The 576716-nt window shown below is 40.4% G+C and overlaps 4 protein-coding genes, 3 non-coding genes and 1 pseudogene across 15 annotated transcripts; 2 read left to right on the top strand and 6 right to left on the bottom strand.

Annotated features, from left to right (window-relative positions):
* Positions 1–25179: 25179 nt before the first annotated feature.
* Positions 25180–25282, bottom strand: LOC132655047 (U6 spliceosomal RNA). Its single transcript, XR_009592629.1, has one exon. It is a non-coding gene; the product is annotated as a U6 spliceosomal RNA (small nuclear RNA).
* Positions 25283–33146: 7864 nt separating this feature from the next.
* On the bottom strand, positions 33147–215868 carry Ipo11 (importin 11). Its single transcript, XM_060385692.1, has 31 exons — positions 215686–215868; positions 206381–206524; positions 200766–200866; positions 192449–192521; positions 189234–189437; positions 176148–176280; positions 174213–174271; positions 172523–172571; positions 170581–170651; positions 167116–167308; positions 166142–166294; positions 163828–163871; positions 160762–160852; positions 152432–152479; positions 151616–151721; positions 148161–148287; positions 147057–147090; positions 146364–146404; positions 145506–145622; positions 139017–139130; positions 129430–129545; positions 118689–118765; positions 115941–115967; positions 115670–115749; positions 115139–115219; positions 106983–107078; positions 106155–106268; positions 98930–99051; positions 77609–77704; positions 67514–67598; positions 33147–34510 (listed from the first exon to the last, which is right to left on the bottom strand). Exons 2-31 carry the CDS (start codon positions 206516–206518, stop codon positions 34346–34348), a joined length of 2955 nt encoding a protein of 984 aa, XP_060241675.1. The 5' UTR covers positions 206519–206524; positions 215686–215868; the 3' UTR covers positions 33147–34345.
* On the bottom strand, positions 90644–94206 carry Lrrc70 (leucine rich repeat containing 70). Of its 2 annotated transcripts, none has more exons than XM_060385691.1 (2): positions 93242–94206; positions 90644–91764 (listed from the first exon to the last, which is right to left on the bottom strand). In XM_060385691.1, the coding sequence occupies exon 2, from the start codon at positions 91488–91490 to the stop codon at positions 90915–90917; it is 576 nt and encodes a 191-aa protein (XP_060241674.1). In that variant the 5' UTR covers positions 91491–91764; positions 93242–94206; the 3' UTR covers positions 90644–90914. The 2 variants fall into 2 exon arrangements, with proteins under 2 accessions (XP_060241674.1, XP_021519923.1); XM_021664248.2 differs by having other exon boundaries at positions 93207–94206.
* A 13114-nt stretch (positions 215869–228982) lies between the features above and the next one.
* On the bottom strand, positions 228983–236136 carry LOC110563944 (spermine synthase-like; annotated as a pseudogene).
* Positions 234449–250040, top strand: Dimt1 (DIM1 rRNA methyltransferase and ribosome maturation factor). Of its 2 annotated transcripts, XM_021661205.2 has the most exons (12): positions 234449–234637; positions 234952–235025; positions 236210–236296; positions 237264–237325; positions 237404–237497; positions 237582–237631; positions 239266–239389; positions 239939–240031; positions 240888–240952; positions 242442–242505; positions 243436–243542; positions 245233–250040. In XM_021661205.2, exons 1-12 carry the CDS (start codon positions 234559–234561, stop codon positions 245273–245275), a joined length of 942 nt encoding a protein of 313 aa, XP_021516880.1. In that variant the 5' UTR covers positions 234449–234558; the 3' UTR covers positions 245276–250040. The 2 variants fall into 2 exon arrangements, with proteins under 2 accessions (XP_021516880.1, XP_021516881.1); XM_021661206.2 differs by lacking the exon at positions 234952–235025 and having other exon boundaries at positions 234487–234637.
* Kif2a (kinesin family member 2A) lies at positions 247992–301909 on the bottom strand. 7 transcript variants are annotated; one of them, XM_060385694.1, is made up of 22 exons: positions 301558–301908; positions 276381–276475; positions 275684–275800; positions 274327–274389; positions 272740–272794; positions 270650–270715; positions 269947–270047; positions 267992–268087; positions 266722–266776; positions 266469–266631; positions 264662–264752; positions 264264–264327; positions 263361–263452; positions 262570–262712; positions 262238–262442; positions 261251–261361; positions 260430–260497; positions 256600–256713; positions 255507–255657; positions 252475–252576; positions 251759–251894; positions 247992–248893 (listed from the first exon to the last, which is right to left on the bottom strand). In XM_060385694.1, the coding sequence occupies exons 1-22, from the start codon at positions 301619–301621 to the stop codon at positions 248808–248810; spliced, it is 2238 nt and encodes a 745-aa protein (XP_060241677.1). In that variant the 5' UTR covers positions 301622–301908; the 3' UTR covers positions 247992–248807. The 7 variants fall into 7 exon arrangements, with proteins under 7 accessions (XP_060241677.1, XP_060241676.1, XP_060241678.1 ...); XM_060385693.1 differs by having other exon boundaries at positions 270593–270715; XM_060385695.1 differs by lacking the exon at positions 256600–256713 and having other exon boundaries at positions 270593–270715; positions 301558–301909.
* On the top strand, positions 261800–261922 carry LOC132655015 (small nucleolar RNA SNORA26). The gene has a single exon (XR_009592599.1). It is a non-coding gene; the product is annotated as a small nucleolar RNA SNORA26 (small nucleolar RNA).
* Positions 273251–273332, bottom strand: LOC132654952 (small nucleolar RNA U2-19). The gene has a single exon (XR_009592553.1). It is a non-coding gene; the product is annotated as a small nucleolar RNA U2-19 (small nucleolar RNA).
* Positions 301910–576716: the final 274807 nt, after the last annotated feature.

Here is a 576716-nt window from a genome sequence, read left to right on the forward strand (position 1 = left end):
CATGAATTTTGTTGTTGTTTGTGACAGGGTTTCTCTGCGTAGCCTTGGCTATCTTGGAAGTCACTCTGTACGACCAGGCTAGTCTCAAACTCACAGAGATCCACCTGCCTCTGCCTCCCAGAGTTCTGGGATTAAAGGTGTGTGCCGCCACCACCCAGCTTTCGTGAATTCATGAATCTCCCATCCAGATCCCAGTACAATCTGGTTATATCTTTATTTCCACTTCCACAGATAATAAGAAATACATGAATAAATACAAGAATGCAGGATGAAAGAAGTGACCGGGAAGCTCATTGTAGACTATCACATGAGCTCTGTTTTACGTGTAGTCTAAAATCCTTAAGTTGGCAGCCTCTTTATTTTGTGCGTTTGGTGTACGCATGAGTGAGCACATAGCAGGTACACTTATTCATGCCGGTGAGGAGGCCAGAGGCTGGCACTGGGTTTCTTCCTCTATCATTCTCTCCCCACCTCCAGCTTTTTGAGCCACGACCTCTCACTGAACCCGGAGCTCACCATTTGGCTAGACTAGCTGTCTACCAAGCAACCAGAATCTGCCTCTCTCTGCTCCCTCAGAGGTAGCACCACCCCATGAGTACTGAGAACCCAAACTCAGGTCCTCACGCTAGCACAGCAAGTGGGTCAATGTACCCACTGACCCTTCTCCACAGCCTCCACAGCCATAACTTTTATGAGCGAGGTGCAGTGTATCCCAAGCTGGCCTTGAACTCACGATCCTTTGAGAGTAAAGCCTCTCATTTCCCATGATGTCTCGGTAGACAGAGCTGATCAAGATTATGGAGAGGTCAATCTTCTTACACAGACTCTTTAGCCACTCCTGTTCTTAGACCCTAAACTCCTCCCAGATACATGGCACACTGAGTTCCTAAAGCTTCTGTGGTTCCTTCAGCTCATTTGCACCCTCTGCCTGACACCTGGGGTTTTGGCTCTTTTCCCTCTGATTAGAAGCTAACATACTCATAACATGCATACTCATGTTACTCATAACATGTTACTCATAACATGCATCTTCTATGTATCTCCCTTCTAAAATCCTCATGAGAGTCTCACCTCCTGTTACCTCCTCTTGGATTCACTTTATTGATTTTTTTTCACTTTGTGGATGGGTATTTACTTTTTATTGGATTTTGAGAAGTAATTCAGAAAAACAACGTACCATGGTCAAACAGGTAGTTTATTTTTTTAAAGCTCTTAGTAAGAACACAAAGATTCATATTGAGAAATGTCATTGTTGTTAAAGTTGTGTTTGCTGTTGCTGAGACAAGTTCTCATGTAGCCTGGGTTGCCTCAAACTTGCCATGCAGTTGAGGATGACCTTGAAATTCTGATCCTCCCACCTCCACCTCCCAAGTGCTGGGATTACATGTCTGCAATGGTTAGGTTGCTTTATCACTGGTTAGCCTTCAGCAGAACCTTCCGTGGGAAATGTACTCAACTACAATCCTCCAGATGCTTCCTTTAAAAACTAGAGCAGTGCTCATGTCAAGGCTATGCGGTCTCTGGTCAATAGCCAAAACAAAAGTGAAGGAGCCAGAACCAGGACGAGATGACTAATGAGCCACCTATGCCCAGGCCTTGAGACCCATAAGCCCGGGCAAGACTCTCTAAGAACCACGCCTTCTGCCCATCTTTTTCATGTAGGTCTTCTCTAACAGGGCTGAGCCCTACTTCACTTCATTTTCATATCCCTGCTCCCTCTCCTGCTGTATCTTGCAGAGAGATCTCCCAAGGTTTCATGGATAGTTAAACCTCTCTTTGACACCTGGGCATGAAGACACATGCCTTTAATCCCTGCCCTTGGGAGACAGAGACAGACAAATCTCTATGAGTTCAAAGCCAGCCTTGTTTACAAAGCAAGTTCCAGGCTAGCCAAGACTACATCTTTGAAATTCTGTCTCAAAAATGCTTTTGCAATTCCTCTGATCTTATTGGGGGCTACAGAGATTGGCTCTTCAGTCAATAGCTTATATTGCTCTATCATGAGGACTTAGGTTCAAAGCCCGACACCCACATCAGGTAGTTTACAGATACTTGTAATTCCAGCTGTCTTCTGACATCTTTGAGCACCTATACACAGAGAGAAAGAGAGAGAAATGAAAATTTAGGGCTGGAGAGATGACTCAGTAGTTCACAAGAACATTTGTTGCTCTTCCAGAGTGCCCAAGTTCAATTCTCATTACCCACATAGCGACTCACAAGCATCTGTAATTCTAGTTCTACCGGCCTCTTTGGGTACCAGGCATGAACATTTTGCACAGACATACATCAGACAAAACACTCATATACATAAAATAAATAAATAAATAAGATACATTTTAAAAGCCCCTTGGCACCTGATTCTTGTAGGAAATGAACTTAAACAATACCCATCAACCACAATTAAGACAATTTCCAAGTGTAATAGGAATATGCAAAGACGAAAAAATGGACAAGGTATAAATTATCCAAAATAGCCAATATTCCAATTGGATATTCAGCATGGTTCTAATAAGTCTCTTAAAGACATGGGGCAGCATAGGCATGTGTATATATGCATATGCACTTTACATACATGTGTGTGTATATACACACATATATCATACTATAAATATGTATGTACATTTTACCTCAGACATAAAATATCAAAATTTCTGAGTTCATAGATATGACTGCTTATTCATTTCTTTAGCAATTTCTTTATTTTATATACATATTTATTAATATTTTTTATTTTTAAATAATTTTATACATTCACTTATATCCCAGCTGTAGCCAACTCCCTCTTTCCCTCCTAATCCTCCCCTCCCTCCCTCATCTCCTCCCTGCCTCCTTCCGAGTCCACTGAGAGGGGGTGTCCTCCTCTCCTTCCGTCTGGCCCTAGCTTATCAGGTATCTTCAGAATGGTTGCAATGTCCTTATCTGTAGCCTAGCAAGGCTGCTCCTCCCTCAGGGGGGAGGGGAAGCTCATGAGTTCATGTCAGAAACAGTTCCTGTCCCGCTTACTAGGGAACTCACTTGGATACTGAACTACCATGGGCTATGTCTGAGCGGGAATTGTAGGTTATATCCATGCATGGTCCTTGGTTGGATAAACAGTCTCCAACTGAAGACTAGAGGACCACTGTGCTCAGATATATTTGGACCTTGTGGGGCTCCCTGTCCCCTCTAGGATATACTAATTCCTCCTTCCTTCATATGATTTCTTACACTATGCCAAAGGCTTGGTTATGGGTCTCAGCATCTGCTCTGATACATTGCTAGGTAGAGTCTTTCAGGTGCCTTCTATGGTAGACTACTGTCCTGTTACTTGTTTTCTCCTATTTCTAATGTCCATCCCCTTTGTCTTTCTAGATGAGGATTTATCATCTTACCCCTGGACCTCTTTATTGTTTATCTTCTTTAGGTGTACATATTTTCGTATGTTTATCCTATCTTATAGGGCTATATAAGTGAGTATATACCATGTGTGTCTTTCTGCTTCTGGGATAACACCTCACTCAGGATGATCTTTTCTAGATCCCACTATTTGCCTGAAAAATTCATGATTTCCTTGTTTTTAATTGCTGAGTAGTATTCCATTGTGTAAAAGTACCACCGCAATTTCTGTATCCATTCCTCCGTTGATGGACATCTGGGTTGTTTCCAGTTTCTGACTATTACAAATAAGGCTGCTAGAAACATGGTTGAGCAAATGTCCTTGTTGTGTGTTTGAGCATCTTTTGGTTATATGCCTAGGAATGGTATAGCTGCATCTTGAGGTAGCACTATTCCTAATTGTCTGAGAAAGCACCAGATTCATTTCCAAAGTTGTTGTACCAGTTAACATTCCCACCAGCAATGGAGGAGGGTTCCCTTTCTCTAAATCCTCTCCAGCATACATTATCTCTTGAGTTTTTGATCTTAGCCATTCTGGTGGGTGTAAGGTGAAATCTCAGGGTCGTTTTGATTTGCATCTCTCTGATGGCTAGGGATGTTGAACATCTCCTTATGTGTTTCTCTACCATTCTATATTCTTCTACAGATAATTCTCTGTTTAGCTCCATACCCAATTTTTAATTGGGTTACTTGGATTATTGCCTTTTTAACTTCTTTAGTTCTTTATATATTCCAGATATCAGCCCTCTGTCAGATGTTGGGTTGGTGAAGATCCTTTCCCAATTGGTAGGCTGTCGTTTTGTTCTAACGACAGTGTCTTTTTCTTTACAGAAGCTTTTCAGTTTCATGAGGTCCCATTTATTGATTGTTGCTCTTAGGTCCTGTGCTGATGGTGTTCTGTTCAGGAAGTTGTCTCCTGTGCCAATGAGTTCTAGGCTGTTTCCCACTTTTTCTTCTAACCGATTTAGAGTATCTGGTATTATATTGAGGTCTTTGATCCACTTGGACTTTCGTTTTGTGCAGGGTGATAAATATGGATCTAGTTTCATTTTTTTGCATGTAGACATCCAGTTGGACCAGCACCATTTGTTGAAGATGCTGTCTTTTTTCCATTGAATGGTTTTGGCTTCTTTGTCAAAAATCAAGTATTCATAGGTGTGTGGGTGTATTTCTGGGTCTTCTATTTGGTTCATTGATCCACCTTTCTGTTTCTATGCCAGTACTAAGCATATTATTATTATTGCTCTGTAGTACAACTTGAGATCAGCGATGGAGATACCTCCAAATGATCTGTTGTTGTACGGGATCTTTTTGGAAATTCTGGATTTTTGTTTCTCCATAAGAAGTTGAGAATTTTTTTCAAAGTCTGTAAAGAATTGTGTTGGTATTTTGATGGGAACTGCATTGATTCTGTAGATTGCTTTTGGCAGAATAGCCATTTTCACTATGTTAATCCTACCGATCCATGAACATGGGAGATCTTTCCATCTTCTGATGTCTTCTTCGACTTCTTTCTTCAGAGACTTGAAGTTTTTTTCAAACAGGTCTTTCACTTGCTTGGTTAGAGTCACACCAAGGTACTTTATGTTATTTGTGGCTATTGTGAAAGGTGTTGCTTCCCTGATTTCTTTCTCAGCCCTTTTGTCTTTGGTATACAGGAGGGCTTCTGATTTTTTTGAGTTAATTTTGTATCCAGCCACTTTATTGAAGTTGTTTATCAGCTGAAGGAGTTTTCTGGTTGAGTTTTTGGGGTCACTCATGTATACTATCATATCATCTGCAAATAGTGATAATTTGACTTCTTCCTTTCCAATTTGTATTCCCTTGATCTCCCTTACTTGTCTTATTGCTCTAGCTAGGACTTCAAGTACTATGTTGAAGAGATATGGAGACAATGGGCAGCCTTGTCTTGTCCCTGATTTGAGTGGGATTGCTTTAAGTTTCGCTCCATTGAGTTTGATGTTGGCTATAGGCTTGCTGTATATTGCTTTTACTATGTTTAGGTATGTTCCTTATATCCCTGCTCTCTCCAAGACTTTAAACATGAATGGGTGTTGGATCTTGTCAAATGCTCTTTCGGCATCTAAGGAGATAACCATGTGGTTTTTCTCCTTCAGTTTGTTTATGTGGTGGATTACATTGATGGATTTCTGTATATTGAACCACCCTTGCATGCCTGGGATGAATCCTACTTGGTCGTAGTGGATGATAACTTTTATGTGTTCTTGGATTCGGTTTGCAAGTATTTTATTGAGTATCTTTGTATCAATGTTCATAAGACAGATAGGTTTGAAGTTCTCTTGTTTTGTTGGATCTTTGTGTGGTTTGGGTATTAAGGTGACTGTGGATTCATAGAATGAGTTTGGTAATGTTTCTTCTGTTTCAATTTTGTGGAATAATTTGGAGAGAATTGGAGTTAGCACTTCTTTGAAGGTCTGGTAGAATCCTGCACTGAAACCCACTGGCCCTGGTTTTTTTTTTTTTTTTTTGAAAGGGAAGCTGTTGATGGCTGCTTCAATTTCCTTGGGGGATATAGGGCTTTCAATCTTTCTACCTGGTCTTGACTTAATTTTGGTAGATGGAATCTATCAAGAAAATTTCCATTTCATTTAGATTTTTGAACTTTGTGGCATATAGGCTTTTGTAGTATGACCTAATGATTGTTTGGATTTCCTCATTGTCTGTAGTTATGTCTCCCTTTTCATTTCTGATTTTGCTGATTTGGATAGTTTCTCTCTGCCTTTTAGTTAGTTTGGCTAAGGGTTTGTCTATCTTGTTAATTTTCTCAAAGAACCAGCACTTGGTTTCATTGATTCTTTGAATTGTTTTATTTGTTTCTAATTGGTTGATTTCAGCCCTGATTATTTCCAGCCATCTGCTCCTCTTGGGTGTTTCTGTTTCTTTTTTTTTCTAGGGCTTTCAGTTGTGCCATTAAGTTGTTTATATGAGATGTTACAAATTTCTTCTTAAAGGCACTTAGTGGTATGAGTTTTCCTCTAAGTACTGCTTTCACTGTGTCCCATAAATTTGGGTATGTTGTGCCTTCATTTTCATTGAATTCTAGGAAGTCTTTAATTTCTTTATTTCATCCTTAACCCAGCTGTCATTGAGAAGTAAGTTGTTAAGTTTCCATGTGCTTGTAGGCTTTTTGCTATTTCCATTGTTGTTGAGGTCCAGCTTTAGTCCGTGGTGGTCAGATAGTATACAGGGGATTATTTCAATCTTCTTGTATCTCTTGAGGCTTGCTTTGTGACCAACTATATGGTCTATTTTGGAGAACATTCCATGAGGTGCTGAAAAGAATGTATACTCTTTTGAGTTTGGGTAAAAAGTCCTGTAGACATCTATTAGGTCCATTTGAATTAGGACATTTGTAAGGGCCTTTATTTCCCTGTTTGGCTTCTTTCTAGATGATCTGTCCCTTGGTGGAAGTGGGGTGTTGAAGTCTCCCACTATTAAGATGTTGGGGTCAATGTGTGATTTAAGCTTTAATAATGTTTCATTTACGAATGTAGGTGCTCTTGTATTTGGGGCATAGATGTTCAGAAATGTGATGTCTTCTTGGTGAATTTTTCCTTTGATGAGAACATAGTGCCCCTTTACATCTTTTTTGATTAATTTTGGTTGAAAATCTATTTTATTAGATATTAGGATAGCCACTCCTGCTTGTTTTTTGGGTCCATTTGCTTGAAAAACTGTTTTCCAGACTTTTACTCTGAGGTAGTGTTTATCTTTGTTGCGTAGGTGTGTTTCTTGGATGCAGCAGAATGTTGGATACTGTTTCCGCACCCATTCTGTTAGTCTGTGTCTTTTTATTGGAGAGTTGAATCCATTGATGTTGATAGATAATAATGACCATTGAATGTTATTTCTTATTATTGTGGAGTTGGTGGTGTTACTGTGATTCATTGCTTGTTTTCTTTTGATTTTTGTTGGGAAATTATCTATAACCTATGTTTTCTTGGGTGTAGTTGTTTTCGTTGGATTGGAATTTTCCTTCTAGTATCTTCTGTAGGGCTGCTTTGCTGTTCAAATATTGTTTAAATTTAGTTTTGTCGTGGAATATTTTGTTTTCTCCATCTATGTTGATTGAAAGCTTTGCTGGGTATAGTAGTCTAGGTTGGCATCTGTGGTCCCTTAAAGTCTGCATGACACCTGCCCAGGCCCTTCTGGCTTTCATAGTTTCTGATAAGAAGTCCGGTGTGATCCTGATAGGTCTACCTTTATATGTTACTTGTCCTTTTTCCCTTGCTGATTTTATTATCTTTTCTTTGTTCTGTAGGTTATGTGTTTTAACTATGATATGGCGTGAGGAGTTTCTTTTCTGGTCTAGTCTATTTGGTGTTCTGTAGGCCTCTTGTATGTTTGTGGACATCTCTTTCTTTAGGTGGGGAAAATTTTCTTCTATGATTTTCCTGAAAATATTTTCTGGACCTTGGAGCCTGGAATCCTCTTCTTTGTCAATTCCTATTATTCTTAGATTTTGCCTTTTCATGGTGTCCTTGATTTCTTGGATGGTTTGTGTTTGGGATTTTTCTGATCAATTTCTGCGAGTATATCTTCAGCACCTGAGATTCTCCCTTCCATCTCTTGTATTCTATTAGTGATGCTTACCTTTGTGGTTCCTTCTCTTTTCTCTAAGTTCTCCAGTTCCAGGGTTTTTTCAGTTTGTGTTTTCTTTATTGATTCTAATACTATTTTCATGCCTTACAACATTTCCTTCATCTGTTTGAATGTGGATTCCTGTATCTCCAAGATAGTCTCTATTTTTTTGTTTGTTTCCTCTCTTAATGCCACTACTTCTGCCTCTATTTATTTGGCTATATTTGCCTGTGTTTCTTTAAGAGCTTCGTTCACTTCGTTTTTCTTTGTTTCCATTTGGGAGGCCAAATCTTTGAGAGATTTATTCCTTTCCTCTTTAACTGTTAGAATCTGTATGGCTATTTCTCTGAGAGATTTGTTGGTTTCCTCTTTATTTGCCTCAAATAACTGGATAATCATAGCTTTCAAATCATTTTCTTGTGTTTCTGATGAGTTGGAGTATCCAATAATTTGGGGGGTTGCTGGTGAAGCCATGATATTTTGATTTACGTTGATTGTGTTCTTTTGCCAACCCCTGGCCATTCAGTTATCTGTAATGTTCACTGTTTGTTCCTGGATTCTGCAGATCAGACTGGTCTTCCTCTGGTGTCTGGAGAATTCTTCAGGAAAACGGGGGAGGTCCAGTGGTTTCAGTGTGTGCATTGGTGATTCAGCTATACCTATAGAAGGAAAGTTCGCTGGCACAGAAGGGCAAATGCAGGGTAGCATGTGTTTGAGCATGTGCTTGTAGGTGTGTCCTAAGGGACAGGGTGTTGGAGAATGAAGAGGCCTTCAGTGTGTGAGAGGGGTGCCTTGCAAGCACTGAAGGTGTTTGTTGTAGGTGCTTAAGGGATTGCAAGCGCTGTTGAAGATTGCAGGTGCATATTGCTTTTGCAGGTCTGCGAGGCTTTGGTGGCTATTCAGCTGGTTATCTGACACTGAGGGGTTGGATGGCCCATACAAACACTGGCTGGGCAGCCCTGTGTAGTCAGTGCTGCCACTTGCAGACTTGGGATCTGGGAAGGATTGTACTGGGGATCTGAGTCTCTGTGGCTGGCACTCTTTGGGCTTGTGCTCTGGCGGGGTGGAGTTTCCGGTGGTGCGTGCACTCCGGCCAGACCCGGTGGTGGTGGTGGTGGTGGTGGTAGTGGGAGATGCGTTCCAAGGGTCCAGAGCTCGGCAAGAGGGCACTAGGCGGGGCATAGGCTCCTCAGATGTGTGCTCTGAGTGGTGGCGTTCAGCGGGTGGTTACAGCTCTCCCCTGCGGCGGAGGAGCCTGAAGCCCTGCCTCTGCCATCTTGGGTCCCAGGCACTGAGCTTTGCGGCTTTGGGATCCAGGAAGGATTGTAATGCAGGACTGAGTCTCTGTGGTTGGCACTCTGTGGTTGGGCCTGTGCTCTGGTGCTGGCAGTGGGTGCGCTCCTCCGGTGTGGTAGGGTTTCCGGAGGTGTGTGTGCTACCCTGAGGTGGGATTTCCTAAGGTGGATGTGCTCAGGCAGGGTGGGTTTTCCGGAGGTGTGTGCACTCTGGCTGTGCAGGATTTCTGGAGGGCCGTGAGCTCCGCTGTACTTCTTGTGGCGGGATTTGTGTCCCACGGGGTGGGGGGGAGGGGATGCTCCTTAAGTCTGTAGGTTGGGCCCTGGGTGGGTGCGGGGTGTGAATGTGTGTCCAAGGGGTTTTGTTCAGCAGGCTGTTACAGCTGCCCACTGTGGTAAGGGGCCTGGAGCACTGTCTCTGCTGTCTTAGTCCCCAGGCTGTGAGCTTTATGCTCAGCTACCTGGTGCTGTGTGCAGGCTTCCCCGGGTGGGAGGCCTGGACAAGGGAAGCACCCCACTTTGTTCCCAGAGAAGTCCGCGCCCAATCTAAATCTACAAGCACTTCACGCTTCTGTGGTGTCCCCTCTCCTTTAGAAAGCCCAAAAGTCCAAATTCTATTTTCGATTGCCTCTCCTCTCACCAATTTCGGAGATTCGTGTCCTCTGCCTCTCCAAAACAGTATGCTCTGTTCACCGCCATCTTGGAACCCCTCTTTATTTTATATTTTACAACATTTCAATAACTGAACTTTATTAGTTCTGTGATCAGAAAACAAAGATATACACAGTGCACTCTTTCTCTCAGTGCCCTCTGAGGTCTTGCACTGTCTGAATGGATGGAGCTAGTCGGACTCATCTTTGCAGATGGATACACAGCCAACAGGGACACCTAAACAGCAAGACTATCAGATTATGATTGCCACAGCTTAAAATATGTGCTTGGTGGATTCCAGATGTTCTCAAAACCCGAACTGCATTTGGGGATCCTGATGGAGTTCTAGAAGGGAACAAGCAGATGGAGAGCATTGCTTTGTTTTGTCTCACTGTGTTTTTAAGGAAAATTCTACCAAGTCTACTTTGTTCTTCATTTTATCATCTATCTGGTAAGGAAGAATACAGTCTTCTCCCTGATGGTCATGAACTTTCCTTTAGAGTCTGTGGAAGATGATTTTGAGAATCTAAGCTGCTGTGGGATATGTGCTCTGTACCCCTGTACCTCATCTTGTCCCTCAACCAGAAGCTGCCACTGTGTTTTCCGGTTTTGAGGAACTCCTGTGGCTCTAAACATCAGAATAGTGTAATATTAATACCACCACCAATGGAATCGTAAGAGCAACTATTTACTGGGTGATGTTTTGTGTCAGGCAACATTCTAAACTCTGCAAATGCACTAAACAGCTCGCTGAATCTTCGTAAGGATTCCACAAGAGATGTATCACCACCGCTCACATTACAGAGGCAGGCACAGAAGTAAGGGAGGTCAAGGAACCTGCAGACCTACAAAAACAGAGCATGGTGTAGCTGGGTGTGAACATGAGAAGTTCCCAAGGAGAAATAAGCCATCCAAAAACAAATCTGCTCTTCAGATAGAGGGCCAGCTGTCCTTGGCGGAAATGAAAGTCAGACAAGCTAGATAAGCAGAAGGGAAGTGAGATTCCACTGGAGAGCAATCAGTCAAAACAGACAAGAGGGTAAGAACCTGAACAAACAAGGGAGGAGGCAAGCAGAGGCTACAAGTACAGATGGGCAGACACACAGATGAAGTGGGGCAAAGGGGCCTGAGAAGGGCAGTGGCAAATATGTTCAGGGAAGTGAATGGTGGGGAAAAGGCCAAGAGAAGATTTGGGTGAGCATGCAAAGTGCTGACATGAAGGACAGGAGGCATGCAGAAAGTCACTGACGGGTTGGTGGGACTGTCAGCCAAGAGGAAGAGGGAGACGCTGGGGTGGAGAGGTGCCCACTCTTGGGAAGCGAAGGAGGGGAAATGGCTGAGTTGAGAGGGAACTGCATCATCTCCTGTTCCCTGTTCCTTTAACCTCCGTCTTCCTCAGCCACCATGCCAAACAGTGAAGGGAGATGAACTCCTCCTGCAGGGCTCGACTCTGTGGAGTGAGATGGGACACACCAGCTGCTTCTCCCCCCTCTCCCTCCCCTCCCCCCTGCATACGCTGTCACGGGTGGGGCGGTCAGCTCTCTGCGTTGTGAGGGAGTCCCAGAAAGAATGACATGGTTAAAAGTGAGTAGCCAACACTTAAAATGGATAGTCTTCCCTGCCAGGACTACTGTGGCTCTGCCAGATGGTCCCTTCTGTGAGGTGTGTCTCAGAGCCTCGTGCTCTGTGTGTGCACCAGTGCAGCCATAGGAGCATGGCACACTTCAGATGCTCTCTCTGCTGCCAGGACAGTCCACACGGCCTGAAAGCCCTCCGCTGCTGAGGCCGTATCCATGTCAACAACCTCAATCACTAGAGAGATGCAGTAAATCTACATCTTGGCAGCTCATAAATGCCAAAAGCCAATGTGAGAGGATTTAAGCATTAGAGGGTGTGGTCTCCCTCACCTCCCGCCTTAGTCATAAACGGAAGTTTATCATCATACCAACTTCCCAGGTCCAGAGGTGAGGATCAAAGAAACACCTTCAGGTGCCATGTCTGTATGAGGTGACGGGGCTGGGTCTCTGCACAGCAGCTTTCTGAAGAGACGATGCCAAAGGAGAAGGGAGAATCCAGAAACAGGGAAACAAGAAAGGCGAGCCAGCCCTATACAATTTCCCGTAGAGAGAGAGGCTGGAGTCTATGTAAAAGGCAGACAGCCACAAGTAGTCAGGCTAAAAAAGAAACAAACTTGGCAGAGTCTGAGGAGGCTGCTAGGAAAACCTATACACACGGATCCCTGGTGTAACTAAGGGTCACCTGGGCCTATGTTCCTTATGCCAGGGCTTCATTTTTTTTCAACTACTCTGAGGTCTCACTGTGTAGTGGCAAAGGCCTGGGGATCTCAGTAGAGAATGTCTAACCTGGATCCTAGGATGCTGGCTGGAAGATTTCTTCTCGGAAATGTGGCTTTTTCATTTTCTTTCAGGCCTCTGTTTTGAACTTTAAGGGATAGACTCTCTTGCCCCGAGAGTCCCCCAAAGAGCATTTGTGTGCCGTAGGGTCAGTAGTTGCTTACCAAACCAGGGGTTCCTGATATGGTCAGTGGAGATGGAAACCTGGCCAGAGTGGAGGGGGGTCTCAGCAAGACTGAGGCTGAAACAAATTTATTGCCAGCAATCAGACTTTTTATACACTTATCAAAACAGAATGCAAGCATGGTTGCCATAATATAATGGTGGTTGCCAGCTAGATAGGGTATATAAGATTAATGCCTAAGACTAATTGTTCTGCCAAACGTCTATACGCTTTGCCAAATTCTAAGGAACCCAAAGAAACACAGGTGGCCTGAATGTTTCACTGCTTGAGGGAATGCGTCATTTTCTCAGGAACTGAAAGGCACACAGTGCCTGAGGAGCTGTGGACTCAGACACCCATGCGGCTGACACATGCCTCTCAAGGCAGCTAGAACAGGCCAACCCCATGATTCCCTGCAGTGTGCCTTGACAAAAATGGCTTCTGCTCACCAGAAGCTTTTTATGTGTGAACACCTGCCTCCTACGCATGCCAGTCTGTGTTAATATGTGTAGAACACCAGTTGGCCACCACAAAGAGGCTACAGGGTTGCTCAAACAGGTGGAGTGTTGTGTTTTGTTTTGTTTAGATCTGTTTGAAAGAAGCGCAGTTCTGGTTGCTTCTAACCCCCAACTCCCCTGAATCTCTGTGAGCCGAGAGACTACAGCTCATGGAGCAGTGGATAGTTGTAGCCCCCCTCCCCCCCCACGTAGCTACCATGAAAACCCACTATAGTATGCTGTAGGCATGTGCACTAAACAGATGGTCTACATACGAGGGTAGAGTGAAAAGTACTTCCCCGTTTACTTGTTTTTCGTCAGTTTACAACCACGCATGTGTCTGAAGAAGGGATGTGTCAAGAGAGAGTAGGCAAGGGGCGCTCTGAGATGAGGCAATCCACACATAGGAAGACTGGATGTAGCGTGGAGCAGGGCAGAATGTAGAAAGGCTGCATAGGTGGCAGGGGAAAAGGGGGAGCCTGGAGGGTAGAAGTGAAGGGGCAGAGAAGGGAAATAAATAGCGCATTGCCAGTAGGGCAAGCACACAGTAAGGAGAAAGGAGCATGCAGCCAGAAGGCAGCCAGGCCTGAACCCTAGCAACCTCAGCGACCCTAGGCAGACAGCTGCTCTCTAAGCCTGTTTTCCACATATAGCAAAGGAAGAAAATGATGTTACCTATTTCACAGGGGAAGACCATCAAATTAAAAAGCAATGCTATCAAAATGTCTTCTCTTCCTCCTCCGAGTCATCATCATGATCATCATCGTCACTGAGAAGTTAGAATCAAGAATGTAGGATAGACAAGAAAACGTGCTTCTTAAGGAACAGGACCACCTTGGAAGTGACCTTCAAGTGTAAGAGTCTGGCTTTGATACAGCCTTTCGGTGAAAGCTGAATTGCCTCTATAAATCCATCACATCGCCTCTACAGTGAGAACCCCACTTCAGCATTGAGTGCTCCACCAGTGTACTCTCCCTGAAGATGCTCCAGGGTGAGTGCAGACTGACAGTCTGTAATATTGCTCAATACCATCAGGCCATGCTGGGCTGACAGTCCAGTTGGGTTTGTTTAAGATTTTCTCTCTCTCTCTCTCTCTCTCTCTCTCTCTCTCTCTCTCTCTTGGATTCTGGCATGGACTCATCTCTGGGAGAGTTGATGTTTGGGTTTAACGTATTTGATGGAAATGGGAGACATTTTTAAAGGTTATGAAATTTGTGTGATTTGATAGCGTTACACAATAGTTTGAATTCTATAAGCGGCAGAAGAAAGGAAGAGGGGAAGATATGGGAAGGACAAGGGAAAGGAGGAAGGAGCAGGCCAGTGGTCAAAGGCTACATCACCTGGAATGGGCCAGCTTTGTGCTACATACAACTAGTCACTGAGAATAAATTCATTCAGGTTAGCTGGGCATGGTGGTGCATGCCTTTAATCCCAGCGCTTAGGGAGGCAGAGGTAGGGGGATCACTTCGAGTTTGAGGCCAGCCTGGTCTACAAAGTGAGTCCAGGACATCCAAGGCTACACAGAGAAACCCTGTCTTAAAAACAAACAAACAAACAAACAAAAATTCATTCAGGTTTTCAGTTTGCTACCAGAGTGTCTGTGGCCAAAGCAGACGACTCTCTATTGTTTTCAATTAGTGCTACCCACCAGCCACGTTTAGTGGTTCTGTGGGCACAACAGACCCAAAGGAAGGAGCACATATCACCTACGCATTTCAGAACTCTAAGCACAGGATACAATGTCTTTTTGTGTCTTATAAGAGCAGGTAATTCTAATTTCTCATTGCAGCTTCAATGTATCATGTTTGATGAAGTCAAGTGTCCCAGAGTGGCATAGAGTTTTTGTCCTAGCAGACCTGTAGCCCAAATTTCAATGATGCCCTAGTGTGAGTAGAGTCTGGGAGGTTCTGGGTAAATGAAAAGGCCTGTGTGATAAATATGAATCTATTTGCATTTTTCTACATGAAGACATCCAGCATCATTTGTTGAAGATGCTATCTTTTTTCCATTGTATGGTTTTGGCTTCTTTGTAAAAAATCAAGTGTCCGTAATTGTGTGGGTTTATTTCTGGATCTTCTATTCAATTCCATTGATCCATCTGTTTCTATGCCAGTACCATGCAGTTTTTATTACTATTACTCTGTAGTACAGCTTGAGATCAGGGATGGAGATACCTCCAGAGGATCTGTTGTTGTACAGGACTGTTTTAGAAATTCTGGGTTTTTGTTTTTTCCATATGAAGTTGAGAATTGTTCTTTCAAGGTCTGTAAAGAATTGTGTTGGTAATTTGATGGGAATTGCATTGAATCTGTACATTGCTTTTGGCAGGATGGCCATTTTCACTATGTTAATGCTACCAATCCATGAGCACCGGAGATCTTTCCATCTTCTGATATCTTCTTCAGTTTCTTTCTTCAGAGACTTGAAGGTTTTTTTTCATATAGGTCTTTCACTTGCTTGGTTAGAGTCACACCAAGGTACTTTATGTTATTTGTGGCTATTGTGAAGGGTGTAGTTTCTCCAATTTCTTTCTCAGCCCTTTTGTCTTTCATATGAAGGAGGGCTATTGGTCTTTTTGAGTTAATTTTGTATCCAGCCACTTTGCTGAAGGTGTTTATCAGCTGAAGTAGTTCCCTGGTTGAATTTTTGGGGTCACTCAGGTATACCAACATATCATCTTCCTCTCCAATTTGTATCCCCTTGATCTCCTTCAATTGTCTTATTGCTCTAGCTAGGACTTCAAGTACTATGTTGAAGACGTATGGGGAGAGTGGGCAGCCTTGCCTTGTCCCTGATTTCAGTGGGATTGATTTAAGTTTCTCTCCGTTTAGTTTGATGTTGGCTATAGGCTTGCTGTATATTGCTTTTACTATGTTTAGGTATGTGCCTTGTATCCTGGTCTCTCCAAGACTTTAAACATGAACAGGTATTGAATTTTGTCAAATGCTTTTTTGGCATCTAAGGAGATGATCATGTAGTTTTTCTCCTTCAGTTTGTTTATATGGTGGATTACATCGATGGATTTCTGTATATTGAACCACCCTTGCCTGCCTGGGAGGAAGCCTACTTGGTCATGGGGGATGATATCTTTTATATGTTCTTGGATTTGGTTTGCAAGTATTTTACTGAGTATTTTTGTATCAATGTTCATAAGAGAGATAGGTCTGAAGTTCTCTTTTTTTGTTGGGTCTTTGTGTGGCTTAGGTATCAAGGTGACTGTGGCTTCATAGAATGAGTTTGGTAATGTTCCTTCTGTTTCTATTTTGTGGAATAGTTTGAAGAGAATTGGAGTTAGCTCTTCTTTGAATGTCTGGTAGAATTCTGCACTGAAACCATCTGGCCCTGGGCTTCTTTTGGAAGGAAGACTTTTGATGACAGTTTCTATTTCCTTGGGGGATATAGGACTATTGAATCTATTTAACTGATCTTGATTTAATTTTGGTAAATGGAATCTATTGGAGAAGGGTATGGGTGGAAATGAGGGAGGGGGCTACAGCTGGGATACAAAGTAAATAAACTGTAATTAATATTTAAAAAATTATAAAAGAAAAAAGAAAAAGGCCTGTGCTGCCTTATGAGGCGATTTCTAGGTCTCTGATCACTTGAAAATAGCACGATGGTTCTCTTGAGAGAGAAAAAAAAATGAACTCACTCCAGAGGAGCCAACCCTCTGAGCATTAGAAATATCTGCAAACATAATAATAATCTAGTTGTGAAAGCCCTGCCATCTATTCTGTCAGCTCTGCGATGTTGGGGAACGCCTTGCCCAGCGGCGATTGGACTTTAAGGAACACATGGCTCACCTGGAGAGCTTCTTTAAAAAACGGATCATGAATCTTAACAATGACATGAGCATACGTGTGACTCTGCTGGCAGAACACGTCCACAAATAGTCAGACAAGGAAGCATGCTATACATGAAATCATAGGCACCCGGACTCCGTGGTGAGCCAGTGCCCACAGCTCGGGAAAGCTGCCATGGCAGATGGTGTTCCATCAGCATATCGTCCAGTTGCACCACAGCAGAGCATCCCTGAAGTACTACACTGTTGCTGACACTTGGCCTAGTGGGCACAAGCAGAGCAGAACTTTTGATCTGGGAGGCAAGAACACAGCCAAGATGTTGTAGATGCTCTCTTCAGCCCAGGATGTCTCCCTCTTATTTGTCTAAGAACTGCAAATAGGAGAAGAGAATCCAGTGAGCTAAGGCCACCTAGAAACTTGTCCTCTTGTACACCAGCCCTTCAAGTGGGGTGTGCAGGGCTGCCATGCCTTGAGTGGCTATGATAGTGGGTTTTCTATAGGTTTCCTCTTGATCTCTGCTAATATGCTTTTCTGGGTGGAAGTCTTGGGCTCAGCACATAGAAGGCAAGGCACGCATATCAGCATCACACCCTTGCTGCCTCATTATCAAGAGCCATCAACACAACAATGGTGTTTGTTTTGTTTTGTTTTGTTTTGTTTTTGTACCAACTATCCAGGTATGTCATACCCGTCTTTGGTCCCGTCAGCCCTCATCATGTCAGCCCCTGTCCCTAACTCTTATCCATCTGGCTGAACTCAGCTCCTGAGCTGGAGTCTGACTCTATGCCCATCTGTAGACTTCCTGGGGTTTGCACTTCTGTGTTTCCTGCTCTGGACACCCAAGGAGCAGCCACTAAGTTTTGATGCTTAGAGCATAACTGCGCTTGGGATCATGGCCATCAACCAAATAGAATGGCTGGACTGCCCTGGGTAGAACTGCTAAGAATTCTCACTCTTCCTGTGTGGGGAAAAGATGCTCTACTCCAAGATCTCAGAGCTTTCCAAAGACTCTTTTCTGTCTTCTGATAGTTGTGAGGAGTAGTTGAGTCCCTCCTGTTAAAGAGAAAACAGCCGGAAGTGTCATAAAGGAGTCTGGGGACAGTTTCTAAGTGAAGCAAGGAGGTGGAACCCATGTACTCAAGGAAACCAGAATGGAAAACTGAGAGTGAAGAGCTGGTGAAAACATGTCTGTGCTGTTCTTTGGTGTCCATTTGTTTATGTCTTTAGAAACAGTACTTGTTGCTGTTTGTCATAGGGCGACAGTTCTCTTTAGAGAACACATTGATTGAAAATTTTTCAATCCTAATTGAATTTCGTATATTAAAGAGCGTTTCTAAATATTTACCCTTGTGGTTCCAACCCATCGAACACTAGAGATAAGTGGAAATGTAACAGTCTAGATGTGAAAGGCCCCAGCATCTATTCTGTCTGCTCTCTGATGTTATTGGAAAATGCCTTACCAGTGGCTCTCAAGCTTTAAAGTACATATGGATCACCCGGGGATCTTGTTTAAAAATGGATTCTAAATTAGCCCTTTTTTATATGAAAACTGATGGAAGACCTGAGGTTCAGCCATTTTAACATGCTCCCCCAGTGAGGGTGACATGATGCATATATGGCGGTGAGTAGCACGTGTCATGCGACCAGCTCGGAAACTCACCTGAGTCAAAACTAGAGGCTAAGGGCTGAGGGAGAATAGCCCGACTCCTCGGGACAGAATAGCTCATGATCGCTTGTGAAGTGATTAGCATGGAACTTCATGTCTCCACTAATCCACACAAACAGTCCACATATCAATATCATTATCTCGCTAGAAAATGGGCACATTCACTTTCTGTCGTTAATTTGACAAATACAAATTTCTATTTTTAAAAGCCTCTGACATAATCTGATTGGCCTGCTTTTTTATCACCTCCTCCTGAGGGGGGAGCAGCCCTACCAGGCCACACAAGAGGACAATGCAGCCACTTTTGACGAGAACTGATAGACTAAGATCAGAAAGGAGAGGAGAACCTCTCCTATCAGTGGACTTGGGGAGTGTCATGCATGCAGAGGGAGGAGGGAGGGTGGGATCGGGAGGGGAGGAGGGAGAGGCTTATGGGGGGATACAAAATTAATAAAGTGTAATTAATAAAAAAAAAAAGATTCCCTGCATGTTGCCCAACAGTTGGCCACAGGTCTCAACATCTGCTTTGATGGTCTGCAGGGCAGAGCCTTTCAGAGGCCCTCTGTAGGAGGTTTCTGGCTTGTTTCCTGTTTTCTTCTTCTTCTGATGTCCTTCCTCTTTGCCTTTCAGGATGGGGATTGAGCATTTTAGTCAGGATCCTCTCTCTTGATTAGTTTCTTTAGATGTACAGATTCAAGTGGGTTACATAGTAATGGAAAGAGGGACTGCCTCTGACATAATCTGATTGGCCTGCTCTTTGATCACCTCCCCCAGACAGGGGAGCGGCCTTACCAGGCCACAGAGGAAGACAATGCAGCCACTCCTGATGAGACCTGATAGACTAAGATCAGAAGGAAGGAGAGGAGGACCTCCCTTTCAGTGGACTTGGGGAGGGGCATTCATGAAGAAGGGGGAGGGAGGGTGGGATTGGGAGAAAAGGAGGGAGGGGTTTATGGGGGGATACAAAGTGAATAAAGTGTAATTAATAAAAAAAGAAAAAAGAAAAAAATGTAGCTATAAAATGGGATCTCTCAGAAGGAAATAAATACAAGGCTTTTCAAATGTAAAAAAAAAAAAAAACAATTTCTTTTAGATTTATTTATCTTTCCTATTGGTCTTTTACCTGCACATATAGCTCCTGAGTGCCGGGTGCTCATGGAGGTCAGACGAGAGCACAAATGTTGGACACTGAACCCAGGGCCTCTGCACAGGCTGCAAGTGCTCTTAACCACTGACCCGTCTCCCCAACCCCGTAAATTCATTTTATTAGACTGATATTTGACTTACTGCGCTGACGAGTTACCTTATATATTTATTTTAAAACAAGTCTAATGTTTCTGCAGCTGAAAAGTTCTGAAATCAAGTGTGGGCAAGGCTGTGTTCTTTCTAGGATTCTGTCCCAGAATCCATTTTTCCTGCCTTTCTGGCTTCTAGGGGCCCAGCATTCCACGGCAGGTGGCTTCTCCTCTCTGTATTCAAAGCCTTCAACACGTCGCTCTAAAACTTGGTCTCTTCTCGTGTCTCACCATGCTGGGAACATTTCTGTGTTTTTAAGAGCCTTCATGAACAGACAGGCCTCTGAATAACACAGGGAACTCTCTCCATCCCAGAGCTTGAACCGTCATCAGATGTGCTGTTTCTATTGCTGCACAGCTGATTGCACTCACTTTCTGAAAATTAATGCATTGACATTGGGGGGGGGACCCCTTATGCTAGCTGATCACAGAAAGGAAGCTAGGATTTGAAATTCATGTGTTTGTTCCAGAGTCCATGCTCCTCCCAGTACAGAACTCCAAAAAGGGCTGAAATGAATGTTCTTCTGGAGGGCAAACTGGGAGGGAGTGGAAGCTTGGCGGGGCTGAAGCAGTCAGAATCCCCTTATTTTCAACTGAGCTATGGACCTAAAGTACATTTGGCCCATAGCAATTTGTTCTGCATTCTCCTCTGACTCAGCAAAATCCACTCCTCTGGGCAACCACAGCAACTGCTGATGATATTCCTAGTCCTTATACAACACAATTAAAACAGATTGGACATCAGGTATATCACTATGAATTGGAGGATAATTCAATTTTCCAGGATTTATGCGGCAGGACATTTGATCACATTGTGAACCCTAAGACTGTGAACTGGAAAAACCTGTTTCTTATTGTGGTGTGGCTCAACCCTAGCACAAACCTTTAATCCAAAAGCTTTCTGTAAACAAGAGTTAAATAAAGTCAACCATAGTCAAGAAACTGAGCAAGCAACCAGTTGACAGGAAATGAACATAGAAAAAAAAAAAAAACATAGAGAGTGAGAGGAAGTCCAGAGGACAGATAAAGAGACATATCAGAAGTAGAAAGCAGGGACATTCAGTTTGAGAGGTGTTTAAGACATCATTGTGAAGGAGAGGGCCTTTTTCTTTCTGGGACATCAACTGAGTAGAAAGGTCAGCTGGATGCTTTCTTTGCCTTTCTGAGCTAGCAGACTTTCACCCCAGCATCTGGAGCCTGAGTCTTTATTGTTAAAATCAAACTTTTGGGATTTTGTTTAAAAAGAGCAGATCCACATATAAGTGAAATAGGTGAGCCTCGAAACTTCTCTCCTGGAAGGAAGCCGGATGACCGCTGGCTGCTGTGCCCACTGATCACTCAGATCCCTGCTACCATGAGACTGTTCATGCCTACCAGGAGCCTTAGCCCCCTAAATAGAAACAAAACTCACATATTTCCTGAGTGCATGATTTTATTGTGGAATCAGCATTTCCAACCCACAGTACTGAGGTTCTAGTGTACAGATAAATCAGGAACTTCATCAGTAAATTAGGAACTGAATATGATGGCCCCAGTCCACACATGCAGATACACAAATAAGTGAAGAAGTAAGTGTTGAAATCAACTACTTAGGAATGTGAGCTTATTTAGAAGTGGGGTCTTTTCAGATGTAATTAAGATAAGGTCATCCTGGCATAAGGTGTGCTCTTAATCCAATAGAAAGGAGAGAAGGTCAGAGAGAGAAACTCATGCTTGTGACCAGGGAAGCTGACATCTGGGTGATGTGTCCACCAGACAAGGCGATGCCAGGGAGTGTGGGCAGTGAGAGGTGAACCCCAGAGAGTCAGAGAGGCTGGGCCTGTGGTTTCCAGACAAGCAGTCCTGCACACAGCTGACAAAACCACGAGAGAACAAAGTTCTATGGTTTGGGTGGGATTTTTCTTGTGGGGAGGAGTGGTCAATGTTCTTGTTTGTTTTTGAGACCGTCTCACTCAGTGGTCAAAGCTGGCCTTGAACTCATACAAGCCCAGACTGGCTTCCAATTTACTGTGATCTTCTTGCCTCTGCCTCCTAATTGCTGGGATTGTAGGCATGAGCCACCATCTGGGGAATTCTGTGACTTTCAACCACATAGTGCTTTGTTACACAGCCATGGCAGACTGATACACTATTTCTAGCTGTGATTATAATTTAACCTTTCTAACTTTACAAAGTAGATGTATTTCCTGAAAGGTAATATATACATTACCTTTATATATTTGCTTTCCAGACTCTTCTTTCTCTTTTGTAAAACAAAGCAGCAAAGCCATTTTTCTTTTGTCACCAATAGAGGTGGGGGGAGAAGGAGGTGACCTGCTGCAGAAGGTGGGGGGAGAGGGAAGAACAGTATTACCAGGAACTCTGTTTCTGCAGTTGAACTGTGCCCCTTTGCCCTCACTGAAACCTGCCCACCTCCACTTAGAGAAACAGATACAGCACCTGGCAGTCCTGCCAGCTGCCCTTCAACCATTCCCGCCCCACTGCTCTAACTTTACAAGAACCTTTGAGGACTTCGGGTGCTCCGCCATTATCTCCCCGTCTTTACTTCTCATCTTAGAACCCACTGTCCATGACCTGGCTCTAGGCCCCCGTGTCCTCTCACTTTCGGCAGCAGCATTTCCCCAGGCCCAGCCTCTGCAGCCACACTGGCCCAGCCTCTGCAGCCACACTGGCCCAGCCTCTGCAGCCACACCTGCACAGCACAGTGCTTCTGGACAAGGTCACACACACGGGAGACTGATCCTGCTCTGCGCTCACATTTGTCAACTGACAATACTGACAGCACATCTGAAATGTCTCAAATTACTCATTTCTTCCCATTGGACCGTTACACCCTTGGGCTGGTAGCAGCTTCTAAACTGGTCAAGGAATTCACTCCTCCATCTCACTCCCATCCTTCAGCAGTCAGGACACAGATGCTACACAAGGAATCTCTCTTCGCTAGCCATGTATTCTCCCTCTGCTTTGAGGCTCTGAGTACCAACACGGGCTTATCTCGGCCATCAAGTCGGCATCATGGGAAGTCTGGCACCATGCTTCCGCTTGTTCTTCCTGTCCCAGTTATAGGAACCCTCTCAGCACCAACATCCTGCCCTGAGCTTTTTAAAAACTGTGTTTCATGTACTGCTCCTTGTGACTAAACCTTTAGCATCTTATCCTCATGTCGCCTTTTCAACACTTTCCTCCACTAGTCACCACCACAAATCAGCCTGCCAGCTCTGCCTCCATGGCGTTGATCTGTCCACAGCATCTCTCAGACATCAGGTCACCAGTTCACTTTACTTGTCTTGGCAGGCTTGATGGATGTCCTTCCCAATACACCAAGTTCAAAGCAAAGCAGATTTCCCTGCTTTTGTCCTAGCATAGCATTCAGCAAAGGGCCTGTCATACGCAGGTGATTGGGAACACTGGCTTAGTGAAAGTTGAATGAATGAGGTTTTAATTCTTAGAACCACCTGCAACGGAAGCTCTTACCCTCATTTTGTCAATGAAAAACCTGAAACAACCGAAGGGTGTGAAATTACAAGTTGCAGGTAATTAGACTCATCCTGTGTCTTAGTCCTTTCAGCTTCTGTAATAAAATAGCATCATCTAGGTGAGCCCTATCACCTAGGGAGCTTTTAACAGACTCTTCTCAGCAGTTCTGGAGGCTGAGAGCCTCAGCACTAAGGCATCCGCAGACTCCCAGACTCCGTGTGTAGGGAGACCTCCTTTTTCACAGCTCACACCTACTGCTAACCACATGGGTAGAAGGAACAAGGAAGTTCTCAGGGTCTCTCAGAGGTTCCGATTTCATTTATAAAAACCCTACCCCTATGACCAAATCAGCTCTCATCACCCCCGACTCGTATTACCACCTCCATGGAGATACGAATTTCAGCATATTTTAAAAAAAAAATGCCACAAAATAATCTGTGCCAAACTAAAGGCAAGAGCAGGGGTCCAACCTCGGGGGAAACTGAGGGTGAGAAGGAGATGAGGCCTGTACCGTGGCTGGTTTTAATAGTAACTAGGCCACCTCCATCAAGAAAAACCCAGCAGGGCGTGCTCATTCATCTCGTAATTCCAGCAATTGGGAGAATAAGCCAGGGGGATTACCAGCTTGAAACAAACCTGGGCATCAGCAGGGAAACGCCCCTATTACTCAAACTAAGCAGCTGGTCTGTATCAAAAGCACAAGAATGTGAACACATTCTTAGCAGTAACGACTTTGAACTAATAAATTCTGTTTCTGGTAACTTAAGGAAATTTAAGGTATGGGATGGTTATCATAGTGACATAGCCCAACAAAATGACACTGATATGGGCCGGTCTCATGATTAGCACGTGGCAAAGAAAAATGAAAGAAATAGCATTAAGTGCTAGCTGGCTGTCTTCACATATTAAAACCAGAGGCAACTTGCATTTCCTTCCACAGGACCCATTATATTCACAAACCGCTTACTACCAGCACACTGTCTTTTATTACAGGAAAAATTCCTGCTACAAAGCAAACACGGCTTTGCATGATTTCCTGTTTTGTTTTGTTTTGTTTTACACCATTTCCAAATCATTTGAGAAGGGTAATAATTTTGGGTAATTTTCCTATAATAGTGTTCATGTTATGTTATTTATATGATGGGAGACCATATAGAGACACTTGAATCAGTTCCAATAGCTGGAAATCATACTTCTTACCCTAACCAGAAAAGGCTGAGCAAATGGCAAGCGGGGACTTCAACCCAATAACTGAGTTTGCCAGGCAAGTTGTCTCCCTGCAGTAGAGAGATGGACAGATCTAGGGTCACAACCAAGATCTATTCACAAGGAGCAGAAACTCTGGAGCCTTAGCCCTATGGATCATTGTAAGGACCACAATCTCAGTTTTAAGCAAGCTTCTTGCTTTTGCTGGTCTCACCACTGGGAACTCTAGCAATTACTTAAGGTAAACACCAGACAGGAAACCTTTCAGGCAATGTCAGTGGGAAGGTAGATTTACAATTTCTTACACTTCTAGTACAGACAGTTCTGAGAGACATCTTCCTGTCCAGATGATTGATGGGCCCATTCGGATTGACTCTTGCAGGAGGGGAAATGGTATGTTTCCATTCTTTATCAGAAATGCTCTTTCTATACATTAATCTTGTAAGGGTTCAGGTTCCTGGATCCAGGTTTGGTAGTTATCAATTAATGACATCTTGTCTCTTCCCAGGAGCAGAGGTTGGGCTAGTCATGTTCCTCTGAGCAGTAACTAGGGGCCTGCTGCTCCTGTTCCTGTTTTGATGAGCTGCTGATTATGAGGGACCATTCCAGACTAATGTCCTCTTATCTTGCTGATAGCTAAGTAGCTACCTAACATGGGTTAATTAATGTGGGCCAGTAAAGGAAACCCGACTCACTGTAATGCTGAACCTAGCACACCCAGAAGCTCCCTCTCCAATAGCTTCCCCTTTTGACCTTGAGCCAAGCACGCTCAGGTTTGTATCCTTTCTTCTTTTTAAAAATATAGACTCCTTCACAGGTTTGCATGCCATCCTTCCACAGGGCCATGTTAATTTTCTCTGCATTGTTCCAATTTTAGTATCTACCTGCCAAGACAGGCACCCACACAGTTCTCTCTCTTTCTCTCTGTCTCCCTCTTTTTTTTTTAAACTAAATGTTTGTGTTTTGCTTGCACACGTGTCTGTATGTCTGTGCACCATATGCATACCTTGTGCCCGTGGAGGCCAGAAGAGAGCATCAGATCCCCCAGCACTGGAGTCACAGACAGTTGGTAGCCACCAGGTGAGTACTGGGGAGTAGAACCCAGATCCCTTTCTTTTCCTTTTTCTTTCTTTTCTTATTCTCTTTTTAAATACAGCATTCTGTCTGCAAGTGTGTCTGTGCACCAGAAGAGGGCACCAGATCTCACTATAGATGGTTATGAGCCACTGTGTGGTTGCTGGGAATTGAATTGAGGACCTTTGGAAGAACAACCAGCATTCTTAACCTCTAAGTCATCTCTCCAGCCTCTTGGATCACCTTGAAAAACAGCCAGTATTCCTAACTGCTGAGTCACCTCTCCCATCTCCTTTTTAAACATGTGATCTATGACCTTAAACTAAAGATGCTCAAAAATATGCCCACTCTTCCATGTGTTTTCATATATAAATATGTATAAACTCCCTAAATAAAATTCCCATGCTTCCTTTGTTTGAGGAGAGCAATCAAGAGACTCGGGACCTGAATAAAGGCAGGGGTAATAATGAGATGGGGATATTTGATCATTATACACTACATACATGTGTGAAATTGCCAAAGAAAAAAATTAATTCAAGAAGGGAAAAAAGTTAAAACAGCAACAACAAAAAAACCACACACATACATAAAACAAACAACAAAAAGCCCTCAAACTCAATCAACCAAACAAAAAACCTAAATTTAAAAAAAAAAGAAAACTCCAAGGTATACTCTAAAGTAAACAAACAAACACTCAGAGATTAAGCAAGGAGTGAACCAGACTCAGCTATCAGACATTGTTAGATTACTAATAAGAAGTTTGATGTAAATCTTATAATGTTAAGAGTTTAGTTGCAAAAAAATAGACCACACTCAATAGGCTTCATGATTATGGCAGACGATCAAGATGGGTAATGAAGCCAGAGTGAAGAAAAATCTAGGAAACTGACTAATGTAAACAGCATAAAACAAAAACCCAGTAACAAACATAAAATCCAAGGAAAAGAATATGCCAGGCAAATGACCTCTAAACTATGATAATTTACATTAAAAATATCTTTAAAAAGATGGTAATTTAAGCTGGGCAAGGTGGTGCAATCCTGTAATTACAGCACTCTGGCAGAGGCAGGCAGATCTCAATGAGTTTGAGGCCAGCATGGTCTACAAAGGGAGCCCAGGACAGCCAAGGCTACACAGAGAAACTCTGTCTTGACAAACAAAAACAAAAACAAACACACAAACAAAAAAAGAAAAGGAAAGGAAAGATGGGAACTTCATTTGACTTTAAAGAAGTAAGGGTGAGAGATTCATTGTAGACTTTTCGCCAGAAAAATGCAAACAGGAAAGGCTAAAGTAAAATAAAATATTTAAAATAATAAAAGAGGAAAAATCTAGAATGTCTCCTGCAGCAGACAGCAACTAACACTGAGACCTACACTGACCAATATGCAGAGAATAACGGATTAAGGAGATTCCAAGTCCTTCATGGCACACTCCGTCCTCCTAACGCTCAGGGATGGTTGAGGAAGAGGGACTAGAAAGAGTGCCAGAGCCAGAGGCAGTAAATAACTTCAGTGAAATACTATTTTCTGGCTATAATATGGAAGTTGCACATATGAACTCCCAGCGGTTACGACAGCGTGCACAAGACCTGCACAAAATCAAGCCAGAAAAACATCACAGTATGAGGAGGAAGTAGTCAGGAATTCCTCCCCTCAGCTGAGCCGCTACCGCCAATAGCGGGCTGCTGGGAGAGTCAGTTTTCTCCAGCAATGTGGCTCCTGAGAGGCTGGTATTTGACCCAGTATATGGCCATGCATTCAGGCACATACGGTAGTACTAAGTGGATTCCATGGATTTGAGAAGAAGAGAAAGAAGATTACGACAATGATGATCAGGGAAAAAAACAAAACATGAAATGGGGAAGGAATAGTGGGGGTGGGGATGGGAAAGAAATTGGAGAGGAGAGAATGAGGGTAGGTAGAGTTGGCCAAAACATATAATGTTCATGTATAAAATTCTCAATTAAAAAAATAAAAAAAAAAGAAAATTCCAAAGTGATCCATGTTCTTGGTACCACAAATAAAATACAGACATTTTTAACTTGGAAAGGACAAACATTGGAGAAAGAACAAATAAAGGATACCTTAATTTAAAAATTAAATGTGTATATATATACATATATATATATATATATATATACACACACACACAAACACACATGTTGTTTTGTTTCTTCTTGAAATAGGACCTTTTTGTTTGTTTGTTTTAGACAGGGTTTTTTGTTTGATTGGTTGTTTTTGTTTGTTTGGTTGTTTTCTCTGTGTATCCCTGGCTATCCGGTAGACCAGGCTGGCCTCAAATTCTGCCTACCTCTGCCTCCTAAGTGCTAGGATTAAAGGCAAGTGCCACCACAGCCTGATAAATGAATAACATAAACTTAGGCAAGTGTTAACATTTTTAAGTAAAAAAAAATCAGCCCCATATTAAAGTAGGTACCAGGGACCCAGAGCAATGAGCTTCACTACTTTCTCAGTTTCCTCATCTGCGAAATGGGATGGACAGAATAACTCACCTCTCTCAAATCTTCTTCCTGTTCAGTTATTATTAAAAATGAAAGGAATAGGCCTAGAGATGAAGCTGAGCTGGTGGTTGCCTAGCTGCACAAACCTTTGGGTCATCACCAGGACATATAAACTGGGTACGGTGGTAAACATTTATAATGCCAACAATTGGAAGGTGGGTAAGAGGATCAGAGATTCAAGCGCATCCTTGGTCACATACAAGTCTGAGGGAAGCCTGGGGTCTCAAAAAAATATAGAGCAACGTGGAGGTTAAGCTGCCCACTGGGTATATATGTCTAGTCCACGAATGGCTGGTGCTTCAGTCTCAGCAAGCCCCTCTGTGCCCAGCATGGCTGTGGAAGAGGAAGTCCACATGAGACTGGATTTTGCTGAGGTAGGTTTACAGGGTGGGTCTCCCCTTTTCTGAGGGGTAGAAGAGAGTGGAGAGAAAGAGGAGAGAGGAATGGAGTAGCAGGATGGGGAGGAGAGGAGAGAGGGATCTATGATTGAGCTGTAAAGTGAATAACAAACTAAAAAATATAAACCGTATAGACTTTAAAATAATCAATCCCAATCTATCACAGTGAATTTGTGTTTTCTGTATATCTCAAGTGCACATCGCTTACAGCATTTTCTTCTAGCAGATGTAGCAATCCATTTGGTATGATCACAGGCTCAGCACCACTCAAGGCATCCTACCCAAGGCGTCCTGCTGCAAGGAACACAAAGGCTCAAAGAAAAGGCCACTTCATGGTATTGATTCTACCATCAGAGGAATCAAGACACATGCTTTTCAATCTGAAGAGATCAGCCACAGCGCCTTCCTTGACCAAACAGAGCTCAGGACTAGCCTGTGATTGCCTCCAGATCTGTCAAGAGGCATTCCTTCCCTGACTGGCTGTCAATACACTTCTGGGCCCTGGCAGACACTTCCCTGAGCTACAATTTCCCTGTCAATCAAAAGTTTTGTTCATCCAGATTATTGCCTAAGTTGTAGCATTCATTAAGGAAGAAAAACAAACCACAGCAAGGCTGAGAGCCGGGTGAAAACCACCTGCCCCTTCTGAAATGAAAAGCTGATCCGACTTCAGGTTTGAAAGTGATGGAGAAAAACCCCTAGTGGCTGAGATGCAGGTCCCCACCCCCAGCCTCCATCCCAGAACGTCCCCCTCTAACCGCTGCAACAAAAATTCCCCAAGGCGGTTCTAGCCCGAAGGTTTATTTTCTACTTTGAAACTGCCTGCCTCGTTGGCAGGGGAGATGGAAATGCTGTAAGCCTGCCTGCACTCCCAGCGGTTCTCTTTCAATTCCCATTTCTGCCCCACTGGGAAATTAAATGGCATAAAAATCAATGCTTCACTTTAAAGGAAAGGGGGCTGGATGACCAGATATCAATATATTCCTTTCTGGATTAGACACTGTTTCAGAGCGTATCTGGCTAAAGAAATTTTAACAGGCAGGCCCAGATGAGCTGGACGGAGGCATTAGCTGAAGCATGGAGTGAAAAAGCCTCTTGTCTGTGTCAGAGTTTTGCTAAGGAGCAACTCTCTCCACTTCCTAGAGTATAGGAATGATTTCAAGAGCGAATGTGAGTTCTAAATTTTGTCCAAGGACTACAGACCGTAGAAACCCCTCAGGCCCACAGACTTCAGATGAATGACAGGCCCAATCTCTGTGGCTCACAGCTGCTCGGCCACCTAAGGGCACCCTGAGCCTGGGCTTGGGAAATGGCTAGAACAGAGAGAAGTTTCTTCTTAAAAGGTAAAAGTAACTTTTTTTTTTTTTTTTTTTTTTAATTTGGGGCTTGAACCCTGGCCTTGCATGCGTGACTCAAGCATTCTACCACGAAGCCACACCTTCATCCCTAAAGGTAAACTGCTTTTCCTGCAGTCACAGCAGGGGCACAGTTTCAGTTACAGAAGTGACTACCTTCTCATCGGTTTGCCAGCTGGGAACACACTACTGTTTCTCCACTGGGGACAAAAGTCAGTGTCTTAAAGTCTGGTGGACTCCTGCCTTCTAAACCCAACCCAAACTAAGACACCCATAGAGGTGTCACCATGAATACCAAGAAAGGTGTCTGGAAACCAGACGTCAGCTATTTGTCTGGTTTTCCAGTAGTATGCTGGGGTGTGGTTATACTGTATCAGAACATTTCACATCAACACAGGGTATGCAGTGTCTGGTGTCTTATCTATAATCCCAGTGCTAAGGGAGAGAAGCAGGAAGAGGCCATCAGTTCAAGGTCATCATTCAAGGTCATCAACTTTGTTGATATAGATCAGTGGTTCTCATCCTGTGGATGGGGGGGGGGGGTTGTATATCTGATATCCTGTATATCGATATTTATTTACATTATAATTCCTAACAGTAGCAAACTTACAACTATGAAATAATTTTATGGCTGGGGTCACCACAACATGAGGAACTGGATTATAAGAAAGTGAGCATAAAAATCCCCCAATACAGAACATTATATAACTGCCTTGAATTCCTTAAGAGCCAACATGAATAAAAGTCTCTTCTAGATTTAAACAAAACAGTGAAATGCCATGCAAATAAGCAATGAAGGGAATCTGACCCAACAACAAATGGGTGTGACATAAAATACACCTTTTGGAAAGTTGAGAAAATCTGAGTATGTACTGGTAGTATAGTTAGCATTCTGGAGCATATTCTAGTGTTGGTGGAGATGCAGGGCGATGCCATTCGTGACGGGCTGCTCAAGTACGAGGGGATGGAGTGCTACACCTTGTATGATGTGGTTTGCTTTCAAATGGTTCAGCAGAATAAATCCAGAGGTTGGACACAGGGGTGCATGGCTGTAATTTCGCACTTGGGGAGTTGAAGCAGGAGGATTGAGTTTGATGCCGTCTAAAAAACCAAACCCAGGAACTGGGGAGATGACTCTGCTGGGGAAATACTTAACCATGCAAGCAGGAGGACCTGAGTTTGGATCCTCAGTACCAACGTGTGCTGGCACACATTTGAACCCTGAGGTGTAGAGACAGGCAGAGACCTAGAGCTTGCTGCTCAGTCAGCTGGATTAGTGAGCTCCAGGCTCAGTGAGAAACCCTGTCTCAAAAAGTAAAGTGGACAACGGGGAAGCCCCCAACATCAACCTCCAGCTCCACATGCAATGTGTACACACATGCTCACCACACACACACACACTTTTGTTTATGCATTTATTTGTACTAGATAATCTAAAGTATCCTGCCATTCCCTGTGCTAGTTTTATAAACCTTCTGTGCATTATTTTCTAAAGCTAGCGGAAATAAAAAAATGTTCTCCTTACATTTGTATTTATCTGGAGGGAGGGGAACATGACGCATGTTGAAGTCGAAGGACAATTTGGTGGAGCCCCTCTCTCCTTCCACCATGTGGGCTTCAGGAACTGAATTTAGGCTGCCATGCTTGGCAACTGCTGCCTTCACCCACTGAGCCATCTTGCTCACCTCACTCTTTCTTCATTACACATCTCCCTGTCTTGTTTTCATCAGCTACCGACAACTTGTGCATTTCCTCTGAAGTATACTTTAAAACCTCAGCAGATGACACCCTTTGGAGGGGAACACTGTCTTAATTCACACAGTTGAGAATTGTGAGGCTACAGCCAACATCTCAAAAACTTGTGTGTGTGTGTGTGTGTGTGTGTCTTGTGTGTGTTTATGTGTATATGTCTATTTTCAAATGGCTGGAAGTACAGAGTCAAGGGCTTCCCAGTTTCAGGACAGTGCTGGTACCTTCCAAACAGACTCACAGGCTCTGCAGTGCAAGAGCTGGATTTGGCAGTTACCACCCAGCCCAAGGTAACATCATTTTGTTTTGCGTCTAACTCTGACTTCTACTCTGCTGCTTCTGACTAAGCACTTTCACCGCAGTCCACATTTTTCTGTTCATGTTTGCAACTCAACATTCCTATTAGAATGAAGGTTGGGTACCCCGTCCTGCCCTAGAAGACTGCAAGCAGTGTGGCAGAACCAGGAACCTGACAATAATGGGGTGGGTAAAATAAAGACCTAACACAGAACAAGTTTTAAGAGGAAACTACAGAAATGTGATAGCACTTAAAAGTGTCTTACCAAATATGATTTACAAGAGAGAGAAGAATGACTGATTTGTAGGGAAACCTGAAAACTGCTACTATTGGTCACATAGGTCTTCAGGATGTCAAGTGAATTGAAAAGGACTAGGTTAGTGGAATAGAAAACATCATTTCTTGTTTCAAAAGCTATAGTACAGTAGGAAGACTGGCTGAATTGTTTCATCAAAATTACTATGTTGCTACAATGTGTCAATAGCTAGAATCTTGTAAATTGATAATTATATTCTATCTCAATTATGTACAGAAAAATGTAGTATAGATGAATAATTTTCTGAGCTTGTTATAAAACCTATTTTAATCTGATTTTAAAAAGCAAACCCGTCTTCTGAGGGAACTGCTAAAAGCTGTCCTGCAAAGCAGTTGCCTGGTGCCTTTTCTGTGCACTGTAACACAGTGTGAGAATGAGGTGATCATTCCCTATATCTGAGAAGTGGGATGTCAGAAATTGCTGGAGACATGGGAGAGTGCTTCAAATGAAAATAAGTCAAATGAAGACACTCTTACATAACAATGGCTGTCTTAGGGTTTTATTGCCATAAAGAGACACCATGACCATGAGAACTCTTTAAAGAAGACATTTCATTGGGGCTGGCTTACAGATCAGAGGTTTAGTTCCTTATCCTCATGGTGAGAAGAATGGTGCTGGAGAAGGAGCTGAGAGTTTTACATCTTGATCTGCAGGTAGCAGAAGGAGACTGGACATAGCCTGAGCATAGGAGACCGACCTCAAAGTCTGCCTCCACAATGGCGCACTTCCTCCAACAAGGCCACACCTACCCCAACAAAGCTTACAGTGTCTGATAGTGCCACTCCCTATGGTTGAGCATTCAAACACATGAACCTATAGGGGCCGTACCCATTCAAACCACCACAACAGCAAAGAAACATCACTATTAAGGAATGCTTAGTCATTAAATTAAGATTTGACGCCTGAAGTACTGGTACCATCTATGGGTGGAGAACCGGAACCACAGTATGAAAGGAGCCTTCTTTACAATCCATTGGGCAGTTTTAATGAACTGTTTTATGTTTTTGTTGTGGAGGGCAGGTGGCAAGAAAAAGACAATGAGTCAAAGTGAGGTATCTTTGGAAAATTTAATTGGACCATATTTTCTTTCTTTGCTGAAAACATCATATATCCGTAGACATTATGGGTTCCATAGCTTACAAAGGGGTAGTGGTTTTCCCACAGTTACATACTGTACCCAAATTTCTATAGAAAGATAAGACATTTCCAATTTTGCTTTTGAGTATTTCCTAAAAGATGCTCTAAAGCTTCCTCACAATGGCAAGTAATGCAAAGTAAGGCGTCAATACTCTCCCTCGCACATTTAGTGCAGTGGAGGGAGGGACAGGAAGGAAGACTAATTATGTCAGTGCTAGTACCCTGGGGATTGCTGCTGGGTCCTCCGGGGTGCTGACACACCCCTGCACTGAGGAACCTGAGATGGGTAAATACTGAGCAGCCTGTCACAGCCAAGCATGACTGTCACAGCAGAAGGGGACTTGGAGTTATCTGGTTTTTCCTGCTGCTCCCAGGGCTACTGGCCCTCACGTGTAGCGAAGGAACCAGGGCCAGAGCATGACCAGAGGTCTCCCACTTGGCACTTCAGTACTGCAGGTTCGCTTCAGTGGGCCTTACAGTGCATGCACTCAGAGTAAAGTTAAAAGTGCCTTTACCAGCTCCTAGATCAGATCACTAGAATGAAAATAAAAGCATTTGATTCCCCTGTCAGGTAAAAACAGTTCCCTTATGAGATACTCTGGTATCTCAAGATACTCTGGGTTTCTGTCAAGACGCTTGCCTGGTGCACAAATTTAATTCTATCATTTGCACAGTATTCTCATTTCTCAAATTTGTTTCATTGGCTTAAAAAAATTAGGATAAGGCAACCAAATTTAAGTAATTTGGGCTTCAGAAAAACATCTGGAATATCAACCTTCATCCTTCCAAGTGTTAAGAGCTCATGATTACAGGTAATCAATGAGTCTCTCCTCTCCTCTAACAGGAAACTGCAGCTCCTGTTGATAAATGCTCCTCTAGTAAACACAGGGCCCCTCATAAATATAAAATTAAACTCTTCTGAGGAATAGTTTATGACTCTAATATTTGGGATTTATACTTATTATTTATATTTAATAGTAAAAATGTATGGTCTTGGTTTCTTTATATTCACACACAAATGACTTCACCTCAGCAGGCTCTCACGTACAGATGGCAGGTGGGGTCATTCAGCTCATTTCAGAAGGGGTGGCGGCCACACGACACGTATGCTCAGAATCCTTGCAAAAACTCCTGGAGCTGGGTGACAATCTCCGTGTCCACTGTCTCCATGAGGGACTGGAACCCTTGCTCCCCCAGCATCTCCTGCTGGGCCTTGAGCTTCTCATAGATGAACTGCTGCAGCGACACGGTGTGTACAGGGTCCTTCAGGGCCAGCTGCGGGACAGAGCAGGCAGACAGCGTCAAGGAAGGCGGACAAGTTCCTCCTGTGTGCCTCACCATGCTCTCTGATGCAGAGAGACCTCTCTACAGCAACACAACTTCTGAAATTCTAAAAGTCTTCTGGACAGTTTTCTGGGGCCCTCTGAGCATAAGTTGCTCTGATGTGCTGCCCAGTTTCTCAAGAACTGAGGACTCATCCATTTAAAGTGCTCAAGTCTAGCAGAAAGCACCCTAAAAGAGTACACCGGGGGGTACCAATGCCACTGGCCAATCTTCTAAGAACAACCAGAGATTCCACTGCAGCCGCTTTGGCCTCAGGAAGCAAGGAGACACTACTTGCCTTAGCTTATGCTGCAATATCATTTAATCTGTGCCTGAGTTTTTAGGTTGGGCAAGGGATCAAAATTTGTTCTTCCCCCAGTCCCACTAGGGTATTTGGAAAATGAAAGTAGAATTAAAATTTTAGGTAGTATGTTTTATGCCTGTGGAATAGTACATACATACATAATAGTACATACATACATATAAGCTACACATTCGCACTCTTCTTCATCTTTGTATTATCATAAAATTCTTTCTGAATACATGTTGAGAATTCTAACTTCCGCCACGGTTTTTTTTTTTAGTGATCACAGTGTAGTCTAAACAATTTTATCTATAACTTTGCTAAATACTCCACCACATTGTTTTGTATTATTATGTAAGCAGCCTTTCTTTATGCTTCAGCCTCTTTTGTTTAAAACAGGTCTCAGGCAGCCAAGGCTAGCCTCAAACTAGATGCTGCAGCTGAAGTTTGCCTTGAACTCCACTTTCACCTCTAAGAACAGGTATTGTAGGCATGTGCCACTATGCTCAGAACCTCATCTTCTTTTCTTACGATATCCATTCCCATCCATTTTAAAGAACCACTATGGCACAGAAAGTTTTATGGCTCCCGATATCTACCATCAGCTTGTTTTCCCTATGATTTCTAGTTGCTAACACTATATTAGCACTGACATTATTTACATGATTTACAATCAAAACAATACAATATTAGCAAAAGCTGAGCATTTTTTATCATTAGTGATCCTGAACATCTACATGACTTTCAATGAACTGCATGAATGTCTTTGCCCAGTTTAGCTGAATTCTAGCCATCACTGCTGTTTGAGTCATATAAATAGATGTTAAAATACAACTGAGAAAAAAAGGATAGAGTCACAATGAAACTTAAATTATGTCCCACATATCACTAAAGCAGAGTATATAACAAATCCAAGCTAAAGAAAACTGTCAATACTTACTTCCCTGTAAGAAACATAATAGAGAGATAAATCAGTGAGGACACCACAGCCCCATCCATGAGCAGAAGACATCATTTTACAACATGTACAGAGGCTGAAGGTGAAGACTGAAAATCATCTGCTGGTGAGGGTTAGAGAGATGGCTCAGCGATTAAGAAAACTTGTTACTCTTGCAAGACCATATTTGGTTCCCAGAACCAACATGGTGGCCCACAACCACAAGAAATTCCAGTTCCATCATCTATCTGGTGTGCATGCATACATAAAGACAAAACACTCAATGAAATAAGTCTAAAATTTAAATATTTTCTTTCTTTAAGTAACATATGGTAATGATCAACACTTTTAATTATAAAAAACATACTTATGGGATAGAGTATACTGACTTTAACTAAAGAGCAGCGGTTGTAACAGAGTCTGCAGTCATCAGAAATACGCGACCTCATCACCAACAGCAAGAACCTGACTATTATCTTTATGTAAATAAAGGTATTTAATAAACACACAAAGTGACTGGTTTCATTACAGAATTTTCATATATAATTTTTGTTAATCTTCTACCTCCTGCTCCCCTATTCTTACATGCTACCGTTTCCCATCTGGCCACCATTTTTCCCCTTTCTGATTCTGTCATGTCCTTTTTCAACAGCTTTTCCCCTCTTTGATTGTTCCCTTTCTAGTTTCATGATTTACACCCACACATCAAAGACTAGGGTCAGGGCTGGGCTCTGTGGACAGAGGCACTGGCCATGCAAGTCTAGCAACCATGTAAATGCGGAAGGAGAGGACCAACTTCCAAGGCCGTACACTGCTCATCTACACACACACATAAATACACAATTTAAAGGATGGGGTTCCCACAGCAGAAAGAACATGTGATGTTTGTCTTCTTGATTCTTATTTACCTTACTTAATAGAATCATTTCCAGTTCCATTCATTTTCTTGCAAATTTCATTTTATGGCTGAATAAGGTTCCATTGTGTATATACAACACATTTTTATTATCATTCATTAGCAGAGAGACATCGAGGCTGTTTCCATTTCCTTGCTATTGTAAACACAGCAGCAATAAACATGGACTCATAAATACTTCTGTGGTAGGGTATGGAATCCTTCGGGTATGACAAAGCCTACTAGGTTCATTAGGTGGTATATTGTTAAAAAAAATAGCTTTCTAATGTAATTAGCAAATTCTAGATCTGCTGATGAAAAAATATACTGCAAAGGTAGATGTGATAGACACTTTCTCTTTCAAAATAATTCTCTCCTACCAATCTTGATAAGTACAATCAAAAACCCTAGGCATTATATATAAAACAAATATAAGACGTTTCAAAGAGGTGGAAAAGAAAGTAGCAGAAAAGAGAGTTCTAACTGGAACATGATGCAGAGTTCTAACTGGAACATGATGCAGACTCCGGGACCTCATTTACGCCTCAAAAGACACACAATCAGAGCTAAAGAAGTCAGCAACCCAGAAACACCAAACAGCACAAATAAAAACAGCAGCTTGTTTGAGACAAAGGACCAAGGTGAGACAAAAACAAATAAGTGAACAAGAACCAATCTGCTGCAGACCAATATGACAGAAAAAAATTGTAGCTTTACCCAATGCATGGCAGGCTACAGTGAGAAATCAACCCATTCATTCCAACACTAGAGTGAGGGGAGAAGAATAGAGAAAGCTGGGAGTGTTTCCTCTCATGCTCAACAAGGGTTCAGTCTGGGCAAAGAGGAGAACTTGGCACTTAACACCCACCAGGCAGTGGTGATGCAGCATATCCAACTTTCTCAGCCAAAGAAGTGTTAGAAGTTGGCTAAGATATTGTGTTAAAACTCAATGTCATAGCTACTGATAAAGTCATCCATGTTTTAGCTCAGTTGGCAGCGTGCTTGCCTAATACAGACGATGATCTGAGTGGTCCACAACTGCAACTCCGGCCCTCAGGAGACAAGAGTACGCAAAGATAAAGGTCATCCTTAGCTACCAGAATGAGCTAGAGATCCTGTCTCAAAAACAAAGAAAAAGGCTGAGGAGCTGGCTCCATGGGTAAGAGTACTTGCTGCATAAACATGAGGCCCTGAGTTCAAATCTCCAGGACTTACAGAAAAATCTGGATATTGTGAGCACCTAAAATCCAGTGTAAGAGATGGGAGGGGTGGCGGTGGGAGGAAGGAGACAGAATAGAGGATGAGCCCAGGTTCAGCAAGGCCAATCTCAAGGGAACAATGTGCAGAGTACTAGAGTAGCACAGGAGATATTTCCCTTTGACCTCTAAGGACACATGGACACGTACACCCCACCCTGTGCATAGGTAAACAGACACGACCCACACACATATACTACATACAAAATAAATAAATGAAGAAAAGGCCTTAGATGTCCACATTTTAATAAAAAACAGTTGAAATAAAAACAACAAAAATTAACTGCACAGCAAATGCTCTCAGTGGCTGAGTGGTCAAGTCAGTCCCTGTCCACTTTGAAAAATAACTTTATTTTTACTATTTCTTGAGAAAGAAATGTACAAATTTACAATCTGGAATGTACTATCAATATTCTCAAAACAAACATGTCTGCTAATTACAAACCCAGTTAACAAACTTGCAGTGTCTCCAGACTTGTAGCAGTTTTTAAGAATTAGCATTATTGCTATTACTGTTGTTGGTGTTATTATTGTACGTGTGGTCTGTGTACACATATGTACACACAGTGTGTGCATGTACACACTGAGGTCAGAAGTTGGTGCTGGGTGTTTGTCTCCATGAGCTACTCATGCTACTTTCTGAAACACAGCCTCTTGCTGAACCTGGAGCTCACCATTCAGCGAGACTGGCCTGCCCATGGGCTCTAGGGTTAAATGTGGCTGTAAGGTAAGGCTGTAGCCTAATTTAATACAACCATGCCTCACTGGGAGAGGCACCGGGAATGCTGAGTACAGGGAAAGGCCACATGAGGACAGTCAGGAGGAAGCCACTGGCAAGCAAAGGAGAGGAGAGGCCTCAGGAGAAAGTACTCATACCTTCACCTTGGTAGTCTGGGCTGCAGAACTCTAAGAAATAAACTTTGCTGCTGAAGCCATTGCTGTGTTACTCTATTGCAGTGGGCTGAGTAGACTAACACACGCAAAGCTAAGTTCAATCATTAGCACTCTACTTACATGACAGAAACAGAGAACTAAGCAGGCAGCAGTGGCACATCTTTAATAGCAGCACTTGAGAGCACAGAACTGCAAGTGCAAGGCGAGCCTGAGCAACACATAAGACTGCCTCACACAAACACCACCAGCATGATTCTTGTTCCGTAGGCCCACAGATCAGAGGGGACAGCAATCTGTTACAAGCACTTAGGACGGCAGCACAAGAGACTTGCCGGATAATCTGACATTAATGTGAAGAAAAAAAAGTTTTAAAAGGACTTGGACTAAATGCCTTGTGGCATTCTAGACTGAATTGTAAAAGAGCATTAGTGGAGTAAAATAAAATCAAAGTATGGAGTTACGTTGATTTCTTATAAATGTATAGTGTACATCTGAGGGGGGAAAAACATAAAAATGTTAACAAGGCATAGGTGCTGGAGAGCAGTCGCTGCTCCTTATCGACTGCTGTGGGGTGGCATGGCTGAGGGAAAGGCGGGCCCCTTTGCAGCATGCAGCTGAGCTGGGCCGCCCCTTGCCAGCTGCAGCACTGGGGCAGTGCTGGCGGGCTTGCCCTGGTGGCACCAGCGTAGGATAGCTCACAGGCTGACCAACTCAGCTACCTGCCAGGCCCAGATCCTGCATTTTGAGTTGACCTACCCCAACATCTACCCCATTTATGATCTGCTGGAGCATGTGAAAAGCACCAGCCCTACGGTTCCGAAGCTGCAGGATCTCTGTGACACAGGGCAACAACAGGATATCCCAGAAGTGTCTCTGTGAGGATCCAGTATTGAAGGTGTAGCAGAGACCAGAGGCCTCGAACCACACCAATGACTCTCTGTGATATTTGCAAGTGAAGATCTGTGGACAAGTGGACATTGTTGCAGGGTATTTGATCCCATTGTGAACCCTGAAATTTTGAACTGTAAAAACCTCTCTTTTGTTTGGTGTGGTTCAGCCTTATCACACACCTTTGATTCAAGAACTTTGTTTATTGAAAATAGGCGATTATCATTTAGCCCTAACATACACATCTTTAATCCTAGAGATTTCTGTACACAGGATTTAATAAAGTTAACACTAGGCCAGAGGTGGAGCAAGTAACCAGCTGACAAGGATTAACAGAAAGGAGGGACTTTGAGAGAGGGTATTTAAGACAGTGTGGAGAAGAGGAAGGAGAAGGAGGAGGAGGAGGAGCTGTTTTTGGTCTCTTCAGCTCCATAGCTCTTTGGCTTTTAGCTTTTGGCTTTCTCCTCCTGGGCCATCAGCTGAGGTAGCAAGCTTGTGGCTTTTCCTTCTGGGAGGTGAGCTGAGTAGGAAGGGCAGCTGGGTGCTTTCTCTGCCTCTCTGAGCTCCTTAGTTTTCACCCCAGCATCTATCTGGCTCCTGAGTCTTCACTGGTAAAATCGATTGGTTACGATTTTCATTTTTTATAAACGGGACACAAAGTGACAGCCTAGAGCTTCCACAACAAGATGGTTTTGTATTTTTTGTCCTATGTTATTTTCTTTTGGTGGGGATGTTGCAAGGAAGGAGGGTAGATAAGAAGGGACAGGGAGATGTGTAGGGTGTATGATGTAAAATTCACAAAGAAGCAATAAAAAGTGTTTAAAACAAAGAAAAATGTTAACATCAAGAGAACCTGGGTAAGAGGCACATGAGAACTCTAAGATTTTTGCTAATTTTCTTCAAATCTAAAATCATTCCAAAATACAAACAACATTTTACCCATCAGACTAAAAAATCACCCGAGTATATCTCACAAGTAACACGTCATCTGCATAGATAAGTGGCAATTATACTCTTTCTAAAAAGCTAACCTGTAAAAGTTCGTGTTTGAGGTGAGAAAACTGATGTCTCCAAGTTCCCTGTGACATTCAAAGTTGACTCTTCTCAGGCAGATGACAGACAGCAGCGGAACTAGAATACGAACTTCCAAATCCCAGCCTTTGTCTTATCTCCATTATTTCCATGACAAAGCCCTACTCTTAATTCTGTTAAGGATTCACAGGATCACGTATAAAAACATTTACATTAGAATGAGTAGGATGAAATGAGGAGTCTTGTGTTAATGGACTTAGGTAATTAACCAGTATTCCTGACTCAATTCTAAACTTCAATCATTGGATTTTAATGTGCAAGTAGCTTTGTACTGCCTGGTTTTGAAACTGTCTTTTGAGGACACAATGGTTTTGGTTGAACCTCGGCTTCTCAAGGTTACACTGCAGAGGCGGTCCACAACGTTAGCTGCTGTGGAGATATTCACCAGGGTGTGTTTCCCAGTAAGACTTTTTGTTCCTTGAAACAAAGTTTTTCATTATGTTTTTTGTATAAAGCACCACTTTTACCCAACAAGTATTCAGGGAAGTAGTGTCTTCCACATTTTGGAAGTCAGGATAGACATGTCATGTGACTAGTTACTTTTTAATCCTTCACATAGCTTATGATAATTTTTCAGGAATTACTATATCATTATTTCAGAAAAGGGAAAGGGTTTTCTACACTAGAAAAATGAAGATCTTAGAAGAATAATGTGCTTTTAAGATACATGATATTAAGTACACTACATATGAAATAGACCAAAAATCTTGAAGGATAATATGCTATGTATATAAACTACACTGACTTTAGAAATTTTTGAGTTTGATTAAAATGTTCTGCTTTAAATACTCTCTTCTATTTTGAGATTTAATTGTCTCACTGTAGGTAACCACCAATTTCTAAACTATGTTTGAAACACTTATATTGTCCCCTGGATACAACCAGCTCTAATTCTGCACTTGATGAAGAGTGTAAGCCTGACGGATGCCAACCAGAACCTTGTCAGTGAGGCACAGCAATTGTTACACTCAGTGTGATGCTTTCTTTGCAAAAGGGTGAACTACACTTTCCATGTCACAAGCTTGCTGCAGAGTAAAACCCTGTCTCAATCAAAGAAAGCTCCTCTGTGATTTGAATGTGCATCCAGGAAGACCACTGCTATAAATTTTTTTTTTGTCTTACTATGATTCCTTGCTTTTTTTTCTTTTAATTTTTGTTGGGAAATTATCTGTATCCTATATTTTCTTTGGTGTAGTTGTTTTCATTGGATTGGAGTTTTCCTTCTAGTATCTTCTGTAGGGCTGGGTTGCTGTATAGATATTGCTTAAATTTAGTTTTATCATGGAATATTTTGTTTTCTCTGTCTATATTGATTGAAAGCTTTGCTGGGTATAGTAGTCTGGATATAACCTAGAACCCCTGCCTGGATATAGCCCACGGTAGCTCAGTATCCAAGTGGGTTCTCTAGTAAGGGGAACAGGGACTATTTCTGACATGACAGGAACTCAATGGCGAGCTCTTCGACCTCCTTTGCCCCCCCCCCCAACGAGAGGAGCAGCCTTGCTAGGCACAGAAAAGGACATTGCAGCCAGTCCTGAAGAAACCTGATAAGCTAGGGTCAGATGGAAGGGGAGGAGGTCCTCCCCTATCAGCGGACTTGGAAAGGGGCAGGGAGGTGATGAGGGAGAGAGGGTGGGATAGGGAGGGAATGAAGGAGGGGACTATAGCTGGGATACAAAGTAAATAACCTGTGATTAATATTAAAAAAAATTCTCCCATAAAAACATTAAAAAAACTTTTTTTGTAACAAAACACGTTTGAGAACTAAAATCCCAAGTGAATTCATAAAACATCCACAGAGGATTATATATTCATTACAATTAAAAAATAGACAATAGACTATTTTAAAAGCTCCTAATGCAATCATTAAAATTTTTGTTTGTTTTTTATTCCTAGCAGTGTACAGGATCAAACCCATAATCCTGTACATGTAAAAGGTAAACATTCTAACGATGAAGAACCCCTTAGCCACCCCATCTTCCTTATTGTTCAGACACCCAAGTCTGCTCTTCTGCTTTCTAGCCTCAGTCCTCATGGCTCCTGAAGTGGTCTGGGGGTTAGTACCTGTTAGGCTAGTCATTTTAGCTCTAGACACGTTGTTCTATTTAACTCTCATCTGACTTGATAGGAGTTTTCAGGGGTTCTCTCTGCCTTCATTTCACTGAGGAGCATCTGAGGTAGTCTCTTCTAACGACATACTTACTAGGGAATGTAGGCGTCTTTTCTTTCTAAAATCACTCTTTCCTGCACCATCTTTTGATATATTTGCCTTTCCAAAACTCCACAAGATTCTCTAAAAACACAGCAAGATTCAGAAACAAACAGAACTTTTATGCAGTTTGCTTTTTAAACTAGTTTTTGCTGGTATATTTAATCAATACACTGTTAAATAATTATCTAATTGACTATGATATTAACCTCTTGATAGTTGATCTGTTGATTTTCTTGGAATCTTCAGACTTAGAGGAAAAGTTCAATGACTTAACGACTTTAGTCCCATCTTATCCCGTATTTACACCTGTGTCACTTGTGTACTCTCTCATTCTGCCACCTAGAATAGCTCATGAGCAGCCACCATTCCCTTTCAACAGATACACTGTATTTACCCTGCTGGAATGGGAGCAGAATGACTTCTGCCACGAAGCAGGCTGACTCTTTAACCACCTCTATTATACTCCTACCCCCAGTCTTCCAGCTAGATTAAAGTCATGTTGAAGCTGAGTGCTTATGTTGTCTGGATTATCTCTGCTGGTGATCTGGATACCTAATGCCTTTTTATCTCAAAGATTTTTAAGGTTTCAGAATGCTGCTTTTGGTTGCTCCTTTAAAAAAAAATCACATTCTTCTTGTTATGAAATGGGGAGAGACCGTGGACATGCCATGGAAATCAGAGGACCACCTGCAAATACTGTGTTGGTTTTCTACTTCCGTCCTCTTGAGGTAGTCACTTTCAAGAGTTCAAACTCAAGGCCTTGTAAAGCTTTCCCCACCAAGTCATCTCACCAGCCACCCCTAAGATATTTCATTTATACCCATCCTGCTCATTCTGACTACACTGACTGTTGTGTCTACTTTGCTGGTAGTTTTTCAAGGAAAATAAAAAATCTATTTATTCATCTGCTTCAACATTTTTTTCTGCCTCCAAACTCATTTTAAAAACTATTGATGTCTTTACTTACTTTAATTTTCCTAAGGCTATCTTTTGTTTCACATTTTGAAGTAAGTTTTGAACTCATTTATTTTTATTCTTTTTTTGTTTGATAATAAAGGACTACAGGCTATGAGTAATTGAGCTACACCCACATGCCTTTCATGTCTCATTGTTTTATGTCATCTGGCTCAAAACTGCAAGCTGCCCTTCAGAATAAGGTTTAAAACTTTATGTAATATGATAAACATTTTTTCAGTGTTTTGTTTCTAGCTTTCTTTCATTGTTGTCAGGTAACATAACCTATATTACTTCTACTATGGGAAAAGAAGTTTTCCTTATCCCCCGTTTTTGTAACATTTTAGGAACATGTGCATTGTCTTGAATGGGGTATGATTTTTATATACAGCCATTAAATTAACTTTACTGATTGCATTCTTCAGCTCTGTTACCACAAAACCATGCGGCCTTCTTGGGTTCAGCTAACACATGAACCACAGGCTAACCTTAACATCAGTTCACTGAGAGAGCTATGAGAACAAAGAGATTTCATTACAAGGAGAAGTTGGAAAATGGGATACATTTAACTGCAAAGTGCTGTTAGAGTCATGGAAGTATTTTTAGGATCTTATAAAAATATGCTTCCTCTTAAGATGACTACTTAGGTTTAACAAAGGCATTTTTGGGCTCTGATTGTTTCTTCATCATCATCATCATCATTATTAATTACAATTTATTCACTTTGTATCCTGGCTGTAGCCTCCTCCCTCATCTCCTCCTGGTCCCACCCTCTTTCCCTCTCCTTCCCCCACAATCTGACCCTAGCCTGTAGCCTAGGGTGGCCATGCTGCCCCTCCTGGTTCAGCCTAAAAGCACCTTTACCATAAGCCATTTTAGCAGCAAATTCCAGACAATTTCCAGCAATGGATTAGATGGAATACCATCTCTCTACATGAAGACTCAATTCCATCATGTTAAATAAACTAATTAAATAATTGAGAGTAAATAAGTTATTAATTTAGCTAATTGCTATCCATTTACCATCCTTTTATAGTGTTTTAGCTAATTAATTAACTAAATTAATAATAGAAAGTATTCTCTTTTGCCACTCAGTTTACCATTTAAGTAGAATGACTGCAAGAGAATGGAATGGAATATTCGGAGATATGTTATATGTATTGATATTCTTTAATTAGATAACAAGTCTGCAAGATATTTAAGTATGAATATTTAGCAATTCCTTTGATTCTATCATTCCTCAGAAATATAACTAGTACCATGTTTTTCAACTCTGTAAGATGTGCCACAATACACTGACTGTACAATACAGAAATACCAGGCAGTGCAATTGGAAGAAAAACAGTGAAGGAAAATTCGATTTCTATCTGTAACCTAAACGTTTGAATATGCTCAGGCCTCTGACTGTCCCCACCTATGTTTGAGCCAGACCCTCACTGTGTAGAACAAGCTGGCCTCTACACTAAGATCTTGCTTCAAGCTCCAACTGTTGAAAGTACAGCGGAACGTCACTGACTCCTGTCTATGAGCTTATTAAGAGGCCTAAGAAACTTGAACATTATAATAACAGCCATTCACAGGCAGCACCTGTTCCCTTACAGCTCCAATGGCCTCAGTGGTTCCAAGAAGATGAGATCATTTAGCAAATCATGCAAGACTCTCAAATCTCTTGATGAATACATTTTACAAGGCAAGCAATCAGGTGAAGGACTGAGAGATGCCAGGTGCTATTAAAAAAACAAAAACAAAAACCTGCTGAATGAGGACCTATAAAGGCAAGAAAGTTTAGCCAGTCAGTGAGCTCTCGGGATTGAACTTGGGTCTTCGTGCTTGCAAGGCAAGTGCTTTCGGCAAATAATAAATCATTAGTTTATAAAAATGCAGACTGTGATGGGGGAATGGGAGGAGTGGAAACTTTCCATCTTGACCTAATCGGACTGTTGAAGAAAATGTAGTATTTTGGGACCTGAATTAACTCACTACACCGCAGGGAAGGGAATACTAGTTGCCTGACTATTAAGCTTGTTTCCTGGATCCACCACATATTTTAAACATGGGTTGTATAGTTATTTTAATAGGCAGGTGGCACACCACACAAGTCCATAGCAATGGTTACACTACGAAATGCTGTGAAGAAGCCAAATGGCAGCCTCAAAACAACAGCTTCTAAAATGTACGCTACATAAAAAAAAATACTACTTAAGCAACTCAAAATACATACCTCACTATCCTTCATCAGGACAGTTTCCCTAAATCACAGAGAACTCAGCATACCAAGATTTAATCCACATTAAAAATGGAACCACTGGCTACCTACAATCCCTTAAGATTTAAACCCATAAATAAGTTTGTGTCAATTCCTCAGAATAAGTTTTGCTTTGTGTTTAAGGACCAAGATCATGTGAAATGAGGCAAGGCTTCAGTAAGAGTATTTGAAAACTGACACACCTGAGTACCAAAGGTCAGTTTCCTAAACACAGATCATCAATCTCTAGTTCTTGAGGTATCATGAAACGTCAGAATCCAAAAAAAAAAAAAAAAAAAAAAAGTTTATGATCTTTGTGAGTTTGAGCCCAGCCACAGATATATAGTGAGACCCTGGCTCAAAACAGACAATTTCACATTAAATCTTTAAAAGTGGCTGCATGGAATAGGTGAAACTAAGGAAACTGAACTGTGTGCTGTGTGACAGAGGTGGTGTGATGGAGTTAGAGGAAGGGAGACTGGATCAGTAGAAAAGACAAGAGAAGGTAATTGGGTCTGAGGCAACCATGCTGGATATGTGAACACAAGCAATGGCGCTGCCAAGGACTACCTGAAAGAAACACACCTCTCACTAACTGAACGGTGAGAGGGTCGTACCTATTTAGGATGGGGTGAGATCCTGGAGTTGAAAAATGCCACGAAGGCCTTTTCTCTACAGTATGCAGTGTGGCTACATAAAATCTTGAATATTGTCTTGTCAACACTTTTCTGCTCTGATCACAGAAACTAATAAAATATTCTCTAAATAATGAAAGAAGGAAAAAAATGGATGAGTTTAATAGGTTACACATATTCCTAAGACTTGAAAATGGAGGCAGGAGGACCATTCAAGGTCATTCTCCGATACACAGCAAATTCAGGCCAGTCTAGACTGGATGAGACCCTTCCTGCTTTAAAAAAAAAAAAAAAAAAAAAAAAAAAAAGAATAGAGCATGCTTGCACAGTATATATAAAAAGCCCTGTTTTCAATCTCCAGCATCACATAAAATCAGGCATGGTGGTGTGTATCCACGTTATCCTAGCACTTAGGACACAGAGAGGGGTGGGCTGGGGTGGGGAGAGGTGAGGTGGTCATTATTTCAAAGTCATCCTTGCTACATAGCAAGTTCAAGGTCAGTCTAGACTACAAGAGACTCTATTAGAAGAAGGAGAAAAGGAAGCAGAGGAGGAAGGAAAACTGGGGAGTCAGTTTATTTGGGAAAGTGATGGCCTTGCAAGCAGGAAGCCCTGCTTTGACCTCTGGAGAGAACCTGCAGAAAAAGAAGAGTGCCGGTGCAAGGACAAGTGAGCAATGTGCGCGCGGGGGGGGGGGGGGGGGGGGGGGGGCCAGAGGGCACCTCAAGGTCATCCTCAGGAGTGCCTTCACCTCTTTTCAGACAGGGCCCCATCACTGGTCTGAAGTTCACCCATCATGCCAGCAAGTTCTGGGATGTCAAGGATGGCACAATGCCCAGCCATTTTCACATGGGTTCTGGAGATCAAACATGGGTCCCCATGCTTGCAAGGTACGTGATCTACTGAGTCATTCTCCTAGCCACGTGAATCACTTCCCCAGTAGCTGAGGTTTAGGCTCAATTTAAAACAAACAAAAGCTAAGTGAACAGATGCTTTTCAGCTGTTTTTGTTTCTGAGACAGGGTTTTAATTACATGCAGCCCAGGTTGGGCTTGGCTCACAAGGCTCCTGCCTTAGCCTGTTGTTGGTTTACAGACGAGCACTACTGGCCTGGCAAGAATCCCTGTTATGTAAAGACATTCTGACAGCCTGCATCCTAATTTTCTGAACAGAATGCAATTTTATTTCTCAAAGTCAAAATCATTTATGACATGCATCTATAGCAACTGAAGGATTAAAAACTCCTTAAGAATTATTATTTTTTGGGGGGGTAAAGAGCAGCCTTACCATGCCACAGAGGAAAACAATGCAGCCAGTCCTGATGAGACTGGACAGGTTAGGGTCACATGGAAGGGGAGGAAAACTTCCCCTATAAGTGGACTGAGGGAGGGGCATGGAAGAAGAAGGAGGAAGGGGGCTACAGCTGGGATACAAAATGAATAAATTGTAATTAATAAAAAATAAATTAATTAAAAATAAAAAAAAATCACAAAAAATTATGTTAGCTTTTAACAGATCTCTGTAATAGTTCAATAGAAAAACAAACAAACGAACAAACAAACCAAAACGTCACATATATTTCTACATTCAACCTCTTGTTCTATGTGTTTGGGTTAAATTAAGGGAAAAACAAAACAACAAACCAAAAACAACAACAAAAAACCAAACTACCAGTCTTTCTTAGGCATGTAGTTGAAAGAATGAATGCTTAAATTTATAGATCATTATTGTGGTGGTTTATATAGCTATGGACCTCATAGAATCATGTATTTGAATGCTAGGCCCATGAAAATTGATACTATTAGGAGGTGTCCCCTTACTGGAGTAGGTGTGACCCTTTGGAGAAAGTGTGCCACTATGGGGGTGGGCTTTGAGATCGTCTATGCTCAAGCCCTGCCCAGTGAGAAATCCAGTCTCCTGCTGCCTGCAGATCATGATTCTCCAGCACCATGTCTGCCCATATGCAGCATGCTTTCTACCATGATGATAATGGACTTGAACCTCTGAAACTGTAAGCCAGCCCCAATTAAATGTTTTTCTTTATAAGAGTTGCCTTGGTCATGATGTCTCTTCATATCAATGGAAACCCTAACTAAGAATCATAGATGCATTTTTTGAAATTACTATAAAACTCACAAATAGTATTTTCTTGAAGGTCAGTTAACAACAAGAACTCAGAAACCACCATGACTTTTCTATTCTCTGTTACATTAAAATCTATTGGCCTATCTTGTTCTTTGAATAAATCCTGTTCACTTGAATGATTCTTTTAAATATGAATTTAATACCAGTCATTTAGAAAACATAGGCCCACTAAGTTATGTAAATGTTGAAACCTTTCACTATCTAAATATTCTAAACTTAGTATCACTCCTAAATACATGTGAAAAATAAGTGGGATGCTATGAAACTCAAGGGAGATTAGAATTTTCCAAAATTCTAATTTTGTTTGTTCAAATTTTGCAGGAAGCAATATAAACTATTCATTATTTTCCTTAAAGTGACAGGCTCTCTCTTCAAGAATAATATATGCCAAATACCAGAGTCTGAATTACCATATATATTTATGTCAACTACTCTTTTGTATTCAAATTGTGCTGCATGGAAAAAGAAAAAAAAATAGGCTAATCTGACTGATCCTGGAGCTCACTGATGGGCTAGTAACCCTAGAGAATTTCCCTAGCACTAGGTTTATCATGTTTACCTACCACTAGGCTTACACAGGACCAGGTCTTTACATGACTACTTGGACTAGAACTCAACTCTTCAAGCTTTTGCAGGAAGCGCTGCCTAAAGCACCGCTGCTCAAGATGCATGAAGGGACATAATGTACTCAGTGGCAGAGTGACCGCCTAACAGATAGAAGGCCCTGGGTTCAATGCCCACGATAGAGAGGTAGGGGATGCAGGTGGGGTGAGATGGAAATTCATACAATAGAATTTCATTATAAGCAAGCATTAAAAGAAGTGATGGAAATCCAAATTCATAGAAACAAATTTTTATATATATACCTAAGAAGAGTTTAACAGAATACACACACATATATAATATTTCTAACTTACGAAATACAAAAGATCATATAATTATATGTACAAATAAAATACTGGGAGGGGGTCAAGAGAGATGGCTCAGAGGTTAAGAGCACTGGTCTGCTCTTCTGGAGGTCCCGAGTTAAATTCCCAGCAATCACATGGTAGCTCACAACCATCTATCCTAGGATCTGATGCCCTACATGCTCTGGCATGAAGGCATATATGCAGAGAACTCTATATACATAAAATAAACTCTATATACATAAAATAAACTCTATATACATAGGTAAAGGTTTTCTTGGGGGAAAAGCATTTAACATGTAGTCTTTTATTTATATTTTTGTTAGTTTTTTTTTTTTTTTTTTTTTTTTTTTTTGAGACAGGGTTTCTCTGTGTAGCCCTGGCCATCCTGGAACTTGATCTGTGGACCAGGTCTTAAATTCAGAGATCCTACAGCCTCTGCCTCCCAAGTCCTGAGATTATAGGCAAATGTCACCACTGCCTGGCTTATTTATGGTTTTAATATGTCACTTTTATTTTTTAAAAATCTCTTTAAAATAGCAGCTCCCATAATTGAGGGCACTGCTTTGAACAAGATGTTAAATTAACTTTTTCTTCTAGCAAAAGGCAGGAGAAAGGTGGCAGGTGGGAAAACCAAAATGTAGGCAGAAAAGGCTACCTCGAGGTAGCTTAGTGCTCCTGATGTGTCAGCTGGGTCAGTGAAAAAGGCTTTCCCTAGCAGGGTCCAATTCCTCACCCACATCCCGGTGTTCCTATTACATCCAGTCAGTACCTCACAGCCAGTTTCCAACTCAACAGCAGTATCTGATCTTACTGATTGTGTTTTTTTTATAAGAGTCCAACTAAATAAGGTGGCAATGGTAAGTAAGATGGCTTGCAATATTCAAGAACAATACTGATATCAGCAGGCAATTAGTTAAGTTTCAGTTAAAGTAAATACACAAGTAAAATAAAATAAAAACATGTTACAAGCCAGTGCTGTATTAACCTCCAGAGCCGTTTTTCATAGGCTTTTCTTTTCCAGTGTCTGTGATTGCCCTTACGCAGCCTGCTGTGGAGGATCTTGACCTGGATGATCTCAAACTATTTTTTAATTAACATTTTAGTTCCATCTGAGGAAAAGCTGCTGTCTCAGGAGGATGTCTGCTTATCAATTTGTGTCTTTATTACATCTCAGTTGGATTATTTCAGTTCATTACTTTCTATCCTCTGCTTTAATGTCATCGGCAACTCTGTAGTTTTTAAAGGCTGAAGAATTGCCTATTCCAAAAATTTTCCGAGGATCTGAGTTAAGCTCAGTGTTTGTTTTCAACAGTATGTGTGCTGTTGCTGTGAGGAATAAAACCCAGAGCGTTGCTCATGCTGGCCAAGCGTCCTAGAGCGGAACCACTGCCATTGCAATCTGTGTTGCAGAGCAGCCTGGAACCTCTAGGCTTTCTGCTTTCACCAAGTGCTACCAGAGGGGTCATGTCTGTAAGGAGAGGTATGCTAGTTGACAACTGTGAAATAGTTACTGTTTTAAAAAGGCAGTCTCAGAGGAAGTTATGTGTTCTCAGAGGAGACTCTGTACATTTCAGTACCATCTAGAGATTAAAGTAAACAATTAGTAACATCAATGTAACAGTTGGCAAATTTTAAGAGAAAAAAATGTAGACTCTACAAAACACAGAAACAAGAAAAACCTTCCTTTGAAAAATCATCTTGTTAATAAGCTAATAATGGGGAGAGGCTTTTTAATAAAGTATGTACATGGTTCATCAAATGCAACAGCAGACAGGGACTGCAGAAAGAAATATGCTCACCAGAGAAACACTGCTTATAAAGATTCATGCTTTGCATATGTGGACTGTTCTAAAATGTATTCGTGGGATGAATACAAAAGAGAAATGTTCCGTTTGGAAGAAGGTACTTGACCACCACTGAATGGAGGTCAAGAGAAGTGGTTACACAACCACGGCAGGTAGGATTGTGTGCTGCTTGGTTAAGAATAAGCAGAGAACTACTTTTAGATAATTATGGAGCATGAAGATTTAGACTTCTAATACCTGAACTTTAAGAGATCTGATTTGGTAGCAGGTGATGATAAAAAATATGTGAGAACATATAAGCAATGGTATGTGTATATACAAGTATACATATGTATGAAAATAACAGCAATAGTGCTTTATTTGCAGAATGAGAGACAGTAACTTGTACTTATTGTTTTCTAAATGGTTATTTACTATTAAAACTTAAGATTTGTGCTGTTGGGTTTGGAGAGATGGCTCAACACATCCAGCTTTTACAGAGAACATGAGTTCAGTTTCTAGCACCCATATCACAACCATCCATAACTCTAGTTCGAGAAAATTCTGACTTCTATGGGCACTGCAAACACATGGCACACACTTTCACAGACAAATATACATACACATAAAATAGCCCATGGCAGTTCAGTGTCCAAGTGGATTCCATTGTAATGGGAAGAGGGACTGCTTCTGACATGAACTGATTGGCTTGTTCTTTGATCACCTCCCCCTGAGAGGGGGAACAGCCTTACCAGGCCACAGAGGAAGACCAATGCAATCACCCCTGATGAGACCTAACAGACTAGGATCAGAAGGAAGAAAAAGAAACCCTCCCCTACCAGTGGACTTGGGGAGGGGCATGCGTGGAGAAGAGAGAGATTGGGAGGGGAGGAGGGAGGGAACTAGAGGAGGGATTCAAAGTAAATAAAGTGTAATTAAAAATAAAATTAAAATTAAACAATAATAAAAATAAAATAGAATAAACTCTTAAAAAATTCAAAACAAGGAATTATATTGACCTTAGCAAATAAATATCCAAAGGAAATGATTGAAAATATGAAAGCAGATTATTAGTACAAAAATACTGTCAGAACTGTTTTAGTAAAAATTAGTATCTCTATAAGTACAATCAGGGCAAGAGTTAAATACATTAACATATGCTACAATAAAAGCTTTACAGATGAACAAGAATTGTTGACAGTTCTAGAAGGCACTGCCTACTTATAATGGCTTCATATAACTAATTTATTAAAATCTACTTATTTTTTCTTACTAGCAAACACAGCGGGATATATTATAACTGGCTTTTCCCCTTTATAAATATTTCAAAATTTATACAGACTATTATGTGCCAAAAGCTTAAGAAAAAAAAATAACTTTCATACCCCCCCCTTTCTGTGTTCTGACATGGGTTACTGCTAAGTTGCTCAGCCTGTCCTTCAGCTTCTGGCACCCCATCCCCACTTTAGCCTCTTGAGTGCTGGCCATCTATGGAATGTCATGCCCAGTGCATTCACAAGTTTTAAGGGAAAAATCAGACTATAAGCCATAAAGTAATAAATGAGTACTATTTATGCTAATATGCTAATGACAGAGCATTGAAGCACATATTTCTGAAGTTTCATTCAAACAGTGGAGTAAGTTTCCAATGCTATAAGCAAACAAATCTGAGATAGTGCTTCTCAGTGGTCACTGATAATGCTGCCATGGTTTATGTGAGCACTACATAATAATTCACATTGTTGTTGGCAAAAATAAAAAAAATAAAACAACCAAACAATAAACAAAAAAACCCCTAGAAAACAAGATGGTGTCTTTGTTTTTTACTAGCATTGAAGTAAAATTTGAAGTTTTAAGTGAATCGTTTTTATATTCAACAATATACAACTTTGCATCCAAAAAACCAGAACAGCTACAAAGCCATGCTGATGATCAGAGTCATGCTGCCTGTGGTCTTTGTACTGCAGAGCTGGGTCCCAGGAACCTTTATGCAGCACTCTAATGTTGCCAGGAACTACCATCCTTCATCTCCTCAAGGAAAAGCACCATACCATTTCACATCTTTACAAAAGGCTTAGTGCAGTACAATAAGACATTCAGACAGAGACCAAACTCCCCGTCACCTATCACAATGCATGCTACACTGTATCTACTTTTAAGTGGTTACTGTTGTTAAAACACAGTAAACACAGGGTTCAGTACCACCCACGACTCTTGGGCACACACTGGAGGTCTTGAAACACATTCCTTAAGGATAACAGGCCACTGTCTAAAGTGCCATTCTCTAGCCTACTACTTTTAAGATTTTTTTCTGCTTAACTCATCTAGAGTCCATGTTGGTATAATGTTCATTTGAAATATGTACAATTTATCCTTGTTCATTCAAATGCAGATTTCTCTCCCCCCACTATCTGGTTTCATTCATGCATTGTGATGCTTATCCTAATCATCACCTGTCTCAAGTTTGTGTAAACATGCCACCATTTGTTCTCTAAACTGTCAATTAAAACAACCAGCCAACAATGCTGAGCAATGGATAGGATATGGTGGGACATCCTGGTCTGGAGTGGGAGGAAGAGGAAGGAAGCAGGGAGAGAGGAGAGGAAGAGGAGAATCCAGAGGTGGAGGAGCCGTCTTGGAACCATGTGGAGAGATGGACTGGACCTAAGATATGTCTAAAAGCAAGTATAATGGATGAAATCTGAATGGTAGGAAACTATGCGGGTTTGGAGGTTTAGGATGGAGTAACTATTGCCCAGCATTGTGTTCTAGGTTAATTAAATAAATCCTAGTCTCTGTGTGGTGATTTGGATATATAGCAGGTTTAGGAATAATCGCTGATTAACTAAAAGATATATCAATAGTAAATATTAGTAATACAACAAGTCCATTTCACGAGCTGCAGCTAGGTGAGAGACCAGCCCTGAGATGAAGCTGCTGGTGCTCGCTCTGCTGATCTGGCAGGCCTGTGAGAGCACTGGAGAACCAGTAGGAGTCTATGGAGAAGTGGCCCCTTTAACTACCTTATCTCTAACTCTCACTCTGGTTTAGGAGACCAGTGATAGCACATAAATGCCAATAACTTTCTGCCTCACACACAACGACTGCTACTACTTTCTGAAAACACGGTATTTCAGTTATTCCTCCACGGTAGTTCATGACTTCCCGGAGGTGGAGGCCGTGTTTTTCATTCATTTTTTTCCCACTCATTTATTCATGAAACATTTGCTGAGTACCAGCTATATGTCATGCATGCCAAGGGCACTGGAGAAACCTGATTCTACCAAAGAGAGAGGTTCAATGAGGGATGCTGCTAAGAGGTGGCTAGATAGAGAATAAGGGACTTGCCAGGCATGGTGGCAGTGGATCTCTAGCAACTGGAAAGAGAGACTGAACCCCAATCAGGGGGACATAGTAAGAGTCTGTCTCAGAAAGGAGGGGGAGTTGTTATTGAGACTTCATTCCCCAAACTACAGGAGCCAGAAAAGTCTAAAGAAGATAGTCTATTTTTGCCCTAGTCATGTGGCCCAAGCAGCAGGACAAAGTAATACTGCAAGGCTCTACAGAACCTCTACGAGCAGACAGAAACATCTCTCAACTTCCAATCACCTTCGACTTTGGTGATGAACACCTAGGCAGAGGTGTAATTCCAACTGAGGGAGGAGTATTGCCAAAGACATCTAGTGGACGTGGGTCCTGGCTGCAGACCCAGCTGTCTCCACACCAATATGGTATTTATCTGCACCAGAATCTCATGACCTGCTCTGACTTTCTGATGGTAAAAATCATGTGGTTTCATGTTGTCCAAGTATAATATTCAGAAAAGTAAAAACTACACAGTAAAAAGAGGAGAGAAAGATGAACCAGTGGCATATATGCTGTAACAGTTTCAATGTTAATAGTCCCCACAAGTCATATATTTGAATACTTGGTTCCCTAGTTAGAACCAACCAGAAAGGAATAGGAGGTGTGTAGTTGTTGGAGTCAGTATGTCACTAAGCCACACTTCTCTCTCTCTCTCCCTTTCCTCTCTGTTCCCTCCTCATTCTCTCCCTCTCTCTGCCCAAAACTTACAGATCAGATGTGAGCTCTCAGCTTCTGCTCCAGTACCATGCCTGAGTGCCCGCCATCATGCTTCCTACCATGATGATTATGGACTAACCCTCTGAACCTGTAGGCAAGTCCCCAACTAAATGCTTCCTTGTCGTGATGTCTCTGCATAGCAATAGAACAGAAACTAAGACTTTTGCCATACACATTTGTCAAAACCCACAGATACAATGCCAGAGCGAATTCTCATATAAACTGTAAGAAGTGGATGGTTGATAGAGTGTTAACAAAGATCCATCTATCAAGGCAAGTAATACTTAAGGGAGGGGAAGGATTTGCAGATGGGCTTACACAGGGTTGTAGATGCAAATGTGAAAGAAGGGGGAAAAGTGAGAAAAGGACCAGGGAGCTCTGTGAAGACAAGTCATTCAGGTCAGTCAGTAGGGAAGGTTGGGAGGGTTAGTGGAGGCACTAAAGTACGGTGAAGAGGTTTAGCTCCTATTTTAGTTTTTTCCAAACCTAACAGCTCACCAAATGAAAAGGGGGAGCTTTTAGCAAATATGCTATATACATGAGTCCCTGGTCTGGGACATTTGGTAGGTGTTAAATGGGCAGAAAGCTATGGTTTATCCCTAAAGTAAAAACATCAAAAGGGAAAAAAAGAAAGTGACTACAAACATGGCTTCAAGATAAAAGTAAAAATAAAGTTACCAAAAGAAAAGAAAGTATCCACAATAGGAGTTCAGGGTTTTGGTTAAGGTCTAGCATGAAGCTGAAAGGACAGTGTATATCTGTAATTCCACTGCATTAAAAAAAAAAAAAAAAAAGCTAGGTTTTTAATTTGTTCTTTACCTTAATCTATGACCTGTAGCAAATGGTAACTTCTCTGTGCTTTCATTTCCCCATCTAAATTCTAGTTACAAAACTGTTATGTTACTATCATTATTTTAAAGTCAAATAAGTGGGATCTTGATAGACCTGTATTTGTACTGCTCCCAACATTAGTGTTGCTCAATAATGTACAGTTACGTATACTGCCCTTGTTAATTCATGCAACTACATAGAAAACTGAACTACCACTTACAGCAGCAGGTGCTCAGAATCTTGACTTCACCCTCAGCATTATCACATCAGTATAAGTTCACTTACTACATGTTTCATTAATTACGCTTTCTTAGGGAGACCTGCAGGATGCCAAACCACAGGGACTTTGGTCAGACAAGAGGAGGAAGTTTAATATAGGGAATGTGGTGAACACATGATAAGCATCTGTAAATCAAAATATTTTGAGGACATTTCAAAATTTTAGATTAGGTAAGCTCTATAGGTTAAGTCACTGCAAAAACTGCAAAATTAAGACAATAACAACAACAAAAACAAAACCCATAATCTGAAACCTTTTTCTGGCTCTAAAGTTTGGATGAGGGGTATTCAATTTGTAATGTATTGGACATTATGAAAGAAGCTGGGAGAGGCACACCACTCTAGTTATAGCATTGGGAAGCAGAGATAGGAAGACAGAGAATTCAAGGCCTGCCTGGGCTACTTGAGACCCTATCTCAAAAATAAAAAAAAAGAAAAAAATTTTTTAAGGAAATACATTCATTGTACGTATTTTCAGCGCAAATAACTACTGATGGGAGGTGATGCATATGCTAACTACCTTGAATGGGTCATTTTACAGTTGGCACAACCTTATATATTATAAACATACAAAATTTAAAATTTTAGAATTAAAGATAGTAACAGGATGAGCCCTTAATCCAAGCTCTATCAGAAGGAAAAGCAGGTAGATCTTTGTGAATGCCCTTAATCCAAGCTCTGTCAGAAGGAAAAGCAGGTCAAGGCCAGCCTGGTCTACATAGTGAATACCAGACCAGCCAGCGCTACAGGAGACCCTGTCTCAAAATTAAATTAAATTAAATTAAAATCATAATTTGGTAGCAGACACCAAAGAGTGTAAATATGCTCAAAACTAGAGCTTCAAAACTACAACTAACTAGCTTCCTAATAAGTCACTTCACATATGAAAATTACAAACATGTTAGCATGATTCTCACTAGAAAATGGCGTGAAACCTACATTTTACATGTTAAAGACCACTGGATAAAGATGAAGCTTATTTTTAAATAAAATACTTGACTTGCACTTGATATTCCAAGAATTGTTTTTCTCAAAATGAAAAGAATGAAGAAAAATGCATTAAAAAGATTAATTCCTGAAATTAGGTCTCATTTTATTCGTGATAAAATACAGTGACTTATACCTCTGAAGCCTACAGGGAACTGAGGGCAGGGCTCAGGGAGGCATCCTGGCCTAATGTGCCTAGGGCCTTCTGGTTGATACCCAGCACCACAAAAGCTTTAAAATGTAAATACTAAGACACCTTCGGGAAATCTTACATAGTAATCTTGCCCTTCTCTGAAGAAAATCCTCAAACAATACAACCATGGAAACAGACACTGACCCTCAGGCAATGATAGGAGTCAATCGAATATTTTCCTTCATATCACATTGGACCTAAAAAGTTATACTTTTTCTTCCTAGTAAACAATTTCCTTTTAAAATGTTAAAGAAAACATGCTTAGTTAAAAAAAAATGACAATTCAAAATCATCTACCAGCAAGCACCCCTTTGCATTCAGATTAATAACCACAATGCCTCTATATGGTTCTCAAGATACTACTGTGTAATAATTTTTGTATAATAAACAATTTATATAATAATTAAACAATTTATACTTTTAACCTTAAGGAAATGAGTAAAATGGTTTAAAGTTATAATTGTAGTCAGAATAGTGTTTGCAGTTAAGACCTACAACCCTAACTTTAATCAGTAGCCAGTATCTTTACCAAATTCCTCAGAGTAAGGCACTGAAACTCTTAAAACATTATTACTTAGAGACAACACACTTAAAGGCATATTACTTATAAAGCTGTTTCTCCATTGATCTTTGAGACAGTATTTTATTCACTTTGAAAATAAAATCAGAATGAAAATAAAAACTACAATAGAACATGACTAAATATTAACTGCAAAATGAAACACAGATTGGGGTAGTTTAACTTGCTAAGGATAAATCTATGAGATTAAGAAAAATCAATGTAGCACACATGGAAGCTAATTTTATTTATAATTCTGAATGTTGTAGGGAAAATGCTATCACATTTTTCTGTGACAATAATGGTTATGGCCAATGTTTATCAAGTTAAGAATAGGAGCGCAAGAACTGAGAAAGGCCAAGAAAGTTACATCAGGGCCTCTCACTGCTCTAGGGCAAGAGAATACATGTCCCAGCTCACCATACCACCAAGTCTCAGTTTAAAGGGGATATATTCATGAAAGAAAAGAATGGCATTAAGTACTTTTAAGATAAATCAAAAACAAATTTTAGCTGACAGGCCCCAGAAATCTACTAACTCAGTTTTCTTTTGCGCTCATGGGTGAGGCAAAGAAAGTCTAAAATGACAAGGTAATCTGTTCAAGGCCACAAGTAATTGCTCAAAAAGATCCTGTAACAAGTAACTGCAGAGAAAAGATCTGGGTGTAAACCATCAATCCTGGGCTGGAGATAGAGTAAAAATAACAGCAACAACAGAGAAGAAGAAAGAAGAAGAAAGAAGAAAGAAGAAGAGGAAGAAGAAGAGGAAGAAGGAGGGGAATAAGAAGAAGAGGAAGAAGAAGAAGAGGAAGAAGAGGAAGAGGAAGAAGAGAAAGAGGAAGAGGAAGAGGAAGAGGAAGAGGAAGAAGAGGAGGAGGAGGAGGAGGAGGAGGAGGAGGAGGAGGAGGAAGAAGAAGAAGAAGAAGAAGAAGAAGAAGAAGAAGAAGAAGAAGAAGAAGAAGAAGGAGAGGGAGAAGAAGAAGAAGAAGAAGAAGAAGAAGAAGAAGAAGAAGAAGAAGGAGAGGGAGAGGGAGAGGGAGAGGGAGAGGGAGAGGGAGAGGGAGAGGGAGAGGGAGAGGGAGAGGGAGAGGGAGAGGGAGAGGGAGAGGGAGAGGGAGAGGGAGAGGGAGAGGGAGAGGGAGAGGGAGAGGGAGAGGGAGAGGGAGAGGGAGAGGGAGAGGGAGAGGGAGAGGGAGAGGGAGAGGGAGAGGGAGAGGGAGAGGGAGAGGAGGAGGAACAGGAAGAGGAAGAAGATGATTTAAAATTCTTTTAGCAGCTTCCGAGGAGGCACTTTCTAAGTGTAAAGGTGAAGTACATCTCGAGCCTGGCTTAAATGAAGGCTACTGGAGGAGTATCATATCACCTTTGAACTCAGGATTAAGCCCTTGAGGACTGAAGCAAGAGAACTGCAGAACTAAAAAGAATAACAAGACAAAATCATGATGAAAACACACAGTGATTGCTAAGCTGCCAGCCTTAGGACCACAATGGTATTATGTGTTCACTTGTGTGCTCTGTGGGGTAGATAACATTGTCATTTTGCAAAAGAGGTAACAAGACACAATGAAGGCAGTAAGAGCTGAAGCCAGGAGACCAGAAAAGATTCCTAGCGTTTATTGTGTCTATTCATATACATGGTCAAAGCGAGTATTAAAAATTATAAGTAAATTTCAAGGTACTATATTTCAGCAGTTTCTTAGTCTCCTGTACTTTATTTTTATCAGATTCTGATGTAAGAATTAATGACTAGGATCCAATTTGGCGGTGACCAGCGCACACCATATCTGAAGGGCAGAGGATCCAAAGCTCCAAAAATGGTGAGTGGAGGGGCATCTGAAGCCAGAACATCGATATTGAGGCTTCCTGGGCGAGAGGGGACAACCTGTGGACTGAGACAGTTTGGATCCAGGTCACTCATTGACATCTCCGGGATCTGAGAGTAGTGAATATTCGACCCCCATGCACTGCCCCATGCCCCAAGCATGGGCCTCCCTGCTTGGAAAGACAGCAGTGGTTGCCCCAAGCACGGGCCTCCTCTCTCTGTGACTGAGAAGGCAGAGGTGGCTGCCCCAAGTACAGGTCTCCCTGCCCTGCAGCGGCCAAACAGCAGACACAGCTGAACTGATGGATCTCCTATACTTTCATTTGCCCCTGCGGGCCCAAATCTAAGAGAAGAGAATAGAGGATCCCCTGTACTTTCCGCATAGAACTGAGAGCAAGTGAGTACACCTTCAAGTGAGTACAAGCAGAGCCCCAGATCCAGAGTCCTTTTACTCTAGGAGCCAGATATCAGGTCCCTCCCACCTACAGCCCCACTGTGGGCAACATAGGGATCCTTGGGATAGCATTCTCAACCTTGAAGCCCCTGTGCTTTGGGTCTACCAGTGGGGTCCAGGCAAACCATTCCTGGGGCCAAGATGGTGCAACCCAGGTAGATCTGCATACATAAGAGGACAGTATGACAGGCCTAGGGGCCACTAAGATATTCAGGGCACCTGCATACGCACATTGTACCCGCTAATGGCACCAACACCCCCACCTGTGCTTACGCTCCACTGTTCCAGGCATCTACATGCTCTAGCATCCTGTCCTTCAAGGCACACTTCACACACACTCCCGTATGCTTGCACACATGCACTTACAAACTTCCTCCCTTAGCTACAGCTGAAATACCAATATCCACTCTCGAACCAGTGGACCTCTCTCACCTCCCTGAAGAATAATCCAGACTCCAGAGACAAATGGACCCAGTCTGAAATAGAGACTCCAGGAATAAACAGCAAAGGTTACAGATAAGTAGAGGGCTAAAGATAGCAGTAAGAACATGCCCAGGAAAAATCAGGATATCATGGCTTTACCAGCAACACCAAAAATAAATGGATATTTTAATTCATTGGAAACACTGGCAAATGTTCTCAAATCTATGCTTACCCAGTTATTAGAGGCACATAAAGAGGAAACAAACAAAGCTCTCAAAGATGAAGGTACATGTAGAGGCACGAGCAGAGGCAGATAGAGAGGAAACAAACAAAAAAATAGAGGCCACCATGGAAAGACAGGAATCCAGATGAAGGAAATGGTGCAAGACATGAAAACAGAATTAAAATCAATAAAGAAAACACAAACAGAGAAAACTCTGGATCTGGAGAACTTAAGAGAAAAGATCAGGAACCATAAAAATAAGTATCATCAACATAATTCAAGAGATGGAACAGAAAATGTCAGGTGCTGAAGATACATTTGTAGAAATTGACACACCCCTCAAACAAAAAATAAAATCAGAAAAGTTCCAAACACAAAACATCCAAGGAATAAAGGATGCCATGAAAAGACGAAATCTAAAAATAATGGGAATAGACAAAAAAGAAGATTCCAGGCTCCAAGGTGCAGAAAATATTTTCAAGAAAATCATAGAAGAAAATTTTCCCACCTTAAAAACAGAGATGTCCATAAACATACAAGAGGCCTATAGAACACCAAAGAAATTAGACAGATTAGATCACATAATAGTCAAAACACTAAATCTACAGAACAAAGAAAAAATATCAAAAGCAGCAAGGGAAAAAAGGCCCAGTAACATATAAAGGTAGACCTCTCAGAATCACACCAGACTTCTCAACAGAAACTATGAAAGCCAGAAGGGCCTGGGCAGATGTCATCCATACTCAAAGAGACCACAGATGCCAACCCAGACTACTATACCCAGCAAAACTTTCAATCAACATAGATGGAGAAAAAAAAAATATTCCAAGACAAAACTAAACTTAAACCATATCTACACAGCAACCCAGCCCTACAGAAGACACTAGTAGGAAAACTCCAATCTAAAGAAATCAACTACACCCAAAAGGATACAGATAACTTCACACATACACACACACACACAGAAAAATTAAAAGTAAAGAAGCATAGAAACACAGTAACACCACCAACTCCAAAATAAAAGGAACTAACATTCATTGGTCACTATTATCTATGAATATCAATGTACTCAACTCTCCAATAAAAAGATACAGACTAACAGAATGGTTATAGAAACAGGATCCAACATTCTGCTGCAACCAAAAAAACATAACTCTGCAACAAAAATAAACACTACCTCAGAGTAAAGGGCTGGAAAAAGGTTTTTCAAGCAAATGGACCCAGAAAACAAGCTGGGGCAGCCATACTAATATCTAATAAAGTAGACTTTCAACCAAAAATAATCAAAAGAAATGAGGAGTGACACTTCATTTTCAAAGGAAAAATCTACCAGGAGGACATCACAATCCTGAACATCTATGCCCCAAATACGAGAGCGCCTACTTTTGTAAATGAAACATTATTAAAGCTTAAATCACACAGCAATCCCAACACCTTAATGGTGGGAGACTTCAACACTCCACACTCACCAAGGGACAGACCACCTAGACAGAAGCTAAATAGGGAAATAAAAACACTTATTATTATTATTATAATTTAGAGGTCCTAAATTAAATGGACCTAATAGATGTCTACAGAACTTTTCACCTAAACTCAAAAGAGTATACCTTATTTTCAGCACCTCATGGAACCTTCTCAAAAATTGACCATATGGTTGGGCACAAAGCAAGCCTCAAGAGATACGAGAGTATCAAAGTAATGCCTTGTTATCCTATCAGACCACCATGGCCTAAAACTAGACCACAACAATCACAGAAATAACAAAAAGCCTACATACACATGGAAACTAAACAACTCTCTCCTCAATGACAGCTGTGTCAGGGAAGAAATGAAAAAAGATAAGGAGACTTCCTAAAATTCAATGAAAATGAAGGGACAATCTACCCAAACTTATGGGACACAATGAAAGCAGTACTAAGTTCATAGCACTAAGTGCCTCCAAAAGAATGTTAAGACATCTTAACATTCTTTTAATGTTTAATGTTAAAACAACAACTTAAATACACAACTAAAAGCCCTAGGGCAAAAAGAAGACACACCCAAGAGGAGTAGACAAATGGAAATATCAAACACAGAGCTGAAATCAATGAATTAGAAACAAAGAAAATAACTCAAAGAATCAATGAAACCAAGAGCTGGTTCTTTGAGAAGATAGACAAACCCTTAACCAAACTAACTAAAAGGCAAACAGAAACTATCCAAATCTGGAAAATCAGAAATGAAAAGAAGGACATAACAACAGACACCGAGGAAATCCAAACAATCATTAGGTCGTACTACAAAAGCCTATATGCCACAAAATTTGAAAATCTGAAAGAAATGGACAATTTTCTTGAGAGATTTCATCTACCAAAATTAAGTCAAGATCAGGTAGAAAGACTGAATAGCCCTATATCCCCCAAGGAAATTAAAGCGGTCATCGAAAGTCTCCCTTCCAAAAAAAAAAAAAAAAAAAAAAAACCTGGGCCAGATGGTTTGAGCAGAGAATTCTACCGGACCTTCAAAGAAGAGCTAACTCCAAAACTCCAATTCTCTTCAAACTATTCCACAAAATAAAAACAGAAAGAACATTACCATACTCATTCTATGAAGCCACAATCACCTTGATACCTAAACCACATAGACCCAACAAAAAAAGAGAACTTCAGACCTAACTCTATTATGAACATTGATGTAAAAATACTCAATAAAATACTTGCAAATGGAATCCAAGAACACATAAAAAATATCATCCACCATGATCAAGTAGGCTTCATTCCAGACATGCAGGAGTGGTTCAATATATGGATATCCATCAATGTAATCTATCATATAAGCAAAGTGAAGGAGAAAAACCACATGATCCTCGATCCTCTCCTTAGATGCCAAAAAAGCATTTGACAAAATCCAACACCCATTCATAGAGAGATCAGAGATAAAAGGCACATAACGGAACATAGTGAAGACAATATACAGCAAGCCTATAGGTAAAATCAAACTAAAAGGAGAGAAACTTAAAGCAATCCCACTGAAATCAGGGACAAGGAAAGGCTGCCCACTCTCTCTGTATCTCTTAACATAGTACTTGAAGTCCTAGTGAGCGCTAAGAAAACTAAAGTAGATCAAGGGGATACAGATCAGAAAGGAAGAAATCAAATATCACTATTTGCTGATGATATGATAGCATATATGAGTGACCCCAAAAATTCAACCAGAGAACTCCTTCAGCTGATAAACACCTTCATCAAAGTGGATGGATACAAAATTAACTCAAAAAAGTAGTAGCTCTCCTGTATATGAAAGACAAAAGGGCAGAGAAAGAAATTAGGAAAAATTCACCCTTCACAATAGCCACAAATAACATAAAGTACCTTATTGTGACTCTAACCAAGCAAGCAAAAGAACTGTTTGAAAAAATAACTTCAAGTATGTGAAGAAAGAAATTGAAGAAGATATCAGAAGATGGAAAGATCTCCCATGCCCATGGCTTGGCAGGATTAACGTAGTAAAAATGGCCATCTTACCAAAAGCAACTACAGATTCAATGCAATTCCCTTCAAAATACCAATACAATTCTTTACAGAACTCAAAAGAACAATTCTCAATTTCATATGGAAAAACAAAAAACATGGAATTGCTAAAACAAATTTGTACATAACAGATGTTCTGGAGATATCTCTGTCTCTGATTTCAAGCTGTACCTAGAGTAATAGTAATAAAAACTGCATGAGAAACAATCTAGAGGATCAATGGAATCAAACAGAAGACCCAGAAGTAAATGCACATACCTATGGACACCTGATTTTTGACAAAGAAGCCAAAACCATATAATGGAAAAAAGCATATTCAACAAATGGTGCTAGTCTAACTGGATGTCTACATGTAGAAAAATGGAAATAGACCAATATCTATCATCCTGCACAAAACTAACATCCAAGTGGATCAGAAACCTCAACATAAAACATACACACACTAAGTCTGTTAGAAGAAAAAGTGGGGAAGAGCCTTGAACTCAGTTGCACAGGAGACAACTTCCTGAAAAGAACACCAACAGTACAGACTCTAAGATCAACAATCAATAAATGGGACCTCATGAAACTGAAAAGCTTCTATAAAGCAAAGGATACTGTCATCAGAACAGAACAACAGCCTACAGATTGGGAAAGGATCTTCACCTACCCTATATCTGACAGAGGACTAATATCTAAAATATATAAAAAAACTCAAGAAGTTAAAAAGCAACAAATCAAGTAATCCAATTAAAAAATGGGGTACAGAGCTAAACAGAGAATTCTCAATAGAGGAAAATCAAATGGAAGAGAAACACTTAAAAAAATACTCAACATCCTTAGTCATCAGGGAAATATAAATCAAAATGATCCTGAGATTTCACCTTACACCCATCAGAATGCCTAAGATCAAAAAATCAGGTGACAACACATGCTGGAGAGGATGTGGAGAATGGGGAACCCTCATCCATTGCTGGTGAAAATGTAAACTTGTACAACCACTTTGGAAATCAATCTGTCGCTTTCTTGGAAAATTAGGAATAGTGCTACCTCAAGATCCAGCTATACCACTCCTAGGCATATATCCAAAAGATGCTCAAGTACACAACAAGGACATTTGGTCAACCATGTTCATAGCAGCTCTATTTGTAACAGCCAGAAGCTGGAAACAACCCAGATGTCCCTCAACGGAAGAATGGATACAGAAATTGTGGTACATTTACACAATGGAATACTACTCAGCAATTAAAAACAAGAAAATCATGACATTTGCAGGCAAATGGTAGGAACTAGAAAAGATCATCCTGAGTGAGGTATCCCAGAAGCAGAAAAACGTACATGGTATATACTCACTTAGAAGTGGATATTAGACATATAATATAGGATAATCACACTTAAATCTGTACACCTAAAGCAGCTAAGCAAGAAGGAGAACCCTGGGTAAGATGATCAATTCTCACTCAGAAAGACAAATAGGTCGGACATCAGGAGAGGGAGAAAACATGGAACAGGACAGGAGCCTACCACAGAGGGCCTCTGAAAGACTCTACCCAGCAGTGCATCAAAACAGATGCTAAGACTCATAATCAAACTTTGGGCAGAGTGCTGGAAATCTTATGAAAGAAGAGAAAGATGAAAGAACTGGAGGGGACAGGAGTTCCATAAGGAGAACAGCAGAACCAAAAAACAAAACAAAACAACAAACAAAACAACAACAAAAATAAAAACTGGGCACAGGGGTCTTTTCTGAGACTGGGGACCAAGGACCATATAAGGAGATAACCCAGAACTCCTGCACAGACGTAGCCCATGGCAGCTCAATCACCAAATGGGTTCCCTAGTAAGGGTAACAGGGCCTGTCTCTGAAATGAACTCAATGGCTGGCTCTTTCATCACCTGTCCTTACCAGGCTACAGAGGAAGACAATGCAGCCAGTCCTGATGAGACCTGATAGACTAGGATCAGAGGCAAGGGAAAGAGGACTTCCCCTATCAGTGGACTGGGAGAGGGGCAAGGGAGGAAAAGCGGAAGGGTGGGATTGGGAGGGACTGAGAGAGGGGACTACAGCTGGGATAAAAAGTGAATAAATTGTAATAAATTAAAAATAAATAAATAAATAAATAAATAAATAGAATTGATGGCTAGCTGTCAGGGCATTTTATAATATCCTGTGATGCAGATCATAAAAGAGTCAATACAGAGCATAACATAACAAAAGAAAAAAAAATCCAGTATATATCCTCAAAATAATTTACAAAAATTTAAAGTTATCAAGTCCCATTTTGTTTTTAAATGAGCTTTAGAACTTTTGCTCTTCTTAAGACAGGCATCAACTACCTCAGAATGATTTCCTATTTAAGAAGTAAAGCTCAAACACTTGGATTCTTCAAGAAGGAATGAATGGGGAGATAGCCTGGTGAACGGACCCATTGATGGTGATAAATGGTTAGGCTTGTAACTTACCATCTTTTTCCTCTTGTCTTGTTCTGTGGGTGGTTCTTCGTCTTCTGTTACTTTTGGTTCTTCATGATGAGACATCAACATACAACTACGATTAAAAATAATCACCATATTTTAAGTAAAAATGTCTGCAGCATATTAAAGCAAGTCATCTAAATTAGTGAGAATGTGCATGCTTCTTTGTAACAAATAAAGAGTGGATTAGAGTCATAAAATACATTTTTTTTTTTTCCAGAGCTGAGGACCGAACCCAGGGCCTTGCGCTTGCTAGGCAAGCGCTCTACCACTGAGCTAAATCCCCAACCCCCATAAGATACATTTTTAAAAAATAAAATTTTTTTCCCAGGCTGGAAGCTGGTCAGTCAAAAGTTCACAAGCATGAGGACCTGAATTTGATCCCTGAGTCCCTGCAAAATGCTGAGCACAACAGAGTGCCTGTAAGCCCGGCAGTAGGGAGGGAAGGGCCCCAGGCTTGAGAGCTAGCTGGGGTAGCTGACTGGTGAGCTCTCGGCTAAGGGAGACACTGTGGGGTAGGAACAATTAGAAAAGACACTTAGCACTGACCTCCTGCCTCTGTCCACATGCACCCGTAAACACACAAAGACCAAAAACTTAATTATGTATTTTTAAGAACTTCACATTTTATAATAGGCCACAGCAAAGGGGATGTGGAACATTTAATTTGGGCATTTGATATAGTACATGATAACTTGGGAGAAAAAGGCAGGAGGATCAGTATCTCAAGATTAACTTGAGCTATCTGAGGGGGGAAACCCCAAAATATATACCCATGATAAATTTTTAAAATATTATTTATAGGAAGCTTTGGAATCACCTATCTCTGAAAAGATAATTTATATCTTTCTTAAAAAAAAAAAAAAACCCTCAAGACCTACACTTCAACTACTTCCCCCAAACTCTTGTGCATCTACAGACTATACACACAGTGACTTTAAGAGACGCATCATGAAAACATGACTATGTACAGAACAATCGACTTCATGTTCCAAATGAAATTACTCTGCTGTGAGAAACTTGTCCCCGGTGGCACTCATAGCTTCAGGACAGTTAGAAATCATTTTTCTTTGATTATCTGCACCACTGCTCTCCACCATTCATAGAGGTAATAGAAACAAAGATTCCTGTTCATCCAACACTCATAGGAAGACAAGAAATGAACAGTGAGTGGCTAGTGAATCACCATCAGTGGAACAAACCTCACACTTTCCTAATTTCGAACAGAAGAACCCAGAGACTTCTCAAGAGCTGTAAGCTTCTAACCAATAGACTATGGTTAAAAAAAAAAAAAAAAGTTTGGGTTCTCTTAATGTTTTATGCCAAATTGAGGAGAAGCAGAGTTCCAAACTGAACTATTCAAAAATTAATTTAGGATTTAGGCCAGCTGCTACTATCGGAAACTCAATCGGGCTCTCTATCAGAGTAGACCTGGGTGTCCTTCCACCATCAAATAGAACAAATCTGATCCAGTCAGTGCATACTGTGCAGTCCCACTGCAGGTACCTTGAGCTGAAACATCCTGAGAAGAGGAAAAAGCTGGGCCTCCAACTCACTCATGGCCTTTGTCTTTCCAAAGCTGCAATGCTTTGGTCTGCTGAGAAGCAGTATTGCATGGCACCATGGCTGGCTAATGCTCCAGCACAAGGCAAGAAAATGCATTACCTCAACTCCAAAGTAAGAGATCTTAGAAAGTCTGGATCCCAGTTTGAATGTTAGATCTGAGTAAGATGTTTCCTTCCATTAGCCATTTTATGCCAACTAGACTTTAATTAAACTGCAACAAATATTGGTCTCTATGGAAGTACTTTTTGATGGGTGGGTCTCAAATACTTCTGCACCACAAAACAAGTTAGCTTGCTTCTTTTCTTCTTCTTCTCTTCCTCCTCCTTTTAAAAAAGATTATTCTTTGCCAGGCAGTGGTGGCACATGCCTTTAATCCCAGCACTTGGGAGGCAGAAGCAGGTGGATATCTAAGTTCAAGTCCAGCCTGATCTACAAAGTGAGTTCCAGGTCAGCCACGGCTACACAGAGAAACCATGTCTTGAGAAACCAAAGAGAGAGAGAGGAGTGGGAAGATTTAATTTTTATTTATGTATGAGTATATGCCTACCACAGGAATACAGTGCCTGTGGGAAGAAGACATCAGATTTCCCTGTGCAACTGGAGTTACGTGCAGTTGTGAGCTGCCTAATGTGGGTGCTTACAACTGAACTCTGGAAGAACAGCAAGTGCTCTTACCTACAGAGCTATCTCTCCAGGCCTGTTACTTACATAGTAAAAATGTTCTGCTCTGTCTTCATTATGCTAATCCATCTGTCTGTCTATCTTCTATATTTCCTTTCATTTAATGACCAAAAACTATGTAATGAACAGACTGTTTACTTTACATTTGTGAAAATTATACCCATTAAGGTCTGAGAAAGGTGTAAAACTAAAACTTGTTTTTCTGACTCAAGATTGACTTACAAATGCTATACAACTTCTCTACCATTGACCTATATGTCACCAGCCCCTAAAGCAACAGAAATTGTTACTGAAAAGCATAAAGTTGAAATATCTTCTGAAGAAAAGCTCCAATTCAAAGTAAAATCTTATTTTGTTAACAAAAATTAAAGGCAAGCAGTCAATTCTAATTGAAATGCATGAGCCGAGATTTCTAATAAGCTAAATGTATGGAGGCTTTGAATACAGTAATAGTTATAGTAATAAAGTACTATCGATAATTGTTTACAATAACAATAACTGTCTTGTAAACAAATACAGACACTCCTCCCTTACACATCTGAGCAGAAATTACTGAAAACCTCCTGGCACTAGTGTGCTAAATTAGAATCTTTTTCAACAAAAACCTCAAAAGGGTCAAACACAACTAACAAATGTTGGCAAGAACACAGGTCCTTTCAGTGCTTTCTGTTGATTTAAAAGGTACCTGCAGCAGCATGTTTCAGGGATCTGTAAACACTGCCCTGAGTAATCCTGGTATTTTTCCAGTGAGAAAAGGATGTTTTTACGAACATTCATTGGGTGTACCTTAAACTTTTCCAAGCCTAAGTGAACTTTTCCATATCTAAGAGTACCAAATTTAGATGTTTCAGATTTGACCCAGCCAATAGTCTGAAGAAAGTAGCCTTAAAGTCAAGGCAGGAACCTGGAGGCTGGAGCTGAAGCAGAGGCCATGGAAGAGTGCTACTTACTGGCTTTTCCCCCAGGGCTTGCTCAACCTACTTTCTTACACAACCCAGGACCACCTGCTCCCAGCAGTCTGGGCCCTCCTACATCAATCACTAAGAAAATACCACACTGACCTACCTACAGGTCAATCTGATGGAAGCATTTTTTCAGGTGAAGTTACTTTTTCCCAGGTGATCTTAGACTTGTGTCAAGTTCACAAAAAACTGAACAGCACTAAACTACTTCACATAAAACTGAACTGGAGACGTTATCAGTGGACACTTGGCATAACCACCCTTCTCCTTTTCATTTAATTTTGTTGCTGCACTGGAGATGGAACTCAGAGCTGCAAACATGCTGGGCAAGAGCTAACAACTGAAACTCGCCCCAGCCTTCATCCTTCTGCTTCCCTGCCATCACAAACATCTCAAATGGCTCGCCCCAGCCCCAGAGTCAATGTTCAACAACAACAAAAACCTCTGACAATCTTATTCCCTTATGGTGGCTCATGGGGGGGGGGAGTTATGGAATTCTAGTAAGTTAGATAAAAGGGACATCTTTGAAATGTTTCTAGAAAAGGTTTACCTCAATCTTTAAAAGAGACAGAGAGGAGAGTATCCACCAGTATCATGTCATGTAACCCCTGGAGCTACTTCGTGCCCATGCAGAAAATAACCAGCAGATTAGGCCAGTGTGCTAAGGGGTAATGTAGACAGAACCTGTGTATGATGCTGTTGGCCAGGCCACATTACCTAACGCTGAAGCCACTTGCCTGGGAGCACACTGCTGCCAGAGGTGACCAAGACCTTAGTGTTAACCTACAGGTTCTGTTACAGTTCATTATATAAAACACCTCATGAAGACTTAAAAAAAGCCAAAACATAACAAAATCCCGTTTCCTTCTGTAGTGCACCTACTGCCTTCTGCTTGAAAACAGCAGCATGCAGTTCCTAGGGCTTCTTTTCGCACCGGCAGTTAGCTTACAGCTAAGTCTTTTATCCTTGTGCCACAGGTTCCTAGTAAGCCCTGATATTTAAATTCTTCTTTCTTATGCACTGTCTCAAATCCTCTTAAGGTCCCAATATCAGTAACTAAGTGAATGTAGTGTATTAGCAATGCAGAGAATGTGCCGAGAAGGGACAGAGTAAAGAAGCAAAGGAATTCTAGAGGCACATTTGCTCAAACAGGCCAAAGCCCAGGACATGACACAACATGGAGACAGCTCACAAGTCTAATAGTCTAATAGCCTATGGCTCATCTAGGGTTTGATGGGCAGTCCATGGAGAAGAATATCAGGCCAGGCTGTGCTATAAAGTCAACACAGAGTATCAATAACTTGATTCTGTCCAAACCTGGGCTCCTAATTTTATGAAACAGAAGGGCATGACTAGGTTGAGGAGGCTGAAAAGACCTCCAAGGAGGTCACTAAACACAGAAGCTGGGATAGTAGATGTCACTAAAGACAGAAGCTGGGATAGCAGATAGTGATGACTTCAGATGAATGTCGTTCTTTTGCTGCTGCTGTTACATGGTTTCCAGGTCTCTTCCCTTTGAAGGGCCATTTGGTGAGTCCAAGGAATCAAATAAAGAAAAATCATTACGAAAGTCCAAATTTTACTTGTTTTAAACAATACTATTTTCTTTATAGCTGTGTTTTGTCCTGTACACGTATAAAAAAATTTGGGTCTTTTCTAATCAAGTTTACTGCTTCCTAAAATGCTGGCTAAATTCTTTCTTCCCTTTTACTTCCCAAACTTTGGCTCAGGAGGTTATCAACTTCCCTTACCTGTATTTCTGATAATAAAACATTACATAAACAAAGAAGAAAGTATGCTAAGCAGGCTATTAGCTCGCAAGTCTCTAGTCTCACTGTTTGATGGGGGGGGGACCTCAAACTGAAAAATAACCAACAAAAAGACAAAACTCTTCTAAAGGAATTTATTTCCTGTAACACTCTCTCAAGCAATACTGTTATATTAATTATAGCCAACTATTACGTATTCATTTACCTTAGAATATGAACTTTTTAATAAATAAAATAAAAATATGGGATCATTAGAAGAATACTTAAGAACCCACTATCATTTTCTTGAACAAAACATATTTAAAATTTAAAAAGTCTAAACAAGCTATGTGTGTTGCCATGTGACTGTAATGCCAGCACTTTGGGAGTCCAGGACAGCCAAGAATACACAGAAAAACCCTGTCTCAAAACTAAACTAAACTAAACTAAAAAAGCCTAAACAAATATGTCATGAGGCTATATTAACATACAAAGATAAAGAGGCTTGAAATAGCACAATTTTAAAAAAATCTGCATGCCATCCAATTGTAAATACTGTTGGCCCTCCTTAGTTTCTCCTGCCACTTCCTTCGAAAGTCAATTTCAAAATTCAGCTCAGTGTTGCTCTACAACATGATATGCTTGTAACAACTACCTAAATGTTTTTTCTGCCTCTGGCGCACACTTTCTACAGGTGAGATGACTCTCATTATAAACCTGATCATGTCATGTCCTAAGGCACTTTTCTACCCATCAAGACTCTAAAGCTAGGACCACACCACCTACACTGCCACCTTCAGCTGCTTGCTTGGGATACAGCCTGATCCCCTCCTAGAATGACATTCTCAAAAGCTTTGATTTGTTGATGCTTCTTAGAAATATATCCCTCTTCTTATAAGTTGAAAGTTTAGCTAAGTGGGGTCTTGTCCTGAGGATACTACTCCTTTTATTTTGAACAAAGGCTCATGTCTTTCAACAGCAGCCTTGGCTCAAACATTAAATTTCCTGGTGCTTTTCTCTCCTCAAACTGTACTTTATTTATTTTGTGCTCATTTGCCCTTCTTCATTGTAAACCTGCAAAACAATGAATAGTAATAACAATGTGACAAAGTCAACTGAAATCTCTGTCATTTATATGAGTCCAGCGTTTTTCAATTTTAACCTGAGGCAGATTTTCACAGAGACAAAAGCAACCACGTCAATTGCCAAAATATCACAAGAATGGTCTCTAGCTCTAATACTGTTCCCCTCTGAAACCCTTTGCGCTGGGCCTCCATGGTCCATAATGCTCTGAGAACGACTGGCTTCCAAGATCCTACTATCGTTAGAACGTTAAGGTCTGCTTACAATATTCAGCTGCCTTCCTGATCCAAATTTCCAAAGTCTTCCACAGCAGTAGCCCTGTCCTGGTACCAACTTCTATCTTAGTTACTTTTCTATTGCCGTTGACATAACACCACAACCAAAGCAACTTATAAAAGAAAACACTTAATTTGGGGTTCATGATTGTGAAAAATTAGTGTCCATGACCATTATGGCAGGGAGCATGGCAGCAAGCAGGCAGGTATGGTGCCAGAGAAGAGCTAATAAAAGTTTACATGTGGATCCACAAGGATCAGGCATGGCGTGGGCTTCTGAAACCTCAAAGCCTACCCCCAGTGACACACCTCCTCCAACAATCCTTCCCAAGCAGTTCCAAACACTGGGGACAAGTATTCAAACAAATGAGGCTGGATGGAGGGGCAGCAGTTCATTCTCATTCAAACTATCACATGTCACTTCCATACTTAAAATTTTCCAGTGACCGCTACTGACTAGAGAAAATAATCTAAAATCGTATGTCACATTGGTTCCTTAACTAGTTGGCTCCAATCCTCTACGTGTCCTCAGAAGTTATTCTTGCTGGAGATGCAGCTCAGAAACAAAGTATTTGCCTATTTTGTACAAAGCTGTGGGTTTGATTCTCAGGGCGCGTGCGCACATGCACACACGCACACACACATGCACACACGCACACACACACACACACGCACGCACACACACAAAACAAAACAACTATTACTCTCAGTTTCTTGGACCCTACCTATGCTCTTCCTGATTCCAGTACTGTTCCACTGGTCTCAGCTTCCCCTTCAGGCAGACTGTTGTCTTCTTACCCAACACAGTGCCTGGCTTAAACAAGTGCGATACGGAGCTCTGTCAACAAAGCTTCTTTCATGTGACAATTGTATGTCAACCTAAGCCAGCTGCCAGGCGCCCAGGTATTGTTTATTTACTTTAGGTGTGCAGTAAATCATGAGCTGTGCAAAGCAGAATGCCCCCTCTACATGTGTTGGGCCTTTGCCAACACACCAAATACTCTAAAACATGTTGAGTCAGAGAATTTATGCTCCATATGCTTTCAAGTTGGGACTTACGATTTTTTTCTGCCTTTAAACCTAGGTGGACTAGAACTCAAACTACAAGCTCTTTTAAGTCTCCAACTTGCCACTATAAACCAGAGATGCCTCTGCCTATAGAGTCAGATGAGCCAATTTCTTAAATATTTTTACAGTTGTTTTCTGCTTCTATTTCTGCAGAGAACCCTAACCTGTACACTACTTACACAGGTGAAGGAAAGTTTTCTTCCATTGTCCTAATTCATTTGCAAATGGAATTATAACAAAAATGTTCACAGAACCAGAGATTAGCTTCCTTTCTATGAACTGTTCAAGTAAACATAAGGGAAAGCTGGAAAGCAGTTAGCCACTAAAGTGAATATTTTATGCTCTTCATTTGAACTTTTCTGGAAGTCTAATTTTGGAAGCCCTGTGGAGAACAGTAATTAGAAGTGTACAAGGCATAGACTACAGAGCAGGAAGGTTTACCACAGACCTCTGCAAGCACGCTCAGAAGCGAAACTCCCACAAGCGAGGCAACTTGTTTCTCCACTGTTTTCCTGTGTGTCAAATACTACCCCAGGGCACAACTACCCAGCAACTCCAGGAAAAGAAAGACAGCAGGGAGCGACAGGTTCTCCATCCCCAGGAATAGTAGCCCTCATGTCCAGGTTTCCTTCGAGTTTGGACTTCAATTTTATTTTACCTTACTTCTTTACTTCTACCATGGGTTCCAGAGATTCAGCTCAAGCTTGCACAGCAAGCACTGTCTGCCCACTGAGCCATCCCACCAGCCTTCAGTGTGGATTCCTAGAACAGTCTCCTAACTGGGCTCTTTTTCTTTTCAACCAAATTTTTTTTTCTTTTTTCATCCTGAACTTGGCATAAGGAATAAGAACTTTCTTGTCTTCTTATATATTACTTCTTATTTTCCTATATATATTATGTATTTATATAAAATAAACCAAAGAAGGAATACCTGAATATTTTACCATCACATACAAATCGTGTCACACACTGTATAAAAATACTACTTACTGTCTTATTATATTACAGTCTTACTGTTAACAATTCCCTACATGCATGAGTGATTACTTATTTGTTTTATAGCCACAAAATGTTAGATATTTCTATTTTGTGATAATTCTTCAAAAGCTAAATAACATGTAGACATTTTTTATGTTTAATAAGACCTCACAACATATATTTGCTTACAGTGTTTTCAACAATACATGAATCAAATGGCAATCTTTCCCATTTCCTATAAATGGCTTTGTAAAGAAAAGAAAACAAGTTTGTTGCATTAATAAGCTAAGCAGCCTACAATCTCATGAAACTTTACTTAATATTATAGGTAAATATCTCCATTAACAAAATAGTAAAAGGCATAATAAATGCTACCCCTACAAAAAGATAAAATTAATTTAAAAATTTAAAGTTGATATTTGTATGGATGAGATTATCAGTACTCTTAAGATTTATATCTTTTTATTTTTATTTCATAAGTAACGAGAGTTTGCCTGCAGGTACATCTGTGCACTGCATGCATGCATGATGCCTACAGAGGTCAAAAGAGGGTATTACATCCCATGGAGCTAGAGTTGCTGTTGTGAACAGTTACGTGGATGCTAAAAAAATGAACCCGGGTCCTCTGTAAGAGCAGGAAGTGATTTTAGCTGTTGAATCATCTTTTCAGCTCCATCAGTATTCTTTTGTTGTTTGTTTTTGAGACAGGGTCTCACTATGTAGACTTGCCTGGCCTGGGACCCACTATGTAAACCAGGCTGGTCTTGAACTTAGAGAGCCACCTCCTGGTATTAAAGGCATACACCACTAAGCATGGCTACCCTTCTGTATTCTTAACAACATAATTTTGCCTAACTATTCACCAAAAGAACATAATTTTAACTATTACTTTTTGGAATTAGTCAAGCATTTGAAAAATAGTAAGGTATCCAAAAAGAACCATTTTAAGATCTTTTTAATTACAAAATACAAAGCAACTCATCACATTTTTTCTTCATTGTTAGCTTGAAAGGAAAAACCTATCTAAAAGGTCCTTAAAAAGAAATTTATGCTAGACCATATTTGTAATTTATTTATAATATGTATATAATGCATTTTGATCATATTTATGCGCTGTTCCCCTCCTACTTACTCCCTCTGGAACTTTCTTCCCCCTTTTTTTAAAAAATGTCTTTATATATATATATATTTATATATATATATATATAATTTATTTTTTATTCTAACTTATCTATATTAAAGGCAACTTCCCAGTGTCTAATTCCTATAAAAAATAGGACTTCCCTAGCAGCCATTAACTATTAGAAGCTCAATTTAAAAATATATTATCAAGTCACAAAATGATGACTATTATATCAAAGCAGCTCAATTTGGAATATCATAACATAAAGCAGAGCTTTAAAAATATCACCTAATAAATACTGTAAGCAAACCATTTGCGTAGAGCTGTTGATATAGCTCAGTTCACAGTATGCTCGCCAGCATATACAACTTCAGCACCACATAAGGGAGGTAAGGAGGAACACAATCATGGTACTTGAGAAATGAAAGATCAGAAGTTCAAGGTCAGCCTGGGATACATGAAACCTTGTCTAAAAAACAAATTACATAAAACCTGTATAACAGACAAAGTTATACTCTCCATATTATGAAATAAATATCACCATGCAACATTATTTAATTCTTTAATTCTAAGTGTGATTAACTGAATGATCCACCTACTCTTTGTAAGTTCTTGTTTCAGGGTCTTCTGTCATGACATCATGAAGGGCCTCCACTGAGATATTTATAATTCCACAGAATTTATCCTGGATAACACTGGAATAAAAAATAAAAATAAGAAAATGAAAACAGATTAACCAGAGTATTTTAACAGCATCTTTTAAAAAAAATTCAATACTTTCTTGAACATATCAATTTACTTCTGAAACAGGGGAAAAAAAAAGAGCCTTCAAAATATATTTAAGGTAATATTCTTACAACTGCACAGAACACCAGCACATTTTCTTTACATACTAGATGAGTGCATTGGGAAAGAGAATTAAAGTCTGAGGAGATAACTCAGTGGTGAAGAGTACTTACCATGAGAACATGAGGACCTGAATTTTAATCCCCAGAATCCACATAAAAAGGCAGGTACATTTGTGTACATGTGTGTTTGTTACCCTAGCTTTGAAGGTGGAGACAGGAGGATCCCTGGGGTTAAAAACCTTGTCTCATCTCTCTCTCTCTCTCTCTCTCTCTCTCTCTCTCTCTCTCTCACACACACACACACACACACACTGATTTGATTATTTTCTCCAATAGTCTTGTGCTAATTTTACAATGAGGATACAAAAGTGCTGGCAAAAAAATCTCTGCCTTTCTAAAGACACTGTCAAGGGAAAAGAAAAAACACATGTTGTAGTGTGAAATAAAATAGTCTTAAAACATTTAGCAACATAGTAGACCCAGCATATAAAGAATTCAGAACAATCAGTCAGAATCAGTAGCTAAATAACTTCATTTTGAAATAGAAAAAGTTTGGGAAAAATTTTTTTTGAACAGGCACTTCACCAAGAAAAATATTCAGATGTCATGGGAGTAGTTGAAAAGATGTTGTATATAATTAGGCATTACAAAAATACACACTGAAATCACAGTAAATTTTATTTAAAAGTAAAATTAAAAAGATTGGCAATACTATGGGTCTGGAGATAGCTAAGCTGATACAGTGCTTGTTAGGCAAGAATAAAAACCTCGCTGAGCCTCAAAAGCCATGTGAAAACACCAGGCATGGCAGTACATGCCTGTTGGAAGGTAGTGACAGGCTGGCTTGGGCTTGCTGTCGACACAGTGACAAGAAGAGAAAGCCTCAGGCCAATTCACAATATGGATGGTCCTAAGAACGAGAGATACACGAGTAGGCTACACGTGTATGCAGATGCATCCCTTCAGCATATACCCCTGAAATATGAAAACAGATGACAGGCAATACTACATGACAGTGAGAAGCCTGACATATTGTTCACAACTTAACATGCAATGTTCACATTAAAAATTATGTCACATTTCAACAAAGTTAAGCAATCCTACTTCCAGGTATCTGCCCAAGATCCAAATGAGTGCTCTAAGATCTGTACAAATATTTGTGATAGCTTTGCCTTAATGGTCTCAAACTGCAAACAGCCCACAAATGCCCATCAGCTAGTCAATGAATAAATCTGAACACACACAGACCCATGGATATATTCAACAGAATACACTCAGCAAAGACAAAGAACTGCCCAGGCAAAATGAGGGATTCTCTAAAGCATGATGGTGAGAACAACAAGTTAGACTCAAAATGTTCAAAAGGCAAAGCTATCACAAATATTTGTACAGATCTTAGAGCATTCCTTTGGATCAATGGCTTTCCAGGAAGAAAAACAAGGCAACATTTTCGGTAAGATAACTACTTTCTAACATGAGCAAGGCAATGGTTATAGAAAGGTATAAATTTGTCAATACTGTATATTTTTGCTATACAGGAACCATAACTTATATAATCAGTTTTTCAAAAAGTAAAAGCAGCCAGCTACTACTACATGGTATAATTAAGTTATACTATGGGAATTTTAAAATAGCCGAATAAATTATGAGTGTGTCCAGGACTGTATCATTACCCCTACAAGGGAAGTGGCCTGTGTTACAAAGACTTCATTAACGTGCATAATAACTTTTAAATGCACTGATGTGGTGTTGTATACCTTAATCCCAACAGTAGGGAGGCAGAGGTAGGTGGATCTCTAGAGTTCAAGGCCAGCCTGGTCTATATATTAAGTTCCAAGCTGCAAAGCGAGACCCTGCCTTAAAAAAACAACAACAGAAAATGTTCAGCAGTCAGGGCCACTTCCCCATTTGTACAGTCAAAAGATTGTGCCTGTACATTAGAATGTGATTGGAGAACCAAGTCAACAAATGTTAAGGCTAAGTCCTCATGGGTAGGAGTCATTCGGATACATTCCTGTTTGAGTAGAACATCTTATTTCATGAGGATGTACTTTATGAATTAATGACTGCTTTCTCTTAGAACTACAGAATATCTTAGAAAAACATTAAGTCTATACATTCTGCTTGATTCAGAGGGATATATACTAGAAAAAAAAAGCCAAGATTTTCATTAGAAATTTAACTACATATTATGTGATCTGTAGTTTCCTTGCCTGTTTATGAAGCTTAGATTTGGGTCTGAAGACAAAACATATACAGAAAGAATATGGCCATTACCTCACACTCAGTAGCAAATCACCATGGAGCCATTAGAGATGCCAAGGTAAGCAGAATCTGCGATTTCTTCTTAACACTGACTGTATTGGATTAAAGAGACGAAAGCCCTGCCCTCCCTTCCCAGGGAGCTTGCCCAGGCATCTATTTCAAAAGTTTTAGGGAGAATATATTAAACTTCTCTAACATCAGCTCTATGCATCAAAGTCACTCCCAGGAAAAACTGGAAACTTTACAAGGAATCAAAATCAATGCTTTCTCAAAATTTTATTTATGAATTTTCCTAACAGGTATTTGGCAATGTCAGTGTAACTGTGTTGTACTATGTGGCAAAAAGCATCACTCTAAAGTATCTATCCCTCGGGTGCCAGAAGAGAGACAGACTCCAAGTTCTACAGATCAGAAGCTAAAGCTGGCTTTGAATGGAGAGGGCTGACTCTAGGGAGGAGGAACCGAAGAATAAAAGGGAAACATTCTGTAATCAGTAAAAAAGACAAGTTAGATGGTATAAGGATCTCCAAACCACTCACATTTTAAAAGGCATTCTCGAGAAGAAGCACCTTAATTATTATTCACGGAGCAGTTAGAAGAAAGTGTTTCCAGATAATAGAGAAAACCACAAGGCAAAGTCACGTGTGCTTTGCTGGCATTCAGAATAGATATTTATTTCTTTAGGCAGAGTCTATGTAGCTCTGGCTATCTTGAGAGACCAGGATGGTCTTGAACTTAGACACCCGCCTTCTTCTACCTCCCAAGGGTTGGGATTAAAGGTGTTCACCCCTACTCCAGGCTTTAGACTATATATTTAAATAAATACACATTCAGACATCACAAAGTTGTCTAATGCTACTACTACTATATAACGCCTTCCTCCTAGTAACACAACTTGTAAAAGTTTACTTTTACTCACTTATTTGTTTGTTTGTTTGTTTGTTTTTCAAGTCAGGGTTTCTCTGTGTAGCCCTGGCTGTCCTGGATTCCCTTTGTAGACCAGTCTGGCCCCTGACTCACCTAGCTCTGCCTGCCTCTGATTCCTGAGTGCTGGGAACAGGCATGAAGCACCACACCCAGCTTTGTAATGAACTTTATAATGAAGCTTTTATTTATTTATTGATTGATTGATTGTTTTTCCCCCCTGGGGCTGGGGAGACAGCTCAGCAGTTAGGCATAACTGCCCTTGCAGAAGAGTGGGATTTGGTTCCTGGCGCCCACCTCAGACAGTTTATCATCACCTGAGTATAAGCTCCAGGAGAGACCCCTCCCCAAGCCCTTTTCTGCTCACACTCTCTCTACTCCTGTGCACAAATTCAGAACCAATCTCATTTTTTTATAATAGTTTTCTAGAATTAGGGTGGGACTTTGTACTTAAAGATAATTTCAAGGGCTGGAGAGATGGCTCAGAGGTTAAGAGCACTGGCTGCTCTTCCAGAGGTCCCAAGTTTAACTCCCAGCAACTACAACCATCTATAATGAGATCTGGTGACCTCTTTTGACGTGCAGGCTCACAGGCAGGCAGAACATTGTATATATAATAAATACGTAAATCTTTAAAAAAAAAAAAGTCATTACTAACATTTAAAAAAAAAGATAATTTTGATAATTTTGCTTTTGCCACTTCCGTAAGCACATGCTAGGATCTAGGCACTGTTTTTGATGGAAACCACTCACTCTATACAGGAGCAGGGTTTTACTTCTCAGTGTACCATCCTCTGACTCCTGAGCTCAGCTACTGAAACCTGATGCTGGAAATCATTCTTAACCCCTCCACCCAGCGCTTACTGAGACGGACACTTCATCTTAACCAGGAAGGCCTAGGAATCTACAGTCCCTGACGAGCTTACCTATAATCTATCTAGATGTGCACAGTATCCTCACAGAAGCCAGCATTCAGTGCTCTCCCTTTCTCAAATTACTTCTTTCCTTACACTTTTGGCATGAAGCCTCCCTGACTACTCTCTCACCCACATGACAAGGCACTCTTCTGAATACAATAAAAGATCTTCACTCATTGCACTTAGACCCAGGTGGCACCTGTCATTATTATTTTCTTTTGTCCTTTGACTTTTCAGAACTGTTCTGCTCGTAACACAACTTGAACAAGAAATGTGTTACGTTTATTTTTTAATACCCCATAGGATAAAATGATATATGTATACACTCGATAAATATCAAGAAAATTAATGATCCCTAATGCTACAGACTTTTCTTTATTTTCTTTCTGGAGTTTTCTTATGTCTTATTTCTTTTTAAAATTACAGTTGGGCTGGCAAAGGTGGCTCAGCAGGTGAAGATGCCAAGCCTGACAATCAGGTTCAATGCCTGGGACCATCATGATAAAAGAAGAGAACTGGGTGCAAAGCTTGTCCACTGATGGCACATCTGTGTGCTCACACCAATGTTCATGAAACATTAAACAAACATACACAAAAACAAACAACAACCATACTCACTGTCACGAATAGCTGATCTAGAGATTAAAGTATGCAACTGATTACTTCATACTGGATAGAAACCCGGACCCAGAAAAGAAGTGAGTCATAAATCTATTTGTGAAAACTCAGTTTTAAAAAATACAATGGGATTTTAACGTCAAGAAGATTGGAGAGTTGTGGGCTGGAAGAAATGGCTCAGCACTTCCAGAGGACCGAGGTTCAATTCCCAACACCCACATGGCAGCTCACAACTGTTTGTAATTCCAAGATCTGACGCCCTCACACAGACATACATGCAGGCTAAATACCAATGCACATAAAATAAATTTACTACAAAAATAAACAAGTGAAACTGAAGGAGAGCCATGTTAATGACCTAAATTTGTTCTTCCTTCATCTTCTCACTTTCACTTTTCTGTCATAAAAACTGATGGTGCCACACAAAGAACACGCTAGGACTTGCACCCATACCCATGCCAGAACTCACATCCAGGGCCTCCAGGCTGCTGGGCAAGCACTCTACCTCTGACCTAGACCCCATCACCAACAGGGGCTGTTAAAACACTGGCTTGTACTGTTCAAGCATACTCAGCCCTCGTCGTTGCCAGAGTCACATTTATGTAGTCAACTAGCCATGAGTCAAAATACTTTGAAGAAAAAAAATTTACAACTGCATTGAATACGTACAGACTTTTCATTACTCTAGCTGCTAACAGCGGAGTGTAACTTATGCAGGAATTTCTGTTTCAGATGTTTGTAGGTCATCTTGAGACAATGAAAAGTAAAAGGAATGTGCATGGCTTTTCCAATTCCACCATTTTAGATATGAGGCCTGAGCACCTGCAGATTTTATCCAAAGAATCCCAGAAACAATTCCCTGTTGATCCCAGGGGATAATTGTCGTGTAGTAACTAACTCTTCATATGCACAAAGATTAGATACATGAAGGCAGGAAAACCTGAAACCAGCAAATAAAAACTGTATAAACCAATTACATACAAGTTTCATATCTTTCTTTTTTTTTTTTTTTTCCACTAAGATGCACAGGAATAAAACTAGTTTTAAATGGTTAATATTTCACGGGGGTATATAAAAATGAGATATGTACAGAATATGTTGTCTAATGAAAAGTGATTTTTTTTCTTGCTTCTGAAAAATCGGTAATACATAAAATCAATCTTTCCTGTGTTTGTTCACTGATTTTTAAAAGAGCTAGTTTTGAATTATTTCTCTTATATCATCATGAACTCAAACAAGAGATGCTGGGAAAACTAAATGTCCTTAATCCACCAAAGACAAAACAAACTGAAGATTTTAATACTTATTTGGTTAAGGTGAATGGGTCTCTGGTGCCTGTCTGTCCAATTTGAGTATTTCTCTAGTGAGAATTTGATACTGGCCAATTATCTAAGAGCACAATCTTAGTTTCTCTCTCTGTTAAACGACGACCTTACAAATTCTCATCCTGTCTTCTTCCTCCTGTCCTAGGAGAAAAACAGGTAGGCAGAAACATTGACATTTCCAATCAACTTTCAGTACAATTTTATACGTCAAAATTGAAGCTGTACAAAATTTTCACAGTAGCAGGCCAAAGAAAATATTCAGAATGTTAACCACTTTAAAATTATCTCTAATATAAATCACACCTACTTAAAACCTGAAATCATTCTTGAATTATTATATTTTAAATACTAGAGTTATGAAGAGCTCAGGTAATTTAAGAAAAAAGGAATTTCCCCCTTCCCCCTCCCTCCTAATAAAGTTCTTGCAGAGGAAAAAAAAAAAAAAAAAAACAGAAAAAAAGGAGCTACTAAAATCTAAAAGCAACAACAAGATGAAATATTCTCCACTGTATTTCTTGATTTACACAACTTAACAAGAGTAAACAAACAGAAATCTACTGAAAGAATCAAAGGAAGCTAGAAAGCCAAAGTCAACAGATTTATGCCAGAGTCTCTACATCATGGAACTCTATGACAGTACTGATGTTCACACTGAAAACGTTTCTCTTTTAGACACTTTCTAGAATCTAGGCTATAAACATTTTGTCTCCTAAATGGAAACATACTCCTTTCTAAGTAGTAATTCTCTGCATGATCATAAGAAAGTGTACGAAGAAATCCAGCCCCCTGAGAAATGACTGCCAAGAAGAAGCTAAACATTCATAATTCAAAGTTCATGAATTCATCCTCTTTTAAAAGATTATTTCTTTTTATGCACATGGATGCCTTTGCCCGTGTGCATGCATGTACATCCCTGTGAGCCTGGTGCCTGTGGAGGCCACAAAAGGGTGTCAGATTACCACAAACTAAAGTTATAGATATCTGTGACTGGAAATTGAACCCAGGTCCTTTGGAAGAGTCACAAGTGCCTTAACTACTGAGCACCCAACACAGCCCCACAATTTGCTATCTTAAAACAAAGCTTATTTTCTTTAACTCAAGGATCTTACACAGGTCTTTATATGCGTGATACACTAGTCCTTCAATTACCTGGGTTTTTATTTGTCTGTTGTTACTGCACAGGCACATAAGACTTTCTGCCCCACCTCCAAACCATTATCCCCAACATTACAATAAATAATTAAGATGGTGATCTGGGGCTAGTAAGATGACTCAGTGGGTAAAGGCACTTATCATCAATACTAAAGACCTGTCTGTGACCTTCAGAATCTATGTTGTAGAAGTAGAAAAACAATTCCTGCAGGTGGTATACTAAAAAAATGTAACACAATTTTTAAAAAATATGAGCAAGATAAATGTATTAGTTACTTTTCTATTGCTATGATAAAATATCATGGCAATGGTAACTTATAAAAGAAGTGTTTTAATTGGGCTTAAGGTACCAGAGCCATGGCACAGAAGCAGGAACAGCTGCACACATCTAGAAGCAGAGAAAGAGCTAACTGGAAATGGCACTGGGTCCTCTGAAGCCCCAAAGCCTGTTTCATTACAAATCTTCTCTAACAAGGCCACGCCTCTTAATCCTTCCCAAACAGGTCCATCAGCTGTGGGGATCAATTATTTTTTTTTTCACTTTACTGATTTTTATTTTTTTTAACTTTTATTAATTATACTTTATTCACTTTGTATCCCCCCAAAGGAATCAATTATTAACATGTATGAGCTTTGGGGGCCATTCTCATTCAAGCTACCACATATTGTATCATAAAATAAGTAGAACTCTCTATCCTTTTCATTTTGCAAGAGAAAGATTTTGCATGTATAGGAAGCAGTGTCCAGGAAGAACATACTAAGTGTACATAAAAATGAATGATCACAGTGTCTAGTACAAGTCACATGCAACCCAATCTGGTACCAATCTTGTTAAGTAATAAAGGATCTTAAACTTGTGATCTTCCTGCCACACCACACCATACCTGGTTTTTGTACTGAGATCAAACCTAGAGTTTCATGCATACTAGGTAAGTACACTACCTAGTAAGTTCATCTCCAACCTTGGTTGTTAGTTAGAAATCTGGGGATCAGGTTAAGACCCCACCACAGTCAATGCCGGAAACTGTTTAAAGCAAAGCTATATGATGAGGCAATCAAAGCTATACCCTAGGCCAAATTAAAAAAGGCAACTGAGCTGGGTATGGTGCTGCACACCTGTAATCCCAGCACTCAGGGAGACAGAGGCAGGCAGATCTCTGTGAGTTTGAGGCCAACCTGGTCTACAAAGCAAGTCCAGAACAGTCAAGGCTACACAGAGAAACCCTGTCTCAAAATAACAAAAAAGTAAAAATAAGAATAAAAAATAAATAAGTAAAAACAATGAGGCAACTGCCAGGGCTGAAGAAATGGTTTGACACTTCGGAGCATTGTCTTCTCTTTTAGATGACAGAGGGTTTAATTCCTAGCATACACATGGAGGCTCACAACTGTGTATAACTCCGGTTCCAGGGGATCCAACAGGTACTGCATACACATGGTGAAAGAAAAACATGAAGGCAAAATACCCATACACATAAAAATAATAAAATAAAAAGCCAACAGTAGTGACATTATTATTAAAGTTGTATGAAAACATGCTTGTATTCAGAATTAAAGTCCTAAAGAACTTTTAAAGTCCTAAAGTCCCATATGCCACACAGCTCAGCCTAAGATGAGATGAGAATAATATACTCTAGAAAACACACATACACACATTTAGATAGGGTCTCACTACACACCTCTGACTGTCCTGGAACTCCATGTAGATTAGGCTGGCCTCAAACTCAAACTACACTTAAACATCTAAGCTGCAAACAGTCTTTTAGCCAGTCCTTCTCACCATATGTTGCCTATCCTTACAGCTCTCCTTCACAAACTTTCTACCTCTGGGCCTTTCTGTCTGCTGGCAGTTCTGCTGCCTGCACCTGCCAGGTTAGTTCAGTTTACCTTAAGAATAAAACTCAAAGTGGGGCCATACTAGAAGACAGAGGTCAAGAGGCTTTCATGAGTAAACAAGCTGTTGAGGAAAGAGAGGGTTTAAAAGCCAAAACATAAGTGTCTCAAAGAATATATATATGTAATATTTATACAAAGAAATATACCTTACATATTAAGGTTAGAAAGAATGACTGCCATAGAAAATTATCTGACAAGAGCAATACATTTTCCAAAGATACAACTAAGAACAGAATGGAGTTTATGGCCATGTACTAGAAACTCAACAGAGAGGAAGAAAGAGAGATCACTCCCCCTGCCAACAACATGCGAATATCATACTTGAACATTCTATTTCTTGGCCAAAGTTGACATACATGGACATATCTGCTTCTGTGTTACATTTATACATCAATAAAGTTATCACAGATGTTTTCAGTTGTAGCAAAATATCTCTATTGCACTGACAAGAATGTTTTAGTTGTATTCAGTTATTCTGAAAGAGAGAGATACAGTTTCTAAAATATCCCTCTGATAAGTAATTATTTTAAATTAGAGCCTGAGTATTTCAGAGTACTTTTAGTAAATGGTAAAGGCAAGAACTTGTAATAAACGATAAAAAGATACAGACATTAAAAAATGGACAAGTAAGCTTTATAAGGCTAACCAAAAGATAAAACAATAAAATAGAGTAATTGTAGCAAAAACATACACACATATTACTTCAATCATATTTCGTGTTTTTAAACTTAAAATGCCAAAACACAGAAAACTGTGAGTTGACTAACATTTTAAAGACAGCACCTGCTGACAAAGCACAAAAAGAATACTTCATAAAAACCAATGTGATTGACTACAGCTCCATTTATAGATTGCTCTTGATAGAACTAAAGTTTTCTGGTTGACTCTAAATTAATTATAAGTTATATATAAAAATACATATAAAATGGATGATTTAAAAAAACTGTTGCTTAAGCTTCTGTCTCATACTACTGGAGTCTTTACGTTTGGGACCTTTAAGATCAAAGTATATATCCTCATATGGATTTTTCTAAACTCCAAACATACAGTTATGTTTCTCTTGAATGTCTTTAAGACAAGATTTCAGTTTGGGGGCATGAAGAAACTTTTACCTTTTACTAAACATACTTCTGCATTGTTTGCATTTTCTTCCATTAAATGTACCATTAGCTATTAAATGAAAACAACTGGAATACAAGGAATTTGGAGGACTTAACAAACAAAAGAAACATTAATAAAATGCCTCATGACAAAAAAAAAGTTCATTTTAGTCATAAATAATGTAATGGAAATTATTTTGTTTTTTTAAATAATCACTCCCCCAACGTGAAATCATCAACGAGGCAGAAAGAGCTGAACACTGAAAACTCTGGAGTGGATGAGGAGGAAATCGCTATCATTGCTTCCCTTCTGAGTGAACGTGTGTCTGACACATGGACGGCACAGGACAACCTCAGGCATCCATCCTCTCCATCCACCTTGTTTGAGACAGGATCTCTGGTTATTTTCCACTGCTTAATGCCAGGCTAGGTGGCCTAGACACTCGCAGGGTTCTCATGTCTCTGCTTCCCACCTTCCACAGGACCTCGGCAACTACAGACACTTCGTTTGCAAGTTCTAAGGATTCAAAGCCAGGTCCTTAGGCTCGCAGAGCAAGTACTTTTTACCCACGGAGCATCTCTCAGCCCTGTTACCACTTCCATTGCATCTTAAACTAATTCCTCAGATCCTTCTCATTTTTATCTCACATATCTTTATGCAGTTTTCAAGCCCCGGGTCTCCCAACCAGCAGCATCAGCAACTTGTTAGAGCTGAGAACTAGACAGGCATGTTGGCACACACCTTTAATCTCAACACTCTGCCAGCCTGGTCTGCATAGACAGACTATGTCGCAAAACAAAACCAAACCTGAAAACTAACAGACCTGTTCCACACCTACCCAATGTGGAAAGACTATGGTGGTACAGAAATGGGGCACGAACACCACTTCTGGGTGAATCTGAGTTTGAGGCACTGTACAATATAAAATTTCCTTATAAGTATTCCCATCTTATAAAAGCTAAAATTACTACATGGTTAAACACATCAGAATGCTTTAGAACAATATTATATGGATAATACTAACTTTTAATAAAGTATAAAAACTGGATAGAAAGGAAGGACACACAAGACATACTTGATCATCTACTTATTTGTGGTTCAGGTCATTATTAACCATCACAAATGCTTACTGTTTGTTTTTCTCTTTCTGCCGTGTGTGTGTGTGTGTGTGTGTGTGTGTGTGTGTGACAGGTAGGGTTTCTCTGTGTAGCTTTGACTGTCCTGGAACTCACTCTGTAGACTAGGCTGGCCTCGTACTCACAAAGATCCGCCTGCCTTTGCCTCCCAAGTGCTTGGATTAAAGGCATACACACCACTGCCCAGCTTACTATGTGTTTAATATTATGCAGTACACACTACAAATGTGTGCTGATAGAGAAATCACTCCATTACTTGATTTCCATTAATAAATACCTATATTAAAGAGTCTAAAAGCTCATATCCTAATCTTCCTTGCTTACTTGTTTTTTTCAAAATTCTGACCTAAGCGCTTGTGGCTTTGGTAGCAAATGTTTCTCTTCAATGTGTTAGATGATAAATGTGTACTGGCTTTACCAGTTAAACCTTGACCCTGAACATCTGCTTGCCAGGTATTTACACGGGGACACTGAATATATTCCAAGTCTATCAACTCAAAACTGATCATCTTGAACCTCCACCTCTATATATTTATTTCTCAGCTTCCAGAATGTATACAGAATTGCCTATGGTGAAAGCATTAACATTTTTTAGTTCTCCTTAACCTATGACCTCACAACCAATCACCAAAACAGGTCTTTCAACTTCAGCATTACTGTTGATATCCACTCTGCCCCTCACCCCCTACCCTGGCACAGGCCTCTAGCATCTTCTGCCCGGATTAATGGTTCTGCTTCTTACCCAGTTAATTTTGTTCTGTCTATAAAGAGTAAATTTTGTCTACAACAGGGTTAATTTCATAATATCTTTCTACTGCTTCAATTCCTCAAAAACTGCCTGTGGTCCTCAGGATAAAAAAATGAAACCCATTACTGCTCCATTTAGCTGCAAATCTCACACTACCTAAGCAACTCTAACTGTACTGAACTTTAGGTCCTAGAGAGCAGCATTCTTTCTTGGCCATTAATCTCTCTAACAGAGTAACCTTTCTGACAGCTGTCTTCACTGGGTTTATGTTTCCTGATAACAGTGTTTTTGTTTCTGCTGTTGTTGCTTAGTCTTAGATTTGACACATGGCCTTTCTATATAACCTTGACTGGCTTGGAACGCACAGAAATCTGCCTGCTTCTGCCTCTTGACACCAGGAGATGTGTGGTTCTATGCAAAAAATGATAGTTTTAAAACTTCTAAATTTTTCATAAAGTTACCCCTACCACCACAAGCAGCAAAAAAGTTTCCAAGAGCATCACTTAGCATACTGTATTCTAATCATGTATCTCCCAGATTCAAGTTCTAGCAAGAATAGAAGCCACAGCTAATTTTTCAACATTATAATCCTAGTGCCTAGGCAGCAACAAAGCATAAAATTAAAAGCGTCAGCTCAAGTCAAACATACATAAAACATGTCATAAGTCATACGATTTTTGGAAAATTACTTAAGCTCTCTCCCTATTTTTCCTTATTTGTAATTTAAATATAGATAGTACAATCTTACAAGACTTTAGAAATAAACATGATTTGTGAGATATTTAACATGGTGTTCAGTACTCAGAATGTTGGTTACTTATCATGGTCAATATCAAAGAAAATATATAGAGAATAAATGCACTTTATTCATATAACTAGTAAACATTTTAATGATATTACATAATTCTATAAGAAGGATTAAGTTTTATGTCCACATGGTACTACAGGGTTTTATATAGTCAATATTTAGTTGAGTTATAAAGCAGAATGTTCAAAGAGAATGACCTGTGCCCCATTGTCAGGAACCATCTGTTTATCAAGTCCAATCTGTTCCAAGCCAGGACTTTCCAGAGAATTTGGGGAGGTGTTACAAACCGAGGTGGTTACGTTATACCTTGCTGACTGATAAAAGCTGTAATACTCAACTCTATTTTCCACTGAGTTTTCTAGTGCTTTTAGTTTCTGTCTAAACTGAATAACTTTGTAGATCAAAAAAATGATTAAAACACAAGCTAAGATGAAAAAAGCTAGCAAAATGTCAAAAGCCTCATTCAGCTTCTCAACGTCTTGGGTACAAGTGAGAGGTGTTTTTCCTGACACAGAAGAGGCATCAATCGGCAGAGCACTGTGTTTTTCCAGGTTCAAGTTAACAGTAGTAAGCTGTATTTGCACAGGTAAAAGTGCAGTCGTCTCTAGTGCAGTACCAGGTGTATTCTCTTGAGAAACTCTACTGGCAGGTGAAGCACGGATCCGTTCCCAGACAGTAATGCTCTCAGTCACAGTGTTTTCCAAATGGTTCCCACGTGTGGTTACTTTATACCCGGTCATCATTAGTGCAGTGGTCTTGTGATGAATATGAAGAGATTTTTATAGCCCAAGCTCTGGATAGATTGGTCGAAGGCAAAGGCAATTTGTAATGTCGGTCCATTTACTATATCATACTGCTCTGCCACACATTGATAAGGGATTCTGATAACAGATGTTTACAGCAATGGCTGACGAGGCTAGCCAGTCTTGAAGACTCAAAAGTTTGCATTCACAAAATTGGAATTTGCCTGAAGATGAGTCAATGAAGACAATGGCTTAGGGACCCTTGGATGTAATTCTGTAAGATTATTAAATAACAGATTAAGGATCTTCAAAGATGCTCCCATATTCTCAAATGTATCATTATCAATGTTAAGATTATTGTTTCTAACTTAAATTGTTTAACAAGCTAAATGTATCAGGTTTAAATTGTCTAAATAATTATCAGTTAAGATCAAATGCTTAAGATTGTTAATTTTACTAACCCCATCCCTAGTAACGTTTATAATCATAACATGCTTTAGGAGGGGGCACTTTACATTGATGACACTTTTAAATGCAAAAGTCTGTCATGTTTCAAAGGGCATAATGACAGTATCAAGATTTGTAAGACCATTTAATGATACTTTTGTAAAAACATTTAAGGGCATTTTTTGTTAAATTATTACTTTCTAGATACAAATAATCAAGGGATACAAGATGTTGAAACTCTGCGATCTATGTTCTTAAATTTTTACTGCTCGATGAATCAAGACTCTGAGAACAACTGCACAACAAAGGTAATACTGCCGAGCACAGTGGCAAGTCCTCTATAAATACAGACATTTATAGAGCATTAAACAAGCTTCTTGGAGTAAAGGACATCCAATTAGACTGCAAATAAAAATCATAAAGCTCTGATAGACCTTTAAATATTTCAGGCTCTAAGCATTTTATAAAACTGCTTAGAGATAGAAAATACAAATGTTCTAACTGAACAAAGCCTTTTAGATCTTCATAAACAATATTAGTTACCCAAATAAAATGTTACAAGAGAATTAAGTACGATTAGTTCACTTTCACTTACATGAGACATTATTTCCAATCAGATACCAAAAAACTGTACTTTTAGGAAAATTCTAAGGACTGTGAAAGGCCTGTTAGTCTGTTTCCCAGGAAGAGTTGGTAAGAATACAAATATCCTAGTATTCCTTTATACAATGACACAAAAAAATCAGGTAACAATCAGAAATAAACACAGGCAAAGAAGAGAAAATGATAATCCACATGTAACCCAGTCTATAATTTTTCCACATTAGAACTGACTCCAAAGACAAACTTTAAATAAGAAAGGTCCTAAAGCGAAAGTATCAAAATACCAAAACTTCAGTAATCTATTTATACTAGGATAAGCCAAAACCGTATGTTAACACATACTATGACAGTGACATATGCTACAATGAACATTTGAGATAGAATTGCTAACAAAGCAATCAATCAAACCTATGAAACCCACTCTTTAGCAAAGATAATTCAAACTCAATAAACTGAAAAATGTTTGCTAAAATACATTATTACAACCGACTACAAGAAACATAGCAAATGATGGGAGGATAACAATTTTTTAATACATACCCCATATTTTACATAAAGCCTAATATCAAATAACAATTTATGAAACTATAAACACTACAGGAAAATCAAGCTGTAGTTTTCCACAAAATTCATTTCAGCTACAAGTCTGTACTTAAATAATCTTACCAAGAATAAGGAAATTGTATCACCACTTGGCTTACTTAGGCAAAGGCTCTTGTTTTAAATCTGAAGAGCACCATTCCTTAACTCAGTTTCTTTCTGGGCCACTGCTGACCTCCTGCATTCCACCTTTTTTGAATTTTAAAGTCAAGGCTTGCTCAGGAAACGCCACTCTTCACACTGGTTCCTCTACAGTCAACGGGTAAAACAGGGGTTGCCATGGATACAGGAAATTGAGAGGCAGGAAGTCAGTTTATCTATGCTTCAAAAGTATTGTTGAAAGGAAATCTCAGGAATGTATTTTTTTCAGAATGCGTCCAATCTACTTAATATATATGCCTAAGTAGTTCCTACAACTTGAAAGAGGTTTTAAAAGCCAAATGCCTGAAAACTTGAGGTATTCGAAATCTAAATAAGTTGTCTCTAGTTATCAACAAAACATATTGTCTCTGTGTATTTGTATGTGTGTTTTAAGATAAGCAATGACACTAGTGTCCCCCTCTATCACTCTCCAACTTTCTTTTTTTGTTTGGAAAAAAAAAGTTTTATTTTTTAATTGTTATTGTTAAGTTATTTACGTTGTATACCAGTTATAGCCTCCTCCCTCATCTCCCGGTCCCACCCTCCCTATCCCTCTTTGTGGGGTGACCTAGCCAGCCCACAGAGGAAGAGGATCCAGACAGTCCTGATTGGACCTGATAGGCTAGGGCCAGACAGCAGGGGAGGACTTCCAATTTGCTTTTTAAGCCAAGTTCTCACATTGAGCCTGAACTCATTGACTGAGAGCTCCAGAGCTAGTCTGTACTCCCTAGAGACAGGATTATAGCTTGCACCACACCTGAATTTTTAAGGTCAGAGTTGAGGATCTGCTGGCTCAGCAACACAATTACTAAGCAGAAGAAGCACACTGAAATAAAAGCATATAAAATGATTTTTATTTTTCTGAGACAGGGTCTCACTATGTAACCCTGCTCAGCTTGGAACCCTCTGTACATAGAGACCAGCTAGCCTTACATCTGCCTCTGCCTCCTGAGTCAGGCTGAAAGGCATGGGCTACCACACCAAGAAATTTTAAATGCATTAACATATTTACTTTCAAATACTTTTTGAAGATTTATTCATTTAAAAACAGCACATAAAATCAGCCAATACTTTAGAATAATTAACAAAGAATACATTATCCTGAGATTTTTCTGTTTAAATTTTAAAAAAGGTTTTTTGTGCACAAAATACTGATTATCACTTAGTGCCTGAAGAAATTAAGGCATATGGCCTGGGTGGCAGGAGAATATAAAGTTCCTCAATGAATTATTACCATCAGCTTATGTTGGCACGAAGGTTAAGGAGAAGGCGGGGAGATGGCTGAGCAGGTGCAGTGCTCACTATGCAGGTCTGAGACCTGAGTTCAGGTTACTTGCACCCAAGTCAGAAGAGCTGACTGTGCTTAAGCCCATTGTGAGGAAGGCAGGGCAGGAGGAGATCCCTGAGATTTGCTGGCCACCCACCCCACTTAAATCTACAGCCATCTACAGGGTCAGTTAGGGACCCTACCATGAAAAGAATAAAGTGGAGACAGACTGAGGAAGACACCCAAAGCTGAACCCTGGCTTTCACACACAAGTTAACACCCCTACACTGCAGAAAGAGAAAAAGAAGTTCCTGAATTACTCTACACAAATGTCTGAACTAGTTTGAATACTTTAGCATGAAAAGAAACCTGCCTCTGAGTTAATTTTTCTTTTTTTTTTTTTTTTAATTTAAATAAAGATTTAGGAGCCAGCCAGGCAGCTCATCAAGTAAAAGTGCTTGGCATGCAAGCCTAGTGACCTGAGTTGGATCCCAGAATCATGTAAAAAAGCCAGATGCAGAGGTATGCATCTTTAATCTCAGCACTTGTATAGTGAGATGGGAGACAGAAACAAGAGAGTCATCCAAGCCTAGGATACACAGCATGACAGAGAAAAAGAGAGACCCCGTCTCCACAATGTGAGAGTACTAACTCTCAAAAGTTGTCTTGTGACTTTAATATATGTGCCACATACAGCGTACATATGAACCCACATACAAGTAAATACATAGATTTGAGTGAACTATTTATATATTTTTAGCCATTGACATCTGACTTCCATCAATAATTTTTTTTACTTATTTTCAGTAACATACAAAGTGGGGAGGGCACTATACACATTATTTTCAATTAAATCAAACAAGTCATAGGAAAGAGTGAAAGGATGAGTCTATTAAATTCAAAATAAAGGGAAGAAAAAAAAAGATCAGATCAGAACACAGGAGAGCTTCCTGCTCCTCCACAGCTTTTCCGCTTGAATGGTCTCTAGGTACTGCCTTACCTGCAAATTTAAGGGGTAGGGGGTGTGACTACACAATTCTCTTTCAGTAACTATAAATAACCTTTATGAAATTACATAAAATCACTGCATTCTGCCAAAAGAAACTTGTTCTTATTTTAAATTTTTTTTCCAAATAGCAACATACCCCTTCTAACATTCCTTAGAAATAAAATCACTAAGTGAAAACTTTAGATCAAATGCCCACAAAAAGAAAACAACTCTGTCTGTGTCTGTAAAAACTCATTTAAATTCAGCTAGAACAGTGAAAGCAATAGATTAGGGAGAGGCAAGGGGGATGGCCCAGCAGGAAAAGGCACCCACCACCACGGCTGATGTTCATTTCACAGGACCCACGTCACAGAAGTAGAGATCCAATTTTCAAGCTGTCTTCTCACACCTACACACCTGCCACAGCACATAGACTGGCACACATAAATTTAATGTATTAAAAACCTAATAGTGCCATTATAACAACATTACCATTTGCCTGCACATGTATAGAGTATTTCAGTGCTCCTCTGAAAATGACACTGCATGCATCAAAAACAGTTTAGTGATACAGAAATAACACTATGTACTCACTAATCTAAGAACAAGTTTCTTTTGGTAGAACACAATAATTATTCTCAAACATGAACATTAAACGTATTATTTTCCATTCTGTGCAATAAATGCAATAAACTACAGTAACTACTACAGCATTAACAAAAGCAAGAAATTTCTATTAGTTCCTTAATATGAATTGCATAACACAATTAACATTTGGAAAGGATGCACCAAATTCTTAGATGAATTATTTCAGCATCAACATCAGTGCTTTAAAAGATGCATTATTTTTGGCCTGGCTTCATAGTTAAAGAGACAAACACAAAGAAATTAAATAACTCATTTATAGTCAAAAAGTAATAGAAGATCTGAACTCGGGCATAACAATTTGTAAACAACCAAAGTATATGTGTTTACATATGATTTTCACAACATTCAAAACAGTCAATCAGTAAACAACAATCAATCAAATATAAGCCAGAAGCTTTTGTATCACATAAGCTTCCCCAGGTGGGAGACGGCTCGGCAGAACCACTTGAAACATGCTTCTCCCGCAAGAGGTGGAAACTGCCTGACTAGAACACGACTCTCCATGGGGCAATGGTGAGAGGTGGGTGATAGAGCTTCCCAGAAGTGGCATCTAGTAGAAGGTAATGAGATCATAAGGGACACTGCTAACGGAAGGGATTAATGTTGTTCTTGGGAACACCAGTTAGTTCCCATGACAGTGAGCTGCTATATAAAGAAAGGCCCAGGATTCCAGCCCCAAGAAAGGGCAGGAAGGAAAAATAAAACAAACAAAGAAAAGGCAGGTGAATCTTGCCTCAAATCCTTTCTCTTTGACTTTAGGGCTTATAGATAAATACTACAATAGACTAATTTTACTTCAAAAGATAAAAATTGGGAAATATCTTTAAGTACATTATGTATTTGCATGAAAATGGCTTTATATCCTTAGTATAATTTAAAAAACAAGATGAAGATTTAAGTCTACTATGATGAATATCCATTTAGAAATAATCAGATTAATCCAATCAAAACTCATGAGGCAGGAAACAAAAGGAAGAGGGTCTACAAGATTCTGAACTTCTAGCTTACACTGTGAGCCAATTATATAACATATAATAATAATATATATTATAATATATAATGTAATATAATATATTACATATACATGTGTATATGTATACATATATACGTGTGTATATATATATGTAGCATGTATATGTTTGTATGTATAAAACACCTATTCTTGATGCCTTTATCACAACAAAACAACAAAATGTTACTCTTCAGAACCTACTTTTCTATCTTAAAATACTACTAGTCTAATGTATTTGAAAAATCACAATGTCCAGGGTTGGTGGCACACACTTGTACTCCAGCAGTCAAAGGGCAGAAGTGAAGGAATACCTTATATTCAGAGCCAACCTGGCCCACACACTAAGTTCAAGGCCAAACAGACTACATAGTCAGACACTGTCTTCAAACAATAACAACTAAACAAACAAACAAACAAAAACTTAAAGAGTTTATAAAAGTATATAATGACTTGACAATTTCTTAAATTAAAATAAATTCCCAAACACTAACTCTTCATACAATATTCTTATGATGAGAATTATAGGTGAGCACATGACCAATCAAGGCAGGCACAGTAAATCTGATAGCCAGAAAATCTTATCACAAAGCCTTTTCTCCAAGAAAGCAAGGCACTATATGCATACATTTTGCTGCTTTGCTAATCCCTGTGTAAATCATTCAAGTAGCTTACATTAACTACGGTCCACTGGGGCATACCTGAAGCTGAAACTCAAAATTCTCAAAGAACATGTCTGTGTGAAGCTCTTAAAAACACACATACTGAATGTTTCTGAAGTTGGAAAATGGATCATCAATTTAGAGAGCAGACACCAAAGGATTACTATCATTTGTTTCTACAAGTAATAGTTTGGCTTAACCTATGAATTTTAAGAAAAACTCTTTTGAAAACAATAAAAGATGGCATTTGTAAATAAGCCTAGATATTATTTTCAATTAAAAAAACAAACAAACAGGAGCTGAGGGCAATACTACCCTCTATGTGAAAATACTATTAACCTTTAAAAAAGGCAGAGAAATTCAAACTCAACATTAAGAATCTGAAAAATTATTTTAGCTAAGAATCTGTTAAAACAGGACATACGAAGTTATACTGAACAACTGCAGAAAAACTTAATAGACTTAATGCCATTAATTTATCATTACGTAAATTCTCTAAAAATTCCCTAAAATATGAAGATCTAACATATTGAAGTCATCTTTCTCATACAGTATCATGCCTTCAGAGCTGCTTTTATGTCTTTAAAAGGGGAGGAGGGAGTCCTTCTAGAGTGGCTGAAGGAAGAAAGATGGAAAACAAAGTTCTTCTTCCACAAACTGGGTAGTAACCCGAGAATTGAGAACTCACCACTGCAGCTGTGGGCTCAGGATACATGCTTCTTGGGCACTCAAATAATCATTTTTTTTCCTTTAAGCCATTCTTGTTACAGTCCAGGCTGCCTTAGCCTTCAGGGTGTTGGGACACCAGGCCAAGCTATGTTATGTTTTAAAAGAAACCAGCTTTGGGCTAGAAAGATGGCTTAGAGCTTAAGAGCACTTCCAGAGGACCTGGGTTCCCAGCACCCACAGAGTGGTGCACAGCCATCTGTGACTCCAGTTCCTGAGGATCCAACACCCTCTTCTGGCCTCCAAGGGCATTGCATACACATGGTGAACAGAAAAGCATGCAGGCAAAACACCAATACACATAAAAATACACAAAAAGAAAAAGAAATCAATGTTTCATTTCCTTACCTATTATCAGAAGGCAGAAGAGACAGTAAAGCCAAAGCTGAAAGTTTCTTTCTTTCAGGCTGTGTGATATTGTCCATTCGATCAACCCACATTTCAATCACATTTCCTAAAAGCTGGTCCATCTGGAAGAAAGAAGACATCTCAGCATATCTGAAATATTATTTGTACATGAATAAGTGCTATTGACAGCTAAAACCTAAGACATAGTTTCAATTATGAAACCACAAAACTGATGTAATTTGGGATAAGCTTTGGTTTGGAGAGAAATTTAAGAAAAATCAAAAATTGACTCCAATTAATGAGAGACAAAGACATGTATTCAAAACTTGTATGTAGCCAATGAGTATTTTTGAATAACTTCACTTAATGAATAAATCAAGACCATTCTCACTAGAAATTTGCCAAGTACACATATTTCTATTTAGATGATAGGTTGTTTTTCAATTTAGTGATTACTCTTCAATGTTCTGTAATTTGCTAGTCTGATTTGCTATTCCTCCTTCTCTGAGGACCAGAACGCCTGCAACTTCAACCTACAGAATCTCTATGAAAAAGAGTAAATCACTTCCTACAACTTCTATAAATATCAATGAAGCTAAAAGTAAACTAAGTCTACACACTGCAGAACAGGAGAGCTGACTGATTCTATGTGCTGACTCAGCAAGGGAAAGGTGCTCAGTGATGTGTTCCAACCCAAGGGTATGCACTGCAGTGAGAAGGTTTTTAGACTGGATTAACATTCACAGTGGGCCTGTCTTTTGGCAGATATCCCTCACTCCTTCTCTAGGAAAGATCAAGAAAACTGATCGTGAATATTAAATGACATATTTATCAGGTTTATTTATACTTTTCTGCTACTATCACCTTTAAAGAAATAAATATTTAATGCCAAACCACTACCTTAAAAATCTGGTCACATAAAAGTCACCTTTAGAATCTTATTCTTTTTCTACTTTAAGACTGCTATATTTTGGGGCTGGAGAGATGGCTCAGTGGTTAGGAGCACTGTCTGCTCTTCTAGTAGGTCCTGAATTCAATTCCTAGCACCCACATGGCAGCTCACAACTGTCTGTAACTCCAATTCCAAGAGATCTGACACCTTTATACTAATGCACATAAACTAAATTATTTTGAAAAAAAAAAGACTGCTATATTTCACCTACTTAACAGTCACATGATTTTAATTAACAGGCAAGCAGTTACTAGATGAAATCTATTTATATTTGAGTTCCCTGCAGTATGTATTGCACCTGAGATGGTACAAATTAAAAAACAGCAACGTCCACAAGGTGCTCCAGGAACTATTAAATTCAACAAAGTTCCCAGTTTTAACACTGCAATCCTCTTAACTCCTATCTTTAAAATAGGACCCCAAAGTCAGGGTGGAAGAGAAAATTAAGGTACATATGTCTAACACAGTATCATCATTTAAAAATTAAAGTCTTGTTCCAACAGAGAAACACATTTTATTTGAAAGTAATTGTGGGGAAAAAAAGTAATTGTGTCTTCTAAAAATAAAATAAAAATAACTTTAAATGTCTATGTATTTTTTAAAGATGTTTAAATTATGTGTACTATATAAGCGTGTCTGTGTCAAGCTTTGTGCACACACATGCAAGTACTGGTGGAAGCCAGAAAAGGGCACTGGATTCCCCAGTGCTAGAGTTATAGGAAGCTGTGAGTCACCTGGGTAGGTGCTGGAAACTGTACTATGGTCCTCAGCAAGAGCACTCTTCACTGTTGAGCCATCTCTCTAGGCCCTATATTATTATTTTTAATAAATATTAAGGTATATTAGGACATAAATCAATATGATATTATTTAAACCTAATTACTTTATAACTAAAAGAGGTGATATGCCTTTTGACTGAGAAGTATTGTAAAATTATTACTATAATACTGGATCAAGTCAGTCTAGCGTATACCTAGAGTCTAGTTTATACCATTATGTCTACAATTCATATTTAATTTAAAAACATGGTATAATGCTATATAGAAGTTTATTGAAATTAATATAACGTAAAAATATTTAAAAAGCAAATCAAAACCATTATAAAAATAACTACGGAGTTTTATTATTAAATATACTTAATAAGTCATGTAGGACCTCATGCTCATAATCCAGTACTTGAGAGGTTAAGGCTTGTCTAACCTAAAAATAAATTTGAGAGCAGCCTCAAACTATACAGAGCAAAATACTATCTCAAAGATAAACCAATGAAAAGATAAAAAAGTAACTGATTAAAACTGGAGGCTACATTGATACACACTGTTGAAATAAAAAATGAATCAGCAAAACCAAATATTTCAGTATAATTTTATTTAAACCACATTTCATTTATTATAAAATATTTAATAAACAGCAACACTTAACAGTAAGCTGGCCAGCAGGAAACTTACTCAATAAGCAGCTAGAATACAAGGAGTTAGCAGGTTTTTACAAAAATGTGTGAAGTATCAAGTGTTTCGGCTTTGTGGGCCACTATAGCCCCAATAACAATTGCTCATTGTCCATATCACCAATAAACAATGTGCAAACAAATGACAGGCCATTTATCCTCCTACAACAAACTATAATGTTCATGTCAGTATATAATGCTGTTAGCCTGTTGCAATGGGACATGCCTATAATCCTTGGGAGGCAGAGGCAGGAGGACCTCTGTGAGTTCAAGGTCAGCCTGACAGTACAAAGTGAGTCCAGCACAGCCAAGGCTACACAAAGAACCCTGTCTTGAAAAAACACATTAAAAAAAATAGTTTTTATTTTTTGAATTGAAAAAAAAAAATGTAAAACCTCTTCTTATTTCATGGTCTTTATAAAAACCAAAGACTACTCCTCGCACACTGGCCATAGCTCATAGGCATGATACATAAGCAGGACCAAAATTAGGATGAACACTTAAGGGGCAGAAGGTACAAAATTTTAGGAGGTATTCACTCTTGGTACTTCACTTTCCTTGATGATAACTACACTGCTCCCAAAATTATTGGATTTAATATTTTTATTAAATATTATCCAAATATTATTTGGATTTAATATTGTTTCGCTCTGAGTACATGAGCGAAACAGAAAGCTTAAGACATGGGCACAGATTCCCAGAAGACACATTTTTAAACTAGATTAAAATTGATTAGGAATCAAAGAGACAGCTGTTCTGGGTAAAGGGAAACACACACTATATAAAGATTCTGCAGCACGTGAGAGAAAGGTGCTTTCAAGAAACTGTAAAATAAAACAGCGAATGGATAGGATTATGGAGTCCTAAAAAGAGTAGGAGACTGAAAGAGTAAAATAGATTATAGTAAAGTATTGTAAAACACACACACAAATTATGAGTTAAAAGTCAGTTCTAACTCCAAAAGAAATACCCTGAAGAGATTTAATACCACACACTCTATGTCCCAGAACAATATGGAGGGTGAAAATAAAAAGTAGATAAACATTCAAATAGCCTAAGGATAGAAATTCCCTTTACATTTCTACTACTGACTCCCTGTTAATAGAAAAGAACAACACAGACACACACACACAAAGCGAGAGCAAGGGCAAAAGAAAGAACGAGAGTGTACACAAGAGAGAGAGAAGAGCACATGCCATACTGCTCTTCCAGAATCCACGTCCAGCAGCTTGGAGCTGTTACATAGCGTACTTGTTACTCCTGCTCTAGGAGATCTGGCACTCTGGCCTCTGTGGTCACTCACACTTAAGTGCACACACCCACAGAGACACATGCACACAAAAATAAAAATAATAAAAAATTTAAAAACTCAAGTTTAAGAAAAAGAAAAGTACAAAGAAAGAAAAAATAGGCCTGGAGAAAGCTACAGATAAAGGATAGTAGGTTGCTTCCATAATAATACTTAAAGTCACTTAAGTTTAAAAAAAAAGTACTTGCTTTCAAAGTTACCAAAGGGTGAATAGGATAGCTCTTACATGGTGCCTTAATTATATGAGGAGTAAAGCAAGGTTATTTTAAGTGTTTGATAAGAACTGTAATTTTAATGTTTAATATTTTAAAGCTTAAAAAAAGAGCTCAGAAATATCTTTGGTTTATTAAATTAAGTCCCTTATTATTTTAATGAAATACATTTGAATTTCACCAAATCCAATGCTGACACATAACAGGTCATTTTATTTTCCTAATTAAAAACTGTTTTGTTAATGTAGTTGATAGTTTCTGTTTCCATAGTATACTAGTTGTATTTCTAGCACAATGCTTACATTATTAAAGTACTTAAGTATTTTTCTGTAGTGATGACATTCATTCATCTTGTATTAAGGTGTGTCTCTTACATTTGACTGTTAATTGGTGAAATAAATGCTAACAGATTCTGATATTGCCATTACAATTGAGGAACCTCCTGACTCAATGTTGTGTAAAAATTACTCCCCAATTATCTCTGATTGGCTAATAAAGAAACTGAATAACCAATAACTAAGAGGAGAGTTAGGGTGCCTTCCCTTTTTAGTCTGCAGGTTCCAAGGAACAGAAAAGGGAAAGAGAGAGAGAGAGAGAGAGAGAGAGAGAGAGAGAGACAGGGAGAGGGGCAGAAAGGGAAAGAGAGAAAGGAGAGGGAGAAGAGAAGGTCATGATGCCATGAGGATAAAGATGAAGCAGGAGCAGCCTGGGAGAGATTACATGGCAAGGAGTATGGGCACATGGCTGGGAAGCAGGCCATGCTAGCACAGACAGTTTGGAACAGATCAATATCAGCCTGGCGATGGCGCTTGAAGCTTATTAATAAATGTAATAGGTCTGTGTCGAAGGAAAAAAATATTAAATCCAATATTTTTCTCCTTGTAAGAGACTATGAACTTCATAGTTAAGTGTCTGCTGAAGAATGTACCACTAGGACAAAAGATACTGAGACAGAGTTACTGGGGTCTGCATTCCAACTCTCCTATTTACTAGCACTGGGGACTCTCATCAAATCTCTAATATTTTTCACAAATGAGATGGGAACAGAAATGCTATTATTAAATTCTGATAAAGTATGTTTATCCTATATTCACTTATGAGTGAATATATTCACTATATAATTCACTTATGAGTGAGTATATACCATGTGTGTCTTTCTGTTTGAGTGAGTGTTACCTCACTCAAGATGATCTTTTCTAGTTTCCACCATTTGCCTGCAAATTTCATGATTTCCTTGTTTTTAACTGCTGAGTAGTATTCCATTGTGTAAATATACCACAATTTCTGTATCCATTCCTCAACTGAGGGGCATCTGGGTTGTTGTCACCTTATGGCTATTACAAACAGAGCTGCTACAAGCATGGTTGAGCAAATGTCCTTGTTGTATACTTGAGCATCTTTTAGATATACACCTAGAAGTGGTCTAGCTGGATCTTGAGGTAGCACTACTCCTAACTGTCTGAGAAAGTGCCAGATTGATTTCCAAAGTGATTGTACAAGTTTACATTCCCACCACCAATGAAGGAGGGTTCCCCTTTTTCCACATCCTCTCCAGCATGTGTTGTCACTTGAGTTTTTGATCTTAGCCATTCTGATGGGTGTAAGGTGAAATGAAATCTCAGGGTTGTTTTGATTTGCATCTCCCTGATGACTAAGGATGTTGCACATTTCTTTAAGTGTTCCTCTGCCATTCAAAATTCCTCTATTGACCCTAGGGAAGATGCTCAATCCTCATTCAGAAGGGCAAACACGGTAGACATCAGAAACAGGAGAAGACAGGGAACAGGACAGGAGACTATCACAGATGGCCTCTGAAAGACTCTACTGATCGAGGTATCGAGGTATCAAAGCAGAGGCTGAGACTCATAGCCAAACTTTGGGCAGAGGGCATGGAATCTTATGAAAGAAGGGAGGAGATGAAAGACCTGGAAGGGACAGGAGCTCCAAAAGGAGACCAACAGAGCCAAAAAAAAAAAAAAAAAATCAAATAAACAAAAACAAAAAATACCCCTGAGCCCAGGGGGCCTTGAAGAGAATAATACCCCAACCAAGGACCATGCACAGAGAGGACCTAAAATCCTGGCTCAGATGTGGCCCACAGTCTCCATGTGGGGTCCCTAGCAAGGAAAACAGGGGCTATCTCTGGCATGAACTCAGTGGCAGGCTCCTTGATCACCTCCCCATGTAGGGTGCAGCCTTGCCAGGGAACAGAGGAAGACAATGCAACCAGTCCTCATAAGACCTGATAGGCTAGGGTGAGATGGGAGAAGGAGGACCTCCCTTATCATCAGACTAGGGGAGAAACATAGGAGGAGAAGTGGGAGGAAAGCTAGATTTGGGAGGAGATGAGGAAAGGGCCACAGCTGGGATACAAATTGAATAAATTGTAATAAATGATAATTTTAAAAGTTCTGATAAAGATTTAAAATACTATCTGGTAAAACATAAAATTTATACTGTGAAATACATTGCCAGAATCACTCAAAAATTTTGCTGAATTAAACTGAATAAAGTTTAAACAGTTCCTATCCCAGCGAAAGACAATAATAATATTTCTCTTAAGCAATTCATTGGGGAAAAAAAAAAGAAAAGCTAAGATGTCAAATTTGTGGTTTAATTCTCCATGGCAAAATTTCCACTTTTTTTTTTTAACCCTGGGTCTTCTGAAACAGATTTATTTCTACCACAGGTCAAAAGATTTCAGCAACTATCTCTTTCCAATCTAAATACATGAGTGAAATAAACGCTGTCTCCACATCTCATAAACCTGAACAAATTAGTGACCAATTTCCTACACAATATTACATATAGTATTTAGTCACAAGTAACTAAGGCACTGAAGAGCTTTTCACACAACTCAGCATTTTGTTTTAACCCCAGTATTTTTAAATACTCTTACGCTGCTTCAAAGGTCACCTTCCATTATAAGGACAGCAATTTCTTCAATCCACGGTTTGAAATTAAATTCATTAAAGAAATGAAACAAGACAACTTATGAATATATACAAAGTGTTCCTGTTTGATATTATGAGTCAGTAAAAAAAAAATACATTATATACAAATCAAAATTCTATTCTATAGCTAAGTAAAAATTAAATGGCTTATTTTGAATGAGAACAAACTGCAAGACTTTGACCTGCTATTTAAAGGACCACTGTTCTTACTTCTACCCCAAGTGACAGATAAAACTCAAATTGATAAAAGATTATAATGTAAAGATTTCAATGCTTCAAAAGAACTTATAGAAAGGTTCCCTATTTCACATAGCCACAGACTTCCTTAAATTTAAGCATGCAGACTCTTACCTCCTGATTAAACTCACGTCCCATCTCATTAAGAAGTGAAGAAAAGAAACTGGCATTTTGTAGTAAGACTCGACCCATCACAGCAAGATAGATGGACATCACTACTGGATACCGCTGCACAATTAAAATATAGGGCATATAAAACTGTGTTAAGATACAAGCATAAATGATACAGTTCCAACAGGATATGATATAGCATTCCCCTTCAGGGACAGAAAACACTGTCCTCTGTGTTGCTCTCTGGTGTTTCATCTATGAATATTGCTTAAATTCTTGTAAAAATTTTAAGTAACTATAGACTATATGCGTATACATGTGTTTGTGTATTATACATGCATTATTTATGAATATCTGTATCATTGCTGCTTATTGTTACACAGATTATTCAGGAGCTGAAATTAGGGCCTGGCCAGATGGTTCACTGGGAAAAGTATCTGCTGGTACAAGCATAAAGATGGGGTCTTGTGCACAAGCCAGGCTAGCCAAACAGCAAACTTCACGTTCATAAAGAAAAAGAGAGGAAGGAAGGGAGGGAGAGAGGAAGGAAGGGAAGAATGAAGCACAACAAAAACTCTGGCTTCCATGTGCATCAATTCTCATCTTATACACAAATAGACACAAATAGAAACCTATACTTTTCATATGAGGAAGCAAATGAAAAAATATTAACTATCCTCAAAATTTACCCAACTAAATATGATCCAAACAATAACTTTCTTTTCCCAATTATCAATGAGAAAAAGATACAGTTTTCCCAATGCAAAAGGAGAATAATTAAAATAGGACTTAGAGTCCAATGATATCCACAGAAGCTTAAGAGAATCTTACCTCGCCTTCAATAACACCTCTGAAAACATAGGGTAGAATTGGTTGAAACATCTGCGGGCCTAATACTGGATTCACTTTAAGGGCATTTTCTACAACCTAAAACCCAGAAAGATACATGGTAACATTCAACAGCACAATTCATTGTTTCACACAAAACACAAAACTAGTAAAAGAGGCAATCAATTAGGTAACACTGAGCAAACTCAAAAGCATATGCACATTCATGAGACATGCAATTTTCTGGCACCAGACACATTTTCATAAAATAAGTATTAAAAACTGTAATGTGATATAAAGTATATAATATTTAGGTACAGCTGTAAGCTTTGCAGGCACATTTAATCATACTGTGATAATACAGATACATGCAGTTTACTTAAACTCTGACACTTTCACTATAAAAAAGCATCCTTAAAATGCCCCACAACAGGCATCTTAAACACTCTTCTGTGTGAGTCTCAGGTTTTTTGTTTTGCTTTGTTTGTTTTGTTTTTATTTTCTCTGGCTTTTTGAGACAAGAGTCTTGCTATGTAGGCCAGGTTGCCCTCAAATTATTGATCCTGCCTCTACCTCCTGAGCGTTAGAAGTACAGGTGTGTCTCATCATATCCAACAAAAGCACTGCTTTTATTAGTATGAAAAAAATAGCTAAAAAACCAATATTGTTAAGAACAAATCCACTTTAAGTTTATCAATAAATTATCAGGACAGGGAATGCTACTGCATATATATTTCACCTTAGTGACTCATCAGAGGCTGAGAAACACCCAGAGTCACATCACATCTCACTCTCCAATTTTGCCCTGTTAAAAGCACAGGAAAAAGCAGAACCACACGCCTTTAGAGTAGAAAAGGGGGAAGCTAAAACTTAAGATGGAAGACAACAGAGGCTGAGAAGGAAGAAAAGAATCCTGGAAGAATGTCCACTGAAAACCCAATTTTCCAGGTACACCCAAATCTTAATATCTGGACCAATGGTCTGCACCCCAAAAGAAGGGCAGTGAGAGTTCTGTAGAGTCTAGAACTAAAGAGGACACATCAGTGACACATACACAAACATACACATACCAAAAATAACAACAATAAAGCCATGCTCAGGCAAACTTAGAAGAAGGAGGGGCTGGGAGAAGACAGATTTTCAGAGCTGTTAAAGAAACAGAATAGCTCTTCTGTCTGAAGCATCTGCCAGCTTATTGTCTAAAATACAAACGAAGGTCTTTACTCACCTCCAAGATTTCAAAAGGCTAGGTTTTATGGAAAACAATAATCACAACCAATTATCCATCTCACTATGAGCAGGAAAGCAAAAATCATAAACACTAAATACCAATCTAGCAAGAAAAATGAGATACCTTTAGCTGAATGGAGGTGAAAAAGAATCCTAGGTATTTTCTAGCATTAATAACTCATGAGAGAATGGTCCAAAGGTGTTTACAGAGATGAAGGGATACACAAAATAATTAGCTATAAGCAACACCAGTGGTTATCCCTAAATAAAAGGAAATGCCTGGCAAGGGTGTGGTTTCTTTTTAAAGAAGTGTTGTCTATCTCATTCACTAAATTCTATAATTTTTTCCATTACTTACTATTATTATTATCATTTACTACAATAGAGTCAATTTGTATCCTAGCTGTGGTCCCTTCCCTCATCTCCTCCCAATCCCACCCTTTCTCCCTCTATGCCCCTTCCCTAGTCCACTGATAAGGGAGATCTTCCTCCCCTTCTATCTGACCTTAGCCAGGTCTCATGAGGACTGATTGCACTGTCTTCCTCTGTGGCCTGGCAAGGCTGCACCCTACATGGGGAGGTGATCTGAGAGCCTGCCACTGAGTTCATGCTAGAGACAACCCCTGCTCCCCTTACTAGGGACCCCACTTGTAGACTGAGAGGGCTACATCTGAGCTGGGGTTTTAGGTCCTCTCCATGCATGGTCCTTGCTTGGGGTATCAGAAGATGGAAAGACCTCCCATGCTCATGGCTTGGTAGGATTAACATAGTGAAAATGGCCATCCTACCAAAAGCAATCTACAGATTTAATGCAATTCTCATCAAATTACCAACACAATTCTTTACAGACCTAGAGAGAAAATTTCTCAATTTCATATTGAATAACAAGAAACTCAGAAATTGCTAAAACAATCCTCTACAATAAAAGATCTTCTGGAGGTATCTCCATGTCTGATTTCAAGCTGTACTACAGAGCCACAGTAATAAAAACTGCATGATATTGGCAGAGAAACAGTCTGGAAGATCAATGGAATTGAATAGAAATAAATCCACACTCCAATGGACACCTGATCTTTGACAAAGAAGCCAAAACCATACAATGGAAAAAAGATAGCATCTTCAACAAATGGTGTTGGTCTAACTGGATGTCTACATGGAGAAAAATACAAATAGATCCATATTTATCACCCTGCACAAAATTAAAGTCAAATGGACCAAAGACCTCAACATAAAACCAGACATACTAAATTTGTTGGAAGGAAAAGTGGGGAAGAACAAAACTTGAACAAAACTAAAGGCTAAGTGGATATCATTTGATACTCATATGAGCCGGGTGGTGGTGGCAGTGGCGGTGGCAGTGGCAACAATGACAGTGCACACCTTTAATCCCAGCACTTAGAAGGCAGAGGCAGGTGAATCTGTGTTTGAGAACAACCTGGTCTACAAAATGAGTTCCATGACAGCCCAGGCTACACAGAGAAATCCTGTTCTGAAAAACAAAAAAAAAAGCAAACAAAAAATTTTTATATTAAAGTTAACTCAAAGAACCCACAGCAATCACTATCTTTGATATGGATTGAGAAGCCTTACAGTCTTCCATATGAATAAACTAGTATCAGAAGAAACAAATATTCCTGTGTGTGTTTAGATGATTATGACTCTTCCATATAAATCATTCACACACGTTAAATATAACCTAACACTATCATTTATATACTGTCTTTATAGGTAAACTATAGTCAAAGAATCAAGAAACATTTCAGGACTAAGTCTTTGAAATTAAGAAGGTCAGAAACCACAGGTAGAGAAATAACTTTCTTAAAGTATTTTGCAGAGGGCTAGGAATGCAAGTGCATACCTTCGATCCCTGCTCTAGGGATGCAGAGACCCACAGATCTCAGCCAGTTCAAGGCCAGCCTGCTCTACATAGCGAGATCCAGTCTAGCCAGGGCCACATAGTGAGGCCCTGTTACAAAAACAAAACAATTATGTAGAAAAATGTCATTATCTGACTTCTGGGCAGTGGGTATGAAGTAATCACATGAAAGTGCTAAAAGAACTGGTAACATACAGCAGTTTATGTTGACCAGAAGACCCAACATAAACAATTCTTGCATTTTTCCTAATCCCATGTTTGAACAGAACTGTAGTACCAAAAGAAACTATGACACTACATTCTGTTTTGACACGCTGAATATATACATGTGAAAAATCACATGGAACAATTCTCTATTTCTTATAATGAAAATTATAGACCTTAATAACTATTTTTACAACAAGTATCTACTACATATAGTCACAAATTTTTTAATTTTATAATGACATTGCCTGTATTATTAAAAGCAGTAGCAATAGAAAATGTCAATTTAACTTCTCTTTTTCTTCTGGTTCTTATTTTATAGTCCATCATACTTACTATATACTAAGTTACTTGAAGTATTCTTAGGGGACTGCCACTATATCAAAATAAACACATACACTTTCTCTTAAGAAAAGTTTTCCTTAAATTTTTTGTTTATTGATTTTATTGTATTTTCATAGTAATAGGGATTGGCCTTTTATTATTTTAAGTTATATAAAACATCTACACTGGTCTAAACTCTAGCTTCTAACTTTTCTTCTCTGCTGATAACTGCTTTTATTAATTTGTTTACTGATTCATTTCCATCTTTCACTTTCTAAACAGAAAAAAAAATCTGGACGTATGTTCTCAAAATCACTGTAAGGCACTGTAAGTTTTCTTCATTTGAGAATGGCCAAGTACTTCACTCATGGCTGAATATGTTTTCATCTACTGTGTCTTTTTAAAATCAGCATTGTGCCAATACAAATAGAACTTGCAGCATTTTAGTTTTTAATCTACTTATTTTCAAGGAACACCCACAATAGACTGCTTAAAAAAAAAAATGTAGGTGTTTAACGTCTTCCTAACAACATTCTTGATTAGCCTTACACTAAATAGAAAAATTACTAAGAGTGTGGACCTTAACGTCAGAATGTCTATGCTTGTATCATGATACCAATACTTACTAGCCGCCTGACCTTGAGCAAAGAATTTATCTTTGTCATTTAATTTTTTTGTCTGCAAAAATGGAAAAAATAACAGTACTATCATCATGTTTACATATAGACAAAAAAGTACTCTACATGCTATGTGCTTAGAAATATGTAGGGCATAGTTAATAATGGTGTCACCTGTTACACAAAATTAAGAGTCAAAATAGTTAATTCGTTGTAAACCTCATGCCAATGAAGGTTGGTTTAATAACGCATATGGATATAGCTATGATAACAAAAATTTCCAAACTCAAAATGGTACACATGTACAAACAATCCCAAATTAGTGCTAACAACTTAACCTTGACTCTTTCTTTTCAGAATATTACTGTGCTCGTGTAGATGCCCTGTACTCGGTCAAAGAGTAAAGTCTAGTTTTGCTCTAAAATTAACTGACTCTTGAAACAGGCATGTTGGTCTGTTTGTCCAACTGTCTCAAATTTGTAATTTTCTGCTTCAAAGCACAAAGAAGCTACATGTAAACACTATTAGAAATTAATGTAATGGTGACATTTAGCCAAAACATAAATTGACTGTTATTTAGTATCCTATATTAAGAAATAAGATTTAGGAGATACTGAAAATAAAAAACAATAAGCCATTATTAGGAACAGTAACAGAACTTTAAGAGTTTTCTCTCGGACTACAAATGCAAATATAAAATAAACACACCATTTTCTTAAAATATCTCTTTACATAAAAAGCTTAAGAGGTTTACTTGTGCTAACTAAATAGCTTGTTCCTAGTACTCACCATCCACTTACTGTGGAGGCAACTACAACAATACTTTTTCAAAATTTAACTCAAGTATTTACAATCTATTAATGATCTACTTTTGATAACTGTTTTAATCTACACTTTGCATAAACTGTTATGAAATTTTACCATATTTGGATGATAACCACCTGCACTGATTCATTCAACCAAAAATGCACATGTGAAGTAGACAGATGACATCACTTTTTCCATTCTCAAGCACACTGAAAAAGAAATAGACTTGCTACTAAACTTATGAAACAAGTGTGTAATATTTATGATTGGAATTTTCCAGAACAAAATTTTTAAAAGGCTATGTTATTCTGAAAAGCAAAAAACAAATACAATTAATTTTAAAGAACTATGTTAGATACACAGCTGTTAATAACATGCTACTGCTACATTACTAGCCTTAACCTTAAAAAGCAAAATTCACTTAACAGATGTGTTTTTGTTTGATTTTTCATTAATTTATTTACTTACTGTGTGGGTGTGTATGCACACACATGCAATAACGCATATGTGAAGGTGAGAAGCCAACTCTTGGGAATTGGTTCTCTCCTTCCACAATGTGGGTTCTGGAGGTCCAATTCAGGCCATCAGATTTGGGAGCAAGGGCCATTACCTGCTAAGGCATCTCAACCAAACCCTGAAGTGCTTATTTTCAATAAACATTCATTTAAAAGAAATCATAATGGAAGAACGTTTGGTATGGATTGTTTTTCTACAGTAAAATTTCCAGCAATCAAATAAATTACAAGTGTATTTGACTTTTTTTCCCCCAGAGAGGCTGACTATAAAATGATACAGCTTTGTAATTAAATAAAAATAGCTAACTTTTATATTAGCTTATTACATGCTAGGCACTGTTTTAAGTGTTTTATTCATTTCTCTCTCTCTCTCTCTCAAATAATCCTCCCAACTGCCCTAGAAACTTGGCAAAGCTATCCTTGTTTTACAGACCGAAAGTGAGAAGACAGTAACTTGCCCACATCACATAGCTGTGAGGTTATCAGGCCAATTTCTAATCTAGCTAGCAGCCATGCTATCCTCCCTCTGTTCTGTAAGAGATGGATCAGAAGCAAGCCTAAGAAAGCACTATTCTTAGGACTGCTAGAAATCTTCCTTACTGAAGTTTTACAATACCTACACCAAATAATTCATAAATCAGCTTTCAACAGTTACTTTACTACTAATATTGCAAAACAGGTTTTACTAAAAACAATTTGCAATTCAAGTATTGTCCGAAAAATATTTAAATGTGAGAAACTTTTTTTCTTAATCACTTAGAATATACACAGTTTTGATTTCAAGTACTACATAACTTCAAGTCACTAAATGGTTTGGTGGCAAAAGTTGTTTTCAGCCACAGTTCAATTTCCTGGATCCACATGGTAGAAGGAGCAAACCAATTCAAGCAAGCTGTCCCTGACAGGCCCTTTCCCCCATACACATACAAAATACACACATACACTTATGTATATATGTACAAAAAATAAGAAAAGAAACAAGCCCAGAGTATAGCCAAGAGCCTTATCAACAGCAGAGAGGGATGAGCAACTAAGACACAGGCCAAGTGAACTCTTTAACAACCACCCAGGTCATGCCTCTAAAATCTGAACCGATAAAGCACATAGTAACTTTAAACTGTGACACTCTAACAGAGGAAAGATTTTAAAGTACAAAGACAGCATCAAGATAACATGACAATTTTCCCTAATTGTGATAACTCACAGATGATATCAAGAATGAATACTTGCGATAACAACCAAATGATCCACAGACTAAAGCATTTATTACCAAGCACTTCCAGAAAAACTTTACAAATTCCTGACCCACAGGGCAAATAACTAAATATATAAACAAATAATACCAAATATACCCAACTTAAAAGTCAAATCAGCCACGCACACACAAATATACACACTTTATTATGTGTGTATCCACCAACGAACAGACAATACTTTACATTCAGAGAGACTTCTGATTACTCCAATTATTCTGTTGCATCTATATATTGGTTAATAGAAAACAAGCATTTTTATAAGAGTTGCACCCTGAAGATCTAAGACGGTTTTCGTACCATAAATGTAATTGCCATAATAGAAAGACTTTGCTGGGCATAGTGATTAACGCCTTTAACCCTAGCACTTGGGAGGCAGAGGCTGGTGGATCTTTGTGTGTTCAAGGCTAGCCTAGTGTACATAATGTGTTCTAAAATAACCAGAGCTACATAGTGAGACCCAGTCTAGAAAGAGTGAAAAAAAAAAAATTAAGGCTTTGCCTAACCAAAATTTAATTCTCTTATTTGACACAGAACCTAAGAATTTAGAAATTTAACAGCTATACCCTTCAAACTCCATATGTAAAATATCAATACATATGTGTATATACATACATATCATGATATATTTTAATATAGTTATATACTTATGCTACATGTGAGCTATTGTGTTCACGTTACAGTATTTCTTTGATAAAGATAGCTATATAAAGATAATTTATAGGCTACGGGTTCTTTATACACAATGCTAACAAATTTAGCTAACAAATGCTAACTTCAACAGCTGACTAAAGTTAACACTATCAGTAAAATTGTCGTTCCAAATACAGACCTGCAAACCTCACAGGCTTTCTCAATAGAAGTGTGGTGACTACCCTGCTTATCATATGGAGACTGGCGTTTGTCTCCCCGTCTGGGAGGCAAGCTGCCATGGACTGACGATGTAGTTCACTGGTTTGCTTCCAGTGTGTGAGGACATATGTTTAATGCCTAGAGCACTATCAAAACAACAACAGAAAAACTAAGATGCTTCAAATATTGGCAGTTTTAGGACAAGTTGTGAAAAAGCTTTTAATTCACTGTTATCCAATGAGGTTTTAGGACAGGCACTATTTCAATCAGATGAAATTTTGTTAAAAATTCCAAATTGCATTTTAACAAGACTGTGCAGGTAATGTGTACACACATTCAAATTTGATGCTTTGGTATATACAGAGGCATTAGGCCAAACTGAGCACTGTCTAGAGCCAGTTCCTTTCCTCTCCAATCATCCACCCCCAGGAAGCTCTAGCTGCACCAACAGTACCTGACAGATAATCTGAGGGGGCAATACCTTGAGCACTTGAACTTGACCTTCTGTAGTGATCTCTGGTAGCAGCTCACAAAAGGACTGGCATAGACCTACAGCATATGTCTGAAATCCAACCAGATTTGGGTCAGTATGTATATAAGAGCACAGCTGCAATATTTAAAAGAAATAAAACTCAATTTTGAAGGCCTTACACTCTACTCAAGAATTTATACTAAAGGTCTAAACAATTTCAGTTAAGACTCCTCTTAGGAAGAATGAAGAAGAAATATTATAACTAATAAGTTTACTGATGCATTGATTTATGATTCTATTTTATATATACTATATATAAACATATATACATATATATATATAATATTTTCTGTATTCAGTAACAGCAGAAATGGATATTGCTTATACCCTCCCTGCAGTGTGGAATACTAACAAGAAAAATAAAAATTTTAACCCCTTCAAGTTTGGTAACAGATCAAACTTGAAGGCACCTCCTATATCACACAAAACCCAAAATAATATTACATAATTATTAACAATGCAAAAGATATTCTGACATACCTGTAAAAATTCCGTTGATGATAAAAAGATATAGCCATTGATGATCTTAAAGCAGGTTCTGAGATTCTCTGAACTTAGTTCTGCCAAAACAGTAATTATTTTTTAAAAGAGAAAATTAACTAGCTGTTCAAAATATAAGTGAAGTGATGATTCATCTTAGTAAAAACTAAGTTGCTATAGCAACATGAAGCACTCAAGTTTGTTTTTAACCATGATTACTAATGTGATTTTGACTTTTTATGGTTCCTGTAGCAGCAAGCATGCAGCTTACCGTTTGCAAGGCAGCTGGATGGAAGCTCTAGGACAGAAGATCAGACAGGATTGATAATGTTTTACCATCAGAAAAATAAAAATAAAAATTTCTACAAATAAGTGAAATGGAAAAATTAAGTTACAGCTAGAGTGTGACACTCAATTGTAATTCCAGCACTCCAGAGGTCAAGGCAGGGGGACTGAGTTCAATGCCAGTCTGGGCTAAAAGAAAAGCAAAATAAAAACAACTTAAATACTTTTCTTTATAAATTTTTCTGACTATAATCTACTCAGTATTCATAAACTCTTTAGCAACACCATCTCATTCACCTTTCACTAGTAAAAATGATTTGCAAAAATACTTATTTCTTCCCTCTTTTTTCTATTCAGAACAATGCTGATTTTTCCTTTCAAAACAAACTTAGATCCTCTGGATTCCTGGTTTATGAAGTGTGTAGAGACCAAGCATGTTCACTTCTTAGTAGAAGGAAACAGCAAAGTGAGGTCACACTGCATGAAGGCAACCATATGAGAGAGGCTTAATCCTGCTCATGAGAAAGTTTAGGATAATAGGTCTGGCTGACATTTCCATTCATAGGTCATGTATAAAGCAGTGTACAGAGACTGAGCAGACTGGTACTTTATAGCATCTCCAAGTTAGGCAGAGTACAGCTAAACAAGGCTTTTGCCAGAGGACAAAGGGAAGTGGAAATCACAGTTCCTTTCCTTCTCTACAAAAACTAAAAGACAAACTTTTCCAGGACATCAGCAATAAGTAGCTGACACTGCCTTTGCATTTCACAGGAAAAAAATAGTAGAGGACTGTTTATTGAAAAATAGACATTTGGTCATTGCTTGAGTACCTTTCTATTCTGAGGAGGAATAAGGTATGGGGGGGGCCCAAGGGAGGAGTGAGGGGAGAGGGGAAAAAGGAAGGCACCTCAGGAGAAATATGAATGATTAGTGGCATTATCTAGCCACTGAAAGCTTGTACTGTAATCAGTCACAGCTGTGTCAGTTCACATCCACTAGTGTTTTCAAAGTATCTCTACTTTTCTAAACTAAAACTAGAATATTTACTTCTGATAATATTTCTAAGTATGTGCAATTTTTTTAGCAAAGGGTCCAGATCTGGAGATTTTCTACCTAAATAGTCTCCCGGGACAATATTGAACATATTTTAATAAAAGAATTAAGGACGTTGTGTGGCTGAGTCTTAGTGGGATTTCAGAGCTGGGGAGAGAGTTCGGTGAGTGAATGGCCTGCTGCACAAGTAGGAGGACCAGAACTGGAATCCACACATCCCATAAAGAGCTGATCATGGCAAAGGATGTCTAATTCAGAGCCGGGGAGGTGGAGCAAGATGGACCTCAGAGATTTACTGGCCTGCAAGTCTAGCTGATCAGTGAGCTCTGGGTGGAATGACAGACACTATAAGGTGCTAAAGAGATGGCTCAGCAGATAAGGGCTCTTGCTATTCACTCATAGGAACCAGAGCTGAAGTCTCATGACCCACGTAACAAATCAGAGCATCTTGCAAATGCCTGCAACTCTAGCTCAAAGGGATCTGACACCCTCTTCTGTCCTGCATGAATGCAAGGGAACATGATCCCAACACATGCATGTGTACAAACATTCACACACATACTCATTAATACACACACAAATAAAGTCAAGAGTAACAGAGAAAAATACCTGTTGTCACCCTCCATCCTCTACATATGCACATTAAAGGGCACACACAGCACACACATATCAAGAATTAAAAACCAATTTTTAAAAAATTAATCAAAGGGCCAGTAAGTACACTGTAAATGTATGTATGATTAAATATGCCATGAATTTAGGTATATGACTGAATTGGTAAACTCCCTTACTAAGATGACTTTATAATCAAAATATTATCTTTAAGAGATTTCAAGCTAAGGATATAAGTCAGAGGGAGATTATGCTGACCAGTAAGTTCCAGGCTCCTTCTCAACATCCCCACCACCAAAATGAATGATTAAATAAATATATAAATAAGCAAATAAATAAGGCAAGCTATTTCATGCTTTAGAATGAAAATGTGTAAAAGTACAGACTTACTATTATTTACTATGAAAATAAAGGTTGATACTGGGGAAAGAATCTACTTATGTCGACAAAAGACTAAGAGAGTAAGTATGTAGATCCCTCAATATCGTGTGTCACATGTGATGTTTTGAACCTGTGTAGTGCTGAAGGAGTAAAGGTTCAGTGAAAAGCGGCTGTCTAGCATGTGTGAAGCCATGTGAGGATGACAAGGACAATACACACACGCCATGAAAGCAATACTTCAGCCAACATTATACATCACCCTAACTTCAGCAGTCCCTGAGCTAAAACAGAAGTGTGCACAATGCTCAGTTCAACAAAGGTAGCACAGACTACCTGTGTGCAATGTGCTGGGTAAAGCCATGTATAGAAGCAGTTTCACAGTATGTTCTTCAAGCAGCATAAAGAGCAGCTATCAGGCAAAATTCTTCAGGCAAAGTTCAAGCTCAACTTGTAATCACTTTGTATCTTAATTTATACTGCAAATTTTTCCATAGAGCAATGTTATTTAGTGTTTACCTTTAAATCAAAAGAAATTACTCCAAATATATATGTGGAAATTTCTATAAAACCACTGTGGCTTTTTGATATACAGAACTTTAAAAAACGGAAGGTGTAAATTTGAAGTCAGGAAAAATACTTCTAAGTGTGGTCACACTAAGAAATATCTCAGTAAGATTTGAAGACATACCAAGAAGTGGTGACATGTTCTGAAATATACGGAGCAACTCTGGTGTAACACATGGGCTATTTTCCAGTGTCACTAACCTGGGAAAGAAAAAGACAATTAACTCACTTCTGACAATCACTCACGCCAGTAACACAACTCAGGCATAAAAACACTTCAGTGAGAAGAGTGGGATCCGCTCAACAAGATCAACAACATCACAAGCTGCCCTCTAACATACCCAGTCTTATGTGCATGCTCACCCATGTCGGGGCCAGAGGATACCCTGAGAGTCATTCTTCAGGTACTGGCCACCTCTTTATTTTTTTCAGACATGTTTTCTCATTGACCAAGAACTCATCAACTATCTAAGTTTGCTGGCCAGCAGGCCCACACTGGATCCACCTATTTCTGCAATTCCTAATGTTGGGATGACTAGCAATGTGCCACCTAGCCCAAATTTTCCTTCCATTCTTTCTTTCTTTCTTTTTTGTGGGTTCTGGGAATTGCTAAGCTATTTCCTCACCCCATATATTTCTGTATACACGGTAAAAATAAAAAATATATGCTAAAGTAGAATAAAATCATAACTTTATACAAAATCACTATTGTTATGAATTGATAAAAAAGGGATAAAGTTATTTTGTTCTAAATTATCTGATCAGTTCTGTGTTTCTACAGTGACAAAGTGGGCTAATGAACTAGTAAAACAACTTATGTTAAATGCTTTCTAAAGATGAACACAGAAGCCAATTAAATTACAAGTCAATATAATGGCCATAATAATCCAAAATAGAGTTTTAAAACACCAAATACATATAAAAGGAACTTAAAGAAGAAAAAATATGAGTGTCACAATAGCAGTAAAAAATTAAAACAAACAAGAAGACAAGAAAAATAAAGAACTAATCAAAATCTAGCCTTTGATAGTGATACAGTTTGGACCTACAAAGGCCCATCCCTGTGCCCAAGGCTCGAACCTGACCTAAGCGCTGGAAGTGGGACCTTACTCAAGGTCCAGACCACTCGGGACACGCCAATGACAGGGATGGTGGCCCACCAGGACCTTCCACTCTGTTTTATTTATCTGCCATATGTGTGTGGGCTTCCTCTACCACAAAGCCCCATCATAATGCACTGTCTGCCAAAGCCCAAAGCAATACAGCCGTTCAGTTATGAACTGAAACCCAGTAAGCCAAAAGCAAGCCCTTCCTTTTTATAAGCTACCTTTGGTACTTATTAAGGAATAAAGCTAACATAGATAAAAATAAAATAAAATAAATTACTTAAATATAGAGAAACTTTAATCCAGCAACATGGCTGCTCCAGCAAGGGATCACATCCAAAGACCTAGGTCAATGTGACCCAGCTGGAATGCAGACACACCACATACCTTTAATTCATCTTGCTGGAGTACAGACACACCCTTAGTACACACCTTTAATCCCAAACAACACAGGTAAGAATAGTTTGTAGAAGAAGCCATGTTTGAAAGTGACATCGAACTGAGGGGCAGACAAAGTAACAAATCAGAGGAAGATTAGACAGAATGAGTCAGAGATAGGATACTCTCAACAATCACTAGAAGAGACAGGAAAGGTTGGCTATTTAAGAGCAGTGCAGAAAGAGAGTCAGTCAGTTCAATTCAATCAGTTCAGTCAATTGAGAGTAAGTGAGGAGTTCAGTTGACAGGCAGTGCAGTGGGGTTGAGCTCATGGCAGTTCAGTTCGTGGAGTTCAGAGGCAGTTTTAGGGATAGTTTTACGGAGACAGGTTACAGAGAGAGAAAACAAGCTAGACACAGGTAAAGACAAGCCAGGCAGTGAGAGGGAGCCAGAAGATTCGAACAGATTGCCAAAGTTAATATGAGGTCAAGCAGAGCAATTAATTCAGTCATAATCAGAGAGAAGCCAATCTAAGTAAGTCAGCTCAGAGAGGAGTTTTAACACAGAAGAGCTGAGTTGAACCAGCCAGCCAGAGTTCAGATAGAACCAGAGAATTCGAGCTTATTCAGTAGTAACCCTCCAAGACAACAATTACATCTGGCAAATGAAAGTAACTTTTACACTTAAATCTTCTAATAAGTAACCATCAAAATTGCAAGCAATACATTCTGTGACGATATAAACCCCTTGCATTATTGTGTCTACCTCTACATTTATTCAGTGCTCACATGGAAGGTGCCTTAGTTTCTTTTCTTATTCCTGTGATAAAATACCCTGACAAAAGCATCTTCAGAGAGAAAGAACTTAGAACCTCATTGCAGGGAAGTCAAAGTAGGAGGAGTTGAAACAGGTGATTCCACCACCTACATAGCCAGGAAACAGGCACCAAATGGCAGCACTAGCATTCAGCTCACTTGTCTCTCATATATGACAAGTGAATTAATAAAAGATACAGAAAGGACTAACAAGAAAAAGTTAATGTCTATTCACTAAAAATATGACTACATAAAAGAAAAAACATTTATAAATAAATATTTCAAATTACAAAGAGTTCAATATTGCTAAATATAATCTACATACAAAGACAAACTGACTTTCTGTAACAGAACGTTAATATGCAAAGGAATGATATCAGAATGACAGAGATAAAAATCCAATACCACAATGATGTCAATCCTCAGTAAACAACATATAAAAGTGTTCCATAATCAGAGTATTTCCTCAAATGTACAAATCAAAAAAGTACCGATAAAGAGAAACACCAACACCAAAAAACCTAAATTAAATATTTCAGTAAGTCAGTCAAGAAAGCAAAATAATAATGTGACGCATACATCTGACAAGTTAAAATGAATACATGTATGCAAAAATCAGCATTTTTATGTCATTGTTGTAATGGAGTTTGAATGTATTGCAAATATGGCGCTATAGTCCTAAAAATTCACACTAAGTTTAAAGAAAATTACAAGCCATATGTCTTAACAGTAATGTGATAAATTTAGACCTTAATCACAAGTTTTTGTAACTGCAAACATAAATAATGTCGGGGCAAAGAAGTCACTGAAAATGCAGCACTACAATAAAACTAGGGCATCACGGATTAAAAAGCTTGTGGAATGTAAGCAATAAATTATATCCAAGATAAATTTGCAGCTTCAACTGTAGTTCAACTCCAGCACCCATTCTGAATGGGTCATAACTGCTTGTATTTCCAGCTCCTGGTGAATCTGACACCCTCTTCTGGTCTCCACAGACACTAGAACTCACATGGAGACCTCCACATACACATATAATTTAAATAATAATGACAGTAAATTTTTTACTGAAAGCCATAGGAAGTGTGTATATTTAGGCTTACACTGAGGAGCAATCTGAGGATATTACTAAAATTATAACGGAACCCTGACCAAAACATGGGCCCATTAGTTCTTCAAATGTCCAAAGAGTAAATGCCATTTTTTAAAGTGTTTTTCTTTCTTTTTTTATATGTATGGATGGATGTGTTGCCTGCATGTATGTCTGTGTATCGTGCCTGCAGAAACCAAAAGAAGGTGTTGGCTCTCCTGGAACTAGGGTTAGAGATGGCTGTGAGCCACGAGGTAGGTGCTGGAAGTTAAACCCCAGTCCTCTGGAAGACAAGTCTGTGTTCTTGTCTTGTCTTGTCTGTGTGAGGCGTCTCTCCTGCTCCAGAATGAATATCATCTTACAAAACTATTTCTCGCTAAAACAAAAATATTTTTGATTATTAAATGGGTAAGTATAACTGATACGAATCCAATCAGTATCACTGAGTATAGATCATAGACCCAATTCATTGATAAATGCAGGAGTAGAATGAAGACAAACTACTAGGATTTTATAGTGTACTAAAAGTAAAAAATTTCCCCTGCCCAGAAAAAAGTGCTATTTCAGGAAGTCAAAGTTTTTCTGAAATATTTTTATAAGAAAACTACTTTAAGTAGATGAGAAAGGGCAACAGAGTTAATTTTGGTTTGTTCTATTTTTGTTCTATTTTTTTTTTTAATGAAGACAATATTAAACTTAATGTTAGACTGGTGACAACACTCACTATTTATAGGATTCACTGATCCACTCAATTTTTGAAAAGCAAAACCAAACAAAAGCCTTTTCATACACAGTCTTTTGTGCTTAAAAGTAATTTTTATCTACTAGGAAAGACAAGAGAGGCATGGAGCTGGCTCAGAGGCGGCGTGTTTGCTAACAAACCTGGGAGGCTCTAAGTTCAGTCCTCAGTGCAGGAGAGAACGGGTCAACTGGTCCTGAGGTCCAGAATAAGAGCATATTCTTACTGGTTGTTTTGTAATCTCTCCTTCCCAGGCATCTTATATCTTACCAAGCTCTTATTTTAGGCCCTAACTGCCCGTTGATGATCATGATGAATATTTTACTGAGAAAATACAAGGCATCAAATGAACACACTACAAAATTTGGAAATCCACCTTTCTATTGCCAGTCAAAATGAAGTGCCCTTGCTACCATCAAAATTCAACCCCTCCACTTGGTATCTGATGCCCAACACTCCCTGGCTCCTTCAATTACTCCACTCCCAAACCAGCTTCACACATTCCAGACCCTGACCCCACGCCAGATTACATTTCATATGGCTCTTAACAGTAAAAGCCCTGAAAAAAAAAAAAGTTGCCAATACTCAACTTATTCAGTCTTATTCTGATGCTAATTCCGTTGCTACAACCCCAACTCCATGTGGACAAATTCACTTCCTAAGTAATCTTATATTTACAGGCTTTAGATGCCACATGTGAGTTCTAAGCAATCATTTCGTTCTCATAACCACCGTAGAAGGTAGAAATTATTTTTCCAACATTACAGATAAGAAATCCAAGGCTCATAGATATGGACTTGCTTAAATCATAACTTGATTGCTGTGGTAGTACTTGGATTGGCACTTGCTTCTCTCCGATTCCAAATGTGAGTGTAAGCCCATTAAGAAAAGTATATATACTCACCTGGCCCCACAGGGGCACACAGAGACTGAACTGTCAACCAAAGAACATGCACAGCACTGACCTAGGCCCTCTGCACATATATAACAGATACGTAGCTTGATTTTCACGTGGGATTCCTAAGAGCTGGGGCAGGGTCTGTCTCTGTCTCCACTGCCTGACCCCTTTCCCCTAATTGTCTAGCCTCAATAAAAAAGATGCACCTATTCCTCCTGCAGCTTGATATGCCAAAGCTGGTTGATACCTATGGGAGTGGGGAACGAGGAGGAAAGGAGAGAGGGGAAACTGCAGTTGGGAAATAAAGTTAATAATTTTTAAAAATGTATATGAAAAAACTGTTTGTTCCTTACCCAAAGAAACTTAACAGTTAATATATTTGGGTTTTAGTTTTTGTTTTATACTTGGGCACTGGGGTTCATGCCTGTAATTTTAGCACATGGGGAGGTAAGGGAAGAGAATTGCTATGATTAGAGGTCAACTTGAGTTTTATTAAATAAATTCTAGGCTAGCCAGAGCTACAGAGATAAATCTCCAAAAAATAATTATCTCATTTGTTTTCATTTATATGTAACTTTAGACAAAGAAAACATTACCATTAAAATCATGACTTTTATTATTGTTTATACTTAACACATTAATTATGTAATATGGAGCCAAGCCTGGTGGTGAAGGCCTGTAATCTCAGAAACTCAGGAAACTAAGGTAACAGGGCTGCAAGTTTAGGGCCACCAGGTGTTAGGCAGACATTCCTGCAGTTAAAGGACCTAGATTCAATCATCAGCACCACAAATAAAAATGTCTACAATATTAGAATTTTCAAGCTATGTTGTTATATTATAAATTTTTCTAATATTAGATATCATACAGAATCTAAATGTTTATAAGAAAGCACTTGTGTTAACAGAGGTTAATAATTTAATTTATAATCTGGAGCAGGTATAGACAAGCCTCTAGGTGGTAGGGATAAATCCGACCCACAACCATTTTCTATAATGACATTTGTCTATTGACATAATGACTAACTGCTCTCACACTGAAACATCAGAGAGGGACAGCTGGAACACATAACATATTACTGTATGCCCTGTGCCAAAAAAGTTTGCCAGTTCTGACCTAGAGTAATCCACCCTTAAAAGCATTTGACAAAATCCAACATCCATTCATGTTTAAAGTCTTGGAGAGATCAGGGATACAAAGCACATATCTAAACATAGTAAAGGCGATATACAGCAAGCCTATAGCCAACATCAAACTGAACGGAGAGAAACTTAAACCAATCCCACTGAAATAAGGGACAAGGCAAGGCTGCCCACTCTCTCCATATCTCTTCAACATAGTTCTGGAAGTCCTTGCTAGAGCAATAAGACACTTGAAGGAGATCAAGAGGATACAAATTGGAAAGGAAGAAGTCAAATTATCACTATTTGCAGATGATAAGATAGTATACCTGAGTGACCCCAAAAATTCTACCAGGGACTCCTACAGCTGATGAACACCTTCAGCAAAGTGGCCGAATCCAAAATTAACTCAAAAAAATCAGTAGCCCTCCTGTATACAAAAGACAAAAGGGCTGAGAAAGAAATTAGGGAAACTACACCCTTCACAATAGCCACAAATGACATAAAGTACCTTGGTGTAACCTTAACCAAGCAAGTCAAAGACGTGTATGAAAAAAATTTCACGTCTCTGAAGAAAGAACTAGAAGAAGATATGAGAAGATGGAAAGATCTCCCATGCTCGTGGCTTGGCAGGATTAACATAGTAAAAATGGCCATCTTACCAAAAAAAAATCTATAGATTCAATGCAATTCCATCAAATTACCAACACAATTCTTTACAGACCTGGAAAGAAAAATTCTCAACTTCATATCGAATAACAAGAAATCCAGAATCACTAAAACAATCCTCTACAATAAAAGATCTTCTGGAGGTATCTCCATCCCTGATCTCAAGCTGTACTATAGAGCAACAGTTATAAAAACTGCATGGTACTGGCACAGAAACAGAATGGTGGATCAATGGAACCAAACAGAGGACCCAGAAATAAACCCACACACTTCTGGACACCTGATCTTTGACAACGATACCAAAACCATACAATGGAAAAAAAGACAGCATCTTCAACAAATGGTGCTGGTCTATCTGTATGTCTACATGTAGAAAAATGCAAATAGATCCATAGTTATCACCATGCACAAAACTAAAGTCCAAGTGGATCAAAGACCTCAACATAAAACCAGACACATTAAATCGGTTAGAAGAAAAAGTGAGGAACAGCCTAGAACTCATTGGAAGAGAAGACAACTTCCTGAACAGAACACCAACAGCACAGGCTCTAAGAGCAACAATCAATAAATGGGACCTCGTGAAACTGAAAAGCTTCTGTGAAGCAAAGGACACCGTCATCAAAACTAAACGACTGCCTACAGATTGGGAAAAAATCTTCACTAACCCTTTATCTGACAAAGGGCTAATATCCAGTATATATAAAGAACTGAGGAAGCTGGAAAGCAGCAAACCAAGGAATCCAATTAAAAAACGGGGAACAGAGCTAAACAGAGAATTCTCTGTACAGGAATATAGAATGGCAGAGAAACACTTAAAGAAATGTTCAACCTCATTAGCCATCAGAAAAATGCAAATCAAAACGACCCTGAGATTTCACCTTACACCCATCAGAATGGCCAAGATGAAAAACTCAAGTGACAACACATGCTGGAGAGGTTGTGGAGAAAGGGGAACCCTCCTCCACTGCTGGTGGGAATGTAAACTTGTACAACCACTCTGGAAACCAATCTGGCGCTTTCTCAGACAACTAGGAATAGCGCTTCCTCAAGATCCAGCCATACCACTCCTGGGCATATATCCAAAAGAGGCTCAAGTACACAATAAGGACATTTGCTCAACCATGTTTGTAGCAGCTTTATTTGTAAGAGCCAGAAGCTGGAAACAGCCCAGATGCCTCTCAACTGAAGAATGAATGCAGAAATTGTGATACATCTACACAATGGAATATTACTCAGCAATGAAAAATAAAGAAATCATGAAATTTGCAGGTAAATGGTGGGGCCTGGAAAGGATCATCCTGAGTGAGCTGTCCCAGAAGCAGAAAGACACACATGGTATATACTCACTCATATAGACATATAACATAGGATAAACCTACTAAAATCTGTACATCTAAAGAAACTAATCAAGAGAGAGGAACCTGACTAAAATGCTCAATCCCCATTGCAAAAGGCAAATAGGATGGACATTAGAAGAAGAAGAAAACAGAAAACAAGTTAGGAGCCTCCCACAGAGGGCCTCTGAAAGGCTCTGCCCTGCAGACTATCAAAGCAGATGCTAAGACTTATGGCCAACTGTTGGGCAGTGTGCATGGAATCTTATGTAAGAAGTGGGAAATAGTAAGATCTGGAGAGGACAGGAACTCCATAAGAAGAGCAACAGAACCAGAAAATTTGAACACAGAGGTCTTCCTAGAGACTCATACTCCAACCAAGTACCAGGCATGGAGATAACCTAGAACCCCTGCCCATGGCAATTCAGTGTCCAAGTGGGTTACATAGTAATGGGAAGAGGGACTGTCTCTGACATAATCTAAGTGGCCTACTCTTTGATCACAGCCCCCTGAGTGGGGAGCAGCCTTACCAGGCCACAGAAGATGACAATGATATGATAGACTAAGATCAGAAGGAAGGAGAGGAGGACCTCCCCTATCAGTGGACTTGGGGAGGGGGTATGCGTGAAGAAGGGGGAGGGAGGGTGGAATCAGGAGAAGAGGAGGGAGGGGCTTATGGGGGGGACACAAAGTGAATAAAGTGTAATTAATTAAAAAAATTAATTAATGAAAAAAATACAACCTATAAATTACAGATTTCAACAACCTTCTGATTCAGAACCACTATCAAGATCAATGGTTCTCAACCTGTGGGTCATGGCCCCTTCAGGAGGGAGTTAAACAACTTGTTCACAGGGGTCACCTAAGACTATCTGCATAACAGACGCCTTACATTAAAATTCATAACAGTGGCAAAATTACAGTTATGAAGGAGCAAGAAAAGAATTTCATGTTTGGAGTCACTGCAGCATTATAACCACTGATCTAGATGCTACTCAAATAACAATATGTAAAACTATAAAGAGTGCATTCTAAGCAGTAAAAATCTACCCAGTGACATTTAAAGTCATTAATCTAATATTCTGAAACAGAACATTCATTTACAACTTAGTAATTTTCTCCAAAAACAATTTCTGAGAATCATGACTTTGAATTTTTGTTTTTTTGTTTCTTTATATTGTTGTTGTTTATATAATGCTGAGGATTGATCTCTTCGCCATACAAACTTGAGGGAAGCATGCTATCATTGAGCTATACCTTAGCACAAATGAAAACTCTTAATGTCTACTGTGCTTCCTCTGAAAAACTTGCTTCCAACAGTAGGATGAGACTAAGTAGACAAAGCACTTGATAGCACTGTTTCTTAGGCACAGTGGGCAGGCAACAGTTCATGTGTCACATTAAGGTATCATGGAGCAGGAGTCATTTTTGTTGTTTTTAAACTTTCAACAGTATGTACTATCTGCTCAGAAAATATTGCATGAAGATTTTGAATGGCAGCAGTGTTTCGCAGCTAAGCGCTAACATCTTGGTACCCACTACCAAGGCAGTAAAAGGTGAAATATCAATATGCACCCCACAAAACATCTCATTGAAAAACGACACAAATATTTTACATCAATTTTTGTTTGGGTAAGTTACTAAGATGCCTAGGTTAGATGACAAGTTCCAAATATTAAATTGTACCTGCTATAATTTCTATTTCTCTTTTTTTTTAAATGCTTATTTATTATGTGTTTTGGTGTTTTGCCTAGATTTATGTCTGTGCATTGTTGGAACTGATCTGGAGCTACTATATATTCAAAAGTTAAGATTACCCCCCCCAAGATTCTTGTCCTATGAGCAAATTCTCACATATCCAAAGTGATGTTTGTGAACCCTGCCTCCCAAATTACCCAATTGAATAATAAAGTTGCCTAGAGTCCAGACTAGACAAAACAGAGATAGGCAGAGATAAGGTGCATGGGCTGGGGGTCCAGAAGGACCATGAGGAGAGAGGAGAGCAGGAGGATGAAAAAGGAACAGGTCAGCATTAAGTAACTAGACACACGTGCCCGAGAGTCTCATGTTCTTAGGACTGGCCTGATGGAGCAGAAGGAGCCCAATTGGAACATGTGCAAGTATTTATAGGGATTCTGGATAGGAAGCAGCCCTGATAGGAATGATTAAAACAAGTGGCATCGGGTATGTGGCTGGGAGATAGGAAAGTAGCTTAGGGGGCTGATATCTGCCCAGCCCCAGTGCATTAAGGCTTATTAAAAATCTGACAGGCTTCTGTGTCTTTTCTTTATAAAACAGCAGGTCTAGGAATAAAGAGCCACTTAATAAACAATCAGAATTAATATTAATAGAAAAATTAATCCATTTACATATATATTAATATTATATGAATGAATATTATTTTTAATAATCCTTCTGTGTTGCACCATGTATATACAGTGCCTGTGGAGGACAGAAGAGGGTGTCATATCCCCTGGGACAGGAATTACGGATGTTATAAGCTACCATGTGGTTTTGGGTTAACTGGACATCCTCTGGAGGAGCAGCCTATGCTGAGCAGCAGCTGCAAAAAAGGAAGCAACTGGAAGACAACAACTTCATGTACTTATTTTTAAATGCTGAGTAGTCACAGTCCTGTTATATGACCTTTGCTCTACTGGAACCCAAGTAGAGAGAGCAGCAGGGAAATCCACAGAATCAAGTTTTCCCTCTTACCATAATTCTAGACCATCTTCCAGAAGATAGACATGTGGAGGCTGGGAAACATCTGTACTCAGCTGGATAACTGGGAGCAGGAAAGGGTACAGGTTCTTGCTGTCTGCTCCTAATCCCTATAGGAAGTATAAACACAACTTATGATAAGACACTCTAAAGCTCTCCCCAACCACCAATCAATTACCTGCCTCAGAAAATAATTTGTATAAGATAAATAGGAGTCTTTTAGGACAGTCCTCATTATATTAGGAAACAAAGTTATATTTATTACTAAAACGTAAAAATCAAAAATATTATCATCCTGTCCAAATGGCAATATGAAATATATATAAGCCAAAATTATATGTCTATGCCTTTTAAGAAATTCCACATACAGCTTAGCAAGGTGGCACATACCTTTAATAGCAGCATTTGGGGAGGCAGAGGCAGATGGATCACTGTGAGTTCGAGACCAGCCTAGTTTACAAAGCAAGTCCAAGACAGCCAAGGCTACACAGAGAAACCCTGACTTGGGGGAGAAAAAAAAAAAAAAAAAAAGAAAGAAAAAGAAAAAAAAAAGAAAGAAAAGAAAAAATCCACATGTTCCTTATCTGAAATGTCTAGAAAAGAAAATTAAGACTGGGATTTCATTTTCTAGAATGTTTGTATATACATAATGTATATACATATACATAATGTTTGTATATACAAAATATACATAATTTTCTCTAAGCCTCTTTTGCAGTTCAGACACTCAAAGACTGCAGAATATCATGGTCCAGAAGGCATCCTGACCACTGGTGTCAAACCAATCCACTGTGTTCAAAAGGAATTCTCAAATATCTTGAGAATGGAACCCAAATCTAAATATAAAATTTATTTATAACCCGTATACACCTTATATATGTATCGCGAAGATAATTCAATAAATGAGTATATCTATATTTCTTAGTAGGCCAATTGGACGGACATTCTCTACTTGTGGACCAAGTTGGTGCCAAAAAGTTTACTGTTTTGGAGCATTTGAATTTTAGATTAGGAATATTTGTTTCCCCCATGCTAAGACTACAGAGAAAGTACGAACACTGGTATTTTAATCTGTATAAGCACATTCAGCTAAATAACATGTATGAAATTAACACAGCCTAAATTGTTCACAACTATCATGGTACATTCATATTTTACAATACTAAGCAAGCACGAAAAATGACATGATAAGAAACAGAAAAAAAACTTAAAAAGTAATTACATATTGGACTTAGAAGGACAAAAATTTATATAATTCTACTGCAAAGAAGTTTTAAAGATTTCTATGATTCTATATAGTTAGTATATACATAAAAATATCTCCAATAGAAAAGTGAAAGAATTGTCAGAACCAGTTAGACATGAGAAAAAGAAAAGAATCCTGAGAAAAAGGGCAAAAAGATTTATTTTGTGTGTTTTCTAAATGCATATATTATCTTTCATGAAGAATTTTTATTGTATGTTTAATGTATGTAGAACACAAAGACAGAAGAAAAAAGTTTATCTAAAATTCTAGTTTGTCTGCTGTTCTCTTAAGACACAGTGATTAAGTATCTCACAGTGGAAATGCTTTAAAGCAAACAAAAAGGACTGGGGGACAGGGAGGATCAATCTCTTAAACCATAATAAATACAGAAAGGAAATATCAAAAACTATTCCTAGAAAATTTTTAAATGTCAATACAGTTTTATAGGAAATTGAAATGCCATTTTGTTTCCGGAGACTAAGCCTTCCTATATAGCCCTAGCTGGCTGATAGTTACTATGTTTCTATAAAAGTTCTTTCTGCTATTAAGTAACCTACTATAAGTAGAGGAGACAATCCTATTTTAACATAATTGCTGACAATATGGGACATAGCTATCTTTGCAATTTCCTGTGTAACTTGTTCCCCCCGCCCCCTTCAATTTAAGAAAACAGAGTAAGGTATGGTGGTATGTATCTATAATTCCTCCCATCATGTGAGAGGTAAAGGCAGCAGGGTCAAGAGTTCAAGATCATCCTCAGCTATCTAGGTAAGTTGTTCAAGGACAACAGAGACTTCATGAAACCCTGGCTGGAGAAGGGAGAAAGAGAGAGGAAGAAAACAAATATGAATGAATGCACACAAATTATAGTCAGCCACCATTCTCACACTGACTGAGCATGTTATGTACAAATTTATTTTCTCTAAGCCTCTTTTGCAGTTCAGACACTCAAAGACTGCAGAATATCATGGTCCAGAAGGCATCCTGACCACTGGTGTCAAACCAATCCACTGTGTTATAAAGAAAAAGTTCCTTTTCATACATTTCCTTGAGCAAGTGAAATGAACAACTGTCCACCTGGTAATAATATCCATCACAACCCCTACTGGTTCTTCCTTGTTCTCTTTCTGCATCTGCACAAGCCACAACCCTATCTCCATATTTTTCAAATTGTTTCTCTTCCTGCTGTTGGTTTAATTCCATCCGTAATCATGGTTAATTGTTAATAATTTTTCCTTGACCTGGCATCATTTCCATTCCAAACCAGTGCTCCTAGTACTGCCCGGGGTTACTGAAAATGATCTTCTAAAAATTGTGCTCTTTAGCCTTCTTCATCAGTCTCAACTCTATAGTTCTGAAGTTCACAACCATACTAACTACGCGACATCAGAGACATGCATAAAGCTGACCAATCATAGAGTGACTAATGTTTACTACTTGTCTCCTTAAAAAAAAAAAAAATCAATGAAATGGTATAGAATATATTTTTTTAAATAAACACAAAGAGAATCCTGGAAGAGATAAAAGCAATCAAACTTGAAAAGTGAGACGTTAGGTAGTAACTGACTGAGCAACACTAGAAACCAAAACTCAAAGTAAACAGAAAACAGGGTCAACAAGATGTCTTACTGGGCAAAGATGTTTGCCATAAAGCCTAAAGACCAAGCTCAATCCCTTGGATCCACAAGGTACAAGAGAACTGAGTCCCATAAATTGTCCTCTCCTCTCTACATACATATTGTAGCACACAGACATACACACACACACACACACACATACACACACCTGTAATTTTAAATAGAATATGCAGAAAAGGGAATAGGCATAAAGCAGTCTGAAGTTCATGCCTGAACCATTCTCCTACTTCCCCATGTAACTTAGTAACTGATACCAGGTATTTTCAGAAGCATGTATATGTTTGGGAGTTTAAGACATTAAGGAAAATAAGATAATTTCTGGAAGTTTAAAAATAGAATCAACAAAAGTTGTCTGTTTAAAAATGACAATCAAATCTAATATTTTACATGCCAATGAAAGCCTTTAAGGTACAGGGATGGAAAGTAGGTGGGTGATGCAAAGAACTCGTCCACACACGTGAGCAGATAAGCAACTGGCTCTTTTCAAGCACAAAATGGCTACTTATTTGCTGGTGAAAATAAGTAGATGTTCCCAGGACAGGAAACTAGTAGGTAGTCAAAAGTAAGTGTTTAATTTATAAGAGTAATATATTCATCCAAATCAGGCAGGAAACTGAAGGTCCTTTAATAGAAATAAAATCACAATATAATTACCGAAGATTTTAAAACTAGGTAAATCATTAAGGAGAAAGTTACAAGTCAGCAAATTCCCATATGCACACTCCTCCCTCCAGTCAGCTGTCGCTTGCCCACTGCTCTACACACAGACAAAACACTAACACCCCTGCAAGCTGGAAGTGCTTATAGATGCATGGTGCTTTGTGTATGCTCAATATTTTGTAACAGAAAGTAAACAGGTAAGAAAACAAACAAAGGTCAACAGATATGAATAAAACACGAAAAAAAAAACAACAGCTAGAAAACACAATAAAAGCCTGGAGAAGCCTATCACATTAAAAAACAGCAACAAGAAAACTCTGAAGTCACCAAACAAAGACAAACTGAAGTAACAAAAAAATTATTCAATAAGAATTAAAAAAAAAACAAAAGAACCTCAGGGAATGGAGAGATGGTTCAGCAGTTAAGAGCACTGGCTGCTCTTCTAGAGGACCTGTTCATTTCCCAATACCCACAAGTTTCCAACCGGCTAGAACTCAGTTACAGGTGATCCAATGCCTTCTTCTGGCTTTCTTGGACACCAGGCCTGCAAATGGTACATAAATAAATGCAAGCAAACACCCATAAGATTAAAATAAGTCATTCAAGTTTTAGGGGGGGAAAATACCTTGGATACAAAAATATGACAAGAAAGTTCAATAGAAGATCTTAAAAATAAAGTTGAGAAAATCTCCTAAAAGTAAGAAAAAAACACAAAGACAAAAACAGAAGCAAAGAAATGGTAAGAGACGTAGAGAATGGCTGTAATATCCATCATCCGAACAACAAAGGGAGATAAAGCATCCACACACACAAAAGGGGAAAGACAACGAAACACAAAGCTATTTAAATCAAAGTGAGCTTCTGGTTTGAGATGTCTAACAACTGTCTGGAACACTAGGCCAAAATCATAGCCCTAGACCATCGGAGCACCAAGACAAAAACATAGCCCTAGATCAGCAGAGTACTAGGACTGAAACACAGCCTAGATCATCATGCAATGAAATTAGGAGCAGAGGTAATCTTGCAAGCTGCCATAAATGGGAAGAAAGAATGACACAAAAACTAAACTGCCTTCAGCATTCTTGAGTAATTTTGGAAACTAAAAGACAAAGGAGAAATGCCTCTAAATTTCTGAACATTCAAATTACTGATTTATGTGGCAGTAGAATAAAGACATTTTTACACATGCAAAATCTCAAAGCTCAATTTACTTCCCATGTATGTGTTGCAGAATGCCAGCATGAGCATCACCAAGAAATGGGAGTAAAGCAGATGGCAAGCGCAGACAAAGGGGACATCCTTTTGAGGACAGTTAAAACACCAGCTATAACACCTACTCATAAGCAAAACAGTAAAACAAATCCAAACTTAACACATAGCAGAACAGTTCAAAATACAAGCTGTGTCCAGAGGGAGGTTTAGATAATCAAAGTATAGTTGTGATCATGTAGAAACCTATATGGAGTATATGAAACGTAGAACAGTCACCTCAGACTCTTTGTCCAACTACTTCCCTGTTACTCAGTCAAACAATAATACTGTAAAGAGGTTTTGGAAATGTAGCTAAACTCCCAACATAACTGACTTTAAAGAGGAGAGAATCCAAGCAGCCTGCTTACATGAGCCACTTTTAAGAGTATCTCCTGGCTACTTGCCTAAATGGGAGTCTCAGGTACAAGCCATGAGATTTCATAGGCTCACTGATGATTTGTCAAGGAATGCAGATGAATTCTAAGGAGTGAAACAGGACCCCAATTGACAGCCAACAAGTAAATAAAGAACTAGGTACACAGCACAGAACTATGCCAACGAGCTGGATAAGTTTGGAAGCAGATTCATCTCTAAAGCTTTCAAGTAGAATGAACACCTAGACAAACAGATGACACCTGATCCTATTAGGACTTGGATCAGAGAATCTGGCTATGGCATACTAGGCTTCTGACTTTTAAAATTATAAGCTAATCAATGAGTGAATCTTAAGCCACCAAGACCTGCCCACAGGATGATCTGATGGGGGCAGTTTCTCAATTAAGGTTCCCTCTTCCTGGGAGAATTCATCAAGTTGACAAAACACCACCCAGCAGCATACAGAGCAATGGAAACTTGTATACTGAAGAGAGAGAATTAATGTAGGGTATAAACATTAACAGGAATGTCAACTCCACAGGATTTAGAATCACCTACTGCAACAATGAAAATAAGATTATGACTGGGCCCACCACAACATGTGGAACTGTATCAGAGGGTACCAATGCTAAGAACCACTGATCTCGTTAGAAGGATTGTTCACATGAAGTTGGGCTCTAGGCATGCCTGTGGAGGACTGCCTCATTCACTGGGCTGGTACCCAGGGCTACAGAAAAAGAAGGAGGCTAACTGAGCAGCAGCATCCACGGTTCTCTGCCACCAGACTGCGGATGCACTGTGAGCCACTGCTTCAAACTTCTGCCTCCTTGGCTTTCCAACCATGAGGCCTGTACCCTGGAACTATGAGCCTAGATAATTCCCTTTTCTTTAAGTTGCTTTTGTCCAAAAGTATTTCCTTACAGTAATGTAAAAAGTAACTAAGACACAAGGACAGATGCTGGGAAGATGAGGTAGAAAACAGAAAGTTAGCAATCATGTATGATATGTGCCTTACAATCATATAAATAAGAATCCTAACAGTAAGATTACGTTATTACTAACATTGGGAATATGTTAGGGACAGGAGTGACACAAACAGGTCTAAAATGATTATTCATTTTCTACATTAGGTAGTCAAGAAAGGATGTGAAAATGCTTAAATCAAAAATAAATGATAAGAACTAGCAAGATGGTTCCACAGATAAAGGCACTCACCACTAAGCTTGTCAACCTGAGTTCAATCCCCATAACCCACATGGTGGAAGGAAAAACCAACTCCTACAGGTTGTCCTCAGAACTCACATATACTCCACTCCACAGGATTCCCACCATGGTCCAAGTAGACACATATGTACAGGTGCATGCACATATCACAAAATAAATACATATATAAGTAATAAAAACAAAACAAATAAACAATAGGAGCCATGGAAATGGCTCAGCTCTGAGGACTCAAGTTTGAATCAAAATGCATGCTCTTGTAATCTCAGCTCTGGAAATCCCTAGGACCTGCTGGTCAACAATCTAATCAGCAAGCTCCAGGTTCAAATAAAGACCCTGTCTCAAAAGTAAGACGCACAGTAACTGAGGAAAACACTCTGCTTGCTGGCGAGCACACACACACACACACACACACACAGACAAGAAAGAATAGTATATAGATGTTACTTAGAGCAAAGAAGATGAAATCTAAAAGATACTGCTCTGGAAGCTAAAAAGAGATTCTGCAATCAAACAGGAAAGAGCAGAACAGTACTGTCACTCTTCATTAAAAATAAATAAAAAGCTGATTTTTTTACCCTATCTACATCTAAAATTAATATTTTTTAAAGATTCCCCACTTTTTCACACTCTCAAGCATTCTTATGCCTGACATATAAAATGTCAATTGCAGATAGGCTGTTAAAGGCTTGCTCCCTAGCTGATGCCACTACTCTGGAACACTAAAAAGTTTAGGAGTGCTGGTCACACTGGTGAAAACCGGTCAATTCAGGCACGTCCTTAGAAACTGTATCTTGTCCCTGGCCCCTCTCAGGCTCTCACTGTGCTTCCTGTCCACCGTGTGGTCAGCTCCGACACACTCCTACTTCCATGAGTTCTGTCTCCCCAGAGCCATGAACAGGCATGAGTTTCTGGAAGTATAAGCAAACACAAATCCTTCCTCCTTGAGCTGATTAAGCCAGGTCTTCTGCCACAGTGACAACTTTAATACTGGACTTTATACATGCAGGTACATTTGTCTCAAAGGTCTTCATCAATCTCATCCCTAAGTTACCATCTCACTAAGAACTGTTATCCAACAGTATTTACCAACACGAACTGGACACCAACTGTTGTCAGGACAGAGACCTTCACTGATGTTCCATAATACTTTCCAGTTAGACAAATAACCTACCATCTGCCCCATACTATGATGAAGTTAGTGCTGACAGACCACCTTAAAACACTGTTAGACACTTCCCCAGACTGTCACCGCACAAAAAGCTTGCCCTACTTACCTCTCCCTAGTACCTAGTACTAAATACCCACCTAACGAATAAATGCTTACTTCTACGGAAGCCAACTACTGACTAAAATGCTTAGTTATAGATATCAACCTCCACAGGCAAAGACTATCAGATAGATGTCCAGGTTTATAAAATACAAATGCAAAAATATGCAGAAGCTTACACTAATGTTGTGTTAGATAGTAACGTTTTCTGAAAGATGTAATTTAACAATGAACCTTAATATTCTCAAATTACTCCAAAAATATTTTAATCTATAATCTCTATTAATTAATTAACTTTACATCATGATCTACAATCCCTATTTTTGTATGAAACATTACATACTTATTTGCAAAAAAAGCACATTATTATTTTGTTGGAACTCCACATTATTGCCCAATAATAATGCATTGGTAACTAAATGATGATGATGAAGAAAACACAAATATTCTACAGATGTTTTGGGACCACTAAAATTGCTAGAATTGACATGCTGTAAGAGACACAAATGCTGGGGGATTCTGTTCATATTTCTCTCATACAGGTGCCCAACTGAAGCTAAAAACAAATGGTTACGGACCTAAAACACAAAGGATCTACCGTCTTTCTTCTGTTACCTACAACAGTAACAGACTAGTCGCTAGCCTTTTCTGAGGTGATTACTCTTGCCATAAAAAAAAAAAAAAAAGAAAGAAAATCTTTACAGGAAAATCATAAGTATCAAAAGATAAACATTAAAAGATACTTATTTTTATAGAGGTGCTTTAGCATGAAACAAAGAGAAGATGGCTCAGCAGTTAAGAGTGCTTTCTCTAAGCCCTCAGTTAGGTTACTAGCACCCACATCAGATGGTCCACACTGCCTGCAACTATAGCTTCAGGGGATGCATTGCCCTTTATGGCTTCCGTGAGCAACTGCACTAAGAGGAACACACACACACACACACACACACACACACACACACTCACGCGCGCGCGCGCTTTAAAAACTACATCTTTTAAAGTGTTTTAGCAGATAGTTTTGGGAGGATTATTTTGTTTAATGGCATAGTTTAGTTTTATTAGATTTAAAAAACTGTATGGAGGTAGATTATGATGGCTGCATACTGTGAATGCATTTATTATCACTGAATTGCATACCTAATTGGTTTAGGTGACAAAATTTCTGACATATGAATCTTACCAAAAACTTAAAAGGTGCAAAAATGCAGTTAAAAATAGTTTAGATCATTAATCATCTATTTCAAACTCTGAGAATTTGTAATGATAATACTCACCTATAAACATTTATAAAAGGACTAGGTTCAGCCAACATATCAAGAGCTCTTGGGTTCTTTAAACTAATGTTAGAAACTTTTAGACTGAGAATTCTGTAATTCTTAATGCAGAAGACTATCTCAATGGAAATGTCTCAAATTTACTTTTAATAGTACAAATGAAGGCACAGTGTAGATCTCTCTTTGTGAAGTTGCAGGTTCCTCTCTACCTGCTACACATCAGAACACTTTTTAAAAATTGAAAATTCTAAAATCAAAAATCACGCCTTTCCTCAAAAGCAATTCATTGATTTCCTGAATTCTTGGTTCTGACAAGGAGAGTTTTAAGTTTAAATCCAGGAAATAAGTAAAACTCCAGAGCAAGTTCATACTGAAATGACCTGAATGCCAGACAAGGTGCACGTGAGGCCCGAGCCACAAGTCTCACATTGCTGGAAAACAGTAACAAGAAATGTCTTCTTTAAAGTAGAGAATGCATTTCAAATATCCTAAAAAATATGCTAAAAAAAAAGTTGTTTTTGAAAGCATACAGCTTTTACATTTTGAAAGCCTAAAAGTAATATCAAGATTTCCACGAGTATTAACACAAATCACATGAAAATAATGAATTAAAAAAACAACAACTAAGCACCAGAGAACTAACTTACCTGAACGAGATGGATAAGTGTCGTCAGAATAGCACATCGGAGCATGTTGTGCTCTTCACTCTGCTTCCACAGGAGAGGCAAGTACTGCACCAGACATCCTACGTATGGTCGGATCTGCCACAACACAGACAAAAGCGGAGTCGGTGGGATCATTTAGTAGACAGGTAATATACTGTGAGAAACCTGACAAATACTGGGGCAATGATTTATTTAATATTAATTTACTAAATTAAAGATAAATCAGACAGTAAATAGAGAAAATTACATTGTGTTTTAAAGAGTTCACATTTATCCACTGACTCCACAGTTTCCTGATGATGTCTCCCTGATACAATTCCTATGAACAGGCACTGGAAAAGATGCAGAAAAGCTATACAAGCCCTGACAAAAAAAAAAAAAAAAAAAGGCAGGGATTGGAACTCAATCCGCAGAACCCACATAAAAAGGCTGTGTGCATGCTTGCAATTCCAGCTTTAAAGAGATGGTGATAAGTGGGGCTCAGAGTAATCCTTGGGGCTCACTGGCTGGCTAGCCTAGACTAACTGGCAAGCAGGGACAACATAGAAGCCCTGTCTCAAGAAGGTATGGCTCCCAAGGAGCAAAAACTAAAGGTTGTCCTCTGGCCTTCACTCACTCACAGGTACACTTGCAGGCATGCACCCTCACTGGCCCAATAAATTGCTGTGCCTACTATGAAACACTAAGTTAGTCTGTTGTGTTTTTTTAAGATTTTATTTATCTTATGTATATGAATGCTCGATCTGCATGTGCACCTGCATGCCAGAAGAGGGCAGTAGAGGATATAGATGGTCGGGAGCCACTATATGGTTGCTGGAAATTGAACTTAAGACCACTGGAAGAGCAGACAGTACACTTAGCGGCTGAGCCATTTCTCCAGCCCAATTAAGCTGTTTTTAAAAATATAACCTGAAATACAGAAATGAAGCACATCCTCAAAATTATTTTAATTGTTCGTTACTGGCCTGGTCTTAGGAGAGATGAGTGGCACACACGTACTCATCATAGGTCAACTTTGTCTAGTCAGGTCTCCCTTTCTACCTTTGCGTGGGTTCCAGAGATAAAACTCCAGTTATCATGATGGCTTGCACAGAAAGCTCCATTACCCAATAAGCTACTTCACTAGCCCAACCATGAATTTACTGAAAAACTGGATGGATAAATGAATGTATAGATGGATGGATGGGAAGATACACAGGCAGACAGGCAGATGCATGCAGAGAGATAAGCACACCTGCTCCAGATTCAGGATAATTGAAATTCTATGTGCAGAGCATGCTTGGTGGTGATGAAACAGAAATATTAGACCATTAGACCTTCAACATCATCAAATTCTACTCCCATGTATTTAAATTCAAATCTGTTCCCACAAAAGCTGTCTGTGTTTGCTTTTTAAGACAGGTTTCTTTATGTAGCGCTGGCTGTCCTGGAACTAGCTTTGTAGATCAGGTTGTCCTCAAACTCACAGAGATCCACCTGTCTCTCCCTCCTAAATGCTGGATATTAAAGGCATGTGCCACCACCACCATGCTTCCACAGAAAGTTTTTTATTCTACTCATACAATATCAAACTCTCTCAAAGGATTGCAAAGCTATAGAATTGTTGGTAATAATGGTAATAATAGATGTTTACCCCAAAAGTTAACTTGAGAGAAGACTGATTATTAACGATTCTCATCTCACTTTATTTCATATATTTACTCTCAAATATTTTATCCTCAAATATTACTCTCATATATTTTATTCTCAAAATTTGAACTGTACCATTATAGTAAACACCCATTATCTATTTAACAGTTAACTCAATTTTTCTAAATGGTCATTCCAATTATCACAAAAAAACAGATTAATTAATGTTAATTTGTTAAAAATGCATCAGTATTGCATTTTCTGAATGTAATTGAGATTTTAGTATGGATGATGAGGAGCCTATTTCTTCTGAGGAGAGAATGGTACCTCCAAACAGTGATTCCCTGTACCACTAGACAGACAGAACAGGAGCACACGGAGTAAAGCAGTGGTAGATGATGAAGTCAGGTGAGTGATGCATAGATGTCGATCTGTCCTTGGAAATTTTCTGAACACTTCACACTTTGCAGTGAAATGACAGTAAGGGTAAATCTCTATACCTAACTCTAAAACAGTTATGTGAATTCTGAAGCAGGCAATTACAATCACTTGGACTGAGTTTTAAAAACAGATCTAAGAATGTACTAGAGTCATCATATAAACAAGGTCAAAAGCACAATAAGGTACACCTCATGCTTGTCAGAATGATTATTTTATAACAGTAAGTGGTGAGCACTGAAGAAACTGTAACCCTGTACCTTCTTCACAGGTGCAAAACGATATGATACGACCAATAATGAAAAACAGTATGCAAGTTCCTCAAACGTTCAGAACTGGAACATCAAAGCCAGTGGGTGGGGAGGGAGGGAATGCACTATAGTTATTATATCACTAACAGTGCAGTATGGCAACTTTTACATCATCTCACTATGACTTACAGTACATGGGAGAATGTGAAGCCATTTTATACTAGTAACTGGCACCCACAGGCTTTGGTTTCCTGCAGGACAGACAGGAATGATTAAACATAACACTGAGCCTTCAAAAGTAAAAGAAAAAATCTGCAATATTTGACAATCTAGATGACACTTAAAGGCTTGCTAAATGAGATTAATTATAGAAAGACAAACATTGAAGGACTCTACTTCTAAAAAATATCTAAAATAGTCAAATTTATAGTAGAATGGTGACTTCCAGGGGCTGAGAAAGGAAAATGGGCATTTCCTAATTAATCTACTGGTATGAAGTTTAAATTCAAGACTATTCATTTTGGTCTATAACATGAATAATCAATATGTGTTTTAGGACACACTAAAGGATCCACCTCATGGCACGTGTACTTTCAGAATGTCGGAGGGAAGGAGGAGTCTCACCACTAGTGTCAAATCAAAGGAGATCTTCCTTATAGTCCAAACATATTCTGAAACCACCAGCATAAAATATTCAATGGTGTAACAAATGTTTCAACGAGGTTCCTATCTTCAGAGGTTTAAAAACTGTTATAAATCTTAAATAATAGCTCATTTTTTAGATGAAATTTTCAACAACATATTTTACAGAAGCCCTTCAATTTTCTTCTTCTTCTCCTTCTCCTCCTCCTCATTCTCCTTCTTCAGGAATGTGGGAGCTTAAAGACTGCTTGTCACAGAACTTGATAGCATTTTTATTTCAACTATAGATTTGTAGGACCTCAGAACTGGAAGAATGTAACTGCGCTTTCCTAAGATGTGTCTTCTGGGTCTAGAGCGATGCCTCAGCAGGTTCCTCCACAGGACCTGGTTTGAATCCCAGGACTCACATGGCGGCTTACACCATCTGTAACTCCAGGCCCAAGGGATCTAACACCCTTTTCTATTCTCCTCAGGCAGCAGGCATGCACGTGGTAAATAGAAATAGATGGAAAACATGCATACAGATATAAACAAATAAATGAAGGTGAAAAAAAATACTTTTTTTTTCCAAAAATGAGAACTAATATTCAAGTAATTGTACCCTATGGAACAAAGATGATGACCTCACTAAAATACCATGATCAGACAAAATCTAGTTCAGCCAGTGAAAGACAGTTTTAAGGGTATGTATGACAAGGATGTAAATAAAACACTTTGTTCAAAGGTTAGAAAAAGTTAAAAAAATAACTGATTTTTAAAACCATTTCTTATCGTGGTATTAGTTTAAAAAATAATAATGTATAGTGGATACTTAGAGCCCTCTATTACCACCTAAGCTTTTAGACCTGAAAGACGAATGTAAATAGAAATGCAATAGCGTTTTGAAGAAACACATGTAAAATAATTCATTTGTACAAGAAATAACATTTTAAAGAAATTTTCCCTAGCCAGATTTATACAAGTAAACAGACAAATCTTGCTTTTATAATAAACTTTTTAGTAAATAATTTATTGTAAATATATAGTATTCTAAAGCATATTAAACATTTGTAGTAATTTCATATCTCATAAAGTCCTGTAAGCTAAGGTCAAAATTATAATTCCCATCTTAAACATGACACAAGTTTAAAGACCTTACAAGGTGAACAGCAAGGTCAGAGACTTAACAGTTTTAAAAACACCTTCAGTTAATCATCTACATAAGCAAACTCAATATTCAAAAACCATCATCAAATGAAATAATATAATTCTTGTAATAAAAATCAAAAGTGCTAAGAAGTATATTAAGACAGCAGTGCCAATATCTGCTCAAAGTATACAGTGACTCAACCCAACCAATACAATTACAGCAATGTCAAGTGCACAGCAAAGTCAAGTATTCGAAGTTATTCTTGGCTATATTCCAAGTCTGAGGCCACACTGGGCTATAGGAGTCTCTGCCTCAAAAATTTACAAGGGGTCATGGAGACTGAAGAAAACACCCAGTAACTAGACAGGACTCCTAGTAGAGGGATGGGGAAAACCACCCAACCAAAAAAACTTTGACCCAAAATTCACCCTGCCTACAAGATGTGCAGGGAAAAAGAGCAGAGATTGACAGAATGCCCAACCAATGCCTGGCCCAATCTGAGACCCACCCCATGGGAGAGGCCAACCCCTGACAGTATTAACAATATTGTACTATGCTCACAGACAGGAGCCTAGCATAGCTGTACTCTGAGAGGCTCCACCCAGCAGCGGACAGAAACAGATAGAGTCTCACTGCCAAACCTGAGTGAAGAAGCATAGGGAGTATTGTGGAAAAGTAGGGGAAGGATAGAAGAACCTGGAGGTGACAGGTGCCGCACAGGAATACCAACAGAGCCAACTGACCAGGGCCTGGGGGTGGGGGGTGCAGAGACTGAAGCACCAACCAAGGACCATGCATAGACTGGAACCTAGGCCCCCACACAGATGTGGCAAATGAGCAGCTCAGGATTCATGTAGGTTCCCTAGTAAGAAGAGCTGCTGCTGACTGTGACATAGACTCTGTTGCCAGCTCTTTGATCACTCCCCTAAGGCTGGGCTGCCTCACCAGGCCTCAGGAGTTAGAGGAAGAGCTCAGTCTTGGTGTGACTTGATATGATATGCTTAGATGGGTGGGGGAACTCTCCTTTCCTGAGGAATAGGGGAGGAGGAGTGGTGGAAGAGAGAGGGAGAATGGGACCAGGAGGAGAGGAGGGAGGAGGGTACGAATGGGGTGTAAAGTGAAAAAGTAAAATAATTAATTAAAAAACATCTACAACGAAGTATAAACTTTTAACCAGTTACTTAAAGTCTCACTAATGTTGTCTATAAGCATTAAATGAGAAATATAGGCAGAGAACTTGGCACAAGAGAGAGGTACGTGACCATCACTCAATTAGTAGCTATTCTCATCAATAGCTCGAGGACTAATAAGCAATTGCAAGGTGTCTGAATTCACCAAAAAGTAGATTCAAGGGCAGACTCAGTCTGTGAACTCCAAACTCCATCTTTTCTAGAAATATTTCCCTGCTTTCCAAAAATATATAAAGTGGTAAACTAGGATATAGCCAGAGGATAATTATACAATTATTTCTTAGATGAATCATTTTTCACAAAGATCAAGATGGGAGAACAAGAAGAGCTAGATAATTTTTAAGAACTGTACATAGCATTTTTACACTTAACCATGGATATGATGTAAGCAAACATATGACCCCCCCCCCCATACATACACAAAATAGGGCCAGAAAGATGGCTCAGCGGTTAAAAGCACTTGCCATGAAGCCTGAACTGAAACTGACCATCAGAACCAAGGTAAAAAGGCTGGATGCCAATGGAGACCATCACCTTTAGCAAGATGGGAGGCTGACTTGAGATGCAGCTAGAAGCTTCCAGCGGCCCAAACAGAAACCCTGCCTCTTCACAGGTGCAACATGTGCACACATATACACAAAACAAATCTTTAAAGCAATTTGTGGACATATTTAGAAAAATATAAAGTAAAAAATAGTAATTCCTAAGAAAACTCATTTTGCTAAGTCACATCTTGCTGAGACAATAAACACTCTGAATTTTAAGATTATTAAGCACAGACTAGATCTTTAAAACCTGAAAATTTTTACTTTCTAAATACCCACACACCATAGATATAATCTTAATATTTAATACTTCAATATTCTTAAGTCTTTCACTTTATATTTAATACTTCAATATTCTTAAGTCTTTCACTTTTGGTCATTGGAGAGGGTATCTTGTTATCACTTGCACTCCCAATCATCCTCCTGCCTCAGCCTCCCTTACAAGAATGCACCAACACAACTGGATTTTCTTAGTCACTTTTAATAAATTTAAATATAAATGTCAATTCGGAAAAATAAATGTCAATTCTGAAAAACCCATGAATGAAATGATAACCTGTATGTTATAAACATTTTAAGGATTTTTGTCTTTTCTGCAGTATAGATAAAGCAGACACTAAGTTCTATACATATTCTCACAAAATTACCTGTACATTGACTCTTTCAATCACACAGGAAAGCACGTGCAAAACATGCATCTTTGTATCGCATTCTGTAACTTGCTGCAGTAACTGAAAAAGCAGTGTGAACATGGTTTCCAAATACTGTGGGTAGAAGAAAGAGAGGTTCTGGAATGTAGACTTCTCCATATATAAACACAAATCATGTCAAAGCAATAAAAATCAAAAAGACAAAATCTTAGCAATACTTAAAAACAAGCTGTCAGCATGCAAGACACTGCCTTTCTTTATTACTGCTAAAGTGTACACATTAGACTCTGAATTATCCACAAACTAAATGTTTGAAAGACCAGTCTAAGCTGTCAACTTGGCTGTTAACTGTGTCCTGTAACTACACTTCCATGAAAAACTGTTGCAGATAAAAATACAAAAAGGCTATGAATTAAAACAAAACAAAACAAAAAAACATTAACTGTTGTACACAAGAGACCATCAAACTGACACGGTCCTTAGTTCTTTAGACATGTACCTGTTATTCTAATGCAAGAAACCAAGTACCTCAAGTTCTCCATAAATATGCCACAAGCATGTTCACACGCATATACACAAGATAATAAAGGTATTTTTAAAATTAAAATACATCTAAATTACAGCTAAACTAGCCACAAGCATGCTCACACAGATACATACGAGATAAACAAATAAATGTACATTTTTAAAATTTAAAATACTTATAAATTATAAGCATACTCACACATAAATACACGATAAATAAAGGTATATTTTAAAAATTAAAATACACATAAATTACAGCTATAAAGCAATGTACGTACTCCAAAGGTATAAGTAGAAATCATTACAAAACCTGGAAACCAATATTCTTACCGGTAAAAATTGATCAGTCCTAAATTCAAAGTCATCAACGGGTAAAAGACAGTTAAGGAATACTGAAAATATATGAAACTTATCAAGATAAAAATACATCTACAGTAAATATGCTTATAATACATAAATTTTTGAGAAAATACATTTTAACTATCCTAAAAATTAATTTCACAAAATAACCAATTTTACAGTGCTCAACTTAAGGCTCAGTGTGGCAGTGCAGACCTATAATCCCAACATTAGGAGGCACAAGCAGAGGCAGAGGCTGGAGGACCAGAGGTTGACAGGTAGTCTCCACTGTAGAGTTACAGGCCAGGCAGGGCTACATGACAATGATTCAAAACAACAACAACAAAAGTTTACATTAAGTCCTTTAAAAAGTTTTTTTTTTTAATTTTATTATTTTATAATTAAAACTATAGAGTAGTTTTGTAGAGTTAGAGATGGATCCATGTGAAGAGCACCGGTCATGTCTGGGTTTGATTCCCAACACCCATGGAGCAGCTCACAACCATACATAACTCCAGGCCCAGGGTATCAGCCACTCCTTCTTGACTCCTCAGGGAATCAGGTACACATGTGGTACAAATTTGTAGGCAAAACACCCATACACCTAAAGTAAACACTTAAAACGTTATAACATTTAAAAAACTATTGTGGAAAACTTGCAAATAAAAAAAAAATGAAGGATATTTAACTTTAGAGTTGTTGCTGTTTCAATTCGGACCTAAAAAAAAAGTTAAATAAAGTATGAGTTATTTAGTCATCATTAGAACTATTTAACATGCTTAGTACTTAACGACAGCTAAGTTGTTCCAAACCACTTTTCTTCCTGTTTTTGTGAATTAAGTCATAGAGTGTACACCATGGGGAGGTGAAAGGATGTTACCCTTAGTTTATAACAAGTGAGAAAAAGAACAAGTATCTCGTTATTCCTGACCTTTCCATTTTTTTTTATAATTGCTTACGAAGCCCTATAGCAGTAGGTATTTCCAGGAATAAAAATAACTTGCCATTACGTCTGAGAGCATCAAACTGAAAGTAGCATGCAGGAGACACCAGGGGAAAGAGAAAATAGAGAAGCATGAAAACAAAGAACCTGCCAAGCCAGAAGTTATACAAGTGAAAGAAGGGACAGAGGAGAAGGCATTCAAGCCCCCACCTTTAATCTAACCATATTTACAGCAATTGCTTCCAAACTCTCAAATGATCTGAGATTTTCAAAATCCCACAGACAAGTTTCAGACTCTGGGACTCAGATTTCACTGTACATAGCATGTAATCCAGGCACACAGAAGAACAACATCTTGGGCAGGAGAGATGGCTCAGCGGTTAAGAGCACTGTCTGCTCTTCCAGAGGTCCTGAGTTCAATTCCCAGCAACCACAGGGTGGCTCATAACCATCTATAGAGGGATCTGATGCTTTCTCTGTCATGCAAGCATACATGCAAATAGAGCACTCATATACATAAAATACATAAATAAATAAACCTTATTAAAAAAAAAAAGAACAACATCTTATTCTGACATTTATCAGCCTAGCTGGCATCAATTAATACACTTTTAGTTCCCAAACCAAGTAAAATGAGTAAATTCTACTTTCTAATCTTTGAAATAGTATCTAAAACTGTCATTTCCTGGCTAAGAACACATTCCCTTCCTAAGAAAAAGCTACACTTTTCTGGACCTGTAATTGTACCCAGCATATTCTCTAGAGTCATTTTCAAGAACAAGAATTCTAAACACTTGAGAGGAGGTTCTGAGGTCTGGAGATGCTGACTTGACAGGCTGACATACCACTAAGTCCTGATCTTGAAGCAAGTTACAAATCGCTTCGTACAGCATGGGTCTCAAGTCAGACTTGAATTTCACAGAAATCCACTGACCAATGAGCCAAATCACCCTGCGTCGCAATGGCTTATACCTACGTAGAGGGGAGAAAAAAAAGTGGTAAATTAAAATGTTCAGCATTTCAAGAGTTCTTAGAATAATTTCCATTTAAACCTAAAAGCAGTAACAAATGTAATTTGCATTTACATAAAAACTAAATTTCTAACTATCACACAGAAGCAGTAGAGGGCTGATCTAAGTACATAAGGTTCTTAGATACATACAGGTGTTCTTGGAGTCTTCCGTGCTATAGAACTGTAACAGTCAGTAATCCCAGCACCTAGCCAACAGAAATGGTGAGTGCACAGACTGCCTGAGTGAAGAGTGGACACATTGTGAAAGATCTTGTCAAGTGTGTAAAGCACTTAAGTGTCTCACTTGAGGAAGATCCCAGATTTGATCCATAGTGTCACACACAAAAGCAATCAGAAACACAGATAGGTATATAAATTCCTCTTCCTCAAGCGACCACAAACAGTGCTAATGCCATAAACCCTGCAGCCGGCGGGTCTCTATATCAAAGTCATAATAACCCCATATATTCAATGTTTCTATTTCCATCTGTTAATCTCATGAATATTCTTTTCAGATCACTGTGAAAAGCCTTTATATTTATCTAAGTAATATTTTCATAAGTTTGCTGATTCCAGCTAAATGGTTTTGAAAGAGGTATGCAATTACCAAACATGACTCAGAACAAACATATCATAAAAATTGCAAAGCATTAGAAGTAACAAATAGATAATTTATTTCTCTGATATTGTTTTTTACTAAAATGAAGTTTCCAAAGATTTTTCTTAGGCAAAAAGAAAAAAAATCAGAAAATCAAATTTAAAGAATTTCCGTCCTCGAATTCCATTAAGAAATACCTTCTTGACATAAACTTTTAATGACAAGATGATATTTATGTCTGAGTATAAGTGGATCAAGCTGATGAGTATACAGTTATTTTAGAAAGTCACAATCTTAAAAGATGATTGAGCCAAAGGAAAAAAAAAGTTCATTAAAGTTTCAAAAAATGTAAATATTCCTTGGCGTCAAAGTACATAGCTCAGCAAAAAAAAAAAAAAAAAAAAAAAAAACAGTAAATGGATCCTTTCAGATAAAACAGTAAAGAGATCCATTAAGATAAATACCACTTGAATGTAAAGTAGAGAAATGCCATTTCAAGAGATAGGAGTTGCTTGAATGTCATAGAAGCAAAAATAATAGGCCATGTGTAGTATGAAGTAAAGAAAAAGCTTTTAAACAAAAACCTCAGAGAGTCCCGTGTTCAGGCCTACATTAAATAAAGAAAATAAGAAAGTGCAAGGGGTAGTCATATCTAGCCACTTAGAGGGTCCAGGCCTCAAAGCACAGTCCCTCACCCTGCAGCGGCCTCACAAGCTGCGGAAGCACTGCCTCATGCATGACTCACTAGACTAGGACTTGCATTTAACAAAACGCCCTACCAAGTGAGTTTAACAAATGTACATTCAACGCCGAGAAACATTGGTGTAGCAGCAATCTAACAGAAAACATAAAGTAAGCCAATACCTAAACATTTTTAATACCTACATTTCAAGGAAGATTGATATTTTAATAACATTTTGACCTATCGAAACATACTAAAAATATTATTACATCAACACGTACTCAGCATACTTTATACAGCTCTCACTTTAAATTTAAATGAAAGAGCTGGGAGTCATGGCATATGCAGTCCCAACACTTAGGGAGGCAGAGGCAGGAGGATCTCTGTCAGTTCCAGGCCAGCCTGGTCTACAAAGCAAGTCCAGGACAGCCACGGCTGTTAGACAGAGAAACCCTGTCACAAAAAAAAAATTAAATGAATGAAACATTTTCTTCAGCAACACTAAGCATGGTACAAAGTGCTTAGCAGCATCTGAGGAAGGTCCTGTAAGAAGATAGTGAGGGCTGCAGATCAAATGGCCTCGGTGACTTACATTTGTTTCTCTAGAGAGTATGTTTTTACCCCTTCAAAGGCTCCTTAACTTGCTGTGGTCAATGTCAGAGGCTATTTTTTACACAACCACCTCCAGAAGGCATAAAAAACTCTAAGTGTTAAAACATTTGGTAATTGAATCAATGGTTTAGTCAAGAAGCCACAAATTACTACTTAACTGGTCAAAGTTTCTTTAAAATATCTCCAGATCTTTAACTTTGTTGGTATGTGTTTGTGGGGAGAGGATTGAGATCTAGTTTCACTGTGCTGCTCTAGGTCCCTCAACTTCAAATGTTTTGTTGGCCTCAAATTCACTATGAAATATAAGCTGGCCTCAAACCCAAGGTCTTCCTGCTATGGCTTCTTGAGTGCTAAGATCCAGATCTCTAATGACTTTAAATATTTATAAAATGATCTATACATAGCTCATTCAATAATGTAGTCAACAATTATTTACTACTCTATGGCTACATACTATGCTGACAAGTCACTATATAGACAGAAGTAGCTCAACTGCATCCTTTACACACATTCCAAAAGACTCTCATAGTCCTTTCTATAGTCTCTAATTTATTATATTTATTATATTTTTAGAGGTTATAACTGTGTGTCTTTACACACACAAATGTGCACATGACAGGAGGTGTGGAGGGGAGTATGTATGTGAGTTCAGTGTTTATGGAGGCCGGAAGACTGCAATGTTTCCCCTGGAGCTGGAGTTAAAGGCCTTTGTGAGACATTCAGATGTGACTACTGCCAACTGTGAGTCCTCTAAAACTGCTTTTAACCACAGCCTTCTCTCCAACTCTCTAGTCTCTAATTTTGAAATAAGAACCATGAAACACCTTCTCCTTTTATAGTCTATCCTCTACAAATTAAAACACAAATCGAAAGCAAAAGAACTGGGCAAAAGTGCTACTATCTGCCATATGGACCTGGCGATAACGAATTAGATGCCTCTGTGAAAACGTTCCAACACTGTACAATAGGCCAGGCATCTTCATCTTCTCTATCTCCTCTCAATACTAACCATGTAACTGTTCCTGTAACAGTCACTTCTCATGAACATCACGGGATGGATTGCTACAGCATTAGAGCTACTTGCTGCCAGTACTTATGTTGTGCACAGCTTCTTTCAGAAAACTCTTACCTTCATCTTTACATAGAGTTCTACTTCCTTTCACCAACAAACTATTTCATATCGCATCAAATACTTCTGTCAGGATTTATACTTAAGGTAAAGTAACATAAAAGGTATCTCTTTTGCTTAGCTTTCAGTTATAATATTTGTAAGTCATATTCCTTTCCATGCTAAATATAATCAAAATCATACAAAGTTGTTGAATTGGGTTTTCTGCTCCTTAAAATTAAGTAAGTAAAGTGAGTGTGTAAAACGCACAAAAAAAATTTTACTTGCCTATTATGAGAAACTTGTAATTCTGGAAGAAGTTGTGTTTTAAACCACTGATCAAAATCAACACTGTCAAACAGCTCAAAAGCAGCTAATCCCACAGCATTATACACTGAGAAGAAAAAAAGAAAGAAATTAAAGATTTTAGAAATTGCTCATATATAAAAATCTGAACCTATTTTGAAACATAAAATGTACTCAGGAAAAATACAATACTAACACAGATTACTAAAAACATCTTAGAGACACTGATTAAATTATTTTATCTCAAGTTTGTCCTAAGCACTCTTAGTATTTTCAAAAAGAAAACTAAATCCAGTCTAACAAGTCAAATTTCAAATATTAAAAATTAGTATCTGATTCTAAATGCGAGACATATTTTATGATCTTGCCCCAGTCCACTTTTCTCCAGTTTATCTTGCACACAATTCCTTAGCTGCTTGTGACTATGCAATTAAACCAAAGCAGTCAGACTGCAAACTCTACCTGCAGCTGCTCATTTAACCTTCAAGTCTTCATAAATACTGCAGTCCTCCCAGAACCTACTCTGGCCTCCTCACGTTACAGAGCATTCTGAGCTCCAGTTCTTTAAACGGGAAAGTGCCCCCATCCATAACTCCCTTGCTTTTAGCACCTGCTTTAGTATTAACCATTTCAAACAGTGGTAAAATTAACTGCATACATGCTTTATTTCCCTCAATTGACAGTTCTTGGTTTTAGTTATTTTTATATCCAAATTCTCAAAGCACATAATCTACCACAAAATTAATCCTCTATCTACAGGGTAAACACATATTTCTAATTCACTTAAGTCCAACATACCAGCATCTTTGATTAACAGTGCATTCATATCTTCTACATTGGTTGGACCTAAGAAAACAAAAACAAAAAAAACAAAGAATCAGTAAAAAATAAAAAACCCTAATTTTAAATTTTTAAAATAATTATAATTGATAAAAATTACACACGAACATGTAAGTTTGATATATCCATATACTGTGTAATATTTAAATCAAGTTAAAACACTTAAAACCTAAGTTTCTGAAATATAAATGCTATTGTTCAATAGTTACATTGTTATAAAACAGCACATGAGAACTTAACTTGTGATCAAATTTATCCTCCCATCCAACAGAGCCTTCTCCCTAACCTCGAGAGCCACCATTCTCCTCTCAACTTCTGAGATTCAGATTTTCTTTTCTTTTCTTTTTTTCCATATGAGAAAGATTATTTAGTACTTGTCTTTTGGTACAACATTTACTTTTAAAAGTGCTAATTTTAACCTGTACTTTAAATATATGATTTATGTACATTTATGTTGTAAAAAAGAAAGATTTATGCAAACAATGTATAGTAATTAAATCAAGCTAGTTAATAAACCACCTCAAATACTTAATGCTTTTTTTTAGCCATCTCAAGCTAAAAATAATACCTAATGACTCTTAGCAATTTCAAGATTTAGATTCTTGCTGACTATTTTTTCCAGCATTTACAAAGAATCCTGTTATTTCACCTGATGTTCTGTACTGTGATCATCACTCCATTTCCCTTCCCCAACTTTTTTTTAACACTATTATATTTTTGACTCATATGAGCTAATTTTACACTTAACATGAAGGTGAAGACGTGGAATATTTCATTTAGCACAGTATTTTCCAATCCCATTCATGGTGCCATCAACGAGGGATTCTGTCTTTACTAATGCTAAGTAATATTACACTGTATCTGTATATCTCACTTTTTTTAGACATTCATCTGTTGATAGTCACTTAGGTTTTTATTTAATCATAATTTCTGAATTCATTTAATTATAACCCATCTTATGGTACCAAACACATATATAGAAAGAGGGATATGGCTTAGTGAACACTTACCTAATGTGGGCAAAGCCTAGATTCTAATCTCCAGGATCACAAAATGACAATAACAAATTAAATATGCTTGAAATTCTTATGACAAGCAGCATGGTAGTTACTTACTAGAAAAGGAATCCTTTCAAATCGAGAATAAAAAGATAATCATATGGAGGTGGAAGAAGAGGTGAAGCAGGGTGGGAGCAAGCATGCAGACAGGACTAACAAAAGGTGGTGGTGCAGGCCTGTACCCCTACCACTCTGCAGGCAGAGCCAGGGCAAAAGAATCAAAAAACCCAGGGAAGCCTGATATACACATTGAAACTGTTATAGGAAAAGAGAAGAAAAGACAAAAAAAAAAAAGGAGCTGGATATGGTGGCCTATACCTGATGGAAGACACCACCGTTTAAAAAATAATTCCTGTGTATCTCCTGAAGAAACTTAGAATGGTTTTCAAAGTACTCTGTTATTGGTAAATATGAACATTTAGGCTTAATGTACCAAAGAGCTGGAATAAGTACAACCCCAAATAAGCAAATTGATCCAGAACCAGAAAGAAAACTCAATTGGGATGGAAGAAATCGATGAATCTGTCAAAGAAAATGTTAAATCTAAAAAATTCCTAACACAAACCATCCAAGAAATCCAAGACAATATGAAAAGACAAAACCTAAGAAAAATAAGAATAGAGGAAAAAGAAAATTCCCGTCTCCAAAGCCAAGAAATCATAGAAGAAAATTTCCCCAATTAAAAGAGAGGCTTATAAGCATACAAGAGGCCTACAGAACACCTAATAGATTAGACTAGAAAGGAAAATCCTCCCGCCACATTAATAATGAAAACAGTAAATATACAGAAGAAAGAAAAAATACTAAAAGCTGCAAGAGAAAAAGGACAAGTACATATAATGGCAAACCCATCAAAATCACACCTGACTTCTCAACAGAGACTATTAAAGTCAAAAGGGCCTGGATGGATATCATGCATACCCTATGAGAACACAGATGTCAGCCCAGGCTACTATGCCCAGCAAAACTCTCAGTCATCATAGATGGAGAACACAAGATATTCAACGACAAAAACAAATTTCAACAATACCTACCCACAAATCCAGCATTACAGAAGATACTAGAAGGAAAAACACAACCCAAGAAAACTAACTAACTTCAGGTAAACACAGGAAATAAATAACCGCACTACAGCAAAACTAAAAGTAGCCAAGCACACAAATACACTACCATAACCAACATCAAAATCAAAGGCTCTAAACCCACGGGTCATCAATCTCTCTCAATGTCAATGGACTCAACTCTCCAATAAGAAGACACAGACTAACAGAATGGATGCATAAACAAGACCCAACAATCTTTTGCATACAAGAAACATATCTAAGTCACAAAAATAGACATTACCTGAGGGTAAAGGGATGGAAGATGGTTCTCCAAGCAAATGGACCTAAGAAGCAATCAGGAGTAGCCACACATTCTAACATCTAATAAAACAGACTTTCAACCAAAATTAATCCAAAGAGATGGGGAAGAACACTTCATACTCATCAAAGGAAAATTCCAACAAGAAGACACCACAATCCTGAATATCTATGCCCCAAATACAAGGGTACCCACATTTGTAAAAGAAACACTGATAAAACTGAAACCATACATGGATCCCCATACATTAATAGTGGGAGACTTCAATACCCCACTCTCAACAAAGGACCAGTCAATTAAACAGAAATTAAACAAAGAAACAATGACTCTAACAAAGGTCATGAATCAAATGGACCTAACAGACATCTACAGAACCTTTTACCCCAAAACAAAAGAATTTACCTCCTTCTCAGCACCTCATGGAAATTTCTCCAAAATTGACCATATAATCAGTCACAAAGCAAGACTCAACAGAAGACTGAAATAATTGCTTGTGTCCTATCTGAACACCATGGACTAAAGCTGGACCTCAGCAACAACAGAAAGAGCAAAAAGCCTATGCATACATGGAAACTGCACAACTTGGCACTCAATGACAGCTGGGTCAGGGAAGAAATAAAGAAAGAAATTAAAATCTTCCTAGAATTCAATGAAAATGAAGGCGCAACATACCCAAACTTATGAGACACAATGAAAGCAGTGCTAAAGTCCATAGCAGTAAGTGCCTTCAAGAAGAAGAAATTCGAAACATCTTATTCAAGCAACTTAATGGCTCACCTGAAAGCCCTAGAGGGAAAAAAAAGAAGCAAACACACCCAAGAGTAGATGGCTAGAAATGATCAAACTCAGGGCTGAAATCAATCAATTAGAAACAATTAAACAATTCAAAGAATCAATGAAACCAAGAGCTGGTTCTTTGAGAAAATCAACAAGATAGAAAAACCCTTAGCCAAAATCACTAAAAGGCACAAAGACATCATCCAAATCAACAAAATCAGAAATGAAAAGGGGGACATGACAGCAGACATTAAGGAAATTCAGTCATTAGGTCTTACTTCAAAAGCCTATACACCACAAAATTTGAAAATATAAAAGAAGTGGACAATTTTCTTGATAGATTCCACTTACCAAAGCTAAATCAAGAACAGGTAAATAAATTAAATTGTCCTATATCACCTAAGGAAATAGAAGCTGTCATCAAAAGCCTCCCACCAAAAAAAAAAAAAAAAAAAAAAAAAACCTCAGGGCCAGACAGTTTCAGCTCAGAATTCTATCATACCTTCAAAAAAAGAACTAACACCAATTCTCTTCAAACTATTCTACAAAATAGAAACAGAAGAACATTACCGAACTCATTCTATGAAGCCACAGTCACCTTAATACCTAAACCTCACAAAGACCCAACAAAGAAAGAGAATTTCAGGCCAGTCTCCCTTATGAATATTGATGAAAAAATACACAATAAAATATTCACAAACCAAATACAAGAACACATCAAAGATACCAAATAGGCTTCATCCCTGGAATGCAGGGGTGGTTCAATATACAGAAATCCATCAATGTAATCCACCATGTAAACAAACTGAAAGAAAAAAAAAACACATGATACTCTCCTTGGATGCTGAAAAAGCATTTGACAAAATCCAACACCTATTCATGTTTAAAGTCTTGGAGAGATCAGGGATAAAAGGCACTTACCTAAACATAGTAAAGGCAACATACAGCAAGCCTATAGCCAACATCAAACTAAACAGAGAGAAATTTAAATCAATCCCACTGAAATAAGGGACAAGGCAGGGCTGCCCACTCTCTTCATATCTCTTCAACATAGTTCCTGAAGTCCTTGCTAGAGCAATAATACAATTAAAGGAGGTCAAGGGGATACAAATTGGAAAGGAAGAAGTCAAAATATCACTACTTGCAGATGATAATAGTATACATGAGTGACTGCAAAAATCTACCAGGGAACTCCTACAGCTGATAAACATCTTCAGCCAAGTGGCTGGAGACAAAATTAACTCAAAAAATCAGTAATCCTCCTGTACACAAAAGACAAATGGGATGAGAAAGAAATTAGAGAAATAAAACCCTTCAGAATAGCCACAAAGAACATAAAGTACCTTGGTGTAACTTTAACCAAGCAAGTCAAATACCTGTATTAAAAAAAACTTTTAAGTCTCTGAAGAAAGAAATAAAAGAAGACATCAGAAGATGGAAAGATCTCCCATGGTCAGGGCTTAGCAGGATTAACATAGTAAAAATGGCCATCTTACCAAAAGCAATCTACAGATTCAATGCAATTCCCATCAAATTACCAACACACTTCTTTACAGACCTGGAAAGAAAAATTCTCAACTTCATATGGAATAACAAGAAACCCAAAATTGCTAAAACAATCCTCTACAATAAAAGATCTTCTGGAGGTATCTCCATCCCTGATCTCAAGCTGTACTATACAGCAACAGTAATAAAAATTGCATGGTACTGGCATAGAAACAGAATGGTGGATCAATGGAACCGAATAGAAGACCCAGAAATAAACCCACACACTTATGGACACCTGATCTTTAACAAAACCATACAATGGAAAAAAGACAGCATCTTCAACAAATGGTGCTGAACTAACTGGATGTCTACATGTAGAAAAATGCAAATAGATCCATACTTATCACCCTGCATAAAACTAAAGTGCAAGTGGATCAAAGACCTCAACATAAAACCAGACACACTAAACCTGTTAGAAGAAAAAGTGGGGAAGAGCCTTGAACTCATTGACACAGGAGACAACTTCCTGAACAGAACACCAACAGCACAGGCTCTAAGATCAACAATCAATAAATGGGACCTCATGAAACTGAAAAGCTCCTGTAAAGCAAAGGACACTGTCGTCAGAACAAAATGACAGCCTATAGATTGGGAAAGGATCTTCACCAACCCTCTATCTGACAGAGGGCTAATGTCCAGAATATATAAAGAACTAAAGAAGTTAAACAGCAACAAATCAAGTAACTCAATTAAAAAACGGGGTACAGAGCTAAACAGAGAATTCTCAATAGAGGAATATTGAACAGCAGAGAAACACTTAAAGAAATGCTCAACAACCTTAGTCATCAGGGAAATGCAAATCAAAACGACCCTGACATTTCACCTTACACCTACCAGAATGGCTAAGATCAAAAGCTCAAGTTACAACACATGCTGAAAAGAATATGGAGAAAGGAGAACCCTCCTCCATTGCTCGTGAGAATTTAAACTTGTACAACCACTTTGGAAATCAATCTGGCCCTTTCTCAGACAATTAGAAATAGTGCTACCTCAATATCAAGCTAAACCACTCGTAGGCATATATCCAAAAGATGCTCAAGTAAATACATTTGCTCAACCATGTTCACAGCAGCTTTATTCATAATAGCCAGAATCTGGAAACAACCCAGGTATCCCTCAGTTGAGGAATGGATACAGAAATTGTGTTGCATTCATACAATGGAATACTATTCAGCAATTAAAAACAAGGAAATCATGAAATTTGCAGGCAAAATAGTGGGGACTAGAGAAGACCATCCTTAGTGAGGTATCCCAGAAGCAGAAAGACACATATGGTATATACTCACTTATAAGGGAATATTAGGCATAATATAGCATGAACATACTAAAATCTGTACATTTAAGAAGCTAATCAAGAAGGAGGACCCTGGATAAGATGATCAATCCTCACTCAGAAAGGCAAATGGGGTGGGCATCAGAAGAGGGAGAAAAACAGTGAACAGGACAGGAGCCTAGCACAGAGGCCTCTGAAAGACTCTACTCAGCAGGGTATCAAAGCTGATGCTGAGGCTCATAGCCAAACTTTGGGCAGAGAGCAGGAAATCTTATGAAAGAAGGGGGAGACAGAAAGACCTGAAGGGGACAGGAGCTCCACAATTAGAGAAAGAAAGAAAAAATGTCTGGGCAAAGGGATCTTTTCTGAAACTGATACTCCAACCAAGGACCATGATTGGAGATATCCTGCTCTGTGTGTAAGTAGGTTCCCTAATAATGGGAACAGGGACTGTCTCTGACATGAACTCAGTGGCCTGTTCTTTGATCACCTCCCCCAGATGGGGGTGCAGCCTAACCAGGCCACAGAGGAAGACAATGCAGCCAGTCCTGATGAGACCGGATAGACTAGGGTGAGATGGAAGGGGAGGAGGTCTTCCCCTATGAGTGGACTTGGAGAGGGGCATGGGTGGAGATGAGGGAGGGTGGGTGGGATTGGGAGAGGATGAGGGAGGGGCTACAGTTGGGATACAAAGTTAATAAACTGTAATTAATAAAAAAATAAAGAAAAGAAAACTCATTGAAAAACTTAACAGCAGATAGCAACCAATAAGAATATAACCTAAATAGTCTGTTGTCTGTTGCTATGATATAACACCATGACCTAAAGTAACCTGGGGGCTAAAAGTTTATTTCACCTTACAACCCTCGGGTCACACTCCATCACTGAGGGAATTCAGTGCAGAAAATCAAAGCAGCAACCTAGACACAGGAACAGAAGCAGAGACCACTGAGGAGTGCTGCTCACTGGCATTCTCCTCATGAATTAATTGCTTAGCCTGCTTACTTATAGCACCCAGGACCACTAGCACAGTGAGCTGGGCCCTCCCATAGAAATTATCAATCAAGAAAATTTACCACAGGTTTGTCCATAGGTCAGCATTCTCTCTATTGAGGTTCCTTCTTTCTAAATGACTCTACCTTGTATCAAGTAGACAGAAAACCAGCCCACACATCTGCCTTTTGCTATAGGGCTTAAAAAACTAAGCTGAGGATATAATGAGAATTGTGCAAAAAAACCAAAACTTTAGTATAAGCATTATCAAGTTTAACAATCTGTAACTGACCAGAAGGAAATTCAACTATATATTGTAATTCAATCACCTAAAAATAAGCAAAGGTCAAATGACCTTTAAGTGTGTAGCTTGTTCTCCCCTTGTCATACAACAGGATTCAGAGAGAACAAGAGAGGTTAGGAATCTCCTTCTCTCCATGCAATCCTGAGCTCAGGTTTCCTAACATCTCCACCTAATCAAGTCTTCACCCAACTAGGAAATCTGTTCTCTCTCTGCACTGCCTCCTGCCTTCCAAGCATTTCATCTGTTTCTATCAACACGTTCTTCTTGGAGATATACTCCCATACTCCTTCATCCCTCCAGGGGTGAGTCCTGACTGGTTTGTCTGAGGAGTTTTCCACCTCCTCGTGTCCTAGAAGCTCTTTTCTCTCTGAAGGCTTTTTTTATTTTTAATCTAAAAGTACCCCAAAAGTGCATGTTGATCTGCAACCACTATATATAAAGAGATTAAAAGTTTACAAATACTTTTGATCACTCTCCTATTCAAGGCAATCAATCAAAAAACAAAAATGAAGCACACTAGGCACTGAGGTAAAGAATGAATAAAACCAGTGAGAGCAATGTATCCTGAAACTGACAATCTAAAGAAAATTACTTAGCACCTGACTACTGTGTATAAAGTACAGTGATCAAATACTAAAAAGTTGTCATGTTCTTTTAACTCTATCCCTGTTCTATCTTATTGCTATAACTAACTATAAGGCTAACATGTTATTTGAGCCTTTCTAACTACTTTTCTACAACATTCTCTGAAATTTCCCCAGGTACTATACCTGTCATTTGCTAATGATGCTAGTATGTTTACAACAATAAGATGTATCATATTAAAACTGGAATTAAAGCTGACTTCAAACACATTCAGTCTTTCTCAAATTCATAGTCAGTGTACGACCAGGAAATACGGTGGTGAGCAGTTGGCATTTAGGATATTGTAAATGAACATTAAATGACTAAACTATCACAAACTACAACTTACCTTGAAGAGTTTGCATCATTTCTAGAAGTACAGGAGTAAGAGTCTGATTATATTCGTGGAATATATCTATAAATAATACTTCAGTGCAAGGCTAGAGGGGAGAAAAAGAACAAATTCCTATTTAAAATAATATCATATTATATTGGCTACTGCAATAAAGTAAGAAAACACTCATTCTTCAAATTCTAAAACAAATATTTCCAAACATATATTCCAAATATTTCTGGGGTTAGGGCTCAGTGCTCATGCAGATGCATACCACGACATACATGAAGCCCTGGTACCATTAAAAAAATAAAAATAACACAAAAAAATACAAGAAGTTAATTCATAACAAAAAAAAATCTTTCATTGTTTTAATCATTTGGTACCAAGTAAATCTTTAATTCATTGTACTTTAAAATTTTTTCTGCAGCCAAACTCAAGTATATGTAAGTAAAATGACAGAATAAGGACAGAGTTGATATATTTAATAATGTGTTTTTATGATCCTCTACTGCAGTTCATAAATTCTGGTTTTTACTGTGAAAAAAGCTTCTTTTAAAAAACACAAACAGTAACAAAAACTATTTAGCTTCATAAAGGATGTTATTTGGAATCTTATTTTTTAAGATTTATTTATTTTTACTTTATGTGTATATATTTTTTCTACAGGTATGTAAGTTAACCACATACCTGGTACCCATGGAGATAAAGGGCATTGGATCCCCTGGAAATGGAGCTAAGGATGGTTTTGAATCCTCATGTAGGAACTGGGAAATGAACCCGGGTCCTCTACAAGAACACGTGCTCCTAACCACTAAGCCACCTTTCCATCCTTCTTTGGATTCTTAAAAGTATTGAGGTATAGCTAGAGAGACAGCTTAGTGATTCAGGGCATCTGTTGTTCTTGCGGAAGACCCAAGTTCAGTTCCCAGCACCAACATGGTAGCTGGGAACTATAACTATAACACCAACTATAACTATAACTATAACTATAACTGTAACTGTAACTATAACTATAACACCAACCAACTATAACTTCAGTTCCTGGGGACCCAATACCTATAAAACTACTGTACACTAAGTATATACATAGTTTACATACATAAACATAGGCAACACACTCATGAACATAAAATAAGTTTTAAATATAAATTAAAAGAAATTAACTGCTTACTAAATAAACCCTGAAAGCAGTAAATAAATAAACAGAGAAATAGTAACAGAGAAGCTCTGAGTCATGGGCCTGAGAAATGGGTCAGAGGTTAAGAGCATTGCTTCTCTTCTGGAGAATCCAGGTCTGACTGCCAGCATGGAGGTAACAACCCTCTGCAACACCAGTTCCAGAGCATCCAGCACCAACTTCTGGCCTCCTAGGATAGGGGGCACACATGGAGTGCACAAAATACATGCAAGGAAAATGTACATACACATTTTCTTAAATTCGTTTTAAAAGTCATCCATGCCAGGCAGTTCACAACTGCCCATACCTCCAGCCCTAGAGGGATTCAACACCATCTTCTGGTCTCCCAGGCACTACACTGATATGCATAAACCTACACCTACACATACACACTTTAAAAGAAAAATAATCATAGCCGGGAAATAATGGTGCATGCCTTCAATCCCAGCACTTGGGAGTCAGAAGCAGACAGAGCTCTGTAAGTTCAAAGACAGCTTGTCTGCAAAGTGCATTCCAGGACATCCAAGGCTACACAGAGAAACCCTGTTTTATATATAAATTATTTGATTAATTAGTAAGTGAAGAGAGAAGGAAGGAAGGAAGGAAGGAAGGAAGGAAGGAAGGAAGGAAGGAAGGAAGGAAGGAAGGAGGGAAGGAATCATTCATTCAGTCAGTCAGTCTTGCTGAGCATGCCAGCACTTGAGAAAGGCAGGAAGCTCTCTGAACAAAGCCAGCCCGGTTTTCATGGTGAGTTCCAAACCAGCCAGGATTATACGGTAAGACCTTGTCTCTAAATAACAAACTATTTAAAATAGAAGCAAAAACAAACAAATAAAAACAGCCATGTACAGTAGTAGGCACATGTCTTTAATCCCAAAGGATTAGGAGCAGAAACAGGCGTAACTTTTCAAGTTCAAGGCTAGCCTGTTCTACGCTACGAAATCCAATCACCCCACCCCATCTTCCCAAAAACCAGAACACACAAAAATTAGCAAGTTATGTAAAAAAGAAAAATTAACAAAGAACAGCTTAATAACCTCATTTTACAAATATTCCTAAAGAAAATATTTTCACATTGTCAGTAAATATGTTTTAAAAGTACCCTGTAACTGAAAGCAATAAGCTGATCATACTAAGTGGTAAGAGTAATATAGTATATTACTAAATTGGTGTGTAAAACTGTTAAACACTTAAAAAATACTTTATTTTAAAAAGCAAGATCAAGGGCTGGAGAAGGAGCCAATGGCTACAAGCACTGTCTGCACTTCCAGAGGTCCTGAGTTCAATTCCCAGCTACCTCATGGTGGCTCACAACCATCTATCCTGGGATCTGGCACCCTCCTCTTCTGGCATGCAGGTGTACATGCAGAGCACTCACATATGTAAAATAAATTTAAAAAAATTTTTTAAAGTAAGATCAAGCCAGGTGGTTGCAGCACATGCCTTTAGTCCTAGAACTCATGAAGCAGAGGCAGACAGATCTCTTTGAGTTTGAGGCCAGGCTGGTCTACAGTGCAAGTTCCAGGACAGCCAGGCCTATGCAGAAAAACCCTGCCTTAAAAAAAAAAAATCAAACCAAATAACTAAACAGAAAACAGCAAGGTATCAAAAAGAACTTTATAAAATATATATATATAAAAGGGATCATTCCAGTGCAAAAGTGGCAGATTTCATTTAAATGTTTTCTATTTGTACAATGAAAATAATTTCTCAAGCAAGTTATTAACAAAGAAGTAACAGTCCACTATCCCCATCCTAATAAAATGAAAACTTCAGAGTACATCCATAATTTAATTAACTTTCTCTGGAATACGTTTGCAATTACAAGCAGTTAACTCTGTCCAACTCAAAGTGTGGCTTCTTCAGCAACACTCTAGTGTTTTCTTTCCATCAATACTCACCCTCAAACTGTATTTCCAAGAGTCTCCTCCTGTTTCTTCCACTGCTGCAATTAAAAACACAACAAATGATGCTCTCCAAAAACACCAAAGTGATCATTCCAAAAGCATAACACTTCTTGAATTGTCTGAAAACCTAACACTAGATGCACATCCTTGAAAACAGATTACATAGATTCCTTTCCTGCAGCTACAAACCACATTTGTGTACTTTAAAATCTCCATGAATTCCTCATTCATTTCCTTATGAGCACTCTTGCTTTCCAGGAAAAAAAAAACTTATAGGTTAAAAAAAATGTTCTTAGTGGAAGAATGCCAAACTTCCTGTACTTGCCAATACACAACACGCTACTGTGACAACCTGAAAATCACTGTGATGGTTGCAGTCATGATTCTCAAGCTAAAACTGGTCATACTTCCCATACATTTTCTTTGTATATTTAAAGTTCAAGTAAAAGTATTTTAGGACTTAGAATAAAACACCCCTGAAAAAATAAACAGAGAAAGCTCTAAGGATTCAACATTCAAAGTTCATTCACACACTCTAAAATTATATAGACTACATTAAGAAAAAAATTAGTTTCTAGTTAGGAAAAAAAAGAAGATGCACTATTCAATGTAATATTCCATTTCCTAAATAGCTTAAAGTAACTACTAAGTAGTAACAGAGAGGACAAATGTCCTCAAAAGTGTAACTTTGTATGTATCTCTGTATGTGCAACTAAGTATGTGTATGTAACCAAAGCCTAAAGAGGCTAAAGGCCCCTGTGTCTGGGTGCAGCCATAGGGATTTACACAGAAGCACTGTGTATGTGTACATGTGCATGCAAATTTCAGTGTTATGTGTGCTCATTGAAGTGAGAGTGCATAAGTGTATACAAGTGTAACGTGTGTGGCAAGGTGGCTTGCTATGAGGTGGTTTCTTTACTAACTGTCCACCTTATACAGTGAAGCAGGTCTCATGTGGCCCAGAGCTCCCCATTTAGGCGAGTCTAGTTAACAAGTTTGCTCCAGGAATTAATTTGCTATCTCTGCATTTTGGACCCTGGGATTACAGGTGGGCCATTACGTCCCTGTGTTTCTACATGGGTTCTAAAGATCCAAGCCCTGGTCCCCACATTCCTCGTGGTAAACTTTATTCAGTGAGCCATCTCTGCAGCCTCACACAGACATTTTATTAGATACAGGTTTCTTTTCTAGAACATGAATCTTGGCAGACTTTTGCTACTTATCTATCACGTACAAAATTTAGACAGAACTGTTAAGAAATATGGAGACAAAGGAAAATAGCATTCAAGTTGGTTCATATGGTAACGGTGCTTATCACCAAGATTGAAAGCAGAGTTTCATCCCTAAGACCTAGCATGTAGAAGGAACGAACCTCTAACTGTGCAGGCACATGGACACATATACACTGATAATAAAATGCAATTTTAAAAAATAGGCTTGGGGTAGAAGACATGCTCGGTATTTGTGAGGCCTGAGTTCAATATAAAGCACCTATAGTTTCACATAAAAATTAATATACAAATATATAGTTACAGACTAGAAACTGACCTGATAAGTAGGTAATTTCATATTTTCATTCTAAACTACATAAGGAAAGCTATTATTTTTTTCTTTTTCTTTCTTTTTTGGTTTGTTTTGGTGTTTTGTTTTGTTTTGTTTTTTGAGACATGTTTCTTAGTGTAGCCCTGGCTGTCCTTTAAAGGTCTCTTTTCAGAAAAAAAAAAAACAAAAAAAACTATGTAATGTATCTAAATAAGTAACTTATTTTCTACTTCTCACTTTGTTCAAAAGGATGAATGAGAGAAACAGAAGTGCACAGCAGCATACACCAGCCAACTTGAGCACTGAAACTCCAAACTGGATTTTAAAAGCCAAGATTACAGCTAGGGTTAGTGATGCATGCAGCTAGAAACGGGCAGGTGGACAGCAAGAGCTACACAGTACCACCCTACCTCAAAATAAATAAATAAAACAGCAGGCAGAAGGGGAAGACCAGATCAGAAATGCTATCTTTAAAATGCCATTTTTTGGGACTGGCAAGATGGCTCAGCAGTTAAGAGCACTGACTCCTTTTCCAAAGGACACAGGTTCAATTCCCAGCACCCACCTGGAAACTCACAACTGTCTGTAACTCTAAGACCTGACACCCTCTCACAGACATATATGTAGGCAAAACACCAATGCACATAAAATAAATAAATTTTTTAATGCCATGTTTTGTTCCTATCATTCAAACACTTATTTTTTTTTTTTTTTTTTTATGAAAGAGAGTGATGAGTCATGTGAAAACTGAAAAACCAATTCTTACTAAAGCCTTCTGGATCTTCCTCCCACATGGTCAGTTCTTCTTCGGTTAATAAAAAATAATGAGAGACTAATCGTCGACATATCTCTGTCAACGTGGGATAGGTGAAGAATGCCATCTTAATCTTATGGGCTTCAAGCGTTTCAGGGCTGCTATCTAGAAAAAATAAAATGTCCCAGTTAAGAATACAGCTGTTCCCTCTAAGCTGGATCATATAACTGAAATAAAGAACATACTTTGAGCAGAAAAGAATATGTGGGTATGAATCTCTTTGTATTTATTATGAACACATTTGAAAAGTACTCTTTCCTTGTCTGTAATACATGAATCCAGCTCATCTTAACCACTACAGTTTATACACAACCGTTATTCCTCCCAACTATCTCTTTCTTGCCCTCTCCTTCCCTCCTCACTACAAGACTTCATCATTGGTCTTGACACCTACATATGAAAGCATTCCAAATAACACAGCATACAATTCAGCCTTGTCTACAATCAATTCACCCTTAAATAATAAGTACAACAGGAGCTGTAGTAGCTATTGTGGAATGCAATTCTTAAATTATGTAAGTTTCAAATCACCTACTGTGCTACAAGACAGCTCAGTAAATATAAATGATTTCGCTTTTTAAAAAGCAGTATTCAAGGGGCTGGAGAGATGGCTCAGAGGTTAAGAGCACTGGCTGTTCTTCCAGAGGTCCTGAGTTCAATTCCCAGCAACCACATGGTGGCTCACAACCATCTATAATGAAATCTGGTGCCCTCATCTGGCGTGGAGGTATACATGCAGACTGAATACTGTATAAATAATAAATAAATCTTTAAAAAAGAAACTATTCACAAATTAAATTGTAAAGTATTTCTCATTCCACATACCAGCAAGTTTGCTTTCCAGACTATAATGAATTCCAAGAAAATTGTATCAAAACAGTAATTATACCACACTTGGATTAAAAAATAAATCAGTGGAGTATTACCTTCAAAATTTTTGGATGGCTTGTAAGCATAATTTTTGACAATCATCTTAATAAGATTCATGCACTGGACAATGAATCGCTCAAATGTGACGCCTTCACCAACTTCAGTAAAAACATAGCTTACAGAAAACTCCAGTGATCTCTGAATTAGAGGAGTAAATGAAATGGGATGCTGATCCAAGAAGTCCAAGAGCTATAAAGAAAAAAATAGATTGGTATTTTGTACAAAATCTTTCTAGAATCTATTACTCCAACTATTAATTTGCTAATAAATGTTTAGCTAGTTGTAAACCTTCATTGAACTCCATGCCAGCTTTACATACACTATAACCTTCTTAGACTGTAGCACAAATCACAGATTTTTCCTAAGCTACACCTCATAAAAGATTTACTATCTCTTTTTCTTTAAATTTATTTTACTTTATGTGTATGGGTATTTTGCCTACATGCACTGATAGGTGCATCATATGTACACCTAGTGAGATGGATGCTCTGGAACTGTAGTTACAGACATTTGTGAGCTGCCATATGGGTGCTGGGACTTGAACCTTGGTCCTCTAGAGGAACAGCCAGTGTTCTTTTAAATGCTGAGCCATCTCTTCAGGCCCAGAATTTTCTTGTATTTCTAATAAAGTAACCAAAAAGATGCCATCATAGTTAATCTGGTAACAACGAGTAAATATAATATAAAAAAAATTGAGTACATAATGCAGGCTTTTTAAAAGAGGAAGCCATTAAAAAATTAAGACTGCCTTTTCTATGAACCATATTTTGATATAACAAGTAGTTATATCTGTAAAGAGGACATTTCTCTTTACAGAAGCATTACAGCTAAAGAATGCAAACGAAGTGATGGAATTAGAATGCTATTGCTCTGTAAGTTCTGGGAAAATAGTGGATCTAGACTGCGGTCATCAGCAGCTGTTCACACGGACAGTAGGAAGGCTGCCCAAGAGCTATGAAAGCTCACTCATCAATCCAACCACGCACACAGACAGCCAGATGTTGTCTTCTTGATATGAGGTTGTATTAGACACACAGTACCATCCAGGAAGTAGTCTTCTCATAGCCTCTTCCATTGCAGATGACCTGAACGAGACCACATCTATACCTAACTACAAATGTATTAGAAACACAGGAGAAGACGACTGTGGAGCAAAAGAATATGTTAAACAACATGTGGGGAAACAAGTAGCGAAAGCCACACACAAGAGGGGCTAACAAGACAGCTCAGCAGGTAAAACCTGCTGCCAAACCTGAAGGCCTGAGTTCAATCTACACAAGACCTACACAGTAAAAGAAGAGAACCAACTTCTGTTAGTCCTCTACTAACCTCCATATGTGACCCATGGCAGGCTCGCCCCCATCCCAAATAAATAAATGTCCTCTTTTTAAAAAGATGCTACATGAAAGTAATTGTTAGCTCAACAAACAAGTAGAAAGGGGGCAAAAAAGGTCCCCAGGGTGGTGGCGCACACCTGTAGTCGGCACATGGGAAACAGAGGGAAGAGGATCAGAGGTTCAAGCTAAACATCAACTCCAAAACCATAATGGCCACATGAAACCCTAGTGTCGTTGATGGAAGAACGGATGGATGGATGGATGGATGGATGGATGGATGGATGGATGGATGGATGGATGGATGACAGGCAGGTGAGTAGGCTGGCTAACTGATGTTATTGGAATCTTATCTAGGATTTGCTTTAACATAATCAGCAAAGGTAAGGAGAAGTATGAACATAAGAGAGATCAGAGAGAAGAGCACACCTTTAATCTCAGTACAGTCACAGGCAAGAGTTCAAGGCCAGCATGGACAACATGGTAAGTTCTAGGCCAGCTAAAAGTACATAGTGTGACACTGCCTTAAAAAAAAAAGGGGGATTGACATATATACAATATGTCAATAACTGTGCATTGACAGTTGCTGAAGGTAAGAGGTGACTTCATGAGGACTCAGATATTCAATTCTATTTGGACCAACATTTGACCTGTTAAGATTTTTAAAGTTTGGAAATTAGGACTATAAATTTCCTAAGTGAAGTTACTGCTGTCAACATGTTCTAAAAAGTAGAATAAATTACAAACCTAAGAGAACAAAGAAACCCAAAAGGCTTATAATTCGGCATGTTTCTAAGACAGACTGTGTGCAAGGCCAGCTGATGACAGAGCACCCAAAGCTTGTTAGCAGCCTTTCATTCTCCATGCAAACAACCAGGGATGATGGCTCCCTGGATCTGTTCCCTCCCTAGGAATCACAAAATGATGGCATTCTAGCATTCCTCTTACATTTCCTGATAGAACCCTTTAAGAAAGGAATCTCCCTCAGCAGCTATACACAAGCAGAGAAGCAGGCAGCTGTTGGTGATGCACCCTGACCCTCTGACTTAACTCCACCCTTTTAGTTTGCTTTGTGTTAAGGTTCTAAGTCAAGACGGGCAGGGTGGCACATGTGTTTAATCCCAGCACTCTGGGAAGCAGAGGTAAGCAGATCTCTGTGAGTTTGAGGCTAGGTAGGCCTTCTACGTAGTGGGTTCTAGGACTGCCAAAGCTACACAAAGACCCTGCCTCAGAATAGACAGACAGACAGATATGGATAGATACATACGTATGTACATACATACATGCAAGTGTATGTACATACAGATATAATAAGTCAGCTGTATATTGGGTTTTTAAAGGTTTAACTGATTTCATTTTGATGGCTGATCCTACCTAGTATGGTAAAAATGAAGACAACCAACCTTCAAATCGAACTAGCCCTAACACGCATCAATAAAAGGAAAAACATATTCTGATCATCTTCAAGTAACTATTTTGTTTGTGCAAACAGGCCTTCCTAAGTGATACCACACAAGTCTTTTAATTTCTTCCAATTCTCCAAACCCCAATTTCCATATAACATTATATAAAACTTAACTTTATCAGGCATTTATATGTATTGCCTAATACAGTACAACCATAAACTGAGTTGTGATGCTAATCTATATTCATTTTAACTGTACTTTGTCACATTATAGCTGCCAACTTCTGATCCAGTTCTGGCTGAGTTGCTACTTCCTTTTTTGTGATGTTTTGTTTTGTTTTTCTGCTTTCTCTAGATCTAAGAATAATGGACTTTAGAAAAATAAACTTTCCTAACACTAATTATGCTTGATTTTCTTTTCCCAGTTCTGATAACATAACCAAAAGTTTAGTGCATACTAGGAAAGCCGTCAACCACTACATAACCAGCTAGAATTGATTTTTTTTTAACATGATGACTAATGACATTCGGTATTTAAATTTAATCACTATACATGCTCTTCAAGTTTAAAGATACAAAGGTGACTTTCAGTTTTCCAATGACAACTCCAACCTAAGTTTCCTTTCAGTAAAGAAAAAACTATTACAAATATATTTCCTTTCTAAATGTGAGGGTGTATTATACTTGAAAAAACAAATACTTAACAGAAAAAGAACACTTACCACTTTAGTAAAAAGAATGATGGTCTTTTCCAGTCTATCTCGACACACATTATCTGTACCTATACTTCTGCCTATTAAGAATACAATTCAAGTTTTTAATAGTTATAAATTCACAAAAAAAATCAAGTTTAATAAAAATATTTCACATAAGAAATTCATGATTGAAAAAATCAGTAACAAAATTTGTTCCTAATAAAACGTTTTTAATTTTAATTTATTTTTTTATAATTTATTCATTATATATCCCGACTGCAGACCCCACCCTTCCTTCCTCTCCCCCTCCCCTCTTCCCTACCTCTTCTTGCCCTGGCCCCAGCCCTTCAAGTCTCATTAGGACCGCCTGCATCTACTTCCTTTATGGCCTGGCAATGGCCCCCCACCCCATGCAGGCGGGAAATGATCAAACAGTGGGCAACAGAGTCCATGTTAGAGATAGCCCCTGTCCCCTTACTAGGGTACCCACATGGAGACTGAGCTACCATGGGCTACATCTGCAAGCTTAGCAGAGTACCAGTCATAGTGTTAGGTTAGGGTCAGATAGAAGGGGAGGAGGTCCTCCCCTATCAGGGGACTAAGGAAAGGGCATAGGGGAGAAGAGGGAGAGTAGGTGAGACTAGGAGGGAGGGGGCTACAGTGAGGATACAATGTGAATAAATCATAATAAATAAATTAATAAACAAATTTTTAGAAATCAAAATATTTAAACTGTGGCACATTTATGTAATGGAATACTACTCGGCTATTAAAAACAATGAAAAATTTTCAGGCAAATGGATAGAACTAGAAAAGATCATCCTAAGTGAACACATTTTTAAATAAAGTGATAACAATTTTAGCAACAAATTATAAATCACATTTTTGAAGACTAAATCAGCTGTATTTGAAGCACCTTTCAATACAAAGCACCCAAAGAATAAAGTATTCATTATTATTTTAGCATACAATAAATTTATTCTAAAAACTTCTCTACTTACTTTTGTACATTCAAAATGATGTCTATCAGCCCGTCAGTTCCTTTGCTCTCTCATCACTCTCTATAATCTGCCTTGACACTTTCCTCATTCAACTAACTTCTACTAACTATCCTCTGGGTGATAACCAGAACAAAGTGACCTGTTCTTAAAAATTACCTGCATGATACAAATAAATGCCTAGCAACGAATTAAATTAAGAATTTGCTAAATTAAAAACGACAAGTATAAGGTAAGCAACAACCTCTACAAATGAGATTAAGAGTCAGATAGCAAGTGTTTGAATATACTCATAGTACACGCATGCATGCACATGTGCACCCATGTGCACATGCACACATACACACAAATAAAAGTGCATCCTGAGCAAAGATATTCTCAATAACAAATATGGGTGGGACAGGAAGACAGGTCACCAATAAAAGTACAACACAAACATTTTCTTTATGGGGTATAGTTTAATTTAAGGACCTCAATATCACAGTGATATATAAACCACACTAAGAGAAATAATCTATAAGAATCTAAATAGCATTTGGCACATAGTATTCACTTATTATGAAACAAATATTGCCAAATCATCATGACTAGGGTAGCAGTAGTTAAAGGAAGGAATGGACACACAACACAGCTTTAGAAGAGTTTCCTCTGTACTCGGGGATAGGACAGGTATAAGGACACAAAACTCAGCTTCTGATCTAGCCTCAATAGCTAGTTACCAAATCCTAAGATATTAATTCTAGCCACATAAAGGATCTGTCCACCTACTGAAGCCTCACTCAGACTATACAAATGTGATACTGAAACAAATCACTGTCTACAGATTTGCAAGTACAAATTTGCAAGCTGTTGATGAATTAGGACTAATTCACTAATCTATATTAGTCCTCGTTAATAAAAGCTACTAATAAATAATGGATAAACAGTAATGAACGTAGTTCTACAGTCAAAAGTGTAATGGAAATACTTACTGCACTCCAAAAACTGTTTTAGACGTTCAAATATTCCATGTAAAAAACCCTAGAAAAGAATATATTTTAAAATCTCTGTATTCTGTTTGAAACATAACCCTATGCTTTTTGTCAAGGATACTAAAGCATCTAGCACAGCTTTTAAAAAAGTACCTGAGAGGGTTAGCTGTGGCCATACATGCCTAGAAGCCCAACATGCTAATTCAAGGCTTAGCATACTAGGCCTTAACATATGCTAGGCCAATGCCATGTCACTAAACTACACTTCCACCCCTTTTAATTTTGAGATATGGTCTTGCTAAGGCATTCAATCTGGCCTCGAGTTTGCAAGAAATTGACATTACAGGTGTGTACCATGCCCAGCAACAACTAACTATTATAAACAAGCCTGCGCCAAGAATATAATAGTTAACCTCTACGATATGTTTTACGGGATCCTAAAGCCCAATTAAACCTATCACTACCTCCTTCAACTCCACAATCTCCATGAACATGTAAAGTGAGCTAAACTTATCATGAAAACCAATTTATATTTAAATAGAAATCACATAGTTATATACTTTTGCAGAGGAGAAAAAATAGGTGGCTACACATCAACAGTGAATGTGTCCAGCCTTGGCGGCATGAATGACAGTGGTGCCAATAGTCTCACTGCTTCCCAGTTGGCGGAAAGATCAGGTGTGACCTTGGGGGACGGTGTCAATGGGTATGGGCTTGCAGGTATGGGCTTTGGAGGATTCAAACGTCCATACCAGGCCCACAGACTCTCCCTAAACTGCTGCCTGACAGTCAGGTGCAAGCTTGCTCCTACTGCTGCTCCAAAACACAGTTTTTGGGTTGTGACAGTTTAAATGAGAATGGTCCCTGTGCTTATATGTTTAAATACTTGGTACCTAGTTAGTGGAACTGTTAGTGAAAGATTAGGAGGGAGGTGTAGTCTTAGTGGAAGAGGTATCTGTTTCAAAAGACTTGTACCATTCCCAGTGTCCTTCTCTGCCTCCTGCTTGTACATCCAGATATGAACTCTCAGCTGTTCCTGTTACCATGCCTTTGCTTCATCATGGACTCTAATCTTCTGAAACCATAAGCCCACGAAAATACCTTCTTTTATATGTTGCTTTGATCATAGTGTTTGATCACAGCAATAGAATGGTAACTAAAACAAGGATTTTCATTTTGCAGTGCTAGGAGTCAAATATAGGACCTCAAATATAGGACCTCACATATGTAAAGGTAAATACCTTACAACTAACTTTACCTAAGGCTTCTGTATGTTTTCATCAAACTTCTTGTAAAGACCATGTATTACTGATATGAAGAGAGAAATATTTGATTTTTTAAAATATCAAAGACTTGACTATTAGAATGTACCAATTAATACTGTTAAAATATTCAAATACATAGGGGTTTACTTCAACTTCAATTGAAATTAGCACTGTTAGTGTACCTGATAAATTGAAAAATACTCTAGGCCCATTTCCCCTCCTTCATATAACAACTACCATGATATGGTGAAAACAGACAACTATAAAATTCACTGTAACATACAAAGAATGACAAAAACCTAGATGACCACTTAATTAAAAACTGTTCCAAATCAATGCCAGATAAAAATAGTATGTTGTAAGACAGTCAGAAAAACTTAACACTTTCAAAAGGGCACTTGTCATAAATCTTTTCTGTTTCTTACCATCACTTCCATATTCTTATGAGGTTCCACAAATCCATTCACAGTTAACTTCCGCAGCACTGAAAAGCAAAGGAAGTTTTATTTGAATGGTACTTCTTCATATTTTATTATTCTATTACAATCATAAGTATAATAAATCTGAATAACAAAACTCAACCAAGCTCAAAAATATGTCTTCTCAGCTAGTAGATAAAGACAGGTAACCCCTAGTCATTTGGGTAAGTACAAAGCTTAGTTCTCCTCAACAAAATATGCAGTGTTTGTTCTCACATAGAGCTATACTAGATATATAACTGTTAATACAACTTATTTTGAAATTGTGGGTAATTCATTCTTAAAAATTTTTAAATACAACTAAGAACTTCAACTTTAGGCGGTATGAAACATAATGTGTCTCCTAAAACCAATGGAAAACTAAACTCTTTCCATATCTGGAACAGACTAGAATGCTCAATTGTAAGTTCTACATCATATAATATCTAAAAACCTTGTGCACAGAGACAATTACAGTAATGGATTTTGAGTAAGAGCTAGTAAGATATGCCTTTCTCCATTATCTGTAACTGTATTACTTTGGGCAATTTTATATCTACTTTCCTCATGGAAAATGTGGTTACTATATCTGACTTCGTAGTTACTAAAGGAGTCAATAATATACAATATGTAAAACCGCATAATTCTACAAGGATGAGAGCATGAGAAAATCTGGAAGAAGAGGGTAAAACCAGGGCCTCTTGAACACCAGGCAACACACTAACTTTGGGCCTCATCCCAGCCCAGGCCAAAATTGAAAGCCACTTTATTAGATAAGCATTGTTATCTATATTACTATGGAATTACCTATTAGATGGTGTCCATGAGTCTAAAAACCATAATAAAAATTAAATTTAGGCTGGGTGTGGGGGAGCATATATTTAATCCCGAAACTCAGAAAGCAGAGAGATTTCTGTGAGTTCAAGTCCAGCCTGAGCTACCTATATACTGAATTCCCAGTCTGCCTGTGGGTTTTTGTTTGTTTGTTTGTTTTGTTTTTAAATTAAGCTCAGAATGTGACTGTTTATAACCCAACTTCTTAAAGTGTTGGCAGTCCTTTAAAAATCATTCACACTTTGTTCCCAGATCTCACCAAGATGGGCTCACATTTGGGGATTGTACCCACAGTCTAGTCAATTCATGTAAGTGATGCACTAGGAGAGTGCTAAGAGTGTACAGTAAGATTCCAACGTATAGTGCCAGGTGTGACTACAGACCTTCTACATAGAACTGTCAAGAATGCAAACCCAAACCGCAGTTCAGGAAGAGAAAGACAAGTTCTATGAGATAAGTCCAAAAACGAAAACCAGAGCTTTAGCCACCAGAACTGGTTTCAGGAAGAAAACTGGGTAGAGAGTGATAACAAATGTGTGGGTGAGGAGGTAAATAACAGGCTTTATTCAGTAAGATAAGGAAGTTGGTTCATGGAAGGTAAATGGAAATGATGCTATAAGAATGCTTACAAGCACATTATAGGAAAGCATAGGCCAAAAGAACATCCCTACTGCCATCTCTTAAATTTGAGGGAGGCCTTAGATCAGTTTTAGAGAAATTTTAAAGAAAAGAGACTTGAAAGACATCACTCAGTCAAGCGTGCAGGACTGGAATGTTAAAAAGATCATAATATGAGTAGGGCCCAGAATAAACAAAAGGGAAAGTAGAGGCACATGAAAGAAGCATGCATAGAGGCCTGAAACCATAGTAACATACAACTCATTCATTTGAAATGGATATTTTGACAAGTTTCCTATAACAGAAAAAAAGCTCTCTAGCTCCTGTCTTACAGAGAAATCAACCCATCTTCTGAAGTGCAACCAAGAAAGAAATCTGTCTGAAGCAACTACTTGGCAGCTGTGCTGAGGCATGGCATTTCAAAGATGAACAGAGCAAGTTCAACAGTACCTTTTAATGATAGTAGTGTTCGCTCTAGTGAACTTAGAACTGCAGCCTCATTGCCAGCAGAAACCTGCTGCAGGAATGTGTCCGTATGATGATTCCACAGAGAACAGGCAAAATTATAAATTCCAGAAGCTAACTGCAAGAAAAAGCATCACATTGCACGTGTTACATGTTTCCATAATAAATTACAACTAAAAAGCAATACACTGTGGCCTTACAATGAAAAACACATCTCCAATGAGATTTGAAGGAATTAAATAAGTATGGTGATTACTTCAAAGACATTTAACTACAATACACAGTAATGATTATAATATACACTGGCTGTTGATTTAAACACACACACAGAGAAACATACTCAAAGAATCAGTCTCTTAAACCAATATTCATTGCATTGATATCTATATTTACAGTCTATTGTGTATTTTTGCTTTTACTTTTGCATTCACTAATGGGTTGAAAGCTATTTTTTAAAAGCAATCGTTTATGGACACTCAGTTATGCCATACATACTGATATGTTAAACAATAAAGTTAGTTAAACTTCATCCATGGTGTTTAAATATTTAAAGCTAGAACTATACAAACCACACTGGCTATATTCCTAACCTGTACCACTGTTTAAAAACTGACTGATGGACAGGCAAAAGGCTCATTTACACCGCACTTGCCTACAGTCTGTTGTGCGTGGGATCTTGGTGCATATCCTTGGCACAAAAAGGAAGAGGAAGGACAGAAGCATACGCCAGACTCTGCCCTGAGAATGCTCTGCCCTGAGAATGCAGTAAGCGCCTGGCTCTCAGTGTGACGCTCTAAAGCACAAACTAGTGCTACCATCAATTTTCCCATGTCCACGATGTAGAAATACAGTCGTGGCACATGACTATAATCCCAGCACTCGGGAGGCTGAGGCAAGAGAAATGCCAGGAGATGAGGTCAGCCCAAGACAGCCTTAAAAAAAACAGTACAAATGTAACTTGGGATTAGTTCAACTAGCCACAGGACCTTATTCTCATAGTCTCCATTACTACCATATGCTAAACTCACTGAAAAAATGAAAAAAGCGATAGAGATAAGCATCCTTTAGTTCCGCAGCTGGGTATGGTGGCATTCATTTGTAATATCAGGATGAGGGAGTCTGAGACAGGAGACTCACAGGCCAGGTTGTAGTACACACTGAGACTCCATCGCAAAACACAAACAAAAGAAGCCCAACTTAAAACAAGATCAAACTGGGTAAATTGGTACACACGTGCAACTTTAGTATTCACAAGACTAAGGAAGGAGAGTCTCACAGTTGAGGCCAGGCTGAGCTACACATTGAGAGGCTGTCATTATAAACAAATAGACTAATACAAGACTAAGCTTGAAAAGAGAGTTAAACACACAGAAACTGGCATTTTCTTAAGAAGGCAAATATTAAGGAAAAATCAGCCACACTGAACGACCAGTACATTTTAAAATCATGTCAGATTCCTGTTAAGTGTTTTCTAAGAATGGTAGCAAAAAAAACCCAGAATATCTTTACAATTTTAATTCTTAAGCATTACTTCTGGTGCCATGTATGGTGGTTTGAATAGGAATGGCTCCTCTAGGTTTATAGATTTGAATGGTTAGTCACCAGGGAGTGGCACTATTAGAAGGTCTGGCTTTGGAGTTAGCATGTCATTTGAGGGGTGGGCTTTGAGGTTTCAAATGCTCAATTCAGGCCCAGTGTCTCTTTCTTCCTGTTGTCTGTCAATCCAGTTGTAGAACTCTTGGCTCCTTAACCATCACCATGTCTGCATACACACTGCTACGCTTCTTGACCTCTGAACCTGTAAGCCAGTCCCAATTAAATGTTTTCTATTATAAGAGTGGTCATAATGTCTCTTCACAGCAATAGAAACCCTAACTAAGACACATCGAGAAACCCTAACTAAAGAATATTACCTTACCAAAATCTAATATCTACAGAGCACAAGTTATACTAAATATAGGAGCCTCTCCACTCACTCCGCAAAAAATAGCAACTACGAAAAGCATCTCTAAATAATGTACACTAATCAAAAGATTAGGATAAAAGGAACATTTTCTTCACGTAGAATCAAAGTCATTAAAATAAAAATTTGCTTGTTCCACAAAATCCTTTACATTTAAAACCTGACTCTAACAACATAAGTAAGAAAGTCTGGTACTTCAGGCAATCAAAAGAATGGTTAGCTTGGGAAAAGGAGGTAGGAGGATCAGGAGTTCAAGTCCAGTCTCAGCTATACAGTAAGTTTGAGGGAGGCCTAGGTACTTGAGATCCTGTCTCAAAAAATAAGAGGGTTTGTGAGATGGCTCAGCAAGGTGGATCCCCAGATCTCACAGAAAGTGGAAAAGAGAAAAATGAATTCCACAATGTTGTCTCTGGTCTGTATTTAGACACTGCGGCACATTCATCTCCCCACACAAAACACACGCATAAACAATAATAAAAAAAAGCAGTACAATATTGCCCAGGCATAGTGATGCATGCCTTTAGTCCCAGCAATTGGAAGGAGGAGGAGGAAGACAAATCTCTCTGAGATTGAGAACAGCCTGGTCTACAAGTTGAGTTCCAAAGGAACCAGGGCTACAGAGAGACCCTGTCTAAAAACAAACAAACACACAAACAAATAAACAAACAAAGATATTAAGATGAGTAGGGTAACACACACATGTAATACTAGAGGTAAAGACAGGAGGAACAGTTGTCCAAGGCCACCCTAAGCTACACAAAACCATGTCTCAAGAGAACAACAACAAAATAATTATTTATTTATATATTAGTAACAGTGGGCAGAGTTGAGCACACTCACGATCCCAGTTAACCAGGAGGCTGAGATTGGAGAATCCTGAATTCTAAGTCAGCCTGGGCAACACAAAGACATAGTATCACAAAATTAAAAAACAAAAACAAAAAACAAACAAACAAACAAAAAACATATAGATACAGGGCTGGAGAGATGGCTCTGTGGTTAAGAGCAATGGCTGCTCTTCTAGAGGTCCCCAGTTCAATTCCCAGCAACCACCTGGTGGCTAACAACCATCTATAATGTGTTCTGATGCCCTCTGCTGGCAAGCAGGTGTATATGCAGACAGAGCCCTCAAAAACAAAATAAAAGAGATAGATACTAATGACAAAGATCTTAATTTAATAATTCTTCTTTTCATTTCCAATTTTTATATTCTTTCCTTTTTCTAGTCCTAAGCAGTTATCCCTATTTTAATAAAAGTTATTATTTTAATAATAAAAGTATGTAACTAACATATAGCAAGTATTTCTGAATGAGGGCTTTGGATAAACATAAATGAACAGCATGAAAGTGTTTTTCTTAATTAATAGTTTGTTTCCTAGTCCAGATCTGGAACAAGGTACCTGAATAAGGACATCAGACATATACTAGGCTCCAATGTAAGAGTTTTTAGCTAATCTGCAAACCATCACTACACAAACAGATGACTACAATGCAGAAGCAATCATCAACCTTTGACAAACAGCTTCTCCTTGATTAAACTTTACTCGGGTTCTCCTAAATATATTTCCTAATTAGGCATGTACTTTGAGACATCCTGGTCTGCCTGTGCATTGTATAGTTTAAGCAAAAACCGTCTGAGAATGGTACAGTCAGAAAAAGCCCCCTCCCTTCGATAGCTTGACCTCTCTCAGTATCTAGTTAGGTTCCTCACCCCTATGCTCCCCAGATGGTGTCTCCTCACACTGGCCTGCCTTCAAAAGCAGAATCCTGTCCAGTCAAAGTGCCCCTTACCCTGCCTGGCTGTTTCCTTTTAGTAACCTCCTACACCTTCTTCCTGATTCCTTGACTGTAACTCTCATCTTTCTTACATCCAGCGCCACATACAACCTCTCTTCCCAACTGCAAACCCTCTTCCTGTAAGTCCCTCTGAATAGTCACTTTTTTTTTTACTATGACTATCTTTAACAAGTATTTTAGCTATTTAAAAAAAAAACAAAACAATTTAGTCCTACTGTAAAACAAAGAAAGATTTAAAGAAAGAAATCGCTGCCCACTATCATACATACACATAACCTTCATCTGCCCAGAAGCCATCAACTGACGTCTGTTCATAAAAGGCTCAGATGGAAAAGAGAAAGTAATGAAGTAAACCAAGTAGGAGGAATACAAATATTTCTTCTACATTTTCTTCTAAAAAGCATAGAAGGGGAAGATATTCAGTGAGACACTACACAAATAAGCTATGTGGTAAACACTCTTGAGAACAAATTCCCCAAACCACAAATGGTGGCATTTCTTTTATTTTTTTTTTAAGGTTTTTTAAAAAAATTTATGTATTACAGTTTATTCGCTTTGTATCCCAGCTGTAGCCCCCTCCCTTATCCCCTCCCAATGCCCCTCCCTCTTCTTCTCCTATGCCCCTCCCCCAGTCCAGTGATAGGGGAGGTCCTCCTCCCCTTCCATCTGACCCTAGCCTAGCAGGTTTCATCAGGACTGGCTGCATTGTCTTCCTATGTGGCCTGGTAAGGCTGCTCCCCCCTCGGGGAAGTAATCAAAGAGCTAGCCACTGAGTTCATGTCAGAGACAGTCCCTGTTCCTCTTACTAGGGAATACACTTGGAGACTGAGCTGCCATAGACTACATCTGTGCAGGGGTTCTAGGTTATCTCCATACATTGTTTGGAGTATCAGTCTGGGGCCAGATCTTTTGGTTCTGTTGCTCTCCTTGTGGAGCTCCTGTGCCCTCCAGGTCTTTCATCTCCCCCTTCTTTCATAAGATTCTCTGCACTCTGCCTAAAGTTTGGCTATGAGTCTCGGCATCTGCTTTAATATCCTGCTGGCCCTCTTAGTGAGAACACATGCTGGAGAGGATGTGGAGAATGGGGAACCCTCCTCCATTGCTGGTGGAAATGTAAACTTGTACAACCACTTTGGAAATCAATCTGGCCCTTTCTCAATTAGGAATAGTGCTACCTCAGGAGCCAGCTAAACCACTCCTGGGCATATATCCAAAAGATGCTCAAGTATACAAAAAGGACTTTTGCTCAACCATGTTCATAGCAGCTATTCGTAATAGCCAGAATCTGGAAACAACCCAGATGTCCCTCAATTGAAGAATGGATACAGAAATTGTGGTATATTTACACAATGAAATACTACTCAGCTATTAAAAACAAGGAAATCATGAAATTTGCAGGCAAATGGTGGGAAATAGAGAAGATCATCCTGAGTGAGGTATCCCAGAGGCAGAAAGACACATATGGTATATACTCACTTACAAGTGGATATTAGACATATGATATAGGATAATCATACTAAAGTCTGTACATCTAAAGAAGCTAATCAAGAAGGAGGACTCTGGGTAAGATGCTCAATCTTCATTTAGAAAGACAAACGGGATGGATTTGGAAGAGGGAGAAAACAAGAACAGGACAGGCTTTTCTATTTCTAAGCAGAAGACAGAGTGCCGCCAAGTGACAACTTGGTGACTTTAGCTGAGAAGCACACACTTAGCTCCTTGCAATATAAGAAGCAAGCCATTAAAGTAAGTTTAATTTGTCTTAGCATTTCAAGTATTCTTAAATACGCAGGTCCACTGTTGTCACAAATCCCATTAGGAATAGTTAGCAATAAAGCATTTAAGCCATGGAACATAAAACTAATAATGATGCAACAAATTGGAGAAACTAAGACACTTTACCCCGAACCTAACTAATCAGCAAGAAACACAGTGGACAAGCACAGAAGCTGTGCACACAACAGGACAATTAACCTAGTTCTTTCAAGCAACAGTATGAGAAAAGAAAAGAAAGAAAGGACTGAAGTAAATGCTACTCTTGTAAACAAAAGATTTTAAGAGCTAGAGTTCACTTCCTGGCTCAAAGAAACACGTGTGCAAAAATATCTTTTAGAAGAACCGAAGAATAGTCAGATAAGACAGGAATAATGTCATTTTTTTTCTTTCTTTTTTTTTTAGCTTCCTCAGATGTGATATCTAATTAGATAGATACACAGAAGACAGACAGACAGATAATGGGAAGGTAGGAGCCAAGTATGATGGTGCACGCCTGTAATCCCAGCAGTTAGAAAGTGGAGGCAGGGAGACCAAGAGTTGGTCATGAGCTGGAGAGGTGACTCGACAGTAAAGAACACTTGGTCTCCCACAGAATCCATTTTTGCTTACCAGCAAACACATGGCAGCTCACAACCATCTATAACTCAGTTTCCAGGGGATCCAACACCCTGTTCCTATCTCCTTGGACACCAAACAATAGTATACACCCCAACATTCATATGCACAAAAATAAAAACCAAATTTTTGGTGGGGTTGGGACAGTCTGACTATGCAACCTTGGCAGGACTAGAACTTGGTATGTGGACCAGGCTAGCCTCAAAAAAATAGAGATCACACTGCCTCTGCCAAGCAAAATAAATCTTAAAGAAAAATCTAAACAAACAAGAGCCAGCTGTGGAGCACACAATTTTAATTCCAGCACTTAAGAGGTAGATTCAGATGGCTCTCTATGAGCGCTAGGCTAACCTGGTCTATTCAGTGAGTTCCAGGACAGCCAGGGCTACCCAGTGAAGTAATATGGGGTTGGGCAAGAGTTGATCATCCTAGGCTACATATCAAGTTTGAGGCCAGCCAAAGGTACATGAGACCCTGTCTCAAAAGAATGGGCATGGAAGAAGTTAAAACGTACTTAGGGCTGGATGCCTCCTTAAAGGTAAGTTTCTACTGCTGAAGACAGTATGTACTTCAGACATAAGATCTTGAGTACCCAAGCTGGATCTGCCTTGAGAGGCTCCTCCCTGAGGACTAGTTTTCACAATACAGGAAGGTACTAGACAAGCTTCTAAAGTGAGGAAGCAACAAATACTATCCAGCTGTAATGCCATAACCCACAGTGAAGACCAGCAGCCTGTCAAGATAACTAAGTAATTGTGACACTAATATCTTAGCAACAACCAATAACTTTTTAACTGGACTTAAGGCCTACTCAATAGGAGCGAAATCATGCCTGGTACTGGAAACCCATAGAATTATACAGGCCTAGTGGGGTCATAAACCTTATAAGAACCTACTGCTGCCATTTCATCAAACCAGCATAATTCCTAACTGATTATAAACACTTATACCATAAATAAGTGTGCCTCTCATCACTTACAAAAAAAAAAAATTCTCTTGCCAGCTGACAGATCATTAGAGAAAAAAACCACAACTGGTCAAAAAGCAGAAAGCAATGTGAGGCACTCAAATCCTGACATGTAGCTGGATACATCTATAACACAGGTCTTAAACCTCAGGTTCAAGAAACATTCATTGCTAAAGAGGGTGGGAAAACTGTAAAAGCCAGAGGATGAGGAAGCCTACTACAAGAATGTGTCTCCTAGAAATAACAAGTTAGTTACACACCCATGATTCCTCAACAATATGGCTGCCTAAACAAGACATGAACAAGTACACCAACAGACATGCTAACACGGAAGGGGAAAACTTCACAGGGCCCTACTTATAGACAAAGAACTAGAGGCACACCAAGACTAAGAGCGGGAGAAATAGTCTGCATTGGGAACAAGCCCTTTAATTGTTTATCTAACACCAACTGGTTAACCTAAAATAATGTATACACAAATGACTAAGTAGGTTGTGTGTGAATAACAATTACAAAGAAAAGGGGGCTAATACTTAGAGAAGGGGAGGGATTGGAGGGAAGAAAGGGAAGGGGGTAAATGTTGTAATATTTAAATTTTAAAAAATAAAATAAAACATGCTCAGGGTAAAACAAAACTATTGTTACAGATGAATATGAAACAATTTATAACACAGTACCATTTATTTATACTGTAAAACAGTTTCAGAGAAGAATGATAAAACAAGCTGGGTGTGCATGCCTTTAATCCCAGCACTTGGGAAGCAGAGGCAGGCGGAGCTCTATGAGTCCAGCCAGGGCTCTGTTACACAGAGAAACCTTATCTTAAAAAACAAAAAACAAAAAACAAAACAAAACAAAAAGGATGATAAAATAAAACTAACAGTACTGATAGTTATTTAAAGAATCTTTATTTTTCTGTAAGTTCTGAACTTTTCATTAAATAACATTTTAAAACTTTTTTTTTTTTAAAGATTTTATTTATTTAAAGTATGAGTGCTCTATCTGCATATACACCCATATATGCCAGAAGAGGGCAGCAGATTCCAGTATAGATGGTTGAGAGCCACCATGTGGTTGCTGGGAATTGAACTCAGGACCTCTGGAAGAACAGCCAGTGCTCTTAACCATTGAACCATCTCTCCAGCCCAAGTGGGTTCCCTAGTAAGAGGATCAGGGACTGTCTCTGACATGAACTCAGTAGCAGGCTCTTTGACCACCCCACCCCATTGAGGGGGAGCAGACTTGCCAGAGCCACAGAGGAGGACAATGAAGCCAGTCCTGATGAGACCTGATAAGCTAGGATCAGATGGATGGGGAGAAGGACCAACCCTATCAGTGGACTTGGAGAGAGGCATGGGAGGAAATGAGGGAGGGGGGAGTGGGATAGGTAGAGGATGAGGGAGGGTACTACAGCTGGGATACAAAGTGAATGAAATGTAATTAATATAAAAAATAAAAATTTAATTAAAAAATCTTGTTCAAAATCTTTAAGTTGCTTAGTAAACAAACATTTTTCACTGAAAAATAAACCTACTAATTAATCACTAATGTTTCTTTTAAAAAGTGGTTTTAAGATGAGCATTTTCAAACATGGTATATATTTTCTTCTTTATGTTTAGATTACATCATTTACATTACATGTACCTTTGTGAATCAGTAAGACATTAGTAGTTAAAAATTACATTAGAATTAGTATTTCTACTGTAAATTTTTTTTGCTTTCAGATACTTCAGACTTTATTTTAACTAAAAATAACATCAAGTTTTAATGTATAGGCTTTTATGAACAGGAACACAGAGCATAGTGATGCCCAGCATTTGGGAGACTGAGACAGGAGGATCTCTGTCAGTTCCAGGTCAGCCAGGACAGTATCAAAAAAAAAAAAAAGAAGAAGAAGAAGAGGAGGAGGAGGAGCAGAAAGAGATAGGGAAGGGAGGGAAAAGAAAGGGAGGAGAAAAAATAAATTAATTCCTTATTGTATTAAATTTAGCTCAATTTTGTGACTGCAAAACAATTTGCTCTCATTTATTTTGCAATCTGCCACTATTGACAAAAAAAAAAAATTTACTCCAGTTAAATAAGGGCTTGGAAAAAGAAGTAAAAGCCAGTGGAACAAACTGGGTAACAGGCAACAGTCTGAAGTATGCCCTGCAATTATTTGCAAGAGCAACCAGCTCAATTATGAACTCCTAGTTTTTAAGTGGAAAACTAAAGCACTGCTTGAAGACCATCTTGGTTTCTAGAAAATTATCAAAGGAGAAGTTTCTGTACTGTGGGTTACCAAAACAATAGGAGCAGCTTAAGCAGCAAAACTACTCTCCAGAGCAGTCTTCCCATCTGTACCTCAATCCTACAAGGCCAGATCCTTTCCTAGCACCTACTACATACATGTCTCCAGATTTACTAATCCAGTCCACACTGAGAATTGCTAAGCAGCTTTCTCCTATTTTTAGCTCTACGTAATCTCAAAAAAGCCTATTTTCCTAAAATTTTGATTTCTTTTTTTTTTTTTTGGAGACAAGGTCTTATTATGCAGCCCAGATGGCTTGAAACATTGGCTTCAAACTCAAGAGATCCACCGGCCTCTGCCTCTCTCAGGTGTTGAGATTAAAGGCATGCACTACATGCCCGGCTTAAATATTGTGATTTCTAAGAGCATGACTCTTCTTCCACTGTTTGAGGGGTGCTTGTTTTTGCAGTGCTGGGAACTGAATGCAGAACCTTGTGCACCTCCTGGGCAAGATCACTGTGCTAAATCCTCAGCCAAATCATTCATTAACAGTTACTAAGCATCAACTGCCATGTGCACTTTTCTAGGCTAGGTAGCAGAACTATAGCAATAAAAAAAGGAATACTGCAGGGATCTGAGAAAGTTAAGTGAACATTCGGCATCATGTGAGGAAAAGTCCACGGAGTTTACTATCAAATGCCAGGTGTTTACTATCAGAAGACAGGGAAGAAACTAAATGATGCTACAAGAAAATCAACCATAACAGTGAAGAGACTGCCTAGGCTAAAACAGTATGTAAAAATCAAAGCACCATATAAGGAGAGACTATACCTTCTAAAAGCCAAAATAATTCACACTTTTATTGCTGGGTAATCTTTAATAAAAGTTAGCTGTAACCTATAATGAGATTCTACACATTTGAAAATCTTTCCATAGAAAAGTCCCAAAGTTGGAAAGGTTTAAAATGGGAATAAAGGTAAGAATAACTCAAAGACTTGACTAGAACAACTGCCTATTTCTTTAATCCTGGAAATATAGCAAAAACAACTGGGAGTCGTGGCACATGCTGGGAGGCAGGGAAATGTGGTTTTCTGGGAGTCTGCAGCCATCCCTATCTGCATTAGTGAGCTCCAGACCAACCAGGACTACAAAATGAGGCCCTCTCTTAAAAAATAATAAGATGAAATGAAAGGAAATAAAATAAAAAAAGAAAGTAGGCAGATAGCTCAGCAGTTAAGCAAACTTTTTCTTAAATAGGACCCAGGTTCAATTTCCAGAATCCACATGGTGAGTCACAACCATCTGTTAACTATAGTTCCAGGGTATTTGATGCCCAATTCTGCCGTCCAAGGGCATCAGACACGCATATGGTACACATGCATACATGTAGGCAAAACATTTATACATATACAAAAAATGTAGACCAATATAATACAGGTTATTTAAACCAACAGAGTTAAAAGTAAAGATAGCAAAATGCAATTCTAGCTTAAACTTTGGGTATGTAAGAATTACTATCTAGAAAGACCAGCATGATGTGAAATGCATATAATCCTAGCATTTGGATGGTAGGGACAAGAACAGGAGCTCAAGGTCACCCTTGCCCGTTTAATAGCTTTGAAGTCAGCCTGGGCTGTTTCAGAAAGAAAAGAGAAGAAGGCAAAGTAGAATCAGGAAAGAAGATGAATAAAAGAAAAGAACATAACACAATATTTGTATGCTACAACTTCAAAAGTAAGGAACTCAAAAAAGTGGTTCTGAAACCTCTTCATCTGTTACTGAGAGACTGAAAACTAATATGGATTTGTTGTTGTTGCTTGTTTGTTTTACTCTGTTGCTACACTGTCTAGAGTAGTCTACAACTCTGGTCAAATGACTCTGCCCTTAGCTAATATGTAGTTGACACTATATATACATACGACTGCATCTACCGAAAGCTAATATATTGAACATGTGAGATAGTCCCAAAATACTTCTCTTCTCCCATTTCCTTAAAGAATTCTCAAAAAAGCACTGTACTGTACACCAACGAAAAAAATAGAATCCTCAGAGACAAGAAGTTAGCTAGCTTTTTGTGAAAGAATGAAGACTTCACAAAGATTCTCTTATAGAACTCTCTTCTCTGGGCTATCTCCATTATAATGTCTATCTTCCACATACCACCAGCTCTTCAACTATTCGTTCCCATGTATGGCTAGGTGTCTCCTTTAGTAAAACATCTCAACTTTACCACTCTTAGAATTTGCCAGGTGTTCTGGCTGTAACAGTGCCAGAAAACCCTTTATTTTAAAAACAGAAGGAAAAGGAGAAAAGAAAGCATGGATGCATATGCTTCCTTTGCACAAGAGCTCTACACAAGAGCTTAAACATGAGGAAGAGTAGCTGTCAGAAGAAATAAAGCCTAAATGAAAATGCAGAAGGAATCCTCCAAGCTTCCAAGGGAAAGACCATTCACTGGAGGAGACTGAGCAACAAAATACATTAAGAAAAGAAAAAAGAACGGTGCAGAACAACTTCCTATCAATACCTTAGTTTTCTGAGATCTATCATAAACTGTCTAATTTTGTGCCATTTTTCCATAACTACCAAAGGTAAGCAAGAACACCAAAACACCTTCAAATTCAACAGTATCACACTGTACAGTGCAAAATGTCAGCAGTTCGAAATTGCTATTTTGAAAGGTCAAAAATAGCCAGATCCAAGAAAAGCTATACCAAGAAAAATAGTGAAAGTAACTCCTGGTGAAGGACTACCATCCCTAATACAGTTTGGATGGAATGTGCAGATGGGCTTTGGTGTGTGATAAGTAACCCCAGCACTTGGAGCTGGAGGCATGAAGATCAGGAATTCAGTCTTATTCAGCTACACTGCAAGTTTAAGACAGTCTGGACTATAAGAGACCCTGTCTAAAAATAAAATTAAAAACTGGAGGCTAGAAAGATGACTCAGCAGTTGAGAGCACTAGCTGCTCTTCCAGAGGAGCCAGGTTCAATACTCATTACCCACATAGTAGTTCACAACTCCCTCTAACTCCAGTTCCAGAGGATCTGCCATCCTCACACAGGCATACACTAATGCACATAACGAAAAAAGATGAACACTTGATCTATAATTGGTGGCACTGTTTGCTGTTCTGTAAAGCTCTGGAACCTTTGGGACAGCAGCCACACTAGTAAAATTAGTAGGGGAGGACTACTATGAGCTCTCAGCTCCCTGATGCTCCAGATCTGAAGCGCTTCTACCACACATGCCTGCCAACATCAGCTCTGCTGTGCCCTCCCTGCCATGATGGACTGATCCAGGAGCTAAAATAAACTCATCCCTTGTTTCTGTTGAGCGTCACCACTATGACAACGGTAACTAACACAATCATTCAGATGTATCTCTATTTCGCATCCATCAACTATCTAAACATGCCAATCCTACTTTCTGAACTTCAACTCCGTAGCTGCCTAATTGTCCCCTTTACCACTGTTTTCCTGAAGAGATTATCACACTCAACTACATTAACAATCTCAAACTAATTTCTTTCCTTTCAAACTGTTTCCTATCAGCCAATCATCCTCACACAATCCTAAATGACCTTTCTATCCATATCACTGCAGTTTAAGATGAGAAAAAATTCATCATATTCTCCAAAATATTAATACAAGTAAAATGATAGTCACCTTTATACATATATCATTGTTTTCATAATCAGATGTAATTATGTTTAGTACTTACATCATAAAATAGCTTTCTATCAGCAGCCAGGCGTTTAGATGCTAGTGTCTTGGTAACATGATAGAAGGTAAGGAGTGCTCTGTGCTGTCGAAGATCATCCTGGACTTTAACCGACTCTACAAGAGTGGGAATCAGTTCAGGCCATTGTCTAGGACAATCTAATCGAGCAACTTTTGCAATCAGCACTGCAATCTGAGTTGCAATCTAGAGAGAAAAAAAGAAATCATCAGAAATAATTACAAAATCAAGGCAAGGGATAAAAAAATATACTCATGTTTTAAAATTACCTCTTAGGAATTAACTATGTTTAATAAATATTATTAAATAAAATTTCACCATAACTCACCATACATGAAATAGAACATGGAAAAACAAACTCATAAAATATAAAAAGACAAACTCTCTTGTATCAATAGAACAGCCAAAATGGTTTTTCGGAATACAGGCTAATTTCCATTTATATAACTGAACGTGGGGCCATACATAGGTTATGTATCTTCACTAACCATTCATTGTTCCTTCTGCCCATACTCTTTTTTTTTTTTCAATGCAGTTTATTCAGGAACCTTGAACAATCCTCGGACCCTGGGGAAAGCCAGCCCACAGCTTAAATAGCCTCTGGGTAGCCAACCCAGGCGTGCCACGTGGGCAATGCAGATAGGTCCACATACATGGAAGCAAGCCAGATCCTCAGCCTTAGCCAAATGTGGAATTGTTCGTGACAGAGAGCACTCACCATCGGGAAGATTTGGGAGCTAAAAACAGATTTATACCTGGTTAGAGCATTTCTTAGACATTGTATTATGCTTTGGTTACAGGGGACAATATGTGTTTGCATTTTAATAATGGTTAGCTGCTAAATGATCATAAAATGTGTTATAATAGAACATGCCATTTTCTACAAATATAGTTTTGAACCAAGAATGCTGGAACAGTTGCTTAAAAAAGAAGATACAAGAGGAGCATTCTCACATCTGATTGTTTTGTTGTAGTTGTTGTTTTTGTTTGTTTGTTTTTGTTTTAATAAAAGTGGTAAATTGTAAAAAAAAATAATAAATAAATAAATAAATATATATATATATTATTAAAATTATACCAAACTACTTAGGTCCTCAAAGAAAAGCCCATGGACACTAAGATCTATGAAAATTTTTTTCTAATTACATATCAGTATGAGTCTTCATTTTTGTTTTTAATCTTGGGTTTTTTAGTGGGGCTAGGGGACCTCACACATAACTCAGAACAGCCTCAAATTCACAACCTGCCTCAGCCTCTAGAGTGCTGAGATTATAGGTGTCACTAGGCCCAGTAGGTTAAGATTTGTTTATATAATTTTTGCCAAAATAATATCAAAATAGAGTTAACAAAAAATCGGATATGAGCAGGACAATGGTGGCACACGCCTTTAATCCCAGCACTCGGGAGGCAAAGGCAGGCTGATCTCTGTGAGTTCCAGGATAGCCTGGTCTACAAAGTGAGTCCAGGACAGCCACAGCTCTGTTACACAAAGAAACTAAAACCCCGTCTTGAAAATATAAAAAATAAAAAGTATAGAAAATTTATGTCCCTATGTAATTACTAGACACTCAAGAAAAAAATATTTCACTCTTCTCACTAAAAAAAAAAATTTTGGGGTATGAGAACAGTCATTGTTCATTTCCAAAAATTGTTATTTATACTAAGTATAGTTTGTTTTCAAATCCACTAATCCTTTTAAAGTTCTGGTTTTAATTCTGAATATAATTCAGTCCTCTGAGGTTTTCAACTGTAGAAGTATAAGCATGTTCTTTGTCTGAAAGTTTAAGCAGCAACACCTGAACAACAGGAATGAGCACCAGGTACTAGATACTGAAGGACAAATATACCATGTTTTATCTTCAATCATTCAAACCCTTCCACCAGCACCCCCCAACACCCCTCCCCCCAGTAAATAGTACCGTCCTCCCTTATTCTCACCTTCTTTGCAGGGAATCATAAAGAGATCAATTAACAGGTCAAGATAAAACTAGATCTGAAATACTGGTAGACGCAGTATTCAGAATTTTTATATCAAATATAATAAATAGTATTACTATAGAAATAAAAATTTTTAACCAGTGAACAATATTCAATTTATTCTTGGAAGAAAATTTCACAATGAGAAAGAAAATATCAAACTATATGATCTATGCTTTATTGGCTACAGTGTACTAGGAATTGAAAATGTGATGAATAAAGAAATAGGGGAAAAAATCTAAAGCTATTTCTGTGGTCTTCAAAATAAAAAAGAAGTTAACTATATTATTAATGTTAATTTTTGGTGTCAAATTACCCCATGTTTTAGGCATTTAACAATCATGTATTCTTTTTCCTGTTTAGAAAAAAAATATATTAAGAGTTAAGACTACAATAAATAAGTGTGATGGCACATGCCTGTAATCCCAACACTTGGGAAGCTGAAGCAGGATGACTATAAGCAGAAGCCAGCCTGGGATACAGATGAGAACCTGTTTCAAATGAATTAACCCCTTACCAACAGCCCCACCACAAAAAAAAAAAAAAAAAAAAAAAAAAAAAAAACACCTTTTAAGAGACAGAGAAAGGGCAATCATTTTACATTTCCTTTAAATATTGTCCTAAAAAACTAAAAACTGTTAAAAAGTATAAACTATACTTCAAAGTGATATGGATCTTAAGTCATTAATTACCAAATCTAACTATAATCTTAACAACTACAACTGACTCTCAAAATCTAAAAACCAGCAGAGAAGCTGGGTGTAAGCAGCACAAACAGAAGCAATGAGCTAAGGGACTTTTAAACTCTTGGGGGCAGAGGGAGAGACACTGAGACATAATCTAACGTAGCTCGGGATGGTCTCCAACTTGCCCTGTATGAGGTGAATTCCTGCTCCTCTTGCCTTTACCCTCCAAATGCCAGGAATCCAGGTGTGCAGCACCATCCACAGCTAGGATGTTACTTTAATGACAAAACAAAATTTGTCTGGTGGCACATGCCTTTAATCCAAGAACTCCAGGAGGCAGAGGCCGAGGCCAACCTGGTCTTCCTGGTCTAGATAGAGACCTTGCCTGTGGATGGGTGGAGATAGAGATAGATAGATAGATAGATAGATAGATAGATAGATAGATAGATAGATAGATAGATAGATAGATATAGATAGATAGAGATAGACAGACAAGAGGGTGAGAATGATCTCGGCTTTTATTTTGTTACTGACCTGGTTTATTGGTTCATTAAAGTTGGTGATGAGCCCTGCACGCAATGTTGATTTTTCCTCTTCTGAGAGAGCACTATAAAAAAAGGAAAATTATTATACAAGAGAATGCCACACAGTGAATGAGAAAATAACCGCTATGAATTTTAACAATAAAACACCTTTAAACACATGACTGGCTAGCTTTAAATAGAATCACTACCATTATTTAAATGCTGGCACACATCAAGTGAGAAGCCTAAAGCTCCTTCACAAATGAAGAAACAAAAAGTAAAATATAGTAAACTACAGTAAAAAGAAAAAGATAAATCCAGAGTAATAATCAGTATGTCCACACTCACCCTTACCAATGTAAAAACAGTTATCTACAAAAAAGAAATTAATAGATACAGACTCTGGCTTCTTTCATAAACTTTTTATAAAATATACACACAGGAACTAGAGAGATGACTCAGTGGATAAAAGCACTGGCTGCTTTTCCAGACCAGGTTCAATTCCTAGAACCCACACAATAGCTCCTAAGGCATCTGTATCCAGCTGCATGAGATGTGAAACCTTCTCGCCTCTGCTGGCACTGCACACACACGGTATATGCAGGTAGGCAAAACACCCATACATATAAAATAAGAAATAAAAATTTAAATTTACAGGTAAAAAGAATCAAAGAATATTTATTAGAAAACTTTTTTAAAATCAGTTTAAATGATGGTGAGATCAGTCAACAGGAAACGGCACTTGCAACCAAACTTGAGGACATACTCACATGGTAAAAGAAAAAAGCTATCCCAAATTGTCCTCTGATCTCCACATGCACACCATGGCATTCATTTACCAGCAGATAAGGGTATATACACACACACAGAAAATAGGTACATAATTAAATGTAAACAACAAAAGCCTACAAAAGCAAGTTGGCTGGGTATCATGGTGAGCACCCTTAGTCCTACCACTCTGTAGCAATAAACAAGCAGATTTCTGAATTTGAAGCTAGCCTGATCTACATAATGAGTTCCAGGCTAGCGAAAGCTATATAGTGAGACACAGCCTTTAAATAAAAATTAATTACTTAATTAGCTAATTAATTAACTTTAAAAATCAGCTTATAATAAAACAATAATAAAAATCTTCAGTATACTCAAAGAAAGAAACTACAGAGCTACTATAGACCTTATATATGTTGAAGTTTAACCTGGTTCAGAATTTTAGCCTTTTTTTATTTATGCTCATCTGTTTTGAGACTGGGTCTTTTTCTTTTTAATTGATTAATTTACTTATTCACTTTATATCCTGATCGTAGTCCCTTCCCTCCTCTCCTCCCAGTCCCACCCTCTATTCCTTTCCCTCCATCTCTCCTCCCCCACTCCTCAGAAAAGGAGATCCCCACTAACCCACCCAGCACAGCAAGTCCCACGAGGACTTAGCATATCTTCTTCTCCTATCGCCTGTCGAGGCAGCCCCACCAGGGTTAAGTGGTCGAAAAGCAGGCAACAAAGTCCATGCCAAAGACAGGCTCCCCTTACTAGAGTAGAGAGCCCACATGAAGACCAAACTGCCTATTGGCCACATCTGAGCAGGGAGCCGAGGTCCAGTCCATTCTTGGTCCTTGGTTGGTGCTTCAGTCTCCACAGGCTCCCCCGAGCCAAGGTTAGTTGGCTCTGTTGCTCTTCTTGTGGAGCTCCTGTCACCTCTGGGTCCTTCTATTCTTCCCCCAACTCTTCCACAAGACTCCCTGCATTCTACCCAGTGTTTGGCTTTGAGTCTTGGCATCTGTTTCTATCAACTGCTGGGTGGAGCCTCTCAGAGGACAGCTATGCTAGGCTTCCATCTGCAAGTACAGCAGTATCCTTAATAGTTCCAAGGATTGGCTCTCTCTCATAGGGTGGGTCTCAGGTTAGGCCAGGCATTGGTTGGGCATTCCCTCAATCTCTGCTCTATCTTTACTCCTGCACATCTTGTAGGCAAGGTAGATTTTGGGTCCAAGTTTTTGTGGGTGTGTTGGTGTTCCCCTCCCTCCACTAGGAGTCCTGTCTAGTTAGAGGGTGGCCTCTTCAGTCTCCATTACTCCATACTAGGAGTCTCATCTAGAGTCACTCCCAGTCTTATTATGTGGCCCAAACTGTCCTCATACTCAAAATTTTCCTGCCTTAGTCTCCCAAGTGTTGTAACAAATGTGTACTATCACCATGCCTGGCTTTTGTATTATCTATTTTTAAATTAAATTTTAATCTTCATTTTAATATTTCCCATTCTGCTGTGACAGTGTATCTGTATAAGACAAATTATTCCAAAAAGATTAACCACAACAAATTTATATATATTTATAAATAAATAAATGTGTGTGTTTGTGTGTGTGTGTAAAACTTAAAAAAATTGGAGGCCAACAAGATGCCACTGTGGGTAAAAGAGTAATAATGCCTGACAATGAATTTCATTCCTCAGAACTCACAGAAAGATGGCAGGAGAGAATAACCCCACAGCACTGTCCTCTGATCTCCACACGCAGGCCACAGTATATTCATACCCACACATCAGGCACACACGCACACACTAGTAAACAAAACATAAATAAAATAACTTTTAAAAGCAAGGTATATATTATGACCTAAATTGTATCTCACAAAAATAAAATGTTTAAGTCCTATAACCCAAGTATCTTTATGTACAACTTTACTTGGAAATACTATAATCTTTGTAGATTTACTCACATTAAGGCAAAAATCATTCTGCATTGATGGACTCTATTCTGATACTGGACTGTTATTTTTCCTTTTTGTTGTTCTGTTTCTGTTTTTCACAGGGTCTTGACTTATAGGCTAGGCTGACCTGAAACTTGCTATGAGGCCCAGAAGGCCTTGAACATAAATCCTATGTCAGTCTCCCAAGTGCTAGGATTACAAAAGCTGCACTTCTATGCCTGGACTGCTGTTCTTGTAAGAAAATTGTAGACAAAGAAACAGAAGACTTGATGTAGGTCATGTAACAATAGGGACAAAGATAAGAATCATTTAACCACATACCATGAAACACTTAAGATTGTTGGCTACAACCAGAAACTAGAAAGTATCAAAGACTAATCGTTTGGGCCTTCAAAGGGAACATACTTGTTGATTTTGGATTTCTAGCTACTTAATCTGTAAGAGAATAAATTCAGGTTATCTAAAGTTTATGGTATGGCAGCCTGAGGAAGCTAACAACCCCAAAACAAAAACAGGCAGCCAGGTCAAAGGATCTAGCAAGAAAGGACTGCACTGTGATGAAGCAACATATCTTCCCTTTGATACCCAGCCAGGAAAACAAAAATCATGCTGAAAGCAGGAGCCAAGAGACTAAGGTGTGAAAGAGAGATTTCAGCAGGCCTTGCAGCATCAGAGAGGCAAAAAACTCAAGGTCGACAGAAAGCAGCATCTCAGTAGACAAACCTTCAAACAATAAACTGAAAAGCGAAACAACAACAAAGACAAGGTTAAGGTCATATTCTGTCTGCTCACCTAAATTCTTTCTCCTGAAAGATGACAAAACTTAAAGCCTCTCCAACTATAATTATACTATGTTAGAATCCAACCAAAACTTATCATGCATACCCCAAAAAGTAAAGAAAAAGTGACTAAATCCAAAACACAAACAAGCACTACAGTCACTAAAACCACACTTAAAATTGTTGTTGTTAAGCACATACAGGATGGAGAATTTCACTGGACAATTTAGAATGTTTTTTTGTTTTTCTGGTTGTTGTTGGCTGTGCTGGACTTGCTTTGTAGACCAGTCTAGCCTCAAACTCACAGAGATCCGCCTTCTTCTGCCTCTCTGAGGGCTGGGATCACAGGCGTGCACCAACGCAAGTGGCTCGTAAGTATCAAAGAAAAATCCTAAACCCCAAAATCCACCCAAGTCAGTGGAAATATGCAGACTGAAATATAGTAAAAAAAACAGGTAGTTCTGATTGAGCATGTACTGATTACAACTAAGAATCAGAAACAGGAGGACAGTGAGGGTAAGACCAGTCTGGTTTACACATAAAACCCTGCCTCAGATAGAGAATGGATGGATGGATGGATGGATGGATGGATGGATGGATGGAACTGAAGGTAGCTACTTCAGGCAGATCAAAGAGGAAAGTGACATGGAAGGAATAAAAAACTGAAAGTTAAATTCAAATAAATAATGTTGATTAATATATCACACTTGAGTTGAAATATATATAATTATGGGCTAGTGGGATAGCTCAATGGGTAGAGGCACATGTCACTAAGCAAGACAGCCTGAGCTCAAATCCTGGAACTCATATGGTAGAAGAGAACCAACTCCAAGTTGTCATCGTGACCTCCATACATGTGCCATGGAATATGCTCCAACTCACACACACACACACACACACACACACACACAGCTATTTGCTACTTATGAAAAAAAAAAAAAAACTGGCCAGACACAGTGGTGCACGCCTATAATCCCAGCACTCTGGGAGGCAGAGGCAAGCAGACCTCTGTGAGGTTAAGGCCATCTGGTCTACAAAGCAAGTCCAGGACCGCCAAGCCTACAGAGAAACCCTGTCTCAAAAAAAAAAAAAAAAAAAAGTAAATGAAACAAAGTAACAATGAAAAAGACATACTATTAATATATATAAACACCAACCATAGAAATAACATGCAGATACTAATCATAATGTAGCTGCTGTGGCTCTATCACTATCAGACAAACTTGACATCAGGTTCAAACTCATTACTAATGGTAAAGAAGGAAATTTTCATAATAGAACAATCCTGAATTTTTATGAACCTGGAGGAAGGTTCAAGTGTGTTTTCAAATACTGACTTTAGTACCTTGAGATCTGGTTAGCACCCTGCCACAGCACTGTTATGAATGTTGAATTATCCCCTGTAACCATGTGATGATAAGGAATGCTCCCCAATTATCCTTGGATGGCTAAATAAAGATGCTGAAGCCTATGACTGGGCAGTAAAGAAGGTGGAGTTTTAAGTTCCCGGCCTTGGGTTGGAGAGGAGTGGGGAGAAAACAAAAGAGGGAGCAGGGGAGAGAAAGTGGGAGAGAAAGGTTGTTGCCTTAAGGTAGGATGGCAATGAGGAGCTTTTAAAGACAGACTGATGGAGCTGAAGCCGCCCAGGAGTCATCAGATCAGAAAGTGATTGGCTTAATGTGGGTTTTAAAGGTACTAGGATTGGAATAGATCTGAATCTGCCCAGCATAGTGCTTACAGCTTAATATAAACCATAGTTTATATTATGTGTAATATAAACTATGTCAGTCATTGGGGACCTAGCTGGTTAAAGAAAACTGCTGTTGTAATAATTTCCTGCTAATTAATCTAGAAAGAATAATTTATCATTCTACAAACCTATGACAGCTTCAATAAACAGAAAGCAAAGTCTGCAAAAAAGAATAGGCAAGTACATGGTATTTGGAGAATGGCAAACTTTTCAGAAAATAGTGGAAAAAGTCAGTAGACACAAAAGTCTTAAACAAATCGTAGATAACTGACATACACAAAACACTAGAATCCCCAACTGCAAAACACACAGTTTTCAAATGCTTCTAAGTCATTGATGATCCATCTTACAGTATTTTGATAGATAAGACACTTCTGAAAATCAAGAGTTAAAAAAAAATTACTAAAAGTCTCCATGTTTCCAAAATAGACAAAATGTTGCTAATTAACCTATAGTCTCAAAAGCAATTCCAGCTGGCAGCCCTGTTACTGCCATGCCTGCTCTGTTCCTTGTGGTACACTAAATAAGCTTTCTTAGAAACAGAACTCAAAGAAAATAGAAAACACTCTATTTTATTTAATTTGAGAAGGGGCCTCACTCTGCAGATCCAGCTGACCTAGACTTCATTATGTAACCCAGGCTGGCCTCAAACTCACAGCAATCCTCCTGCCTCAGCCTCGAGTTGGAAGTACAGGCACAAGTCACGCCCCATTTAAAATGTTATGGAGGGGCTAGAGTTTAGCTCAGTGGACAAACACAAGATCAGTATTCATGAGGCCTCTGGGTTCACCTCCCACCAATCAACCAATCAAATAATGAATGAATGAAAATGAAAAAAAAAAAAAAGCTATTTCAAGGTTTGATTACATGAGAAGTCTTAGTGCTCTAAATTTCCACATAGGCTAATGTCATGTTCAAAATACTTCAGAAAACAGTTTCAGATTTCAGGTTATTTCCTTCAGATTTCTGGATATTTGTATATTCATAAAATATCTTCAAGATGCAACCAAGCCCAACAGAACACACATTCATGTTTCATGCACACCCAATACATGTGTTCCCTTCCGGCCATTACATTTAATGTAAGTATTGAATGGTTAGGATCAAACCTGCCACCTACTCATTCTCTTTTAGATACAGTGCTTAATGTTGGTGTTATGTACAAAGATGCCTGTTATAGCTTTAAATAGAGGGTATTTGTACAGCAGTTACACAGTAACTGAAATTCGTAGCATAAGGTTAGTTTGTGGAATTTCCTTCTTGTGATATCATGGCAGCCATCAAAAATTTCAGATTTTAGAGCATCTTGGATTTTAGATATTTAGATTAAGAAAAGTTCTATTTATTATTTAAAAATCAACTTATCTAAGCTTTCATCTCAAGCAGGTAAAAGATCATTAAGATCCAAAAAACAGGAAGTACATCAAATCTTACTAAAAAAAAAAAAAAGCAATAACTAAAAGGCAAAAAAAGGCTAGTGGCAGCAAACAGGAATCACAAAGCAGGTCTGTCTACAAAGTCCATGATACAGCCAGAGTGGCACGTGTCTACAATCTTAGCACTTGGAAGGAGTTTGACAGTAACCCACAGTTTCATAAAATCTTTAAAACATTATAACATGTGAACTTAAATTTCAAAGATTTTTAAGATAGAAAAGGGGAAAAAAGTTTGATGTATAAAAAGATACCAGTGTACTGCAATGGGGGAAAGAATGTGTGTTATTATACCTACTTCATATACGCACTATGTATCTTCAAAAAATCTACAGTTATTATTAGATTGATAGCATCTAACTATGACCCAGTTAAACTAAATGATATATGAAAATAATATATAAGCTTAAGTTAGTTGAAAATAATGGTCAGAATAAGAATTATATAAAGCTAACAGTAAAAATACAAACTTTTAAGTGCTTCAAATCTGCAGATAAAATCAATTACTAATCTGCCTTCCTTGCTTTCTTTGTAAGTGCATTCATTTTCATGGCCACTTTTATCTCAATACACTAGAAGACAATTTGACTATTTAATTTCTTCCTTACCTATTTGAATTTAGACTAGATTAAAGTAAAATTTAGCCAGGCACAGTAACACATAATCCAAAAATTAAAGAGGCACAACAAGAGTTTAGCTGTAAGTTCCAGGCCAGCCTGCTCTATGCAGCACGTGCTAGGCTAGCCACAGCTCTAGAGCAAAACCCTTCTCAAAATGCAAACCAAAAAGACACGATTTCTCACCATTAATTGCTTCATTTCTCACCCAAATCATCAATTATTCCTAAAATAAAAAGGGTTACTTCATATTTCAGTACAGCTTAAAAATACTCCAGTCCCTTCAAGGGTAGGCTTTACAGGCACTCTGAAATACTCAGAATAAAACTATTTAAGTTACTTATTAAAATGAAAACCTGCAGAGCGTTAGTGCCACCTACTGGAGAACACAGCCTATGTTATTTATTTAGCGAAATACATTTTCTAACAAAATTCCAGGCATGTCTGCACTGCCTATTCATAAACTACATAATGTGTTAATCAAGTCTTAAGATGCATCTGCTCACATCACGGCTACATTACTTAAAGTTGAATCTAAGAAAACTGCAAACATATGCTGTCTTCCTTTCCAGAGGAGATGGAAGACACAGAAATGAAGATCCATTGAATGCAGACACAGTATAGGATTTCCTTTTCAAAATCAAAACATTGTACTTCTGTAAGAGGATTCGGCCACTCAGCTTGATCCTCAGAACCTGAAAGCTGAAACAGGCAGGCAGAAACACACACATACATACATGCACACATGCACCCATGTGTCATGGGAGGATACAAACTCACATAAAAACACTGATAGAGTTGCTGAACTATACAAACACATTTATTTCTTCAGTAGTTAACACTCTTTTTTGGAATTTTTTTCTTTAATGTATCAAATGCTTTGCAAATTTCCATGTCATCCTTACACAAAGATCATGCTCACTTCTCTGTTGTCCCAACTTTAGTACTTGTGCAAATAAACATTTGACACATTATTTTGCATATATAGGCAGTCTCGTTCTTCTTGCATTTGGAATGGATTTCATTTGGGACTGGGGGAACTTACTGAGGTGCTACACGTCTCCAGTAACGATCAATTCCATGTTTAAAATACAGCACAGCAAGCCATCTTACATTTATATCAAGGGTGTGGTTCGTAAAAATATTCTGTGAATAAAAAAAATTGGAATAAGTATGTAACCCTCTAAAGATATAACTAATCAAGGAGCAAAATAAAATATCTTTAACCACTACATCTGAAGACGATAACAGAAACATCTGAGGTTATTGAAATTAGTTGGTCTCTAAATTTAGATGATAAAGAGTAAGATTTTGTTAAAACTGAGTCTGAGCTTTCCTCCAGGATGTCAGTTATACTTTGCTGTTACCCATTTGTTTTAATTATTAGACTGAGTACTCAGTCTTGCATAGGACTGTAATCAGCTCCCACCATGTGTCTAGCTCATAACGGTTCAATTTGCTCAATAACTGTATGAATGGAAAAGAATAAGGATAGAACTAACATACCAAAATATAGCATGGATTTGTCTGCTTTTTAAATGTGAGTCTCTACTAATGCACATCTGTGTGCATGTTCACTGCACGACTGGTTTCATATAGAAGCCAAATTTCATCCCAGAAATGCCACCCACCTCCTTCTGAGACAGGGTTTCTCACTGGCCTAGAACTCACCAATCAGGCCAGACTGGCATGCCTAGGACCATCCTGTCTCTGGCTCCACCAGCTGTGTTCTCATGTTTGTGAGGCAAACACTTCAGACTTTTGAGAAAATATCTCATGTATGTCAGGCTGACCTCAAACTTGCTATATAGCCAATAATGACCTTGAATCTCATGCTTCCACCAGGTGCTGGAATCACAGGTATGTACCACCATACCCAGTTTATAAGATGTTGAGGACCAAACTGAGGCTTTCATGCATGCAAGGCTAGCCCTCTAGCCACTGACCTACAACCTCAGCCCAAGATTTTTTATTTATTTTGTTTAAACTTCATCACTACATATATCATATTGATGTTTTCTTAAAATATATGCTTCTGCAAAGTTTGATAAGAACGCAGGCACACTTAGCCAGGTGTTGTGTGTAACCAACCCTACACTCAGAGTGGTGAGGCAGGTGGACCTCAAGTTCCAGGTCAGCCTGGGAAACATAGTGAGAACTGGCCAGCTCACTCAAAACATACAACATACTTTTCAATAGCATTTTGCTAGTTTAACCAAAAGATAAATATGCAAAGATTCGTTATAGTATTTTTCAAGTATGTTTGAAATTTTCCTTGATAAAAAACAAGTAACAAGTAAACGTAGAGAGAGACCTAAAATAAATACCTTCTAAATTTAAAAAAATAAATAAATAAAGTACCCAGGCATGGTGGGACACACATATCATCCCAGCATTTAGGAGGCAGAGGCAAGAGATGGCAGCAAATCCAAAGCCAGTACCTTCCAGTCTAGCCAAGGATATACAACATGATCTTGTTTCAAAGAATGAAAGAAGGAAGAAAGGAAGGAAGAAAGAGAGGGAGGAAGAAAAGAGAGAGGAAGGAAGGAAGAAAGGAAGAAGAAAGGAAGGAAGGAAGGAAGGAAGGAAGGAAGGAAGGAAGGGAAAGAAGAATGGATGGAAGAAAGGAAGGAAGGAAGAGAGAGAAAGAAGGAAGAATAGATGGAAGAAAGAAAGAAAGGAAGAGAGAGAAGAAGGATGGAAGGAAGAAAGAAAAAGAAAAAGAAATGAAAGAGAAAGAAAAGAATGAAAGAAAGAGAAAAGAAAGAAAGAAGGGAGGGAGGGAGGGAGGGAGGGAGGGAAAGGTGAATGAGTAGTAGATAGGTATATAGATGCCCCTACAGCACAGATTTAAAGACCTCAAGAAGTCAAAGTCCCTGAGTTGTTAATATATGTTTGAAATTGTGATGGTTAATCTTGAAGATCAGCCTGACCTAGGACAAAGGCCTCTGGGCACATATGTGAGGCATATGTCTTAATTAGGATGGCCTCTGGTCATGCCTGTGATGTATTATTTTGATTTGGCTAACTGAATTAATAAGATCTGCTCTAAATGTAGGGGTCCCATTTCTGAGCAAATGTCCTGGATGACAGAACCAGAAGAAAAGGTAGCTCAGCATACCCATTCACTGCATTCTGATTCCTGTCTTGGACTCAGTGTGTCCACCTGTTTCAGGTTCCTGCTGTTTCGGGTTCCTGCTCCCGTGCCTTCCCAGCTATGATGGGCTGTGTCTTGAACTGTAGCTGAACCGCAATAAACTTTTCCTTCGATAAACTGCTTTTGTTAGAGCATTTTATCACAGCACTAGCAAGAGTAAATAATGTAAGAAAAAATAAATCATTCCACAGTAACAAGTCTACTTACCAAGACAATCATGCTCATGGGGCTAAAGAAAGGGTTCAGCAGTTAAGAACACTTGTTTCTCTTCCAGAGCACCTGGATGCAGTCCCCAGAATCCAAATGGATTCTGTAACTCCAGTTCCAGGGAGATCTGATCCCCTCTTCTGGCCTCCACGGGCACTGCACGCATGTGCATACATATGCACACATGCAGGCACTCACTCATAGAATTTATAAACCAAAATCCAATCATGCTTACAAATGAGTCTGGTAGCAGTTTGTTTGTCTGTTTGTTTGTTTGTTTGTTTGTTTGTTTGACAGGGTCTCACTACGTAGTCTGGCCTGAAGTCACTATGTAAACCAGGATGTCTTCAAACTCACAGAGATCCATCTGCTTCTATCCCAAGTGCTAAGGTTAAAAGCACCATGCCTGGCACAAAAGCAGTTTTAAGCGATATAAAGTGAGATGTTAAATGAACAATTTATGTTAATGCAATCAAGCCACACTGTTACTGCTTTGTAACAGTTTTGTTTTGATGGTGGCAAAGTATAAAAACAACTATGCAAGTTAAACCATGCAAGATTATCTTAGTACCCAATGGGGAAATTTCTATCAGCCCATAAGTTTTAAAAACGTTAGTCCAACTTGGCTCAGTGGTGCAGAATACTTGTGAATCTTGCAGAGGGCCTGGATTTAATTCCTCACACCCATATCAGGTTGTTCACAAGTGTCAATAATTCCAGGAGGATCCAATGTCCTCTTCTGGTCTCTGTGAGCACCAAGCACACACACGGTGCACATACATGCATGCAGGCAAAACACTAGTTCACATAAAACAAGTTTAAAAAAAGATCTTAGGCGGCTGGAGAGATGGCTCAGTGGTTAAGAGCACTGATAGCTCTTCCAGAAGTCCAGAGTTCAATTCCCAGCACCCACATGGCAGCTCACAACTGTCTGTAACTCCTGTTCCAGGGGAGCTGACACCCTCACTCAGATATACATGCAGTCAAAACACCAATGTACATAAAATAAAAATAAATACATTAAAAAAAAAAGATCTTAGTTCAATCAGGCATAGTGGTGCTTGTCTTCAGTTGTAGCACTTATGAGGCAAAGGCAGGTAGATCTTTGTGATTTCCAGAGCAACCTTGTTGACACAACAAGTTCCAGGCCAGCCAGTACTACATAGTAAGAATCATCTCCAGGATAAAATAAAACATTTATAATGGTAACCCAGTACCGCTGCTCACTCTCCTTTTAACCCCCAACCCCTCATCTCTACCTTCATCTCTCAGTATCAGTGTTGGTATTTAGGCTACACTTTTTTATTTTTTGTTTTTCAAGACACAATTTCTCTGTGTAGTCTTGACATTCCTGGTACTTGCTCTGTAGATCAGGCTGGCTTTGAACTCACAGAGATCTACCTCTGCCTCTGAGTGCTACAATTAAAGACATGTGCCGCCATGCCCAGCTGCCTAGGCTAGACTTTAACTGGCTATGTATTGTAGATCAACTTGCCTCAAACTTAAAATCCTCTTGCCTCATTGCATCGGCCTCCTGAGTGCCTGAATTAGGGAGCCACCATGCCCTGCATCAGAAACTGTTTTATCCTCAATATTCAAAAGGCTGAAGCAAGAAGAATTCAAAAGTAGCTTGTTCTAGGAAGCAAACTGAATACCAGCCTAGGCTACAAAATAAAACTTTTTTTTTTTTTTAAGTTTGAGCTGGGGATGTAACTCAGCAGGGAAAATGCTCATCTCTATTCACAAAACTCCAAGTTCAATCGCCAGCACCTTATAATCTGAGCATGGTGGAACATGCTTGTAACCCCAACACTTGGGAAGCGGAGGCAGGAGAATAAGAATTCAAAATCATCCTTGGTTATACTGCATGTTGAAGCCAGCCTGTGATAAATGAGACCTATCTCCAAATGTATTTATTTATCTATTTATCTATTTGTGTATGACTCTCTATTTATTGTGTATTTGTGTATGACTATTATTTATTGTGCATGACTCTCTAAAGCAGTAGTTTTCAACCTGTAAGTCAAGACCCCTTTAGGCATCACATATTAGGTATTTACATTATAATTCATAATAACAGCAAAATTATTATGAAGTAGGCAGGAAAATAATCTTATGGTTGGGGTCACCACAACAAAACTGTATTACCAGGTCATAGCATTAAGAAGACTGCAAACCACTGATCTAGAGTGATTCCTCACAGCAGCACAAGACATGAAAATAGCATTTTATACAAATGTCTATATATATACAGGCTAGTGTGGTAGCATACGCCTCTAAGCCCAACACTGGGGAGCTAAGACAGGAAAGTCACTGAATTTTAAGTCAGCACCCGCTATACAACAAGACACTGTTTCAATCCTCTCCCAGAAAAAGTCTACACATACAAACACAGACAAGCAGATATCCTTGCATTGGTGGCCAGTCTGGTTTACATACTAAGGGTCAGGCAAACCTGGGCTACATAGTGAGACCTGTCCCAACAAAAACAATGTTTTAAAGTGAAATATATGACACAAAAAGAGATCAGTTCAATGACGAGTACTCGCCTAACATGCACCAGATCCTAGGTTTGTTCTCCATCGATGGGGAGTAAAAGAAAATGAATAACTGAAAAATACTGAGCATGGTATTTGTAAGCTGATGCTGAGCAAACTGAAGTACATTCAGTGAGAAAAAGATAAGTAGAGCATTAATGTACACTACGATCATCTCGATGTCAGTACTGGTGTAGTAAAACAGAAAGGTCATCACGGTCTGACACCTCCTCAAGAAACACTGAGAATATATCCTGTCCAGCGTCTTATACAGAATGAATGCTTAGACAATAAAAGCAAGAAAGTCATTAATCAACCTGAAGAAATAGAGCCAAAAAAAGAAGTGAGTTCCTCTACTAAAGCTATAATTAAACCAGGCGGTGGCAGCCTTTATTCCCAACAGAGGCAGAGGCAGCCAGATCTCTGTGAGTTCGAGGACAGCCTGGTCTACAGGAGCAAGTTCCAGGACAACCAGGGCTACATATAGAAACCCTATCTCAAAAACAAAACAAAACAAAAAGTTTTAATTAAATTACAATAAAAGAAAATATCTAAAATGTTGATTCATCAACAAATACTTGTGACATACCCTCATGAACCTTACATTACTATGATGATGATAATGGCAGCCAAATATGTGGATCAGTTTCACCAAACCACAAGTAAATCTCCATACTCAAAATAATATTAATAGTAAACCCAATTAAAATAATGATGTCTCACTTTATTAAAAAATAGACTATTTCAGTAACTACTTACCAGCAATACTGAGTAGAAACCTGGCTGTGTCTCCCACTGTTTCAACTGCTCCTCGGCTGGCTTTAAAACAGCAGTATCCTGACTGGTGGCCTGTGTTAAGACCTGAAGAACTACAGAGCTGGCACTATTGAGATCCATGGAAGCCTGCAATGATAAGTTAGCACACCTAAATCATAAACATTGTAAAAAATACAAAAATGGACAGTAACAGAACAGAAGAAAAATCTGAAGGGTTCAAAAAGCACTTTTACTTGTTCACTTAGATTCTGACTTCTACTTTTCTATGTACTAGCTAAGCCATTACTGAGACTTCCCATAATTCCAATTACTTTTACTTAAATCAATATATTTCACTGGGCAATGATGAAACACACCTTTAACCCCAGCTCTTCGGAAGCAGAGGCAGGAGGATCTCTGTGAGTTTGAGGCCAGTCTGGTCTACAAAGTGAGTCCAGGACAGCCAAGGCTACACAGAGGAACCCTGTCTTGAAAATAAACAAACAAAAAAGAAATCAATATTTCTAAGGAAGACTGCCTTTTATTGTTTCATAAATAAATTCCAAATTCTGATTAAATGCCATTTCCTAGAAAGTAGAGGCAACTGAGATCCTCCTACCTCAGCCTCCCTAGTGTTCTCAAAATCATTTTAAAGATAAAATCCAAATGCAAAACGTAGGAAGTGAACACAGAGAGATGCATTCTCAATGATATTTGAAAGATAAAATGAGTTAACTGCAATCCTTGTGTAGGACTGTCTCTAAAGAAAGGATGAGTAGGAGACTCTTGTTATGTATTAAATGACTGTACCTTCCCTAATTCATATGCTGGAATCTAATGCCTAATGTATTGGTGTTTGGATCTGAGAAGTTAGGTCAGTAGTAGACCATCAGGAAGGATCCCTCAGGCATAGTGCAAATGCCATATAAACATACAGCAAGTCTGCAACCAGCAAGATGGCCCTCATCAGTACCTAACTATGCCAGCACCCTGAGTTCAAGGCCAGCCTAGGGTATGTAATAAAACCCTGTCTCAAACTAAAAGCAAGAGGTCAGAGGTCTACCACCAAGCCTGATTTTATGATGGCCTGCATTCAATTCCCATACGTGTGTGTGTGTGTGTCTGTGTGTCTGTGTGTGTCTGTGTGTGTGTGTGTGTGTAAACAATTAATAAAAAAAAAAAAAAGTCCATGAATTTGAAAGAGAACAAGGAAGAGAACAAAGGAGGGTGGAAAGGAAAGGGGAAAATGATATGATTATATTAAAATCTCAAAAAAATTTAAAAAGTAATTTTTAGAAAGAAAGCAAGCAACCCAGCCATGGAGCTAGAGAAAGGCTCAGCAGTTAAGAGCACCTGTTGTTCTCACAGAAGACCCAAGTTTGGACCCAGCACTGGTATCAGGCAGTTTATAACCACCTGTAACTCCAGGTGGAGGATCACATTCCCTCCATGGATGGACGGATGGATAGACACATACATACACTCTCACAGCACACATAAAACAGAAAAAGAGACCCATTAAAAATTTAAAGCAGAAAAGTTACCATATTAGAAAGCTTAAAGAAAGGGACAGTTCATCAACTAAAATGAACACTTATTTGTTTATTTATTTATGGGACAGTTTATTAACTAAAAACATTCATTCATTCATCCATTCATTTATTTTGGGCAGGGTCTATGTATCTCTGACTGTCCTAGAACTTACTATGTAGACCAGGCTGGCCTAGAACTCACAGACATCCACCTGCTTCTGCCTCTCCAGTGCTGGAATTAAAGGTATGAGATACCAGCCCAGAAAAAAAAAAAAAAAGAAAGAAAGAAAGAATGAAAAGAAAGAAAGAAAGAAAGAAAGAAAGAAAGAAAGAAAGAAAGAAAGAAAGAAAGAAAGAAAGAAAGAAAGAGAAAAACTTAATACTAGTACAAGGCATGTTAGTACAAACCTGTAATTCCAACACTCTGGAGACTGAAACAGGAGGGTTATGAACTGAAGGCCAGCTAGGGCTACATAGCCAGATCTTGGAAGAAAGAAAGAGAAAAATGGGGGGGATAAAAGAAGGGAAAGGAGGACTAACGAACGACCACTTGCAGAAAAAAAGATAAAGCTGATTCTAGCAAAGATGCTAAATTCCCTAGATGAGTTACCATACTATTGCATCTTCTAAAGTGCTGCTAATGGACAGCGTTCCTAAGGCTGCTGTTCCCACAAACGTCACCTTCTGTGGAAATCTCCAACTGCACTAGCCAGTAGAGCACCACTTCATGCTGAACTACCTTCTACACATTCTGATTACTACATCTACTGCCTTGCTTAACTGCAGCTTCTCTAACAGACCATGAACTACCTAAAGTTAAGAAATGTGCATTCTTCGTTCGTACACACCGCCGTGTCTCATCACAGTATAAAGGTGTGCTCACCTTCCAGGGGATGGCAGTGCTTACGCTGTGTTGGGCCTGCCTACATCAATGTGTGCTAAGTGAGAACATCCCTCAGATATAGCAATAAAGCTGTATGATGGAGGCAAATTCTTCAACTGAGGCTTTCTCTTCTCAGGTGATGCTGGTTTGTGTCAAGTTGACAACTGAAGTGAAGCATAACAACCCCTCAATTTCTAATTCCCGACTGACTGAATCTTTAAAAATCTATTAAAAATCTGACACGTTAGTATATATAGACTGTAACAGTAAAGCCTCTGGATTTGAATTTAATGGCCATGGAACACGGACTTAAATATGTTCAACATGTATCCTAGAAACTAGAGGAATGAAAAATAGTGTTAGGATGATTTGTTTGTTACTGAAGTGTGGTCCAAAGATTCACAGAGCTGTTTTGCATCTGTAACCCACAAAGATTCTGGGCAGCTGCCACCTCAGTCTCTTCTCTGTATTACCATTTTTGGTTTAAATACACTAGATTTTTTTTAAGCTGTTAAATGAATAAAATCTTTGGCCAAATATGGATACACCTGAAATCCCAGTGCTCAGAAGACACAAGACAATCACTTCCTGTGCCAGGCCGCCAAGGTCTATGTAGTTCCAGACTACCCAAGGGTACATAGTAAAACAGTATCTCAAAATACAAACAACAACAAAGAGTAATCAATCAATTTTTTAATAACTTCCGATCTCTACTATAGTTGTGTAAAGCCACAAAAAGCAGCCAAGCCTCTCCCTTTTCAACCCCCCTCAGCCTAACCTTCCCAGAACATTGTATTTCTGACATCAACTCCTGTTAAGTCCACATACATTCACAGTCTTTAACAACCTCTACTGACCATGTACCACTCTGAAAGAAATATGGTACAGAATCTGTGCATTCAATTCTACAAAGGAAAAAAGACAAGCTAAAATATACTGTTACGGAGGAAGTCCTAGCAATTTACCCTCCAGCAAGCTTGGCAGAGGCCTCCTCACAGGGGAAGAAAACAGCATAGTCCTGAAAGTTGAGGAGGAGTTCCCAAGATGAGTGCATGCTGTGAGTACATCAGACAGATATATCCCAGGCACAACAAGATCTCAATTCATTTTAATACAATTATTTCTGAAGAATTATAGCTTAGCATGGCAGAACATAAGGCAAGGACAGGGATTTATAGAAAATTAAACCTATCTGCACGTTGATCTGTGAACTGCCAGCCTCCAGAACTATTCAAAAATGTGTTTCTAGTGTAACCTACCTAGTCTGTAGGTAATATAGCAAGAATGCCTTTAAAGAGTGAGAAGGGAACGTAACAAGTTACTAGCCTCTGTGGGACACAGGAAAACACTACTAGGAACATACAAAATTACGAGGGTCTATATCTAGCATTTAAGAAACGTTCATTGTTGGGAGTGACCTGTCTGCAAGACATAATAGTGAATAGTCAAAGATTATGGACGTAACCAGCCACGTCTTGATGGATTTAATGCCACTATACCTGACACTGCTACGGGGACCAAGAACCTGAAGGGGGATAGGTCATGGGCTAGGAGAAATCTATCACTATTGTTAAAGGGACATAATAAAATGACTAACAGCATACTGCTATACCCATAGATCAGTGCCTCGCTCAGCCTCCTTAAGAGAAGCTTTTCCTTGCAGTAGGTAAGAATTAACACAGAGATCTACAAGTGTACAATGTTCAGAGAGTGAGATTTTGGCACACTCTGTCCTAAATAGGATGTTTTCATCAAACTCCTCTCCTCAAAGCTCCAGAGTCTATGGAGGAGACAGAAAGACTGTTAAGAGACACAAGTGATGGATGACTCTAAGAAAATAGTGTCTCAGACAACAGAACTTTTGCACATATGAACTCACAGAGACTGGCAGCATACATAAGAAATGCACAGCTTCAAGCCAGACCAGGTCCTAGTACTGAGAGGGGGAACTGGACAGGAGGTCCCATCCCTAAGCAAGAAGCTGTCTGCAACTGACACCTACTGGCAGAGGGAAAACTACCTTTCTCCAATGGAGTGGCACTGGGTATAACAACCAAATTCCAAGGCAGGCATAACACAAAACAAACTCAACAGTATTGGCTTTTTCTTTTGAGGTGTGGGGGTTTTACTGGGTTTTGCCTATTTGTTTTGATTTGTGTGGGTTTTTTTCTGTTAGTTTGGGGTAGGTTCTTCTGTTTTGTTTTGGGGGGTTGGTTTTTTTGTTTCTATTTTGGGGTTTCACCATGTAGCCTTGGCTGTCCTGGAACTCACTGTAGACTAGGCTGGCCTTGAAGTTATAGCGCTTCACCTGCCTCTGCTTCCCAAGTATTGGGATTAAAGGCGGACATCACCACACCCAGCTGGTGTTTTCCTTCTTTTAGAGAGAGAGAAAGAGAGAAAATGCATGAAGCTGGGTAGGTAGGGACATGGGAAAAATAAAGGAGGGACTAGAGGAGGGGAAAATATTATTAAAATATATGTCATGAAAAAAATCAATTAAAAAATAAGAAACAAATGTTCGTTCTTGGGCTGGAGAGATGGCTCAGCAGTTAAGATCACTGGCTGCTCTTGCAGAATACCTGAGTCTGATTCCCAGCACCCACACAAATGACTCATAACTATCTGTAACTCCAGTTCCAGGAGATCTAACACCCTCTGTGGGCCTTGCCGTCAGGCACACACATGGTTCACGGACATATATGTAGGCAAAACATCCATACAAATAAAAATAGTTTTCTTAAAAAAAAAGGGCATTGTTAAATTCCTAGCTGTCACTCACGCATGTTTTGGGACAGTTTTGACAGTGCTGAACAAATAGGGCCGTGAAAAGCAGTAGGATGAGACAGAGTCAGGTGTGATTAGATATGTACAATCTTATAAAGTAACCATATCTGAACCCATTTCTTTGACCAGATGAAGCAGAATAAGCAAAAAAAACTTCAAATTAAAATAAATAAAGGGCTTTTATGCGCGCACGCATGCATACATGCATTCCAACATTCACTGACCAAGGCAGTACAGCTCAAGCTTTACTTAGCATTTCTGTAATCTGGATATCTTATTAAAATGCAGGTTCTGCATAGGTATTAAAGAAAAACCTCATTGCTAGGAATGGAAGACATCCCTATGAAACAATGATCAGGAAGGCCCAAGACTCCCAAAGCAACACAGGCAAACTGTACCTGCTGTTGGTCACTTCCTAGAACTAAAATGTAAGGCCATACTGCTAAAGAATATAGGCCTTACTTGCAAGATACAGAGAAATCAAGCTAGAATTGGACTGGACTTCCTTCCTGCTGGCTAGCCCTCATAGTACTAGAAAGAGTTGCACTGGCTGCTGGGGAAGAATTGTCATCAACAGTCTTACTCAGTTGTGAGCCCTGTACTCCACAACACTAACAGGAGAAGTAAGAAGAGCCCACTAGTACATTAGTGTAAGTCTGTTATGGGAACAACCAGCTCTGACTGAATTTAATGCCCACTCCAAAGGAGGAAACTCACATTTGGTACTGCAAAGCCAGTCAAATGCCCATGGCTGGAGAGGTCACAGGCTATAAAAGGGAAGCTACTGATGTTGTTTTCCAAAATGGACTGCTTCTAAATAACTACATGATGCTATCTGCTTTGGTCAGAGAGGCTTTTTGCAATGGTCAGCAGCGACAACAGAGACTCATAACTAATCAAAGTACTGAGTATAAGTTATTGCTGAATGCCCAGTCATAAAAGTGACATCTACAAAACTATTCCAAGGCTCAGAGAACAACATGAAAGAAGAAGCAAAAAGAATGTAAGAGTCAAAAGAAGCAAGGATAAGGGTGGGTCAAATGCCAACTACTGCACCCTTGAACTCACAGCAGCTGTGTCTACCTGCACAAAATTACTTAATTTGAGGAGCAGTGATACTCAGTAGGTAGGACTACTCTACAAGCATGAAGACCTGAGTTCAAATCCCCAGCACCTATGTACAAAAGCTGAGCACAGGTGCATGTGCCTAGACCCACAACATGGGGTAAGAGGCAAAACCAGGATGACCATGAGAGCTTGGTGGGCCATTCAGCCAGACTAGCTTAAATGGAAGTCAAGATACCCAATATTCAAGGAAACAATATGCATTCTCCTCTAGCCTTCACATGCAAGCAGTACCACACATACATACACACACACACACACACATACACACACACACACACACACCCCTGATCAGAAGAGTGGGGCTATCAATACCCTGGCATGGAAGAGGAGAGGCTCATAAGCTCCCTCCTTGACAATTTACAGGCAATTAATGGTTGATGGGGGAGGCAGGAGAGTGATACAGCTACTGGTAAGGTACCCATGCAAGTGTAAACAATTCTTCACCCACCTGTAAGCGACTCTAATGAATCTCATAGAGAAAAGAGACAGAAAGAAATAGAAGGGGGCTGGTTGGAACAGGAAGGGGATTAGTAGAAGGGGTACAAGAAGGTAATCCAGTGAATATGATCAAAATAAATACATGATAATGCCATAATGAGACCTATCATTGTGTTTAATATACGCAAACAAAAACATGTTTTAAAAGTACCTCAATACATAGATGCTATTTCAGTAACTTTTCAGTTGAGCTTGAAGTGGATATTTTTACCAAATTCCCAGGTGATAAACCACATTTTGAGAAGCAAGAATGTAAAACACTAACAAAACCTATGCTCTACAAAGCTTGTAATTGTAGGCTTATTGGTAGTCAGTCTCATCTTTAGAAAATCAAACAAGATGTGCTTCTCTTGCAGAAGTACACCTGCAAAAGATGTGATCAGCCACTGTGTAAAACACCCTGAAATTAGCTGACTATGCACATAATACGCACAAAGTCAAAGAAAGGAACAGGGCTGGGGGAGCAGAAGGCAAGGGTAAAGTGCTTGCAACACATGTGAAAGTCTGTGGGTTCTATCTCAAGTGACTCCAAAATAAAACAAATGACAAAATGAAGATGCGGAAATAGCTTAATGATAAAAGTGCATGGCTATGGGTTCAATCCCAACACTGCAAAAGAAAATAAAGATAAAGGAAATTAAAATTCCCAACAGTAATACCAAATTAAGCCCAATGTGGCAGCACATACCCAGCACTGGGTAGAGAAAGGTAGACAGATCTCCGAGAGTTTAAAGCTAGCATGGTCTACACATGGAGTTCCATAGCACCCAAAGCTACATAGTGAAAGCCTGTCTTAAAAATAATAATGATAATAATAATAAATTGTGAGAAGATCAAATATACACATATGCCCATGCAACACAGAAGTCAAGAGCCAACTAATTGGGACTGCTTGGCAGTTAAGAGCACTTGCTGCTCTTCCAGAAGTTTGGTTTCCAGATGCATGTCAGGTGGCTCACAACAGCCTGTAATTTCACTACCAGAAGATGCAATACTGTCTTCTAACTGTGGCAGCAGCAGCACACAGAGCATAAACAAACACACACAGACAAGAGTGCACATGAAGATTCTTTAAAAGATAAATCTAAAAAAAAACAACTAAGCAAACATTACCTATCCCTAAATATGAAATTTTTATTCTGGAGAAACATCTTCAGTATATTTTAAAGCCAAAAATTACAAGCATTATTCTGCCTTCTAGTTTAGTTCTGAATGTAAATACATTCATAGTATCACAAAAGTCTAAAGACTTTTGTTTAATTACCGAATAATTTTTGCACACTGCTTTAGAACCTCCAATCATATTACAACCAAATCCTCTGAGAATTCTCTTTTGGCTTTAAGAAGTGTAATCAAGGCAAAGAACACCCTTCTGCCCTATAGCTATAACACACATCCACACAATACTGCCATAATTAAACTGTTTGCACCAGCCCCTGTGCTAGCTACCATCAAGAAACGAAAAAAGTCTACAAAAAAAGGAGAAATTTTCTAATTTTACCAAAATTTTCCTCTGTGTGAAGCAATGATACAGGCGAAGCTATCAAGCCATGAATATCTCATATAATGAAGTCATTCTGCCCTTAACAAAGTAGAGAAATTTGAAATGATGTGGAAATGGAAGAGATTCCTCTATCCACGGGGGGGGGGGGGGGGAAGAGGGGGAGGTGTTAAAAAAAACATGGTTGCAAACTGCTCTTCCTTGCTTCCTTCTAAATAACAAGCAAATCTTAAAGGCGCTATGGCATACAACAGAGCTCCTTTACTATGTGGTGAAGAGTGGTGTGCCAATTACAACCTTGACACCAGGAGCCAAATCACCAGTCTTTGCTATTTACGCAAATCCCTTTGCTGTACGATTCTCTCGTTCACCACGCAGTAAGAAAATTAGGGGGGAAAGAGCAAATGCTATCTATGGGCCTCGAAATAATTTTGCTGAATCACAAATATTCCCAAATGTAAAGCTGCCGGAGTCGCTGAGCTTGAGCACTGGCGGCCATAACTCAGGATGGATCTCCTCTCAGAAAAAAACGAAAAAGGAAAATGTTTAAGCCCTTCACTTTTTCCTTAGAGAGAAGGAAAGGTCTAACGTTTACAGCTTTCGCAGCAAGGTCGCGCGTGCATTGAACACCCTCCACCGGACCAGTGAGAGAATCACATTCTCCTGCACAGTGCAGCCCCAAGCCTGCAAGGACAAACACACGCCCCCACCCCACCCCCAGGCCGGCGACAAGGGACACAATGGGGACCCTCGGCTTCGCTCAACCTGTCACGCAGACCCTGCCACGCCGCACCGCGGACCCAGCACCGTCAGGCTTCCCCAAAGCCCGGGAGCCAGCGACGCTCGGGGCTACTCCAGGGCCGCAAGGACCCCGCCGCCCCGGCGCACACCTCAGCTGGACCCGCGTCCCGCCCACGGCGCGGGGTCTCGCTGCCCAGCCCACTCCTCCCCGCCGGCCGCGCGGCTCGCCGTCGGGCCTCACCCTGTGGTCCTGTCCGGAACAGCCCGGCCCGCCCCTTTCCACTTGTCCACACGAAGCGGCGCTGCTGGCTTCCGCGCCCCACGCTGCTAATCCACACGCTGCCGCCTACTGATGCCGAAAACGGCTTCTAGGAACGCGCCATGTTGCCGTGTCGCCGCTCCAGACGCCGCGGGCGCGCTAAAATGACGTCACGAGCTCCCAGCGCGCAAGGGAGAGGCCGGGGAAGGAGGCGATAGGAGAGCGGAGGGACGGGGAGGGAGGAGCTGGGGTTCGAACCCGAGGGCGCGCGGCGGCCAACGCAGCAGTGTGCGCCTGCGTGGTACGCGGAGCCGCGCGCAGGCATTAGGGGGCCTGTAACTGTGGAAACCGTATGCCCTGGGAAAATCGATTGTCTCCTGCGCCCAGTCAGGCGTAAATCAAAACCATTTCATCTTCACTGTTGTATTCGTTGGTGTGTCGTGGCAGGAGAGGGGTAGCAAGAGAATCCCATTAACCAACCCTGCCATCACGGGTATTTTTTCAAGCTTGGACGAGGTTGTTGTTCTTTAGTGTTGTTTTATCGGCAGGGGATTGAGACAGGGTCTCGTCTCACGAGTCCAGGCTGCTGTCAGACTCTTTGTAGCTGAGGATGACCATCAAATCTTGACTCCTCCACTTCCCAACTGTTAGGGTTACAGGCGTATAGTCTCCCCAAAGCGACGTTTTGGTTCCTGAGGTGGGTGAGAGCTCTCTACGCCACAGCATAGAGTTTTCACAGTATCGAACGTGAAAAGATTTCAGAAGACCAATGCTGCCTACCTCTGCTAGCTAAAGTTTTCTTGTCTTTAAAAAGAGAGCTTGTGAGAAAAATTAACTGTGTTCATAAATACTGATAAACATTTAAGGTGTGCACAATACAGTCTCAAGATCTGGGTTACATGAAGCATTTTAAGCCCCAGGACGTTCCTGTGAGGTAGATGCACTCTAATGTCCATTTTAAAGAAGAAACTGGAACACAGAGAAATTAACTTGCCTAAAGTTCAATGGCTAGTAAATGCAAGCAATGAGGTTGGAAGTAAGAAAGAAAGGAAGGAAAGATGGAAGGAAGGAAGGGAACATTAGCTCTTCATTATATGGAAGTCCCTCACTCGAAGCCTTTCTTTTTTTTTTTTTTTAATTCAGTAAAAAGATAAAATTCCCTCAATGAACAGGGAGGAATGATTAAATAAAAACATATAAACTGAAATGCAAAACTGATCTTTTAAGTTATATTGAAGGGCATTTGTTGGCATGTTAATAAATTTTCAGTGTGTTCTGAAAATAAGTTAGCAAAATATTTTCCGAAATGTCCCATATTTGGAGACTCAAAAATGCTGAAACTGGCTTTGCCAATTGTTGGATGGTACTGTGGCTATGTCTCATTTTTCTATTTGCTTAGTTATAGCTTCTAGTTTTATAGAAATATTACACACCTCAAATTTTAGTGTGCATAGAATTATGTGAGATCTTATTAAAATACAGAGCCTGGATGCTGGAGAAATGGCGCAGCGACTGAGAGCACACGCTGATCTTACAGAGGACCTGGGTTCACTTCCCAGAATTCACGTGGTGGCTCACAAACATCTGTAAATCAGTACCAGAAGTTCCAGTGCCCTTTTCTGAACTCTGCTGGCACCAAATATACACCTGATGCAAATGCATACATGCAGGCAAAACATATACAATCTTTTGCAAAACAATCTTTTAAAACAATTTAAATTTTCTTTAAAAATATAATTCTCTCCTTAGCTGATGAGAAGGTTGAGCAGGTAAAGATACTTGCCCCCTGATGACTGAGTTTGATGCCAAGGTCACACACAGTGGGATGGAAAGAGACAACCAACTCCCAACTCCCAGTAGTTGTTCTCTGACTTCTGCATAAGCTAACAGTTAATTTAAAAAATGCAGTGCAGATCCTGATTACCTTTTTTCACACAGGGTCTCATATAAGCCAAGTGGGCAACTGTCTAGGTAGCCAAGGATAATCTTGAATTTCTGAAAACTCTTGCTTCCACTCCCAGATTTTGAGGTTACAGGCATATAATGCCCAGTTTACATTGTGCTGCGGATCAAACGCAGGGCTTTTATATTCTAGGAAAGCACCTAACAATCGAGTAACGTCCCCAGGATCCTCATTAATTCGGTTGATCTAAAATTTATCATTCCAGTTGGTGCCGGTGCTGCCAGCCTATAGATAACGTGTTCAGTAGCAGAGCTACAAGCAATACTTAATGTGGTAAGAAAAGATTAGCTAATTTTTTAAAAAGAAGAAATAGTTTTGAAAAATAGAACTATTCTCCTTGGAGCAAGAGTCTCCTGTAAATCTGAGGAAATGTTTAATTTTGGAAAAAAAATGACCTATATAATTTATGTCTACAATACTAGTATCAAAGTGAGGGCACATTCAGAAGTCCTAATTTTAATTAAGTACTGAAAGGAAGGCCTAGATGAATATTATTGACAAAATAAATATTAACAGCTAGAGAAGTAATCTCAATCTACAGTGCTTCATTATTATATTTTCATATTCAAGATTTTTAGAGAAAAGGATAAATATTAGAATTAACTTTTCATTGAGTATCGTCAGGATATATTTGAAATCTTTTTTTTTCTCTCTTTATCAGTTGGGTGGAGGGTGGGTTGTTAGGGATAAAACACATGGACTTCAATATGCCAGACAAGTACTCTAACCACTAAACCATATCCCCAGTGTATATTTGAGAGTCTTAATACAAATTCAGTGGTTTTCACATATAATCGAGAACTACAAAAAGAATGCAGAAATCTGATGATGAAAATGCTAAATTAAAGAAACTGTGGGTGGGGCTGGAGAGATGGCTCAGAGGTTAAGAGCACTGGCTGTTCTTCCCTACAAAGGTCCTGAGTTCAATTCCCAGCAACCACATGGTGGCTCATAGCCATCTATAATGAAAACTGGTGCCCTTTTCTGGCCTGTAGGCACACACACAGAGAATACTGTATAAATAATAAATAAATAAATCTTAAAAAAAAGAAAAGAAACAGTGGGTACTGGAGAAATGGTTAAGAGGTTAAGAGCGCTTGTTGCTCTTACAGAAGTCCTGGGTTCAATTTCCCACATTCATATGGTGGTTCACAACCATCCATAATTCCCATTCCAGGAGATCCAGTGCTGCCTTCTGATCTGTAAGAGTACCAGTCCAGCAATCACTTGGTGCAGAGACATGCATGCAAGCAAAACACTCACATGCATAAAATAATTATGAAGAAATTATTTTTAATTAAAGAAACATTGGCTTCCCTCACCACACACACACACACACACACACACACACGTTTTTAACACCAGTCATATGTGGTAGCCCATATTAGTGATCCCAGCACTCAGGAGGCCAAGGCAAGAAGATTGTGAATTTGAGGCCAACCTGGCTTTCATAATGCTGTCTTGGCCAGCTTTGCCCATATACTAAGAACTTGGAGCCAGAGAAGGAAAGGCCAGGTAGTGCACATCTGTAATCCCAGCACATGGGATTTGGGAGCTCAAGGATCAGGAGGTTAAGGACAGGCTCAGTTACATAACAGTTTGGGGTTAGCCAGGGCTACTTGAATCCCTCTCTAAGAAAAACAAACACAACAATACATAAAAATCAGCTCAACAATCTAAGAACTCAGGAGGATGAAACAGGAAGATTGAGAATGGGCTTCACGGTGTATTCCAGGTCTGCCAGGACTACAAGATGAAACTCTGTCTCAAAAAGTGAACAAATAAACTTTTTAAGAACAATAATTTAAAAATTATGCTTTTCTAAAAGGCCTTAAAGAGGCTGAGAAAGCACTGTGGTTAGAGTGCTTGCTTGTTGTGCACAAGGTACTGGATTTGATTCTTAACACTACAAAAACGATTAGTTCTGCAAAGGAGTTTTGTTTTTGTTTTTGTTTTTGTTTTTGTTTTTTCTTGGCTGGCTTGTTGTTTTGAGACAGGGTTTCTGTGTGTATCCCTGCCTGACCTGGAACTTGCTCTGTAGACCAAGCTGGCCTCAGAGGTCCACCTGCCTCTGCTTCCCAAGTCCTGATATTAAAGGTGTGCACCACCATTGCCGGGTATACAGAACAGTTTTCATTTTCTAGGATCTGCTAGAATGATGATGCTTATGCTGACTTGATTAAGAAACATCTCAAGGATTAGTACAGCATACTTCTGGATATGTCTGCAAGGGTGGTGGTCTATTGACTGATTCAAAGTTTGAAGATGGGGTCGAGTTGGAGAAGGGAATTCCTAGGAGCGTATATTTGAAGCGTGTATCTTGTTCCTGGCTATTCCCGACTATGACTTTTTGCTTCCTGGATACCATGAGATATCCAGGTCCTCTGTCAGGACCGTCGTCAATGTTCCTTGCTACCAGCCTCAAGCAATAGAGCCAGCTGTCCCTGGATCAAAATCTCTGAAACCTGAAACTGGACACACTAAATCTGTTAGAAGAAAAAGTGGGGAAGAGCCTTGAACTCATTGACACAGGAGACAACTTCCTGAACACAACACCAACAGCACAGGCTCTAAGGTCAACAATCAATAAATGGGACCTCATGAAACTGACAAGCAAAGGACACTGTCATCAGAACAAAACACCAGGCTACAGACTGGGAAAGGATCATCACCAACCCTAGATCTGACAGAGAGCTAATATCCAGAATATATAAAGAACTTAAGAAGTTAAACACCAACAAACCAAGTAATCCAATTTAAAAATGGGGTACAGAGCTAAACAGAGAATTCTCAATTGAGGAATACCAAATGGCAGAGAAACACTTAAGGAAATGCTCAACAACCTTAGTCATCAGGGAAATGCAAATCAAAACGACCCTGAGATTTCACCTTAAACCCATCAGAATAGCTAAAATCAAAAACTCAAATGACAACACATGATGGAGAAGTTGTGGAGCGAACCCTCCTCCATTGCGGTGGGAATGTAAACTTGTACAACCACTTTAGAAATTAATCTGGCCTTTTCTCAGACAATTAGGAACAGTGCTACCTGAAAATCCAGCTATACCACTCCTAGGCATATATCCAAAAGATGCTCAAGTACACAACAAGGACATTTGCTCAAACATGTTCATTGCAGCTTTATTCATAATAGCCAGAATCTGGAAACAACCCAGATGTCCCTCCACTAAGCAATGGATACAGAAATTTTGGTACATTTCCACAATGGAATACAACTCAGCAATTAAAAACAAGGAAATCATGAAATTTGCAGGCAGAACTAGAGAAGATCATCCAGAGTGAGGTATCCCAGAAGCAGAAAGACACATATGGTATATACTCACTTATAAGTGGATATTAGACATGTAACATAGGAGAAACCTAAAATATGTACACCTAAAGAAGCTAAGCAAGAAGGAGGACCCTGGCTAAGATGATCAATACTCATTCAGAAATGTAATGTTACGGTACATATTAAATAAAGATGATTAGGTATACAACAGATCTTCTATATGAAAGAGGTTTATTAGGTGGAAATGGAGGGAGAGAGGGAGAGAAGGGAGAGCAGGACATAATGGGGAGAAAGAGAGAGGGAGGGAAAGAGAGGGGTCGCCCCGATAGAGAAAGGGGAGAAGGCCAAGAGGCCAAGAGAGAAGAGGCCAGGAGCAAGAGAGACCAATAGAGGAACCACATGGCCAGCTGGTCCCTTTAAGGGGGAAGGTAACCACACTTTCCAGGTGTGGCCACCTGGCCAGCAACACGATGACATCATAAGTTGCTAGGCAACCCAGGAGCAAGCTTAGTTCCAAAATCCTAACATTCCTCCCTTTTTCTATAATTAAAAATTGAGGAACTTAGACTGCTTCTCATGTAAGGTAAGTTAAAGTATATAAATTTAGGTTCATTGGAAGTGGCTCTTGGTTGTCATGCAAGGGGGTAAGAGAGAGAAGAAATAATAGCAACAAAATGGTCAGATTACATGGTCAAGAGGAGGAGGGGAAGCCTCTGCCCTGGAAAAATATAGGGTAGAGGGTTGTCAGTTGCCAGCCATGCAAGGCAGCAGGTAGGGACTGAGGAATGCTGGGAGAACCGGGAGCTGCTTGTCCTAGTCCTGAAGCACACCATTTCAGCCTTTTGTTAATAAAAAGTGAATAACAGGCATAGATTCTCTTCTGGCTACTTCCTGCTGACACCGGGGGTGCTGTAGGGAGGCCAAAAGGCTGAAATGCTGGCCAAGTCCAGGAAGAACAGGCTGCTTTGATGCTGTCCAGGGTCTGCAAGAACATCCATGGCTGGGAGGGAAAGTGCAGGTCCAACTTGATGGAAGTCTGTGTGGTCAGAGTTGAACACTTGTGGTAGCTGCTTTAGTGCTGTTGTGGATGTAGGAAATGTCTGTGTCTGGCAGGACACTGAAACACATATATAGGCAGGAGATAAAGTTAAGTAGATTATGGAGAAAATCCTTTAGGTATACATTGAAAACTTTTGGGAGAGCAAACAAAGGTGGAAGGTTTGGATCAATGAGACTTGAACATGGGAACCTCCATTTACCTGGGGGGACCTTCATTTACCCAGTCACTGACAGTAACTAAAAAGGCTTTGCTCTGGATCCGTCATTGAGGCGAGGTTTAGTTACAGAAGTGTGTAAACTTAGAGGCCCTAGTGCTAGCTGGCACTAGGTATAGAAACCTGAAATTCTCCAGAAGACGTCCCAGAGGGGAATCTGGAGGAATGGGAGTCTGGGCATTTCTCACTGGGAGGCAGAGAAGCCGGTGACCTTCCAGAGGCATCCCAAAGGCAAGGTATGACTCAGTAGAGATGGTCCTACCTGGTCCAATAGCTCATCAGCTTTTGGCCAGAGACCAAGGGCACAGTTGCCCAAGAGAGCACAGTCCACATAGCGCTAGGATTTTCCTGTCCGGGGCGGGGGTGGTGGTGAGGGGGATGGACTGTGCGGGTAAGAGGTTCTCTCAAGGGAAAAGATGCCCTAAATGGATGTCCAGCAAAGAAAGTTAACCATAGCCAGTGGAGACCGTGGTTGGGGATTCCTCTGCCTCAAAGGGTATTGGGAAGTTGCCAGACTCTCAACAGTCAATCTTCCCTTACCCAGAGAAACATTTATGCTGACCAATGGGGGGATACTCACCAATTCAGCTGGTGTTGAATGCTGCAGATAGTGATCTGGTTGCCGGAAAGTGGAGGTCACGGGTGCACTTGGAACAAAATAGGTTTCCAGCGGCTCCGGTGGGGGTGCTGGCAACCACCGCTTGGTGTGACAGCTGGAGGTACCTATTCCTGGCCCAATGCACCAATGATAGAATTGCACAAAAGAGTTACACGGTGGGTTCATAAATCATGCCACGGGACTGGTTCCACGTGGGATGTTTATTGGCGGAAGGGGAAGGCGTCACAGAGACCATCTCTGGACAAAGCAGGAAAGGGGAGGAGCTTTGAGTTGTCTTATAAGGTGACCCAGAGCATGCGCAGGTAGTTTCTGGTGGTCAGCGGGTGGTCTTGCAAATCTTTCAGGTAGCCTCACAGATGCTGGATAACCAGTTTGTTGGGTTTCTTAGGGCTGGCCATAGAGATGCCTGCTTAAGGATCCCAATAAGAAAGGCAAACGGGATAGACATCGGAAGAGGGAGAAAACAGGGAACAGGACAGCAGCCTACCACAGAGGGCCTTTGAAAGACTCTACCAAGCAGTGTATCAAAGCAGATGCTGAGACTCATAGTCAAACTTTGGGCAGAATGCAGGGAATCTTATGATAGAAGGAAGAGATAGAAAGACCTGGAGGAGGCAGGAGCTCCACAAGGAGAGCAACAGAATCAAAAAATCTGGGCCCAGAGGTATTTTCTGAGATTATACTCCAACCAAGGACCATGCATGGAGATAACCTAGAATCCTTGTACAGATGTAGCCAATGGCAGTTCAGTGTCCAAGTGGGCTCCCTAGTAATGGGAACAGGGACTGTCTCTGACTTGAACTCAGTGGTTGGCTCTTTCATCTCCTCCCCTGATGGAGGGTGCAGCCTTGCCAGGCCACAGAGGAAGATAATGCAGCCAGTCCTGATGAGACCTGATAGGCTAGGGTCAGAGGGAAGGGGAAGAGGACCTCCCCCATCAGTGAACTTGGGGAGGGGAATCGGACGAAAAGAGGGAGGGAGAGTAGGACTGGGAGGGGACGAGGGAGGGGGCAACAGCTGGAATACAAAGTGAATAAAATGTAATTAATAAAAATAAACAAATTTAAAAAAGAAAACTGGGAAATGGAGAATATTAACAGATTTAAGAGTGATAAATAAGGTGATTCAACCATTGGGCTCTTTACAGCCTGGAAAATCCCTTGCCGTCTTTATTTCCTAAAGGATGGTCTATTATAGTGATTGATTTAAAAGACTGCTTTTTTACTATCCCTTTACAAGAACAGGATAGAGAAAAATTTGCCTCCACAGTGCCTACTTTTAATAATGCTCAACCTGTTAAAAGGTAACAGTAGAAAGTTCTTTCACTAGGAATATTAAACAGCCTCATCTTGTGACAATATTTTATACAACAACCATTAGAAATAATTCATAAAGTTTCCTCAGTGTAAACTTTATCATGGTAGGGATGATATCTTACTGTCTAATTTAGATGTAGATACTTTTGAAAAATGTTTGATGAAGTAAAGAGAATTTTGCATTGCTGGGGATTATAAATTTCTCCTCAAAATATACAAGGAGGTGATTTTATCAATTATCTAAGATATTAGATAGGTTTACAGAAAATTTGACCACAGAAAGTACAAATCAGGAGAGATCAATTACAAAATCTTAATGCTTTTCAGAAATTGTTGACAGATACTAACTGGCTACTACCCACAATTGGATTAATTATTCAACAGGTTAAGTGATTTATTTCAAACCTTACAAAGGATAAGGACTTAAGAAGTGCAAGAAAATTATCAGCTGAGGCTGAGAATTGGCTCTGATAGAAAAGAAACTACAGGATGCATATGTAGATCACTTGGATCCAAAGCTTGATTGTATTTTACTTATTTTGCCTTATTCTCATTCTACCATAGGAATTCTTACGGAGAGAAAAGGAAATACCTTAGAATGGATATTTTCAGCACATAAACAGAGAAAAAAATTAATGACCCATATTAAAATAGTTTCTGAAATGATTCTGAAAGAGAAAATGAGACTTTGTCGATTAGCAGGACTAGATCCAGCAGAAATTGTGATACCTTTTACTAATGCAGAAATTGCCTCATTGTAGCAATATAAATTGGCAAAGAGCTTGCAATAATTTTTTTGGGAAAGTTTAACATGAAATATCCCCAAAGCAAGAGATTTTAGTTTATAAAAGGAACTAATTTGATTTTCCCTCCTATACTAAAAGGGACACCAATTTCTGGAAACTGTACATTCTATACTGATACAAATAAATCAGGAAAGGCAGGTTATAAGTCAAGAAAAATAAGTAAAATGGCTCAAAGCCCTGATGAACTGCTGTATGTCATTCTTTTGGTATTATTATGTTTTCCTGAATCTCTTAATATAGTTGCTGCCTCTCAATATGCAGAAAGAGTTGTTTTATATATCAAAACCACTGAACCTATTCTGGATGATTCAAAATTAACTTCATGATTTACTCAACTACAAAAATTCATCAGAAATAGAAATCATTCATTATATATAACACATATCAGATTCCATATGTGCACACCAGGCCTTCTAGCACAAAAATAAATGATGAAATTGGTCAGCTATTAATAGGAAATATGCTAGAAGACTCAGAATACCATAAGAAACACCATGTTAACAGCAAAAGTTTGAAGAAAGATTTTTCTATCACTTAGCAACAAGCCAAGGAAATTATAAGGAAATGTCCTACTTGCTCTTTGTATAAACAAACTAATACCTGCAGGGAGTTACCCAAAAGGTACCCAAAGAAATGAAATTTGGCAAACGGATGTGTTTAATTTTGCAGATTTTGAAAAATTAAAATACCATACCATTCTAGGTTTCAATGGGCAACTGCTTTAAGTTCAAAACAGGATGATTTCATAATTACACATTTATTACAAGTTATGGGTATTATGGGAATACTTGTACAAATTAAGATTGATGGTGCTCCAGCATATATCTCTATATCTCTAGTATAATGAAGCGGGCTTTTTTGCATATTACAACATACAGTATACTATAGGTATACCAGACAATCCTACAGGACAAGCAGTTATAGAATGATCTAATCGTTCTTTAAAAGACATGCTTAATAAACAGAAATAGATTACACTGTGCTTTATTATTTTTTAATTCTAGACAGTGTAAAAGGAACTTTTATTTACCTGTTTTAATTGTTGCCTCAAAGGATTATTGCCTCTGTCTGTTAACCTAGGCCTAGTTCTGGAAGCTTCTAGCCTCCATACCATCTTACCTAGGCCTACCTAGAATGTTTTCATCCTCTGAGAATTACTGCTTAATAAGCTCACCCTTTCTAGCTCTTTCTGAACTCTGGCTGGCTGGTTCGATTCAGTTGTTCTGGTTCAACTCCTCTCACAGCTAATTTATTCAATCTGGCTTTTTTTTTTCTCAGCCTCTGAATTGCTCTGCTTGGCCTCAAACTAACAGCAATCTTTTCAAATCTTCTGGGTCCTCTCACTCTCTGACTTCTTCTGTCTACACCTGTGTCTAGCTTGTTGTTTCACTCAAGCTCTTTCTATAAAACTCTCCCAGTAAAACCGCCTCCTCCCCTCTCTCATCCCCCCCTCCTGCACTGCCCCTTAAGTAGCTTCTGTTTCATCTCTCTTCTCAGAGAGTTGGGTGTAACCTAGTCTGTCAAATATTTCTCTGACTTGTCACATTATCTGCCACTCAAAGATAATTTTCAAACATGGGTGCTTCCTTCGACAAACTAACTTTACCTTCATTGTTTGGGATTAAAGGCATGTATCATCATGCCTGGACCTAAGATTTTCTTTACCTGAAACTTGTTCTATACCAGGCTGGCCTTGAACTCAGATCTGCTTGCCTCTGTCTCCTGCATTAAAGGCACATTTGTATTCTAGCCAGATCACACAGACCTAGAAGGTCCTTGGATGTGATTTCTTGCCAGGGCAGTCATGGTCTAAATTAAAATTCCTCTACAAATGAGAAAATAATAACAGCTGCAGAGAGACCTTGGACAGTAGAAAAAACTGCTGAATTAAAGATGCATTGACCTCTGAATGGAAACCGGGATATGTGCTACATTGGGGAAGAGGTTTTGCCTTTATTTTCACAAGAGAAGAAAAGCTGTGGATACCATCAAATTTGATAAAGATTAGATTGAAACAAGAAAGACCTCCTGAATAAGGAGAAGAAATAGGTCATCAGACATCTTGGTCATTCAGTTCAAACTAACTTACAAAGACTAACAAATTCTTTTCATTTGATCAGACATAAAAAATAAAAATAAAAAAAATCATGTTTTCAAATGATAATTTACTAAAGGTGCACTTACCTTGCTGACATGAAATGAAAATTAAGTTTTCTTAAACCATGTCTTAATTCCCTATTAGAATGTCAGACTGTGTGCATTGCCATGTGACCCACGCCATCTTGTACATCAGCTTTTCAGCTTTCTTCTTAAATAAAAATGATTATTTTTATTGTTTGGTACTAAAAACACATTTAAGAGATTTAAAGGTCTTCGGTACATTCAAAGAGTTACTACAGTTGTAACTTGTTTTCTAAATCTCTAAGAGTTGGAACGATTTGGAGCTAAGAGAAACATTTGAGCAGTGTGGTGGTAGCCCAGGCCTTTAATCCCGGTAGAGAAAAGTGGATCTCTATAAGTTAGGTGTTTTCTAAATTCTAGAGTTACGGTGAACAAGATGGTGGTGGAGATTGCCTTTAATCTCATCACCCAGGGACAAAAGTCAGATACAGTTCCTACTGGTAGGTTTTCACGTGAGAGAAGCCACATACCATATTTACAGATTATTATAAAAATATTAACACTTGGGAGACAGAGGAGGCACATAAGGATTACAGTGACTTAAATTTAAAAGCTGCTTGCAAAAGGCAGGCTGAAATTCAAAGTGAATGTCCTTGTGATCTAGAAGTAAATACACTTAAACTTTGAATTTATATATAAAGTGAAAAGGGACTGACTATAGGTGTATTTATCTACATATACTAAAGTACATTTAGTTTTAAAGTTTCAAAAGAATTTTTAAAATTTTCAATTGAAATATAATATTTGTTTCTGTTGGCCAAAAAACAAACAAACAAACAAAAAACAAACCTTTTGCCTCAGGAAAGATAGAACCTGAAAAAAAGGAACTCCCGAGCTGGGCGCGGTGGCGAAAGCCTGTAATCCCAGCACTCAGGGAGACAGAGGCAGGCAGATCTCTGTGAATTGGAGGCCATCCTTGTCTACAGAGATAGTCCAGGACAGCCAAGGCTACACAGAAAAATCCTGTCTCAGGAAAAAACAAACAAACAAACACTCCCCACCTTTATTTTTCTAGGAGAATAAAAGCATCCAACTAAGGAATCCAGAGACCACCAGACAAGTGAAACATCCGAAGAAGAAGGACAAATCATCAGGGAAAATGTCTAAAGAAAAAGAGTAAATTGGCCAAGTATTGGCCACCTCCCCCTGATCCGCCTAAAATCCCAGCTTAGAGCCCTGGTCTAGCGACAGCACCCGTGCCACCATCTTGCCCAAATGGCCATCCTTTCCTGCCAGATAATCACCGGATGCAGGCCTGCAGCTGGACTGTCCAGTTGGACACTCCTTTCTTTCTTCCCGCCTTGTAGCTGGCCACCCATGGCCGATTCCCAAATGCTTCTCTGCTGCCCTCTACAGACATAAGTGGCAAATGTTGTTCAAGTGGTCCCAATTCAATTAAAAATTAAAGCTGGCTTTGGGTTAAGAGTGTGGCGCTCTTCTCTAAGCCCACGAATGCTTGTTTAAGGAAAATCCAAAATCTCTGTCTCATATCAGAAGAGTCACCTGGTATGGGACAGAGGAAAACAAAACATAAGAGACTATTCTATTGCCACTAATCTCATAATCTTTTGGTTTTCATTTGATTCTTCAAAACTTTTCTTAAGGTATAAAGATCTCAAAATCTATCATCTATGTCTGTCTGTCTATCTATCTATCTATCTATCTGTCTGTCTGTCTGTCTGTCTGTCTATCTACATATATTTGCTGTTGTGATACTAGTGATCACATGGAGTACTAATTTTAGAAATAAGCTCCATCTAGTTTCCTGCATGCGTTTTCAAGTCTGCAGCAGGTAACTAGGAACTAAGTTTGTGTACCTCGGATAGACTTACTGTATCGTGGTCCTCAAATCTTTCAGAGACCTGCTGGATATGGCACTTAAAATGTAAAGTTTTCCACAGCAAACCGTGCTCGTTTCTAACTTGTGAGGCCTCTGAGGAGGTAGTGGGGCCCGCGACGATGAAGCCGCCTGGATTGTGGTACTGGAAGCCACTGGGAAAGGCTGCTCCGTGCTTCTTCTGCGCTCCGGTTCTGCACACACAGTGGACACCTTTGGGTTGACTGCTGCTTTCTACCTACTCAGGATTGCCACTAAACTGACAAGCAGCACCCAAGGATCAGCTTCAGGAGGAAGATCAGCTAGCTGGCTGCTTTCTTGCCTCTGTGAGCTGGCAGGCTTTCACCCCAGTATCTGGCTCCAGAGTCTTTATTGGTAAAACCAAATGATTGAGATTTTTTTTTAAACACCAGAAGACCTAAAAAACAAACAATCAAACAAAGCAAACAAAGCAGAAAGAGAATTTTAGATCTATTTATATTACAATTTTATGTGTGTGAGTGGTTTCCCTACATGGCTGTGCACGTGTGACTGGTGCCCACAGAAGTCAGAGAGAGTATGAGTCCCTGGGACTGGAGTCACAGATAGTTGTGAGTTGTCTTGTGAGTGCTGGGAATCTAACTGGGGCCTCTGCAGAAGCAACAAATGCTCTCAATCCCTAAGCCATCTCTCTAAACCTCAAACATTTTTATGCCTTCTAGACAAAAATATTACAGATTTGTGAAGAAATAATGAAAAATAAGTTGCTCCCTTGTGTTAGGGGCAAGTTACGGGATTCACTAGTTTTCCCATATCATATTTATGTTATGTATATCCCTAGTTATTTCATGTTTTCTTTATGGGTGTGGTCCCTCAACATTTTCTTATTTCTGGCTGTCTTTTGTCTTCTTCTTCTTCTTCTTCTTCTTCTTCTTCTTCTTCTTCTTCTTCTTCTTCTTCTTCTTCTTCTTTTTCTTCTTCTTCTTCCTCTTCTTCTTCTTCTTCTTCCTTTTCTTTCTTCTTTTTTCTTCCTCCTCCTCCTCCTTCAACCAAAGCTCACTTAGGTGACCTGGAACTTACTATATAGCCCAGAGTGGCTTTGAATTCTCAGTAATCCTCCTGTCTCAGCCTCCCAAGTGCTGGGTTTGAAAGACTGTGCCACCATGTCCAGTTTCAAATATTGTATTTTGTACATAGCCTCCAATCTCCTCAAATGCCAGCTAAAGCACTATAATACACTTTTTAAGCACCATGCCTACAAAAAACAGGCCTCATTTTTAAGCAACAGCTGTCATTTATTACACCTTCATAAGCAAGATACTATACATTTTTGCCCTTCACTTTCTTCACAAATGGATATATTAACGACCCCACAGAACGGTTTGGAAAGGTTAATAAGGATGATAATGTACAGTACCTGGAATGTAAATTGTAGTGCTATTATTGTACTTGTCACTCTCAACTTTCCCGCCCCTCTCAAAAAATGTGGTAGCTGGGGGTGGAGAAGGGGGATAAGGAGGCTTGCATGTGTGGAAATGAGAGGACAAGTTTCAGGAGTAGGTTATTTTCTTCTACTGTGGCTCCAGCTACTGTCTTTACCAGCTAGGCCATCCCTCTGTTATCTCTTTTTGTTTTTGTTATCCCTTTGTTATTTCTTTTTCTCTTTTGCAACTTAAGTGAAGCAGAGTTAATTCATTGCTTATTTCAGCTTTCTTTTGAGTTCCACATTTTAATATTTAAGTCAATGTTGGAAGTCAGGTCGAGGAGGGAACAGCACCATCAGTAACATCTCTGGAACAAATAATGTTTTTTTTCCTCCAAACATCCAAATTGAAGGTCTCCTGAAACCGAAACTCAACCTCCCTGCTCCTCCCCGACTTCACCCTCCCCCCCCCAAAAAAAAACAACAATAGAAAAACCACTTTCTAGGGTGGACAGTGTATTTCACTTTTTCTCTGCTTTCAGCTAACTTTCAGGAACTTAACACCATAGCAGCTTATGAAAATGTACATGTTCCATTGGCTTTTAAACATTAAAAATAATTTTAAGAGAAAAATACTGGTGCAAATTCACAATCAATGGCTGACTCATTTGATGGCATATACAGCTCTTGGAGGTCAAAAAGTAGACTTGTAGGACACGTCATCAGGAGATGCTTGAAGTGGAGTTTCTGGTTTTTGTGGAAACTCAGTTGTGTCATGTAACTATGTTTTTTTGTTTGGGTCTCAAATGTGGGATGTGAGAATGTTTTTTCCCTGTGGAAAACAGCTCCCTTGAAAATGTGTGATGTTGGTCATCTGAAACATCCTTTGTGTGAGGGGTGTGGTTTTTGTGAGCTGCAAAACATCCTTGTGGAGACTCTGAGAAGGGATATATAGAAGCCCATAGACAGTGGGACACGCTTTCTGCCTCTTTATGCTTTTGCATTGCTATGTGTTGCAGTGGTTCGCATCCTTCCCTGGTCTGTTGGTCTTTGCAAAGAGAACCGCTCCAGAGAATTGCTTGTGCTACTTCGGCAGACTTGTGCCATTTTGGCTGTTTCAACTAAATTGTTTCAATGCTGTTGACGTGTTTCAGCTCCTGCTTTGCTGTGTGACTAGACTTCTGGTATCCCAGTGACTGAGTTTGGTAATTCCCTAAGAATCCATAGACCCCAATCAGCAGGAAGAAGTTAAAAGTCTACAGGCCCTTTCCCTACTAATCTCCCACCTAAGGTCAGGGAGTTGGAGGGGAGGTAAAGGTTTTTAAAGGTTTAAGAACCTTAAAGTAGGTGTTTGAAAAATATAAGCCTACAGATGCTCATCTTTAAGGCTTAGTGTTCTTTCAAAGGCATAAAATACAATTCCAATATGAAAGAACACAGTAATCTCCTTCTGTAATCCCAGCACATGGAGAGGCAGAAGCAGATGGATCTCCGTGAGTTTGGGGCCAGCGTGGTCTACAAAGCAAGTCCAGGACTGCCAAGGTCACACAGAGAAAACATGTCTTAAAAAACAAAACAACGGAAAAGTCCACAGGACAATACAGGTGTCCCAGTTCTTCATAGAGAGACAGAGCATTGTCAAATTGATACAGATGTGGAAAGAATTCCTCATCCTATTTTAGCACTTTCATTGGACGTCTGAGAATCAGTCTGAGAAACTCTCATATGGAATCATCTTCTAGAGATTTAGAGATCAAACAGTGGTCACATCATTAATCACATGATCAAACTCTCTCTTGTCTTTGACATATCTCTCCAATTATGGAATATTCTTCTGTGATAACCTGATAACAAGCTCCTTGTCAATGATGTCACACATGTTCTTCACATATATTTCTTAAATCTGTCAATCACCAGTCCATCAGTGTCTAACAGAGTGACAATTTTTTTTAGAAGCAATCTTTTTAAATTTATTTATTCAATTTATTTATTCAATAAATTTATTTATTCAATGTATTCTTTGTCTGCATGTACACATACATGCCAGAAGAGGGCATCAGAACCCTTTATAAATGGTTATGAGTCACCATGTAGTTGTTGGAATTGAACTCAGGATCTTTGGAAGAGCAGCCAGTGCCCTTAACCTGAGCCATCTCTCCAGTCCCATAGGGATCATCTTTGATTTCAGTTAAAGTGTATTTTTAAAAATATATATAATACGCTGCCATCTCCACCTCCCAGAATCAGTATATTTTTGCCATATAGTCTTCTTCCCCACTACCCATAATGGCCTGGGTATACGATAAGTTATGTCCTGCCAAGTTAACATCCTTACTAAGAATGAGAATATTTCCAAGTTGCCTTGAGTATAGAATTTTAATGTTTTGATAAGCTGAATCTTCATCATACTTCACTCACTCACTTGTATCCTACTCAACAAGATGCTCATCAGCAGTTGGCTAGTATCTGTCCATGGCCTCATCCTGAGTAAAAGTTCACCTGCCAAGTGTGTTGCCCTGATTCATTTCTTTCATTTTTTTTTCTATTTTGTTAAAAAAACAAAACAAAACTGTTAAGTTTCTTGTTTGTCTTGTTCAACATTGTTATAATGCTAAAGGTCCAGCAACACCAGTCCATGTGGATGAATTCTCAGATTAGCAAAGATGCCATTTGTGTGTGTGTTGGTTGTGCAGATAGTTGTGGTCCTGCCAGAGGTTCAGTGACCCCATCATCTCTTGCTTATGAAAATGAAGTGAAGGTCTTTCAGAACGGGCTCACCATCAGCTTTGGTCCAGCATGTGCAATGCTGCTGCCGTAGTGAATGAAGAGAAGGCTTGTGCCACCCCCCCCAGGGAGGCCGTCCAGGTATCTGGTATATTGATAGGTGTCTCAGACAGTACCCCTCCCCCTTTTAAGAGTAAAGTATTTTAAAAAGCAGGGTTGGTGTCATGTTCATCTTTTCCATACTAGTATGGCAGTGACAGGCGTACTGCAGACTCTCCCGAATTGTGCATATCAGTAATAAAGGGAATGGCATAAGTGACAGGGGCTGTAAGTTGACTGAAGTGACTCCATTTTAGCTCCTCAGATAAACTTTGTCTTGCTGAGTAATGTGCCAGTAACTGTATGGGGAAGCTTAGGAAAAAATAATTCGGGAAGAAAAACATCTCCCAATTTTTTTTCTAATCACATATTTTGGCTTTTGTAACTCTCCTTAGCTTGAAGCTTCAGGATAGGAACCTTCGAGGCTTTCCAGGCTCAACGCTGCACTTTGGTCCTAAATACCCTGGTGTAGTCACCGGGCGGCTGGAATAAAGACTTTCAACTGGCGGTGTCCAAGTGGTCTTTGGTCGGAGCAACAGTAAAACATAGATAGTCTATTAGGATATTTTAGAATTCTTCCTGAGTTCAAACTACAGCAAAGAAAGGAAGGACTAAAACCATGGCTTGGGAACACAGATTTTTAGCCGTCATCTTTGGTGGTTGGTAACAAAGACCTTCTTCGGAGTATATACAAAAAAATTAAAATTGAGAGACACTGGCAGGAAAAACAGCCAGGAGTCTTTTTACGGAGATTACAGCCCGGCAAACTGTCCCATCAAAATATCCAATATATACCTAAAATCAATCACATTTACAGGGTTTTGAAGTTTTTATGCCCCGTATCTTTCAATAAGTAAACAGTAAGTACCAAAATGGAACGAGGCTAATTCTAATCTCCGAATTCCTTTCCACAGTACGAGCAGCGGAAAGACACCTTACACAAAACCACCAAGTTCGGCATCCCTCAAGCCTAGCTTCTTGCCCTGCAACCTGCGAGGAGACAGAAAAGAGACAAGTGAGACATTTTCCCGCGGAAATCAGAGGTCCCAGGGCCGGGCCAAACCAAGGAATCAATTTGCCAATCTGTGGGGAAAGGCGTTGCTCCAGCCAAGACTACAATTCCCGGCGGCCACCCCGCTCGACCCGGCCTGGCCTACGGAGGGGCTCAGTAGAAACTACAATTCCCAGCGGCCACTGGGCTCCATCCAGCCGCCCACTGGGTGGATCCCTGATAGCCGTGGGAGGGGAAGCGGGCCTCTCTGGCGCCTGGTCGTGACGACACTGACGGCGACTTCCACGCGGTGCCCCACTGCTTTCTCCTGCCCCAGAGACTCCTGAGAAGATGCCGAAAGCCAAATCCGCGACGAGTGGTCGCCGGCGCGAGCGGCAGGAGCAGCGCCGGGAGCTGAAGCGAGCCGGAGGTGCGGCGTGGAGGAGGCTGGGGGCCGACCGCGTCTGGGTGCGGACCGACCGGCGGCGGGGAAGGCCTCCTGTGGCTCTGAGGAGGGTGGACACTCCGCGCTGACGGCTCCCTGCGCTTGGTCTTCCTTGCCAGCAGGAGGGATGGATGGATATAAAGCCATATCCCAACCCTAGCTGCGAGCGGGTCGCTTGTGGCATCCTTGGAGCAGAAATCGCCCCCCCCCCCCCCCACCATCCTGCTGCTTCTCTGGGACAGCTTGGGATCGATTCTTGAAAAGTTGGGAAATTAAGGCTGCTTCGTGTTTTATTCCAGGACTCATGTTCAACACAGGGATTGGGCAGCACATTTTGAAAAATCCTCTAGTTGTTAACAGCATTATTGATAAGGTGGGTGTAGAAGAGGGAAGGCAGAGCGCCTGTGTGTCGTTAATCTGTTTCGGAGTACTTAACGACTGGTTATGTTGTGTGCCCCTAGGCCAGCACTTGGGGAAGCTGAGGCAGGGTGATGTTGTGTTCAGAGCCAAGCCTGCGCTACATAGTTGAGACTCTGATAAAAGTAAGATTGGGTGCCTGACATAAAATAGGTGCTTTGTATTTGTTGAATGAGTTAGGAATTGTCTAGGATTCACATGCTGTCTTTTGCATGCTTTATTCTGAGTCTGTTTCTGCTGACCTTAAAGTCTTCTCTTTCTATGAATTATCTACTTTGGAAGTGTACTTTTTTGGTATTTGTTCTTTAATTTACAGATTATGGAATCACTTTTTGGAGGTTTTTCTTGTTGTAGAGACTGGGTCTCATGTAACCCAGGCTAGCCTCAAACATGATATAGACAAAGCTAGTCTTGAACTCTACTTTCCAAGCATCTATAATTGTGATCACTAAGGACAACATCACTTTACTCATTTTTTATTCCAGAGGTTAATTTTATGTCTAAGTCACAGTGAGTTTGTTCCTCCCTTCCCCCCACAAATATGGTACCTGCACATAAATTAAGGATTCCTTCTGTATGTGCTATTGTGTTGTGGTTATGGATGACTGAGTGCCAGGAGGTAAAATATAGATAGTACAAACTACTATGCTTACAAGGGAAACATCCTGGAGCCATAAAAAGAGTATTCTTCTTGTATGTGTACACATACATTTTTCTGTGGTTTTGATAATTTGTAGAACTACACGGTGGTTAAGAATTGAGAAATCTTGCTCCCACATGCTGATTCTTAGGCAAGCTCATTATGCAGTCTTTTTACATTTGAACTTGTTGAAAGGAGCAGTTAGTTAGTTTAGTGGGATTACTGCCAGTGTAGAAAGCAGACCCACCAGTGGAACTGCTTGTCTTTTTTTTTTTTTTCCTTCAGAAGTTGAGTATATTTCCACTAGGTTAGGCAATATATATATGTACATTTTCATATATCCTAATGCTTTTGAGGTACTACTACTGTTAACCACATATATCCTGAAGAAAAATGAAGCTAGAGTAAAATCTCTTTAACTGTGCCTTGATGAAACTGTGCATTATTAAACTGTGTGTTCAGGAAGGCCGGAAGCATAAAGGAGTTGTGCTTGCTTGCAGGCTGCTTTAAGACCTACCGATGTGGTGCTGGAAGTTGGGCCTGGAACTGGCAACATGACTGTGAAGCTGTTAGAAAAGGCCAAAAAGGTAAAAAGGCGGTTTTCATGTGTCACTATCAAATTAGCTCAGCTGGTTTGCAAATATAAATGTTTTAGTTAATTTCCATTGTTTCAAAATAATTAGTGGGCCCTTAGAAATTTTATTTCTAGGTCTGTGCAGTGGTGGTACATGCACTGAGTCCCAACACTTGGAAAGCCAAGGCAGGTGGAGCTCTGTGAGTTCAAGGCTAGCTTGGTCTGTGGAGCAAGTTCCAGGACAGCCAAGGCCACATGGAAAAACCCTGTCTTGAGGGATTAAAAAAAGAAATTAAGAAATATTATCTAATTAAGAAAATTAGATGTTCTTATCAAGAAAACAGATTTTACATTTTGTGTATTGATAGGGGATCTAATACAGGAATACATTACATGTTTATTACATGAAATGGGAATACTGAGATAACCTGAAACTAACTGCAAGGAGCAGGTAACCATCACAAAGCCTGGAGGGACAAGACAAGCAAGTTAAAGTTATTAGGACCAAGTTCAACAGAGACTGGTAGAGGGTACCTACATGGTACAAAAGAGATGAAGAATGGATCTTAGAGTCAAACAGAATAGGCACCTTGACAAGTGTCTATCCTGTAGACACAGTCGGGAAACTCAGTGAAACCTCTGTGGATAGAATAGTAAAATAATTTGAGCTTCATCCATTTTCATTCATTTCCGGTGTTACACCTTCTAGCCTGGATGTCAGTTGATGAGAATACTTATGGAAGTAGGTCCCATGTGTGCTGTCTGAAAACACTGACCACATCTAGTATATTCTTCTCATCATCTGTTCAGTTACAAAGCATAGACACAGATGAAACAGGATGTTTTCTAAAGTGGTAGAATATAGTTGAGGGGGTGTGAAGATTGGAAAAAACCTTAAATCATGTAAATCGTATGAATTATTACTTTGATGGTAAAAGATTTATACTTCACAATCAAGCTTTTTTGTTCTGTTAATGTAGGTAGTTGCTTGCGAACTTGATCCAAGGCTAGTAGCTGAACTTCACAAAAGAGTTCAGGGCACGTGAGTATATGTAATAATTAAAGTACATCTTAATCTCATGAAGCAACATTCTCTTAAAATTTCTTTCTGTATTTTCAGGCCTCTGGCCAGCAAACTCCAGGTCCTGGTGGGAGATGTATTAAAATCAGATTTGCCGTTCTTTGATGCTTGTGTGGCAAACTTGCCTTATCAGGTATCCTTCAGACTGTCAGGAGCATCATACTAAGCATTTCTCTGATGTGTCTTTCCTCAAACCTAACTAGTAATTCTCTTTCAGATCTCCTCTCCTTTTGTCTTCAAGTTGTTACTCCACCGACCATTTTTCAGGTTTGTGAAAAACAAAATTACTGCTAAATTTCAGACAATTTAGGCCAGGAACACAGCCAACTTGGCTACATTCCTGTCCTAGAAACATTTTTTTACAAAAGTTCTCCAGGACAGGAATGTAGCCGAGTTGGAGTAGAATGCTTATTAGCATCAGAGATCCTCGAGTTCAGTCTCCAGCACCACATAAAACTCAGCATGGTGGTGAGCACCTCCCAGTACCCAAGAACCAGAAGCAGGGCATCACTTCATATTCATCTTTGGCTACATAGTGAGTTCAGGGCCAGCCTAGATTACATGATACTCTTGTCTCAGAAACACATGCATAAAAATACTGATTCCCAGGGAGGTCTTTTGGTTGATAATTTACCTGGGGTGGTAAATGTATCTACATGCCATTCCTTTTACTTTCTAATCCTCTTCAAATAAACATTGATAAAATTTTTTCTTACATTATATCTAGGTACTTGTAGTAACTTCTTAACTATTAAGACACTATGTTTTATACCAGTGGTTTTGAAACCAAGTCACATACCTGCTCAGTGTTTATAAAACAAATTCATAAATTGTGGAAAACATAGCCATGTTTTAAAAAATGTGTGTGCGCCCAAGTGTGTGCTCATGTACCCATGCGCTTACAGAGGTCAGCGCTTACAGGATCGCAGGGATTCAACTTAGGTCATCAAGCTTGGTAACATGCCTTTACCCTTCCCCCATTTTAAATGATAGGAAATAGATTATATCAGAAGACAACTACATACAGTATTATAAAAGTTTTGAATGATATTTCTAGGCATATATGAATATACTCTGGAGGCTGAGGTTAGAAGGATTGTGAATTTCAGACCTGCTTGGCCAACTTTGTGAGACCTGATCTCAAAATAAAAAAAACAACTGGAGATACAGCTCACTCAGTTAAGTTGCCTGCATGCAATTCTCAGTACACAACATGCAAAAAGTCAAATAGTTTTGAAGATGTTCTTCTCTTCAATAACCTTTAAAATTGTCCCCATTGCTTGCAGAAGAAAAACTCCACATACTTTAAATTAAGCTGAGGAAACATAAGACATTGTAACCTACCAGGCCACACCTCAGATATAATTCCAACTATACCATAAATACAGTTCTCCTGTGGAGTCAACTTTACTGTTTTTACAGAAGGCATCCTAGACTAACATAATACAGATCAAAATAGTTATTGATCTAACCCATGATGGAAAGCCATCTTCATGGGGGTTACAGTACAGCTGTCTGTTTTTGTGGTAATAACACTAAGGCTGAAAGTGTTCTTCCTTCTGACCTTATTAGCCACAGATCCTCCCAGGACAATTCACTGTAGTTAAAAATACAACTATAAGAACTGGAAGATTGCTCAGTAGTTAAGGGCATGTGTTGCTCTTGCAGAGGACAGGGTCCTGTTCCCAGCAACCACATGGCAGCTAACAACGGCCTGTAACGCCTGTTCACATCCAGTGCCCACGTCTGACCTTCATGGCCAATTCCACACACAGTGCAAACACATACGTGCAGGCACAACACTCAGAAGTGTAATATAAACTTTTTTTTTTTTTACTTAAAAATATTGTTATAATTCAAAGTGAGCAAATTATTTTTGTTCCTTTCTGCTTCCTTTTCAGATGTGCTATACTTATGTTTCAAAGAGAATTTGCTCTTCGTTTAGTTGCAAAACCTGGAGATAAATTATATTGTAGACTCTCCATTAATACACAGCTTTTAGCACGGGTGGACCATCTAATGAAGGTATGTGTTTTATTACTTTTTTGTTTGTTTTGTTGGCTGGTTGGTTGTTGGTTGTTTTCAAGACAGGGTTTCTCTCTGTAGCCTTGGCTGTCCTGGACTTGTTTTGTTACCAGGCTGGCACTGAACTCACGGATCCGTCTGCCTCTGCCTCCCTAAGTACTTGGATTGCAGGCGTGTGCCACTGTGTCCAGCTTGTTTTTTAAACCATTAAATAGTTTAATTTTAATTCATCCTGGAGCACTTTACCTTGCCCTCTGAGATCCCATCCCTGTCCCCTTTTTGACAGGGTTTTGTTCTTTAATTCAGGTTAGCCTGGAACTGTTAGCCTTCCAAGTGCTGGAATTACCTGGCCAACAGAACATCTTTGATTACCAATTTAAAAGTTACCTGTGCCAGATATGGTGGCACACACATTTAATTCCAGCAATCAGGAGGCAGAGGGGTGAATCTATGTGAATTCTAGTCCACTCAGACCTACATGGTGAGACCCTGTCTCAAAACAAAAACTAAAGTTGTCTCTGAGAGGACTAAATATTTTCTGATTAATAGGTGGGGAAGAATAACTTCAGACCGCCCCCCAAGGTGGAGTCCAGCGTTGTAAGGATAGAACCCAAGAATCCACCACCGCCTATCAATTTTCAGGTGAGACCAAAGTACTAGGTCATTAAAGGCAAGAAATCCAGGTTAGAAAATGTCATTTTAAAGCAGAAAAACAATACTGAGTCAACCTAAATAACCAAACAGGAAGATAGGAAAGAGGAGTAACTTGTTGTAAAATAGTTATGACTATTAGACAGAAAATGGAAAATGTTTGTAAAAGGCAAAATGACTAGAGTATAGTTCCATTTCAAAACTTAAGATTATAGCTGCAGGAAATGTCTGAATAAAACTGGAAAACAATGGAAAATTAAAATAGTTGTGTTTGTATAATACTGTGATAACACTTCTTTTTTTTGGTGGTGCTTGTAAAACCCAAGGCCTCTGCCTGCTGAAGCAAGTGTGCTACCACTGAACTACATCCTCAGCCCTTGTGACAAACATTTCTGAATTAAAGTACTGATTTTGTGATCAGGAAAAATACCAGACCATTTTTTTATAAAATTTAATTAGTTGCTCAAGCGACATCTTAAATCATGTTTTAAATTTGATGTTTTGGCTTTTTGAGGTAGGGTCTCATGAGGCTCAAATTCTCTATGTACTGGATAACCTTCAATTGCTGGTTGTAAGTGATGGGATCATAGGCACGTGCCACTGTGCCTAGCTTGCATCTATTTTGAAAGTGATCCTAATGCCATGTTGTGTATAGTGACTAACCCCCATTAAAAAAAATAATTTTTCAGTGGGATTCTCCTAAGTACAGAAGTGTGCAACTTTTTTCATATGTGCCAGCTCAATCAAGATACAGGCCATTTTCATTCCCACTGGCTTTATGTATTAAAGCTAGCAGGCATAGATAAAAGTTGAGTATTCTGAATAAAATAACCATCTTGTATTTCAGGAATGGGATGGCTTAGTAAGGATCACTTTTGTTCGGAAAAACAAGACACTGTCCGCTGCATTCAAGTAAGTAGTCTACTATAATTTGGTCCTTTACCCAATATATTTATGTAAAATATATTTTTACATAATATATTTATGTAAAATATATTACAGCTAATAATATAATATAATATAATATAATAATAATATAAACAGCTAACTTACAGTACAAAGACTGTTCATGTGAAACTTCACCTTTCAAAATAATTTTATAGCGAAAGGCAAAAGTAACAAAGAAATTAGAGTTGGGAGTCAAATAAGGTTTTTCTTTCCAAACAGGAAAAAAACAAAAAACAAAAAAACAGTAATTTAAGCACGCTTTGCCAAGTGTTTGCTTTTGGACTTTCTTCACATTTTATTGTGGGTGTAGACATGTGTCATGGTGTACAGGTGGAGGTCAGAGGGCAGTTTGAGGAGTTGGTTCTCTCTCTCACATGTGTTCAGGGGATAAAATTCATGTTATTAGGCCTGTACAGCAAGTACCTTTACTAGCTCAGCCACCTTCTAGTCTTTATTTTTTTTTATAATGTATACAATGTTCTGCTTCCATGTACACCTGAACGCCAGAAGAGGGCACCAGATTTCATTATAGATGATTGTGAGCCACCATGTGGTTGCTGGGAATTGAACTCAGGACTTCTGCAAGAGCAAGCAGTGCTGTTAACCTCTGAGCCATCTCTCCAGCCCCCTAGTCTTTGTTTTATTAACTTGAAATACCTAACATGACTTGGAGGTCGCCAAGGGTAAAGGTGAGAATTGATTTTAGAGACCTTGGATGTTTTTTTCCTGGCCGTGCCAAGGATTGAGCCTATGGCCTTAAACATGCTAAGTGAGTGCTCCATCACTTGATTTCTTCAGACCTTGTTACCTTTTGAGTTTCAAACTGGCCTTGAACTTCCAATTCCTCCTGCCTCAACCTTTCTAGCAGCTAATATAACTATAAGCCATGCAACCAGGCCCAGCAAGTTAATTTTTTTAAGGGGATGTTTTGTAGAGTTTCTAAGAGCTCTTTAGAATTTAAGTTTGTGGATGGAAGGCCCTGTATCTATAGCTCAGTTTTCTTGGGAAGCTACAATGGTATTGTCACTAGAGCACTGGAGTTTGACGCCATCTTGGGAAGCACAATGAAAATCTGTGTTTTTAAGAAGCTTGTGTAGAATTTAATTTATTCTCATTTAAAAAACAGATGTTTGACTCTACTTTTTATATGTAATTAGTGTTAGCGTTCTAAGTTTAAATAACCTATACTCCCTTGAATATTACCAAATCAAACATACATTTAAGAAAACAATTTTTACGTGTGTGTGTGTGTTTGTTGGGGGTTCCTCAGAAAACTTGCAGGAGTGGTCCTCTTCTTCCATGTGGGTTCTGAGGCTTGGTTGCAGGTTGTTGGGCATGGCACCAAGTGCTTTTACCACTCAATCACCTCATTAGGCCTGCAACATATATTACATCTTGTCTGAATTTAAATTAGGTATAATCTCCGATTTTATAATTGTCACATAATTTCCAGATCAAGTGCAGTACAACAGCTGTTGGAAAGAAACTACAGAATCCACTGTTCAGTACATAACACTGTAAGTAGAAATCATTTAAGTGGTTTTTGTTAATGGTTGTGTGCCTCATGGCTCGTTTGATTTGAATTCAACTGTGAAAGTCCTCATGCATACATGTGTGTATGCTGTTTGTTTTTTCAGGGATTGAAGGATTCTAAATTTGACAGGTGACATATTAAGACTGTTTCCTTTTGCTCTTGTTTTTGGAGACAGGGTTTCTTTGTTTAGCCCTGGCTGTCCTGGAACTAGCTCTGTATACCAGGGGCTTTGGACTCAGAGATCCTCCTGTCTTTGCCTCCTTAATGCTGGGATGAAAGTGTACCCTACCACTGTCCGGCCCCTTCCTTCGTATTTTTATACCCTGGTTTCTCTTTTATGCGTTTATATGTCATACTGTCTCCATTCTCTAACATGGACAAAAGCTACAATATGAGCCTCATTTTAAAAACTTAAGTTGGGTTTTAAAAGGTCTTTGTGTAAATGGTATGCATCAAGTAAAAATCAATCATTGTTTTGTAGCATAGCCTTGCCCTGAATTTGTGTTACTTCTCCTGGGATCACAGAGCTGAGTTATCACACCCAGCACCATGTAATATACCTGGTTGGGTGTGCTGTGTCAAGAATGAATGAATTTATGAATTATTTTTAAAAGATCAGTAATTCTTTAAATTTTCATTCATTTTGCTTGTGAAGTCTGGAACCTAGATTTTTATAATTTAAAGTTGGAAAGGTGCAATATGTGCATGATAATTCAAGAATTCTAAATATTGTGTCAAAAAAAAAATCTCTTAATTAGAAAGCCAAGTCTTACCCAAACTGTCAGATTTTTTTCCCAGCTGTCATTTACAGATCTTTTAAAGTTGAATATAATCACTGAACTTTAAAAAAAAAGAGTCATGCTATCTTCATTAAAGATATGTTGCTCATTTATTCTGAATCTTATATTGATAGGTAATACCAGAAGATTTCAGTATAGCAGATAAAATACAGCAAATCCTAACCAGCACAGGTTTTAGTGACAAACGGGCCCGTTCCATGGACATAGATGACTTTATCAGGTAATTACATTTGTTGTTGTAAATGCTTACATTTCTTTACTGTAGTAGCTTCAGATTAGAGAGTCAAAGGCTTATTTTAAGCGGCATAGGGTGCTTACCTGGGTGAGTGATTGCATAGCACTTTCCTGGTGTGGAAACAGTATTTGGTGTAAAGCAGTGGTTCTCAACCTTCTAATGCTGTGACCCCTTTAGTACAGCTGCTCATGTGGTCGTGACTGCCAACCATGAAATTATTTTCATTGCTACTTCATAACTATAATTTTGCTGTTAGGAATCGTAATGTAAATACCTGTATTTTCCAATGGTCTCAGGCAACCCCTGTGAAAGGGTTATTTGACCCCAGACAGGTTGAGAGCCGCAGGTTGAGAATCACTGGTGTAAAGGAAGGCAGCTAGTTAGCTGCAGCAGAGGGAATGTCTTACAAATAGTGGTAAGGAACAGTCTGCGCCAGAGCATAGCCTGGGTTTAGGTGTGCTGTGTGTTTCCTTCCTCCTGTTCCAATCCCAAACTCACTCATGATCTTCATAGCTTGTGCTTACCTCTTCACAGCAGCCCTTAAGTTAGCAAAATCATCCTAATACATGTAACTGAATTTGATGACCTATTATTTCCTTACTTAAATAGCTACTTTCAAACAGATGATAGGCATGCAATGTCAGTTATAACCACATCTGAGTATCCATTTAATAGCAGTTACGTGGCCTGAGGCAAATTCTACACTTACTAAGTTAAAGGGTACCTTTTTTTTGGGCAATTCAGACCAAAATTTGTTTTACTTCACATTAAGCAAGTTTCAGTCAATAACCCAATTGTACTAACTTGTACAGTTTTTACTCACTAATTTTCAGAAATTCCTGGACATTTTGTTTACTGTTTTCTTTGCAGAGCTAGACTAGTACTCTACTTCTAGATGTGTCTCCACTTTTAGCCAGTTCACCTTTAAAGCATTAGTGTTCTAGGCATTGAATTTCAAAAGGAGGATAGAGTGCTGTAAGACATTAGTTCCCTTCCTTGGTAGAACCGTCTAGAACTATCATGGAGCTACTGTTTTATTGACTGGCCAGCAGGAGTAATGAGTCTTCAATGGATGTTAATCCTAATAGTTGAGTGCTACTCCTAAGTCCTATTTGCTTTTCCAGACACTTTAGTCCTTATGGACCTCTTTCTATAGCACATTCTGAAAAATACCCTCAGGTCAAAAATACAGTATTTTTAAATCTTCATTCTTAACTTCCTCAGACTGCAGCTTTCTGACAAAAGTCAGATAACCACAGAATATCCATAAAGATAAGTAATGTATATTTCATTAACCTTCAAGAACAGTCTAGAGAATAGGCAGAGATTATTCATCTCACTTTGCCTCAAATTCCAGCTAGTTTCCTTTTCAGCTAATCATGCTGAAATAAAACAAGTGCTCATGAGCTGAGGTCAGGGATATCAAGTCTTTAAAAAGGTAAGTTCAGTCAGAGCCAATGTATTTTAGAACAGTAGGTTACAACAAAAGATATCAACATGCCAAGCTATAACTTTGCCAATTTATTTGGAGAACAGTTTCCTTAGCAGCTAGCACTGGAAGTGTGTGTGTTGATGTGTTTATGTATTAGAATTAGTCAGTGGTACAGGTACATTATGTATCAAAAGTTGGGCCTTTTGGTTTAACACCATTCCTTTTTGGCTTCCTCCCCTTCAGGTTGCTACATGGGTTCAATGCAGAAGGTATTCATTTCTCCTAGCCACTTGGAAACAACTTTTTCAAGATCAAGAAAAAAAAAATGAAATTATACGTTTCTAATATTTGAGAATATCACTGTTTTTGTTCTACATACACTTTTCAGAAATTATTTAATAATACTTTTGTACCATTTATTATCCTGTATAAGCGGTTATATATATATATCTATCTTCTTTCTTGGTTCTAGTGTTTGAAATATAATAAAAAGGGCAGGGTTCAATATAATGGTCTTCAAGTTTGGAAGCCGCAGATACGCACAACCATACACTTAAACCTTTCTAACAATTTATTGTATGAAGATGTTTTTTTTCTTCACGGTGTTTTAGAATATGAGGCCCACTTAGGCCTGCAGCTTAAGTCAACCAGCCTACAGAGCCCCTAAACTCCTTCTCCTCATTCACATGTACTGCAAGTTACTTAATGTGGTTTTCCTCACACACCCTTTTCATCCTCTATACTTCCGTATTACTGCCTTCCTTGTCAGCTGTCCTGCTGCAGTAACAACATGACGGTTCTGGAGAAGCTGCAGTCTGCCGCAGTTATACAGTGCAGGCATGTTCTACATGTGACTCTGCATGTGAAATGCAAAGCTTAGAAAAAGCCTAAATATGAAATCTTTATCAAATCACATTTTCTTGAGGGGGACAACATTTACAAATTTCAGATTTAGAAAAAATTCCAGACGGTTTTGTAATTCAAATCATTCAAAGGAAAAATGATTTTCTTTTTCCTTGAATGAGAAGGTCCTTTTGAGGCTAGCCTTAATCTCAGAATCTTACCTCAGCCTCCTAAATGCTGGGATTGCACTTGAGTACCACTATGTGTAGCTTCAAATTTTCAGTTTTCAGCTTTTTAAAAGAACAGCCATTTTCCTACAACTACAGGCTATTCCTGACTTCTGGATAATGAAGATTCTAGTACCTGGTGTTTCTTTTTAAGCTATGTAAAAATTGTCAGATTTAGTGTAAATGCTGGTTATATATTTTAATAAATTAGCTGTCTTATTTATATAAGGAAAGTAAACTATCTTTATTAAATATTTAATTCTCTTTATACCTAAAGCTTAAAGGAATATTTCCAATTAATTTAGAAAAGGTGCACTATGTAAACTTAAAACTATAAACTGTTAGCCTACACAGATTTCTCCCCAAAATCTGCTTCAAAGTCATGTAGTAAATAGCATTATGACTTTAAATAGTTAGCTATAAATAGTTAGCAGCCTTTCAGATTGAGAAATTTCTAAACATAATCTATAACAAAAAAATACTTAGCTGCAGAAGCAACTTTTGTCACATGAATGATAACTATTCTTAAGGGTTAGTTATCTTTACTGTGACAGAACAGTTTTGTACCATACTACTTAAGGAAACAATTCTGCTTAACTGGGATTCCTCAGCTTATCCTCCTTTACTTTCCCCAACTGCTGAGCTTTAGTCCCTTTAACTAGTCTTCGGTTTTCCCTCTGTAAAGCTGAATTGTAGTTTACCTTTGAAGATGTTTACTGCTACTAGTTTTCAGGTACTCTGACTATAGATCAAGACAAAGCCATTATAAGGCAACATGTATCTATAAAGACCTACAAAGATAGTACCAGTCTAAGGCCAATAACATTAAAGCTAAAACTGTTGTGCTTAAGATGAGCAAGTTCGTGTCTTTAATGCCCATTACATATGGGCCAACTTCAAAAATTGTGGAGTCAAGGATTTTGTACATAGCTCTGGCTGTCGCCGAACTTACTACGTAGACCAGGCTGGCCTTGAACTCAGAAATCCGCCTGCCTCTGCCTCTAAGTGCTGAGATTAAAGGCATGTGCCATCATGTCCAGCAGAAATTACCTTAAACAGCTTCTGCAAGATGAACAGAAATAGTTCTTCCTCTTTGAAACAAATAGAATATATCTTACAACTGCAAGAAAACCTGAGTTCCTTCCAAAACAAAGGTGATTATATTGAAGTACATTTCTATATTCGTTTCATAAATTCCATTTATTAATAAGCATATTGTGAAAAAAATCTACATTTGATTTGGACTTCATGTTTACAGAGTTTTCACCATGGTGTTAGGATTCCTCAGGGCTACCCTCTCATGACTAGTGAAGTAAAGAATCTGGCTCGTTGACTCTATTCATAGATTTCCCCTTGGTTCACTGAGTGAATCAGTAGGTTCCCTAGAGTTAATGAAGAGATCCATGGGAGGTTCTTTGGTTAACCTACTGGACTGTAGACTGGGAACCAAGGAAAAATGAGATATATAGATACATATATATATATAAATCTTTAAACAATATTTACATGAGAATTGGCCAGTTTCCTTTCTTAGATTAGCAGCTGTAAAAATGAGTGCTGCCATTTAAAGAGTAGCCTACTTTACCACCAATCTATAGGTGAGATGTGATTCTCACCAAATAAACCATCACATATTAGGTATTAGATGGAGCTTGGTATGACCTGCCTTATAGGGCATCAACACTTCTTAGGGGTTACATACTGTCTATACTTGGCTTATCTAACTTGTATTATGGACTACTTTCCATGTACATACAAATGTTCATGCATCAGAAGCCAATTTCCTTTAACAGCACGTTACGTTTTGGTGAGCTAATAAACACTTCAACTTAAATAATGGCATTGTTAAGGATCAAATTACACTATTAGTCTTGTTAACACCACTGGCACACACACTGCATATATATGTATTATCCTAAGATAAAACTCCTCTCAGAATTTCTTTACTTTTATTATACACCAACTAGTTTATATTTTAGTTTTTTACAAAGAAAATGCTAAGAAAATTATAATCACATGTCATGGTATTAAAATCATAATTCCAGATTTCTTTACATATAAGATGGAATGGTCCAGCAGCTATGTCCACTGTCACAGACTTTAGTTCCGTTCAATTGATATGGCACATCCTGCAAAATTAACTAGTACACACACACACACACACACACACACAGAGAAATGTCTCAAATACAGTAAAAATGTACACACAATAAAGGTAATTTACAGTTACAAATAAGGAATGTAATTTATCTTGGCTGTGCTTCAGAAATCTAGGGTCAATAGCCTTAGTCAAGGCACAGAAGGATGAGTAAGCACAGCTGTCTCTAGGAGTAGGCAAGGTATGTACAGTCACTGATGAGGTATGCATGCACGCAAAGTATTCAAAATCGCTCAGTCTTGCTACGAAATTGATTTGGGTTAAAGGAAATTCTGTGGCTTCCCCTATTCTCAACTTCTGGATTACTTCCACAATCCTTAAATAAAATTGGTAAGGATATCCAAAAGCAATCACTGTTTGGGTAAATGAAACAAAATACTTCACTAATCCCAATTGTTAGTTGTGCCTCTTGGACTAGAAGCACTTGTAGACAAAGGAGTGTTTCACAAAATTGAAATGTCATTCAGGTGAAGGACAAGATATTTTCCACACACTTAAGATCTCAAAAACGTTCAAGTGGCCTTTACAGTTGGACCACCATTTGTTACAGTATTAGGGATTCTGGGGATCCTTTAGTAGCAAATACCGACTTAGAGGGCTCGGGGTCTCTTGGGGTTAATTTGCTTGCTGGCTTGTTCTTCTTCTTGTAGCGCTGCACGAAAAGATTTCACTTTATCTTGTAAAAAGAAAAGAACAAGGGAGTAAGTATTTTAGAACAAGCAACGCAGTGCACAACTTTTATAATGTCTATCAATTTAGTGCTTATTGTAACAAAAACTCAGCATTTCTCATGAACCTTAGAACTATGTTTAACCACTCTCCAAAAGGGAACTGATGAGTCTAACTTAGATGTAAAACAGATAGATAATCCTTTCAATGTGACATTTCTATTCAGTCTAACTCTAACTTTCTTAGCCAAGAAAACTTAAAACCTGAATTAAAAATAGTATTAGCTCATCAGGGACTATGAAAGGATAACAGGACAACACTTACTTGCTCTTATTTCTACTACCTTGTACTGACAGCATTATCAGTAGGTTAATTAGTGTCAGGGGCTATAAAAATAAGACATCGTTCTACAGCAGTGGTGCTCAAATGGAAGTGATTTTTGCCCGAACATTTAGTGATGTCTAGAGGTATTTTAATTATTTATCACAACTGGTATGGTGCTGTGCTAATAAGCAAGAATGAGCAAACATTTACTTTGCATAGGGCAGCACCCCTCAACAAACGATGGCCTGTTCAAGCTCTCAATAGTGACAAGTTATGTAATTGTAGCTCAGTGGTATGCACAGGGCCCTGGGTTCAATCATCACAAAAGCATCACAACAGATACCATGTGGTGTAACCTGTATATAAAAAAATGCTAAGTTCAAGTTTTCCTTTTTAGAAGTACAACATTTTACAAAATTAATTTTTCTGAAATTAAAGACTTGTGCCACTTAACTAAAACATTTTGTAATCAAAATATTCAGATGAAAGATGACATTTTCCACAAACTTAATATTGTAAACTTTTAAATGCTTCTCACAACTGAATCATTGTATGCTAGCTATAGTACTGAGGATTTGTGGGAATCCTTCAACTCATTTAAAAGAATGCTGGATCTGGTGCCTGTTAATATGACAAGCTTAACTTCTTTTATTACTACAAATGTATCTCTGAATGGTTTAAAAAAATATCTATACTACAGTATTTCTATAGTAACTCTCCCCAATATGTCTGACATGGAATCTGAGACAACCAAGGAAAGTCAGTTAAACTGACTGTTACATGTTTCCAAGAAAAAATAGAATACGTTAGGTTCCATGTCTTAAAATGAATATATGAATGGTGATTATGGGGCTGCAGAGATGTAAAGTGCTTACAAGCACAAGGACAAGAGTTCAGGCTCCAGAACCCAATATTAAAACCGAATGCTACAGCACACATCCACAATCCCACGCTGAGTAGGGAGACACAGAGGCCTGATTCTGGTGCTTGCTAAGCAACCAGTCTAGTGTAACTGGTGAAGCTACCTTCAGTGCGAAACTGTCTCTCCATGAGTAAGAGGTCTGGCATCTGCATGTTGTCCATACATACAGAGCCACGGCAAATTGTGAAATTACCAAACTAATTTAAATTGGGGCTTGAATATGAAGATTAAAAACAAAGGTAAGGTTTTAAACAGTCACTATTGACCATATTCAACATGAAGTCAAAGCACCAACTTTAAAAATTTAAGAAGCAAATCTGTGGATAAAAGGAATTTCAATATGATTTCATGTTAAATTACACACACAAACATGGAAGCAGTAGCAAATTCAATACATACAAGGTATATTTAAAGCTACACAGAAAAGCAAAAAGTGTATGAAATAAGAATACAGGCAATAGAAAATGGTAATTTTTATTAATCTTTGTGTGTTTCCATGTTGTATAGTGCATGCTCGTGTGGTACAGCAGTGCTGTCGTATTCAGAGAACACTTTCCTTGCCCTTTGCAAGGAAAACAGATGTATTCTGGAGCTAAAAATGAGTGGCAGTGGCCTAGGAACACAGATAGGTTACCCCAAATTCCATGTTTCAAGTACAAATAATTTTATGAAGGTTTTATGGTAACAGGACAAAGAAAGTCATAAATAAAGATATTTTTAAAACAGAAATTTTAAAAACTATTTTAAAATGGAATAAACATCAGAGAGGCAGGTTTCATCCATAAAGAAATCTCAGCTGTCGGCCTCAAATGTTATCTGGGAATGTTAATCTTTGATTGGCTTTTTTGATTTTCGTTTTCCAAGACAGGGTTTCTCTGTGTGGTTTTGGTTGTCCTGGACTCACTTTGTAGACCAGGCTGGCCTTGAACTCCCAGAGATTCACCTGCCTTTGCTGGGACTGCAGGCGTGCACCACCATACCCACCACACCTGGCTGATTGGTTTTCTTATTACATTCCAAAAGTTTTTATTGCTTATCATGATGTTAGGTCTGCCTTTATTTGCTAGTAACAGAAAGTTAGATCCAACACAGGAGTGAACTAGGAATGGCTCTTTACTGAGGGTTAGAAAACTGTCATTAGGCTCAGGACCTGCAACTTTCCAACTTCTCCACTGTCACTGAAATTATAATCAGGCTTCTGCACACAGTTTCTTTGCAGGAATTCTCCTTTGCAGCCATGTTAAAAGGTCTCTGCCAATGCATAGGCTACCCTAGAGGAGCTGGAGCTTTCAGTTTCTATGTCTCTACCTCCCACCTTAACACAGGAACACTGGGACAACAGATGTGTGACCGTACCTAACAGCTGCATGGCTTGTGGGGATGCACACTTAAATTCTCACAAAAGGACAAGTACTTACTTGTTCTTAACACTGAGCCCTCCCCAACCCTGTTTTTTTTAATTTTTGTTGTTTTAAGAAAAACAATGATTGATTTGTCTTTCTATGTTTTGAACAAAGGTGTTAAAACGGTCTATAATAATCTTCACTTTGTATGTTGTCATACAAACCTAATTATTACACATCCTAATATTTAAATTTCATAACACTAAGATGAAACCTAAATTACCTCGTAACTCAGTTAAAATGTCTATTTTTTGCTCAAGAATAGCTTCAAGTTGTGTTGCGTACGAGTCCACATCATAGTCTACTTCTTCAGTCATCTCGAGGAGAGCCTTCTCATCTTCTATCCAGCGAATTGATTCCTAGTAATAGTGCAACAAAAATGACTTGTAAATTGTATATTTTACAAATATTATCAGATCAGACTGATGTAAATATTGTGAGCTCTGAGTCAAATATACTTAAAACATTCTCAAAAATATCAGTAGACATGACATCTTTATTCACAGTGAAATGATATATAAACTTAACATTTTTTTTTTCTTTAGCGAGGGAATGAACCCTGGGCATGCTTTGTGAATGGTAGGTAAGCATCCTCCCACTTAGCTACATCCTCAGACCTATTCATCAAAGTTGTTTATTATTATTTTTTTATTGTTTTTGTTGTTACTACTACTATTAAGTTTTTTTTTCAAGACAGGGTTTCTCTGTGTAATCCTGGCTGTCCTTGAACTCAGAGAGATCCACCTACATCTCTCTACCTCCTGAGTGCTGGGATTAAAAGTGTGAGCCAACACTGCCCAGCTTGTTTATTACATTAAAAAAGAAAACACTGTCGGGAGGTATTTGTTACCACATGCCCTACAAATACACACACACCCCACTGCAAGAACTGAAGCTTTTGGTTCAGGCCAGCTTGCCAGAAGACCTTTTCTCACATACCTGGAACACTGCCCTATGATCTTCTACAACCTGTTCTTCCATTTCTACCATCTGGGAGACAGCTTCATGGAAAGTAAACAATTGTGGAGAAACTTCTTCTTCCTTAAAACACAAAGTTTAAAAACATGACCTAAATCTTACATTTTAAATATCACTAAGTTTGGTTTTTACTTTTCTTCCCTCCTTGGGCGCACACCCAGGAACTCATGTGCTTTTAAAAATGGCACATGTTCTACCTCTGAGTTAGCCCAGCCTCAAAAAGCAGTTTTGCAAAGTCTTTTTAGAAAGGCAAATTAAGACTTTGGATACAAACTGACTATTAAAATAAATAGAAGAAAAGCCACAATTTCTTTCTCTGGGTCAAAATAATTTAAGTCTAAGGAAGGAAACCAACTCTTAAGTAAGGAGTAATTTTCACTTAGGAATTTATTATTTGCAGACATACCCTAAAAATCAGTGTCTTTTAGAACAGCCCAGCTTTTCAGTTACTGTAAGTTTATTTCAGACTTTACTAGTTTGTGTTGGTTTCTCTTTATTAACAATTTATTTCACATATACACGACTTTATGATGACATGAAAGCAACATGCACATAGAGACTATACTTTGATTTTTCTTTTTGGAAGCGGAGTCTTGCTCTATATCCTCGCTGTCCTCATACTATGTAACCCAGGCGGCCTGCTTCCCAAGTGCTGAGAATACAGGTGTGTGCCACCACGCCCAGTTTAAGTTTCTTCTCTTGAAAGATGTAAAGACACAATCTTTGATTTGTATATTTCATGGTGACTATCAAAATTATTAGTATTTTCAAGGACTAAACTTCTTTTAAAAACCAAACTTTAATTTTTATTTATGCTATAGAAATCATTTACTAATTTTTACAGTAAAAAAAATATCAATTTGGTTTGAAAAGAAATGGGAGATCTCTCTATACTGCTCAGGATGGCCTCCAATGCTGGACTCAACCATTGTCCTGTCTTAGTCTCCCAGATAGCTGCAACTACCGGTGTTTATGGATGTGGCTTTTTATTTGTCTGCATTCGTGGCTGACCCAGTACTATAGAAATAGTCCAGGCTAGCATCAAACTCAGCAATCCTCCTGCTTCAACTTCTCTAGTGCTGGAATTACAGGTGTATGCCACCATGGCTAGGTAGGCTAGATATTTTTATAGAAATCTCAAATGCAAATCATAATTGTACTTCAACAACAAACACATTATAATATAGGCATGGTTTGATTGTTACACTAACTCAAAACTTATTTGACTTAGCTTTATTTTTTGAGTCTCTTGCCAAAACCTGTCCTATTACCTCACTCTGTTTTCTCAAAATGTGGCTTTAGTGACAAAGAGAAGTCTACTTATAAACTATTGTAACAAGTAAATAAAAATGGCATGAAAAAAATCATTCAAGAGTCTAAAGGCATGAAAAAAATTAAGTGATATTTGATTTTTTCATCAGTAAGATGTCACAAACATTTACATAATCAAGTTACTAAAGACCTTTTTATCTTTTCTGTGGAAATAAATACATCTGCTTTTATCAAGACATGCTAAACGTTCTCATTCTCTCATGAATATCTATTCAGCATACTCTTCCCCTCCCCTGTTACTTCCTCTTTAGGCCCAGAAAATCCTCTTTCCTTTGGACCAGAAACTATACAAGTTCTTACATACTCCCAGACATGTTTGTCTGTAGAAATGTACTTTTGGAATTCTAACATACGTCATTAACCATCTAATTAATATTAGTTTTATCTTGAAGACACTTTGGATTCTATTTCCTTACAGTCTCCCCTGTTGAGAATATTGCAAGAATATGTACACATGCACTAACACTTAATGTAATGATACTATTGAATAATCTCAAGGTAAGTTACCTAGCTGTAGCAAACTTAAAAGAACTGTACACAATGAAAAACAGGATATATAAAAACTAAGGACCTGAGTTTGGTTCCCAGCATCCAGATGGTTCACAACCATCTTTAACTCCAGTTCTAGGATCTGCTGTCCTGTTCTAGCCTCTTTCAGAAATGCATGCACATGGTACACAGATATACATGTAGGTGAACACTCATACACATAAAAACAAATCTTAAGAAAAGGTCCAGTAAGAAAGAATAAAATACAAAGGAAATGCCCATTACTCTGGTTTTCTGTATCTTCGGCTAGTATCATTTTCCTTCGAGAGTTTAAAAACAACCGTGGTGTCTTTCAAAATTCTGGATGGACTGAAGCAATGATGTCATTTTTAGTTCATTGTCGTCTATGCTCTTCCCACTCCTGACAGCAAGCTCTTTAGCCACTGAGCCATTTCCCCAGCCTCTCCAGTTTGCTTTTTCTTGGCAGAGTATTACACTGCAGGCTGTGACAGCTTGGAATTTACTATGGCCTCAGATGTGCAGCAAGCTTCCTGCCTCAGCCTCCTAAGTCCTGGGTCTATGACTATGGGTTTGTGTTACATGTCCATATCACATGCTTTCACAAAATGTTTTGTATTTGCCTATCCTTATAGAATAAATGTCTTAAAAATAAATAATTGTAATTTGAAATTATAAAACTTTTAGACACTTCAAATATAGATTTAATGGATGTTGGAATTTTGTTGGGGTTTTGTTTTTCTTTTTGTTTTGAGGTGTCGTTAGGGAATCACCGTGATTTTTTTTTCTGCTTAATGCATATAATCACATTAACAGTTTTTTAAAAAATTTATTTATGATATACTTAAATATAATCTTTAACTAATTGCTAAAAATTTAATGAGGGCATAAAATCAGATAAATAGGCTATGGTTAGTAAGCCAGGAAATTATTTTGAATTTATGAGCCATGTATTCTATCACTGCCACTGTAGTAAGAAACCAGATAGAAAAGCATGGGTATATTCCAGTAAAGCTGTACTTATCTGAACACAGGGTGTTAGGACACAGGGTAGACTTTCCGATCCCTGCTTTAAGGGACAGTGTTCAATTAAGTTCTGCTATTGATGAAACAAACTAAGGTTAGATCAGTAACAATGAGATGATGTCACTCACATTTTGTTCACAAAGAAGTTTTAGATCATCTCTCTGAGGGGAACTCCCCACACCCCACTGTGTCTCTAGGTCATCAATCTGGCTTGGTGGGTGGTGCATTATTGGACGGATATCACCAGCAGCAGCTGGATCTACAGTCAACTCTTTCACCCTATAAACACACAAAAGTTATCTGAAATTATGAAAAACTCGTGCAGAGAAACAAGAAAATACCAATCTATTCAATACAAAAGCAATTCAATTAGCATAGTAAGATCGATGATGCCACTTTATAGGTCAATTTATCTGAAATCTGGATTTGTTTAATGCAAGTTTACTTAAGCAACTTTATTTTAAGTGTAATTATTGTTCATAATCAGGGAAACTTAGCAAAATATACAGATTAAATACTTCAAAGAAATAAACTATAATTATAGTTATATTTTATGATAGAAAAACTGTTAAGATCCATAAAGAAACCACTGCTGAAATCAGGGAAGTTTATATCCTATGAAGACTTCAGAAGTCATACCGCTTAGCTAAAATAGCCAAGTAAGAAATACTTTCACTTTGGTAAGTTATGACAGGGTCTCGCTTATATATCCCTGGATGGCCTGAAATTCAATTTACAGATCAGGGTGGCCTCAAACTTAATAGATCTGTTTGCCTCTACCTCTCAAGTGCTGGATTAATGGCTTGTACCGCCATGAGCAGGCCAGTCTTTTTTTACTTCTAAAGCCCAAAGATTATAATAATCTGTCATTTTTAAAAGCTGAAATTTTTACATAAGTTAACACACTTAAAAAAAAACTTTCTGAATCATAAAGATCATTATTTCCTTGCAAAGAAACTTTTTATCAAATAAGATAAATATCCAAAAGTGACATCATCTTTTAAAAAACAAAGATAAAAATGGAGCTTTAAATTCGAAATAAACCTTTAAAACAAATTAATAAAGGACATAAAAATGCAGATCATGCAGTACAACCACCACCTGCTAAATGAAGTGAAAATGAAAAATGGCTCAGAACAAAAGAAATAAATGAAATGTTTATACACAGCACAATTTAAAACAAGCTAATCAAAGAATCTTATGTACAGAATGAAGCAAGACCTGGTAATCGAAGGAGAAAAGTCGTCATAATCGTAAGAAGGAGAGAGGTCAGGGCGACTGCCACTGCCCTGGGAGAAGGGGATGTCTGAGGGGCTAATTCCAAACTCCTTTACTCTGCAGCACCAAAACAGTGACAGTTAAAAGACAGCAGTGCACTTAAGCGCTTACTCAGAAAAGAATACCCATACTGTCAGAAGAGAATTTTAGAAGATGATTAAGGTATTACTTAATAGGCTTCCAGGAAAACAACAACAACAACATCTTTCCTTTCTAGTTTACTTCCTCATTTTCTCAGAAATTTTCCTGGAAACTTCTCAAGATAATCACTTCGGAAAGCTCATTAACTACACAAATTGATAAATGTGAACTGTGAATATGGAAAGAAATTAACTTTGTCGCTCCTAGGCTTATTTCTTATATGCGTTAGTCTCCTCATTGAGAATCACCATTAGTATCAGCCACAAATTCTTCTCTCTTACATATGTATCTCTTGTACAAACCAAACTACTAAGTACAGTAATAATTTTCCTAAAATAACATTAAAAATAATAACTAAAAAAAAAAAAACAAAAAGCAAGCTTTCAACAACTACTCTGTTTCAAACCCTCTAACCTTTTCCTTTACCCAGAGGTCACAGCCTCTGCTTCAAAACAGTGTCATAAGCATTTAGTACAGCTTTTCTTCTTGAACAACCAGTCTTTTCTTATCCTTTCATTTCCTTCCTTCCTTCCCTCCCTCCCTCCTTCCTGCTTTCCTTCCTTTGTTTTTGAGGGTACCTGGAAACTTCTGTGTAGCTAATGATGACCTTAAACTCCTGATCCTCCCGCACCCACCTGACATGCTGGGACTACAGACAAGTGCCACATACCTGATAGTATATCTCAGTTTTATTAATTGATTGAGCTTTACTTGTCATTTTAATCATTTAACATCAATATGCATTGTTACAAACTATCCCTCAACTCCCATAAACACTTCTAAAATATATACTTTTGACTAAAATAAATTGAAAAATAATTTCCAAGTGCTAGCTATGCTCAATATTTTACAAAGACGGCTCCTCTCAGTTCTCAAAACAATCCTTGAAGGCAGAAATGGTCACTGCCCTCGACATTCTGAAGATGAGGAAAGCGGAGCACATTAAGGCTTCACTGTCATGAAGAAGAAAGGCAGGTGTTAGGCCTACTTTGTCCTAAAAACTAACACTCTTCCATCATGGTGCTGAGTCTTAAAAAGCAACACTTCTTCAAGAAGTGAACAATCTCTAGGCTGGGGCTGCAGCGCAATGATAGAGCACTTGTCTAGAATGGCCAAGGCCCTAGGGCAATCTTTAGTACCAAAGAATACAGTAAAAATCCTACATATCTAACCAGATATGGGGTGTACATCTCTATTCAAAAACTGGAAGGTCGAAGAAGATCAGGAATTTAAGGTCACCCTCAGATTCATAGTGAGCTGGAAAGCCAGTTTGGATTAGTATAATATTACATTTACCTCAAACTATTGGTCTATGTAGTCAAAATATAAAAAAACTTGTGATCTCAATCTATATAGTAGTTTCCGGAATCTTTATTGCCTCAAGTTTTAAGACAAGAATGGGTTTGTTTTAATTCTACAAGATATAACTGACTCTATAATAAGAATATACCCCAAAGTTACTCCCTACCCCTATGAGTAACTCTGATAAAATAAAGCATCTAAAAATGATTTTTTAAAACTCTTACATACTAAGAAAATTAATTGAAAGACAATATTAATGTCTGTGGCTAGAAGCTCATAATTCAAACTTTAGAAGTTACTTCAAACTGAACCTACTTAAAGCTATATTTTTAAGTAGCTATTGTATTTTGTATTTTAAGTAGCTATTATACTTTGTATTTTTATAGATGTTCTCCTCCATGGAATGAGAAGAGAAACCCAAGGCCTATTTCATACTTAGCAAACATGGACACTGAGCCACATCCCTGGGCCAATCAGCTAGTGCTTCCTAGCAAAGCTTACTATCATTTAAATCTCTTTGGCTGAAACAAAAGAAGCACAATATAAAATATTAAAAGAATAATCAAAACATAGCTAATAACATATACATGTATAGCTATAACAATTTTTTAAAAGGAAAACAAAATTATTTTACAGCAATCAGGCATTCATGCTCTCCAACAGCCTCCCTCAAAGTTCTGAAGGAACACACTAGAACTTTTATGGAAGCTGGTTAAGAGACTGCTTCAGACTCTTCTTTCATTCAACTAAAAAGATTGTTTTTGATAGGGTGGGTGGCCTTTAAAGATTGGATTTCTATCTATAGCCCTGGCTGAGAGATCCCTCTGCCTCTGTCTCCTGCATGCTGGGATTAAAGGCATATAGCACCACCACCCGGCTTCAATGAAGAGATTTTTAAATGATAGTAAACATGACAAGAATTAAATTACTTACTTGTTTTTAGGAACTTAAATCTAAAAAAAATTATTGTCATATAAATTATATATACATGTACCAGTGCATGCAGAGGTCAGAGGACAACTTTGCAGAACAAGTGCAACTCAGCTATAGCTTGTTTTTAGGTGCTTTTTTTGGGGGGGGGGGGGATAAGGGTTTGAGAGACAGTGTAGTGTATAGTCCTGGCTGTCATGGATCTAGTGATGTAGACCAGGCTGGCCTTGAATTCAAGAGATCCACCTGCCTCTGCCTCCTGGGTGCTGAGATTAAAGGTGTGCACTACCTCTGACTGGCCGGTTTAGGTAATCTTCTATGTATATGAATTTTATATTTTTAAAAAGATGATAAAAGAAGTCTCCACTTTGACTGAAATAAGAAAGAATATGGTTTTGAAAAAAACTAAGACAATCTCCACACTACAAGCGGGTTAAAGACTTTTATCTGTAGACTAAAATTGTTAAAAGTGTAACATGATAATAGACATTTAAAACTTCAATGGCAAAGAGTAGATCCAGGTGAGTTAGGAGGAGTGTGAGTTTCATCAAAATCCTGAACACATGCATCGAATTCTCAAATACAAATTTATGTTTAAACTTATGTAAATAATCACTCAAAACAAGAAGTGTGTGTGTGTGTGTGTATGTGTGTTGGCTCTACAAAATATGTCATCATAACTCAGAGTTCCAAGGGCATCCGTAACTATTCATGACTACAAGGCATAAACTCTTTTAGTTCTCAGTGTATTTTGTCCATATGTAACAACCCAGTTGTTAATTGAAGTTGGAAACATTACCGATCTGAGTAACATACCATCCACATACAGCAACAGAAAGAACTGTCATAACTTAAATGATGCGTGCATGTATGTGTGTATGTGTATTTATTGGAATATTACTGAAAATAATTCCAGCACAGAGTTGAACAATTTAAGAAATTAACTCCCTAATTTCCACTTTATCCTTAATATTACAAAATTTCCATCATTGAAATGTAGTAAATTATTATGAATCATAACTTGCTGAAATGGAAAAACATAACCATGTTCTAGAACAAAAAGGTCACTTCAATAAACATGTCAGTTTTATCTAATTATACAACATTTTTCTTAATCATTTTAACGAAACAATTCTAAATAATATCACCTTAAAGAACATGTAAAACTTTATTTTGAAAATTTAAAGAACAATGTGATAAAACTTGTCCTGTGGGGTTTTCTGTTTGCTTTGACACAGGATCTCATATTGGGGAACAGTGATCCTTCGGCCTCACTATAATCAAATGCTACGACAGGCATGTGCCACCACACTTGGTTTCCCTAGCAAACATAGAATTATACTTTATACTGCTCTAGTATATTAAATTTCAAAATTTAAAATGTAGGACTAGATTCATACCTATTTGCATATCTTAACGTATTAAGAGTATTTTCACAGGATGCCATCCCTGGAGAGATTGTGGCAATCTACAAAGGAGGGAAACAGAGATTAAAATCATAAATGATCAAGACAGCACATTAATAGCTCAGCAAGGTCTAATCTTACAATCTATTTTAAAATGCTCTATACTGGTATCTGACCTCTAAGGTCTATTACCTAGTACATGTGATCATTATAAAGCCTAGTTACAAACGTAAAAAATTCTCTGAAGGTACCAGAAAGTTATTAAAAATCCAGCAGACTGCCCTCCACCTATTTTTACTAGTACTAATGGACCAATTCTCTTCCATAGACAACGCCCCACTAAATCACACAGGACGACTGAAGTCACGTTAGAAACTACAGTGCCTGGTGAACGGCAGTTTGGGAGTGGGCAGCCTAGCAGCTGGGAGAGGTGAATGGTCCTGTAAGAAAAAAAGAGGAAGACGAAGGAGAAACTCAAATTGTACATACAATTTCACAAATCTCTGGTTGACTACCCAGCTTGCCATTCACAACAAACTGTAAGCAATGCCCTAAAGTACATGAAGAGACGCTTGCTGCCATCCCCACCGGAGAGTCAACACCTGTAAAGGAAGTACTCAGGAGAGTTCCACAGCATCACAGCTGCAACAGAATGCTTCCCACCAAACGGGCAGGGGCCACATCTTAAATATCACCTTCCAAAACACAAGAGTAACTAATTATAATTAGCAAAAATCTAAAACTCCATACATGTTTTCTGTGTATTCCTCTGGGATAAGAACAAAAGGGAAAACAACAACAGAAAGCCAACTTACCATGCAAGTACGAGAATTTTCACCTATGAACGAATCTCTCAACACCTGAGTGAGTTTACTTGCTCGGAAAGGAGTATGGGGTTTATTTCTACCTAAGGCTCTGATGCACTCCTAAAAATTAAGAACACGTTTCTTACCAATTAGGCTTTCTTACAGTGTCATTTTAAGCAACATTTTAAAGGTTTCTTATTTAACATCTAAGGACTAATAAGCTCTGAAAATTTTAAGTTTTTCATAAATTTATTTATGATTTCATAAATATTAATTCAAGAAAATTAGTAACAACAAAAGCACTCCTTACTTACTCTAAAACAACAAAAATCTGAAAATATGACCAGTGCTCAAAAGTTCAGGCAACATCAAAGCTGTAAAGAATTTGAGATTCTAAAATAGAATCCCAGAAGCTACAGCTGCTTTAGTTTAAGCCTTCCAATTTCTGATTTTTCTAGTAATGGGAAAAATATAGTAATCCTTTAAATTATCTTGACTCAACTTCTGTTTCTCTTTCTAAATAGTATTGTTTTGTTTTGTTTTTTTTTTTGGCCTTCTTTGTCCCCTTCAAGGTCATGGTAAAGACTGAAGAGGCTAACACAGCCAGGTAAAGGAGTTCTCCAAAAAACCCAGAAAGGAGACTGTACACCTCCTCTTTGGATCCTGTCTGGAGTCATAGATGGAAAAAAATTTTTCTTAGCTCAGTTCCCTAGTTCTTTGCCTGCCCAAGAAAGCCAGGCTGATTATGGCTCTTTTAGATTCTAGCCAAGCAGCCTCAGAATTGGCCTGCCACTTTGTTTCCTTTAACTTGTTTTAAAACAATGAAAAATATGTACATGGAAAAATTCTACATACATACAAGAAAATCTGTAACTTCAAATATGACAATGAAAGTTTATAAACCTCTTTTATAAGGTGAAACGGTTTTTACAACTGAGCAAGCAAACATAAGATAAGAAGTAAGAGACCTTTCATAATTAAGCACATCTTGCTTACCTTGAGTGCTAAAAGGCTTTTGTTAATTTCAGCACCTTCAAGCCTGGTTTGCCTGTCTGCACTAGATGTATCAGCTCCTCTTTCATTCCCAGCCAGGTCAATAAGAGAAAATTTGCCATGTAGTTTCCCCTTCCTTCTAAGAATAATCTGAAAGACTGCATGACTCCGAGATGAATGTGCATTTGCAGATGTTTGACCAGATGTTCTACAATGTGATTAAGGACATATCGACACATTAAAACTTCTGTTTATGTCAACCATATTATTTCCATTTAACATCTTGGTTTTTCTACACACACAGGATCTAAAACATAAGCTTCCCTTAGACTTACCTGCAACTGTTGCCTATGTCAATGAGTTTCAGTACATCTTCCACACATTTGACCTCCCGTTCCTGTAATCCTACCACTTGCACCTGCTGTTTTCCATCTTCTAGTACTCTTAATTTTGTTTTCCTATTTAATAAATCAAACACCTATAGAAAATGATATTCAAATTAGAAAACTAGCTTTAAAAAAAAATCAGGTCTACAAGAGTCTAAAAATAAGACTTATTTTCAAAACATTACTCAACATTGAAAGCTTGAAGACATCAACTATTATATTTACAAGCACATAAATCTTGCAATAGCAGGGGTCATAAACAAAGAAATAAACTGCATTTCACCAACTGTATACTTAAAATGGCTAACATTTATATAATGCATATACACATGTTAAAATACATATTATATAACATATTAAAATACATATTATATAACACACACACACACACACATATATATATATGAAACCACAATCTTTTTAAAAAGGCCGAGGTTGGAAGACAATTCAATCGGTAAAGTGTTTGCTAAGCAAGTACAAGGACCTGAGCCTGAGCCCCCTGAGGGGAGGGGATCAATGGCCAGCTAATCTACCCCAATCACCCAGCCACAGGCCACAGTCAAAGTCCCTGACTCAAATATACAAGATGAACAGCTCCTGAGAAACAGCCCGAGGCTGACTGCTGGCCTCTACGTGTACACGTGTACATGCACACATGCCCACCCACACACGTGTACCTACATACATGTGTTCCCATACCTACTCCCACACACAAAAGAAAACCAGAACTTCCCACATACCTTTCCACTATAAATTTCAAAAAATGTTGCATATACTTGAAGTTCTAGTTTCTTATAGTTTGGCTTCTTCAGCATTAAAAAGACATCTCGAGCTGACAAAAATTTCACATACGAAATTTGTTAAGAAACAACAAAATTTTAAAGTATCCTTTCTATTTTCAGAAGAATCAGTTAACATTAGGTTAATAGTGTCAATAAAAATAATATTAAAAAAGCTATTTTTTCACATTCCATGACAGGATGCTACTCTTTATCCTTAAAAGGGGCTCAACATGTAGCTCAGTTGTATGCACAAAGACCAGCGTCCAGTCTGCAGCACTGAATAACCAGGCATAGTGGTGCACCGCTATAATCCCAGCACTCAGATGGTAGAGGCAGGAGCAGAAATTCAAGGTTATCCTCAGCTATACAGGAAGACTGAGGTCAGCTTGGAACACATGAGCCCCTATCTCCAAAGTGTTCTGTGTGTGTGTGTGGGGGGGGGGGTGATCTAGTAACAATTAGCCATTGCATAATTTATAGAAATATTAACAGTATGCCACATTACAAGCACCCAAATATATCGACTATTTTGTCACCAAGAACTTAATCTCACATTTCGTTTAGGACTTTTTTCTTTTTTGAGACAGGGTCTCATAGAGCCAAGGCTGGCCTCAAATTTGCTATATAGCTGACAATGACGATGAACCGAGACAATCTTGCCTCCACCTCCTAAGTGCTAGGATCACAGGTATGTGCCTCCATGTCTGACCATGGTCTCACATTTCTTTTCAAGTCTGAAAATGTACATTTGATCTAATACACTGTGTAGAGCTGGACAATAAAAATGGATAAGAAAAAGCCTTATTCAAACAGACCTGAATAATATTTAAGGATATCATAAACTATGTACAAGACACTTACCGGCTAATGCATAAATTCCCTTAGAGCAATCCTGGTTCTTTCCTGAAAAGTCACCACCCATAGTCTAAATTTAGAAAGAAAATAAAGAGTAATAGACATTATTCAGAAGTCAATTTGAGAATTTAGGTCTTGGGGTTAGTGTGGTAACTCAACCCATAAAGGGCTCACCACACAAATGAGGACTTAAGTAAAATAATCCAAGCAAAGTTATGATCCCGGAGTTGGGATGGTGGAGGTTAACAGACGCCCAGGGCTTCCTGGACAGTCAACCTTAGCTTATGTGGTAGTTCTAGGCCAATGGGAAACATTATCTCATAAAAGCAAAGTGGATGGTATCAGAACAGTGACATCATGTTCACATGCACACAACCCAAAAGAATTTAGGCCTCATTACTTACGTGAGTTTTTCCACTTCCAGTCTGCCCATAAGCAAAGCATGTAGCCATGCCTCTTTCAAATATCGTTTCCACTAGTGGTCTTGCAGTGAATCTTAAAAGAAAAATGAAAAAGTGTGTCACAAATCTTTAAGTTAGACAAGCAACCAAAGTAATTCCTAGTATTATAAGGTGTATTTAATTAACAAAGAATAGCAGGATTTTAAACAAACCATTAGTTTCAAAAACTGAAATATTAGGTTGGTTTAAAAAAAAAAACTGTTGCTTTGAAACATGAATATTAAACAACAAAATACTTCATACAGCTTTGCTAGATTTTTTTTTCAATGCAAACCTGAAGAAAGCACACAATAACAAGGGCAGGAAAAAGTTCTAGTCTAATGGAACTATGAATAAATCTGAAGACCAGGTCAACAAACAAACAAACAAACAAACGTGATTTCCTCAGTCCATACAGGTAAAGTCAAGTATAAGGGTTGTATATTGATGAAGTTAAATATAAATCCAGGGTGAAGCCCAAAGTGTTTATTAAATCTACCATACAAAAATACCTGAATCAGAACTTGAATGCTATTATAAAAACCAGACTTATACTTTATGAAATGGGGAGGGAAAGAAAAATTGTTTGAAGAAAGCTAAAAAACAATTACCAGTTACAATTCCAATTCCCATTTTAAATAGATACTTTAATGTGTAACTAACTTAAGAGTATTCCAATGTTCTTTAATTTTTCTCCCAGTTTACTGACCTAAGATTAACGAAGATGATCTAACAATATTTCACTGGTAACATTTCCAATTCTTATTAACCAATTTTCTGTGTTCTGGGAATTTTTATAAAATGAAACTAGGAAATGAACCACAACATCCAAATAAATGCAAAGACATTCTACATGGAATACTGTATGAGTGCTGTAAAAATCTGTTACAACTATTAGAAACAAGTATGTTTTAAAAATATAACAAAATCCACATAACAAAAATTTAGACTATCTAATATGGGCAAGTCTAACATCTATAAATTGAATGTAAACTGAAAATTTTATGTACTAAAATGACCATCAAACTTTAAGATGATAAAAAATTAGGCAAATTTCAGTAGATTTACAGAGGGATTTTAACTTTTATTTCAAAACACATGCTAGGTAAAGATTTGCACTAATTAATAATTAATGCATAACAAGTATTTCAGATTTACTAGTACAAATATTAAAATGGAAAAAACTCATGTTTTCTACGCACCACATCCCAATACTTGTTAGTTTTCCCCTGAAGTTTTCCTTTCCTTTAACTTCATGTATTTTGCCTACAGGATGTCTGTATGCCACCTGAGATTGGAGTTACAAGGTGGCTGTGAGTCATCACATGGGTGCTGGAAAATTACACTAGGGCTTCTGGAAGAACAGCTAGTATTCTCAATGCTGAACCATCTCTTCAATACCTCTCAGAAACATCTTATTCATATGTGTTAATTAGCTATCAATTAACATAAATCTAATTTTTGCTTTTCTGAAACAAGGTCTCTCTATATAGTCCTGGAGCTTGCAATATAGAACAGGCCAGCCTCAAACTCACACAGAAATCCTCGGGCCACTGCTTCCTCAGTGCTGCCACACCCAGAAAAAAACACCTAACTTCTTGTAGTAGTAAGTAGATTACATGTTAAAACTCAAGGCGTAGATTACATTTTCTTCACTCACTGTCAGCATGAGAAAGCACACTGCACCCTGGAGAGTTGTACTAAGAACAGCACTAAGTTGTCAAGGTATAGATATAAGGAGATAACTTTACTTTACAACAAATCCACTTACCTGTAAACCATTTCATTAGGAGCTGAGTCATCAAAGGCATAATCAAAACGAAATGTCTGATTCTCTAAGTACCTTGTCAAGTCTACTTTCTGCTTGGGCTCATGCACCATCACAACATCTTTACTAGGGATTGTGATTACATCAAGATCTTTCATCTGAGTTTCTAAAAGGACAAACAGAATCAGTGTCTAGTAATTTTCACATGTTTTACCATGCCTGATTTCTAAATTCAATTCTCTACAAAGCATCATACCTTTTTTATTGAGTGGTCGTTTTCTTACACAAACACATATCCTATGTTCATCAATCTAGGAATAAAAAACATATTACTTCCCTGACTTATAAGTAATATGATCAACAATAAAAAAACTGTTTCTTAGAAATTTTTAACATAAATATGGTGGTTAAGCTTTCAGAAACAAATTAGCATTGCATAATTTTTAATAGTTCTGAGTACCGTAGAAACGTTTTGATAAACCACTACTTGACTAAATTTTCAGAAGCACTACTATTCTAAGCATTGAGTTCTTGTTAAGAAGGTAACTTCTTTTCATTTCAGGATGTGTTGTATACAAGTGAACATTTCTAATCTACTAATTGGCATCTTTTCATGTTGACTGCTGGTAAAGTTGGTAGCAAAGAACAGTAACATGCCAACAAAAAAACCCAAACCAACCCCCCCCCCAGAATTCTTATAATTACAGAGCAAACAACTACAACCATTTTATGAATGGCAAATCTTATGTAAAAATTTAAAGATAAAACTTACATGCAACATACGCTTTATAGAAATAAATAATTTCCTACCGTAAGTCCTACTTGAGAGTTTGACAAATTCCCTGATCTAAAACATGAGCTCAGAAAAAGATCTGGCAGTGTAGCGAGGCCGAATGTATATGGGAATACAAGCTTATGGATAAGAAATCTATTAGGACCTCTTACACACCGCCTAACACAAACATTTTGGGCAACGAAACTTTCTATATATATATTGTCAGATTATTTTTCCTTGAAAAAGTATTTTCATTCTACAGCAGATAATGAAACTACAGAATATTTTTCAGCAATGGAAATCTTGTCTATTACAGCCCTTAAGAACCATTATTACTGCTAAAGCCAGAGTAATGTGCATTTAAAAATAACAAACTACTTAATAGTAAAGTAGAATGATGGTGGGATATACTCCAAACCAAAGTTACAATAAAGTTGGAACTAAGATCAAAGTCTATGTGAAGGTCAAAATAAAAACTAGGTCTCCTTATGCTACTCACTGGCTGATATGCAGCCAGTCTGAAGACAAGGAGGCTTTGCCTGCAAACAGCAGCTGTGCGGGTATCACCTCTAACATTAAAACTATGGAAGATGAACAAAAAAGTAGATGAATTATGATTTTCCTCAAAATACAGAAACTAAACCTTATAAGGAAAGACAAAACCAAACAGGTAAATAAAATATATAATTAGTAAGTATGTTTTTATTTACAGTATGACATCTTCAGAGTCTTAAGTCACAAAGGATCTTACAGGATCAGCTGTTGTTAGGGGTCTGTAATCCAAGCTTCCTCTGAAGTCTCTGATCATACACATAATTTCATAATTTGGATTTGTAGCATCCACATCCTATTAGAAAACAGGATTCAACACTTATTATACTTATAGTTACACTATATATGTTACATATAGTTTGAAAATTGCAATTCAGACACTCATTTGTTAACCTAACTCAACTTAAAACTATGATATAATTTCCAAGTTTAGGTTAATATGTTCAGAATCACTTTCACATAAATAACACAATTATGTGTACTCCAAAGTTTCCTCACTGACACTACCCTTTAACTGTTTAAATAAAAAAATCTATAATACGTTTACTTTAAATGTCAGGAAACGCAGGAAGAACAGAGCACTAAAAAAAAGCCTAGAAAGACTAAAACTGGGGAAATGCATTTTATGATCAACTCTTACAGCTACTTCATGTAGTGCTTCACTACCCCATCATCTTTGCGCAAACTGCCAAGAGGCTCCTGCAGTCACATCTATGGTGAGCCTCCTTCTTTCCCTACCCTGCCCATCACTACTGTTTTTCCCAAAGCACTAACATGTACGTTTTTTCTGCCCACGCCCGTTCTATTGTCACATTATTCTTTTAAAAAGTCTGGTCTGCAATTGTAGGCTGCTTCGTTACACATGAAGGCCTTGTTTTTATTTTATATGGATTCATTTATATTTATTCCCCTCTCTGTTAACTCTAAGATAGCCAAGATGTAACAAAACAACCAAAAAGCAATACAACACAGAATAGAAGATAATTTGTTATCTTATAGCTAATGTTAGTTGATAATTTGTTTGTTGCACAAAGATCATTTGTTTGCTTTTTGGTTTTTTGGAGTGAGGGTTTCATGCAGTCCAGGCCGACCTTTAACTTTTGCCTTTTGCCTAACTTCCCAGGTGCTTGCTGAGAGGTAGGCCAAGCAGCTCAAAACCAAGACAATACTTGAAAAAAAAAAAAAAACTTTAAAAAATATATCTAAGTACTGATTTCTGACTACAATTCATTTTAAAGTCAACATTGGCAAGGTTCTAGTTTTGCAAGAAAGAAGAGCTCGCTGGGACATTTAAGTATTACAAAGTACACCCAGGAAACACTAGATGGCGTTTATGCCACATGTCAGTAAATTTATTCTGCACACTCTTCCTTTTTCATTTTCCCTGGTGTCAGTCTCAGGTAACCTAAGTTGCTTTCAAACTCGCTAAGTAGCTGCAAGGAGGTCTTGGACTTCTGATCCTCCTTTTACCAATTCAAGTGCTGGGATACAGACTTTGGACCATGAAGCCTAGTTTTGTATTATTTATTTCAAGTCGATATTCTAGCGTAACTTTCAGGTATAACTAATTTACTGAGGTTGAATACCGTATTAGGTTTATAATTATACAATAAAACATATGAACTGTAGGATTAACAAGAAGGTACTTGAAGACACTACTAAAAAACAGGTGTTTTACTGCAGGGAAACAATTCTAAGATTAAAGAGACACAACACAATGAATGAGATACAGGTTAATAACAAAATTTCTAGTATGTAAAGATGTTCCACTATTACTAAAGATTTGCTACATTCTGATGAGAATAAAAGAGCAACACAACAGAGACGCAATCTCTGTATCTACAATAAGTCAAAATACAAAATTATTTCTCCCATTTCACCATAACTCGTTGAACCAAGCCACGTCAAAACACCAATAACTTTAAATTTTACTTTCAAAAACAACAAATTTTAAGGTTAACATGTAACACTAAACGATAGTAAGTGATTGCAATAAAGAAACTGTAGCAGTGATTTGTTTTCTCAAGAACTTTATATTATTTTTATATACCAATTTAAGAAATTCCTTAAACTTCTTTTAAAATCAAGTACTTTCACTGATATAACATAACCTTTTTGTAGAACAATAAACAATTATGAATTTAGGTTACAAACCTGCGCTCTTTTTTCTCTAAGTTCTTGCTGTTGCAATCTCCTTTTTTCTCGTTTTTCTTGCAATTTTTCTACTTCTTTCACACAATTAGATTTTCTACGTGCTAAAAGAAAAATAATGAGCTGCAGAAGCAGTTTTCTTTTTATCGAATTACATTTAATGTGTAGAAATTTTATGAATAATTTTAGCACACACACGAAGAAATGTTCACAGTGATGAAGCATGCCAGTTGTATCTAGGTGAACTTCATTCATGAGCTGCTTTAACAATAGGACAAGGACATTATACAGATGAGTCAAGGGAATGACTCCAACACAATGATACACGTCATCTCTTGGTTTAGAATCACAGACCTTTGAATTGAAAATATCAAGAAGTTTAACTTTCTTCTAAAAATTAAAAAAAAAAAAAACCTTGCCAGAATTTTTAATTCAAAACAATTAAACCATCATTATAAATTCACACTAAATTTTATGTCTATCCAATTAACAGGCTAAGGTACTAAATATAAATTTTATCTGTTGGCAAAATGAAATCTTTAGCCAAGTTTGTTTTGAATTGCTTACGATTTAGGAACTTGTAAGGCTGACCAAGAGAGACTATATGTTTGCCTAAAGTGACTGAGTCCTTGATACAGTATTTACATACAAGGAGGTCCAAACTCCTTTTTTGCAGCTTGAACTGGAGATATATCTGAAACGCTACCATTCTGTTGTGCAGAAGACGACTGTTCAGGAAGCTGACTAGGCCGTGCGCGTGCTGAGCCAACCACTAGAAAACAAATTTAATTAAGGAAAGTATTAAAAGCTAACCATGGTAAAAGAAAAAGACATCCCCATGTCAAATCTGATACGTAAATATTGCACTAATGCCAGGCACAATGGCTCGTACCTACAAATCTCTTCGTAGGCTTAGGCAGGACTATCAATACATATTTGAGGGAAAGCTAGGGAATAATGAGAACGCCTCAAAAAAATTCAATAAATGTTAGTGTCAGTAGCCAATGCCTTTAATCCCAGGACGTAGGAGACAGAGCCAAGCGGATCTCTGTGAGTTCAAACCAAGGCCAGCCTGGTCTATACCGCAAGTTCCAGGACAGCCAGGACTACACAGAGAAACCCTGCCACAAATAACAATAATAATTAATAAATCAAGAAATAAATTAAATTTAGCAAACTACCAAACTATTCTATAAGTGGTCTATAAGCTACTAAAAGTGATCAAACTACTCAATAAATTGACACAACTAAAAGATATTTTTAAAGTAGTATTTAAATCAAGAAAGAGGCAGGCAGATCTCTGAGTTTGTGGCTAGCACAGATTTCATAGTAAGTTACAAATAACGGGGAGACCTAGTCTTAAAATGCAAACATAAACATGTAGATATAACTTTCACCAGTATTTTAGCTATAAAACTAAATACTCACCAAAATACCAAAGCCAGATGGACTTTTAATAATCATTTTTAAAGATGCACATGTGAAACCCATGTCTTACAATTCCAGAATGCAGACATTCTTTGGAGTATATGTGCAATATAAAAGCATTCTCATTTTTACAAAAATGCACACAATTCAGGTACTTAGAAAACAAATGTAAAAGTCCTTCTACCCTTCCTTATATTCCAGATTCCATTCTTTTCTCCCTAACGCACAAATCTTTAGAATCATATTTCACCACTGCAGATGTCATAAACATGCAAAAAGGAACTTGGAATTAAATACGAATACAAAGCTGGTTAGCTGGTGCACATGTGATGCCAGCCCTTGGGAGAGTCAGAAGAGCAGGAGCTTACAATCATTCTCAGCTGACAAGTTCAAGACAACCCTGGGCTACAGAGAGAGCCCACTGCAAATGTGTATACACGTACCTAGGCTCAAAACATTCACCAAGTTATATAAATTCTTAAGATTTGAAAGGTGCTGATGAAAGGACTTTGTCCACTCTATTTCTAATCTCTTCTCTGGTGCTTCTGGCCCATCTTGTACTACGATCCATGCATACAAAGAAATACAACTGTACAGTAACAGAGAAACTAGTTCTGTCTATGTGCCCTGGCTGAAAAGTATATGAAACCTGTAGTTTACTATAATTTATACTTACTCACTCCAAAGACAACCGTTAAACTTTTTTGAAAGCCTCTTAGGAAATTATGATCAAACCAGTGATAATGAAATTCACCCGTGACACCAGCAACCATTGACACCTTCCTCACTTCTTCTTTCTCTAATGCCCTCCTCAAATTTTCAAAATTGAGTGAGATAAATAGTATGTACTTTGCTGAACTTCTATTCAACACATACATTTTTAATTTTTGTTTTGTTTTATTTAGAGTCTTTCTATGTAGCCCTGTTGGTCTAGAATTCCCTACATAGACTAAACTGGCTTCCAACCTGCAGGGATCTTCCTGCCTTTGCCTCCTGAGTACTTGAATTACAGGCATGCCTCATCATGACCAGCTCATATTCTTAAACTAAAGAAAGATTATTAATGCTATTGGGCTATTAGAAAATCAGGAATACTAATGTTAAAATTAGCTGTGTATGGTTTAAACAAATAACACCAAGAGTTGTATTTACTTTCGATGTACTTCATCAAAGTCATGCTAAAGTAGAAAGCTGGGTGATGGTAGCACAGGACTTTAACCCCAACATCTGGGAGGCAGAAGCAGATGGATCTCTGGGTTCGAAGCCAGTCTGGTTATAAGGTGAGTACCAAGACAGCCAGGCCTTTAAAAAAACAAAGAAAAAGAGGAAGAAAGTCAAGAAAAATTAAGGGACAAAGTTTTACTTCACCTCTATTATCTCTTGGGGGAGGGTCATTCTTAATAGATGCCACAGTCCGTCGGTTCTACAAAAAAAAAAAAAAATTATATATATATATGTATTCATTTTATTTTTTCTCTTTATTCTTCACAAGTATCACTACCTCAGCTTCTTTTAATTAAATAAAAAAAAGAGAACAGTAACACAAAACCAAATGGAAAAAACTATAAATAACCAAAAAATTACTAATTTATCAATAGTCAAGTTCTTGTAGGAGGAATATCCTAATTCCCCATATATTAAGGAATATAGCAAAGATAAGAACCCTATTCATTTCAGTTTCACACAACTCTATGTAGTCATTATTTTCTTAATTGTGAGCTCAGGTCATGTATCTCTTCATCTTTAAAAGTTTGGTGATACAATTTTTTTTCATCATTATTCAGATTTGAACAAATCAACGCACACACACTCATACAAACACACAAAACACAGAGAGTAGGGGAAGACAGGGAATGGTGGGGGAAGAGAGAAAATGTAGTCTTCCTTTCTACAGAGATCATGCATCAAAGCAGACCCAACAGTCCTTTGATGCTCAGATTTGACTATTTCCACCATTGATCCACTACAGTCCAGCAGATCTCAAAAACCCATTTTATTATTATTGCCATTTCAGACGAGAATCTCAAGTTAGCCCAAGTAACTACACTACATTCCATCTGCAAAACTGTGTACACACTGGGTATCTCTTATCTGACTAGACCAGAAAGATTCCGTATTTCTTCATGTCTTAGAATATTTGTGTATGTGCACTTGAGTATAAAATCGGATGTTTTGTTAATAGGACTCAACTGCAAATGCAAATTCATTTATGTTCAATATGTAACTTACACACACAGAGCCTGAAGATGTGTGTGGTGTGTACACGTGTTTATTTCTGTATTTAAAAGCTAGAAAACGTCTGGTAGCTCCTGTCATGCTCCGCCTTATTCCTTGAGTCAGGGTCTCTCACTGACCTGGAACTGCAGCCCTTCAGTCTCCACCTCCCACAGAGCTGTAGCTACAGTGTATGCAGCACCAGCCACAGCTGCTGTCTTTTACTTACATGTATGCTACTATGTGGACTCGAATCCAATGATGGTGGTGCAAGTGCTCTTACCCAAAATTATTCCTGAAGATAATTTTGTGTAATACTTTTGATGTAGCTTCAGTCTCACTAAAATTTATCACACATGTGGGATTTCTTTCCTGTGGTCTGATGTTTGTTCTCAAAAAATTTGCATTTGGGGGATGGCAATATGGCTCAGCAAATAAAGTCACTTGCTGCACAAGTATAAACTGAGTCAATCCTAGACAGCCTCCCCCCACCCACTCCCGACACAGAGATAACCAGATGTGGTTGTGTGCTCCTAAAATCCCAACACTTCTGCAATAGGACAGGAGTCCAGAGCACACAGTACAGCAGAAACAAGAGAGCCTGGTTCAACACGGTGGGAGGTGAGCGGTGACAACCAAGTCCTGCAATTTGCCCTCTGAGCCCCACCTGAATGTCATGGCATGCACACACCTGCACTCAACACACAAACCACGAATAAAATAACAAATAAAAAGAGAAACCTTGGATTTTGGAGCACTTTTGATCTTGGATTGAGGGATTGATAGTAAATTACATCTTTGGATCTAAGGAGGTAATAAAGTATTGACTCCTTTATTAAACTGAAATATCAAAGTGCTATGTAAAAAACATGGCCAGTTACCCTAAGGAAGTTTCAATACAGGTTTCAAAGACTTGGCTATTGCATAGATTAAGGCAACCAACTTCTGGTCCTATTTATATAGCTACTAAGAGTGAATTCACTTAAAAACAAACCCACAGCAAATAATTTAGTTATATTTAATCCCACATTCAAATTGTACTATTTGCATAGTGGTACACTATTTGGATACTAGGCTCCTGAAGTGGAGCCCAGAACAGTATTTTTAAAACTTCACTTAGTGACTTTAATGGAAAATAGAGATTAACAACAACACCCAAACCCTGGGGATATATTGAGCTCGGTGGTAAGATACCAAGGCAAAGAAGAAATACTGGGCTTGATTTCAACATGGGAATGTGAGGGGACAGGTAAAACCATACCAATCCATTAAGGTTCTGAAGCTGTATATGGAAACAGTCCATTTATATTAAGGACCTTTAAGTAGTAATACTCACTTTGCTTAAGTTATAAAAACTGAAACTGATTTATATTCATATACATAATTTAAACGCAGAATATTCTGTAGATGGTTAAGTCTCTGATACATCTGAATATTTATGCATGTTTTCCTTGCAAAATATGGAGTCCCTATAACCTTGCAAGCCATATATCATATTCATCTGTGTATTCTAACACCGTACCTGCACAAGGTAGAAAATCAATAGATGCCACTGAATTCAACATTTAGAAGTGCAGGTTCAACTACTAGGCAGAACTCTCTGGTTGTGTTTTCATGCAGTGTATTAATAGAATAAAGAGTTTCAAGAGAATGGGAGAGCTGCCTTTAAAGGTGAAAAAATGAATGGGCTTTTTAACTTTTGCAGAACCATAGCTACCCCAGAGGATGCAGCGTTGCTCTCAAGCTTCTCCTCACCACCAATGTAGAGGCGGTTAAACCACTTTTACCATTTCTTACCAAGTTAAAAGAACTTTATCAGAATACTCATTCCTTTATCAATCAGTAAGTGTTCATTCAACACTAAGAAGAAAATAGCTTTGCCTCATCTCTCCTGAGATTGCTATCAGTCTCAAAAAAAAAAATCCTAATTAGGCAAGGAATTTTTATGAACTGATTCTCTTAAATTTTCTTGAATTGTGAACTGGACAGATGGTGGAAAGAACTTTTTAAAAATGAAAACCAATACTTAACATAGACTATACCTACTCTTCAGTGTATCGGTTTCAAATCAGCACATGAGTACATGCGCCTAACTAACCTTTACAATTTTGTTTACTTTTGAGGATGAGGAGGGTGGAGGTATTTCTGGACTGGGTTCAATCTCTTCATCAGGTACAAGGTCAGGGTTAAGCGAAAAGATGCTTTCCAAGTCAATCTGTTTAAACAAACACATGTAAGTTATAGATAAAATGATTCTTAAACTACTTCAACCTAATGTATGACACTACTTTGCAAGCTAGATTGTTTAGAACAATAATCTACCATATTTTACATTTGATTTTAAGAACTGTTAGTAAAAAGTAACCACTGAAACTACAATGTTGCATATTTACATACAAGAATTTTCAAATTTTATGCATGGAGCTAATGAACAGATGATATATGAAGAGATTTTCTTTCTTTGAGTTAATTTTTGAAACTCATTGGAAAGATGCTTAATGTATAGGTGTTTTGTCTACATGAATGTCTGTGTACCACGTGCACACTTGGTGTCCTAAAATACCAGAAAACTATTGGATCCCCTGAAACTAGTTCCAGATGGCTGTGAACCACCATGTTGGGGCAGAAAATTAAATCAGAGTCCTCTGGAAGAGCAGCCATTGGTCTTTACCGCTGATCATCTCTCTAGCTCCTATTTGAAAGTTCTTACAAGAATGATACAGAATATCTATATCCTTTAAAATTACATAGTTCAGACTCTTAACTAGAAATGATGTTTAACATAGCAATAGTACCTCTTTGCCTTTTGTATCTCCATTTTCTATCCATTCAACAGTTACACTTTCATTATCTTCATTTAAAGATGTTACCATTGCTTGGTGTATTCGGCCTAAGTGGGAATAAAACATATATTTTAGAAGCAATAAATAACAGCACTCTTAAAATATGGTAAACTACAACTTAATTTGCATACACATATACACATACATTTCCTTATGTTTTACCTGACCATTCTTACAAGAAATTTTCTTATAAAAATAAACTTTGTCCATTAGGTTCATAAGATCAAGTCCAGAAACTCAGGGTATTTGTTAAGAAGAAAGTCTACCTGATTAATGACCACCGTGACAGATGACTAAATTTTCATGCCACTAAACAGTTCTAATGATCAGGAGGTTAATTTGCTATGAATCCAAACTTACACTGTAGTATACAAAACAGATTCATAAGATTAACTGTTATACTATACTGACAAAAAGACCATTTATGTCTTTAAATCATATATGGTACAAAATAAAGACATTATCTTTGTATAGAGAAAAAGAACGTGATTCCTCAAAGATTAGCAATTACTAACCTAAATGTTCTCTCCTGTATTTGCCTGCCTAGATCTTTACTTACTTTCTCTGATGGTTGTAATCTTGACATCAATAGACGGAATATGATACATAAGCTTTAAACTTGTTTCCTTTCCCTTTTAGTGGACTATGGACCTTACCAAGTCAATAACTATAAAGCTTAATCATTATTTTAAGCCACTATATAATATTGTTTGTTGTACTTTATAGTGGTCTCTGAGGTTACATTTTCAATATTATAAACAGCCGTGACCCTATATATATGTCATTATACACTTGCCACTTATTTCCTTAGGAGGAATTCCTAGAATCAGACTAATAGATCCTCATTATCTATCCACCATGTATTTATTATTTCATGTCTTCATTCCATTTGATTATTAATCAAATATAGAAAGTTTTATATATCTACATATTATCTAAAAAATGTTGAACAAAAGAATTTTCACATGTGTTTCTTAAATGAAACCCTTGGGTATTATAACTTTATTTAAGTTAATTCGCAATATTTTAAATACCCAAAACAAAACATTTAAGACTGTAATGCTAACACTGTATTAAAGATAAGAGCATCATTGATTTAAATTATGTATAAAATTACCGTTACTCTCACACAAACACACACGCCACATAAAAATATGCTATGCTCAGCATTTGGAAGGCCATTCTCAACTACACAATGAATTCAAGTTCTGCTACATAAAACCTAATCTGTAAAGCAACCAACCAATAATCAAATACTGAGAGTACTAGCAACTGATAAACTGGTCAAGACAGGGTATTTGTACTTAGTATGTAGCTGAGGATGGCTTTCAACATCTGATCTCCCCACTGTACCTTTTGAAGGCTGGGATTACAGGATTGTATGACCACATGTCCTTTTTTTCTCAACACACACAAGGTGCTGCTGCCGTGACACCATAGACATTCATTTTAGCTAGGCTATTAATTTTAACAGTTTCACAGACAGACAGTATGGACTTAGATACTCCTTTATTAAGTGTAATCAAGGGCTGTAGAGAAGGCTCAGCAGTTAAGAACACTTGCAGCACCCATACCAGGTGCCTCAAAACTGTAATTCCAACTCCAGGGAATCCAACAAACTTTATATGTGCTCAGATTGCGTGTGAGCAACGCACTCAACACACACATAAACTCACAAATAATAAAAAGAGTAAGCAACAAATTATCTTCCACTTAGGTTTCCAACTGCAGACTTATTCTTTTCTAGTAGCAATATCAAGCATTAATCTTAATGTTTTTCTATATCGTTTCACAGCCAGATCCTTTCTTACACTAATTCTACTACTTGGTACAAGATATCTACGTCCTGTTATAACTCTAGTTAGCTCAGTAAGTCATACACATACACAGAGTCATGGAAACAAGGGGGGTTGGAGCTTGCTAGGAAGAATGATTTAAACCGTAGAGGAGAATGACAGGAAAGCAGAGAACAACCAAAACCCACAGATGTATGAAGTTGCTAAAAGACAAAACAGAGACAGACTTGCATCACTGCATGACTGTAATACTCTTGTCAACTGCTCTCCGTTTCCATCCATTTTACCCTTCATTCTGTTCTCCACACATCAGCCAAAATCACTGTTTAAACTAAATTATAGCTGAGTATGGATATGCATGTCTAATTTCAGCAGTAGGAAAACTGAGGCAGGAGGATTACTGCAAGCTTGGGAACAGTCTGAGCTATATAGTGAGTTCCAGGTCAGCCAAGAACTTATTTCAAAACAAACAACAGGCTGGAGAGAGGGCTCAGCAGGGAAAAGCACTTGCTGTATAAGCCTGAAGACCTGAGTTCAAATCCCCAGCACTGACATAAAAAGCTACGTGTGGCCATGTGCCTGTGGAGGGGTGGCAGGCTGCTGCTCAGGCTCAGAGAGACCCTATCAGGAAAGCAAACAGAGGGTGGCATCTTTTCCACCTTCTTTACACCATCTACTGTGTGGCACACACCACATGCATACCTTCACACACAAAACACACATGCACGTGAGCGCGCACACACCACCACCACCACCACCACCACCACCACCACCCACTAAGTCACATTTTTGCTCAAAAAACTTCCAATAGAACCCATTCTGAATAAAGGACAAAATGTTTAGTCTATCAATTACTTTGATTGATCAGTAAGAGTCTTACTTTGTAGCCCTGGCTGGTCTAGAACTTGCTGGGCAGACCAGGCTGGCCTCAAACTCAGAGATTGCCTGCGTCAGTCTCCAAAGTGTTGGGATTAAAAGTGTGTGCCACCATGTCCAACAACCTCCCCCACTGAAAATTTTTTTACATGATCTTATTGATGTCTTCTAACCTCTAACTTTATTTATCCCTTACTAGAGTGACTTGCTATCTTTTTAATTAACCCAATCTCAAACAATATTGCCTCTATTCTCCCTTGTCTTAAAAAAAGGATGGGTGAAGAATTTAAATGACAAAGATATGAAAACAACTGAGTAAACATTGTCATTCTCTGCAGTAGGTAGACTCTTAAAAAAAAAAAAAAGCAAAATTCCCCATAGAAGACAATTCACTATGAAATAATAAGAATCAAAACAGGAACAGTTTAAGAAAGAACCCTCGCCTTTAACCCTTGTTAAAGGCACTTGCCACCAAGCCTGATGCCCTGAGACCCACAAAATAGAAAGAAGCAACTCCCACAAGTTGTTGTTCACACATACACAAATGCAGTTCTAAAAATTAAAGAAAATCCTCACTGCAATCAGAGGAAATTAGGTAAATAACTAGCGTGGGATTATCAGCTGGGTCTCCTGAGAGACATGTTAAGAAAAGAGTATAGGAGATTTACTGTGAAAGATAAAGGAAGGAGGGAGAAGACTGGGCATGGAAAACCTGGACCGTGATGCAGATCTAAATATCCATGAAGCCAAGGTTACTGATATGATGCATTAAGCTGAGGAAGTCTCAGATCTTCATGCAAATCACAGGGTTGTGGCCAGTGCAGTAGGGAGCTCCACAGCAAACCACCCATTACAGTCCTGCCCTTGGCCAAAACAGGCACAGTAGCTACCTATGCCATGCTTTGTCAGTGGGCAGAGGTTTCCCAAGAAATTAAGTACCAGCCAAAAGATAAGGATTGCGGAGCTACTGACAAACGAAGGTCATCAGCTAAACTGTTCTCCCCGAAGGGAAGAAGGTCCTTCTTAGTGATGCTGAAGCAGTGGGTCTACATTTAAGAAGATTATGAAAACAGAGAAGATGAGTTGAACTAGAAATGAAAATGGAGAATGGTCTCAAGAGTAACATGAGAAGTCATGCTGGGGCAAACCTAGTTTCCATCACAGTCTGATAAGATCTGTCACTGCTTTATTAAACTGACCCCGGCGATACCCTTGCCCATACCATCCCTGATAATCTGAAAGTAGTAATAACCATTAATCAGGACAAGAAGATTTCAGTAACAAGTTTTGGAAAAGGTAACAGACATTGACAGTGTTCCATCAACAGCAAGAAAGGAAACAACATCTGAGCCCCAGGAAAATGTGTTTGAATACCAAATACCCTGAAGAATAAACCTGAGCCTGATGAGCACAGTGGCTCTCAGAAACCAGAGGCACGAAGATGGCTACAACTAAGACCTACATAGCAAGCTCCATGTGAGTCTGAATGTGTGTATGTGTGTATGTATGTATGTATGTATGTATGAATGTATAAGGAAGAGAGAGAGAGAGAGAAAGAGAGAAAGACACCTTGTTTCAGACCAAAACAACTGGCAAGAGATACAGAGCCTATGGAGGGGACTGAAGACAATTCCACCTTCTTTACACCGTCTACTGTGGGACTGGATCTAGGAAATCATGATGAGCACAAGTGAAAATGAATACACATTCCAAAAGATACAAGCCAACCCATAAAAATATTCTCACTGCTGGCTATCCATTTCCACAGTCCAACTTTTTGGAAGAACTTCTATACTAATAACTAGGAGTGACAAAAATGTAAAGCAAAATATCTAGTATTAATGTTATAAATCATAATGTCAATGTCTTGAGTCTCTAGTGATAGCACAGATTGACAATGAAAGAATAAAGAAAATCAATGACATGCGGGAAGAGCTGGTTTTGAAGACGCTGGAACCTCCGAAACTCCAATTGCCAATGCAGAGATGCAGAAAGCTTTAAAATGCAAAAACTGCCAGATGGCGGCTAGAGAATGGCTCAGTTGTTAAGAGCACATGTTCCTTTTCCAGAGGACCCAGGTTCGATTCCCAGCAGCCATATGGTGGCTTACGAGCATCTTAACTCCAGTCAGTCTCAGGGTAGCTAATGCCCTCTTCTGGCCTCCACAGGCACCCGGGAATGTAAGTTGTACATACATGCAGGCATACATGCAGGCAAAATACACACTAAAATTTTTTTTAGTGCGTAAATCTAGTTTAAAATAAAGCGAAATCAACCAGATACAACAGCTAACACTAAATTCTAGAGGAAATAAAATGTAAGAAAATGAAGTCATATTGCTTTTTGCCTTCTGACCAGATACTAGAAACCATGCGTCCTAAGGCTTTCATTGTTGCCAACACACATCTCTCACACTTTTTTTACAATTACCTTTTTTGTGTAAACATTTTCAGCAGACTGAGCTCACTTAACACAGTTCCTACATTTTCTTCAAAAGTGTAACACACCCTTTCATATATTCTTAGAAGTATAACACACCCTTTCATATTCATGTCCTTAATCCCTTGGTACTTAGTCTGTATGTAACCAACTTCCTTCCCTGCCCTTATGAAAACCAACTTGAGCTGGCCACGGTGGCACGCACCTTTAACCCCAGCACTCAGGGAGACAGAGGCAGGCAGATCTCTGTGAGTTCAAGGCCAGCCTGGTCTACAGAGTAATTTCCAGGACAGCCAAGGCTACACAGAGAAACCCTGTCTCAGGGTGGGGGATATGAAGGGGGGGAGAGCCAACTTGTTTAGCACCACTACCTGAAACTTGTGTTCTCCCTTTATCTGCAATACTACTTCCTCATAGTTGAAGCACATATGCATGAGTCTACTTCCTCATCTCTGAATCCAAGGTACTCTGAGAGCTTTGCTTAATTCTAAAGTAGTCTTTCCCATCTTAACATTCTTCAGTTTGTTTTATGATCTTGGCCTTTTTGCTTGCTTGTGTGAATAGTAAAATCAGTTTTCCCATTCCAGAAAGTAAATTAATAGTATCAAACTGTTAAGAAATCTGGTTATAAATGAACTGCATATTATTTGACACCAGTCAACAATTTCCTTTCCCACATCAACTTTATTAAAATTTGGTATCTGTTACCCTGGCCTCATGAAATCATTTAAAATATTTTATTACATTTTATTCGTGTTTGTGTATGCAGATGCACACATGTTGCAACACACATGTGGAGGCCAGAGTACAACTTGCAGGAAGGAATTGGTTCTCTGCTTCTACCATGTAGGCTCATAGATCAAATTCAATTGTTAGGCTTGGCAGTAGCTACCTTACTCACTGAGCCATCTTATTAGCTCATGAAATGACTTTTAATGGCATATCTTTCCTTCCTATACTCTGAAATACAATGGGTACAAAATCATAAAATGGGCATAGTGGCTCACACATGAGATCCCAGTACTTTGTAGGTGGTGGAAGGAAATCAAGAGGTTCAAGGTTATCCTTGGCTATATAGCCAAGTTAGAGGTCAGGCAGCTCTACATCAGACCCAGTCTCCAAACAAAACAAAACAAAATTTTAAAAATCACAATTATTTGAACCTTTAGTGTTTGGCGCAAGCACTCTTCTAATGACTCACAATGTTACTTCTGCCTTTTGATAACTTTTCTAGACTTTTTTTCTATGTTTCTCATCATTGTGTGTGTGTGTGTGTGTGTGTGTGAAGCGGGGTATATAGAGACCACAGCCTGTGGCAGTCAGAGGTCAACTTGTAGAAATTGGTTCTGTCCTTCCACCATGTGAAACCTGGGGAACTGACTCAGGTTGTCAAGCTTGGCAGCAAATGTCCTTATCCACAAAGCCATTTCACAGCTCCCATTATATTTTTAAAAAGAACATTTAGCTTGTTCATCTTTCACATTTCTTTGTTTACTCACAGCAATTAAAACTCCCTATTTCTCTTCAAGAACTGCTTTAACATCTAATGAGTTCTTCCATGCACTATTTTTGTTATTGTTCTAATTTTCCTTATGATTCTTTACCTCACGCATTTTTGATAAATATTTCTTAAACTGCAAATACATGGCAGTTCTATGGATAGTCTGTTAATGAATTTTAAAGGTATGACATCTGACTAAAGACAAAAGTCAAAAATATGTGGATCTCCCAGTACACAGAAGACTCAACCTTAGCTATCTCTGACTGCTTTCCCATGGGAAATTCTTTTTTTTATAAACCTAGCTAGAGAATACAAATGTGGAGCAATTTTCAATCAAGTCAATTAACCAATTCAGTTTTAGAGACATCATCTTGCTATGTAGCCCTGACTGACCTCGAGTCCGTGGATTAGGCACGTACTACCATGTCCAGCAGTGTCTTTTTTCCATCACCATCTAATTCAGCCTCACCCATTTAGCATTTCTAAACTACTTCTCCTCGGTTGTTATCTTTTGAGCTCAGCTATGTCTGTTTGGCTTTCTCATAAATGTCTAACGCAGACTGATGCCAATACACAAACATTATCATTCTATTTCTGACTAGAAGATTTTACCCATCTTCAAGTCATATTCACAAATTTGAAAACTGTTAAGTTTTTAATATTTCATAAAATTCACCATATAATCAATAACAGAGGCTCAAAACTTAAAATGTAGAAACTTTCAAGTTTTCAGCTTCCAAGCTACCCTGGAGAAAATATTACCTGCTGAATTGTTTTTCTTGTTTGTTTTTCAATGTAGAGTGTAGAGTGTAGAGTGTGTCCCTAGTCATTATTTACTGGCATGTCTCTTGGCTTTTAGTACCCAAAGTTAGGCTTTTAAGTCAATTTTTACTTGAAGAAAATCTGCATTTAAGGATGTCAAATTAACTTTTTGTTTGTTTTGCTTTCAAAACAGGGTTTCTCTGTGTAGTCCCAACTGTCCTAATAGAGCAGGTAAGCCTCAAACTCATGAGATCGCCCGTCTCTGCCTCCTGAGTGCTGGGATTAAAGAGGTATACCACTTGCCTAGCAAAGCAATTAACATTTTAAATAAAAGTATATGAGAAAATTTGTATTGATAGAATTTTCAGATTGTCAGTTGTATGTATATTCATTTTTAAGGCTAAATATCACTGGGGTTACTCCACAGGAGGCATCCACCTTGCTATTGAGATAGGGTCTCTCACTGGGACCTGGGACTCGTCTGTTATGCTAGGTCATCAAGTCCCAGGGATTTGTCTGTCTCTGCCTTCCCAAAACAGGGATTAAAAGCACATACTACCATGTCTAGCTTTGTATGTGGATTTTGGGGACTCACCTGAAAACTCATACAGAGTAACCACTTCACCGATGGAACTTCTTTCCAGGACCTCTTCTTTTATTTAGCCCTGTTCCCACCTTTATTATATATCCATTGCAAAGAACCTGAATGAACTGTGTCCATCGTCACAGTGCCAAACTAGTTTCTATAGCAAATACAAAACCAGACTGTGTAATCATACTGTTAATGCTGATTTGAGAGCAAAGAAATGTTAAAAAAATAAATTAAAAACTCAGAAATTTTGCAGCTTAGTCACATGAAGTACCTAAGAGTATAGTTGAGCTAAACAAATTAGCTCCAAAAAAGAAGGAAGCCAAATGTTACTCATCAAGACAGTGGGTTTTATAGTTTGAATATAAAATGGCCTCCAGTCCCAAAGCTGGAGACACTGCTGGCCTAGAGACCTCTTACTTTATCTCTCCCCTGCCCCCCCCAAGAGTCACTTTGCCCCACATCATCCCTCGCCTTCCCTGTCATAATATTCTGTCTTAATCAAACACGAGTTCAGAAACAACAAACCAGGTAACTACGTACAGAAACTCTGAAACAGTGAACAAAAATAAATAAGTACTTTGTCACAGTGACAAAAAGCTGGCTAACGTAATTGAAAAGAAAGCATTCCAAAGATGGGCTTGCTGCCACCTTTTTCCATCACACAGTTCATGGTGGGATTCCGCGAGCTGTCTTCACCATGCAATCCCAGCACCAGGATTCCAGTGAGGACAGAAAGTACCCAAGTGCAGTTTAGGCCACAGCTCTCAGGAGCACAGGCCAGAATCCTTGGTGGTGTCTCTTGCACAAGTTCTGCATATGGCACCACCTAAATTTCAAAAGAAAAACTACCCAGGCAGGACAGGACTACAAAGGAAAGCCTTGTACCCGCTTTCCTTTCTGTTTCTTCTCCATGCATAAAGTAAAATAAACCTTTTACATCATTTCTGTAGTCTTGGGTATTCTGTTAAAATGAGACTGAACTAAGACAGTGTTTTAACTGTATTCAAGTGTAACAGTTTCTAGCAGGGTACACAAGCCCTCAATGTATTTTATTTTAAGTTTTTTTTTGGATGGGGGGCAGGGTTTCTCTGTGTAGCCTTGGCTGTCCTCCTGGATTCACCCTGTAGATCAGGCCCGTTTCTGCCTCCCAGAATGCTAGGATTAAAGGCATGTGCCACCACATCAGGCCTCAATGCATTTTCAGAGCCTAACATATTAATTTACCACCTTGTTTGGCTTAGTATTGAATGAACACTAAAGCATTTAAGAAAATGTTGGAGAAAATACAGGGATTGAGCATAAAGCAATCACAACACTGCATATAAATCTAATTTGATCTTATTTACTGCTCATTGTGGTGTCTACTTTTATGTTAACTCGACACAAGCTAGAGTTAACTGAAAAGGATGGAATCTCACTTGAGAAAATGCCTCCACAAGAACCAGCTGTAGGGCATTTTCTTAATTACTGTTTGATGGGTGAGAACCCAGCCCACTGTGGGTGGAGACATTCCCTGGGCTGGTGGTCCTGGGTTCTACAAGAAAGCAGGGTGAACAAGCCATGGGAGCAAGCTAAAAGCCACCGCTCCACGGCCTCTTTATCAGCTCCTGCCTCCAGGTTCCTGCTGTTGGAGTTCCCACCCTGACTTTCTTCAGTGATGGACTACAATGTGGAAGTGTAAACCAAATAAACCCTTTCCTCCCAACTTGCTTGTGGTCGTGCTATTTCATCACTGTGATAGTAAACCTAAGACACTCATTGACCAAACATGCTAGTATTGTGCACATACAGGTGACTGACTCACTCTATCAGCCACAGTGCTGGAGTTGGTTAGAATTCGGGTTGAGTAAAAGTAAAGTTTCCTCATCAACATTTTCATACATATCATGTTTAAGGAACAGCTCGTTGGCCTCCAATGGATCATGCCTATGCACTGCCTAAAAATCGGCTCCTCATAATTTCTGAGAACCAATCTCATTTTCACACGTATTAAACTAACCATTCTCAGATAAAATGTTACAAAGCCAAAATTCAAGGAGTGTGTGTGTGACCGCTCTCAGGACTGATCCACCTTCCTTTGAGACAGGGTCTCTCAGTGGTCTGAAACTCATTAAGTAGGGGAGGCTCCTGTTTCTGTCCTCCCAAGTGCTAGGATTACAAGTGGGCCCAGCATTTATGTTTTACATGGAACCTGGGGCTGAAATCAGGTCCTAGTGCTTGTACTAACTCAGCCATCTCAGAACGAAGGAAGGGAGGGAAGGAGGAACAAAAGGGGGAGGGAGGGAGAGAGGGAGGAATGTAAGGAGGGAAGAAAGAAAAGTAGGAAGGAAGACAGGCAGGCAACTTCAAGATTGAACCTAATGGAAAAGTAAATTCCACAAGTTTAAATACCAAGATAAATTATCTTGGCTAAATAAATATATATTTTAAAATCATAGCCTTTATTTTAATGTCATTTTATGTTCAGCCTATTTAAAAATCTCTACAGTAATGTTCAAATTTTTGTCACAGTAAAAATAATCAGTTTAGAGTTCAACTTTCAAACATCTGCCAATGAGAACAGGCATTATATAGCACTTGCCTTTATTTCCAGCACCCAGGAGGCACAGGCAAGAGAACCTGTGTCAGTTCACAGGCAGCCTGGTCTACAAAGCAAGCTCTCAACCAGCTAGGGACATATAGCGAGACCTTGTCTCAAAAGACCCAAAAACAAAAAGCAAATAACGAAATGTCAGTGTATATTAATACAGATGAATCTGTGTAAGAAAAAACTACAAACGAACAGTTACGAGTACTGCTCCAATTCAAGTCACTTTTGACTCAGTGAATAAAATAAAATACACGAATAAATACATGAATTTCAGGGCTTTCTAATTACTTAAAAATCAATATTGCTGTGACTGGAAAAGATGTACTCAAATGTGATGTGCCTAAGAAGGTCTGTCAAGATTTTTTTGTTGTTTTGTTTTCCAGACAGGGTTTCTCTGTGTAGCCTTGGCTGTCCTGTACCCATTTTGTAGACCACGCTGGCCTCATACTCAAAGATCTGCCTGCCACTATTTCCCTGAGTGCTGGAATTAAAAGCATGAACCAACACACGGCTAAGATTATTTTTAAAAGGTAAAATTCCTCTCTTCAAAGGATTCTAAAAAGCATGTTCCTTTAGGAACATAAAAATAACTGGTTGCTAATGAAGTTCAAGAGAATGATCCACTATCATTAACTATACAATGGCAGAATGCTGGAAAAATAGAGATTACTAAATATTATCTTAGAAGAGAAGGACTATGAAACCATCAAGGATGCTATTCTATTTATCATTAGAAAATGGAAGACACTGTTAAAGTACATACTAATAACTGTCTAGCACCTAATTAATGTTCTCACAGAAAATACAGATTTATTCCTAGTAAGTTAAAGCCCAGAGAGCAATCAGCTAAATTTTCAGAGATTATACAGGCTCAGATGAGTAAGCAGGTCCGGTATAAGTCAAAATCTCAAACTGATTCCAGGTTTTGTTAACTAATCTAAGCAGTGATGAATCCTTAATCAGGACAACGATAAGCAATATGTCATCACCAGCTTTGCTAGAACAAGGCCCCATTACAGACAGGCAAAGTAACGTGTCAGCTGACACCAGTAACTGTACTGTTGCTATTTAATAAATCCCTAGGGAATGGGACTTTGCCAAACAGAGTTCTTTCTATTTTGGTTCATCACACTTATGTTACTGTTTTTACTAAATGTAAAACATCTATCATAGTCTTTCTAGCATAGTTTAAAGTAGGCTTTAAACATAAACCCGACATTTGATACCAGGGGGAAAAGAAGACATAACTTAGATTTTCAGGAAGAAAAGGTAACTTTAAAATGAGATATACTTTTACCTATCTTGCATACAAATTATCTTTTCCAACCTTTTCTCATCATTGGTGCACTGTCTTGAAAAGGGACATAAAAACTAATATATCTCAGTTCCCCTGGGTAACATGGAAACTTATGGTCAATGTGGGTTTCCTGTTTGTTGTTCTAGGATAACTGAACCACACTTAAAGGTAATGAATCACTGTGGTTCCCTAATGTTTTTCGTATTTGGAGTTGGGTAGCTGACAATTCAAAAACACCAAAAATCAACTGTATAGAGAATATAAAAGTTCAATTTCTAAAATTATGATGATTACAGCTGAAATGGGGCTGAGGGAACACTTTTTTCAAAAAACCCTAAAATGTCAACTTAATGCTGACAAGAAGCCGTGACACCCTCAGGTTCACTTGCAGAACACCCCTCAAGGTGGAGAGAACATACTCTACAGCATTGTTCTCTGAACTCTACAAGCATGCCTAGCACGTACTTGACCATACACACAACACATAAAACTTAAAAACTCACCTCACATAGCTTCCTAACTATGTAACGTTTATTAAGTAAATCTAAACACCTAGGAACCTTTTTAAAAAGTACATCTTCACATGTCCTTCGGTGGAAAATATCCAAAATATATCTTTGTCAAGGGAAAAGATCTGTTCTCTAGAATATCACAATTTTGCACACCAGTGTTGGTAAAACAATATTCTGCTGATGGCTCAAAATTTCAAACGCTGTCCTCACAGATGTCCTGCTGAATATACTGAGCAATCTTACCCATGGTTCCCTCGCTCAGATTTTTACTCAAAGGAAATTCCATTCAGGTTCTAGCTACATAGAAGTATCTTCTTTCATGCTTAAACACATCCTAACACGAGATGAAGACAAGTAAGCAGTATTTTTAACACTTACTATAAAGCCATTACTTCCCCAGCAGTTTCTATCACAATCCCTGTTACACCACCAATGGAAACCTGTGGTCACAGTCACTAAGCAATTTTCCCCAATTTTTGTTTTCAGTGTCTGGCCAAACTGAGACAAGAATCATTCTTTCAAGCTATTAAGAAACAGTTACTAACCAAAGGTGGAGAGACCTTCGGGAAACTAGCAGCAACACAGACCATACAAATTACTAGCCTGAGTACGTGCACTAGTAGTGGCGGTGGTCGAAGCAGTAGTAGTCATAGTCACCAGCACAGGGGTAGGTAGAAAAGTAAAAGGGTACTTGAGCAGTTAAGACAATTGAGGATAGGATATGAGGTTCAGAGCAAAGAGCCAACCAATGAAGACAACTAGGTTTCAGAGTTAGGCAAAAGAACAGAGAAAAGTTATGACATACACCTACATTCAGATACTGGTTCCACTATAGGCTCGCTAACTTGAGGTGTTTATGAAACATTCAAGTAGAGATATTTAGTAATCCATTAGATAACATACAAACAGTCCATGTCTGCAACCATCCTACCTAGGCTGAAGAATTCACTTTACCTATATAGAGAGAACTATGTGAGCAATACTTCAAGGTTAGGAGCAAAATCTGAGGTACACCATCTCTCATAAACCACCCTCAAAGGTTGGGAAGAAAAAGCATGGGAGATAGCAGGAACACAGGAAATTCTATTCACTTTAAATAATGGCTCTTAATAAAGACATGAGAAGATACGGTTAAAAGCAACAGATCATTAAAAAAAATTGCAACTTAAAAAACAGAGAACACCTACTGTTTGGGGGGTTATGTATGGGGAAAAGGCCTCAATAATCCACATGTAATTACAGAACAATAGGTTTATAACCCGAAGATCATGAAAGCTGGACAGGAACCACGGTCACCAAGCTGTAACTGAGCACATTTTTGCAACAGTGAGAACCTTTCATGTGATAGAATATCTTCTGGCCTAAACCTTGGAGTCTTGTGAGCAGGAGGCCTAAAGGGCATTGACTGGAGATTAGCATCCCACTCTTTGAAAGAAATTCTAGAGCTAGATAACACTTAAATAAGCACAAGAGCTACTTAGCATTTTGCTGCTGCTGACATAACCTTTTCTAAAAGCCCTTTCCTTCATTCGAAGCATTAACTAAAGGGAGACATACCTTCATTCAGTAGGGGCATCAGGAATGGGAAAAAGAGGGATGAACGGCGATGGAAAACAGAATCTTGGGTATCAAACTACAGAGACCAAATTCAAAGGTGCAGACCTAACTTTATTATCCAGTGTAAAGGCCTTTACAATGACCGAAGGCCAATCAGGCCATCCCATATAACGATCAATCAGGTTGGTGCAACTACAAGGAAATGTGGAGAATTGGGGGAGCAAGGTCACCTTAAAAGACTTGTGTAAAGAAGGGGGAAGCAGCCACTGCCCTAGCCTCTGATCCATTCTGAGACTTCACTAGCGTGGTAGGAGTCCCTCCTAGTGGATCAACACTGTGCAATGAACCAGTCGTAGGAGCCACTGACAACAAGTCGTAGGAGCCACTGACACTTCACTTGCCGTTTCCTATGTGCTTCCAAAAGGCTTTTCTCAACATTCCCCACAATTCAGCAAATGCTAGTTGGATTAACTTAAAAATACAAAACAAACAACAGAAAGTCTCCCAACCCACACCACCACCAAGGGCAAACTAAACCCAAAGAAGGTAAATGGAAGCATTCCATATAACGACTGGACTTTGGATGCCTAGCACAGCCACAGCATATAAAGAACTCTTAAAATCCAGTTGCTAAGCATCTATTTGTTATAGATAGATGCCTTTGGACAAGTCAAGTCAATGTTTTTATTGAAACAATATCAACAAGTTTTTACCAGTGTGATGGTTTGAATAGGAATGGTCCCCACAGACTCGTGTGTTTGAATGTTTGGCCACAGGGAGAGGCACTACTAGAAGGTGTGGCCTTGTTGGACTAGGGTGGCTTTGTTGGAGGTGTGTCACTAGGGGGTGGACTTTGAGGTCTCAGAAGTTCAAGCCATGCTCAGTGTGGCACTCTTCCTGCTGCTTGCAGGATAAAGATGTAGAGCTCTCAGCTCCTCCTCCCACACCATGTCTGTCTGCACACTGATATGCTTCCAGCCACGACAACAGTGGACTAAATCTCTGAAACCGTAAGCCAGCCCCAATTAAATGTTTTCCTCTACAACAGTTGCCATGGTCATGGTGTCTCTACACAGCAATAGAAACCCTAACTATGACAACCAATAACAGTATATTTAAAGAGCTGTTTGTGACTAAATTCCAAGATTTATCTCACTGATAGCACCTCTAATTTTTCTCATTTCTTATACATAATACAGGTAAATCCTTATATCCACTTCCCTTTCGTTCCCTACAGTAAATTATAGGCTTTTTGTCTGTAAAATTATTAACCCCAAAACCAAAACAAAAATCCACACAACTCTCAAGCTGTTTGCACTCCAAACTTAAACAGAAAACAGATTTCACTTGCTTATATCTTACAGCAGAAATCTGCTATTGTTCGGCCAGTTTACATACAATCTTGGCAGATCTCAAGGAAAAATGCTTCAAGACACAAGGCTTGGGCATTCATCATAGTATCAGAATTATAAATTCACTATGTCCATAGCTGAAATCAAGAATTATTTATTCCAGTTGTCAAATATATCTGAATCCTTCCTATTGCACTACATAGTTCATTTAAAATTATCTTTGTTAGCCAAAAGACAAAGTGTGATTTAAAACAAAACAAAACAAAAAACAAACAAACACAAAACCTGGTGCTGGGTATAGCTCAGATGATACAGTAACTTGCCTAGCATATACAAAACTCAGCAAAGTAATTGCCTAGCAAGCACAAAGCTTTGAGTTAAATCCCCAGAGCTGATAAATAAACAGGGTGTGATACCACATACCTATAATCCCAGCACTAGAAATGGGGAGGCAAGAGGCTCTTAAATTCAAGGTCATCCCCCATTATATAGTGAGTTCAGACAAAGCCAGCCTAGCATACATGAGAGTCTGTCTTAAAAATAAATAAAAGAGCAGCAAAGCTGAATCCCATGGTTTAGTTCATCTTTATTCTTAAAATAGTATAGATTAGCATTAATTGGTCCCCTAGTTCACAAAAGGCCTAGATAAAGTTTGCACATCCCTTTCCCTCTTTTAAAGTTCACAGCAAGTTCACAAAGATTTCCCAAAAGTCTCCCTTTCCCATATACCCTCCACTATCAATATCCTGTACGAGGTATATCTGTTACAATTAATCTACAATCACACATCATTATCTAGCTTATAGAATTTATTCTACTATAACTTCTAGAGAGTTTAGAAAATGTCCATTATATACTATTATAAAAAAAAAATTTCACTGCCCCCAAATCCTCTGTGCTCTGCCTATACATCTAAGTCATTCTAAATAGCAATTAAAACATTCTCAACACTGAAAAGGTATTCAGAATCTTAAGGAAGAGGAGAGAAGGCAAATGCCAGCACAGAAATACATACGCCAAAAATAAGAACAAAGAAAAGGTAAAGGAGAGCAGCCAATGAATGAAAGCAGAGGAAAGAGGACTTCAATCACAGAACTTACAGGTGCCAAGGATGCACTCTGCAACTGAGCCACACTCCAGTCCCATTTCAAAAATCAAAATATTTTATCCTTTAGTGGCTGAAGACATGGCTCAGCAGTTAAAGTCCTGAATGCACATGAGAGCTCACAACAATCTATAACTATAGCTCTAAGGGCTCCTATGCCCCCTTCTGGTGTGCACATAAACAGGACGACAAAGCACTCATATATATATATATATACATATATATATGTAAAACAATAGTTTACATTTTTAAAGTTCTTTGCTGTAATTCTTCCTTTCTTTTCCTTTCCAGGAATTGACAGTTTTGGCTCAGTCTTAAGACAAAAAATTTGTTAAAGCTTACTGCTGTAAACATGTATTGGAAGTGCCCCCGTATCTCAATAGTGAAAAACAACCAGAGTTGGTCTCTTTCATGTTACAACACACCCAGGATTTACAGTACTCTGTATTCATGAATAGGATTAGCTTGATTAAACAGAACTAAAGAGATTTTTATAAACTACACTCATCTTTTCGAATCTGAAGTTCTTTCCCAAGTCATTAGCATAAGTGATACCACCACGTAATGAAGGTTCTTCTTGCCATGTTTTCATCTCATCTGCTTCTTAATCGCTGTTCACCCTTCTAGACTGAGGCACTCTCATCCAAGCTAATTCTCTTTCTGTAGCTGTCTCTCTAATCTATCACTAATCACTGGCTAACTCCTATTACTGATGTCAGAAGATTAAGTCCTGCAGTACTTTCCAAGTGTCCTAGAAACTAATTCCAAGATCCTAATTCCAAGCCAAGGTGTTTGTTTCCAACACAAGGTGTTCTAGGTTTCCCCTTCCTCTTTGTCAACTTCACCTCTCACCGTTCCGCCCTGTTTTAAACTCTCTTTACCAACAGCCCTGTGTTCCCAGCTCAGGAGCTGCTCCCATGTTGTGCCGTAAGTACAGAATGTGGCCTCCTCCAAGGCAATCATCTCCACTATTTACTAGCCCACACTAAATCTGTGTGAGGCTTAGTTCCTCTTCTCTAAAGTAGAAAAGATACTGTCTACAATACTGACAGTTGTGAAAATCAAATACTGTACATTACACATTAAGCAAAGAACATGAAGGCTAATAAATGTCTTCAGATAGCAAAGCTAACAAGTAACTTTCTAAAACTCTTTATAACATAAGAGTCTCACTTTATAACCTGACTAGTCTCCAATTTGCAGATCCTCTGCTTGGATCAATTTTTTTAAAGATTAAATTTATTTATTATGCGTACATTATATTGCCTACATGTATGCCTACAAGTCAGAAGAGGGCACCAGATCTCATTATAGATGTTTATGAGCGACCATGTGGTTGCTGGGAACTGAACTCAGGACCTCTGGAAGAACAGCCAGTGCTCTTAACCTCTGAGCCATCTCTCCAGCCCCTTGGATCAAACTTTTAAGAAAGAAATTGAAATTAAACAGCAGTGTGGAAGACATAAGCTAACTAATACGTAGACCATGTATTCACCAAATGTTACTATCAAGAAGGTTACTCTTAACATACTCAACAAATATAACCATACACATATTCAGGATCCTATCTTTAAATAGGTTTACAGAGATGATATGTTAAAAACTAATGCTAAAACTTACAGAAAGGGAGGAAAGTCTCTTAAAGTAAATAAAATATAAAAGCAAAGTATTTGGCAGCACTGTGAAGGGGTCTACTCTCAACTCACACTGAAGTATGAACAACTGAGAGAGTAGAGCGCTCCAGCTGTTCGCATGTCCTACTTCCTTAGGTCCGTCTCTATAGTCTGTCTCTATATGGCTACTCTTCTCTTATGTCTATTTCGGTTTTGCACTCAACAGGCTTAACTGGAAATGCTCATTTGCATGCCCAAAATTAGATATATTAAAGACCCTATCTTGAAGCTCATTTGCTTCAAGAGCTCTAATACTCTATAAGTATTCCAACCCAGGTTCTCTAAAGAAAAAAACAGCCGATGACGGTCTGTTAAAACCTAAAACTGGAGTAGCTTACACCTTCTGAAATTAGAACAAAGATTAAAACTTAGAAAAGAAAGAATAGTACATCTCTAGGGGCAAACAATACCAATGTATCTAACTAGCGTGGGCTATGGAGAACGACAGTGCTGCATTAGGCTGAATGTGGGTTCCTGAGGAAAGCGTGAAGGAAGGACACAGACAGGTAACTGCAGAACTACTCTAACTCATTTTTAAAGTACAGATGTACACGGAGAACAGCATGCGCCTGTCAGGACTAGTCACACTATAAAATGATTTAGTTCCTTGTTAGGACTTTATTCAATGAGTTCCTACAGATATTTGACTGTATGATAGAAACTAAGTTAATGAAATGTCATAAAAAAAAAGAAATAGGATACTTCACTATTTTGATATACCACAATCACTTAATTCCAAAATACTTCACACTCTAGTAAATTGAGTGTTTGAATTTGCAAGTTTTGATATAATAGGTAATGAGAAAAAATTATGAAAAATAAGAAATCCCTGGGCAAGGCCATACTCAGAAGCATGGGAAACTGAACCCATGTCTCTGTAAATGCTCTAGCACTGAGCTACTCTCCCAGCCCTGGAAATATGACTTTTACTTTAAACACAGCAACAGTGCTTATGACTGAACCCAGGGCCTTGCATTCTACCACTAAGATACAGTCCCAGATGAAGAATGACTTTTAAGAGACATTTGCTCATTTTTCTCTTTGAATGCAAAAAGCTAACACAATTAACCAATGATAAGTTGATATACCATTTCGTGTTTTCATGAGATCAGATCTTACTGGCCATGCATTTCCATTTACTTTGCTCTCGATATTATCTATGTGACACAACATCTATGCATTCCTAAGCATCTTAAATGTTTAGTATGAGAAAACACTGTCTATTTTTAAGAGACTTTCATTTAATTTTTTAAAGTTTACCTCTGTGTGTACATGTGTGCGGGTGTTTTGCCTACATTTATGTCTATGCACCTCATGCACTCCTGGTGACTATGGAGGCCATAAGAGGGCGTTGCATCTCCTAGAACTGGATTATAGTGTGCTATGAGCTCCTGTGTGGATGCTATGAGGTGAACCCAAGAGCAATGGCTACCCTTCTCCTCTTATGTCTATTTCGGTTTTGCACTCAACAGGCTTAACTGGAAATGCTCATTTGCATGCCCAAAATTAGATATATTAAAGACCCTATCTTGAAGCTCATTTGCTTTATATATACATGTTTTATGTATTTATATATATAGAAAGTGAAGTTAATTTTATTTATTTTTAATGTGCCTGTGTTTTGGTGGTAACTCTTCATATAAGATCAGGCGTCATTTTTCAGCTTGTGGCATCACATCAAGTAGTTTGAGGTTTTGCAGTTTCAGACTGCAGATTCTTCTATTAGAACTGTTCTACATAGAATACTATTACTTTAGCTGTAATTTAAAAACCTGGTATGTGACAAAAAGAAAACCCCATTTTTTCCACAAGCTGACCAGAAGACTAAAACTTAGTTTTACCCAGAGCTTAAAGTGTATGTCTTTAAGCAAAGAATTTGCTTTGACCTCAAACCAAGCAAATATCTTAAGAAATTATGTTAGGTTACACAGCAGAGGATATAAAATCATAACGTGGCTGAATTGAAGAACTGAGCTTTGCAAAAGACTTGTTATTGCTGTCTTGTGTTCTGAGAAAGGGCCTCACCATGCAGTCCAGGCTGGCCTCAAATGTGTAGAGATCCTCCTGCATCAGCTTCCCTCTGGAGTGTTGCATACTAGATATTATAACCCAGCACAACCACAAACAGTTGGTAAATTTAATATTAATGACAAGTATACTTGTGACTAGAAAGAATGCATCCTGAGTGCCTCATCCTATTCTGGGTTTCCGAAATAGTTTGCTTTTCTGTGTTTCACCAAGCCCAAGTTTAACTGGCTCTTTCCTGCTTCCTCCAAAATGAAAATGTATACACACTTGACAATGAAAGTTACTATACAACCTTTTCCAACAAATCTGTCATAGAATGGAGTGGTTAGACAAAATATATTGTGATACTTTTTGTGATAGTGAAGTAAAAGTTACTTTTTAAAACCTGACTGTTAACGCTTTACCTTTATAAATGACAAAATATTAGAATTTGATTTCACCAATTTGGCAAATTTAGCTATATTAGAAACTGATAGTTGTCTAAGCTTTTTAGGTAGTGGTAGAGGGAGTTCTATTACAGGGGCTTGCGTGTCTGAAAAAAATACTCATAGCATGTAGCAGTGAGTAATTAGCATCTAACCAGGTGATGTTCTTTTTGAACCATGTGCGCTTGGCAAATTCTGATTCTGCACCCATAAAATGTTGTATCTGCTTTCTTCCCTGCTTAGGACTTCATATGGCCCCTGTGAGATCCCAATTAGATAATATATTTAGAAGCACATGAAAAACTATGCCTAATAAATACAACACCAAAGCACTACTGTCTTAGTCACCTGCAAAAGGAAATTAGCAATCTACAAAAGCACCCATTCTATCCTATTCCCACAACAGTCACATAATTACAATTGTATCCTTATATTGTCTACTTTTATTCTTTAAATTGTGACTCGATTCATTAGAAGCCTATAAAATGACATGTAAGGATGAACTAGTAAAATAATAAATAGCAAAGCATGTAAAGAACTGGTTCAATAAAAAAAAATCTTTGTAAGACTGTCTGCCCCAAGCTCCAACCTTCCTGATGGCCCTGTGAAATCATCTCCTTTTCAGATACTTTAATGAAGACACTGTTTTCTCAATGTTTAACAAACAGGAATATTTTTTCTCTCCCCCAGTTTTGAGTTTCATGACACTCTAATAACTAACATTGTACCTTTAAACTCTGTCATGCTTTTCCCATGAGTGGGCCACAATCTTCTCTGTACTAGTAGACCAGGCTGCAGGAAGCTGTATATACAGTCCAGAAGGAACAGACAATTTCTCCTTCGGTACTGTAATTCTTGGCAGTCAGGTTTCTATGTTATGCAAAGCAGGTTCTTAGCTGCCACTGACAAGCTGTGGTCTAGACTGGTTAGTTACTCATGCTGACCTGTGACTCAGTTTCCATTTATACAAACTGAGCATGAAATAATCTTCCAAGATTTTCTTAGCTGAAAGTTTAAAAATTCCCACTAGAGAACAAATCAACTAAGAGACTTCCAAAGACCAATACCACCTTAGCTGCACTTTTCAAGTATTAACTATTTCTCAGCCATGACCAGTGTCCTAAAGGAGAAGTAATCACTGATGCCACACACCTTTCAATAGTGCAGCTTTAAAAAATAGTTTTCCCAATGAAGGCTACGCATCTGTATAACTGTAGTTTATTTAGAGTCACTGAACTCTAAAATGAACCTGAAATCAAGTAATGGTAAGACATATGCGAGAAGATGTATTTTAAAAAATGTCTGTTTTGAGAAACCATTCCAACTTCATACCAGTTTACCAGGGATTGACAGCAATCTCTGGAGTCCAAGCCAAATTCCTGCCATATCTAACCTTCGAAGGGGGGAAAGGCATAATAAAAACAAAACCCAAACAATTAAAAACAGCCTAACCTTGGATCATTTCAATCACCTCTGAGGCTCCTGAACTAAGAGCCCATCAGGGAAGGGTCCCCACAGTGGGACGGTGGTATACACATAGCGCACAGATAGGCTTAGTTTCCTGGGATAATTTCAGCTGGTTGGCTAAAATGACGCTTTCCATTTTCTAAGTCACACTTACCCATGTGCACGTGTATGTGTTTATTTGCGCATGCACATGCCACGGGCATGCGTGGAGGACAAAGAACAACTTGCAGGGGTTGGGTTGGTTCTCTCCTCCCACCACCAGTGTCCTGGAGGCTGAACTCCAGTCATCAGGCTCAACCTTTTCACCAGCCCCGAAACAATGTTTGGAAACAAAAATGCAATAATGAGCAATGCACTCAACTGTTACCCACAAGAGTGTGTGGGGTGATACACAGATGTTGTCAAGCAATTTCTAAGGCCATTAAATATGTGAAGCCTGCATCCTGGCTCTGGTTGCCATGAGTGTGGGTGTCTTCACAGGCCTCCAACTGCCTTCTCTAGACCAGCAGTTCTCAACTGCCCAATGCTGCGACTCTTTAATACAGGTCCTCACGCTGTGGTGGGCCCCAGCCATAAAAATTACTTCATTACTGTAATCTGCTGTTAGGAATTATAACAAAAATATCTCACATGCAGGGTATCTGATATGTAACCCCAGGCTGAGAGCCATTGCTCTACACCAAGCATCTACTTTAGCCATGCAGTTTGAAAACTTACTAAGCAGTACAGTTTTAAGCATCAATGCTTAAGGAAATAGGCTGCCTCAGGGATGATACAGAATGACTTAGGAAGTCAGAAGCCCACTGGTAATCTGGTTTTAATCATCTGTGAGGACTTATTGGGATAAGCATTTCTGCAGGAGCTTCAAAGATATGAATGGGTCCATTTTGGCTTATGATTTGGCCTTTGGAATCTTTTACTATACGACTATCATTGATAGGAAATGCTGGTCAGGAACAAAGATCATGCATACAGTGCAGTATCTATTGCCTGATTAAGGGCAGGCTGAAGTGGCCCTTCTTTATTTACTCCTGTGATTTTAGGTCTCAGAACATCAGTGTTTATTCAACCACAAGGTTTACTTATTTTATATTTTATAATAACCACTCTTATCCAGTCCCAGACCTGTTATAGAAGGAAGGAAGCAAAAGCAGCCTTTTTAACGTGAAAGGAGGGAATGCTTGGGGGAAATCTCCTAGACATGAAATGCAACTGTGAAACACTTTCCATTCCAATTATTCCCTTTAAAAGTTACCCACTTTTCAGGGCTGAGGATGTAGTTCAATTGTTGACTGCTTGATCCCCAGACCCTCATAAATTGGCACTCAGAAGGCGGAGGCAGGAGTTGTTCAAGGTCCTCAGATACAAAGCAAGTTCAAGGCCAGCCTGAGATCATAAGGTCTCCAAAGATACGAGATTTTAAATGTTGTTTTAAAAAGCTACCTACTTTGGCTCTCTTACACCCACGGCACTTAAGTATTTACACCTACTGGTTAGGACAATATACACTGTACTGACTTCTACTTCTTCTTGGGAGGAAACATTTTCAAAAGTTTGTCTAGGTTACTCTATCTTCAAATATAATGCTCTCATGTGTCACAATTTCTGCTACAGGCTGAAGCTTAAGGCTGAAAGAACATTATAACCCTACATCCTAGGATCCCAAGAACCCAAATTACTTCAAGTCCAATAACTTAAACCAAAAAAAAAAAAAAAAAAAAGCATCTCAGAAAAATTGTAAGAGAAACCTCTTGCCTGTTGTGTTATTTCTGTAGTGATTCCAGTTAAATGCCATAGGTAAGACTTTTAAAATTGTAAAGAACTTACATTGTATTATACTTTAGGTTTTAAACTAACATGTAAACCCTACATTTGTTGATAAATGGCCGACCTACACTGAAGAAAAATAAAATGGTATTAAACAACATAATGATAACAAGAAAGTAATCTGTGGAGAATAAAGCAAACAGCAATCCAAGTAAAGAAAGTAACCCCTTCCCACCCGGTAACTTCTAAAGCTCTCCAAGTTATAATTTATTTTTCATACACAAAATAATGCTTCCGGTTACCTCAGATGCAAAGAGGGTGGGAGAAAAAAAATCATTAACTATATAGGGTCTTCCAGTACACCATAGATAACAGGAAAAAAAGTCTCCTCATGTCTATAGACATAACTTGGTTAAATCTGGTAGACAACAAGAAGTGGGTGTCAGAGGCATGCCCTTACTAATTAGGATAAAGGACGGTGAACAGGCTAAAAGTAATAAAAAGGTTTCAGGGGAGACGGAATCAAGAACCAACTCAATACAGGCATCTGTAATTTCATTCATGCCCTTATACTCACTATTTCCTTTACGATATAAATGATTTCTACTTTACATTTAGAAGTTAGTGACATAACCCCCCCCCAAGAGGAACCCACAGAAATCCATAAACCTACGGGTCTTCAAAAAAAAAGGAATTGAATTAAACATGTGTCTTCACCTCGCCTTGCACTTTTCTCAGCTACCTCCCGAGGGTGTGAAATATCAACATCCGGTGGCCCACCCCCACCCTCTCAGTAGTGTCTCGCGTGGACTGTCTCTGCATCCTCTCCTTCCCTTTCGGTACCATCACCGTGGAAAGGTGTACCGAGGATTCCTTTCCCGTTGCTCTCCCCCGAGCCCCCGCCACCACCACCCCTTTTTCATGGCCGAGTGCAGCATTCTCTGCACCCTTCTCCCAGGGCAGGGACGAGCTAAAGAAAGCGGCATGCTCGGGGAGGGCGAGCAGAGAGGCCTGACAACAGGATGGCAGTTGAAAAGCAACCGGATGGCTCCCCATCCGCCGCTGGCGGGCAGTCGGGTCCCCGGGCGCTCCAACACCCCGATCTCCACGCTCCCGCCCTCGCCCCGCCACTGATGCAGAGACCGGTAAAAGGCAGGAGCCGGGGGGGCGGCGAGCGCGAGGCGCGGCCAGCCCTAACGGAGCCCCCCGGGGGAGGACCCGGAGCGGCCCCCGCCCTGCGGCCGGGTCCCCGCACTGCAGCGGCGCCCGGGCGGACCCCACCGCCCGCCTCACCCGCACGGCGCCGCACACAAAAGCGCCGGGCCGCCGCCTTCCCGCCCCCACAGCCCGCGGGGCCAGAGGAGGGCCGGCCGGCCCCGGCGCGGCTCACCATCGCTGCGCTTGATCTCCACGTAAATCCCGATCTGGATCTTGCCGAAGTTGGCCGTTGCCATCACCTCATCCGGAGCGGCGGCGGCGGGCGGGCGGCACAGGCGGGGAGGGGGCGGGGTGGCGGCGGTGGCCCGCGGCCGCGCCGGCCCGGGAGGCAGCGTGGACGCGAGCGGTGGCCGCGGGCGAGCGGCGGAGCGGACGAGCGGGCGGGGACCCCGGGCCTGGCGGGATCGAGAGGGCGGGCGCGCGCGCCGGGCGTCGGGGGTGAGGCGAGGGCCGCGGCCGGGAGGCGACGCGGGGGGAAGAGAGGAGGAGGGCTCGCGCCGCCCGCCCGGACCGACGCTGGGGAGGCGGGGCGCCGTGCGCCTGCGCACACCCGGCCGCCCGCGTCTTTCTGCCCGGCGTCCGCGCGCTCCGGCTGCAGGCGGCCCCGCCCAGCTCCGCTGCGGCCTGGCGGCGGGCGGCTCGGGACCGGCGGCGGGACGCGAGCGCGCGCGGCCCGGCCCGGTGCGCGCCCGCCCCGCGTCGGAGTCAACTCCCCGCCCTCCGGGGCGCGGGAAAGGACTCGCGGCGCCTCCCGGAGCCCCGGCTTCGCGTGGACGGCCGTACGGGGACTGGGTTGAGGGCCACGTGGTGTCGAGGCTTTCGTGGCGCGGGGCCGAAGGGACTGGCCGGATTACGTGGCTGGTTCGGTGCATTTCTGCGGGTGTCAGGCCGCATGCCACTGCCAGCTGCCGGGTCCTCGAGGACCCTTCCTAAGGCCGAGGCATGCGTGGTGCAGGCTTCCCATCCAGCTATGGAGGAAAGAAAGGGTGCCCTCCACCCTAGTGAAAACCCTCCCTTGCCCTTAACTCTACCCTGCTCAATGCACTTCAAAGCGAAGCCCCGCTGTGTAGCCCTCTAACTTGCACCCAAGATCCAGTGGGCCTGTAGTGCTATTGCTGCTGTAGAGTCCAAGACTTCTTTGCCCTGGTCTGTAACGCCAGCAACTATGACTCAAATCGGAGCAGAGACTTGAATAAGGTTGAATAATGAGTCTCTTCTGCAGTCATCTGACTGAGGTTGAATTCAGCAACATGGAGAGTGCCAATATCTACCCCTGCCAAGCAGAGGAGCAAATGGTCAAGAGACCTTGGAAACTTTTACAACACATAGAAAGTGCTACAAAACTGAGACTTATGGTACTATTGGGACTTGATACGGAAGGAGCACATTTTCATTATCTACTTCACCTGGTCATTCTTAAAACTGCCGGTGATGACTAAAAAGACAGTCTTAAGATTAAAAAAACAGAAGCCCAATATAGGAGTGCAAACGCATTTTTTTTTGTGTGTGTGGCCAGAGTTTCCTAACAAAAAGCAATTAATTCAAGTAACTCCTTAAAAAAGATGGTCTCCAACCCTCTTAAAACCATGCAAAAAAAAAAAAAAAAAAAAAAGATAAACAATGTAGAAAATGACTTCTGCTTTTCTGTCCCAGAAATGACATCATAGGTCAGTACTTCTGTTTCAAAACAAGGTTGAATCAAATGAAGGTTCAGTTTCTGTTTTGTTTTTGTTTCTCTGTATTAGTTTTATACAACTCTGGGCTGTTGTATAGTAGGGCTCCTTCTCTTTGGTTTCTGTGACTGAGGTATAAAGTAACTGGTCCTTTGTTTGCAAATTCTTTCAGGAACACAGAAATCCAATAATACAGCTGCTTTTTTTTTTTTTTTTTTTTTTTTTTTTTTTTTGGAGGTGGGGGTTAGCCCTGACTTCCCCGGAACTCACTCTGTAGACCAGGCTGACCTGGTCTCAGAGATTCACCTGCCTCTGCCTCCCGAGTGCTGCGATCAAAGGCATGCTAAAAGCAGCTGCGAAATTTAAAGTTGCCTCATGAAATACTGTCTTATGATTGCTGACACATACCTTGCATCCTGTTGGTTATGTAATCAAGTTTTAACCTTTAATCCATATTACAAAGGTGTTCTAAAAATACACGCATCATGTCGTTGCATATAAATGCCGGAGACACTTGACAAACCAAACACAAAGACTTTTCTGGATAAAGCATACCCAACAGGCTGGTGTGGGCTAGGTTGTTCTAGGATATGTATTTAACCAAAATTACTACTGTGAGCTTTGTATCCAAGTGTCCTTCAAAAGATTAGCCATAAAATAAGCAGTATGGCTGTATTTCCATCATCATCTTGGAGCCAGGATTCTGATTCAGCCACTATCGAGAACTATGACTGTCATTAGAACTCCTAGACTGAACAACTAATAACAAATCTCTAAGATACATAACACTATAAAAACCTTGCCGAGCATGTTGGGACATGCCTTTAAACCCAACACAACACTTGAGAAGCAGGGAGAAGACGGACCTCTGTGAGGCTAGCCTAATCTACATAGTAAGTTCAGGCCAGCTAGGGCTATAGAGTGAGAACCAGTCTCAAAAACTAAACCAAAAATAAATAAGCTAATGCAAACTACTGTTCTGCGTAGTAAAACACACCAACATTTGTTCCATGAGTAGTGTCTGAAACTGGTTGGTTGACCATTTGATCAATTTTCATTTTCCCAATCATACAAAGTTTTTGTAAGTTAAATAAAAAGTATAAGTTAAATAAGTATGTTATAATTATATTTAAATATAATACAAGGTGTTTAAAAAGTAGCATCTTTCTATTTTTAAAAAAACACATTTTTTTCGTAAATCATTGGCTAGAATTTTATGTCTAGTAATACAAAATGACACTTTGACACTGGCCCTTACTGTTCCAGGATAATAATGCCACCTATATAAATCTGTCTACATATTTGTCTACTCTGGCCAGCCTATCCTGAAGTGACAGGAAAAAAATATCTTTGTTCGAGGATTGTTTCTTTCAGATCAAGTCCTATGAAGAGTAATTGTTGTTGACCTGTCAATTCTGAGCTGTTGAAACCATTTCAAAAAAATTCTAGTGATTGTAAAACAACCAAGCCAATTATCTTAGTATTCATAGGTGGAAAGCAGTGTATGTTTTAGGGTTGTTTGTAAATAAACCTTAAGATTCGTCCAAGGAAAAGTTTGCTGAACTAGTGAGTGAAGTTTTGAGCCAAAGCTGACACCTTAACCTGTTACATACTTGAGATGGTTTGAATGAAAATGGTTCCCACAGGCTCCTATATTGAATGCTTGGTCCCACTGAACTGTTTTCCAGAAGGAATGGATGGTGTGGCCTTTTTAGAGGAGATGTGTCAGTGGGGGATGGGCTTTGGAGGGTTCAAAAGCCAGTGCCATTCCCAGTCTCTCTCCCTCTTTGCCTCCAACTTGTGGGTACAATGTAATCCCTCAGATACTGCTCCAGCAACTTGTGTGTGTGTTTATCTTGTGATTTGAAATGTTCACATTTAGTTTCTGAGTCTATTCTGAATAACTGTGGCAATCAAGTGAAGAAAGTCCAGGAGATATAGGGTTTGCAGAAACTGTTTGTTTTTATGATCTGCTGTTTGCCCTGCTCTGTCTGGAAGACTCAGTGAATACAATTCCCATTACATTTTAAGCTAGAGTAATCTCACTGTAGTTTACTTCTTGGATGTTTTTAATAGGCTTGGGAGATACAAATCCAAATTTCATCCTCTAAAACATCTTCTCCTCTAAACATTGACTCTCCCTGCTTTCACAAAATAAAATCTTTTCATTTTCCTATTTAAATTCCACTCTTTAAAAAAAGAAGGAAAAAAAACTGTCCTTTTCCTGCCAAATTCTCAAATGGGTCCATTTGTGTTGCTATAACAATACCTAAGACTGGGTAATTTATTGTTTTAAGCTTTTTAAAAATAGTTCTGGGTGCCAAAGAGTCAAGGATATGCTGCCAGTGTGTGACAGAGGCCTCAGTGCTGCACCCTAACATGGCAGAATGGCAAAAGAATATAGGAGGAGACAGAGGAAAAAAAAAAAAAAAAAAACAGGACTAAATTCTCCTTAATTAAAAACCAGTAACTTACTTCTTCTATAACTAACCTACTTCAATAAAAATAGCCCTAAGGGCCTCTGTTCCTACCTCTTAATACTGAGACAGTGGCAATTAAATTTCAACATGGGTTTTAGAAGAGACATTTGACCACCAGTGGGTTAAATATCACTGCCTTTCTCATTACCCACTCATTTCATACCCCCTAATTTTGGGTTGATTCCTCTACTGACTTGTATTTTTGAAATGCAAAAGGCTGAAATTTTTGTGTAGTTATCATCTACAGTGTAAAGTCTACCAGCTTTATTTGTTCTAAATTCTTTCTAGAATGATTCACCTACCACCCTTTTCCTCAGGACTTCCCTGCTTACCCATTGCTGCATCTCAATTTGTTCATCTTCCCCCAGGAACTAGAATGATAGGGCCTCATCTTTCTCCCCATACCTATTTAAAATCTTTCTCCTGCCTTTTTATATTTTTCATTTGTTACTGATTTATAATTAAGATTGGGACTCATTTAGCCCAAGCTGGCTTTGAACACGCTAAGTACTGAGGAGGATCTTGAGCTCCTTAGTGGTGTGAGCCATGACTTCCAGTTTATGTGGTACTGGGGATGGATTCCAGGGCTTTGTACATGATGAGCAATGAGGTGTTTGAATGAGAATGGTTCATGTGTTTAAATACTTTGCCCCTATTGTTAGTTGTTTCTGTTTGTTTGTTTGTTTGTTTTTCCAGGGACAAGGTTTCTTTGTGTAGCCTTGAATGTCTTGGACTTTTGTTGTAGACCAGGCTGACCTCGAATGCACAGAAATTCACCTGCCTCTGACTCCCAGAGTGCTGGGATTAAATGTGTGAGCCATCACAATCATCAACTTCACTGTTTGGGAAGGATTAAGAAATGACACTTCAGCTGGGTGTGGTGTTGGAAGCTTGTAATTCCACTGCTTGGGGATGCAGAAATAGGCGGATCTCTGTGAATTTAAGGCAAGCCTTGTATAAAAAGCAAGTCCAGGACAGCCAAGGCTACACGGAGAAACCCTGTCTCAAAAAACAAACAAACAAAACAAAACAAAACAAAACAAAACAAAAAATAAAAAAGAAATGACCCTTTGTTGATGGAGAAAAGGACTTCACTAGGAGCAGGCTCTAAGGTTCCAAAAGACTCCCATCATTTCATGTTAGACCTCCTGCTTGCCCATCAGGATGTGAGCTCTCAGTTGGTCCTGCCGTGATGCCATTGCTCTGCCATCATGGGCTCTAAACCTTTGAAACCACAAGCGTAATTAAACACTTCATTTTATAGGTTGTCTTGGTCATGGTGTTTTATGACAGCGATGGAAAAGTAGCTAAGACATGCAAGTATTCTACCAAATGAGCTACCTTCCGGGCCCTGAAAGTCTACTGTTATTGTAAAACTTACTCTACCCAATTCAGCCTGGACTGATTCTTCTGTCTAGAGAGTCCTGCTGAGTGAGGATCATCACTTTGAAAATACACCTGCTTGATATATAACTATATATATTCACATATATACATATGTGTTCTTTTCATTGATTTATTTATGTATTTTATAAATGTGGGTGTTTTGTCCGCATGTATACACACCAGAAGATGGCATCAAGATCCCATGGAACTACAGTTATAGATGGTTGTGAGCTGCCATGTGAGGGCTGGGAATTGAACTCAGGACCTCTGAAAAAGCAGCCCTTGCTCTTAATCACTGGACCATCTCTCCAGGTCCCCCCCACACACACACACACACTCACTTATTGCATGGAAAAATACTAGACAGAAGCAAGCTAAGGGAAGAGAAGTTTAATTTTGCTCGGAATTTCAGGGGATACAGTACGGTCCATTGTGGTGAGGAAAGCATGTCAGTGGGAGCATGGGACAGTGGTATTCGATCTCACCTCCTGGAAAACTGGGGAGCAGAGAACAGGACTGGAACCTGGGCTGAGACTAGCTAGGCTCCCTAGTCCAGAGGTTTGCATAAATCCCCAAACAACACCATCAAGCTGGAAGGAGACCATGTGTGCAAAACCCCTGAGCCCATGGAGGACATGTCTCATTCAAACCATAAATAAATAGATAAAATTATAGCCATTTGTACTCCTTGTTTATGTTGGAAATAGCTCTTTAATGCCAAAGTGACATTGCATAAAGTAAAGTCATTCCCCCATTCTGCTGGGGGGGAGGGGGCAGGAGGAGGGGAGATACACACACCTGGATCTCAGCTGGGGTCCTGGAGCTCCCCTTCCAGACAGAGAACAGGGTTCTATTCTTTCAGGGGCAGCTAGAGCACCTTAAGGTGAGGCCCAGGTGCACAGTTTTACAGTTTAGCTGTTTTGGCATGAGGTTGCTGGTAGCAATGGAAGCTCGAGCATTCCAAAGCCTATGTATGGTTAAGTTGCTGTGCTAAGCATGGCAGAGGTGCGGGTCAAAGCCCATGCCTGGTCTGCTTGCAGCTAAGACACAGGCCTGTTCAAGTCCAGGCCCTGTGAGGCCCAGGTGGCAGGAGGGCAAGCCAGGTGAGCTGCAGCCAGGTGGAGGATAAATCTCAGATGGTCTTGAAGTAAGAAAGCAGGTACCTTTATTCATGTGAAATCAGGGATAATAGAAACCCTGGGCAGAGGGAGGAGTTTCGAGGGTGAATGTGTTTGATTGGATGGGGTCGGGGGTCATGGATACTTAATGGTCCTATCAGAAGAAGGAAAATACAGTACTTAATCATTCTATGGTGGTGGGGGGGAATCTCCAAGAAGAATTGAAGGTCACTGCTGGACTAAGATCTTTAGCAAGGTGGTGCAATTTCTAGGAATTCCTAGATACTTGCTAGAGCAGTTTCCTTATCAGGGAAGGGTCTGGCCTGTCATCTGCCCTGAGGGCTATGTGATACTCCTTAGCTCCTTACAAGACCTGGGGTCACCCAGGTCAGGGGAGACTTTTTGTTTTTTAATTTTTATTAATTACACTTTATTCACTTTGTATCCCCCCAGAAACCTCTTCCTCCTCCTTTCCTAATCCCACCCTCCCTCCCCCTTCTTCACGAATGCCCCTCCCCAAGTCCACTGATAGGGGAGGTTCTCCTCTCCTTCCTTCTGATCTTAGTCTATCAGGTCTCATCAGGAGTGGCTGCATTGTCATCTTCTGTGGCCTGGTAAGACTGCTCTCCCCTCAGGGGGAGGTGATCAAAGAGCAGGCCAATCAGTTTATGTCAGAGGCAGTCCCTCTTCCCATTACTATGGAACCCACGTCACTGAACTGCCATGGGCTACATCTGTGCAGGGGTCTTAGGTTACCTCAATGCATGGTACTTGGTTGGAGTATGAGTCTCTGGAAAGACCCCTGTGTTCACATTTTCTGGTTCTATTGCTCTCCGTGTGGAGTTCCTGTCCTCTTCAGAGACTTTTAAAACCCCATTGAGAAAAGGGAGTATATCATAGACCAAATGCAAATAGTTGCCTATCCAGAGACAGTTGACTTCAATCTTATCCAGCAGAGCCCCGCAAAATAACATGTTTTTAAATGTAAATACATTTCAACATTTATGTAGATTTAGCTCTCTGTTAGAATTCTGAGGTTTTTGTTTGTCTTCGTTTGTACTACTTTCTATTAAATAAGGAAGTAAACTTACATGGATGTTTTATATAATGCTCATTGTATTTATCTGATATCATTAAAATACTTTATTATAAAATAAAATGGAAAAATATTGATTAATGAAAAATGTATCATTAATGATCTTTTATAAGGCAACCCTGTCACCACCACTGTGTGAAGAAATTGCTACTTTTTTGTTTTCTATATTTGCTCTTTGGTTTTTGTTTTGGTTATGCCTCGGGTTGTTGAGATGGCCAAGCTGGCCTCACTGTATAGATGAGGACAACTTGGAATTCCTAATTTTCCTGCCTCCATCTCCTCATTACATCCACGTGCCACTGTGGTTGACATATTTTGATATCACACATGAAATGTCTCATATAGTATTTGAGCTAAGTAGAGTAAATCATTTTGTTTTGTTTTGGCTTTCAGTTTGAGGATTTTGTTTTTGTTGTTGTTGTTTTGGTGGGAGGAAGGTTGTTTTGTTTTTTGTCTATCTTACCATCTGTATCTCTGCTATGGTTTGAATGTGTGTTATTGTTGTTTTCCCTACAGAGATTCACGTGACTGAAGGTTGGTCCCCAAAATAAAGGCATTGCGGTTGTTGGAATTCTGAGCTGGGACCTGGTGGGAGATGACTGGATCTCAAGAATACCAGCTTCAAAAAGATTAATAACTCTCTCCAGAGAATAGATTAAGTTTCATGTGACCGAAATAGTTCTCTGGAGAGCAGACAAAAAAGCCACACTATGTAAAGTAGGCCCTTCTACACGTATCTGTCTTTCTCACCAAATGCTGGAACTATGCTATTTGGGCTTTCTACCCTCCAGATTATATGCCAGTTATATTAGTTCCTTTTCTTATTGCTGTCACACACACACACACACACACACACACACACACACAAAGAAGCAACTTAAAGGAGCAAAGGTTCATTTTGGCTCACAGTTTGGGACAGTACAATCCGCCTTGATGGGGCGCTCATGACAGCAGGGATAGATGGCTGCTGGTCACATTGCATCTGCAGTCAGGAAGGAGAGAGAGTGTAGTGAGAGTTCTGGCCTCTTAAAATACCCACTCATGTCATGTGAATATGCTTTTGTTTTAATCCCACGTGTGGGATAAGAGGCTGCTTCACAGCAGGTAATTATGATCTGTCTTGTGCACTAGCAGGGGCGTGACTTTTGCCAGCTGCAGATAGTTTATTTCTGGGGACTGGAGCGGGTATAAATGAGAGAGGCCCCAGAGGGCTTGTGGTGGCTGCTGCTCTCCCTGCTGCTGCCCTCACTGCTGCTGGTCCCTGCTGGACCCTCCCTGCTGCATTTACTGTTGCATTTGCTGGATTGCTGGATATTCTGACTACAAAGATTGGACTTGCCCCTAGGAATTCTATATCCCTAATCAGCAGGAAGTAGTATAAAGAGACCTATGCCTCTTTCCTCCCTCTAACTTTCTTTCTCTCCTACCTAGTGTTGGGGGTGGATGTTAGAAGGATTTAGGGTAAAATAAGGGTGGAAGGGTAGTAGATATAAGAGCCCAATAAAATAGCTAAAGAAATACGCTAACAAGATAGGGAACAGAAAGTGATGCCAGGGTATAAAACCTCAAGACTTGCCTCTAGTTACCGACTTCCTCTAGCAAGGTTCTGTCCATAAACATTCTATAATCTTCTCAAACAAATGTTTAAACACAGGCTCCATGGGAGATGGTACACATCCAAAACTGCACTACTTTTTTTTTTTAAATGAAGCACACAGACTCAGCCATTTTGTTATAGCTGTGAAAAATAGACTGAAACATTTTTAACCAGATTCTTGGCCTTCACATACTGCTTTGCTTTGACTTAAAGCTCATGTATAAATTCGGTCTCTAGATTTCTTCTCAGACCTATGCTGTACGTTCCCAACACCATTTTCTGTAATTCCTCAGACTTGCTGTTTCCCATCCTGTCCTTGCACTCACTGACTCTGTAAATGCATAACACCGTCCCAGATCCCCATAATCCAATTCCACCCACATCCTTGTCACCTACTCTAACATTTGGAACAAACAATGTAAACACTGTAATTAAATGCTGATTGTGTGGTTCTGGCTTTAAGTATACACTAGAAGAAAGCCAATGAGGACCAGAAGAGCCATGGAAGATTTCCTGGTGCTAAAGCTTTTAAATGTTTTTTTTGCTTTTGGTTTATGAGTAATGAAGAATCCCAATTTAAAAAAAAGGGGGGGGGGCGGCACTTCCATGGGCAGTTGGTAGTAAAGAAAACCAATTAAGAAATATAAAAGAGGGTATTTTTACAAGATTGCCCAGATGTGGCCATTCTGATGCCAGCCTAGGACACCTAATCAATGTATAAAAAATCATTTTCCTTCTAACTAAAAATATGTCAACCAGACAGCCATGATGAGATGCTTAGCCCTAAACCTTATTCCAGATATGGACTACTTTCCTACGTTTGTTTTAATTGGCATTTAGGTTAGTGTGGATTTTTTTTTTATTAACTACAGTTTATTCACATTGTATCCCCCCATAAGCCCCTCCCTCCTCCCCTCGCAGCCCCACCCTCCCTCCCCCTTCTTCTCGCTTGCCCCTTCCAAGTCCACTGACAGGGGAGGTCCTCCTCTCCTTCCTTCTGATCTTAGTCTATCAGATCCCATCAGGAGTGGCTGCATTGTCATCTTCTGTGGCCTGGTAGGGCTGCTCTCCCCTCAGGAGGAGGTGATCACAGAACAGGCCAATCAGATTATGTCAGAGACAGTCCCTCTTCCTATTACTATGGAACCCACTTGGATACTCCGCTGTCATGGACTACATCTGTGCAGGGGTTCTAGGTTATCTCCATGCATGTTCCTTGGTTGGAATATGAGTCCCTGGGGAGACTCCTGTGTTCAAATTTTCTGGTTCTGTTGCTCTCCTTGTGGGGTTCCTGTCCTCTCCAGATCTTACTATTTCCCACTTCTTACTTAAGATTCCATGCACTTTGCCCATCAGTTGGCCGTAAGTCTCAGTGTCTGCTTTGATAGTCTGTAGGGCAGAGCCTTTCAGAGGCCCTCTGTGGCAGGTTCCTAGGTTGTTTCCTGTTTTCTTCTTCTTCTGATGTCTATCCTTTTTGCCTTTCGAGATGGGGATTGAGCGTTTTAGTCAGGGTCTACTCTCTTGATTAGTTTCTTTAGATGTTCAGGGTTTTAGTAGGTTTATCCTATGTTATATGTCTATATGAGTGAGTATATACTGTGTGTGTGTTTCTGCTTCTGGGACAGATCACTCAGGATGATCCTTTCCAAGTCCCACCATTTACCTGCAAATTTCATGATTTCCTTATTTTTCATTGCAGAGTAATACTCCATTGTGTAGATGTCCCACAATTTCTGCATCCATTCTTTAGTTGAGGGGCATCTGGGCTGTTTCCAACTTCTGGCTATTACAAATAAAGCTGCTACAAACATGGTTGAGCAAATGTCTTTATTGTGTACCTGTGCCCCTTTTGGATATATGCCTAGGAGTGGTATGGCTGATCTTGAGGTACCAGACCTTCAAAGAAGAACTAACTCCAATTCCCTCCAAACTATTAAACAAAATAGAAACAGAAGGAACACTACCAAACTCATTCTATGAAGCCACAGTCACCTTGGTACCTAAACCTCACAAAGACCCAACAAAGAAAGAGAATTTTAGGCCAATCTCCCTTATGAACATTGATGCAAAAATACTCAACAAAATACTTGCAAACCAAATACAAGAACACATCAAAGATATCGTCCACTATGACCAAGAAGGCTTCATCCCAGGTTTGCAGGGGTGGTTCAATATACAGAAATCCATCAATGTGATCCACCATATTAACAAACTGAAAGAAAAAAACCACATGATAATTTCTCTAGATGCTGAAAAAGCATTTGACAAAATCCAGCATCCATTCATGTTTAAAGTATTGGAGGGATCAGGGATACAAGGCACATATCTAAACATAGTAAAAGCGATATACAGCCAACCTACAGCCAACATCAAACTGAACGGAGAGAAACTTAAAGCAATCCTACTGAAATCAGGGACAAGACAAGGCTGCCCACTCTCTCCATATCTCTTCAACAAAGTACTTGAAGTCCTCGCTAGAGCAATAAGACAGTTGAAGGAGATCAAGGGGATACAAATTGGAAAGGAAGAAGTCAAATTATCACTATTTGCAGATGATATTATAGTATACGTGAGTGACCCCCAAAACTCTACCAGGGAACTCCTACAGCTGATAAACACCTTCAGCAAAGTGGCTGGATACAAGATTTTTTTAAATCATATTTTTTTGAAGTATATTATAATGAAAGTGATCTGGTTTATAGGAGGCACATTGGAGAGACGCGTCTGATGAGAATTGAGTAGCTCAAGAAATCATTAGCTATGGTGTGATCATGGCAGGTTTTGGAAGCCAAAGGGAGATGCTTGTTCTCGGTAAGAGCATCAGTTCAGAACTCCTTGAAGGCCAGACATAACATAAAGTCATGGAAGCATGATGTGATGGAAGGAGCAGAGGCTTCGAAGTGGCACTGACCTGGTTTCCAGTATTGGTGGCTTCTTACGTGTGGCTTTGGCCAAGGCACTGACTTTTCTTAGTCTCGATTTTTTTCATCTATAAAATGAGAATTATAGTTGCTGGGGTGATATTTCAGTTGGTAAAACCTTTGCCTTGTAAACATGAGACCCTGAGTTCAATCCACAGGTCCTAGATAAAAAGGCCAAGCTTGGTACTGTGTACTTGTAATCCCAGGCTGGGGAGGCCCTAGGAGATGGTGGATACTTGAAGTTCACTGCATAGCCAGCTCTAGGGAACTCTAGGCCAAGTAAGAGATAAAATGAGGTGGACAGTGTCTGAGGAACAACATCTGAAGTTGTCCTTTGGCTTCCATGCACACACACACACACACACACACACACACAGAACATGCATGTGTGTGTGTGTGTGCACACACAGCACCCCAAAAGGGAAATAATTAGACCTGTGACAAAATTATACAGCATTTGGCTTGGAGTGAGTCCTTGAAGAATGGTTGGCATAACTGATGTTAGTAGAGAAGTATTTTGCCAAGTAGAGTCAAGGAAGGAGAGCATTGCAACTAAGGAGAGCAACTATAATTCTCATTTTATAGATGAAAAAAATCGAGACTAAGAAAGTCAGGATGGTAGAGAGGAGCTGAATGAGGAGTCAGGCAGGAAATGACTGACATTTGAATAAGATGGCGACGATGAGTAATAGAAAGCACCGAAAACAGGAGCAAGGTGAACAGTAGAAACCATATACATATGAAAGCAGGAGGAAATGGATAACTTGGAGAGTGTCATCAGTGATTGTTGAAAGTTTTTGCTAGATAATTATGCAAAGTAGGAAGAAGTCTAAATTAGTATCTATAAAATGTGTGTTGCAAAGCTACAACCAGCAGAATGGAAGTAAGAAGTAGTTTAAATTTATGTTAGTACTTTAAAGTTAAAGATATGCTAGCAGGTGGAGTTTTTACTTTTTTTTTTTGAAATTGCTATTATGATTACTAACAGCAAATGATGGTAATATGAGATTTTGTAATCTCATTTATTATCTATAAGGAATTCTTAGCCTTAACAGAAGTTTTTCTCTTTTTCATTTACTTTTCCCTTTTCTTTCTTTTAAAATTTATATTTGTGTGTTGGCCCCCACACACGTGTGTACATGTGTGATCAGGGTTTTGCTTTCACCAAGTGGATGCAGGGGCTCTTTTGTTTTTGCTATGGCCTAATTGGGACTGCAGATGTGCAAAACCTGATTTAGCTTTTCATGTGGATTCCAGGGTTTCAATTTAGCTCATCAGACTTGCATGGCCAGAGCTTTTATCTGAAGAATGATCTTCCCAGTACTTCCCAGACCTCCTCTTCCCTTCCCTTTCTCTTCCCTTTTTGTTTCTGTTTTGCCCCCAGCCCCCCAGGGTGTAAAGGTGGGAATAAATCAAGACTTTGTCTATGTTATGTAAGCATTCTACTTTGGAGCTACAGTCCCCAGGCCACAAAACAAAACAAAACAAAAAAAAAAGTATGTTGTCACCAAAAATCTTTCTGAGTGCTCACATTTCCAGAAGTACAAAACCCACAAGGCAGAGAACCCTATCGATCTTGTATTCTCTCGCACTTTTCCTTATGGTGCGGTATCCTCAGCCATGTTCTGACACAGCTGGAAGGCCCTTGCCAGGATACCAGCCCTAAGCTCTGGAATGTATCAGCCTCCAGAACTGTAGGAAATAAGTGTCTGCTCTTTATAAGTTGCTTAATTGCAGAGATTCTGCAAGAGCAGCTGAAAATGGACTAAGACGCTTCAGCCTTGGAAGATGGAGTAGTGCCATGGCCTGTGCTGGGACTAGTATGGCAGAAATGTCAGGAGATGTCTGGAATCAAGAGAATCACAAAAAGAAGGGGGAGACATATGAAGAGTAATCACAGAGGTGTATGAAAATACCACTAGATAAATTAAATAATTATCGTTTCTATTAAATATAATGATGTTATTGTGTTCCCTTTCTTTAAAAAAAAAAGTTGTTAAAGATACAGAGAGACTCCACAGCAGAAATAAAAGAACCCCCCAAGCCCTCTGGAGAGGAGCATGGAAGGCAGAGATCGCGACTCTTGAATCACTGATAAAGATACAATTTTTAAATCTTGCAAGTTAAAGGATGGTAGAAAGTGCACTATGTCATAGGTCGTATGGTTAACGGAATATTTGCAATTCCTTTTATTCATGTGAAGCAGAGACTGGGGGTGTTCTCCAGCCTTGCTTGACTTAGAATGGCTAGGTGACTGAGTGCTTCCTCACGACGGAAAGTCAGCAGAATCCGCGTATCCCGTGTATACACCCTTCCAAGACATCCAGCCTCCTGGAGACTTCCTTTTTTTCCTTTTCTTTCTGTCTGTCAGAAGGACAGGTTCTTAGGAAAGGGCAGGGTCATGAATGACAGGAGTCAAGCCTCTCCCATTACAGTGCACTGTGGGATGACTGTGATGCAAAATTTTATTGGGTTGAGTCACTAAAACATGTTAAGAGTGTTTATGACAGAGGCTGAGCTACCATGAGTAATACAAATGCCACTATGAATATTTTGGGTTTTTAAGATGAGATTTTTTTAGATCATTGAAAACAGTGATGTGAATTAAAACAAAAATATTTCTCACAGATCAAGCGTACTAGGAGGAAAGCTCTGAAATGAAAGATTAGATAGAGGGCAGGAAAGTTATGGGGAGGTGGCTTTCGGATCAATATCTATAGAGAACAGCAGGACTGGGATCAAGTCAAACTGTGATTCAGTGATGACAAAAAGGAGTTTTAGAGCTAGGGTGTTCTTTTGAGGCCTGTCTCAAGCTGAGGTGTGGGGCCATTGTTTTCCTGCACACGGGCCAGGTTTTGGACATTGGCACTCATGGGAAAAGGCGTGGAATAACTTCTCATGATAATCCACCTCTAAGCCCTCAGTACCTAAAGTGCTATGGCTAGGGAAATCGGTACTTTAGACTCAAAGGTGGGTCTGTGCAGCGCAAGGCACAGCCACTTCAGGAATGCTGCAGAAGCTGTGTTATGAGTGGTAAGATGCCTTTAATTAATTAATTAATTAATTAACTTTGTGTCTGTGTGTCGGGGGCAGGGGATAGTGTTGCACAGGTGCACCAGAGCCTTCCACAGAAGACAACTGTGGAAGTTAGTTGTCTCCTTTCACCGTGCAAGCCCCGGGTATCAAACTCAGGTCTTTGGGTTGGTCAGTACATGCCCTTACACATGGAGCTCTCTCATTGGCCCATAGTATGCTTTTATAAATAGAGCTGAGAGATGTTTATGTTCCCAAGAGACTACTGAGGCCAAAGAGTTTGAAAAGCCTGTTAATATCAAGACACCAGAAGACAGTAGATGAAGAAAGCAAGAGAACTGCTAGAGACAAGAACACTTCCATAAGGAAAGACCAGTCATGGCAACTGCAAACAGCTCTAAGAGTCTGCTGTTAAAATGTTATCCATTTGGTGATGATAAGCAAGTCCTACTGAGAATCAGTGGGAGGCCAATGAAAAGCCACAGAAGCAAAATGGATGCACTGAGGCTTTCAAAACTTGGTTCATATTAATACATTTTCAAAGAAGACTTTTTCTTAATGAGTCTTTATTATTTGCCATAGAACAATATCTTCAGAGAATAAAATGTCATCCAAAGATGAATTTCATTTGAAAATTAAGTCTAATGTTTTAAAATTACATTCTGAACTCTGCTTCACTGAGCCTAAGGAGTAAAAAGTAGATTAACTAAGGGCAACATTGCTCCGTGTGAGGTGGATGGGGAGACCAAAATTTCAGTATGGACCACTGCCTTTTGCCCTTGAATTGCTAATGTATCAACAAAAGCCAGGTATGCTTGTAATTTCACAACATAGAAGGCTGAGGATAGAGACTCATAAGTGGCCAGGCTTGGCTTCAAAGCTCAAAGCAATCAAACCACACCAAAGTATTAAAAAAAAAATACCATTGACATCTTCCTTTCCACCATCTCTTACTAGAACCTACTAACTAGTCAATAATGATAAAAATGTGCTATAGTTATGTCAATGTTTTAAAATAATGTTTATAATATGTTAATGAATAATGGTGGAGTTATTTTGTTTTAATACAAATGATTGGCTTGAATTATACTCTGTTGTAATAACATAATTGACTTTCTAATTCAGATAGTGACATTTGCATAACCTTTCCTAATAAAATGTGAGAGGACTTTCCCTGGGTTAGAAGGACTCCTGAGAACTCAAAACTACAAAAATAAAATCCCCAGGCCAACTCCATGGGTGCTCAGTTGATCTAGTTCATGTTTAGTGACTGCCAACCTCAAAGGACACCTCCTCTTGAAACCTCACCCATCCTGACTTCTTTCAGAAGATGGCAACATGAAGCAAAACAAAGCTTCCAGCAACTCAGTTGCAATGAATTGTGCTTGAGAACAGACAGATTCTGTTAGAAGTAACTGTACCCTATAATGTCACCCAGCAAGTTGTCCTAGATCACCACCCTTGAGGATTTCAGGTTAGCCTTTTCTAATTTCTAATTCTAAGGAAAATCACTCTTTTCAGTGGATGTCTCATCAGGACGTAAAATCACAACCACGTTGTAAGAGCAGATACACCTTTGTGTGTCTCTATGTTTGTGTAAACATACATGGGTCATCTTTTGTTTTTGGTACAATAAAAATAAAAACACTTGGTGAATCTGCTGCCAGAGTCCTTTTTAGCTGTTTTTTTAAAGAAAGGATTCTAATAAGTGGGTATCTGTAAAATCCCACATAGAATTATTCACTTCTTCATTGGTCAAGCAAATATTCACTGAATTCACATGACAGTCACGATCCAAAATGTTTGGATGCATGAGTGCGTGAAACATGTATCCCTTGTGGACTTAGGACTACAGGAGGAGGAAGTAAATAAAACCATAATCAATAGTAATTGCATTACAGGGCATTGTGGGAGGAAAAGAAAAGATGGAGCAGGATGAAGAGGGTCAAGAGCGCTGATGGGACAGATGGTCTCCTGCCAAAAGGCTCACTGGGAAAGGGAGTTTAGGACAAAGGCTGTGAAGACATAAGGAAGTTCATCTCTCTGACTATCTATGTAAGAAGTGCTGCTGCCTCAAGGAATGGCCACACAAAAGCTTATCTGGCTGCTCTCCAGAGAATTAACAGCAGGTGGAGGGGGAAATTGGGCTATATGCAGGCTTAATAATAGCCATATCCAACCCTATAGGAAACTGGAGCTAAAATGGCGCCTTGGAGTTGTCATGAGTTAGTACAAATGGTCAGACCTTGTATTCCCACATTGATATGTCATAAAATACAGGGCATCCTAAAATGGACTTTGAACAAGCTAGCTAAAGGAAAGGCAGCTGTAGGACACCTACTGACATCTCTTCCCAAAGCTTTAATTTGAAGGAGAATTGGGAAGGACATGTTAGTGTCCATCCTTGTGGCATCCCCATCACCCAGTTTAGTTAGTTATAGCCTAAGATAACCACTGCACCTTCAGCATTCATATGCCAACTGGCTACATGAAAGGAAAGAAAGAATTGGAGGGGTTATTCTGGTAGTTGCTTGAAGTACTAGAGTCTATCGCTAGCCTTATATGACTTCAAGCAAAGCTAAGTTATATGACAGGTGTCACCACAGTCCTGAAATTCAAGAGCTGAGGTATGGAGATAGTGAGGAAAGCTGGAGCTACCTAGTTCAAAGCCAGCCTGCAGTAAAACTCTTTAAAAAAAAAATTTTTTTTAAATAAAAGAAAGGAAGAAAAGGAAAGATTGGGGTTGTGTAGACTTTATGTTGGTGGCCTGTGACATTAACCTAAAAACGATATGGATGGGTAGCTAGCAATTTCTGCTTCTATGACAGTCTGCTTGAGTAGGGAAGAGAGTAGGTTCACAGCATGGGAAAATAAATAAACTGCAATCTGTTCAGCCCATTCGGGATTTTCGGCTTTGAGACAACAGGGCATTTAAAGACAACAAAGCAACGATATGCCCTTGACAGGTTTATGGTAGGGATAGCTGGGAAGGCGGCAGCAACCATATAGCTGCAAGCTGAGCAGTGAAATTCCAGATTTGTGTAATTAAACAGCCCATCCACGGCTGGGGGTGCCTTGGGATCAGCCACATGGCTTTTATGTGGCACAAATCATTGCTTTCCTCATGAGCCTCTACTCTGCCCTGGCACTTTGCCTTAGAAAAAGTCCGGCAACACAGTCTGGCTCTCGAGCCCAGGCTGGGGCCCGGACTGGTCAGTTTTTGTTCGGCGTTCAATAAACTTCCATCAGTCTGAGTCTCGTGTTCGAGTGGTCAGTGTGCGGCTAATTCCTGAACCCATAACAGGGTTAGTTGCCCATCCTTGGACCAATTAAGGAGCGCCTCAGCATGGAATACGGCCTCAGTTATCTGTTCCTGTGTAATAGACTATTCCTCCCCTCCTCCCCCCCATTTCATACAGTCTCTGTTAGGATGCATTTAGGAACAGGTCAGCTTGGCGGGTTTGTGAGCAGCACTGTAATCAATGCTTTCCTAAGTCGGGGGAGCTGTTTCCAAAACTGCTCGCTCATAGTCCCGCATGTTACTGATGGGTGTTGGCTGGACGCCTGAGCTCCTCACCATGGGAACATGCATACAACGCCCTGAATGTTCTCACGAGACAGTGTCCCGTTCCCCGCAGAGCAGTGCTTCTCACCCTTCCTGACGCCGAGACCTTTTGATACGGCTCCTCAGGTTGTGCCACTCATGTTCCTCACGTTTGCCGCCACTCCGTAACTGTAATTTTGCTGCAGTTATGAACTGTAATGTAAATACCTGTGTTTTCCAATGGTGACTCCCGTGAAACGCCATTCAATCCCAAAGGAGTCATGACCCACAGGTTAAGAACCTCTTCCCTTAGAGTGAGCAGTCTAAAGGGCAAGGTGAAAACGTATTCTCTGTAATAACCAACCATCATTGTTTACACACATGTATGAAAGATAGGCCAAGAGCCGTTGGAGGTTATTTCAGGATCAACATACCAAGGCACTGTCATTTACACAGATTGCTTTTGTTTTGCTTGTTTGTTTGTTTGTTTTGGTTTTTTGAGGCAGGGTTACTCTGTGTAGCCCTGGCTGTGCTGGGCATGCGTTACCACCACCCAGCTTAGATTTTTTTTTTCTTTTTTTTTCTTTTTGTCCTGGTGGCCAGAGTGGAGGTAAAATCCAAGATCATATGAGAACATTCAACTCCCTTGGGTGAGGGGACCACCATTACTATATAGAAGAAAAGATGAGATATTTTTAGGAAAAATAGATATATATTACTAGCCAAGGGGTGAGTAACTACTTCATTCATACCTCCTGGCACAGTAAATCTTAATTATTGATCACGTTTTTCCTCCACTGTATTGCCAAGTTCCTGCTTTCATTTTTGAGTCCACACCACCAAACTTACTGTCTGGCTCAAAGTGGACATTCAGAACATGTGAACTGAGACATACTTGGTAAACTAAGACCTTAGCAATCGGTGGTCACAATCCCGTGATGGGATTGTGGGAAATGACCTTTTCTCGGGGGTCACCTAACACCACCAGAAAGGACCCATATTTACATTACAATTCCTAACTGTAGCAAAATTTCAGTTATGAAGTAGCCACAAAATAACTTTGTGTCTGGAGGTCGCCATAACATGAGGAACTGCCTGAAAGGGTGTCAGCACTGGGAAGGTTGAGAGCCCCTGCCTTAGAGGCTACCAACAAAGATCTTATTAAAGACGTAGTTACTGTGAGCACAACACTGACATCAAACCTCTAAAGGCATTCTTGACGCTGAAAAGACGTGTGCTTTAGGAGAGGTGGATTTAAAGCTTGTAAAATTTGCACCCAAGATGGAAACAGTTAAAATGTAAATAAATTAAATATTATGTAAATAAGACTATGTTGAATAAATCAATATAAATTACGAGTTTCATTTTTAGCTGGAACAGAGGTATAACTCAAATTAGCTCAAAATAAACAGAATATTGATTGCAGAATTATGTATTAGTGGAATCCAAAAGACACTACCCACCAAGAAGAGCACAAGAACAAATCTGAAAACTCTCCCATGTCTCGGCTGCTTTCTTAGGCCCAGTCTTACTTTCCCAGTACAGACTAACCTTCCTATTTGGAGTCCACGGTGACAGTCAGTAGTAGTCACCGAGTTAAGCATTCAGGATCCAGCTTCCTGGAGGGGAATTATGTTTCTCAGTTTCAGTTTAAAAACTGGCGAGGAAGGGGACACGCTACCCAGATAAGGTCAGGTACTCACACGCAGACAGATTAACCATGATTTGGGGCAATCTCACATCGGGATTTTGCAAACCTTCTGCAGCCCTGGGGGATTAGGCAACGAAGTGAGGCAATTCCTGGAAAATAGTTGCTAGGTAGACACAACAATAGGTTCGATGAAGGATTAGATAAGGCATGACATATTCATAATAAAACATGCCGGTTGTTCAAAGCCCGACAGTAATCTCTGGATTTTGGCTTGGGATCATGGGTTCGTCCAGGTGCCACTGTGAAAAGTGATTGGCTGCAATTTGTGGACTGAGACAGGGTGTTGTTTCCTGTGTTTCAGTTATTTTATTACTTTATTCTGGCTAGGATGACAGTGCTGTGTTCATTGCTACATCTAATGAAAAGGGCTTAATTAAGATTTTAATTTCCTTTGCCAACATGTTGGGGAAGGCTTCAAAGATAAATGGGATTACAACTTCAGCTGTACTATACAGCTCTAAAGAGGATTCAGATGGTTTTCATAACACCTACCCCTTAAGGGCTTGGTGACAGCCGTAGTAGATTTGCTAATAACTGACTTCAGCATCTGGGAGTTGGTGCTTATGATTCTATGTTTGCAATTAATTTTTAGGGGAGCATACAGAGTAATGGGTTTCGTCATGATGGCTTCATAATAAGTATCATTATACTTTGATTTCATTTGTTCCCATGCCCAGTGGCCTCCTCTTCACCAGCTCCTCTTCTCCAGCTGTTTTCCTGCCTTTGCCTGGTTAGTCTCCCTTCTGCTTTCTGATCACATGTGTTTTATTGCTGACTCTTTTCCCCCTATTTTCCTTAAGACCTGTTCCTCCACTGTCATGATCCCCTTTCCAGTTTCATGTTCCTCCACTCTCATGATTCCCCTCATGTATATATATATACACACACGTAATTCTAACTTTAGTTTCTTTATATAACTGAAAACACATAGTGTTTGTTTTTCTGGCTTATTTCATGTAACCTAATGATTTCCAGTTTTGTACATTTTCATGCAAATGTATATATATATATATATATATATATATATAAAACTTTTCTTTATGTCTGTATCAAATGCTATTGTGTGCATATATTATATTTTCTTTATACAGTGATCTATAGGTAGACATGTAGGCTGGTTCCATTTCCTGGCTGTTTCAAATAGTGCAGCAATAAACATAGATGAATGCCTGCTTAAACACACACTCTCTCTGTGTCTCTCTTAATTTGAGGGAAGATTTTAGGTAGCCCAAGATGGCCTGAAGCTCTCCTGATCCCTTTCCACTTCCGCAGTGCCAGTATCATAGACACAAGTTACCTTGTCTGGTTTATGTGGTGCTGTGGGCTGAACCCTGAACCCAGGGCTTTGTGCTCCTGAGACACATTACGGATTGAGCTACACATCATTTATTTATTTATTTATTTTTTTCCTGAGACAGGGTTTCTCTGTGTGGCCTTGGTTGTCCTGGACTTCTTTGTAGACCAGGCTGGCCTCAAACTCACAGAGATCTTCCTACCTCTGCCTCCCTGAGTGCTGGGAATACAGGTATGTACCAACATGCCAGGCTACACATCTTAACCTACACATCAAAAACCTACTGTTTTTGTTTTTTGTTGGAAGGGGGGCCAGGTTAGTTGTTTTGTTTTATGTCGAGTGAAGGTGTATAGACTATGATTTCAAATGTTTGTTCAGTAAAATAGTGAACCAAAACCTACTGACAGTCAAACTATGGAAGGATGTGTGTTTGACCTAGTTTTTGGAAGGAAGAACAATTTTGATCGAAGCGGAATTATCTCTGACAGTGTGGCTGTTGGGTAAGTGGCAAGTAATCACCGGAGACAGTGTGTCGTGTGGGTGGGGAGGGATCAGAAGGAATGAAATTTTCTCCTTCCCTGCCCTCAGATCCAAACGTTGCATTTCATTGTTCCTAATGTCCTGTACCACATGTTTCAGATTGGTCCAGGGAAGCCGCTGTTAGAAAGGAGAGCAAGGTGACCTCATCTACCTGAGTGTTCTCTTCCCGTTTGTGTCATCACGTGGTCCTGCAGAGAGAGGAAACAAACCAGCTTCCCCCGCTGCCTGTTGGGTCAACTCCCTGTGTTTACTTGCGGGGCTTTCCTGGTCCCTGCATCTAGGCCAGCGGTTCTCAACCTGCGAGTCTCAACCTTTTTTGGGGGGGGGGTTCGTATAGCAGATGTCCTGCATATCAGATAGTTACGTTACGATTCGTAACTGTAGCAAAATTACAGTTATGAAGTAGTCATGAAATAATTTCACGGTTGGGAGTCACGACAACATGAGGAACTGTGTTAAAGTGTTGTAGCTTTGGGAAGGTTGAGAACAGCTGCAGAGTAGGGTACGAGTGAGATTTGTGCCATTAGCTCTCTCTTGTGGGTTGGCCTTCACCTAAAGTCTTCTTATTCATTCGTTTCATTTCTACGTTGAGGTTCAAATTGTGACATAATCTCTACTACTGATCTCAACACCATTATTTACTGTGTGTTATAATTACAATTATATTTCATTAAATAATCAGTGGTCAACATACAAGGGTAAGTTTTATACAGTTTGGCAGACTTAAATTTATTTTTTTCCTATCTCTGCTTTCATTTCAGGCACTTTATTGTCAAAACGCCATATATTTGTAAATTGGTGTGCTTGCAATGGGTATGAAGATGATTTTTAAAAAACGAGTGATCGATGAAATAAATGTTCTTTAAGCTTCTGTGTAATTTGCAGTACACCCAGTCTCTCTAGTTTAAATGAGAAAAAATACCAAGCTTTTGTCAGTTACACAGAAGCGTAAAAGATAGCCTAAAGAGAGATAAGACCCTTAAAATTCCATAAGACTTTGCACAAGGAGGAGGAGATAGAGTTCCAAAGAAAAAAATAGAATTCACTTGTTTGGGTCTGCCCTGTACTAGGCATTTGTCAGCCTGATTATAGAGCAATCAAAATAGCAACAGTAAGAAATTACATAGTGCTAGGAAATCTTTCAAACAGATTTCTTCCCAAGCTTACAGCTTTCTTTTCATCATTATTCTTGTGGCCTATCTGTTGTGAGTCAAATTAATACCTTAATATGTTCTACATCTTCTTCCCCTAAATTATTCCCAGGAACTTTTTAAAGTTAAGCATTTGTGGCTTGAACAAAGCAAATTCTTATAAACATCTTGACTGCTTCTCAGAACAATGTTTCAATGAATGCAATAAAAATCTTTAGGATTGCAAAGGAAATTAATGTTTTGAAAAAACATGAAAATATTTTTGAAAATGAGCTTTATAAACCTTGGTCTTGATGCACACCTATAATTCCAATATTCAGAAGGTGGAGGTAGAAGAATCAGAGTTCAAAATTACCTGTGGCTACATAGTCAATTGGAGACAAGCCTTATATACATGAGATCCTGTACCCACCGCCACGAACATAAACAAAATCAAGACCAAATAAGCATGGCAAAAAGTATTTACTACTTAACTTCTGGTGGCCTTAAGTTTGGCTGAGATATTGAAACCCACATGTATAATTTCAGGTCTTTAGTAAAATAAATTCTCTAGTAGGATAAATGTTTGTAATACTAGAAGTAAAATGTTCACTAGAAGTACAAGATAGAAACCAGATCCAGTTGTAAATTATCAAGGGTTCGCAGAAAAATTGTCTTCATTTTAAAAACAATAACAGTTCAATTGCTCAATACATATTTGCTGGATGAATGAATGAATGAATGGATTCTACAGATACTCTGAGAGTGTTGGAACCTTTGTGGTACCATTTGTCCTAGTACAGATTCCCTCACTTCTAAAGGGAAGTGTTTTTGGATTTTGTTAAAATTTAATTTGATTTTAGAGGGTCCTCTTTCATCCTCTCTCTCTCTGTCTGTCTGTCTGTCTCTCTTCCTTTTATCTCTCTCTAGACAGGGTCTCCCTATTTAGCCCTGACTGTCCTGGAACTCACTATGTATGCCAGTCTGGCGTGGAACTCACAGATCCGCCTGCCTCTGCCTCCTGAGTGCTGGGATTACAGGTGTGTGCCATCATACTTAGCACTATTGTCAGATTTTTTTAAATTTTGAGACAGTCTCTCTTGTAGCCCAGGCTGGCCTTGAATTTGCTAAGTGTCTGGGGATGGCTTTGCATGGCTAATCCTCCTACCTCCCCTTTCTGAGTGTTGGGGTTACAGCCACTCACTAGCACACCCAATTTTGAAAATGTATTTTTGGAAGAGGCATGCACTACCACACCCGATTTTGCAAATGTATTTTTGGAAGGAATTTTTCTTTCTACTTAGAATCTATGTTAGAAAATGTGATGTAATTCATAGTTAAATTTATTTTCTCTGAAAACAATCTACAAGGAAGAACTGTCATTCCTTTTGGGGTCAACCTTTGTATCAATATCCTCAGAACTAAAAAATAAAGGAGGTGTGGAGATGGCTCAGTCAGTATGCTTGCTGCACAAGCATGAGTATTTGGGTGGCATCCCTAACATCTGAATTAAGAAAAAGAACAGAAAAAAAAAATGGGCACACATTTGTAATCCCAGAACTGTGAAGTAAGGAGACAGAGACAAGAGAATTCTCAGGGCTTGCAGGCCAACTGATCTAGTCAGTTCATGAGCTTCAGGCTGACTGAGAGAGATCCCGTTTCAAAATGTGTTTGAGAAGTGGTTTTGTAAGATATCTAAGGTGGACCTCTGTCTTACACACGCACACACACACACACATACACACATACACACAAACAAAGACAAGGAAAGAGAGAGAGAGATGAGCTTTCTTCTTCGGTTAATTAATTAATTTGAATATTAATATGTCACACTTACCAGTGCCATGTACCTATTGAAAAGTTCTAGTTGATAGGCTAAGGAAATGGTAGAGCGCTTACTTAGTACATGCAAACTCTTGGCTTTGACTTCTCAGCACCTCATAGACAACACACAAATAGTAGATGAAAGCACATACAAAATGTTTGAGTTTAAAACCTGGTTTCTATGATTAGTTTTTAAAAAATTTACATTTATTCTTATTTTTCATTTTATGTGTATGGGTGTTTTGCCTGCAGGTATGTCTGTGTGCCACTGTGTACCCATTACCCACAGAGGCCAGAAGAGGGCCTCTAGTCAGATCTCCTGGTACTGGAGTCACAGATAGTTGTCAACTGCCATAGATGCTGGGAATGGAACCCAGGTCCTCTGGAAGAGCAGTATCTTAGTCACCATTCTATTGATGTGAAGAGACATCATTACTACAGAAACTCTTATAAAAGAAAGTATTTAATTGGGGCTTGCTCATAATTTCAGAGGTTTTGTCAAGCGGGGAGGTATAGCATTATGCAGGCAGATGTGGTGCTGGAATAGCAGCTAAGAGCTCTTCATCTGGATCTGCTGGCAGCAGGAGGAGAGAGAGACACTGGGCCTGGCTTTGAAGCCTTGAAGCTCACTCTTGGTAACACACTTCCTTCAACAAGGCCACACCAACTCCAACAAGGTCACTCCTCCTAATCCTTCCCAAGTAGCTCCACTCCCTAATGACCAACATTCAGATATATGAGCCTATGGTGGCCATTCTTATTTAAACCACCACAAACAGCCAGTGGTCTTAACTGCAGAACCATCTCTGCAGAGATTCTCATTTTTATTCACTGATGGCTGTGTGTTAGTCAGTTTCCATGACTGAGAAAATAACTCAGAAAAACAACTTAAAGCAGAAGAGATTTATTGTATCTTCTGGCTTGAGAAGTTTCGATCCATAGTCAGCTGGCTTGGTTGCATTCAGGCCCATGGTGAGGCAAAAACATGGTGACGGCCGAGGAAAGTACTCACCTTATGACCAGGAAGCAGAAAGCCAAATAGAAAGGGACTGGAGACAAGGCATGTCTTCCAAAGGCAAACCTCGGGGGACCTGCCACCTCCATCCAAAGCTTCACCTCTCAGTAATGTCGTCAAATTATGAATCCATCAATGGACTTAACTGTTAATTATGTCAGAGATCACATGATCCAGTAACTGTCAATGATAAACTCTACTACCTGAAAGCCAAGCTTTCATCACATGAAAGTTTTGGGAGACACTGGCATGTGAGGCCATAAAAAAAAAAAAATGTCTACACTGGTAAATTCCTATAACCTTTGCTTGCTGTCTTAGCTCCCACTGGAACTGAAGAAAGCTGTTTTTCAGTGTATATTGTTTTCTAGAAAGACTGGTTTAGGCATTCGAGGATATTGGTCAGACCACCAAAGAAGCAAGTAAAATCTTTCTGAAAGTAAACACAACGGCACTCAGAAGCATTGCTAGTGAATGTGCTCTGCCTAAGCCTGCACAGATGTTTGCCTTCATTGGTTGCTATTTTGGGTTCAAGCTATCAGCAGGAAGCAGAAGTGTGGCTCTTTCTTGACTCTCAATTTTAGCAGAAGATGAACACTGGAAGAAGCTTATCTACAGGAGAGATAGGATTAGAAAATACCAGCTGTCGCAAACTAATCAACATGCTTGAGTAAAGATATATTACTGCTTTAAAAATCCTGAAACTGTATTTTAATATTTCAGTGAAATTTCACTTTAAACATTGTTTGTCATTGTATCTTGAAGACACAAATGGTAGACCTGTTGCACAAGTATTCTTTAGGACTCAGCACAAGCCTTGTGTGTCAGGTAGTGCACTTTTAACATTACAGTGTCTTACAAACTCACCTACTAGCCAAGTTTTTAAGAACAGAAATGACTATATTCCTTCTTCTTGAACTGCAGCAAACCAAACTTTACTGCTAAGAATGTTGATTGCCTTTAAACACATAGTGTGTGTTTTTAACACTTTATTTTGTCACCTGACTTGTATTCAAGGTCAAAATATTTTATTTCAGAGTAAATGATTATTATAAGTCTAGAGCATCAGAAATCCTTGAAAGGATTCAAGTGGAGGGATTTTTGAGAAAGAGTAAGAGAGTGTGGTGGTGAAAGTGACTGAAATGCATTGTATGCATGTGTGAGACAGTCCAAGTGAAACCCATTGTTTTGTACACTTAGTATAAACTAATAAAATCACTAAAGAATAAAGAAATACTTTGTTCTTTTATTTAAATATTATGAATAAATTGAATTTGCTTAAATGTTAATAATTAGTCATCTGAATGCAGTATGTGCATCAAATACAAAAGGCAATGTTTCATCTGTGGTCATATTTGTAGTTCCAATTGGAAGAAAGAAACCAATGAGAAAGACTACAGAACTCTAAGTTTGGTTACAAAGAACATTTTTTAGAATAGATTTCCAATGTGAGTTAATTAGCTCTTATAAAGGTGTTGTATGGTTCTATGTCTCGTGAGTTTCTCTGTCTACCCGCCTACGTATCTAATCATTTGTGAGCCATGTGTCCAATGAACATTTGGTCTGTTGATGTGACGAATTCTTATGTCAGCAATTCAGATTTGCGCTTATAGTTAAGCTACCCTAAGTGCCATCTGATGGCCTATGACTGTCATTTTCTGTTTATGTGCAGTATGTTATGAAGGGTTTTGAAAAAGAAAGCGCTATTTCAGGGGAGTCAACATGCTCAGATTCACTACCAAAATAACACATGGAAGACAGCGCAGTAGGTTAAATTATAGGTTTAAAAGATCATACCGAAATTGGTTTTGTTCTTTCTTTATAATATATAAAAATATATGGGACTCAAGAGATTCAGCCATAGAATAGAAAGACTATGGATCCTGGAGTTGGATATATGTGGATTATACACTAGGTCTGTTCAACTTCACCCCATTCCTTGACAAGTTAGTGTTTGTGAGTTCTTGCTCCTCCAACTTTAAAAAGAGAGAGAAGCTGAGCCTGTTGGCACATACCTGTAATCTAAGCATTTGAAAGACAGAGAAGGGAGAATTAGGAGTTTGAGTCATCCTCAGTTACAGAGTTTAAACCCATCCTGGGCTAGATAAGATCTTGTCTAAAAACCTTACAGAGAGGTCAGACATAGTGGCACACACCTATAATCCCAGCACTCCCTAGACAGAGGTAGGTGGATCTCTATGAGTTCCAGGCCACCTAGAGCTACTAAGTCAGACACTGTCTCAAAAAACAAACAAACAAACAAACAAACAAACAAACAAAAAACCAAAGCCAACCAACCAAACAGCACCACTAAAATCTAACAGAAGCCAGAGAAATGGCTCAGTGGGCAAAGGTTCCTTCTTCCAGAGTCTGTACCACATGAAAAGAAAAAGAAGAAGAAGAAGAAGAAGAAGAAGAAGAAGAAGAAGAAGAAGAAGAAGAAGAGGAAGAAGAAGAAAAGGAAGAAGAAGAAAAACTGATTTCTTCGTTGTCCTCTGACCTCCACATGCTTGCATGCGTACACACAAGTTGTCTTAAAAATATGACATAAAACAACAACAAAAGTACTGATGTGATGATGCAAGCCTTTAACTCCAGCACTTGTGAAGCAGCAGCGGGACAGCCTAGTCTACACACTGCGTTCCAGGACAGCCAGGACAACATAGAAAGATCTTGTCTCAAAAAACGAGCAAACAGGAACAACAGCAACCAAAGCACCATGTCATGAGTTTGTAACCCCGATACTTGGGAGGTGAAGATGGATAAGTCCTTGGGGATCACGGGTGAGCTCGGTACAGTTCAGGCCAATGAAAGGCTCTGTCTAATAAAACAATGGATGGACTCTGAGGAGAGATATCCACAGTTGTCCTCTTGTCTCCATGATCAACCACCACACACACACACACACACACACACATTTCCTGTCTGGACAGAAAACTAAGGAAAGAAAGGAGTGAAGGCAAGTTGGAATGTCACTGAGATTTTAGATGGAACAGTTTAGCAGCAAATAAAATAACAACAACAACAACAGCAAAACATGGAGTCAACTCAAGCTCCATCAAAGGAATTTATTCTAAGTAAGTCTCAGGGATGAACCACAGAACTGACAGCCAGAAATTCAGCTGCTGTTGGAACACAGGAAACACTTCCTGTTGTCTCAGAACATCTGTTCACTTATCTGAGTGAAGATGGGCTTTCTTGGCTTCCAGCCCTCGCAGAATTCATGGCTGATCACAACTCCAAACTTGGCATATTTCAAGTTCAACTACACTACAACTCTCAATAGTCAGTGTACAGGAGAGGAGAAAACATTTTTTTTTTTTTTTGTCTTTTAATTTCAGATTGCAGCAAATGAAGCTGACCCAGCTGTGACCAGGTGTCTCCAGGAGAAGCAACTGTTGCCAGGGCTGCAAGGTTATATAACACAAACTTGGTTTCTAGGAAACGCTCCAAGGAGAGGAGAACAGAGGCTGCATATGGCTCTGGGGTGACAATGCTAAGAGGCAATGCCCAGAGGCTAGGCAGAGGGTTAACATGGGAACAGTGAGCTAGGGCCTTTGCCTTACATTCTACACATAGGGAGAATTTTGAGAGTATTAGTAATGAATTAGAAGAAGTTACATATTCCAAGGTTTCTGTCATCCTTTGCCGGAGAGCCTGATATCTGCCCTGAGCATCAGTAATATCAAGGCTTCATATCACCAAAAACAGTTACTACCCAGCATGCTTTTCCTCCTCTTAAATGCCACTTGCCTGAAGAAAATGTTACATTCAGGGAACAAGGTGGTGGTGTACACAATTCAGATTTTTGTTTTTTTAAAATTTTGATGGATGCACTATTTTATCATTGTAAACTTACCTCTGGGGCAGACATTTTTGTTGTTGTTGTTTTGGGTAAAGCACAATTGCAAAGCAAATTAAAAATTCTTTTCTCATCTTTTTTTTTGTGGTGGGGGTAGACAGAAACCCCTTAAATCAGGATGTGTTGCATGTCTTAGAACAACTCTGTGAAGTAATTGCTCAGGAAACCTTTGTCTTCCCAGCTCTCCCCCTTAGGACTTAGGCCTCTATCCTGGCCCTTTTCCAGGTCCTCATAGTAGACTATATCTGCAGTCCCAAAAGCAAATGTACATGAAGTCTGTCTTCCCACTCCTTCTCTTTCTGGTTATCAAGGGCTTTACTTCTGCTGAAATGTCCGTGAGTCTTCTTGTAGGATCTATACAGGTCTCTCTACTGGTTTATTGAACCTGATTTATTGAGAACACTTCTGGGATTAAAGGCAACCTGGAGTGACTACCAATGCGCCCCTTGAGATATAGGATGGAACTAGAGTAGAGATATTCTGCCCCCAGTACCACAAATGTGGTTGGAGCTGCCGGAAGAGAGGTAGCTCTCAATAGTCAGTGTACAGGAGAATCACTGGAAAGCCTTGCTTAAAGTTTGACCATGTCAGGCCCTGAGAGCAGAAATTCTCACACAATAGAGTCTGATTTAGTGAGTCTAAACAGTATTTAATAAACACTATCAGCACCACACTTTAGAAAATAATTATTTTGATATTTTTATTTTCTTATATGTGACTTAAGAAATCCAGCGTATCTGGTTTTATGCAGTGCTGGAGAGCAAACCCAAGGCTTTGTGTATGCTATTTAAACACTCTACCAACTCATCTCCATCCAAACCCACAATTTAATGTAAGATCGTGTTTAACAAGTTCAGTGACTAAATATGTAATCAACTCCCTTTTATAAATCGTTTGCACCCTGGCCTTAGACAGATTTAAGCATCCCTATTTAAATATCTGATTAGATTTATGAAGTTGCTTAAGAGGAAGCTTTTTCCACTTTAACATATCTCTTATTTTTTTAATATCTTTTTATAATATCTTTTACCATTTAGCACATCTATACAATGTATCTTGAGCACACCCATTCTCCATTCCTCTGTATCACTTACAGGATACCCCCAGCATGTCCCCCTCCCACTTTCATGTCCTTTTTATTTATTTATTTATTTTTTTCTGTAGCTTACTGAGTCCAGTTAGTAATGCATGCTGGAATACTGACAGATCTTGTTAGCCTGATCTTGAGCTAGTCTCAGGCAGGCAACCACAGCTGCAGTGACTTCATGGCTGCACAATACTCCTCCCATCCTCTTGCTTTTATGTTCTTTCTGCCCTCTCTTCCATGATGTTCCCTGTGCCTTGGAGGAGGGTGGTATTGATATAAATGTCCCATTGAGGTCTGAGCCTAAAAAGTCACTTACTCTCAGCATGTTGACAAGCTGTGAGTCACCCCATTATTGCTGCCCACAGAAAGATGATTCCCTGGCTAAAGCTGAGAGCAGCAAGGACTTGTGGGTATTAACATAAATGCCTAGGTACAAATTCTGGATCTAGGATTTCTTCCCTGGTGGCTTTGAGTAAGTCACTCAATCTCTCTGTTCTTTCCTACTTGGGGATAATAGTACCATTATCTTACAGTTTTGTTGTGAAACTTAAATGAGATAATATAAGCAAAGCATGTGAATATTGTTAGCATAAATTCAGTGCTTAATAAATGAACATTACATTACTATGATCCTTAAAACAAAACTTTTTTAGTCTTCAGTAAATAACAACGTATCTGTTGCATCGCTGGAAAGAGGTCTGTGAAGGGACCAGTGAGAGAGATGATTGTGGAACACAGCATTGGAGGCTTCACTTGCTTTGTCTCAGCAGTTACCAAGTGAAAAACTTTGAGTTGTCTGAACCTTTTATGAACCACACCCCACCACCCTAGCACTTTAAATAAACTTCCTAAGAAAAGTGTGGAGTGTGTTCTCCATGGATATTTGCTCATGTAATGATGGGGTTGCCATTAACACATGTGTGGAACCTATAAATGAAAAAGGACTTGAACTCACAGCTTAGGATGAGGACAGTTGCGGTGCTCACGGTTAACAACGTTAGTTGGAGTATGCATGAAATCACTGTAGTCAACTGTATGGAGAAGCCAAGTATGGAACCCGATTGTGTTGGTGCCAAAGCTGAACTCTGTTCTGATCTGAGACTTGGGCAGCATGTATTCATTGCTCATCCTCTTTCTGCATTAGAGAAGTGGACGGGGTGAACAGAGGCGAACTTGAGCAGCGAAAAAAACCCATGTTCCACAGTCTACCCACATCAGGAAACCTTCATGGGATTCCAAACAGCAGAACTACATGGGAGGAGGAAGGCTGTTTCTCCTGATACTGAGTAGAATTTGCAGCTTGTTGCGTGTATAACTGTGCAACACAGAAAACCAAAACTTAGGCTGAGCAAGAAGGTGAGGTACACGTTTCCACAAATTCACAGTTGAAAGACCTGTGGAATTTGGGAATCACCAACTCTGATGTTAATTGGAGTTGCTTCTTATTTTAAATTAATAGCCCATCTATTGCTATAAAATAATTGAATTATATGACACCTCACCCCTTTCAAGTCTCCTATGTACTCCTGTTACTTTCCAACAAGACTCATTTGGCTTTGCTTTTCATAAAGACTCCCAAGGAAGGGATTTTGTGACGTCCCTTGTAGCTGTCAGCCCACACCAGGAAACCTTTCCTCGAATCTCTTAGGAAACCCTCTCAAAATTAATGAGTAACTAACTCTTGCTCCTGAGTGGGAAGGGAATTCACTGGAATGCTAGTCTACTGAAGCAAAGGCAAATGGAGCTCCAGTTCAGCACTTGACATCTGAGCTTCCAGAAGGCTGTGAAGCAATAACTTTACTGAGTCATAGGCTGGAAAAGAAGTGATTGATGCCTCACTTATCCTCTTTGTTTTGGGGAGAATGAAGTGGAACTGGGCCAGAGAACTATTGCAAAACAAAGCAAAGCCTCAGTTCATTTCTGAATTTTTTGTAATTTGGAGATAGTCACATAGTCATATAGGATTTATGCTGTAACTAAGGAGAGCTTAAGTCACCAACCTCTCATTCTTAAAGATCCTATGTCATATCTCTGTATATGATATAGACATGGAAAATCAAGTCTGATCTAGAGGCCAGAAATTTGAGCTAGTGAAGAACTCCAGAACAAGGATGACAGGTCGGGAGTTTGACCACTATTAATTTAAGCAGAGTTTGAGGTGAAAAAGACAGGCGGGGTGCAAAGATCATCAGCATGGCTCTAATCAAGGCCCAGAATGCAGTTTTATGTGCTGGTAGCATCAGTACAGAATTGACAATACAAATAAGAGAAAATGAAATCCACATAAACAATTGAAAGTTACAGCACTGCTTTTAGGATATTTGAGGACTGTGGAAGGTGTGAAAAGTTGAAGGGATTGCAGGACAATGTTAGTGTCCATCCTCCAGGCTTCTTTGCTGGATGTGTTGTGTAGCAGTTTCCTTGGGGAATGAAACATTCCATCTCTCAAAGAAGCTCCTGAGAACAGAAAGTAAATACCTCAAATTAGCTTCATGAAGTTCCTAAAACTGACCAGAAAAAAAAAAATAGAAGGACCAGAAGTTCCTCAATAACAAAGTTTTATAGTTAATACTGTTGGCTTCGCAGGATCTAGAATTCATGAGAATGCCAAGTCTCTGGAGACATCTCTGAGGAATTATCTTGATTAGATTAACCTGTGGGGATGCCTGTGCTACTTTAACTAAAGTGGGAAGACCCACACTGAATCTGGGAAGCACCTTCTGCATGACCCCACTTATGAAAAGGTATGAGGATGGAAGGCTTTTTGCCTGCTTGCCTTTGCATCTCCCTGGGGAGTTATTCTCAAGTTCATCTATTCTGTTTCTATCATTGACGTTGCCACCTCTGCTATTCTTCACTGGGGTTACAACTCTACTTCTTTGGCCTGCCAATGTGGACTGAAGACCAGTGATTCTCCAGGAATCCTTCAGGCCTTAGGCTGAAAGCCAGGTTGGGGCATCAGAGGCAACCAATCTCATGGACCACGCAGGTATGGTGCTTAGCTACGCCAGTGTGTCTAGAGCTGTTGTTGGACTATCTGGCTGTAGCATATAAGCCAATATAATGTTGTACCCAGTTAGCAAGACCCCAAAAGACCACTGACCACACCAGGAGTCAGAAATCATCTGCAAAAGCAGAGTCTCTATTTCTGGATTAAGCTCAGACTCCCAGAATGAACTGACACAGCAGTCAGAGGCCAGGAACCCCCAGCCTAGAAAAAAAAACCTGATTTTTACGCTTTTTAGCAAGGGGAAGGGCCTTCCAGACTTGGCAGTTACATGATTGGGTGAGATTTAACAAGAGCAGGCTTGTTACATAGTGATTGGCTAAAGGTAATGTATTTTGGCGACTATAAGGACAACAGTCATTTCGACCTGTTTCCTGATTGACTGGTGTCAGGGTGGGCACACTGTGTCTTCTGGAATGTTATGGTTTTCTGCAAGTACAAATAGGTTCTCAGAATGAGAGCTAGGTGAATTACAAGATGGAGGCTGTGCCAAAATGGAGTCTGTTGTGCTCAGATTCTTCAATAATAAGTCCCCCTTCAATATATGTTAATTCTGTTGGTTATGTTCCTTGAGAGAATCCTGACAAAATATACAAGGTAGTCACTATTTCTACCTGGTTCCATGTACCTGGTATTGACTGTTCTGTTGACTCTTGTTTAAAATATACCTGTTCTATTTCTCCTTACCTAGCACCTTAAGTTCCTTGACTATAGCCAGATTAGCAGCCAGGGAGACAGATATGAGTGTCAAACCATCCCTCTTGGTTTTTCAGGCAACCAAAACCAAAACCAAACGTAGTGCAGTAGTTGGATATGCATGTTGGCAAACTCTTGCTTAGTCTCACATACTCACCTGTGTTCAGACGGTGGTTAGTGATGACGCACGCCTTTAATCCTGGCACTCAGGAGACAGAGGCAGGTGGATCTCTAGGTTCAAGGCCAGCCTCATCTACAGAGCAAGTTCCAGAACAGCCAGGGCTATGCAGAGAAATTCTATCTAAAAACAAAACAAGAATAGTGCTTAATTCAGAAGCGATTGAAGGGTATTATTCAGGCCATCTTTCCAGGTGAGGTTAGAAGACTGTGGAGCAGGAGTCCTGCTGCAGACCACCGGTGTCTTATTATTTTTCTATTTTTACAGCAGTGTTTTTATTTATTTACCCAACAAATATTTCTTGACCTTTCTGTTGGCTGTTGTTCAACAGAGGGTATAGTGCCAACAAGGCCGGCCAGGTACTTGTTTCTAAGGGGACAAGTCTGATAGGTTTGCTCAGAAGTGATGATGACATTATTTAGTGGCTAGAACAACACTTGTGCCATTATGCCATAATAGTGTGAGCAGCTAAATATCAGCTCTGGGATGTGAGAAATGTATTCATTTATTTTGTTGAAAACAAATATTTGGTTTTTTAAAAATAAATATCGGTACAGTAGGTTTTGGAAGGCTGGAGAAAACCAGGCTTTCAGTTTTCAGTTAAAAAATAGCCGTGTATAACTACTCAGATACTGAGCATGCATTCCATCTGCCCCTTTGACTGTGAAGCAGCAGCCCTGCTGGTGAGTCTTAACATATCACAGTGCCTTATGCTCCACTGAGCTGGTTGAAAATGTGGAACCAACAACCAGTGGTCAGTTCACACTCGGGAATTCTGCTCTGGCCACTCTGAGTCATGAGAAAATACAGGCGGGTGGGCTTCTGAGACAGGTTTCTTTCTTCTTAAAAAGAGGCACAAGAATGATGGTTACAACCGCATATGGCAGCCGTCTTGTGACCGTGTAAGACCTAACCTGAAAACCAAGTCCACATGCAGGGGATGGCAGAGCAGGGTGCTGGGAAGTGCCTGTTCTTGACTGCTGAGTCAATGGCTGCAGCAGACTCTTTAGATGAGATAATAAATGTCTGTTGTTTAAGGCAGTCTGGTCAAGCTTTCTGTAACCTGCTGTTAAAGGTGCTTTCCTAAGAGTTCCTGTAAGTTACGGCTAGGGTGACTCAATAGTAAGTACATGGTTGAAGAAGGACATAGAGGTTTAAAATCTGTCATAGAATTGTAAGCAGTAGGACAAAGGATTATTATTCTTTGCTCTATCAGTGAATGAAATCTTCTTCTTCTCCTTCTTCTCCTTCTTCTTCTTCTTCTTCTTCTTCTTCTTTTTCTTCTTCTTCTTCTTCTTCTTCTTCTTCTTCTTCTTCTCCTTCTCCTTCTTCAAGAGACCATTTCTCCCAGCACTCTAGGAGGCAGAGGCTGGCAGATCTCTGTGAGTTTGGGGCCATCTTGGTCTACAAAAGCAAGTCCAGGACAGCCAAGGCTACACGGAGAAAACCTGTCCTGAAAAACAAAACAAACAAACAAACAAACAAACAAACAAAAAAGAGACCATTTCTCTCTGTAGTGCTGACTGTCCTGGAACTTACTCTGTAGGCCAGGCTGTCCTCAAACTCAGAGATCTGCCTGCCTCTACCTCCCAGGGGCTGGAATTAAAGGTATGTGCAGCAGCCGCCACCACAACCCAGCATCAAATTAAAAAAAAAAAAATGTTTACGAGCTAGACTATTGCAGTTTGGTCTTAACTCACTAGGCAGCTGAAGATGACCCTAAGTGTGTGAATTTGTATGTGTGAGTGTGAGGTGTATGTGAACATGTGTGAGGGTGTGTGTGTGTGTGTGTGTGTGTGTGTGTGTTCATGTGCATGGAATCCAGTGTTAAGTATCTTGCTCCATCACTCGCCACCCTATTCCCTCAAGATAGGGTCTCTCACTGAAGCTGATGCTCTCTCTTTCCACTAAGGTAGCTGACCAGCAACCTTTTGGGTTTTACTTGTCTCTGCCACTGACCCCAGTGCTGGAGTTATAGGTATGCCTGATTTTTTACATGGGTGCCTGGGATTTGAACTCAGCTACTTATGCTTGTGCATTAAGCACTCTTACCCGATGAACCATCTGCTCTGCTCAACTCTGAGCTTCTGGTCCTCCTTCCTCCATCTCCCAAATGGTGGAAATACAGACATATACCACCATGCCCGGATTCATGAAGTGACAGGAACTTAACCCAAGGCTTCATGAATGTTGGACAAGTACTCTATTAACTGAGCTACATAGCCCAACAAATGAATGTTCTAAATACATTACAGCTAATACCGCTCAGAAAAGGGCAGTAGGTGAAGGTATAAAGATGACTGATAGTTAATGAATGCTGTCTACATCCTGAACACATGCTAAGTGTTTTACAAACACGATCCTAATTGTTCTTTAAAAAAACAAAACAACTCGGGGAAGCAGAGGCAGGCAGATTTCTGTGAGTTCAAGACCACCCTGGTCTAAAAAGCAAGTCCAGTACAGCCAAGGCTACACAGTGAAACCCTGTGTCAAAAACAAAACAAAACTTTATGGAGGCCAGAGATTTGGCTCAGCCATTTGAAGTGTATTGCTTGGCACAAAGGGCCTGAGTTTGATCCCAGGAAAAGAAGAGAACAAGAAATAAATAAATATTATTTATTTCCTACTTTATCAAGAAAGGTGGTATTACTGGGAATTTCAGTAGCTTTCTTAAAGTTACAAGCAGTAAAACTCTAGGATTGAGTTCTGGGTCTTTGAGACTCCACCCTCGTGCATGTGAGATTTCAGCCACTGTCCAAGGTTGTCTTTTGGTGAGAAGATAGTCGGGTTTGCAACTCTGTGTTTAGGTTCCCACTTTGCAAATAGCAAAGTGGCTACACAATACAGAAGAGAGGGCCAACTCTGGCACTAATTTTAGGGCAAAGAACAGATGTCTTTGATGTTCCCATTGTCCATGAGAACAGAGCCAGTGATCCGACAGCTGCTGGCAGGCCTCATCAAATATGCAGAATAGTGAGGCAGCTTTATCTCAGCACCTAATTACAGCGGGCACAGGGAAATTTGTTTTGCAAAGGAGGAGATGTCAAATGGTGTAAATGCAGTATATAACTAAATATGATTGATTGCCTCATTTGTTTTTCTCAGGGAGGTTCAATTATAGAATACTTTTTTTTTTTTTTAAAGTGGAATTAAATGATTGCTCATCTAAACCCAGGTTTAGACAATATGGAACATATCAGCCACTTTATTGTGTATACCTTCAGCATCTTTTTTGCTTTTTTTAAAAATGTGAAATATATCTACCACGCAATTACTTAATTCCAAAAGCAAATGCTATATGTACATTATATTTATTATATAATATATATGATATTCCTGTCTAGTTCACCTTTTTATACTGCTGTCAACGACCTGAGAGAATTATCATTAGAGACATTTTTTACTACTGAAAGCTGTTTCGTATTTATGAGGACAGAGAAATGGCTTAGAATGCTGGTGTGGGTGCTATTTCAACCACTCATCAGAGCTCACTGAGGCTGTCATATCAGTGTCACAGGGTGTTTTTGACAATGGTCGCCATCCTTGGGAGGTTGGAACAGAGTACGCATCCCAGGTCCCCTTCAGGGAAGGACTTGTTGCCCAGAGGTGGGCTGTCTCCTCAGCTGTTCCTAGCTACTCCAGCGGTTGGCTGCAGAAGGCCTGTCTCAGCTCCAATGAGCCACCTTCTGACGCCTCGCCTTCTGCCCACCGTCACAGCCAGTGACGGGGCTGGGAGAACAAAAGCTAAGACTCTTCAGCCTGATATGGTCCAGTATGGTCTAATTCTATAACTCCCTGTTTCTTCTCTCTTGTTCTGATCTCTGAGCACCTCACACCTCACATTCCAACTTGGCATTTCTTGACATTTGCTTCTAGAAAACCCAACCTTTGGCATCCATAAAACAAGTCACTTTCAAAGCAGTTCTAACTTTGTGAGGCAGTAACCATTTATCTGTCATTTGAGGGCAGAATTATACATATATTATAGTACTACATAATGTAGTATATATTTTTGAGAGTGGAAATACACAAATATATACTTATTATATATGTAACTTACTTATAATATCCCCTTGTTCTCCTTTATTTGTCTCATTGTTGTAGCTAGGATTTCAAGTACTATATAATACTGAAGAGGTCTGGAGAAAGTGGTCATCACCATCTAATGAGATGATCATATGGTTTTTGTTTTTCAGTTAGTTTGTATGGTGGGTTACATTTATCAGTTTACATATGTTGAACCATGCCTGTATCTCTGGGATAAAGCATACTTAATCATGGTGGGTGATCTTTTTGATGTGTTCTTGGATCCTATTTGAAAGTATTTTTTTTTTTGAGAATTTTTGTGTGTATGTTCATAAGGAAAACTGGACTGTTGGGTCTTTGTATGGTTTGGGTATCAAGGTAACTGTGGTCTCATAAAATGAATTGGGTAATCGTATTAGTTAATGTTCTATTGCTGTAAAGAGACACCATAACCTCAACAACTCTTAATAAGGAAAACGTTTAATTGGAGTGGTTAAAGATTCAGAGGTTTATTCCATTGTCAGCATGTTGGGAAGCATGGCAGCACATAGGCAGACATGGTGCTAGAGAAGGAGCCAAGAGTTCTACATCCAAATCCACAGACAGAAGTAAAAGAGAGAGCCACTGGGTTTGGCTAGGGCATCTGAAACCTCAAAGCCTATCTCTAATAACATGCTTCCTCCACCACGGCCGCACCAACCCCCAAATGCCACGTGTCCTAATCCTTTCAAATAGTGACACTCTCTATGCTCCTATGAGGTCCATTTTTTCTCAAGACACCACAAGTAATGTTGCTTCTATTTCTGTTTTGTGGGGTAATTTGAGGAGTATTGGCATCAACTCTTCTTTGAAAGTCTGGTAGAATTCTGTGCTAAAACCATCTGGCCTTTTTTTTTTTTTGTGATTGCTTCTATTTCACTAAAGGTTATTGGTCTGTTTAAATTGCTAATCTGATTTTGATTTATCTTTGATAGGTGGTATGTATCGAGAAAAACTGTCCATTTCTTTTAGATTTTCCAACTTGGTGGAATACAAGTTTTTAAAGTATGTCCTTATGATTCTCTGAATTTCCTCGGTATCTGCTGTTATGTTTCTCTTGCTCATTTCTAATTTTGTTAATTTGGATATTCTCTCTTTACCCTTTAGTTAATTTGCAAATTTGCATAATTTGCCAATTTTACTGATTTTTCTCAAAGAACCAATTCTTTGTTTTATATATTCCTTGTATTTTTGTTTGTTTGTATTTTTATTGATTTCAACCCTCAGTTTGACTATTTCCTGCTGTCTACTCCTTTTGGGTGTCATTTCTTATTTCTGTTCTAGAGCTTTCAAGAGTGCTGTTCAGTTGCTAGTATGAGATCTCTCCAATTTTTGAATGTAGGCACTTGCTGCTATGAATTTGCCTCTTAGAAATACCTTCATTGTGTGCCATTAGTTTGGGTATGTTCTGTATTTGTTTTCATTAAATGATAGAAAGTCGTTTTTCTTAATTTTTGTCTTGACCCACTTTTTAATCAGTAGTGAGTTGTTCGGTTTCTATGCGTTGTAAACTTCTTGTTGTTTCTGTTGTTGTTGATATGTAGCTTTAAATTGTGGTGGTCAGATAGGGCACGGGGTATTACTTCAATGTTCTTGTGTACATCTGTGGAGACTTGCTTTGTATTCGAGTATGTGGTCACTCTTGGAGAAAGTTGCATAAAGTGCTGAGAAGAAGTCACATTCTTTTGTGTTTGGGTGGAATGTTCTGTAAACGTCTGTTAGTTCCATCTGGTGTATGGCGTCAGTTAGCTCCCACAATTCTCTGTTTGGTTTTTGTCTGGATGACATGTCTGTTGGTGAGAGCAGCTTATTGAAGTCTCCCACTCTCAGTGTGTGAGGGTCAATATGGGACTTACGTTATGGTAGTGTTTCTTTTGTGAACTTGGATGCTCTTGTGTTTGTCACATAGACGTTAAAAATTGCAATGCCTTCGTGGTTGATTTTTCCTCTGGTGAGTATGTAGTGTCCTTCTCTGTCTCTTCTGATTAATTTTGGTTTGAAGTCTATTTTGTCAGAATTTAAAATGGCTACACTAGCTTGATTCTTACGTCTATTTGCTTGGAATATCTTCTTCCTTCTTTTTACCTTGAGGTGATGGCTGTCCTTAACATTAAGGAGTGTTTGTTGGTTGAAGCAGAAGGATGAATCCAGTTTTCAATCCATTCTGTTAGTCTTTGTCTTTTATTGGGGAATCGAAACCACTGATATTGAGAGTTATCAATAAGCAATTTGATTGATTCCTGTTATTTTGTTGTTGTTGGTGATGTTACTGCTGGTGGTGGTGGTGTGAGTGTGCGTGTGTGGTTTTCTTCTTTTGGTTTTGTTGTGTGAGTTGTTTTTTTTTTCCTGTGTTTTCAAGTGTGTTGTTAAAACCTCCCTAAGTTGGAGTTTTCCTTCTAAAATCTTCTGTAGGACCAGATTTGTAGATACTGTTTACATTTAACTTTATCATGGAATATCTTATTTTCTCCATTTATGATTGATTGGGTAAATAAAATGGAATGAGCTAATGGAGAGACGAAGCTATATTATATAAATGCAGGTTTATTGGTGTAGCGCTGGAGGGGGAGGGAGAGCATGCGCTGGGGGGGAGTTGAGGGAAAAGGAAGGTAGGGGGAAGGGAAAGAGAAGCAGCAAAACATTTGGGAGGCTGAACCAAAATGTCTGAATTATATAGTCGCCTGGGAGAGGAGGAGTCCTGTCCCAAGTGAGAGACCAAAGAATAAGCAGCGATTGTTAACACTATGTAGAGTAGGTGCGATATAGCAGTAAGTTCCCTGAGGGGAGAGCTACCTCAAAAACTGCGTTCTTTCCCCACCCACTAGAGATACAGTTGCTAGGAAACTGGACCCTCCCCCTAGGGAGGGACACCTGGTCATTAATGGTCTGGGAACCTTCCTATAGCCAATCGATTCAAAATGTAGCACCTTGACCAATAGATGCTTGCCAGGCAGGAATTGCCCCTGCCTTGGGCATGCTGGGATGGACCAGAATCTATAAATCACCCCACTAACCTGGGTGTGGGGCGCTCAGCTCCCACCGCTTCGGCGGTGGCTGCTGTGTAGGCCCGAGCTGCAGCTTGTAATTTACAATAAAAAGACCCTCATGTGTTTTGCAACGGAGTCGATTCCTGGAGATCTTTTGGGGGCTCGCGAACTGGGTATAACACAAGGTAGGGTATGCCAGCCCCGCCCTGCGGTGGGTAGAGACCTAACAATGTTGATTGAAATTTTGCTGGGTATAGTAGTCTGGGCTGGCATCTGTGGTCTCTTAGAGTCTGCAGCACATCTGTTCTGGCCCTTCTGGATCTTAGAGTCTCCACTGAGAAGTCAGGTGTGATTCAGATAGGTCTGCCTTTCTCTGTTTCACACTCTTTTTCCCTTGCAGCTTCTGATATTTTTTTTCTTTGTTCTGTACACCTAAAGTTTTGTTTATTATGTGCCAAGGGGACTTTCTTTTCTGGTCCAATCTCTTTGGTGTTCTGTGTGCTTCTTGTGCCTTTATAGGCATCTCCTTCTTTGGGTTTGGAAATTTTTCTTCTATGATTTATTCAAAATATTTTCTGTGCTTTTGACCTGGGTTTCTTCTCCCTCCTCTGTTTGGGGTAGGGAGCTTAGGAGGGGGAGGAGAAGAGAATGAGGCCTCAGCAAGTGGTCTGCTTTAAGCTGGGGATGAGACTGGGACATTGGATTTGAAGGAGGGGGCATAGAGGTGAAGCTCTGCAGTTAGCCTACTGTTTCCCTGTTGAGAGCACCATTGCTTTTCACTGAACTATTTTAATAGATTTCTAAAATGTGCATGTATATTTTTTTCACATAAATGCTTTTTAAGAATCTTTTAGAAAAGAACAATTAATGCTGTATTTTACATACACATATATTAACATCTGTTGGCTTTTACTTTAAAGGTTATATACGCTTTGGTGTGATGGCTCAGTGGGTAAAACTTCTTGCCATCAAGAGTTGTGACCTGAGTTCAATCTCTGAGACCACATGTTGGAAGGAGAGACTGAACTCTCATAAGTTGTATTCTTTGACCTCTGTGCTGGAGCATGCTCACACTCCCTCCACCAAATAAATAAAAGTTAAAAAAAAGAGTAAAACCTCTCAAAAGTTATGTGGGTATTTATTTTGTAAAAGGTATATGTGACATAAAATTATATGAAGACTATGTATAATATAAAATTAGTTTCATATGCTTTTATGAAGCTTTTACATTATTATATATAATATATAATTTATTTAAATTATGCAATATAAAATGTACAACATACTTTGCATACTCTATCATATTTTAGATATAAACTTCTATAGCTACATAAATCATAGGTTTTATAAAAGTAATGATATTTAAATTATAGATAACCTAGCATTTTATATGTAATAAAAGGATTTAATGCAGTTTGTAGAAGGAGAAGTCAATGGTGTTGCTGGTGGAGACTCTTGAGTAAGGAATGTCTGTGCTCCATGGAGGACCTGACAGAGTTTCCACCTCTGCTAACTGATTGTCAACATATGGGTAAATAACAATCTGCTGACTTTGAGAAATTAGTTATAATCCATTTCACATAATGCATGCAAAGCACAGCAGGCAGCGGCCCATAATGAAAGGATTAGATTTGAGCCTTAGGGTAGTTTTTAAAATTCACAAGCTGATAGAATGTTACACCCCATATGGACCCAGATTATTCTCATCAGGGAGTTTTCAGTACTCCCTTGCCTCCTACAGAACACTGTATGTTCCTGGTAGTGGAGGGATGGCTTCCTCCATCCATCAGGGCGGCAGCTGGAGATATTCCCTGATGATAGGTAGGCGGGAGGCTGAAAGAGCCTTTTAAGAATGTGAATAGGTTTGTAAAACCTCTTTAGGTCATTTCTAATTTTTTGGCTGTCTAAGCCGCTGTGCAGCTTTTCCTTTCTTGTGCCTGTGACTGGCACCCCGCTAAAATCACCCTGCATGTACTGCTCCTTGCAGATTTTAATGGTTTGCCAGCATGGAATAAGAGGCTGCCCACAAGGCCATCATCACTTATATTCCTTCCCTGTTTTTTTTCCCCTTGTCTTTGCTCCCACCTGTCTGCTTCAATTTGAACCATTTCCCGCGTCTGATTTGTATGCCTGCCTCTGCGTTTTATCTTGTCACTGCCTTCCTCTCCTGTCTGCCTGTCCTTGTAGGGTTCTTTCTGACTTTCCTGAGAGAGACCTTTCAAACCCCAACTCTGCTCATCTAATCCTGGCTTGAGAAGGAGGAGGGCATCAATGCCGGCTGCCCCTATGTACAGCAGTGTCTGCTCCTGGGTTGGGGTATGGGCATCTTTCGTTTTCATGAGTATGAAATGCCTTGACGAAGCGGTAATTCATCAGGCCTGGAATCACACATTGAGCTCATTGCAACCTGTTCTTACTAGCAACTGGAAGATTAGAAACAGTCCTGTCCGTCCCATCCCCGCGTGCCCATCCATTCAGCCCCGCCCCCTGCCTCCTCTGGCCCCACCTCCCCCGCCCCCAGTAGCTTTGAGTCACGTGGGAGTCGCTCTGGGTTCATTTTGCTGGGAGTGATAGGCTTAATACCCGTGGATGTGCCTCCCCTGGGTCACATGTCTGACACGAAGCTGTGCACGAAGCCTGACATCAAGTCATAAACGTTCTTAAAATGTGAGAAATATCTTTTGGCATGTGTTTGGGTGCAAACCTCAAGTGTGACAACGTCATGTTGCAGTGTCAAAAGGTTGGACACACCTGCTTTAGAGCATTGTGTCACTGTCGGTCCCTTTAGGAAGCAAAGCAAACACAGGTTTCTAGGTTACTTATTAGTCTTTATGTTATTGTTAATGCCATGTTTGAGGTTGCAAGTAAAGTTTATAAATCGCCTCCTAGATAACTTTGTAAAAAGAAGCTAAAACATGGTTTAAGGAGAGCTGGGTGTGGCGGCTCATGTCTGTAATCCAGAATGTGGGAAAACAAGGCAGGGTGACTTTTAAGAATTTGTGGCAATGCTGAGTTACAATGTTTAGTTCCCAGCCTGGATGACATAGCAAGACATTGTCTTGTTTAAAAAAAAAAAAAAAGTGGGGGAGAGAGGAGACCAGATGTCTATATGGCTAAATCAGGAGTCCATTAAGATATATTTTTGAAAAGAATAATTGATTGACTAAGATTTAACTTAATTTCATTTCCTTTAGAACCTGGAATTAAGTGCTAGGATAACAGGGTAAAAAGTTCGGCCGCAGTATGAAGAGTGCAGGAGAAGCTCAGACAGGGAACAGCTTCTCTTGGAGAAAATGTACAAAATAGGCCAAGAACGCGTGGACTGTGTGACTTCATCCAGCTGGAACAGGAGAGTTCTGAGCAGCCCTCTGATCTCAGATGTCTTCTCCCCAGAGAAATGAGCTCTTTTCTTGGAATGGTGCAGCACTTGAAAGCTGACTCCACCCTTTAGCTCTTATCTAAACCCATCTTGTAATATTATCTCTTTGAGGCATTTCTTGTCTCTTCATTATAACAATTATCTTTTTATGTGTCTCACTTACCTTGGATGTCCACTCGTTCAAGATTGCTTGTGACGGTTCTTGTTTTTATGCCTATTGTGAAAGGTTTAACCAGGCATAGTTCACTGTTTTAAAATGCGTTGGTTCGAATGAGTGGAAACCAACAGAGTTGCTCTAGTCTTATTCCGAGGAAACCAAAAGCACCTTTGTCAGGCAGGACGACAAGAGGGGGCTCAGTCCACCTGAATTCTGAAGAGTCTCTAAGGAAGGGACATTTTGCAGATGTGTGGGTTCAATTATGGGCATCAAAAAGGATGTTGAGATACAAAGCCTGAAATAGGAAAGAAGAAATAACATTTAAGAGAGCCCAGTGGAGAGGTAAGGCCCCAGAAGAGGGAACTCTAGAGATTGCCATGTCTTGGAAGGTTTTGATCACTGCAGAACTGGCTAAGTTCGCAACCACTGTCTCCCTACCTTTTTTTTTAAATTAAAATTTATATTATATTTTATATTAATTACAGTTTATTCACTTTGTATCCCACCTGTAGTCCCTTCCCTCATTCCCTCCCAATCCCACCCTCCCTCCCTCATCTCCTCCCTGCCTTTCTCTAAGTCCACTGATAGGGGAGGTCCTCCTCCCGTTCCATCTAACCCCAGGTTATCAGGTCTCATCAGGACTGGCTGCAATATCCTCCTCTGGCCTAGGATGGCTGCTCCTCCCTCGGGGGGAGGAGGGGAGGTCAAAGAGCTAGCCATTGAGATCATGTTAGAGACAGTCCCTGTTTCCCTTACTAGGGAACCCACTTGGATACTGAGCTGCCATGGGCTATGTCTGAGCAGGGGTTCTAGGTTATATTCATGCATGGTCCTTGGTTGGACTCCCTATCTGTTTACCTCCTGTTTTGTTTACTATTGGTTCAACCAAAATTCAAATCAGGGCAAAAGAATCCTGATAACAAAACTGAAAGGTACTGATGACCTAGGGGGAAACACGGAAAAGCTCATAATGTATACCTAGGTACTCAGGTATGTGTGCTGTGTGGATATTCATGCAAATCAGCCCAGGACTGGAGTAAAGCCAGATTCAGAAACAATGGAGGGATTATACTCACTATGCATAAGAAAGCAAAAGCAACTAAAAGTAGATAGCAGCTGAGCACACTTTTTAGATGCTTCCTGGTAGGTAGTAGAGGTCAGATCAGTGGCACAGACTCAAGGTGCTAAAGCAGTTTGGAAGTAAAGGGGCTGCCATTGGCTAGGACAGTTTGAAGGATTACAGAAGAGGGGAAGTTTAGGGTGGCACTTCTGTGAAACACTTTCTGCAGAATTTGGTTTATTTCTTTATTTTAATTTTATGTGTGTGGGTGTTTTGCCTGCATGTCTGTCCATGCCCCATGTGAGTGCAGTGCCACAGGGACTAGAAAAAGGTGCTGGATCATGGAGTTAGAGACACTTGGGAACTTCTGGGTAGGTGCCAGGAGCTAAACCTGGGTCCTGTGCAAGAGCAGCAAGTAATCGTAACTGCCGAGCCATCTCTCCATGCCCCCTGCTTAGCGACGGTCTAGATCAGGAGTGATCTGTGGCCTATTGCCACATGTGGCTACACGAGGTCCAGGAGAGCCACGGATGTGGAACAGCACATCCTTAAACGTGAAGTTTTGGAGATTTATTTTGGGGCGTGTTTAACTTGGCCTCGAGATTCTCAGGTGTGAACTTTGTGGGTGGTGGCACTGTTTGCAATGTCAAAAGTTTAGACATCCCTGGGAGAAAGTCCTGAAGAGAACTGGGCTGTCAGCAGGGATTTATTCACTGAGAGCACTGTCCTAAGATCTGTTGATGCCAAGTGAAAGAAGGCCTGGTTCAGTCCCTGGGGAAAAAGGAACACAAAAGGCAGCCAGGGAAGCAAGCAATTATTTTGTCAGGCGATGGCTGAGGTGTGCAAGCTGATGTACAAACCATGAGACTCAGGAGAGGAGTGAGGCCATGGAAAGTTTTCTGAAGGCATTGACAAGTTTTGGGTCCTAAAGGGGGACAGGGGCTCCACAATTGCATTTTTTGTTCATTTGTGTCTATCATCTAAAGAAAGGATGAAGAGGTGGTTGACTTAAACTCAGGGCCGAGTAAAGAGAAAATTAGATAAAGCAAGGGATTGGGGAAAGTCCTGTTTACATTTATAGTTAAGAAAATGGCAGCTTTTGATCTCAAAGCAGCCTCATGAGGTTGCAGTTTTAGTCTCATTTTATCAACAAGGAACCTGAGATTTGTTGGATAAAGTACTTTGCCCAGATCACAGTCTTGACAGACAGTCTAACCTAACAGCTCCAGGCTGGTTTGACTCCAGGCTGCGGGTCATCCCGCTATGGTCTACTATAAGAGATGCACTCTGGCTTAGCTTGAGCTCGTGGAGTTTGCTGTCTGAAGGCGCTTCTTGGATGAAGAGGCTTTCCAGGGCAGTATGAGAATGTGGTACATTTTAAAGAACCGAAGTGTCAGGTAAGGGACTGTAAAAAGCATTTTGGGGCAGAAGAAATTATGTTCAAGGTGAAAGAGGCCTGAGAGAGCATTGGAAGGGTGAGAATTAGCGCTATTTAACTGCCGTGTCTGAGAAGGATGGGGAGGGGCGGGGCTGGAAGCCAAAAGCAAACATCAAATTGGAAGCTTTGATTGCTCCTCCTTTCATGGGAATTCAAGCGGAGCAGCTGAGAATTTTAAGAACCTCACTTGGACCACAGTGTGAGCAAAGTCAGCCAGGACAAGAGAGGCCAGTCAGGGGCTAGCTGCAGCCATAGGGGAGATGGAGTAAAAGCAGGAGGGAAGGGGTCATGTTGGGAGCTGTGGTGGAGAAACCTTAGATGGAGCTGGAGACCAGGGTTGGCGGGTTAAACACTTAGACACTTAGTTAAGAGATATCATTCATGAGACACAGAGCACAGAACCATTTGCATATAAGGGCAGTAGGTTGCGAGGTGAGCCACATGGGCAAAGAAATCCAGCTTAAGCTTTTACCTCACTGTTCCTGTGGCCTTAGAAAAACACTGTGATCTCAGAGAAAATGGTACTTGAAAATGATACTTGAAAATTAAAATCATGTTGAACTATTGACAAGTTCAATACATATAGATATAGATACATATCTTTAATATATATACATATATGACATATACATGTATGATATATACAATACATGTACATATGTACATATATATACATATATATATTTTCTTAAAAAGTCTATATATTCTTAAAAAGTATATATAATAAGTTGGGCAATACATCACTTCTTGGCTTTTTGGTTAAGATCAAGCATAATAAATTGGATAATGTTTTCATAATTAGACATACTCTATACATCTAAGAACAATAATAATTCTATAAGGTCAGTTTGGGTGCTGAAGACCTTTATTTACAAATACACTATATTCTTTTGAACTGTGCTCCCATTGTAGAATATTTAAGCTGTTTCCAATTTTTAAAAAGATTTTTTTGAATTTCATTTTTGTTCCTGCAAATGTGTATATCTGTGTTTCTGCCACATGGGTACATGCGCCAGTGGGGAGCAGAAGACGGTATCAGATTTCCTTGCAGTTGGAGTTACACGTGGGTGCTAAGGACTGAAACCAGGTCTTCTGGAAGAGTAACAAGTGCTCTTAACCACCGAGCCACCCCTCTAACCACTTTTTAACTGTTATAAAGACACTGCAATGAGGCAATTACAACTTAAATTCCCTAATTAACTGTTGACTTTTTCCATGGTGCAGTTTGATTATTAAGTCAAATTTGGATGTGCTTTATTGTTAAAAGATGATTATGCAAAAAGATTTGTTTATAAAATACTCTAACAGAAATATATGGTGTTTCCTTTAATTTAAAGTTAAAGGATACACACACACACATACACATACACACACACATACATATACTGTAGGGAAAGAATTTTAAAGAAAATTAGCATGGCTATTACAAAAGAAGTATGGAAATTATCTGTGAGTTGGATCCCTCCATTTCACCAAGGACAGAGACTTATGTTCCTTAATGGGATTCCTTTACTTTAATGACTTTTCAATGTCTCCCAAGAGAGCATAAAAAGGTTATCAGCTCTCCAGAATGATTTAAGGATTGATCAGCCTTGTAAATAAATGCAACTGTAGTTAAATCCAACTTCCTGTTTTGCTGTGTACCATGAATCTTTTGCATACATCTTTTCAATTTTTCCCTTAGTGTAGTGGGGATAGGAAGTGTATTGTGGACTATCTCATCTTTGCTGACCGTTACCCTCTTCTTCATAATAATACAGACCACACTCTGTGCCAGTGTCCGCCCTGTCTGTCCTTGCCCAGCTCCCAAGAGTCAAGCAATCAGAATTCCTTCTTCCCCAGCAAAGAAGCTCTACATTTCCTCCTTAAGAACAAGACTTTTATGTTTATTTTTATGTGTCTGGGTGTTTTGCCTTCCTGTTTGGCGGTTTTGCACATGAATGCCTGTGGAAGCTGGGAGGTTGTAGAGGTTCATCCAGAAAACATCGGTTCTCCTGTAGGTAGGAATGGTTGTGAGCCACCCGACAGATGGTGGGAATCAAATCTAAGTCCTCTGGAAGAGTGGCCAGTGTTCTTAACTGCTGAGCCAGGCTCTCTCCAGTGTCCTGCACTTTTCTTGGAAGAGGTGACAGGTTTCTAGCTTGTCTGGGTAAAGTTAGGCTTTGGTCCCAGCAAGAAAGGAAAGAGGAGGCCAGTGCTTGCTGAAAGGGTAATCTCTAGCCCCCGGTAGAACATACAGATCGTTCCAATGTTTAGGAAGACAGCAGCAGCTATGAACTCCAAAGACATCTTGGCTCGATGTAGATGCATTTTAGCAGTCCCAACACTTTAATTGCAAGTATTTTCTCTCTAAAATAAAACACATAGAAACTGTAACCTAACTTCACATATGCTTTCAAAGGATGGTATACTAGGCTCAATATGAAGAAAGTGGGAAAAGTGGCTTACAATAAACATGTTAGAATCAGATACATTTATACTTAGTGCCACAGTGAATATGACAGCTACAAAGGCAGAGTGTTTATTATCACAAAAGAATGCTGCATTAATGACACAAGTTTCACAACTGAACTGGCGTCACCGTTGGAGATATCATTTCCACTCTGAGTTCTACGTGAGACAACATTCAATTTTCCATTCATTTATGTGGTAGCTGCGTTCATAGGAAACTTAGCGCATTCAAAGCCCTTCAAAAACACTTTGGATTTTATGTGTAAATTAAGGTTAGGCTCTAGGTTCAGGTTGTTATAAACATGTTCTTCACCATCATGACAGTCAGAACTTGTCTTTAACCCAAGATAGCTCTTTGTTTACAGGACTAAGCTGAATATTATTGGACATCTCTGGTCTCCTGACTCTGGCCTGTTAGGCCTTTTTCATTGTTAGAGTCAAAAACACCTACACAATTTTTAGCAGTGGACAGGGGCTGGGCCAGGTGTTTCCCCATTCCTGGCCTCTTTTTCAAACAATTGAAAATAAGTATGGTGCTGGAGAGATGGCTTATTGATTAAGTACACTGGTTGTTCTTTTAGAGAACCAGGGTTCAATTCCCAGCATCCACAGGGCAGCTTAGAACTGTCTGTAACTCCTTCACAAAGACATACATGCAGGCCAAACACCAATGCACATAAAAAAAGAGAGAAAGAAATAAAAAAGAAGGAAAGAAGGAAAAGAAGAGAGCATAAAAGTTTGTAAAAGAAGGTATAATTTTTTTGTTTGTTTGTTTGGTTTGTTTTTTGAGACAGGGTTTCTCTATATAGCCTTGGCTGTCCTGTACTCACTTTGTAGACCAGGCTGCCCTTGAACTAACAGAGATCCACCTGCCTGGATCTCTAAGTGCTGGGATTAAAGGCCTGTACCACCATGCCTGGCTAAGAAGGTATAATTTTATTTGGAGCAAAGCAATAGCTCATATTATAGAAGGATTTGTTGTCAAGATCAACATTGGACCACATGAGTGAGAGTACTTAAGGGTCCCAGGCTACAGCTCAGGGTTTCTTTTTATTCAGTCTAAAGGAGGGAGAGGCCACTTAGTAAGGGCCATAATTTGGGTGGTTCTCTATTTTGATTTATGGATTAGGTCACACTTTTCCTACTGTGCATGTCCTTACCCATAATGCATCTGATTTTAATTATATGCATGCCCAATTATGCACAGGCACATAATGAAAAACAGTGTTCTTACTAAAAGATTAATAAAACACACAATTTGGTTTTACTGTGCATGCACTCAAAACCAGTTCAAGTGCGATCAGCTGTTCTATTTTTCACACCTACATTTCGTTGTTACTAGGGGTGGGGAAACTTACACTATTGTTCAAATGTGAGAGTTTGTATGACTGATGCAGGTGGGAAGCTTAGGGGGTTCTGGGGCTGCTAATTTGGAGAGAGGTAGGTGAATAGTTCATGTAGGTGAAGGAATGAAGCCACCAAGCTCATTATTAAAAACAAAGAGGTAATACATAAACCAAAGCAAATTGGGCTTCCAAGCTAAACTATCTCCTCTGTTTTCCTGCCTCAATATTGCAAAATGTCCCCTTAGGAGGGTCTTTACCTTCATCTTAGCAGATACTGATTGGTTTTTCGATCAATTGGTTTTTCAGTCTATATATATTGAATATATTGTAACTGAAGAAACTATATAAACATACATGTATGTTTGTATATATACATACATATATAATACATATGTTATATTAACATAAATTATGTGTATATGTGTATAATAGACATATATGTATATTATATAAAATATATAACATTATATGTTATGTTATATAACATGTATATTATACAAACATACATATATGTTACACACTATTTGAAGAGAGTTATTTTAGCTGTGGTGTGTTTTTTTTATTTTTGTTTTTATCTATTTTCTTACTTTACTTTTCACCTTTTCCTAACTTATTCTGAACATAATTTAAAAACACTCCTGAAGTTTTATTTAATTGCTGCTATATGCTAGTAAATGCTGGCTTATGTATTTATCTCATTTAAATATAAGCTATTTATATATTAAGTATATGCTATTTCATTACAAAATTTGCATGTGCTTTTTCAATGATTAAATTTGTTCTTTCATCACTTCATGAATGTATATAATACATTCTGATTATTCTCACCCCTGATCTCCAGTCTATCTCTCACTCCTAAGCCCTTTTTCACACTCATGTCTTTTTGTTTTGTTTTATAACCTGCTGAGTTTAACCAGACCTATCTATGTGACTATGAGTTTGGAACTATTAATTAAAGCCTGATGGGTTTATGCAGGGGTGTGCAAAGAAGAAATGACTTCCCCACCCTCCCAGAATCGATCGGTAACTAACAGTTCAGCAGGAAGGGGTAAGGTCCCATAAGCCCTTCCTTCATCCATGACTGAGTGTTGGCAGGGCCAGTCTTGTACAAGCCCAGTGCAGGTGACCTCCGCTGATAGGAGTAGAGCCTGTGATAGCAAAGGCTGTCACAGCCCCTTTCCTGTCCTCCAGCTTTTCTGAGATATTCCCTGCGCTTTAGAGGGAGTGATGTAAACACCCCACTTGAAGCTGAGCATTTAACTGTCATTTATGCTTAGCACCATAAGCATCTTTAAGTCTCTGAATTTTGTCAATTTAGCAGATTTTGCCTCTGATGTTGAGAGAATGTGTCAACCTGAGCTATCTCTTGATTTTTCCAAGGCATTTCTAAAAGTGTGCTTTTAAGTATGTTCATAATATTGTTTCCAGTTCTAGCCATTTTTAAGTGTATCATTTGGTAATGTTAAACATTCTCATTGTTGTGAAACCAGTACCAGCATTCTTTAACCGGCATCCGTCTCCAGGACACTTCATCTTTGCCACCTGGATTTTTGAAGAAATCGTGTAGTCCGTTTTATTTGTCATCTTGTTGGGTCTTCTCAGTGGCAGCTATCTTGGGTATTGATCTGTTTCTTGGTTCCTATTAGGTCAGTTTTGTGGTTTAATTCTTCTCACTTCTGATTTCTGAGGTTTGCCTGTGCTGGTGGTTCCTTTATCCCTAGTCCTGTGATGTCTTGTAATTCAAACTACCGCTGAGGCAGGCCTGATGTTCCATAGCTCGGTTGCTGTGGTCGGGACTGAGTAAATCATTGTCATTGGCCTTTATGGAAAATTATCTTTTTTTTCCCCCCTGAGTACACCCTTTTGTATTCATTTTGGCTTTTTTTTGACCTTCTGACCTACAAACTTCCATTCCTGCTTTGTCTGTTTTCACCTGTCTGTCTGGAATCCTTGGTTGTTAGGCTGCCTGTTGGCTGCAGGAGACCACTTGGCAGGGTAGCCCTGGGCCACGCATGAGAGTCACGTACTGCATGACTCAGTGTGTGAGCTGTCACTGCTTAAAGCTCCATTGCCTCGTTTAATGAAAACGAGAGGGCCGGGACAATATTGCTGCAATATTGCGGGGAGAGGATGAAGTCCTGAATGAATGTGCTGTGTCGACATTAGCATCATATGTCAAGGACCCCAGCATCCTGGGCCTTCCCCTGGTCTGAGTGTGGACGTTAACAGATTCTGTCAATGGAAGGTTCCTCTTCTAGGATGAGTGCACCTGAGACTGGTCCCCCGCAGAAACCTTTGCCCAGAGTATCCAGTCAACCATCCTCATCCAGTTGTATTTAATAGAAGAACTGAGTGTCCGGGCTGCTGGTCCGTCTCCACCAGAGCACACCACACCCTTGATCCCAGCTCATCCTGTTGTTCCTTTATTACCTGTTGCCTCAGTCAAATCGATCCCAAAGCCATGCAGGTCAGGGCACAAATCTGTGGGCTGCAGATGTGGCTCAGTTTGCAGTACCCTGCAGAACACGTAGGAAACCCTACCTTCTCTCTCCAACCCCACAGCGCTGCAATAAACTGGGTGTGGGTCCAGAGGGATGGCTCAGTGGATAAAAATACGAGCTGCATGAACTTGATAGCCTGGGTTTGATCCCAAGATCTCAAGGTGGAAGGAGAGTATAGACTCCTGAAAATTGCCCTCTAACCTCTGTAAATGTGCCTGGTACACATGCATTCACATATGGTGGTCCAGGGCTTTGGTCTGGGCACTTGGAAGATGGAGGCAGGAGGATCAGAAATTCAAGGTTATTCCCAGCTACATAAAAATTTCCCGGCCAGCTCCTTTCGCCCCTGTTTCAACAACCACAAAAAAAGCCCCTTGACAAGTTTGTAAGTTAACTTTTATAAGAGGTAACACCTGTTTGTAGAGTTTTGCAAAGTGTCAAGCGCAAAGTGAAAAAAAAAATCACAAAAAGTATAAAGTATTGCTATGAAGCTGTTACTGTAGCAAAAGGCACTTCTTACATAAATCCACACCCTTAACTGATACTCTGAAGCCGTGAAGCTGGTTAACATAACTACAAACACAGGTATGGTTTGCTCTATTTAGTAGGGATGTGATGGTCGGTGGTGTCTGTGGAAGGGATGTTGTCAAAAAGTTATGCAGATGCACAGTTTGGAAGTATTCAGGGCATAGTGACTCTCAGCTAGTAGACTATGATTTGGAAGGCCATACCGAAGTCTTAGGGGCATCTGTGATGTGTGCAGTGGATTTATAGCGGCTGCTGTGAGAACATAAGTTTGTTTTATTGTCCTTCAGGGACATTATCTGCAAAAGTCAGCCTGACAGTGATACTTTCCTATGAAAAGAGAGACAGCACCCAAAGGACCTGAAATAGGAGCCCTGAGGAGTCAGATATTATCAAGTATCGGGCAGGCTTTGCTTGCATTTACAAAACCCTGCAAGTGTGTCAGGCTAGAGGTCAGAGGTCACGACTGAGCCAGAGCTGTGCGAAGCGATTTCAGAGTCCGTGTGAGAGGCAAGGTGTGCTGTGTACTGTATAACACATCGCGTGGTTTTGTGTATTTAAGAATGGTTGTTGGCTTTGCTATCAATGAGTTTGATTCCATTAAAGCCACGAAGGCAAATTCTTAATAAATTATGTCCAGGGGATATGATCTAAATATTTAAACATGACATGACGTAAGTTAGTATTAGTCTGTCTTAGAAAAGAAAAATTCTAAGCGTGTAAGTTTTTCAAACACAGCTCTGAAAATAAGCATTTTAAAAACATGAAAAGACATGTGCATGTGGATATTCCTCACCTTTAGAACCTCAAGTTCTACCAAAGCTTTGCAGGGCACCAACAGAGTGTGGCTGTATTTAAGACACTGTTACTCCCCGCTAAGTCCTAAGTCCCCCTGGTAGTGACGCCCCTGCTAGATCGTCACATCCCCTGTGATGGAAGCAGGTATGACAACAACAAGAAGACATTTACAAATGAGAGGGGAAAACAAAGCAAGACAAAAGTAAAGATTTTTCAGCCTCCCACCTCTCTCACCTTGTCTGCTTGTCTGCTGCTGCATATCTGACTGGGTTTCCCCCAGGATTTGCTTGTAGCTTTTGAGGGATGCTAGCCAGCCCTAGCATGGCAAACATGACTCTGGCAGGCCTTTCCCTTCTACCCACTCCCTCTGCTCAAATCCTTTAGATTACATACCTAGAGCTAGCTCCTTAGCCACCAAGGGTAGGTCTATTTCCTTATTTGACCACTTCCTCTTCCTGAGGCTGCTATCAAGGTCCTGCTATCAATGTATTGAAGTCCAGCAATGGAAAGCTCCCTTTGGCTCACCTAATTAATATACCCAATTAAAACTAAACACCTCATCCTAATATGGGGTTTTTCATTTTACCTTTATCAACTACCATTTGTCTATGGACCAATGTCTGTCTCCTGTCTATCCTTCCAATCCCCGACAAAATACTTTCCCCTCTTCCTTGTACCCTTCCCTCTGTCTCCCATCTTTATCTCTTATTCCCTGCCCTTTGTCCATCTGGGGCAAATAAATCTCCTTTTTGCTAAGAGCTTGGTTTTGGGGTGTCCTGAGCTGATACTGGTCTCCACAGCTTTTGGTGTAGTCAAAGCTGAGGTCAGCTGGTGTGCCGGAGGCAAACACGTGCTGAGACTTGTTGGGAAGGACACTGGCATTTGAGGTGGAGGAAGATCCTTAGACTCTTGGACCCAAAGTATATGAGATCAACCGTGGGACAAGTATTAGTATTTAAAATCCCAGTCAGCAGCTGAAAAATCTTCCTAATTTCAGGTCTCCTCAACTGATTCCTTGGTTTTTTTTTTTTTTTTTTAAGTTCTTTTTCTCCTCCTCCTTTTTCATGTGTATATGATATGTGTGTGCATGTGTTTATAGGCACATACAAACCACAGCACATGGATGCAGGTCAAAGAACAATTTTGGGTGTTGGTCTTCATCTTCCATCTTGATTGAAATGGGGTCTCTTGTTGTTCACCGCTGTTTACCAGTCCAGCTGGCCCCAGAATGTCTGGGGAGTCTCTTATTTCCACCATTCATTTTGCCACCAGATCACCAGGTTGATAGATGTGTACCCTGGGCCTTCAGCTTTTCCTGGGTTCTGGTGATTCAAAATACTTTAGCCGCTGATCCATCTCCCTTACCTCTGGCCTTGTTTTTATTTTTCTGACACAGAGTTTCTCTGTGTAGCCTTGGCTATCCTGGACTTGCTTTGTAGACCAGGCTGGCCTCATACTCACAGAGATCTGCCTGTCTCTGCCTCTCTGAGTGCTGGGATTACTGGTTTACATACAGAGTTCCAGGATAGCCAGGGCTACACAGTGAAACCCTGTCTCAAAAATAAAATAAAATAAAATAAAATAAAATAAAATAAAATAAAATAAAAAGCATTTAAAAATACCTTTCCCCCTTTTGAACAATGTAGGCAACTTTCTTTTCTGCTCTGCCCTCTTCAGCTGATGGTACTCTGCATATACAGATTAACACACACTTTGAGTACGTGTTTTATGTTCTGTTAGCAAATTTTGGTGAGGCCCTTTCATCAAATGGCTGATGTAAGCCAGCCTTTACTCCTTTTCAAACAGCAAACAAACAAACAAACAAACAAACAAACAGATAAAGCCAGGTCCAGCCTCAAGGTTATCTGTACAAAAGTACAGGACACCAGCCTTTGGCAAAGTGTATGTGTAGGAGTCAACAGTCCATCTGTCACCACAATGGTGGACAGAGGCCTTCTCTGTGGGTCCTGAGCTGGAGCTACAGCTTTGGCTTTGGTTTGAGCCTTGGCCTTTGGTTAGCAGAGCTTGTGATCTTAGCCACATCTGATTCACAAGGCTGGGGTAGGCAGAAGCAAGCCAGCGGAGCTTGCCGTTGGGACCCTTGGCAGCCGGGGTTGAGCTTCCTTAGGCTTCTTGAAGGCCTTGCTGGCCTCCGCATGTGGCACCTGCTGCATTCGCATCGTTTGCCTGTTCACCCAGCTCCTTCTTGTGCTTCTTGGCAAAAGTGCACGTGTCTGGGGAACTGGAGGTTGACTCTCAGCAGAGAGTGGTGTCTTTGTGACCAAGCTCTTCGGTAAGCAGGGCTAGTTGTATGTGGTATGGTTCTTGGACTTGGCCATGTCTGAAGGTAACCTGCAGCTCCCCAAGCACCCGGGATGGACGAGAATGAGAAAGCTCTTCACTCTCCTAAACACATCATTTTCAAGGTCTAATGTATACCCTATTCTCTTAGAAACCGAGACATAATTAAAGATTATATTCTTTGGTTAGGGGCATTTGGCAAAATATCAAACAATAGAATTTGAGGAAAGACGTGACAGTATGGGGTTCCAATAAAATAATAAAAATGTGAAAACTGGCCCTTCCCTTCTATAAAATCAGCTTACTGTGTTGTTACTTTAATTCTGGGACTCTAATGACTGATAAATGTGCTCAGACACTATGCAAAATGTAGCTCCATATATATTTGCTCTGAAATGAATAGATCGGTGATAATGGGCATTAAGCGTTTAACTAAGAACAATTTTGCTGTCTTTTTTTTTTTAACTTAGAAAAGCATTTCTGTAGCATTTTAGATTTCAATTTCGGATTTCTTTAAAACATCTGTCTGGGGAAATTTGGGCTAATTTCTCTTTTATTTTCTTCTTGTAAAAAAAAATCCCATTAGTAAGCAAGAGCATTCAAAACTGTTCCATTGATAACTGTGTTTTATAAAAAAATATCCTTAAGTGTTTCCCTTTAGTCCCACAGGCTGAATGCAGCTGTGGGTGTTTCAATCGCAAAGCGAAATGAAGGGGACTGGGAAATTAGGGACAACTATGCCCGCAGAGAGCTCCCTGGCCTCTGTTTCCAGCAGCACAGGAGACATAGGCTAAGGTCTGGGTTTGTCTGTTTCTCTCTGTCCTTGCCTTGGGAACACACTGGGAGAGGTGCAGACAGCCGGGATTCTATTTAAAACAACACCGGAAGTTAGCGGTCATAAAATGCTCGTTTGATCACGAAAATCACAGTTGGCCACTGTTTATAAAAGGCTACTAGCAATAATCCCTGTAAAGTTACCCACTCCAAATATAGCCTCACTTTGTCTTTATGTTTCCTGAGGACCAGTTCAATGTCATGATGACATGAGTACACAGCGACGTTTTGAGAACAGTTCACGTTTCCTGCCACCATTTTTTTCCTAGGCAGTTTGGGGGTGCCAGGTCGATATCCGGCAGGTGGAGCTGAGAGGAAGGTGGCCAGTCCAGCTGGACGCCCTCCGTGGCTGAGCAGGATGATGAGTGTCCACGGCCCGAACCTCCCCTGATACCCCAGGAAATAAAACACCACCGAGCCAGGAGATCCGTCAAAGCAGGAACTCGGTTTATTGAATAAAGCGGTCCTTTTTATAGGTTTAGGTCAAGGGGCAGGGTTAAGGAGGTGAGGTAAGATAACGTAGAGGGCAAGGTTAGGTAGTGCAAGGAGAGGTGGGCCAGTGACAAAACTCTACCGTTACCAGGCAGGGTTGATTTTAAGGTGGATATGCTGTATCACTTTTGCCTGCAAGTGGCGCCTCTTAAATCAGAAGCTGAAGACAGGTCTCCAAACTCAAGCCAGGCTCAGGTAGATGCAGCAGGCCTTATCAGGCCCAACATGGGGGTTTAGGGGACACCACTGGAGACAAAATCAAGGGCTTCACCCTTGCAAAGCAAGCACTGTACCTCCCAAATAATGCCCCAATGCCCCAATGCCCTACGTTTTCCCATCAACTCACAGGACAGTTTAACGCGGCCTCCTCCCTTATCACGTCTCCTATCCGCGTGTCTGTTCACCTCTTACCTCTTCAGTCTTGGAGAGAAATTTACCTCTTACAATGACAGAAAAATGCAGAGTACTTAGCACGCGCCAGGTACCATGTTAACTGGATTCTATATGTCATTGCATCAGATCACTATGAGATTATAAGATTCTCAGTCTGTCTTTCCGGTAAAGCAAGCTGAGGTGCAGCAAGGTTGAGATTCCACACGGAGTCTGCCTCATGTATTGTTCAGGCTCCTAATCATTGCATGGCATGGTCTTGTCCTTGGACATGATCTTTGATTATGAGGCACCTCCAGCTTCTGATCTGTGTCACTTTCTTGTGGAATTTGTGCTTGGGGGGCCTCAGGCAATATTCTCCATATTCAAACAAAAACAAAATAAATTTAAAATATGTATTTTTATTATTATTAAAATCTTATTTTTACCTTATATGAGTATTTTGCCTCAATGTATGTATGTATACCTTATGCATGCCTGGTACCGGCATTACAGATGGTTGTGAGCCACTGTGGGTTCTGGGAACTGAGCCTGGGACTTGTGTAAGAGCAAATGCTTTTAGCCACTGAGCAACCTCTCCAGCCTCTTACATCCAATTTTACCGGACACTTCTTTGCACAAGAAAGTTGATGTGAAACCAGGGTTTCCCAGGGAGATGAAGGACTTAAAGAATAATGTTCTGCTATGGGTTGCCAGTGAAATATGTAAAGCTCTGGTTCCTTCTCCTTCTATAATCAGTTGGGTTTCTGCCCCTGGGTGTCTCAGAAATTCTTCACCCTTATTTAGACTCCAAGGGAGTGGCAGCCCAGCCTCATTCTGCTCATAGCAGCCTCCTTCTCGGTAATGCTCCCCTACCAGCACCAAGAGTGGACAGCTGTGGGGCTCCTCTGAGTCAGGACTTGCATGTTCCCAAAGAAAACATGCTCTTATCCTCTGTAGTAAGCTCAATGTCTGCATTCCTTAGCTAGACTTTGGGGGTGGGTGGATGGATCAGACATTCTGTACCCTGAAGTGGGGAGTGGTTTTGAAAAGTGACCTCAACTATTAGGCTGAAGACCCAAAGTTTCATACTCACTTTGCATTTGTATAACAAAGATGACTTTCTTTTCACACACTACTCATCTTATTTGTATTCAGAGTGCTCTAACCTTCTGGTGCCTTTCGTTAGAGACCTTAGCATCTAAATGCATAGATGCTTCTGTCTACGAAGAGAGTAAGGGTGAATGGGACAAGAGATGGCAACCCTGTTTGGTTTTCCTGTATTTCCTGGTATCAGATTCTGTTCTCTGTTCTGATCTTTCTAACACCTCCTTCTCTTTGTTTTCCACCTCAGAATTTAAAACTCTGCTGTGTATGGCTTTGGCCGGAGTCCTTTTAAAGTATAACTAGTGATAAGAGGATCTACTGCATCCTGGGAAGCCGGCATATGGACAGATGTGTTCACTGTCCTCATGTGAAGCGCATGTGATACTCACCCGACGAAGAGCTGGGAAGGCGGTTGTGAGATCATTTCCTCGTGTGAACTTTCTGGAATCTGGTGGCTCTAGCTTCCAGCAGTGCTTTCTTCCTTTACTGAAGTCAGTGTTTCCCCATGCCAATTTCAAAGAAGTCATACTAAGTACACTGCAAAGTGCTTAACACTCAAATAAGTCAGGGCAATGGTGGGCTTCAATGAAGCTTAAGTGATTTTCTTAGCGGCAGCTGCCTAGAGCCTTTTGTTCACAAAGGGGTCTATCGTGTGCAGCATTTCCTAGTCATTTGACCACAGACTGCATTTTTTTTTTGTCATAGTAAGCCTATTAATAGCTGCTAGTGTAGTGTTCCAACAATTGCAGTGCAGGAACATTGAAAGTCTTTGTCAAGTGCTTTGAAGGCTCTTGTCAAAAATACATGGTTTGCCCGGGAAGAAATGTGGTTGACTACCATTATCCAAGACTAAGTGGCTGAACAGTGGCAAAACCTGAGGGTAGCATCCGCCTCCCTCTGCTCTCCGTGTGGGCCCCTGTACTGTCGTTACTGTGTTCTTGTGGCTAATTCTGACCCCACTGCTCCTCTTTCTGCCCCGGTAACTTGTGAGCCTTCCAGGGTTATGGGGAAGCCTCAGAGATGACACAGCCATGGACACTCTCCTCCCACGGCTAACCCCCTCCAAGACGCTGCACAAGCCCCATCTATCGCAGACATTCTCCAATTTAAAAGGAAGAAAGTGTTTTTTTTTTTTTTTTTTTTTTTTTTTTTTTCAACCTAACTGACATGAATCCTGACCCAAATCTCCTCATAGCTTTGTCACTGCTGAAAACGTGACCGTAATCAAATGCAACTGCTAAATACGGGGCAGGGTGTGAATTGGTGATAGAGAATTAAAAACCAGAGCACTTAAAGCTATCGTAGGATAGCATTTTCTGGGCAGTTTGTGTGTGTGTGTGTGTGTGTGTGTGTCTGTATGCACATGCATACGGAGGCCAGAAGCCAGTGTTCTGCATCTCCCTGCGTTGCTCTCCACCTTATCGTTTGAGAGAGAATTTCTCAGTGAACTTAGCACTCACAGACTGATTGACAAGCTTTGGGGACCAACGCCCACCTCTCCTGTGCTAGGGGTACAGACCTGTTCGAACATACCTGTGCTTTTGCACACGGATGCTGGATCTGAACTCAGGTCTTTGTGCTTTAGCAGCGGGCCCTGTAGTAGCTGACCCATCTCCCCAGCCCTTCCGGGGAGTTTAAAGAATCAGAATCTTGACGGCATGGTTTAGATATTGTGGAAATCTTTTCAGTTCAGAGAAGGTGAGACTTGTCCACAGACCCCGAGTGACAATGACAAGTCGTCAGGATGTAACTTGGGGCTTTCTCTGATACAGAACATATTTAGCCAACTTCTGAATGAATGGTCAGAATTGAGTTCATTAAGACCATTTGGGTGTTGGTTTTAAAAAGCACTTTCGTGAGTCTTATTTTTACCCCCAATTTGTTCTCTGCAGCACTGTTCAGTTTACGTAAAGTATACAGCGGCACCTTCACATCTGTCCTCTCCCTGATTCTTTCCGTTACCATCTCTCTAAGTGTGGTATGCTTGTTACAATTCATGAGCCAAGGTTGACATGCTAGTCTTTGCTAAAACCCATAGTCTATAGTTACGAAGGGAAAGTGGATTCGTGGAGTGGGGAAAGAGAAGGTATTGGCTGGAAAAGATGATTAAATTCAATTATATATGTGTATGAAAATATCATAATGAAATTGATTATCATGTTTAATTCATATAGGCTAATAAAACACTTAAAACCCATAACCTCGTTAGGATTTGTACACTTCTACAGGTCATGACAGATGCGAACATCATTGTCAGCTACTGTGGAAACATTTGGAATTCCTCCGTTGCTCCCAAATACTCAGTGCTTCATCTATTCATCCTGGAATTGGGATTCACTGGTCTTTCTATCGCTGTAGTTTTCCTTTTTTATGATATCACAAAACTGATAGGATATCAAGCTGATTTTGATCCTTAAGTCAGCCCTGATAGCTAGACAAGTTTTGTTGACTTCAAGACAGTGGAGATAAAAGCAGTGGGCTGAAATGATGTGTCTGTCCCACAGAAGAAGGTGCCTCCAGCCACGATGTAGGTAGACATTGGCTAACATTGTAAACTCCCGCCAATCTCAGAAAAGGGCTAATTGTTGAGGACACCAGTCATTAGTTCACAGGAACTGTCTGGCCCTGGCCCTGCACTTTTTGATGACAGCCAGGAGGAAGCTTGCACATCTTCAAAGGAAACGAGATGCATGATATCGGCCAGATGAGGTCCAGGGATGACTTCAGAGATGTGGGGTTTAGTCCTCTGTAATTAAGTCCCTTCCTGACTCAAAGGGCTTTACTGAGTCATCCTATTTGTCCTCTCTGCTGCTATTTATGGGCTTCCCAGTTGCTGACATTTTGGTCACACAACCAGCCTTGCCTGAAGCAGTGTCGCTCACAGGGAGGTAAGAATAAATAGGGTGACAGGTGGTGTGGAAGAGTCATTTTTAAGAATATTTAGTAGCTGATCCTTTTTTAAACCTCTGCATGCTTAATACAAGTATCCTAAAAGAAAATCCCAGATCCTTTTAGCGGAGAGCTTCAGAATGTTAAGACTTCCTGGGAGTGCCAGCGAGGCGGAGGCTCTGGTCAGCATTATTGAAGTCGAAGAAAAAAGTTTCAGAAATGAGGGGGAGTGACAATGCAAAAGCCGAACATAGTGACCTGTTAGAAATAGATAACAGCAGGCTTCTCGGAAACCATGCTTCCCCGAGTCTGTTTATCACTAGAAAGCAGTAACAGCAAACCTCTCAGAGACCAAGGGAAGTGGTAAATATTGCCCAAGCAAAAGGCATGATTCAGGAAAGATGAATGAAGGTGTGGGTAGGGCTGAGAGACACCTCAGAGACAGCCATAGTGGAGCATGCAGCAAGCTCAGTCCTGCAGAGGTGAGGAGAAGGGCAGCTGCAGGAACCTGCTGAGGCCTAGTTAGAGAAGCTGCTTGACTCAGGGGGGTTCTTAGGGGTGGGGAAGCAGCCATTGGTCACCTACAGGGAGGGAGTAGGGAGGGTAGCACCCCAAGTTGTCTTTCTTTCACTTTCTCATTTGTGGCTGATGCTTCCATTGGATTAAACCCCAAATAAGACAGAGACCAAAAAAACTCAGATGGTGTGATCCATTAAGGTCAGTGTCTTACACAATAGGGTCAGCAGGGCTGTGTGTGGCCCTGAAGGGCCACACAACACATATATTCAATTCGAGGGAAACAAATTATGTTAATATGTTGCCAGAAGATTTTGTTGGAATCTTTTTTCAACCTATACCACTATTAAAATGACTATTCGTGAGATAATTAAATATTATGATGAAATATGTTGAGCAAACAGCTTTAAGTTCACGCATTACCTTTGTGGACATTTAGAAGCGCCTTTTTATGGCGTGCCTCTCTTCAGCCTCCTGTTGGAAATTATTCCCAGGAGGCAAGACAAAGGCGGCCCAAGTGAAAGCTGAGTGCGTGGCCACACAGCTCAGTGACAGGGATGTGTCCATAGATCTCATTACTGTGTAAACAACACAGGATATACTTATGCAAACCAAGACAGATCCAACACTACCAGGCATCGTAGTCTTCCGAGACTACTGGTGTGTATGTGGACTGTCCTTGTTTGAAACCACTAGGCAATATGTGCCTGAATCCAAGAGGAAGGGGAACCTTCTAGCTTGTCTTGCTTTCATTCAGGCTTTAAGTTTTGGAGGCCACACAGCTAAGCAGCATGTTATCAGTCTCTCACACTCACTTTGGCAGAGATGACCCCTCTGGTATATAGGTAACTATGGTTACAGTTGTCTAGGTTACCTTTCAGGACTTGAAAGTTGCTTTTGTTGAAAGCACTGACTTTGTTAGGTTTGTGCGGGTGTCTGACAGGTGACCTTTTGATGTCAGAAGACCCAGAACTCCACCTTCACATCATGCCATGAGGTTTCACCTGTGTGCTTAGATTGCTGTTTTGCCTCCCTCCAATCACCTTTCCCTGTGCCTTAAGCCACTCTCCTTCATCCCAGAGATATCTTTTTTTAATTTTAATTTTTTTAATATTAGTTACAGTTTGTTAAGTTTGTATCCCTGCTGTATCCTGCTCTCTCTTTCCCTCCCAATCCCACCCTCCCTCCCTCATCTCCTCCCCGCCCCTCTCTAAGTCCACTGATAGGGGAGGTCCTCCTCCTGTTCCATCTGACCCCAGTTTATCAGGTATCTTTAGAACTGGCTGCAAAGTCCTCCTCTGTGGCCTAGCAGGGCTGCTTCTCCCTGGGGGGGGGGGGGGGAGAGGAGGTCAAAGAGCCCACCATTGAGTTCATGTCAGAAACAGTCCCTGTTGCCCTTATTAGGGTACCCACTTGGATACTGAGCTACCAAGGGCTACATCTGAGCAGAGGTTCTAGGTTACATCCATACATGGTCCTTGTTTGGAGAAACAGTCTCTTAAAAGACTCCTGTGCCCAGATATATTTGGTTCTTGTGGAGAAACTGTCCTCTCCAGGTCATATTACCCCCCCCCCTTTTATGATTCCCTGAACTCTGCGGAAGGTTTGGTTATGAGTCTTAATATCTGCTTTAATACACTGCTAGGTAGAGTCTTTCAGAGGCCCTCTGTGGTAGGCTCCTGTCCTATAACTTGTTTGCTCCTACATTCAATGTCCATCCCATTTGTCTTTCTAAGTGAGGATTGATCATCGTACCCTGGGTCCTCTTTCTTGTTTATCTTCTTTAGGGGTATAGATTTCAGTTTATCCTATCTTATAGGTCTATATAAGTGAGTATATACCATGTGTGTCTCTCTGCTTTTGGGATACCTCACTTAGGATGATTGTTTCTAGGTCCCATTTGCTTGCAAATTTCATTATTTCCTTGTTTTTAATTGCTGAGTACTATTCCACTGTGTAAAAGTACCACAATTTCTGTATCCATTCCTCAACTGAGGAACATCTGGATTGTTTCCAGGTTCTGGCTATTACGAATCAAGGTGCTACAAACATGGTTGAGCAAATGTCCTTGTTGTGTGCTTGAGCAAATTTTGGATATACACCTAGGAGTGGTATAGCTGGATCTTGAGGAAGCACTATTCCTAATTTTCTGAGAAAGCACCAGATTGATTTTCAAAGTGGTTTACAAGTTTGCATTCCCACCAATTCAATGGAGGAGGGTTCCCCTTTATCCACATCCTCTCCAGCATGTGTTGTCACTTGAGTTTTTGATCTTAGCCATTCTGGTGGGTGTCAGGTGAAATCTCAGGGTCGTTTTGATTTGCATTTCCCTGATGGCTAAGGATGTTGAGCATTTCTTTAAGTGTTTCTCTGCCATTCTGTATTCCTCTACAGAGAATTCTCTGTTGAGCTCTGTACCCCATATTTTAATTGGATTACTTGGTTTGTTGGTGTTTAACTTCTTAAGTTCTTTATATATTCTGGATATTAGCCTTCTGTCAGATATAGGGTTGGTGATGATCCTTTCCCAGTCTGTAGCCTGGTTTTGTTTTGATGACAATATCCTTTCCTTTACTGAAACTTTTCAGTTTCATGAGGTCCCATTTATCGATTGTTGTTCTTAGAGCCTGTGCTGTTGGTGTTCCCAGAGATATCTTAAATGTTATCCTTAGGAAGATGAATTGAGTCTTGTCCTTCCATTCAGCATTGGGCTGCTTGTGAAGAAACTTTCCTTTCTGTGTTGTGAAACTCGTCATTTTGGTGACTGGAATACTACACGGCACCCAAAACTGTACTGGCTTGGTAAGAACGGTATGTGGACATCATAGGTAAATAACCATTGAATACAGAACTGGAGAGAAGGCTCAGTGGTTAAGAATATGTGCTGCTGCAGAGAACCCAGGTTTGGTTCCCAGTACTGGCACGGTTCCTCAGGAACATCCAGATTCAGGGGATCCAAATGCCCTCTTCTGGTCTCTGTGAGCACTGCATACACACCACAAACGGGGAGGCAAAACACACACAGGCACAGAATAAAAACAAATGTTTAGAAAACCACCCATTCGTTGAACTAATAAAGAAAGTTCCACCTTTCACTTGGATTTAGCTCATGTCTATTCACTAAGGCATCCATCAGGCACACCGAGCCTCTGCTTGGTGACTACTAAAGGTTCTGCAGTGATCTTGTGTGTTTCCAGGAACCCATGCCTTCTTTCCACCAGGAGCCGCTGATGGGACTGATGACAGGTAGGAGTCAGATTTTCCCTGGAAGAGGCGACAGGTGATCAGACACGTGAAAGAAAGGAAGAAAGGCATGTCCCGAGGATGGGGAGGAGACATGTGAGGTTTCTTTGAAGAACAGCAAGAGAAGGGCATCAGGGGTGTTAAGAGAGCTGATTAAATCTTATTCTCTTAGAGGCCTGCTGCAAGAATGTGGACTTCGTTTTGATGGTCAGGGCAGCTACACCAGTTAAAACGAGTTTAATCACTGGTATCTGTCAGCATGCCTCAAATTCACTCAGGAAATTTACTTACAAGGCAGATTTTACAATCTCCTACTCAGAAAATTCTTAGTCTGCAAGGCCTAGGAATCCACATTTTGGAATTGAGCCTGAGTTAGTTAGTTAAATAGTTAGCACCACCCCCTAGTGGCGAATATTTGAAATTGCAGACGAAGCAAATTTACCGCAAATAGTTTACGTTGACTTTTTTTCCCCGCTTACATATTGTATGTGTAAATATATATATATATATATATATATATATATATTACATCCATAAGAAGGCTGTCTAGGTAAAGCTAGCTTTATGGAGAGGAACCTCCTTCACCCGTGCTTATCTGTAGACAGCGCTCAGAAATATTAACTTGAAAATGTGAACTTGATACATAGTAATTAATGGGTTACCATGATGTTAGAGAACAGTATTAGCTTTGAAACCACAGCCTGGTTTATTATCAGGGTGCCTTGAGATTACTGTAATTGCAAGCGTGCAGGCGGTATCAAAAGATATTGGCTTTTCTTAAACGTCATATAACGTCTACACGGACTTTTGCAGCTGGACTCAAATCAGCCGTGAACAGAAGAGCAGCGTAGGCCCCTGGGGTGTATATTTCCCTAGTTAGGCTAAGCAAGATCCTGTTAGAATTCTAGTCGTTTGTAGTCTAAGACGGACAGTCTCCTCCAGAGCTTTATCTCACACCAGCTCTCCTACACGACGCCGTTGAGGTTTCTGGCGCTCAGGGACGTCCAGCCCCTGGGCTTGTAGCAGCGGAGCGCGCAGCTCAGCCCAGTGTTTGAAAGCCTTGGCCATCCCAGGGGAAGGTAAGGGGAGGAGCTCTGTCTGGGAATGCATACTGTTTCCAGAAGATACTTCTGGCTTCACACTTGGTTTGTTCGTTTCTGTTTCTTCTCGGGTTCTCCCAGAGTCCTGCTCACACACCAACTCCATGCTTTTCCTCATTCAGCACGAACCCGCTTTTTAAAAATTCGCTTTACTACTGTAGGCCCCTCCCTCCTCTCCTCCCTGCTCCGCCCTCCCACCCTCTTCTACCTTTCCCCTTCCCCTTCTCCTCAGAGAAGAAATCCCTCCCTCCCCCTACACACACAGTGACCTGCTCGGCACATTAAGTTGCATCAGGACCAAGTGCATCCTCTTCCACTGAGGCCTGACAAGGAAGCCCAGCTAGGGGAATGTGATCCAAAAGCAGGTAACAGATGTCAGAGATGACCCCCTGCTCTAATTACTATGGAATCCTCATGAAGACCAAGCTGCTCATCAGCTACAAATGTGTAGGGGACCTAGGTCCAGCCCACGCTCTTTGCCTGGTGCTTCAGTCTCTGCGAGTCCCCATGGTCCTTGGTTAGCTGACTCTGTTGGTCTCCTTATGGAGTTCTCTGACCCTCCAGGATCCCTTTATCCTTCCTCTAGGTCTTCAACAGGACTCACCATGCTCTGGCTGAGGGTCTCTGCATCTGTTTCCATTGGCTGCTGGGTGGAGCCTCTCAGAGGACAGTTATGCTAGGCTCCTGTCTGCAAGCACAGCAGAGTTTCCTGAAGAGTGACAGGGGTTGGCTCTCTCCCATGGGGTGGGTCTCAAGTTGGACCACTCATTGTTTGGCCCTTCTCTCCATCTTTGCTCCATCTTTATTTCTGCACACCTTGCTGGCAGGGTAAATTTTGGGTTGAAGGTTTTGTGGGTGGGTTGGTGTCCCACTCTTCCACTGGAAGTCCTGGCTGGGTATAAGAGATGGACACTTCAGTCTCCATATCCCCCACTCCCCCCGTAGAAGTCTCAGCTATGACCCTCACCCCACATCCTCCCAGGAGCTTATGTTGTCCAGGGTCTCTAGCTTGTCCCACAGATTCCCCCCTTCCCCACTGGTTTCCCTTCTCTTTCCCAGCCCTCTCTTCTCCTACCCTGCTCTACCCCACCTGATTCTCCTCCTCCTCCTCCTCCTCCTTCTCCTCCCCTTCTCTTACCCAGTTTTCTGTCTTCATCCACTTCCAATGTCTATCCTAATAGAAAAAAAAGGGGGGAAGAGCCTTAAACTCATTGGTACAGGAGTACGGGAGACACCTTCCTGAACAGAACACCAACAGCTCAGGCTCTAAGATCAACAATTAATAAATGGGACCTCAGGAAATTTAAAAGCTTTTGTAAGAAAAAGGACACTGTCATCAGAACAAAACAGCAGCCTACAGATTAGGAAAAGATCTTCACCAACCCTACATCTGACAGAGGGCTAATATCCAAAATATATATAGAACTCAACAAATCAAACACCAACAAACCAAATAATCCAACTTTAAAAATGGGGTACAGAGCTAAACTGAGAATTCTCCAAAGAGTAATCTCTAATGGCTGAGAAGCACTCAAAGAAATTCTCAGTGTCCTTAACCAGCAGGGAAATGCAAATGGGAACGACACTGAGGTTCCATTTTACACTAGTCAGAATGGCTAAGATCAAAAACTCAAGTGACAGCACATGTTGGAGAGGTTGTGGAGAAAGGGGAACCCTCCTCCATTGCTGGTGGGAATGCAAGCTGTAGTTTTACAACCACTTTGGAAATCAATCTGGCACCCTCTCAGAAAAGTGGGAATAGTGCTACCTCAAGACTGAGCTATACTACTCCTGGGCATATATCCATACAACAAGGACATTTGCTCAACTATGTTCATAGCGGCTTTATTCACAATAGCCAGAAACTGGAAAAAAAACCCCTAGATGTTCTTCAACTGAAGAATGGATAAAGAAACTGGTACATTTACACAATGGAATACTACTCAACCATTAAAAATAAGGAAATCATGAAATTTGTAGGCAAATGGATAGAACTAGAAAATATCCTGAATGGGGTAACCCAGACCCAGAAAGACAAACATGGTATGCACTCACTTATAAGTAGTTATTAGCCATATAGTACAGGATAACAGTTTCACAATCCACAGAAACAAGCTAAGTAACAAGGAGGGCCCAAGGGAAGAAGCTTGAATCTCCCACGGACCCACTTTTGAATTAGATTATCTATTCCAAGTTGCTTTCATTTCAGATGAGGAAGCAGCTGTCGGAAAATTGCTCAGGTTCCTCCACCCGGCAGCTGCCTGTCTGGAGCTGATGCCCATTTGGAATGAGTCAATAGAACCCTCAGAACAACTTCTTTTCTGAGACTTCTTTCAGGATGTTTGTTCTCCCTCCTCCTTCCATACTGTCGCCCATCCCCTTCCGTCCATGTTTTTTGGTTGTGTGTGTTTTATTTCTTTAAATCTCTGTCCCCTTCTCATCTTGGTAGCTGTTTCATACATTAAAAAAACCGAGAAAATCAGGTTTTATTGTTTCACGATAAACCCCAACAAAACCTCAGCCGTCAAATCCTCACTCACTGAATTATACAGTGTTTATTTGTGTTACCTCCTCTTGATTTGTTTTTGTGTGGTAAGCCTCTCAGAGAGGAAAAAAGACTTGTTGTAATCAGAAGGAGAAAGACTGGGCAGGAGGAAACAGAAAACAAAAGGAAAGGTGAGCCGAAGGCTCGCATGACTAACGAAGGGAATACGAAATGCAAATCTGGACGCGTCCACATGTATTTTTCCACTTGGAAAGAAACCGGGCTGCGAGGCTGGTGCGGTTTCTTTCTTTCTTTCTTTCTTTCTTTCTTTCTTTCTTTCTTTCTTTCTTTCTTTCTTTCTTTCTTTCTTTCTTTCTTCTCTCTCTCTCTCTCTCTCTCTCTCTCTCTTTCTTTCTTTCTTCCTTTTTTTTTTACTTTCACATTTTTTAAATTTATTTTTTATATTAATCACAGGTTTTTTACTTTGTATCCCAGCTGTAGCCCCCTCCCTCCTTCCCTCCCAACCCCACCCTCCCTCCCGCATCCTCTCCCTGCCCCTTTCCAAGTCCACTAACAGGGGAGGACCTCCTCCCCTTCCATCTGACACTAGCTTATCAGGTCTCTTCAGGCCTGGCTGCAATGCCCTCTTCTGTGGCCTAGCAAGGCTGCTCCTCCCTCGTGAGGGGAGGTTGAAGAGCTCGCCGAAGAGTTCATGTCAGAAATAGTCCCTGTTCCCCTTATTAGAGAACCCATTTGGACACTGAGCTACCATGGGCTATATCTGAGCAGGGAGGGGTTTTTATTGCTTCCTCTACGCTTTTGCCCTTGGGGGCAAGTGGTCTGCAAGAGACGCTAGCCTGCCCTCTAGTGGTGGCTGAGGACACGCACTCATCTCCTAAGGCCGGCGTGGAGTTTGGCTGTCCTGGGCGAGATGCCCAGGAAACTAACGAAGGGAATACGAAATACTCTGAGAGGGATTGCGTGAGCAACTCTCCTGTAAATGCAGTAGGTGGAGACACACACTGAAAAATTGGATCCCAGTGAGCCTCGCTTTCGTTTGCTCTGAGAAAGTGCTAGTACTCGGAATTGTTGAAGATGGATTTGAAATTAATGTATGTGTGGTGCTTCATGTGCCCTTCCAGTCTTTAATTTGTGAAACAAAACCAAAAAATTAACATATGAAGATTTTAGCCCAAACGATAACTAAATCCGCTGACCTTTCACATTATTAATTTGTGCAGAGTTCTAGCATAGGAGGAGACATGGGCACAGAGGTTAGGGAGGCCCAGATCACATTCTTTGTAACTATCCTCTGATGGGAAGGAACACATATTTGCACATAGTTAAAATAAGTGACAAAAGGTGCAAGCAGAGAGGGTAAATGTATGCCACACTTTATTTAATATTTAACACAAAGATCTTTTATATTGTAAATTAGTAAGTGCATTTATATTCTGTTACTGGGTAGAATTCTGTAACAATGGTTTTCTGTGGCTTGCAGCAAAGACTTTCCTACATAAAAGGAAAGGGTTCAGAAAGGCCAAGCAATTTGCCCTAGTGAAGCAGCATAGAAATGTCATTCCTGGGATTCAAATTCAGCTTTCTGGTTTTACTGTCACTGCAGTTAACTGTGATACAGCTGTACTGAGAGTCCGCAAGGTACCAGCTTTGTGCTGGATATGCCAAGACAAAGATGCCATCACAGGCCTTAGGATTCGTGTCCTGCAGGGAACTGGACTGTGAAGAAATAATTGCACTTGATCTCGACAGATGTGGTAGTGGACCTATGCAGATTTTACCTCTGGAGCCCAGCAACATGTACAGCCCTTCCCTCTGTACATCAACTGCCAGGTCTCCTGTCACGAGATCTTGATAACGGACTATGATTGAACTGACTGGGAATTTGTAACTTGGCCTAAGCCGATCATATTTAAATGGGTACAGCTAATACAGGTATCTGCCCAGGAGGGAAGGCTACTCATGGATCGAACTAGATGTGTCATAGACAGCAGCCAACGAGAGAAACTCAGGAAGCTCCAGAACCAAAGTAGAAAGCAAGCAAGCTGGTGTGCGAGTGCATGCATGGTATCCTAGCACTTGGGAGATAGAGGTCATTCTCAGTTACACAGAACAGTGGAGGTCAGTGTTGAGCTACGAGAGACTCCATATTAAAAGAAAGAAAGAAAGAAAGAGAAAAAAGAAAGAAAGAAAGGAAAGAAGGAAGGAAGGAAGGAAGGAAGGAAGGAAGGAAGGAAGAAAGAAAGGAAGGAAATTAAAGAAACAAAAAAAATTAGGTTAGAAAAAAAAAGTAGAGGGAGCGCTGAATTGTTAGGGAGGAAGGCAGGGAGGTTAAAGAATGTGGACTGTGGGTGTGGCACTCATATCAAAGCTGTTGTTACTTCCTACTTCCTTATGGACAAGGCAGGGTGCTACGGAGCAGGAGTGTAACTGCCCGGACGGACCCAGTGCTTCCTTATTGCTGCTCACCCTCATAGCTTGGGGACCCAAGTTAAACGCTGGAGGTTGTATTTTCACTCTGTTAAACAAGTTTGTTTGACCCAGCTGCATCTGATGTGCTTGATCCTACGCAGGTGGGAGGTTCGTCAGGATGTATACTAGCGTCTGATTGTGTGTGTGTGTGTGTGTGTGTGCGCGCGTGCATGTGTGAGAGAGAGAGAGACTGAGAGGTTTACCTAAGTAGGAAATACATCAGGATACATGCCTGTCCCTCATTGAACCTGTTGGGAAATACAATGGCCTTGTGCTTTGAGCCTCTGTAAGGCGTAACTCACGGGTATTTTCTGGAAACCACGAAATGGACCTGACCAGAGTCCACCTACCTGGCCAGTATTTAAGTAAAGCTTGCTTCAGTTTGGCTTTAAATTGTGGTAGTGGTCTTATTCTCGACTGGTGGGATCAACAATAGCCACCTAGCTCATCTGAGACCCTGTGAGCCTGACCTTGAGCCTTCCAAAGAAAGCCTCACTTTGGGCTAATGCAGTAAAGCCTTCGATGGAGGAGGGGCCCTACCAGAATTCGAGGTGTCCTTGGGAGTTTGTCTGGAAGTCAAAGGAGTCATAGGGGCTGCAAACATTCCAGTTCTGGATATGAATAGTACCTAAACTCTCAGAAGAGGGACACCAGAAATTCTCTCTTCAGCACTGGCTAAGAGGACCAGGATAGAGAACTTCTCTTCCTTGGAGGTTTCCAGGCCTGAATCTTTGCGGCTCTGAGCATCTGGTGTGGTCTTTGCGAATGGCACATCCATAACCCCCAGTGTGTAAATAAGCTTTAGGGAGCTGGGATGGTACAAAGCTACAGGACATATGTATGTATACATATTTACATACATATGTGTATATTTACATAGACCTTGGTGGGCCGTCCTTATCATCAATGGCGTGGGGAGGGGAGAGAATTTAAAATTTTTTTTTAAATGAAGATTTATTTATTTTATTTTGTGAGCCCTTTTCCTGCATGTGTGATTATACAGCACATTACGCCTGGTGCACAGGAGTCCAGTAGAGGGCATCAGATTAGGTTGTGAGCATCCCGTGTGGATGTCAGGGACTAAGCCAGGGTCCTCGGCAAGAGCAGGGGGGAGAGCAGGTAGTGTTCTGAGCCATCTCTCCTGCCCTGAGAGTTTAGAATTTTATAATCCTTAAATGTTTTGCCTGTATGATTCAGTATAAGCCTGCTTTTTCTGTGCCGGCTTATTTAAATCATTTTCTTTGTACTCAGTTTCATAAACACCTAGCAACCCTGTGATTCTGCCATGAAATCCCTCTCAGAGGAATACACACTTTTCCATTTCATGATAACTAAAATGCTGTTCCTATGTGAAAATAAACCTTGATCTTATGGACGTGCTAACCAAAATCTGCATATAATTTAGTAACAAAATACAAGTTTTTCCTCCTAGCTGTGGGAACCAGACCAGCTGGATTCACATTTCTCTGCCCTACAGGGAAAAAAATCATGACAAATTGGAGCAGTGCTACATTAAACTCTTGCCTGGGCTTCTTCGTGTTGCCCAGATTCTTCCCGGGACTCACCCACACACATTTGTGTGCTGATTAATGAAGGGCCACTTTCTGAAGATTGCGTGGCTGGACAATTTTTCCTTTTTGAAAAGATTTATTAATTTTTAAACTTTTGCTTTATGAGGATGGGTGTTTTATTTGCATGTGTGCCAGCACACCATGTGTTTCATGAAGTGCCTGTGGAGGCCAACAGACGTCATCAGAGCCCCTGGAACTGGAGTTACAGATGGTCGTGGGCCATCGTGTGGGTGCTGGAAATCAAACCGGAGAAGAGCAGCCGGTTCTCTTGACCAGCGAGCCATCTCTCTAGCCCCAATTGGGTGTGTGTGTAAGCATTTTAGGACAATTCTTATGTGAGCTTTTCATATCATCAAGACAGGTGGTAAACACAACACTTGTTTGTGCTGGTGACACTTTTTTTTTTTTAAGATTTAGTTATTTTATCTTGTGTGTATGTGTGCATGCCTGCTCGTTTTATGTGTACCATGTGAGTGCAGGTACCCAAGGAACCGGAAGAGGGCGTCAGGTGTCCCAGAAATGGAGTTACACGTATTGTGACCCACCCGATGTGCATGCAGAGAACTGAACTGAGGTCCTCTGGAAAAGCAATAAGTGCTTTTAATCACCTAGCCATCTCTCAACTCCCATACATTGGTTTATAGGAAACTTCAGTGTGCAGTTCTGGGGCCAGAACCCAGGGCTTTGAACATTCTTGGCAAGAACTCTGGCATGGAGCTACACCCCTAGCCCTTAAGACATGGTGACAGCCACTGCATCACTGGGCTACGGGAATTTTTCAGTCCCGTTATAATGTTACTGAACCGCTGTCACATATGCTGCTTATCCTTGGATGAAATTTTATGTGACTCATAAATTTAATTTAACATTTAATATTTTTAAATTGTGGTCAAAGGAACGTAACACAGAAATCACCATTTTATGTTACTATGTGTACAATTTAGTAACGCTTATGCTTAGTCACATCATTGTAAAAACAGATCTAGAAACTATTTGCATAATGCAAAACAGAAACTATAAACCCATTTAAAAACTTTCTTCCTATAGCCACTCCCTGGAGCCAACATTCTGTTTCCTGTTTCTGTGAATTTGATTAGTTTAGATACTTCAGGCAAATAGAATCATGCTACAACTGTCTTTCTCTAACAATATGCCTTCAGCGTTCTGTGACATGGCAAGTGACGGGAATCCCTTTTCTTCCGAGTCTAGTATTCCATTGTTTGTAGACGCGTTGTTTCTGCATTTATCTGTTGTGAGTACTGCCTCTCTAAGTGCTCTGGATCGTTGATGGCAGTTCTAATTAGAATTTCTTGAATAACGTCCATGCTACTTTCTTTAATTAAAAACCTTTCCTTACTTATTGTGTCTGTGTGTGTGCGTGTGTGTGTGTGTGTGTGTGTGTGTGTGTGTGTAGGAGTTCGCACAGCACGTGTGTGCTCTGGATCGTTGATGGCAGTTCTAATTAGAATTTCTTGAATAACTTCCATGCTACTTTCTTTAATTAAAAAGCTTTCCTTACTTATTGTGTCTGTGTGTGTGCGTGTGTGTGTGTGTGTGTAGGAGTTCGCATAGCACGTGTGTGCAGGTCAGAGGACAACTCGTGTGAGCTGGTTTTCTCATGGTGCCACATAGGTTCTGGAGACTGGACTCAGGATGTCGGGCATGGCCGACTACCAGCACCTTTACTTGTTCACCTGTCTCCCAGCCCCTCCACACTGTTTTCTGTAGTTTCACGTAATGTTTACATTCTTAGGAAAAGTGGCCTTGCTTTTCATTTCTCCACATCCTTCTCATCCTGATGTTTAGGAAGTGGCCTTTCTGATGAGCTTGAGGTAAAAATAGGTTGATTTCGAGTGCCAGTTCTCCTGGAAGGGGTGAGAGGCCGCTGGTAACCCTCTTAGCAGTGAACGCATCATTTACCGCACGTGTGTCATTTTGGTGCAGATAAACTTTGAGAGCCTTAGAAGAAGTTTCTAGATCTACAGACAGCTCGGGCTCCACCTGGAAGGTCCAGCAACACGAAGGCTGCCTGGGAAATCAGCAAAGGCATTTATCTCCTTTTCTGGGTTCTCTTTTTGAGCATATTTTTGTTGAATACCAACAAACATTTTCAATCAGAACTATTCATTTTCTGGAGACAATTCTTTTGAGTGAATTCTTTGATCATGCTTCTTATTTGGATAGTCACATAATTTCTATTATTTTTATTTTACTGACATGGCTGAAATTCTAATTAGTGATTATGTCTTCTGTTTTCCAACTTTAATTCCAGAAACACTGAATCATCTTTTGTAGACATTTCCTAATTTTCCTGGGTCAGGTTCTACAGTTGTGACTTTTTGTTTTTTTTGTTCTTTTTTTAAGACAGGGTCTCACTATGTAGCTCTGGCTGTCCTAGAACTCATTGTGTAGACCAGGCTGGCCTTGAGCTCACGGAGATCTGCTGGCCTCTGCTTCCTGAATGCCGAGGTTAAAGGTGTGCACCGCTACACCTGACTGGTTGTGAGTTTTGACAAGAGTAGTTGATCTTCCAGCCACGGTTTAAGGTTAGTAGCACATTTTTCATTGGGTCGTTTTTGCTTTTGTCTGTTTTATTTGTTATTAATGCAAAGCATAGTGGTTAAAGGGCTATGCTGTGAATTTATTCATCATACTTACAGAGTGAACCAAGGGCATTGTGCATGTTCAACAAATGCTTTGCCCTGAGCCCAGCCCTCTTTTTACATTTTATTTTGAGATGGGGGCTCTCACTAAGTTATCCAGGCTAGACATGATTTTCCTTTTTTTTTTTGGTTTTTCAAGACAGGGTTTCTCTGTGTAGCCTTGGCTGTCCTGGAACTCCCGCTATAGACCAGGCTGGTCTTAAACTCGAAGAGCTCTGCCTGCCTCTGCCTCCTGAGTGCTGGGATTAAAGGCGTGCACCACCACTGACCGGCCCTACGTTTTTTTTCAACTTGTCAGCTTTCTTCCTCCTGATAGCTGGGATTATAGAACTGCATGGCTGGGCTCAATTTATGCCGTGTTTCTAAGAATCACACGTAAGAGTCGTCAGTCATTTTTTTATTTTCTTGATATTATCAAATTTACCACATAACTTCAGCTAGTTCAAATCATTGCTACTGTGACCATTTCCCCCCCCCCCCCTGGCACTTCAAGTCAAGTTCCTAATATATGTTTTCATCTCAATCTGGTTTCCAAAATGAAAACTATCCTTAGCATGTCCTCGGGGAGTCAGGGTTCTTACGGGTGAGTCATTGGTTTGCAAGTGAGAAATTCCCAGTGTTTGTGCTGGGTCTATCACCCAGTAGCCTTGTGGCTGCAGCTTAATAATGTTGATCTAAACCCAATGACATTAAATACCTGGATTCTCTGGAGATCTGTATGGAAACTGCCATCCAGGAGGTTGGTTAATTTGATGGTGGCTTCACTCCTTGATTCGTTGCCTCGCACCCCTCACCCCATCCCCAGTCACCTGCTGACCATCAGGCCACTACCTGCGCTGGTGCTCACGTGACAGCAGCCTCTGACCTTCCCCACGAGAGTCTTGAGCTTTGTTTCTGCCCGTGCTGCTCTTGACTTGCTCCAGACCTCCTCTCGTCTTAGGTGTTTGGAGCTCAGCCCGCTTCTTTTCTGACTGCGCACTTGCCACCAGCTAAGGCCTGGAGCAGCCTTCTTTAACACTGACCCCTCGCCTTCCTAGGCTAGGCCTTAAGTGGCTTTACCTTTCCTTAACCTACCCTGCACCATCCATCTTATTCTTAACGCTTCTCTTGGCGGTTCAGCTAAAGAGAAAAATCTTGCGGTGCTGGGTGAACTAGGATCGAGCCCAAGAACATCCTAGATAGGAAGGAGAGACAGGGAAGACCAAACCGCTTCAGGGCTCTTATATCAGGATTCCAGCAGGAAAGTGACGAACTGTGCACATCAGAATAATTGAAGGCTGGCTTATTAAACGACTGTTTACAAAGATGCAGCTGTATGGAAGGGATTCATAACACACAACACAGCACAGCACAGCACAACTGGGTTCAGTTATAACTCCTGGGCTTCCGAAGATGTGGGGGGAGGATACTGGGATTAGATGGAGATGGTCCTGTCAAGATGATGTAAGACAGCCCACTGAGGAAGAATCAGAGGAATAGCTCCTTCACCCACCACCTCCTCTCTCTCACATCGTGTCAGGGATTCCTAATTGGCAGCTGGAAGTCAGAGGACAAGGGACTCTGTGGAAGGACTTCATTCAGACCAGTGTTCTAAGGCAGACAGGAGGGTGGTGAGGGTGGCAAACAAGATGGCATAGGCAGGCTAGGCCCCCATTCACTCTCTTTGTAAGGAGAACACAGAGAGAAGGGAAGGAAACACAGCTGCTCCATACTGGGGGAGAATGGGCTGAATGCCTCTACTTTTGACAGTTACAAATGTTAATGTAAATCATATCACCTCCTTCCTTGCTAGCTTTCTGATTCACAGCCCTGGTCCTGCAGTGGTTTTTGGATCTGTGGGATGCCATGTTGGGTCCACTTTCCTGGTCCCTGGGAAGACTTTGAGGGATGGACTGGGACGTTGTGAGGGCAGGCTCAAAGCCCTGGGAATGATTTGGGTGGGGACAGGAGGTTCTAAGAACAGAGGACCGGAGAGAGACAAAAGGACGAGAGAGGGACAGCATTCTGTTGAATACATTTGTTTTGCCTTAGTGGAGAGGGATACACACACACACACACACACACACACACAGCGAGGGAGGTGGGGGGAGGGAGGAATGGAGAGAGGGAGAGGGAACGAGAAAGATGGTCTAATGGTGTAACTTGCTTGCTGTGAGCGAGTTGGTTCTGGTGGCCCTTTCTGAACCAACCCTGGTTGGTTCCTGGGTGGGGAAAGAGAGCCGCGGACTGCAGGAGCAGAGTGGCCTGTGAGATGAGCAAGAATTTAGAAACGCATGCTTTGCTTTCTGTCAGTGGCATGAAATTATGTACTTAACATAGTCTAGAAATCTGAAATCTAATCGTGAAAAGCCAGTAGCCAGCGTTCTTTCATTATAGTTTCTGGGCACTGCCTAAAGGGTGGGTGTAGGTGGGTCATAGCTTCTGAGAGTCCGTTCAGAGGAAGAAAGGAGAAAAAAAGAAAAGAGAGAATGGAGAGAAGATAAAAATAATTAATAAAAGCAAACACTTCTAGAATGGGTTTTATTGTCAAATAATTTCCTGAGGGGGGAAAATCTTCTAAAATGTACAAAGCCCCCTTTCCTTCTCTTTTATTCCCTATAAGAATCTGTTAATTTTGTATTTAAAACAAAACATATTTTCTTTCCTCGAGTACTCTGTAATTGTATAGGAATGCGTACCATCTCCTCCCTATAATTTTGAGAATATTTTTGAAGATGGTGACATATTCTGCCTCTTTAAGAACAAAACAATTCAATTTAGGAATCAGTGAGTGACAGCAGTCTGCGTTCTGAAGTGATGCCGTTCTCCTCGGCACTTGTTGGAAATGTCATTAGGAAACCAACATATAGTGGGTTGTTATGGCAACCAGAACACCAGAGTTTATAACATCACTGTAATTAATGTTATCCAAACGTTATTAATCTTTCAGCATCACTCATATTCTCGGAAGGAACAGAGAGTCTGGCTCTCCACGGAGTTTTCAATGTTGTAATCCGCTGCAGCTTTTCTTTGCATTGTATTATTTTTAAATAGGTCTTATTCTGACTTTGCCTTAGCAAAATTAGGTATTGTTTCTACTCCTGTACTCATTCATTTTGGCTGCCTTTTTTTTTTTTTTAAATAGAACTTGAAATAAAATGAGAAAAGAGGGATTACAGCTAAGACACAGAATGAGGTCTAAAGAGGAAAGGATTTATATATTTAAATGTGGAAACCCTGAGAAAAATATGAAAACATTTTGTGCATGGACTTTTAGTATGAACTTTCATTTGCATGACACACATAATTTTAAAGCAGCTTTATTCGTACTATTAACATACCATTAGTTAACACACAATTCTAAGGAGCTAAGCCATGGAGTGAGTGCTCTGTGGAAGATAATGTGACCTGGATTCATGATTTTTTTTTTTTTAGTTGTCACAACAACTTATAGAGTAGATATTATGACAAAGTATACCTCCACAGCTCAACACCAGGAGCAGAAACAATCAGATTTAAAAAGCAGACAAAGGCTTTGAGTAGACATTTGACAGTGATGTGCAGATGGCTGACAAACAAGAAAAGATGATGAACATCATTAATCACTAGAGAAATGCAAATCGGAATTGCAATGAGATGGTCTGTCCCACCCGTTAGGGTAGATACTGTTTAAAACCCAGAAAGAGCAAGTGCTGGCAGGGATTGTGGGGAACTGAAACATTTGTGCCGCACTGATAGGAATCTAAAATGGGGTGGTAGAAAGCAGCATGGAGGTTCCACCGGAGCTGGCAAGGCCGCGCGTGAGTGTAGGTGCACAATAATCAAAAGCAGCATTTCAGAGAGATGGTTCTACATCTGTGTTCATTCAGTGCCAGTTACAACAGACAAAAGGTGGCAGCAACTCAAATGTCCACCAACAGATGAACCCGTGCGTCAGGGCAGTATTCAGTTCCAGCAGGAGTAATCCCGCCTTACACTACAAATCGGAACCATGAGGTCATTTTGTTAAGTAAAAGAAGCCATTTACACATGATATACTTAACACTACTGAATTGTGTACTTAGAGATAAATAAGATGGTGAATCTCATGCTCCTTCCCCCCCACAGCTTGATACTCTTTCCTTTAAAAAGCAAGCCAATTCATCCTTCCCTGTTGAGTGTGGGTTGAATTTAGTGACTGGCTTCTGATCGGCCAGTCTGTAACTACAAAGGTGGGTTTTCCTCAACGGTCATGGCTGCTTTGCTTTGGTCTGTTTTCCCTTGGTGAGGGATGACGGTGGGAAGTGGTTCCCGCCATCCCAGCTAAGATTTCAGATGACTACTCATGGTTCACAGCTTCACTGCAATCTCAAGAGACGCTCAGAGCAGAGATGACCCAGCTGCCCTAAACCACAGAAACTGGGGACAAGAAATGGCCACCACTGTTTAAAACCGCTAAGAACTTGGCAATAATTTAGCACACAGCACTGGATCACTAACAGAAGGCTGTCCTCATCTGAAGTAGCAGAGGTCCCTGGGGGGTTGGAAGAGACCCTCCCATTCTCATTTGCTGAGGTTTTGGTGGCCCATGGTCTATTCTGAACACTGCTTCCATGTCAGAATGAGATTGTCTTGTAGATTACTTGCAAATCTGCCTGAGTTCATGGGCTCTTTGGAAACTGGCTGCCTTGCACTCTGAGGGCTACTGGGTTTCTTTGAGTTCCTTTATCTTCTCTCTTCTTGTGGCATCAAGACTACGAGTGCCCACGGGGTATTCTCATTGAAAATTCAATCACACATAGGCCAGCGCGTTCAGATTCCAGAGGTCACATCCCAGTATCACGCTATATTTAGAGAAAGTTTTTATTCACCTTTGTGAGGAGAGCGAAAGGGCATACCAGCAATGCTTGTGGGAAGCAGCCAAAAGGGCAGCAAGAAAGGAAGACGCAACGTCGCCTGGGCTGGAAGACACAGAGATCCATTCAGGAGTGTCATTTGGGAGTGGCCTGGTTGTGCTACATAAAATCTATTCTCCTAAGTGTAGAATTTAAGCTATAAAATTCTGAGCAGCAAGGAAATTTCACTAACCAAGCTGGAAAAAGCCTATACATATAATCTTTAAACAACAACAACAGTCTTTCTCAGGCTTTGTACCAGCCAGGCAAGTAAGTACTCTAACATCAGGCCATATCCCCAGGCCCACATATAATCTGTTATTATTTTTAAAATGTTCATTCACTCATTTAAGGTGAATTAACCCTGGCTTACATTTATGAATTGTTCTGGTGAAAAATGACTTTCCCATATTTATATAAAATAAAGGATTTCATTTTTGAAAAATAAAGTTTTGCAAATGACATCATTAGAAAGCAGAAGGTGAAGTGTAAACTTATCAAAGTCATGCGTACAGCGTGAGAGCTTAGGCTACAAACCTAGACATTTCCTGCTCCTAACCTCCATGCTCATTATCTGTGACACTGGAGAATTCATTCTAGGAATGCATACACTTCTGGTCCAGGCGTTAAGTAGTAAGTCTCCAGTGTTCTTTTGCATGCAACCATGCTGCTTTCCTTTTTAGACAAGACATTTCATGAGGCTCTTGATACAAACATTTAAATAAGGTCCTCATAGAGACGATATCTTGCCATTTAGAGGAAAAAAAAAACCCACACACATTGAGTACATATGAGTAAAGTCAGATTCTAGGTAAAGATCTCACTTTTTTTTTCTTTTCTATTTTTATTTAAGTGTATGTGTGTACATCTGTGTGAGTGCATGTCACATGTATGGAGTGCCAGAAGAGAATCTTGGGGTCCCCTGTAGGGAGAGTTCCTTGAGGTTGTGAGCCGCCCAGTGTAAATGCTGAGAACCCAACTCTGGGCCTTTGTGAGAGCAGCAATGTCCCTACCCACTGGGCCATCTCTCCAGCCCCAGATCCACTGGGGATCATTAAATTATTGAGGAAATAAAGCTGTAGAAGAGCAAAAGCACAGAGGAACAGCTCACTTTTGTTTGCACATGAAGTTTTCTGAGCACTCTCACACACAGCAGCCCAGGGAGGCTCTTGGCCCTGATGCTGCTTAGTCATTCCAGGTTGGTTGTGGGAGAAACAGCCACTTCTCCCAAGACAGCATCAACATGCCGCAGCCAAATGCTGAAAGTGACTGGGAAGATAATTGAGTGTCAAACAGGGGGGCTCTCAGAACCTTGGGTCCTCCAAGGCACACTGCAAAAGTAGATGGCTTGTGTTGGTGTCCCTCCAACCTCCCGGCATCCCTGTCACAGGTCTCGAGGGAACAGCTCTCCTGTCATCCCTGATGTATTAGTATGCCTGAGTTCTTCTCCAAAGAATATCTTCTTCTCCAGCCCAAACTGCCTTTCTTTTACACTGAAAATAGGAAGCTATGCTTCCCCACCCCTGTTTTAGGAAAAGTGGTTTATTTCCAGTTGATGAAGGAAATCTGCTTTATACAAAAGAATGGCAGCTGAAAGAGAGAGGGAGGGAGAAAGATTGAATTAGGAAATTTTAATTCTGTATCTCTCAGTGACAAGTTGGGACTGCAAAATAGTTGCTGGGGAACAGTATTTTCTGAGCTCAGAAACCTTGGCTTTCATAGATGGCTAAGGGACCAGCACTACTTCATCCAGGAAAGGGTTTCTACTTTAATAGTGGGGAACCAGAGCTTTGGGAGATGACACAGTTGGTAACTGCTCACTATGCAAGTTTTAGGGAATTGAGTTTATATCCCTGGCATGTGTGTTAAAAGCCTGGCATGGTGGCTCAATCAGGTAATCCAAACGCTGACAAGGTGGAGACAAGGGGCTGCCTAGACCTTTCTGGTGATCCTGTCTAGCTGAGATAGTGAGTTCCAGGTTAGATGATGTGGGGGCTGGAGGGATGGGCCAACAGAGAAGAGCACGTGTTTTGTATAGAGGACCTGGGTTCAGTCCCCAGCACTGAGGTTAGGCAGTTCACAACATCTTCAAGCTTCAGGTCCATGGAATGTGATAGTCTCTTCTGGTGTCTATGGAAGCCCACATGCCCACAGTGCAAGCACATTCGCCCAGGCACACACAGGTGAAGGGTGATGGATGAAGAAAACCAACATGACCTCTGAGCTGCACACACATGCGCTCACATGCATAAACACACTTAATTCTCTCTCACACAAAAACACTGGGAGACCAACACCATGTCCACAGTGAGGAGCACCATAAGAAGCAGTGACAGTCATGGGGTGTGCTTTTTAAAACACTGGACTCTAACTTGTGAGTCCATCGTCCAATTCACAAAGGATTCAGGGAGCAGAAAAAAGATGCAGCACCAGTAAGAGATGGAAATGTCTACAAAATGACTCAATCTGCAAAGCAACTGACTGAATTCCTTTTAAGAGGAACCCCACTAAGGTTAAAGCACTGGAGCTAGACGTGGTAGCATGTACCAGTAACTTCAGCACTTGGCATGTTGAAGTAGGAGGATCAGGAGTTCAAGGTTATCTCTGGCTGTGTTTGGAGTTCGAGACCAGCCTGGGGTACACGAGATGCCAATCTCAAACAAATCAAAACAATACATCCATCTCCCCTGCAAACAAACAAACAAACAAACAACCCTCCTCATCCAACATTTGGAAGGGTGTCGCTATCTCCAAAGAAATTAGAACTGATTGGCTTCTGGTTTTTAAAAAAAGTTCTATAAAGCTGTACTGATATATATGAGACAAATGAAGAAACCTGAAAACGGAATGGATTGCCCATTTTCATGGGTTTATTTTGTTGTATTGTATCAACTATCAACTCACTACCTCTGCAGTCACTCTCATCATTACTCCGCAGTAGTGGGACCAGCGATTTTCTCTGCGGTACGCGCAATGCTAAACATTGTCAATAGAGGGCACAAGAGGGACATCTAGGAGGACGAGGCTTCCTGTTTAGAGGCTTGTCTGTCTTTTTGCTCCAGCTGTACGGTTGTGAGGTGCGTGTGGATCTGGGGATGTCTGGTGCGCACTGCCTCAGCTTCATGTCTGGATCACACACACACACACACACACACACACACACACACACACACACACACACACACACTGGCTTTGTAGTTCACACCTCTCGAGCACTGTGTGACTCCCAACAGCGATGCTGCTTGCTCTATAGTGCATTCCTATCCTGAGGTCATGGTTCTGGAGGCTCCTGGAGGGCTGATGCTCTTTGGGACCTGCAAGCTCCGCCCTAGAAACAGTTGAGGCCGAACTCCATTGGCTGCAGCTGCAGCCACACTTTCCAGACCCTTCCTACAAGGGTTGAACCTGGCGCCTTTGCTCCTCTTTCCCTGTGCGTCCTCTGGATCTCCGCCCTCACTTCCGGCATGCTTGCAAAAGCTCTTTGCATTCTCTTAGTTGGCCTCCTTCTGTACCTCTTTACACTGGACTTTCCTTAAACGACGGCGTGCTCTCTGCCTGTTGGTTGGATGAAGACAGAAGCAGTCTGACACTGGTGTTGTGGTCATCTAGAAGACTCTTAGCTTTAGAAGATCCACGCTGAAACTCACTGATTTGGCTGGGTCCCCGATTTGGTGTGTGTCGTTGAGAACTGGGAAGCTGAGCTGCTCACAGCAAACTTTGATGCTCATCCGTTGTACCCTGTGGTAATTACCCAGCAGTAATGCTCTCCGGCCCAGCATTCGTGAGTCCAACCATATCACAAAGCAAAGATGCTGAGGAAAAGTTTAGCCCAGTGTGGCCCAATGGATCGGGAATAGGAGGATTGTCTCGCTCCATGGAACTGATACTTTACAGAACTGCCATTCATAAAACTCTCCATTTACCCAAATTACAAACATTTTACCCAGAAAAAAAAAAAAAAGAAAAGAAATGGTTTAAGGGGAAAAAATCAACACTCAGTCTTGTTCCTTCCTCACCATCATCTCCATATTGAATTCTAGCCCCCATTTAATTCTAGGACTGAAGGTCGGACTTCCTTCTTGCTTTTCTCAGGCTCACAGAACACCATTGTTAGTGTAAGCCGACGGTGGTCTGATATTTCAAACCTTTCATCCACTCTTCCCAATCCTGCTGCAGATGACATTTGTTTACTTTTTGGTTGCCGTCCACTGTAGAAATGAAAAGGCTGGATGGCTCTTTCAGCCTCGCTGAGTTCAAGGTGTGGGTTCTGCCAGACAAATGAATCTGTACAGGACTTGGTCTTAGAATGTGGAGGGGGAGCCACGCGGAAGCCATTGGTGCTGGCAGTGCTGGCATCATGGTTCCAGGACCATGTGGTGCTGGTGCCACTCATGCACCAGCATGAGTCTTGTCTCTGGTATTTGGTGTTGGTAGTGCAATCCAAGTTAACGCTTCCCCAGCCGAGACACTGATTTCTTTTCCTTCCTTTTCTCCTTCCTTCCTCTTCTCCCACTCCTTGCTTCCCCCTTCCCCCCACTCTTTCCTCTCTTCTAGCTCTTCCCCCCCTTTTCCTTCTGCTCTTCCATCTCCCTCCTTTTATTCCTTTCCTTAATTCTTATTTTCCTCTTCGTTTTCCCTTCCCTTCTTTCCCTCCTGCCTGCCCATCTTCCACTTCTCTTCCTTTTCCCTCACTTCCTTCTCTTCGTCCGTTCCTCCTTCCCCTCCAGGTTCATTTCTTGCTATATCTATTTCTTCCCTTTTTTTTTTCTTTTTGTCTTGTTTTTCGAGATGGGGTTTCTCTGTATAGCCTTGGCTGTCTCTTTCTCCTTTTTTACGTCTGACATTTCTCTCTCTTCTCTTCTCCCCCCATATCCTACCTTTCCCCTGTCTTCCTCCTCCTCCTTCATGTCTCATTGTGCAGCCCAGGCTGGGCTGGAACATGATCCCCATGCATATATCTTTAAGTGCTGAAATTACAGGCATGTCCCACCATGCCTTGCTAATATCTTCATAAGATCAGTTCTGTGCAATGAAGTTGAGAACATTGTTCTGGCAGTGTGATTTCCAAGTCAGGTTTTCTGGGCCTGCTGGAAAGTATGTGGCTGACCAGTTATCTCTCAGTAAATTTTGTTATTAATTGCTCAGTCGGTTAATGTCTATTACAACTAAATAGATGTACTGATATCACTTCTCACAAAGTCTCATCATTTGAGGTAATTTCCTCTTTTACTTGGTCTATTAGTCAGGATACATATTTACACACACATAATATACATATATATTATACTTTATATATAATAATTTATACAGATATATTTAATATATATGTAGATAGGATTTATTATTATTATATTATGTGATCCAGCTAGTCCAACAGTGGCTATCTACCAAAGGAGGGTCCAAGAATCTAGTAGTTCAGTCTATGAGGCTAGTTGTCTCAACTGGTCTTCAGTATACATCAGAATCCTGAAGAAGTAGGCTCTAATGCCGACTAAAGAATGAACTTGGCAGAGAGAATGAGGGCAAGTGGGCAAAGAGAGAACTTCCTTCCTCCATATCTTTTATATCAGCTGCTAGCAGAAAGTGTGGTCCAGATTAAAGATGGATTGTCCCACCTCAAAAGATCTGTATGAAAGGTGGGTCTTCACGATTTAATTAAGGAAGATTTCTCACAGAATGTCCAACCAATGCCTGGCCTAACCTGAGACTCACCCCATGGAAGAGAGCCAACCCCTGACACTATTAAGAATATTCTGTTCCACCTACCAGCGGATGGAAAGGTATGCTTAGACCCACAGACAGACATTAGGTGGAGTATGGGGAGCCTTGAAAAGTAGGAGGAAGGATGGAAGATCTTGAGGGGACAAGATGGGCAATTGATTCTTCATGTGGGTTCCCTAGTAAGGGGAGTAGGAACTATCTTTGACATGGACTTTGTTGCCCACTTTTTAATCACTTCTTCCTGGTGGGGCTGATGCACTCAGTTCTGATGAGACTTGATGTGCTGGGGTGAGAATGGTGGCAGGTGGGGCTCCCCTTTTCTGAGGAGTAGGGGAAGGGGGTTAGGGAGAAGAGGGGGGAGAGGAGGGAGATGGTTATGATCAGGATATAGAATGAATAAATAAAAAAAGAAATAAACTTAATTTAAAACACCAAAAAAGGGGGCCTGGAGAGATGGCTCCGTGGTTAAGAGCACTGGCTGCTCTTCTAGAAGTCCTGGGTTCAATTCCCGGCACCCACATGGCCACTTACAACTGTCTGTAACTCCCAAGATCTGACACACTCACTCCGACATACATGCAGGTGAAACACCAATGCACATAAAAGTAAAAATAAATTAATGAATTAAAAAAAAAAAACACCAAAAAGCGAAAAGGAAAAGAGAAAAATTCCTCACAGGTATGCTCAGCCCCTTGGGTTTTAGTTAATTCCAGATGTAGTCAAGTTGACAACCAAGAATAGCCATCCCACGTGGGGACCATAGTCCCTTCCCTTCATTTCTTAACACCAGCTCTCTTGTCTGTGTACACGTAAACTCATCCCTGCTCCTGTTAACTTAAAGAATCTCATCTGTATCCAGGCCTTGCTTTTAGTCTCTGAAGCCCCCCCCGTACTCAAACAGACAACTTTCTGTTTTTTTTCCCCCTCAGCTTCAATGACCTTAGTTATGAAATGGCTTTGGGTAAGAATTAAGAAGACATTGAGATGGGATGGACAGGTCCAAAGCTTGCTCCGAACCATAATGAGTCTATCTATAAGCTAATACTACCCATTGTGATAACATCATAACTCAAACTGAAGGAGCAAAGCTGGAGAGGAGATGGCTGGAAGGGGAATTTAGAAAACTGATTGGCAATAAGAGACGGACAGGTTAGCATTTAGTGGCTGAGTTAGAAATCAAGATCTAAGAGCGCTGTGCTAATACGTGCAACAATACTGCACTGGAGAGGTGAAACAGACTCATTGTATTACCTAACAATGGCATTTATGATTTGTTATACTTCACAATTTTTTTTAAACAACAAATCCCTTTGAAACCTTCAAATGAAACTATATTATCTGGGGGTGGAGGCGATTTCAAGAGCACATCATTGAAGGAGAGAAGGCAGACCAGTCAGCAGAAATGGAATGGATCCTGGTAGGGCAGATGGGGAACCAGCCTTGGGTTCAAGAGCACAGTGTGCAGCATACATGACTGGCAGGACTTTGACGTCATAATGACCATTCAGCCATCCTTGGGAACATGGCTCTACAACATCCCTGGTTGGACTTTCCCAGTTCTCTAACAAACCCAGCGCTTCTTGTTTTTCCAGCACAATGTCTTTGTTACTCATGCTGTCCCATCTGTCTTCCAGAGCCCCAGGTTGCAGTTCTTATATCTTGATAATGTCTGATGTCTCTCTCTCTTGTTTCAATTTGTTTGTTTTTCAGGACAAGGTTCTCTGTGTAGCCCTGGCTGTCCCGGACTCACTGTAAACCACGCTGGCCTCAGACTCACTGGGATCTTGCTCGCTGGGATTAAAGACCCGTGCCACCTTTTTTTACTTTTTACTTGGTGCTGCTGCTCCTGGTGGTGGTGCCGTGTGTGTGTGTGTGTGTGTGTGTGTGTGTGTGTGTGTGTGTAGTCTGAGGGTAGGGAATGAAGGTAGGAACTGAAGAGTGGTTTTATTTGCATTCAGTGTCAGGATGTGCCTAGAAACTGTTGTTTTGGAGCAATGTTGAATCTGTAGTTTTCTATCTCTTGTCTCCCACACTGACTATGTCTTGAGTAACTCCCATTGTCTGGTTTCAGTTAGTATCAGTAATAGCTATAGAAAATGTACTGGGTCCATTTATGCTTCATTCTTCTCTTTAAGACCTTCCCCACCTCTATACACACAGCATTTACATGTAACATTGATAACTTGTATTTTAAATTTTTTAAATGATTTATTTATTTATTATTTATCCAATATTCTGCCTGCATGTGTGCCTACAGAACAGAAGGAGGCACCAGTTCTCATTATAGATGGTTATGACCCATCATGTGGTTGCTGGGAATTGAATTCAGGACCTTAGGAAGAACAGCCAGTACTCTTAACTCTGAGCCATCTCTCCAGCCCTTATATTTAAATTTTTAAATAAAATAATGTCATAGTATACACTATTTTTACCTTAAGAATGTCTCCCCAGTGATCATCTTTCCACATCATTCCATGCTTTACATACTTTATTATTTACTTGAATAGCTGTGTAATATATATGTCTATATATCTATATCTATATCTATATAAAATTTATTTCCAGTTTTGTATTTAGGTTGATCCTAATATTTTGCTACTTCAAATGATGCTTTGATAAGTAATCTTGTGCATATGTCTTTTTGCACCTGTGTTTTTCTGTAGGAAAGTTTCCCAGTAGTGGAATTACTGTTTTAGAGGATCTGCATATTTTAATTGCTGATAGATGTTACTAAATTGTTCTCCCCAAAAAGTTACAGCAGTTTACACTGTTACCAGCTTTGAACAAGAATGAATTCTACTCTCCTGGGCTCAGTACACCTTGGGATTCCTAGGTGTACTCGATTTTCATTGGTTCTCTGTTTTGCTGCCTAATTAACACCATCAAGCCTTCCATACTTCTGAGTTTACTTTTTTTTTTAAATTTATTTAAAGACAGGGTTTCTCTGTGTAGCTCTGGCTGTCCTGGAACTCACCCTGTAAACCAGGCTGGCCTTGAACTCAAGAGATCCACTTTCTTCTGCCTCCCGAGTGCTAGCATTAAAAGCGTGTGCCACCACTGCCTGGCTGAGTTTCTGAGCTCTCTAATTTTATCATGGGCATATAATCTCAGGACGTGACTGCACCTTCTCTTTGTCGTCATCAGTGTGATGCCTCTCTTCCTTCTGTTTGCTGCTTCATGTCTGGAGATTGTTGTTACTGCTCCAAAGGTGACACCAACATTAGGGAAGAAGAAGAAGAGGATGATGGCCCATCTATCTCTTTTACAAGGAAAGTGCAGCCTTCTTAAACACTACCCAATAAACTTCTCTTTATATCTTTTTGGTAATGATTGTGACCCATAGTAAAGTTTTCCTCGAGTTGGTGTCTCCACATGTGGCTGGTGGGGGTGGCAAGCTGGAACTCACTGAACAGCCCAGGGTATCTTTGCTATCACAATCTTCCTGGATGTTGGGATCACAGGTGTGAACCACCATTCTTACCTGCAAAAGAAAGATTAGAATATTTTAGTGTCTAGTAAAGTGGAAAAATATAGCCTTGGCCGTGTGTACTAACACTGACTTATTGTTTGATCCTAGGCACACTGCCACTCAGAATAAATAAAGGTTCGGCTCTAATGGAAGAAAGAATAGATGTTGGGCAGTAACTCACACTGCTTGCCAACAGTAGCTGATTGCTCAACATACGTTTGTTGAATGGTCTAAGCATGAGGCCAGCAACCTGCCACTACACTCTTCAATGTGTGTAAACCCCGATTTATGAGTTAATTATTCCAAGTCACAATTGTTTCTAAGTTACACGTGCTGAGTGTCTGCATTCAGAATTCTGCTTTGCCCTGGCTGGGGCCAAACTGTGGCTGAGTGAAATTTTGTTCTCATTTGAATTCAAATTAATTTAGTCGCCTCTCAGGGGCAGATGTTATGCATCAAATAAGTGACAGATTGCAGCATTAATTTAAAGAGTAAGTAGGATTTAGTTTATAATATGATTATTTTTATTGGAGAAAAAAAATCTAGTGATGTTGGCCAATTATTTTCTGGATAAGGGAAAAGTGTATGTGTGTGTGTTTAGAGGCTGGAGATAAAAATCTTTTGAGACAGGGTCTCTCACTGGACCTAGAGCTCATCAATGGGAAATACTGCTGGCTTAAAAGTCGCAGGGCCCTGCCTCTGGCCTCCAGTGTTGAGAATAAGGACCTGAGTTTTAATAGCATCTACAACTTTATGTGGCTAGCAGAGCAACTTTTTTTTTTTAAACCAACTAAGCCATCACCCTAGGCCATTTAAAAAAAATTACTTATATATATACCTATCTATCTATCTATCTATCTATCTATCTATCTATCTATCTATCTATTTTTTTTTGTGTGTGTGCACGTATAAATGCCATGGTGCATATGTGGAGGTCAGACAATTTGGAGGAGTTTAGCTATGACCATTTAGGTCTCAGGGATCAAACTCAGGTGTCTGGATTTGGCAGGAGAAGCCTTTACCAGATGACCCATCTCATTGCCCATAAACTTATTTTTACACCCTTTAATACACATTGCCAAAGTTGTAAAAAAAAAAAAAAGCCACAGCGGTCACATAAATGTGCCTCTCCATCCTGCACAGACATAGCTGACGAGGATCACACTGCTTCCAGTCAATGACCCAACATGACAACAGTAATAAGACAGGCCACTGCCCCAGGGACACAGGGCTGCTGTGATGGCTGCCTCAGACTGGAGGTCCCTGTTCCTTGCTGAGTCTTCCTCAGGCTACTAGGCTTGTGGAGGACACCCACTCCTGCTCCTCCCCCTTCTCCTGGTGTGAGACTGTTAGTGGGGGCAGCTGCTGTGTCCCTTCCTGGTGTCCTTCCATTTCCTCTCACAATCTTCCTTTCATAGAATGTCTGTGTGTTCAATCCAGTTTTAGCACCCGCGCCTCTAAAGATCCACACAAATACAGTTATATTTGCTTGTCCTTCCCAACACAGCTTCCACAAGAAAGTGATGAGAATGAGAATTTTCACTCAGTCTTGTCAGCATTTGGTAGTTCAAAAATATTTGCTACTTTGGAAAAGTTAGGCCAGCTTTTTAATAATGCAGGCTCCCATTTTTGTCATCTGTTTCTGGCTGTTGGGATATTCGTATCTGCAAATTGTCGTCGAGGAGTTTGTGGGCATACAGATTTTTCTTTTGAGACTGGGGTCTCACTTTGCAGCTCTGGCTGGCCTATATATAGACTAGGCTGGCCTCAAACTCATAAACGCATGAGCTGCTACACGTGGTGACGCCCAGGTTTCTTTTCTTTTTTCTTTTCTTTTCTTTTCTTTTCTTTTCTTTTCTTTTCTTTTCTTTTCTTTTCTTTTCTTTTCTTTTCTTTCTTTTGTCTCTTCTTTCTCTTCTCTTCTCTTCTCTTCTCTTCTCTTCTCTTCTCTTCTCTTCTCTTCTCTTCTCTTCTCTTCTCTTCTCTTCTCTTCTCTTCTCTTTCCTTCCTTCCTTCCTTTCTTTTTTCTTTTCTTTTTTAAAGACATACATTTTGTATATTTTTTGACAACCTCACATAGGTACAGAACAGTTTTTTTTTGGGGGGGCATCCTTTCGGAGGGTGGTCTCCACAGTAATTCTGGCCTTTAGCAGCAGGTTGGTTTCAACTGGGAGGTGCATGCAGCAGCTGTGCAGAGGAGAGTCATGCTGCATGCACACTGGCCTGTGTAACACTGAAAGACTTCCCCATCTTTGTTAAGAAGGAAGAGTCAGCCAGTGTGTCCTGGCCCAGGGTCCCATGGGAATCGGAGGAGGCTGCCTCTTGCAGGTAGCCTTCAGGCACTAAGTCCCCTCTTCTCTCATCTAATCTCAAACAAGGTGTCATTTTCAACATTTTCCCAGTGAGATCTTTCTTTCTTTCTTTTTCTTTCTTTCTTTCTTTCTTTCTTTCTTTCTTTCTTTCTTTCTTTCTTTCTTTCTTTCTTTCTTTCTTTTTTTCTTTCTTTCTAAGTTGCTCCTATTGCATTTAAGGTTGAAACTCATACAGACCAAATCATGAGGTTTGTTCATTTTTATTTTATTTAGTTTGGTCAAATGGCTGAGGTGCCTCTGGCCTTGAGTGCTATGTCCACGCCCATGCTGGTCATGCACTGCACTGGGCCATCATTTTGCTTACCCAGATTACACATTCAGAGCTCACTTGGGAGAGAGTGATTGGTGATGTGAATGACGACTTAAGTCTGATGTTTTGGAATTTCAGTCACCCGGAAGAATTGCCTGTGACTTCCTCAGACACCCAGGCTCTTCTCAGAAAACGGAGCTGTGCAGCAGCCACCCTCCGTTCACTGAATTTAAAGATATTCCTGCATTTATTTTAATTTCTCTTGGCGTGTATGTGTGTGTATGGAACATATATGTGGGCGTGTGTGGTGGTCAGAGGACAACTTGGCGGTGCCAGTTCTCTCCTTTCAACGTTACGTCTGTTCCAGGGATCGAACTTGTGTTGGGCTTTTGTGGCAAGCTCCTTTCCCCTCTGAGCCATCTCTGTGACCCCTAAAGAAATTTTTCAAAGGGATTTAAAAGCAAAAATGAAGCCCCGCTTCCGAAAAGAAGCAAAGCAAAGCAAGGCAAACCCAAATCCAAACCCCCAAAGCAGCTGGTTAGCTAGGATGCAAACGTAAACCTCTGAAGAAAATCTTTGCGCCAAAGACCTTTTGTGTGTGAAGTATTACACAATTCAAAGCCAAAGGATCCTTTCTTTTCGCTCTCTCTTTTGTTCTTCATTTATTTTTTCAGGGTCATGAAAAGACACAGTCACTTGGCCTTGACTCTTCCCAATTTGGGTATCCAAGCATCCTAAATCTCCGTTCCCAGCCCTAGTATTGTGCGATGAGTTAATAAGAAGAAAATATGCCGGCTTTCTCAGCCTTCACGTCTCTAATAAAGCCCATATTTTAAAGCAGTTATGGAACTTTGCACAGAATCCAGGTTTAAAGGCAAATTGAATACATAAAAAACTAAGTTAGACAGCAAAGTTTAGTTACCTGAGAAACAACTACTAAATTTATCTCTTCAGTCAGCAACTGAAGATAAATACTTCGCAAGACACACTTTGCTTTCACTTTCAATTTTACTTTAGGCCTTATTAAATAACGCCGTCAGCAGGAAGTGTACATGTGTTAAATTTAAGGCTGTTCTGATCAGAGTGCACTGTGATAACTTGGCTATGTAAAAAATTTGTCTTTTTGCTATAGCAAGGGGAGGTTATCTTCCTGTTCGCTTCAGGAAAGTGATTTAGGCTACAGTGCTAATTGCTCTGCCAGGGTGGTAATGACAATTGGCTGTGAACACCTTAGGACACTGACACCTGTGTGTCCCCTCAAGTGAACGTCCTTCCTCAAGTGAAGGCAAGGTGGCCTATGGAATCCAGAGCTTCACCGTGGTCCCTTCCTGGGATTGCTCTACCTTCTGCTGCCAGGTTAGCTGTCATCTCCCTTGTTTTTCCTCTCTCTATTTCTCTCGCTGTACCTGTCTTAGTCAGGGTTTCTATCGCTGTGATCAGACTCCGTAGCTGGAAACAAGCTGGGGGAGGAAAGGGGTTGCCTTGCCTACATTTCCACATCACAGTCCAGGACGGAAGGAAGTCAGGGCAGGGACCTGGAGGTGGGAGCTGAGACAGAAGCAATGGAGGGCTGCTGCTTACTGGTTTAATCTCCATGGCTTTCTCAGTCTTCTCTTACACTGTTCAGGACCCCTGGCCTAGGGCTGGCACCACTCATAGTGGGCTGGGCTCTCCCACATCAATCATTAATTAAGAAAATGCCCCACAGGCTTGGCCACAGCCCAGTCTGTTTGGGGCTTTTTGCAATTGGGGTTCCTTCCCAATTGACTCTGGTTCTTGTCAAGTTGACAAGAAACTAACCAGGACACTGCCCAACTACCCACCCACACCATTGCCTGGGGAGCAAGTTGCTAAACACAATCTTCAGTCTCAACCTCTTGGAGCATCTTAGATGCTGTTGGTTGTCATGATTCCCAGCTTCCTTGATGAGGGGAAGTATAAGGGAAATCAAGAAACCCAATGTCCTTTTGAATTTGTATGCATCTAACTTTCTCTTCCACATAAACATACTGTGTCTCATGTATGACTCCAGTGTCCCTTTGCATTGGTTTTCGTTAGGGAGAATGAATATAAATGTGTAATGAAGCTTGGAGACCCCTCCCTCTGCCCTGGCCTAAGCTCTGTTCTCTGCATTTGACCAAGTTCCTGTTCCTCACCACATGGGTGGCATTTCCTTCACTGGGGAATCATCCAAAAGCAAAAGCATTCGTCTCGATCACTTGTCATTTGCACGGGATGAGAGCTGGGGCCTGTTGTTCTCGGATTATACCAGCTGGGTGAGCAAATGTGGCTGGCAGCGTGCAGGAGCAGGATGGGTGGATTGCCATCCGACCACGGCTCATGTTCTCCTTCACTCTGCGTCCTTAAACTTTGTTCAGTGAGTAGTAATCTTCCCACTAATTGTGGCTGCAGCTGCCTAAGCTGGGCTGCTTCCATTCACCCTTAAATGGTGCATAGTCCCAGTGTTAAACCAACAGTGGGGCCGCTTTACCGTGGCAGCGTTCGGGTAGCATTGTGAAAACTCCAGGCCCGCCTCAGATCTTTATCCCAGAAGTCCTCAGTGGGAAACAAGTGGTGGTCTTTTCGCACTCTTCATCGATCCTAGCTCCCATTTCCCATTCAGAAAGTGAAAATCAGGAAGGCCAGGCAGAACAAGCTTCCTCCTTGGCTGGTTCCTCTTTGTGTGTGTGTTTATTGGTGGATATGATATATCTAGGGTTTCCCTAGAATAATAGAACATGTGTAGATCACACATGTATGCACACACATGTGGACGGGGAGAAGGACAGGAAGGAGAAGGAGGGTTATTTTGGGGAATTGGCCCATGCCAATTGTGTAGAGGCTTTGTAAGCTCCAAAATGTCATGGCCTAGGCAGTCAGGCTGAGACCCAGGGAGACTTGGTCTTCTGTCACTGCTCTTTTTTGTTATGGGAAGGACAGATTTTTTTTTTTTTTGAGTTGCAGATTCTTCTTGGTACAGCTTTTGAGATGTGAACTTTTGTCTCTGGACTTGGCCTGAGGATAGCCTGGAATGGGAAGTGTTTCTGTGAATTACCATCAGAACCTGGTTACTTTATGGTTTCTCAGAACTGAGGATGGGTTTGAAGTGGCAGATGTTAGATTTGTGGATGGGCTTATGAACCACCCCGAAGTCTTGTTACCCTTTCAGAGGAGGAAGGCACGCCATTTTCATTTCTTCTTCATTACTGACTGCCTTACACAACTTCATTATTGTTATGAGTTGAATTGTGTCCTGCCTAAGCTTTATCACTAAAGAGCTAACCTCCAGTACCCAGGATGAAGACAGAACATATAAAGAGGTGCTTAAGTTAAAATGAAAACATTAAGGTAGACTCTAAATTAATTTGACTGATTATAAAGAAGAAGACACTTGGACAAACTAAGACAAATTAGGAAAAGACCATGTGAGCATAAAGAAAGAAAAGGCCATGTGTATACAAAGGGGAGAGAGAGAGAGAGGAAGAGAGAGAGAGAGAGGAAGAGAGAGAGAGACAGAGGGAGAGACAGAGAGACACAAAGAGACACACACAGAGAGTAAGATTATGTGAGACAGATGGAGAGAGACAGAGAAAGAGAGAGAGAGAGAGAGATGGAAGCAGACCACCTTCTTCTTGGACTTCTAGTAGTTTGCAATGGCAGTCATAGCAAACTGATACAGAATATCTCAATGGTTCTCAACCTGTGGGTTTCGACCCCTTCATGGGGTCAAAAGACCCTTTCACAGGGGTCACCCAGGACTATTGAAAAAACAGACATTTACATTACAATTCATAGCAGTAGCAAAAGTACAGTTATGAAGCAGCAATGAAAATAATCTTTCTGTCGGAGGTCACCACAACACAAGGAATTGTACTAAAGCATCACAGCATTGGGAAGGTTGACAACCACCACTACATCTCAAAAGCCTCAGAGAACGATGAAAAAACTATATAAGGAAATCAGGGACTTCCAGGGAAAACTGATGGGGGAGGGCAGGGTGCATGGATCTGCCTCCAGGGCTGATGGAGAGAATGACTTCACTGCCTTGTGGGGTTTATCTGGGAAGGGACAAGCTACCCATAGTGATCTGTGATAAAGAGGCTGAAGATACACAGAAAGAAATGAATAGTATCTCAATAAATAAATGAATGAATGTGATTTGTGATGGAAACTAGATACACACATAAAATATATGAAATTGAGCCCTTACCTTATGCCCTTACCATAGACAAATACTGGCTCAAAATGGATTAAAGGTTTCAACATGTGACTTGAAATTATGAGTCGCTTACAGGACAACAAAGAGGACAAGCTATGTGACATTGATCTTAGCCATCTTTCTAGACCCTAAAAAAGTTTTCCTAGAAACATAAATCAACAGTATAAAATAAAAATGAGCATATTGAAGGAAAAACAATTCACAAACTTTAATTATTAATCAATATTTTCAGATAGAGCCATGGAGTAGGTATATGTCCCTATACCTATATAGATAGTTATATAGAGAACAGCTATAGGTAGATGAAGAACAGGAGCTTTAGCAGAATTGGCTCATGGGATTATGGAGGCTGAGGAGTTTCATGAGCATGCTTGGGCTCCAGGAAAGCCATGGATGCGGCTCCATCCAGCCTGAAGGACTCAGAACCAGTGAGTCCTGGTGTCATACTCAGTTCAAGCCGGAAAGCCTGGGAAACAGGAGGGGGACAAGGAGATGTGCAGGTCCTGAAATCCAGGTGCTGAAGAACAGAAGCATGCTCAGAGAGGGGCATGTGTGACACACACACACAGACACACAGACACACACACAGACACACACACACACACACACACACACACACACACACACACACACACGGAGAGGGCGGCACTCTCCTTCCCTTTGGCTTTGGTTTAGAGTCTCTAGCTGATTGGGTGGAACCCATGTCATTGAAGGGAGATCTTTGCAGCTCAGTCCACCACTGTGCATGTCAACCTTTTTCAGAAGTAACATTCCTTTGCTATCTAGATTCATCAAACCAATCAAACTGACACCTAAATTAATCATAACACTGCCATATCCATGATAATGGGTTAATCTTAAATATAAGGGATTCTGGGCTGGAGAGATGGCTCAGTGGTTAAAAGCACTGGCTGTTCTTCCAGAGGTCCTGCGTTCAATTCCCAGCAACCACATGGGGGCTCACAGCCATCTATAATGTGCACCGATACCCTCTTCTGGTTATACATGCAGATAAAGCACCCATGTAAATAAATAAACCTAACATATACATATGATATGTACATTCCATTTATATTCCATATATACATACATATATATATATATATATATATAGAATTTATGCAAGAATAATTTTCAAGCAGAAAACCAAATAACAATGAAGTAACTGGTAAAGATGGCAATGGGCATTTTTCTAAGGGAGACACACAAATGGCCAGCAGTTTGCAAAAATACTCTCAATATCACGGACTATCCAGCAAGTCAGAGTAAAAGTCTCTGTCAGCTACCATAGCACCCTGAAATAACATGCTAATGAGGAGGTGTGCAAAGGGGGACCCTTGCTCATTGTTAATAGGAATGTGTAGGAAGAGAGCCATTATGGAAAAACAGTATGGACGTTGCTCAAAAAATTAAAAAAGAGCCGCTTTATGTCACTTCTGAGTATATATCTGAAGGAAATTTGAAATGGAAGTTTCTGGTTTCTTTGAAAACTCAGTTTTGTCATGTGATGTTTTGCTGCAAGCTGGGCACATGATGTTTTGCTGTGAGCTCTCCTGTGTGAGGGGTGTGACTTTGGCCAGCTGAGAATATCCGTGGGTGGACTGTGAGGACAGGAGATATATAGAGGCCTATGCACAGTGAGGCTTTGGCTTTTTGGATTGACATCACTGAACTGATCTTTGTGCTTCAGTGCTTGGCTTTGCAGAGAGAAATGTTTCAGAGAACTTCTCGGGAGGCAATTCAACTGAGTCTTGTGGCTTTCCCTGATTTCATGTTGCTGCTTCCTGTTAGCCTTTGGACTGGACTGTTAGTATCCTGATGACTGAATTTGGTAATCCCCTAAAAACCCATCAATCCAAATCAGCAGGAAGTTGATAAAAGAGGTCTACAGCCTTTTTTCCTACTACTCTTCTATCTAAGGTCAGGGGAAGGGGTTGGAAAGGAGGTAAATGTATTTAAGAACCCTAAATAAAGTAGGTAGGTCTGGTGAAAAAGCAAAGCCTACAAAAATTTACTCAGCATTCTACAGATTATTTGTGCTTCATGTTCATTGCAGGATTAGCTACAGTTCTCAAGGTATGGAGAAAATATGCCCATAAACAGATGAAAAGAGGAGAGATGGCTCAGTCAGTTAAGTGCTTCTCTTGAAAGCATGAGGAGCTACGTTCAACCCAGCACTTCTGTAAGTCCAGGTCTGCCTCGTGACCCCAGGGAGGTGGAGACAGGAGGATCCCTTGATGTCACTGGCCTGTCAGCCTAACCTAATTGATGAGTCCTAGGTAGCTATTTCAATAAACAAGGTGATGACTCGTGCAAAACAACACCCAAGGTTGGCTTCTGGCCTGCACATGCACATAAGTGCATTTGGACATGAACACTCCCCCAAATAACCTGATGAGTGAAAAAGGAAATTTTAACACAGACACATGTGCACACAGCAGAGAATATTATTCAGTCCCCAAGAGAAGAAAGTCCTTCCATTGGAGATAGTACGATCAGTGAATTACCCAGACACAGAATGATTAGTACTGCACAATAACATTTACATATAGAATCTTAAAACTCAAACTGGGAGAGACAGAGTAGAAGGATGGTTTCCAGACATGGAGTGACAATGTGGGCATTCAAGTACATGATGATCTAACACACAACATATGACTGCAGTTAGTAATCTTGCCTTGAGTATTTGAAGCTTGCTAATGGAATGGAACTTAAGTTGTCACCACACATATGTGTATGCAAAATGTTAACTGTGTCAGGTGATAGAGATATTATTAACTTGATTGTCGGAAACTCCATAGAGATGATCCTCCTGTATCAGCCCTTCAAACCCACGAAGCTCCAACCACACAAGACATACACTGTGTGCCTCATACATGTTGTTTTGTCACATGCACACACCTCAGAAAAGCTGAAACAAACAAACAAACAAGCAAACAAAATATCTGCAAAACAAAATGATATTTCAAAAGCCCTAGCTGAGGATTGAGGGTGTGATCCAATGGTAAAATATTTATATGGCATAAGCAAGGTCCTAGGTTTGATAGCCAGAACCACAAAAAATCTGAAACAAAAATAACCATCCAACTAACCAAACATCCCAGAAGGGGACAAATGATTCTCCCTGCAGTCCCATCCCAGGACTCATAAAGTCCCCTCATTTATCCTCACAGATCCCCACCCTTTCTCTCTCTCTCTTTTTTTTTCTCTCTCTCTCTTTCTTTCTTTGTTTCTCTCTCTCTCTCTCTCTCTCTTTCTCTCTCTCTTTCTTTCGACAGGGCTTCTCTGTGTAGCCTTGGCTGTCCTGGACTCACTTTATAGACCAGACTGGCCTTGAACTCACAGAAATCCACTTGCCTCTGCCTCCCAGAGTGCCTCTGCCCCACCCTGCATTTCTGATGGGAATATATTTCTTTTTTGAGATGTTGGTAAAAATGGCAACTAGACTTTATTGCAGGCAGGCCTAGAATCCCATTTCAGATACATTATGGTTAAGCAGGTGGGCAGGCTGGTCTGAGGTTCTGACTATTGTGACATTTGGGGGAAAAGGATTTGACATTATAAACGTTTGGCTCATAGCTACATAAGTACTCAAATTCTTAGATGGCAGCCTGTATTAATATTTAGTCTATAAATGCTCAGTATAAAACGTAAGGCATTGAAAACTTATTATTGCTAAGAACTGAAAGGGAAATGTGTAGTTTAATACTTAGTGAGCCACATCTTAGTAGCAACTTGATAGACCAGAGAATGCTCACCTGTTTACGTAGGGAATTTTGTTTCAAGTAGAATCTCTGTTCATGTAGAATCTTAGCATGATCAGAAACAAAGGAAGAGCTATGTCATTCGTGGTGAAGTACAGGTGAAGGGTGGAGCCCAGTGTTGGAGACCACTCTGCCGCCTGGTAGCCACTGAAGAGAACTCCCTAGAACCACTTGGACACAGTTTTCTACCAGTGTGACAGACCTGGTGTGTAGCCTCACACTGATCCAGGTGGGAGAGTCCTGGGTATTTTGGGAACAGAGAGGATCGCACCCAGAAATAGTAATCTTTTCGATGTCTCTTGACCGATCTGTGATTTCTCACCTCATCAGCTGTCTTCAGATCCACTGTCTGAGGTTCTCTGTTTTGTTAGGTGGTTGATCCTACAGACTGTGGTCACGAAAGTTCCTGTGGGAGCTGATTCCTGTGGGGTTGCCTGACAAAATTTTAAGGCAAAAAACTGAAGGCAGAGTGTACAAGACAAGGCAGGGCATTCTTCCTCCTTTTCTCCACCCCTAAGCCTTTCATGAACCCGCACCAAATCCCCTCTACACTCTCCTCCAATGTCTGGGGCGATGTCTCCTCTGGACTGCTAATTTCTCTAGAGCAGCCTGCCACCGTGTTCCACTGAGAGCAGGTCCTTCACATTAAGAGATATTGCTAAGAGAGGAAAAAAAAATTTAAGACTGAAAAAATTCTGCTCATCCACAAGGACTTTTCCCCCTGTGAGTTGGGAGAGGAGAGATGCCGTTCTCTCCCATTTATGGCACTGGGATATCAATCTCCCAAAGAAGTGTAGTTTGCATGTTAGGGCATCCCAAGCCAAATTTAACACATTTTGGATAAAACACAGCTTTGTAGGTCCTCATTTTAGCTGGACTCTGGGGCTGTTTTGAACTTGCCTTTGTGATGTGGCCTGCAGAGAGCCCTCAGAGTACACAGTTCTTCAAGAACAACCATGGCTCCCCCTATGCTCTCCAGTGCTTCCTTCCCAGGGACACAGCCTCGGGACCACTCCTCAAGTGTCTGGAGTCTTAACACATTTTACCTTCCCCCTTTTCTTTGTTTAAATATGGAAGCTATAGCTTTGGTCTCGGTTCAGATTTGAAATGAATTTGATTTCTTGATTCAGGAAAAGGCGGAGGCTGAACTGCCAACCCACTTAATATGTCTCAAGTGCTGTTTGGCAGGAAGGTAGGAAAGGACCAGCCTTCCTAAGAAAATAAGTGTAAGTGAAAAATCCTAGACCCTGGATGAAGGATTTCTCCTGTCAGAATCTTTATTCTGAATGTCGTTGGCAAAGCTGACAGGGAGGGCCACATGCTTGATGACTTGGTTTCCAGGTTGACATCATGGCATCAACACAGTCTTTTTAGATCATGAGAAACTCATCTCTCTTTGTCTCCTGTTAAGTACATTGAGGACCTCAAAGGGTCTCAGCTGCTTTATAGGCTTTGGCGATAGGATATTCTGTATGTTGTCAGAAAACCTACATTTGGAATTATCTACATAAATACTTTTGTCTTATCTACATAAATACTTTTGTCTGCATTTCAACTGCTGACACCAGAGAAGTATTATCTTAGTGTTGGTAAGAAAGGCCTTATCAGGTGGTGTTGATTTTGCCTGCCCTGTGGTGCTCTAATTTGGATCCTGAGACCTTTTAGACCACACCCAGAATCAAAGAGAGCCAAGTAATGCTGACAAGACAAGATGGCTTTTTCCCCCTTCTTCACCAGCTTCACCCAGGGAATCAGGATGATTTTGGTGGGAGGACTGTCTCCCTTGGCTGAATCCTCCTTGCCCTATCATCCCACTACCTGCTCCAGGCCTGGGTGGCATCCTACTGTGGTCCCTGACTATTATGCTAATTTTCTACTGAAATCAGAGCCTTATTGGCTGTCTCTACAAGGAGGCCTTTCAAACCTTGACTCTCCTTTCCTTATAGGTGACTGAACTCCTACTTCCGGCTGCTGAACATCCCTCCTGCTCATTTCCAGAGTAAAGCTCTGCTGTACATCTGGAAGCCAGACTTCTGTGACCACATTCTAACTTGTAGGTGAGGTTTTTCAACATCCGCTGTTCCCGGGACCCTGTCATGTGAACTGCTGGGCATGCATCCCATAACCAGATTAGTCCTCTCTTACTCTGGCCTCTTTCGGTCGTTTCATCTTCCCGAATGAGGTTAGCCCTTAAGAATGCTCCTATGTCATGCCTCTTTATTCCCGATATGCTCCTAGTCAGATGGAGACATGAAAGCTGGCTTGGTTTGCACTGGTGTAAAATGAATATATCTTTGTACAATATATATGTGTGTGTGTGTGTCTGTGTGTGTACTTCCTACCTGGAAATCCTTTTATCTTTCTAAGACAAGATTATGCCAAAAAGGTGAAAAAATGTGAATGTTTTGTCTTCTACAACTCACCCCCATGGTTAACATGTTGATGGCCTATAGTAAAGTATTTCTCCCAGAACTTTTCAATGGGATGACACCACGCACACACACACACACACACACACACACACACACACACAGACACTTAAAATAGAAAATGGATTATGCTTTTGTAACCTGCTTTTCACTTAACTTGGGGATTTTGCTGTTGGACATCATCTGCCCTCATTTTAAACCTGGACTCTCCTCGTTGGCTCAGCTTCAGAGTAGTCTATGATTTAAGTACGAAAGAATAATTCATCCTCTTTTTATAGGCTTTTGGGGGGGGTGTTGTTAAATTATTTATAGTGATAGGTTCTACAGAAATAGATGCTCTTTACTGAGGCCATCAAAGCCCTCAGTGCTTTAATGATTCTGCTGATTAAGTGGAAAACACATGCAGGCACGTCAACCTGACAGGCAGAGAACGCGCTCTCTCTCCCTGATGTAAATGGATCACACCAAGGCCTGATCGCTCGCTGCATTAGGCTATGGTGTTTCATGCTCTAAGGACCAGGTAGGTATTACTTTGCACAGTTCTTATAGATTGTTGAACTTTAAGACGAAGAACCAAATTTTAAAACTGTCATAAATCTGAGTCTGGCTTTCAGGAGGCAAGAATGCTATTTTTAGTGCGTCTGGATTGCAGGCTTTTCCTTTGGTAGTTGATGATGACTGCACAGTAAGAATGAAAAATGAAACTTGTGGAGATTGGATAGCCAAGGAGATTGAAAATAACACCCAGACAGTGGAGCCTTTGGGTCACCAATTTGAATTCAGCTCAGATCAGTGATAACTACAAATTGTTCTGTCTGATGGCAGCGAGGCCTGCAGAAGACCCATTCTTCATCATTAGTGGTGTTAATTGTGCTGCAGGCTCATCAAAGTCCAATTTGCCAGCTTGGACTATAATCCCCTGGAGGGTAAGGGCTGTGTCTGTGCCACGCATTTTTTTTTTTTCCTGCCTCAGTTAAACAAGTGTGGATTAGATACATTTGGTTAGGGAGACAAAGGGCTGTTCTTTCTGAGGTGTGAACTTGTCACCAGCAAACGTTCCTGTGAAATATGAGAGTAATGTTGCTTGTAGTTTGTTCTGGGCGGCCTTGGAAACGGTTTAATCCCCCACGACGATAAACAGTCTTCTTCCATGGTCCTGTCAGCGGCACTGAAAGACAGGCTCCACGTTCTCGCTTTCTGACGTGCACAGGTTACTGCTGTCTAGTCCAACACGCATTTCGTACGATTTTCTTAATCCCTTCAGCTCATTTTGATTATGTTGTGCTATTGTAAATTCCTTTTACTTTGTCCTTGTTAAACACTATCTTTCATAGATCTGTGTTTCTTTTTTGAATGTGCCCTTTCAGAAAAGAATGTGTCTTTCCATGTAAGGTAGGTCTTTTCAAGGTTCAAGGTTAATACTTATATATTTTTTGTTGTTGTTGTTGTTGGGACTTTTTTTTTTTAATCGACTGATGGGCATAGTGGTACATGCCTTTAATCCCAGCGCAGAGGCAGGCAGATTTCTGTGAGTGCAAGGCCAGCCTGGTCTACCTAGTGAATTCCGGTCTAACCAAGACTACATATAGTGAGACCCTGTCTTTAACAACAACAACAACAACAACAACAACAATTGTTCTTTCTATGGTAATAGTGCACCAAAAAGTACTAGTACTTACAGATTTTCCTAATAATGTTTTTGAAAAATTAAACAAAAAGTCTTATGTGCAAGTTGGTGTAGTTACCCCTCAGCTGCTGTAAGGCGAGCCATGCTTCTCTTCTGACTCTTAATTCCGTGTTACTAGTTCCTCAGAGGCTGTGCCCATAGTGATTTTTCAGGTTGAGCACTGTACAATTCCACAGGGTCTATTCGCATCTGTGACAGTTACGTTGAGTGCTGCTGATGGCTCTGACATATGGAGGCTAAAGAATAAGAGCACTGATGCTCAAAAATAGATGTACGCTAGTAGTTGTAACAGGCGAGACAGTGAGGGGCCACTAGGGTGTCAATCTTCATATACTTGTTTTGAGATCAAACCAAACATGAGAGGGAGAATATTTTCATCAGCTTGAGTGTTCGCTTCTACTCTGTTCTACCCAACTTAAGGCAGCTTTTGTTATCACTGTTACTATTATGTTTTGCTCCCTGAGACGCCAGCTCATTCCCATCCTTAGCTCTCAATAGAGTGACTTTTGTCAACCCAGCTCTTGGGACCTTGGGATATAGAACCCTGGGGCTGTATTGACGACAGGGAAGACAAGACAAGGAAAACCGATTCAGAGTCCCAACTGCTGGGCTTGTCAGGACGTTAGGAGAAGCTATGGAGCAGGGGAGGCTGGGACAGAATTTAAGGGGAGAGCAGATAAAGGGGTTCATGAAGTTTTGTGAAGAGTATACATTAGATTCCCTCAGACAGCTGCATGTCAGGACTTAAAGGCAAAAGTAAGTAACACCACGCTTAGATCTTCATGGCTTCGCATATCCCATATTCAGTTCCTGTTCATAGTCAGTTGTAAGGTCCTGCTGAGTTCCTGAATGCAGTGAGGTGGTGGTCCCAGCTGCATACGGCTGCCTCAAGGGCTTCCTGCCTACAGCACAGCTGGGGAGCTGTGTTTTCCTTGAAGTGTGTCATAGGGGACTGTCAATGGCATCATGGATTCTTCATGCAGAAAGGCTGGGATAGCTTTGCCTTTGTTGGCCGGACTCTTCTAGGTGACACCTGTATGTGACTGGGCCACAAAGGATGCTAGGATTTATTCTAGTCTATAGAAAACATGTAATCGCGTGTAATCTGCCATAGCAGATTCTGGGAAGCATGGTAAAGTAGCTGTGATATTGTTACATGTTATGAGAACTTTTGAAACTTTCACTTGCTCTCTCTGTCTCTGTCTCTCTTTTGTTCCTTCAGTGAGAAAATATTCATAAATTAATCCTATTCCCATGACTTATTCAGAGGAAGTTTTAAATTTGGTTTTATTTCTTTTGCTTCCTTGATATTCACTTTATTAGGCATCTTAAGATGGAGAAAAGGTTACAAATTCCCTTTAGAGTTATTAAGAAGAAGCCTGTCTAAGATGACATAAATGTGATGGCCGTTCACGATCCCTTTGAGCTTCATGGCTCTTCCAAGAAAATAAAAAGTCTATATCACAAATCTGTAGGAGAAATGAAGCAGGAAAGATGTACCTAATGTGATTTCTTAGCAAACATAGAGGACAGAAGAAGAGACATGCAGCTGTTCTAGTGTGGCTTGAACCCAGGATCTTTCATATGCAAGGCAAGTGTCCTTAAAATAAAAATAGACTAGGCAAGGAAAAAAAAATTATGTTTTTTTTTTCAGTCTTCTCAACAGGAACAACTATATTTTAGAAGAATAATGTGATTACCTGTGTCCTCACAAAAATCTCAACAATTTCAACAGGTGAACATTAACAACAACAACAACAACAACAAACAAAACTCACAACTGCTGGTTGGCATAAATAAGATGCAATGAAATACTTCAGTGTGCAATTACGTTTTCTGCATAATTAGTCATAAATTGAGCAGCCAAACATAGATGCATGTTTAATTAATTATGACTTATTTAAAAGCACTTGGGTGGTGACACTTTGTTCTTCATTTCCTGCAAATCAAATTACTAAAGTTTTCAATTTAATCTAAAGTAATCTTCCTTGCATTATTTTTAAAATTCCACCCAAGACACAGGCTTGATTACAGCATAAATAACCAAGGCAGTGAGGTAAATACCATCTAGGAGAGGGCGGGCAGGGATATAGCTGAAGGCATAAAATGGCAGAGAATTAGTAAGAGAGGTAAGTTGAGGCCAGGGCTGGCTGAGCTAGGGAATGGAAGCCTCTACATGATGATTTTTGACTAAGGAAAGACATCACAACCTCAGAAATAGTGTAGATAAAACTGTCTAATACTTAACGACTAAGGATCGGAGATGAGCCGATCATCAGTGTCTTTTAGAGCATTTTCCCTTGAAACATACAGTCACCTAATGGATATTTGTTTTTAAGCGGTTTAGGAGGTGTGGAGTCCAGACTCTACCCTTTCTAGTAGAGCTTTGTCATTATTGAACTTGGGACATATTGCCAGTTCAAGTGTCCACACTTTTGTATTTTCTGAAATGCTACATGACAACATCCAGTTGCAGCCTCTGCTGAAGGGGTTTTAGCTGTTAGCACTGACTCCCTTACCACGAGCAGTCACAAAAACCGAGCTATTAGTATCTCCTAGATTCCTTTTTCTGCAAACTTCAAGCTAGTGATTCTCAGCCTTTCCCAGTTACTGTTCTCTAACAGCATGGACATTAATTGATACATCTAGAAATCTGAGATCGTATTCCAATCTTGTCTTCTTAAGGACAGCACTTCCTTACTTCTTATGTCACAAATTGATGTGAATTTTTATTCTAGAATATACCCGTATCTCTTCTTATATACAAATATAAATCATATACTATGGGGAAATATAAACCATTTTCCCTAACTTATTATTTAATGAATAAGATTATTCAACAAGATAAGTGATAGACATTTAGCCTTACACATCTGTTTCGGTATCTAGCAATTCACCTTGCCCTTTCTCTCTCTACTGTGTCATTCCCTCTGATCCTGTCATCTCCTCCACCTTCTCTATCCCTCCCTCCATTTAGACTTCTAAGTTTTCTGAGTTGTGGCAATGCTGCAGGAGGAGGCTTGGGGCATTTTCTTGCAACCCTGTTAGTGAAATTTTGTTAGTTCTAGCTTCTGACTGAAAGCTGGTCAAGTTATTCTGTGATGGGACCAATACAAATATCAGTTCTGTTTTACCAGATCATTGAACACAATGAGAAGATAAAGAGCAGATGTTATGCATCAAGGCATCGTGGGTGAACACAATACTGTTCTACTAGACTTTGGGTCTGTTTCTGCAATGTTGCTCACCATAGATTTGCTGCTGTTCATACATATGCCCCTGTGCACTCCTGCCCTACTCCTTAGTTCAGTTAAAACCCACCAGGCACTAGGCAGAATAATATGACTGTCATTAAGCACTTTTTAGATATTAGCATATGACTTCTTTATTATAAATACAAGAAATAAAAACAATTATAAGGCATGTTCCTTTATTTCTACATGCTCTTGAACTGTGATAAAAAAGAATTAGATTACTCTTAGTTGCTCAGCTGGTTAAATATCTAAGTGTATGTGTTAGCCATGTTTATCTAGTTATTTCTTTAGGTATAGAGTCATCCAATTTGTCCTAGAATGAGCTTACGTGCAGCCTGGAAATGTGTTCCACTCTACTTTGGCTCTGAGGAAAGTGATTCTGCAAGTGATTGTGTTTTGTGGTCATCTAGGTTGGAGGCGGGTTTTCTTAATCTCAAGTGTCGGAGGACCCTGCTGTTTGAGGTTGCAGTCCTCCCAGTCTGGATAACCTTTCTGATGGAGGACTCCCTCCCTCCAGCAGAGCTTTCTACTCTCTGCCTGACCTCATCTGCAGAGTGTCTTTAGGCACGGGTGCCCCTAACCACATCTGGTATATGGCCTTTGGCACAGTTCCCTGCTAGCTCTACCCTCCCTGTGTCTATAGGATAATTAGGTATGGTGTTCCCTTTCATATGATAGGAGAGTGCTGCCTAATGCAAATCAAGCGTCCTTGAAGTGCCTAGTTCCAACCAATTATGTATACCTCTTCTGGGAACACTCTATACACTCCCCAAAGACTATACAGCCTTTGTTCTCCCTGAATAAAGTTGAACTCACTGAAGTGGTTCCTGGAGGTCATTTCCTTGTGCTCTCGGCCCTCTGAGCCCTGTGCCTCACCTTCTGTTTCTCCTTCTTTCCTGAGATGGTGGCCAACAGCCCTGCAGGGAAGAGGATACCCCCACTCAACCATACTGTTAGTGTCCAAGCTTCCCACATGCAATTCTGGTGGACCTAAAGACGTCCAGAACTCTTAGATAATTATTGCCCAATGCTGGGTCAGTTCCTAGAGGCCTCTTCTACTTCCACCTTTATTTTTCAAGATGGAAAGTCCTTTGATCTTTTTCGGTTAAAGGACTTCTGCAAATCTCCCTTCTTTTCCAGTTTCCCTCACTCCCAGCATACTAACCACCCGATTCTGTCTTTTGTCTGCTTTGCAGCTGGGAGTGTTTCCATACAACTTTTCCACTCGTTGGGCTGTAACCTTTGAATTTTCTTTCTCTCTCTTTGGGCTAGAAAAGGAAAAGAAATGCCCCTGAGGATAGAGAAATCATAAACAGATTAAGATTCTAAAGCAGAGTCCCGCCATACTATGCAGTTTTGTTCAGTTTTTCTCCTGGTCATTTTAAGGTGACCTAGAAGTAAGCTTCAAATGATTCTTTCTTTGAAAATGCCATCTGGGCTGCTGAGGTCCCTCAGCAGATAAAGGTTCTTGCCGTCAAGCCGTATGACCTGAGATTGATCCTTGGAACCCACGTAGTGGAAGGACAGAATTGACTCCTGCTGTTTGTCCTCTGATCACCATATATATGCTGTGGTGCCCATACCTCATCTACATGTACAAAATAAGGAAATGTACAGACATGCTTTTCATGACTGCACAACATGTCAGCACTTTTCTCCTCTGTAGCCCTTTTCAGGATAGAAACTTCTGGAGAAAACCTTGAGGCCCTCTAGGAGTTTCGGAAACATGGTCTTTGGTTCTTGGTTATCTGAAAGAATGGATGGATGATTATTATACATGCTATTGCATGTTGGTTTCACTGGATTTAGTGTGAAAACATAGTCCACTTATTTTTCTATGAGCGCATTACAAGAAAGTTTTCAGACTTCTAATGGAAAAGAAACCTTTCCAGGAGGAAAATGAGAGGAGGAAGACACCTGAGCCATCTTCAGTGAGAGTACTGGCCTCAAAATAGCTCACTAGCCCTATAGCAGGAAGCACCATAGCTCTGGTCTTGTGCATATCCAAAGAGTGGGCTGTGGATGTCTGGATTTGGACACGGGCAAACTGGTACTGAGGTTTCCCTGCGATAACAAGAGTCCTTCACACCCTGTTGATTCAAATCAAAGGAACCCACATCAGTTTTCACATCTCACTGGTTATTTTGTATATGGCCCTGCATGTTCATTTAGGCTCAAAATTGCACCCATATATTTCCTGCTTTCTGTGATCTCCTTTGCTTCATTTGTTCTTCTGAAATATTTCCAATTGTTTGGGCGCCCAATTGTTCGTGAAGTGGCCTCTCAGTTTGTGCTGAAAAGCCATTTTTTTTTCTTTGAAAGGAAAAAAAAAGATTTATGATCGTAATTATTATCATCATGTTATATGTTGACTTTTAAAAAAATATCCGACCATTGTTGTCCATTGAGACAGTAAATGGTTCCGCATTCCCAAATCTTGAAGTGATCTTTCTTCTAAAGCTATTGTTTTGTGGCTGGTGAGGTCTTAGCCAATGAGTTACAACAAAGGAGCTTTATATCAGATCAGCCCATACCTGGGTAGCTTAAATAGAGCAACTGTACTCAGAGAAAGCAATACCTTGAGTTCACATACCGAGCAGCATAGTGTGTGCTCTCTGCTAATGGTGGCATCAATCAAAATTGAGGATACCATTCTGGGCTTGGGCTTTGAAGACAGATGCAGACTCCTTGAATGTTTTCCTGACATCCTTTCACAGCAAACCGAGCTACTCACGCCCCTCCCTATCTCAGGAAACTCGTCAGATTCTCCCTGTTGATACGCACATTCTACATTACTTCACTGTTTGTCAGATCAATGGATGCTGAGCATGAGGGGAGGACCCAAGTGATAGTATTGACCTCAAACTGTCAGGCAGAATGTGGTTCTGGCAGTGCTAACAAACACTACTTGTCTACACAGCATTTTTGCAAATGGCAAAAAAATTCATTCCTTGGGAAGATGAATTACAAACCTACCCTCTCTTGAGCATAAATTCAGAGTCTCCCAAGAGCTAGGCTAGGTTTTAGCCCCTTCAATTTCCCCTCTACTAGGTTTCTTTGTTCAGTGTTCAAACATACCTTTCAAGGGTCCTGGCAAGATTGCTGCAAGAACACAAGATATAATAAGCAGATAGGATGCTGGAAACCCAGAGAGTCAGGGGAGGAAGAAATGGGGCAGTTGGACTCTTTCTCGACTAGTACTGGTTGCTGATAGGTAGGAACTAAGAGCATCTTGCAAATATGTCAATCAATGGCTAACGCTGTTTTCTTGTTTCATATTACTTGCTTAGAATGTCAGTTTGGAAGCTGAAAGAAGCTATCCATTTCTTGCTCCTCTAGATATATGTGACTGTCCTCCTAATTTTACCCAAGACTGAAAGACCGTGGCTGCTGAATTCAATTATATTCTTTAAATGTATTATTATTATTATTATTATTATTATTATTATTATTATTGGCTTTTCAAGACAGGGTTTCTCTGTGCAGCCTTGACTGTCCTTGACTCACTTTGTAGATCAAGCAGGCCTCGAATTCACAGAGATCCACCTGCTTGTGCCTCCTAGAGTGCTGGGATTACAGGCCTGTGCCACTGTGCCCAGCATAAATGTATTATTTATTTTTTGTGTATGAGTGTTTTGCCTTCATGTATGTCTATGCACATACATGTATGTGTGTGCCTTGTGAGCACAGGGTCCCCACGAGTATTGAATCCTCTGGGACTGGATTTATAGATGGTTGTGGATTCCCATGTAAATGCCGAGACTTGAACCTAGGTCCTCTGGGAGAGCAGCAGTGTTCTTAATCACTGAGCTGTTATATAATCTCTCCAGATGTTATAATCACATTCTTTTTATTGCAAACAGTTTTTAGGTTTAACATGTGCATGTAAAAATCTAAATAGATTTGAGGTTGTTTTCCCCCCATGTACTTGTGTTAGCTAATCTTGGTTGTCAACCTGACTATATCTGGAATCAACTAAAACCCAAGCTGCTAGGTATTCCTGTGAGGATTTTATTATTCAGAGCATCTAGAGGAGGAACCACCCTAAGTCTGGGCCATACCTCCGGTGGCAGTTCACGAGAAAAGACATGGAAGAAGGGAGCTTTTTGCTTTTGCCTGCTTTCCCTCTCTTTAAATATCTATCCTGTTTGTCTATCCTGTTGCTGTGGCCAGCATAAACTCAACTTTTTCAGGATTCCAGCAAACCTTCAGGAATCACCCCAGAATTTAGCACCAGAGTGAGAGACACATTCAGCCTCACAGACCGAACAAATACCAGATTCTCAGCCTTTCCACCATGGCTCAGCCATTGTTAGATTATCCGGACTGTAGTCCATAAGAAAGTTTACTACATCCCATATGTACATCCATCCTCGCAGTTCTGCCCTTTAGAAAGCCTTGACTAACCTTCACACTTGGAACAGTTGACGTCTTTTCTCCTTTCTGCAGGTTTCCTACCCTTTACGCTCTCAGGTTGGAGCACCTTCCACAGCTTCCTCTGACTTCTCCACACAGACTTTCCTGTCCATTCACCGTATACTGTTCTCAAGCCTTTCTTAATGTTTCAAGCTTTTTGCCTCTCCAAGGTTGCCAGTTTCGCAAGAACAGCACATCTTCAAAGGCATGTCTCCGACTGGTCTTGCAGATACAAAGTAGTCATGGAAACCTAAGCTTATGCTTGACTGGTGCTGATAGCCTCAGAGGCAGAGATTCTAGGGAGCATGTGGCCTCAGGTGGAAGCCAAAGTTTTTATAATCTCATCTTACAAGTGACACCTTCTCAAGCCTTTGCTTTTTTTTTTTTTTTTTTTTTTGAGACATGGTTCCTCTGTGTAGCCTTGGCTGTCCTGAACTCACTTTGTAGACCAGGCTGGCCTCAAACTCACAAAGATCCTCCTGTCTCTGCCTCTGCCTCCCAGAGTGCTGGGATTACAGGCATGCACCACCATGCCCGGCTTAGCTTACATTCAAGACAAATTTTTACCTAAGGACAAGAGTTTTCCTCCAGCAAACCCTCAGCGGCCATTCCTGTTCTGCTTGTCTCACAAGTGTCTGAAAAAGCATGGAGAAAAATGCCCCTACTAGAAATTCGAGGAAAGCTTGAAGAGACTTATCCAGCCTGTGCACATTTCTCATCCTGAAATAGAAAACTTTTGCTCTCTGTGTTTCCTGGAAAGGAAGCGAATTGGTGCAGAGAATGAGGATGTGCAAGCAGCAACAGATGACACAGACAGAAAGTATTCTTTGGCTTCCCACTTGCCCTTCTGCCTTTGGGTTTTATGAGTTATCTCTGTTGCCTGTTAAGAAAATACTTTCCCAAGTCCTCCATTCTCAGCTAAACTCATGTTGGCTCAGATACTTGCATGGAGCTTTTCTACGGCATAAATGAAATATGATTAATTGCTTTAAAATTTAAACATTGTGGGCATTAATTTCATGTGCTCTTAGTAAGTGCATGTTCTGTGTAAAGCAATGTCCTAGACAGTGGGAAGAGGATGAGGGAAGATAGAGTTGACCTCGTACATTCCACTGTCTAGTTCGATCATTTTCTTTAAAGATTGTGTATTAAATACCATTCTTTTAAATATTATGTATATGTATGAGAGTCCATGTGGGAGTATGCAGGCACCGAAGAAGCCAGAAGAGGGCATCACATCTCTTAGGGCTGGAGTTACAGGTAGCTGTGATCAACCTGTATTACACGATTTTCTCTAAACATGATTTCTTCTTGGGCGTGCAGTAACTGCCATGCGTGTAAAGTATGACTAGACTTTTAAGTCCAAATAGTAGATGGCTTGGATTTTGCATTTACGTGTATGAGTGTTTGTTTGCATTTACGTGTGAGCACTATAGGGGTATTTGGTGTGAGAGGGGGCGAGGAGAAGATGTCAGATCCCTTGGAACTGGAATTATAGATGGTTATTAGCTGTTAGACCATTTCTCTAGGCCCCTTTTGTTGTTTGGAACAAGGCCTTAAACTCATGGGAATCCTCTTGCTTCAGACTCTGCGTTCTAGAATTAGGGGCATAGCCTGTTATGGTCAGTTCTCAAGTGTTCTTTTATATGAAAATTGTCTCTACACCCTAGTTTCTATACTTTAATCATGTCTGGTAGTGTTTTTTGTTTTGTTTTGTTTTTTGGCTACGTCTGGATTTATCCACGACTTAGATAAGACCTCTGGAGGCATTTAAATGTTTGTTCCCTTGGAATAAGGTTTATTCTCAGTCAGAAGTTGTGAGCTTATTTCAGTGACCTGTTAAAGTTCAAAATACTTGAAAGGCATAATCAGTGAGGTGGTTTGATCTGGCTGGTACCATAATTAGTGAATAGGAAGTTAAATTTCTAATCATCACACATTTATTGTATGTTTTTTCTTCTTTGTGGTGTAGTATACTTTCCTATTTCATTAGCTTTTGATGTGTATATGGAATTTGGTCAACAAAATTTAAATGGCTAAATGGGAGGTTTTATCTCAGGATTTCTACTGTTGTGGTAAAACACTATGACCAAAAGCAAGTTGGGGAGGAAATGGTTTATTTGGCTTACATATCCTGAATCATAGTCCATCCACTGAGAAACACCAAGACAGGGACTCAAGGCAGGAACTGAAACAAAGGCTTACTTTGGGTTTCTATTCTGTGACAGAACACCATGACCCAAACAGTCTGGGGAAGGAAAGGGTTTATTCAGCTTACACTTCCACAGCAGTGCTTATCATGGAAGGAAGTCAGGACCGAACTCAAACAGGGCAAGAACCTGAAGACAGGAGCTGATGCAGAGGCCATGGAGTAGTGCTGCTTACTGGCTTGCTTCTCCTAGCTTACCCAGCCTGCTTGCCCATAGAACCCAGGACCACCAGCTCAGGGACGGCACCAGACCTACCCACAGCCTAATCCCATTGAAGCATTCTTTTAATTGAGGTTCTCTCCTCTCAGATGGCTTTGGTGTTTCTCAAGTTAGCATAGAACTACCTAGCACAGAAGCCACTGTGGAATTTCTATTGTGCTTTCTATTGACTTGCTTATCACGTCTTGCTCAGCTCTCTTTTTTATACAACTCAGGACCAACTGCTTGGGCTTCACCACTCACGTCAATCATTAATCAAGAAAATGCTCCTCAGTCTTGTTCATGGACCAGTCTGGTGGGGCATTTTCTCAATTGGAGATCTTTCTTCTCAAATGATTCTATCTTGGGTTGATTGACAAATACTAACCTGAGAAGGCTTCTTAATGAGTTTGTAAGGCTTAGGGGGAAAAAGCCCAAACTTTTCACTGTTTTTCAACCTGGACTACAGGTTGAAAGATATGAAGCAGGGTTAAATGTGTCCTTAATCTTGATGCCCAACTCTCAGCTCAAAGCAGAATCTCTGTAGACAACTTTTTTTTCTAATTTCTAACTCAAAAATTAGAAAAATACATGCTTGCTGCCGTGATCTGTTGATTTTTGGAAGTAATTTATTATACAACATTATTGTAGTGATACTACATTCAATTTATGGGGACTGAATAATGGAATATTATAGAAGACAGGATAGGATTAATGCCCCCCATCAGAACTGTCCATTTCCCAATTCTTGGAAACTACAGATATGTTACTTAACATCAGTGGTTCTTAACTGATGAGTTGCGATCCATTTGGGAGTGAAATGACCCTTTCACAAGGGATTGCCTAAGACTATCACAAAACACAGATGTTTATAATACAATTCATAGCAGAAGCAAAATTACATCTATGAAGTAACAATGAAAACAATTTCATGTTTGGACGTCACCACAACACGAAGAATTGAATTAAAGGGTCACAGCATTAGGAAGGTAGAGAACCACTTCTTTACGTGGTAAAAGTGTCTTTGCAGATGTGATTAAGGATCTCGATGCAGAGCTATTCTGGCTTATCAGTCTGAATCCAGTGTAATGATAAGAGTTCTTATGTCAGTGAGGCAGGTGAGTAAGGGAAGGAGATGTGACAATGGAAATTGTTGCTTGATAGCCACCCCAGTAGTGAGGACACCTACAAACCAAAGACAGAGTTCCATCCAACTAAGCTTGGTGAATTTGAGATCTTTTTTTTTTTTTTTTTTTTTTTTTAAACAGGAGCATGCATGACTTGAAGTGTGGAAGCCTCGTAAAAAAAAACCCTGTACTCTTGAAGCGTCTCTTGTACAACATACAAGCAGCTACACTATCGAGGAGTCCCACACCTATCAATTGCTATCTCTTATATCACATTGGGGAGCAGAGGGCACTCGTAAAAAATGACAGGGCCTTAGAACCTGGTGGGCCCTATGACACTATGACCCCTATGAGCCTCCATGCTCCCTCTAGGAGGAAATGCAAATAGGCTAAGTCATTTGCAGCTGATCACAGCTTCTGTGAGCCAAGACAGCGATGATCATGTCCAACTTGGAGGAAATAGCTATGTGACAAAGCAGAGACCAAAGCAATGGGGTCAAGGACCCACGGACTGTGGGTGACCTGTAGAAGCTGAAACAGGAGAGCCACTAGGAGGAAATCAATGTTGCTAATACCTTGACATCAGCTCTATAAGATTTGTTTTGGACTTCTGACCTCCAGAAATGTAAGATAATAAATTTACATTATAAACTAGTCAGTTTTAATAATTTATCACAACAACAGGAAATTAATACTTCATTATGATTAAATAGGTAATTACCATCTCTTCTCTTTGGTATAGAAAGATATTTATACATTTAGAATGATACATTATGATATAACCCCACAAATATATTCAGAAAATATATTTTTCTAAAGTCCACAAAATCATTTATTATGGTGGAAAAATCAAGATGGTAGCATTACTTGAGTATACATTATGAAGGGAAAAAACATGCATTACACAATTCATCATTTTAAATGTGGGTTAATGGAACACAGATGAGGGTAGGGTAAGGGCCCAAGTGAATGAGTTATTTAGACACAACAGGATTGAAGAACATATGATCTCATAGAGTCTGTGGCTGTATGCATGGGGCCAGCACAGGGTTAGGCCAGATGTGGTATTAGCACTGAAAGAGGGAAGTAGATATGAGTTCCCATTCCTAAGCAAGAAGATGGCACCACTGATATCCACTTGCAAAGGAAAATTCAGTTTCCTTCTACAGAGCCTCACTGAGCATATTAACTACACTTAATGGCAGCCCAGGCCTAGCAGTAGATGGCCAACCCAAAACTAACTTCATGGTATTCTTGTAAACTTTTTGTCTCATATTGCTTTGTTTGAGCATTTTTGGGGCATTTTTTTTTTCCTTACTAGTCTCTGCTTGTATATTATGGTTTATGAGTTGTATGTGTGTGTTTTTCCTTTTTATTTTTAAATTTTTTGTTTGTTTGTTTGTGTCATAGTTAAGGTTTTATTGCTTTGAAGAGACATCATGACCATGGCAACTCTTATAAGGGAAAACATTTCATTGGGGCTGGCTTACAGTTTCAGAGCCTTAGTTCATTATAGTCATGGCAGTAGGCAGGCCGACATGGTGCCGGAGATGGAGCTGAGAGTTCTACATCTTGATTGGCAGGCAGCAGCAGGAGATGTAGCTTGGGCATATGAGACTGCAGAGCCCACCTCCACAGTGACACATTTCCTCCAACAAGGCCCCGCCTCCTAGCAGTGCCACTCCCTCACTATGGGCCAAGCCTTCAAACCTGTACCCGTGGGTCATACCCATTCAAGTCACGGCAGCATGCCTGTTTTCTTCCCTCTAAAGAGAGAGAGAGAACATGGAGTTAGAGGAGGGGGTGAGCGAAGAGGTAAGGAGGATCAAGAGAGAGAATGTGGGGGAGGGGAACCATGATCAGAATATATTGTATGAAAATATGTTTATATGGTAAGTATAAAACATTTTATAATGTAGATTTATTGATTTTGAGTACTGTAAACAAAATTATGTTAATAAAGAATTGATGGGTAGTTTCTACGTCTTGAGGTTTTAAAGATTGACACACACACACACACACACACACGAGTATACATACAAATCTGTGTCTACTCTGCTTATAGAGTTTAGGTCCAGAAAAAAAAAAAAAACAAAATTGGAGTTAATAAATGTTTACTAAAAAGACTGAAATGGTAATTTGAACTTTTTGAAAATAAATTTCACTATGGAGCAGTTTCTCATCTTTGAGAGAGTAAATAGTTCCACCTAGCCTTAACAATGACTACTGTTTTTCTTTATCTATGTGTTTTAAATAAGCTTTATTGTTAAAAGTTCATGCATAAAAATCAGGGAATGTAGTACCATCAGCTCCTATGTTCCATTGCCCCGCTTCAACTCATCCACAGGTCTATTACAAGTTCTGTCACTCAGTCTCTTCACAATAGGGGTTATTTAAAAGAAAATTCCAAACAAAGACTTTTAAACAAAGATTTCAGTCTGGGCTGTGAAATGAAAGAGGATAAAGGAGTCTTTTACAAAGCTTAACCATGCTGAGAACATCACACCTAATAAATCTAACAATGATTTTTAAATACGTTAATAGAACTGGTTCAGTTTTTTTTTTTTTTCCAGTAATCTGTATTTTTAATGAAACCCTACAGGAGGTTCCAGGCTTTTCTGTGAATCCCTGCTTTCAACATTGTTTTATAATGTCCTATTATGGAAGTGCAAGAGAACCTTTTTGAGGTTTGAAGCTGCTCAAACCATTTATTCTTTGAACTGTTTGAACACCCGCAAGGAGTGCTTGTAGACATTCGCTGAATCTGTTGTTTATCGAACAGTCAGCACATCTTATTGGAGGATTCGGAGAAAGTGAGAGGCTTCCACAAGATTACAAAATGGAACAAAGAAAGGAGAACTGAATGGGAAGGAGGAACAGCTTGATACAGCAGGTAAGCATGGGAGCATCTTGGGTAGGGATCATGAGTCTGAATGCCGAGGTGTGAGCAAGCATTCTGGGTTAGCAACTCCAGCCAGAAGGATCTGGGATCCAGAAGAAAGCAAGGTGGTCTTGAGGTTAGAACTCCAGCCTGAAAAAGGGATAGGGGTGAGATGTTATGGTGGACAAACATGGCCCAGGTTAGCAAGGACCAGCATTAAGACTTCACAGAAGTGGGAGAGTGTGTGCAAATTCATACACAATAGAGACAGAATGTACACACGCTTGCACAGATTAGATGCACTTCTACTAAGGCAGAGAGTGATCTGAGCGTGGGCTAGGGGTGTGGTCACTTCAGGGTCCTTGACCTGAGATAAACACTGCTGGCTTAGGAAGCGTTTTCCGATTCCAGTTTGTACTAGACTTGATGACAAGGCCCACCTCCCGCTCCACTGGCATTTCTGATTCATTATCTGTTGGGATTCTGAGGCTTTCCAGAGGTACATGAGTAGTTGCAGCGGAGGACACCTGCTTTATCTGGTCTCTCTCAGACCACCCGGCTTATAAATGAAAGGAGCTCTTTGGGAACAGAAGGGCTAGGCAGTGACAGCCACGGGCAACACTTTTGATGCAGGACAGTCTGCTGACAAGCTCCTGACACTGAATCAAACATTCGGGACACTGGGAGGAAAGCAGGATCGGGATCCGGGACATCCAGATCGAAGACCTCATGGGACCCCAGTGCATTTCTTTCCTAAATATAAAATTGAAGTAATTACCAATCAAACACGCCACTGAGATGAATAATGAAAAGCTAATAATTGTTTTCCTTCCCTTTTAAAGAAACACACCACATTCAGACGCCCATTTACAGACATTTTCAGTTAAAATGTCACATAATATTTGTTATATCAACAGAAGAATGGAAATTGAGTTGGCGGTGAAGCACTGCAGTGACAACTGTTGCCTTGGAAACTGTAGTAAGCAATCACAATTACAATTAGCAAGACTCCTACAAAGTGTACATAAATACTCGCACAGCAGAGATGAGTGCCACCCATCAGACAGCAGAGCGAGCCGTGGGACTGGCCTCTTTTTCTCTTAGACACATCCTGTGGATATTAAGGTTCTGGTAAGAGACACTGTGTAGCATCTTTGAGTGCAGGTGAATATATTTCCTTCATTTGCTGGTTTGGGGCTCCCAGCATAATGACATTTGACATACAGCAGATTAGACGGATGCTTCAAGTGACCCTTAGTTGAAGTACAGCTGGTCTTGAATGGACTTTTAAACAAAGCCTGGCTTCAGAAGAGAATGAGGCAATTGTACATAATAAATAATGCTGTGGTGCCATTACGAGGATGCTCTGGAGAGCAGTCCTGTGACACTGAGGGAATGGGTAAAGCGGGCGATTCAATCGCTTCCCGCTACTTGACTCTAGGTTTCTTCATTATTACCTTGGAAGTGTTACTTTTGATTCGGTCTGCACTGTCAAATTGAAAGAAGCCACAGAAAGAAGAGTGAGGGATAGGTCTGCTCCCGCTTTGACACCTCGGGAGAGTCCTGTCCTCCGAGTTCTTTCACAAACAAGGGGGAAGAGACAGTTAAGTCAGGTGTGGTTTGTGTTTCAAACAAAGCTTTGGAGGCAAAGTTATCTTCCTAGCAAAACCGTTGCTATTTTAGGGCCATAGGGCATGCCAAAAACTCCGTTCTCTTATACACAGTAGAATTTTTTTCTGTTCGGCTTGTCTGAGCATGTTGGCTGCCTGGGGCTCTCCACGTAAACACATGCTGTGAGTGGTTGCTATGATGTGGGGGCGAGGGGATGAGGGGGGCTGCGGTGTTGACATGCTTCCTCTGAGAGCAGAGGCCTTGACCCAGGCTTGAAAGAAGTCTGCTAAAATAGGGAAAACAAATGGCCTTGATGTAGATACTGAAATAATTGGAAGAAGCCATCCAGTAGAGTCTGTAAGGAGAGGATGGGGGAGGGAGGGTATAGAAGCAGGGGCAGGCCCAGCAAAGTGCCCTCCCTTCTCTAGAGAATGTCAAGTGCTTCTGAGTGCTTCCACTAGGACCTGGCTTTCTCTGCAAGAGAGGCCAAGTCAGGTATTGTCAGGCCTATGGGTTATGAATGCTTGCCTGTGTCAATGTTCTGCTTGCTAAGGAGCAGGGTATCGCCCAGAACAAAGGGCAGCAACACTGCCTCAGTTCCCAGTTCTCACTACTCCAGGCCCTTCCCCCAGAAACTAAAAACTGCCTGGAATCAAATAAGGTCCCAACAGTCACAAAAATGTTACAAAACGGACAGGTAGAGCGTCTTAGGTTTCTCTCCTTATAATCTGATCAAGGTAGAAAAGTAAACTTGTTTCAGTCAAAACTGGAATTTCATCTTTCTGTTGTTTTATTTTATATGAGACAGTTTTACTCTGTGGCTTAGCTAGCCTGGAACACACTGTGTGGTTCAGATTGGCACTGAAATTATGATAATCCTCCTGTCTCAGCCTTTTGAGTGTTTCTGTTGCTGGTGTGAGCCATCTCAGTGGGCTATTACTTTCAACAGCTCTGAAGGTGTAATTCCTTTTTAGAAGATCAGCGCTGTGCAGTCCTACCAAAGAGAGGGAAGAGGCATGCCAGGGCTTCAACCTTACATAAAGAAAAAAAGATAGGGTTGGGTAGGAGGGGTTAGGACGTTTGCTGGGAAAACATGCTCCTATTGTTCTCTTTGTGTGTTTTGTTGTTGTTTTGTTTTTGTTTGTTTGTTTTGACTTGATATGAACTAGGTCATCTGGGAAGAGGAAGCTTCAATTGAGAAAATGTCTCCCTGATTTTGGTCTGTAGGAAAGTCTCGATTAAAGATTGGTGTGGTAAGGCCCAGTCCACTGTGAATGGTGCCAGCCTGGGAAGGTGATCCTACGTTGTGTAAGAAAGCAAACTGAGCCGTCTGCGGTGAGAGGGCCAATAGGCAGAATTCCTCCACTGTTTTTACTTCATCCCTGAATCCAGGTTCTTGCCTTTGGTACCTGCACTGATTCTTTACCCAACCCCCAGCACACTGATGTTTTGCTTAATGGTGAACTCTAACCTGTAGGAACGTAATCGATCCTCCCCTCCCCTAATTGCATTGGGTCATGGTTATTATCACAGCGATAGAAAGCAAACTTGAACAGGTATGGTTGTCAAGTATGAAAGCACTAGGTTCTACCTACAATAGACAAGAGGCAGGCTTCTCAATTGCAGGGATTGGAAAGACAGACATCCTATGTGTGTACAAAGGGGATGACGATGGAGCTGGAAAGTACCAGGAGAAGCCTATTAACCAGGAGAAACCTGTTTTGGAAGCAGCCAGAGTTCATGACTCACAGCATTTCAGGAGTTTGTTGCTCTCTGTGGGTGCAGCTTTGCACAGCATCTCTGGGCTTTTGCTGTTCCCCAAAGCTCTGCCTCCTATTGGGAACCCTCCAGGAAGATAAGAGGCTGCTTTCTGATCTGACAGCAATTTGACTCTCTGCTTGGAGCTCCTCTTGTCGTTGTTGTCTCCTCTTCCTCCTCCTCCTCTTTCTCTATTCCTATACTCCCTTTATTAACTGAAGGAACTGAAGGACACAGTGACTGTCTATCAGATTCTCCAAAGGTCTTAGGTATCAGCACGATTAGGCCTTAAGTAATAATCCCGAGGTAAGGTGTGATATTGAGTCATCTAGAAAATAGTATCAGACTGCCAACTGCTGAGGACCATCTTAATTTCTAACACTTTCTCACTTTCACAACTTACACTCCCTGTAGAAATGTGTGCACGTGGTAACAAGCAGAGTGACACTGAAGGTAATATGAAAAGCATAGGTCTTCCACCCATTCTCATCCAAGCCCCATCCTCCAGGGCAACTGTATGTCCAGGCTTCTAACTGTTGTCTTCTCTATTAGTCAAGGAATGCTAGAGGAATAGGACTAACAGAATGAACATACATTATGAAAGGAGACTTAGTAGATTATACTTTATATAACTATTATCTGGGTAGTCCTACTTTGGATATCTGCACTCAGGAGAGGCCACAGACCTGATAGTCGCTTTGTGTGTGAAGTAGCTTTGTGTGTGATGTCTCCGCAGTTCCAAACTGGCACTTAAGACCTAGAAGATTCTTGGAGAGGTCTTCAGTCCACACTGGCAGACTGAAAAAGCTGGGTTCTGATGTCAATAAAGGATATCAGTGGCATCATCACCATCATCATCTTCAGCAGCAGCAATAGAATAGAGGCACTCATTAGCAAGAAGCAAAGGCAGGCAAGCAGCACTGCTGTTCCCTTTGATCTCTTTGTCTCTGGGGTGATACCCAAAGATACCACCAACTTCTTGGGAAGGTTTTATCGTCTCAGTTAAGCCTTCCTGATGATGTCTTCACAGAGCTGCCTCTTTAAAGGCTTGGCTCTCAGGTGCTTCTAAATGCAAATCAATTTAGCAATCGATATCAACCACCACACCCTCATAACTGCAATCGATGTTCTTCAATTTCTTGATGTATTTTGAACTTTAAACAATATCAGATGTTGACTCTCAGTTGTGAAAGACAAAGGCTTGATGATGACTTTATTTCTACAGTATTTTGTCTTTACATTATTTTTTAAAATATTTCATTATGTAATGTTGTGATGCAAGTACCATATTTCTGTCTAGTTTTGTTTTATTCTTCTTATATATTTCTACATGACTTCTCTCCTGCAAATTCTTTTGTGTCCCAGCCATGATTCAACTTCACATTGTCAAGATAATTTTCTATGAAATTCTTCTTCTCTCCTCCTCTTTCCTTTCTTCCTTCCTTCCACTCTCCCTCCCTTTCTTCTGTCCTTCTTCCTTTCCTTCTTCCTTCTCTTCTTTTTTTTCCTCTTTGGAAATAAGGTCTTGCTCTGCGGCACAGGCTACCTTCAAACCCTTGAACCTGACCTGCCCAAGTCTCCTCACTATGGAGATTATAATTGTGTACCAGTGTGTCTAACAATAATTAACATTTTAGTCAGTCCTCAAACCTCAGGGAATGGACTTTTTAGAGCTTTTGCTATAGGTTGAAACCAAACAAACCCAGGTTACAGTTGTTCATATTGTTCACTGTGAAGCTGAATAGTGTGTGAGTTCACATTTCCTTCTATAAGAAAAGGCTATAAGAAAAGGCTACTTAATATAAAATCATAGTTTCAGTGTAAAAATTGTTCTTTGCTTCCATTTTTCAACAATTGCTTAAAGTCTAGAATACTTCACTCATGAATCTCTCAACATCTTTTGATTGCTGTTTCTGTTGATTTTCCATGCTGGGTTCTAATAGACTTATGCTGTTCAGCCACATTTAAAAGCAAAGGCAGGAGGGGCTGGAGAGATGGGTCAGTATTAAAGAATACTGGCAGCTCTTCCAGAGAACCCAGGTTCCATTTCTAGCATCCACATGGTGGCTTACAATCATCTGCAACTAACTGTGGAAGATTTGATGCCCTCTTTGGCCTCCTTGGGTACCAGGCATGCATGTGGAGTATAGATATATATGATGATAAAACACCCATACACATAAAAACAATAAAATAGGAACTTTAAAAGCAAATGCTCTGCACTTCCCCTGTCTTAGAAAGAAGGCTTTGCGCTTGGTTGTGAGCAAGCAGCTTGGGATGTACTCCTGGTTGCCTAGCTTTTGGGTGAGTATACTGGAGTTCCTCCTTAGGCCACAATGATGACATATCTCTGGCCAACAGCATCTAACACAGAGCCTTTGCTTGTTACAAGCCGAAGTCTGTTCACCTTCCATAAAGAAGCCTCTGGAGTTTTTGATGGGGATAAATGCCTAGGCTGCATACAGCAGGAGGGGGGAGATAGGGTACTCCCTGATACATCGCTGTGTGTGTGCAGACATGCCAAGACTCCTCCAGACAACCCACTGTCTTCACATCTCCCTCTTTCTTGTAGCTAGAGAGCCAAGCTTCTACTTCCTGCAACTTCCTCAACTGGGTTTTGGGTTGTGGTTCTGTGTCGTTGCTTTGTCTACTACGATCCCACCCCTGTTCCACCTAGCAGAAATGTTTTGGAACCTCTCACTCATCAGTGCAATGGATTGAGTGTTTGTATTGCCCCCTCCTCAGTTTTGAACATCTCATGGTACTACCTTTGGGCCTATCACAGTGTCTCTTCATGTCACCTCCTTTGTCCAACCACCAAGTCCCTCGGATTGACTAGTCCAATGGCTGTCAACACTAGATAGATGCACATTAGAATCACTTAGAGAGACTTCAAAATGCCAGTCTTGCCTCCATTTTAGTTTCTAAGGAGTTACTTCTGGGAATTGTTATTTACAATTTTTTCTTTATTTTGGTAAATTTTAAAACTTATGGAAAAGTGGCAAGGAAGGTATAAATATTCACATGTACCTGTATGCAGCAATTGGTCAGGGTTTCCTTCATTTGCTCTGTCATTCTCTCTTTCTCTTTTTTTTCTTCCCTGAATACTTGAGGGTAAATTCTTACGTCTGGATATTCTTCAGTATGTGCATCTAAGAATAAGGCTTCATAAGCACAGTACCCATTACCAAAATCAGGAATGTAAAGTTAACTTCTGATCATTTGATGATGACGGTTTGCAACACACACACACACACACACGCACACGCACGCACGCACGCACGCACGCACGCACGCACAACATCTGGAAAATCTCTGCCAATTCCTTTATGTTGAGGCCTTTGAATTACTTTGTGCTGTATGTTTTTGGTATAGAACATATGGTTGGATCTTTTTCTCTGTGAGTCAAATAAAAGATCTGTTGGCATGTGAGTTAAGTCTATATGTGGCTATTGACAAAGGTGCCACGTCAGACTTCACTGTCTTCTCTTTTATGTTTCCGTGTTTCTCCACATTTTTCCTGTTTTACTTTAAAATTATTTTCATATTTAAGATAATTTTTCTTTTTTTTTTAGAGGTTGTCTTTCCACTTAAACTCTTAAAAATATTTGTTTCTATTGCAATGGCTTCTATTAAAAAAATAGCAAGTGATAGTGAGAATGTAAAGTTGGAACTCTCGTGTCATTGGTGTAAACAAGCCTACTTAGCTGTCTGTTCAATCCTCTTTAAATATTATAACCTGATACTGTTGCAAAGGCTACACTTGGCATCACATTTTCCAAACCAAGGGACTTTTCCTGTTGTTTGAAAATTGGAATAGGTGAGTGGATCTGACTCACAGCTGGGTCATTCGCAACTTACCTGGCCTCTGTTGAGTTAAGACAGCAATGTTTCCGGATCATGGCAGGTGTTCAGTAAACCTCCCCTCCCAGCCGGGGCGGGGTGTGATATGATGATCAGGATGGTGGGTCCCTCCTGAAGAAGTATGGACAGGTAGAAGCAAAAGGATGTCAGACACCTTCTCCCCATCCTTTTGCTTCTACCTGTCCATACTTCTTCAGGAGGGACCCACCATCCTGATCATCCTACCAGCTCTCACAGCCATCTTGAGGTTTTAAAGTCCAACTTATTTTTTTTGTGTGTGTGTGTTTTATTTTGTTGTTGTTGTTTTTTATTTTATTTTTTTTTGAAACAGGGTTTCACTATGTAGGCTTGGCTGGCCTGGCACTGGCACTCACCATGAGACCTGGCTGGCCTTGAACTCATAGAGTTCTGCTTGCCTCTCTGCTGAGATAAAGATGTGTGCTACTGGTGAAAGCCTGTCTTATTTTTAAATATCTAAAGACCAAATTCTGGTAACACTTCTTGCCTCAACATTCCCAGGCTGGTAGGATGGGTGCAAACAGAAGGCTGTCAGGTTATTGGGCCCAGGAACACCATGCAGAGAAACTTGTATGAGACCTAGAGTCAGACGGAAGTTTCATGAACTTGTTCCAAGGCCACCAGCAAGAAATGACTCTTTTATTCTCTGAGCCCCAATGATACTCTCTAGTGCTTTTACTGATGATTTACTTGTTTTTTTTCTCTCTTTGCAAAAGTATAAATAAAATTAATTACATGAAAACAGAAACTCAAGGACAAATGAAAGGGAGAACAAACAGAAAAGCTCTAATAGAGGCCTAAGGCATCACATCCTTTCCTTTGAAAACGCGTGTGGCCCTGCTTTAACCCCCATAGCCACCTACCCCCATTCTGACTTGGAAAGTTATTATTTGACAGGCCTGTTATATTGAAAAGTATAGACAGCGTCTTAGGCATCTCAGGACTTTATGTAACATTTCCTGTCCTATAGGATCTAACAACGTTGCTTATTGAGAATGCTTATCAGCGAGTTGGCTCTGCTGTGTGTGTCTGTGTTAATTCCCCAGAGTAACTATATAAAGTAGGTCTTCTTTCTGGCTCCATCTTACTGCTTAGGGTATGAAGCTGCTGTTTGGATCTGGACAGCTGTAACTAGCCTGAGGTCATCCAGCAAGGAGGTGGCAGAAGATGGCTGAGGGACGAATGTGAACAGTCTGACTTCAGAATTTGTACTTTCTCGACTGCTGCCGCCTCTTGTCCATGGACTAACAAAATATAGTCATTAATTATCTGCCTACAAATTATAAGTGTTCTTCCGCTCAGATGAAAACTGTATTGGTGTTTTCAGTTTTCACGCATTTCTAAGCAAATGAATGTCAGTGATCTCCTCAGTGTTGGCCAGGTGGATCGGAGTGCCCCTTGGGGTCAGCTCTTCCGCATTTTAAAGTTGACCCTGCCACCTACTTGATGTGTGGTCTTGAAGAAGCCACTTAACCTTTCTTGCTTCTCAGCTCCAACTTCCATCATTGGACATTTACATAAGATTTGTTGCCATAGTAATAGAAAATAATACTGACCTATCTCTCAGGAGTGAGTGCCATGGGGATTGATTAATTTACAGCTGTGAAGAGCTTTCAGCTTACTAACTGCTAAACAACTGTGCGATCGTAAAGAGAATTTAAAACACCATCAGCCTGTGGAGCAGGCCCGCGTTTGATACCACATTATACATTAACTATTAGGATTACTACTCATAATAAACCTTTATGAGGTACTTTAGGAGGTTGAAGTGTTTTTATGAGAGATAATTAGTTGTTCCAACCAGTTCTATGAGGTAGGTCAGTATTTTTATCATCCCTATTTTAGAAATCACATTAAATTGGCACATGCATCATTAAGAAAGCCTTAAAATTTCTTGATATTTGGAAGCAACCTGTGAGTGGAGACAGTTTTCATATAGCTATCTCACCTAGCATGTGGATCTTGGTAGGGCCATGGGTGGGTGGGGTATTTCATTCCCAGCTTACAATACTGGCCATTCTTCTAATTGTTTTGATGTTCACATAGTGACTGTGTAGAATTCCTTGTTGTGTATCAGTCTGGTGCATCTAGGAAAAAAGTCAAGTCTCTTCTAGATACTTCAATCAGAAGTATTTGGTGGTCTGGGTGTGGCAGTGCACACTTTTAACCCCAGCACTCAGGAGGTAGAGCCTGGTGGATCTCTGTGTAAGATCAGTCTGGTTCACATGCTAGGACTGCCTAGAATGACCCTGTCTCAACAAAAACAACAAAACAAAGCAGAAGTGTTCACTGGGCTTGCTGTAGAGACAGACAGTGGGGAAACTGGGAGGGGGTGGTCAGAAGATCTCTCAAGAAGGAGAGGTCATATCTGACAGTCCTTAGGTTCCATCTCACTTCCAGGTGTTGGGAGCAGAAGGGAGGCCGTTAGGTTACCGAGTCTGGGAACGCTATGTGGGAAATCTGCTACAAGATCTGGAGTTAGAGGGAGGTACCTACCTGTAGAGATGCTCCCACGAGCCTGAAGACATCGCTCCTGCTCCCTTCTGATCATCACTGTCTAATAGACAGTCGACAATGAGGGGGAAGTGTGGCTCCTACTTTCCTTTCCCTGGTAGGAAAGGAGACTGGGTGCTTCATTAAGAGGCAGCAGGAAAGTAACGGGTCCTCTTGTAAATTCACTAACTTTCCCCTGGAAGATTCATCGATGTGTTTCAAGGCCACCAGCAAATGGTGGACCTTCAATTCTAACTCATATCACCAATGCCAAGTGTCACGGGGGCTCCAGGCACCATCCTTGGGCTGAGCTGTGTACTCGTTCACCAGTGGGGCTTCAGTGGCAGATATTGAGAAGATTCCTCTTTACCTACCTTCTAAGGAGAATGGGGAATCAAATTAAATCCTCCATTTTAGGTTTGGGTTTTACTGAGGAGGCAGGGGAATAGGGTGGGGAGAGAGGCCTGCAGAGTCAGCATATGGGAAAAATCAGTTGGCAACGAGGAAAGTTGAGAACTCCAGCTTAGACCACAAAACTGGCTTATGCTGTTCGTATGGGCACAGAGATAGCCTAGAATGCTTGAGAGTCACCTATGGCTCATTCCATTACCAGAGAGTTCACCCTGGGTGGAGAATTCAGATATGTACTAGGAATACATAATATAAGGTGTTATGTGTATCACACGGAACAGGCAGAGCATGTACTGAAGAGCCCATGCTATGAAAAGATGCCTCAAAGTCATCACTTCTAAATGACTCCTGAAATCATTCTAAAGTTACACAGAATCCCTTTTCTTTCTGTAGCGGGCCCATTGGGCTGTTTAGCTCTGCTTTCCTTTTTCCCCTCTAGCCTGCTCTTCCTTCCCCCCTCAGAAGTATGTTCTAAGTTCATAAACAGCTCTTGCTTTTGTCAGCTTTTGTATGTCTCTGCTCAGTTGTTCCTTAGAGGACACAGGAACCTGGAACTCCTGTTAGGGACAGCCAGACTCCCCCCCCCCCCCATATTGTTAGTATAACTCACAAACACAAGCTAGGTTTGCATTTTGTAAATGGGATTTACAAATTTTATGGAAGTACATATGAAGAGAAATCCAGGATTGAGATGAGATTTTCTTTCCTTGGAATATAGTCAGAGCTCCTTTCTTTGAGCCTGTGGCTGGGGGGGGGGGGGTGCTGAGGTGGCTCAGCTTGCTGCTAAGGCTTATGACATGAGTTTGATTCCTGGGACCCACATGGTGAAAAGAGAGAACCAACTTCTACAGGTTGTCCTCAGACCTACACATGCATGTCATACATGGATACATACCCCAACACACAGACACACACACACACACACACACACACACACACACACACACACGGAGACAAACAGACAGACAGTCACAGACACAGAAAGAAAGACACAGAGACAGAGGTACAGAGAGATAGAGGCTAAATAAATGAGGGCATGAGTAAACGTAATTTACGAAGACTAGTAGAAATTTGGGTGTGTCACGTGTTGGGTTCTTTCAGGTGGCGGTTGCTGCCCTTGCTGCATTCACATGGGTTTTCACAGAAGAGGTTAAAAGGACACTTGCAGCCTGTAATTCATCCTGAAATGATTCAGAGAATGTTGATAGGCTCCACTGGCCTTATTCTTAAACCAGGATTTGACACACCGATATTGGTAATCTCTTCATATTGAGTGACTAAACTACAATGCAAGTTCATAAAATAGTTGATCAAAAATAATTCCATCCAGTTTTCTGATCTCCACCCTATGAGAAGGTGTTTTGATGTGTTAAAAGTAACATACCTGGTTGGGTAAACTGAGGCAAGCTCTTCTTTCTTTCTTTCTTTCTTTCTTTCTTTCTTTCTTTCTTTCTTTCTTTCTTTCTTTCTTTCTTTCTTTCTTTCTTTCTTCTTCTTTCTTTGCCTTCCTTAATAAGTTAGGAGTGTTTTCCCTGCCCACCTGGAATGTGGGCACTTGAGAAGGGTCAGTTGTGCTGATATGTTTAAAGTGTTGGGTAACACGTACTGGGTCAATTTGTCCAGGACTGAAGCTGTATTGCCTTGATGCTCCTGGATGATGCTAAAACACGGCCTCTGGAAACACCGAGAAAGCCTTACGGGGAAACAGTGTATGCAGCTACCTTCCATCAGTCATCCCACAACGTCATGAACTCACTCAGTGTTTATGCCCACCCTCTCCCCTAGAGACAGGACCATTGCTCCTGTGGCCTGCTGTTTGCCCAGGTAAAGTCCTGATCATTTGTATTGTTCTGAGAATGGCCTTGTCAGACTCTGCCCCCTAAACTCCTGCTTTTCATCACTCTCTGTGGCTGCAGAGCCCCGTGGAGGAAGACAATATCCAAATTGCTTTTCATCCAATAACTTATCCCTGACAGCGGCAGCAAATCTGAACCGATTCGCAGCGAGGTGTGTATTGGCAGGGGAGCCGCCCTTTTCCTTGTACTATTTTGATCTGCTTGTTTAAGCTGCTGGATGATAGTCATCATCTCTGGGATGAATTTCCTTGTGAGAAAAGCCAATATCCAAACTAGACAAATCGTCCCTTTGATTTGTCTGAGTTAAACAGGGCTTCAAGCTCAGGCCCTCTTTACCCATGTGACGCAGAGATGGCCAGAGGCAGCTTTTAAGCAAGGTTGGCCAAGTGTGTCTGAGTTCAGAGTCCACTTAGACAGAACACCTGACCTTAGCGCATGTCTTTCTGTGGAGTGGTCCTTAGGTGAGCGGGAAGAGAACCATATGTTTCTTAGTTTTCTGGGCATATGCTTTTCTGTCAGTAAACATTATGTATGGTGTTGCTTCTAATGCAGTGATCGAATCTGCATATAAGTGGATAGAACAAGGCTGGAGTGATAACAGCCCCATTACACTACATCCTCAGGAATTCAGGCCTAGGATGGAGCCACAGGAGAGACCAGCTGGGCATCACCTCTCAATGCCACAAATACTTGCTTCAAAAACAATTTGCTCATAAATAACGCAACTCTACAAAATTAGTGTGCTAACCAAAAGGCAACTATACCCAAAGGACGCATTCCTGTTCGAATTTAATTGATTTAAAATTAGCGTTCTTTTCTTTTGATGGCTTCATTCTTGTTTACTGGGAAAACATTCACAGAAAACACACACACACACACCGTGTGTACCTGGGTATTGCTATTCTCACTGGCAAATAGGTTCCACACGGTGCCTAGATACCTATTTGCCTCAGAGACTGGGACCACTCGGAAGGAACTGTTCAGAGCTGCCAAGGAAAAGCTATCTTGGCTTGACAAGGGTGATGTTGGTTTATGAAATCACCTTGCAGAACAGTTCTAGGGGTGTGCCTCAATTGCTGGGGTCGCAGAACACACTCTGTTGGGAAAGTGGTCCCGACAAGCTGTGGTGCTGGCTCTACTTTCATTTCTTGATTTTAGGTGTGTGTGTGTGTGTGGGGGGAGGTGTAAGGTAAGGCAGGGCAGGATGGGGCTGCTTGCTTAGTGGAGAATCTGTCTGGAGACAGATTTTTTTTTTAAATGTTGTTATAATCTCTTTGTTGCTTTTTCATCCGAATGATGGAGATGATTCTTCAGCGAGTTTATAGCATGAGAAAATACTAAGAGATGCACGCTGGAGGCATGAGGTCACTTTAGATAAAATGTCTAATGTACCTTGAAGCCTCCAATTTCTCCTCCAGTTTAAACACAAATGACATGCATTCTTTTTACAAATGTGATGCTTGTTCATTGTGGGAAATAAAAGGAAAACGAGAAACAAAAACAAATATTAGCCTTAATGGTAGCACTCAGCAGTAATTTAAAATCTCATTAGCATATTATTAATTGTACACAATAAGCATTTCATTATGAATTTTTGCACATGCAGAAAGCCCCCTTTATATTATTCTTTCTTGTCCTTTTTCCTCCTTCCCCCCTCATTCCCTTCTCTTTCTGAACAGAGGCACTTTTTTTGTTTGTTTGTTTTGTTTGAGATAGTGTATCACATAGCTCAGGCTGGTCTCAAACCCGCCCTGTAGCAGACAAATACCTTGAACTGATTTTTTGTTTCACATCTACCCATCTCCCACACCCAGGGCTGAGGTTACAGGTGCGTCACCATGCCCAGCTAGAAGTAACTTTTAAAAAATAGTTTTTAATCTGTACACCTAAAGAAACTAATTAAGAGGGAGGACTCTTGCTAAAATGCTCAATTCCTATCCAGAAAGGCAAAGAGGCTGGACATCAGAAGAAGGAGAAAAGAGGGAACAAGTCAGGAGCCTGACACAGAGGACCCCTGAAAAGCTCTGCCCTGCAGGCTATCAATGTAGATGCTGACACTTATGGGCAACCTTTGGGCAGAGTGCAGGGAATCTTAGGAAAAAGTGGGAAACAGTAAGATCTGGAGAGGACAGGAACTCCATAAGGAGAACAACAGAACCAAAAAATCTGAGCACAGGGGTCTTTCCTGAGACTGCTATTCCAACCAAGGACTATGCATGGAGATAACCTAAGACCCCTGCACAGATGTAGCCCATGGCAGTTCAGTATCCAAGTGGGTTCCACTGTAATAGGAACAGGGACTGTCTCTGACATGAACTGATTGGCCTGCTCTTTAATTACCTCCCCCTGAGGGGGAAGTAGCATTACTAGGCCACAGAAGAAGACAATGCAGCCACTCCTGATGAGACTTAATTGACTAGGATCAGAAGGAAGGAAAAGAAGACCTCCCCTATCAGTGGACTTGGGGAGGGGCTGGCATGCAGAGGGTGGAGGAAGGGAGGGATTGGGATGGGAGGAGGGAGGGAACCACAGGGGGGGACACAAAGTGAATAAAGTGTAATTAATAAAAAAAAAAAGAAAAAATAGTTTTTAAATTTTATTTTGCCTGGGGTCTCATGTGAGTGTGTGTGTGTGTCTGTGTGTGTGTATTAATCTAGCCTCTTTATATGTATTCCAGGGATGAAACTCAGGTCCTTAGGCAAGTGCTTTTACACACTGAGCTATTTCATTGTCTTTTAATGTGTCTTCTATCTATAATTTACAATGTAACATATCAGTAAAAATGTTTTTTAGTGGGCTCTCCTTTACATATTTTATTTAGTTTTGTATGTTTATCATAGTGAATTTGTGCTTTCATGCTCAATGCTATGTGTTATTACAGAAATAGCTTTACAAAATTTTATTGTGAGAAGTAACATTACTTCTAGGTTCATGTGTATGGTGCATGCACATGTGTGCTTTTGTGTGTGTGCAAATGCATGTACACATGTGTGCTTGGGTTGGGCCTAAGGTTGGAGGCCTGAGGTTGATGTTAGGTGTCTACCTCAACCACTCTGGACCTTATATATTATGGCAGGGTTCTTTTTTAGGGTTAATATTGCTGTGATGAAACACCATGACCAAAAGCAAGTTGGGGTGGCTTATGCTTTTGTATTGCTGTTCATCGTTGAAGGAAGTCAGGACAGAAACTCAGGCAGGGCAATAATCTGGAGACAGGAGCTAATGCAGAGTCCATGGAGAGGTTCTGCTAACTGGCTTGCTCAGCCTGCTTTCTTAAAGAACCCAGGACCACCATAGGGATGGCACTACCTATAATGGGCTCACCACAGTGGAATCACCCGTAGTGATTGATGGGCCCTCCCCCATCAATCACTAATTAAAAATGCCTTACATCTGGATCTTATGGAGGCGTTTCCTCAATTAAGTTTCCCTCCTTTCAGATAGCTCTAGTTTGTTTGTCAAGTTGACATAAGCCCAGCCATTACACAGGGTCTCTGGCTGAATCCAGGGTTTGCTTTCATTAATCTGTCTAGCCGGCTTGCTGCGGAGATTCCTCCATTCCAGCCCTGTGTTTGCTGGGATTGTAGGCAGGATGCCGAATACATCTAGGTCTTAAGGATCTGAGCTCTAGCTCTCCAGCTTTCATGATACATGCTTTACCTGCTGAGCCATCTCTCTAGTGTCTCCTGCTGTCCCTCTGAGCCTCTAGATAGAAGGTCTTGTCATGTAACCTAGGCTGGTCCTGAATGTGTCATTTCTCTGCTTTACAGGCATGTACCACCACAGTGGGCTGGTTTTCCAAATTTCATTGTTATGGTAAATGTCCTGGAAGTAAATTTGGTTTTTCATTATAAATGGCCAGAAATCAAATGGCTAACTATTCAGGTTTTTGATACCTATCTATATAACTATCTATCTTTCTATCTATCCATCTATTATCTATCTATCTATCTATCTATCTATCTATCTATCTATCTATCTATCTATCTATCATCTATAAGCTGTCTATCTCTATCATCTATCTATCTATCTATCCGTCACATTCCTGTTTGTAAGACTTATGCTTCCTCTGTCACCAGAAGCATTAGGGTAAACACCTCCCATGTATTTAACAAATTAGGAATTTCAAAATCTTTTTAGCTCTATGGTTAAAATAAGATGAGGGACAGGCCACTCTCAAGCTAAGTAATGCTAACAAGAGCTGGTTCCTGTTACAGACTAACTTGTGTGCCTCTTCCAATTCACTTGTTGATTCCCTAACCCCTCATGTGACTGAGTTTGGAGAAAGGACTTTAAAGAGGCCGATACGGTTAAATGAGTCATGAGGAAGGACCATAATTCTTTTTTTTTCTTTTTCTTTATTCTTCTCATGTATTACATCTTGTCTGCAGATTTCCCTTCCTCCCCTCCCCCCACCACATTTTCCCTCCCTTCTGTACACACTCCCTCCCATTTATCTCCCCTCAGAAAAGAGCAGGGCTTCCAGGGACATTAACCAAGCACAGTTAACCAGGCCCATATTCTCACATCAAGGCTGGACAAGGCAACCCAGCAGGGGGGAAAAGGGTCCCAAAGGCAGGCAAAAGTGTCAGAGGCAGTTTTCCGTTCTGTTAGGTATCCTACAAGAACATGGAGCTACACAAACATAACACATATGCAGAGGGCCCAGTGCAGACCTGTACAGGCTTGCAGATCTTCATGAGCCCACTTGAGAGACCTTAATTCTTAATCTGGTAGCACCACTGTTCTTAGAAGAAAAGACCCCTGCTTGCTCTCCTACCTCATCATGCATGCTCGTGGAGGAAAGGTCACGGGAGGGCACAGAAAGTAGCTCTCTGGGAGCCAGGACGAGCAGCTTCACCAAACCTATCCACGCCTTGTCCTTCCTTGACTTCCAGGTCCCAGCAACTCTGTGAGAAAGTAATTCTGTCTTGTTGTGAGCTACCTAGTCCATGGGATGCAACTTATTATGGGAGCCTGGGCAGACTAACAGTACCTTTGAGAGTCTTAGCAAAACCTAGGCATTTTGCATGTCCAGACGCTATAAAAGGGGGTATTTTAAAAGGCTCAAAAGTAATGGTTTGGAAATGTTGACTTGGGGACCCCGTGCTAACACAGATGGAAGGAGAGCTCTGAGCTAGTGGGGCTGCAAGTAAGGTGAGCCTAGGAAGCAATTCAGCTGCCACAAGCTGAGAGCCAGGTGGGTACTTGTGTTTACTTATTTTTAACACAGCTGAAAGGGCCCCTACCCATATAGCAGGCTAGCTGCAGGCTTTTGCTTTTATTTTTACCGGATTATCAAACTCCCTTTGTGTGTGTATGTGTGTACAATAAGATAGCATGACTTCCATCTTTTACTGGCATAATTCCCTTATGTACAAATTGTGTATAAGCTAACAGAGGTTTTTTTCATTCATTAATTGGTTAATTAACTTCACATCCAGATTGGAACTTTCCCTTCCTCTTCTCCTCCCAGTCCCTCCCTCTCACCTCTCCTTCCCTCCCCTATGCCCCACTCCCTTTCTTCTCAGTGTAAGGGAGGCCTCCTGTGGACATCAACCTGCATTGGCCTATCAAGCTGTAGTAGAGATTCTTCTCCTATTGAGGACAGACAAGACTGTCCAGTCAGGCGAAAGGGATCCAAAGGCAGGCAACAGAGTCAGAGACAGCTCCTGATCCTGCTGGCTAACAGAGATTAAAAAAAAATAGCTTTTGTAGGAGAGCTGGTTATAATTTGCTTTGTGACTTCAGTTTTCTTAAATATAATTCGAACCCTTTCAGTGAGTTTTAATATATGTGCATAGCATAGTCTGCAAAGTTTTGTTCTTTCATTTCCCAGTGCTGTGAGTTGGGCTATGGGGCTGGGACCTGTTTGTTTTGTCTGAGTATCTTGGTGTTACTTTGAGAGAGGGTCTTACTGCGTAACCTTGACTGGCCTGAAACCTTCTACGTACGTCACAGAGATTCGTCTGCTTCTGCCTCCCGAGTGCCAGGGTGTTGTAGATATAACTTGGTCCTTGAATTTTGGCATTTCTTGGTGTAACAGAATGGCTCCAATTTCTGCTGTATGCGGTTTTACTTGGAGAATAGTTCTGTTATGGCTTGCACGTGTTCTCTCCAACTTAATATTTTGAAATCATTGCCTTCAATATGATGATATCAGGATTCGGGGCTTTCACAAGGCACCTGTGTCATGATGGTAGAACCCTCAGGAACGGAATTAGAAGCTGTAAGAAAAAGGAAATCTCAGAGAACTTTCTTAGAAAGGCACTTTACATCTAGGGGAGAAAAATCCTCATTAGAACCCAGCCCGGACAGCCTCAGACTTCCACCCTTGAGGGAGAAACAACTCTCTGTGGTTCATAAGCCATTCAGTCTATTACATGTCAGAGCAGTATGAATTATAGCAGGGCCCTTTTATCTAACAGGCTTGAAAACCTTAGAATGGGCCAGTATTAGGCACCCCCCTCCCCAATTTTATGATCTTGAAAATTGGTTTATTACTTGTGTGGGACGTTGCATTCTTTCTGCTCTTTGCGGAGCACATTCCTATCCCACGGCGCACTCCTTGCGGGGATGGGGATGCATCTTTGCACCCACATCATAGGCCTGGCATTCTTCCCAAGGTCACTCGGCTAAACACAGGCAGAGCTTGTTCTCAGTTCTTCTGGCTCCAAGCATCACCACTTCTTCCTGGTTTCTGTGAGAGAATTCATAGGGAAAATAATATCTGAAGGCATAAATTGAAATGTGTATTTTTTACGTGAGGTTTTAGGTTTTTTTTTTTAAACGAGCTAATTGTTAAGATTGCTATTCTACATTCTTGTCCTTCCTGTTTATTTTACTAAGAGTTATAACTTTTGGCTATAAAGTCTGAAATGGCCCTTTTCTAGGAAGATAGTGAGTCTGAACAGAAGGCATCTTGTCATTCCCCACGGATTTGTGCATTTGAACATTTGGTCCCTAGTTGGCGATGCTGTTTTGGGAGCTTGTGGAACCCCTGAGATAGAGGGGCTACCAGGCAGATGCAGGCTGCTGGGGGCAGGCCTCAAGGATGGAGCCTACCTCTATTCTGATGGAAGGCTCTGCTTCCTGGTCCCCAGAGACAGAACAGGTTCACCTCAAGCTGCTGCAGATGGAGCTGTCAGCCGCCATGTCTTCCTTACTCTGATGGACTTGTATCCCCTGAACCATGACCCCCCAAATAAACCTCTCCTTCCATAAGCTGTTGATGGCAGGCATTCTGTCACGGTGATGGTAGAAGTGATGAATACAGCAACATTTTAGGAATCTCAGATGAACAGAGCTCTTCGGATCAGCATATCCCAGATGCCAACAAAGGAGTCTAAGGAAAAGGTCTCAGGAGATGTTCCTACTCTTAGGAACGGGTGGACGGTTTTTTTCTTCCCCCAAGCCTCCGACATCTTCATTTTTTCAATAATTATGCCTCTCTTCTTTCCATCACCTTTTATCTCATGCAATGGAAGTTTTGTGGGTTGTCAAAGAAACTGCTTTACCACAATCATTTAAGCAGACTTTTTTTCCAGTTTCTATCTTTTCCTCACATGAATTGACTAGGAAGGTCCCCTGTCCAGCTTGGAGGACTAAGGGACTAACAATAACTGGCTATCTTTGACTTCTCAGTGCTGATTCTATCTAAATGCAAGTCTTGTATGCTGCATATACTATACGTGTAATACAAGCATATATAATAACATATAATGTATGTACATATATATCATTGGACTACAGCTCCCCACCAATTCCTAACTACACTTTTCTTCAATCCGTGTTGAGAAGAAATGATCCCCTGAAAGCAGCCAAATGTCATGTTCCGGGTACCCCTCTGTCCTATCTCTCTGTCTTTCTATTTCTCTCACCTCTCCAACACTTACATTCTCAATTCTGCTGCAGGTAGTCTCGAAGGATAAAGCCAGAAGCCTGCTCTGACTGACACTTCCCTGGGATAACTGTTGGGCACCGCGTTATGCATCCCAGGGGTGGACATGCGTTTTTCCTTCTATGGATCTAGGATAAGGGATAATCAGAGCAGGCATCCCTCCACTAAGCCGAGGAAGCTGGGAACCAAATATATCCTCCAATTTCATAGATGCTCAAACCCACACAAGCTTAATGAGAAGGAACTTGAAAGGCGAAGATTATCAAATTGCTTTTAGGCTCCCTACTTGATTACTTTTAGGTGCTAAGTACATGTGCCAATTTGTGTGACTGACTTAATGGTTTCCCTTTATGACATTGTTAATCATAATAATTATGATAACTTACATTTGTTTAGCACTTCACGTTTTTTTTTTTTTTTTTAAAGCCGTTTTCTATCCATTATCTTATTAGATCTTCATGGCAAACTTGGGAGGACAGATTTGCAAGGAGACAGTCCTCTTGCTGAGAATATCATCTCTACAAGCACACAGCTTCAGGAAGCACGAAGGTTGAAGAGGAAAGGGACACCAGGTGGCAAGCCAGCGGCATCCATACGGACTGGCCGAGGTCACCCCACCTCTCTGCCACCTAGGTGGGAGTATTTAGCCTTGATTCGGTTGTACAAACATCATCCCAGCCCTGCTAATCGCTTTGCCGAACAAGGGAATCAACCAGTCCCAGATATTCCACACTTGTGACCTGGCCTCCTGCCATGAAGAGTCTTATCTACTCATACCGCTCTCATCGTTGGTTCTATTATTCTCTAAAAGTGCAATACTCTAGCTCTGCCAGAGTTTCACTCGAAGAATGTGCCGCTCAGTTCTCTCCAAGACCCACAAGGACGTCTAATGGTGACTAGAACAACTGCTTTTTTTTTTTTTTTTTTTTTTTTTTTTGGTCTTACTTGCATCCAGAATAATGCAGTCTGTAATTACTAGCTGTGGGAAGCCTAACTTGCATATTCCCCACTTACCACCCCAGATGCACAGTGGTTGATCTAGCGCTTGGACCTGGTATGGGATGGCTACTGTAACTCAACACCTATAGATGAGGAAATGGCTGAGAGGCTGCCTAGTTTGTTCACACAGCCAGCCAGTTTAGGGGAAGTGGGAGCAGTCCTCGCATCCTCCAGCTCCTAAGTTAGTTTCCGTTCCTCCATGTTAGTGGTCCTCAAACTTCCTAATGCCGCACACCATTAAAATAATTCCTCATGCTGTCGTGGTCCCAACCATAAAATTATGTTCTTTGCTACTTCATAAGTGCGATTTTGCTACTGTTAGGAATCATCATGTGAGTATCTGATATGCAAATGATTTTATATGAACCCTGGGCAAAGGTTGTTTAACCCCCAAAGGGGCCATGGCCCACAGGTTAAGGTCTGCTGCCCGATATGATAGGTTACAAGTTAGTGTCTTTTTCTGAATCCACATTTCTTTTATAAGTTTTCAGAAATGGAAAAAAAAAATCCACCAAACCCTTTTTTCTTTTCCAAAATAAAACATGCATATTATTTTGCCATCTCAAAAAAAAAAATCTGCTCTATGTTTAAGTCATTCAGAGTCATTAGTAAAGTGACTCTGCCCTGCTTCCTAACCCACAGCTCTCTTCTCAGGATGGTGTCCCATGAACAGAGTGACTGCTGATCACCATGGCCCTACATATGCCTGCTTAGAAAACAGATGAGCCTAAGTCGGAAGCAAACAGGCTGTTCCAGAAATTGTGAATGAGAATGAATAGCTGATTCAATTTAATGGTTCATTTGAATGGAGGACAATTAAGCTCTGGGGATGTAGCCACCGTGTTGGGCTATTTGAACATTAAACAGGATCTGGGGACGGAAGCAAAAAGCATGGACAAGCAAGAAGAGGGAGAGACCACTCAGAGCGGGTGGACACCAAGTCAGCAGACGGCAAGAACGCTGGCTGCTTGGACTGTTATCTGTGGTCCAGCTCTGGCTCAAGGGCAGACCAACTCCTGGTGTATTTTTGCCCTTGGAGCGTAATGAGACAATCTATGGTTTCCTCTGATATACTGCTGATTTCATGTAAATTATGGTGAAGAACCTCTCATTCAAATAGCTTGGACTTGGATGTTCAGGTGACAACTCTTTTGAAATATTTGCTCTAGGCATTGGCTGGGTGTAGGAAGTATTCCACTCCAGCTGGTGGCCCAGCCCATTCACAGATGCAAACATTTCCCTTGGTGTGTCTCTGCTCAGCTGCACAGTCATGGCTGTAGTTGTCAGCTGCGCCTAGCCTCACCTCTTCCTTCAGCCTGAAGCTTCCCGAGAGTCACACGCAGCCTGGCACTTGGGTCCTCTGTCCTCACTGACCCCCATTGCTTCACTGCTTTGCCCTGTGCCTAGTCCTCCCTTTCTCTTATGCCACCGTGCTCTCACTCATTGTTTGCTAATGACTAGTTGGCAGGTGGGGAGAAGTGGCAGCCAGCCTGGCCTCCAGACTGGAAAGAAGCGTGTTTTTCAGATTATTTGGTAGGAAGCACGTTCCAGCACTGAATATTTCTCCTTCAAAGTCCTGCTGGGCTCCTTCTGCCTCCTAACGTGTCTGCACTTTCCACTGACACTTCCTCCCACCCCCTTCCCAGATGGAGGCTGCCGGGGGGTCATCATCTGTAGGGATGGGCTCCTGCATGGCAGGTGTAGGCTCTAGGGGAGAAGCTAATACGATCTCTAGGAAGCAAAATGAAGAACAGTTATAATGGAAGAAAATAATGGGCTGCTTTTTGCCAACCTTTGACACTTCTTAGGCTTTTCTAGGAAAAGCAAATCATTTGTGAGAAGATGCCAGGTTCTCTGAGAGCCAGAGTAAGTGTCCTAAACCTGCATAATGAACTTGCCTCACCAACTCAATATTTGTTCCCGAGGAGGGCAGGCTCTGACACCATTTCTCCTCACCCACCCACACTCCATCCTGCTCCTCTTCAGCCATAAGAGCAGGGCTTCTGGAGGCAGCCCTGTGAGGTCATAGGGGAAATGTTGCAAATGTTAACAGTGATGTTGATTACCCATTTTATTATTTTATCACACTCTACTAAGCCTATCTTAAGAATCTGCTTAAACAACAACAACAACAACAAAAACTCTTTCACATGACTCCCTGAGTTCCGCCTAATATTTGGCTGTGGGTCTCTGCATCTGTTTCCATTATCTGCTAGATGAAGCCTCTCAGAAGACAGTTACGTTGTCTGCAAGCACAGCAGAGTATCATTAGTAGCGTCAGGGATTGGCTCTCTCCCATGGGGTGGGTCTCAAGTTGGGCCAGTCATTGGTTGGCCGTTCTCTCAAGCTCTGCTCCATCTTTTGTGCTTGCACATCTTATAGTCAGGACAAATTTCGGGTCGAGGGTTTTGTGGGTAGGTTGGTGTGCTCCTGCCTGCTCTGGAAGTCCTGCCTGGCTACTGGATGTGGTCTCTTCAGTCTCACTATCCCCTGCTGCTAGGAGTCTCAGCTAGCGTCACCCCCATATCTTCCTAGGAGTCTCCTCCATCCCAGGTCTCCAGTTTTTCCCAGAGATGTCCCAACACCAATTTCTCCTCTCACTCCCAGCCCTCCTCCCCCTCCGTTTCAGCCCTAAGAATACTACAAGAAGAACTACATAGCCAATTAACCTGGGCCCATGGGGGCTCACAGACACCAAACCACCAACCAAAGAACATGCATGGACTGGTCCTAGGCCCCCTATACATATGAAGCTGATGGGCTACTTTGTCCTCAAGTGGGTCTCTTAACAATTGGAGCAGGGGCTGTCTCTGACTTGGACCTTGTTACCTCACCCTGGATCCTGGTTCACTAGCAGGGCTGCCTTGTCTTGCTTCAGTGAAAGAGGAGCTCTTAGCCCTGACGTGACACGTTGTGCCAGGGTGGGTTGGTACCCTGGAGGGGAGCATGAAGGAAGTGGGTGGGACGGTGAGGAGGAGGGAAGCAAAAAAAAGCCAAGCCAGTGGATCTGTGAGACGCTCTAAACTCTTCCCTGCCAGAAGAGGGCGCTGCATCCCTGACTCCTCGTTTCCCCTTTTAAACCACAGGAAAGCCCTCAGAAGGCAAATGACTTAAAACATCCACACTGTTTTCTGTGCGTCCGTAACGACATAACTACAGAAAAGTTTATCTGTTGAAGACAGTCAAAAGACATATTAGTAAATGAAAGACGGGCGCTGGCGCAGAACATGGACTGGTCGGTGTGAAGGTTCAAATGGTTTTTAGCGACCATGTTTCTTATCTTGGCGACCATATTGCTCATGCTTCTTGCTCAGGATAGAGATGAAGTGACAAAAAAAGAAAAGAGAAAGCAAAGCAACAAGGGCCTCTTGCTCATGAGGAGCAGTGGGTAATATATTTGTTTGTATTATGGGATTGCAGTTTTACTAGAAGGAACACTTGACATTTTGATGAGTGCCTCGAGGGAGGAAAGGTACTAACTTCAGAACTTAGTTTTAATTATACTAAGGAGATTACATTATTCAAAAGCATCCCACTGGTAAGGTGCAACATTTCCTGAGACAGTTTAGCGGAAAATGCCACATTAATCAGTTCAATATTTCACTCAGAAGGCTTAATGATGGGAGAAGTTTAAAGCACCGTAGCATTTGATAGTGTGGAAGCGGAGGAAAAAAAAGTGTTCACTTGAGGAAAGGCTGAAATAGTTGTTAGTCCCTCTTGTGTCTTCCTGCGTTAAAAGCTGCCTCGCTGTGCTAGCTGCTCAGGAGGGATCAACACATGGAGCCCCATCCCTGAAACAGGACGGACCCTGAAGAGGCAACACACACACCCAGAGAGGGAGAGGAGAGTGCTGTGTGTGCAAGCTGCACCCTCTGTCCAGCCGTCTGGACCCACCCGGGCGGAGCGCGTCTTCTCCCTTCGTTGGTCCAGCTTGCTGACATGCAGGTACCTTCTTCCTTCACATCCAGACTGACAAGCAGTCTTTGTAAACTCACAGGATCTCACAGAAAAAAAAGAAGAGGGGGGCAAAAGGTGCTTCCTGAGTACTTTTTTTATTCTTTCCGCCAACTTATAACCCAATGACCTTTTTCTCTCTATAAAATTTGGGTGAGAAATCTGATCTGAAAGACAGAAAACTTTGTTTTTCATAAACAGTTTTTTTCCCCCTGACAGGCGGCCAACACACATGGGAAAAATGAGATGCTGAAAAAACTGGGTGATGAGAAAGACTGGAAATTCAAACCAGGTTGCAATTTACTGCAAACAACAGTGTGGTCATAAGGGCCACGTGAAGTCTTGTTGCTGTGGTTTAGATAAAGGTTTGTTCCTCAAAGGCTCATGTGCCGGAAGCCTGGACCCAAAGTATTCGTGTTAAAAGGTGGTAGACCCTTGTCTTAGTTGGGGTTGCTATGGCTGAGATGAAACACCGTGACCAAAGCAAGTTGGGGAGGAAGGAGTTCCTGCTGCTTGTGCTTCCTCATCACAGTTCATCATTAAAGGAAGTCAGGATGGGAACTCAAGCAGGCCACGATCCTAGAGGCAGGACCTAATGCAGAGGCTTTGGAGGGGTTCTGATTACTGGCCTGCCCCCATGGCTTTGCTCAGCCTGTGTTGTCATAGAATCCAGGACCACCAGCCCTGGGGTGACACCCCTACAATGGCCCCTACAAAGGGCCCTTCCTCATCAATCACTAATTAAGAAAATGGCCTACATCCAGATATTACAGAGGCATTTTCTCAATGGAGGTTTCCTCCTTTGAGATAACTCTGGCTTGTATCAGGGTGACATAAAACTATCCAACACAACTGTTAAGAGGTGGGCCTAGTAGGAGGATTTTAAAGGGCTGGAGTAGATTCCCAAGAGAATGGAATTGTTATTATATGAGTACATGATTATGTATTATTATATAACCATGGTCTTTTCTCGGTCTGTTTCCTCCCTTCCCCAATGTCTTCCAACCATGTTACTATAACCCCCCCTGTTAATATAGACATAGGGCCTCCATCAGATATGGGCACCATGCTGTTTGGACTTTCTAGTCATCAGAATCATAAGCCAAAATAACTAAAAGGAAAAAGAAAAAACAAACAACAAAAAGCATTTCCCAGCATTAGGTGTTTTGCTATCGTGACATAAAACAGACAAGTTTAATTTTTCTTCAGCTCCTATCGGAACCAAAGATCTGTAATTTAAAACTAAAAGCTCTGCTAGAGAGATGGCTCAGTTGGTAAACTACTTGCCTTGCAAGCATTAAGGACCGAGTTTGATCCCCATAACTCACGTTGAAACAAAACAAAACAACAAAAATCCCCCGGCCTGTTGATGTTGCCTGTAATCAGCACTGGTGAGGCAGAGAGGCATAGATTTCATGACTTATTGGCCATCCTAGCATACTGGGCAAGCTCGAGGCTAGTGAGAGACCCTGTATCAGAAAATAAAGGTGGGTGGTGCCTGAAATGACACTCATCAGCATGCATGTGTGCAGGCACGCACACACACGAAACAGAACTAATTCAAGAGTACAGCTGTATGATTAAATGGTCTCGGATGCACACATTGTGCCCTTTCCCCGACCCGATTTTTTCCCTCTGTTCCTCAGTGAACGTCACAATACCTTTGCACTGGATTTGCACTCAGGCTGCCTTCGTCTGTGTGTGGCAACCTCCTTTGTCGCCTGCTGCACTCTTCCGTTTTTCTGTAACATCATCTGTCTCTTTGCTGTGTAGCAGGTGTCTGAGTAGCTTTATCTTTGTATATTTTCTGTTATGGATGTGTATACAGATACACACACACACACACACACAAACACACACATATAACCTTCTAGGCAGTTTTTCTTACGAAAGAAGTCTAACCTTAACGTGTTCTAAAGTGGCTTTCTTTCTCATTTGTCCTAATGCAGAAACACTCAACACCATTCTTGCTCTATTCTTGGCTTATTTTGGCACCATATTGAAAACCGCAGCAAATTTGAATCTTGTCTTAAGGTATACGTCAGCTCATGAGATTTTGACAAAATCCCAAGGATAACAGTATATGTGATTTTTACTTTTCAGGTTATTGTCTTGTGCCATGATGTCAGAGCTCAGACATAAGTCACATGAGTGATGGAAGGAGATTTAAGCAGGCACATTCTAGCTTTCTTCTCATCTTTCTTTTCATGCACACTCTGATTGTCTTGGGAAGTCACAGTCACATATTTCATTTGTTGCCACCTGCAGTCCTGTGCCATGCCTTGGGTGAGATCTTCATAGTGTATTGGATGGCTTTGACTGGCTCCTCACTGGTTCCTTCTTGCAAGTCCTCCTGGAGCCTGGTCCTCCCCACAACAAAGATACTGGAATCCGAGGGTTAGCATCCATCTTCTTGCCTTCAGTATTGTTTCAGGATTCCAGGTGCTGTTCTCCTCATTGAAGGTGGCTCATTGCATTCTTGGCTTGTTAGCAAATTAGTTTTCAGAGCCTCACAACCATACCCAGGTCCCAACAAAAGGAAGCAAGGGTGGACTATAGTATTGTTAGGAAACAGGAAGGCAGAATTCTGAATATTGAATCACTTAGGAATCGCTAGGTATGGACCAGCAGGCTGCACTGACCTGTTTGAGCGTCTTCATTAACTCAGAAAAAAACTCAGGTGTACTTGCGCAGAATGGCACGTAGTCTTCTTTGTGGCTTTCAAGTAATTGACATTTTATCTGATAAAGACTCAAGAGGAAGAAAAACATAAAGGACACATGCCTCATGTGGAAAATGCTGTGAGCTTGTAATTGTGCCCCCAAGCTCTTCTTTTATAAGTACCTCTGAAGCCTCTCCAACTTTCTCTTGCCTCTGACATGGCCTGTGCTGGCTGTAGGCTGCTGCTCTGACCTTCTCCTATGCTGCTCATCTCTCAATCATTACTAAGACTTGCTAGATGAGTCTTTAATTTTTCTTTCTTTCTTTCTTTCTTTCTTTCTTTCTTTCTTTCTTTCTTTCTTTCTTTCTTTCTTTCTTTCTTTCTTTCTTTCTTGTGTGTGTTTTGGAATTGACCTTGAGTCCTTGGAAGAACAGTACATTTTCTTAACCACTAAACCATCTCTCCAGCCTTTTTGTTATATGACTCTTGCTAGGCAGTATCCTATGCTGTGGAGTAGACTCAGGGTCTTGTCCATGCTAGGCAAGTTCTCCACCACTGGACTACATTCATAGCTGTAGAGTTATATTTTCCTATAGGATAAACATTTATTTCATAATTATGAAAACAGCAGGGGAATTTTTATGTTAGTTAACACCTCCATAATTTTACTTATCTGTCTTCTATGTTTGGGGCATGTTCGATGTTCCCTTAGTACTTTTGAAATGTAAAATGTAGTGCATTAACTAACCGAGTTCACAACCCAACAGACTGCAAGAAAGAACAAAAACCAGAATGGTTCCTCTCATCTAAATGAGACTTTCTGCCTTTCGACCATCATCTCCTCTTTCTTTCCACTCTATCCTGGGGTCAGCTCCTTCTGCTTGCTGCTTGCACCATATGTTTTAAATTGCACTGTGCTTTGATAACAGTTCCCTGGCGTCCCAAGCATAATTTATCACCCACAAGAGATATAGCCCAGTTCAGGGGTGAAAACACAGACAGGAGCCAGACTCCTTGAGTTTGAATCTTGGCTGTATTATATATAAGCAGTGTGGCCTCAGACAGACTGTTTAACATCTGGGTGCCACATTTTCTTTACCTGTATAGATTCCCTGATCTGTAGACCAATCACATTCGCCTCTTATGGTCGTTAAGATAATTAAATGAATAATGTTGTTAAGAACTTAGCATATGGAATATGCTATGTACTATGAAGGCAACGCCCCAGGTTCAGCTCTAAGTACTGTATGAAACCGGGAATGGTGACACAGAGCCATAACTTGAGCCCTAGGGAAGTGAGGCAGGGTGATCAGAAGTTTAAAGTTATCCTTGGCTACATGTGTCTTTGAAGTCAGCCTGAGATACATGAGACCCTGTCTCTACCAAACAAACAAACAACCCCCCCGCACAATCCACAAACAAACAAAAACTAAAAAAGAAATAAAGATAAAGTGTCTCCCAAACACCATATGTGTGGAATCTAAGCCATTAATCCTTCTTAATGGTGAAGTGGAAAAAAAATAAATGTTTCTTTGATTCTCCACCCAAGCTAGCAAAAGTGAGGACCAAACACAGCCTGTAGAATTTCCAGGTAATTGAAAATTTCCAAATTCAAGAGAATGATCATGATCTTCAAGAAATGGGCTCTGGGACTACAGAGATCTGGGTTTAATAGCAAGTAGAAAGCAGGCCCTAAAGGCTGCCTATTCTCTGAAATCCACTTGCACTTATGGGGCTAGGAAGTGGAGGACCCTGAAGTTTGATGCTTGTTCAGGGCTGTTAATATGGCTATTAACATCACTTCTCTCCCACATGGCACACATCTGCATTTTTCTATTTCAACCTACTCATCTCCAGGTTTCCCACTTTCGACCTTCTTTTCTGCTTCTGTTGTGCTTCACAGTCTTTGCATTATGGTTTTATTCTCTCCAGGAAATTAAAATCTATATTTCACTGTATGAACAAGGACCAAATCTTAAGGCTTCTAGCTGTAACTCCTTCCAGCCTTTCCTGGTTGCTCTAATTGTCCCCATGGTGCAAATCGGCAGGCCTCAGCCTTTGCAAGGTACATGCTGATCCACCACCCTCTTCTTCTGAGAGAGAGAGTAGATCCTAGGGGCAAGGAGCAGCCCCTCTCAACGCAGGGAATAGCTGAGAGAAAGTTACCATGCCTGCACCTTACCTTTAAGTTTTGACTCTTGCCACCATGATTGCTTCTGCTGTTATTAGCAGGAAAATCCCTGAAAGGCAAGTGTAACGTTTATGTGAACAAGGTAAAGCCATGAACATGGAGTTTGCAACCCCTTTCCCCCAGGGAGCTCTTCTGCTGAACAAGAGCTAAAAAATGTAAAACAGCATCATTAATAACTACACTTTTATGATCGTAAATAGAAGCAACTAAAGTAAGTTGCCCTTTTCTCTAAGCCTCTTGCTGGATGCCCCGTATGTAGTGAGGCTGTTACGTTGTTCTTCCTCTCTGGGTTGCTCATCTTGCATGCTCCTCTGTAGTCGCCACAGCAAATCACTTAGCCCACAGGAATAACGCTGGGAAGGTGATTTCAGAGCAAACGGATCTGCAGCTGTAAAGGCCAGCCATGCACAAACACCCAGAGGAAAGAGCTTATAAATTATGAAGTGCTATATCAATAGCAAATACTGCTGCTAATTGATAATAACAATACACGCACAAAGCCCAGAGCAGAAAGAGAGCTGGGTTTCGGGGCACTAGGCAAAATGCACCAGCTCTGGAGAAACTGGAGAGCTGGTGTTCTGAGCCTCGTTTACGCAGCAGGACCACATAGCAGACACACTGACTTCAACTCCAGTGTAAGGGAAGTTTTAGTGAAGTGCCAGGCTTGGTTGGGTATGCTGACAGCTTGTGTTGTTGTTGTTGTTGTTGTTTTTTTAATAATAATTTAAGATTATTTAACGTCACAATGGAGGATACAGAGAATGTAGGCTCTGAGATAGCAGCTGCAGAACATTAAGAGATCGGTTTTCTCCTCCATTTCTTTTGTGGTTCTGCCCATGTTAAACCCTCTAAAATACAACAGAACACAGCAACAACCTGTGTGAAGAACAGGGGTGAGAAAATGTAGTTCAGAGCATTACTGGGTCTAAATGGTGTCTCCATTAGTTATAAGTTGGTCCACTGGAAAATATTACTTTCTTAGGCTCAACCTTTTTCTGTGAAGTTCCTGTCACAGTATTACATGTGAGATTTAAATGAAAAGCAAACTAAAAGATCTTGAAAGGTACCTAGCACCAGGAAGCCCAAAATAGACACCAACATACTTTACAAAGTTAGAGATCTGAAATAAAACCACATTTCTTCAGGATTCTGATTAGATGGCCTGAGCCCTTGTGCCCATCAGAATGTCCCACTTCCAGGCTCAGCCCTTCTGTGACAGCCTGTTGGAAGGGCATCACTCGCTGCTAGAGCCAATGAAGGGTGTCCTGGGCGGTAAGAGACTATATGACTGTCCCTGCCTGATTGCATCTGCTCAGCTAGTGCAACAAGCCACAGATGCAATAGACTGGAGAATTCCATATCCTTTGACCCATCATCATTCCTCAGATGTCAGCGTGCCAATATCAGAGGAAGGCAGCTGACGCCTAGAGCCTGTGTAGTCACCCTACTAGGTTGGCTCTTCAAGGTCCAAGGCTCCTCCTCTACCCTTTACCCTATGTTGGCCAGAAACGTTTCACATCTAGTTTGAGTAGACTGATTCTATAGGATTTCATTTGTTGATAAATTCACCTTTTGTTTCTTCAGACCCGAGCCTCTTTAATCTTTCCACTGCCTTGGTTCAGGTTTTTTTTTTTTTTCCTCACACTCTTTTCTTTCAATAGTCATACTCAACTGTCTTTGCCACAGAACCTTGGTCAAGAATACCATGGCGCATTTCAGTGACTTCTCCTTTTTTAGAGGAAGGCTGGGGGTCTCAACCTGTTGAAATCTAAGTGTTTGTGTCAAAATTCATGCTTTCAAATCCCAGCTCCAGAGGGGATAATCACCAGGGGGTAACCAGGTCATGGATATGATGAATGATTACATTAGTCCATTTTCTGGTGAGTGGCATGTGGTGTCATGGTAGGAGGATGTGAGAGAGGGAAGATCACGGGGAGGCAGGGCGCCGGAGAACAAGGTAGGTTAGTCTTGCCTTTTCATAACAACCCACTCTCTTGAGAACTAACACAGTATGTGAGAACCACCTTAATCCCTTTCCAGGACGATTGTTCTCAGTGACCTATGAACATTAGGTTTTTATCTCTTTATGATTACCTGTTTCTGAACATCCCCATACTGAGGACCATGCTTTTATTAGATAAACCCTTAAGGGCATCCCAAATGGAACAATGGCCCTGCCTTTACAAAAGAACTTCATTCACCACCTGGAAACTACCTTGCCCCTTTTTCCTATGTGAAGACACAGTAAAAAGGTGGTGTCTACAGACCAGAAAATGGGATCATCAGATTCTAAACCTTCCTGCGCCTCGATTTTGAATTTTTTCAGCTTTCAAGCCTGAGAGAAATAAAAATCTATTGTTTATGAGCTACTGCACCGGTGGAATTTTGTTATGCCAAGCTGAAAGAACAATTTACCCCAAGGAAGCCCACAGTCTCATACATATTTGTTCACTTACCCTTAGCTTGAAATGTCAATGGGACATTATATATATGTGTGTGTGTGTGTGTATATTATATATAATGTCCCATTGACATACACACACACACACACACACACTATACAGATACAGTATGTGTGTGTGTGTGTATTAAAGTACTAAAGTTCTGGCTCACTACATACCTTGTTTAGCTTCTGCTATGATTGGTGACTTTTTATAGATTATCAGGAGTGAGGCGCTGCTCTGAGAGCTGTCAGTGGAGTGTTGGGTAGGATAACTGAACAGCATGCATCATTTCCTGATGACCTTTTTTCGATTGTGCATTTGAACAGCCTTATCTATTCAAGAGAAGGTAGAGAGGAAAGACATTTATTTCAGGAAGAGGAAACATCTTTATCAATGGTAAATATTTACTGAGCACTATGCCAGTATTTTCAATTTTTTTTTTAGCATGGTTGGAATGTTTTTCAGTTAGGAAAGTTTACATGCACAGTATTGGTACACACGCATGCGCGTGTGCGCACGCACACACACACACACACATCATCATCATCATCATCATCATCATCTAGTACTTCTTAGACAGTTTCATTTCCCTAAACTCTTCATGTCCTTATGTAGTTAGCTGTTCTTATATTGAATCCTGCCCCACAAACTTACTGCTTTGAAACAGCTGTTTTTATTGTATCCCACGGCTTTGCAGGTTGACTACATTCAACAGGGAGCTTCTACTGTACAAATACAGCTGGCACCGCTGCCAGCTGCGGGATCCACTGAGCTGCATTGCCCCAGATCCTCAGTCACATGACTAGTGGTTGGTGCTGTAGGGAGGCTGGCAGCTCACCTAGGTTGTCTGTCAGAATGTCTTGGTTTATCTGCCATGTTGGCTTCTCCATGGCTCTTGGGCTCCTCACAGCATGGTGGGTGCCTGGGACCCATGAAACAAACAGGGAAACAAGTCTCGATATAGACGTGCTTATGATACGTACACACTCATAGACTCATACACGCATGCTCATACACACACTATACAGGTCATCTACAAGCTCCTGTTTATTGAGTTTTCTGAATCTCAATAGCCAAATCCACTCACGTGGTCAAGCCCCTTCTCTAAGCAGGGACTATATGAAGCTCTGAATTGAATACTGGCAGCTTTGTTCACTGTAGCCCACCAAGGTGGCAGTCAACCCTGCTTAGAAAGTCTTGATTTCTAAGTTGGCAGTTTTAGAATTCCAGAGTTAGAAGATGCTATACATTTGGTTTGCTTTGCAAATGCAGAGCCACAGGCTCAAAGAGATTTACTTGCCCAAAGTGCCAACTCAGAGCTGGTGTGTTCATGCTAAGAATGCCTTTGAGCCATGCCCTGTGCAGGCCCTGTCCAGCCTTCACCTGGCCCAGCCCCTGCCCTCACAGAGCTCACTGGGCAAGGGCAGGCCTGGGGTTGGGTTTTCCATTCCCCAGCACCATGCCTTAACCATGACACTTCACTGCTTCTCCATAGTTAATTAACTGTGTAATGACTGCATTAAAGTTAGCCTCTGATTCTAATTTATAACACAGTGACTATACTTTAATGGGCTTTGATGGCACATTACAGCCCCTCAGTAATCAGTGTGTGTTTACCTCAGATACCCTCTCCTTTATAGTGCTTGGTGAGTTTTATTATTTGAGACAATAATAGAAATTTAGAGTTACTCGAATCCTTGCTTTTGTGAAATATTTTTGTTTATGTCTACTAATTACATGAAGTCAAGGCCTTTGTCAAGAGTACAGCCTTTAATTGTAAAAAACTGCTCCTATGGGAGAATGTAATTTTCTTTCAAGTCACCCACATGATGACATGGGCTTGGGGAAGGTGCTGTTCTATAATAAAAAGCAAGCAGAGACTGCAATCTCAGGACCTTCTGGCAATTGCCTGGCACAGAAGGGCCACCATTTTAAAAGAGTCCCAAATCTGTTTATCGACATGTGATGTCTGAGCTCGGATGCAATGACTGGTTTTCCTGATTTAGTGTAGTGGGTAGGTAAGGGGGCAACCAAGAAAGGAGAGGGCTCTGTGTTCTACCCACAGTCTTTCTGTTGGTTACTTCTGTCTGCTTTAGTATTCCTTACTTTAATTCTTTCTTTCCAGGAATGAAATGACAGTTACAAGAAAGGGTTGGTGATTCACATCTCTAATCTTGGCCCCCAGGAAGTGGAGGCAGAAGGGTGAACTGTTCAAGGTTAGCTTCTGTGGCATACTGAGTTTGAAGCCAGCTCCGGCTACATAAGACTGTTTAAAAACCAAACCCCAAAGAAATGGCAATTACAGAAACCAGTGGCTCTTCACTGAGAGGCTTTGCATGTGCACTGCCAGAGGACAATGCAGGCTCTGGGTAGTTCTGAGGGCTTCTGGCACAAGCAGTGTGTTGCCTAGGAGCTGAGGAATAAGGAAAAGAACTCTGTAGGTTCAACCATGTCTTAAGCGAAGAGTAAGCAAGGTACACAGGGGCTGGAGTGGATGAAAATATGGATACCAAGGAGTGACAATAAGCTCTGGGCGCTGTGAACTGTGTTGAAGAGATGGAGGGTAAAGGGAGACAGGAGGTGTAGGCAGGGACCAGGTCACAGCGCTTATGTATGTCGTAGAAAGCAGTGAGGGCGTCACCCTTTAGGGTGGGATGGTGTTGAAGGGAACTTCCAGACACCTGTCTGGTGTCAGGCTTCTTCTTTGAGAACCCCTGGAAGTGGAGAGATTTGGAAATGCGCAAAATTGGCAGCAGGAATCTCAGAGCGATTTGGTACTCTGGCCAGCAGAGGGCGGTGGGGAGATGTGAGAGATCACAGAGGTAACAGACTCAATGGGACCCTTGGAGAGTTTATGGGACTTCCAAGCCAAGACACCCCAAAGAACAATAGATATTGGCTTCTAGAGCTCCAGAGTGAGGTTTGAGGCCGAAAAGTTGAGCCATCATCAAATAGTTGGAACTGGCAACCATGAGTGGATGAGTCTGTTGAGCAGAGAAAGAAGACAGGGCACAGAAAAAGTCCGGGAGCCAGCCTTCCTCAGGGCTCAGTCCTGCCTCCTGTGAAAGGCATGTCCTCACAGATGATGTGTGGTAACTACTGTTTAGCATGTGTTCTTGAGAATATAGATACATTGCTATTCAACCTTTCATGACTATGACAAAATATCAGAGCTAAGCCAATTGAAAAAGAGGAAAGGTTTATTTTAGTTCACAGTTTTAGTACACTATCACTTGGTCCATTGCCTTGTGCCCGTGGAAGCGCAGCGTATTACAGTGGAAGTAGATGGTGGAGGAAAACTCACCACCATACTTGTGCTTGGAAACAAAAATGGAGGAGGGCTTGCTACGACCTTTAAAGGCATGACTTCAATGACCTAACTTCTTTTTACTAAGCCTTACCTCCTAGCAGCAGCACAGATTGGGACTGAAGCAAGTGGGTTCTTGGGGGACATTCAACTTCAGCAGGCTATGGACGGCGCAGAGAATGTTTCTAATGTAAAACTTCCTAACCAGGAGCTGAGGCACGGGCTGCGCTCAGTCAGCTTCTCTGTTCCTCATGGGCATTCTGATCTTGACCTTGGTGTTTCAAGGCTACTGCTCCATTTCTGCTTGGCCCAAAGCATAGCCTAGGTTGTGTTTATGATTAAGAACAAATACTCATCGAGAAGAAAGGGCTAGAAGAAGAAATCAAAACACAGATCTGTCTTGTCTTTGAACCTCAGATAATATAGATAAATCCTGCAGGGAGCTAGATGACAGATCTTTTAGGACCCATTTTGGTCTTATTCCTTAGCTATTTCAGCCCCCCCTTTTTTTTTTCCAGTGCTTGACAACTCTTGAAGACAGGAATTTAGCACAGTTTTTCAATGTAGAGTTCAGGAGAGAGCAGTGACCTTTCCAAACACTTAGGGCTGAACACCCATGATCTTCTTTCCAGCTCACTTGCACTGGTTTCTCTCATTCCATGAACATAATCTATAGGAACAAATTCATTTTATGATCTTCTTTTTTTTTCTCTTCTTCTTCTTCTTCTTCTTCTTCTTCTTCTTCTTCTTCTTCTTCTTCTTCTTCTTCTTCTTCTGTTTTTTATTTTTTTAGTATGGCTCAGGATAGTTTTGAACTCATGATCTTCCTGCCTCAGGCTCTTGCGTGCCTGAGTACTGGGATTACAGGTACACAGGCCACCATGCCCACCATGAAGAGATACATTATAACTACAGTAAAAATTTTTTTCTATGCAGTAAAGCCAGATCCTTTTGAGGGGAATTAGATTATAAAGCCAGTCTGCATAGAGAAAAACTATGTAAGAAATGGATCTTGAGAAGCACTTGTAGGAGAGTCACATTTTGATGGACCCACGTGCTTAGCAAACCTAAGAAATCATACTTGTTGATCTTTCTAACTCAGAAAACACCACAAGGGCTAAGCCTGTAGCTCAGTTAGTAGAGTTTTTGTCTAGCCTGCAGGAAACCGTGAGTTCAGTCCGTGAGCACAGCACACACCACGTGGTGGTGGCCATCCATAATCACAGCACTTGAGAGGTGGGCAGAGGAGCATGGGGAGTCCTGAAGGACACCAATACCACAGCAGAACCAGAGGAACTAGCATCCTGCGGGCCATCCAGGATCATCTACACTTAGAATCTAGGTGTGGGTACCGGAGGCTGGACAGTCCAACGGAACCATTTCTTTCCTGCCCCTCGGGCAGGTCCAGCTGCGTATTAACCAGCTCCTCACACTCTCTCTGCGCCAGGCTCTTCTTTGTCCAGGCGGAGCTCCAGAATTTCATGAGAACATGGCGGGATGCCTCAGTTATCACACAGAGCAGTCTGGTTTCTCACTGTCAGAAACATTACAGTTCTAGTGATGGTAGGTTTAGATCTGTCTTTGTAGGATCAACAACTCACTAAAGTGTTTGCTTTTCTCTCAAATCAAAAAGGCAGCACAACTTTAAAGGGAAATGTAAATGTCAGTCTATAGAGATGGAGAGATGGGAGATCTGTGGACATCTCCGAAGCAAGGCTTTGGCCAGGAGGAATTTGACATAGAAGGTGGCTTCTAATCCATTAAAAGTCCGGGGTATGGTTCCTATGAACGTCAAAACCTATATCAGGATTCCTGTGACCTTAACTGTATTGTAAGTATGTGTAGGCACTGTTCTAAAATTACAGCTGTATTAAGATGTTTACAGAAAACCTGTGAGGTTTATAATTACAGGAGGCTGTTAATGATTACAGTTATCATTTTCATTTTACAGATGTGGAAATGGAGGCATCAAGAAGTTAAATAACTTGCCCAGTGTCACACAACTAATCAGCGGCAGAAGCAGGATTCAAGCCCAGAAGGCAGGATGCTGAAGTCTGTGCATATATCCCCTGCGTTTCCTCACCTCCCATTTGGCACTTAGGTGTGGCTTGTTTCAAGTTTTTTTTTTTTTTTTCTTATGGCTACACTTGGCTCGTCACCTCCTCCAGGCCTTGTGACAGATGTATCTCCATAGCACAAAGGATTGTGCCTTGGATCAAATAAAGACTAAAAAAAAAATACTTGCTGGATGAGAAGCTGACAAAAGCTATAATACTGATCTTTATAATTACATGATTTTTCTGGAAACATTTTGAGCTTATCCAGACTGCTTGTCGTGTGTCATGACCATAACAACAGTTTACAAAACACCTGTAGTGCCAGACTACAGGTAGCACATGCCTGTCATCTTAGCTCTTGGGAGGCTGAGGTGGCATGATCAATTCACAGCCAAGCTGGGTGACATACTGAGACTTTGTCTCTAAAATCAAACAAATAAAACATCAGTTCAAGATGACTTACTTTTTAAGGTGGATTAGAGCAGTTCTCATGCCTGTTTTACAGCTGCAAGACTGACACATACACAAAGAAGCTGTCTTGCTTCCATTGTATGTAAAAGTTGTTTAGACTCAGGACTGCAGGCTCCTGACTTCTAGTCCCATGATACCGTCCTTTGGATTTTTCCATCTCTCCCTGGCCTGGCTCTGAATTTCCCCATTAACAAAACCTTTTGAGTTTTGGTGTACATAGATACAAATTGCAACACTGAAGACTGAGGTGGGTCAGGGTAGGGCAGGACATATGCTGCCAAGACTGGCCTACCGGTCAGTCAATAGGACGATATTCTTACGATGAGCCTGGACACAGGTTTACCAAGGATCAAAATCAAAGCCATGATCAGTCAATACTGTTTCCATTCAGCGGTGACAATCAAATGCCGGAGAAGAGGTAAATACTAGAAATCATTTCAGAGAAAGAGAGAGGAGAGGAGAAAAAAAAGGGAGGGTACAGTCTTGAAGATTTCCTGGATGCAAATCAGATCATTTTTAATTTGGGAGGGAAAAGATACAAAGCGGCAATATTTGCTCTGACTTGAAAATTGAAATGCCAGCGAGGATTCAGGGTGGCAGGGCTTTTTGGGAACTCCCTTTGTTTATAATGTAGGTTTATCTCCTTTATGAAGCAGATGCTTTTACAAGCATTATCGCTGTTGTCAATAATACTGTAACATTTGCCTTCCATCCCTTTGTTGCTTGGGGAACGTGTTGGGTTTCGGCACATTTAGCTTTGCCATTTACTTCACAAATCGCAGCTGTGGAGTGCTACAGCTAAGTCGATTTTAGTGAGAATGAAATGGAAGAAAGAAAAAAAAAACCCTCCAATCTTTCCAGTTATTATAATTGAAATACATAGGAGCGTGTGTGTGTGTGTGTATGTGTGTGTGTGTGTGTGTATGTGTTTTCCAAACAACTTGGTTTCAGTACAATGATACTTCAGTAAGAGTCTTCCTGCAAATTTAATTCAAACGGGAAGGCTTTGTTGTTATTAAACACAATGGCAGTTTGTACATCTCCACGTCATTATGTTGCTTCTCATTATGGAAATTCATTTGCTGCTGCTTTGTATGGATATCAAATAAAAATCTCCCTCGCTCTTGGCAAGTGACTGCCATTACAGAGACAGTCTGGGAGCTCAGCTAAACGGTGCTTGGTGTCATAGCAAACACAATTAGCAAAATGGCATCCAGAGTGGCTTTATGGAGTTGCCCTGTGGTGAATCTCTGTGTATTCCATTTAGCAAGGCTCGAGGTTACCAGATTTGGCCGTGTGTCTTCTCCAGCCTGCTCTCTGTACCGTTTTTCTATTCAAGTGCAACAGCATGAAGACTTTGTGTGAATGCTCTCTCCTACTCGCCTTTTATTCTTTCTGATGGGCTTTTCCACAGCACTTGCTGGGCTCAGGGAGCCAAGGGTTATTTGGCCCATGTAGGAGCCCATGTGTCTCTAAAGAGGGGTCAGGAACAGTGTCACCAAATGTCCACTCTGATCTCCGTACTTTGTGTTTTCCCTCTCTTTCATTCCCCTCTATTGTTATTTGTTAATAATTATAGGGACTGGGTTTCCTACATAGTTAGGTTACTGTTAATTTCCTCTGTGGAAGAAAGAAAGCAATTTTACATTCTTCCCATGGAAGAATTTGAGGGGAGAGGGTCATTGTGGAGGTGGTGGAAGGCAGAGGACCCTAGCCAATCAGAGGTTAGTGTCCCCGGTGCGTCTTTGAAATGAAACACATAGGTATGGCATTAGATACTCTTTTCATGACTGTGGCCAAATACTGAAGCAACTTAAGCGTGTCTGGAAAGAAAGGTTCACATTGGCTTGCAGTTTGATGGTCCAGTCTATCGAGGTCGGGGGACACATAATGATGGGAATTGGAGCATCGTCACTTTGCACCCGCAGCGAGGTAGCAGAGAGTGACAAATGCTGGTGTTCAGCCAGCTTTCTCCTTTTTACAAAATTCAGGCTCCCCAAGCCAGGGAAAGTTGCTGACCAAATATAGGACAGGACTCCATAGCGAGGCTAGATCTTGTCAAATAGACAAGATTACCCATCATGCTTGCTTGTAGGATAGAGTGTGGTGTTCCCATATGTGCATATGTTGTATAAAGATCAAATCAGGAAATTTTTCCTATATGTCACCTAAAATATTTATCATTTCCTTGCAGCAAAAACACTCAAAATTCTCTCTTCTGGTCATGTTAATATACATAATATATATTGCTAACTGTACTCACCTTACTGTGCAAAAGTACACCAGTGCTCGTTTACCTACCTAACTCTACCATTGACCAATCCTTTTCCACCTCACTGACGTGCTCACTCTTGCCAGTTTCTGGTAAATATCATTCTACACTCTCATTCGACGAGATGAGCCATTTTATCTAAAAAGGAGTGAGATCGTAGGATACTTGCCTTTTCTTCTCTCTCTCTTTTTTAATTTAAAGTCACACATATTTAGTGTCCGTGTATGGGGACGTGAAGACACACAGAGGCCAGAGGATCACATTGGGAGTCAATTCTTTCCATCCCACATAGGACCCAGGGATCAAACTCAAGTCATTGGGCTTGGTGGCAAGTACCCTTACCTGCCACCTCCCTGAACCATCTCGCTGGCCTGGAACTGGCCTTTCGTTGTGCTCATTTTACTTAACATACTGTTCTCCAGGTTCAATGACATGCTATGAATGAAAAGAAAAAAAAAAAACCCAAAAAACAACAACTCATCTTTTCCTATGGCTTAATAGGATTTTGCGGTATAGAGGCAGCACAAATCCATTCAGCAGATGATTGACAGGTTGATTCCATACCTTGTCTATTGTGAACTGTGCTTTATTATATGTGGGATGTTAAGGCTTTTTGATGTCGTTGTTGTTGTTTCACGTGTGAATGTAAGTGTGAGCATGTGTGTGTTTGTGTGTGTTATTATTTAATGAATGTGAGATTTTTTTTGTTGTTGTTGTTACTTAAAATGTTTTTCTTCTACATTTTAACTTTATTTACTTCTTGGGGTTTGTGTTTTCTTTCTGTTATTGCCTGGGTCTGCTTTATTTTCCATCTCATTTTGGACAGAGTTGAGAGCAGGCTTGGAGAGAACTAAACTGAGCAGAGGAAAGGCTGCATCCCTCTCCTCCTCCCAGCTGCAGTCTGTCCTTCTGCCCGTCTCTATCAACTCTCTCTTTATTTTCCTGCATTTCTTCTCCCCTTTCTTCCTCAGATCCATTCTGATTTGCTTCCTCTATCCTTAGACTGTAGTGTAGGCATTTAATCGGGTACTGTGGGTGTGGAAGTGGGGCTGGGCTAGCCCTCTCTCCCTCTGCTGCTTTGTTCTATGCTCTCCCCTCCCTAGGGCTTAGGTAGAGGAATGGGGATGGAGCTGTAGAGAGAATTACCTTTGCTCAGGGCAGTGCTATTTGTGGTTTGCATGAAGACCCTTCATTAGGAGTACTAGTAAAGGGTACAGTGTAGGATACTGTAACCTGCTTAAGACTTGGTTATTTGCAGTTGATACCAGCCAGCAAATGGAAAGTCAGTTTTCTCCAGTAGAATCACACTGGTTGTATCAACCACAATCCAGGGCAGTCCCCATGTTAAGGAGTAGTTGGCCAACACAAAATGAATACCATAGTTTTTATGGATTTTTTTGTTCCGCTTTGCTATGGCAGCTTTTATTTTTATTTTTTGCCTTATTGGGTTTTGCTTGTTCATTATGTATTTGTATTCATTTTTGTAGTTTTTTTTTGAGAGAGAGAAAGAGAGAGAGAGAGAGAGAGAGAGAGAGAGAGAGAACAAATACCAAAACCCCAAAGATGAGCTGGTGACAGACCCGTTCCTGATAGCCCTGCTGTGATCTTCAGACTTTCTCTTTGAGCACTCGCTCTTGGTTTCCTCTCTGAGGCCCCCTGCCAGCATGGGGCTGTGACTCCTGCAGCCACCCAGCCTTGCACCCTGAAGCCTGATGAAGACTTAGAGTAGGTGCCCTGTGTTCTCTATTGTGTACTCTTGCCATTGAAGGTCCTGTTCCTTTTCAAAACGGTGTTCCTCTTAGGAATAAAGTTACTCATCATCATAAAAAAGATGTGTAGCTTAGCTTGTATGTTGCAGAAGAAATGAGGCCTTAGTCATCTGATAAACACACCATTTTTGGCTGTTCTATCTAGGCATGAAAAAGCAAGGGTGTCTTTCTTCTAGTTTACACCAAGGCCTGAAATGTGTAGAGGATGGGATGGTTAGAAGAGTGTTGTGAATCTGTGAATCTGAGGCCTGCCCTTGGAGAGTATGTACTCTATCCTTATCTTCTCCAAATCTTCTGCCAAGGCCAACCAAACCAACATAAATCAAAGCATGATGGGCCATAGATGGTACTTTCTTGAAGAACCATGAAGATCAAAAAGAAACCTCAGCTCAGTGTAAAAGGAGCAGCGATGCCAACTTAATCTGTATTTGTATCGTGTGATGGAGGGACCCAGAGACTAGGTCTCCAGATGTACCCTCTCTCCTGACTCTGTCTTCCTTTTCAGATAGCTTTCTGATAAGCCACTGTATACAGAAGGGCTTTCAGTCTGGTGTCTTCAGACATCTATTATGTCTCTTACAATTGAGAGCCTTTGGCTTCAGTTGGATGCACATGATATATTTCTTCCTCATTTGGTCATTTCAACTACTCAGACCTGGGGTTTAGGGTACTAGCCCCTGAACTCTTGCTCCAGGTCAGTCTTCCCAGGAAGCAAGTATTCCCTAACTTTCCCAAGACTCCAATCCAACATCGCTCTTTTTGATGTCCATACAATTTACTCTTAGATTTGAGAAAGCATCTTTTCTTGTTATCACGACTTTGACCTTTTCTATTTTAAAACGCTAACCCGTGATATTATTGTGCTGAGGAACATTTTGACAAATTCATGTCTTATTTAACAAGATCCACTATACTATCTATAAATGGCTTTCTAGTCTCTTCTAATGGTACCAGTACTGACCATATTATTTATTATTTCAAGTCTTCCCTGATACCTATAGAATGCTGATGTAGGTTCCAGTTTATCAGCTCATGCTGACATTTGAGTTTATTTCTGATCCTAATGTGTAGATGCAAATGAAAAGTTGGACACACACACACACACACACACACACACACACACATATATGAGTGTATTTATTCTTGACATCCCCTGTCTTCACTGGTAGGAAAAAAATCTTTGAACCTATCAAGAGGAGGGAACTGGAGAGAGAAGGACTATCAGTGAAGCTTTTAGAATCTAATGTGAGATGGGTACAAAAGCTGTCTGGTCCCTTGGTCCTCCTCTTGCTCCTCTCCCTATTCTTCTCGACTCCTTTCCCTTTTATTTATCTCCCTCCCTGTCCTCAATCCTTTCTCTTTCCTTCTCTCAGTATCAGCAGAAAAAAACAAAAGCCAAGTGAGAACTGGACCCACAGCTTTTAATGATCCTTAGGTGAGACCGTTAAATGGAAGGGGATAGCAGAAAGAAGACGGTAGAAAGTATGGAAACTTCTAACAACATTCACAGGGAAATGCTTTCTTAAGAACCCAACTTGAGACCAACTTATCTGTCTATATAAAGGGGTGTTCTGGATAGTGTTTGTCAGCTTGGCATAAGTGAGGGTCATCTGGGAAGAGGGGCCTCACTTGAGAAATGCCTCCATTGGATTGGCCTGTAGGCAAATCTATGGGAGCATTTTTCTTGATTACTGACAGATGTGGGAGAGTCCATCTCACTGAGAGTGACATCAGCCCTGGGCAGGTGATCCTAGCCTATATAAAAATGTAAGCCATGGCTAGCAAGCCTTTAGGAAACATTCTTCTATAGTTCTTGCCTCTGCTCCTACTCGAGTTCCTGCCATGACTTTCTTCAATGAAGGACAGTAATCAGGATATGTAAGCCAAATAAATCCTTTACTCCCTAAGTTGCCTTTGGTTGTGGTCTTTCTAACAACAATAGAAAGGAAACTAGAACAGGAGGGCAGGTGTATTATGTCTGGGTGCTAACATGTACAATCCAGTCTGTACTGGATTAATGGGTATTATCTTTTGTTCTGTCCCATAACTTTTCCACTTCCAATTGAATCACTCATTAAACCCTGTTGACTATGTTCCCTCAAACCATTGCATCTTCTCTTTTATCCACATCTCACTTTCTGCTTTCTCAAAGTCTCTTAATCCATTCCCTTTGGTTTGACATGAGTTGGGTTCCATTTATGATATCAAAATAAAAAAAAATCCCTAAGGAATAAAAAAAAATCATTTATTTTCTGTTTCCTATGTCCTTGACCTGAGCTTCCAAGGGATTTCAGGATCCATTTCTCACTTGTAACTTCCCAGGACAGTTGGGCATGTGCCTTCATCTCCTCATCATACCAGTTAGCCTAACCCTTCTCCTACATGGTGACTAATGTTTGAACATATTTCAAAGCTGACTCATTGTCTTACTTTGTTTCTATCGCTGTGATAAAACAACATGACCAAAAGCAACTTGGGCAGGAAATGGTTTGGTTCATGTTATAGTTCAACATATAGTCCATCATCAAAGGTGGTCTCTGAAGAGACTCAGGCAAGAAACGGAATGCTCTGGAAAAGGGTAGTCAGTTGACTTAAAAAGACAACTAGCATTTTTTTTCCAATGAAACTATTGGGGTAGGCAAAGAGGATTTGTCTATCTATCTATCTATCTATCTATCTATCTATCTATCTATCTATCTATTGTTTTTACTTTACAACTATAAAACTGTGTGTTAGGTGGTTTGGTACCAGAGGGAGGATTTCCCCTGCGTGTAAGGAAAGGTGTCTAGAGGATGCTGCTGAGCCCTGAGTGGTCCTCAACGGAGACTAGAATGCTGCTGACATTGTTGAGGCAAGGATTCAGAGTAAAGACTGTTTATTTTAGTTTGAAACATTTTCTGTTAATTCCAAGAAGAATCAAATTCCTATAACGCAGTCGTCTAAAAAAAAGTTTAACAAGAATTTAAATTTCCAAATGCACAAGCATGCACACACTGCTACATGCACACACAGGCTTCATAAACATTCTTTATCATATAATGCACAATTAATACAGCTGTAAAGAAAAATGTGACACATGCTTTTTCAATTAAATAATCTACATAAACAAATCTGAGAGTAATACAGTATTGGGCTCAAGAGTTAAAAATGTTAAGATAGCTATAGTAAATATGTTGAAGGCGTTAAAAACATGTTTAATAAGCCAAGTTTTCATGAACATAGGAAAAGTACCTAACAGATTTTTTTTTTCTCTCTAGACCCACTGTATTTCTAACCACCACTTGCTACTGTTGCCTACATGCTACTTCTAGCATCTCTTCTCTGGACCACTGCTCCAAACATCTATTTCTCACATGGTTTTAAAAGAAATTTTTCTGAAAAAAAAATTGTTGGCTCACAATATATCTGTGGTAGTGTTATGCCTAATTCATGAGACCCCAAAGATCATGAATAGACTCTGCTGCAAATATATGAGGGTTTTCTTTTTTTATTATTGTATACGTGTTCAAACATGGGACTCAATCTTCCTTTGGAAACAGGATAGGAATGTGGTCCGAGGTCTAGAGGAACAAGGTTTTTAAAGGGCAAAACTGCAAGCAAGGACTTTCATGCTTTGGTGTTATATGTATGAATGGGTAAGAAAAATTGACTTTTGAAATGATTGGTTTATTTTAGGTGCCAAGACCATGCATTTCTGGCTTGGCCATCTGGGCTGGTTTCCTAGCAACTGTATCTCTAGTGGGCAGGAAAAGAATGCAGTAAGGCTAGTTATTCCCTGAAGGTGACTGAACATGTCTCCACGTAGCTAGCCTTTGTTCAGGCTTGTGCTTTAAACTTTAAAACAATACCCACTGATTTTTAATTCTTTGGTCTCTTAGTAGTCAATTGTCAACCTGTTCAGATCAGGCGGTAGCTGTATATCTGGTTAAACACACTTTCTTCATGTGTCTGAATATGTAGTTTCTTCCTTCTTGGTAGAGGAGAAGGGAGGCTCATGAAACTCCCAAGAAAAGCTAGAAGCTCTCACAAGAGTTCCAAGAGCCATGAGTCCCTCTCAGAGTTACAGTAGATCCTCCTGATAGAGTTGCTGCCTGTGAACTAAGCAGTGACCTCCAGAGATGCAGTTTTTGTGAGTAGTCACCTGTGCTGGGCTGGGACTTTTGCCCACACCTGCTGGAGTCACCCATTCATTTGCAAATAATCCTTCATCTCCATTCTTGTAAGTAATGCCAATAAATTGTGTAGGGACAATAACTGTGTTGTGTAGGGAAGCCAGTCTTGGGTGGAATCATTTCTTTGGTCTGATTTTGGTCTCTGTCTGGGGTGAGTAGATGTTTGTCTTCATAGGAAAAGTCACTCAGCGACCTATGAAGATGTATCTGGTAGAGACAGGCATTTGACTAATATACCGAGGGAAGCAGATGGTCCTTCTAAAGAGACTGAGCCCCACTTACCCCCTGAGGACTTGAATAGAACAAAATGCTTGAGCTGAACTTTGAACTGCCCTTGACATTCCTGGTTCCATGGCCTGTAGACTCAGACTAGAATCTACACCATTGGTCCCAGGCTTTTAGGCCTTTGGACTTCACCGCAGGTGTCCTTTGGAGAACTCTGATTAATACGACTTTCTTACTTAAAAAGCCACTCAAGCTCTTACAGTCTTTTTAAAGACTAATTACAAACTCTTAAGCATAAAATAAAATTCCTTAGACCACACAGGCAGGATGCATCCTTTTGCATATTTTCTAACCCGATGCATTGTCTATTAAGTGGTAGCACTTAGAAAATTTTTATTTTTAGCCCTTGACACATATCTCCAAGATGACTTTAACTCTATAATGTAGCTTTTTTAGAGAAAACAGCTCAAGTACCCAATTCATTTACAATTGGAAAATATAATTTCTGTGATAATTGTGGCAGAGGGAAAGAGAATTGGAAGGTTGCACAAGGACTTTTAACTACCTCTGCCAAAAGACTTTATATATAGGCCATGGGCTAGAGCTAGACAATATGGTTCAGTAAGTAACATCGTTCCAAAGGAGTCTGGGGAATCCTGTCTTCTTATGTACTCAGGAAAAGAAGGAAGTGGGACTTGTTGCTGTTTTAAATAACACAAGGGAGGAAAGGCTTCTTTTGGCTCATTGTTTTTAGGAGATTTCAGTTTCTCATGGCAGAGAAGGCACTGTGGCAGAGCATCTCAGTTTATGTCCCACTCAGTGGGAGTTAGGGGTAGCTGGTCCTGTCATGGCAGCAGACAGGAAGCAGAGAATGGAACTGGAAGTGGGGCTGGGCAATAGCTCTCAACATCCTACTCATAGTTGAGAGGACAACTATGCCTCCATTTTAGGACCAGGCCTGACTTTAAAATAAAAGTCACCAGTCCCAGGGATTAGGCCATAGGTTACCAATTCAGGAACAAGACCATAGCATCCCTTACCCAAGGGACAGCCTGGAGATAACTACATGAATGGGAAAATATCTTGTCTCAGGATGGGACATCTGTGTCAGGCAGCCTTATCTCATCCTGTGTTTAAACATTTATGGTGCAGGATTACAGTACCTCATCTTGTAGTCAAATGTTCATGGCACAGGAATGCAGCCCACTGACCACCTGGATGCAAGCTACAGTTGACCCTTGTAACTTCCATGGCACCCACCAGTGTGGTTTTGGATCACCTAACCCTTGCTAGAATTCCCCTAGTTTCCTATAAAAGAGCCTGTGCACCTTTGTCTAGGGTCTCCATTTTGTAAAATGGTTTGTCCCTCGCATGCAAGTCTTCACCAAACAAAGCACTCCTGCCAACTGCATGTGTGAGTAGTGGTCTCCACGTGGTGATTTCAGACTTAACAATAGCGACCTTTTGCACTCAGGTCTTACTCAGAAGGTTTTCACAGCACCTCAAAACAGTGCTATTAGCTGGAGACCAGGTGTTCAGATTCATGAGCCTCACCAGGGGGTGGGGGGCTGAGAGGGAGTGCAGCATTTCAGATTCTAAAGATAGCAGGGTGTATCTAGGGTTGTGGCTGCCACAGAGCTAATTGAGAATGAACCACCTGGAGTTTGAGAAATGTGCTGTCTGCATTCTAGCATCTGTAAGTCATGGAGGTTTCATTACTGCTTTGAGTGGGTTGACATATCCCCTGAAGATTCCAGCTATTGTTACTCTTAGTTGTGCCTGGAAATTTTGGGAAGGTATCTTATTTCTGTGAAGAGACACCATGACCATGGAAACTCTCATGAAGGAAAATAATTAACCGGGGCTGGCTTACCGTTTCAGAGGCTTACTCCATCATCATCATGGCAGGGAGACCAGAAGCACACAGGCAGACATGGTGCTGGAGAAGGAGGTGAGAGTTCTACATCTTGATCTGCAGGTAGCAGAAGGAGACTGTGAGCCACACTGGGCAGAGCTTGAGTATATGAGACCTCAAAGCCCTCCTCCACAGTGACACACTTCCTCCAGCAGGGCCCCACCTTCTAGTAGTGCCACTCCCTATGGTCCAAGCATTCAAACCCATGAGTTTGGGGGGGGAGGGGCATTCCTATCTAATATACCACAGAAGGAAACTGCTGTTTTCAATCTCTGGACCAGAGGGTTGGGAGCTCATGAGCGTCAGGTGGATGGTCTAGAGATTCTTACCAAAGGTGGTAGACAGAGGAAGACAAGGATTCAGTTGCTTCATCATTATATGGGGTATCACTGGAGAAGCAGGGTGGAACTCTGAAGCTAGAATAGACGTTTGTGAGTGACAGGTGACACAGCAATGGAGTTTTATAAAGGCCAAACTTTCCTCATCTCAGGCCAGCCCTGCTGGGTCTTGACTATGACTTTAAGGTAATCAGGGAAACACCAGAGCCTGCTTTTGTATCAGATCTGGACAGTGTGAATAGTTTGTGCAGAAACTGCTGAGATGGAACAGTGAGGCCTGAGAGTTTTGTAATTGCAGGTTTGGAGAGAAGAGCAGTAAAACAAACAAACAAAAATGAAGAATGACCAGTGACACTTGAATGTCCAAATACTCTAAGAAATCAGGCTGGAGAAAACATACAGAAAAAAAACTGACTTTCTTTCATTGCTGCATTTCAGAACCCAAAGCCATGATGGCGAGGATATGAGAAGAAATAGGACTTTTTTTGTAACCTTAGTGGGTGAAAGAGGACATTTATGTTACTAACATAATGAATATTTAAAGAATATTTCACAGTCTGCACTGATTTATATTAGCCCGGGCTTTTCTCACCTAATAACACAAATCACTCTTAGCAAAAGAGACAGAAACACACTCTGCAAGAAAAGTTAATGTTATTTATCACTGCTATTGACAAACAGCAACCATGACAATAAGGACCAGACGAACTTATTACGACAATCATAGACACCATGCACCTACTTGTTCTTCATGTTTTCGGGAAACACACTTCTCTCATTTTAATCTTTGCCTTGCCTTTAAAATTATTCATCTCATTTTATGTCAGCCTCAGTTGCTGAACTCATCAGATTGGAAAGCCCAGAGCCTTGGACAACAGCATCATTTGCTGCATCTGATATATGCAGCTCAGCCTCGGTAATCTATTTGCAAAATTGTCCAATTTGAAAGTGACACATTTGATTCTCTTGACTTTCCTCTTTCTAGCACCGTAAAATCTGAAGGAATTTGAGTGCTGGGCACTACTCAGGGAGGAAAAAGGACAATAAAGGGATTCTTAAAGTGCTCAGGAGAACACTATTGTGTATTATTAGTGGCAGAACTGAGGAAAGAAGCCTGTGAAGCCAAACTTCCCCGAACAAAAGGCGCCGACTTCTGAGGGGAATCAAACTCTTTCAAGGTTTCTTTTTATGCTAGCTAGTTAATTTAGATTTTCAGTGTTTTAAAATAATTTGTCCCAGTTATTTAAAGAGTGCTAAAGTCATTGAAGAAAATTTGAAAATTACAGCTAACATAAAAAACAGAAAAACAAAAAAGAAAACTGATTACCTGTAATTCTGCTGCCACCAAGAACTATTATTCATGTTTTGATATAATTCCTTCCATTAATTTTTCAGTGTGAATATAAATTATTGTTATTATTTTAATAAAAGAAAGTAATTTGCACATGTAATGGAAATTCCTTTTTAAGAATTGAAAAAAAAATCATTCCTTGACAATTTCATGCACATATACAATGTATCTTGACCATAGTCACTGTTAGCTCTCTGCTCTCCTACCCCAGACCTTTCCAGCATATCCCCCTCCCACTTTCATGTCCTCTTCTCTTAATAAAATAATCCATTGCGTCCACTTAGTGCCACCACATGTGTGTGAGGATAGGACCATTCTTGAGGACAGGGTTAAACTACCAGTAACCACACAATGTTTTTTTTTTAAATTTAAATTTATTTATTTTTTATATTAATCACAGGTTATTTACTTTGTATCCCAGCTGTAGCCCCCTCTCTCATTCCCTCCCAATCCCACCCTCCCTCCCTCATCTTCTCTCTACCCCTTTCCAAGTCCACTAACGGGGAGGACCTCCTCCCCTTCCATCTGACCCTAGCTTATCAGGTCTCTTCAGGACTGGCTGCAATGTCCTCTTCTGTGGCCTAGCAAGGCTGCTCCTCCCTTGTTGGGGGGGGGGAGGCATCGAAGAGCTTGCCGTTGAGTTCATGTCAGAAATAGTCCCCATTCCCCTTCTTAGAGAACCCATTTGGATACTGAGCTACCATAGGCTATATCTGAGCAGGGGTTCTAGGTTATATCCATAAATGGTCCTTGGTTGGAGAAACATTCTCATGAAAGACCCCTGTGCCTTGATATAAAATGGGACAAATAGTAAGACACATTCTTTTTATTTTTTTTAAAGATTTTATGTGTATGTGTGCTCTATCTGCATGAACACCTGCCCGCCAGAAGAAGGCATCAGATCACATTGCAGATGGTTGTGAGCTACCATGTGGTTGCTAGGAGCCAAACTCAGGACCTCTGGAAGAGTAGGCAGTGCTCTTAACCTATGTACCTTCTCTCCAACCCAGTAACCACACTCTGGAAGGAGGAAAATGACCCCCCTTCTTCATTGGCCATCTATTGCCAATACCTCCTCAGTTAGGGCTGGGGCCTAATGTGTCCTTCCCCACGCAGGCTGGAATGCTGACCGACTTGACTTTGTGCCTTCTTGTGCAGGTAGATTAGCTGCTATGTTCAGTGAAAACCTTTACTTAAGAAGTCTGATTCTAGGTTGAAAGCCCCACTAGCTTTGGCTGGGTGTCCACTGACTCTCTCTAAGGTAATGTAATGAAGGCCAAACCTTGAAGAGCTTATTATAACATGAGAAACTAAAGCAGATAAACATTCAGGGTAGATTATGGAGTAGCCCCTATGCCCAGGAGACCAATAGAAGGAGACTTTCGTCAAGGAGGAAGGAAGGGATAAGGCTAATGGGAATGATTGTATATGAGTGGCCTATTAGTTACATTTTTTTAATTGCTGTGATAACATACTTGACAGTGGTCACTTAAGGAAGAAGGGGCTTATTTCAGCTCCATTTCACAGTCTCAGTACATCATGGTGGAAAAGGCACAGTGGACGGAGCAGCTTGGTTCACATTGGCAGGAGCTTGTTGTGGAGGCTTGTTCATTTGGCAGAAAGCAGAAAACACAGGCTGGAACCAGAATCAGGTTTAAACTTCAAAGTCCTGCCCCTAGTAATCCACTTCCTTTGACCATGTCACATCTTCTTAAAAGCTCCACAATTTCAAAGCCACAAACCAGGAACTGATTTTTCCACTTATTTATTTAATCACTATACAGCCTGATTGCAGTCCTCTCCCTTCTTCCCTCACAGTCCTCCTTCAACCTCTTTCCCCAACCTTTCCCCCCTTCTTTGAAGCCCCTTATGGGTACCAATCTACCCTGGCACATCAAATCGCAGCAGGACTAAGCACATCCTCTCCCACTGAGGCCAGACAAGGAAGTCCAGCTAGGGGAAAGGGATCCAAAGGCAGGCCACAGAGTCAGACAGCCCCTGCTCCCAGTGTTAGGGGACCCACATGATGAACCAAACTGCACATCTGCTACATAGGTGTAGGGGGCCTAGGACCAGTCCATGCATGCCCTTTGGTTGGTGGTCCAGTCTCTGTGAGTCCCCATCAGCCCAGATTATTTGACTCTGTAGGTCTTCTTATAGTGTCCTTGACCCCTCATTCCCTCAATCCTTCTTCCCACTCTTCCACAAAATTCCCAGAGCTCGGCCTATTGTTTGGCTGTGGGTCTCCTCTGCGTCTGTTTCCATCAGCTGCTGGATGAAGCCTCTCAGAAAGCAGTTATGCTGGGCTCCTGTCTGCAAGCATAGCAGAGTATCATTAGTAGTGTCAGGAAATTGGCTCTCTCCCACGGGGTAAATCTCAGGTTGGGCCAGTCAGTGGTTGGCCTTTCCCTTGATCTCTGCTCATTTTACACACAAGCCTAAGAAGACACTGCAGATTTAAAACCTAACGAAAGGGTAAGTCAGTCCAGCACCTCTTCCCTTCTGTCCACTCATGAGTTACAAAGGCAGGACATTCTTTTCTGCTTCTGAAGTCTAGAAACTTTAGAGAGTGAAACTTTTAACTTAGATTTGTTCCTTTTAAGGAACAAGGATTATTTTCTTTTAGAATACTTCATATACTCAGGAAATACGGAAAATGATGTGCATCTTTGTAATTCAAGTCCTGAAATCTAATGTTGTGCTTGAAGTAGTTTGACCATTCTCTTTGCCTGTAAAATTATTGTTTTCACTTAAACATTTCAAAAGAAATTATTACTTTTGAAATTGATAAATGGGGATTATATGAATTCATGGTCCATATGTTGCTTTGAAATATATACACATTGTGTTAGGACTAAATCAAACAATTAACATAGCTATGATCTCATAACTTATATTTTATGGCAAGAACACTTAAAACCTACTTTTGGCCATTTCAAACATAATATATTGTAAACACCAATAGCTATTATGTTGTACAATAGATCTCTTGAGCTTATTTCTTGTTTCAAGTAAAATTTTGTTTTCTTCCCTGCCCAAGCCCCCACCAACATATTGATTACTCTCTCTCTCTATGAGTTTGGCTTTTAAAATTTTCACATTGAATTTTTTCTTGTGTGAGATCTCTTTTCTTATACAAATTAATTCCAGCGAAGGGAATTCCTTGTAACACTCAGAATTCAGAATTGAGTATTTTTTATATGATTCATGAAATCTAGGGTAGTTGTGACAAGTGCCTAAAAGTCTTACGAAAAAGATTACAGCTACCAAGTTCTGCCACTGTGCAGCTGTGTAAGCCGGGCTAAGTCACTTACTGTCTTTGAACTTCTGTTTCCTCCTGTGTCCCACCGGAATAAAATGATTCCAGCAGTGCATAGAGTTATTGTGAGGGTGATGTGATGTAAGCCTGTGATGTGATTTCTGGAATACAAAACGTGACTAACTAATCATAAACCTTACAACAAACAGAATTTATGAGTATATTTCCTTATAACCTCCTACTGGGCTGGCTGAGGAGAAGGGTGGTTTGAACATACTGTGAATTCTATTAAAGCAGCACTTTTAAGTACTAGGTTCTTAGTAGGTGAACATTAGGCACTTGAACACAAGCACCCCAAATTCTTATAGTAGATGGTCAAAGGAACCCTATTTCTTTCAAAACATTAAAAAATATTCTTGTATGAGAGATTTTATTTCTCAAACTCCAGCCTAACAATATGAAGGTGTTTTGAGATTACACTCAAATGAGAATGTGGAGAAATTGTTTATGCCACAAACCAAGGGTAAATGAGGACACAGGCAGTTGTAATTGTAGGGGATTTGGGAAAGTTTAGATGACTGGCCAGTGCCGTCACTCACTGAAAGGACTATCCCGGCAAGACAGAGCTGTCCCACAGAATTTGGGGTGTTTTCTTGGCTTGACATCTTTGCTTTTGATTGTCTCTTTTTCCTGGGCACAGCGCACTCAGAACCTAGCTAACAGTACATTGTTCTTTGGGTAGGCTCTTCTGACCACTACCCCCACCCCAAGTCTTTGGTTTAGAAGCCTCATCTGTATTTTTCACAGCATTTCAATCCTTAGTCTCTTTCCACATTTATGAAGGTTAAACAGTGGGAAGGTAGCCAAATAATGTAAACTGTTTATATGCTTATACTGTAAACATTTATAAAGTGCTTTTAGCTAAACGGAATTTTCTCTCCCCAAAGCCCCAGGTACTTCTCAGTTCTGAGAAAAATGTCTCTCCCCCAGCTTGAATAGAACTGAGAGATAAATGTTCTGGGTAGTTTCCTCCAGCCTTATTCCCACTCCTTCATAAGTTAGGCTTAGACCAGATGGTCTATGTAATTTGCATTAGTCACGAATGCCATATAACAAAACCTATAACGTATACTTTAAATTGTGTTTTGTAGACTTACCCAGAATCCCTTTGGCCCAGGCAAGGCTAGTGAGTGGGATTCCTCTTTTTCTTTTACTGGTTAGATGATGCTTGCACACTTATAGGCTCTGCATTGGGAGGAGGGAGGCTGTGTCCACAAGGTTCTGGACATAGTCACCTGTGTGTCTGCTTTCACGAGGTCTGTGAAACCACTGAAGGCAAGAATTGCACCCGTGTCCTCTGAGCCCAGCGCACTGCCACTCACATGGGAGTTGTTCACAGATTTTGTTGGATGAAAGAATAATTTATCAATGATGGACTTGATGGTCCTTAAAACCTAAGCCCAAATAATTAGAAACTGAAAGTAGGAACTCTTCCTTTAGAATTAGGGGATCTTCAGCTCTTGGAGTGTTATTATTTCTCAGTTGCCTCTCCACCAAAGGGAAGGCATCTGTCTGTCTGTCTGTCTGTCTTGCCCAGAACAATGAGCCAAATTTTTCTCATAATTCACAGGGGGAAAAAGCAGAATAAAAATTCTTTCAATGCTGAAAGAATTCATTTGGTTTATGATCTTTTGGATTTGTATATAAACTGTCTTATTTTTCAATCAAATTATCAGACTTATTTCTTACTCTTGTAGAGTAAGAAGTGTTGCAAAAGTTTTTCAAAATGGGTCAGAGGCATACTTCAGACAGTCACAGGTAAAGTTCTGAAGATGCTCCTCAGACAATGGCTTTTTGTCCCCAGGAAACATTGTTGCCTTCTCTGTGGTGGCAACATCGTGTTTGTTAATGATGCTATCATCTTTGGTGAATAAGCCAACTTTCTTCATTTGACAATACAGATGTTGGCTTGCTTACCTGCTGTCTTAGGGTTTTTATTGCAGTGACAAAACAGCATGACTAAAAAGCAAGCTGGGGAGAAAAGGGTTTATTTGGCTTACATTTCCATAGCACTGTTCATCATTGAAGGAAGTCATGACAGGAACTCAAACAGGGCAGGAACCTGGAGACAGGAGCTGATACAGAGGCTGGAGGAGTGCTGCTTACTGGTTTGTTCAGCCTGTTATAGAACCCAGGACCATCAGCCCAGGGATAGCACCACCCACAATGGGCTGGGCCCTCCCTCACTGATCACTAATTAAGGGAATGCCTTTCCGCTGAATCTCATCCAGACATTTCTTCAACTGAGTCTCCTTCCTCTCTGATGACTCTAGCTTGCATCAATTTGACACACAAAACCAGCCCATACACCCGCTCTCGACCTTTAACCTTTTCTATCAACTTTTCTAGCTTTTACCAAGAGTTAGCACTCTGCATGGTAACACAGAGCTTGCTTTGTGCAAGGTTTGGTTTCCTCAGATAGAACAGTGATGTTTCCCTCTCTTAGTACAGGGTTTTTAGCTCAAGATGTTCTTGTGCATACACTTATTTGTTCATTTGTCACATGCTTATGGAAAGCCCACTGTGTAACAGGTACTGTGTTAGTGGTGAACAAGACAGGGATGTTTCTATTCTCATGGGACAAATATTCCAGGAGAAAGATTTAGAACAAACAGAAAAACAAATTGTACAATGGTATGGGTAGAATTCAGATAAAAATGATACAGTAGGATGTGATTGTATGGCTAGTTTAGGTTAATTATCACAAAATGCCAGAGAGAGAGAGAGAGAGAGAGAGAGAGAGAGAGAGAGAGAGAGAATTGACAAAGGAAGTAGTTAGAACAAAGGACCATAGGTTCTGGCCTTATGTGTCTGAGGAAAGCCAGCTTGGCTATGGACTGGAGAGTAGCTGTGATTTTGAGTTAGTATAACATTTTGGGGTTGGAATGGGGTTTAAATATAGTGCGTAACGTTTTAAGTAGGAATGGTTACTCTGGCTATTGGGTGGGGAATGACTTGCAAAGGGGCTAAGCATGAAATCATGAAGACCATCAGGAAGCTGCTATAGTCACCTAAGCTGCTGACAGTGACCCTTACAGTAAGGTGTGGAAATGCAGAGAAGGGGTTAAGTGTATGTGCACAGAAGGGGTGCGAAGCTCCTCTGTGTGGGGAAGAGCATCTGTTAAACTCCATCTGTAATCATTATTATCACTGGCTCGGACAAATGCAACTAAACTAAGTAATGGAATGGCATAACAGTGGTTCTCTGAACACACTGGTGTTTAGGGTAAAATAGGTTGGATAAGCCAAGTATTGTTTGCTCCTGAAGGGTGAATTACTGTTATTTTTTCAGTACTGCCACGGTGGACACAGTGTTTTCAATACTGTTCTTTATTGCATTTTGAAAGGAAATTTGTCATTTACTCCTTTCAAGACACACTGTTTTGTTGTTTTGTAGTGAAAGAATTCTGATTATCTTCAAATGACAGATGGTGAGAGAGTGCATTCTAAGTTGTGTGTGGGACCTATAATATATGATAGCGATCTGGAATTTATTATGAACAAAGAGTTGGAAAAATTAGGAAGTTAATATCCAGGAGAAACAAAACTTTAAAGCAAAGAAACAGGCAGATTAATATAGTTTTAGATACATGCCATACAACCTGGTATCGGACAAGCCAGATGAATTAGGAATGTCCTGAAAGCAACTCACAGTTGCTGAACCACTGAGCTCAAAGTTGGGCAAACATGAAGAGGAGTGATACTACACAAATGTCGTTGCTAAGGAGTTACTGGGGCATGGCGGGGAGGGGGAGAAAGCTCTTTTTCTCCCCTCTTAGAAGTGCCTTTGGCTCTGCAGTTGAACAAAACACATCTCTGCACTCATCAAGACAGCTCATATTTACACATGGAATTATTCCGAGACACAGAAGCCTTGAACGAGAGACAGACATCACTGCCATCCTTTAAGGCCATGCTGATCTCTTCAAATGTTGGAATCCACTGGGGTGAGCTTGGCTTTTCAGCTAAGTGACCCTGTCACTTTAGAGTAATCCCTGTAATGAGTGAAAATGTAACAATGCATACTGAAAAAACACTGGGTTCTAAGTGATAATATTCTACTAGATCAAAGGGAGTTTGTTTTCAACATGTGGACACCAGTATTCTCCAAGCACCATGGCTTCTGGGGAAGCTGAAGCAATTATTCAGGTTTCTTGAGCACACACAGTGCAGCAGTAATTTTGGCACTGCATTCTTTTTTTTTTCTTCTGCTTTCAAAATTCCTATTTTATTTTTCCTTTTCCTTTTTCTAAAAATAAATTCAGACACTGTCCTAGTTATGGCTACCATTGCTGTGATGAAACATCATGACCAAAAACAAGTTGGGGAAGAAAGGGTTTATTTGGCTTATACTTCCGTATCGCTGTCCATCATTGAATGAAGTCAGGGTAGGAACTCAAGCAGGGCTGGAACCTGGATGCAGGAGCTGACCCAGAGGCCATGGAGGGGTGCTGCTCACTGGCTTGCTTCCCATTGCATACTCAGTCTGTTTTCTTTCTTTTTTTTAATTTTAATTTTATTTTTATTAATTACAGTTTATTCACTTTGTATCCCACCTGTAGCCTCCTCCACAGCCCCTCCCAATCCCACCCTCCCTCTTCTTCTCCTATGTCCCTCCCCCAGTCCAATGATAAGGGAGGTCCTCCTCCCCTTCCATCTGACACTAGTCTATCAGGTCTCATCAGGACTGGTTTCTTTGTCTTTCTCTGTGGACTGGTAAGGCTGCTCCCCCTTCAGGTGGAGGTGATCAAAGAGCCAGCCACTGGGTTCATGTCAGAGACAGTCCCTGTTCCTATTATTGGGGAACCTTCTTGGACACTGAGCTGCCAAGTGTCTGTGCAGGGGTTCTAGGTTATATCCATGCATGGTCCTTGGTTGGAGAATCAGTCTCAGAAAAATACTCCTGAACCCAGATTTTTTGGCTCTGTTGCTCTCCTTGTGGAGCTCCTGTCTCCCTCCAGGTCTTTCTATCTCCCCCTTCTTTCATAAGGTTCCCTGCACTCTGCCTAAACTTTGGCTATGAATCTCAGCATATGTTTTGATACTCTTCTGGGTAGAGTCTTTCAGAGGCCCTCGTGATAGGCTCCTGTCCTATTTCCTGTTTTGTCCCTCTTCCAATGTCTGTCTCATTTGCCTTTCTGAATGAAGATTGAGCATCTTATCTAAGGTCCTCCTTCTTGAAGGACATAAAGTATCTTGGTGTAACTCTAACCAAGCAAGTCAAAGACTTGTATAAAAAAAACTTTCAGTCACTGAAGAAAGAAATAGAAGAAGAGATCAGAAGATGGAAAGATCTCCCACGCTCATGGCTTGGCAGGATTAACATAGTAAAAATGGCCATCTTACCAAAAGCAATCTACAGATTCAATGCAATTCCCATGAAATTACCAACACAATTCTTTACAGACCATGAAAGAAAAATTCTCAACTTCATATGGAATAACAAGAAACCCAGAACCACTAAAACAATCCTCTACAATAAAAGATCTTCTGGAGATATCTCCATCCCTCATCTTAAGCTGTACTATAGAAAAACAGTAATAAAAACTGCATGGTGCTGGCAAAGAAACAGAATGGTGGATCAATGGAATCAAATAGAAGACCCAGAAATAAACCTACACACTTATGGACACCTGATTTTTGACAAAGATGTCAAAACCATTCAGTAGAAAATAGACAGCATCTTCAACAAATGGTGCTGGTCTAACTGGGTGTCTACATGTAGAAAAATGCAAATAGATCCATACGTATCACCCTGCACAAAACTAAATTCCAAGGGTATAAAAAACCTCACCATAAAAATGGACACACTAAACCTGTTAGAAGAAAAAGTAGTGAAGAGCCTTGAAGTCATTGGCACAGGAGACAACTTCCTGAACAGAACACCAACAGCACAGGCTCTAAGAGCATCAATCAATAAATAGGACCTCATGAAACTGAAAAGCTTCTGTAAAGCAAAGGAGACTGTCATCAGAACAAAATGACAGCCTATAGATTGGGAAAGAATCTTCACCAACCCTATATCTGACAGAGGGCTAATATCCAGAATATATAAAGAACTTAAGAGGTTAAACAGCAACAAATGAAGTAATCCAATTAAAAATGGGGTACAGAGTTAAACAGAGGATTCTCAATAGAGGAATATCGAATAGCAGAGAAACACTTAAAGAAGTGTTCAACATCCTTAGTCATCAGGGAAACGCAAATCAAAACGATGCTGAGATTTCACCTTACACCCATCAAAATGGCTAAGATAAAAAACTCAAGTGACAACACATGCTGGAGAGGATGTGGAGAAAGAGGAACCCTACTCCATTGCTGGTGGGAATGCAAACTTGTACAACTACTTTGGAAATCAATCTGGTGCTTTCTCAGACAATTAGGAATAGTGCTAACTCGAGACCCAGCTCTACCACTCCTAGGCATATATACAAATGATGCTCAAGTATACAGCAAGGACATTTACTCAACCATGTTTGTAGCAGCTTTATTTGCAATAACTAAAAGCTGGAAACAACCCAGATGCCCCTCAGTTGAGGAATGGATATAGAAATTGTGGTACATTTACAAAATAGAATACTACTCAGCAATTAAAAACAAGTAAATCATGAATTTTGCAGGCAAATAGTGGAATCTAGAAAAAAATCATCCTGAGTGAGGTATCCTAGAAGCAGAAAGACACACATGGTATATACTTACTTAGAAGTGGATAGTAGATACATAATATAGGATAATCATACTAAAATCTGTACACCTAAGGAAAGTATTCAAGAAGCAGCCTGCTTTCTTATAGAACTCAAGACCACCAGCTCAGTGGAATGGTACCATCCATCGTGGGACCAGCCCTCCCACATGGATCGCCAATAAGAAAATGTCCTACAGGCTTGCTTACAGCCCAGTCTTAGGGAGGCATTTTCTCAATTGAGGCTCTCTCCTCTCTAGTGATTCTGGCTTGTGTCAAGTTGACATAAACACAGCACAGATGATAAACATGAAAGCACTCGTCTACAAGGAATATAATAGCCAGCCTTATCACCAGGATGCATCTTCTTTTTCTTTATTTTCCAGTGTGGGGGAAACACAGGATCTTGCTATGTGTCACACCGCTACTCTATTACTCCTCTACCCTACATTCCAGCCTTGAAGTAATTATTTTTTTTGATAAGGCATGTCATCACTAAGTTGCCCAAGCTAGATCTGAATTCTCTCTGTCCTCCAGGCATGCCTTCAGTTCTCTGTTCTCCTATCTCTGTCTCCCCAAATATCTAGATCATAGGAAGACGCACCTTTTCAGTACATAAAACAAAATCGTTTAAAATGTAAGCAAAACCCAGCATTGTCTACACTGTGTCCTATGAATCACTAAGTATTCAGGGTACTGATTGAAAGACTTTTCAGACTTGGCTCTGTCTGTCCATCTCAGACTTGCTTGTGTCTCACATGAAACCTCTTCTGCCTCGTGGTCAGCCACATCTCATCACAGGGATACAAGAAAATTCATAGAAGGAGCTACTCCCTGCCCCCAGGGAGCTGATATTGTCATCTTCCTCCAACATGCTTCAAGATGGCACCACCCTGTCCTAGCATCTTGGTGTTGGTGGGATAAGCCAGGTTTTTATATCTGTGGGTCATTTGCCGAAATTCTCCGTCAGCTTCTATTATTATTAATGGAAGCACCAAGAGCAGACCAGTGGACCTCTCCACACAGACACACTGCTGGTTGCACCCAGGAGGAACCATTACCCCAGCTTCTAATGGTGACAGGGAAGATCGTTTGCTTCCTTAGGATTGTTTACTCTCAGGTGTGACAAGCCATGAGTAACCAGGTGGCATTAGTGGCTTCTGTTTCAATGGGATTCCCTTCCACACTTCCTGGTGGAAGGACAACCCATCCAGAAGCTAGGGCCTCTCACCCAACAGAACCTAAGGCTTACAGGTATGTTCTACCCCCCACCCACAGAGTACAGATGGCCTACGATATCTATAAATGCTTCCTAACACAACATCACGAACTTACTTAAAAGCTATGAGTCTTTTGTGTTCTTTGTTTCATTTTTTTTCTTCTGGTGGTATTCTTTCTTTCTTCCTTTCTTCCTTTCTTCCTTCCTTCCTTCCTTCCTTCCTTCCTTCCTTCCTTCCTTCCTTCCTTCCTTCCTTCCTTCCTTTCTTTCTTTCTTTCTTTCTTTCTTTCTTTCTTTCTTTCTTTCTTTCTTTCTCTCTCTCTCTCTCTCTCTCTCTCTCTCTCTTTCTTTCTTTCTTTCTTTCTTTCTTGTAACTTGATTGTGCCAGTTTTGAACATGACAGTCTTGTCGAGGTATCAAAAAGTTGAGCACTCTTGGTAGCTGGGGGGATGGGAAGGGGAGAGTGGTGAGTGGTGAGAAGTTTTTGGGGGTAGCGATGCCAGGAGGCAGTTTCCTCGAAGCTCATCTCTGGACCCTCTTGCTACAGGAGCTGACTACCGCACAGTAGCTGCCAGCTCATTGTCTGAAGGGTTTGTTTCTGAACTGCATCTCTGGTGTGTGATCAATACCACCCCAATCCCTGCATCAGAGCTGCTGCTCCTGGGAGAGGTGGTCTGTGTAGGGCACGTGTTTCTCCTTCCACGGATGCACGTGTTTTTCTGTAAACTGTAGCCTCTCATCTGAGGCAATGCTGTGAATCTGATCAGGAATTCTGAAAGTCTTCAGAGAGTGGGGAGAGAAGGCAAACACATAAAGAGCACGTTGTATTTTCCCCTGAGGGCACATCTCTGTTTCTTCCAGGGCGGAATGCCTCAAGGCACTAAGGGTGACACTAACCACTGTGACTCTAAGGTGTGGGACTATTTCTCATTTCTTATTTTGGTTTGGAAGGAAACTTTCAGGGCTTGATTTCATCCTTCCTACCAGAATGACTCTTGCTCATTCGGTTGTGAAGCTAATGTGAAGATCTTCTAGCTGCTAAGTGAATCTCTATTGATTGTTACACAGGGTCGAGGAGAACAGCCCGAGATGGGGCCACCGATCCATGAGACCTACTGTTAAGTTGGCTTAACATCGACTTAGCATTGGCATTAGTTATCTGAGGAACCATAATGAGGTACCCTTAGATAATTACCCTGTGAAGAGAAAAGTTAATTTGCTTCATGGTCTTGGAGGATCTAGACCATGACCAGTTACTCTATTACGTTGGAGCTAATATGGCCAGAGTGTACGGTGGAGCCAAACCATTTACTCCATGATCATGAAGAAGAAGCAGGAAGAAGAGAGCAGGGACCTGTGATCCTCTTTGAGGACATGGCTCCTGTCTTTCCTGTTATTGGTGAAACACAAAGTGCCCTGAAAATATGTTGAAGGCTTGATTTCATCTGGTGGCACGCACCACAAGTTTAATATCTTCATCAATGACTTTGTTCACTGAGATGTTTGTACAGGAATACAGGATGGGGCCTGGCATGAGGAGGTAGGTCACAGGAGCATTGGCCCTTGGCGCATTTTTGTTCCTGACTCTTTGTCTGCTTTCCAGAGGCCAGATGTTGAGGAGCTCTGTTCTGCTATCCCATCTGTCCCCGCTCCTCCCCCACCACCATGAAGCTCTGCCTTATCACAGGAGCATAGTATAGTAGTGAGCTGACTAAGGATTGAAGAGTCAAAAGAGGTTCTTCCTCCTTTAAGGTCTTTCTTTCTTTCTTTCTTTCTTTCTTTCTTTCTTTCTTTCTTTCTTTCTTTCTTTCTTTCTTTCTTTCTTTTTTTGTCACAGCAGTCACCAACAGACCAACAGACCAACAGACCACCTGCTTAGCATTCCACAGGCCTAGCACTTAGCAGGGACACTTGGCCACTTGAGCTCCAAGCATCCCAGCTCTTCAATGTCTTTTGGTGTGGGGGTCAGCTCAGATCCTGTCTTTGCGGCTCTGTAGGCATCATCCCTCAAAGGACAATGTTTGGGTGACTTTTTCTAGTGTGGAGTTGCTTACCACAGGGTCCATGGGTGGATCCCTTTGGGGAAGACCTGAACTGTACTTACTGCCCATTTGTAGTTCTTAGGGATCTTCCTCGGGGGGAACTGGTCTAATCCTTAACTGATGGATTCTGGGTCATAGAAAGGACTCATGATTGACATTTGGGTAAAGAAATTAATTTTACACATTAACAGCTGACAAGATGTTCTCTTTGCCGAGCTTGTGTTTGTTTCTTATCCCAAGTGAAGGATCACTTTAGTCAGCCTCTCATCTATTCTGCTGGTTGCTGGGGGTCACAGCATTCTAGTTGCACAGGGTCTATGTTCCTCCTACTGTATTACGGCTGTCTTGTCTTTGGTCACTATGCTGCTGTCTGACCTCTGTCCTCCAACATCATGTCCTCCCCCCCACTCCCTCCCCCCCCCGGCAAACTAGGCATTCCAGGCCAACAGAAAGGTCTTTTTACCTGCATGACCTGCAGAGGACAGCCACCCCCAAGCTCCACAGTTTGGTACCCTTATCCTCTTTCTACCAGCAGTTGGAGGTATTTATATGTGGGACCTTGACTCTGTTGCTTTCATACTCCTGCTTATATCCTCAAATCATAAAAAGCATTTTTACAATTTCACTGATATAACAGAGAATATGACCATTGGTTCTAAATATTCATTTATTTTTCTTTCTAAGTTTAAAAGGAATTAAAATGCTTTTGCAGACTGCTAAAGCATTGTACCTCCTTTGCCTAAAGGATAGGTCAGTCCTGTTCAATGTTCTCCTTATAGACACAATAAGTCTGTATGCTTCTAACTTGTCTGCTATTACCTTCTTCCCTTTGTCAGGGGAGCCTTGTGGTGCTTTCTTTAAAACACTGAGAAGGCAATTTGGGTCTCCAGTTAGTTGGAACATATCATATCTAATCTCAGTAGCACACCAAGAACTATGGATATTCACAGGGCACTCTCCATCTGGTTGTAAAGTCATGCCTCTCTCCTGCCTCCATGATCCATTCTAACAGGCTTCGGCTCTTCTCTTGCACATGGTCCCTGCTCTTGGTCCTGCAGTCTGCTTGCTGAGTACATACCTTTTCTTGGAGTGCAGTTCAATTTCTTGGCTGGGACTGTGTTTGCATTATTGGTTCAGAAGCAAGATGGGAAAGGAGTTAAGTGTAGGGGGGTTGGCGGGGTGGGGTTGTAGGGGGAGGTAGCAGGGACAGGCACCAGCACAGCATGCAAAGCTTCCGGCTCAAACCTGATTCCATTAAGGGAGTGTGGTGGTTAATTCTGGTCGTCAATTTTATCAGATTAAAAGAAAATGATGCTGATAACATTGGTGGGGTAGATATCTGAGTGTGTCTTTGAGGGTATTCCAGAGAGAATTCTCTGCGGGAGACTCATCTGAATGGGTGTGATCCAGGAATGGATCAAAAGAGGAAAAAGGAGAAAGTGGGCTGAGCTTTCATCTCTCTCTGCTTCCTGACTGTGGATGCAATGTGAACACCCGGTCACACTCTCACCACTGTGCCTTCCCTGCTGTGAGGACTATGTCCCTTCAAAGCATAAGACAAAACAAACCCTTCATTTCTTTAGTTCATTTTGTCAAGGAAAAAAAAACAACCACAGGAAAAGGAACTAACATGTAGTCTTAATGTTTTGAAATCTCCATTAAAATTTTTTTTTCTAATGATACCTGAAATTACAGTCAGTCACAATTTCTTTGGTGAGTTCAGAAGGCTCTGTTACTTCTGGAGTTAGTGGAAAACATGCTTTTCTATATGCATGAGTTTACACAGGATTATTTGTTGGTGGTCAATTGATGTTTATTTACTGCCCATATAAGTTGCAAGCTACCTGGGATAGAGATGAGCCAAACTGTGTTTGAAGTCAACTAGTAACATACTTTCCCTTAAAGTAGATATTACTGTGAAAGGGGAAAAGTTGTCTGACCTCATGTTTGCCGTTTCTCCCAGCATGCTCATTCTAAATGCTCTTATTTAGATGCTTTCTACTTAACTGTTTAGATTTATTGTTTCATATCTATTACCATGACTGGTAAGCTTTTGAGTTTTGTATATAAATGTTTATAATGCACAATTAGTTTGTTTCTTCTTTTTCAGATTGTTTTTGTGGTGCCGGGATCTGAACCTTGGGCTTCACATATGTCGGACAAGAGCTATACCACTGACCTATACCACTGGTCAAATGTAAAATGTGGTTCTGCCATTAAGCACTTAGACCCCAATGATGAGACAAGTATGATTTGGTGTTTCTGAATGTGGCTGCTTTAACAAAAAGTCATACTAGGACACTGAAGATCTGGTGAACATTCTACAAAGAATTTGTTTTGTTGTTGCCTAGTGGAACTAATTAAACACATGGATGGACAAATAAGTCAAACCGGGATGCTTCTCTAATTCATCCAGGAAGCCTCAAGAGGATAAGAGCTGTCTCTATTGATATCTTAATTGCTGTGAATCATCCTGGCTCTTCTAGATCTCAATAAATAATAACCTGCAAGCAGTACACACTTTTGAAATGTATTACTTCTAGTGACCCGGAATTTATTATTTTTCTACTGGGAAAGGAACTCACACTCCCATATTTCAAATACCTCTGCATATAGATCTATTCGCTACGTGTAAAAACAACAAGAAATGCTGGTGTTAAGCACCCAAGGCTTATTTTACAGAGATTGAGTAGGGTGGGTACATGAGAAAATGGGACCCATGCAAAGATATAAAAGGCCCTCTATGTAGTTGCTTCCTTCATTTATCTTTTGGAGATTGTGCGGGTGAAAATTGTTCTTTAAGTCAAAAAGTTCCAGATATTGGTGTGGTCATATAGAATTTTTTAACACAGAAATATGGAAGCTCCAGCTGTCAGTGTGATTACATTGAAGTGTTTAACACAGGAACCAGCCTACATTTACTAAGATGCAGTGGTTACTTTCCTATTGGGCAATTTGCCTCAAGCCAGTTATTTAACTTTAGTTAGATAACGATGCCTTGGTTCCCTCATATAGAAAATGGGTACAAGAGTAGTAACTTTGCTCATAAGGTCATAGGAAAGACATGAGCTAACATCTGTAAGTTAGAATACCACCAGCCTTGGGGGCATCAGGTGTTAGCTGCCAGCACTATCTTTATGGTCACCATTGGCATCACCTTCACTAATCATCATGGGCAGCGTCCTGGGCAGAAGAATAAGTTGGGCTTAAACAAGACCCCAATAATTACTTTTGAAGAAATAAAGATATCCAGTAACCTGTTAAGAATTCTCCACTAACATCCCTCAATACATTCCCTGATGATAGTGTTTTTGGAGAAAGGTGTCATGGGTTGAAAAGTCCTAACCACTCATCCATCAGAATGTGATCCTATTTGGGAATAGACCCGTTGTTGAGGTGATTAGTAAAATGACATCATTTTGGAGTAGGGGCTTCCTGATCCGGCATGACTGGAGTGTTATGAAGAGGGTGAGTCTTGGATACAGGGTTGCACAAAGAAGATGTTGGATTGAAGTCACAAGGGGGAAATCAGCCATGCAATCTCAGGGATTAACATGTCCACACCACTGGCAAACACCAGAGCTAAAGAAGCATGCAAGATGCCTTTCCATGGCTTTCAGGAATATAACCCGGACCCTTTCTTGATTTCAGACTTCTAACTGCCAAACTGTGCAGTCTAATAAATTCCTTCTGTAGGACACTCAGTTTGTGGTACCCGGCTTCAGCAGCCATAGGCAAGTGACACAGAAAGGGGCTGGGAAGAGATCACTGGGGATGGCATGATGGATTCTGCCTCCAACCAGTCAGATAACTGAAGCTTGAGGTGAAGGCAAAATGCTAAAAACCGTTGAATTGTGTCTTAAGGTTTTAATCACCAAGTAAATGTTTCCCTCTGCTAAAATACCTCTAGGATCCTCATTCTACAAAAGACTTTCCTAACCACTGTAAAAGTGGTAATTTTATGGACATGCACCTTTTCCTGGCAGATGTTTGAATGAATCTCAGATCTTGCACTTTTCCTCTCTCCTTCCCTCCCTTTCTCTCCCCTTCCTGCTTTCTTCCTGTCTTCTTTCTTCGAGGCAATGGAAGGCAAACAGGCAAAGTTGTTTAGAATGTTCCTGACTGCACCCATGCCTTTTCTCATGTCTATTTGGAGAGATAGGGGTGTGTGTGGTCATTTCTGCTGATTTCCCCTTCACAATTCTTCTCCTTACTTACCTAACATCAATGCCATTTGGTTATTTTCAGATCCAAAACCAGATTCCCTCTGCACTGTAGGCACCAGCTAGATCCTGCCCTCCATATGTTTATTTAACTTAAAATCTTCCATTTTCAGAAACATCCACTGGACACATCTGACTCCCCAGAGACAGTCTAGTCATCCTACAGAGGCTGCTCAAATCCAGCTGGTCAGCCTAAGTAAGGCTTATTTGTTTTCAGATACTTTCTCCCCTTGAGGAGCTGGAAATTCCTTCCAGAATTAACAATAAGTTCTGTTCTTAGACATAATCGCACAGTCAAATAAGAAATTGCACAAATACCTAATCAGCGATGGGAAAAAGATGTGAAGTTCAAAAAACCATCCTTAACTTATTAGCTAATATTCTTCGTTCTCATGTTTACAATGTCTCAACCATGGTAGGATAATCAGGCTTTGTTCAAATCAGCAGGCAGGCTTGGATGGGATTAGTGTTCACAACTGTTTCCAAAACACATTCTCCAGACAATTTAGAGTAAGCACGACAGTTTTCCTCATCACTAAAAAATGAGTGGTCACCCCCCTCCCGCGCCCCACTCTATGATGGTACAAAACACAAATGTAGCTTTAAAAATACAGAGTGTGCATGTTCCGAGGTCCTGACCAAGGACACGAGCAAGAGCGCGCGCGTGCTCAGCCTCCAGGAGCATCCTGCTCTGTATGTTTCTGAAGCAGCAGCTTCAGTTCCTTCGGCTCCTTGATTAAATCTTGATTAAAATCAGTGCAGCAGTTGTCGGATGGGGAGCGGTCCTCGCCTTCCTTGCTCTGTTGTAGGTAACATCACTTGATTGCTTCAGACAGTTAAAGGTGCTTTGGTAGTAAAAGGACAGCAAGATTAATGGGCAGTCATTTCCATAGTAACAGCAAAGCACTCTGGGAAACGGAGCCCACTTGGGAGCTGGAGTTACACATGCCAGGATTTCAGCTCCCATGGCAACAGCAGTGTGGGGTAGAGATGAGCACACTTCGAAACTTAGCAAAGGTCCGCTCGCTGAAGACAATGTATAATCAGAGTTGTCAATCTATTTTAAAATGCGAAGTTAAAATAAATCAAATTTGAGGCCACAAGCTGATGCAAAACATTTAAAATACACTGTACATCCAACTGAAAATTTCTGAAGCATAAGCACAAATAGTTTAAGAACTATCCAATTGTGACAACTTGTTAGTTTAAAAAAATCCAATTACCCAGATTTTTGTCCCAGAGTAGTTGCAGAAAATTACACAATTAGAGCAATTTTTCTCAGCTGCTCCACTATAGAAAACGAAAGTAATTATACAAAAATAGTGTAAAGTACTTTCACAACGGCAAGTTTTGGTTTTGCTTTCTTTAGAAGAAATTCTGTTTTTCTTCTAGATGATCATCTCAACGGAAAGTTGGAGAGAGCCAGAAGAAAAAAAGAGAAAGCAGTAGCTAAAAGAGGAACCGAGAACAAAGCAAAAGGTAAGTGGAATATTAAATGACTCACGAGAAGCCGAAAAGAATCTAAGAAAAAAAAAAATCTAAGAACTCAGCGTTGCAGTTATAGCAGTAAGAGAAGTCTAGCACAAAGGGATGCTCCATTGTTACTAATACCGCAGCTAATGTTTTCGAAGGTCTCCTTTGCCCTGGATAAAATAAGAACCCACTTGGAATGTCAGCACCCACTTAGCACAAGATGTTCTTTTTTTCCTTCAGATCTATTAATCAGGTCTACACAGATATCAAACAGAGGTGTGGGGGTTATTTGGTGATAGCTTGTAGATACTGGATAATTACTGATAGAGTCTAGTATAGCAAATCTGCAAGGGTAGCTTTACTGAGAATGGCTATTGCCAGAAGAATTTGATATCATCACATGTGCATGAGGAACAGGGGAAACAGATAACAGTGGTCTAGCCCAGTTTCTGTCCTGGTTGCTTGGTATACCCAAAAGGCTGAGGATGCCAACATGTCCCTTGGCTCTATCTCAGAGAAGAGTAAAGTCTATATGTGAAAGCTCAGTTTACCATCTATGTTGAAAAGAAGAATACTTAAAAGAAGTGTCTATTGAGTTCTTCAGTGTGTATCAGGAGACACTGAGCTGTGGTCCTTTCTGCCATCAACCCAGCCAGCATTATTGTGCCATGCCCAATTTCCTGCCTATAGCAGATTGATCCATCAGTGGTTACCTCTGGGCTTGGCTAGTCAAAGTCATTGTTCAGGATTTTGGAATTTGGGATTCTGTAAGCTTATGTGGTTCGTCACCTGACTAAAGCTGAAAATTGAAAAAGCTTTGAAGTTTTTAGTGGTCATGATTTTTGGCTCAAGGATAAACCTCCCAGAGAAAAGAATAAAGGCATAGAGAAAAACAGAGATAGGAGACAAAGGCCTGATGCAGGGGGTGCCTGGTCACCAGTCCAGCTGTTTCTGAAGCTCTGGGAATCTGCATGTCCTGTGGATTGAGCATGCTCTTCCAGAAAGCTCTTCTCCACAGCCTTTGATTGTTTGTTTGTTCATTTGGTCATTCTTGCTCAAGCTCTGCATTCCTCTTGCATCTAGGTGATGTAACTAACATATCAGTCATTTCTCACAGCCTCTAAAAGAAGTGACAAAAGGAAGAAAGTACAGCAAAGGCCGAGCAAGTGGCATAGGGCGGTGTGTGTGTGTGTGTGGGGGGGCTTGTGGGAAAGCAGAGGTGCAAAAATTACCGCAGTTCCATTTTCCTTGCATTCAGAGGTTGGTAAGAACAGGAAAGGGGGCCGAGGAGCCACTGCAACCTGGAAGCCATCTGCATCTCCATCAAGATGCATCTGCATCAAAAATCAAATCAGAACTCAGCAGCTTCCCTAACTACCCGCAGAGGATGGTGGGATCCTAATCTAGGTGAGTTGTTCATTGTTGCCTGTTGGTGGCCTGGCTTGTTCAGATTGCATGCAATTTAGACACACAGACAGATTGCTGGAGAGAGAGAGAGAGAGAGAGAGAGAGAGAGAGAGAGAGAGAGAGAGGTAAATGAAGGGGATGCTAATTCAAGATAATTCCTTTGATTCAAAGAACTTGTTTCTAGATGCTCCAGAGAAAAGATGAAAATAGACCTTCACTAAGGTGTATTACTGGGAAACTCAGAACAGTGAGGTCAAAGAGAGAATCTTAGACATCTCCATGTGGGAGGAAGAGAAGTGGGTCACATACAAAGAACTAGTAATCAGAATTTCTTCTGATGTCTCAATAGCAACTCTGCTGGGATAATGCCTTTGGTGTTATTTCCAACACAGAATTCTATCATTAATTCAATTGCCAATCAAATAGAAATGTAGAAATGTGTTTTCAGCACGCCCTGTCTGGACAGCATCACTTCCATGCATACTTCCTAACGGAACAATTGAGGAAGGTGTTCCAGTAATAGAGAGTGAAACCAAGACAGAACACAGGGCTGGGAGGGATAGAGTAAGAAAGCAATAGCTTTGCAGGAATGAAGGGTTAGGGTCCCAGGATGACAGCTGGCCCAGGGTTAGAGGGCCACTAGCCTATACTGCAGCAACTTCAAAAACTTGTGAGCTACATTCTATGTCCTTAGCCACACATCCTCCAGGCAGTAAAGATAGGCCTGGTGAGGGGTAGTGAGACTAGGTTCATTATCTGTTACTGTGTAAACAATTCTCCAAAGCCTGTGACTGAAACCAGCATGAACGTGTTGTCTTAGTTTCCATTGGTCAAGAGGTCAAATAGAACTTGGCTGGAGCCTCTGCCAGATTTCAGCCATGACTGTGCTCTGGAGTTTGGGGCCACAAGGAGCTGGTGGTAGTCTATATGACAAATACCCAGGCAGGTAAACCATGGCTCTTCATTGGCATGGATAGTTATGGCTTGCTCACTCATGTAATGTAGTAAGGATGATTAGAAAAGACTTCTAGGAAAGCTAGTTAAGGTGAGCTGGCTTCAGCTGTCCTGCGTTTTCACAGTTTGCAGACTTTTCACTACAGGAGAAATAGAAACCCCAAATTCTGAAGCTGTTTCTTTTCTCTTGGTGACTGAATGCAATTCCTGTAATTCGGATGCACATCAGAATCTGTGGTGAGCTTTAGTGATGATTGGATTTATCAAATCTTTCCCTGGACTCTGGTTTTTTTTTTTTTTTTTTTTTTGGAGAAAAGGAGGTGAAAGTGGGAAATGACAACCATGAGGTAGGAAGAGACTTTTCAGAGTCAAGGCAGGAAGGAGAAAGAGGGACCAGGTATCAAATGCAGTGGGTAAGTTTTGCTCATCTCAGCTCTTCTTCAGGCACACAGATCAAGTCAGAAGAATAGTATTTGAATAGAAAAAGGCAAGATAAACATGAATACACATGGGTAAACATGAATATGAACACACAGCCTCAAGCAATCAAGAAATAGACATGCGGGCACATGTTAAGGGAATTTAAGAGTAAGTATGCAGGGTAAAATGAATTAATTCCTTTGTGTCTTTTACGGCGTTTCTGCCAAAGCCAGTAAACCTTATTAGCTAGTAACAAAGCCTTTCTGAGTCTTTGTCTTTTATCCTGTATCTTTCAATTTGGTTATCCTTACAATCAAAAAAATTGAACAAATGGAAGATTTCAAAGTATTTGGCCAGATTCTTTATACTTGGGAGTTTTTTTTCTCTTTCATTTGACCCAGAGTCTCCTGGCCATTTACTATTGTCATCCATCACCCACCCCTATATTAAGCAGTGTCACTGTAAACAGATACCTGATAGAGACATCTGAGAGAGGAAAGATTAGCTTTGGCTTATGGCTTCAGGGAGTTTTGGTGTATCACAGTAGACAAGGCATGATGGGACACCTGGAGGGTATGTGTTGGTAGGCCCCTATATCATGGGAGAGCAGGAAGCAGAGAGACCTGGGAAAAGTCCAGTAACCTGCTTCCCACAACCACGCCTCTTCTAAGGCCTCCACAGCATCCCCACACAGTACCACCAGCCAGAAACAAGCATTCAGAACAGGAGTCTGTGGGAGATGTTGCAGCTCCAATAGTAAGAATGAATTTCAAAGTCAATCTCCTTGTCATACAAATTTATTTCTTCCAGACAGCATACGTATATGCCATCATACTTGGGTTTTGATGCTGTGACAGCTTGAATGAAAATTGCCCCCCTAGGAAGTGGCATTATTAGGAGGTGTGGCTTGTGGGAATAGGTGTGGTTTTGTTGGAGAAAGTGTGCCACTAGGGTTGGGCTTTGAGGTTTCAGATGCTCAAGCCAGGCCCAACGTGTTCCTCTCTCCTTTCTGCTGCCTGCCAATCCAGATGTAGAACTCTCAACTACCACTCCAGCACCATGTCTGCCTGCATGCCTCCATGCTTCCTGCTGTGACAATAGTAGATTAAACCTCTGAAACTGTAAGCCAGCCCCACCTAAATGTTTCCCTTTATAACAGTTGCCAAGGCCATGGTGTCTCTTCACAACAATAGAACACTGACTAAGACAGATGCCAGTTCTAAGTTTGGTTCCAGATCTTTATCTAGAGTCAGACATAGACCAAGCCACATAGATAAGGCCACTCTTTCCATGTTCTCTACAAGTAAAAAAAAAAAAGTGAAATTTTCTACTGTGACTAATAAGCAAGTTTATTCCCCAGAGGAACATTTGTATAGTACAGGTCAGCACTCTAATAGCTAAAGTGCTGACCTATAGATTTTTCACTTAATGGGCAAAAGCAAATTTTCAGTTAGTTGATTGTATTCAAAATATATTGGTGTGTACACATATCTGTCTTTGTCTGTTTCCATGTGTGAAGTTCCTGGGCTTTGGGCTAAGTATATATGGTTTTATTAGCGTCTGCCTGATAGGCTTCCATGCCATATCAGACTGCCCTGCATCCATCAGTGTGGTTCAGTGGCTCTCAACCTTCATAATGCTGCGATCCTCTAATAGAGTTTCTCATGTTGTGGGGACCACCAACCATAAATTTATTTTTGTTGCTAAATTCATAACTGTAATTTTGCTGTTACGGATCATAATGTAAATAACTGTGCTTTCTGATGATCTTAGGCCACCCCTGTGAAAGGGTCATTTGGGCCACCAAAAGCAGTCGCAACAGACTGTTTCAACAATAATTAGAACTGTCACCAGGAGGGTTTTGATGGTTTGTTTGTTTGTGTGTTGGCTGTGCTCTCAGACTTTGTTTTAGTACTTGTAGGAAATGTGTGGTAGTCTCAGAGTTGAAAGTTATAATTATGTCAAACACCTTTTTCCTACTAATGATATACAGCATGTCTTTCATATGCTAATTAGCTGTTAAAGAGCTCCCTTTCCTTTCGCCTTCCTGGTAGTACTGGATTATTTCCTTTCCTGCTTTCATCTCAGAAGTTCTTTTCCTGTTCTAGATGTTGCAAAGATGTAATACAGTTCTGTTCCATGGCTTTCTTTTTTTATGGCTTTCTTTGTTGTCACTTTTGTTTTATTTACGTGCAGTGTTAGAAATCAAACCCAGGGCCGATTGCATGCTGGGTAAATGCTCTACACTGAGTTTCAATCTTTGGCCTGTTTCCACATTGTTGTTCTTTGGGGAGGTATTACTGTATTATTTGTTGTTCATTTGTCTACTGGGATACTGTTTCACTACGTAGTCCAGGCTGACCTTGACTTTGTGGATTCTCCTGCCTGAGCCTCTCAGGAGCTGGGCCCACCGTGCCCTCAGTGATGCTTTTTGATGAACAGAAGCTCTAAGTTTTTCTGTATTTTCAATTTTCTTCTTTATCCTTGAGAATTTCTTACATGTAAACAATAAAAAATGATCACATCGACCCTGTTCCCTCCTACATTATCTTTCCTCTTCCCAACTTCATAGTTTCTTTTTGATAATCCGCTTTGTCTGCTTACTGATGTCCATGTGAACATGCCCATGGGGCCTTGCACCAGACCATGGGAAACCTATTAGTGGTCACACCCTCAATAAACAACCATCCTATCAGCAGCCACTAGCCCCTCACTAACAGCCGGGTCCTCGGGAGCATCTCCCCATGTATGCCAGGATTTGGGCTAGGAAGCTCTTAATTTTAACAAGATGCGACTTACTAATTTTTTTTTAAGGTACTGCATTTCGTCCTAAATTTTTTTTTGCCTAATCCCTAAAACTGTGGCGAAAATTCTGTTTGCTGTTTGCTTCTAAATGTTTAGCAGGGTTTCTCAAAGCCTTTGAAGTCTGGTTTAAGTGTGCTCACAGTGTTGTGACTTGTCTTGCTCTCCCAGCTGTTTTAGTTGTTACTCTCAAATCTAAGAACCACCTCAGATGTACGGATGTTCTGTTCATATCAGGGGAGGGAAGAATGGGTGCCGAGTGGGCAGCCAGTGGTCCCTGCCCCCTTATGAACTCCTAAGCAGTTCATCTGTGTTTTACTTGGGATCAAGTATAAAGTCAAGTGAATGAATCTGTAGCTGTAGAACATCAGGCATTGCCAAAGGAATAGGAAACCTTGTGAGCAGTACTTCTCCAGTCTAGACAGGGTCTCAGAATGTAGCCCAGGCTAGCCTTGAACGGAAATGTTCCTGCCTTAATCTCCACGTACAGGCTACTACTAACAGCTGGTGGGTGGAGCTTCTGTGTGATCCTTATAACTCACCACTTGCTCGGGAGCTTATGTCATCCTAAGCTGGCTTATGTAAAGGTAAGGTTGAAAACCTGTGTGCCCGGAAATCTTTTATCACGGGGTAGATGCGTATGCCACTTCAACTCTGAAGTTGGAAGTTACCTAGAAAGGTGCTGTGGGGAGGAAGAATGAGTCTTTGCAGCTAAATGTGCTTTATAAGGCAAAGCATGGAGTGGCTCATTCTTAGCAGAGTTAGAATGAACACTCCAGGAGTTAAAAAAAAAAAAAAACACTGTATCAAAAGAAACATTAAACTGGTTCTAAGTCACTATCAGTGAATTTTCTGTGATTACTTTCCAGAAGGCTGTGCCATGGCACTGTTCCCAGGAACACAGGGATTGGAGCAGAAACTTCCCCCTCTCCAGGTGCCTCTGGATTCCCCAGGGAGACTGCTGTATTCCCACAGTGAAATCTGACTGTTGCAGGCTACAGATAGGTGGGCAGCAAATCCAGATCTTTAGAAGCCCCAATCCCACAGAGCCTTCCCCTGGTCCTCAACACCCTCTGCCTATCATTTTGAATGGTGTCATGTGGATATCACTAGATCTGCAATCTCTGTCTGCAAGAAAGGATAGCACCAGCCCTGCCTAGGGGCTGGAGAATCCATCATGCAACTTGCAAATTGAGCAGGAGGATTTTTCCTGTGGGCTCTGCTTAGCTTCTTGAGATCCTCACCCCAAAGCACAGAGATTTGTAGAATTATATAAACTCCTTCTGTCGCTGTGATTCTAAGCCTCCAGGCGGGGTTGGGTAGGAGAGTTCCAGTCAGCTCTTCTACTTCCTGAAATGATCTTTACCCTGGGCTACTAGAATCTGTTGGTGGTTCTATGGTCTCTTCTTCCCTTTATATAAACTCTCCTAAGCGATTCAGTTTCCAAGCATAACTCTGAGCTGCAGTGGTGGGATGGAGTCAAGTCTTTCATTCCATTCTATAGTCAGGAGACAGAAATAAATATCCTTATCATATTTAAAACTTAAAAAAAAATCACCATAAAGCAGACTGTTTTGTTTCAGAACATCTATTTGAGCATCTATGAAAAAAAAATTTAGACTGAGTGGTTTATAAGCAACAGAAATTTATTTCTTAGAGTTATGGAGGTTTGGATCTCCAAAATCAAGATACCAGCAGATCGGGGGTGTCTGGTGAGGATTTGTCCTCTACTATGCAAAGGGTTCCTGTGCTCACCAGATGAAAGGAGTGAATGAGTTACCTCATGCATCTTTTATAAGGCCAATGATCCCACTCATGAGAGTTCTGCCTCATTATCTAAGCATTTCTCAAAGCACCACCTCTGGTACCGTCCCTGGGAGTTAAAATTTTAGTCTATGAATTTCAGGCGGAAATTCAAAACCTCAAGCTCACAGCATCATGTGCTTTTAGGAAGGTTTGGACTCTGTCTAATGAAGATGAGGCACAAAACTTGCTCTGTTAGCAAGTCTAGATCCTGGAAAGAAATAATTCACTTCAACTACTCTAACTGCATGCTCGTGTGTGTTGGGAGTGTGAGGCATGTGTTCTAGTGTGATACCCACTGTCAAGTCTGAGTACTTGGAAGGAAAAAGAATAGGAGGGGAACCACAATAATTTGAAGAATTTGAGAGGTAAAATGTGAATGAAACATTACCTCAATTCCTGAAAGAAATATGATAAGCGAAGATGACTTTACTATCATGTAGACAAGACAGATTTTTCCCATGTGGCCATTACAGCACTGGCCAAGCAAGAGGAAGAAACACATACCTGATTTACCCTGCAGTTATGTCAACCTTCTAAATCATTTTGCCACATTAAGGGCAATGAACAACCAGTTGCGTATTCAGAAAAACTCCTTGAGGAAACACGGTGGGCAAAAGCCTTTTTCTCCTGATGCTCACTTGGGCTGTTTGCAGCAGTGATCACACTACTCTAGCCAGCTGTGTAGAAAGCAGGAGGTCACACGACCACTCGGCCAGCTATGTAGCTGTGTGGGGGTTGTTTTTTCTTTTTTGTTTGTTTTGTTTTGTTTTTCCCCTTAATTGTGATTGCCAAGATCCATTTCCATCTATAGGGTCCCAACACCTCCTTCTCATGCTCCCTTCATAATCATGAGGTGCATGGCTGCCCCAAGAGTGGCTTTGATGGTGGCACACATCATCTTAGCCCCCAAATCCTTTTTCCCCATCTGTGACTCTAAGAAGAAAGCCTTAGCTCACAGCAGAGCTCCATAATGGAGGATGTGGCAAAGTAGATTAGCGAGAGGCTCCTGGGCCCTAAGTGACTGCCCTGCACTTCAAAGACTGACTTCAGAGCCCGCTGTTCATGCGAGGCCTTGAAGGTAGATTACGCTCGGTTCGAATATTCTGAAGTGGTTACTGAAGAACCTTGTGAAGTCAAGACACAAAGAGCCATTCTGTTCTCCAAAATGCTTCCACTTCTGCTCCGGCGAGTCTCACACTTCCGCGCCGTATCCCCTGCTCTCCATGCTGCCGAGCTCAATCTGGCGGGACCACACGTGTCTTTGTACTCTGCATGGCACATGTGCATATGGTGCGTGCTAAATATAAGTGCTGTTTGGCAGGATCCCCTTTCCTCTTCCTTTGTTTCTGAAAATGTAGCAAAAGAAAATGTGTAATGTGCACCCTCTCCAAAAAAATGGGACTTTCAGGGAATGGGACTATCTTGACAAGCCACGTGCCTCCCGTATCATCTTGGCACGTGGCTGTAGAGGTAGCAGTGTCCCTCCTGGTCATACCTGGCTGATAGCCTCTCTTTAACTGACAGTTGGATCGATTACCTGCATTACCCATCTGCTTGCCTAAGTTTCCACCGTCTGGTTCTCCCTCCATCTGGGGACTAGTCAGCTTAGGCGGGGCTATGCCACAGTAACAAACAAGTCAAAGGTCAGTCTCTGTTTCCTATTCATGCTCTACATCCTCTGTTAGTTGGTCAGGGCATTAGTTCACTATAGTAATCCCAGGCCAGATGAACAGAGGCTCTGTCTCAGTATATAGGTTCCGTATGGTTGCAGATATGGGTTGAGGGTGTGATGAATTATCCTCTGGCAGCGAGGGCGTCCCCTGGAAGTGCCAGCATTACCTCAGCTTTCTGTTTATTGGATAGAATAAGCCTCATGCTATGCCCTGTTTCAGAGAACAGCTACTGCTTGTTACTGGCTTCCGTGATGACCAGACATGTCAGAAATGTGGGTAGACAACGCACATGCTTGTCATCAATGCACACGCTAGTGATCAGTTTTTCAGTGCTTTTCCTCGGTGCACTAACACAGCTGTGGAGGAAAGAGCGGGACCCCACAGAGTGCCAGACAGCCCATAAGGAACTAACGGGGGGGGGGGAACTGTCTTGAAACAGGACATGGAGTTCTGTAGGGGTGCCGCACAGCCTGAGGACACTTTGGCTGGCGATAGCAAGGCCAAGAACGTAGATACCCAGATGCATTTTCAGTCCGGTGGGCTGGGCAGACATCACTCCCACAGCGTGAGGTCTGGAATGGAGGACCAGAAGAATGCTTTGGGAATATTCCAGGAGCCGACCCGCGTCCTGCTTTACCCTGCCATGTTTCACAGGGTCTCTGGCAGCAGCAGAGCCTACTGTGACTGCTCTCTCAGGCGGCAGGGGCCTCAGCAAAGCTGTGATCGGAGGGAACTCTCGGTCCGGCAGATCTTCAGGATTGGGGGATGGCCCAGAGCCACTTAGCAGGTGAAGATTTCTGCTTCTGTCTGCACTGGCCTGGAGGGCCTCACCCTTTCCGGGAATGACTGCGCTGAGAACGGCCGAATCAGATGTGGGATTTCCAATCTGGAGGACGGCGGAGAGGGCTTTGCCGAGTAACACTGATCATAGCAGGCGGGGCCCCGCGGAGGCGATGCGGTGCCTTGCCACATCTCACACTCTGCCCCTGACAGGTGACTACTGCAACAGCAGAGGAGAGCTAAAGAGAAGAGCAGCCAAGCTCTCTGGAGAAAGTGAGGAGAGGTGACAAGACCGAGTCAACTAACTGCAACCTGCAGTTCAGCAATTCTTAGCAGTGTTCTGCTAATGAATGTGGGCCGAGGGCTGGCAGCTCTGTTTCCTCTGGCATTAACATTTTCTTCCTTTATTTTAATGAGGAAAATGAAATTCTTCTCAGTTTCCTCTCATTGCACCCGGATGGGGAGGGCATGACATTTAACAACAGTGCTTTGGAAAAATATTAAGCATTATACAAATATGAAGAATTGTTGCTGTTATTATTCTGATGGAGGACACACACAGCCTTGACTCAGCCGTAATATTGAGAGGATATTGGAGGGATTAGGGGAGTCTCTGTAACTATTGGGTAGTTGCTTGGAATAGCCTTCCGAGAAAGGGCCAGCTAATCTGTCCATATTAAATTTATTTTAGGGGCTAAATACGCCAACTGTGTGTCAATACACTGCAAACGCAGACATAGAGCATAAACTTGATCACTTCTCATCAGATACCACACGGCCATAAATTATAAATGGCGCCAGCTTATTAACTCCAACTTGAAGCCATAACTTGATAATCTTCTGGGTAAAAGGAAGGAATGGCTTAAAGGAGATGCACTAGGCCCAAGTTTCCCAATAGAGAGATGCCGCCAGAATAAAGTGGGCAGAGGCTGAGTTTCTATGGCAGAATGGCAGGGGAAGCACAGTAATTTAGGAGGGTGTGGGGTATTTAAATCAGACTTCCAGTCTTGGAGAAACTCTGTTGAGTCTTACTAATGTGAGTGAATTGAGAGAGGACGACTGAAAAAATGATTTATCGACTCTTTCTAATGAAATCTACGTGTATAGTTTTTTCAAGCACAGAGGCTTGCAAAATTAATGGGTAGGAGAACGAGGCCAAACACAGTTCCAGCGGAGCCTGTTTGATTATCTTAACTGTTGATTGCATACAACTGGTTAGTTTCATTAACACTGACTTTACAGCAGCTAAATCTTCAAAGACTTGTTTATATTTTTATTTATGTATGTGTGTGTGTGTGCCTATGTGAGTTTATGTTCATCATGAACACGCAAGTGCCCGTGGAGGACAGCGGGCATTGAATCCTGTGGAGCGGAATCACAGGTGGCTGTGAGCTGTTTGACCCAGGTACTGAGGTCCGAACCGCAGTTCTCCGCAAAAGCAATAAGCAGTTTTAACCGCTGGACAGTGTTTCTATTCTTTTTAAAGAATGTGCCCATTCTTTAAAAAAAGGTCTAAAATTTGCCTTTACTTTAAAATTTTATTTGGTTTTGTTTTCTATGTGTGTAAGTGTCTCTGTGCATATACGCACACCACACCCACATCGGACCCTCTGGATCTGGACTTATAGATGCCATAGGGTGCTGGGGACCAGGTCCTTGGCAAGTACTCTTTACTGCTAAGCCATCTCTCTTTTCAGCGTTTAAGTTTATCAGGAAGGAGAAGAAGAAGAAGAAGAAGAAGAAGAAGAAGAAGAAGAAGAAGAAGAAGGACAATGACGACAATGATGTTGCTGATGTTGTAGCATCAACAAAACTAACTTAGAAGATAAGTCCCATATTATTTTTCAGGAGAAAATTTCAGCAGTATTCAGAAGATGCATCCTCAGTGTCTGCTGAGCTGGTAGAGGCAGCAGAATGGCTTTATCCTGACGGTGCTAGTCTTGCAATCCTATGTGAAACAGACAAATGCCACACAACACTTTGTGAAATTCAAAATGTATCTGCTATTCTGGATTTGTTTACAAAATTGCCTATAATTTGAGATGGAGAGATGGCTTAGTTTTTAGCAGAATCCGGAGCATTGTCATCGAGAGAACCCAGGTTCAATTCCCAGCACCCACATAATGGTCCACAATGATCTGTTACTCATTCTAGGGGGATCCGACCCCCTTTTCTGGCCTCTGTGCGTGGCACAAACATGGTACACAGACATATATACATGCAGGATACCATTATACATAAACGTCTTTTAATGTCATAATTCGTCCAAATCTTCTATGGACATTGTTTCCTCATCTGCTGAGTCAGATGGGTCAGTGTTATAGTTGACATATAAAATGTCCTCTGCACGTGTTCTTTAGGCAGCTGGGTCTATCCAAGCCCACTGGAGCCCAGGTGATGGCATCGAAACCGCAGAAGCTGAACATGGAACCATAAGGTTTTATGTCTGTTGGGTTTTTGGTCTTTTGTTGTTGCTTTTGTTTGACTTTCTTTTCTAGTTTCCTGTTCTTTCTCTTTGCAGTAAGAGTGTTTACCCTGTGCCATTGTATATCGGAAACAGATAAGTTATTTTCTGGTTTATACAAGTGCTCATAGTTAAGATTTTTGCCTTGAGTCTCAGAAGAGACTTTGGACTTTTGAAACATGTTGAGATTGTTAAAACTATGAAGATTCAAAATTAGCTCGAATGAATTCTGCAGTATGAGATGGATATTAGCCCACAGGGATCAGGGACAAAAATGTTATGGCATGAATGTGAAATGTCCCACCCAGGCTCATGTATTTGAAAACTTGGTCTTCAGCTGGTGCTGTAGTTTTGAGAAGTTTTAGAATCTTTAGGACATTGAGGTGCAGCTGGAAAAAGTGAATTATTAAGAGATGAGCCTTGAGGGTTTTAGGCTGGCCTTACTTCAGGCTCAAGCTCTCAGCCAAAGCTTTCTGCTTCCCAATCCTCCAAAACATGAGAAAGGATGCCAGAAGTTCCTGTTGCTTTTGGTAGAGCCCCAGACGCTGTGTGTTCCTCAGGACGGTGGACTGTGTTCCCTTAAACCATGAGCCCATATAACATTTCCTTCCTTAAGTTGTTTCTGTCAGGTGTTTGTTCCTAGCAGTATAAAAGTAACTAACACACAGGGTATCTAGGCAATATATTTGGGTAGTTAAAGCCTCACTGTTTCTCATTGGTTCCTTCACTTCAGTATTTTGATTACCTTGGTGATCCTTTATTCATCTCCACTTTCTCTCCGCTTTATGGAAGACTTCAGGCCCACTAAAGGAAAGGCTCACGGACATTTTATTTCACTGCATTTGTATACCTAGGATGCACTGATACCCAGATGCCAAATGTACATGATTGCTACAAGAGTGAAACAATGCATTATTACTTGATGTATTGAAAAATCCACTACCTGAGCTGAACAATTCACACTAAGTAGTAAATGTTGATGGGCATTTGATGAATTGAGTGCCTTAAATCTTGAGCATTCCTTAAACCTGTAGGAATGAATTCTGTTTCAAGCAGGTGAAACAGGGCCATGCCTCTAGGAAGATGGTACTTTTTGCTCACCTGAGTGTAAACTTATTCTAAGTAAGAGCAGTAGCAACAGCAACTATGGTTGTTCCAGGTGTTGATCACTTACTATGTATCAAATATGTAACAGACCAGCACTTGGTATTATGTGTTCAGTCATCACACCAAGTACTTGAATACTGTCTATCTCTTTGTCTCTCTCTCTCTCTCTCTCTCTCTCTCTCTCTCTCTCTCCAGGGTTTCATAAAACTCAGGCTGTCCTCAAACTGTCTACGTAGCTGAGGCTGTATCTGAAATCCTGATCTTCCTGCCTCTGCCCTCTAAGTGCTGGGTTACAGACATGCGCCACTTTGCCCAGTAGTCTTTATTTTTCAAACAAGGACACTGATTGTAGGGAAAGTCAGATTCTGTCATGTGCCACAAAACAATGTTTTGGTCAACACCGGACATAAAAGAAGGTTGTTTTGTAAATTTACATCGCTTAGTGATGGTGCAGCCATTGTTTAAGAACACACTGCGCTGTGTGCACAATGACGACATCGCAGTACCGTTAAGTCATGCACATTGTGACTGAATCCAAATTGCTGTTCTTTCTACAGTACTACTTAGCCTCATTTTCCATCATTGGAACTCAGATATTGTTAAAAAAAAAAAAAAAAGCACACCTTTCATTTAAGCCATTTGAGATCCCAGCTGGAATCCCAAATATTCTGATTCTACGATCATTATCATCACCAGCAACTACCATCTGATGAGTGTTCATTACAAGCAAGGCTCTGAGTTCTAAAATAAGCAGGTGTTCGCCTAGACTTCATAACTCACTAAGGTCTGGGAAATTTGGGATCCGTGAAATTTCTTCCATCACTGTGAATACCATAGATTAACTGTGTACACATTTTATACAGGGAAATTCAGAAGTCGGAAGCAAATTCTTCTACAGGCCACGCTATGATGATGTGGTTTACTGTACTGTGTTCCTTGCACTCATAGCATGCATAGTGCACTTGAACACACAGTCCTGAAGTCTGCACATAATGATGATGATGATGATGATGATGGTGCAAAGGCACTATTGACATAGCCAAATTGGAGAAGGAAGAGCTTGATGAATTGCAGCAGTTAAACAAGATTCCCTAGTAGAAATCCCACCTGAGCTGTGTCTGCAAAATGAACAGGCCCTTGAAGAGGCACTGAAGGAGACACTGGAGACGAGAGTGCAAGAACAACAGGACAGGAAGTAGCCCATTCACTAGACAGCTTCTTATTCTTTCTACTTAACTTGCACAACACACTTGGCATTTCTTTATGCTTCAGATCACCCTTGAGGTTAAAAATGTAAACTTCTGTATGTTTTAGATATCAAAAGAAGATAAGATTTTCTCAGTCTGTGGCACTCAAGAATTGTAGGAAATTGGAGGCTTATTGCCATGACTAGCTGGATCAGAAGATCGAATAGAATTCCTACTAATAAGTAGGAAAAAAGCACTGCTATAAAGGGAAACAAAGATCGTTAATCCCTTAGGTTAAAATTGTTACCAGAATGTAGCATTATACTTTATGATTTTTTTAAAGTTGTCTATCTGGGGTTGTTACTAAAATATTAGCACTTTCTTTTCTAAAATAATTGCTTGTAGTCTTCTTTTGCTGTTTCTGGAGAGGAGAGGGGGCTGGTCTGGAAAAAAACATGTACAGTGAATCTATCAGGTTTTTCCTTTTTTGCTTTAAAGGAAGTGCCTTAAACTGGGCGAGGTTCAGTGCTCAAAGGTGCTGATAACGGATAATTTTCCTGAGAGGTCTGGGCCTGTTGTTTGAATCCAGCATTTGTGAACATTTGTTCTGTGGAATATTAATCTCATGACACATTTCACACTAAGCATGATGCTCAATTAATTTGAGGGATGCCCTTCACTTGCAAACCCTCAATTCTCTGCAGCATTTGCATAGGCTCTAGGAAGTCCTTTCCAGAAAAATCTATCTTAACTTTGCTTAACCCAGTGATGCCTGAAATATTTAGTTAATAAATAATCCTTATGCTGATACACCCTTTCCTATTTTACTTTACCTCCAAGACAGCTATTATACCCAAGAAGCAATAGGTGGAAACCACACTAGCTTTATTGGTGGAAAAAATTTAAGAAATTGATTAATAAGTGTTACCTTAATAAAAAAAAATCACAAAAGGGAGGGTCAATGGCTGCTGGAAGGGGTTTGATTGGGGTTCTAAGGACCTAGGTAAGTTGAGAAAGGCCCTGTGGAGTTGGGACTACACCCCAGAGGTAGCTGCTGTTTATATCAAGTCCTTAAAGGCAAAGCTGCCTGGCTAACGCTGACATCTCAGAAGCTCTGAGGTGGGGATGCAGGGAGCAGGGGTCAGGGGTTCAGGTGGTGGCTCTGCCTGCCAATTGCTGGTACTGCTAAGTGGTATGTTATAAGGCTGGTGATAAGAGAAGACACTAAAGATGGAAGGCTGCTGGTAGAACTAGCTTCTGCTGCCAGGAATGAAGGATCATGGGTAAAGCAAGTAGACAGGGGACATTTAGAACAAGTCCCCGATTCCTCTCTAGCATCTCCTACTGGCAAGGTCTGTCAATGGAGAAATTCGGTTTGTAGGGTCCTTGCTCCAATATAGAAATGTGAATGTAGAGCTAAAACAAACAAACTAAGAAACAAACAAATGAATAAATAAAAATTGTGTATATATATTGATACATTATTCTTCATTATTCTCACAGCTATTTTCTTACACAGGTACCCAGGGACCATAGGTGCTTTTTAAGATTATACTTGAACTACTAAAGAGTTCAGTAATAACATTCACTATATTCTTTTCTAAAATGATTCAAATGTGTCTTGTGTACGAAGATGCTTATACTAATTTCCTAAAAGGGACACACCAAAGCCTTGATGCATTGCACTCATTTTGGGGAAATGTTTGTCCTTCCCCAAATTCAGTCATCTGAATATTTTTAAATATCAAAGTCTAAATTGTTAAAGTGTCCACAACGCCCACAATTCATCTAAAATAATACATTTTGTTATTTTAATGGCTTTTTATTATCTAATAATAATGAAAAGAAATAGGAAGGGAACAATACATTTTCTTAGAAACACTTCGGAATTGGTTGAGTATTATGGCTTTTGGCCTCCTGGTTTACCTATTCGTAAACTTAGACATCAAACATGAATTGAAGCCGTGTAGGTGACCATAATGGAACAGGGTTCTAGGCTATGCAGGTTCTACCAGGTCAGGCCCAGGCCCTTCCTCAAAGCAAACAAAATAGTGAAAAGGAAAGAAAGACTCTAAATCAACATGGCCGGGCAGGAAGATGAAGCGTATCTCAGCCCACCCTGGGGAAACTGGCGTAAGCTCTCCGTTTAAAGGTCTCTGAGGAAGACTGGGCAGGTGCAGGAATTTAGTGATGATTTATCAAGAGTGTCGGCCAGACTGTGGTCTGGTTGATTGTTATCTTAGGCCTGTTTCTGAAAGGTAGGTAGTGCCCGGAAAGTCCTTATCGCTTGGAGGGCAATATGGTTTCCATCGGGACTGCTCGTGCTTAAGACAACAGCCCAGTTCCCATTGCAGGGTGGTTGTTCTCCCTCGGCAGAGTGCTCTCCTTGTGATCTTATTTTAGGCTGTGCTCTCCCTGAGCTCAAAGCAGACTGTGGATTTAGGATGGCTTGAGACACTTAGGCAACCCCCCCCCTTTTTTTTGTTGGTGTGTGGAAGAGGATGTTGTAAAAGTTGACTTGATATACCTTAGTCAGTCTTATCTTTATGTCTCCAGCATTGTGGTATGGGGAAGGTTGGTACATTTAGGTCCCATTGGCCTTGCAGCTCTGGTTAATAGAGTAAGTCCCTTAAACAAGCCCAAGCTCAGGAATGTGACTCAAAGTAAAGGAGACATACAAAGTGAGGACAGACTCGGGCTTTCACCTTGCCTTCAGTGCACCCAAGCGAAGGACCAGCCAGTGCTTTGCCGCAAGGGCAGCTTCTAAATCACCATGACAAGCATATGGAGTATTGTAAGGACCCCAACCAAATCACAGTTGTTTTTGATAGAAATTACTGATTATTGACTAAAGGTACTTAAAATGTAGTATCTGCCCGAATTCCTAACAGTTCACTTCCAAGCCACAGATTTCCCTGGAGGGCATTATAGATCCAGACTAACCTTCGTGGCAGACTTTGCAAAATGCCGACAAAGAGTGTTGCTCCTTTGCCAAAGGACCAGGGCGGCCTCAGGGTAGGCACCACGGTAGAAAGTTGCAGACTTTGACAACTGCAAAAGCAATAGCTTTTAAGAAAAGGGTGACCCTTCGCAAGCCAGCTAGAGTCACCATTGCTTTCTAAGTTCTTTAAGGGGAAAACAAATGCCCAGAAATTCAGGGAGTGAGAAGTAACAGAATCAGAGGTCCTCTGATTTAGTTTCCCCAGTAGAAGGAAGCACTCCACCCCATGGAGGGTAATTAGCATCTTCAGGAGCCATAACTGAGTGTGCTGAACTGCCTCTGACACAGGATCTCAGTGCCATCTTTATGCTGTTGTCGCCAGTACATTCAGATAGATCATGGTCATAGCACATAGGGTCTTTGGGGACCTGGATGATGTCTTCTGGAGACAGACAACTTTTAGCCATAGACAATTTATAGCACTGATTGTATGAATTTTCTCTTGAGGACTCCAACAGCAATGGCTGTTGGTCTTTTCAGCCAAGAATAGGCATGATCTATAAAACACAAAAACCACCACAAAATGCTGACTCCTCTAACTCAGCAGTTTTCAACCCGTGGGTTATGATTCCTTTAGGGGTTGAAAGACCCTTTCACAGTGGTCCCCTAAGAACACCAGAAAACACAGACAATTTACATTATAGTTCGTAACAGTAGCAAAATTACAGTTGTGAAGTAGCAATGAAAATAATCTTCTGGCTGGGGGTCACTACAATACAAGGAACTATATTAAAGGATCACAGAGTTGGGAAGGTTGAGAACCATTGATCTAACACAAGTGATTTACTAAAAGGCTCTCTCAATATTATGAGCCCTTGTAACACATAAAAGGAGGTTTAGTGATAGAGGCAAAAGGATGTTGACAGAAAGCTCATATGGACGCTGAATTCTGATGTCATGATTTGTCCCCCTCCCTTCCCCTAGTTAGGGAAGTCACTGTCTGAGTGTAGAAGCCCAAGGGATCCATCTGGTCTTTGGTGGCTAAAGCAACACCCACTGAGCACCCAGCTGGAGCCATCCCTTGGGGTTGCTCATTTCAGGGGTAACCTGAAGGAAGTTGTCTTGCAACTCCTTGCTTACTTCGGAGCGGATGGAACTTTGTAATAAACAGATGCTGTAGCTGTTGTTATTTCTGTCCATTCTAGATGTGTCCTTCCTGCAGCCTTTGACCCACAGGCATCCCAGGATAGCTATGAACACAGCTGTAAATGCACAGCGCATTTATAGACGGCAACCTCCTGATGCTGCAGTGTCAAGAAGCCAGTTGCTCTTCGTAGACTCTGGAGTGGTGTATACACAGCTAAAGGCGCTTGAGATGGAAATCTGAGGGTCAAGAATTAAACAAATCTGAGTCAGAGTACTTAACACAGTGCTTGCGCAGGGTAGGTGCCTGATAAGGACAAATGGCCCTTTTTTAGGAATGACTTGACTTATAATCCTTTGGTTTGACATGGTCTGGAGATCTGGGTTTCTCTTTTGAACTTTGATCTTTTCGAGTTAGTGATATGTGGTAGGGTAGGAAGCTGCAGAAGAGCAAACAGCCCATACTCTGCTGTATCCTGGGTTGTCGATATTTTACAGATATAGCTGTTGAGTAATTTATCTCAAATATTCAGTACTTGTTTTAAAGCAGGCTTTGCTTTTTATGGTCTTGACCCACTGTAGATGAATGCAAGTGTTTAGGGCATGTTTAAGTTAGCCTGAGCAGTGATGCCTGATGGGACAATAATTTTCAACTGGGAATGTATTTATAGGGACGGAATGTCGTTCTAAGCCACAGGTTGAAGAAACACCTACTTTTCTCCCATCCAGGGCACAGGTGGGCCCTGATAAAAATGACCAGAGGTTTTTAGTAGCTGAATAATCTAGAATATGACAAGAGTTCTGATGACTCTCCGCATCTACTGGTCCCTCAGAAGGTCCATCCACATTGGCTCTCATTTAATAACTATGCTCCAAATATGCCCAGTTCTAGGACTGCTAGGAATTTGCATCCCTATAAGGATGGTGACCAGTGAGGTGCTTGCCTGCTGATGCGTCTCTGCTTTTCCCCTGCTTTTCTCCTTCTACTGTTGCTGTTAAATTAGCAGTGTTTTGAGCACCCACTGTGTGTCTGGCCACATGCTAGGTCGAAATACAGTGATGAACCAGAAAGTCTTTGCTTTGGTGTGGGGGACACTGGCCACAAGCTGCTCTGTGTGGTAATGTGTTTTACGACCCGAAGCCATAGGGTGAGGTGGCAAAGAGTGGCTGTTAGGAATGGGCATGACTCTGAAAAGATGGCCAGAAAAGCGTTCAAGTGGAGCTCACACTTGAGCAAATCCTAGAGCCGAAGGAGGAGCCAGGTGTGTGAAGATCAAAAGCTGTGGGGCTTCTGGCTGTGGGCTGGAGGAGATGCAGCTTCAGGCAGAGGCAAAGCTCTGGGGAGAAAGCCTACTCCAGCAGATGCTGTCTACCAGGATAAGTAAAGGCCGATCGGGAAGCAGGCTTTGGTCACCCGCACACACCTGATGGAGCGACTGGCAGTTCTCACTGACAGATGTGCTGTTAGCACTCTGTGGATAGGCTGAAGGCTGGGTGATTTTCTTGAAATTTCTCCCCATAGTCAAATTTTTCCTGAACTAAAAATAACAAACTGGCAATATACCCACACATGTTCTTTTGCAGCATCCAAGGACACTATTACAGTGTGATGGATAATATTATGAACTGTCTTAGTTCTGTGATGGGTTGTGACATAAAAGTGAAGGAAGCTTCATCTTGGTGAAGCATCTAGTGAAGGGAACAGTATTTCCAGTGTGACTCTCAAGTTACACCCCCTCCCCCAGCTTCCAGTTCTATTTTTTCCCCTTCATACAGAGCAAAAAACATACTCTCTTTGAATAGGCGGGGACCTCTCTTGGCCTGTTGTCATGTGAAAGGGAGGGCTGGAGAGGAAGGCATCTGGGCGGCTGTTGTCTTAACCTTGGCATACAGGCTAGGATTAGGATGCACAATGAACCTGAAGTGTTTCTGGTAGGGTTCCTCTGTGCCGAGTCACGTGGCTTCACTTCAGCCTTGGTTCTGTGCCCACAGTGTAGGCACTCCAGAGAATGCTGCCTCAAACACCTTGACTCAGATTCAAGGTTATGATAGGATGGGAATCACAGTGTTTTCACATACAGTATTCTGCTCTTACAGAGACACACAGACTTAATTACAGAAAATCAAAGAATTTTGGTATTTTCTTTGCATCATTCCTCAGCCTGTAAGTGTCACGTTAGTGTTTGTTTAGATTGTATTGTGTTAGGATAGTTGATTTTAAAACCTGGCGTTTGAATCCTCTAGTTGAGTCTCTAATTTCTGAATGCTTCTGCAATTTTACACCATATATATTACATAAAGTGATGTTCTCACCTAATGTAATTTAGAAATTATAAGATCCAAGTACTGATTAACTCTGAAAAACGTGGAAGGTACTCTGTCCTATGTGTGAAACAATCAAGTGAGATTTAGTTTTTTATGTAAAAATAAACAAACGCATCCATCCCCTTAGCGTGTAAATAGGCTCTCATCTTTTGTAAACGGTGAAATTGTATGTACCAAAGAAGTGTTTTAAAACACACTTATCTATGATTTATTATTACAAAATATTTTGTTTATATACCTGTTGTATATACTTGTACACCCAAGGTCACGTGAAAGTTTCTTGGGTGAAACTGGGTCATCAGTAGAAGAACATTTTTATAAAGAAGTCCTGGCCCAGAGGATAGGGCCACCTGGCAGATTCTCACCTCATTTCTTATTGAGATTTATGTCTATTCCACTGGTTAAAAGGCTGTTTTTTGGGGAGGGAGGTCTGTTTGCTGAGAATGGCCTCTGACTGAGAGCGCTGAGAGCTGGAAAGTTAGCAGGCACATCGCTTTGCCCCACCTGGATCTAAACCCAAACCATTTATAGCTTTTGCTCAGTTGGTGAGAAACTTCCCAGAAAGAAGGATAGAAAGGGAGCATTTCTGTTTGCTCAGCCCATCCCACCTGTGCCCAGGGCAGGGTAGAATCTGTCCAGCATCATCGTAGAAGCTGCTTGCTGTTGTGACACATAGACTGAGGTTCGGTGCCCACAGAATCTTAAACCCTTCTAAACTGGAATTTGAAATTTCACGCTCATTTTCTTAGAAAAGCACTTCATAAATTGTATAACACCGTAGGCACCACAGAGCTGAATTGTTTTCCTACTTACCAGTATGGCTACATGCAGTCATAGGATCCCAGTCCTATGAAAACATACAGGCATCCAGAAAAAGAATGAGCTGCAGGCATATAAAAGCATTGGCAAGATGGGGGGCAGCCATCCAGAAGATTTTACCATTGGATTCTTTAACAAGTGAACAAAGGGCAGAGAGGTACATCACTGACAGAGTACTGCAGACATCCTGATTCACACACACAAGCCACATGCACACACACATGTGTGTGTGCACGCACATTTCTTCTTCTTCAATAAATTGAGAATCAGTTACAAATTATCCCTTGCCCCACCCACTTCAGGCATCCTCTAATGAAACCAGAGTGTACCCAGGAAAGTAGAGATTGGCACTGATTTGTGCCACCGAATATTATGTTCTCTCTGTTTTCACAATGATGACTTTTATGGGTCAAGAGCCCAACCCTAAATCTCATATTGCATCCAGTTGTCATTTCTTTTAGTTTATTTCAGCTTGAGGCAGTTTTTTGGTCTTTCCGTGCCTGTCGGGACCTTGCTATTTTTGAAGCATCTCAGCTCGTTACTTTGTGGAATGCCCCTAAATTTGCTTTTGTCTGATAATCTCCTCAAGATTACATTTGCATAATGAGCTTTTCTGAGGAGCACCACAGGAGAGTTGAGGTGCATACGACTTTGATTTGCTGCATTGGTGGTTACTGTAACTTTCTCACCGGGTTAAGATGCTATTTGCTAGATCTGCCTTTGGCTTTCCTGCTGTAGATAAATGTTTTGGGGAGCATTTTGAGACTGGGTAAACATCTCATGCCCCAGCACATTTTTACTCACTAACTTAACCTTTCAGTGATGATTCCTTTGAAGGTCAATTAATACTTTGTTGGGTACCAAACAACCAAACAGTAGTGCTCTAAAACCATTACCCCTTCTATCTTTATTAGTTGCCAATCTCCCATAAAGTAGACTCTTTTTGTTACTCCATTGTTTATAGACATATGGGTTTATTTGTATTTGTATAGGCTTCTAGACTCTTATTTTGTTCAGTGTGTTATAATCCAGCATCGTTATGACTTATTATAATATTCTATGTCTCTTATACTTGGGTCACAGGAAGCTTCTTCAGTTTGACTCCTTTACTGTTTCATCAGATCTCTGTTATTCTTTGAGAACTTAACACTCAGATGCATGATGTTCTGAGATTACTTTATGCTTTTTTTTTTGTCTTAGTCTTCTATAACTGCAATCAGCAATTTTTCCAAGTACTCCTGGTTTCTTTCACTGAAAAATAATGGAGTTTACAAACCAAGATGTAGACACTAGCATTCGTTGCTAAATGGAGTGTTACAGTTAGATGTTGGTAGGCACAGAGCCAGATAATAGGCATATAAACATATGCATGTGTGCATTTGCACATGGGCACACACACATGCAACAGTTATTTCCATAACTTTTGATCTATATGTTTAATTCAAATAGGCACCCCCAGTTACAATCTAATAGCCTTCTCATTTTCAATATTCAAAGGTAACTAGTCTTGTCTCTCATCTGTTTTTGCTCAGTCCCTTGTATCAGTTGCTTCCAGATCACACGTACCATCTCACTTTTGCAACTGGCATACTACTTATTGATCTACTTTTCTTCACAGCTATTCACCGGTCTAGAGCCCCCTACTGTCCAAGCCTGAATTCATTCCATCCTTTACTGGCTGAAAGCTCTTCACCCATGTAAGCAATCATGCCTGAAGTTTCCATCAGTTCCGGTGGTGTTTCAATCAAGAAGTGAGATTTCAGTCACCCTCTCCTACCTGCTGGATAAGAATTCCTTATGATCGTCATAGCTATCTGATCAAGGGAAATCCTTCGCTCTCAATGGCATGTTAACATAGGCTGCCCAGGTACCGAGCAGATCAAGGGCTCCACTAAATTAGGGGGATCTTCTTAAGATGTCATGGCATCTGCCGTGGACTAGGGAAAGAAGGTCAACACATCCTGACCTAAGATCACCATGAGAGGTAAGCACAAGCGGTCTTATGTGCAGATTCTCTCTTGCCTACCAGCATGCTTATAAGTAACCACATCTCTAAGGAGTCTTCATTCACAGGCTTGTAGCTGTGCTGTAGAGAATTGCTTGGAGAGCAGGTAGAAGCCATGCCTCTGGCAGCTTTTCCATGAGTGGTTATTTCTTCTCTACAACAGGTGTTTGCATGACATCCTTGTCATGGTCTAGATTCTGATACTGCCTTATGCTCCTGGACTGATAATAATACTAGCACCTTTCCCATCTCCCTCCATCTTGACAGCCTTGAGAGGGGTAGTGGCCCTCTCCCACTGTTTTTAACGTCTTCATTCTTTTTTTTCCATTCTTATTCTATCACCCACGCAAACAATTCCAAGAATTAAATTCCCATTGACTTAAAGACCTAAGACCATTTACTGTTTTCCTAACTTAACCCTGAAAATGGTCCAAGAAGCTGACTTTTCCTTAATGAACCTAAAAGCCTGGCGATATTGTGGTCAATTCTCTCCCATGTGGATGAGCCCTGTGTAAGAGTGAAACCAACACAAAGGAAATCAATCCAAAAGATCAAGATCCCAGGAACTCTAACTAAGCCCTTGACCAACCTCTGATACTAGACGAGTTTTGGCCTTTCACTTTCTTGAACCAGGAAGAGGACTTTTTGTTTCAATCCTAACTGTTACCTCTTTGTATAAGGGTCTTGACTGTCAAATCAGCCACAAATTACAGACCATGAAATCTTTGACTCGTGTGGCTTAGGTTCCACTCACACTTCCCAGAAGGACTTGTCTCCTTGTGTGTTTTACTTACTTGTTTTCTCAAAAGAGGAGATATTTTTTTTTTTTTTACAGCCTCTTCTTTTTATTGGTCTTTCTGTCTTTTACTGTGTAAGTCCCCCCTTTCTTGTGATCTGCCACATCCTGACAGGGGCTCATATATCCACTACATCAGTGGAAGGGACAAAATAAAAAATTTATATCATCCACATGACAGACCTGAAAAACTAGCCTCTCATTTAAATATTGCAAAAAATTGAGTTATATGCTACATAAGTGACAGGAGAATGGCGCTCTTAATCTATGTGAAAGGAAATTGGATTCAAGTTGTTTTATCTCTTGCAGATGTTCAACGTTATTTTTGTCAGCTAGTAGTTAAGTTGAAGAGAGACATCTTTCTCAGAATAGAAACATGAAATAATAATGTCCTCTAGCATCATCTCATCATGTTAAGCCACAAGATGGATGAGATCCTTATGAGAAAAGATGCAAATAGTACTCAGTTTGAAGTATTTGTTAGGAGTGCAGAGAAGCTGAAGTTTTGCTCTGCAATAAATATACTTCTTCTGCATGAAGATAAAGAATAACAGAGGCTTTTGTCTCAGGTCATAGTTTCTTAAGAGATTAATTTGGGGCACGAATAATTCAGTAAAGATGTGAGTTCAAATGCCTAGGCAGGAAATTGGTCTTAGCATAATTTGGACCCAATGTGGTCAGAGGCCACTTCTCAGGGTTATTGTGAGACTTTCCTCATTATTACACTTAAGATGAGGTACAAAGGCTTTCCAGGGTGATTCAGTCATGGCAATTCCCAAGTTTTGGCTTTTTTTTTTTTTTTTTTTTTTTTACCATGGTCATTAAGTGTACGGGCTTCTCCTTCTCTTATCTGAAACAGGTCCATTTGTCATCCATCCTGACTCTTAATTATCTTACCTGAATCACAAAATACCTCCTCTTGTTCAACCTCGGCCTCTAGCCCAAGCCAACCCAGCCAGGTATCTTAGTGGCCTCAGGCCTCCTAGAACTGTGAATAGATTCTCTTCTTGGGACATGTCACTTGTTAGGTAGAAGGACATTAAAGAGCATTTTTGAGTATTGTTATGGTGGCTTATCCCAGAAAAGTACATGTCTGCCTCAGTTTTCCTACCTGATATACTGTGCAGCATAAACTAGGAATGGGATCTTATGAATTCTATTGAAATAAACAGGACTTCAAGAACCTGAAAAGCATCTGTAAGGCAAAGGACACTTCAGTAGAACAAACAACAGCCTACAGACTGGAAAAAGAACTTCACCAACCTTACATTTGACAGAGGGCTAATATCCAAAATATATAAAGAACTCAAGAAATTAAGCACCAACAAACAAAATAATCCAATTTAAAAATGGGGTACAAAGCTAAACAGAGAATTCTCAACAGAGGAATATCAAATGGCTGAGAAGCACTTAAAGAAATTCTCAAAATCCTTAGTCATCAGGGAAATGGAAATCAAAACGACTCTGATATTCCATCTTACACCCATCAGAATGGCTAAGATCAAAAACTCAAGTGACAGCATATGCTGGTGAAATTGTAGAGCAAGGGGAACACTCCTCCACTGCTGGTGCTTTCTCAGAAAATTGGGAACAGTTCGTCCCCAAGACCCAGCTTTACCACTCCTGGGCATATACCCAAAAGATGCTCCACCACACAACTAGGACATTTGCTTAATTATGTTCACAGTAACTTTATTCATAATAGCCCGAATCTGGAAACAACCCAGATGTCCCTCAAACAAAGAATAGATAAACCGTGGTACATCTACACAATACATACTATTCAGTTATTAAAAACAAGAACATGAAATTTACAGGCAAATGGATGGATCTGGAAAAGATCATCTTGAGTGAGGTAACCCAGACCCCAAAAGATACACATGATATATACTCATTTATAAGAGGATATTAGCCATGTAATACAAGACAACCATACTACAATCCACAGACTAAAGAAGCTAGGTAACAAGGAAGACCCTAGAGGATGCTTAACTCTCTCATTCAGTAGGGCAAATAGAATAGACATTAGAAGAGGTTGAAGAGAGAGAACAGGACTGGAGCCTATAATAGATGTCTTCTGAAAGACTCCACCCTGCAGGGGATTGAAGCAGATGCTGAGACTCAAAGCCAAGCCTTGGGCAGAGAGCAGGAGAGTCTTATGGAAGAGTGGTGGGATAGAAGGACCCAGAGGGGACAGGAGCCCTTCAAGAAGACCAACAAAGCCAAGAAATATGGGCTCAGGGAGGTTTGCAGAGACTGATGGACCAAAGACCATGCATGGAATGGACCTAGGGCCCCTGCTCATAGATAGCACGTGGCAGCTCAGTCTCCATGTGGGTGTCCTAGTAAGGGGAGCAGGGGCTGTCTCTGACTTGGACTCTGTTGATTGCTCTTCGATCACTTCCCATGGTGGGGTGGTGCAGGCAATCTTGATAAAAACTTGATAGGCTGGGGTCAGTTGGTAGGGGAGGAAGGCTCTCCCTTTCTGAGGACTATGGGAGGAGGATGGGGGAAGAGGGAGAGAGGAGGGACTGATAGGAGACAAGGGAGAGAGAGGGCTACAATCAGGATGTAAGTAACAATAAAAAAAAATAAAATGAACGAATGATTGAATGAATGAATGAATGAATCCTACTGAACTTGGCCAAGGCCTTGCTGCCCCAGTGAAGGATGGTAGATTCTGTTTTCTCTGCTGCCTCCATAAGTAAGTAGTTTCAGAGGACCAGGCATAGTCCTGGGCCAAAGTCTCCAGGTCTCAGGCCACCTTGCTGCTTACTCTTGTTGCCAGCTTCTGTCCGTCTTCTTGAGTTGATTTATTAGCACAGCACACATCTAATGACAACTCTGTCCTGTGTGATACAGGACGAGAGACCCCCCCTGGAACTCACACAAGCACTGGAGCATAAATAGTACCTGAATGAATTCATCCATGTCATGATTATGTCCTCATGACCGTATTGTTAAGTGTTAGTACAGTTTTTTACCTAGAATATGTATTATAAATGCCCTTAATAAAAGGTTATTAGTAAACAACTAATATCTTCGAGCCAGTCACTGTGTACTCCAGGCTAGCCTTGGTCCTCCTGCCTCAGCACTCTAAAAGCTGGAACTATAGGCATGGAGCACCCTACCAAGCTAAAATGGCAGTAGGAAAAGGTAATAATTATTATTTCATTATATTATATAAAGAACTTGTATTAAAGGCTTTATATTTATTATTTAATTTAACCTCATGGGGAGATACTAATTTGGTGAGCTTTGAAATGCAGAAAGAATCTCTAAGGTTGATTTCCCTCTGATCACAGAGATGTGGATCCTAAGTCAAGTCTGTTTGATGTTATAACTTGTACCTCAGCCAAGATTTTCAGACTCACTTCTACAGTGGGCATGTGACTTATAACTCTTTATTAGTAATCCATACTAAGAGGCACCTTTACCAGTAAATGACTACAATGAGTTTCTATTTTAAAGAAAGAAGTGTGCCGGGAGTGGGAATGGGAACAATAGTAGTAACAACAACAAATAAATAAGTAAATAACAACAAATTTAATCTAAATTTCACTCCACAAAAGAAGCACGCCCCAGTTTGGAAGGGGGGGTGCTACCTCATGTATTTTTTAAGGGATGTTTCTCTTATTTTCCTTTTGCTTTTGTTGTGCTACACAGTCCGTCCTGAGAGGATGCATGCTGCCCCTTTGTATGAATTAGCTGCTGTTTTACGTAATGTTTCCCTAACCGCTGAGCATGGCCTGAGGCAAGGGAACCGCGGGCAGCAAAAGTCAAGATGCAGCAACGTGAAGCCACTGTCCTGGTCTCCATAGTGAGCCCGGCAGTTTGCTCAGCTGGTGTGCCATTAGACCATGCGTGTCTCTTCTAGAAAGACCAGGTGGAGAAGCCATACCTCATGCTGAGAGCAGAACACGAGGTTAGACTGGTTTTCCACATCCTTCTAGTACCCGCCTTTCTCAACTACCGAGTCCTCTCTCCAGCCCCTCAGTCCTCCCGCCCCCTTTTTTGTTGACCAGAACTCTGATTGAGGGTGAATTCCCTGGCACATCCTTAGTTGCCAGAATGTGAGGTTCCTAGGCCCTGTTCTGTTTCTTTCAAATCTGGAAATGGCAGGACACCTGAGCACCTCCAGGCTGAGACAGGTAGGCAAAGTCGGCCGACAGGACGAAGAAGGGAGGAGCCTTCTGAAAGCAGGTGGTTGGGTGTGCCCTAGGACAGCAGCATGCTCTGCAGTCTACTAACCAGGGTGTGTCAAAAGAAGTGTGATGTGTGGGCCACGTATCTGTTATGTCCAAGGACGCTGAGAGGTGAGTAATTATCTCTTTCCAGTGGAGGAAATAGGCTGAGTTGTCTGTCATCTCAGAGCAGCAGGCTCTGGCTAAGACAGTCTGACTAAATCAGTCGACTTTCAAGTCCTATCCCTTGTCTGATGTGCTTTGTAGGTTCCCCTGGATGCTTTAATTTCAGGAAACAAACAGACAAGATTTAGTGAGAGCACTAAATTTCCTGTAGAGAAATGTAAGCTATAAAATGGCTACTACAGTCACTCTGTGGATCCAGAGATGACTTTTAAAAATATCCTTAAGCCAAGCATGGTGGCACATACTATAATCCCTGCACTTAGGAGGTAGACACAGCCAGGTCATCACAAGTTTGTCTACACAGTGAGTTCCAGGCCAGCTAGGACTGCATATTGAGATCTCATCTTGAGGGGAAAAAAGGAATCCTTTAAGCATGGAATCTTCTAGGTTTTCTGTATTTCTTTCACGTAGTTGACAATATAATTCAAATTTGAAGCTCGTTTTGTTGCTGTTGCTCCGAAGTCTTACACTTGACAGTGTTAAATTTTAAGGCTAGAAATACCTAGATTCTGTTCCTCTCCTTATGGAGCTCCTGTCCAAAAAATCTGGACACAGGGATGTTTTCTGAGACTGATACTCCAACCAAGGACCATTCATTGAGATAACTTAGAACCCCTGCATAGATGTAGCCCATGGCAGCTCAGTGTTCAAGGGGTTCCCTAGTAATGGGAACAGGGGCTGTCTCTGACATGAATTCAGTGGCTGCCTCTTTGATCACCTCCTCACCAGGTTGTAGCCTTACCAGCTCACAGAGAAAGACAATGCAGCCACTCCTGATGAGACCTGATAGATTAGGATCAGATGGAAGGGGAGGAGGACCTCCCCTATCAGTGGATTGGGGGAAGGGCATGGGTGGAGAAGAGGGAGGGAGGGTGGGATTGGGAGGTTACAAAAGAGGGGGCTAAGGCTGGGATACAAAGTGAATAAACTGTAATTAATAAAAAAATAAAAATGAATAAAATATTTCTGAAAAAAATTCCTGGGTTGGTGACACCTGCTTATAATTTCAGTACTTGAGAGGCTGAAGCAAGAGAGTTGTCAAAAATTCAAAGTCAGCCTGAAATATATGGCAAGACTGTGAACCTAAAAACAAACACAACAGAAAGCAAAAATACCTGAATCAAGTCTGTGAAAAATACTTTGGAAACAGCTACTCATGATCCACTCTTTACTGGGGAGAGGGCACATTCCTACATTGGGTAGATGGTAAATAAACCATGTAATCTTGTAAGGATACTAATGGCAGGCCTCCTGGTGAACTAAATGTTATTTTGCTAGCAGGAGAGTCCTTATCCGTGGAATGCTTTTAGCAGAGTGTACTTTGGTGTCTAGGATTTCTTAGGTAAACAGAGCTGGAGCCCCCTGGTTTACGAGCCACAGCTCTCTGGAAAATGTCCTGTAAATTATGTAAATATCTGAGTATAAAGTGGAGCTCTTTCAGATGTTTCCTGAACTCTAGCTACTCCTGGACAAGCAGACGGCCACACACCATTCGAAAGGAAGCTTGTGTATTGTCGTAGACCAGAGCCCTTCTGATGCAGGAAGAAAAAGCCCCAAGGGGTTCCACTGGCCTGTCTAAGCTCCTGTGTCCACATGTCCTTGTTATGTGCATTATCGAAACCACAGTAGAGCATGGATCAGGCAGCCGCCGATGGGTGTGTCTTACTTGGAAATCTGGTCTTTGTGGTGACATTAAATTTGCTATCTCGATTTATAATCACGTCCTTATTGATAACACTTTAATTATTTAGCATTTCAGGTTTTGAAGTATAACTGTGAAACACAATCCTGACCAAAACATGTCTATAGTCTGTCATTTCTTTTGAGTGATTCCAAAGAGAACTGGTCTTCTGAACTGTTGTAATAGCCACTAGAGGGAAACCTCTGAAAGATTTTGTCTACTGCCCTTTCTCTTATGCTTGCTGCTACAGAAAGAGAGGAAGGAGTCAATGGGAGAGGAGAGGAAAGACAGGAAGAATTGGAAGCAGCTGGAAAATTCCTCATCATCACTATCAGCAGGCCTCTGTAAGGTCAGCTCCCTCTCTGTGATCACCACTCCCTTCCACAACCCATCTACTCTCGTTTCTTAATCTAGAGGCCTAGATTACTGTTCCAAGCCCCTGGATTTCACTGCTCTTTTTTGTTGTTTGTTTATTTTTTTCCTCCAATAATTAACTCTTGCCTCAGCTACTGAGCATACTAAGGCAGCTTGCTGTTTTAACAGAGAGAAACATTCCTGCGTTCTGAGCTGAAACTGCTGGCTTTGGACAGTATATAGTGTAATGCTAAACTCCGGGTTCAGAGGACAAGAATCTCCTCTGTAGTTATTAATCCCTAATCAAAATGTATTCTTTCTTTTCATTTTAAATGTAAACAGAAAGCAGCCTGATGGTTTTAGCAGGATCTATGACTTTTCTACCAATAATTTTGTTGTAAATATCTTTCATTTATTACTACTTAGAAAAAAAAATTAAACTTTTGTTTTAGTTTTTTTGAGACAGGGTTTTACTGTTTAGCCTTGGTTGTCCTGGAACTAGCTCTGTAGATCAGGCTTTTTTTGTTTGTTTGTTTGTTTGCTTTTTTAGATCAGGCTTTTTTAACACTTATTTTTTTGTGCGCATGTGGAGATCAGGAGACAACTTGTAGGAATCTGTTTTCTGTTCTCTCCTTCCACTATATGGGTTACAGGGATCAAACTCAGGTTATCAGGTTGATGGAAAATGCCTTTACCTGCCGATCCATCTCACTGGCTCTGACTGCTTAGACATTCTAATAGCCCATAAACCTGTTATTAAATTTATTTGTGAATATATAAACATGATTTAATACACTACTAAAGAAGCATGGTGAATATGATTTTAAAATATGTTGATAATTACCAACATTTCAAAAAACTTGATTTTCTTTGGTGTTCCTTGTTCTTTTTTATTTATTTAAATACATTATTATAATAAGAAGCGTGCAGCATTTCCAGGTTGCCAAATGGCACAGGAAGGGTGAAAAAACTCTACAAAGGTAAAATGCTTTACAAGAATACATTACCTGCTATGATAATGGCCATTTGGAAACTGGCTTGTCCTGTCTCCTAGAGATTAACATAATAAATAGTGTCAGTAGATGCCTAAATAAGGTGTGTTCAGGCAAATGTTGATAGAGGCTTCTACACATGCCTCCAGAGCCCACAGACGGGAGAATTAATCACACTTGAAGGTTCTGAGAGGAAGTAACATTGAAAGGGCACCAGCCTAGCCAGAAGAAGCTGAAGAGGTGGCCCATATTGGTCATATGTATGAGAAGTTTATGGTCATTCTCCTATCTGCCCCCCTGAGAGAAGATGCAGTGGCTCTGAGTTGCTATTTGCTGAAACCTTGGGAAGAGCTTCTCTGCTGTGCTGGTTTGAGTGAGATTGACCCCATAGCCTCATATATTTGAATATTTGGTCCCCCTTTGGTGAAACTGTTTGGGAAGGATTAGGAGGTGTGACCTTGTTGGAGGAGACTTGTCGATAGGGGCAGAATTTGAGTTTTCAAAAGCCCATGTCTCTCTGCATCATGCTTGCAGATCAAGATGCAAACTCTCAGCTACTGTTCAGTGCCACACCTGCTGCCCACTGCCATGCTCTCCACTGTATGAGCAAGGATTTCTACGTTCTAAAACTGTAAGTCCCCCCAAACTCTTCTATAAGTTGCCTTGGTCATGGTGTCTTCACAGCAATAGAAAAGTTACTAAGACTTCTACTAATACACTTTCCTTAGACTTTACTAAGGACGGCGGCTTGGCCATCTAGCCACGTTCTTCTGTGTGGGAGAAGTAACCTTTGCTGCAGTAGACAGACTCTAGCCCAGGGATGAGTTGAACTGGGTTCTCACCTTTGCTCAGATTATTACTAAATCAAAGCATTGAACATGAGAATCGTCACTCTGCCCACATTGCCTTTCAGATTTGCCTTTTAGAAAATTGTGACTGTTCTATGGGAAAAATCATCCCGTCAGTCAGCCAAATGTTTTATTATTGTTAGAAAGCTACACACACTCCCACTCTACTGCATTAATGAAGTGGAAAACTGACCACAAAATGCACAAGGTGAATGTGATCACCTCTCTGTCCACTCCTGACCTTTGGAAAGCAGTGCTTCTCAACCTTCCTAATGCTGGGACCCTGTAGTACAGTTCTTCAGGTGTGGTGACTCCAACTGTAAAATCATTTTTGCTGCTACTTCGTAATTGTAATTTTGAATCATAATGTAAGTATTTTTGGAGATAAAGGTCTGTCAAAGGAATCATGACCCACGGGTTGAGAACCAATGCTCTAAAGTGTCTTTCTGGAAGGTATCAACTGTTTATACATCCATTGCCTGACAAACGGAGGGAAAGTCAGATTCAGAGGGAGATTGGGGAGTGTTTGGAACTGAGATGGCCAACATGAAAAAGAAGAGGATGTGGTCTGCAGAAGGGCCTTATGGGCAGTCTCCTAAGCCAAGCCAGGAGGCTACCCCATTACTCTGTGTACCTCATAATCTCGCTGAGCTGTACTGTCCACCCACAATTGTGCCTGGACATGAACATTTCTCACTCCTTTATTTTACACTTCTTAATTCTGAAGAAGAAGAAGAAGAAAGAGAGAGAGAGAGAGAGAGAGAGAGAGAGGGAGAGAGAGTTCAGCTTTAAAACTAAAGAAAACCAGGATAGTATGGAGATTGGAAGATGGATCTGTGAGGTTGGAATATTTAGTGTGTATTATATGTGTGTGTGTGCGTGTGTGTGTGTGTGTGTGTGTGTGTGTGAAACTGTTAAGAATTTAATTGAGAATATTTGGAAATAAAACAACAAACAATTCAGTTTTATGTGTGGCTGGGAAGTGTGAGGGCTGGAGGGAGGCATCACTAGTCACAAGTCTAGCTTTCATTCTCTTCTACTCTCTGCACCCTGCCTTTCAGAGCATTAGCCCCAAACTACAGTTCTCAGTATTCCATCCTTTAAAATCTTCAATGAGTTCTTTAAACTCTGGCTTGAAGAAAAGTCCCAGAGGTGAGATAGAAAAGAGAGTAATGTTCAGCTGACATGTTTGTAGGCCTGAAACAGAGGAAGAAGTGCTGAAAGGCAAAGAAAATAAAGGTTTAATGTGACTGTGTGATTCACACAGCATCTTCTAGCAAACTCACACATTATTTTTGTCAACAAATCAGCAAGACATTCAAAGGTAATGGATAATCAGAATGAATCCCCTGGATAGATTGCATGATGATGATGATGATGATGATGATGATGATGATGATGATGAATAACAGAGTTGAATGGGTAAGGGAGAAACACCTTCTAAAAAGTTCATGTGAACCACACCATAGGAAGGGTTGCCTATAGAAAAAAAAATCCATATGGTCTTGCGAAGTTTTCCATCGCAAAAATTATAGTCAGAGAAAAATATTTCAAAGAAGAAATAGAAAAGTCCAGAGAAAAATGAAAAGGTAATAGAAAAAGATGGAGCACAAGCATAGAGAAATAGAAGGAAACTCGGTCCAGAAATAGTAAACGTGACCAACAACACAACTACCTGTCCAGTGGCAGGTTTGATGATATCACTCAAAATGAAACCGGGGGCGGGTAAGAAAAACATACAAAGATTACATACAAAACACTGGAAACGGAAGGAAAATAAAAGGGAACAAAGAAATACGAACTCACTGGTATTTTTGAGGAAAATAACTGAGCAGAAGTGGTTTAAATAATAAAAGGCATCCACACTTCTCTCTCCATCGCCTCACACTAAAAGCCTGACTCAGCACATGGAAGAGTAACTGGAGAATTCAGCAGAGACTGTCAACACAGTTCGACAACAAGACCTATCTTGAGAAAGATGCCGAGGATGGAATAAAGAAGGGCTTACACGGGCATGAAGAAAACAAATGAAATCACAAATCCAGAAAAGTGGGGCTGGCTTTGTCTTTCTTTACAACAATGTTCAAGTAGCAAATTAAACAGAAGGAGTGCCTGAAAAACTTTTAAGGAAACAAAAATGTGGGTAAATTATTTATTGTCTGTGCAAAGTCAAGTCTAAAGGCAACAGATCATCTTTATAATTCGGGTACGTAAGATAGAGGAATTCTTGGGAAAAAATTAAATCCAATGGATCAAGACATGATTTAAAATAAACGTAACCAGTTCATTAAATGGTTTGAACTTTATACAGACAGTGTAAAATCTTTTTTCCTCCTGTTCTCCAATATGGTCTTCACACTTTTCCAGGAAAGCCTTCCTTTTTGAATATTTTAACCACATATTTGGCTTGATCCTATCACTTTCTCAATAGTTTCCAATATCTAAAATTCAGTGAAACGCCTATCCTATCTAAGTCAGCTCTCTAGTTACTGTAGTAAATTACCCAAGATAAGCAACTTATAATGAGGAAAAGTTTATTCAAATTCACTTTTGGAAGTTCTAATTCATTACTAGGTGAATCCATTGCGAGGGTGTGGCATAACAAAAATATCTACTTTGTGGTGGGGCGGTGAAAAAGAGGAAGGCAAATGGCAAGGATCCAATAGTTTCCTCAGAAGGCGTACTCCCAATGACCTAGCTTGCCCATCAAGAAGAATCTTAAAGATTCTCTTATGAACCAGTAGAACAAATCGGGGGACTAAGCCTTTAACAGAGCCTTTGGATAAGGCACATTTTAACTCTCACCTGCTCCCCCAGGTATGGTTGGGACCCTCTAACAAAAATTGTCCTCCTTTCCTCTCCATTTTCTCATGGATTTCTCTTTTCTGAGTTCTTCCTCTGGTGTGGCATAGTGAGAAGGAGGGATGGGAAAATGCGGCGAGTGCTACTTGGTTGGTAGCAGTGGATAACTTCGTGGTTGCTGTTACCTCCAATTCATTCTGCGTGATTGTAGTCAACCGTTAGCATTCTCAACAGGTACATGTGTGTGAATTCTTTTGCCATCCTTCAAAGTCCTCCTCCTCTCCAGAGGACAAGTGATGGTCTGGTAATTTCTTTTCTATCTCCAGCTCAGTTCTTATCTCTGGTGAATGACTCCAGTGAACCTTCTGAAGTCTTCTAGGATATTGTTATTTCTGGAATCTTCTTGTTTGGAAGAAGCCTCTCTCTTAGACTACAGCTGAACTATCAAATCTTGGCTACCCTGTGGGTGCTTCCCTAAAATATGGAGGACTTTCTTAGCCTAAGGCAAGTAAGGAGCAGCAGAAGACTAGCCCTTCTGCCCTACCCTTTACTACCCCAAACCAGCTATAAATTCTCCTTGACTGAAGACAACCCTTACCAGTGCAGAGGTGGCTCCAGAGGGATCTACAAACAAACCTTACTCTATTTGTTTCTTCCCAAACATTTATCTTCTCATAGACTCTTGCCTTTGGAGGCTAAAACTGCTTTCTTTTGTCTTGTCATTTCTCTGTAAATTTATTACCCTTTGTTGAGGCTGTAGGAGAAGCCAGAGTTTTCAGTCACTGCCTTGAGCGCCTTTCATGAATGCTTCTCCCATGTGATACGGCTGCACACATAAATAGACATGCTTGTTCTTTTTTTTTTTTCTCCTGATGATCTGTCTTGTATTACAGGAGTTTGTTTCACTTACAGATTTATGAAGATTGAGGATGAATCATATTTTTTCTTCCCACGAGGAAACTCATACATCTTATCATTGACATATTTGGTATACAAGTTGCTCTACTATGTATGTCCTGAACTCTCTTGTTCTCTTTTATAGACCTCTTTATTTAGACCTCAGTTAGACCCAGGGCACAATCTCAGGGCACAACCTAGACTAGGCAGCATGTTTCACAAAAAGGGGTCACTAGGCAGTTGTTAAAAATTTCAACTATATTGTCAAAAAAGATCATTGCAATCTATAGCATATTTTTTTCTTTTTCTGCCCTTCATGTTATTTTCCAAAGTATTAGTGATTTTGACTAAAGATGTCTTTATACTATTCTCCTCAGGGAACCTGTGGCTGGAGACTGGTTGTCACACTGAGGGAGATAGGTTCTCCTACTGGTACCTAAAGTGTTGAGGCCATGGATGCTGCTTAAAAAAAATCTTATAAAGGTATTGATAACTCTACACCAAAGGACCGTGAAAATTAAAGTAAACAAATCAGAAGTCACAGGAACATTACCTAAAGATAAGTAGACACTTCTGAAAACACAGTGTCATTAATTCTTCTTATGATCTGCAGACTGAGCCTGCTGGGTGGACATTGACTCCTCTCTAGTTAGTTTCTTGGTCATGAGAAGACTTAACATCAAGGAGTTCAGAAGAACCTCATATTTTCTGTGGAGTCCAATTCTTCCCTCATGCGTGTGTGTGTGTGTGTGTGTGTGTATTACACTTGATCTGGATTTTACTGGATTTTCAGCTAGTTACTGGTGACTGCGTACATATGAGTAAACATATACTCTCCTTTGTTAATCTCTACTTGTTCATTTTCAGGCTACTCACCATTCGTCCATTGGAATCTCTGTGGACAGAGGAAATCTTTTCTTTCCCCCCACTTCCAGTGTGCACAGGATAGCCTTCTTTTCACCCTGCAGCAAAGAGGAGTGTTTTAAAAATTAAAATATGCTAACTAATAATAAAACCAGCCCAGTCAAGAACAAAGGTAATTACATTTATTTGGGGATGATTGGGATTGCAATCTGGGAACATACAGATTCCAGTAGATGGGAAAAGATAGTCTACCATTTTGTTTTTACAAAATGGTAGCTGTATGTATAGCTTTAGGCTGCCAAGGTCCTTGGTGATTATGACATTTTTTAGGAATTATGATTGGTGCTGGCTCTTAGGTTTAAAACCTGGGACAATGGCTGAGGCACCTGTTTAATACATCAAAGTGGACTTGGCCACCAGCTTCTCTCAGCATTCCTCAGTCCCTATCTGTTATAGGGCCCGTCCTGGCTGGCATACCCACTGTCTACCTCCAACTCTTGAGCCCAGGGTGCTGGGCTACTCTTCCTTATATAATCCAACCATTTTGGTTTCCTGCTCTCTTGGTTCCTTTGACCTCTTGGCTCCTTTGACCTCTTGGCTGCTGTCCCTGGTTCTCCTGCTCTCCCCTTTCCCTTTCCCTCGCTGTCTTCCCACACAGTACTGCTCAATGTGGTCAGGTCCATTCTGGGCTCTTCTAGTTGTCCCTGCCTCTGGCTATGCTCTCCCATACACCTACAGTAAATTTTCTCCTCCACCATTCTTGGGAGCAGTCATATCCATTCCTTTTAATTTCTTTTTGTTCATTCATTGTCTCTTAATATGAGATTGGTTGTAGCCCCAGCCTCTGGACATCTTAGGGGAGTGGTCTTTTACACAGAATGTCATTATAGTGTCCACAATATGGTGTTTCAGGAGACTAAGCTCCTAGGTCAGTTGGTCTTTAGTCCGGTTCAAAGGCTTGGTTGGGCATATATCTGAGATGTGAATTCCCATTGCTCCCCAACCCCAATTCTGTTTTGAGTGCTCTGAATCTATATGACTCCATTTTTAAAAATTTCTTCTTTGCCAAACTATTTGTTGGGGAGAGAAATTTTTCTGCAGTTCAGCAACTTACCAACATTATTATAGAATTGTTATTGTTCTTAGAGTAAAATAAAATAAAAAGGAAATACTTAAAAGCACACAGGCCTTAGGATCCTGGTTTTATGGATTTTTTTTTTGCTATTTTTAAAAAAATCTATATATGTATGTGCATGGATGTTTGAGTGGTGCTCAGAGAATAACAAATGATGGATATTTGTGGGTAGTTGAATTTGGAGTGATTTTCTTCCTATTATTTGTCCCTGTTCCCTGCATTATTTAAAGCCTACTTTTTGTAATAATGAATATAATGTTTATAAAAGCAATAGATTTGTTCTTTCCTAAGAGAAAAGCAACTGCAGTGACAACCTTTTCAATGGCTCTTTTTACACAGTTCAGGAGAAAATTCTAGCCCATTTCCTCTGTTCCTTTGTCTGTATAAAAATAAAAATGACACAAATACCAGCAACCAACTCCAACAATATACATGTCCCCGTGGTTTGGAACTGTCTTGGAGCCTGCCAGCAGCCACCTTCCTGGGCTGCCAGGGGCAGGTCGCTTCTCCATCAGTCTTTTTATTCTTGTTTCCCTTCATCTTCAGGAGTGGGAACACACCAGAAAATAGCGCCTGTGCGTGCTCCTTCCCCAGTCACACGCTATTCAGGTGAGGATCTGTTTGTGTCCTCGGAATTGTCTCATTTTCTGCTTCATTTTGCCAGCACTGATCTGTCATTTGCACACACAATGTAGCCACAGAGGATGTGTGTGGGGAGGGAAGGGGTGGAGGGTTGGAGAGGGGGGAGTTGGGATTCCCCATAGAAAGAGCTCTTTCATCGGCACATCTCTTATTTGCACAAAAGTTACAAAAATCATATCTAACAATTTTCTGTGAGTAACGTTTACTGAGTACATGAAACAATGGCTCTTTCCCACTTTTTAATTTTTTTTCCTTTTTTTTTTTGGCTTTTCCCACTCTTAAATGCAGTAAAAAAAAAATAAAGTAACTAAGTCAATCTCCTCTTTTTATGGGCACCAAGGCAAAGCATGTGTGCTCTATTTGGAGAATGCAAATGCCTCCAGCAGCCTTTCTTTCACCAGCTCTCAGCAAGTGGCCATTTAGGCTTAATTGCTCCTCACAGCATAGTCCAATTAAGAATGGGCATCAGTGGGGTAAGGGCTATTTGTTAATCCATAAAAGGTATGAGAGGCAGGACTTGTTTTGCCTGCGGTTTTTATTCACATGTTTGGGTGAAAATCTAAACAGCTGGAACTCTCCGAAAGTGATATGGGCATGTTTTATTCTTTTGGTTGTGGGCAAGACATGTGTATGCATTTTATTACACACACACACACACACACACACACACACACACACACACACACGCACCAACAAAAAAACAAAAAAACAACCCCAAAATCAAAACAAAAGACTAAAACCCCCAAACATCTAAACTTTTCTTCCAAGACAAAGGAAAATGCTGTCAAGACATGGCTGAAAGAGAGCCTCCCATGTTTAATATCATGCCAAGGGAGGGTGGGGGCGCTCAGGGAGTGGGGTGTGTGGGCTCAGAGCTGCCTGAGCAAAGAGGCAGCCTCTGAACCCAAGGTGTTTTCGTAATGTGAAGATGGCTTTCGCTCCTTGTAGAGCAATTTCTTTATCAAAGTGCCAAACTTGCTGAGAACATATCATTTTGGGCTGTTGTTGTTTAGCATTCTTTTTAGACAGTTTTGCCTTTTTTTTTTTTTTATTTACTCTTTGTACATCATTAGGATGTGTACAGGAGAACTGACACTCTACGTTGGAGACAAATTCAATTGACAGACGAGGCTCGTGGGTGTAGATTCCTGGCTCTTGTGATTCAACGCAAACAGGAAGGAAAAAATGCAGACTGCGTAGCTGCTAAGTACTTTCAGCTAGCATGGAACAGCCTACACTTTGTTCTGTAGGAGGAAGAACCTAGTGTCAGGCCCTCTAAGAAACGGGGCTTCCCAGGGCTCTCAGGCTTAGTCTTCAGAGGAGAAGGTCAAAGAAGGCCCTGTTTAAAGTACTCGTGAAATCCCTGAGCCCATGCCATCTAGGAAAGTCAGACTCCAGCAGAGGCAGACATTTGAGAGGTAGGAAAAGAATGCTTGACTTCTGTGGCAACAGAGAATTTCACTCACAGCCATGGCCTTTGTCGCTTTCCCGGCGTAAGGCAAGACTGGATGCCCAATGTCTTTGATTTACCTGTTGTCAGGCTTTGAAGCCAGGCAGAGCCGTGCATCAATCCGTTTCTTCTTTATTTCCCAACTCCTCTCTTTCCTAACCTCCAGTTTCCTTCTGCTCGACTCGTGATGCCATGTCTGTCTTTCTTGTCACATTCTTGTTTAAACAAAGCAAAGAGGGACAAAACCTGGCCCATTGCTCATGTTTCTGGGCTCTTTGTAGTTAACAGTGCTCAGACTAGAACTTTGCTTGCTTTTTTTTTCTTTCTTTTTTTTTTTTTTGGCTAAATATAAACCGCTGCCCCTGCTTCCTCTTTATTTTAATTTTTATTCTATTGTAGACTGTTAAGCAAAACTCTGAGGAGTGAGATCTTTGTTCATTTCAGGACTCTCCTGACCATCAAGCGAACAATCCTCTCCAAGGAAATTCACCCATTTGCTTCTAGGTCTGTGCCATGCTGGCTACTGGCTTTGGGTAATGATATTTACCCAGCTCATTGAAATGTCACACTTAGGACTGAGCCCTATGAATTATTATTGTGCTCGTGTTATATTGTACAGATAAAGGTCAGATCAAAGCTCACATTTATTCATACCCACGATGCATTTCTGGGGGTTGGTAGAAAAAATAAACTATAGGCTCTTTCAGCTTAAGGGAAATACAAGAAACAGTGGGCTCATTTATTTATTTATTTATTTAAAAGAAAAGAAATAACAGTAGTTCTTGGTTTAGATAAAATTAAAGGAGAGAGTGACTCACCTACAGGTCTAGAAACATCACCTCCAGTTTTCTGGTCCTTTCTTGACAGACCTTTAATAATGCTTGGACCAGACAAAGGGTCAGAGGCCAGTTCATGAAGACTAGAATTTCTGTCCACTAATCATGTGTAGTCACTGAGGAAATTCTCTTCTCAGGACCAACGTGACCCTCCTGTTCCCTACAGGAAGCTGCCCAGTGATTGGAAAGTCCATCTCATGGAGCTGAGCATCTTGGGACACAGGCAATCAAAGCACATGGTTTCTTACACAGAAGCACAAATTTCCCAAGGCAAGATTGCTCAGTGATCCTAGAGCCTGCCAGCCTTCTAGCTCAGGAGGCAGGCATCCCAAAAAGGATAAGCACCAAAGGACGCCATGCAGGGATGAAGGTAGTCTTCCAGGGTGGGCTGGAGAGCCCTGCTGTGAGCTTCAAAGCATACACTCCTGTTCTGTTTGCTGTGCCAGTCCCTTGAATGTACCACAGGGCTGAGTGTTGTTAGCTGTCCGGGTAACAGCTCTCATGAGCACTTAATAAAAAGTCCCAAACCTTCTACATCAAATGATTTTTCTTCTATAAAATTTGGCTTCTGAGCTTTGAAAGAATCTATCAAGCTCACCCCCACCTCCATTTTTCTCCCTCACTTATCATCCTTTCAAGGATTATTTCCACATGGAGAGTGACTTTTGAAGGGTTTAGTTCTCTGAGCTATTTGAACAAGAACTGCTAGATAATCTACTTGCCTCTCTTGCTTCTGTGATTCATCCTTCTTTCTCTCTTTCTCTTTTGCTTTCTTACTCAGATCTCAATGCTTTCATTTTTACATTTTTCCTTTATCCAAGTTCTTACAGTGTTTTTTTTTTTATTAAGTCATTCATAACAATTATCACTACAAAGAGCTCATCTGCTTACTCTGTGCCGAGCACTACCCTGGATAATATTTGAAGGATTTGCTATTCTTTGTCATTTTATAAAAGTAAAAAGAAAAAAATATGATCAAAATACAGTGATAGATATATCAGACAAATTGAGGAACAATAAACACATGCTTATTTTATATTGTTACAGCCATAATAGAATTTTACCTTAGTCACTTTCATGTTTATTTTAAAACTTCCTGCTCATCCTTCTTAACATTTACAGAAAAAAAAGGTGGAAAAACATTCTATTTCTACATAAGTTCTTCCATCCTTATGGTTCAACCATTTCAAAAATATCATTGTGTTTTTTACATAGTAATTGTTGCTGCTGACAGATTCTCTGACTGGAACATACCATCTTAAGAGGAAACAGAGTTGACTACAAGAAATTCAGATAGCTCACTGCTGGCAGAAGTCAGAAGGAGGCATCTAGATCAAACTCCTCTCTTCCAATGTAACTATCTTCACCTCTCTATTTTCTATTTTCCTATAGGGTCAAGGTTTTTGAGTTACTAGTGAGTAGATAGTCTTTTTTAAAGAGGCATAAGCAATGAGGTAGAGCCGCAGCTGGACCCTCAAGGTCTGCACTGGCCCATGATGCTTAGTTTCTAGCCATCTTTTGTCCAACAAGCATTTTCTGGGGGCACTTGTTTTTTTTAGGCAGGACTTTAGCAGTTGGGGTAGTTGAATGTGACCAAAACAAATCAAGATCCTTGCCCTCTAGGGTCTTCAATTCTAGTGAGTGAAAGCAAACAAGCAATAAATAAATAACGAATCAGATAAATCGGTTTGTTTCTTTGGGTTAGCAGATTAAAAGATTAATGAAAGAGAAACATAGCAAAGTAAGTGTTTGTGGAGGGGTTGCCGTTTTAAAAGAAACATCACAAGTTGGCTTTTTAGAGAGGCTGGCATTGGAGAGACACCCTCTTCTTCCAAATTCAACAAATGCTGACAGCAGTGTCAAGAGCACTGGATCACCGTGTCCTTCACTGTGGACTGTCTTTCTCATAGTGCAAGAGGGTTGCCCCTGATTAGTGCAGGGAACTGTAGGGAAAGGGAAGGACTGGCGCTTTTCTCCATTTCCTTTTGCATGTTTGTTGGAAAAAATCCAGGTAGAGGCGAGCTATATAGACAAAGAGAGATTAGAGATGTTAGGACATTTGTGAGGGAAGAGTCCTCTGTTTCTCAGTATAGTTCAGATATAGCCCTTTTGCTGGACAGCTCATTTCTGGGTACCTTTATAAAACCAGGTGTTATATTTAAAGGTGCCTATGCAAAAGCATCTTGCCATTCCGTAGAGAACTGTCTACCTGCTAACGGGTTGGGTCGTGGGTCTGTTTTTGTAAATTGAATTATTTTACCTTGTTAATGAAAGATACTATACTTATGAAGAGAATTGCCCAAATTTTGTTTTATTTTACGTAGATAATTGCTTGTGATCATTGCCTTCTTTGTATATTCAATTATGCTAAGAATCAGTTTATAATTTTCCAAATCATAAAGGAACAATTCTCTTTTGTGATATCTAGAGAAAGGCTCTTAAAATTGTTTGGTCGTTCCTAGCATTTCTAATGGAGACTGACTATTTAATTCCGTTCTTTGAAGGAACTTGGAGTCTGATAAGTAACATGTCAGATTTGATTATGGAAAAGCAAACCATGAATGTGTCCCAAAAGAATAAGTATATCTTTGGGAAATGAAAAGAATCTCCTGAATTTTCATCCTGTCACACAGTAAATTGAGAGCCATTAAGATGAGACCACACGATCATTCCCAATGCAGTGCCCAAGTCTGATGTTTTAAAGCAGTTCATCTCCTCCTCCCTAGAACCTGGGTTGCAAAAGTAGCTGCTGCTGTCTGATAAAGTTTTTGTGTGGTTTGGCTTGAGGGAATGAGTGGGGCTTCTGTGGAATTTAAAGCAGGCTGGTGGTAACTGCAGAATAACAGTCTATGTTCTAGGGACAGACGGAGGATCAAAACTCCTGTTGGAGGAAAATATGGCATATGTGCCTTTGCTAGCAGGGCGTTAAGAGTGGGGTTGGTGGAGATAAAAGATGAACAGACGTTCTTGGTCAAGGGAAAGGGAGGTCTGGTATTAAAAGATTGAGGACATTTCCAGTTTTCCAAACATTGAACACGAGTGAGATGGTTAGTTGGGAACCACAGGGCTTCTGTTCTATCTCCCATAGCTTGCACTTGGTTTTTAGAAACAAACCCTACGTTTTAGATTTTAGCCCGTGTTTTCTAGTGTGGGCATCCCAGATTCTATTCTCTGAGTTGGAAATCCTGTTCTTCCCTCCTTCACTGGGCAGTTTTAGTTCAGGCGCACAATGTTTTACATCTTCCCTCATCTGAAAAGTGAGGATTATGGTGAGGCTTTTCACCTTTAAGAAGCTAAGAGTTCTGTGCATTTTAGCAGAAAGACACTAACTGGCATCCAGATTCCAATCTTGTTTAACACATGGAGACCTGAAGAAAGACTAGGGAAGACTGCACCATTTTTTCCAGAAACGTTTAAAGAGTTGTATGGGTTAAAGACTAAATGCCATAAACGGTCCTTATTTGAGGAAGGCTTAGCTTCTACACTCTAAAGAGAGCTTTGACTCAAAATCACTAAAGGGCCAAAAACCAATTACAATAACTTTACTCTTTGTGATGGATATGTAGCCTGGGATGATATAAGCTTAGAGAATGTTCTGGACTGCAATGCATTACTTTTACCTAGAATGATGTTAAGCTTTCATTCCATATTTCTAAATTTAACCGTGTCACAGTCTGGCATGGAATGATAGTGAAGAACAAATTTACTTACATATTTTTACTTCTTACACTAGTGTTTCTTGGGTAGGGTTAGGATGGTCTAGTTGTTTTTCAAAACTCTGTTTTAGAAAGGGATCATGTTGCAGTCAGTGTTGAGTATTTAAGAGCTGGTCAAGAAAATAGATTATTTAGCCCCAATGCTCTGAGATTTCCCCCAACTCTTTACTTTTAGAGGCTGTTCTGCTCCTTAGCACCTTTGCCTATTCTGTGGGTCTGAGTGTAATCTTTGGAGCTGGGGAATCTATCTTCCATCACATTTAGCTGTGTCCTTTAGTCTATCAATATTAAATATCCTTTCATTTCTCTGTGTCTGGTTCCTAGTCTGCAAAATGAAATTATATCAGTGTTGAGGTTGCGTCTGGTGTTCTGTATATTTCAAATGCTGAATTCTGGGCCCTGATATCTAGTTGCAGTCCAGACAAGGGCATTGTAACGTACACTGATCAATGTTGTATAAACTTTGCTCCCCAGTTATCTCTGATTCATTAATAAAGAACCTGGACAGCCAATCCTGGGCAGAAGAGAGGTAGGCCAAATTTCTGTTCCCGGTCTTGGAGTATCAAGTAGGGACTACAAGGAGAAAGGGGAGGAGGAAAGAAAGTACATGGCCTGATGGAACGAAAACAGCCTGGGCATAAACAATATGGCAAGAAGTGTGGGGCACATGGCTGGGAATTGGCAAGAACAACATAGAGGATTAGTATACATGTATGTCTTCCCAGTTACTGAGCCTAAAGCTTATTAATAATCTAATAAGTCTCTGTGTTATTTATTTGGGAGCTAGAGTGGATGATTAGAAAAGCCCCAAAATATAAATTATCTACATTATATCAGCATGTTTCTTACAGAGTACCTGGGAGGATTAAGGGAAAAGGTAGTACAAGGACTCTAAACAGGGCCACTTTCATCAGGCAGGCTGGATAAGCAAGAGCTTGCTGTTATCACTGCAATGAGTGTTTTAACAAAGCACTCAGATGTCTCTACAGTTCAAGTGGCAGGACACATCCCTCTTAAACAACTGGTGTTTATTCTTGTGGCTGACAAAGAGACACTCCACAGTATCTATTGGTTGTAGCCCACACTCAGATTTAAGGGACTGAAGTAGAGTCTATTTTGGTGCTTACAGAAACAAAAGAACTACTGATGACAATATTGGAAATCATATAACATAGTGGTTCATCTCACAGTGGCATCTGAGACCTTCCTAAGAGATATCAATTGTTGTCTTAGTCCATCACTGCTGCTATAAAAATACCTTGGGTTGGGGAAGTTACAAATAATAGTCATTACTTCTTAAGGTTCTGGTGACAAGAAGGTCAAGATCACCACACCAGCAGGGTCGGTGTAAAGACTTGTTTTTCATGGTAGATGCTGTCTGTGTGTCCTTACATGGAGAGAGAGAGAGAGAGAGAGAGAGAGAGAGAGAGAGAGAGAGAACGGGATGAACAGGAAGGTTTCCTCAAGCCCTCTTCTTTTTTCTTTTTTTTTTTTCTGTTGCAAAACACATGAGGGTCTTTTTATTGTAAATTACAAGCTGCAGCTTGGGTCCACAACACTCACCGCCAAAGCGGTTGGAGCTGAGCGCGCAGCCCCCAGGTTAGTTGGGTGATATATAGATTCTGGTCCATCCCAGCATGCCCAAGGCAGGGGCAATTCCTGCCTGGCAAGCATCTATTGGTCAAGATGCTACATTTTGAATCGATTGGCTATAGGAAGGTTCCCAGACCATTGACCATGACCAGGTGTCCCTCCCTAGGGGGAGGGTCCAGTTTCCTAGCAACTGTATCTCTAGTGGGTAGGGAAAGAACGCAATGAGGTGGCTCTTCCCCTCAGGGCATTACTAACTTTTTACCGCACCTACTTTAGGTCTTAACAATCGCTGCTGCTTTATCTTTTGGTCTCTCATTTCTCCCTTTCCCATGATCATTTGAAGACCCAATCTTGGGTCTTCCAGACATGACCCCTTGTATCTTATAGATTTACCTTTTTATAATGGGATCTGAGTACCACTGGTGTATTGCTCTCAAGCATTTTTTTTATGAAAGCCATTAAGCAATTGAAAATATAAGGCCCCAAAATAAAAATCAAAATGAGTAGGGGTCCCTTCAGGGTAGATATAGGGATAGTAAGCCAAGGAGAACTATTATCCTTTTTTTCTAGGGTCTCTCTAGGCTTTTAGCCCAGTTGCTACAATATTAGTTTTTATTTTAGCTAAGCAGATGCCCAAGATAATAGCTAATGCCAGGGAGCCCCTTTTGACTTAGCATTTCAGCCTGCTAGGGGGAATTTGGGCGAAGATCCGTCTTCTGGAGCTTCTTCTATCTGACCATTGGACCGTAGGCATCAGGGGCTAGGAAGGCTGAAATGCCAGTCAAAGGCTGGGCAATAAGGCAGTCCTAAGCATCTGGTTAGTTGATCCACCCGAAGAAGCAGGGAGCAATTATGTCAGTTTTCAGGAAGTCTAGATTTCAGCTTGTAGTCCACAGCTGATCCTGAAACAGAGTTAAACAGGTGAAAATTTGCTGAGACAAATTTAGACTGGAGACAGAAGTTAAAATTTGTCTATTAAATAGGAAAGATCAGGGAAAATCTCATCTGCAATCCTTTTGAGCTATGCCAGATCCAGGTCACATCCTGAAACTCATATGAAATTTTTTAGTACACAAAAGGAAATACATAATTTTAAATACTCAGAAAAGTAACATATCAGCAAATCAAACATTTTGAGAGTAACCGGTAAAACTGCATCCCAGTGAATGAGTATCAGCTATGTTTTATAACCTTTATACACAACTTAAGTGTGTCCACGGTAACATTTTTTTCTGTGGGCATAGCTGTTGGTAATCAGCCATGAATTGGCCATTTTTTATACATTTAGCATTTACTTTTAGCCCCCACTTTTATGTTTACACTGGAAAGTTAGGCATAAATACATTACTGGACAAGCCCTCTTCTTAATTCTAGTATGCCAGTTAAGTTCCAACGTATGAATTTAGGGAGATGCACACACTCAGATCCTTGCGCCAATAAGATGGCCCAAGTCCAGGCATCTCCTAGTATCTACACCAGTAGTATCTAGTAGCAGAAACTACTGGAGCCCTGCTCAACTGAGTCCAGAAATTTTTTGTCATTTATTTTCTGGAGATCTCAAATGCTTTTTATAGCTTGGCAATTGGGCATTCTGCAGCCACAGTGGAGGTCCCAACAATAGATGTAGAAAATTGACAGTCTTCCTTGAAGATGAGGGAATACCATTTGGTGAAATCCTGACTTTGGATTGGCCTGAACAGTTTTCTTTATTTCTTTTCCTTCCCTTAGATCTGAGGAGAATCCCTATTAGTTGTGCTGACAAGGGATAAAGACAGGCAAACCCTCCAAGGCAACCTAGCTTAAAGTTAGGGAGCCACCTCACAAAAACATGTAACTCCATTTCTCTTCTTCATTCTCATTTCTACCTTGAGTCCAGAAAGATATCTAAGCAGAATTATAAAGTGGGAAAGGTGGAGTTCACCCTGGGGAGAATTCAGCTCAGAGGCTTCGATGGGTGAGTCTATGTCTTTACCCCCTCAGCACCACTAAAGGAAGAGCGGAGGATTCCCAGTTCCTCTCTCAGTTCCTCCAGACTCCTGGTTCCTTGTTATATTTTCACCAAGAGTTTGTCTAGAATCATTCTGTACCAGTGAGTATGTTCAGGCAAGCAAGCCCAACCAGCAGGACAGTCTAGCTTTAGTGGAAGGCAAAACAGAAAGCGATAGACTTAGGCTGGGGTGGTGGTGGAGGAAGTGGGCAGGGAAAAGAAATATCCAAACTGATGAATGGCATGCAGGGATTGAGTGGTGTGTGTGCTATACCCTGAACAGAGGTGTGTGGGGTCAAGCAGAAGGTTATGAAATGGCTTTGGAGAGTAAGCCAGGAAGTATGCTCTTATTTTGGGGAGCAGGGTATAACTGTTTTCTTTCTCCCATTCTCACACTTAGGACCTAGCCTTTCTTCTAAAATTTTAAAATGTTAAAATACATGTTAGTGTATTTTAACTCTATTTTACATAGTGTATTTTAACTAAAAGTGCAGGCCTGAAAGGACTACATCTTTTTTCTGAGCACCCAATTGAATCTGTTTAGTTTGGGCTCCTTAGGAATTTGAACAGTGGCTGAGCCAGAGGAAAGGACCAGATCTCCTGCTTCCCATCCCAGCATCATTTTCTCACTACAAATCCCCCCTTTCTTTGCAAAGGAACTAGCAAGATGATGCCTACAGAAAGACAAAGGATGTGCACCAGGAGCTAGTCTCGGCACCACCTCATTTTCTTTATCCAAATAAATCAAGTATATAGTTTCTCTCTCTTCTAGCTGTTATGAGATTTGCTGATATAGTGTATATGGCTCTTTAGATAAAGGCATAATGTAAAACAAAATTGTATTAATAAGATATTACTAATATTAATCAACGTGAAATGCAGTTGTGTGCTTAGTGCGGAAGTCACAAGAACACCGCAAGCTCCTCCGGGATGTGCAGGACCAGACACTTTCCAATGCTTCTTGCTAAACACTTAGCCTAGAAATGGTCCCCAAAGTGTAGTAAAACATGCAGCTCTAATGTTTGTGTTAGGTTGGAATTATGGCTTGGAAAATTCCAGCATTCTCTTCAATCATAAAAAAGAGCGAGAGATGTTAAATTTCATGTAATTACCCAGTTGGATGGAAGCTATATCGCATTCTGTGCTATGTCTGACTGCTTAAAAAGGTCAGGGTTCCTATGCTTGTTGTGTGTAGACCATATTTGAATCAAACTTTCTAATGTGTTTGGCAGCTGGGAAATAGCTCATTTGGATCCTGAATGTCCAGTCTTTGCTTCATATAACCTGATAACATGGGTTTATTCAGTATTTTCTACATATCTATAATAAAGACCCCCAGTTTCAAGGATAGCAATCACAGAATTGTTATTATTTTTTTTTCATTTGGCGCCAAAGAGCTCATAGCTATGGCATTCTCTCATAAAATGAAGAGAGCACTATTATATTGTTTCTATTTCTGCAAAATGAGGCACCGAGTTGAATCAGAGTTAAGCAACATCCTTGACTTCATAGAAGCTGTGAGCAGAGCTGAGAGTCAAACCATTCTTCCTGGTTTACTGGGGTTTCCAAATGTTCATAAGTGCAGAGATGCCTTTCAGAATCTCATTCTGGCCCAGCACAGCCCTGTGGGTACAAACCTTTTCTTGTCTGTCACTTGACGTTCATCAGAAACAGCCAGTGTCAACTTGTGCCGCAGGATGCTTTTCCTTGGGGGAACCAATACAAGTGACTGAAATTATTAACAAAGCTAAAACTGGACATAGCCAGAGAGACTCCTCATGATCAGCGGCCTCATTAATGTATTCTCCTAAACATACAGCTTTAGAGAGCTAAGGAAACAACAAAGCCTCTTGAGACTGTCCAGTTTCTCAACCCAAGACACACTAAATGGCATTAGGTTCTAGCCCATTCTGATTATTCACTAAGGCATCCAAGGAAGAGAAGGCTTGCCATGGTCCCTGCAGTTCCTTGCACTTCATTTCCTACCTTCCTCCTAATGACCTCTACCTCTCTCATATCCATTTTTCTTGTCTACCAGTGCTCTGCTTGGGTATTGTACTCTCTTCTCATTTCTACCTTGGCTTCCTGAACTGATTTTGCCCACCATGAAAATGGCTGGATCCTCTTCCTCTGTGGGCTGGCTAGGTCCCTCCACCAGGGAGAAGCAATCAAGGAGCAGGCAACCGAGTCCATGTCAGATATCGTCTCTTCTCCCCTTACTAGAATACCCACATGGAGACTGAGCTGTTCATGAGCCACAACTGAGCAGGGGGTCCAAGTCCTCTCCATGCATGGTCCTTGGTTGATGCATTTGTCTCTTCAGGCCCCTTACCAAGCTTCCACCTCTGCTTCAGATTCAAAACAAAAGTCATCACCATCCCTGGGATTAACAGCCAAAATAAATGGGGTTGATCTTAATTCCACCTTTCCATCACTTACCACATTGCAAATTCCTGCCCATCACGTCTGTCCAACCTTGACTCATTTTCCCTGATAACATTTTAGTCTTGGGCATCATTTATGTCTGCGTAACCTCCAGGCCTGGTTTCAACTTTCCTGGAGATTGTACAACAGTTCGCAGTATTCCTTACTCATTTTCCCCTCTGTGTTTTGTACTTCACCTGCGCCAGCCATCCCCACACACCCAATGCATACTCTGTGCCTCTCACCAAGCCATTGGCTGGAAAGGAGGACACCCAGGAGATAAACATCCCAGTTGTGATTACAAGGAGGTCAGCTTGGACAGGCTGTATACCTCTCTCATCCCGATGATCTATTTGTTTCCTCTGTTGCAGAATGAATAAAGGACAATTTGTTTTACAGAAGGCAAGGCCCAGACAGATGTTTTCTCTTTGGAAGACCCTTACATTTTATGATCTGCCATTCAGTGTAGGAACTTAGGTATAGTGACTTCTTGAAATAGCAACCAGCCACACACAGATCAAATCCAAACACCACACAAAACGAGTGACAGGGCATTTTCAGATAGAACTTTTCATGACTTTTGGCAGCTAAGCTTTTTTGTTGTTGTTCAATCATTTTATGTTTTCAAGATTTTTTTTTTAATTTCATGGTTTCTCCAACCCAAAATGATAAGACAAACTCAATTTCTCAGCTTTCAGCTTTCAGCGTAGCGGGGACATACTCATGTTAGTCCAAACTTTCAGCAAGTGTACCTTTCCTGAGATTTACATAACAAGATGAAAGAAAAGCCATTCTGGCAAGAAAAGCAGGAAATCCGTAATTATTTTAGAAGTAGATTTGGCAACAGCTTCGTGTTAAGCATCGTCAGGTGCTGAGCAGAGTATCTCTGCTAGGCAAGGGTCCTTCCTGGCATTCTCTGATCATTTCACTTGGGCATCATTTATGTCTGCGTAACCTCCAGGCCTGGTTTCAACTTTCCTGGAGATTGTACAACAGTTCGCAGTATTCCTTACTCATTTTCCCCTCTGTTTCAACAAGTTCTGACGACTTTTCCAAGCTTGAATGATGTGCACTTCTTTGCCTTTCTAGTCATGGCCTGACAACAGTCTTCTGTGGGAAATGCTCTTTGGTGCTCACATCACACAAGACTCCTTGCTGCATGTTTTCCCCTCTCCTGTCACATGCACACAAGCATCTTAAATGTCGGTCTTCCATTTAGATTTCTAAGCTGTTTGTGGCTACAGCATGTCTGCCTCCTTGTTTCTAGCATCTGGCATCACATGGAGCGTGCAATAATTCCTTGGTAGATATTGACTTGAATCAAATTATTGATATAGAAGTGATCTATACTAAACAACAAAATGAAAATGTAAGCTGGGTCAATGTAGAGATTATTATTTTTGTTAGTTTTGCTTCAGAGTCTTGAAGATGCTCAGTTTCTTTGAAATTTCTACCCTTCAAAGACAAAAGATGATAGACTTCATGCATGTACTTCATTCATTTCCTTCTAAAGCTTGACTGAAATAACAATAAGAGCTTATAAACACACAAGGTTCAAGGTGAGTTCCCGCATATAGACGATGGTTCCAGACATGGCAAATGAACTCAGATCATGAACACTGTGTGTGTGTGTCTGTGTGTAGTGATTATCAGGAATAGTCTTCTATTTTTACAATGCAGTGTTATCAGGCAAAGCAGAGAAGTGATTTCTGAGGTGAGGTATTGGTAGTGGTATACTGGTAAATGCTTTGTAACAATCTTTCTAAAAAGAAATAAAAGGTGAACAGAGGAGATGGAGTGAGAAAGGGGAGGTTGAAGGAGATGGATTTTATATTCATTTATTTTATTTTAAATGTGTGAGTGTTTGGTCATCATGCCCCACAAGTGAACTTGACATTAAGGAAATCAGAAGAGGGCATTTGAGTCCTTGGAATGGGAGCTATGGACTGTTGTGAGCCCCTGTGTGGGTGCTGGGAATCAAATATGGGTTCTTTGAAAGAACAACGGTGTTCTCTCAACCTCAGATCCATTTCTTCAGCTCCAAGGAGAGAGATTTTTAAAGAGGAAGAAAGAAAGAAACCTTTCATGTACCACATTTGCTTTTAGTGGTGGAAATATACCACCATGACCTATTTCAAACTAGCAATATGACATTCTTGAATCAAGGGTTGGAAGGAAATGATCCTCTTAGGGACTGGTGAAGCAGGATCTGGTGCTCTGAACAAGCAGTTAGGCTGTATAGAGAGGAGTTAGTCCCCACAGTTAACTGTCTCTTGGTTGATGGAAAGGCTGCAGTTGAATAATCGTGGGGTGGGAGGGGAGGGAGAGGGAGAGACAGGCAGAGGAGTTCAGTCTGAGGAGACTATGTGGTTTCAGAGATGCAACCCCAAACTTCTAGGAATAAACTACGAATAGTAAGAGGGACTATTTAAGGATATTTATAAGCGATTTTACTTCTTAGTACTTTTGTACTTGTGTGCATCTTCATAAAAATTTAAATTACTTGAAAAACGATGGCAACTGTCTAAAGTGATAATAATCAAAATGATTTTTGAGAGCTTATAGTAAACTATGAGTCGAGAGCAAACAGGAAGAGATAAGGATATGACAGTGCAGTTTGAAGGTAAACTTTGATGGCTGAAAGATGTAAATTATAATTTTTACATCAACCACTAAAAATCTACAATCAGGAGAAGAAAGGCATTACAAGCCAATTAAAGAGATGAAATGGATACAAAAGAGTCAATTTACCCCAAAGTATCCAGAAATAGATACAAAAGACTCAATTCTTCCCAAAGTAGCCAGAAATGGATAGAGGAGCAAAATATAGTTTTTCATATATATAAACACACATATATGAACATATACGAAGACTTTTACCCAATCATTTTAACATTAGATTAAACTCCTACTAAAATATTAAACTCCTACTAAAATAAAAAAAATTAGAAGTCTAATGTCTCAGTTACAGTTGCTATACTTCAAGGGCTTAACAGCAACACATGACTAACGGCTACCAACCTGCACAGTCCAAAGGCAGACATTTCCATCATCACAGAAAATCTTACTGCACAGCACTTTGTAGAGAGCGGCTAACTCAAAATGGTGCTGGAGCTTGGCACACTCCAGGATTAGGAGTCTGTAATGAGGATATATGGGTGCCAGGCAGTATAAATGCACAAATACTTTAAGATAATTTGAGTGTCTAGGAAAACCAGAAAGCTCATCACGGAAGTCAATGTAGCCATAGGGTACCACACTCTGTTGTAAATAGTGTCTACATGGGCAAAACTCTTCCATTAGTGGCACTCAGTTTGTTGTAAATTGGTGGATAACTATTATCAGGAAGATGGGAGACTAAGCTTCAACTACTGAAGCCAGGAGCCAAGAAGAAAAACAGCTACTGTTCACAAGATTAGTACAGTGTATGCACACATTCTTGGGTAGGAAGTGGGCTGGGGCAAGTCAAGGGTTGTTGCTCGTTATCAACATGTTCTATCTGGCAATCATTGTGTAGACAATCACAGAATCTAATTGTTGCTTATTCTATTAATATTTGGTCACGACATTCAAGGAGCTAATGAGCCCACGGATAATTCATTCCGTAATGAAGGCTGTTTAATGCTCTATATAGCATATCTTAGAGGAAAAGTAAAAGAAAAAAAGTGAAATGTAAAGAATGAAGAAGTGCTTTCCAAAGGTAAGATGGAAGACTCACACGTCGGCAGTACACACTGGGTCTTATGTGTATGGAGAAAAAAGAAAGCAGAAAGCGACTGTGTGGCCAGAGGTTAAGGCAGACCATGAGCACCATCTGTAGCCTGCTTTTTTCTGCATGTAACAAGCAGAGGTCTTGCAAGAACAGTCTGCCACGCCACATACAGACGTGGGAGAGGCAGATTCTCCGTAGATGAGCATGTAGGTGCCTTCTCTCGGCTCAGTAACCCACTCACATTTTCGGTGTAAGAGTTTTCGGTGAAAGAGTATCTTGGCTCTTGGGGCCAAGGAATGCCACACACAAAAAATTCACACCACGCAAGAGATATATTGGGAAGTGGGATGCAGAAGGCTGGATCTGGGCGGGTATGGAAAAAGGGAGGGGGAGAGAGGAAGTGGGAGGAGGGAAAGCACGAGAGCAGGCCGTGACAGTGTGGGCGTCACGGGGTAGGGAGTACGAGCGTGCACACAGGAAGGTACACACGAGGGGTGCTGTGCAAACCTGTCGCGCTGGTCTCTAGTGACGAGGTTGATTGAAGACAGGGCAGGGGCTGGGGAGCGCCTGGTTCGGAACGTGAGCAGTTCTAACACGCCGATCTTTGGTCTGGGGTACTGGGACCTGGAAACTTCACTGTTCCCCTGAGGACTCAGCTCCTCTCCTGTAACATTCCTGTTGTTTAAGAGTGACCTAGAAAGGCATTCAGCATTGGCTTTCTGTTTCCCACTATTCTGCTTCTGCACTCACTTGGATGCTTTCCACTGGGCAGAGGCACCCTGCCAGTAGGAGGGCCCTGATTTTCTTCCTTATATCCTGTCCAGGAGCCATCACACATTACAGGCCACTTGCATTTTTTCCCTCCTACCTAGTCTAACATGCAGCAAAATTGTTCCCAGCCCTACATCTAGAGTCACAAGCCACTGGGCAGAATACTGCAACAGGCAGTTAACTGTCTGAATTGCAATACCAAAGCAAGGAACTTTATAAGCTGATCAAGAGCGGGTGGGGAAGCAGGAAAGAATCAAGCTTGCAGATATGGCAGAGCACACTTCTTGAGGCCACAGGATTAACCTCTTTGGCAACTAATATCGATGACCTTAGAACACAGCCTGCATAGAATAGTACTCTTCTCTGCTTTTCCTCCTAACTCCCTGTTGTATGGAGATTAAAGTTCAGTTTTACTGAAGAGGAAAAGCTTGGTTAGAGAGGTTAAGCCAATTGTTCCAGCTGATGGGAGCAGGACAAAGAGGATTATCTCCCTTCCTGCTTTCCTGCACTGTCCTGCATAAATGAAAGGCTTCCATTGGTCATCAGCAGTATCTGAGGTTTCACAGGAGAGAGGGAGCTCAGCCTTGTTAATGTGTCTTGGCGAGCTGACTTCCCTAACAGCTGGGTAAGGGAAACAATCACTGTTAGGAAACAAAATTTAAAAAGGAAGAGGAAGAGGAGGAGGAGAGGAAAAAAAACTGCAGGTTGTGAAAAAGGAAACTACTTGTCTATATTCATCCTAGTGACTAGGATGTAGAGATGTGGAGCCTGAGTGACAAATGACTGTGGCAGCCTATAGCTACCTTCTGAAGAACCGAGGCTTAGGATAATTGAAAGTCTCTGGAAGCTAGAACAGTGCTCCTTTCTTACCCAGTGATGCCAGGTGCACATACTCTGCGACCTAAATCACGAGTATGGAAATCACTGCAGACAGTCCAGGGCTGTGCTGTTCTCACCTCTCTGTATCTCCCTCTTTAGTCCTTCACACGGTCCTATTCCCCTGAATTCCAAAAGAGCTTGAAAATCTTTCCATGGAACTAGAGCTATGAAAATGGGCTTTAGGGTCACACTGGCTGGGATGAAGGCCAGCTCTGCCTCTTGTGTCTATGAGGCCATGTCCAGAAGCACACTGAAGGGCCGTGAGGCCCAACCCACATCAGCAGTGACGTGCCACACTCAGGCTGCTCCCAACAGTCTCCAAATAGCCTTTTGCTTCAGTTTCAGGTTGTTTTCCAGTTACGCTTTAAATATGTGGTTTGGTTACCCTTATCACTTCTTTGATTATGCTCTTTATATAATCTAACATAATGTTGACAATGAAGAAAGAATAAAGCTTAGGAAGCAAAGTACTGAGGGGAAAGTGTTAGGTGGTCTCATGTGTCTTGCCCTCTGCTCCATTGTCACACATCTGTAACCTTAGCATTTAAGAGATTGAAGCCAGAGGATTATCAGCGAGAGGCTAGTTTGGACAACATAGAGAAACTACCTTGACAAACAAAACAAAACAAACAATAAGGAACCCTCCCAACAAATAGTAGTTTCAGTTGTTAAACATTAAGAATGCCAACTTCTGTGTGTGGTTTCATTTACATTGCCTGGATCATTCTTAGCATAATAAAGCAGATTCTTCATTATTGCTCAAAGTCTATTGTCTAGGTACATGACATTAGCATATATCTACTTTCACATTAGTGAAATGAGACATTTCTTCAGCTTCTGTTATATTATTTAATTTCCTTAGAAAACCATTATAAGACAGGGGATGTCCTCTGGCATATTGTGAAACTGATTTAACTCTTTATAGCCCCTTTTACTGACTTTAAACAGAAAGCTACAGAAGTTGTACTGTCTTCCCTCATTCAGTCTATTCCTTTAGGGGGGAAAAATCCCACTAAATTAAATATTGGCCACATTGTAAAAAACTGTACTGATATTGACCCTCTGACGTTTCTCCTGATCAACTAATTACCAGCATTTCTTCCCCTCCCCCAGTACTGAGGATTGAACCCAGGGCTTCACACCAGCTAAGTTTGCATTCTGCTATTGACCTTTATCCCCAGCACCAACTGTGCGCCTGGAGAGGAGATCAGTCGCTTCTCCAGTGTGGTCTGGGTGCTTTCTGGAGTCCCTGTTTGTCTTCTTGGCTTAGTCATAATCTGCATCACCTTTTGCTTTCAGCCACCAAGCTGTTTCAGGGGTCACAGCAGCATTTTTTTTTTGTGCCACCCAAACACCCTGTCTTACTGCACAGTAAGTAACCAGAACACAAATTTCACAGGCCGCATCCAGTTTCTCTTTGGAGAACTAGAGCAAGAGAAAAATCATTTCGTTTCACTCCAAGAGCCACGAACAATAGAATTGCCTCTGCAGAGAGGGTGGATTTGGGCCTGTGAAATGCTTAGTCTCTGTTTTGAGTGACTGAGTTATCAAGCATGTCCTTGTCTTGTGCCTGATTCAGTGGACCAGGGAGATTCCCCAACCCCCACGCCCCCAGGACAATGAGCAGCATTGTGAAGGCTGGACCAGGAGGTCTAGAAAAGGATATTGGCCTTACCCTACCTAACTAGAAAACTACAGGCAAATCTCTTCATTTTATCAATATGGGTTTACTCATTTTTAAGATAGAAGTGAGTTTAATCTTCATTTGTGACACTGTAATTATCACTAGATAATCTTCTTAGGCTGCTCTGAACAGAAAATGACAGAGCTCATGGTTTAGTGATAGCTCAGGCTATGGCTGTTGATTGGCTTTTCAGCTATGCACACGGGGTGAGGGGACAGAAGAATGGAAACACGTATTGATGAGGACAGAGCGGGTTGCTAAAAGGTCCCACTTTATGCCGGATCATAACGACCCAGGGTTATGAAGAAAGGCGGAGGAAGCTTCAACCCCAGGTACCTCAAAACATGAGGGCAGCAAGAGATGGGTCTCCACCCTTCCCTATACAACCTGGCACCATAAAGACGGCTCCTCCCCCACCATCAGGAGTTTATTACCCTGACAGTTATCAGGCTTCACTCCTTGTTTGACTTTTTAAGTTCTTCCTTCCCCTCCCCCAGAACCTACAGCTCATAAAGACGCTCTTCCCTTCCCAGTAAACCCAAACAGTTCTCTGAAGCTGTTCCTGGGTGTGTTCTTTACTGGTTTACTTGCTCAGCTTCAGTCCCGCCAGCTCAGCCTGGTGAGAAATGGGAGAAACAGACACAGGGCGGCAACTTTAGAACCAGGGGTGAACTTGACCAACTTCAAAGCCTCAAGGTTTCTTTGGGCCGGAGGAGCACCATGTACGGAGTAAGTATCCTAAGAATATTGGTACCGTATAAGGTTGGGTCCTGAGCCCTCTTCTTGCCTCCCTGTGCGCACACTATCCCTGGGCAATTATTTCATATTTGCGTTTTATTCTTATAAATAGTTCATTAATTAGTTGTTGAGACAGGATCTCACTATGTAGCTGAGACTGGCCTCAAACTCATGATCTTTCTGCCTCAGTCTCCTGAGAGCTGAGAGTAGAGACGCCTGGTCATACTAGCTTCATTTTTATGTTCCCTCATCTGTGTCCTTTTCCGTGTCTTCTGGAAGTCAGGCACTGTTTCTTTCTTGCTTTTAATTGCCAGCTTCCAGCATAGTTTCTGGACAGAATGGGCCCGGGGTACATATTTATACAGGAGCAAACAAAATAAACACACAGTCTGTCTACACATCTCCTCATTTCTGCCAGAAGGGTAGTTTTCTGTGATGGCTTCCTGTAACCTCTGTCCCTGTAGCACCACTAAGGAAAGCATCTTTGCAGGGATCTCTTGTGTGTGTGAGCCACAGCAAACTGCCAGCCTGCTTGGGGAAATAAAATCCGAATAGTCATTTTGCTTTCCCATGGCTTCACTAGCCAATAATATACCTTTTGTGGAGATAGCCTTACAAGATGATGTGTCCTGCAAGACTGTAGTGAATCTATGTATTTCTGTGACCTGATTTCTTACATTAAATAATATTTGAACCAGTTTGTGTCATGATTTTCTTTTATAGGAGAAAATGCCACATAATGCGAGTTAAGGCAATGGGAGCCACTATTTCATTGCCCAGCACCATAATCTATTAAGCCTGAGATATTTTCAGGGAATTGCCTTAAATCCTTTGGTGGTTTAAAGTAGCTTCAGAAGGATTAGTGGCTTAGAGGTAATTGTTATTGCTAATATTTTATTTGAAATGTCCTGTTCAGCAAAGGTAATGTGACATTTTGCTCACTGGAAATGCTGTCTTTCTAGGAAAAAAGGATGAGTCAAAAGGTCAGTGCCCAGGAGGGAGAGGGAAGGAAGGGCTTGTGTGAGACAAAGGACAAGGGCTTGAACTGAGGGGACTGGCACAAGTTAGGTGAGTTAGAGCCGCTTTCATGTAGACCTTGGGGACGTAGAATTTTAATTGTATGGGAATTGTGAGATTAATCTCGACAGTTAATCAGTTCTAAAGAGATGTCTGAGTTTTGCTTTTAAAAGGAAAATTCGGTGAGGAGAATTCAGCCCATTGTGATCTTCTTTGTGGGCTTTTTCCTCTTCAGAGGTGTTGGTGCCCTTCAGAGCCTGTCTTGGTCTCTGCAAAGGATTACAAATGGAGATTGCTCCAGAACTCATGTGGTAGCAGCTGTTTCAGAATACAGACTTCCTGGGCTCTACTTCTAATATCTCCTATTCAATAGTTCCGAGATAGCCCTAGAACTGTGCATTATAACCGGAAAGCACCAGGGATTTCCACATGGGTATTCCCTGGGCCCGCAGACTCCCAGTCTCTATCTTGTCCATCCATCATACAACATTTTCCTTATTCCTCTCTATACCAAAACCACACATGACTTATAGATGCCTCTATTAAAACCATAGCCCAAATGTCAATGACTTGAACACCTCAAAGATAATTCTGTAACTGTTTTCTAGGCCGTCTGTTGTCATTACCTACTGGGTTTTCAGTAATCCCAGCTTCCACCATCACTTAGCCTTTCTCATCAATACCTCATGTATATCTGTGTAGCAACAGCTCAGTAAGTAGCCTCTGGGCATTTGTCCTTTAATCTGCTCTGTAGAGACAGAGGGGTCCTCCCAAAATGTGTGTTTCAGAGCTGTACCACCCCAGGGGGACGCTTGGGTGACTTCCCATCATCTTCAAGGTTAGGATTCCAAATTTCCCCTTGGCTCACATGAGTGACCACTTTGCTGGCTTGCCTCGTAGCACTTTCTTTCTGGCACTGAGCTGCACAGAGCTTTCACACTTGATTCCTGGCACAGTGTGGGCTTTAGCTCTGAACCGATATTTCTTTCATTCCTTTCCTCCATCCCAGTGAACTCTTCCATCCCTTTCAGATGACAATTCAAATTTGGCCCTCATGATCTTCCCCCTAGCTAGCTCAGGTTCCCTTACAATACAGTCTCTGAAATAGGTTATAGTGTGTTTACTTTCCTAAAAGCTTAACAAATGCCTGTCTTTCTCTAAGCCTGAAGGTCCACTGAAGAGCAGTTAAGGTGCTCTTTGGCTCACAATTGTAGTCCCAGTATCTCTTCCAGTGCTTATTGCATGGGATAACTCAATAAATGCTCATTGAATGGTTGCCTACTGGCTGACTGAATGAATGTATTGCATAGAATTATCTCATTTTAACAGAGAGATCACAGACAGGAAAATCACAGCAGGACTAGCAGAGACAGAAATTGGGGATGTCAGGCAGCTAAATTGGGTTGCTAAGGTCATTAGCTAGCTAATTAAGGCAGATAGGACAACATAATTATAACTTTTATGCATAACCATTAAATGTACCCAAACTTTGTACTCAGGTATATAATTTTAAGCCTGAGTTGACTTTTCAGTGACAGATAGTTAAGACTTTTTGAAAAAATAACAGCGATCCTGATTAATAAATTATTAGATTTCACTCAAAATTAAGAATATTTAGAATAATAAACGCTTTTCAGTTTAAATGGAGTCTCATATTAGTTGTCATCTCGCTGGACCATTTCCCTCAAAGCTTCTGAACCCAGCCTACTGTGGAGCTCTGCAAGGTTTATCTGCACACCACCAATAATTCCTTTACTCGACTTTGACACTTGCTCTGGAAAGATTTGCTACAAATGTTCTGAGCTGCTGGAATCTTCTGAATATGCAACAGCTGAACACATTTGTTAACTCAGCTGGCACTTTAGGTTACCCAGACTCTATCACTGGGGCCTGTGATTTACTTGTTAGAACTTTATGGTGTTCTCCTCAAAAGAGTCCAGAGAGTTATTCAAATGGCAAACACAAAGTGAAGAGAAGAAAGACATAAATGCAGAAAACCTCCTAAGTCAAGGCCTAAGGGAGAACAGGTGGAAAGGGTGACGGAAGGTGCAGGCCATGTTTTAAAAGTAAAAAAACACATGCAATATTAGCTCAGCTTCAGAAGATGTTCAAAGCCTGGGACACCTTGGATTCTGTTTCTGATGCTACAGGACTGAGCCTAAGAGACAAAAGTGATTCTTTCAACATGTCTGCACCATGAAAAGAAATCTTAGCTTGCAAGTACCTGGAGGATTGGAAAAACACCTGGCTTCTTGTCTATCAACATCCGATAGGACCGATCCATTTGCAAAGCATGGGGCAAAATTGTATCCATCATTTCCTGTGTGAGTGTGTCAACACTGTATTAGAGGCTTTTATACACACATGAGCTCACACACTGGTCAAGCAGTGTTTATACACTGGAATGTTCTTTGAAGAATCAGGCCAACCCAGGAACAAAAGGATACTGACACCCAATATGCAGTAAAAAACGAACAAGAAAGCTTACCACTGGCAGTCTCTTCTTACACACTGTAAGACTCCAAGTTGTTCTTTTTGTTTTACGCTCAAAAGAAAAATTCAGACAGGGAGCAAAAAAATGTTAAGAATTATCTATAATGTGAAATACATAGACCAAAACCACTAGAGAAAAGAGATTTTTAGGAAACAAAGATCATGTATAATTTGAAAACCTGATGAAATATAAAATCTCCTCAGAGAGATGAAAGAAAGTATTGTATCTATGAAACAAGAATAGCATGATTCAAAAAAGAAAACATCAAATAACTGAAGGGAATTCCTGAAATGAAAATGCAACAACAAATGATAACAAAAATAAAACTAAACAGGAGACTAAGAAATAGAGAACAACAGAATCAAAAAATCTGGGCCTAGAGGTCATTTCTGAGGCTGATACTCCAACCAAGGACCATTCATGGAGATAACCTGCACAGAGGTAGCCTGTGGCAGCTTAGTCTCCAAAAGGGCTTCCTAATAAGGGGAGCAGGGGCTGTCTCTGACATGAACTCAGTTGCTGGCTCTTTGATCACCTCCCCCTGAGTGGGGAACAGCCTGACCAAGCCAGAGAGGACGACTATGAAAGACAGTCCTGATGAGACCTGACAGGCTAGGATCAGATGGAAGGGGAAGAGGACCTCTACTATCAGTGGACTGGGGAAGAGGCATGGGAGGAGATGAGGGAAGGAGGAAGGGTGGGATTGGGAGGGAACAAGGGTCAGGCTACAGCTGGGATACAAAGTGAAAAAATTTTAACAAAAAATATTAAAAAAGAAATAAAATTAAGTCTCCTAGAGCCACTGTGTGAAAATATGAGGAAGGTAGGAGATAAATTATAAGAGAAATAGAGATCATGTCAGGCTAGCCAAGCTCCTAGTAACAAAATTCTGGAAAGAAAGTAAGATAAAGGAGAAAGAATGAAAACCAGACTTTTTCAGATCAGAAAGAAACATCCAGTGCCCAACACAAACGCCACAATAAAGCATATTCTTACTGACTTTGAGCACTGAGGGCAGACCATACTGAAATCATACATGCAAGTAACATATGGACTGATATAATACACATATATTACATATATATCTACATACAGAGAGAGAGAGAAAGAGGTCATGAATTTGACAGAGAGCAGGGTAGGGGTTTCATGGAGAGGTTGTAAAGGATAAGGCAAGGGGAAATGATATAATTATATTTCAACTAAAAAATAAATTAATAGCTGGGTGAGATGGTGCATGCCTGTAATCCCAGCACTCGGGGAGGTAGAGGCAGGCAGATCACTGTCTATCTGAGGCTAGCCTGCTCTACAAAGCGAGTCCAGCACAGCCCAGGATACATAGAGAAACCCTGTGTCAAAAAAATAAAAAAAAAACAAAACAAAACAAAGCAAAAAACCAAAAACTCACACACCAACAGAAAAAGACAACAAAACAAAAGAAAACAAAATCAAGTAAGCAAACAAGCAAACAAAAACAACATGAGGGTAAGAGAACAAATAAAAGTTATCAAGAGAGAAAAACACTTTTGAGCTGCTAACTCCCAGAGGCACTCTGAACGTAACTGCTGGCCATGCCAGCCTGGCAATCGGTTCTCTTCTTGGTGGATCCAGCCTTCCCTCCTCTGGCCTGGGAATCAGGGAGATGATCCTCACTCTTCTTCCAACTCCCCAGTCTCACACCCTGTAGCAGACCACACCTCTCCTCCCTTTCTGTTTCTACACCCTGAGGTGTAGAAACCTTGTGTACACCTAGCTTTCCCTTTTCCCGTGGACCCTTTTTTTCTAGCCCATATCCATAGCCCCTAATACATAGAAAAATTATTAGGACCTAGGACCTAGGACCCCAAGTGGTTTCACCTGTCAGGGATACAACAGCACTCCCTATGAGGCAACAAATAGCCACCACACATTCCTAAGATCTGGAAAGGGGACAGAAACCAAGGAACAAAACATCCACTCAATAAAGATAAGGCCAGAAATGAACATCTGGAATCACAATCACATCAAATTCTGATAACTAAGCAACAGTTCAAAAAAACCACAAACAACCAGGACATATGCCTCTACCAGAACTCAGCAACTCCACTAAAACAGGCCCCGAGAAACACAATATAGCTGAAACACAAAGCAAGGACTTCAAATAGCTATTATGAATCTCTTAAAGAAGAGATGAACAAATCTGTTAATGAAATCAATGAAAACACAAACAGTGGAATGACATGAAGAAAACAGTTTAAGATATGAAAGTAAAAATCAAATCACTAAAGAAAATCCAGACTGAGGGAAGACCGGAAATGTAAAGCTAGGAACCCGAGCAAAAACCACAGAGGTAAGCTTTCCCAAAAGAGCACAAAAGATGAAATAGAGAGTTGCAGGCATTGAAGACACAATATAAGAAACAGAAACCTCAGTCCAAGGAAACATTAAATAAATAAAAAAAAAAATCCCAGGCATAAAACACTTAGAAAATCTGGGATACTATTAAAAGTCCAAATCTAAGAATAATAGGAATAGGAGGAGAAGAAACCAAGGTGAAAGGCACAAAAATATTTTCAACAAAATCATAGAAGAAAATTTCCCTAAACTAAAGAAAGACATGCCTGCCTGTCAGCATAGAAGAAGCACACAGAACAAAAAATAGACTGGACCAGAAAAAAAAAATTCCCTTTTGTCCATAATAAGCAAAACACTAAATACACAGAACAAACAAACAAAAAAATACTAAAGCTGCAACAGGAAAAGTCCAAGTATCATAAAAAGCAGACCTATTAAAATTCCACCTGATTTCTCCATGGAGACTCTAAATGCCAGAAGGGCCTGGACAGATGTTCTAAAAACTCTAAGAGACCACAGTTTCCAGTCCAGACTACTATACTCATCAAAAATTAATCACAATGAGAAGATGAGATATAAATTTTATCAGTATGTATGCACAAATCCAATTCTACAGAAGGTGCTAGAAAGAAAACTTCAACCCGAAGAAGAAAAGTAAACCCAAGACACTGATGAGAGAAATTGAAGAAGATATCAGCAGAGGGGATTTTTTCCCATGCTCATGGATTAATGGGATTAACATAATAAAAATGGCCATCCTACAAAAATCAGTCTACAGATTCAATGAAATCCCTATCGAAATTCCAACACAATTTGTTACAGAACTTGAGAGGACAGTTCTCAGCTTCATATAGAAACACAAAAAATCTAGGATAGGATAGCTAAACCAATCCTTAACTATAAAAGAACTGCCGAAGTTATCACCATTCCCAACCTCATGTTGTACTATATAGCTTTAGCAACAAAAATAGCGTGCTACTGGCATAAAAATAGATTATGTTGATTAATGAAATTTATAGTCCAAATGCCAGTTCATGCTGGTACGGATGGGGCGTTTATCCATTGCTGTTTGGAGTGCCAACCTTTATAGCTCCTATGAAAATCAGTGTAGTGGTTTCTCGGGAAGCTGGGAATAGATCTACCTCAAGACCCAGCTATCTCACTCTTGGGCATATGTGCCCAAGGGTTCTACATCCTACAACAGAGACATTTCCATTGCTGCTTTATTCATAATAGCTAGAAATTGCAACAGCCTAGATGTCTCTTGTTGGCCAAAGGGGTCCCATGGATACTGTTAACAACCTAGGCTATTGATAAATTTATTGGCTCTTCTCTGCTACCTGAAGGTAAGGCCTATGGCTTAAGTCAACACCTAGACAGGTCATTGAACAGAGATTTTGAGCTGGTGCCTACCTAGAGCCTTCACTCCTACTGACAAGTGTTTGTTGTATTGGAAGGCACTCTGTATGCTACCAGAGGAGAAAGGTAAACACCAGCCCAGTTACAATCCCCTTGATCTACAGTGGAGACCTGCATGCAAGACATGCTGGTGCAATTGTGGCATAAGACATGTGGATGTAACCATCCGATATCTGACTGGTTTTAAGGCCCACTCTGTAGGATGAGACCATTCTATGCTGCCCTGGTGGTATGACTAGATAGGGACACAGGGGGGAAATACTATCGTTCTACTAAAGGAACGGAGCAATTAAATGGCTTCTAATGATATTATCCTGTATGCATAGGTCAGTGTCTTGTTCAGCCATCATCAGAGATGTGTCCTTTTGCAGTAGATGAGAGTAATTGTGGAGACCCACAGCTGGACAATGTAAGGAGCATGAGAAACCTTAAAACCTTAGTCAGCACTAAATAGATTGTCTCTATCAAATTCCTCCCCCAGAAAACTCAGAGAATGCTGTGGAAGAGGAGGTGAAAATATTCTAAGAACCAGTGGGCGTTGGGAGCACCAAGGAAACAAGGCCTTCTAACCACAGCGGGACCAATGCATGTGCGAAGGCATAGACTGTGGAAGCAAGCAGAGACCCTCCACAGATCTGGACCAGATGGACTTCCAGCCCTTAGAGGGGAAATGCACACCAGTACTCATCCCTAGCTCAGAAGCTAGCTCCCGTTCATAATTGCTTGCAAAGGAAAAATTGTTTTTCTCCAACAGAGGCACTTTGGGTACACAAACCACTCATAAGGCCAGCCTTAAAGCTGAACAGGTGAGAATGGGGAGGAAAGGATGTCTCAAAGAAAATTGAACTGGTAGACCTCCTGCCATTTACATTTTAGAAATGGCTTAGATTCTTAGGGAGAGATTAGAGTTGACATGAAACACTAAGCAATTACACAGATATTTATACACACAAATATTGATATTAATTCCCTAGATTTTAGAATGTTATTCAAAAAAATAAGAAAAAAAACTTCCAAGGCTCAGGCAAAAAGTTTTTAAAAGTTGAAACAGCTATAATGAGAGTGCTTATTTATTTTGGTGTTATGGGTATGTGTGCTCATGCCATGGCACACATGTGGAGGTCAGAGTACAGTTTGTGGGGGTCAGTTCTCTCCTTCCACATGTGAAGTCCAGGGATCACAGTCACATCTGGACTTGGCAGCAGGAGGCATTTTATTGGCTATTAGAAAATTTAAAGCTACAATAATGTGACTATTAAAATTGTTTCAACCAAAGTTATGGGATAGCTTTACAGCTAACTCAGGGATTGGAAAATGCAACAACTCATGCCTAAGTGGGGAGAATGAGAGACAGAGGGGAGTGTATAGAAAATGACAAAAATCAATAAAAAAAATGTATACACGTATTTGGGGGGGGGCAAAGAGGGCGACAATGGTTATAATGAATGTCTTATAGAAACATGCCTCTAAATTACATGTATGTGTCTTTCATGAAAGATGAGGCCAAGTTAAAATATGGAGAGAACATTTGGTATACAAAGGGATCAAGGCTTTTTTTGTGAGTCCACGGGCCACCTTTGTAAGCCCCAATTAGACAACTCTCCACGGGCTTGCCTCTAAATCATCCTTGTGACTCAGGATGGTTTAATAATTCTGAGGTCTTAATCGTGGCCGAGGCACTTCATCACCAGGGAATGGATGCCTACAGCTCCTGTGATAAAAAGTAATTGCTATGCCTGCTATTGAGGCCTCCCTCCTGTATCTACTAAAAAATAGAAATTAAAGCCATGCATGTGTTACATTCGTTGCAGAGCCTTTAAAACTTAAGAATAGAGGAAGAGGACATAGGCAGCCCTGATGAGACTTGATAGGCTAGGGTCAGATGGTAGGGGAGGAGGCCTCCCTCTTTCTATGGATTAAGGGGGAGGGGGAGAGGGAAAGGGAAAGAGAGTGGGGCTGGGAGGAGATAAGGGAGGGGGCTACAATCAAGATATAAAGTGAATAAATTATAAAATTGATATTAAACACCTTAAGAATAGGACTCTGCATTGCACTGCAGTTATCTCTGGCAAAAATTGCTCTCTTGGCCATTTATCACTTAGCTTCCCAAGCTCTATACTCAGGTGGGAAGCAGATTGAGCTATTTGTAAACTCCATTAATTACAAATATACAAAACCTGTCTTCTTTTACCATCCTTTTTACCAAAAGTCAAACTGATTTTCTCTTTTTTAAAGCCTACATAAAGTAAGCTCCCCAAGTAATATTAGCATTTAGAATACACACCACCTCCAATGATCACTGACGCATTGCTTACCCATCCAGCAGCAGATATTAATGATTTTTTAAAAACAACTTTGTCTGGCTTCCTTTGGTCCCTCTAGAGACTTCAGGAGAACACAGTGAAAACATGGAAAACTTACTTTATTCTTGAGGAGACTTGAAGTACATTTTTCTTTTTTTTTCAAAATCAGAGGGTCCTTGAATATTTTTGCCATGTAGGTTTAAGAGCAGATTTTGCTACAATCATCGTCACTAACTACCTCATCCTGTGCTCCTGAGTTCACCACAATCCTGCACGTGGCACTCCCTAATCACCCCCGACATGTCAAATAGCACTCATCAAGATGTGCCCACAAATGGCCAAGACAGGGTGTATTTTCAGCTTCTTCCACCTTACATCTTTCCTGTGTTCAGTGTCTATATGCCTAGTGCACCTGAGGCTTTGAATTTGATACACAGGACCATGAAAAGGAGAAAGGGGAGTAGGAAGAAGAGGAAGAAGATGAGGAGAATGGAGATGGGAAGAGGTAGTAACAGCCTGCAGATACTGAAATGAATAATCTTTTTCTTGCCTATCATTAATGTGCCCAGAGGAGGCAAGAGAGCACCTCGTGGCAGATCTGGGGCATTAAGATTGGACAACCTAGGTACTGACTTTATTGCCCAGGCAAAGAGTCCTTGCAGATTCAATCTTACTATAAACTAGTAATAACCTATGTTGATTTCCAATACTATATTTTCCCGCAAATGTGAGTTTTATTGCTATTACTATCCTCCATTACCTTTTTGTATTTCATGTCTTAGGACACACAACCCATCATTCAATTCACATTCAGCCCTCAGCCGGACTTGATGTTATAGATGGTACATTCCATAATCTAGGAATTTGGGACCTGAGAGCAGAACTCAGGGACAAGAAAAGACCTTGGATTGTCTTTCTGAGGGATGGAGTTTTCTGTCTAAACACAAGTACTTTTGAGACTGTTTGTATGAAGAAGGCGGTCCATGTTTACACATGTTGATTGTCCAAGATCACACTGCATACACACACATATACACATATATGATTCCTTTAACTGTTCTTTTTTTCCACTGTGAATAGACTTGTAAGTGGATGAAATCTGCTCTCTTCCTCTTCCCACAAACTTCTGAAAAGGGTTATGATCAAATCAACAACAGCAGTCCTAAGATTCTCATCATGATTGTTTTGAGAGACCTTGTCAATAGTCTCAAGTCCCTTAAGTCCTCAACACAAAAACCCAGACAATCTTTTGGTTGTTTTTGTATTCCACAAGCCCAGTAATTTCTCTTAGTACATTGAGAGGCCTAGTATTTAAGTCAAGGTTCCAGAAGGTTCATTAACTTCTACTTATTAGATATTTTAGTGTATGCTACATGTGTTAGCGGGATTTGGGATGGAAAGATATAGCACGTGCCTTCAAGAAGCTTACGTGAAAGTCCTGAGACCTCATGCAACAAACGAATAAACACAGGAAGTGATATTGGATCATGGCGGGCTTCAGGTCAACATCTGAAAAAAGTTGCTAGGTAAAATATACCCCACGTTACAGACCTTGTGGGAAGAGTCAGTTCCATTTGGATGTAAGCACAGCAGCCTCGGGGATGCGTTGCTGAGATATATAATTGCAAGGTTGTCTCAGAAATATGTCAGAATATATGGGTGAAAATCCAAGGAAGATAGCTGTCAAATCATTACTGGATTTTTTTTTTTTTTTGCATTTTTGTGAGATTTTTTTTTCCTCTGTCCTCAGGACTCTGGTAATTGCAAGAGTTCCCAAATCTGAAGGTATCATGAAGTCTTTGAGTTTGTAGTATCACTGAAATTATCAGAATGTATTTCTGAGTAAATAAAGTCAAATGCTCTTCTGATTTCTTAAGCATAATTTTCAGAAACATCCTCAATTTTTGTTTTCCTGTGGCAATATATCTGTCATATCTAATTTCTTTTTTTTACTTTAAAAATACTTTTTAATATTTCTTATTTTCATTTTTTTATTAATTACACTTTATTTACTTTGTATCCTCCCTATAGCTCCCTCCCTACTCTCATCCCAATGTCTCCCTCCCTCCCCCTTCTCCACGCATGTCCCTCCCCAAGTCCACTGATAGGAGAGGTCTTTCTCTCCTTCCTTCTGATCTTAGTCTATCAGGTCTCATCAGGAGTGGCTGCATTGTCTTCCTCTGTGGCCTGGTAAGGCTGCTCCCCCTCAGGGGGAGGTGATCAAAGAGCAGGGCAATCAGTTCATGTCAGAGGCAGTCCCTGTTCCCATTACTATGGAACCCACTTGGACACTGAACTGCCATGGGCTACATCTGTGCAGGGGTTCCAGGTCATCTCCATCAATGGTCCTGGGTTGGAGTATCAGTGTCAGAAAAGAGCCCTGTGCCCAGATTTTTTGGTTCTGTTACTCTCCTTGTGGAGCTCCTGTCCTCTCCAGGTCTATTTCCCACTTCTTTCATAAGATTCCCTGCACTCTCCCCAGAGCTTGGCCATTGTATCTAATTTCTTATATCTTCTCTTTGAAATTAAGAATCAGGGTGGCAATATCAGATGTAGGTAGCAGACTTAAAAATGAAATAGCGAGTGTTGTGGACCAGGCTTTTAGAAGGATGATAAGCCATTCTGTGGATAAATAGCAAAAAGGTAGGTGGAGTTTTTCTATCAAAGAAAAGAAAAACTAAGCAACAGCTTTTTTTTTAAAGGTAGTCTAAAGTGTGGACATTATCTAGGAAGAGTTAATGCTAAAGCTGGAAGTGTCATAATTTTCCTTTGAGAAAAAATATGGGTTAGAAAGCATGTCCATTTTTATTAGATAAAGACTAGGTTAGAAAAACACGCATCATTTTTAATGGCTCAAAGCCTTATTCAAGGTTATGTATCTCTTTAATAGACATCGTGATTAGTAAATATTTTATTTTGTTTATAATTTCAATTCCATGGGGGCAAGGCACAGGATGACATGAAAAGGTAAACACTTTTCTACAGGTGGTTTTGTTGCTAAGGAAGGCAGAGTTGGACTATCTAGCCACACATCTAGCTGTGATTATTTTCCTAGGAAAACACAACCCTAAAGAAGAAACTGAAAAGCTTGCGACTCATCTTACAAAACAATGTCAACAATCAAAATTCTATTTTCACCCCACACAGAGCTCATTTAAACTATTAAATGACTTGTTTATAGAGAACATGTTAATTGCCCCACTAATCTTTTTCATTCCTTTTTTATTTTTGTGTGATATTTTTGAGCGACTTATTAAAATGGCCATAGTGAATAGATGGTGACTTTATGTACATATTTCATAGATGTTTCCCTGCTCTTCTTCATGACTCTGTCTTTTATCTTTATAAATTGTCAGCATTTTTAGAAAAGTCAACTAACATTCTTGCACTTGCCTTAGGGGCATGCTTTTAAAAAAAAACTGTAATTAGCAACTCTATAATAAAGAACATGGTTAATTTCTCAGGCAACATAGCTTGCACTGATTTAATAAATTTGAGGGTTAGCTTTAAATCAATTCTGTAATAATTGTTTAGTATTCACTACCAAGTCTGCACTGGTCAGCTCATGCTCTGGGGAATTCCATATCTGTCTCATATATTTGGTTCATCTTTTTTGCAACTATATTGGCCAACTTGCAAATGTCTCTGTAGTATGCTTGGTTGGTTATGTACAGAAAGCAGCTACTCTCCTGGGGCTAATGCCTCATCTCCACCAATCAGGATGCAGTTCATGATTCATTAGGTGTACTGGCTAGATTATTTAACTTAATTCAATATAAATTATTTAATTCCTCCAGCCTTTCCAGTGTTCAATATGAATGAAACAATTATTCCTGGACAAAATCATCCAAAAAATACCACACAGTTTTACCAAACCCCAAGATAGCCATTAAATCCCAGCTAGCCACTGCTTTACATAAAGTTTGCATGCAGAGTTTTTGAGGGAATAATATTCCTGAAATTGTTTGGATTCAGTAAGATTATGTTATTCTATATTTAATGAGAGAACATCCCAATTACATAGCAACATGAGAAATCATAAAATATTTCTGGGTAGCAACTTTGCCCTGGTTTTGTCTATTCTTGTCCATGGGGAAAGGAAGAACTCTGTTGTTGTTTTGTATTTTTTTTGTGTGTGTCTATGAGGTTATTTTTGTTGTTGTTGTTGTTTTGTTTGGTTTTTATGTCAAGATTGCTGCTGGGAACTGTTTTTACAAGTTAATCTCAGTTCTTGCTCTCATGTCTAAGTGGTCAGAGACTGGTAAACGAAGGATGATTGACTGGTATGAAAAGTTTCTGTCAATGTGGTAAAATACCCGAGGCAACCAACTTAAAATGAGGGCTTATTTAATTATTTTTAATTATGCGTCTATGTGTGAATGGGAGTGTGATGCCCATGGAGGCCGGAAGAGGTTATCAAATCTCCAAACCTGGAATCGCAGGTGGTTTGAGTGCCAGATGTGGGTGCTGCATCTTCAGCAAGAGCAGCAAGTGCTCTTAAGCACTGAGCCATCTCTCCACCCTGAGGAAGGGTTTATTTTTGTTGTCATTTCAATCCATGGTCATTTGGGGGATGCATCTGGGCAAAACATCATATTGGGGAGCGCATGGTGGAGGAAGATGACCCCTTCATGGCATCCAGGAAGCAGAGAGAGATGAGGATGGACTGACTGGTTGTTCTAATATCCTCGTAGGAGTAAACCATCAATGGCCTAACTTTCTCCCACAAGGCACCAGGTCCTAGCATCCACATTCTCCTAAGGGCATCATTGGTTGGTGACCAGGCCTTTGATATATAGGACTTTTGTAGCTACTTATCCAAACCATAGGAGCTTGTGTATGTTTCATGGTAACCATAAGTCATATGACATGCTTACGCACTATCTGTTGTAGGTTGGGTGCCATGGAAGAGAGTCTTTGAGACAGAAATGGTAGGATTCCTTCATTTAGGGCTGGTGCAGAGAGAAGCTTCAGAGCATGGCACTAAGGATCAGGAAGGGCCGTGGAACACTGAGGAGCTTGGCTGGCCTTCACAGGAGGCCTGAATTGAGACAGAAGGTTTGTGTCTTTGTTCCTCTATCCCAGCCACTCATCAGCTGAGAGCTACATCCCAGGATGGATATGGGCTTCCTGGATTTTAGCAAGCTTGCAGCAACTTGAGTAGCTCTATGCTAACAGGACATCGTGGGGGCACCACTGGTCTTCTACCATCTTTCCTTGGAAAACCTGTGTGTGAAATTCGAAACACACAAAAACCAAGAGGCACAGCATCATTTCCTTGATGTAGTATCACCATTCTGTTCTTGCAACGAAGCTCAGCTTCAACCTGTAGAAACACGATGAATGTCTGTCTTTGCCCTCTCCTTGCCCTCCCCGCTTTGTCCTGTATAAGGCCAGGGATGCAGAAAGGTAGTCCTTAGAGAATTCTGACCCTGGAGAAGTACACATTGTTTAGGACAATTCCTGGGAGACTATGCCTGAAACGTGAAAGGTGATATTACTGAAGTCTGCTTAGAGACTCAGGAATAAAACAGCACCTGAGAAAGGGGAGGAGGGACCAGAACGAAGTGATCAATTTAAGAGGGCTGTAGGAGGACATAGACAATGGCTTATTTCTTTCACCCATTACTCCTTGATGAAGCCGGAAAGGGAGCACTTGTGCACTCACAGTGGCTTTTCGCTAGCTAGCTGCACCCTGTCACTACCTTCAGTCTCCAGAAGGTGTCTTACAGCATTGATGGGGAGGCTGAGATGACCTTTATATCCAAGCGTATTCCTCCATACTTACCTTAGCTTCCTCTCATACATGTTGCACTGTTGTTTGTCTATGACCCTTTCTTCCATTCACCTACTCATACATTAATTTGGTCACTCTTCCATTCATCTTCTCATTTACTGACTGCTTTGAATTGCCCGCTCTGCCCAGAATGCCCTGATTCATGATCTTGGACTTCTGACACTTGTTTTGCTTCCCTCCTTGTTCCTGTCTGTTGTCTGACTTTCACCTTTGCTGACCCTCATCTTCGATGTCTCTATAAACATTGAACTTGGTTGGGCCCCTAGTTCCTGAGTAAAATTCACTTATTCTCATGTGACAAGCCTGACTTGATGCCAAGATGATCCAGATGAGATCTATGAAAGGGTGTCTGAGAAACTGTTTCAACCTTCAAGTCTCTACCTATTCCCTCCAATCTCGGATAATTTCCTGATACCCATTTTCTCTACTGCCTAAGCTGAGCAGAAGATAAGTGTACCTGGATTAGAATGACTATAGAAAATGCTACCTAAGAAATCCAGAGAGTGTATGTGGGTAAAACACTCAAGGATATGGAAAGAGAGCACAAGACATATATAACAAACCCAATAGTCTGCCATTAAAACAATCATTTTCTCAGAATTTTTTATTGTTTGAAAATTCTATACATGTATATAATGTGTTTTGGTCAAAGCCACACTCTATTCCCTTTTCTCTAATTCTTCTTCTTTACCCTCCAGTCCTTTTCTTTCATGACTTTATGTTGTGTTTTAGTTTTTTTTAGTATTTTTTCACATTTAAAAATTTTTATTTATGTATTTATTCATTTTACATCCTGATTGTAGCCCATTCCCTACTCTCCTCCCAGTTCCACTCTTCTCCCCTCTTCCCCCTGTTCCCCTCCCCTACTCCTCCACCCAACCCACACCAGCACAAGTCACATCAGAGCTGAGTGCATCTTCTTCCTTTGTGGCCTGGAACGGCAGTCCCACCAGAAAAGCAGACAACAGTGTCCATGTCAGAGACAGCCCCCTCACCCCTTTCTATGGGTCCCACAAGATGACCAATCTGCCTATCTCATCAGCTACAGCTATGTATGTGGAAGGGTCCTAGGTTGAGTCCAAGCACGGTCCTTGGTTGGTGTTTTATTCTCCACAGCTCCCCCGAGCCAAGGTTAGTTGGCTCTGTTGCTCCTGTCACCTCTGGGTCCTTCTGTTCTTCCTCCAACTCTTCCACAAGACTCTGCGTTCTGCCTAATGTTTGGCTGTGGGTCTTAACATTGGTTTTGATCTGCTGCTGGGTAGTGCCTCTCGGAGGACAGCTAGGTCCCCCTCTGCAAGCATAGTGAATTGCAATATAGTTATCCTGTGCTTAGAAGCAAGTACATACCATGTGTGTCTTTCTGGGTCTGCATTACCTCACTCAGGATGTTCCTTTCTAGTTCCAGCCATTAGCCTGAATATTTCATGATGTCTTGGTTTTTCATTGCTGAGTAGTATCCACTGTGTAAATGTACCACAATTTCTGTATCCATTCTTCAGTTGAGGTACAGCTAGGTTGTTTCCAGTTTCTGCCTATTATGAATAAATAATGTCCTTGTTGAATAGTGGAACATTTTTTGAGTATATACCCAGGAGAGCTATCACTGGGTCTTGAGGTAGAGCTAGCCCCAATTTTCTGAGAAAGCGTCAGATTGATTTCTGAAGTGGTTGTACAAGTTTATACTCCCACCAGCAATAGAGGAGGGTGCCTCTTTCTCCACATTCTCACCAGCATGTTCTGTCACTTGAGTTTTTGATCTTAGCCATTCTGATAGGTGTAAGACGGAACCTCAGAGTTGTTGATTTTCATCTCCCTGATGACTAAGGACATTGGGCATTTCTTTAAGTGCTTCTTGGCCATTCAAGATTCTTCTGCTGAAAATTCTGTTTAACTCTGTATCCCATTTTTAATTGTATTATTTTGTTTGTTAGTGTTTAATTTCTTGATTTCTTTATATATTTTGGATATTAGCCTCTGTTAGATGTAGGGTTGGTGAAGACCTTCTTCCAATCTGTGAGTTTTGTTCTATTGACAGTATCCTTTGCATTATAGAAGCCTTTTAGTTTCACAAGGTCCCACTTATTAATTGTTGATCTTAGTGCCTGAGCTGTCGGTATTCTGTTCAGAAAGTTTTCTCCTGTGCCACTGAGTTCAAGGCACTACTTTTTTTCCCTGATATATTTAGTGTCTCTAGTTTTATGTTAAGGTCCTTGAGTTTTGTGTAGGGTGATAAATATGGATTTATTAGCATTTTCTACATGCAGGAATCCAGACAAACCAGCACCAATTGTTGAAGATGCTTTCTTTTTTTCCATTGTATGGTTTTGGCTTCTTGGTCAAAAAAATCATGTGTTCATAGGTATGTTAGTTTATTTCTGGGTCTTCAATTCAATTTCTTGATCAACCTGTCTGTTTTTATGCTAATACCATGTGATTTTTATTATAGTGCTTTATAGAACAACTTGTAATCTGGGACAGAAATAACTCCAGAAGTTCTTTTATTGTACAGGATTGTTTTTGCTATCCTGGGTTTTTAATTTTTCTATATGAAGTTGAGAAGTGCTCTTTTAAGATCTGTAAAGAATTGTGTTGGAATTTTGATGAGACTTATATTGAATCTGTAGATTGCTTTTGGTAAGATGGGCATTTTTACTGTTAACCCTTGCGATCCATGTGCATGGGAGATCTTTCCATCTTCATCATTTTCTTTCTTCAGAGACTTGAAGTTCTTGTCATACTTCACTTTCTTGGTTGGAGTTACACCAAGATATTTTGTATTATTTGTGAAGGGTGTTGTTTCCCTGATTTCTTTCTCAGCCTTCTTCTCATTTGTATTAAGGAGGGTTACTGATTTCTTTTGAGTTTAGTATTTTGTTTTTATGTCAATGAGTTCACTTAGTCTTGCCTCTGTGTGATGGGTGTAGGGCCATTTACTGGAGCATATGCAGCCTCTCAGGGGCCACATCTCTGAAGAAAACTGACTCTCTATCCCCCAGCAGCCAATAATTGCTGATTGCTCCTCAGATAAGGGTGGGTTTCAGGAACCACTACACCATACATACTGGCATTTGGTTGGCTTGATCTTGTTCAGATCTTGTGTATTTAGTCCTAAATACTCGGGATTCATGTGTGAAAAAGAATTATTTGACTTACAGATAGTTATTTGCTTCTTTTTCAATTTTATTTCTCTCCCAGGGACCAAATTTAAATAATAGCTCCAATTTGTAAAACAGTTTGATGTTTCTGATTTTATCCTGGCCCAGTTGTTTTAGATATGGTTCATTTCATTGGATTTTAAAGGTAAATTCCATGGCTATTATTAATAAACCTGACAAGAAATGTTGGAGAGGATATGGTGGAAAATGAACACTTATTTACTGCTGTGGAAGGTGCAAAGTAACACAGCCATTGTGGAAAACATTTCAGAGACTTATCAAAAATTTATAAATAGAACTACCATTTGGCCCAGTTATTTCACTCCTGAACATACATATACCCAAAGAACTCCACACCTTACCACAGTGACATTTGCACCGCTATGTTTATTGTTGGCTTCTTCACTAGAGCAAAGACTCAGAGTCAACCTAGTTGTCCAGTCGCAGAGGATAGATAATGGATATTTGGCACAGATATAAAGTGGAAATGCCATTCAGCTCTGGAGAAGAATGTAATCACAAAACTTGATGGACTTTGTAATCACAAAAATAATAGATGCACCTAGAATATATAAAATGAAGTGATGTCACTCAGTCTTAGAAAGAAAGGAAAAACCATGTTCTTCCTCATATGTAGTGTCCAGCCAATAGTGTATGTAATATGTAAATAAATATGCATGTGGTATGGTAGAACACATAGGAAAGAGAACAAGAAAGGCTAAATGTTAGAGGGTGAGGAAAGACTAAACACAGATAACAGACATGAGTTATGAAAGAGGAGATAAAGCTGATTGTTTTCCTAGTTCTAACTCTTGTCTTGGATTTTTCATTTTGGGTACTGGATAAGCGAATAAAAATATTTTTAATAGTGAAAATAGAGAATCCAGTGTGAAGGTCCATGACTTCAGTTCCTGATGGCAACTCTTAACTTTACAGAGGTTCGACGAGTTGTGTAGTTTTGGGTCTGATTAATTACAGCATGTAATTTTTTTATTTAAAATGTTTTTATAATAAAGTTTAAAATAAATAAAAATACTTAAATGAAAACCTCTATTTCCCTGATCAATAATAGCATTGAATTTTTGTTTTCTGACTTTGGTTCTATGAAAGTTCCTTTTCTTTCCTAGAAAATTAGTCTACTGACTAATTTTGTCCTGCTTTGACTTTTCAATGTATCAAGTTGTCTTGGTCTTACATGGAGGATGGTAGCACAGCCACATTTCCCTGCATGCATTGCACCCACCTCTTAGCTCTTATAGCCCCACAGCTGCCATGTCATCTAGGCACTATGCTTTAAAAATGTTATTTCTGCTTTACGGTGTATGTTTATGTTTGTATCTGTGTGTGGGGTGTTCACATGATTGCAGTGGCCATGAAGGCCAGAAGAGTAGCAGGATTCCCTGGAGCTGCAGTTACAGATGGTTGTGAGCTGCCTGACTTGGAGGTTGGGAACTGAACTTGTTTCTCTGCCAGAGCAGCAAGTGCTCTTAACTGAGCTACTGTGCCAGCCCCAGTACTGCTGCTTTTAATGTATAGCTAGGGAAACAGAGGCAGGAAGGATCACTAGCTTTATATTACTAGGATTTTTATTGATTGATTGATTGATAAATTATAGTTTATTCACTTTGTATCCCTGCTGTAGCTCCCTCCCTCATGCCCTCCCAACTCTCCCTTATCTCCTCCCATGCCCCTCCCCAAGTCCACTGATAGGGGAGGTCCTTCTCCCCTTCCCTCTGACCCTGCCTATCAGGTCTCATCAGGACTGGCTGCATTGTCTTCCTCTGTGGCCTGGTAAGGCTTCTCCCCCTTCAGGGAGAGGTGATCAAGGAGCCAGCCACTGATTTCATGTCAGAGACAGTCCTGGTTCCCATTACTAGGGAACTTACTTGGAGACTGAGCTGCCATGGGCTACATCTGTGCAGGCGTTCTAGCTTATCTCCATGTGTGGCACTTAGTTGGAGTATCAGTCTCAGGAAAGACCCCCGTGCCAGGATTTTTTGATTCTGTTGCTCTGCTTGTGGAGCTCCTGTCCCCTCCAGGTCTTTCTATCTCCCCCCTCTTTCATAACATCCTCTGCACTCTGCCCAAAGTTTGGCTATGAGTCTCAACATCTGCTTTGATACCTTCCTGGGTAGAGTCTTTCAGAGGCCCTCTGTGATAGGCTCCTGTCCTTTTTCCTGTTTTCTCCCTCTTCCGATGTCTGTCCTATTTGCCTTTCTGATTCCAAAGCTCATGCTCTTATCTGTTAAATTGGACCACCTGGAAAGAGTATAGCAGTGTCCAATTATAAATGACCATTTGGATTCAAATACCTCCTACTAACCCTTTGGATACAGATGTGTTTGGTCTTATATGTTTATATAAGAATTATGTTTATTCATAATTCTGTTGTGCTTATTTAAGTCAGGATCACCTGCTGGTGGCAATTCCTTAGCTGTGTAACTTAAATTGGAGAACCTGCTTTCCTCTCTCACTTCTTTATTGACTTTCCATATGCTTTCTGTTTTTACTTGAAGATATTCAGGGAGTCTCTTGACTTCTCCTATTAATTTTCTCCTTGCCATGGTTTTTTTCATTTAAATTTCTTAACAGTGTCATTTGAGTTAGTCAAGGTAGAACTTTCATGAAAGACTCAACATAAAAATTAAGTTGCACTGCAAGGAATTATGGGTACAACTGGCTGGCAGAGCATTTAAGAATCTCTATTGAGATTCTCTAATACAGTCTATCTGAGGATAATGTAATAGTCTGTGCTTGATTTATGATGATATATTCCAACGTATAAGATGCTGTTTGTAAATAGTTTAATAAGAGGCTATTGCTCCTAACTCCAAATTAGTAGCAAAGCTGATTTCTATTAGAGCAGACATTTGTGGATAGTTTTTCTTTTGATACTTAATAAAGTGAATTCTTTTTCTCCATATAATACAAACTGTCGACTTGTAGCAGAGCTCTGGGGACCTGCTGCTGTATGCAAAGAATAAAAACATATCTCTGCTCATTGTTTATTTATGACGTTTTGGGGTACATATGGCAAAAATCACTTTCCTTACAGTTCCCAGTTCAGTTTTTTTTCTTCTTCTTGATTATGTGTTAAAAATCTGTGCATGCAGTTCCTCAGTATCCGGCTTAACTGTGCGAATCTCCAAGCTGCTTTTATTCAATGACATTTCTAGTATTTTAATGAGGCTTTGACATTTTCACATGTTACAATTTTGTTTTATTTTTATATTCATTGAAGTGACTTTCATGTGGCCTTTGTGTGCTACTGATTTACAGTTTCTAAAGGTGCTTAGAGACACCTATTCAGAAGGAAGAAGTACACTGGGAAATCATTCAGGCTTCTCAGGGCTGGCGTTTAGAGGAGTGGATTTGTGAAAAGATGACTTGCAAGGCTTTAAGTACAGGGCTTTTATCCCGAGCAACATCAAATATAGCTTCTTTTAAAATGGCAAAGGCCAAACTTGATTTAGGCCTGGGCTTGCAAACTCAACACCTGGAGGGCCCAGTGGGTGACATAAGTAAAGGGGGCAGCCCCAGAGAATTGTGGGGTGGGGTCAGTGGCAGGCAGGCCACATTCAAAGAAGAGTGCTGAATTGGCCATTTTTGATGGTCGCTGTGAGAGAATGTCCAGTGTCATTAGGCTTCTAAGTATTCTGAGGAAATATGGAAATCTCGGTGTTGAAAGGAGACAGACTGACTCTCAACTCTGCTGTTTCTGCTGTGCTGCACAGGTGAATGAATGGATGCAGCTCGAAGTAGAAGAAAGGCAAAGTATGGTTGAAGATTGTCCCAGAAAACAGACCCCCACTCTCCAGTCCAGGAATCTTCAATTGCCTACTGAGGCATATCACTGTGCAGGTTGTTCTGGGGTAGCTAATGGCCTAGGCTGCACCTTCCTTTGTGTTGGAGAGCGTTCAGTCTATTGGGAAGCCATAGACAAGGCAGGCAAAGCCAACAGATCAGGTGCGGAGTGTCAAACCCTTAAAGGGGATGCTGGACAGAAGCTAGGGAGAGAGAGGTCATATCTGTTTGATGAGACCAGGGACCTTAACTATGAATGTAGGATTGCCGTAGATGGTCGCACAGTCCATGACGATGAAGTCACCTGGGCTTCATCAAAGGAAGACACAGGTGTAGGAGGACGCCAAGAAAGCAGGAACAAACATGTTAAAGCAGGGAGGTTGTCAGAGGGAAGCAGGAAAGGAAGGTGGAAAATCTCATATGAGAAGCATTAGGTGCTAGACAGGAAGTTATTATGCTTGTTTTGGTAAAGATCAGCTATTGATGCTTACTAGCTTATTTACATTATCGGTGTGGGTTATTTGTTTGCACTAGTGGGTTTGCCATGTTATTTTCACATGTGAATACAATGCACTTTAATCCTATGCACACTTCAGTCCTCTTGTAGGTGTGGGGTTTATAAAATGGTCATTTATCCAGGATGGTAGGGTGGACTGTTTTGCTGGCATCACCAAACTGGCAGCAAATTATAGGTTGGAGAATCCCCTAATCTCTTGCATGAGTGGTGGAAAGGGTAGAATCAGGGTACGTAAGCCCCAAATTCAAATTTCTGACACTGTATAACAAGGTGACTAGGGGAATCTTGGGGAAATATGTGCATTTTTCCTTTAGTACTTCAATAAGGTATTTCAATTTGTTACCCCACCCGCTATCTCGGTGTTTAGAAGAGAACTTTGGAGGGCGATGGTGTTTGTACTCATCCCCTGTAACCTGCTGTTATGTTCAATGTGCCCCTGAAGCAGACTCAGGTGCGTCTTACTGAGCGAGCGAGGGAGGGGCTGGCACAATACCTGCTGTCTGTGCTTTAGAGTTGCCCCCTGGTGCACCCTGAAATGGAGATCTGTTGCCACTTCAGAAATATTGCCTCTCTGTCTGCTATGTCCGGAGCAGACTTAGTATCATACAACTGTTTTCAATGCCTGGATTCCCTAATTTTTTGTGGTGCCTCCATGCCTGTATGATTCAGAACAGCAAACCCCAAAGCAAACAAAACCCCTATGTCCACAACAAGTTGACACTGCCTGCCTGTTCCCTATTTCTGTTTCCTCTTTCAAATTCTCTGCCCCGCCAAGCTTTATTTCCTGAATATTCCACCTTGACAATTCCACCATTACAAGAAGATGTCTGTGGTCTACTGCTGGTCCCCATCACGGTCTCTTAGATACCTGCTGGCAGTGGGGGGACAATGGCGATGGAAGCCAGGAAATCTCTTGTTATCTTGGAATCACACCCTTGACCATTCCTGGCTATTTTACATTACGTCAGCAGATCTGGCACCGTATCTGCAGGAAAATGTGTAGATTTGGCTGGGAGGCAAGGGAAAGGCCCTTTAAATGATGTTTTTGCAGCGCTCGGAAAGAAACACGCTGTTCTTCACAGTCAGGTTCTGGAAACAGTGAGGTGTAGATGACATTTCTTTTAAGCAATATGCAAAGTTTCCCCCAGAGAAAAGAGATTAGAAGACAACATTAATTATTTTCGAGACTGTGAGCCCTGCTTTCCACTAATTGCTTAGATTTACCACCTGCCTATTCTGACTGGTGACATTCCATTTGTGGGAATCCAGACCTGCAAAGAGAAAAAAGTATTTTCTTTGGAAAGTGCCTGCTGGACCCTTCTAGAATGTCTAACATTCAAGAGGGCAAAGCAAGTACCCAACATTTCCAGTGGGGAAGTATGAGCCTGCAATCTTCTACAACCACATCTCTCGAGCAGTGAGAGCTCAGGAAGCCCATTCCATTGCATCTATAGTATCCTGGAGCCACAATCCAGTTTCAGTCTCTACTGTTTACCTTCCCACTTTGTAAGCATATCTCTATCTTCTATGAGCACCCTCACCTCCCCATGCTTCAGGGCTTTGGCTAGATTTGGACCCCTTTCAACTAATGGATACCTCTGCCCTCATTTATTTATTTTTTCTGAGGTACATAGGATATTGTTAGCATGGCCTAGAATCTAGACCTCTCCTGGGAACACCTGTTTCACGGGCTAGCTTTGCCTCTCCTTCCTTTTCTTCTGGATTTTCAAGGCCTTTGTAGCAGGCACATTTCCTAGGTGACTCTAGAGATCATCATTTTCTTGTGTTCTGTGGCCTCAAAGGTTTGGGGCTGAGGTTATCCAACCTGAGATACAAGGCTGAGGTGTCTATTAACACATCACAGCTGACACTGGCTGCCAGGTTCTCCCAGAATTTCTGTTTTTACCTGTTACAGGATCATCCTGGCTGGCATGCACCACCCCCTTCCCTGGATACCTCTGGCTGTGCTCTCCCACTTATCTACCATTACCCTCTCCTCCACCACACCTAGAAGCAGGCCTGTCCTTTCATTTCTTTTGTTCATTCAGATGTGGTTTGAATGAGAAATACCTCCTATGTACTTGAGCACTTGGTTCCCAACTGTTAGCAAGGTTATGGAGCTTTTCCGGAGGAAGTAGAGGGGATGGGCTTTGAGGATTTATAGGAGGGCTCTATTTCATGTCAGCTCTGTCTGTTTCTGTCTGTCTTTCTCTGCTTCCTGTGTGTGGGTGAAATTTGACCTCTGTGCCCGGCTGGCCTCAGGTTTCTGCTGGCATGCCTTTCTTGCTGTGATGGGCTGTATGCCCTCCGGAGCTGTAAGCTAAAATAAACCCCTTTCTTCTATAAGTTGCTTTTGGTCATGGTGTTTTATTGCAGGAACGTATAGGTCACCAATAGATTGGATAAAATGAGTGAAGCTGTAACATACCCCCTTCCTCCCAACCTTAGGTAATACATATTGTGTTAACTCATTGTGATGATTTGAATAAAAAGGGACCCTAAAGGCTCATATATATTCGAAAGCTGGTCATTAGGGAGTGGCGCTACTTGACATGGATTAGGAGGTGTAGCTTTGTTGGAGTAGGTGTGGTGTTTTGGGAGGAAGTGTGTCACCAGGGTGGGCTTTGGGGTTTTAAGTGCTCAGGGTAGGCCCAGAGTCTCCTTGCTTCCTGGTGCTTGCAGATCTGGATGTAGAACTCTCAGCTTCTCCAGTACCATGTCTGCCTGCATGCCGTCATGATTCCCACCATGCTGATAACGGACCAGGCCTCTGAAACCGTAAGCAAGCCCCAAGTCAGGATTGCTGCAGTTGTGGTGTCTCTTCACAGCACAACACTGGCTGAGGGACTCATTTTCTCATTTCTTCCTCTTGTATTTATCACTCTGCTACATGGTTACAATGGATTAAGCAGATGAATGTTCTAGTGTCTGGTGAAATTTGAAGCAGTGCAAACGTAACCTTCCCAAAACACACCTAATAATAATGACTCAATATGTATTTACAAAGCGTGAGACAAACTTGGCTTTTGTCTTTGTCTAGCATACTGACTACAAGAATCCCAACTATAATATAAGATAAATACTCAATGGGGGAAATTCAGTCACTAATTCAGAACTAAGTCACAGGAGACACCTTTAAAGGGTCCCTAAAAGCCAGAAAGATGATAGGAACTTAGCATACAAAGAATTAGGTGCAAGGCAGGGTGGGGAGTGTGCTAGACAGAAGCACAGCACCAAGAGGGCTTGATGGAAATCTGAACACAGATGCTTGGGACCCTGATATGCTGATGTCTGAGTATAGGGGTTATTGGTTGTGATCTGGAAAAGTAAGCCAAGCAAATGCTTTCTCCCCGAGTTTCTCTCCCTCAGATTATTTCATCAGTGCCAGACGGGAAGCTAGAATACCCGGATTTCACAGTGACCTCCCAGCGTACCATAGGAGCATGGGGAGAGATGTAGAGGGAAGAAGCTGCCAATATGCCTGGTCAAGCATAGACTGGGGTGAAGAGCGTGAAGGTGATAAAAAGAATAATTTGGGATCCTCAATCTAGTTACCCTGGTTCTAACTCTGGTGCTGTGACAACTGACTGGCTGTCCAACAATTTCTCTACAAAATGTTCTTCAGGTTAGTATGTTAATTGGGGTTCTCTAAGGGAACAGAACCCATAGAATGAAACATATATATATA

This window comes from Meriones unguiculatus, chromosome 6, assembly GCF_030254825.1.
Source record: "Meriones unguiculatus strain TT.TT164.6M chromosome 6, Bangor_MerUng_6.1, whole genome shotgun sequence".
NCBI classification, from domain to species: Eukaryota; Metazoa; Chordata; class Mammalia; order Rodentia; family Muridae; genus Meriones; species Meriones unguiculatus.

Bases quoted from the DNA above. Each gene is read 5' to 3' on its own strand.
- Lrrc70 (XM_060385691.1), bottom strand. From the start codon at position 91,490: ATGATGACCGGGTATAAAGTAACCACACGTGGGAACCATTTGGAAAAC.
- Ipo11 (XM_060385692.1), bottom strand. From the start codon at position 206,518: ATGGATCTCAATAGTGCCAGCTCTGTAGTTCTTCAGGTCTTAACACAG. The intron at 167,309-170,580 runs GTAAGTGTTCTT...TTTTCTTTATAG, and splicing joins TCATTCTTTTTACTAAAGTG to CTCTTGGACTTCTTGGATCA. The intron at 107,079-115,138 runs GTATTGCCCCCT...TCTGGGTTTTAG, and splicing joins GTCAAGTTCAAGTGCTCAAG to GTTGTAGAAAATGCCCTTAA.
- Dimt1 (XM_021661205.2), top strand. From the start codon at position 234,559: ATGCCGAAAGCCAAATCCGCGACGAGTGGTCGCCGGCGCGAGCGGCAG. The intron at 237,632-239,265 runs GTTTGTGAAAAA...CTTCCTTTTCAG, and splicing joins CTCCACCGACCATTTTTCAG to ATGTGCTATACTTATGTTTC. The intron at 242,506-243,435 runs GTAAGTAGAAAT...TTATATTGATAG, and splicing joins ACTGTTCAGTACATAACACT to GTAATACCAGAAGATTTCAG.
- Kif2a (XM_060385693.1), bottom strand. From the start codon at position 301,621: ATGGCAACGGCCAACTTCGGCAAGATCCAGATCGGGATTTACGTGGAG. The intron at 275,801-276,380 runs GTACTATTGCTA...TTGTTTAAACAG, and splicing joins GAGATACAAAAGGCAAAGAG to ATTGACTTGGAAAGCATCTT. The intron at 260,498-261,250 runs GTAAGTTGGCTT...CCTCCTTTGTAG, and splicing joins AAAATTCTCGTACTTGCATG to ATTGCCACAATCTCTCCAGG.